The 547,877-nt window shown below is 52.5% G+C and overlaps 27 protein-coding genes and 3 long non-coding RNA genes across 80 annotated transcripts; 18 read left to right on the top strand and 12 right to left on the bottom strand.

The window, feature by feature from the left end:
• Positions 1–603: 603 nt before the first annotated feature.
• FDXR (ferredoxin reductase) lies at positions 604–10,593 on the top strand. Of its 3 annotated transcripts, none has more exons than XM_080560757.1 (12): positions 604–727; positions 1,996–2,093; positions 3,067–3,162; positions 4,538–4,660; positions 5,209–5,322; positions 5,812–5,913; positions 6,968–7,075; positions 7,303–7,387; positions 8,010–8,203; positions 8,457–8,628; positions 9,080–9,253; positions 9,953–10,593. In XM_080560757.1, the coding sequence occupies exons 1-12, from the start codon at positions 619–621 to the stop codon at positions 10,081–10,083; spliced, it is 1,506 nt and encodes a 501-aa protein (XP_080416883.1). In that variant the 5' UTR covers positions 604–618; the 3' UTR covers positions 10,084–10,593. The 3 variants fall into 3 exon arrangements, with proteins under 3 accessions (XP_080416883.1, XP_080416885.1, XP_080416884.1); XM_080560758.1 differs by lacking the exon at positions 604–727 and adding an exon at positions 1,420–1,546; XM_080560759.1 differs by lacking the exon at positions 4,538–4,660.
• A 5,733-nt stretch (positions 10,594–16,326) lies between these two features.
• On the top strand, positions 16,327–32,805 carry GRIN2C (glutamate ionotropic receptor NMDA type subunit 2C). Of its 3 annotated transcripts, none has more exons than XM_080560348.1 (13): positions 16,327–17,068; positions 20,982–21,405; positions 22,322–22,914; positions 23,413–23,527; positions 23,678–23,889; positions 25,116–25,284; positions 25,407–25,560; positions 26,421–26,546; positions 26,630–26,859; positions 27,122–27,282; positions 27,773–27,960; positions 28,387–28,619; positions 28,940–32,805. In XM_080560348.1, the coding sequence occupies exons 2-13, from the start codon at positions 20,998–21,000 to the stop codon at positions 30,305–30,307; spliced, it is 3,957 nt and encodes a 1,318-aa protein (XP_080416474.1). In that variant the 5' UTR covers positions 16,327–17,068; positions 20,982–20,997; the 3' UTR covers positions 30,308–32,805. The 3 variants fall into 3 exon arrangements, with proteins under 3 accessions (XP_080416474.1, XP_080416473.1, XP_080416475.1); XM_080560349.1 differs by lacking the exon at positions 16,327–17,068 and adding an exon at positions 19,043–19,061; XM_080560347.1 differs by lacking the exon at positions 16,327–17,068 and having other exon boundaries at positions 18,930–21,405.
• Positions 32,806–32,945: 140 nt separating this feature from the next.
• On the bottom strand, positions 32,946–77,127 carry TMEM104 (transmembrane protein 104). 4 transcript variants are annotated; one of them, XM_080560351.1, is made up of 10 exons: positions 76,996–77,127; positions 75,614–75,724; positions 73,513–73,634; positions 71,468–71,549; positions 70,424–70,526; positions 69,930–70,010; positions 65,471–65,570; positions 64,559–64,667; positions 48,603–48,696; positions 32,946–36,770 (listed from the first exon to the last, which is right to left on the bottom strand). In XM_080560351.1, the coding sequence occupies exons 2-10, from the start codon at positions 75,656–75,658 to the stop codon at positions 36,010–36,012; spliced, it is 1,497 nt and encodes a 498-aa protein (XP_080416477.1). In that variant the 5' UTR covers positions 75,659–75,724; positions 76,996–77,127; the 3' UTR covers positions 32,946–36,009. The 4 variants fall into 4 exon arrangements, with proteins under 4 accessions (XP_080416477.1, XP_080416479.1, XP_080416476.1 ...); XM_080560353.1 differs by having other exon boundaries at positions 64,559–64,664; XM_080560350.1 differs by having other exon boundaries at positions 76,934–77,088.
• Positions 77,128–77,218: 91 nt separating this feature from the next.
• NAT9 (N-acetyltransferase 9) lies at positions 77,219–81,530 on the top strand. 2 transcript variants are annotated; one of them, XM_080560361.1, is made up of 7 exons: positions 77,219–77,285; positions 78,107–78,249; positions 78,996–79,105; positions 80,190–80,306; positions 80,548–80,607; positions 80,791–80,885; positions 80,971–81,530. In XM_080560361.1, exons 2-7 carry the CDS (start codon positions 78,173–78,175, stop codon positions 81,115–81,117), a joined length of 606 nt encoding a protein of 201 aa, XP_080416487.1. In that variant the 5' UTR covers positions 77,219–77,285; positions 78,107–78,172; the 3' UTR covers positions 81,118–81,530. The 2 variants fall into 2 exon arrangements, with proteins under 2 accessions (XP_080416487.1, XP_080416486.1); XM_080560360.1 differs by having other exon boundaries at positions 80,190–80,330.
• Positions 81,531–84,964: 3,434 nt separating this feature from the next.
• On the bottom strand, positions 84,965–93,940 carry NHERF1 (NHERF family PDZ scaffold protein 1). The gene is made up of 6 exons (XM_080560264.1): positions 93,514–93,940; positions 87,864–88,022; positions 87,112–87,265; positions 86,646–86,686; positions 86,059–86,154; positions 84,965–85,975 (listed from the first exon to the last, which is right to left on the bottom strand). The coding sequence occupies exons 1-6, from the start codon at positions 93,904–93,906 to the stop codon at positions 85,811–85,813; spliced, it is 1,008 nt and encodes a 335-aa protein (XP_080416390.1). The 5' UTR covers positions 93,907–93,940; the 3' UTR covers positions 84,965–85,810.
• A 2,371-nt stretch (positions 93,941–96,311) lies between these two features.
• On the bottom strand, positions 96,312–107,771 carry RAB37 (RAB37, member RAS oncogene family). 6 transcript variants are annotated; one of them, XM_080560263.1, is made up of 10 exons: positions 107,685–107,771; positions 103,549–103,659; positions 100,887–100,997; positions 99,439–99,480; positions 99,226–99,292; positions 99,091–99,143; positions 98,659–98,724; positions 97,933–97,989; positions 97,605–97,681; positions 96,312–97,535 (listed from the first exon to the last, which is right to left on the bottom strand). In XM_080560263.1, the coding sequence occupies exons 1-10, from the start codon at positions 107,736–107,738 to the stop codon at positions 97,430–97,432; spliced, it is 744 nt and encodes a 247-aa protein (XP_080416389.1). In that variant the 5' UTR covers positions 107,739–107,771; the 3' UTR covers positions 96,312–97,429. The 6 variants fall into 6 exon arrangements, with proteins under 6 accessions (XP_080416389.1, XP_080416388.1, XP_080416387.1 ...); XM_080560262.1 differs by lacking the exon at positions 100,887–100,997 and having other exon boundaries at positions 107,685–107,770; XM_080560261.1 differs by lacking the exons at positions 103,549–103,659; positions 107,685–107,771 and adding an exon at positions 101,793–103,531.
• An 819-nt stretch (positions 107,772–108,590) lies between these two features.
• LOC308180123 (uncharacterized protein) lies at positions 108,591–118,044 on the top strand. Its single transcript, XM_080561286.1, has 3 exons — positions 108,591–114,345; positions 114,377–115,139; positions 115,275–118,044. The coding sequence occupies exons 1-3, from the start codon at positions 113,458–113,460 to the stop codon at positions 115,451–115,453; spliced, it is 1,830 nt and encodes a 609-aa protein (XP_080417412.1). The 5' UTR covers positions 108,591–113,457; the 3' UTR covers positions 115,454–118,044.
• A 172-nt stretch (positions 118,045–118,216) lies between these two features.
• LOC308179737 (uncharacterized protein) lies at positions 118,217–124,227 on the top strand. 6 transcript variants are annotated; one of them, XM_080560358.1, is made up of 7 exons: positions 119,009–119,150; positions 119,307–120,269; positions 120,897–121,026; positions 121,848–121,954; positions 122,489–122,541; positions 122,922–123,059; positions 123,344–124,227. In XM_080560358.1, exons 2-7 carry the CDS (start codon positions 119,840–119,842, stop codon positions 123,455–123,457), a joined length of 972 nt encoding a protein of 323 aa, XP_080416484.1. In that variant the 5' UTR covers positions 119,009–119,150; positions 119,307–119,839; the 3' UTR covers positions 123,458–124,227. The 6 variants fall into 6 exon arrangements, 5 of the variants coding, with proteins under 5 accessions (XP_080416481.1, XP_080416480.1, XP_080416482.1 ...); XM_080560357.1 differs by having other exon boundaries at positions 120,894–121,026; XM_080560355.1 differs by lacking the exon at positions 119,307–120,269 and having other exon boundaries at positions 118,217–119,150.
• Positions 124,228–127,938: 3,711 nt separating this feature from the next.
• Positions 127,939–142,027, top strand: XYLT2 (xylosyltransferase 2). The gene is made up of 11 exons (XM_080560384.1): positions 127,939–128,121; positions 133,260–133,731; positions 134,193–134,368; positions 135,311–135,513; positions 135,980–136,060; positions 136,285–136,501; positions 136,977–137,153; positions 138,056–138,315; positions 138,417–138,612; positions 139,049–139,382; positions 139,851–142,027. The coding sequence occupies exons 1-11, from the start codon at positions 127,987–127,989 to the stop codon at positions 140,171–140,173; spliced, it is 2,574 nt and encodes an 857-aa protein (XP_080416510.1). The 5' UTR covers positions 127,939–127,986; the 3' UTR covers positions 140,174–142,027.
• Positions 142,028–142,316: 289 nt separating this feature from the next.
• On the top strand, positions 142,317–147,636 carry LOC308179773 (uncharacterized protein). Its single transcript, XM_080560458.1, has 5 exons — positions 142,317–142,477; positions 143,177–143,298; positions 144,862–144,960; positions 145,377–145,541; positions 146,585–147,636. The coding sequence occupies exons 1-5, from the start codon at positions 142,411–142,413 to the stop codon at positions 146,729–146,731; spliced, it is 600 nt and encodes a 199-aa protein (XP_080416584.1). The 5' UTR covers positions 142,317–142,410; the 3' UTR covers positions 146,732–147,636.
• A 535-nt stretch (positions 147,637–148,171) lies between these two features.
• MRPL27 (mitochondrial ribosomal protein L27) lies at positions 148,172–151,320 on the bottom strand. The gene is made up of 4 exons (XM_080560463.1): positions 151,191–151,320; positions 149,845–149,967; positions 149,033–149,100; positions 148,172–148,592 (listed from the first exon to the last, which is right to left on the bottom strand). Exons 1-4 carry the CDS (start codon positions 151,210–151,212, stop codon positions 148,386–148,388), a joined length of 420 nt encoding a protein of 139 aa, XP_080416589.1. The 5' UTR covers positions 151,213–151,320; the 3' UTR covers positions 148,172–148,385.
• A 22-nt stretch (positions 151,321–151,342) lies between these two features.
• On the top strand, positions 151,343–156,246 carry EME1 (essential meiotic structure-specific endonuclease 1). The gene is made up of 8 exons (XM_080560420.1): positions 151,343–152,034; positions 152,117–152,244; positions 152,443–152,535; positions 152,990–153,108; positions 153,562–153,688; positions 154,251–154,366; positions 155,079–155,268; positions 155,776–156,246. The coding sequence occupies exons 1-8, from the start codon at positions 151,401–151,403 to the stop codon at positions 155,947–155,949; spliced, it is 1,581 nt and encodes a 526-aa protein (XP_080416546.1). The 5' UTR covers positions 151,343–151,400; the 3' UTR covers positions 155,950–156,246.
• A 1,735-nt stretch (positions 156,247–157,981) lies between these two features.
• On the bottom strand, positions 157,982–162,817 carry LRRC59 (leucine rich repeat containing 59). Its single transcript, XM_080560452.1, has 7 exons — positions 162,560–162,817; positions 162,177–162,236; positions 161,504–161,662; positions 161,058–161,162; positions 160,294–160,366; positions 159,441–159,614; positions 157,982–158,795 (listed from the first exon to the last, which is right to left on the bottom strand). Exons 1-7 carry the CDS (start codon positions 162,662–162,664, stop codon positions 158,551–158,553), a joined length of 921 nt encoding a protein of 306 aa, XP_080416578.1. The 5' UTR covers positions 162,665–162,817; the 3' UTR covers positions 157,982–158,550.
• Positions 162,818–164,617: 1,800 nt separating this feature from the next.
• ACSF2 (acyl-CoA synthetase family member 2) lies at positions 164,618–206,595 on the top strand. 3 transcript variants are annotated; one of them, XM_080560394.1, is made up of 16 exons: positions 164,618–165,094; positions 172,797–172,992; positions 176,749–176,877; positions 177,918–177,971; positions 179,979–180,097; positions 180,759–180,921; positions 181,346–181,441; positions 182,479–182,627; positions 183,199–183,290; positions 184,419–184,495; positions 203,095–203,202; positions 203,327–203,478; positions 203,988–204,129; positions 205,451–205,561; positions 205,781–205,849; positions 205,935–206,595. In XM_080560394.1, the coding sequence occupies exons 3-16, from the start codon at positions 176,809–176,811 to the stop codon at positions 205,983–205,985; spliced, it is 1,452 nt and encodes a 483-aa protein (XP_080416520.1). In that variant the 5' UTR covers positions 164,618–165,094; positions 172,797–172,992; positions 176,749–176,808; the 3' UTR covers positions 205,986–206,595. The 3 variants fall into 3 exon arrangements, with proteins under 3 accessions (XP_080416520.1, XP_080416519.1, XP_080416518.1); XM_080560393.1 differs by lacking the exon at positions 164,618–165,094 and adding an exon at positions 165,181–165,444; XM_080560392.1 differs by lacking the exon at positions 164,618–165,094 and adding an exon at positions 165,938–166,086.
• Positions 185,786–202,552, bottom strand: CHAD (chondroadherin). The gene is made up of 4 exons (XM_080560444.1): positions 193,355–202,552; positions 189,233–189,396; positions 188,869–189,014; positions 185,786–186,747 (listed from the first exon to the last, which is right to left on the bottom strand). The coding sequence occupies exons 1-3, from the start codon at positions 194,126–194,128 to the stop codon at positions 188,873–188,875; spliced, it is 1,080 nt and encodes a 359-aa protein (XP_080416570.1). The 5' UTR covers positions 194,129–202,552; the 3' UTR covers positions 185,786–186,747; positions 188,869–188,872.
• Positions 206,164–208,368, bottom strand: LOC308179779. Of its 2 annotated transcripts, none has more exons than XR_013940525.1 (4): positions 208,353–208,368; positions 207,745–208,005; positions 207,437–207,511; positions 206,164–207,068 (listed from the first exon to the last, which is right to left on the bottom strand). It is a non-coding gene; the product is annotated as an uncharacterized lncRNA (long non-coding RNA). The 2 variants fall into 2 exon arrangements; XR_013940526.1 differs by lacking the exon at positions 208,353–208,368 and adding an exon at positions 208,327–208,342.
• Positions 208,255–211,390, top strand: RSAD1 (radical S-adenosyl methionine domain containing 1). 6 transcript variants are annotated; one of them, XM_080560413.1, is made up of 11 exons: positions 208,259–208,852; positions 209,346–209,479; positions 209,559–209,763; positions 209,841–210,206; positions 210,284–210,347; positions 210,431–210,578; positions 210,645–210,699; positions 210,764–210,867; positions 210,939–211,080; positions 211,129–211,200; positions 211,246–211,375. In XM_080560413.1, exons 1-10 carry the CDS (start codon positions 208,421–208,423, stop codon positions 211,174–211,176), a joined length of 1,698 nt encoding a protein of 565 aa, XP_080416539.1. In that variant the 5' UTR covers positions 208,259–208,420; the 3' UTR covers positions 211,177–211,200; positions 211,246–211,375. The 6 variants fall into 6 exon arrangements, 5 of the variants coding, with proteins under 5 accessions (XP_080416541.1, XP_080416539.1, XP_080416538.1 ...); XM_080560415.1 differs by having other exon boundaries at positions 208,255–208,852; positions 211,006–211,080; positions 211,129–211,390; XR_013940511.1 differs by having other exon boundaries at positions 210,939–211,200; positions 211,246–211,321.
• Positions 211,391–211,562: 172 nt separating this feature from the next.
• MYCBPAP (MYCBP associated protein) lies at positions 211,563–223,223 on the top strand. Of its 3 annotated transcripts, none has more exons than XM_080560382.1 (19): positions 211,563–211,918; positions 212,339–212,463; positions 213,052–213,211; positions 213,324–213,427; positions 213,932–214,106; positions 214,436–214,551; positions 215,274–215,424; positions 215,699–215,814; positions 216,511–216,611; positions 217,257–217,368; positions 217,697–217,880; positions 218,403–218,590; positions 219,160–219,306; positions 219,486–219,767; positions 220,589–220,710; positions 221,446–221,561; positions 222,064–222,194; positions 222,396–222,581; positions 223,080–223,223. In XM_080560382.1, exons 1-19 carry the CDS (start codon positions 211,696–211,698, stop codon positions 223,182–223,184), a joined length of 2,844 nt encoding a protein of 947 aa, XP_080416508.1. In that variant the 5' UTR covers positions 211,563–211,695; the 3' UTR covers positions 223,185–223,223. The 3 variants fall into 3 exon arrangements, with proteins under 3 accessions (XP_080416508.1, XP_080416507.1, XP_080416509.1); XM_080560381.1 differs by having other exon boundaries at positions 222,061–222,194; XM_080560383.1 differs by lacking the exons at positions 216,511–216,611; positions 217,257–217,368 and having other exon boundaries at positions 222,061–222,194.
• LOC308179782 lies at positions 221,568–227,852 on the bottom strand. Its single transcript, XR_013940530.1, has 3 exons — positions 227,714–227,852; positions 223,975–224,131; positions 221,568–222,075 (listed from the first exon to the last, which is right to left on the bottom strand). It is a non-coding gene; the product is annotated as an uncharacterized lncRNA (long non-coding RNA).
• EPN3 (epsin 3) lies at positions 226,952–236,156 on the top strand. Of its 5 annotated transcripts, none has more exons than XM_080560405.1 (10): positions 226,986–227,223; positions 229,799–230,448; positions 230,741–230,859; positions 232,031–232,114; positions 232,411–232,518; positions 232,647–232,731; positions 232,970–233,263; positions 234,069–234,179; positions 234,578–234,799; positions 234,948–236,156. In XM_080560405.1, exons 2-10 carry the CDS (start codon positions 229,878–229,880, stop codon positions 235,262–235,264), a joined length of 1,911 nt encoding a protein of 636 aa, XP_080416531.1. In that variant the 5' UTR covers positions 226,986–227,223; positions 229,799–229,877; the 3' UTR covers positions 235,265–236,156. The 5 variants fall into 5 exon arrangements, with proteins under 5 accessions (XP_080416533.1, XP_080416534.1, XP_080416531.1 ...); XM_080560406.1 differs by lacking the exon at positions 226,986–227,223 and adding an exon at positions 228,308–228,435; XM_080560407.1 differs by lacking the exon at positions 232,031–232,114 and having other exon boundaries at positions 226,952–227,223.
• A 123-nt stretch (positions 236,157–236,279) lies between these two features.
• SPATA20 (spermatogenesis associated 20) lies at positions 236,280–247,138 on the top strand. 2 transcript variants are annotated; one of them, XM_080560386.1, is made up of 17 exons: positions 236,280–236,337; positions 237,123–237,260; positions 237,415–237,479; positions 237,814–237,968; positions 238,094–238,237; positions 238,474–238,675; positions 238,756–238,886; positions 238,967–239,071; positions 239,544–239,618; positions 239,743–239,955; positions 240,087–240,279; positions 240,912–241,080; positions 241,356–241,564; positions 241,659–241,858; positions 241,963–242,043; positions 245,069–245,277; positions 245,842–247,138. In XM_080560386.1, exons 1-16 carry the CDS (start codon positions 236,306–236,308, stop codon positions 245,237–245,239), a joined length of 2,283 nt encoding a protein of 760 aa, XP_080416512.1. In that variant the 5' UTR covers positions 236,280–236,305; the 3' UTR covers positions 245,240–245,277; positions 245,842–247,138. The 2 variants fall into 2 exon arrangements, with proteins under 2 accessions (XP_080416512.1, XP_080416511.1); XM_080560385.1 differs by having other exon boundaries at positions 245,069–247,138.
• Positions 247,139–261,033: 13,895 nt separating this feature from the next.
• CACNA1G (calcium voltage-gated channel subunit alpha1 G) lies at positions 261,034–394,399 on the top strand. The gene is given in 40 exon segments (XM_080560363.1): positions 261,034–261,236; positions 261,238–261,374; positions 295,233–295,344; positions 295,485–295,618; positions 303,792–303,889; positions 306,114–306,273; positions 308,169–308,460; positions 308,977–309,069; positions 310,720–311,518; positions 311,611–311,655; positions 313,151–313,518; positions 326,050–326,201; positions 326,740–326,925; positions 328,035–328,149; positions 328,642–328,797; positions 332,590–332,658; positions 335,410–335,503; positions 336,096–336,280; positions 336,420–336,866; positions 342,778–342,878; positions 343,993–344,116; positions 347,168–347,236; positions 348,110–348,294; positions 354,620–354,746; positions 358,064–358,189; positions 358,803–358,892; positions 359,437–359,629; positions 362,109–362,159; positions 367,747–367,898; positions 369,866–369,975; positions 371,031–371,164; positions 372,600–372,670; positions 372,950–373,028; positions 373,113–373,234; positions 374,187–374,531; positions 376,768–376,908; positions 379,890–380,024; positions 383,122–383,311; positions 385,817–385,986; positions 389,713–394,399. Coding segments are annotated over 40 exon segments (7,326 nt in total). The 5' UTR covers positions 261,034–261,122; the 3' UTR covers positions 390,568–394,399.
• LOC308179769 (uncharacterized protein) lies at positions 276,590–289,566 on the top strand (the record flags this gene model as incomplete). The annotated part of the gene is made up of 2 exons (XM_080560453.1): positions 276,590–286,139; positions 286,510–289,566. One exon carries the CDS (start codon positions 276,590–276,592, stop codon positions 277,493–277,495), a length of 906 nt encoding a protein of 301 aa, XP_080416579.1. The 3' UTR covers positions 277,496–286,139; positions 286,510–289,566.
• A 7,388-nt stretch (positions 394,400–401,787) lies between the features above and the next one.
• On the top strand, positions 401,788–450,229 carry ABCC3 (ATP binding cassette subfamily C member 3). Of its 2 annotated transcripts, none has more exons than XM_080560365.1 (31): positions 401,788–401,943; positions 415,541–415,717; positions 416,596–416,721; positions 417,598–417,735; positions 419,474–419,599; positions 420,389–420,450; positions 421,645–421,776; positions 425,892–426,110; positions 428,386–428,563; positions 428,789–428,950; positions 430,011–430,103; positions 431,420–431,623; positions 432,848–432,994; positions 433,407–433,494; positions 434,521–434,587; positions 436,257–436,383; positions 436,728–436,904; positions 437,741–437,908; positions 438,652–438,835; positions 439,786–439,891; positions 440,458–440,611; positions 441,922–442,129; positions 442,736–443,004; positions 443,767–443,966; positions 444,069–444,195; positions 444,938–445,039; positions 446,143–446,289; positions 447,277–447,435; positions 447,787–447,953; positions 448,953–449,147; positions 449,807–450,229. In XM_080560365.1, the coding sequence occupies exons 1-31, from the start codon at positions 401,914–401,916 to the stop codon at positions 449,913–449,915; spliced, it is 4,548 nt and encodes a 1,515-aa protein (XP_080416491.1). In that variant the 5' UTR covers positions 401,788–401,913; the 3' UTR covers positions 449,916–450,229. The 2 variants fall into 2 exon arrangements, with proteins under 2 accessions (XP_080416491.1, XP_080416490.1); XM_080560364.1 differs by having other exon boundaries at positions 442,694–443,004.
• Positions 450,230–450,928: 699 nt separating this feature from the next.
• Positions 450,929–460,233, bottom strand: LOC308179764 (ankyrin repeat domain-containing protein 40-like). 3 transcript variants are annotated; one of them, XM_080560446.1, is made up of 6 exons: positions 459,862–460,233; positions 457,149–457,297; positions 455,802–456,275; positions 455,065–455,246; positions 453,429–453,482; positions 450,929–451,879 (listed from the first exon to the last, which is right to left on the bottom strand). In XM_080560446.1, exons 1-6 carry the CDS (start codon positions 459,981–459,983, stop codon positions 451,853–451,855), a joined length of 1,008 nt encoding a protein of 335 aa, XP_080416572.1. In that variant the 5' UTR covers positions 459,984–460,233; the 3' UTR covers positions 450,929–451,852. The 3 variants fall into 3 exon arrangements, with proteins under 3 accessions (XP_080416572.1, XP_080416573.1, XP_080416571.1); XM_080560447.1 differs by lacking the exon at positions 453,429–453,482 and having other exon boundaries at positions 459,862–460,232; XM_080560445.1 differs by having other exon boundaries at positions 450,929–453,482; positions 459,862–460,221.
• A 1,404-nt stretch (positions 460,234–461,637) lies between these two features.
• LUC7L3 (LUC7 like 3 pre-mRNA splicing factor) lies at positions 461,638–481,838 on the top strand. 12 transcript variants are annotated; one of them, XM_080560427.1, is made up of 13 exons: positions 461,638–461,870; positions 470,266–470,332; positions 471,300–471,339; positions 471,569–471,713; positions 472,054–472,128; positions 472,208–472,314; positions 473,177–473,348; positions 473,811–474,094; positions 474,660–474,820; positions 479,699–479,839; positions 479,945–480,050; positions 480,469–480,534; positions 481,396–481,838. In XM_080560427.1, exons 1-12 carry the CDS (start codon positions 461,772–461,774, stop codon positions 480,491–480,493), a joined length of 1,422 nt encoding a protein of 473 aa, XP_080416553.1. In that variant the 5' UTR covers positions 461,638–461,771; the 3' UTR covers positions 480,494–480,534; positions 481,396–481,838. The 12 variants fall into 12 exon arrangements, 11 of the variants coding, with proteins under 11 accessions (XP_080416553.1, XP_080416555.1, XP_080416552.1 ...); XM_080560428.1 differs by having other exon boundaries at positions 461,639–461,870; positions 472,208–472,312; positions 473,187–473,348; XR_013940512.1 differs by having other exon boundaries at positions 479,945–480,534.
• A 1,411-nt stretch (positions 481,839–483,249) lies between these two features.
• LOC308179762 (ankyrin repeat domain-containing protein 40-like) lies at positions 483,250–490,625 on the bottom strand. The gene is made up of 5 exons (XM_080560443.1): positions 489,793–490,625; positions 489,050–489,198; positions 487,875–488,360; positions 487,135–487,310; positions 483,250–486,448 (listed from the first exon to the last, which is right to left on the bottom strand). Exons 1-5 carry the CDS (start codon positions 489,933–489,935, stop codon positions 486,305–486,307), a joined length of 1,098 nt encoding a protein of 365 aa, XP_080416569.1. The 5' UTR covers positions 489,936–490,625; the 3' UTR covers positions 483,250–486,304.
• A 2,477-nt stretch (positions 490,626–493,102) lies between these two features.
• Positions 493,103–507,730, bottom strand: LOC308179780. 2 transcript variants are annotated; one of them, XR_013940528.1, is made up of 6 exons: positions 506,835–507,730; positions 506,593–506,716; positions 505,322–505,722; positions 504,190–504,351; positions 502,913–503,063; positions 493,103–502,725 (listed from the first exon to the last, which is right to left on the bottom strand). It is a non-coding gene; the product is annotated as an uncharacterized lncRNA (long non-coding RNA). The 2 variants fall into 2 exon arrangements; XR_013940527.1 differs by having other exon boundaries at positions 506,593–507,730.
• WFIKKN2 (WAP, follistatin/kazal, immunoglobulin, kunitz and netrin domain containing 2) lies at positions 505,363–511,523 on the top strand (the record flags this gene model as incomplete). Of its 3 annotated transcripts, none has more annotated exons than XM_080560418.1 (3): positions 505,363–505,563; positions 507,738–509,214; positions 509,798–511,523. In XM_080560418.1, the coding sequence occupies 3 exons, from the start codon at positions 505,363–505,365 to the stop codon at positions 509,824–509,826; spliced, it is 1,707 nt and encodes a 568-aa protein (XP_080416544.1). In that variant the 3' UTR covers positions 509,827–511,523. The 3 variants fall into 3 exon arrangements, with proteins under 3 accessions (XP_080416544.1, XP_080416543.1, XP_080416542.1); XM_080560417.1 differs by having other exon boundaries at positions 509,795–511,523; XM_080560416.1 differs by having other exon boundaries at positions 507,738–511,523.
• A 20,773-nt stretch (positions 511,524–532,296) lies between these two features.
• On the bottom strand, positions 532,297–536,796 carry TOB1 (transducer of ERBB2, 1). Its single transcript, XM_080560451.1, has 2 exons — positions 536,468–536,796; positions 532,297–534,228 (listed from the first exon to the last, which is right to left on the bottom strand). The coding sequence occupies exon 2, from the start codon at positions 534,092–534,094 to the stop codon at positions 533,114–533,116; it is 981 nt and encodes a 326-aa protein (XP_080416577.1). The 5' UTR covers positions 534,095–534,228; positions 536,468–536,796; the 3' UTR covers positions 532,297–533,113.
• Positions 536,797–547,877: the final 11,081 nt, after the last annotated feature.

Raw genomic sequence — 547,877 nt, 5'->3', positions numbered from 1 at the left:
CGCTCCTCGCTGCAAGCAGATGGCCAGGAACCGAGTCTGGAGCATGTGAGAGAAGACGTGGGGGTTTTACCACACTTATTAAAAGCAGATTCGGGCTGTAAGTTCCCCTCAGTCCAAACTGGTTTTAGAGAAGCCCCGTCGGTGCCTGCCTGACCCCCGGCACCCGTTCTGCCTCTGCCCAGCCGCTGTGCCCTGTGTGAGATCTGACGTGCAGTAATGGGGGATGAAATGCAATAACAGGGACTTAAAAACAAATAAAACAGGGACAAAACAGGGCCCCTCACAGAGACCGGAGCTGGGAGCCTCCAGCACCGGCCCCTTCACCACCCCTGGGGGAATGCTGCGGGTTGTTCCTGGCTTGCTGCAGCACGTGAGGATGGCTTAAGGACCATTTTCTGGGCTCGCTTTCCCCAGGAGCCCTTTACAATAAACCACTCTGTGCGTTAATTAACCCAGCGCAATTAAAGCCCAGGCACTGATGGGCTCACCTCCCCTGGGTACCGTGGAGGACTCACCCATAGAGGGCGCTGGCCAGCGCGGCCCCGACGCGGCCCTTCCCTCCCTGCCTCTCTATGGTGCTGCCCGCTTCCTGCTCCGGGTGGCCGCGGGGGCGGGGTTATGCAAATAGAGGGGCCGTTCTGCCTCCTGATTGGGCTGCGGGGAGGAGGGGCGGTGGCGGCGGCCGGGATGGGGCCGGGCGGAGCGTGCTGGAGGGGCGGTGGGGCCGGTGAGGGGGGGGGGCACGGGGGGGGGGACGGGGCGGGGGGGAGCGGCGGGGGTCGGGAGGGGCGATCCCGGTCCCGATCCCGATTCGAGTCCGCGATCCAGGTCCCGGTCCCCGATCGAGTTCCCGGTCCCCGATCCCAGTCCCGGTTCCCGATCCCGGTCCCCAATCCCGATCCTGGTCTCGATCCCGGTCCCCGTCGCGATCCAGGTCCCGGTCCCCGATCCAGGTCCCGGTCCCCGATCCAGGTCCCGATTCTGGTCTCGATCCCGGTCCAGGTCCCCGATCCCGGTTCCCGTTCCCGGTCCCAATCCCGGTCCCGGTCCCCAGTCCCCGATCCCGGTCCCGGTTCCCGATCCCGGTCCCAATCCCGATCCCGGTCTCGATCCCGGTCCCGGTCACCGATCCAGGTCCGCGATCCCGGTCCTAATCCCGATCCAGGTCCCGATCCCCGCTCCCGGTCCCCGCTCCCGGTCCCGGTCCTGGTCCCCAATCCCAATCCCGATCCCAATCCCCGTTCCCGGTCCTGATCCCGGTTCCAGTGCCCGATCCCAGTCCCGGTGCTGAGCATCCCTGGGGTCTTACAGCAGGGCCCCGCGCCCCCTGCCCGCATTGGGTCCGGGGGTCCCGGTGCGGTGCTCGGTGCTGGGCGGCAGCCGCGGGGCCGGCCCCGGGCGGGAGGGAGCTCCGCCCGCTGGCACCGGGGGGGGACGGCCGGGGGGGGGGCCGGGGGCGGCCGGGTATATCTGGGGGGAGCGCCCCGCGGCGTCCTGCCGCCCCCCGGGGAGGCCATGGCTGGGGTGGGGGGAGCTGCACGCCTCGGTGGGTGCTGGGGGGGGCCGAGGGGTGCTGGGGGGGGGCTCATGGGGGTGCTGGGGGGCTCGGGGGGGTTGGTGGGGGGTGACGGGGGGGCTCGGTGGGGTGCTGAGGGGCTCGGGGGGGTTGGTGGGGGGGTGATGAGGGGCTCAGGGGGTGTTGGTGGGGCTTAGTGGGGGTGCTGAGGGGCTCGATGGGGTGCTGGGGGGGGCTCAGAGGGGTGCTGGAGGGGGCTCAGCAGGGTGCTGGGGGGGCTCAGGGGGGTGCTGAAGGGCTCAGTGGGGTTCTGAGGGGGCTCAGGAGGGTGCTGGGGGGCTCAGAGGGGCTGGTGGGGGATCTTCGGGGGTGCTGGGGGACTCGGGGGGAGCTGGTGGCGGGGTTTAGGGTGTCTCAGAGGGGCTAGCAGCTCACACAGGATCCCACCATCACGTCTCCTCGGTCCTTTGCCCCCCCAGGTGCCCGCCGGTGGCTGTCCTCGCGTGCCCCGGCCCCCCGGGTGTGCGTGGTGGGCAGCGGCCCCGCAGGGTTCTACACGGCTCAGCACCTCCTCAAGGTACCAGGGTGTGGGCTGGGGGCACAGGGTGGTGCTGGGCTGGGGCCTGCCCACTGAGCGAGGCCTCTCGGTGCTTACAGGGGTCTGGGGAATGGTTTGGGGGCATCTGTCCCTGCTCCAGCCAGGTGTGGTGTCACTGGGGGGTTCCTTGGAACAGCGCTGGTCCTACACAGTCATCCTGACCCCTTCCTCTGTAGGGCTGGGGTGATGTCCCTGGGTTATCTGGGCTGGAGCAGGGGGTGGAGAGGTTGCTGCGAGCTAAGACTGAGTGATTTTTCTGGAATCAAATAAACAGCAGCGACCCGCTACCTGCTTCCCTGGCTCCTCCCCGTCCCCCTGGGGCACAAGGGTGCTTCGTGTCCCGGTGGCCGCAGGTGTTGGTGCTGTGGCTAGTCTCTGGTGGGAAACGAGACCGAAGCACCGACTGAATGAGGTCTGACCAGAGACAGCTTAACCCTGCCGTTAAACCATGCCGCATTGTCTCTGCTCCGTGCTGGAAAATAGCAGTCGCTAAGCCTCAGGGACAAATTTCAGGGCTGCCTAATCTCTGGGAAGAGGCTGGCTCCAAATACAAGATAACAGAGCCCTTGCAACAAAACATCTGTCTGAAGCTCCGGCCCCACCCTGGGGTCACCCAGCACAGTGGCTCTCAGCCCAGTGGGTGACCAGCACCAAGGGTGCTGAGCTCAGTGTCAGCGCAGGGGACCCCCCCAGGACCCTGTTTAGTCCCCCGGTCAGCGTGGCAGAGGGGCTGTGGGGTGGGTGACAGGACAGGGCCTCCACAAGAGGTAGGTGATGATGGCTGGGGTCATATCCTGCGCCGCGCCGTGTGGTCTGAGCTGGCAGGAGCAGGTACGGCACTGCCCTGTACGTGACGGGGCCTCGTGTGGTGCGATGTGTGTCCCTCCCGAGCTGCCGGGCTCACGGGGCCTTTCCGTCCCCGTTCTTTCATGGCGGTTTTGCTCCCCTGTAGCACCACGACCTGGCACAAGTGGACATCTATGAGAAGCTGCCTGTTCCCTTCGGGCTCGTGCGGTTTGGTGTGGCTCCAGACCACCCCGAAGTGAAGGTCAGTGCTGGTTTCCTTCCTTTGCTGCTACATTTGAAGATGATGATGATGGCGGGTGCAGACCAGGCAGTTGGTGTCCTTCACGGCTAGCTTTGGGCAGGATCCTTTGATGTTACCATCTCCTTGTCCTTGCTGAGGCCCAGCAAGGCCATGCTGTCCTAGGGAACATCTGGCTTCAGGGCTCTGAACACCGGGTCAGAAACACAGTGGCCGTGTGGTGGGAAGTGCTGCTCCAGGACAGACTCCCTGTGCTGTTCAGACTGGCCAGAACAAGAACAAAGCTCTGATAATCTTCTTCCAGGATGCTTTATGCTCTCCTGCAGCTGCTGCAGCACCAGCACAGGCTGTTCCTCTCGTGCTCTGCCCTACCCTGGGAGCAAAGTGGTTTGTCTGTGCTCGGCCTTACCCATCGAGGGAGACTGGGAACATGGATCCGCTGTTGGGGTGGTGGAGTTGGGCTGTAGGTGCACACCCGAGCAGGGAGAAGTTAAACCAAGGAGCTCTTTTAAATCAGCCCTTTCCCTTTGCCTTGCAGCGGGTGGGAGTTGTATGCAGAGCTGGCTGCTGTGTCTGGGCTGGGGTGGAGGTGGTTGCAGTGGGAGATGCAGACAGCAATATCTTGGGATGGTTTCCCCGTTTAATCCCTGGAGATCGTCTGGTGATAGACCAAAATGCCTGCCTCCCTTTGGTCTGAAGGACAAGGAGTATATATATATAGGTTTGGGGCAGCTTTCCCATTATGGTGTATGCATCTTGTTACCAGACTGGGTCAGGTTGTACCTGCAGGGAAATCAGGGGTCCTTCTGCTGAATAGCTGCAATCTCTTAGGAGAAAAGGCTTCAGGTGCTGTCCTGCCTTGTGCCCTTCTCTTGGTGCAGTGGGTTTCAGGAAGGCTTGAAATGAGAGGCTGGCAGAGGCGGTCCGGCAGACAGCACCCCGGATGGAGGGGGTTGTTTAGCTGGGCTCCCTTGTGAGCCTCACCTCGGGGATGGAGCTTTCTCCTCCAGCAGGCTTTACTCAGAGGGGCGAAGGTATTAAAATGCTCCCAGCATTTCATCTTATAATTATTTTTTAATTTTAAGGCGTTTTAATTTTTTTTTTTTTAATTTTAAGGCATTTTTTTAATACCTTGCACCAGGTGGGTGCAAAACACGGGGTCTTCCTTTCCACCAGGGGTTGTGGAAACTGTGCCAAGTCTGTGTTTATCTCACGGTGAATTATCTGTGGCTGTTGATAGATAAGAGTCCCAGAATAACCGAGCCGGAGATGGGGAGAAACGTTTCAAGGCTGGGAGGGGGACGGGGACCTCCTGTCAGCGGCGGGCCTTGGCCCCGGCCGTGGTGTGAGCGCGGTGCTGCCTGTTTGGTCCCTGCAGAACGTCATCAACACGTTCACGCAGACGGCGCGCTCGGAGCGCTGCGCCTACTACGGGAACGTCGCCGTGGGCAGGGACGTGACGGTGGGGGAGCTGCGGCAGGCCTACCACGCCGTGGTGCTGGTGCGTGAGGGCGCCCGACGGTGGGGCTGGTTCCATACGCCGTGGGGAAGGGCTGTTTGGTTATTCCCCCTGTGATCTTGGGAAGGGGGTTTGCCGGGGCGAGGTGTTTCTGGGTGTCTTATTACCAAGGTATGCCCAGCCTTAGGACAGCTTCGTGGCCCTCAAATGCTCTGAGAGTTGTCCAAAGCCTCGCACAGAGCATGTGCTGGAGCATGGCATCGAGTACAGGCCTCTCGGACAGCTCTTGAGGAACCCCTTCCCTGTGATGGCCAACATCTGCCATGCCTGGTTCAGCCTGGCATGGATCAGTCTCCATGTGTGGCCTCAGCTTGTAATGTCCTGCGTAGGCCTGAGGAGGTCAGGCTTGGTTCTGGGCTCGGTACCTGAAGGATGAAGCCCCAGGGCCGTGTTTAGCCCCTCCAAGCCCTTAGGAAGGGTGGGCAGCTGTGTAGTGTCCTGGCAGAAGCAATTACTAGAAGGGGAGATTTGTTTTTTGGTATCAAACCCTGCCTGTGACAGCCTCTCTGACTATGTCTGCTTGCTCCTAGAGTTACGGTGCTGAAGACAACCGGATTCTGGGGATCCCAGGGGAGAACCTCCCCGGGGTTTACTCAGCCCGAGCCTTCGTGGGCTGGTACAACGGGCTGCCTGAGAACCGGGATGTGAGTACAACACTTTGTTTCCCTGACCTTCCTTCCTGTCCTGCATCCCACTGCTGACATCCAGCTCCAGATTAAGTCCTGAAAGGCCTGCAATTGGAGAAGATTAGCAGGAACCATGTTAAATCCTTCTTAGATGGTAGAAATGTGAACAATTTGCACATCAGTGAGAGCGGATTAGCTGGCTCCGTGCGTTGGCAGCACATTTTGGCCAGGCCAGATGGGGGCCTGGGGAGTTTTTTGGCTGGCCTGCCAAAATATTCCCCACTCATAAGAATGCTGTTTAGGAACTGGGGGACAGGCATTGACTGCAGTGCCTCGGGTGGTTTTGTCTGCTCTGGGGGGAGGCTGGTGCGGAGTTACCCCGTCTGCATCACCTCTGTTAGCAGAAAGAGAGACAGAAGGGAGTTGAGGTGGTAGGTGCAGGTCCATGGGGGTGGAATCTGTATGCCAGGTGAATTTGCTCACGGATGGGCCTTTCTCTCCCTGTAGCTGAATCCCGACCTGAGCTGTGAGACGGCGCTGATCCTGGGCCATGGCAATGTGGCGCTGGATATCGCCCGCATCCTCCTTTCCCCGCTGGATCTCCTCAGGGTGAGTCCTGGGGGAGTGCTCCGTGCTGTGAAGGCAGAGGGCGGCCCAAAATTGCTCCCTGCTGGGTGGCTGGTGGCTTCCACGGGTCTCAGCAAAGTCTCAGAGGAGAGAGATCTGCCTCTGCTGAGAGTATGCTTTCTGGGCCCTCTTGGTCTTTGGGCTCTTTCACTAGGGAAAGCCCCACAGTCTGTAGTGTATGAACAAAACCACGAGGCTATTCTGGTACCTAAAAAATTTAGCTTTATCCCTTCATTTCTTATGGGAGGAAAAGGAGGAGCACTCTCTTTTCCATCACCAGACTAGAAGCTTCTCCATTTTTTTTATTTTTTTTCCCCTGTTGTAGCTGAGGACAGCAGCCTGGCTCCTGCTGGTAGCACTGGGCACGCTGGTTGTAGTGTTGGTCCAAGCTGGTGGAGCTCCCCTCCCGCTGTTCTGCTCCCCTGCAGACAGCTGGGGACTGGTGTGCTCCAGCTGCTCCGTGCAGCTGCTGCCCCAAATGTCAGCAGCATGGGCTCTCCCTCCTGGAGAGCTGCTGTGAGGTTGGTTACAGCTGTGTGACAACTTCTGATATTAACATCTAAATTAAAGAAATATAAAACTGGAGGGTCTGGCAACCAGCGGTAATACTTGTGGCAGTTCTTGGGGGCAAGCAGGCAGAAATTTGAGCTGTGGGTTTCTAGTGGGTTCCACCCAAGTGCCTCTATATCCTGAGAAGGGAAAGGACCAAACATCTGCAGGCAACCTCAAAATAAAGATCATCGGAAGGCTTTGCCCTGTCTGCCCCACAACTGACCTCCCTGGGGCAATCTCACGAGGTGTTGGCTTGTTACCTCTAGTACAGTATGGCCTCAGAAAGAACCTTCATTGATGAGGGACTAGCTGTGCAAATAGCTCCGTGCAAAGGCAAGATGACTTGTTTTCCGCCCTTGCCTAGGCTCTCTGCATGTGCAGCCTGCTTTTCTGCTGATGTTTTTCACCTTCAGAGGCTGTGCCTTCCCCCAGTCCCTCCAGATCTGCCCTCGTCCCACTCCTGTCGTGTGTCCGTGTCTTGCAGAAGACAGACATCACTGACTGCTCCTTGGCAGCTCTTGCCTGCAGCAAGGTGAAGCGCGTGTGGCTGGCTGGGAGAAGGGGACCTCTCCAAGTTGCTTTCACAATCAAGGTGAGGCTGGAGGGCGATGATTTTCCCAGCACCAGACCCCAGGCTGCCCTTGCCCTGTGGGGAGAGGCGCTCTGTCCATGGGTGTGTGAACCTAGGTGTCCTAGATCCTGCAGCTGTTTGCTGCCTCCTGGTCCAAACGTGCTTGGGGAAGGCAGCCTGGGGCTGGTGGGTGGCACCTCCGTGCTGGAGGTGACATCTCCCTGCATCTTCCTGCCTGCAATTCCCAGGAGCTGCGGGAGATGATAAACCTGCCTGGTACCCAGCCTGTCCTGAACCCTGCCGACTTCACAGGCCTTGAAAATGCTGTTAAAGGTGAGGAAAGTGTCGTGCCCCTCTGGACAGGGACTCGCCTTGACAGACAAGCACTCAGGAGTGTTCTGCAGGTGCTCTGAAGGTGCATCAGAGAAACCCCGTGCTTAATGCCTGGCGTGTGAAGGCCGGGCGTCCATGGTGTGGCTTGTCCTCAGCGTGACAGGAGGCCACGAAGAGGAGAGAGCAGCCTGTTTCTGTCTGTGCGGCCGCATTGCTGCTTGGGGATGTAACTGCTGTCTGAATGATGAGGCAGGAGGTTTGGGACGGCTGAGAGAGCCTTGCAGGAGAGATCCCAAGGGTGCTGATTTAAAAGCTTCTTGCAGAGCTAGAAGGAAAACACTGAGTTCAGGGGTGTCTGGAGACTGGCTGTCCTCCACAGGCTGCTGCCTCCGAGCGCCAACAGGACAGCTAAATTGCAGGCTCTGATTCCTGTGTCCCACTGGTCCCAAACCTCAGGAGCTCTCCTGGTCACTCCATTTGTCATCTCAAAGGCGCTGGACTCCCTTTTGCATGCCAGACTCCAAACGGACACTCACGTAGCACTGAAAACTGCCTCCATGTCACACCATATCCTGAGGGGCTTTCGCTGACGGTCCTGCCCTGAAGCTCTCTCTCTTCCTAGATGCCCCCAGGCCCAGGAAGCGCCTGACGGAGCTGATGATCAAAACAGCCCTGCAGAAGCCCGGGGAGGTGGCAGCGCAGGCAGCAGCCGCCCGGCAGTGGGGCCTGAAGTTCCAGCGCAGCCCCCAGGAGGTGCTGCCCACCGCCGACGGGAGGCGGGCAAGGGGAGTCCGCATGGCCCTGACCCGCCTGGAGGTATGACCCTAGCAAGGCTGGGGATGGGGCAGGACGCTATTGCATCCCCTGTGGCTGCTGGCAGTTATCTATAAGATGGCTTTGTGTCCTCTGACATCGTGGAGAGGCTGATAGCTTCCCCGAGAGCCTGCCAGGCCCACCACCGAGAGCCTTTCCCTTTCTAAAGGGAGCTCGTTCCACGCTGGTGCTGCAGAAGGGCCTTTAGTACCCTGGGGATTAAGGGTAGAAATTAGCAGCCTCTTCTCTCTCTCAGGGCTCAGGTGAGTCTGCCAAAGCCATCCCCACCGGAGACGTGGAGGAGCTGGAGTGCGGGCTGGTGCTCAGCAGCATCGGCTACCGGAGCCTGCCCCTGGACCCAGCAGTGCCCTTCGACATGCAGCGAGGCATTATTCCCAACAGCATGGGCAGAGTGGAAGGTGCCCCAGGTCTGTATCTGCAGGGACACCTCTGGGGTGTGCGTTGAGCTTTGGGGCCATTGGGGTGGGAAGCTCTGCTTGCCATGGGCACGAACACAAGGCACACACCTCCACTGCGCAGAGGAACTGGGGAAATCAGCCGGCTCTGTCAGATTTTAAGAGCTGTCCCAATCTCAGCTAGCATTAGGGACATCTAGTTTTCAGCAGACAGCGCTGAAGGACGTGTTTGTTTTATTGGGCCTTGGAGCCTTGTTACTGAAGTGACACAGCCCGTTTGGCTGCTCAGTGCTGGTCTGGAGGCACGCAAATTCCTGACAGCACCATCAAAGGGCTCTGTCCCCAAAGCAGAGTGGATTCTTCCACTGCCCGCAGCTTGCTGTGACATCCAAAGCAGGAACCTGCCTCCACGAGGGTCGTGGCCACGTGCAGGACTGAGCCTGGCTGCTGTGTGCCCACGCAGGTCTGTACTGCAGCGGGTGGGTGAAGAGAGGACCCACAGGCGTGATCATCACCACCATGAATGACAGCTTTGACACTGCCCAGTCTGTGCTGGAGGATCTCCGGGGAGGCATGCTGGATGTGTCTGTCTCCAGAGAAGGCTTTGGGGCTGTGGGGAGCATCCTGCGCAGCCGAGGTGAGTGAGGACATGCATGAGCATCTGTAGCAGCTGGCACAAGGCATGGTGCAGGCAAATCCGTGTGTCGTGGGGCACTGAGTCCCACGTGCTCCTTTTGGGAGCAAACCAAGGAAATGTGTTGTGCTGCTGTTCCACTGCTCCGAAGCGCGGGGAGAGCAGGACCTGACTTTTCTCAAAATCAGTGTCATTGCTAAGGTTAACGACTGCTTTCTGGGAAAGGCCATTAAAAGCAGCACGGACCTTGGGTAAAACGTCACTGTCAGTGGCACAGACAGCGAGCTATTGCTCTTGAATGGTTTTCCTAGCAATCCTTCCAGGCAAATTGGGGAAAAGATTAAAATGCCCAAGAGACTCATTTGCTGCTGCTTGTGTTTAAAAGCATTCAATTAAAGTGTGTGTTTACCTCTTCACTGTCTGAGTTTGAACAGGGAACTGCAAGTGTTTTGTCCCCTAAGGTGGTGCTGCGCTCGCCGTTGTTACGGCTTGCAAAGGTCTGACTAATCAGATTTGACTGGAACCCGCAATCTCTCTCCTCATGGTGCTAGGAATTATTATTCCTGTGCGCTGCCAAAGTCTGACGCCGTGTCGGAAAGGGGCAGGGTCTGCTTGCACGTCGCTCCCTGCTAGCGGGGAGGTGAGGCTGCGCTTGTTTTCACTTGGTTGACTTCTCCCTCCTGTCTCTCGCCATCACCCCAGGGGTCCGTCCTGTTTCCTTCTCGGACTGGGAGAAGATAGACGCTGCTGAAGTGGCAAGAGGAAAAGCTGCTGGCAAACCCCGGGAGAAGATAGTGGATCCTCAGGAGATGCTGCAGCTGATCGGTCACTAAAGCAGCAGGGATGGGAACACAGCACTGGTCTGCCCGGTACCATCCTGGGGTGATCCCAGCGGGTTCTGGGCAGGATCTGGGGGCACAGGGTTTGTGCCGGGGGGCTGGTGGCTGGTCTGGGGGTGAGCCCAGATGGTGACACTTGAGGCTCTCCAGTAACAATGAACTCTGCGGTCCTGAAGTGACTCAAAACAGCCGAGGCTGTAGGCTGGCCCCGCACCTCCGCAGCCTGGCAGCGATTCCTGTACTGGGTCCTGTGCTGATTCGTGCTCCTTCCAGCGGCAGGGAATCGCCCTGGGCAGGTGAGGGAAGGGGTGCGTGCGGCAGGAGCCTTGGCCAGATGCTTTCCCCATGGCAAATAACAGAGAAACTTCTTCGTGTCTCGCTGCCTCCCCTTTAAGTCTCAAGCCAAACGGGGTCGCTGCCTTGTCACTCGTGCCTGAGCAGGCTATTTCTAATAATAATTGTTTTTAAATAAACCTTTCCAAGGAAGCCAAGTCGGACCTGCCACTTGAGTCTGCCTTCTTTGTCTGCGACTGCCTTCCTCTCGGGAGCAACCAGCCGAGTGCCGCGGCTCCGCTCCCGCATGTCCCAAGGCAAGCCAGCTCCCCTCGCGCGGGGAGGGACTGTTTGCTGCCGGCCTGTTGGGAGCTCCAAACAAACAGACACGGGCATTAATTCCCTTTCTGCCTCCCACGATTAAACCCCGGCGGAGCGGGATAACAAGCGTGTAATTGTCTTGTTCCGGATCACGAGAGAAGTGTGTGCTGGTACCTGCCAACTGTGCGAGCGGTGCCTCGCTCCTTGCACTTCATTCACTGGTGCTTGGTGCGGTTTTTGGTTCTTTATTTGGATTTTTTTTTTTTTGCTAGTATGTCTCGGAGCTTATTAAATGCTTCTTTTAGCCCAAATTGACTGTGGTGACGGTGTCAGGTTTTAAGCCAGATTACAAGCCGTGAGCCATAATCCCCTCTTTATCTGCCAGGCAGGGGCCAGGTCAGCGTGGCCCCCTCCCCTCGCCATCCTGCCACCCACGCTGCCGCTGTCCCTGACCTGCTGCCATCGCCTCCAAGCCCTGCGAGCCTGGAACCGCTCCTGTCTCTGACCTATGTCAGTAGTGACAGTGGCTGTGGCTTGGGGCTGTGCTTCAGAAACACGGCGATGGAGGCAGGGGGGAAATCAAGCCAGGGAGCCCAGCAGGGTTTTGTCTCAGCTCCACGCTCAGCTGTGATCACCTCCAAGCTCTCGCTGGGGGTGAGTTCCTACCCCTGGCGCTGTATGCCCGCCTAGGTCCCAGCCTAGCAAGGAAAATCAGTGGCTTTTTTTTTTTTTTTCTCCTTCCTTTTCTATTTAAACCTCATTTGCAAGCTCATTAAGAAACTCAGGAAATGTGGTGCTGGGAGCTCGTATGCAAACGAGCAATAAAGCTTTTGTCGAACAGCTGCTGGTGTGATGTGGCTCTGGTTATGTCTCAGGGCTGATGCCGTCCTAATGCCGAGCTCGAGCAGATTACATCAGCTCTGGGTCCGGAGAAATAAGCGCTTCGGAAACGGGGTTGGGAGAGCAGGAGCGTGGAGCTGAAGGGGTTTTGGCTGCCTCAAAGCCCCAGGAAGTGCTGGGCTGGCTCTTCCCCAGGGTTTTCTTCCTCACGGCCTTGAATGTTGATGTCAAGTTGCTTTTGTAGCCCTGCTGCAGGTCACGGTGCTTGCTCCGAGCACGGCAAAGGGCTGTTCACAAGCAGGTGATGCTTCAGGGTTGTTTTGGGGCTGTGACGACAGATTAAAGGGTGTGTGCCTTTCTTTGCCGAGCCTGATGTCCTTGCTCGATCCTAAACTCGGGCAATGCCCTGGGATTTATACTGGGCTGCAGGAAAGCCATGGGTTGATCAAGGTCAGCGAAGGGCAGGGATGGAGATCTGAGCCCAACGGCCAGAAGAAGGATCATTATGGTTCTGTAAATCCTTATTCAACACCTTCAGCTCCCCCTTTCTCTGCTGCCTGTGTGCCCATGCCCCAGCTCCCCATCCCGCCACCTCCCCATCCCTGGCGGGTGCTCCCTGCCCCTCTCCAGGGACCTGGATGCCTCCGGCTTCCCCGCGAAGGTCCCTGTCCCCGTGGCCGTGTCGTTAGGTGGCGCTGGGAGGCCGGGAACGGGGAGCGAAAAGGACCCAAGGTGGGGGACCCGCACCCCAGGGGTGACCCGGCCGTCTGCGTCCGGCTCTGAGCAGCCTGGGCACCCTGCCAGGCTCCCTGTGCCACACTTGTCCCCAAGGGCTGGGGACAGAGCAGAGCCTGGCGCTGTGGGGTGCTTTGGCTGCACGGAGGGGGTGCTCCGCAGTCGGGGCTTTGCACCCTCCAGCTCTTCTTTGCACCACCCTGCCTCAGTTTCCCCAGCCCGCAGAGCTGTGTGGGCTAATTCTGCTCCGCCCGGGGCGGGCTGTGGGCAAGGGATCCTGCCTTGCACGGGCTCTGGGGCAGCTTGGAAGAGGAGATGGGGAAAAAAAATGGGTCCAGGACGTGCCAGGGGCTCCTGGTGGTGCTGCACTTTGCAGTTACACCTGAGAGGAGTGCGGGCTGGCTCTGCTAACAGGCTGCGAGCTGAAGATGGCCTTTTAAAATGAGCCCTTAGGGCACGTGAGCCAGCAGGGTACCTGCGTCCTGGCGTAAGGGAAAAGACAGCTTGAGTCGGGTTTCTGGCCCAGCAGTGAGGAGGTGAAGTGCCATTTAAAAACCAGCTCATGACACCAGAAAATTGTTTGAAAAAGGGTTTTCGGCAGTGTGGCTAATACACAATTTTGCGGGCACGCTGGCTCTGGAGGGGGAGCAGAGGCGGTGCCAAGGCAGCCCCTGGTCGCACGCGGCTCCTCTTCCCCCTGTCCATCTGTCCCCAGGCAGGGATGGGGAAGGGAAAGGGAATGAGGCTGGGGTACTAATCACTGGGGTTCCCAAATGCCCTTTCCCGCTGCCCCAAGGGAACCGATTCCCTCTTGGCACAACCTCATCCCCTCTCCAAAAGGACCCCAAGCGCATCCGTGTCTCCAGAACCTCACAGCCTCACAATTTCCACTCCTGCCCTTAAAGCCCTGATCTTTCCAGTGCTCTCCACCACCCAAAGTGTTTTGGAGGCCCCAAACCACAATGGGGACGAGATGCCCGGCTCCCCCAGGCGCTGTGCCACTAAGCACACCCGTGCCACAGTCGCCAGGGACAGGCACCCGTGCCCCACGCTGCGCGGTCCCCATGGGAATGGGCAGCATCTGCATGGGGCCGGAGGGTCCCCCCCTCGGGGTTTGTTGTGGAAATAGGGCTGCGAGCCGCTTTCCTGAGGCTGGGAGGGGAGCAGAGGCGTGGAGACGTAAAGTCACAGCAGCTGCTCCGAGGAGCTATTTAGGGAAAAGCAGTGGATAAAGTTGTTGGAGGGCGATGGCTGGATACGCCCCAGGAGGAAGCCATTTCCTCCCTTCCTGGGAAATTTCCACTTCCAGCCCCAGCTCCCACTGCCTCGGCTCCCCCTCCAGGGCAGCCCTGCTGGCAGCCGCCAGCGGGAGGAGGAATTATCCCCGCAGGGCTGAAACCCTCCCCGTTTATTTCAGCTCCCTTAATTACCATGCAGGTAGGAATCTCAGCAGAGCGGGGTCGTGCCTTGTGCGCCCTGCCACATCCACCAACAGCCCCAAATGCTTTTATGGGACGTGGCAGGCAGCAGGGCTCCCACAAAGGTGATCTTCACCTGCGTTTCCATGTCTAATGAGAGCTGGATGACACCATGTGGTTGTTTCCCCATTTAGGCACGGATGGTCTCACACCACATTATTTTTGGCTCAACCTGGGGAAGGAGGGAGGGAGAACCAGCAGTCAGCACCAGGTCGGTGCAGATCTGGGGCTAAATCTCCAGCCTCTGCCACATGTGTCACCTGCAAGGCTCAGCCAGCCCACAGCGATGATGAGAAGTTAAATTGGGACCGGCACGGGGAGCCACGGGTGCGCAGCATCCCCAGGAGGGTGGTGCTGAGGGACCAGGGAAATCGGAGGTGTCCACCCGGGAGCACGACTCGACCTGTGCTTCACAGGGCCGTGGGCTTCATCTTGGGGTGCAATCGGTGCTTTTTTTTCCAGGCTGACCTTTATAACTGCCAGGGCAGTGGTTCTGGCTGCAAACAGGATTTGTGTTCCTGACTTGTTGAAATTGGGCATTTCTGATGGCTGCAAGGCAGCTCCCTAAGCTGGGGCTGCGTTACGAAACCACGAGCCACAGAGCCGGGAGCAGGGTGGACTGGGGAAAATCTGCATTTTTGCACGGGAAAAAACTTGTGGTTTTTTTTGTTTGTTCGTTTTTAAGACCCTGAAGGGCTTTGCCAGCAAAGCGGGAGACACACACGGGAGCTGGGGCTGCAGACAAGCCGTCAGCCGGCGCTGTGTCGCCTCGCCGCCGCAGGAGCGGAGCTGGCTCTTCCTCCAGCTGCGTTGGGCTCCCAGGGGACAGGAGACGTGGCGTGGGGATGGCACGGGTGTCACCACCCTGAGCCGCTCGTCCCTGCTGCGAGGCATCCGGCCGTGCGCCAGGTCCGTCCGTCCGCCTGTCTGTCTGTCCTTCAGGTGGGGTCTGGGCTGGGAGCAGAGAGATCATGGTGGGGGAAACGTCCCATGGGGCTGGTCAAGGATCATTTAGGGAGAGGGAGCGGGTTGGGATTCCCCTGCCAGCCCTGAAGGACTCAGGAAACCCTAATCTAGGCCTCGGTGAAGGGGGGAGAAAGGGTTAATTACAGCCGAGGTGCTGCTTTCTCCTTCTTGATGTTGAAACCCTTTCGTTTTCATGGGAAAAGGATTGGAGGCAGCGGTGACCTGTTGCTAACCCCTAAATCTCCTTTCCCTGGGCAGGGCCGAGGCCTCGCTGCCTGCACCAGGCAGGGCTGGGCAGGGGCTGAGCCCCGAGCCCCTGCACCACGTCCCCACCGAGCCCCGCACCCAGCTGCCTGCAAGAGCCCCGTGCCGTGGGGATTTGGGCAAGCTCTCCTGGAGACGGCGAGGCTGCTGCTTGTAAATCCGTTAAAATAAAGGCCAGGAGGGAAATGCATTTTCCATACCCTCCGTTAGGGCACCTCTTGCACCCCCCAGGGCATTCGCAGCCCCTGAGCAGCACCCCTGGGGACAGGCAGGTCCTGTGCTCCCAGCCCAGGGCTAACTGCGAGCAGTGTGGGTTTGTAGGATAAAACCTCTCTGGAAATGGGTTTTCCATGCTCTGGCAGTGCTGTGGGTACGTCTGCCCTGGTCATTGAACTGCAGTGGGGAGGGACTTGGTTGGTGCTGGGATCAGAGTCGGTGACAGCAGAGTGTTTGGTGGCACAGGGAAATGGTGCTGGTGCTGCTGCTGCTGGTGCTGCTGCTGGTGCTGCTGCTGGTGCTGCTGGTGCTGCTGGTGCTGCAGGTGGCCGTGGTGCCACCATGGGTGGCAGCCACCCCGCTGCCCTGAAGGTCTCTCTCTGGGGTGGCCGTGGCACCGCGCCGGGCACCTTCCCCTTCCCCTGCGGCAGCTCCCAGGCACCGCGGGCAGCCGGTGCTGGAGGAGATGGGCAGGTGTTTTTGGGGACGATTTGTGGTGTTTTGGTGGCTCCAAGCCGCGGCACGCTGAGGGTTTGGAGCAGCTGCCCCACTGGCAGAGCCTGAACTTGGCTCCAGCCCCATGGGGAGCTGTGGCCTCCCCACCAGCATCCCTGCAGAGCTCGGGCTGGTTTGGGGCCGTGAGGCAGCAGCGCCCAGCCTGGGGACAACAAGACCCCACCGGGGCCCCTGCCCATGTCCCCCTCCCCTCTCTGGAGCCCCCCTTTCCCCCCCCCCCGGGCCTGGCTTGCTCTCAGGCAGTGCCAGGGATCAGCCGATGCCTTAATACTGCTCCTGGTGACAGCTGGAGGCTGCTGCTGCCTGCGGGGGCTTTGCTCTCTGCGCCCCCCCTGCCACCGACGGGGGCCCCGGGGCTGCTCTGTGCCCGTCTGGGGGGCACCAGGGGCGGGTGGCCAACCAGTCCTCACCAGTTAAGTCAGCAAAGGGGCTGGAAGGTGCTGGTGGAGGGAGGGGGAATGGGACCCGAGTGCAGCCCCAACCCCTGCACACCCACCCGGCTGCCCCTGGGGGTGGGCTGCAGGGGGCAATGCCCGGCTGAGGATGGGGAGGGATTGGGGGGGGGGGGCTCTGCATGGGCTGTGCCAGTTCGTGGTGTTGTTTTTCCCTCCTGGGGATGTCGGGGGGGGGGCTTTGGCCCCCGTGCACCCCAAGCCTGGGACCACCGCTGGCTGCAAAGGCACAAATCGGGGAGGGGGCTGAGGCCAGCCCCGAGGTGGCAGCGAGGCGGGAGGGCAGGGGCCCGGAGGACATCTGTCTCGTCCTTCTGCCAAGCCTCCTCCTCCTCCTCCTCCTCCTCCTCCTCCTCCTCCGCCCCCCCCGGCCCCGGCCGTGCCCGCATCCCAGCCTCCGGCCCCCAGCACCGCCGGCTCCCCCCGGGCGTCCCGGGCATGGCTCCCGGGGGGCGGCCGGCATGAAGCCGGGGGGGGGGGGGGGGGCCGTCCCCTCCGTCCTCCCCCCCCAAAACACCTGCTGGCATCGGGCGAGCTCGGGCCCCCCCTCCCGTGCGCACCCACCCCTCTCCCGCTCCCTCCTTCCTCCGCTCCCATCCCTGCCGCAGCTGCAGAGCTTCCTCCTCCTCCTCCTCCTCCTCCTCTTCCAAGGACGAGGCCGGGACCGACGGGCGGCCGCTGGACCCCCCCCCGGCCCCCCCGGCCCCCCACCCTACCTCCCACCCCATCCCTTCCCCTTCCCCCGCGCATCCCGCACCGGACCGGCCCCGCCGGGCGCACCGGGGACCGATCCTGCCCCCGGGGGCTGCCCCGCGGCGGGGGGGCGGGGGGGGCCGCTGGGAGCCGTGCCCCGGCCCCGGGACGTGCAGCCCCCCCGGAGGTGCGGGGCATGTAGGCAGCCGGAGCAGCGCTGGTCCCGTAAGTACCGGGCGGGCTGGGGGCGGCCGAGCCCCCCGACGGGCTCCGCTGCCACCGGGAGGAACTTTTAGGGGGGAGTTGGGTGGGATTTTATTTGGGGGGGGGGCTGCTTGGGTTATTTCCCAACCCGTTCCCTCTGTCCTCACGTCCTGGGGTGAGGATGAAAAATCAGCTTGGGTTATTTTTAAGGGGGGGTGGGAGAGACCCCCCCCAGAAAAATAAAGGACCCCCCCACACCTTGGTGCCCCCAGCCCCGTCCCCCCGGCACCTTGCGTAACGCAGCGGGAGGAGGACGCTCGGGGTTTATTTTGGGTTAATCCATCTTCGACCTTTCCTAAGCTGCGTTTGGGTGCGTGCGGGTGCGGGGTCCGCCGGGCCCCTGCCCGCAACTGGTGCCCGGTGAGGAGGAGGAGGAGGAGGAGGAGGAGGATGAGGAGGGTGATGCTGGGTGCTGGAGGATGAAGGTTGAAAGGAGACGGCGCTCGCCGCTGGCTGCCGCCGCTTCTCCCCCCCACAATCTCCAGGTCCCCAGCCAAGAGTTGGTTTTGGGGAGGTTTTGGGGAGGTTTTGCTGCTTTTCCTCTTTCGGGGGGCTCTGTTGAGGTCCCTGCCCCTCACCTGGGCAGCACCAAACCCGTTTCCCATCCCCAGCAGTGCCCCGGGCATCCATCCCCACCAGGGTCCGCTTCCTTCTGTCCTTTCCGTCCCCCTCCCCTGCCCGTGCTGTCTCTTCCCTGTGGTTTTCAGGCTCGGAGGGTGTTTGGTTTTTTTTTGAGATAAGGTTTCTCTTTCTCGGGAGGTGTTTTGCATTTCGGGGTTTTATTTCTCCCCTCCATGAGGTCAAAATATCTGCATGAGCTCTCCCCTGGCTGTGCTGGGGCTCGGAGCAGGGAAGGGACAGATGGAGGGAGGGCAAAAAGGAGGTTTAAAACCAGCAGCAAACTTTCCCTGTTGCATTAAAATAACATTTCAGGAGGTGGAGGAAGGTGAGGGCTCAAGTAGTGCCTGGAGCAGCTTTCTGCGAGCGCTTGGCTTCTCAGGTGAAGCTGCGCAGAGGAAAGGGGGTAAGCTGCCAGAAACCCCCCAAAAGCACCAAAAAGCCACTGAGCAGCCCCGTTGGTGTCCTCTTGTCCCAGAGGAGGCTGCTGGGAGGTGGCATTGCTGTGCCCCCGTGCCTCGTCCTGCCCCAGGTTCATGCTGACACCAGGGCTGGCCGCCTGCCCCCCTTCCCAGAGGAGCCAGCGGGGTTTGGCAAATCCCCTGGGGCACCAAACAGGACACGCTCGGTCCTCCTCCTCCTCTACCTCCGGCAGCCTTCCTGCAGTTTGCGTTCTCCCCCCCAGATCCCATTTTCCCACCCCCCTCCCCAGAAGAAGAAGCTGCAGGGCACCGCGCTGGCTGCGCCCCAGCACCTCCCTGCGCTTTGCAGCCCAAACCCGGCCATTTTGGAGCGGGGCTGGCTCCGAACCGAGCCCCAGCAGCTGCCCAAGGGGCTCAGCCGGCCTCCAGCCCCCGCCAGCCTCCTCTGAGGCCACACCGGGCACAATGCTGCAGCCCCGCTGCTGCGCAGAGCCCCAGCCCCGCAGCCCCAGCCCCTCCATGCTGGCTCCCTGGCAAGGATGGGGATTTATTCCCCCGGGGGTTTGAGCGGCGGCTCAACAGGGTTTTGTGCCCGTGCCCACCTCCTGTCCCTGCAATCGTCACCGTGCTCTGGGGGCGAGGGCCAGGGGCTCGCTTTTGGTCCATTTTCCCCAAATCCATCCCCATTTGGAGCCTGGCTGTGAGCAGCCCCTTCGCAGGCAGCACTCGGCTTTGCAGGAGGGTTTTTTTTTTGGAGTCTGTGCGTGGATTAATCAGTGCTGGAGGAGTCCCCCCGAGCCCAGGTGTGAGGAAGAGGAGGAGGATTTGCAGCCCGGCCGTCCCGTGCTAGCTGGGGATGGGAGAAGTGCCAGGGCTGGTGGAAGGAGCCTGATCAGCCGCCGCGAGGGCTCGGGGTATATTTAAACGTCCTTGAGGAAGAATCAGCTGGGCAAAGCCGCTGGGAGGGCGGCTCTGTTTGTTTTGGGTGGCGTGTTGCTCCCCTTCCTCCCCGCTCGGGTAGCCGGTGCCGGATTCCCGATGAATTATTTATCTCGGGACTAAAAATACCCGGGAATGGCGGCGAGGAGCGGGCGGCGCGGTCCACCCCGCTGCCGGCCCGGCCGTGCCGTAGCGTGGGACGGTGCCAACATGAGTCACCGGCCGCCCTCCCCGGCCAAGGGGCCGCGGCCACCGCCTTGGCGTCGTGGCTGCCGCGGTGCGGGACGGCAGGAGGGGGCGAGGAGGGCAGGGCGGACCCCCCGGTGCCGTGGGAAGGGGCGCCAGGGGTGGCCGTGCCCCTGCCCCAAAGCTCATGCCCACGCTGCGATGCCAGGTCCTGGCATCAGGGTGCACTCGTTGGGGTTATTTCATGTGTTTTCTGTCCAAACTGTCAGCGGTGCTTTTGGCAACGAGGGGTTTGTGTACTGAGGGGCTGAGCATCGGCACGGCACGGAGGGGTCCCCAGGGCAGCCCGTACCCCGAATCCAACCCCAACCTCGGGCTGTGCCGAGGGTGCGTTAAGCAACAGCGGCTTTTAATTGCCAGTGACGATTCCGAGTGACGACTCCGAGCGCCAGCTGGCAGCTGGCATCTTGCTGCACGCAGTGACACCGGGTCATGGCCAGCGCCACCGTGGCCGGTGGTGGCCCTGGGGCAACAGGGCTCGGGGCGGGAGGGGAATTGGCATTCCCTGCAGGTTTTAATTATAGGGTGAGCTCCATCACAGGGGAGCAGCGCCGTGCACATTCCCTGGGGATGTCACCCCCTGGCACAGGCTGGCGTGTTGGATGTGCTGGGGTGGCAGGCTCTGCAGAGCGCCGAGGCAGGGCTCCGTGCGGCTGAATCCTCCCACAAGGGCACCTTTCGGTCGGCTCCCAGCCCACCCCCTGCCCGCTCGGCCGCCTCGCACAGCCCCGGGGCCGGGGGATGAGGAGGGCACCCGCAGGGCACGTGTGATGCAGGGGGGCTCCTGCCCTGGCGGCACAGCTGTGGCTGGTGCAAAGGGGCCACCACCAGTCCTGGAGAGCCAAAAATCCATTACTGCATTGATGCGGGGCAGCTAAAGGTGATTTATTTTTTTTCTCCCCTCTGTAAGCGCTGCTCTCACCCTGGGTGCTTAGCCTGGGTGCCAGCACGGCCGAAGCTGGCGGAGCAGGCAGTGATGGCGGATTTTGGTGCTTGCAGGCACCAGGCAGGCAGGTGGCCTTCCAGGCAGCATGGAGCTGGTGGGGGCTTGGGGCAGGAGCCGAGGGGCTCTCGCTGCCCGTCCCCAGCCCCGCTGCACCCCGAGCCCCTTTGCCTGGCTGGGGAGCTGCGCTCTGCGCTGCAGAGGAGGGTGCGGAGGGGGACGTCAGCGTTCAGCCTTTAAATATTTCAGGTGACTGTCAGCTGCGGAGGGAGGCACGAAGGAGCATCCAGCTCCTCCTGTCACCTCCGGCTGCTGTTCCTGTCCCCTGCCAAGGGGGCAAGAAGAATTCTGACAGTGGTGGCCTGCAGGGGAAGGAGGGCAGTGGGGCTGGAAGGGGACACAGGTGGTGGGATGGGGATGGGGTGGAGGTGGGAAGCAGGGGCCGGCTGGGAAGGATTTGTGGGGCTGGGGCTGGGGGTAGGGATGTGGCACTGGGCACCAGCACCTCTGCACCCCCAAAGGGGCTGAGCTGGGGGATTCAGCCCTGTGCTCATCCCTGCACCACATCCAGCCTCCGAAGGATGAGGGTCCCCTCGTTTATGGGGGGTCACCCCCCCCCCCCCCCGGGGTGGTGCACAGAGGGGTTCTGGGCGAGCAGGGGTCCTGGCGGAGGGCTGGATGTGAGGGGCTGTGTCGGTTCCTGCAGGGACGCGGCGGTGGACATGGGCAGAGTGCTGGCACCCGCTCTGCTACTGTCGCTGGTGCTGGGCTGCTCGGCCGCCTTCAGCGACATCCTGCTGCCCGGCCCCGAGGAGCCGGTGGTCAATGTGGCCGTGGTGTTCGGGGGCACATCCTACCCGCTGCACATCCGCTCCCGCCTGAGCCCCCAGAGCTTCCTGGACATGCCCGTGGAGATCCATCCCATCACCGTCATCGTCAACGACACCAACCCCAGCACCCTCCTCACCCACATCTGCAACGTCCTGGCCAGCCACAAGATCCACGGCATCGTCTTCGAGGACAACGTCGGCACGGAGGCGGTGGCCCAGATCCTTGACTTCCTCTCCTCCCAGACCCAGGTCCCCGTCATCAGCATCAGTGGGGGGTCTGCAGTGGTCCTCACCCCGAAGGTGAGGCTTTCACCGGGGTTGTTCCCCGGGGGTTGACCCCTTGGCTTTCCAGGCAGGATTTGGCTCATCCCCTTCTCATCCCCTCCCTGGCTGCTTGTCCCATACCCGGCACCTGGGGAGTCCCGGTGCTGGCTCTACCTGGATGGCATCAGCAGCTCAGAGGGATCCCAGCTGTGTTCTTCAGGGCAGGGGCAAACATCTGGCTGCCCCCCCGAAGCTGTTTAGGGGACGCTTTCATGCTCTGGGGTCTAAACCCCCTGGGTGTCCCCTCTGCAGGTCTGCCCGTGCCAAGCTCCCCGAGCTGCGGGTAGGCGGCAGCAGGTGAGGTGGCCTTGGCTGGAGCCACCCCATTGCTATGGGCGGTGTTGTCCTGCAGCTATCCCCGAGGGGGGTCTGGGGGGTGATGCCCCTGCTCCTCAGCCCCCTCCGGGCATGTCTGCAGCTTCAAAGGAAAAAAAAATCTGGAGGTGGAGGCGGTCTGCGTGGCGAAAGGCTGCTGCCTGCTCGCGACCTTCTGCAAATGCCATTCGCTGCTTCATTTAAGACAGAATCAGCTCAATTAAGATTTGCTAATGAGAGGCCAGATGGCTGGGGAGGTGGGGCGGGCGATGGGAGGCGGCGGCAGGTAGCGGGGTGGGAGCTGCTCCCCGACACTGTTACGGGGAAGTGACCGGTCTCTGTTGGACACCCCTGGATGGGTTTTGGCCAACAAGCCAGGAAGGCTTGGCCCTGTGCAATGGGGTGATAGCCATGGTTCTGCAGATCCCACAGGGACAACCTGGTCCCATTTTGGGTGTCTCCACCTGACAGACCCCACCAGCCCACAGCTCCTGCAGCTCTCTACGGTGGTGAATCCACGGGGGTCCGCAAGGGCGCTGCGGTGCCAAGCACCCCCTGACCCCTCCTCGTCCCACAGGAACCCAGCTCGGCCTTCCTGCAGCTGGGCGTCTCCATCGAGCAGCAGATCCAAGTAATCTTCAAGGTGCTGGAGGAATACGACTGGGGCTCCTTCGCCGTCATCACCAGCCTCTACCCGGGCTACAACATCTTCCTGGACGTCATCCGCGCCTTCACAGACGCCAGCTACTTCGGCTGGGAGCTGCAGGACGTGCTCACCTTTGAGATGAGCCAGGAGCGGAGCGGCTCCAGGACGCAGCGGCTCCTGCGGCAGCTCGACGCCCAGGTGCTCATCGCCTACTGCTCGCGGGAGGAGGCCGAGTTCCTCTTCGCCATGGCCGAGCAGGCCGGCCTCGTGGGGCCGGGCTACGTCTGGATCGTGCCCAGCCTGGCGGTGGGCAACATGGAGCTGCCGCCCGCCTCCTTCCCCGTCGGCCTCATCAGCGTGGTGACGGAGAGCTGGAAGCTCAGCCTGCGGCAGAAGGTGCGGGACGGGGTGGCCATCATCGCCATGGGGGCGGCCGGCTACTTCCGAGCCCACGGCTTCCTCCCGGACGTGGGGCGGGATTGCCGGGCGCCTGCCACCACCGTGACCAACAGCAGCTTCTACCGGTGAGGTCCGGGGAGCTCCGCGTTGTGCTGGGGATGTGGGGAGATGGAGGAGGGAAGGGGACGGGGAGGGCGATGGAGCTGATGGGCAGGGGGAGGGTGCTGGAGGCTGGTGGTGGTGCCTCTCCGCTTGGTTTCTTCTTGAGCGTCTTGGGGCAGTTCTTGGCTTCTCCTGTGCCGCTTCAGAAGCCCATGGGGGTCCCAGGAGGGGGTTTAAAGCTCTTTGAGGGCTCCTTTGGGGGCTGCAGCATCAGCATCTGTGCTTCTGCCCCTCCTCACCCCGCAGCAGTCCGTCCTCATCACCTCCTCGCAGGCAGGGCTGTCGCAGCACCCCACTGCTCAGGGGCTAAACCGGGTCGCCTCTCCTGGCCCCAAAACATCTCCTCATGGTGTTTTTCCGACCCAGGATCCCAGCTGGAGGCAGGGAGGGTCGGGGCCGTGTGGCGCTGGGGCCGTGCAGGCTGCAGGGCTCGGGCTCACCGTGTGCCGTGTCCCCACCAGGCACCTCCTCAACGTGACTTGGGAGCACCGGGACTTCTCCTTCAACGAGGGCGGCTACCTCGTCCGGCCCACCATGGTGGTGATCTCGCTCAACCAGCACCGACTCTGGGAGATGGTAGGAGCCCGGGGGCTGGGCACGGGCCAGGACCCCCCCAGACTCACTGTGGCTGAGATGCTCTGCGGTGGGGGATGAGCCCTGAAAGTGCGGGGGCCCCCCGTAGCCCCCAGCCCCACACTGATGATGATGTCCTCTCACCCGGGGCAGGTGGGGAAATGGGAGCATGGCATCATCCACATGAAGTACCCGGTGTGGCCCCGCTACGGCGCCTTCCTGCAGCCCGTGGTCGACAACCGGCACCTGACGGTGGCCACGCTGGAGGAGCGGCCCTTCGTCATCGTGGAGAACACTGACCCCAGCACCGGCGTCTGCGTGCGCAACACCGTGCCCTGCCGCAAGCAGACCAACGCCTCCGCCAGGTGAGCGGGGCTGGTGCCCCTGTCCCCGGCCACCCCCCAGGACACGGGCTGGGAAGGTGCTGGCTTCAGCTGGGACAGGGCTGGAGGCAGGGCAGGAGGTGGCCCCACAGCCTGCCTGGTTGCAGCAATGCTGGGAATGGATCTGTGCTTACCCACCGGGGGCCTGGGGAGCCCATCAATGCCTCCTTCTCCTTCTCCTTCTCCTCCTTCTCCTTCTCCTTCTCCTCCTTCTCCTTCTCCTTCTCCTTCTCCTTCTCCTTCTCCTTCTCCTTCTCCTTCTCCTTCTCCTTCTCCTTCTCCTTCTCCTTCTCCTTCTCCTTCTCCTTCTCCTTCTCCTTCTCCTTCTCCTTCTCCTTCTCCTTCTCCTCCTTCTCCTTCTCCTTCTCCTTCTCCTTCTCCTTCTCCTTCTCCTTCTCCTTCTCCTTCTCCTTCTCCTTCTCCTTCTCCTTCTCCTTCTCCTTCTCCTTCTCCTTCTCCTTCTCCTTCTCCTTCTCCTTCTCCTTCTCCTTCTCCTTCTCCTTCTCCTTCTCCTTCTCCTTCTCCTTCTCCTTCTCCTTCTCCTTCTCCTTCTCCTTCTCCTTCTCCTTCTCCTCCTTCTCCTTCTCCTTCTCCTTCTCCTTCTCCTTCTCCTTCTCCTTCTCCTCCTTCTCCTCCTCCTCCTCCTTCTCCTCCTTCCTCTTCCACTTCCTTGTTTCCCTTCCCTTTCTCCCTTTCCCCTTTCCCCTTTCCCCTTTCCCCTTTCCCCTTTCCCTTTCCCTTTCCCTTTCCCTTTCCCTTTCCCTTTCCCTTTCCCTTTCCCTTTCCCTTTCCCTTTCCCTTTGTTTTCCTTTCCCTCCTTCCCCCTCTCCCCTTCCCCCTCTCCCCTTCCCCCTCTCCCTTTTCCCCTTTTCCTTTCCCATTATTCCCTCTCCCCTTTCTCCTCTCCTCTTTCTCCTTTCCCATTTCCCCTTTCCCATTCTCCCTTTTCCCCTTCTCCTTCCTCTTCCCCTTTCCCCTTTTTCCCCTTTCCTCTTTTCCCTTTTTCTCCTTTCCCCCTGTTCCCCTTTCTCCTTTGCCCTTTTTCTGATTTCCCCTTTTTTCCCTTACCCCTACCCCCTTCCCCTTCCCCTCCCATGCCACACCCCCACGCTCCCCACAGTGAGGACCAAGCCGAGCTCCCCAGCCCCACAGGGGAGCTCTGCACCCCCTGGGGGGACCCAGGCCCACATTTCCTTGTGGTGTTTCAGTGGCGATGGCCTGGCGGACCCCTACACCAAGCTGTGCTGCAAGGGCTTCTGCATCGACATCCTGAAGAAGCTGGCCAAGGCGGTGAAGTTCTCCTACGACCTCTATCTGGTGACCAACGGCAAGCACGGCAAGATCGTCCGCGGGGTGTGGAACGGCATGATCGGGGAGGTAGGGGGGCGCAGGGCACGGACCCCCCCCGGCCCTGCCCGGGGCACTGTTTGCCGGGGCACGGCGGTGCCTTCGGCTCTCCTCCTCCTCAGCCCGCCCTGAGCTCTCCTGGCCCTCCCCAGGTGTACTACCGGCGCGCCGACATGGCCATCGGCTCCCTCACCATCAACGAGGAGCGCTCCGAGATCGTCGACTTCTCCGTGCCCTTCGTGGAGACCGGCATCAGCGTGATGGTGGCGCGGAGCAACGGCACCGTCTCACCCTCCGCCTTCCTCGGTGAGCGCGGGCGGGCTCATCCCAGCCTTCCGCAGGGGTGGGTTGGAAATATTGCTGGGTTTTAATAATCTGAGAAAAAAAATCCTATTTGTGAGCCACAGGGGAAGGCTGCGGCGCCGGCACCGGGGCTTTCTCCTCCTCTTGCCCAAGTAATCCTGTTATTACGGAGATGGAGGCAGGGATTGGGTTTTCCTCATTGTTACTTGCACGATGGAGTTGTGGGGTCGGAGGAGCCGGGGGTTTGCTGGCACCGAGCCCTGCTTTGGGACCTGAGCCCCCTGCTGCCCTCACCAGAGCCAACCTAAGCTGGGAAAGCCCCGGTGCAGGGAGCTGCCGGTGCTAAAACTTCCCATGAGTTTTAAACGAGCAGAACTGCAGCCTAGGGAGGCGAGGAGACCGGCCAAGGTCACCACGAAATTCAGGCTGGAAGCTGGGGGGTTCCTTGAGGCTTTCCCCAGAGACACAGCAGCAAGAGCCCAGCCTGGCCAGAGTGGGGCCGGGCTCCTGCTGGGGACACGCCGGAGGACAGGGGTGGCCCTGAGCACACATCTCCCCAGTCCCCTGTCGAGGCTAGGGCCATTGCAGGGAGTAGATAACCCGTAATCCCGTGGGAAACCCCCAGCAATGGCCCCAGAGATGAGCAGCATCCCACGAGCATCCCCCACTGATGAGACCCAGGTGGTATCCGCAGCACAGCCACGTCCCCCTCGCAGCATCCCCCGTCCCTCTTGGCTCACCGAGGATTTGCTCAGTGATATTTGGGAGAACGAGCCCGGTCTTTTGGGGAGGGCTCCAGGGTGTCCCCACGGGGATATGGGGACATGTCTCGGGACCGATGGGGACCCTCCTGCCCTTTGCAGAGCCCTACAGCCCGGCTGTGTGGGTGATGATGTTCGTGATGTGCCTCACCGTGGTGGCCGTCACCGTCTTCGTGTTTGAGTACTTCAGCCCTGTCGGCTACAACCAGAACCTCACCAGCGGCAAAAGTGAGTTGGGGGAGGTGGGTGTGGGGAGGGCACACGTCCCCAGCCATGCTGACACCTGTCCCCTCTGTCCCCATCCCCACCAGGGCCAGGCGGTCCCTCCTTCACCATCGGCAAGTCGGTGTGGCTGCTGTGGGCCCTGGTCTTCAACAACTCCGTGCCCATCGAGAACCCCAAGGGCACCACCAGCAAGATCATGGTGCTCGTCTGGGCCTTCTTCGCCGTCATCTTCCTTGCCAGCTACACGGCCAACCTGGCCGCCTTCATGATCCAGGAGCAGTACATCGACACTGTGTCGGGGCTGAGCGACAGGAAGGTGGGGGTGCACGGTTCTCCCCCAGGTCCCCCTCAAAAATTAAGGTTATCTGGGTGAGGAGACCTTCCCCTGGGGAAGGGCGGGGGGGGGGGGGGCACATCTTTGTGCCAGCCTGGTTGTGTGTGGGTGGGAGGATGGATGGGTGGCTTTGGGGACTTGGTGCAGACATGGGGAGGATATGGTGGGGACATGGGGGGACCTGGTGGGGACATGGGGGGGACACGGTCCCCGTGTGACGGCGCTGCTGGGCTCCACGCTGCAGTTCCAGAAGCCGCAGGAGCAGTACCCCCCCTTCCGCTTCGGCACGGTCCCCAACGGCAGCACAGAGAGGAACATCCGCAGCAACTACCCCGACATGCACACCCACATGGTGAAGTACAACCAGCGCTCCGTGGAGGATGCCCTCACCAGCCTCAAAATGGGGTACGGCTCCCCCCCGGCTGGGGTGGGGGTCCCCCGGGTGAAGTACAGCTCCACATAGCTCCCCGAGGCACGGTGTGATGCCTCCTAGGTGGGGTATGGTTTCTGAAATGGGGTCAGCCCCCCCCAAGTGAGCTACGGCTTCCCCAGCCTGGTTATAGCTCTTCAGGAGGGGTACGGCTCTCCAAGATGGGGTACGGCTCCATAAAGCTTTCCCAAATGGGATATACCCCCCCCAGAAAAGAGTACAAACCCATGCAGAGACCATAGAGATTCCTACAGCCCCCCCCAAATAGGACGCATCCCCCCCAGATTGGGTTCCTCACCCCCCAGATAGGGTTGTGGCTCCCCAAGCTTGGGTTGAGATCCCCCAAAAAGTGTCCCAGCCATTCCCGCTGGGTCACAGCCACCCGAAAGGGGCACAGCTCCCCAAAAAGGGGTCTGCACCCCCCATGGAACACCCCCCTCACCCGTCCCTCCTGGTGGCGGGCAGGAAGCTGGATGCCTTCATCTACGACGCGGCGGTGCTCAACTACATGGCGGGCAAGGACGAGGGCTGCAAGCTGGTGACCATCGGCTCGGGGAAGGTGTTCGCCACCACGGGCTACGGCATCGCCCTGCAGAAGGACTCGCGCTGGAAGCGGGCCATCGACCTGGCCCTGCTGCAGTTCCTGGGAGATGGTGCGTGCCCAGGACAGCTTCTCAGGGGTCCCGTGCTCCTTGGGGGTTGTAGGGTGGTCCCGAGGGGCTGGGTGAGCCGGGTTGCACCTTTGAGGTGGCTTTAAATCTGGCTGTTGTCCAGTTGGGTGGTGGTGGGGTTATTCCCTCGGGGGGTCTCTGTTCTTCTTGCAGGCTGGAAAATCCTAAACAGGGCCATATGCAAAATCGGAGGGGCTGGGATGTGGGGAGGGGACAGGGCAGAGCTGGCACAAGGGACAAATGACATGGCAGAAATCCTGGAGGATCCAGGGGATGCTCAGGCTGGGGGCAGCAGCAAGGGCTGAGCCGAGAGCAGCTCTGGGGGCTTTGGGGGGATTTTATCTTCCTGGGGCTGTGCTGGGTACCCATGGTGGGTTTTCACCCCCCCGTGGCTATGTATGGTCCTAGGGGAGACCCAGAAGCTAGAGACGGTGTGGCTGTCGGGGATCTGCCAGAACGAGAAGAACGAGGTGATGAGCAGCAAACTGGACATCGACAACATGGCCGGGGTCTTCTACATGCTGCTGGTGGCCATGGGGCTCAGCCTGCTGGTCTTCGCCTGGGAGCACCTCGTCTACTGGAAGCTGCGGCACAACGTCCCCAAATCCCACAAGCTCGACTTCCTCCTGGCCATCAGCAGGGTGCGTGCCCCCTGCCCTCGTGGTGCTGGGGACATCGGGGAGGGGACATCGGGGAGGGGACTTTGGAGGGCTTTGGTTTCTGCTGGCTTTTCGGTGCCTGGGGTGGTGTTGGGTGAGCAGTGGGGGACAGGAGCCACCCTGAGGTGGGACAGGGGACTCACGCAGAGATCTCAGCTTTGCCTTCACTCAATCAACTCATCTCAGGCCAGCTCCTGGCTCTTCCCAACCCACCCAAAACGATTTCTCGTGCTGAGGGTGTTGGCAGCCCTTGCACGGCTCTGGGAGCTGCTGACGGTGCGCCGTCCCCGCTCTCTCCGCAGGGCATTTACAGCTGCTTCAGCGGGGTGCAGACCCTGCCCAGCCCCGGGCGGGCGCCCACGCCCGACGTGACGGCGAGCTCGGCCCAAGCCAACGTGCTGAAGATGCTGCAGGCCGCCAAGGACATGGTGTCGACGGCCAGCGTGGGCGGCTCGCTGGAGCACGCCACACGCACCATCGAGGACTGGAGCAACCGCAGCGAGCACCTCCAGACCACCTTCTCGCTCAGGACACCCCAGCTCGTGGTGCAGAACAGCACCGGCACCCACCGGGGTCTCTCCTCCGGCCTGGCCCCCGTCGAGAGGCTGGGCAGAGCCCATGCTCCCAAGGGGGCCCCCCCGGGTCTCCCCTTGCCCATCCCCGTGGACTCGCGGCTGCCCGGGGAAGAGAAGCGGAGGGGAGCGAGCGAGCGCGTCCCCCGCGTCCTTCACCCCCTGAAGTTTCAGGGGGGCTGTGCTGGGGACAAAGCCCGCCGGGGCTGTGTGGCGGGCAGCTTGCCCCACCTCCTAGCGAAGACGGCACCGGAGGAGGATTTTGGGGAGCACATGGTGATGGGGAACCACATTGGTGCCCCCATTGCCACCCCAACATCGCCCAGGGAGCTCCCGCTGCCGGACATATACAGGGAGCACAAGCGGGGGGACCGGCTGCCCAACACCCCCCTGCTCTACGGGGATGGGGGACACCAGGGCTCAGGGACAGTGCCCCGGCTGCTCCCCACCTTGGAGACGAGGAGGGAGGTGGGAAACCCTTCCCTGCCTCCTGCTTGTGCCCACAGCTCCTTCCCAAAAGCCGCCAGGACTTGCAGAGCGGAGCGGGAGCATCCAAGCCATCGGGCGAGCACGGCCAGGGCGTCCTGGGAGCAGGGTGAGAAGCACCGAGCCACGGCGCTGCGACACTGCGGCGCCCACCCACCCGCCACCCGCACCGACATCCCCGACCTCTTCCCCGAAGCCGAGGCTGCCCACAGCTGTGGCCCCCACTGCCCCGAGGCCGCCGGGCGGCTGGTGGGGACGGGACGGGCGCTGCGCTCGCCCGTGGCACGGCTGCCGTCATACCGGGAAGCGTGCCGGCAAAAGCCCCATGGCACCGCGTGCGCGCCCTACGCCTACATGGACTCCTACGCTCACCTGCCCATCTATTTAGGGCACCTCTCCCGTGGGTCCCCGCCACCCCGTGAGCACCCTGGGGTGCTGGGGGGTGGCCGGGGCTCGGGGCGCTGGGACGGAGCCTGCAGAGGCTGGGGGAGGCGTGGGGAGCCGGGCTTTCTGCGGGCAGTGGGGCCGGAGAGGCTGGCGGCTCGCGGGGTGACGAGCCCCTGCGCCGGCGGGTCCTGGCGGCGGGTCTCCAGCCTGGAGTCGGAGGTGTGAGGGGGGACACGGGGGCTGCGCGGGCCGTGCTTGCTCCCCTCCTCTCCAGGGGGAGAAAAGCAAAGTGCCCTTTGCTCGGCTTCCCCGCAGGCAAGGCGGTGGCTCCCGGCCGGGCTGCGGCACGGTGCTCCTCCTGGGGATGTGCTCGAGCATCCCGGGGTCCTCCACCGCCGGCAGCAGGATGCTCCAACCCGGGTCTGTGCCCGCTGGGGGAGCCTCCTCGGGGCCGGACTGGGTTCGCCCCGCAGGCAGGGCTGGCTGGGGACACCGAACTCATCGCTGCCGTGTTTCCGTCATGTTTTGGCTCATTCAAGGGACTCAAAGCGTCACATCTAGGTCATTAAAGAGACATTTTAAACTGGCTGGGGACCCTTCTTCCACCGCTGGCAGTGAGCCCCGTGTTGCCCTTGGCTTTGTCCCCCTGGCCACAGCAATGCTTATGGTCCTGAGCCCCAGTCCCGCTCGCGTCTCCATGCCTGGCTGGCACCGCCGCTCCTGGGCGCAGGCTGGGATAGCTGCTGCAGAGCAAGATTTGGGGGAAATGTCCGTAATTCAGTTCCAGCCTGCTGGTTTCAGCCCTCATTACCAGCACAGCGGGTCCGAGGTGTCCCACAGGGCCACCACTCCTTGGCCCCCCCGGGCTTGCTCCTCCTTTCCTTGCCCCATCCCGGTCGGATGGCTGGTGAGCAAGAGCACCAAAGGGATGTCTGCAAAGCCCCGCAGAGGTCAGGAAAGGTCTGAACACTCCTTGCCCAGGGACAGAAGCATTGGCAAGGCCTGCCTGTCCATCCATCTGTCCGTCCATCCATCCGTCCATCTGGCTGGGGTGAAACCCAGCCAGTGTCCCACCTCCCCCCCCGGCAGCCTGGCTGCCATCGCGCTCTGGTGCTGACACTTTAATTCCCGTTACTTATTTATCACTGCAATTGTCTCTTAATTGCTTTGGCAGCCCCTCCGAAGGCCGCTTGGGGAGGGAGGAAGGTGGCGATGGAAAACTAAAGGCGATAAACGAATGAACGTGGTGGGGGGAGCCTTCCCGCGCCACCCCCAGCCATGGCACCACTTTGCGTGGGGCAGCTCTGGCCAGGCTGGTCCCCACCAGGGTCCAAGTGCCCTGGGGAGTTTTCCCCCAAATTGTGGCTTTCTGGCCCAAAAAAAGCCAGCACAGAGCGCTGCAACTTCGGCTGGGCTCAGTGGGGTCCAAAGCCAAGCCTGAGCAGGGTTTGGGGGCTGTAATAACAAAACAGAGCGGAAAAGGGGGAAAAAAAATCCCCAACCCACGTTTTATATTAATTAGTTATATCCCCGGTGACTCAGCAGAAGCCAAATGGATTCGCCTCATGTTTTATTGAAGGGCTTTGCTGCGGAAGGCTGAGGGCAGCGAGGGATGGGGCACCCCGAGGTGCTGCCGGGGGAGGTGGCCCGGGGATGGGTGCCCACAGGGTGGGCACGGCCCCAGGCACCACTCAGGGCTGGACCCGGGGTTGGGCAGCCAGGGCCGGGTGCTCCCCCGTGTGCCCCCAGCACCCAGGTCCCCCCCATGGTGGTGGTATTTGCATTTCTAATTTATATGCTAATTGGGATGGGAAAAGCTGCTTTTTGGGGGGTAATTTGGGGTGCTGATGGGAGAGGAGCAGCCCCGAGGTCGGTCGGTGGGGGCTCCGGGCTGTCCAAAGCAGAAGTTGGGTATTTAACGCTTAGCAGGCTCTGAGCGATGGCATTTCTTCCTGGGGAAATGGGCTAATCAATCACTTTTTAATTCGGCCGCCTCTGGCACCCGCGCCGCCCTGGGCTGCCGTTTGTGTGCGCCCTGGGCGAGGAAACCGCTGCCGGCGGGGCTGCTGGCACCGCACCCCCCGGCACCCATCCTGCTCAACCCCTGCCTCTGCCAGCCCCGGCATCGCCATGTCCCACGGGAGCTGCCCCAAGGTGTCCCCCCCCCAGCTATTTGGGTAGGAATGGTTTTCCCTAAAATCGGGAATGTGCAACCAGAAAAGGAGAAGGGGCCGGGAAGGTGTCGGTCCCAAACGGGGACGGTGCAGTCACCGTGCCTGTGCCACCCCAAGGGAAGGTGCTGTGCCTCGGTGAGGTTTAAGCCCTGCCTAACCCCTTCTCAGGCTCGAGGTTTTTATTTCCCCTTCCGTGGCCATCGCTCCTTGAAGTGCCACAAAAGCCCGAATCCATCCCCGCTGCCACTTTGACTCCAGATTTACAGCCCAAGCCCCAAAATCCTCCGCTGCTTGTGAGGTCCTCCGAGAGAACCACAGGAGAAAGTGTTTATTTCCATCATAAAGCCGCGTTTTAATATTTTAACATAAATCAAGCCGCGTTTTATGGCGACAATAAATTTGTTGGCAGAAACTGCCTTTGCAGCCCGAGGCAGCGGAGCGATTCAATTTGTTTGGTTTTAAGTGTACGGAGATGTAATTGAGAAGGGGAAAGTGCAGATGTTTTAATTGAGTTTGCAGCCACCAGCCCGAGCGGCGGGAGGCTAATGGAGAAGCAGAGGTGAGGTCTCCATTAGCCTCTCCGCTTGCCATTTCTCCTTGGCTCGCGGCCCCATCCGTCACAGGAGCCCCCCCGGGAGTCGCTGCCCGGTGAGGAGGGGAAGGGGGAGGAAAGAGAGGCGAGGCAGAGCTGGGCGTACCGTGTGCGTTTTATTGGGTTTAATCCCTTTTTTTTTTTGAAAACCGATTACAGTCAGGACAAGCATGGCGTGAGAACCTGTAACAATGAATCGGTGGTGTCAGGAACAGGCAAATAAAACCAGGTTTGCTGCGGCTCGGTGAGAGGAGGGAGCTCGCGCTCTGTACCCAGCCCCTCTCCTCTGCTGAGCCGCCCCCTGCCCGCTTCCCCCAGTCGTTTTTAAGGCATTGCTATGTCACGTTTCGGGTGAAAAATCTTCTCCCCGCGGCGGAGTTTCTCTCCGTTAATCACCCCAATTCCTCGGACAGATTGGGTTTGCTGCTGTGCGAGGACAGCAGGCGTCTGGGAATATTCTGGGTTATTTATTTCAGGAAGCCCTCGTGTTCCTCGGGGACCAGAGCTCCTCCAGGTAAGGTACCAGGGCAAAGGCTGGGCTGGGAGGTGCGAGCGCAAGGCAGGCGGCCCCCAGAGCATCCAGCACCCGGCTCAGACCTAAGGCCCCTCAGCGGTCAGCACGGCACGGAGCAGAGCTGGCCACCTAGGCCAGGGAAGAGAAGGCACGTCTTCACACGCGAGACCATGAAATGAGGCCACCAACTCCTGCGAAGAGGCCAAGAGAGGGTGTGCAGAGCCGGGAGGTCTCAGCCCACCCCCTGCTGCCTCCACCAGCACTTGGAGGCTGCTGCAAAAAGGGGCAGGAGGGAAGGGGAGGCTGAGGGCAGCCCTAAGCAGGGACAGGAGGACGAGTGAAGGCAGTAATAGCAGTAACAGATGCACCCCTGCTCTGGCTGGCACCGAAATCGGGTGGCAGGTACCTCAAATCAGCATTCGAAGGGATGAGGCTGAGCCAAGTGCCTTGCACAGGAGGCTGAGGGCTGATAGGAAAGGCCTCGTCCCCTGCCATAAACCCACACCTGGTGCGGAGGCTTTCCAAAGACTGGTCTCATCAGCAGCACATCCCTCCCGCTGGCTGCGCCCAGCTCCAGCTGCACCGGGGGGGGCTCAGCATGCCCCGGCCATCGGGGCACCTGCGATGGGTCCAGATTCAGCAGCCGAGGCTCTGCAAGAGCTAGGGAGCGAGCAGGGGAAGGGGGCAGTGGCAGACGCCTGCCCCACGCCACGCAGGCTGCCCCCAGCCCAGCCGCCCCCAGGCTTTGCTCTCCAACCACCACAGCTATCGTCACAGCTCCCAGCTGAGGCAGCAGCCACCTGTGAAGCTACGTGTTGTGAAGCTGTGTGTTAATCTGGCACCGAGGATGCCCCATCAGCCTCCCCGCAGCACCTGGGGATGTTTAAATTCGCTAGCAAGGGCTGCCAAGGGCTGCTTTGGATGGAGCTGGAGCAGAGAGAAACAGGCCCCCCGCATCCTCTCCAAGCAGCTTGGCAAGGACACAGGCACAGTGCTGGGGCTCGAGAGGTGGAGGGCTCTGCTGTAAAAACCATCGAGTGTTTTTGTACAGCTCCAGGTACTTGCACAGTCCCCCAGGAGGAGCACTTCAGGTCATATGGAAAGGAGAAAGTCCTACTTGAAAACGGAGCTTGATTAAAAAGAGCTGCAGTTCAAAGCTTGCTTCTAGCTAGCGGTGACACTTAATGCTGCAGCAAGTGCAGAGGGCAAGAAGATAGGATGTAAGTGACATGCACCTGGCTTTGAACCTGCTTTAAGAAGGGCAGAGGAGAAAAAAGGATTTAAAATATTCCAGGTGAAAACTTTTTAAATTCTTCCTTTTGTTACAAAAACCCATAGGATCTTTGCCTGAGAGCCTCACGCCCCCAGAACCGGTGCTGGTTGTGGCCAAGTGGTGCTGCAGTGACCAAGAGAAGCCTCCAAAGTGCCTCAAAAGCAGCACTGATCATCTCCAGCACTGCCTGCCTAAGGAAAGGGGCAGCCCAACACACACAGAGAGGCGCCTGGGAGCTCAGCAAACTGGGATAAGCTGAGCAGGACCAGCCAAAAGCCCACCTCAACCCTGTGCAGAAGAGAGATGGGATTTGGGACCAGTTCTTTTTCACTGCCCTGTAAGGCCTGGGAGCTCAGCTCCCGCAGGGAGGCAGGCAGAGCTGAGCCACGGCACTGCCTTTCCCTGCTGGCACCAGCCCGCTCCCTTAACACCCACCTCGTTTCAAGGCTAATTACCCAGCACAGGAGGCTGGAGATGTGAGAGCTCTGGCTGTGCACACTGACGCAGGTGTAACGCGGGGCAGGACTGGGTAATTAGCGCCTTCCCAGCCCGCACAAACCCTGACCACTGCGGTCGGGGTCTGGCCTCTTGCACCAGCCCGGTGTGAAACGGGGAACGGCTCTGCCAGCTGAATTCACCGGGCAGCAAGGCTGCAAAGCTACATCCCTGCAGGCATGCCTCCACAGGGCTCGGGCTGCCACAGCAAAGAAGAACAGGTTGAGAAGTGTGAGTGTAAACTCCCAGCCTGGAGAAATCCAGCTCTGAGAGATCCCAGATCCTGGGCAAGTTGCGGCGTTCCTTCCCCAGAGAACAAATAGGTTAATGCCTCCGGAAAAATAAAGTGTAACAGCACATGAGGTCCTTTTCTTTGAGCTAGGGCTATGCCCACCCTGATTTCCTTCCTCTCCCCTCAGCTCCCCAGGGCTTGGGGCTGTGGGGTCAGCAGGCAGAAGAGACTCCTCTCCCCCAACCTCCCGCTGGCTCTGTGCACAGCGGGTCCCTGCCTTTGGGAGAAAGAAGTGGAGCCGATTACTGCAGTGAGCAGCCAAGGCTGCCTCCCTCCCACGTGCTGAAACCTGCAGCATCAGGGGAGCGCCCCCGTCGGGGCAGGGCGATGCTCAAACGGAGCCGAAGGCAGCGGTGGCTGGGCACTGCCCAGAGCTCAGCCCCACGGCTTTGCGGGGTGGGTCTGAGAACCAGGGTGACGAGGCTGAGCCCACTCCGTCCACACGCGGTGAGGAAAGTCTGTGTCTAGGTGTGACCTGCACCACCACGCTGATGGCCGGGAGGCTTCCCTCCACGCCACCTCTTCCCCTCCAGTCCCAGCGGGGTTGCAGTCTCCGGAACCCAAGAGGGAGAGTGCCACCACCCCCATCAGAGCTTGGACTCGCTCAGCACAATGTTTGCAGTCACAAAGACAAAGCAAGAAAAGCCCCAGATGAGCACGAACACTATCCAGAAGGTGTGCCGGAAAGGGGAGAGGTGCTTGTTCACCGTCCCGCTGCCGAAGACGAGCTGCGTGTCCTTCCGACTGCAGTAGGCGAGGAAGGCCGGGATGAGGTACTGGATCCCGTTCCCAGCGTAGGCTCCCGTGATCCCCACCAAGGACTCGAGGTCGTGGGTGCAGAAAGCCACCAGCACCGGAGGGATGAGCGTGATGGCAGGAAAGACGATCCTATCCACCACCCAGGGGTAGGTCCCCCCTTCCCTGTGGAAAAGGGTCTTCCAGTTGTTGCGCAGGGTGACGGCGATGATGGGGAAGTTGGTGCTGATGGTGAAGACGGGGAAGAGGCCCAGGAAGTAGCGGATGAAGGCGACGTTGATGATCTCGCAGTTGGTGAAGTTGAGCGTGTACATGTCCATGAGGGTGTCGTTGCGGAAGCAGTAAATGGCGGTGAAGGAGAGGAGGCTGTAGAAAGCCAGGATCAGGATGTAATCGAGCAGCACGAGCTTGTTGACGTGCCTCTTCTTGGAGATGGGCGTGATGAGGGATGGCAGGGAGTGCTGGCACATGAAGGAGTAGACGCACACCCCGAAGAGGTTGCGGATGCCCGACAGCTGGGCCATGGACGGGTGACCTTCAGCTTGGCCTCTGCTGATGCGGATGAGGGCCAGGATAATCATGAGGATGAAGGCTGGAGAGAGAGGTTTCGGGTCAAGCCCAGCCCTGCGCTGCCCACAGCCCTCCTCCCAGCAGCACCGGCAGCCTTGGCACCAGCTCTCCCCCTGCTCCGCAAGAGCATCTCCTTGTCTCTGGGGAACGGGGGACAACAAAGGCAAGGTGCGCAGGAATTAATCAGCACTCGTCAGCACATAAGGGAATAGGCTCAGGGCTCTTTGGCAGGCATCTCCCTCCCGTCTCCCTCCTCGGGGACTCACGCTCCCACCCCTGCTAGCAAATAATTGCTCAGGGTCCCTCAGATGTGTAACACGAACATCGCTGGGACCACTGCCCTCTTCCTCCAGGGTCTCGTGGATGCTTTGCTCTGCACCTTGGCTAAATATCCCCATTTAAAAGTGCCGAGATGTCTGAGCTTTGACCTCTAAAGGAAAAGACGACTAAGCCTGGCTGCAGAGCCAACCCCAGCAATATTTGTACACGCTTACAACCGGACTAACATTTCCAAGCCCTCACCTATGAATCCAGGCAGGTGCAGGGGAACAGCAGCTATACAGAGCTGTCCCGTCCCTGCGATCTGTCAGGCACGACAGCGCCAGAACTAGCCAGCCATCGCCCAGGCAGGAGGAACAGGCTGTCTGTAGCTAATCCCAGGGTGGAAGAGCCAGTCTGGAAGGGACTAAAACAGCACCGAAAGGCTGCTATTAAAATTCATCGCTTCTCGGCACGAAGTCTGCTCGTCTACCCTTCACTCGTGTCAGGGAAAAGCCTAACAGCGTTTCACAAAGCTTATCACAAAAAGCTACGTGCCACGGACAAAATGAATCGAGGCGATTGGGCTAATACCCTTATTTACTCTGCTGCTGGAAACAGGAGCCAGCAGCAGTTATTGCTAGACTATTATCCCTAGCATGGCACATAAAACCAGCAGAAAACTAATTCTGGCATCAGAGAAATCACATCAACCTGGGAAGGATGATGATCGGCTGGAGTTAAAAAGGAGCAGGGGAAAAACCTGCCTGGCAGGGCAGCAAACACCCAGATTTACAGCCTGACGCTGGCGCTGGATGGGCCACGGTGGCTCGCGCAGAGCTGTCTCCTGCGCTGGGGTAAGGCCTCAGAGCCCAGCCATGAATTATCAGGTAATGAGAGAAATAACAAACCGCTGACACTGGTATTATGCATGGCTTTCAACGTCATAAATAAAAACAGAGGAATTAACGGAGCAGCAGGCAGTTGTGTGGCCGTAGGAGGCAGGGCAGCGGCACTGTGCGCAGGGTGACAAGGACATGCGCTCCGTGCCCTGGACCGCTCTGCCTGATGTGGGCAGCTGAGGCAGGAAAGCTTGCCAGGGATAGGTCTAGAAGCGAGCTGCAGACCAGTTGGTGATCACTGCCTCCATCCCCAGCGAGACCGGGTTCACCGCAACCCAGCATCGCCTTTGCTCGCACACCCCCAGTACCCCCAAACCTCGCTGGCTCTTCTCACAGCAGTTCCCCTCCATCTTCCCCGCAGCAGCCTGGTGCTAAGCACTTACCAACCACGCTGTTTTCTCTCTTACTGCCCCAGGAACCTCTCACTTCTAGCCGTTTCCCAGCGGCAGGACAAGCCTCACAGCTCTCCACAAACATCGGGCTGGGGGACGACAGCCGCTCCATTCCTTCCCGGCTCCTGGAGAGCCGGCCCGCCCCGGGAGCGCTGGGCACTGCGTACATCCCCACCAGCAGGCACAGAGGGCTGCAGAGAGCAGTAATTCATTGCTCAGGGTGCCTGCAATTCCCCTCGCCTTCATTCAAGCCAGCGAGTGAGGCGCACCGTGGTCACAGGCAGCGATGGTGTCTCCCCCCGCTCCCCATTGCCCTCACAAGTGGAGACGCGTGCCAGGCGCATCAGCCAGAGCAAGGCAGCCTTAAGAAACATGCCAGGTGACGTGACGCAGGCTGCGAGGAAGGGAAGGTGCCCTGAGAACAAGGCAAAGCAGGCTGGGCAGCTCTGGATGTACGCTGACGCTTCCCTCTCCCCGCCTGGGAGAAGCGGTCGGCCTCTGAAGCCCAGGCCCGCGTCTGGCAGAGATAGACCTGCACGAGTCTCGCACCTTTCCCCTGCTCACGAGGCCGTGAACGTCTGCCTGCTCACCGAGGGTGCCGGGTGACCTATTTCAGCTCCCACCTTGCTCTCAGCACCAGCTCAAACCCCCACGTCCCACACAGCACCAGGCAGGATCAGTGCAGGGAAGGCTCCAGGCTCGCAGCCAGGCCTCGGAGCTTCTCCTCAGCGCTCCCCTCTGCCCCGCCACGTTTTCTGCACGGAGCAGACAGACCGGGGTCCCAGTGGATTCCCCAAATGATGGACAGAAGTCTATCACTTCAGAAGCTAGAACTCATATACCCTTTGGTTTTATTTCCTTACAGGCTTCTTTCAGAGATTAAACCTCTCAGAAATTAAAGTTATGAGGAGCGATAAGCCAACACTAAGATCTAAGCCAGCGCTGTTTTCGACAAGGCAAGCTGTGCTCCCCCTGCCCACTGCTGCTTTGCAGATGCGCTACCCTTGAGGGAGGTGGTGCTGGGTGGACTGGATGGGTCCCCTGTCCAATTTCAGCCCCAGGACATGACAGCATCCCTGCCCTGGTGGCTGTCGTCTCGCTGCCTGCAGCAGGTGAGCCTCTCGCCTCGCTCCTGGAACCGGAGAGTTAAAACATTTGCATGCTAGATTTATCTGCCTGTCCCTGGGAGGAGGCAAGCCCGAAATGAAACTCTGAAACCTAGTTACGCCGGATGATAAATCAGGATGAAAAGAAGCTGACAGGCTCTGACTGACAGGCTGCTCTGAGCGGACAAGAGGCAGCACAGGACCCTGCGGGCACACACAAAGCTCCTGCTCACACCCTCCTCTACCTGGGACAGCGGGCTGAAGGCAGTCTCACCACAGTATTTCAAGTTACCTGCAGGTGCCACGTCAACTGTCCAGCAGCTGCTTCGCCAGAAAGAACCCTCGCTAAGGCAGACACGGGGTCATCAAAGAGCCTCAGTCTGCTCTGTACACACGGAACGGAGCAGATGAGCAACACGTCGCAGGGATGACGCAGGGATGAAAGCCCTTCAGGCACCACGGCCACCAGTGCCCAGGGGCACAAAGCAAGGCAGACAATGCTGCTACGGCCTGCTAGGAGGTTACACAAAAGCTTTGTTTTAAACCACATTTTGTACAGTCCTTAAAAACCTATTGAGGGCTTTGCCTGCCCTGATTTACAAAGTGTTAGACCCGCTCCAAGCCCACGCACCATGGATAAGCTTTGCAGTCAGCAAGGCTCAGAGGACACTGCTCGTCTCATCTGCCCTCCCCTAGAGCTTTGAGCATCGTTTAACTGAAGGATGAAAATGAGACTGCGTGGGGGAAAAAAGGGGTACACAAAACAAAAGTTGTGATGCATCTCATCACCGCTGCCCAATCGCCTCCCCTGCAGACCCCTGCTCTCGCTCTCTAAGGAGGAGATGCTGTCTCTTCCTCTGAGACAGATCAGCCCTTGCAGACTGCTACTGCCACCTGTCCTGCTTGACTCAGGAGATGATTCAGAGATAGGGCAGCTCTGCCATGGTTCTTGCAGGTGGAAGAATGAATATGAATGAGAACACAGCCAAATACCAGCACGCCGGGAAAATATGGGAGCCTGGGGATATTAAAAATACAGTTTTGCGAGCTTTGACAGAAGCATAACAGAGCTGCACAGAGAAGCAGGGAAGGTAATCTGGCCATTCCGAGTTTACGGATTGTTTTGCAGAGTCAGAACAAACAGCTTTGTAAATGCTAAGTGCTGTCTCATACACGAGCTTCATCTCTCTGCAGAAAGGCTACTGCAAGAAAAAAAAACCTCCAAGACTAAAACATTTCCCACACCGGTAGGTTCCCACCACGGTAGGTACCTGAAGAACTGATGCTCAAGATGAGTTTCTGGCTTAACTTTCCTACACCTCTAGCAAAACACGATGCTCTGGAGGTGTTTCGCCTGGTGGCCCTCTTCTGTCTCTCCATTAGCACACAGGAAATAATGAAGATGCTGAACTGAGCCACGTTGGGAAGCGTGGAAGAGATATGTGCTCTCATGTAATTCGGGAGGAGGCAGCATGACAAGGTGGAAGCAAGCTCAGAAGTGAGGTTCTGCAGAACTTGAGATCCTCTACGATCGTGCTCTGTATGCTCAGAGTCAGAAAGGCAGAGCCAGAACAACGACCTTGCCCCAGCTCGAGCCACATCCTCTCCAGCACTGTCCCTGCTCTTAATCCTGCACCAGGAAAGCCCAGCACGAGCACCACAGTACTGCCTGCTGTCCCCGGAGGAGGCAGTGCCGTGCAGCCCCCCCAGCCTGGCTGCTCCCCTACCCCAGGCAGGGCCATTTGTTGGAGCAGGCACTGCGATGTGCTCCTGACACGGCTGCGGCAGGGCCATCCATCACCGCTGCCTGTCGGTGTGACAGAGCTTTTTTTTTTTTGTTGGAGCAGAGAATCAATATGCCAGGAAATAATGATAATGAATCGCCCTTTCACAACGCACGCCACTTGCTTCCCTTTTCATACATCAGCTGGCATGATGGATTCCGGGAGGAGGACATCCTCCCGAGCTTCCACTGCCCCTTCTCTTTGAAAGGATTCAAGGGAAGGAAGAAGCTCACTCCTCATCTTAGCCTTGGTCGTGAACCTTCATCGGGCTGAAACACAAGAGACCGCTCTTGAAGAGGACGGTATTAAACAGATCCCATCTAGTTTAACACCAGGCAGTTTTCAGGAGAGAAGGTGTAAAAGCAAGAGCATCTGCTCCGTATGTACCCAACGGCACAGCCTCACATCAAGACAGTTGCACCTTCCACATCCCTAGCTAAGACCTGTGCTGTCCACCCTGCAACCGCTGTCTTTCCACGATGCAGTTCCCCGCCTCAGTGCCAGCTGCCTTCCGTCAGTGATTTGGGCAAGCTTACGAGCCCACGGGAGCCCTGGAATTGCCAGCCGTTAGAGATGCTGTGGCATTTCAAGTATTCAAGTACAGCTGGAGTTCACCACGCTGGCAGAACAGAGGATCTGAAATTAAGATGCTGATTCTTAAAAGTCAGTTACCCCATTTCTCCTGCAGAAGCTGTATCCTGTCACTTGCTAATGACCTGCAGCTCTTTGAAAAATCTGGAGCGCCAACTGATAAATTTCTGCAACCTTCAGAGGAGGTTTCTACACAAAATGATGGTGAAGAGATAACAGGGAAACCGGATTTGCTCCCTCCGATGTGGGAGCTGGAGTAGTTAAGGATCAGACTTGGCATTGACTGAGCCTAAAACAGTCTCTGGGAAGATGAAGGATTTATGAGAGCAGAGACTGTGGGGAAGCACGATGGATCTCTTCGTTGAAGACAGCAACTCTCTTGGGAGAAATGTCAGAAGGAGAAGAGGAGGGAAATGCCTTTCCAGAAGGAAAGGTATGAGCAAAAGTTGTGGGACATCAGCGTGGCTCCCTCCTCTAATGGGCAGCAGGGACCTGCAGGGATAACTTCACCTCCCTGCTGCAAAGCAGGAGGTGCAGTCCTGGTGGCAGGGGACTGCTGCTCAAACAGGAGGGGACACACAGCCACACGTGGGATGTGTTAAGAGCCCAGAAGTGCGATGCAGTTTACCAAAAAGACAAGAAAAAGGCGGTCTGAGAAGTGGAGGCAGTGGGTCTCTGGCACCTCCGCCCTGCTACCTCACCCACAGCACCAGGCTGTGCCGGCTCCTGCTGCAACCACCTCGGGCACTGCTGCTGCCCTGGTCTTGGGCCAGGAAGAACTCATTTTGTTAAGAAATAAAAACTTTAGCCATCACCTCGCTGCTTTTCTTTGTCATCTAGGGTAGCATTTGCTAGGCTCTAAGTAAGGTTAACAGGCAGCCCCCCCCAGGTACCACCACCTGCGGGGAGCCCCGCGGAGCTGCCCCCTCTGCCCGCAGCAGCCAGGCTCCAGACACCTGCACGCCAGCAGCCGTGCACAGGGAGAAAAACTGCTCTGCACTCCGGCGTTTATCACGGATGCTTTATCTCAACATATGGGAAGGGAAGAGCAGCCAAGGCGTTTGTTTGCTTCTGGTGGAAAATTACCCGCGTTGTTTATTGTCCTCTCTCCTCTGGTCACCTCTGGCAGCAGCACCATAACACCTCTGAATCTGGGATTGGTCTGAGCTCTGCTCCTGGCTTGGCCTGTTAGCTTTGACAGTCACTTCTCCCCATGTGACAAGTTACTTTTTTATGAGAAAGGAGAATCACACACTTGGGCATCACCATGAACCCAAGCTAGGGTTTGGCATGCTTTGGAAGGCACTGGGTGCACAGCACCCATGTCCCACAAACTCCAGGTACTCCGCAGCCTCAGCCACATGCTCCCCATCTTCGTTGGGGCCTCATCCAGCAAAGTTTGTATCCTGTTGTCCCATCAGCACATCCTTTCACAGGCTGAACAGCAGAAAGCAGCTCTGTGTGCCACACACCCACCCTGAAATCACCTGGACCCTCGCAGCACGGGGACGTAGGGCTGAACGTGTCCTGTGTTTGCAGCTCCCCTTCTCCAGCTCTCAGACCCGCCGGTTTGTCTCCTGCTGCCTGGATGAAGTGCTCTTTTCAGGAACGTCAGCTCCTCAGACAGGATCTCAGCGGTGCCGTCCAGCACCGCACGTCGCTCTCCATCTGCATCTAAAGCTAACAAGGCTCCTGCACTTACATCAGCACCGCTTCGCCCCGCTGCCCCCACAAATACCACTGAAATGAGCTCCTCAAGCGACAACTCCGAGAGCGAGCATGACAGAAGCACTGCCTTTTAGCTACCTCTTCATAAATATATTCACTTCCTAGTGAATTATTTACCTTGGGCTCTGGCAGCAGCTTTCTCTGCTCCAAAAAGGATGCAAGAACACGAAGTAACTTCGGTGAAGAAGCCTGTCTGAATCCCTAAAACAACCGAACATGCAACAGTGTCCTGGTTCACAGTAATTCCCTCTTCCTTGTCACTCCCGTATGCCCTGCTCTAGGAAAGGGGCAGAGACGGAATGCTCCCTCCTCTGCCCGTTGCAGAAAGCTGGTTCGATGCGGAGAAGAGGCCACCCTGAGGACTGCGGACACTGGCAGCAATCCCTCCGCAGGACTGCAAACAGGGGACTTCAGATTATTGCCACCCTCTCCTACGTCAAACTTCATGATAATTCTCACAGTCTCCATCACTACAGCTGAAGGGACGGAGCGACTCCGGCTCTCTGTGCCAAACCAACCTGGGCACGGCCAGCTCAGCCTGCTGACGATGGCAGCAGCCGCTGAAGGCTGCTCCCCGAGCGTCACGGGCTGACACCGAGAGCAGTTCTCTGCAGGGAAGTGTTGAGGGGTCCTGTAAAGCATGGGACTCTGGTTGGAAAAGAGCTATCAAAGAAATGAACAGATGGGGAGAGTCAGCCTCACCAGCACACCTTCGGAGAGCCCTTTCCTGGTTTCTTCCCTAGAAGCCTTCGACCAAACACCCTGGAAAGGAACGGGGGGGAGTGGGGGAATATTTAATACACACCTGCTGGCTATTCTTGTCCTTTTTCTCTCCACCTTACTGGCCAGAGGAAAGAGATTTAATTTCTGGGCATATAATCGTGAGATCATTACTTGGGCAGGGTTGGGAGCAATCTGTCCCTAGGGCTGCAGTTATGAGAATGGATGTGGCACGATCCAACTGTGCTACGGCAGAGAGAAGTGAGCCTGCAGCAAGCAAACCCCGAAGTTTATTCCTCTGTAAAAGGGCTCTTTATTAAAATACAATACTTTCTGCTAACTACGATACGGCATCAAGAGCAGTACATAAAGCAAATGTCCCACGTGGGAGCTGTCTGGGAATACTTGCCACAGACTATTCAATAACAGCAGCAATAATCACGCCACCAATAACTTTGAAGCCAACAGTCCCCACCTACAGAGCCGGGCATCCCAGGCTGTAACAGGCTGCAATTAATCGGGTTAGCTGCTTAATACACAATAGCCCAGTGTTTGCTGCTGAGCTCCGCCGAGCCCTGTCCCCTTTTGTTATCTGTCTTAATCCACGTCCTTTCCCATGACGCTGCTAGACAGTTATTGTCCAGTAATAAAGAGGTAGGACCGGGCCCCTCTGCTTCGAGAAGTGCATCGGACTTGGCTGGGTCACTGTCTCCACCACAAATTTAAACCCTTTAGAAAAAAAAAAAAAGAGCCTGAAGTCCAAACAGCAAATTGAAAATATCTACAGCTTCAGTTTACTGATGGTTTAGCCTTCTGCAGGCGAACCCCTGCACGAAGAATCCTGTACAGGACCTGGGAAAAGGCCCCACAACCACCAGAGGACTTGGGCTACCAACAGCTCTACGCTTCACAGGGCTGAGGCGGAAGGGAGCTGAAAGGAAGGGGGAAATTACAGTCCAGGGAAGGAATCCTCCCCACCCCGAGGAGACAACTCCCACTGCTGAGGTACTTACGGGGTCACCCAGTCCCTGTGTGCTCTTGGTAACAAACCTCAGGAACTGGGTGAGCCAACAAGGTTTTAGCCCCAACTCGAATCCAGGCTTCACCCCAAGCACTTTTACCAGGATTTAAAACGAGTGGTTTTTCCTGACCAGCCCTTTCTGAGCAGAGCACAGCCGATGGGCCAGGGCGTCTGCGCTCTGACCGCTGAGGTCTCCCCGGGCAGTTCAGGCAAGAGCAGGAGGGGGCTGACAAGGCAGGGTGAGCAGCTCTTACCACTGGAAAAGGGACCATTTACACACCAACTCCAGGAAAAGCAAGATCTTTCAGCACGGGTAAGACCAGCAATTCGAGCACCACGCTAAATTTAACCAGGGGCACTCGCCCTGCAGGGAGCAGTCGGCTTTGCAGCCAGGTGTGTGAGCTGTTACTCCAGGAAGCTGCCAGCAGCTCCACGCTGCTGGAAGCCTGCTCCCTGCCCCAGGCCACCTGCAGCTGCAGATCCACCCTCGGTGCTCCTATCTGTCCTGACAGGAGACCACTCACCGTGCCAGCCTTGTTTCCAGACAAGCTCTGTGTTAAACAGGCCCAGACAGCAGGAGGCCATCTGTGTGGGCTCTCCAGTGGTACAGCACTTGGGCGCGCACGCTCCTCCTTCTGCCTTCTCCTTATAGAGGCTTCAGGGGTGCCTGTCCTGGCTGGTCCCTTACCTGGGATGGGAAACACCTCCACGCATAGGGCTCACCCCTGCTACACCTCCACATTGTTCAGACTGGCCCATTTTTCCTTCCCAGTTCAGGTCCCAGCATTTAAGACAATTTCTCAGAGGATTTTTTCCTGTCCATGAGTGTGGAGAGAGAGGGCTGTAGGCTTTGTTAGCGGACGTGTCGCCTGCGACGAGCACGAGGCTCTGCGAGGAGCCCAGTGACATCTGATTATCGCTTAGATCAGGGGAGAGAAGGGAAGCGACTTCCAAAGGCAGCGCTGACGCCGTCACAGCCACCAGCAGCAGTGACCTTCACACGCAGCGAGCTCTGCCCGCTGCCAGGAGCCAGCCTCAGCCGCTGCCAGCTCCGCCGCGGTGCACCTGGGGCGGTGCAGCCGGACGGCAGGCAGTGCTGCTCTGAAATCCGAGGGCTTTTCACGGGGCCGGGGAAAGGGTGCATGGCAGGTCTCGTGGTAAGCACGTTACAGAGCCTTACCGGCCTCCCGGCTCTAACAGGCTTGGTTTTAAAAATCATAATGCAGAGTACGGGTCGGCTTCCCACCTGTACCGGCCCATGGACTCGGGTAAGCTGAGCCAGCCCCTGCCCCTGGGGGAGTTTGCACCCAGCAGAACAAACGGCAAGGCCGGCAGCTCCAGCGCTCAGCTCTGCTGCTGATCTAAGACAGAAGAACCGCGTTCAGTGCCACGTGGCTAAACACAACCGAAGGAAATCAAAGCAAAGGCAGCCACCAGGACAGGAGTCCCCGTCTGGCCATTGGCGTTCAGGCAGGACAAGTTCAAGAGACCACAAGACACCAGACAACTGCTTTTTCTTTTAGGATCTAAGCTCTCTAAGCACCAACAAAAAGCCACGTTTAACTCAACGCCCCGCTTTTGGAGGAGAAGGACAGCAGGTGATGTGAGGACATGGGAGAAGCCAGCTTGATAAATCTAAACAGTGTGGGATCCATCCTTATCCCAGAACCTGCAGCAAGAGCTTTTCTGTTCCCTGCATCACATGGCTGCTTGATAAATCGTCCTTCCTAACAAGCCTATCCCTCATTGTATGCATACGGAATCTGTTGCTCTAAGTAGGCACCGAGGTGCTGTCAGGGTCATTAAATATCATTATCTGGGGCAGCTGTTCTCCAGCAGGCTGACGCAGGAATCAATCAGGCTAAAGCACGAGTTTCCCCTACACCTCTCCAACCACTGCCTTTGTCCCTCTCCATCAAGCGAGGGAAGAGGTAGCTCTGCCTTTACGCCAAGGCTTAGCGATCACCGAACTGGAGGCAGCTGGCTACAGGGAAAGCAATGGCAGGCCAGGCAGGTTGTCACAGGGACAGGATGAGGTCTGACTGATGTCTTCACCGGGAAAGAGGAGGCTGAGTCATTGGAAACAGGCCAGCGAGCTGAAGAGATTACACTTTTTTTTAAAAAAAATATAAAACCTTCCTTTAATACCCCCTTAATGAGATAACCTCTCTCTCCAAAGGACACGGGGGGGCTTTCAAACCTTTCATGTGCTCAGACAACAATGTGGAAAAATGGGAGTTCAGGATTTTCACACCACCTGAGGTCAGCATTCGTTAACTGAGCTGTTCAGCATCTGAGACTTGAGGGCTTAAGATCCAACCTCATTTTCCTGGGTGACGGCTGCTTAACCCCATCTCAGATGGCCTCTGGAACAGAGGCTCTCTGTTCCTCTGCAGCGACTGCCAGCCACCTCCACACAGGATCACAGGCCTTTGAACTCCTGGAGAAGGGATATTATCTCCAACTGAAGTCAGGTCAAACGTGTGCGTGGTGGGAAATAGTCTGAGAATCATCATTTCAACCTATTCTAGGTCAGCGACAGGTATAAGCAAAGAATTCTGTGCTCAAATGGTCTGGGCCCACGAACAAGGAGATTCTTAACCTGCCAAAATGCTACTAGTGCTGTAAAACTGCTAGCCCTGAATAGTAGTCACTGTGTAGGTTACACAAACCAAGACAAGTTTCAGTATAAGCCTCTGTAACACACTCCTACCTCTCAGCCTTAAGTGCATGTACACACACAAGCCCGACGTGAGGCAGCTGCATTTTTGGATGACACCAGCGCTGCAAACACTGATGGCTCATCTCCCTTAAGAGAAGTATCTGTCTTTCCAAAAGAGCTTGGCAGTAAGATTTTGGGAGAGCACAGGCCTCCCAAGGGCAACGTGTGTTGGTTTAGGGGTTTTCAGTGAGTCCATCCTATGCTAAATCAAGACCCAGGGAAAAAAATGCGAATGTGCTAAAAGGACAGAAAGTCTCACAGAAGTGCCATTTGTTCTCAGACCAAGACAAGAGTCATTCAAAATCTGCCGAACAGCAACTGGTGGTCACCATACTTAGCCCAGCCACAGGAGACTCTTCCAAATCCCTTCTACCTCTCATATAAACCAGATTAAAACTCCATCTACCAGATTGTGTCTGACTGAGAATACTTTTGTTTCAATCGGAAATTTCATCCTAGAACAACATTCCTTTTTCTTCACCACAGATATCAGGCCTGGCCAGTCCTCCTCAAAGAAGCTGTTTTTACAAGCACTTACTTCCAAACAAGAATATGTTGCCAAAAAGATGCATCAGTGGCGTGACTCAGGTTCCATCTATGGCAAAGAGGTGGGGGCCTGCCAAGACTCACCTATCCATCTCATCAGAGACGTCATGATTTGAAGATACTTGGTCTTCTGCACGTTGAAGAAGGTAAAAGGACCCAGGAGTAGAGTGAACGCTGCCTGGAAGGACAACAAAAACACACAGGTTAAAAAACGAGTTATACTAGGAAGACAAATTTATCAGTAAAGCAAAGCTTGCCTTGCAAGTTCACCTCCAGACATGTCTGTCAGAGCTTTCTTTGTTGCTTAATTTTACAGCTAGGTTGGCTGAGACACCAGGGGTCAAGCAAGCTGCTTGGTATCAGAACTTGCCTTGGGCAGAAGCAGAGCACAGGATCCTCTTGGCTCTCAGCCACTCGCTATCACTGCTACAGCCTGTCTTTACTGACACGTTTCAGTACAAGCTCTCAGAGCAGCTTTATGAAACATTAAACACCAAACAGCAGCCTCTTTGTCCAGGTACGTGCTCAGTTTAGGCCTGGACAGCAAGAGCTGCGAGCAGTCTGCTCGCATTAACATCGACGGCTAGCTTTGAGGCGTCTGAGGCTGAACAGCGATGGAACCAGGTCTGCCCAGAACATTTCCTCTCGCACCAAGTTGCACGTTTTAGAGCAGGAAGCTTATAGCTTAACGGTTATGCTGCTGACTTGGATGCTGGTCTCCTCGCTGCCCTCTCAGATGTATTTTGAGAGACCAGTGGGTCTCAGCCACCTAACCCGGGAACACTGCAGCACCCGGCTGTTGCTCCCCTTTCAGCAGGGTTGCAAAATACATCCAGCAAAACTGAAAGTGTTAAAACTGCCGTTTCCTACGTGTTTCCTCTAGCTTTCTCGTGCAGTGCACAACAAACCCACCGTCAGCCCACGCCTGGAGCAGCAGCGCCCTGTGCAGCACCATCACATCTGGCTGGGGCACAGGGCAGCACCCAGAGCACCGCCCCGTCCAGGCAGAGAAAAGGAATTGCCGCAGGAAGACAACAGGCCTTGACGGAGGTCTGAACGTGAACTGGGAGAAGCTGCTCGTGCCAGGGACACAAACGGGTGCTACAGAAGAGGTTTGCCTGCAGTCCATGGGGCAGCACAGGCCCTCAGCTGCCAGCGGTGGGCTAGCGATGCACCAGCAGGTCCACGCGCAGTATGAAAGCAGCATCCAGGAGGCTACAGAGCACGCCGCGCTGATTTGTTCAGAATCCCAAAAGGATTTTGAAGACAAATACTCAACATTAATATTTACACGTTGCTCTTTTCCATGACTTCTTAAAGCAGTTCCCAAGAAAAGGTGTCACCAGAAGGGAAGAACTGAGACTCAAAAGGGCAGGCGGCGGAGCCTCCAGGTCTCTGTCGACCCCAGAGTCAGTGACAGAGCAGGAACCAAGCTATTTTAAGACAAGTACAACGCCAAGAAACCTTTTTTTGAGACTGTCTCAGAATATCTGCAAGGCAAATTGGAAGTGCCTCATACTGCAAGTATTCTCAGATGACCAAAGTAAATCCAGGAAGGGGACCAGAGGAGAGAACCCTTGGGTTTCACACGCTGCTCGGTCAAGACATTACGACCTTGGGGCCACCATTTACGCTGGATCTTGTTTTTTCTGCTTGCAGAAAAAAAAGACAAAGCATACAGAGAATTCAGATTTGCAAAACAATTCAGGATCCTTGGAGGAAGTGCTGAAATCACACAGAGAATACAGCATCGCAGGCGTAACTGACAAGACTAAGAGCTAAAACAGCCTTAACTATTAAGACACTTTCAGTTGTAACTGGCTGATTTACTTCTGCGTTAAAAGTCCTTTTTTCTCTTCCCCCTCTTGTTCCTTTCCTCTAGTCACCTTAACCCCCTCTCCTGCCCTCATAGACTGCCATTCAGTCCTAGGACAGGGCAAAGGACTAAAACTTTAGCCTAAAGAGAGTTGTAGGTCAAGGATCTCGAGAAACCAAAGTAGACACCGACTCTGTTACTGGAAATTATTCTGGAGTTTGACACTGATTTGTCTCAGCCCCCTCCCAAAACACACGCGCTGCTCAGCACAGCCTCCCTTCAGGTCCCGTTATTAGCTCCTGCATCAGGGAGAGCTGAAACAAAGGAGACAGAGGAAGGATGGTGCTAATTAAGGAACAGGTGTCTTCTGCAAATTGGGATGCAGTGGAACCAATTGGCAGAACAGCACCTCAAACCGTACCAAGGACTGACACAAGATCACTGAGCACCAAAACAGCTGGGTCTGAAACCTGGATTCCTCTTAATCACCAAAGAGCTGCTTTAGGGTGGATTTGGGGCTCTGTTGCTGAAGAGCACAAAAAGCAGTGTCACTGGCTGGAAGGACCTGGATCTCCTGTACGTTCCTCCAACAGCTAACGAAGCATAAGGAACTCTTCTGCATTTTATACTCAGTTTTCTGCGGGCAGTCTCCGGTGCTTAAGTCATCTTAAACATCTCAATCCACCAAGCAATTCTTTCAACTCTCTGCAGGCTTTACTCAAGTCATGGTGCAGGGCAGGGGGAGCAGGGCGGGAAGACCCAAGGCGCTGTGTCTGAGCGGTCGGGATCCCATCCCTTAAGGCAAGCAGCGTCTTCTGTGCTTAACAAGATCCTGGAACCGGTCCAGAGAATCCAAGTGAGAAATGAATTCAAGTGCAATAGAAATATATTACCTCTCCCACTTGACGCCTATTAGGGAACAGAGATGGGTATCGACGGATCGATAAGAACGACGCTCGGGCCTGGAAGGAGATGAGGTGGTGCTGCTCCGCAGAGATTTGTGCCAGCTGCTTTGAGGGAAGGAAGTCACAGCACACACTGAACAGCTTAGGAGGCGATGGGCAGGGCAGAAGATGACGTTGAACCACAAGATTAACATCCCTTCGGGGTAAAATAGTGCACAGCTCTGCAGGGTGCAGCACAGGTCAGGGAAGAGGGCCAGTTCCTCACCGATAGCCAGAACACAAGGGGCGAGGGCTCAGTCCCTGGATTGGGCCCGATCCCCTCAAACCTCAGAGCCCACAGCCAGGAAGGCTGCTCAAAATCACATCCCCAAAAAGATGAGAAGAGACCCCAATGCTTAGAACGAGGACGTCTAACTTCTCAGCCTCCCTGTGCCAGACACCTCAATGTTCCTCCTACCTGCGGAGCTAATTAGTTTCATAACCCTCCCCGAGGAGAACGCAAGCCCAAAGCAGCACCTCAGACACACACCAAGCCTTCCACCTGATGTTTTCTAAGCTCAAGCTTTCCCCAGAGGGATATAATTTACGGAGTGCTTCATTACGTGTGCAGTTCAAACAGCCTGAAACCTCCACAGAAAACTGAAGTTGGCCCCGCCAGAAGTGGAGCTCTTACAGATTAAAGAGCTCTCCCAAGTTCTCCAGTTCACCTCTTGAGCTCGCTTAGACAGCTAAGAGCTTATAATTCTCTTCCTGAACTTCAGCAAATTAACCTGAGGCAGAACGAGCACAGTCTACATTGATTAAAGATTTCTCTTCTAGCGAGAAGGATCGTCCCTGGTAGGAACCATCAGGCGTACGAGGATGATTCATTTCCAACTTAAACAGGGGAAGGGAATCCTCCCCCCAGCTAAGGAGCACCAGATCTATCAAACGCTGCTTATATGCAGAGGATGGCAGAGAGAAGCCTTCCTGCTGTGTTTTTACACAGTAAACTGGCTGCAAAGAGCAGTTCCCTGATCTCTGCCCACCCTCCTCCACCGTACGGGGAGGATCAGACAAGCGGCAAATAAATGCAACAGACGCACAAGTGGTGACTTCTCCTTCTGCTGGAGGACAGAGTGGAGACCCAGCACATTACAAATCAAAACCCACTTTTTCTTGTTTATACTGACATTTTCAGGCAGAAAAGTAGAAATGTAGAGCAGAAGAATGAAGAGAAGCTTGTCACCCTGAGCTACACCCTGCCCCGCAGGCTAGCAGGACCCCGAGCAGCAGACCTGCTGGGGTGCCCTGGGAGGGTCTGCAGACCCGCTCCTGCCATGCCAGGAGCACGCCGAGGGCTGGGAGCTGCTCTTCACCCACATTTCAGCTCTTGCCACCTTCCCAGCCTCCGTACCTGTCGGCTCTTCGCATTTCAGCACGAGAAGCAGGCTGGCACACTTGTGTCTTCTTGCCATGGGGGAAGCCGGCTGGGGTGTACCATTGCCCAGAGCGTATTTTTGTAAGTATTTCTAAAAGCGTATGTTATTAAAGCTCTTATGTTAAAACTTGATTACATAACCTTATTTATTGGCTTATCTTGAAAAAGCAAGAGTAAGATCAAGCGTTAATAGGACATCTGGCTGGTCGAATCAGCTTAGTCTCGGCCAAGAGGACCACCAAGAGAGCTCTCGGCCGCTAAGCGATGGCCAGCGAACACCAGCAGTCGTTCAGACTCCACAAATATGCTTTATGCCAGAGTCAGAGGGCTGCATTGACTAAACGGGTTCTTTATTGACCTGAAGGGTACATATATCACTCCGAACCAGTACAGGTCAATAGCTTTCATCCGCTTCCCAGCGCGTGGCTTTTACACAAAAAGCCACTGCAGCTCAGGAAGCACAATCAGCAGCCCCAACTCAGCTGATTCACACACGAGATGCAGCCGTTACGGCGCGATGGCCTGCATACATTTACAAGAGGACCAACTGAAAGCCAGCTTCCTTCATAACCGTCATCAGAACTTGCTTGTTTTCAGGCTCCACAGACTCATCTGTAATAGCAGCATCTGTGTTTGGTGCCTTGAGCACTGCTTTTAAGAAAAGCAGCTACCGTTTGTTGCTGATTCAGGACCCGGACACTTTCAGACAGGTTGGGTAGAAGCAGGGTGTTTACCTGAGGGAAGTGTAACAACGAAGACTAAGTTCAAACAGAGCAAATACTCCAAGAGTAGAGTAAAATGCTTGAGATTTTTTAGATAAATGCAGTTGAGTGGCACGAGGCTATCACACCAACACGGAGTGAACAATCTCAGCTATCAGGCCATCAGTTTTAACACCAAGATAAAGACGCAAGCTCGACTGAACAAGCACCTCCTGGAGCAAGCTTTGATTCAGTGCTCAGACAAGGAAAGTCGCCTTGAACGTGGTAGCAGAAAGCAGGCATTTCATACACGCTGTCAGGGCAGCAGCTCTGACACCCCTTCTGCTCCTGCAAGATGTCCCTGAGCTCAGAGCTACTGCACAACCCGGGTGAGTGCTACAAGGGACAGACAGAAAATACAGCAAACCAGCCTGAGTAAGTACAGAGAGCAGACAAGATGTTACGAGAGCAAGATTTTACGAGAGCCAGGGACTGGCTGCTCTTTGTGTTAGCTAACCACATTAGCTCCTCTCCTCTAGCCTATGTCGAAAAGGACATTTAAGGAAAAAACACCAAAACACAAGGGATTTACCTGCGCTGACACAGATTAGGGCGTTTTTATCCCTAGGTGGAAGCTTGAACCAGACTGCTCCTTACTGAAGACAATCTGTTTCCTATGAATTGGTGTTACTACTCACGTCCTCGGGGAATATTTTAGGGCTGACTTTGGACAAAAGCATTAAATATGAACTGCATTCCCCAATCCTGTTTGTCACTTTGAAATGTTTGTCACTGAAATAAAGAAAGCAGAGCTTTAAAACACTCGAGTGAGTTACAGCTTCCCCCATCAGCCTCTGGGAGCTGCTTTGCACCCAATGCAGACTGCAGCGGCCGCAATCCTCCCCAGCAGCAGTGTCCGGTCGCTCACACCAGGGCTTTGATTTCCAGCTAAAACCCATCAAGAGGACAGGGTCTCGAGCAACGTGTCCCCTCTGCTGTCTCTCCTCCCCTTTGCTCCCGTGACAGGGCCACGTTTCTCTTCGCATGAGCTCATATCTCCAGCTAAAGAGCCAGATGGCACATCGCTGAGGGCTGCCGTCCAAGCGTTCGTTGGTATGGCTTTACCCCTTGCAGTGGGCAGTACAAATATAAACACACGGAAAGGGTCCGACTGGTCAGGAAGGAGCTTTTTAGAGGGCTGCATAAATAAAAAGCTGAAGATGCACAGCCGCTCGAGGCTGGAGGCAGGGCTGCAGCAGGGGCCGTGCCGATAGGCAGCAAGTTATCGGCAGACAAGTGATTAGGGAGCTCTTAAAGTTGGTTGAAAACAGATTAAGAAAAAGATAACCCAGCAACACGACACGGATTGCTCAAAAGCAAGAAGCCTCAAAAGTGGGAAGCTAGAGGGAGTTTAATCTCCAGATCCCCCACGGAGTAATGAAGTCGCGATGGAGGGAGGATGCAGCCACCAGACGTCCCCCAAGCGGTATTTATTGCATTTATTGCCGAGGAAAGAAGGCGGGTTACACTTGGAGAGCAGCAGGCACCTGCCGCTACAGCAGCTCTGGTAATTAACGCGCCACTCCTGGGACACGTGGCAGCAGGTCACATAACTCACCTGGAGCACGCTGCGGGCACTACGGAGCCCTCACCCACCTCTCTCCCCAGCATCCCAAGGCAGGCAGCAGGTATCCCCCAGAACTAAGGCTTCAGCTGCTGCCCTGAGAGCTTCTGGCATTGAAGCGAGTGGCACTTCACCCCTAAAGCTCCCCTAAAGCTGGGCCCTGCCTCTTGTGGTCCCTGCGACAGCGCTCAGAGCACTTCCAGAAAGGGAGACCTTGTGCAGGACATGGAGAGAAGGGCCTGCACCCTCAAAGCTACGTAGCTGAGTGGCTCTGAGCACAACCTAGAGATTTAAAGAAGCTTTAGGCCAGCACCAGCTGACAGCAGCTTGCATTTGCCCACCCAGAAAATAAGCATCTGTGTCGTGCTGTCATCACTGCGAGCCGTGATCCTGCTGGGCATCCAACACCAAGGACCAAGTGGCAACCAAACAGCCCCCACAGGCAGAAGACAGCAGCACAGGAGGGTGCTGCCCTCCTCTCCCCACCCCACCCCAGCGCAGCAGCCTGTTTCCAAAGCTGAACCCTCTTGGGAAGTGCTCCGAACTTCCCACTTTGGAAAGAACGCCCTGGAAAACCAGTTCTTCCTCCTCCTAAACTGAAAAAATATCAGCAAAGTGTTTTCACAAAGTCATTCGGTGCAAGGATTGCAGTCCCTGGCACACCTGGGTGTGCAGGATCACAGCCAGCGGCAAGCTTGCACTCTGGGGTAAACGCACTCCCATAATCATTTCTCACACCAAGAGAAGGATGGAGGCCAGCAGCAACCCCGAGGTGACCGGCATCTCATTTTTCATCACTGGAGTATTTATGGCACCACCATTTGCAGCATCTTGTAATCACTTTAGCGCCTCCTTGACCCCTGGCTCCCCCTCACTCTGCATCTCCTAATTGCATCCGAACAAGCAGGAGGGAGGCAGCAAAGTGGATGGATGCAGGAGAGCCGCGCCGGTGGTTTGTGACACTTGGAAGGACGGCAGGGTGGCTGCAGAGCCCTCTGCAGTGCCCCTGCCAGCTTGCTGTGACCTCCCCTGGGCTCCAGAACAGGCTCCTCTTCCTTCCCGACTCCTGGAGTCATTGCTGGCCCTCCTCACTTTGCAATTTGTTAGTATTCTACAAGAGATTAATGAGGTCCTGCCAATAAAGTGAGGGCATAATCGTTACTACACAGACACTGCCCCAAATTCTTGCCTATTCACAGCCTCTCAAGGCAGAGTATTGACAACCAAAACCGCATTTCTATCGCCTGCAAATGCCCCTGGGTTAGGCAGCACAGAGCAAGGGAGACCAGTGTGCCACGAGGGCCCTGCAAACACGCCAAGCACAAAGCGCCAGGGTTAGGAGGCACTCGGGCTCTGCAAGGACTGCTCCTGAAGGCTACTAAGCCCATATGCCACAACACAAACCTCCACCACTTTTCCATCACGTTCCCTCTCGACGTTTTCCCCTGTGAATATCTCATTTGAGATTTCAGTCGAGTTTCACACCATCCTTCCTTCAGCTGCCTAGAAGATGCAATTTCAGGTACAGCATCATCCCATCCACCGTGCTTTGTCAGGCAGGAGTTGCTGGAGGGGAAGGAAACGTCCCACCCTTTAGCTATTTTGCAGCAGCACAAAAGCAAGAAAAAAGCCACTTTGCCCGGGGCTAGCAGGGAGCCTGCTCGCTCCCAGCCTCTGACTCTGCACAGCACACACCGAGCTGGTGCAACAGGCTTCGGAGATCAGCTCCGCCTGAGAGCATTACACTGACTTCAACTTACAAGATAAATCCCAGCTGCATTATTTGTATTTATAGTCCTGCTTACAGAAGCATGAGCCACGTGTGGGATTTGCTGATGTAGTCCAAAAATCCACATTTTTGGACACGCACGTCAGTGATCTCACCCAGACAAAGTGCAATTTAGGAGAATGTTAAGAAGTTGCAGACTTATTTCGGAGCCTAAAGAGATGCCGTTCTGTCCAGAGCTCTTCCCTCCGCAGCCTCTGGTGATGTTCAGAGTGGTACAACTGCGCCGTTCCACAGCCCTGGTACTTTCTGTCCGTATATTAAGGAATTAATGAAAATTTCAGGGGAAGAAAGATCAGGAGCGCTGCCTTACTTGATGAAAACGCTGATGGAGTCAGGCAGGCAGCAAGGTCGGAGCTCTGTTTAGAAACAAGCCTGGTTTTAAAGCCCTGAACAAAACACTGGAAAATACGCCACTGAGAAAAAGGCGTGTATTGAATCTCCCAGGGGAGTGCTTAGCTGACTTCCCAGGCCCCCTCCAACTCTGGTTTCTCCAATGCTGTCACCGCTATCGCACAAAATAACACTGCACAGGGGAAATACATTTATAACTTATTTTCTACAAAAGCATTCCAAAACCAACAGATCAATGAATCTCCCAGAACAGCCTCGCCCGGGAAGGAAAATTTAAACGGCCCCTTCTCAGCCTTCCCGAGTCTCGCAGCGAGCTGCTGATCACAAACAGATATCGGTTCTGACACCTGCCCCATTTAGCAGGGCCTGGTCTCCAGTCCCTAGAGAACAGTGTCACTTTGGTGCCTTGCTGCCCGAAGCGAGCTTGCTCCGAAGGACAGCTTCCCTTCGGAAGGAGGCAGCGCGGCCAGGGGTGTCTGCTGGGCAGCACGGGCTGTGGTTTGAGCCCCAAAACCAGCTTTGGGGAGCTCAAAACTGCAGGACGTGCACAAAAGCAGACATACCTAGAGCTGTTTCTTTGCCCAGTTTGTACGGAGGGCTTCCCAGCCCGTAAGCCCACCAGGCACTGAAGTGTGCTAGACGCTTGTGTGCAGAAGGCAAGGCGCACCAGGCACGTGGCTCCTCCTGGGGCTGGCGGTGCCTGCAGCGTGTCCGAGCTGTACCAAGGGAGCAGCCCAGCATCTTTACCTTGCACGCAGCCCCCGCCAGGCAGCTGGAGGTGGGGAGAGGACCAGCCCCTGGCAGGCAGCCTCTGGGACAGCTCGGCGTCCAAGTGACAGCATAACTCAAGCTCCATTTAAGAAAAAAAATGCTTCTCACCGCGAGGCGAGCAGACGGCTCTGTGCAGAAAACACATTCCAGTCCCCTGCACTATCGATTTTCCTGTGAAAAAGAGACAAGCTAATCCTTCAACGTTAGTTGCTTCAATCCACGCTCTTGCAGTTTCTTCCCTCTCGTACCAGCCCCAGCAGCAGGAGGCTTGCCTCCTGCCCAATATTTCTTTTATTCCAAATGCAGTCAGTTACAAGGCAAGAAAAAAAAAAAATCACACACCAGCAGCTGAACAGCAGCTCTTGTGTCACCAGTACAAGTTTATGCTCCGCTTTCACAACACCACGCTCCTTTCCACCACTCCTGCCAGCCCAGGAAAACCTCTTCCTCCCAAGGCCAGTTATTATCTGAAGTTCCCTTTGCGTTAGGGAACACGACGGATGTGGGAAACTCTCCGAAATGGCCAGTTTGTCTGTCACAGGCGTATGATGAGTGGGCAATTGAGAGAATTTATTGACAAGTCCACAGAAGAAGAATGGACTGGGACGAAGGAGACAGGATTTATGCCATATTAACAAGGCTGTGTGCCAATTTCAGCCTTATTAGTTCCACAATAAAGCAGCTAAGAATTGCCTTCCTGTCCCACACCCAGACACCATTTATTTTAAACAAACTTGGCTCCTGTCCTTCTTCAGCTACTTCAAAGCAAAGCAGCAACTTAATTGACCTCAGCTTTTGGAAGCAGACTAGATGGGAGGCATGAGAAGACTCCAATCAGCTCCTGAGACTGGGCTTTTAGCCAGCCCAAGCTGTAATTTTTGAGGCACCTGTAACAAACAGCAAGGGCTCTTGATATCTGTGCTTAATGCAGTATTAATTCCTCTCCTACCGCAGCAACAGCTCGAAGCTCAGGTGCCTGTACCTACAGAAACGGCACAGCACTCGGGGTGCTTTGGAGGCTCTTCCCTGTGTTCAGGGCTTTCAGAGCTGGATTTATGCACAGCAGAAACAAGTGTACAAACAGAAGTGTGACTGCCATTTCTGTATCAGTACCGTAATAAAAAAAATATTAGAGTGTTTGTGGTAGGGAACATAATGCAGTAAATCTGGCTAGGTCTTACCACAAATAACTTCTCACAACACGCAGGTGACATGCTAACAGTGCTCCAGTCCTGCCGCACCTTCACTGTAAGCTCTGGAAGCCCAGATCACAACAATCCTACGGTTCAAGCGATTTGTTTAAACAAGATGATGGCTTCGTACCAGCAGGGAAACTTCCATCAGCCTTCCTTCCCTTCCCCCAGCTCACCGGGGGAGCCCAGGGCAGACGTCCCAAACCTGACTGATGTGCTGTGAAATCAGCCCTCGATGCTCCAGACACCTCACCTGCCGCTGAAGCAGCTACCTTCACCACCGCTGGCTCTCAAGGTCTCTAGACAGCGAGACCTGTAAGAATAAATATCCAGGAGAGAGCAGCTGTGACCCATTTATTGCCGGATGCTGCTGCAGGGCACAGCTGAGGAAGGCAGGACAGGAAAAGCACTTGCTGCAGAGGGAACATGTGGATCAAGCCCAGGTGTCCTTGAAGAAGTACTCCACTTGCAGCACTGCTCCAGCTCTGTTTCTCCAGCTCCCAACTGGCCGGGGACAGCTTAGATCAAGCAGGGATGTTCAAGTATTGCCATGAGGGGTCCTCTCATAACCGCTGGGAGGTAAAAATTAAAGAAAAAAAGAACAGAGGCCAAAAGGCGACGCGGAGCTGGAGACGTGGAAAGAGAGGCTATGAGCCTCATGTGCACTAGGGCGGTTTTATAAAGAAATAGGTGTTTAGACAATAAAAATCACGGGTGCCTTTGCACAGAGCAACTTGGTGCGGTCAGGAAGGGGAGAACCAGAGCACGCACACCGGAGGCGCAGAGCAAGGAGCTCCAGCCTGCAGCCGGCGAGGGCCCAGGAAGGCAGCACCACGCCGAGGCAGACGGAGACGGACCTACGGCCACACGTAGCAGGTCAGCCTTCGCGTTTGCTGGTTAAGTTCTGCTGGCACTGAGCAATTGCCCGTGTCCTCAGGCTACCTCTCGTCCCCCCTGCGCTGCCTCCCGCAGCCGCAGCCCGGCCCCGCTCTGGTCGCTCGGCGCTCTGATCAGAGCGTCAGGCTGGGGTGACATTGTTCCGCCCCGCAAAGAGGGCCGGTAAGCGCCTGCGAGCCCGCTCGTTTTATTCACTGCACAAGCACGCTTCCAACTGGGATAATCTCCATTAAACCATCTGCGCTCCCATCCTCGCTCAGCCCGCACCCGCTGGGCCGCCCGCGACACTGCAGCATCTGCGAGCCCGTCCACGCCGACGCCGCGTCCCTTCCCCAGCAGCCCCGAAACCAGCAGAGACTCAGACGGAACAGATGCACCTGGGGGGCTCCGACACGCTGCCGAGCCAGGCGACGGGGCTACCGTAGCAGCGCCTCTCTCCCCCGAAAGGCGTTCGGCTTCCCCTGAGAACAAAAGCCATCTCCTTTCCGCTCAGGGAAGACGCCGTGTCCCAAACCGCCAGCAAATGAGGGCCGGGAGGAGCGCGGAGGTTTTGGCTACTGCAGCTGGCCTGGTGCAGAAGAGAAGCACCGCTTGCCAGGCTCGGATGCATTTTGGATCAGACACTCTGAACGGCCGCCGATCCCCAGGATTTAATGTCTTATTTATCTCAGCGTCTGCTTTCTAGAAACAGGGACTGCGGTGTCACGCTTGTGCACCGGTGTAACACGGGAGCAGAAAGACCGGGAAGTGTTCTGAAGAGAGATCTGAAACCTAAACGCACTGCCCCTTCCCTCAGCCCACGCAGGACACCCAGCTGACCTTACAGGGACCGTGACAAAGCGACTGCGCTCAGGCGAAGGCAGCACACCCAACTCGACCCTGTCCTCAGCGCTGCCACCAGAGCAGCCGGGGGACTCGGGACTCACTCGGGCTGTCGAGGACGTGACAGCGCCGTGACTGATCTGCAGCAAAGACAGAAAGCCATCGATCTGCCTGAGCTGTGCTCAGCGCTCGCCTTCAACAAGGTCGCTGGGCCATCTGACAAGCTCTCCTCCCGGCCGATCCGCCCTGCGTGGTCTCAGAGCCCCGCGAGGGCTGCCTTGCAAGCCTCCCGGGCTCCTGCCACCAGAAAGAGAAGGCGAATGTTAGCAGCAAGTGATGGGACATGAGCAAACGATTAGTTCGGTATTGCCTGCACTTATTTACTTTGCAAGCCCTTATTTTCCAAGGCAATTTACAAACAAGAGGCAAGATAACCATTTGTTCAGACAAAGGTTAATAGGGGCCCAGCAGTCCCCGAGGACTCGGCAGTCACACTTAGGTGAGAAAATCTGGAGCAGCAATAAAGATGCTGCGCAGACAAGCAAGTCTCAAGAGAAGGATTTAATCTGTCTAAATATTCTCATTATGTTCGTAGTCTTCAGCTCCCATTAACAGTGATCAGAGCCGAGACAGCTTCCAGGGGCTTTTTGGGACAACAAACCGTGAAATAGGATTTTTACATCAGTCATTCTTCCTCTCCCCACTAGCTGAAGAGTCAATGTTTTTTGTTGAAAAGACAGCATCGGGAGACAAAGAGTCAACAGGATGAGGGCAGGACCAACCTTTGGCAGACCGGTGGCACTTGGCACAAGAGAGCTCCCCTTGGCACCGTTTTCTCCGAAAACCTCAAATAGACTGCTCACCCTGGAAGTCCAAAAAAGGCTTTCTGTGGGGCCACGCACAGAGTAAGAGCTACAACTACATCCAGTGACCTGCTTCGCAGGGAACGGGGACGAGATTCTAGTTAAATTCACTCATCATGCTTCTAAAAACCACTCAAAACCTAAATACAGTCCTAAGACAAGGTGAGAGGACCAGAGGCAGACATCTAGGACACAAGGACTGACCCAAAACCTCAGCTGCTTTCTTTTGGGATCGCAGTGTCCATCTGTCCCTTGCCACAGGGGAACTTAGCCGGCAAAACGAGACCTTGTTTGTCCACTGAAACGTGGAACCAGAATTATTCGAACAGGAGAGAAATTAAACTAGAAAAAGAAAGCCAAGAAAACAGAACAGCTTCTCTGAAGGCTGTGATCCCCTGGGACCGAGAGAAGAAACCGCTGTGCTCTTGATGCATCTCACCCCTCCTCATTCTTCCGAGGTCTTTTCCCTTTCAGACAAACACGTTCTAGCTTTTCCTGCATGTCCACGACTCCGCTTACATACACAAGAAGCTAAGACAAAATTCATAGAGCTACACTTCCCAATACTGGGAGCGCTCCAAAACCGTGGTGATATGTCCAAGAAATACCAAGAAATACCTGCCAGACCTCTGCCACTGCAACGGAGCAGCAAACGCTTCTCGCACCTGGTTTGTGTTACACACACCATTCAGATTAAGCTTCAAATAAACGCTGCATAATTCTGGCAGCATCGTGTTCAATAACCAAGAGCTTGAACACCCTGTAGCCTGGTCCAGGGAAAGATGAGCAAATTAGAAATAACCTGGTACAGAGACAGCAGCCCATGCCCTGCACTGTGCTTTTCTGCAAGTGGAGGCTGACATTTACATCCGACTGCATCAAGTCCTCTCATTTAGGCAACCCTCCAAAAGGGGGTTGAACCTTTCTACAGCAGAAAGCTTTGGTACTTATCAAGTGCTCAAGCCACAGCAACCTAGCAAATTACGAAGTCTCTTCACTCCTAAAATATCTCAATTGAAACTTCAAGCGAACCTTACATTTTCTATAATAGCTATAACAAAACATTTGCAACAATTTGGCGGACAACATAAAAGCTGTTTTGCTATTAATTTTTTGCTCAAAAATCAAGACGCTTCCTACCCATGCCATCCCCACGTTTCTCTTCAAAAATTTATGATTTGTAACGACTGGCCATTAGTTTTCCACACTACAAATGGGACAGTAGGAGAAAAGTATTAACTGGCTTAATCTCTTCAGAGGCAGTCCAAACGTGAAGGCAGTGTCAGTGCTGTGGGTCTTAACGTCTCATGACTGATCACATCTCTTCTCCCTCTCTAGGGAAACCACCACTATTTTTGTTTTCTAGAGTAAAAGGCGCACAGATCAAGCAGGGAGTAGGATCAGGGCTGGATGTTGGACAAGTCCCAGTTTGCTCCTGTATTAATGGAACATCAGAGGCCTTATAAAACCACAACTCGGAGGTAACGCCGACACTCAGGATTCTCCTGAACACGATTGTGGAATGCTTCCTACCCCCCAGTAATCCACCGCAGACATATGCCTTCCCGCAAGCAATCCCTCCCTGCTTGTAGGAGGAACACAGGAAAACACTGAAACCCTCCCCTCAATTACCAGGCAGGGAAGGATTAACCACTACCGAAGACTTTGCAGATATTTATTCTCCAAATCCACGAGAGACAAGCAGAGGGAAAAGCGCCTCTGAGACTTGTATACACAGACAGCAAGTCTAATGCTTACAGTTCTGTGTTTTTTTTTTTTCCTCGAGTCCTAACAACAATTATCTTCATGAATTATAGACACAATATCCAAGAGACACAGGCAGGAATTAATGCATGTCTGCTTTTCTGACTAGCTCCTTCTGCTGGGTAAGGCAGAGTTATTGAAATTCAGGGAAGAAGTCCTCAATCTTGTGGAAATTTTAAAGAAACAGACCAAGACAATTTAATAAAGCAATAATATTTCTCTTAAATAATTAACTAGGCTTTGACATTCACTAATATTCCTGAGGCCCAGCTCTTTCTTTTGCAATAATGGAACCAACACTCTCAGATGTGATCTCCTGCACGTCCAGGATGTGCCAACTACAAAATGACTTCAGGTAGGCTTTACTCATGGATTTTTCCATGCACACATGGGCACCTCCAGAGCCTCATCACTTTTTTTCTTAAAATCCCCCAAGATCTTTGCTAATACTGTCCAAAATCCACATGATGCAGTACTTACATACCTCCTCGTTTTGCCCTGCTAAGAATTATCTCCGGGTATAAGTGCTTGACCCTCACCAAGCTCAAGAGAAGCAGCGTTTATCATCCCATGAGAAAACCTCGGTTTCAGAGCAGAACCAAAGCACGGTAATAGATGCAATAGACAATCACAAACTAGACAGAAAGCTATTACTAAAGCAGCATAGAGCACTGATGTTAAGTGGTCTGTTTCCATCATCTTTCAAAAAAGCAGATTTTACTGTAGCATAAACAATTTTATTCCCATAAAGAACGCACTCAAGAGAGCTTAATATGCTTGAGTATATTGAGAACAATTATCTCAAAGTGACAATTACTTCAGCCAAACTCTAGAGAAAACCTTTGTCATGGATCCATCACCTGTTTAAGCAATATAAAACTACACAACAAGGACAGATCTACTTAAACTTGAGATCACAAGGATTATTCTGATGTCCACCATATTAAACCAGACACATCACCAAGACTGGAAAACAGGTATTTGGCTAATAAAGTCAGACTGAATTGAAAGCTTCACACCTCTGTTCTTCACTTACACCACATTTATCTCTATAGGGAAAAAAACCCTACTCACCAGAAGGCAGGTCAAGTAAAATAAAGGTCATTCCAGTTTGAGAAACTCACCAGATACAGTCTGTAAGCATCAATCCTTCGAATGGGCCCCCAGCACTTGTCTGTATCATTGTACTTCGTGCCATCTCCAACACTGCAAGAATGGTTGCCAATGGCACTGCTAGGAAAGAAGGAGGGAGAAAGAGAAGACAGTGATCAGCTCCTCCCAGCAGATGTCTTCCCCTCTCCTGCGTTCAAGAGGAATGGTCAGATGCCCAAAGTGTGTGTTCCTCCGCTCCCTCCGTGATGGAGACACACCCCTTATATTTTCTGGACTTTAACAGAGCAAGTCAATGAACACTATGCATTTGAAGACAAATTATTTGATTACCCAGTTACAAGTGTGGTCATTAGACTAGCAAGTTTAGAGATCACATACGGATCACTGCAGTTTTCCATTTTGAAGCTCTGAGCACAAGTGCAGCCCAGCCCAGACCAAGCAAACCAGTGTCTTTCACTATTTCTTTAGGAAGGAACTTATCTCAAGCCCAGAGCTTATCAGGTAAGCACAAAGTACTGTCACCACTTGCAGGTCACAGGCTTGATAAGCACCACACCTCCCAGCTCTTATCCGGAGACAGAAGCTAAGATACTGCACAGGGGATGGCATTCAAACCAGTGAGCAACGAGCCCCATGCCTGCAAGGTGCTGAAGCTGAAGTACTTTACGCCCAGGGACTTACCTGAAATCAGGTCAGGTACTTTTGAGGCATCCAACAACAGCTTAGCCTGCAGCAGCCACTTGGGTGGGGAATACAGAACAACTTCACCTTCCCACGCACGTGCACTGAGATGTCCTTGAGTCATTTCTCCACTTGTCTTCAGAAAGGAGAGCTGAACCCAGTCAGACTTATCAACCCATCAAGCCCCAAAACCTGCCCTTGTCCCTCTTAGCATGTAACTGCACAGCAGTAAGCACACTTACCAGGTCACTTGCATAAGAGAGACCGGCACAGCCGCTGCGTAGATTGCCAGGTCCCCATAGAGGTAGATAATTATGCAGAAATAGAAGAGGTTGACACCCACTGCAAGAAAAAGTAATGTTGGGGATTCTTGAACTCTGCATGCTAAATCAATAATTCACAGAAGTTTTTTCAACACCTTAAAAAAACCCACCATTTCTTTCTGTAGTTTACTTTTTCTGCATTGAACCGCACAGAAGGGTCACACCAGCAGGTTAGGAGACAGCTACAGCACAGGAACCGATGGGACATGAGGCCTCAGAGCTCAGCTCTGCCTCCTGAAATACCCGGCCTTCACACCAGGCACTCGAGCTTACACCCATCCTCCAGTCGCTGCTCAAGGCCCACAGCTCTCACATAATTGAACTATCAGACGAAGCTGACAACCTGGAAGAGTCACGGGCACGCTAGCTGACGGTGACAGACCTGGTGTGAACACACCTTGAGCAACGGTGCGGTGAAGAAACACGAGCTGTTAGTACTCTGCCAATTCCAAGCCTGCAGGACCTTCGCAGTAAGGATTTAGCCCTGCAGAGATCCAGTTCCACACGGTCGAGGTGGAGCCGTTTGGGAGATCCCTTAACGCCAGCATCCCGAGGCAAGATTCAAACTTGCAAAGCTTGAAAACTGTTTCTGCAGCCCTACTACACCCTAGTGCCACAATGAACACTGTTCCTGTCCCCAAATGTTTTCTTCTGTGGTTTGTTTCTGTCTTAAATCTGCTCTGCCTTCAGCTATGAGATTAGAAACGTCTTACTCAAGCAATCTGGGTGCACAAAACAGCCTTTCTTGGGCTCGGGAAGACACTGCTGTGGAGGGCTGAGATCAGCAGGAACAAAGATATGATTGATGAGACCCCGGGTTTCTTTTCTTCCATGAGAGCTGGTATAAATCTCAGCAACGAAAAACAAACTGGAACATATTTCAGTTCAGAAACAGGTGAGCTACAAAAAGAAGCCTCAAATTTGTTTCATTTAGGAGGTAGATACTGAAGGAAAGCAGCTCAAGGAACCTGTCCATACTTTCCAGTTGCGATACCACTTGATGCTTAATCCTAACGCAGCCTGGGCAAATCAATTCACCTCTCCGAGACTCGTATGACAGCTATCAAATAAAAATGTCATTACTGCAGGAACAGGGATTAATATTTCCACAGCACTTGGTTGCCCTCAAGTTTCACCATGTGTTTTGCCATCATATTGTCCCTGGATCCCTGGGTGTCAGGACACATTAACAGGCATTCCACTCGTGTTAAATAAATTACTCAATGCGCTGAGCCTACTTAGCAGAAAACGTTTCTACAAAAAGGGCTGTATGGGAAAGCAGCAAGAAGACTTCCCTGCTCTTATAAAGCATTAAGACAATACACAAGAGTTACTCCTGGTTTGTTTGAATAGATAAATGGAGATCTTCAGCCCCTCCACAAATTTCCAGAATATTTCTTATAGGTCCCTTCGTTTTTTCCCCTCTGTGAAAGATTTAAGATGACCACACAGCAAGGAGACTGCATTATTCTGAATACGACAGCAAACTCCCTACCAGTTCTCTCCAATTCCCTATTAAAAAAGGTCGAGTATTGTAACAAACACCTGATGTAGGACAGAAGCTGCAAAATCCACTAAGCACTAGACAGACTTAGATGCAGATCCCCAAACCAGAATCTACTACTGACACCAGGTCTCAGGTGCTCTATTTTTTTGGTGTATACACAAAATAGTGCTCACACAAGAAGCTAAGCTGCAGCAGTACCACCAGGAACTCACCAGCACACCCAATATCCCCATTCCAGTGTGGATTTCTCTGCCTGTGAGAAGTCCAGGTAGCAGTCCTCTCCCGAACTCGTGCCCTCCAAAGGGGGGGAGAAGACTTTACTGCCAGTTCTTTTACAAGCTGCTACTGATCCTCCCTGATCAATACTTTCATTACTGGACAAAAATGGGAAAATCAATGGTTTCCTGTGGGGGACAGCATGACAGATGTGCCCAGACTCCATTGCTGCAACAAATGACTGCTCGGTCCCAGAAGAAAGCACCCAACACTGCAAATAAAAAAAAAGCAGTTCTTCAGAGCCAGCTTTTTTAAAAGAGCATACAGGCCCACCACAGCCTAAACCTAAGACAGCTCTCTTTAAGAAAGCAGACAGTCTGAGATGGAAATTTATCCTCGGCTTACCTCCCAGGACTGCAGATTCAACTCCTGTCAGATTGTTTAAGGAAAAAAAGTTAAGAGAAAAGAGCAGAGAACTCCCTAGGTCTCAGAGGCTTTAAGGTCTATTACAAAGCCTTCACCAGCCTTCCCTCTGAAGGCTGTAAAGCTCTCAGACACCCTGGTTTTGGATCCACGCTTCAAATATTGTGAGCAAAACCCACCCAGACACTTGCTAGCTGTGAAACGGCAGAGGGTGGTGCTTGGAGCCAGGACTTGCCAAGCGTGACCCAGTTTCTCAGCACCAGGCTGTAGGAAGGGGTCACCGAGCAACTGCCCTTAGCCAAGGCCTCTCTGTGCATCTGTCAGCACGAAAACTTCAGCCAGGATCTGCAGAGGGAGGCACCTAACCTGCCCGCTCTCTGCAACGGCTCAGCAGACCAGAGTGCATCTCTCAGCTAGGACTCAACAACAGCTCTTTGCTGCTGAGTATAGAGGAGGGGAAAGCAGCAGGTGAGTTACAGCCGCCCCAGAGCCTTTGCTCTGCGTACCTTTCGTCTCATCTCTCACCAGTTGTTTCAAGCCTGCAGCTGTTCCCGCTGACTTCCCGCAGATTTATCCCTTGGCACTAGCTTGAGTCAGCCCGGGGGAGGATCCCTGACACAGAAAGCAGATAACTCGGGCTAAAACAACATTAAGAAGGGAGATTAAGATTCAGAATGCTAAGCAGTTAATATCACTTCGCTGGGAAACGTCCATCGGCACCCCGCAGGACGTGTATTTCCAGCACCCTCTACTGGCTGAGCAGCAGCTGGCACCAAGGCAGAGAAGCCTTTTAGAAGGCAACTGCTCAACACCTGGCTCACCTGAGGGGTTATCACCATCTTCCTGGGAAGCACACGAGAAGAAGAGGCCTTCTGAGACTTGTCTGTGTACTCCCCCAGTCCACGTGCGGCAAAACAGGCCTCCGTACCTAAATCCTCAGTGATACTGCTGAGCCACATTGTCCAGGGCTTGTTATCAAAGCAACATCCTAATACTAGTCCTCAGAGGAGCACTGAGAGCTAAGGAAGCATCCGCAGCGTTTTACAGATGGCAAAGAACACAAACAAGAAAGCTTGCCTAAAGTCAGAGCATCTCAGAGCAACAGACAAGACTAGGAACAAGATGTTTCTGGGTCTCTAGCACAGTCAAGTCACCTCTCCTCTTCTGACTCGGAAAAGTGGCAGCCTGATTCACTGTGGCTTTTGATACTCCTGAATGCTTTATGTCTACAAAGACCCACACGGGGCATATAGGGAAATCAAGCTATTTTTTTCAACTAGACTTTAAAATCAGCAATAATATAGCTGAAACAATCTTCACTCCTTAAGCCCAGCTGTCCTTCAGAGGCAGTCTTAGAATGGCATAAAGCTGATGTAATGTAGTGGAAAAAACAGCCCATCACATCTTCGTGAGGTGGCTAGCGAACAAGAGAAAATGTCGCTGTCCACAAGAAATGGGGCCTGACAGGCTCAAAATTGCACAACCATGGTGTCTGATGATTTTCTGGCTCTGCTCAGCATTTCAAATGTACTCCTCACCCAGCTTCAGAACGCCTAACATTGTAGCTTGCGTTTCTATTGCATGCAGCAATGGATACGGCTTTATTGCAGCATACCTACAAGCTCGTTCCCTGACATACAACAAAAGACAATAGCAAAAAGACAAGATATCTGCCTACCACGCGCTCACCAGGGACCCTTCTTCATTCAGTAGTTCACGTCCCAGCAGCTGACCCCCACCCCCAGATACATGCAGTTCTCAGCAGCTCTCCCCAGAAGCCTCTCTCCTTCAGACAGGCACTTACAGGGTTCAGGAAAAAAAAAAAGTTTTATTCTCAAATACTGCCAAGGTGGAACCAGTGAATTCTACAGCTGGGCTCTACCACTGCAGAGAACAGAGATCAGAGGGCAGATGCAGGGTTAGGTTGAGAACAGTCAGAAGAGGCACCGACTTAAGCTTACCTGTGTCAGCCAACTACCCAGAACCGGTATTTTTGGCAACACCACCACAGCACCCTCCCCTTCATGCAGGTTCTGGCCCACAAATATCCTGCTTTGTAGAAACACTACACAGAGGGATGGATAGTTCGCAGATAAGGAACAACACTCTTGGACGGAACCATCTCAAACTCAGAATGCAAACCCACACTGAGAAGCACTCAGACTTAACAAAAGACATACACACAGTATGCAGCAGGACTGCGAGGGACACTTAAACGCATCAATCACGTACCTTTATTGAAGAACATGGAAGCCATCTGGCCCATTTCCACCCTTTCAGTGATTTCAAAGATATTGGGTGAGCCACGTCTCTCTGCAAGTTGAAAAGAAGAAGATTTCAACCAGTCCCTCGAGTAAAAACAGAGGCCAGACTATCTGAAGACACCCAAGAAGCTCCAGCAGTAGTTTGAAGGACACTATGTACTATCTACCACTCCACAGCTGCAGAGCCACGGGTCCAATCACTCTGCTGAAGTTAGTTTAAAGTGTTTTCAGAATAAGGTATTCTCATCTTAGTGACCTAGAGGGAAGAGATCTTTATCAGACTGCAGAAGGTAAACTGAATTCTCAATGAGCCTTATCTTGGAAGTGCTAAAGTCTTTGGGATGCAAATGTGAAATTAAGGGCAAAATGGACAGAAGAGTCCTCCTGCTCCACTTACTGGGGCTCACAGGAATGCTGCCTGTAGAGAAGAGGTCTCAGTGAAAGCATGAAGCAGGTACTTACGAACTGACAGGATAGGTCGCGTCTCTGCTCGCTCATAGCCATCTTGGAGGAGAACATCACTGTCAGATACTCCAGAGGAAGAATCCTCATCCTCATCATCCTCCTGGAAGAAAAGGCCAGACCACTGCTCAGATTTCCACTACCTACAGCACAAGCTATGGCACTGCCAGTGTCATCGTCTCACTTCCAGCACCTCAGAGGTAGAGCCCATACAGGGCTGGGCAGGACAGGCTAGCAAGTAGGGGCAATATCAGGAGCCCTTGGCCCAGGCTTGAGACACTGGAGAGCAGAAAAGGGCACTAGCAGAGCAGTCTGAGGGGAGTGCCAGGCTCTGCTCTTACCAGGTCATACAGCGACAGCATCCGATTCACACAGTGATACGTGGCACGAGGAAGTCAGAAGTGTCTGACAGATCTACAGGGCTGCAGAACTGGTAAAAGAAATCTTAGTGTTTTTATTGGCCATTTCTGCTCTGTCTGGCTATGACATCTCGTAACTCCAGCCCTGTAACACAGGCAGGGATCTAAATCAGTGCAAACAATCATACCTCACACTGATCCAGAAAAGCCACTAAAGCCAGGATCCAAAAAAGCCACAAGCAAATTTTCCAACAAGGACATACTTCAGGACTGTCCACTCCCTGGGACACATCCTGACTGGCAGCAAGGACATTCCTGCCTGTCCCAGTTAAGTGACCTGAGATCAGCGAGGATTTATAGAACCTGGCACACTCCAAATGGCACCGATATATTGCCTGCCACCTCTCCACACTCGCTGAGCAACGATTCAGGGCAAGGAGAGCACATTCAGTAAAAAAATGTGAGAAGCACAAGAGATTTTTCAAAGCTGGAGCAGAAAATCCTGTCTTTAATGAGCAACCCCACGGGGAACTAAAAGTCATATTTTACACGGCAAAGTTCCGTAGAGTAGAAATCTATTCCTTTATTAGAGTTATTAATGAGGCGAGGCAACGACAGAGGAATCTCAGGCAAGCCTTGTGTGATAAAAACCACCAGAAAATGGGAAATGAAACCCCACACAAACCTTGCGTTTTTCCATCCTCTTCCATCGCAGCTGGGCATTTGCAGCAGCCATGGCCTCCACCACAAACGTGGTAGTCATATAGCTGGGAGAGAAATTCAATTAATATCAACAACAGTCAAGCATTGTTGCTTAAGATACATGGAGAATTATCCCCACTGTTTGTAGGGGCAAACACACCAAATAAACAGAACTGCTTTCACCAACTTCGCACCCTCCCCCCCCGCCTATTTCATAGTTTCTGCTCAGCACACTGCTGCCTTCTGCTCTTGAGATGGAGGTGTTCAAGCAGAGAACAAAACGCAGTAAAAATACACATGCCTTCAGATATCAGGAGACATTAGGCAGCTGGAGAACTCCTTGCTAGTAGTTCTGAGGGTTTGGGAAGACAAGAGGAGTTTCCCCCCTTGTTACAAAGCTGGGCCCTAAAAGGGAAAAGGAAGCCTGGACTAGCACAGTGCTGTTAGGAAGTTTATCTATTACAGCCTGTGGCAAATGTACTGTGCTGCCCTAAAGACTCTTACAAATGGCATTAGAAAAAGAACAACACAAGGCAGAAGGGCAGATCGCATCTATATGCAAACACGCTTTGCTGGAGGCCATGGGAAAAACTGGCCAGGGGACAGTTACAGTCACCGATGCTTCTATGGAAAGCACGTCGTTATCTCAGCTAAACAGTCCTGTAATTAAAAAAAAACTTCAAATCAATCTTAGTTAAGGCGTTAGAGTGGTTTCCCTGTTTCAGGAATTGGACTCATTTATCAAGCTCAAGCGAGAGATTAATTTTGCCAGAATAAAAGAAAGCAGCCCTGTCCTGAGGCCCACGTAGCAATTTCTGCAGAGATTCTTCTTGCACCGAAGGGTCATTGCCCAGAGGGCAAGAGGAAGCCAAGCACCAGCGCTGGGACAAAAGCAACGCAGCTCCCGAGGCACTGAATACTTCAAGCTCTGTTTTTACTTCAGTCTGGTTGTGGAACCCAGGTTTGGAAACTTGCGCTCTTCTGCTGACCTTGACGGACTGTCTGCTAGTGCTGTATTTCACGTGCTAAATTTGTGCTTTGAAACAACTAGCTAGAAGGACTGCTTACAAAGCTCCTGGTACTGGTACTGCCACAGTCGACATTTCAATCAAGCCTCTGAAGCACACAGCTTTGAGGTGGGGAGTTTAGAAGCGTTACTACAGTCAGTACTGAGCACGGCTACCCCTGTTTAGCAGCACCTAACAGGTCTGAAAATCACTGCCTTCACATCAAAGGCACGTTCAGAACTAGTTATCCACAAGAAAAGAACTTCTAAGCTCTGTTCTTACCAACAGCAGGAGGGGAATTTTATTCTTATTTATTTGTAAACCAAGCAAGAAACGAGCAGGGATACACGGCTTGTCGGGAAGACGACAATTCTGTTCATAACTGGAGAATTTCAAGCTGCCTGGACATCGGTGCTCTATCAGCAGCCTTCAGCTCCACCTGCTGCTCCAGCAGGGACACAGGCAGCTGAGCAGAAGCTCGTGGCAAACCAGCTCCAAAGTCACGAGACCTGCTCCAAGGTCTCAAGCAGCAAAGGGCAGGCGGCAGACAGGCCCAGCCACACAGCAGTTTGTTTGCCCGACACGCTTGCAGCTGCCCCAAGCACTGCCAGAAGCCAAGAAAAAACAACAGGTCTGCTTCCCACCTGCAACTCTCGAGGCAGAGAAATGAACCCACATCACCTGTGACCTGGTTAACATTCGTGGAATTGATCTGTGACCCCAAGTAAGGGACATGCACAGGGAGTACAGGAAAAGAAAAAGGGAGCTGGGAGAGAGGTCCCAAAAGACTGGACTAGAGCAAAAGTCTTTTCTCTCTGTCAGGAGATGTGGTGCAGCACCACATCCCAGACAGTCAGAAACACATCCCTCCAAATAATATCCACAGGCCTGCAGAGATCAGTGCTCAAACAGCAGAGGGACAGGACCCCTGAGAAAGGCAGCCTAAGCCTCAGCACTGTTCTTAGGGCTCCACCGACCTGAACACCCCCCAGTCTCCTGAAGACACACACCCACATCCTACCTCATAAAGCCCAGGAACATGAGGAGGACAAGGCTGACCAGCCACCCTGCTGTCGCAAACGCCTTCGGCATGGTTAGAGCTCCTGTCCCGACGATAAGGTTGAACATGTAAACCAGACCGACCTGCAATATCCACATAATCCAACATGAGTTCGCAGCTTTGCCAGAGATCATCCAAAACCCCTCACATGCGTGCTAATTCAAATGGAGGGAGCAATCTTTGTGCGCAAGGTGGGTGGGACCAAGCCCATGTTAGAGACAAAAATCCTAGGGGACTGATAACCAGAGAACAAAGCAAGTTACAGCTCATTTTTCATGAAAAGACTGTAATTCCTTCTCCATTTTTCTAATTTTAAAATAGTGTTTCCTTCTAACTTTCAAAGTTAAAAAGGATGCGAGCTTTGTTTGCTCTAACATCCATTAGCTTCTATCAGAATTGTTTACAATGTGGGTTTGGGTCTCTCTATTTTCTGACCTAAGTACTTACGACTAGATACAAGAGATCCCTTTCAGGATGTCTTATTCTTCATTATTCTTCAGCAAGCAGGAAACATCCAAACAGAGCTGTAATCCAAAGCCTGCTTGCCATTTTACCAGTAAGCAACTCAGCGCTTTGGAAAAGCTATTTCATTTCCGGAAGGGAAAGGATTTTATCATCTCTAACAACTGCCTTTCTTTTTTTTTTTTTGGCCCAGGGCAAAAATGTAATTGTGCACCTGGACAGCACCCCCAGACTGCAAATTTAGCTGAACTCACAGAGATTGCCCCAAAGTTTGTTGTCGCAGATGTTTTCTCTCTTTTTTTCCTAATATAGGTCAGTCTCTCTCTAGAGGAGAGTCAGTAAAGAGCTATGCCTGAGTACATTTTTCTGAGTGTGAAGAAACTGATACCAGGACTATTCCCCAGAGACCCCGCACGCCCTACATTCACTAACATAAGCAGAGCAATTTCATCTTCTGATGGTTCTCCCAGGACAAGTCAGCCGTCGCAGCTCGCAGGAAAGTTCTTTTCATTCGTCTGGCACAGCTGTCATTCCCCAAGCACACCTCCTGCTCAAGTGCCCAGGGCCATGACTCACTTCAGTGAAGGACTCTTTAAAATAAAACACTCAAGTGATTTTCCTTGACTGCGGTCAAGTAGGCTGAGCTGAGATCGGTGCTTCTGTATTCAGCCTAGCTGGACATCTTCAGGCAAAGAGGAAAGAGCGCTCTAGACTTTGAGATGAGAGTCTAGGAAATTCCTGCCACACCAACATAAATGTGACACTAATTCGTTAGGGTCCAGACACCCCAGTTACTGTCTTGTTCTCTATTTTCTCAGTCGTGGCCTACTTCTGCAGTCTGATATCCAGTTATTCTGAATTCAGTCATTAACAGGGGGATGAAAGTTTCAGAACATCTGAAAGCTGACGTAGAATTCAGCACTGGTTCTTTATTAGTCATCTGTGGGGTTTTTGGGGAAAATTGTTTGCAAAGCATTGATCTAAGAGCTGACACTGCATGAACACTTGCGGCTATCAAAACCGTATTTCCAGTAACATAATAAAGAAGTAACTGGTTCTGCATGTTCATGGGGCATGACACAGAAGAAACACCATGACTGACAACTTTAAATGAAGCGGGTTAAAATAAATTACTGAAATTCACTTATTTGTAGCTGTTCTTTTATATATGATTTTCCTCTGAACTTCTTAAAAGAAAACAAAAGGACAATTTCCACATCACAATTTTCCCTGCTTAAGCGAGCTTCACGTGACAATTTAGGCTGATGAAAATGCTGAAGTATAAGAGCGACAGGTAGAAGGATGCAAGAGCTGATATCAGACACGAAGCTTTTCTTAACACATTTTAAGAAACTATACCTTAAGCAGACACCATCCTTTACAGCATATAAAGGAACGTGTGATGTTGTAGAAAGAAAAAGCTACAAGCACTAAGCATTTTGAAGTAGCCTTTGACCTCCACTACCTCTTGAAACACTGAGGTTATGTGCACGGGGAAGTGGGAAATGACAACGCAAACCGTGCTGAAAGAAGAGGATTTTGAAAAGACTTCTGAGTAAAGACACCCAGGCCGGCGGTGAGCCCGAAGCGCAGGACTTACATAAGGCGAGTAAAGCTCTCCCGTATCGGTAATGCCGCCGGCCATGGTGAAGGCAGTTGGGAGGCTCGGAGCAGAACGAGGAGGGCGTTCTCAACTTCTGTTGCCTTTTGCCTACGGAAAAAAAAAAAGCACAAAGTTGTGTCACCTCTGTCAGAAAGAGGGGGAACTCACGAGGCAACTTTTGCACGCTTGTCTCCTGACACAGGACAGACGTGCCCGGCTCAGCGGCAACACAGCTCAGCACCACGAGAAGTTCCCTGCCCAATGAACCCAGCTGAAAGCAACACCCGAGGGCCCTGCCCTTCCACAGCACGCGATGTCCCAACCGGCCAGAGGGAGGTTTCAGACCGCAGAAGGAAGCATGCCTGCCCCAGGGACGCTCTCAAACCTTGCTTCTCACACAGCCGCTGCTCCTAAGGAGCACAGGGCTGCTGCCAAGCAGGGCAGGCTGAGGCAGCCCCCGGCCTCCCCGAACAACCCCAGGGCCAGAAAATAGCAGGCAGCTGACAGCAGCCCCACAAAGACACGGGGCACTGAGCCACCTGCATCGGGGTTTTTAATGCACGAGTATTTGGGGAACCTCCACCGCCTGCCAGAGCCCCAGGGAGCGAGGCATCAACAACACATGCTGGGGGGGGGCTGGGAGCACCACTAGCCCCCGGTGGTCCCACACAGGGAGCCCAGACCCCACAGAGACCCCAAAAGCCCCACACAGGAACCCCAGACACCCCTAGTGGCCCCACACAGAGACCCCAGACCCCCACAGGGACCCCCAGGGGCCCCGCACAGGGATCCTAGCCCCCACAGGGACTCCCAGTGGTCCCATACAGAGACCCCAGACCCCACAGGGACCCCACACGTGGTTCCCAGACCCCACAGGGACCTCATACCCCACAGGGACCCCCGGGGGCCCCATACAGGGACCCCAGACCCCCCAGGGGCCCCCGGTGGTGTAACACAGGGACCCCAGACCCCACAGAGACCCCAAACCCCACAGGGACCCCACACAGGACCCTAGGCCCCCCCCAAAGACCCCACCGGGGCCCCACACAGGGACCCCAAGCCCCCCAGAGACCCCACACAGGGCCCCAGACCCCCCCCAGGGACCCCCGGGGGCCCCATACTGGGGCACTAGACCCTCCAGGAACCCCCAGGACCCTCACACAAGGACTCGGGACCCCACAGGGACCCCATACAGGGAACCCAGACCCCACAGGGACCCCCAGTGGTCCCACACAGAGACCCCAGACCCCCCAGAGACCCGCCCAAGACCCCTAAACCCCCCCCAGGACCCCCAAACCCCCCCCCGGACCCCCTCACGCGCCCTGCTGCAGCCCCAGGGAGGACAAGCAGCCGGTCCCAAGGCCCAGGGCCCTCCTCACCGGCGGCCGGCTCCCTCCTCCTCCTGCCCCTCCTCCCGGCCCTGCCCCGGGGCCGCCCCCCGGGCCCCTCACTGCGCACGCGCGGCCCGGGGAACGGGGGCGTGGGCCGGCGGGGGGGAGGGGGGAAGTCTTCCGCGCACGTGACCAGGTCCCGCGCCTTCGCCCGCGGATTGGAGGGGCGGGGTCACGTGGGAACGGGGTGGGCGGGGGAAGGGGGCGGGGCCACGGGGCCACGTCGGGGTGGGAGGGGTGAGCGGGGCTGTGCGCGTGCGCGGAGGGACACGGCGCAGGTAGGGGCGCGCACGGACGCGGGGCCCCGCAGAGCTCCGCATCCCAGCCCCGCATCCCCCCCTGCAGCCCCCATCGCATCCCCAGATCCGCCCATAGCTCCAGATCCCAGCCCCAGATCCCCCCACAACCCCAGATCCCAGCCCCAGATCCCCCCACAACCCCAAATCCCAGCCCCGGATCCCCCCCGCAGCCCCTCATCCCAGCCCTGGGTCCCCCCAAAGCCCCCGATCCCAAACCCAAATCACCCCGCAGCCCCAGATCCCAGCCCCGGATCCCCCCACAGCCCCCAATCCCAGCCCCAGATCTCTGCATAGCTCCGGATTCCAGCTCCAGATCCCCCCATAGCTCCAGAGCCCTGCCCCTGATCTCCACATAGTTCCAGATTCCAGCCCCGGATCCCTCCATAGCTGATCCATCCCAGCCCTGGATCCCTCTGATCCATCCTGCTGATCCATAGCTGATCCATCCCAGCTGATCCATCCCAGCCCTGGATCTCCCCAAAGCTCCAGATCCCAGCCCCAGATCCCCTCGCAGTCCCCCCATTCCCGGATCCCTCCATAGGTCCACATCCCAGCCCCAGATCCCCCCACTGCCCCCAAACCCAGCCCCAGATCCCCCCACAACCCCCAATCCCAGCCCCAGATCCCCCCCCAGCCCCCAATCCCAGCTCCAAATCTCCGCATAGCTCCAGATCCCAGCCCCAGATCCCTCCATAGCCCCATATCCCAGTTCTGGATCCCCCCGACAGCCCCCGATCCCAGCCCCAGGCATCAGTCCGAGCCCCATCCGCACAGCTGGAGCTGCCCCCACTGCCTTGCAGAGAGCTCCAGCACTTGCTGTGCCACCCCTCGGCTGCGCGGCGGGCGCACGGCCGTGTCTCAGGACCATGAGGATTAACCAGGACACCGTGCTGCAAGGGAACAGGGCGACCCTGGTGCCGTACACCCCGGCACACGTGCCTCGGTACGTGGCTCGCGTCCTCTGGTCTGGTTTCACTTCCCTTTTTTAGTGTGTTGTTCTCAAAGGGTGCTGGCTTGGCAGCTGCAGGGGCCTCTTCCCCATGGGAACACCACGGAAATTAAAAAAAGAAAGCTGTAGAAAGACAGTAAGTTGTGCCCGCCCTGCTCACAGCAGTCATCCCTGAGGTCTGTGCTTTTTGCCAGGACTGTGTATCCACAGAGAGGGAAATACCTGGCTGTGTGCGAACAGCCAGCACTTCTAATATTCACTCGTATCTTTCTGTAGTGGCCAGGGAATAGCAGGACTTCAGTGTGTGACGCCAGGCAGGCAAACGTCTCATCGACGCACTTTGTAAAGCGCTGCCCTGGGCAGCTGCCGGCTCTGCACAAAGGTGGCAGTATTAGGCAAGCTGTCAGTGGTACGGTGAGGCTGTATCAAAATCAGCTGGGCTGAAATCTTCACCCTTGGTGCTGCTAGGTCAGTACTCTTACAAACTTGGAGCTTGTGTCGTGGCTCTCTTCACACAAAGCTACAGGAGGCACAAACTTCGCTAAATTTCCCAGGAGATCGCTGGTTCCTGTTTTACATAAGCGAGAGGCTTGCAGATACTTTTGAGTTGCTGTGAATGCCAGGCTAATACTTCCAGAACACCTTCACGACAGGGCACAGGCAGATGCTTGGAGCGCTTGTGGAAATCGTCCTGCGGTGCTGCTGCTAAGCCAGGGGCCTGCCCCTGGTCTCTTTGTCAGGTACCACGAGTGGATGCAGTCAGAGGAGCTGCAGCGCCTGACCGCCTCCGAACCGCTGAGCCTGGAGCAGGAGTACGAGATGCAGCGCAGCTGGCGGGACGACGCAGACAGTGAGGATCTTAGATACCTTCTAGGAGTGGGTGGAAGTGGAGAGTGGGTCCCTCTCTGTCCCGTAAAGGACACAGGGTGGGCTGAGAGCGCCTGGTGAGTGGGCTTTACTAACTGAACCCAAGGGGATGTGAGACTGGCTGTCAGTTCAGCCAGCTTTGCCTTAGCACCACAGCACGTTGCCTTCCTCAGACCATCTACCGCCTTCACAGTTTCTGTACTTTGTGGGGCTCTGGGTTTCTTTGTCTTCAGTATTCGGAGCCAGATGAATAGCGATAGTTTGAAGCAAGGGGAATACGGACATGGTAACTTTCTAGGGAGATCAGAGCATGTTTGTAGCTGATATATGCTCAGGGATATACCATGCAGAGCTGCTGGTATCCGTTTTGTGCAGTTTTTCAAAGGTAACGATGATTTAATTTGCACAGCATTATCTGCTGAGCTTCTCCAGCACCATCACCACTCCCCAGGACTGATCATCGTAAAAAGGTGGAAGGGAGCTGTATTTTTCCTTGGGACTCGAATTACTTTATAATTACCTCGTTGAGATTTGTTGACTGAATTGGTTCCCTGGCTCTATTACAGGTAATGAATCAGTGCTCATAAAAGCCTCGTAGAAATACAGTGAGCTGCAAAATAGCAAGGCTGGCAAAGATCTCAGTCTGGAGATCTTAGCTGGCATTAAAAGCTTTGTTGAGAGCAGCAGTAAAGTGGACCAGGTGAATCACTAGGTGATCCTTGTGCACCAAACAATTCTTCGCCCGAACTTGCTGCAGAGACAAAGCAGTGAGACCTCAGTCGGGGAATGAAAGTTTTCACGCTCCTTTTTACACAAGCTGTTTCTAGTCTTAGTGTCTGCACGATCCTTTGTGCTCACAATGGGTTTTTCAGAATATTTCTTATGTTTCTAGGGACGGGAGCAGGCATGCTTGGTGTGGGAGGTGCAGTTATTACCTCTTCCTCACTGCTAACATGTGGAAACTGCTGTTCCTTTGCCCGTTGCATGCCTTTAATTTCATCCTTCAGTACTTTGTGAATAATGCTTAGCGTGCTGTGAGAATGTTGCTTCTTGTCTGTTCTCCACAGAGTGCACCTTCATCGTGCTGGACACGGAGCGCTGGGCTGGGCAGGCACACGGGGAGGAGGACTGCATGGTGGGGGATGTGAATCTCTTTCTCACTGACACTGAGGATCCGACTTTGGGTGAGATTGAAATTATGATTGCAGGTAAGGTTCTGCTTGCTAGCTTGGGCCTTTGTCACCTTGGCTAAAGCCAGACAGATGTTACTTAGGGCAGATTTTTATTCTCATTGCTTTACCTTAGCTGTTCAGTCCTGATCAGCATCTGTTGCTGGCCTGGGACACAGCCTCTTCTGAAAAGTACCCAGCACAGCTGACTTGTCTCACCTAACAGGATGCTGATTTCTGTGGCTCTCCCTTTCAGAGCCCAGCTACCGCGGCAGAGGATTTGGCAAGGAGGCAACTCTGATGATGATGTCCTACGGTAAGGATAGCCCAGGGCACGGGGATGGGAGTAGAGTTGTGACGTGAACTCGAAGCACGTATTCCTGGTGATGTAGATAGGAGTAAGGGGTGCACCAGCCTCAGAAATTGGAGTCCTGTGTCTTTGTAGATGTGGCAGCCGAGCAGGTAACTGGAATGCTTGTCTTTCTGGTTTCTTTTGTAGGAGTGACAGACCTGGGCATCACCAAATTTGAGGCTAAGATCGGTCAGGAAAACGAAGCCAGCATTTGCATGTTCAAGAAGCTTCATTTTAAGGAGGTGTGGTGCCAACTTCTACCCAGAGGACATGAGCAGCATTTGTCCCATGACTGGGACTGAACTATTTTTCTTCTGCGTGGTCCAGGTTGCTGTGAACAGCGTTTTCCAAGAGGTGACGCTGAGGCTGGATGTCAGTGATGAAGAGAAACGATGGCTCCTGGACCAGACAAGCCACGTGGAGAAGAAAACCTACAGTGAAGTGAAGCTGCCAGCCGGAGAGCTGGAGACCTGACGGGTACAGCCAGGCACAGGCCTGGGTTCCAGGGAGGAGCTGGACCCTGTTGGGAGCTCTGAGCGTGGGTGACACCTCTGTGTTGTTTTGGTCTGTCTCCTTTGGTTACGTTGTCATCTTGTCACCTTTGCACTTTCTTGCAACAACCAGGAATACTGCCTGAAATTTGGACCTGGCGAACAGCCACTAACTCACAGACCCAATTGGGAATGACTCCGTAACTTTAACGTGCTGTTCCAGCACAGCCTAAGTCACCAGCAGTTAATTGATTCCTGGTGCACCCAGTTTGTGGACAGGCAGTACCCAGTGTTCCTACTTCCCTTAGAGCAGGATTCCTCAGCACGACGCAGAAGTCTGGGAACTCTGGTGGCTCTGCTCTTTTTGGAATAATAATAATAAAAAAAAGACAAAAATCTGAGGTTCCTGAGCATGATCTGGGAGCAGTGGGGCTTTCTATGGCTGGTGAAAGGGTGGTGAGGCCAACAGAGCCTGCCTTCTGGGACTCTGAATCCTATTTTCTGGGGTGCGGTGGGCGCTGCTGGGTGCTGGAGGTGAGAGAGGCCCAGGTGTGGGTGAAAAGTGCTGGCCCCCTTTCAGCTCTGAAGCTGGGTTGGTAAGGGAGTTGGGGAGGTGAGGAATACCTGGCTGATCACACTGCTCAAAGGTTGACAGGATAGAGTTTTCTCACAAGGAAAGATGGCATAGACTGGTAAGATACCACAGCCCCTCTGAGTCCCCTGAAACGCTACTGATTCACAATAAAACTACAAAGATTGAAGGAGTCAGCCTGTTAACATGATTAAAACCACCAGCATCAGCCAAGCAAGACCAGAGCACAGCCTCTCCGTGATCCCTGCATGATCAGGGAACTGGCAGCTGCAGGAGGCTGCTGAGACAAAACCCTGCTCTGCTCAGACCTGTGCCTGGGTACACGGGTGTCTGGTACGAGTGCGGACCTGGAAACCTCAGGCCATCAGCTGGGAAGTGATATTTCACTTCATTTTATCTGTCGTTATCACAGCAAGGGGAAGGAAAACGCATCTGAAGGAAGACAGGATAGTGATTTCCTTCTTCAACGCAGCTCAGGACTTGCCATGTGGAGCCTGTGTGCTGCTCCCCAGTGGGATGAACTGGGGGGCAGGCTGCAAGCACCGCTCACCGGGGCAGAAACCTTTAGGGCAAGAGTCAGCCTGTGATACATCCGAGGTCTGTTGCTGAAAAAGAGCCATTTGTCTGACTCATTCTGGACCGAGTTTTTAATGCAGTTATTTAACCTGACCTTCCCTGCCCGACTCAGCGTGCTCTCAGTAGCAGGGAAGCTCGCTCAAAGAAGAGGTGGGGAGGATAACTCATGGGGTGTTCCCTCACTGTAAGGGCAGCTGTAATGGCTAATTCTAGACCAGAAATGATTTGCTCCAGTTATGAAGTATCAGATAATAGCTTGCAGGGCCGCACAGGACTGTTGTTATCAGAGACTGGTAGACTCTGGAATTTTTAGTGCCGCTTTGCCAGTATTTTTAGGGCCTGGGAGCTGGAGTTTTCCAATTTTAGTCCAGTTAAATAAATCAGCACTATGAATAACATTACAACCAAGCGCAGGAACCAAGTGCATGTCATGGCATTTTAAACAAGTATTTCACAGGGATTTTGTTGTAGCAAAAGCTTTGTGCAGCGATAAAGCAAGAGCAGCTCTACTTACAGCTGGGATCGAAGTGACAAGGCCTAGTGAGCCTCGGGCTCCTCAACACCAGCTGGGCAGGAGCGGGTTTTGTTCTCCAGAACGGCATTTGCAGAACCTGACGGCATCACGCTCCTGTCTTTGACGTCCACAGGTTCCTGACACCAGGCTGCTCTGTTCCAGAGCCGCTAGGGCAGAGTCCTTGGGGAAAACATGGGGAGTGGGGCCTGGTGCTGGAGGGGTGCAGCGGCTCCGTTTGGGCTCGCGCCTTGCTGGGCAGCTGTAGGGTCTGGTTTAGGATGGTTGTGGACCTGGTGACGAGCACCCCGCCATCCCCAAACCCCCCCGGCACCAGCTCCCAGCCCACCAGCACCACGCTGGGGCTCCCCCTGCTCTCACCTCCCCGTGCCGGGCCCCCATCTCCTAGGGGCTCACCTCCATCTGGGAGCCCCCTTGGCCACTTCTCTGGCTCTCCCCAAGCTGGGGTGTGCTCAGCGGTGCCTGGAAGGGACAGGATAAGGGCTCACCCTTCTCCCATCGCCCAGCCTGGCCTAGGGATGTGCTGGTCCCTGGTCCCACGGGACAGCCTTGCTTCTGTCGTCCAGGCAGCCACCAGAGCCCGCGTGCTGCTGCGCTCCCGCTGTTGCTCCGGCACCGGCGAACTCCCCGCTTGGCATCCCCGGTGCCCAGGCAACGCCGAGCCCAGGCAAAGCCTTCACCCTGGCAACCCGAAACAAGCTTGGGTCTGTCCCCGAGCCCCCCCCACGTGAGAACCGGCCCCCAGGCTGCTCCGATCGGGAGACAGGGCGACACACGGCACAGGGCCGCCAGCAGGAGATGGTCCCGGGGCCCACCGGGTGCCCCCCAGGCCTGCCCCTGTCCCCCATGGGTGTCCCCAACCCACAGCATCGCCTCCAGGAGGAAACATCGCTCCGGAGGACGGGGCAGGTTGAAAGGAGACCTCCCCCAGCTCCCAGGGGGGTGGGAGCCTGCACATCCCCTATAGGCCTGGTCTTGGGGCTCGGCCTGTGAAATGAGTGCACGGAAAGGAGGCACAGATACCCTGTCCCTTCCACCCCCCCCTTACCAACCCCCCTGGGACAGCTTCCCCCAGCACATCTCCCCCCCCCGCCCCAAGATGCTCCTGAGCCCCCCACACCTCCCATCTGCCAGCACCAGCCCCCTTGTTCCCACAAGATTTCACAGCTCAGATGTGTCTTTTAATCCAATTGCAAAATTGGTGATTTTTTGGAAAACCCATACGTACCAGAGGCTCCCAGGATTGCCCGAGCCACGCTCCTGGGCCAGGACCCAGCCCAGAACTACCTTGCAGCACCCCTGGGGGGTCCCAAGGGGGGTCCCAGCCTTGGAGGCGCTGGCTGGCACAAACAGGGCGCCTCCTGAAGCCCCCATCCCCTCCCCAGAGGGGTCACTGCTGAGCCCCTCGCGCCCTCCCGCTGCAGGAGGGCTTAGCTCTGACCTGGTAAGCGGCACACGGCTTAAAAATAGCCCTGGGACACCAGCCCAGCACCCTCACCTGCAGGCTCCATCCTCCCCTGAGGGTCAGCCCCCACCCCCAGGGAATCCCCCAGAAATCCCACCTGGGACAAGCAGTTCCCTGCCCTCCTCCTGCCCGCACGGGGGCTCAGGGTCACCCCAAACCCCACTGGAGGGGCTGGGGGCGGTTTGGGGCTGCCCCCCTCCCACCCAGCCAGCAGCCACATCCCTCAGGGCAGATTAGAGGAGGGCAGCCTGGCACTGCCCCCCCTCTGTGGGATTTAAACCCGTTAATCCCCCCAAGGCATTAACCCGTGCTGGGACCAGCCTGGCCCTCCCAATCCCCCCAGCTCAGCACCCAAACTGGACCCAGTGTGGGCCCACCACAGCCTAAGCCCCCAACAGGGGGGTGTTAAATCAGAAAACCAGGCTGTGCCAAAGCATCTCGGAGGGGCTCTGTGGCTAGAAATTTAAAATAAAACCCACAATGGCATCCACCAAAGCACAACTGGTCCCAAGAGGCAGCCCCAGCCCCATTGCAGGACCCCCCACGCACAACCACCCCACAAGGGGACACGGGGACACCCACACTCCGTCACCCAGGACCCCCACGGTGCTGAGTCCTGGGGCCGGGGACCCACAGCTCTGAAAGGATTTATCCTGCAGCTGGGCTCGTGAAGTCAGGGAGATTTATTCCAGTCAACAGAATTTCTCTCAAGCTCGTCAGCACGGCACCCGACCGCGAAACACGGAAACAAAACGTCCACAGGAAGAATTTCCACAAAATACGTTTTTTAAAAAAAAATAAACGGTGTGATTGGAAAACCTCTTCTTTTGGAGGGAAAAAAAAAAAGACAGGCTATTGAGAACCCTTTAAATTAAACAGTGTAAGATGCAAACCCCGATCGTCTCTGCCTCCAGGAGTGAGCGGTAGCACAGGAGGTGATTATTGCTTGCTCCGGACACCCTCTTTTCTCCCAAAACAGCCCTGGGGCAAGGTGCCATGGGATGTCCCTGTCACTGCGGGGGTCTGGGGGGAAGGGACGGGGTCATCGTGGACGGACATTGCCAGGCAGGGGGGAGGAGCACCGACCTGGGAGGAATCGCATAGTCTGGGGCTGGGCAGTGGTCGCCAAAAGCCTCAGGTTTGGAAGGAAAAAAAAGGGAGATTTGGAAGGGGACAGGAACAGGGATGGGGTTTGGGGTGGGAGAAGAGCTGGTAGAGGGGACCAGAAGCATTGGGCATCAAACCTGGCCACCCCAAGTCACCGACCCCCCCCAGATCTCTCCTTTACGCCTACCCAGGGGCGCAGGACTTCAAGCCGGGGCTGGGGGAGCACCCGGGGCCAGGCTGGAAGTGGGGGCACCCCCAGCCCCCCTCCGCTCACCCTCCTGGGGATGCCCACCAGCCACCAAACCCAGTCCTCCACGGCGGGGCGGCAGGGACGAGAGGGACAAAGGAGAGGCCGGAGAGGGGACAGTGGGGACAGGAGCCCTCGCCCCCGCCCCGAGGCGGTTTCACAGGTTGCTGAACAGTTCGTTTTTCTTGCTCCAGTCCATCTGGGGCGCCCGCTTGCTGGTGCGCTTCTGGTGGGCCCGCTCCTTGGCCACAGCCAGCGGGATGTCAAGGTCCAGGAGGGAGCCGGACGCCGAGCTGCGCTTGTCACCCTCTGGCGCGCCGGGCTGCGGGGCGAGAGGATGCTCAGCACCACGGTGGGGGGCTTCTCACCCCGGTACCCCCCGTGTTTTCCTGCCCCCATCCCTACCTCGCTGCGGGTCTCGCTGCCGTCGGGCGACGTGGCCAGCACAGGGCTGGGGGACCTCTCGGACACCAAGTTTGAGTGCAGCTCTCCGCCGTTCTCCTGGGGGGAGCAGAGGGAGGGTGAAAAGGTGGGAATGGGGTTTGGGAATCACCCCCCAGGCTGCTGCAGGTCCTGGGGGTGGAGGGGAGATGACTGCGAAATCCTTCCTCCCGGCTTGTAATCCGCTGAGATCTCCAGCCTAATAAATACCTCCAGTGCTGCCCGAGCGGGGCTGGGAGGATTAAACGCTGGCCTGGCTGCCCGGCTGCTGCCGGAGGAGGAGGAGGAAGAGGAGGAGGAAGGCTGCAGGACTGGCTGCTACTTCCCTGCAGCACAAGGGCCCCTGGCCACGCAGCATCGCGAGGACGGACACGGGGCATCACGGCCATCCCTGTGATGCTCAGACCCACAGGAGACCCTCTCCCTGGGGGGCACCAGCAGTCCCTGGGGGCATCACCCACCCACTGGCTGGATGGAGGGCCTCCTAAACCATGCCCAGAGCTTGGTAGTAGTGGGATTTAAAAAAATAAGTAAGTGAAAAAGGCTCTTACCTTCTCTATATCACCGTTGGCAACGGGTTCTGGCAAGGGACCTGCAGGAAGAGGACACGGTTGCTGACGGGACGGGCTCACCCGGCCCTCTCCCACCCCCCAAGCCGCCCCTTTCACCCAGCCCCGCACCCCCGAGCACCCCCCACCCCCAAATCCTGCCAGCAACTGCCCCACGGGGCAGGGAGGGGGCCAAGGCCGAGCTGAGGAGAGCGAAGAGCACCCACGCGCCCTCCGTGCGCTCCCTGAGCCATAAAATCTGTCAAAGAGTAACCGGCAGGGCCATAAACCCTCCTCACCGCACGCCCCACGGCCACGTGCCTCACACGAGGCCCTCACCCGAGCACGGAGGTGGCACAACGGGACTGCTCTGAACAAAATCCCCCCTCCTAGTGCTCGGGGGCTCCCCCCAGGCAGAGCCCCAGGGCCTGGGGACGAGGTGACACCGCAGCCATGACACCAGACCCACCTGCCAGGTGCGCCTCCGAGGGCACCACCTTGCACTTCTTGAAGAACTCGTCTGTGAGGACGTCCACCACCAGCAGCCTGGTCTCGTCGCCACCATCCTTGATGGCGGCCACCACGTTCGCGTGCTGCTTGCCCTCCACCGAGGCCCCGTTCACCTGCGGGCGTCACCGCGTCGTCACCGCCGGCACCGGGGACATTGCTCCTCCCGGCACCAGGCATGGCCCCGCCACAGCCCCCCACCGACGTCCGGAGACGCGTGGGGATTAGCGGGCAGGAAACCTCATTAAAAGCAGATTTTCTCGGAGTGATTAGCACGGGATTGTACCGGCCGTGCCGGCAGGAGTGCGGGGCACGTGCCAGGATGTGGCTCCTCCAGGTGGTCCCCAACGAGCCCAGAGCTTTGTCCCCACCCTGGTCACCACACGCAGCCCAGGACCCACAGGGTGCGGGGCCACCGAGCACCCTTCGCATTGATGCCCTCCGCAGCCCGTCCCACCCTGGGACAGCCCGGGGAGAGCCGTGCCCCGTGTGGTGACGGTGACAGCCCGGGTGACAGCAGCTTATCTCCCAGGGGGTGAATCAGGGCTCGGCTGCACCCCTGGGTGGGAACGGCTCTGCCCTGAGTCACCGTGCCCCAAAAGGGCAGCTCCCGGGCACCGCCACGCTGAGCAGCCCCGTCAGCGCCGTCCTGAGTTTTGGGGAGCCCCACCCCGAGTTTCGGGGAGCACGGGCACCCCCCGCCCCGTCACCCACCTCGACGATGCGGTCCTGTGGACGCAGCCCCGCTGCCTCGGCCGGCGAGTCGGGGTCCACGGCGCGGATGTACTGCCCCGGGCGGCTCTTGTCGCTGTGCAGGTTGAAGCCGTAGCCATTGGGGCCCTTCTTTATGTGGCACAGCCGGGGACGCAGCTCCTGCGAGGGGACAGCAAGGGGACAGCTGTAGGACAGCCGCTCCCGGCCCCTTCCCTCCGTGGGGCAGGGCCACAAACCTGCACCCACAGCTGGGACACCGGGTCCTGAAACACCCTATGAACCCTGGCCCTAGTTAATTGGGCACAGGGCACACTAATTGCGGTGAAACGTTAAGGCAGGCTGTTATTACGTGTGTCCTCAGACCAGGCCCTTCCTTTTGGGATCAGGGTTGCAATCGCCAGGTGCAGGTGGAGGAGGAAGCGGCCCGGACCGGTGGGAGGCACCCACATCCCACCCCACCCAGGAACCCGCGGGGACCCTCCCCGTTCCCCCAGCACCCCACAAGGAAGGGACACGTGGAGCCGCTGCTCCCCTGGGACTGGGGCAGGGAGCGGCACCCACAGCACCCTGGTGCCGAGGTGCACCCCAATGCCCGGCCACGACCCTCAGCGATTGCAAAACCCAAAACCTGCCGGACTGGGGTGGTGGCACGTGGGACGTCCACCTCCTCGGGAGGCACCACCCTGCCCGCCCACGATGCGCCCAGACCTGCCCCGTCTCGGGGAAACCAAGCAGGGCAGCCACGCACTCCCAGATGAAACCCTTTAATGGTGGGGGTCCCTACTGCTAACCCCAAACGAGAGGAAAATAGGAACGGCCCGGCGGCGTGCTGTACGTGAGCTGCACTCGCTGCCCAGCGGGATGGCCGGGAACCCTCTGAGGAACAGGGTGACACGGAGGTGGCTTCCTGCACACAGCACGGCCGGGACCGGTCCGGTTCCAGCAACCACAGACGACGTTTATATATTTACACAGAGAGGCTCAAGCCACGTTTATATTGAATACATAAAAGTTGTCTGTGGTTGCTGATACCGTCTTGATTGTTACCTCCTGATCTCGGGTAGGGATTCCCCAACAGCCGAGCCGTGCTCAAGTCCCCACAACATTCCCCACTAGGGATTTTATTACTTGTTGATGCCACCTGTTCTCCTCTGGTACCCGTAACACCCCAGGGACGTGTGCGTGCACGGCAGGAGTTTCCCCCAACAGATTCACCCCACGCCGCTCTGCGCCCAGCACCCTGCACGCGGTGCTGCGCAGGTCCCTTCGCCAGCCTCAGTCCTTGGGGCCAGCACCAAGGACGGTCGCGGGGAGCCGCAGCCCGCGCGGGTGACACATTTACGACGGGCACCGGATCAGCCCAGCCTGGGTGACAGCCCCGCTGCCGCGATAACCCTGCTCCTCTTGCACAACGCCTTCCTGCGGGGCCAAGGCTGGCTGTCACGGCTCGCCAACGCCCAGCTGGGCCCACGGGGGACAGAAGGCAACAGGGGGACGTGCCAGCAGCCAGAAGGAGCCAGCGGTGCCTGCATCCTGCCCCGGCTGCGGCCACGGGTGCCCGTGGCAATGCTCGCAGCCCCCCCAGAGCAGGTGGGATTGCAGCACCCAGCCCTGGGGGGGGGGGGGTCCCTGTCCAAAAGGCACAAGGTGGCGGAGCACGGAGGAAGCAGTGACACTTCTTGTTCCTGCCTTTGCCCGGGTTTGGGATTCGCTGCCCTTGGCAGAGCCGCAGGGTTGCTCCACGCCGATAGCTCGGGACAAAGCCCGGGGGAGCACGCCGCGAGCGGGCACTGGCAGCACTCCCGGGTGAGGAGGAGGAGGAGGATTTGGAGAGCAGAGCACTGGCACCTCGGGGCAGGGGGATGCAGCTGCTCAGCTCCACCGGTGAGCCACCGAGCCCTAAAACGCGGCCAGCAGAGGCAAGAGCAGCCAGGGCCAAGGGCAAGAGGGTTTCAGGTGGGCACCCAGGGTGTGGGGCAGCCCTGCTGGGGGCAGGATCCTGTAGTGCAACTGCAACAGGAGCTGGGCAGGAGGATAACGGAAATGGCCCTAATTTCTCTAAGCTTCCTTGTCCTCAAGCACCAGCAGCCCTTGCGTTGCACTCGGGGATGGATTAGCCGCACAGCCTCATCACGAGCTCTCCTGCACCTCCCGCGGGGATGGCGCTGGGTGAAGCCGGGCTCAGCACGGGACATGCAGCCATTAGGGTCCCATCCACGGCCACAGGGGGTCCCCAGGCAGGGCACAAAGCCCCCTTTGCCAAAGGGACACCCGCATTGCTCCGAAAGCCTGCATGGGACTGGAGCACCCAGCCCTGGGGAGGGGATTTGGGGGCAGATCCTCCCCATCCCAGGGGGGCTGAGAACCCAGACACCCGCTGTGCTCCCGGCCTGCTAACGGATTTCAGGGCAGCTTTTGAAGGCCCAGCTTCCAGGAAGCTCCCTGCAGCCCTGCGAGAAGCACCGAGCCCGTAGGCGGCCCCGAGCAGCTGCGTTTTGGGGTTACTCAGAGAGAAACACGCCGGCTCTGAGGACGCCCAGGCCAGCAAATTCACACGGGTCCTGAAATCTGGCACACACATTCGGGCCTCATACAAAGGGGATGCAAAGCAGCCTCTTGCAGCATCCCCGTCACGTAGCGCTGGACTGGAGCTGCTTTTCATGCAGCCCACTCCTGCTCCCAAACGCTGCTGGCTCGGGAGGAAATTTAATTCATTTCCTAGTTAAACTCCAGCTACCCCAGCGCAATGCTCCCAGCTGGGAACTGCCCCCTTCTCCAACCCCAGGACCCCAAAAAAACAGCTCCGGGAGGCTCAGCCGGGTTTCACAGGGGGAAGCGAGCACTAAATTTAGTAATTGAGGACTGAATCTGCAAGAGGGAGGCGGGCAGGGCTGGCACCCGGCAGCAGAAGCCTTGTCCTGGTGGCAGCAGCCCCAGCCCGTGCCAGGGCAGCGGTTGGCAGCCGCCCGTGCTCTGCACGAAACTTTCTCAAGACGCTCCCCGAGCAGCTGGAGCCTCCGGAAACCCACGCGGGGGGAGGACACGACGAGCTGCCACCGCCCCCAGCTGAGCACCGGGGACGGTTCCCTGCCCTACAAAGGGGCCAGACCCCATGTTCAGCCACCCGGCACCGGCCCCGGGGATGCAAGACCGCCCTCGCCCCAGCGCGGGTGCGCCGCTGCCGGCTCCCAGCCCCTCGTGGGTGCCCCTGGATCCCGCTTTTGCAGGGCTGCAGCTGAGTTCAGCCCGCATCCAGCGGCAGGGCAGGGAGCTGTGGGGGTGACCCCTGCTATGGGGGGAGCTGGGGGGGTTGTGGAGGGCAAGCAGGGACAGATCCTGCCTCGACACTGGAGGTTTTAAATCCTCGGGGGGGGAGAGCGGTGCCGTGCAGGAAGCCTGACAGCCAGCTCTCCTGGCAGCGAGCGTCTCCGGGCTTGCTAAGCAAATAAAGGCAAGTCCAGCCCAACAAAGCAAACAGGACTCTGACACATGCAAACCTCCCGCTCCCCGCCGGGACCGGCGCTGGGAGAATCCCCACGGCCGCCGCGGGGAAGGGCAGGGCTCGGGGGCCGCAGGACAGGCACACAGGCGTGCTCGGCGTCCCACGGGGCGGCTTCCCAGCACGGCCGGGAGCAGGATGAGCGCCCAGCCGAGGCGACGTCTCCAAACCTTTGTTTTTTCCCCAGCTTGGGGCCGGGCCCTGCCCCCCCCCCCAGCCACAGGGTTTTTCCTGCTACCTGTTGAGAAACTGTTTGGGGCTGCGGGCGGGCGAGCAGCAGTGTCAGCCGCTGTCACCAGCACCACCGACTTCCTGCTCCCGTGCAGAGAGAAACCGTCGGTGCTAACGGTGAGGCTGCACCCCGAGCTGACCCCAAGCCTTCGTGCACCCCCAGTACCCCGTAGCCAACCTGCTTCTCTGGCCGATAGTGCTGGGGTCCCATCCCCCTGGGGAGCCGCACGTCCTCAAAGCCCCATAAGCACAGCAAGGAGCTCGCCCAAGCTGCGTTAGATAAGGCCCTTTTATTTTTTCCAGCTCGTGGAGGGATGCCTGGGCTGAAGGCACGCACAGAAGGTCTCGCTAGCCCGGGGGGAGCACTGGCACAGCGACATATGGAAGGCGGGCACGTGCCCCCTGCACGGGGAGGGAGCACAGCCTGGTTGGGAGGATGCTGCAGGCGCAGAGGCCGCGTGTTCCTACCCAGAGCATCCTGCCCCACTCCCCCAGATGGGAGAGATTTACACCCCCATGGCCACCAGACCCCCTTCACCGGGCAAAGGGGTGCCGGAGCGGTGCCTTAGCCAGGCAGGGACCAACGATGGTGTGTCAGCGGGGCTGGGGGAACACGTAGCTGCACCAAGCTAAAGTCCAACAGGAGACACGACGAGTAAAAACACCTGATCCTCAGCAAAACCCCGCAGGACGACAGCTCGGCCAGGCACCAAAGTCCACCCGGGACCAACCCTGCGCCGGTGCCCATCCCAGAGCCGCAGCAAAGCGCCGTGCTGGCACCGGGGGGGTATCAGGGGAGGTCAGGCATCTGCGTCAGTCCCCAGGACTGTCCCCAGCCTGGGGACACCGTGCCGGCCCTGCCCTCTTCCCGGGAAGCCCATCCCCATCTTTGTTGGGGGCAACAAACACCCGTTTTCACCGGGTAAACAAAAAGCAGTATTATCTCCGGCAGCCCCGAGCGTCTCTTAGAAACCGCTGCGGGCAGGAAAGGTCAGAAATTTCTCAATTCCTCACCTCTACGTCGCTTTGTTTGTGCAACTGCTGACTCCTACGCGCTGCTTAAGGCTGACATTCCTGACTTGCTGTCCGTCCCCCGGGACCCACCGACCCCGCTCCAGGCTCCCCCGTCCCCGCCGTGCACCGAGACCGGGCACGCTCAGGGCACGAGTGGCTGCTGCCAACTCCTGCAGCCACAGCCCCAAACCTTCCCTCGACCGAGGCTTTTTGCTGCGTTTTGGAGCTGGTGAACACCCAAAAAACCTCGTAGCAGCCCGGGCTGGGGCTCCCCGGTGCTTTGAAGGCAAATACACACGGCAGGGCCGGATGCTGCTGGTGGGGCAGGGGGAGCAGGGCTGTGCAGCCCCCGTGCAAACACCGTGGGCAGCAGCAAAGTGAAACCCTGCTTCCAAACCACAGCCCTACAGGGGTCATAGGGCAGCGGGACGGAGCCAGCAGCTCCCCAGGTGCTGCTGTGCCCACTCGTGGTCCTCAGCTTCACATGCCCGCAGCTTCCCGGGGGGGTTTGACCCCGTTTTGCTCATCCTGCAGCACAAGGACGGGCTGGGGTGGGGGGGGGGGTGCCAGGACAGGGCTGCTCCTGCTGGGGCGCAGAGCCCCGTGCACCCTCAGCACCCCAAAACCAACCAGCAGCAAGCAAAAACCAAGAGAACACGCAGCAGGCCCGGCTGGCTGCCTCCTTCCGCGGCCGGGCCCGGGCTGCTCGCGGTGTAAGCGCATTTAAAACAAGCGAACAAAGGCCGAACCGAGCAGCCGGCAGCGCTCCCCGCCGGGCTCCGCGGCGCCACCGGGGGCGGCACCGGCGCGGGGCTCCCCCAGCCCGGGGGGGGGTGAAAAAACTTCTCGGGGGGTGAAAAATACCGCCCGCCCCCCCCGTTCTGCCCCCCCCGCCCCCCCGGTTACCCGCTCGCTGCCGCCGCTGCTCCGCTCCTGCACCGCGGGCTCCGCCGCCGGGGGGTCCCGCTGAGCCTCGCCGCCGTCGGGGGGGCTCGGGGGCTTCTGCGGGTGCTCCTCGGGCTGCGGCTGCACGACGAGGAGCCGGACGGAGCCGGCGGCGGCGCGGATCCGCTCCACCACCTGCTGGTGGCTCTCCCCCTCCACGTTCGCCCCGTCCACCTCCAGCAGGCGGTCCCCGGCGCGCAGCCCGGAGCGCTCGGCCGGCGAGCCGGCTTCCACCAGGCGGATGAACTGGCCCGGCTTGCCCTTCTCGCCGTGCAGGTGGAAGCCGTACCCGTCCGGGCCCTTCTCCAGGCAGCAGAGCCGCGGCGCCGCGGGCCCCGTCGGGGCGCTGCTCATGGCGCCGCCTGCACCGCGCCCGCTCTGCGCCGCCCCGCGCCCGCCGACGGCTTTTATAGCGAGGGGCGGGGCCTCCGGGGGGCGGAGGCCAATCGGAGGGAGAGGGGGGCGGGGCCGCCGGGGGGCGGAGGCCAATCGGAGGGACGGGGGGCGGGGCCTTCGCTTAACTGGGAGGGAGGGGGGCGGGGCTATGGAAATCGTGCGGGGGTGGGCGGGGTTGTGGAGATAAAGAGCGAAGTGGGCGGGGTTATGCAAATGAGGCCCCGCCCCCGTGGCGCGCCCCGGCCCCGAGGGCGCGGGGGCTGGGGGGGGGCAGCGGGACAGGGACCCCCGTGGGGGCGCCCCCAGTTCCCTGTGGGGTCACCCCGACCCCGTCTGCAGCCCCGCTGCCCCGTGGGGTCACCCCAGCTCCCCCGTGGGGGTGCCCCCAGTTCCCTGTGGGGTTGCCCCCGACCCCCTCTGCAGCCCCATTCCCCCATGGGGGCGCCCCTGGTTCCCCGTGGGGTCACCCCAGCTCCCCCGTGGGGTTGCATTCAACCCCCTCTGCAAACCATCTGCCCCATGGGGCCACCCCAGCTCCCCACTGCGGCCCCACTCCCCCCGTGGGGTCACCCCCAGCCCCCCCGTGGGGCTGCCCCTGCCCCCTGCTGCAGCCTCAGTCCCCCATGGGGTCACCCCTAACCCCCTCTGCAGCTCCGCTCCCCTGTGGGGTCACCCCCAGTTCCCCGTGGGGTCGCCCCCACTCCCTGTTGCAGCCCCACTGGCCTGGCCTCCACAGTTCTTCCCCCCCCCCCCGGCGAAGCAGCGCCAGCCCCCGTGTGCTCCTTGCTCTGTCCCCGTCACCCGTGGGACACCCAGCAGTGCCTGTGCCACGCCGCAGCCCCATATCCCCTGGCGTGGTGCGCCCGCTGCCGCCTCTGCTCCAGCTGCAGGGCCCTGGGGGCTTCTCAAAGCTGGGGGTGGCAGGGGTAGGAGGGGTGCAAGGGGTGGAAGGGGTGCACGGAAGTGAAAGGAGCAGAGAGAAGCACGCTCAGCATGGGAAAGCTGCAGGGGAGGCCGTGCTCGCCGGTGACCCGCTGGGCGGCGGAAATGGGAGCGCGGCCCCTGAGCGGTCCCCAGCCCCTGCTCAGCACCCGGCTGTGGCCCGGCAGGGCGCTGGCACAGGGCGCTCCCAGGCTGGATAACCCCTGGGGTTCGGCTCCGCCACGGCCCTGCCGCGCTCCGCGCTCAGCCTGGAGAGCAGAAGCGGCCGCGGGAGGCTCTGGAAGTGGGAAGCGCTGGCTTTGGGGTCAGCCTGGGCTGCGGGGGCAGGTCTCACTGCCGGGCTCCGCAGCCTCGGCTGGAGTTCAGAGTGGCCAAAGGTCCTCGGGGCCGCTTAATTAAGCATAATTAATTGTGCCCCAGCCAGGTGGGGAGGACGGGCAGCACGCTGCGGGGCGGAGCGGCTCTGCCCCGGCCCCACGGGGCTGCATGGGGCTGGGAAGCGCCGGGGGAAGCCAACAGCAGCGGGAGAGCCGAGGAGCAGGGGGGCCGCCCGTCTCCTCGCCCCGCTGAGCATCACCCCGCTGCCGCTCGGCCCTGAGAACCACGGCCGGGAGGAATCCCACGGCGGGCGGCAGCAGGGGAGAAAACCAGCGGGAGAAAACCAGGCCAAGCGCTCGGCGTGCCCTGGCGGCCTCGGCACGGCCCCGTAGCGAAGGGGCTGCGGGCGCCAAAACCCCCCCCAGCTCTTCTCATCCGAGGCGGGGAGAAGCGGGTGCACTTTTCGGGGAATGCTCCTCTAATTCAGGAAACAAAACCCGGCCCTGGCAGGGCTGCTGTGAGCGTGGAACCCCGATAAGGAGGAAAGGCAGAGGGAGAGGAAACAGCCGGCGCTGCACTCGGGTGCCCAGCGGAGCCCAGGGCGCTGGGGACACCGACAGAGCCCAGCCGCGTCCTGCCAGGGCCAGCAGCTCCAGGACGCTGGCACAGCTCGGGCCGGAGGGCGGGGAAGAGAATAGAGCCGACGTCTGTTTGTGTTGAAGCTCTCCGGCATTTTATTTTATTTATTTATTTTTTTTTTGCCGACCTCAGCCAAGAGGCGGCGGCGATGCCATTGGTGGGAAGCCGGAGTTATTTGGGGAATGCTGGACTCCGCACCGTGAGAGCAGCAGGGTAGGAGGTTGGTTTTAATTTAACCGGCCGTGTTTATTCCTCCCCTCTCACCTTTGGACTGGCTGAAATGTGCGGGCCGAGCCCCGGCGAGGAGGAGGGGGCCGCGGGCGCTTCTCCCACCCCGAGGTGCCGCGGGGGTCCCGGGGGTCCCCGTCCCGCTCCCCTGCAGCCCGGCCGCAGCAGCCTCCCACGTCGCAGGCCCGGGGCAGGGATTTCTCAGGCAGAGGAAAAAAAGAAAAAACAGGCGGATGCAAAGCCTCAAAAATACCCAGCTTTAATCTGTAAACTTGCAAAGAGAGACCCGGCAGGACAGCGGGGGCGAAGGAGGCACCGGGGCGGGGAGGATGCTGACGGGGTGCTGTGCCCGGCAGCCCCCACGTGCAGCGGGGCTGGGCGCCCTGCGGCTGCCCTCAGCACCTCGAGCAGCACCCCAAATATTCCCTGTCCCAAATATTCCCCGTCCCAAATATTCCCCGTCCCAAATATTCCTCGTCCCGATGCCCTGCGTGGCACAGGGTGCCGGGGGGCGTCGTGCTGAGCGATGCTGAGCACCAGAGCCGTGGCCCTGCGGTGCCCGAGCCTCGCTGCCCGCACCCCGCAGCCCGCCGAGCTCATTTTGGGACACACACGAGTGCCCCCAACCCACCGCGGGCCCAGGGAACCTGCAGAAGATTTCCAGACCACCAAGGGCCGCCTGAGCCCCAACCCCAGCCTGCGCGAGGCCGCAGCTGGTTTGGTCCGGAGGGGCTGAAATGAAAAAAGCTTTTCCCTTAAATAAAGAAAAATAAAAGTCTCCAAATCCCACAGCTGCACGAGGGGGAAATGAAGGTTTTCCAAACTGCCGCGTGTGCTCGAAGTCACCGGGGGCTCCGGGGGCTCCTTTATATCTGGCTCCAGCTGCGGCAGGCGGAGGGCAGGGGGGGACACCCCCGGAGGTGCCGGCGAGGAGCCACGGCCAGGGCTGGGCACCAGCACGGGGACGGATCCGGCGGCTCCCCGGGGGGAAGCAGCGGGGAAGCGGGGCAGGATCCGGCCTTCCCAGCTGGACGGGAGCACAGCGAGGGCAGGAACGGCCGCAGGGGAGGAGAGGCCGGGCAATGGGGCCGTATCCTGAGTCCTGCTGGGGTGACGGTGGCATCGCCACGACCCTCGGGCTGGCAGGCATCACGCTGTGGTTGGGGCGCACGGCGAGCCCCTGGCACCACCCCATAAGGCGACAGGATCTGGCCCCTGCTCAGCACCCTGCCAGACCGGGGTAACGTCTCTCCTCCTGCATCCTGTGCTTCGGCCCACCCGTGGGTGCTGGGGGGCAGGATTGGGCCCCGCTCTGCCCCAGCCCTGCCTGCGCCCGGGTCCCTGCCCGCCGCTCTCAGGCGAAGGCGCAGCAGCCGGATTTCTTCTGCTGCGCCTCGATGTAGTCGTGGATCTGGAAGCGGGGCTCGTCCGGCGGCTGCAGGGCTCGCTGCTTCAGCTCCCTGGGGGCGGCAGGGCCCCGTTACCCCCGGGGACACCCCCTGCTCCCCCCCCCAGCCCCATGCACTCACTTGGCAATGGCGAGGAAGGCCAGCTCCACGTTCATCCCCGTCTTGGCACTTGTCTCCATGAAGGGCACCCCGTACTCCTGCAAGGGCGGCGCAGCCCCATCAGGGACCAGTCCCAAACCCCCTCCTGATCCCCAAAATCACCCTCTTTGGCTGGCTGGGGCTTGGGAATAGGGTCCCGTCCCCTCCCTGCCGTGCCACCCGTGCCACGCAGGTCTGGGCACCGAGCAGAGCAGGCGGCACGGCCACACGGGGTCCCTAAATGAAGCGCCCGTGCCTGGGGTGCTGCGGGGGGCAGCGGGGGGTGCAGCTGGGTCAGACTCGGGCTCACCCTGGCCAGCGAGGCTCCGTCCTCCGTCCTCACGGCCCGCTCGCTGCTCACGTCAGCCTGCGGAGAGAGGGAGAGTGTCACCCACCTGGGGGCATCCGGCAAGCAGGCAGGTGGGTGCACGGGGGGGGTCCCAGGAACTGGGGGGTTCAGGGGCCCAGGAATGCCCATTGCCCAGAGGAGAACCTGCCGAGCACCCGGTACCCGGAGGCATCCAGGATACTGGGGTCACCTGGGACCTGGGGACAGCGGGGGAGCATCCCGCACCTGGCCCACCAGGGACCTGGAGGGGCTTCTGGTGGCCGGCATCAGCCCATAGCCCAGGGGGATCCCGTGCCCCGGGGACAATCCAGTTCCCAGGCAGGCATCAGGTACCCAGCAGCGTTTAGGACCCGAGAAAAGGACGTGGGACCTGGCTGGGCAGCTGGGATCCGAGGGGCGTCCCCAGGACAGGGTTGGGCAGCACACACGGGAGCACCCATAGAGGAGCACCCATACTGGGAGCACCCACACTGGGAGCACCCACACTGGGACCATCCCGTACCAGGAACCTCAGCCTCGTGCTGCCCTCCACTGGCTGCCAGGGACACGGCTCCCCGGCCCCCCCAGCCCTCCGGGGTCACCTCCAGCCCGGATCCCCCTGCAGGGCAGGGACCCCCCCCAGCCCCATCCCTCCTCAGAGGCAGGGCCAGCCCCGGGGTGAGGGAGGACTCGGGGCGCTGTGCCCACCTTATTGCCCAGCAGCATGATGACCACGTCCTTCTGCGCGTACTCGTGGATCTCCGTCAGCCAGGCCTGCGGGGACAGCGGGGCTGCGTCGGGGCGAGCGGCACCCCTCACCCCGCACAGCCCCCTGGCAGGGCTGGGAAAACCTTTTTTTTTTTTTCCCCCAGCAGAAACCATTGCAGAATCAGGTGGAGAGCTCTGAAAACACCCTCGGCCCTATAGATAACTCACCCCCACCCCAAGCTTTCCCCCCCTCCGGCCATTTGCCATGCCCCTAAACAAAGCGCGCCCAGGGGACGAGCTCCGAGCTGCCTGGGTCTGCCCAAAACAACCGGTGCTTGTTGCAAAACAGGCTTAAAATCCCCACTCCCCACCCCAAAAAACCAAACAGGCGTCACCGATCCCTGGGGACGAACGCGGGGCGGGGGCACTCACGCGGATGTTGTCGAAGGACATCTTGCTGGTGATGTCGTAGAGCAGGAGCAAGGCTGGAAGGGAAGGGGCCGAGGGCATTGGTGCTGCGGGGAGAGGTCCCACGGGGCTTGCACATCCCCCCAGCCCCCGACCCACCTTGGGCATCCCTGTAGTAGGCGTGGGTCACGCTGCGGAAACGCTCCTGCCCTGCCGTGTCCCAAATCTGCCAGAAATCGTCCCAATGAGAGCCGGCAGCACCCCCCGGCTAGGGACCCCCTGCAGCCCTGTGGGACCACGGTGCTGAGCCCGTTCCCTGCAGCAGCAGGGCTGGGAATTGCTCCCCCCCCCCCTAAAAAAAAAAATCCTCACCTGCAGCTTCACCTTCACGCCATCCACGGCCACCACCTTGTTCTGCGGGGGAGAAGGAGAGGACAAGGCGGTGAGCGCAAGGCCCTGCTGATGGAGATGCAGGCAGGGCCGGCCACGGGGCCGCAGGCTGAAGCCCCCTTGCTACAAAACCCCGAGCTCCCGGGGGCTGCGGTGCCACGGGGTGGCTGCAGGGCTGCCCTCGAGCAGCCTCCCCTGGCGCTTGCCCGGCATAAAGCCGCCCTGTGTCCTCGCTGGGCGTCGGGAGGAATTCGTCTCCGCTCCCGTGCCCCTGGCAAGCACAAGGAGAGCGTTCAGGGCCAGCAGACGCTGTGGGATCGCTGCTCGCGGCCAAACGCCGTCCCCGCGGAGCTGTCTGCGGGCATCACGGGGGGGGGACCTGGTGGGGGCTGCTCCTGCTCCAGCCCCCGTGGCGGGGAGGTGAGCGGCTCGGCTGGGCGGCTGGAGGCACCGCGCGATGGCTGAGCCGAGCCCCAGAGCCCGGGGACTTCCCTCCAGAAAAAGTAAAAAGGAAAGCGTGGGTTCCTGGGAGGGTGTTGCAAGAGTCTTCTGAAGGCTTGCGCTTGGGGGTGGGTCTGGAAACGGAAGACGTGTATAAATAATTCGGTTTCCTGGAACTGTTTGAAGTAGAAATTCAGCTTCTGCGACGACAAAACTCGGGGGTTAGCTCGCAAAATGGGCTGAATGAAAGAAAAAAGTGCCCCCATAGTGCTGCTGAAGGGCAGCAAGCCACGCACCGGCTGGTGGGACACCTACCTGGGGCCGAGGGGGTGCCCATGGGCCCGCAGCACCCCCAGGGCCACCCGGTGGGTTTTCTTCCCCCAGGGCACAGAGGAAGCGCCACGCGGCCCCGCCGCGATAGCACGGCCCAGGGCTGCCCCCCCGGCACACAACCCACCGAAACGCCGCCGCCACTCGTGCTGCAAGCAGCTCGTCCTGGCGGAAGGCGAGCGGTTTGAGAGCCGCCTCCCCAGAGAGGTGACGGCCCGGCTACGCTTTGGCGAGCAGAAAGCGGCCGGAGGGCGGCAGCGGGGCCGGGTGGCACGGATCTGCCCGGAGTAACTCAGCGGGGAGCATCCCTGGCCCCCCCGAGGTGTCTGCCCCGGCCGGGTGAAGCACCCGACCGCCCCACAGGACGGACTGCAGGCGTTAAACGAACGTTTTGCTAATTGAAGGGGAAGAGCCCGTGCACATCTCGCTATTCCGCCCGCAGCTGCTGGTGCAGCCCTGCTGCAGAGAGGTGCAGGAGCTTCAGCAACCACCAGCACCCACTGGTGGGGGACAGTTTGGGGTGTGGAGGCCCCCCAAAAGCCCCGAAGCCCCCATCCGTCCGTCCATCCGTCCGTCCCCCCAGCCTGTCCCCAGGGCCCGGGGGAGCCAGGGCCGCCCGTCCCCTGGGTGCCGAGGGCAGGCGGCCGCGGTGGTCTCACCCGGAAATCTATGCCCACGGTGGCTATGAACGTCCCGGAGAGAAAGGCCCCGTCTCTGAACTGCAGCAGGAAGCAGGTTTTCCCCACGCCCGAGTCTCCGAGTAACATCACCTGCAAGGCGGGCGCAGGGGAGGTGTCGGCGGGGCGTCCCCAGCGGCACCGGGCTGCCCCACGTCCCCTGTCCCTTCGTGTCCCCCTTGTCCCCAGGGCCTGTCCTGTGGGGTGTGGGGAGCCCCGTGAGAGGCGGGGGGGGAGCAGCGGTGCAGCCCTGCAATCCTCCCGAGGAAGGGAGAGGAAGGGAGGTGCTGGGAACTCAGCACCGGAGGCATCTCCCGGCCACCCCCGGAGCATCGCCGGACCCAGGAGGGCTGGTGGGGAACCGGCCACAGGAGCAGCCCCGGTGCCCCCCCCCCGGGGGTGCCCCACACGGGGACTGGTGCACGGCTCGGGCAAAGCCTGCCGCAGGCTTCCAGGGCCCTGCCCGCTGCAGACACCAAAGCAAACAGGGCGCTTGTCCCCTCCTGCAAAGCAAACAGGCCCCAGCCCAGGCACCGCCAGCCCAGGCACTGCCCCGGTGCCCGCCGGCACGGCGCATACCTGCTGCTGCCCCGCTCCCCTCCCACGCTGCCCTTTTCCTGCCCGGCGATGGGATCCCGAGCTTAAAGAAGGCAACGAGCCAGGAAGGGCCAGCCCTGCCTGCCCAGCCGGCAGGGACAGGGCCGGGGGCTGGCACCCACAGAGCGAGCCCCCCCTGCCACCCCTTGTCACCCCCTGCCACCCTCTGTCCCTTCCCGTCCCCGCTCGCTCCCGCTGCAGCAGGAGGAAGCCGGCACCCAGAGCAGCCTCCACGGGGCCCCAGCCTCCATCCCCTGGTCCCCCCGCACCGCCCCGCACCTTGCCGGCCACCTCGTAGTCCTGCAGCGGTGCCGGGGGGGCCCCGCTACCCCCTGCCCTGCTCATGGTGCGTCTGAGAGGAGCCGTGAGTCCCGGCCCGCCTTCCTCTTCCTCCTCCTCCTCCTCCTCCTCCTCCTCCTCCAGGAACCCTGCCCCTGCCCCCCCCCCAGCAGCACCGAGCCCTGCCACCTCCCTGCGGGCGCACACACGGGGGGGGGGATGGGGCCACCCCCCACACTAAGCAGCCCCCCCAAAAACCCTTTGGGGTGCAGGGATGGAGACCCCCAGTGCTGTGGCATCACCGGGGGGCAGCTGCTTGCAGCAGGACGGGCTCACCCCATTTACACCCCCAGGGTTGGGAGCCCCCCCCCCGCCCCCGGCCGTGAGCTGGGTCCCCATTCGGCACCAGGCGGGGAAGGCGGCAGCAGCCGTTAGCAGGAAGCTGCGGCCAGGCGGTGCAGCGGCGCCCGTGCTCAGCCGGATGGGTGCTGGGGCTCCCGCTCCCCCCGCCGGGACCCTTGCCCAGCCCCCAGCCCCCTCCATCCACCTTCAGGGCTTTGCGCATCTCCCAAATCATTTGGGATAAGCCCAGGTGTGGGAACGCAGGAGAGGTCCCACGGGGACAGCCAGGGGCGTTGCATTACCCCAAAACCTCTCCACAACGCCTGATCCAGACCCACACCTTAGGGCTGCCGGGGGCTTCAGCCTCACAGGGACCGCGGGCATCTCCCCCTGATGCCTTCAGCCCCTGAGTTATTTCCCCCGGGACCCCAGCAGATCCCCACGGGACACAGACCCCTGGCCCCACCGCTCGGAGAGGTGCCCCCTGCGCCGGCACTGCCGCCCGCTCCATGCCCCAGCCACCCCTCGCCACCCCTGGGGACACGCAGGGAAATGGAACCAGTATTTCCAGTCCCAGCCGGGGGATTCGGAGTTCCTACACGCTCTGTGGCCAGCACACTGCCCGGAGCTGAGGATCGGGGCACGTGGAGCTGCTGGAAGAGGCCGAGCCCCCTGTGGCGCGCTGGGAGGGAGGACGGGGGGGATCCGGCCCCGTGGGGGCTCACCGGGCTGGCTGCTGTTTGCTCCAAGCTGTGAGCGGATGGGGACAGGGAAGGGGACAGCGGGACGCAGGGCTGGACATGGGGGGCTGGCCAGGCTGCCTTCGAGGAGCCCCCATCCCTGCCACGGCCCCGCGGCCAAGCCGAGCTCGCTGCGCGGGGGGAGAGCTGGGGGCAAGGGGTAGGAGCTTGGCTCAGCATCGCCTGCCTGCGCTGCCTCTTGGTGCAGAAAAATAAAATATTCAGGAGCTGGTGAAGGTGGGGAGGGCGGCTGAGCCTCCTCTGCCCCCCCAGGGGCACAGCACCACGTTTCCCTGCTTCCTTGGCCCAAACCAGGGAGCAAACCCGCTGCACGGGGCTGGCCTTGCTGCGTGCGAGGTCCCGGACTTGGGTCTCCGATCCGGGCTCCCCCACGGGAGGGACACGCTCTGGAGCCGCTGCCAGCCCCGTGGCGGCTCTACAAATAGCTCTGGATGGCAGCCCAGGGCTTTTGCCAGCGTTGCCACCATCTGCTTGAGTTTTACACGGGCAGGGTCCGAGCTGAAGGCGGCTCTCCGGGAGCGATGCAGGGGCCGCGTGCCGGCACGGCCCCGCTGTGGGATCGCAGCGTGACGCCTCCTCCAGCCCCAGCAGCACCAGCAGCACCAGCCCTCCACCGGGTTCCCCAGCCGGTTCCCCAGCCCCGGCCCCCAGGACCTGGCCCTTACCGTAAACCCAATGCCCACGGTGGCGGAGAAGGAGCCTGGGATGAACTTGCCCTGGTCAAACTGGACCAGCAGAGACGTCTTCCCCACGCCGCTGTCTCCAACCAGGATGGTCTGCAAGGACCGCGTGAAGCAACATCAGCGCGCGGGAGCTGGCGATGCCCCAGTGTGCCCCCAGGAGCCCATTTTGGGGGAGGAACGAGAAGGGAAAGGGTCTCGGGGGTGGCAGCAGCAGGAGCAGGGGGGACAGCCCGGCCCCACGAGCAGCCCCGCTGGGCAGCAGATTGTCCCCACGGGCTGCCGGGCACCACGGCCGGATGGCTCGTGCCACGGTGCCCTGTCCTTCACCATCACCTTTGGACCTGCTGCCTGCCCAGGGAGGGATTCCCACCCCTCGGAGCATCCCTAATCCATGGCCCTGCCCCGGGCTGAGCTTTGGGGGAGAGGCAGCCTCGCTCCGTGCCTCCACGTCCCCTCCTGCCGAGCCCCAGAGCCCTCCCGCAAGGGGCACAACATGCCTGGACCCGGGCAGAAGAGACAAGGGGGCTGCACGGGTGGCAGAGCTGGGCATCGCCACCTCCCGAGCTACGGATCCGTGTCCCTGTGTGCCAGGGGAGCCCGTCCTCCTCCCAGCCCTTTCCCTTCTGCTCGCTGCCTGCCCTGGTTCCTCCCCGTCTCCGGCCCGAGGTGGGAGCACGAAGCCCTCCCTCCCCTCCCTGCCAGCTCTGGGACTTGTTTGCAAAGCCCCGGGAGCAAACATTTCCGTCCCGTCAGGAAACCGAGGCACTTGGAGCCCCGTCCCGGGGACACGAGGAGGAATAAACACTCCGCTAGCAGACGTCTCGCTCAGAAGTGGTTCTGGCCCCGTCCTTCAGGACGTGGGCGTTCCTATAGACGCAGCTCTGCCGAGCACGGGACCTGTGCTCCCACCTCTGCCCGTGCCTGCGTTTTGCTGCCCCGCATTTCCCCGCGGGGTTCAGACCCTGCAGCCCCAGCACCCCTGCTTCGTCCTGGGCTCAGCACCTCGTCCCTGCCCCAGCATCACTGGCTCTGCCCGGGCACCTTCCCCATGCGGGGAGCTGGGTCCGCCCCGCAGCAGCCACACGGGAAGACACCAGGAGAGCTCATTACTGTAGGATGCCTGGTTCCCGGTGCTATTTTTGGGCTACACGTTATTTTCCAGTAAAATACCAGTGCCCCAAGGTGCAGCACAGCCAGCCGCGACCTGCTGCACTCTCTGGGAACGGTTAATGCAGGGGATGGCATTAATTATGGAGAGAGGGGAGGGAGCTGGGATGAGCACCAGGAAAGTCTCCAGGGCCTGGGATTTAGAGAACTAGTACAAAAGGCAGGCTCCCCTATCAATAATTCAGCCGGGATTTCTAGCAGAGACGACTCAGGAACTGCTTCACGACTTAGTCATGGTAAAGGTCTGGATCTGCCAGGGGAGAGGCAGCGGCTCAGCACCGCAGGAGCAAGCACAGGGGCACGGAGCGGCAGCAGGGGATGGGGACGTGCTGGTGGTGGCTTTGGGAAAAGCTCGGGGCTTTGTGGGGGTACAGCACAGAGGAACCCCCCTTTCTAACCAGCCATCGAGACCTCAGCTCGGGCATCTCTGAGCTGTGATAACACAAGGGCTGCCCGCCGGGAAGCTCCGAATCCTCCCTGCCTCCCTCCAGCACCCCTCTCCCACAGCCTGGCTGCCCCAGCACGCCCTCAGCCCCGCCGTTTTCCCGTGGGAACGCTTTTGCCTGGAAAATGGGAAATAAAACCGCTCATCACGACGTGCCGGGGACCACAACCCAGAGGAGGGCACCGTGAGTGCAGGCTGGGGAAGCCGTCCCCGTGCCCTGCGTGGGCAGAAGCAGCTTCAGCCCCCCGCCACCACCCCTGCAGGGAGCCAGGCAGAGCTGCCCAACCCCAAAAAGTCCTGCCTGCAGCTTTGGGCTGGGGACAGAGCATCAACACCTCACTTGGGGGTTTGGGCTGCTCTAGGCAAGTGCCCTTGCTTCGAAATCGCTGCCGGCTCGGTGCAGGCTGCAGAGGCGAGGCAGGGCGATGGGTGCTGGGGGTGAACCCCAGCAGGAAACGTGCTGGGACCTCTCTCCTGGCAGCGACTGAGCAAAGAGATTTTGGGCTAAAGCGCCTGGAGAAGAGAGGTCTTGCACGGCTGTCGAGGCAGCTTAGGGAGGTGCATTTCCAGTGCCAGCCGAGCAGTAGGAGAGCTGGGATGGAGCGCGTGGGCTGAGGTTACTTTTTTGGTTTGTTTTTTTGAGCTTTAGCATGTGGCAGCTGGACCTGAGCTAAAATTGTAGCGACTGAGAGCCCAGCAGGGGAAAAACCCAGTCCTGGCAAGGGAACGCAGGGAAGGGAGAGGCACTCCTCCGTGGGCTGTTCTCCTGCTGCTCCCTGAGCTGCTGGAGCCCCAACCCCGCAGGTTTGCTCCCAGGTCAGCAGAACCTGTCACTTATTTTTGCCTGCTCTATACATGAAATCAAGCTGCCCCACTCCAGGCAGGTGGAGGTCTGAGCCCCTCACGTTGAGCCCAGGACCCTCCCCAGCCTCGGCCCCAGCAGGGGCTGCATCCCACTGCTGAGACAGCAGCCCTAGAGCCGGGCACCAACCCAAAAGCTCTCCCAGGGGATCCCTGTTTGATCCCCCCACTGGCACCGTGGCTCAGCCGCAGCCCGGGGACGCGTCGCTCTCTTCCCCTGCGGCTTGTTCCAGCTGAGTGGATCCGAGCATCCTACGGGAGGACGAACAATTTGGCAACGGGTCACGTCACCTGAAAGCAGAATCTGTCCTCCTGTGCCAAGCGAAAGTTTTCTGGAACAGCCCAGAACAAACCTCTGCCGTCCCTGCTTTGATTTCCTCCTTGCCTCTTTCCCTCCCGGCCCTGGCTGTAGCCCCCGACCAGAAACCAGTTAACCTTTGCTTCCAGAGCGAGCTCTCCGGGGCTTTCTCAGCACATCTGCAATGTGATTCCTCGGGCAGGAACCGGATCTGTTGAGGTATTTGCTGCCTCATGTCCCCGGAGCGAGAGGAGACTCGTTTCTGCGTGACAGGCAACCCAGCCAGCAGCGGCAGCAAAACACCCAGGGAAAAGGCAGAGAACGAGGGGCTGGATGGCGATCTGCCTGGGCAGCTCTTCTGCCTGGAAACCCATCTCCAGCAGCATCAAGCCCCCGCTGCAGCAGCGTGCTGCTGGAGAAGAGGGAGTTAAGACTTCGCGAAGATTCAGAGTTTCTCGAGTCATCCCCAGAGGCACGTCCTCTCTTCTTGGTGTGCAGCAGAAATGAGAGTTGGTAGTAATTGATATTTTCCTGCTAATCAAGGGCTGGGCGCGCTGCCCTGAGTAAAGTGGGATGTCGGATAGGCTGGGCTTTGCGATGAGAAACCCGCCGGGCTCCTGCCCTTTCCCCTGCCTCCCCCCAGCCCCCTGCTTTGCTCCGGCCGCCAGGAGTGCAAGCCCTGCACAGCCACATTCGGGACTGCAGAAAAACAGCGTGAGGACAGCAAAAAAAAAAAAAAACAGGAGACGTGGATCTGGCAGAGATCAGCATCCCCCCCCCCCCCTCGTTTCCCGGAGCTGCAGGGCAGTGCCTGGGCGCAGGGAGCTGAGGCTGTGCCCCAGCCAAGCCCGCAGCAGATCCTGAGCCACCCAGGGGCAGCAGCAGCCCCGGGCACCCCCCCTGCGGTGCGGGGTTACAAAACGGTCCCAGGGCCAAGGAGAAGGACTCGAAAACAAGGAGGGCAGGGGGTGTCCCGGCTCCCAGCGCTGCCTCCGGCAAGCGGAGCGCGGGCTGTGGCTGCCCCCAGCCCCCGGGGCACTGCTGCGGGCAGCACCGCGGGGCCGGCCCCTCTCCAGCTCCGCTTGGCGCACAGGTCCGAGCCCCCCGGGACCCCCCCACCGCCCCCCAGCATCGGAACCGACCCCCCCCAAACCCCCCCAAACCGGGGGGGGGGGGCGCTGCAAACGGAGCCCAGCGGGGCAGGAGGGGCGAGGAGGGGAAGGGGACGGAGTTAGCGGGGGAAGTTCAGGCTGCCCCCTGCCCCCGGCTGCTGGGCCCACATCTCCCCAGCATCCCCCCCCCGGGTCCCTCGCAGCCCCCCCCCCCCCCCGCCTGCCCCAGCCCTACCTTGTGCAGCAGCGCCTCGTTGTAGCCGGCCCCCGCCGGGCCTGCGGGCTCCATGGCCGGGCTGCAGGGGCCGGATCCGGCTGCGGGGGGGGGAGCCGGCAGGGGGCCGGGCCGGGCCGGGCCAGGGGGGGGCCGTGCCGGGCAGCGCCGCTCCCTGCAGCACGGCGGACAGCGCCCCGCTCGCCTTCAAGCACCGCGGACAGCGCCCCGGCACGGCCCGGCTCGGCCCGGCTCGGCACGGCTTGGCACGGCTCGGCACGGGTCCGCCCGGCTCGGCTCGGCTCGGCTCCAGCCGGCCCGGCGCGGTTCGCTCCCTCCCGGCCCTGCCCGGTTCTCTCCGGTGGCTTTGAGGAGCTCAAAGCGCAGCGCGGCTCGGCTCGGCTCGGCTCGGCTCGGCACGGCTCGGCTCGGCTCGGCTCGGCTCGGCTCTGCCCGGTTCTCTCCGGTGGCTTTGAGGAGCTCAAAGCGCAGCGCGGCTCGGCTCGGCTCGGCTCGGCTCGGCTCGGCTCGGCTCGGCTCGGCTCGGCTGCCTCCCCGTTGGATAGCGGAGCAGAGCCTGGCTCCCTGCCGTGCCCGGGGCTTGCAGCGCTCCTGCTCCGGTCCCTCTCCGGGGGCTCCCTGAACCCCATCCTCACCACCGGGATATGCTGCCCGCCTTCCTCCTTCCCTCCTTCTTTCCCTCCCTCCCTCCCTCCATCCCTCTCCGTCTCCTTCCTCCATCCCTCCTTCTGTCCCTCCATCCCTCCTTCCTTCCCTCCATCCCTCCTTCCGTCCCTGCATCCCTCCTTCTGTCCCTGCATCCCTCCTTCCCTCCATCCCTCCTTCCGTCCCTGCATCCCTCCTTCTGTCCCTGCATCCCTCCTTCCCTCCATCCTTCCCTCCATCCCTCCCTCCTTCCCACCTTCCCTCCGCCGCAGCCGATGCTGGAGCCCTGGGCTCCGACCAGCCTCCAAGCTGGGAGCACGCAGTCATCTCTGCTGCAGGCACCAAGCCGTGCACCATGCCCGGCTCACCCTAAAACCCTAATTTTAGGGCTCCTGGCCCTGCCCTGGGGGTGCTCCGGCTGCCCCCTCCCTGGCCGTCAGCCCCTGCTGCCATCGGGCCGTGCTGCGCCGGCACAGCGAGGGTTTGTGCCAGCCGGGGCCCCTCGGCCCCGTTAGGATCCCCAGCAGCTCCCTTCGGGGACACCCTGCACTCAGGCAGCCCCGCTGGGAGCCTGCTCGGGGACAAAACCAGAGCCGTGCTCAGGAGCAAGACAGAGCTGTGCCTAAACCCGGGGCGACAGCCGGTGTCTCACCGAGGCCCTTTTATTCCCAGCTCCCTTTAGAGCAACCCGGTGCTTTGGGTCAGGAGGGAACGAAACAAACCTTCCCTGGGAGAGCTCTTTAAGAGGTCTCAGTTCAACCTCCGGTCCCCCCTCCGGCTCAGCAGACGGCCCCGAGCAGAGCAGTTGCCAGGAGCCATCTGCACCCCCCGCTGCCGGCTTTCTGCCTTGCCTGACGTTGCTAATTACATCTGCCCGTTAATTCCTCCGACGGCAGACACGGTTCTGCCAGGGCAGAGGATGGGTCAGGGCAACGACAGCCAGAAAAGAGGAAAACCAGCCCGGGGACGGGGGACGGGGGGGTCTCAGGCTGGGGAGCTGTACCCACGCCCAGACCCGGCGCAGGGCATCCTACACCCCGAGCCCCCAGCTCTGGGGCACCCAGAGCTGACCGCCAGCACGGAGACGGGCGGCAGCACCAGCCGTGTCTGGATCAGATAATTTAGAAGCGGTGAGGCCGGCCCCGAGGTCCAGCATGAGGCATATGCCCCGCACCAGGTGGGGCCAGGGAAGAGGAGAGCATCTCCCGACCCCGGGTTCTTTTATTGAATTGGGGGTCCCTGAAAAATAATTTGTGAATTTCACCCAGGGTGACTTCAACAAGACCAGGGGGATCCTGCCCCCGGTGCCTGAGCCGTGCTGAGTTTGTGCCGGGCTCAGCCAAGCTCCTTGATGGACTGGGATGAATTTAACCCCCCTGCAAAGAGGAGCTGGAGCCCCCCGTGCGCCCCAGCCCAAAGCTGCAGCTCTGGGGGGCTCCTGGCTCAGCCCTGCTGCGGGAATGGCTCGGGGAGCCTCCTCCGGCCGACCTCGGCTCCAGAAATGTTCATTTTCCTTTTCATTTTCCTTTTCCAAGCCATAACGGAGAGCAACGAGAGGCTGCTGCCCAGCTGGCAGGACGGAGAGCCTCATAAATACCAGCTCGCCTTCCTGCTGCGGGCACCGGGGTTACACCAGAGCCCCGCTTGGCCCCGCAGGGTTAACAGCAGGAGGAATTTTCCTAACTCATCGTGTGGGTGCCAAGCCCGAGGCAGCTCGGCGAGACAGCACGGATCGCTGCAAAATGCCAGGCAGCAGCAGCGGGACACAGGCAGCTCCCCAGCAGCACGGGCTGGCCCTGCTCCAGGGGCCTGGGGACACTTTCGGGCTTTTGGGGCCCCGGCCCCTTCCTGATAGTGGCAGCAGCCCCTTAACTGCCTGACGCCTGCAGCACCCTCTGCCCTCGCCCAGCCAGGATTGTCCTCCCCCACCACCAGAAGAAAACCAGCGGCTTCCCCAGCCCCTCACCCAGCCGGGCAGAGGCTCCCGCAGCCAGCGAGGGGTTTGTGGAGGTTTATGGCCCCAGCAGGTGCACGACCCCCGAAAGCGGCAATGAAATGGGGGGAAACGACCGATTGGCAGGAGAGATTTCAAAGGAGCCGGCAATTTACCCCGTTGTTTGGCCTCACCTGCTGGGAGATTGTACTCCGATAGTCCTCTGCCACCTCGGAGCTTATCTCCTTGCCTGTGTGTTTGCCTGGGGGAGCCCTGGAAGGTTCGCACCCAGCGCGGGGGGTTCTGCTTCTCTCCAACCCTGCTCCTGCCCAGCTGCCTGACCCCACCAGCTGCCCCTGGACTGCTTGTGTAGCACTTCGGGGGGAGGTGTGAGCCCTGCTGGCGCTGTTCCTTCCCCGTGAAATAGGCAGCAGTCAGAATTTCACCCTCTGCATCTTCCTTAACCTCCCCGCAGGAACAACCCCTGGCACCCCGACCCTTCCTGGCCAGGGAGCCCAGCCTCAGGCAGAGCCCCCAGGAAGCCCCCAGCCCTAACCAAGCCCTCAGGGCTCTATTTTCCGTGCTAAATCAGGATATCTGGGAACGATCTGGCTTTAACGTGGTTATCAGAGATGGCAGCGGAAGAGAGGGATCAGATCGGGCGCGCGGTCAGCCAGCGCTGCGGGAGCCCCATTAGCAATGACAATGTTCCCCTTATCTCGCAGGGATGGTTTCACCAAAGCTGACAAAGCAGCACATGAAAGCAGGGTCTGAAGCACACAGATTATTTTTCAAAGGTCCCAGATTAAATAACAGGATCTGGGGTTGGGAAACGTCACTGAAGAGGTTGCAGCTCAGAGGCTGCAGTGGGATAAGGTGGGACGGGGGCTCGGCGGGTCTTTTGGCTCTGGGCTGAGCACCCGTGGGCCTCGGTCGATTCATTTTCTGCCCATTTCTGTTAAGACCAGAGACAAGACCTGACCCAAAATCTCACTGGGCAAAAGCAGCGCCTGGTCGCATCGCTCACCCTAACCCCAACCCTACAACCACCGGGCAGGGGCTGCAGGGGCTGCCCACCACCAGCGATCTCTCTGCGGGGCCGGGGGGCTGCGGAGCACCCTGCTGGGTGTTGAACGTGGAGCAGGGGCAGCAGCGCATCCTCTGCACCGCTCTGCTCCAGGCAGACCCTGCCTACGGGGTGGCCGTGGAGGTGTAGGAGCAGGGACGGGGTCACACCATGGGTGCTCCCCGCTCCCAGCCATGCAGCAGGGGGAGCTGCCCTGTTTTGGGGTGCTGCAGGGGGAGATGCTGCATTTTGGGCTCATGCTCCTTCCCCTACACCAGCTTTCCTCTTGCCAGGGGCTCTGCCTGTCCCACCGAGGTGCCCCGCACCCCACAGATGTGACCCCAGCACCACAATGCAGGAGATGGGGGGACCCCTGCTTGCCACCGTGCCCGTGGCTGGACATGCAGGGGGACCACGGGCCAGCGAATTTGCTTCTCCCCCTCCTGTTTCCAGACATTAAATGAGCAAAGGTCAGCACTTGTGGCATTTTGAACACCCCCAAAGCAGGGGTGAGAAGCCCAGCACCTCAGCCCAGCACCCCGGCCAGGGGTGACCGGATGACGCAGCGCCCCGGCTGCGCGCCCCGCTCGGGGCTGCTAGGACGGGACGAGCCCAGCAGACAGCAGGCAGCCTCGGGGTTATTTTATCCTCTGCGGTTCTCGTGTGCGGTGAGAAAGAGCCCGGGAGGAGGAAGGGGGAGCCGGTGTCGGGGCGGAGATGTGGCCTCTGTCCCCCGCCCTGCCGCGGTGCCCCACGGAGGAGACGCTGCTGCGGGCGCTGCGGTCACCCCGCTCCTGCACGGCCGCCGCCGGCTTCTGTATTTTCACCTGCAGGCTCACTTCCTTCCTTCTGCTTCCTCACATAGAGCAAACGGGCCAAAAAGTAGTGTGGGAAGGAAGGGGGGGCCTTGGGGTGAGCCCCTGACACCCTGTCTGTGGGGTCCTATCGTGTGTGTGCCCCGCGAGGGGTGCTGGCCCCATAACAGGTCTCCTGCAGGGGTTTGGGGTCTCAGCCCCCTGTCCCAGGCTGGGGAGCCCCCAGGAAAGCTCCTGCTTTGAGCAGGTCCCATCACCAGGACATAGGCACCTGGCTGTGAAATGGAAACAAGCGCGGCAGTTCTAGGAAGAGGAAGAAAACCCAGGAGGCTGGTGCAAAAAGGAGCTCCCGCTGCGGTGCGCAGGGACACGGGGGGGCAGGGAAGGGCCAAGCTGGGGTTCGGCTCCGTTTGTGCCCCTGCTGCCCCTGCCAAGCACCCGCCTCTGCTCGGGGGCTCTGGGTCTGTGCAAGGGGAGGGAATCAGCAGGCGAGGGGAGCCCGTTCTGGGTGCTGCTGGCACCCAAGGGTGGCCCCGGCCCCCCCACAAGGTTGCCCGGCAGGAGAGGAGCAGGCGCTTCCCTGTGGCCCCCAGGACTGTCGTCCCTGTGCCCTGCTCGGTGCTGTGAGGCACAACCGAAAACCCAAGTGGGGAGAGGCGGCGACCCTGCCCGAGCCAAAACAGAGCTGAGGGGTTGAGCCGAGCCCTCCGAGCACCCAGGAGGCTGCTCTGCACCAGCACCGCCCCCCAGCGCTGCCCAGGGCGCACCAAGGCTGGAGCTCCCGTGCTGGTTTTGCTCCAGCTTGGCATTTAAAGCTGGGCAGAGCTCGTGTGCTCCATCCCCTCTCTGTGCTCCATCCTCTCCCTGCAGAAATTTGGGGTGAGGCCCCTGCCCTCCCGTGCCACCGCCCTGCATTCGTGCACGGGCTCCACGTCCCCGCGCCCGGGGCAGGCTCAGGGCTCTGTTCCTCCTGCTGCCGCCCTCCCTGCGGCCCCGAGCACCCGGCCTCTGGGCGGGCCAGTGTGCAGAAAGCACCCCAGAGCCTCGTTCCCCCCGGCAGAAACCCCCCAGCCCCGAGGTGAAACTCCCCCAGACAAAAATAACCCAGCCAGCCACGTGCTCTGCGGTCGCCGCTTGCACGAGCGAGGAAGCAGCAGCAGAAAATCGCAGGGGCTGAGCGCCAGCCCCGCATCCCTGCCGCCCTCCCCTGACCTCTCACTCCCCCGGGAGCGCCTGATGCTCGCGGGCCCCTGGAGCGGAGCAGGATGATGGGGACGTGGCCGCGCTGGGGCTGGCTCCTTCTCCCAGGTGAGGATGGGTGCAGCGATCCGGGGGGGGGGAGCAGAGCTGCTGAGCCCCCCCCCAGCGGTGCTCCAACCTTCGGGTACCAGCCCCGGAGCCGAAGCCTCCCATCACCGCAGCATTATGGGGCTAAAAGCAGGCAGAAGGGGTCTTCCAAAAAGTGCTCATTTCTCACCGCCCCTCCGAAACAAGCCGACAAGGGGCAGCTTGGAGGGAGGACGGGCGCAGTTCCAGACCACGGGTGGTTCCTCTCCATCACCGCTCGGTTTCTCCGCAGCGTGCCAGGCTCTCATTGCCCCCCGGGAGGTCAGCGGCCGCGCGGGCCAGGCGCTGTCCCTGCACTGCTGGTACGCGCCTGGCTACCAGGGCTACAACAAGTACTGGTGCCGCGGGGCCTCGCGGGACTCCTGCCGCAAGGTGGTGGAGACAGCGGGCAGAGAAGTGCCCCGGCAGCGCGGCCGGGTCTCCATCACGGACAACCACGTCTTCTGCCTCGTCCTGCTCACCCTGGAGGAGCTCTCGGAGGAGGACGCTGGGAGCTACTGGTGCGGGGTGGAGCGGGCGGGCAGGGACATCATGACGCCGGTTACCATCAGGGTTTTGCCAGGTGAGTGCTGGCATTTTGTTGTGGTTTTTTGTAAGGGAAAGCCTTTCGGGGGAAGGTGCTGGGTTATGTTGGGGAGAAATGGTGCAGCTCAGCTCCGCTTACGTTGGTTGCCACCCAGTACAAACCAGTGGCAGGGCGGCAGGGGTGACGGGTCCCTTTGTCAAGGGATGCATGTAGGTGCATGCAGGGCAGGCTGGAGCCCCGTGCAGGGGTTTGCAGCACCGAGGCCAGTCCCAGACCATTATTTGGGCTCCCAGCACCGGGTGCTGTGCAGGAAGGATGGCAAAGCCAGCAGCTAAACTCGCGAGTGAATGCTCCTGGATGAGCCTCGGTGCTGCAGCCAGAGAGAGTACAAACTCTGCAAACCAAAGCGGGTCTGGGGTGCAAAGTCTGAGCGTCTGGGTGGGGATAAGGGGCACATCCAGGCCCTCCAGCCTCGGGAAAGCCTCGGTTCCTGGCAGCCGGAGAGATGCCTCTCCGCGGGGAGCTGCAGGGGAGGAGCACCCCGTGGGAACGCCGGCAGGGCAGGGGCAAGGGCTGGGCACGGTACGGGCAAGTGCTCACCTCCTGCCGGTGGGACGTGGGGGACCCCAGCTCCCCCCAGGACCACCCCTGACGCGTCCGTACGAGCTGTGCCTGCAAACCCTGCAGCCACCCCCTCGCCCTGGCTCCCCGACACCACAACCGAGCTCCTCTACACGGCCAACGTCACCAATGCCACTGCCACGGGGTGAGCACCGCGGGGCGGGCAGGGGGCTCGCAGGCGTGGGGTGCCATGGGGGTCCTCGCACCGGGGGGCTCGTGGGGACACTCCGGAGACGTTTTTCTGGGGGGGTGATGCGGCAGCGGAGACCCAAGTGGGGCCCCAGGCTGGTGTCCCTGCTTCGTGGCCCGTCCCGCGGTGGGCAGGGGGCTGCAGGAGCACAGCGCCAGCCTCTGGGGGGAGAGACAAACAGCCCCGCTCCTCTTGCCCCCAGCCCCCCCAGGTCAGCCCTGAGCGCCCTGGTGCCCACGGCGGTGCTGCTCTCCCTGCTGGCTGTGGCCGGCTCTGCCGGGCTCATCTACGTCCTGTGGAGGAGGAGGGAAGGTAAGGGCACCCAAGGGTGCCACTGCGCCCGTCCCAGGCACAGCGGGACCCATCCGGGGGAGCTGAGCGGGGCTGGGGCTGGGGAACCTGGAGGGGGTTAGGCTGCTTTGCCACGGCTCTTCTTTCTGCCCCCAGACCTCTGGAGACCCCTGGGAGCGGTGAGATCTAAGCCGAAGGACCGGGCGCAGCTGCACCATACGGCAAGTGCCCGGCGAGCCCCCCCGGGACCACCGGTCCCCGCGAGCCCCCCCTGCAGCTGCAGCCTTCGGACTTCTCTGGGTGCCCGGGGGCACGGCTGGAGCTCGTGGGGCTGAGCCTGGCAGGGAGCGGGGCCGGCTGCCCCCTGACCCCGCTGCCTGTTTCAGGATTTTGGGGACGCGCCGCCCCCTCGCACCAAACCCCCCCCGACCCCCTCCAAGCCTGCCTTCGCCGGGGAGCTGGACAACGTCTACGACAACGAGCTGGACCTGACAAAGGTGAGAGCCCCGGCACGGGCAGCAGGGAACCGGGAAGCCCTGCAGCACCCGGCCGTGCCGTGCCGCCTGCTGAACCCCTGCCGTGCCCCAGGGCCCTGGGGACACGCCGCCCCCGCGGCAGGGCAGCAGCGCCGTGGAGCAGGACGCCGAGCTGGAGGACGAGAACTTCTACACCAACACCTTTTGCCAGGACAGGAGCAGGGGAAGGCCCGGCCGCGGCGCCCAGCACAGAAATTAATTCCTCCGGTCGTAAGGGAGCGCCCCGGGCAGGCAGCGGGGTCCCCAGGTGGTTCCCTGCAGAGACAGCGGCGCTTTGCTCTGGGCTGGGCAGGGAGCAGGGGGGCTGCAGGGTGGGAATGAGCTTCACCAGGGGCTGCGGTTCCATCACGGGAGGATCTCAGCAGCTCGACCACCTCTGCCCATGGACAGAGCCCCCCGAGCCCGGGGACACCCCAATTCCCCCCCCCAAGCACGTCCCCGCCCCGTCCCAGCCTCCTGCTGCTGCTTCTGCGGGTTGAGCAACGCCTCCAGACGGGAAAAATACATCCGATTCCTTCGCACGCTGGTGTGCGGGATGTTTTCCTGGCTTGGATGCAAATGGGTTGCTTTAAATTTAGATACATGGCAAGAAAGGACCTCCCTGGTGGGGCTCAGTGCACCTCTGGGACCCTCTGGGTGAAAGGGACCCCGGGGACCCCGGTGGTGCTGGGGCTGTGCCGGTGGGTGCTCGGGGGCACCAGGGAGAGGGGAAACAAAGCTCAGAGCAAGGGAAGAGGAGAGGGACCCGGGGATGTGGCAGTGAGGCTTCGCTGCCAGGTTTCCCTGGGAGGTTTATCGGCAGAAAGCAGGTTGGCAGCCGCCGGCCACTTCTTGAATTTACATCTTGAGGTTATCTGCCGTGAGTCAGGGGCCGGGAGGGTGGAGGGCAGCTCCCGGCCAGCCCCCCCGGCTCTCCGGGAAGGGAGATACCCCATGGCCGGGGGAAAACACCGAGCTTCCTCTCGCCCTACGGGGACGGGCGGTGTGGGAGGCGGGGGACAGACGGGCAGGACATGGGGAAGGAGGCTCCTCAGCCTCCGGCAGGGTCTTGCTTTCCCCTCTTCCCAGCGGGCACGGAGGAACAAAGCCACCGGCCCGGGAGCTGCCGGGAAGTGGCTCTGCCTCTGCAGCCTTTGGGCTTCTGCAGCTTTCACTGGAAAGGTTTAATATCGGGGGAAGAGCAGCGTTGCCACTCAAAGGACATATTCGGGCCAGAAGAGGTGGTTTGGGGGGAAGCCAGACACTTCTGCTCGACAAAACAAACAAGAGCAGCCCTGCCTTGGGCACCCTGTGGGGGGGCTCGGCCCGACGCCGTGCCCGTGGGGTGGGCACGTGGCTCCTTCCACCCTGGCACAGCCGACCCACACCTTCCCTCTCGTCCTCCTTCCCCTTGTCCCCATCCATCGCAGCCACCCCGTGGCCCCACAGGCGCTGATCTCCTTCCAGGGGCTTGAGTCTCAGGGGCACAGGAGGTGGGGGGGTGGGGGTTCTGCAGTCCCGTGGGCATCGCCCCGTACCACCGCCTGACCCCGCACCAGCACCGCCTGCCTGGGGTCAGCTCCGTCCCCGCGGGCAAGCGGAAAGTGCTGGCGGCTGCAGGAAAGCCACAGCCATTGGAGGTATCGCGGGTGCCGTGCTCCCAGGCTGAGTATTTAAATTTTCCTTGGAGAAACTTCTCCAACATGTGGGGCCGTGCAGGGAGCCCCGTTTGGGGGACTTGGTGTCCTGGAGGGGACACGAGCACCTGGCTGAGCCCCGCTGTGGGGAGAGGAGCCCTCAGCAGCGCCAGCCCTGCCGGATGGAGCCAAACGCCCATTTCCAGGCTCACCTGCAGCTGGCCGAGCCTGGGAGCTGCGTCCCTCCAGCATCACGCCGCCCTTCCCACTTCGCCCCCCGGCTCGTTCCCAGCAGCAGGACGGGCCCCGGGGTGCACGGGGCTGGAGGTGGCACAGCTCGCCCGTCCCCACCGACGGCCTTCCAGCTGACGCTCCCGTCACACAGCCCCCCCATTCCTCACCCCACCTTTCTCTGCCTGCCCCACAGCCACCGCACGGGCACTCTGGCAGCCTGGGGCCCCACGTGGATGGTGCTCAGCGGGGACCCTTCATCTGCAGAGAGCCCGCTTTGGGGCCAGGATCCAGGCACAGGCCAGGGCCAGTTGAGCTGTGTCTCCACCAAGGGGCACCCTCAGTGCTGTCAGACCTTAAGGAGCGCGCCTTACAGCTGCCTCCTCGCCTTCTCCCAGGCCAGAGCTGCGGGTGGTGCCAGCAGCAGGGCTGTGCACAAGGGCCTCTCCGCTCTCGAGGGAGCCCACAGCTCCTCCCAATTTAACATCACCCACAAAAAAAATGCCTTCGAGTCCTGCATCCAGGTCGTTTATAAAAACATTGAAGAGAACTGGCCCCGGAATGGAGCCCGGGGGAACCCCCCGAGGGACCGGCCAACAGCCTGATGTAACCCAGGCACTACAACCCTTGGAGGCCCCACAACCCTTTGAGGCACCACAACCCTTGGAGCCCGACCCATCGGCCGGTTGTTCGCCCACCCTGTTACGCACTCATCCAGCTCCCCTTCTGCTGAGGGATTTTCCCAGCAAACCACAGGGTCAGCAAGTCGGTGAGAAGGAGGAAGGGGGAGGCTGGGGGGGCCGCTGCTAGGGGACAAGGGATGGGGGGGGGACATCCCAGCCAGGGCAGCGGGGATGGGGCACGTTTGGGGCTCAGGGGGTCCCTGCACAGGGCTGAGCCCCCCTGGGTGCAGACCCCGCTGTGTGCCGCCGTCTGGAGGCACCGCGCAGCGAGGCACGGAGGGGCAGGACGGCACCCACCGTGGGGGCTCCCCGGGGGCAAAGGGAAGCGACGGAGCGGGGGCACAATGCGAGGGCCAGGCAGGGGGGCCGGGCTGCTGTTGGTGCAAGAAGAGGATGTGGGAAATCAGCTGACACCAGAGGAAACTAGAGTTCCCATGCAGCTGCCTGGCCTCCACCAGGGAGTGGTGCTGAGCCACGGGCAAAAGAGGAAGCGAAGCCCCCGAGGGGCACCGAGGAGCATGTCTGGCTGGAGTGCTGCCCGGCGGGTGCTAAAGGCCAGCCTGGCCATGTGGCTGCTGCTGCTGCTGCTGCTCGCCTGCACGGCTCCGTGCCGCTCAGCAGGCGGCCGGGCAGTGAGGGGGCCCGGCACTGTGCGTGGGCACCCGGGGGGGTCCATCTCGGTGTCCTGCACGTACCAGCACGGCTACGAGACCAACCCAAAGTTCTGGTGCCGCCCGGGAATATTTAGGAGCTGTGATTCTGACGGCCACATCATCGCCACCTCGGAGGAGGAGCCCTGGGTGCAGCGGGGCCGGTTCTCCATCTGGGACAATCGCACCCAGCGGGTGTTCACCGTGACCGTACAGAACCTGGAGGCAGAGGACACGGGCACCTACCGCTGCGGGGTGCGAAGGTTCATAATCCTCACCGATGACAGCGACGATGTGGAGGTGATCGTGTCCCCAGGTCAGTGCTTGCGGGTCCCCTGCGCGCAGCACCAGTGCCACCCCAGCCGCACGGTGCGGGGCTGGGCGCAGGCTGCGGGAGGTGGCGACACCCGGGCGCAGCGGGGGCAGAGAGCAGGGGGCTGCACACACAGCTGGGCCCCCTTCGCCTTTGCAGAGCCACGACCGACGGCTACCCATGCCCTCTTTTGGACCACCCCACGGCCGCTACCACCGGGCGTGAACTCTCCATCGAGCACGGATGCGCCGTTGGGCACGGATGCTCCGCGGAGCACGGATGACGTGCCGTTGGGTGTGGACGTGCCATCGGGGCGCTGCCACAGCCTCCGCTGGTTCCTGCTGCTGGCCGGGCTGCAGCTGCTGGCCCTGCTGGCCATGAGCATGGCCGTGCTCTGGCTGAGCCTGCGGAGAGGCTGAGCACCGGCGCTCTCAGCGCTCAGCACCCCGCCGCCGCTTCCCCGCCGCAATAAAGCGCCCGGGCACCGCGTCGAGGCTCCATCCTTCCCTCCGGTCTCCTCGAGGGGAGGAAGCGGGGTGGGAGGGTGGTAAGGAGGGTGGGGGGGGGTTAAAGGGGGGGGAAAGCAGCGGTCGCCGAGCTCCGCCCGGCTGCCAGGTACGGCCCCGGGGGCGGGCCGGGCCCCGCAGCCGCACCGGGAGGCTCCGGGCGCGGAGGTCGGCGAGGGCACAGCCATGGCGAGGCGGCTGGGGCTGGGGCTGGGGGTGCTGAGGCTGGTGCTGGTGCTGCTCGCCTGCACGGCTCCGTGCCGCTCAGCAGGCGGCCGGGCAGTGAGGGGGCCCGGCACTGTGCGTGGGCACCTGGGGGGGTCCATCTCGGTGTCCTGCACGTACCAGAACGGCTACGAGACCAACCCGAAGTACTGGTGCCGCCCGGGAATATTTAGGAGCTGTGATTCTGACGGCCACATCATTGCCACCTCGGAGGAGGAACCCCGGGTGCAGCGGGGCCGGTTCTCCATCTGGGACAATCGCACCCAGCGGGTGTTCACTGTGACTGTACAGAACCTGGAGGCAGAGGACGCGGGCACCTACCGCTGCGGGGTGCGAAGGTTCATAATCATCACCGATGACAGCGACGATGTGGAGGTGATCGTGTCCCCAGGTCAGTGCTTGCGGGTCCCCGAGGTCCAACGTTGGTGCCCCCCTGGCCAAGTAGAAGCACCAGGAGCAGGGACTGCGGGGAGGGGCAGCCAGGAGGAGGTGGGCGCCTGTGCACCGCGGGGCTGCGCCGGGACGGGTCACCAGGGCACCGCGGTGTCTTCCAGGTGTCCCCACGGCCCCTTCTTGGTGCCGCAGGGGCAGCTGCCCCATGGCTGCGGTGCATCACTGTCATGTCCGTGCCCTGTGGCCCCTCTCCCTGCCCCGTGGCCCTCTCCCTGCCTGCGCCCTCCTGCCCTCACTGCCAGCTCTGTGGAGTCCCCAGCTCCCAGCCCATTTCCCTGCCGTGTCGGTGCTGGCGGCGCACGGGGTGCCCAGGGCCCCTTCCTGCAGGCTGAACTCTGTGTGTGCATGCTGGGGGGACTGGGGCTGCTGGGATCCTGCTGTAATCCCCCCGGCTGTGGGTTTAGAGCCACGCACCTCGGGCTGAGTGCTCTGGGCACAGCAGAGGGGACGCAGGGTGCCCCGGCAGGACGGTGAGGTTGCTTTCTCCAACCCGCTGCAACGCCCTCAGCGTTTCCCCTGCAGAGGCAGGGAGCCTGGCTGAGCCTTTTTCCTCTTCTTGCAGCAGATCCCACACCCACAGCATCGCCCCCCACCTCGGCCACTCTGCCCGGGTCCACCGCGGGCCCCACGCAGCCACCTACCCAGCAGGAAGGGACGCAGGGGACAGCCAGCCCCTCTTCCCACCCGGACCACAGGTGAATGCCAGCTGCTGGCCCCGCACTGCGAGCAGCAGCTGCCTCCCTCCCTGAGCTCTCTCCGGGGCTGCAGCACTCCTGGCTCTTCGGGCTTCCCTTAGGGATTCCTGCTCTTGCCTTTAGGAACCAGCGCTCCACCCTACGCGCTTCGCACGGGAAGCAATCGCAGCACCGCCGGCTGCTCAGCCCCCCCCCAGCCACATCTGCAGCTTAAAAGATCCGCATGTCCTGGCCATACAAGAAGTGGTTTTCGCCTGCAGCGCTGGCCCCGTTTCCTTCCGCAAGGCTCGGCGGGGCTGTTTGCCCGTGGGAAGCCAAGCACGCGCTGAGCTGGGTCCTGTTCTGCTTTGTAGTCGCACAGCCCCGCGGGGCAGGCTGACAGAGCCTGGGGCCGGAGCGCGGAGCCTCCTCGCCGCTCTGCTGTCCCTTGGAGGTGATGCAAGAATTGGGAGAGCTGAGGCTTCCCGTCACCGTGCTGGGGGGTAACTGCTTCCTCTAAACCAGCCCCGGTGACACACCACAATGTGCCTCGTTCCGTTACAACGAAGGAAGCCACCAAAGAGTGGAGCTGAACCAGAGCAAACTAAGAGGCAGTGCTCCTCCAAATGCTCAGGACGCAGCAGAATGAGGCAGATCCCAATGTCCCACCCGCTTCTGCTGCTTGCAGGCTGAGGACCACCGTGCCTGCTTCCCTCGCTCCCCAGGCAAGCCCCTTGCCCACGGCTGTGACCCTCCGGCCACGGCCCCATGCGCCCGCCCCGCGGTGCCCGCTGCTGGGTGCGGCTGAGAGGTGCGAGGGCAGAAACTCTTCTCTCTTGCAGCCTGGACATAGCTCTGGATATCCTCACTCCCTGCATCGCAGTGGTTCTGTTTCTGCTCGCCGTTGCTGCCGGGGTTTTGGTCATACTGTCCAGGAAGAGGAAGCAGGGTAAGCGAGGCCCTTGTGCCGCGTGCTATTGCTTTCTCTCTTTTGGTTCTTAGTTCCTCATTCCCTCGCTAACCCACCCAATTTCTGACCTCCACTGAGCGACGTCTCCGCTTTGTGAGCAAGGGGAGGCGTGGGGGGGGTCTCCTTCCCCTGCGGGCACCGTCCCACGGGTCGGGTCCCCATGGTGATGGGGGAAGGCAGCCGGCGGGCTGGGTGCTGCCCGGCACGGCACCGTGCGCGCTGTACGCAACGTTCTTGCTCCACAAGCATGCAACGTGCCTGGCTTTGTAGCCGGGTTTGCAGCAGATTTGGCACAGAGTTTGAGGGCAGGGTGGGGAGGGCCAACAGGGGCCACCACCAGCTGGTGGCTGGGGGGCCCTGGGTTTGTATGAAGAGCTGCTTCGGGTGCTCACTGGGCAGCAGGCGTCCTTCCTGTTTCACACTGAGGTTGGAAGCAGCAGTGTGTGTGGTTTTTTTTAATATATATTTCTGATCCCCTGGCTTTGCTTGTGTCCGACCACGTCTGTGTTTCAGCCTTCTCAGGAGCAGCTGTCGAGATGGACAGGATCCGTGGCACGCCGAACCCAGTAAGGCAAACCCTGTGGTGTGTTGGGACTGCTTGCTCCGGGCTCTGCTGGAAGGGGGAAAGGTTTCGCCCCTAGCCCAGCCTCAGGCTGCAGCCTTAGCGTGCTTCAGCCGGGCTCACGGCTGCTCCCTGCAGCTGGGGGGGGTGCTCAGGGCTCAGCTGGCCGGCAGAAAGAGCCGAGCAGCGAACCTGTGCCACTGCCACCGAGAAACCCTGGGAAGGGGAATCGGGGTCGGGCAGGCGAATTTTCCCTCGGTGCTCCCGCCGCCGTCCCAGCCCCGATGGTGAGGTGCAGTGGGACGGGGGAGGCGTCCACCCCTGCAGCCGGGGGGCTGGAGGGAGCTTAGGAGCACCCCCAGACCGCTCTCGGTGGTGTTTCAGGGAGCGGACGTGCTGCACTACGCGGATATTGGCCACCCGGCCGGTGCAGGCGAGAGCCAGCCCTACGGCAACGTGGAGGCTTTCCGCCCCTCGGCAAACGCAGCCACCGATTACACGGAGGTCAAGAGGCCCAGCCAGGTGGGGAACGAGGCAGCGGCAGGGGACACCCGGCCTGGGGCTCTCACCTCTGCGTGGGGGGCTCCGTGCGGGGAAGGGCTGGTGGCTGGGCTGGGTATGGTTGCAGAGGGACAGGGCTGGTGGGGACACAAATGTCAGTGGGTAATCGTGCTCCCTGTGCTCGCTCCAAAAGGATGCAAGACGTTCCTGCAGAAGGTGGAGGGTCTTTTGCTTGGGGAGGGTCTTTTGCTTGGGGAAGCCTGCAAACGCTGCTTTTTAAAGATTTTTTTCCCTTCCTATCCCAGAATTTGGAAGAGAAAAAGGAGCCCACTTACGCCATGGTGCGCAAATCCCAGCTGGAGGAGCAGGAGCTGCTCTACGCCAACGTGACTCCAGCCCGGCAGCACGCGGCGCCGTGAGGGCTCAGGACCCAGCACCGCTGCCCTGCATGGGACCTCGGGCACAGGACCCGTGTGGGGACACCGGGACGGATGCTGAGTTGGGCAGGAGACGGCTCCCCTGCGGAGCTGCTGCTCCCAGAGGCGCCGGTGCTAACTTGGAGCAGCCTCGGAGAGGACGAGGCTGGGCACGCGGCAAGGGGATGAAATCGTTCCCCTGCATTTGGAGCCCTCATGCCCGGTACGGCCATGGCGCCAGGATCGGAAAGCAGCCTCATGTTTGGGTTGTCCAGGCGGACAAAATTGTCCAGGCAAAGGGGGGCCGGGTGCCGCAGGTGGGCTGCTTGGCTCCGCGCCCCCACTGCTGCGCGGTGCCCAGGGGCTGCAGCCCCCGCGCCTGCCCCTGCCTCGCGCTGACATTTCGCACCGATGGATGCGGAGCTGGCAGCTCCCGAGCGCAGGGCAGGGGGAAATGCTACGAACACGTGCCCTGTGCCTGCAGGCACTGCTAGCACCTAGGGCAGCCCAGGTTAGGGCTGCAGTGTGGTGCCTGGTGTCCTGGACAGCCCCAAAACAGCCTTTGTGTTCGTGTCTGTGCACCAAAGGAGACCGCAGAGGTGTTCCCGTCCCTCCTGCACCGCTGCTGGGGAGCAGCTCCCCCAAAACCCCACAGTCCCGCGCTCTCTCTCCTCGGCTTCGCTGATAATTTATTTCTCGGCACCCTCTAAATGTGTTGTTCTCCGTAAAACCTCACTCCTTTATCAGTAAAAGCAACCGAGCGTCTGATATCATCCAATGCCCCTTTCAGCTGTATTCGTGCCACAGTTTTGCACCGCGATAAGAGTTCGCTGCACGACATGCACCCAGAAGCAGAGCTGGCACCTTGCTCGTGCCACCCCCAGCAGCGGGGGGACCCCAGCTCCGTCAGGGCACGAGCTGCAGCAGCAGGAGCTCGCCGACACCCAGCCTTCATCCTCCCCAGCCCAGCGCCGGTGCTGAGCTCCCTCCGAGCTCCTGCCCCGCTCGGGGCCGTCCATCTCCTGGGAAACGGGCTGGGGTTCGGCACCTCTCTGTGCGTCAGTCGGGAGTGCTGGCAGACTCATTCGGGGAGAATTTATTAATGTTGTTAATTGTTGCAAAGCTTTGTTTGGGTATTTTTGTGCTCGTTTTATTGAAGAAGCCTGGCGTAGCATCGCCGCTCTGCCAGAACCGAGGGAAGTGTGAGAGGGACTGCTACAGTGGTCGCTCCCCTTCAGGCAGCCAGAATTATTCCTGGGACCGGCTGGGAGCTGTCAGCACCCAGAAATGTCCAGGGCCAGCCCTGATGGGGCCGGGGAGCACGCAGGGGAGGGCACAGAGCAGCGGTGCTGCAGACTCGGTGTGCGAGCAGGGGAAAACAAATCGCCTGCTGCTGCTCCTGCTGCCCGGGTGGTGCCAACAGCCCTGCGATACCAACGGGAGGATGAAGCAGTTGGATTTTTTGGGTAACTAGGTCCCATAACGCGCTGTCCGGGGGTAGCTTCATGCCTTAAAAAAAGAACGAAGCGGCTTTCTTAAATTAGCGCCCTCCCCACAGCACTAAGGCAGAAATAGCCACGGGCTGCGGGGGAGCAGGTGCTGCGGGGCCGGGGAAGCCGCCCACCGAGGCTTTCGTATTTCCCAGCTGAAGACTCTGCAATCCTTCTCGGGTGATATCAAGAGCTGAAAATAATAATAATTGTATTTTCTCCAGCATCAGCAGCGTCGCAGGGAGGCTGCCAGGACAGAAATAACGCCTGGCGGGGGACACCTCCGCGCTTTGTGCATCCGAGGGGGTGGAAGCGGCTGCGAGCATCCCTGCTCAGCACCTGGGCACATCCACCCTCACGGTCCCTCGCAGGCAGCTTTGCCAGCTTTCCTCCTGGCCATCCCTGCGCCCGTGCCAGGGCTTGAATTTGGGAGCTGCAGCCCGTGCTCGGTCCCCCAAACCCCCCCCCCGTAATTCACCCAGGTGCAAAGGGGAGGACTTTGGGGATTAGTTTTGCTGGAACTCGTGTATATTCCACAACAATTTGTACCGCTCAGGTGAGCAGCAGAGTGCGAGTAACTCCCTTCTGGGCAGGGGTGCAGGGCTCGGGGAGCCCCCCCCCCCCGTCCTTCCTTGCAGCTCTGGCTCCTCTGTGGCTGCTCCCCCAGCTCCTTACCACAGGGTCAGCCGCAAAGTGCCGGGCTGGGGGAGCGATCCCGGCTTGTTTTAGGCAGCCAGCCTCCAACCACCACCAAAATGTGACCTCTGATGGCTGGCAAGGTGCTGAGCTGGGACGGGGAGGCCACAGCGGGGAGAACACCCTCGTTATGTAGGATCCTGCAGCTCAGCCGTCCGGCACCAGCCTTGCTCCCTTTGGCATCGCTCAGAGCCCCCGGAGGGTGCCCCCTTCTTTCCTCCTGTGCCTGGCGGTGCCCTGGGCAGGGGGAGGCATCCCGGGGGGGGCTCGCCCCGGGACCAAACGGCTCCCACATGAGGGGAAGCCCCCCGGAGCCCCGCAGGCTGCGTCAGCACCCACCAGAGCCCTCGTCCTTACCCAAACCTCCTCCCCCTGAAACTCGGCGGGCGGCTGGGGCCGCAGCACTGCCCCGGCTGCAGCTCTGCCCAGGAAGCGGGTGCGGGACCGCAGGGCGCTGCTATCGCTGCCGGCACCGCTTCCCCTGCCCTCCGCCGAGGCCCTCCTGCCACGGCTCCCACCGGGCGCGCGGCTCTGGTGTCCGCCCCGCCTCGGGGTGCTTCGGGGTGTCTGCAGCTTCACCCGGCGCTTCGGGTGCCGTGGTGCGGGCGTGCACACCCCAGTGCGCACACGTGCATCTGCACACACACACACACACACAGCGCACAGGCATGCGCATGCACGCATACACACACCCCGGTGCACTCACATGCAGGCACACACTCATAGCCCAGCGCGCACATGCAGGCATGCACACCCCAACGTGCACACACGTGCATATGAACACACACACACACCAGGGTACACACACATGCACACCCCAGCACACACATGCACACCCCGGTGCACACATGCATACACATGCAGGCATGCACACCCCAGTGCGCACACATGCACACACACATGAACACACACCCATGCACACCGCAGGGCACACTCATGCACACCCCCACGCACACTCCCCAGTGCACACACACATGCATGCCCCAGTGCACACACATGCACGCCCCCATGCACACCCCCATTGCACACAGATGCACCCACACACGCACCCCCAGTGCACACACTCATGCACACCTGTGTGCATACACGCGTGTGCACACACCCAGTGCACACACATGCACACCCCCATGCATGCACATACATGTACCCATGCACACCCCCATGCATGCACACCCCCATGTAGGCACACAACCATGCACACACACTCTGCACACATCCGCACACCCATGCACACGCGCACACCCACACATGCACACCCACATACATGCACCCATGCACACCCATGCACACACACTGCACACACGCACACCCCCATACATGCACACCCCCATGCATGCACACCCCTGCACACCCACGTGTATGCACACGCCCATACATGCACACCCCCATGAATGCACACCCATGCACACCAACATGTATGCACACGCCCCTACATGCACACCCCCATGCATGCACACCCATGCATGCACACACGCGCACCCATACACACGCAGACACCCATGCACGCACACACCCGTGCATGCAGACACCCATGCATGCACACCCATGCACACCCATGTGTATGCACACCCCCATACATGCACACCCATACATGCACACCCATACATGCACACCCATGTGTATGCACACCCCCATACATGCACACCCATGCATGCATACCCATGCACACCCATGTGTATGCACACCCCCATACATGCACACCCATACATGCACACCCATACATGCACACCCATGCATGCATACCCATGCACACCCATGTGTATGCACACCCCCATACATGCACACCCATACATGCACACCCATACATGCACACCCCCATACATGCACACCCATGCATGCACACCCATGCACACCCATGTGTATGCAGACACCCATACATGCACACCCATACATGCACACCCCCATACATGCACGCACGTGCACCCATGCACACGCAGACACCCATGCATGCACACACCCGTGCATGCAGACACCCATGCATGCACACCCATGCACACCCATGCGTATGCACACCCCCATACATGCACACCCATGCACACCCATACATGCACACCCCCATACATGCACACCCATGCTGCACGCACGCGCACCCATGCACACGCAGACGCCCGTGCATGCACACACCCATGCATGCACACACCCATCCATGCACACACCCATGCATGCACACACCCGTGCATGCACACACGCACACCCACGCACACCCCCCCCTTGCACACCCCCCCCCGCCCCCCGCCCCGCTGCCCATGCGCGCTCCCTCCCCCCTTCGCCCCCCGCCCCCCCCGCCCCCCCCCGCCCCTCCCCGCGCGTGCGCGCGCCGCCTCCCGGCCCGCGGCGGCCGTGACGATGGTGGCGAGCGGGCGGGCGCGGAAGCTGGCCCGGCGGTACCGGCTGGCCCTGGCCACGGCCCTCGGCATCCTCCTGCTGCAGGGCCTCGTCCTCTGGAGCTCCGCCGGCCTCGACGAGGAGGGCCCGGCCGAGGTGCGCCGGGGGGGGCGGCGGGAGAGGGGCTGGGAGGGGATTTGGGGCGATTTGGGGCGATTTAGGGGCGTTTGGGGTGTGGGGGGGGAGACCCCAAACTGTTTGCATGTGGGGATGGGGGAAAGGGGGGGGGTCGTGGTCAGGCTGTGCTGCTTGGGGGGGTGAGGGGGGGTTAATTGGGTGGTTAATTGGGGGGTTAGCGGGGGTTTAATGGGGGGGTTAATGGGGGGGTTAATGGGGGGGTTAATGGGGTCCCCAGGGGCTGCGGGCCGGGGGGAGCCGGTAACGGAGCCATGGGACTCCGTGGGGTGTTCGGGGGCTCCCGCCTGGCTGCGGAGGGGGGCTGGGGGTCCCTGCGGTCCCCCGGGGACTTCGCAGCCAAACGCCGCCGGCACCCCCGCCTGGGGAAACTGAGGCAGGGCTGGAGGCGCTCGGCCAGGGGCACGAGGAGCAGGCACTGGGGAGATGGGGGGTTGTGGGGCGCCTCGCTTCCACCCCCCCAACACGGCTCCCGGCCCCTCGGCCGCCAGTTTCGCCGTGTTGGCCACCAGTTTCGCCGTGTTGGCCCCCAATTTCGCCGTGTTGGCCCCCAATTTCACCGTGTTGGCCCCCAATTTCGCCATGTTGGCCCCCAGTTTTGCCATGTTGGCCACCCAGCTCCCCGCGCTGGTCACCAGTTTCACGGTGTTTGCTCCTCATGGGCTGCCCGGACGGAGCCCAGGCCTGCGGCTGGATCCCATCTCCCCCGGAGCAGGCCGTGGGGCCGGCAGCCCCCCGTTTTGCGGGTTCCCTCGCCGGGCGTTTCACCTCCCCTTTCCCCCAAGACCCGCCGGTCGCAGGGCTCCTCGCGGCCCCAGGAACTTTCCCTGAGAGCAACAAGGGAAGAAGAGGGAGGATCGCGGCAATGCCTGGCAAGGAGCGGGAGGAAGGCGTGAGGTGGTCGCACGCTCAGCAGCTTCGTTGACAGCCCCTGGACACCCCTCGGGGGGCAGCGCTTCATGCCTGGCATCCACACAACAGCGAAACGGAGCCAGGGAATTAACGTGGCAAGGAGACAGGACGTGGGGTTGCCTCTGATCTGAAGATGCTGTGAGTGTGAGAGCAGCCAGGGCTGCCTGATGGCCCCGTCCCTTTTTCTGTGACCTTGGCCGGGGCACTTCACCAGTCCCAGCCTCCCTTCCCTCTGCGCCGTCCCGCACTCCTTGGGAAGGCACCCCGGGGTGCTGCTGTCCTCTGGGCTGCCTCCTGCCTTGCCTCCTGCCCCACGTCCTCCGGCGGTGGCTCTTGGAGCACCCTCGCCTGGTTTCACCACGTCTCTTCCCAACACTGAGCTGGACACCGACACGTTTGGCCATGGGCCCCTCCTCTGGACTCAGGATGGTTCGCCGCCACCAGGCTCACGGCTCTGGGGCCTGGGAACGGAGAAGGCAAGAAGCTTCCCGAGCTGTTCGGCAGCCCAAACCCATCCGCAAGCTGGGAAACGTCCAGTTAGCCTTGGTTACTTAGACAGCAAAGCTCCTCGTGTCCCTGCCCTTCTCCAGTTCCTGATCCTGGCCAGACCTGGAGGAGCCACCGTTCCCCGGGGGCATTTCTGGTAAAGATGAAAGCAGGTGAGCTCTCCCAGGGGACCCCGACCTTGCAGCCTTGGATGGCTTTGGGGAGCTTGGGATCCCCTAATTGCGTGCAGGAACGGCTCCTTCCCGCTGATGGGCACTGCTCCGGCCTGGCTCGCTCCCAGCACGCACCAGCTGCGACCCAGGGGAGCTGCGGGTCCTCCACGCGCCGTGAGCTCGCCCTGCCTTTTGGGCTAGCGGGGTGGTCACCCTGCGTGCCCTGTGCCCGGGCTGGCAGCTGTGTGTTCCCCAGAGGGCTGCTCCGGTGGCTGTCCCCTTCCTGGAGGGGTGACGGGAGCAGGCAGGGCTGTCCCCAGCCAGGGCTGGGCGCCACCAGGGGCGCGGGAGCAGGGGAAGGAGGGAGGTGGTCCCGACCTTGGCAGGGCTGTGCAAGAGGCTGAAGCCCCTCAGAGTCCTCTCGTGAGTCGCATCTCCCGGAGGACGGGCTGGGAGCATCCCTGTGCTCCCGCTGGCTGACGGGATGCGCGGCTCCCGTCCTCCGCAGTCAGCAGGATCCGTCCCCGGTGCCTCCCTGCTCGAGCTGGGCAGAGGCTGCGCGAGGACTCGTTTGGCTTCGGGCTTTGCCCTTCACTGGAGCAGGTTATAACATCATCTCGCACCAGCAGCGCCGAGCGCTCTCTGCCCCGTGGCGGGCTGTGGCTGCCTCAGAGCCCCCAGCCAGGAGGAGGACGTGTCGCATGGATCCTGTCCCTGCTGCGAGCCCACGCACGCGGGGCGGCTCCTGGCCTTGGCCTTGGAGTCTGCACGGCGACCTTGGATCCGCCTGTCCGGCTCCTTGTCTGGAGGTACCCGTGCTCGGGTTTGGTGCCGGTTCCAGGCCCTGGAGGCTCCCTGGACTCGCCACGCAGACGCTTCGTGGCGTTCAGACCAGCAGGAGTCGGATCAGTTCCTCGTGGTGGCACCGACGGCTCCCGAGCGGCACGCGGGCAGCTGGAGCTGGCTCCTTGGGCACAAACTGCAGGACGTCCCCGTGGGCGGAGGCGAGGACCTGCCACCTGGGAGACGTGCCACGGCCCAGCCACGTCCTTATTCTCCCCCTTCGCCTCCTGGCTTCCTCCGTGCAGGCAGGCGGGGGCACCTCTTGGGCCTGTGTCTTGCTGTCAGCCACGCACGGTGGCCTCCAGAGAGGCTTCCTCTGAAACGTCTGTGCTTGCAGCTTGCCTGAGGTGCCTTCTTGTTTTTTTCCCCCAAAGAACTTGTTTTTAGGGGCTGTGATCGAGTCCATTTCCACAGTGAGGCTTATGGATCTGCTGCTGCCTGAACGGACGGTGTCTGTGTCCAGATTCCCCCGGGGACTTTGGAAAGTTTTGGCGTTTGTTTGGCCTGATGGGAGCGGGCGTTTGGCGGACACCGAAGTCAGCCAGGCCCAGGCAGAACCCTGCAGGACACCAGCTGTTAACTCTCCTCCCCACAGGGGTCTCCGCTCTCTCCCCACCGATACTTTTATTTTCCGATTCGTATTTGGCCCCGGAGGCAGGACCGTGGGGACCGCGGCGTCGCATCGGGAGGAGGCAGAGGGGAGGCAGGACAGGGGAAGCGACCTCTGGCAGGCGGCTGGAGTCGTTTTGGGAGGAGGGACAGGCAGCTGCGGGCTCTCCTGGGAGCCCTGCCAAAGGCCCTGCACACGAGCCGTGAATGCGGCAGCGCAACGTGGCCGGGGCTGTTCCCTGCCCGCACGGGGCGGCGGGGTTGCTCCGCTGCGGTGCAGTAATTAGAAGCGACGGAGCTCGTTAACTAGCAGCTCCGGAAAGGCCCGCGCTGTCTGGGATGGTTTCCCTGCTGGGGACGGCAGCCGGGCTCCTCCTGGGGGACCGCGGGGCTGCAGCCAGGCGCGGGCATCGTGCAGGGGCCGTGCGTGGAGTCGGGCACGCGGCGGGTGCCGGCAGGGCAGGCGGCTCTCCCCGCAGGGATGGGGTGAGTCCGAGGAAGAGCCTTGCTCTGCGCTCCTCGGTCCCCTCCTGCCTCCCTGCTCCCGCGACGCTGTGCGGAGGGAACAGGTTGGTGACTCTGCACAGGCGGTCCTGCGCGGTGCCTGGTGGGCTGCTCCCGGCCGCGGCGCCTGGCAGTGGAAGAGGGCTGGTCTGGTCCCTCCTGGCACCAGCCCCTTGGGGTTCAGGCGGCTGCGTGGCCCCTTTCTGGGTACCCGTGGGTTACGGGCTGCGGGGAGGCTGCTTCACCCCGGCACCGGTAGCTCGGGGGCGCTGGGCTGGCTCTGCCTTCGGCTGCAGGTCCGGCCAGGCGCTTTCCTGCCTTGCACAGCGTGCTCTCTCCTGGCCCAAGTGACCTTCCCAGCAGCTGCACCCACGGGGAGGCTTGTGCGGTGGGTTCGCTTGGCACCTGTGTGTCCTCAGAAGGTGCTGAAGGGCTGCTCCTCCCAGAGGGTTTGCACGGGGCCGCTGTGGCCGGGGCATCCCACGGGGCTCGTACCTCACAGCATCCTCGTGCCCGGCTCAGCACCCTGGCCCCGCAGCTCCCTCTCTTGTCACCGCTGTCCAAGCTGCAGCGTGCCCAGGAACAGCTCCCCGCTCTCCCCAAGGCTAGCTCGTTTCTGCTAATCAGCCGGCCTGGCGGAGGTAACGAAGCGTAATTAACTGCTCCCTTTACACACAAACTTGGCTCTGTGGGAGGGGTTGTTAAAGGGATTTCTGGAGAAGCCGGCGATTGCAGCACCCGCTCCAGCCCAGTGCTGGGAGCCAGGGCGTGGGGAAGGGAGCGCGGGCAGGACCTTGTCTGACACAGCTCCGGCACCGTTAGCCCCAGGGGGTGCGTGCTGCCCTGCTGGGACCCCTCCTCTTGGATAAATTGGACTTTTGGGCTTGGATAAGTTGGACTTTAAGCTGGGGCTCACAGCGAGGAGCTGGTCCGTTTGCCACCTGGTAAAGTAACTACCAGTAGCTGAAGGAGCCCTGTGCTCACCCCCCCTGTTTGGGGATGTCCCTGCTCACACTGGCGCCTGGAAGGTGGCAGCAATCCATGTAGCCTCATCCGTGTAGCCTCACGGAGAGTTATGTCCTGCTTCTGTATCGTGGGTGCTGTGACCCCGGGCTCTGCAGGCCAGGGTCTCCCTTGCTGGCAGTAGGGTTCTGGGTGCTGTGCTCTTGAGGGGGCAAAGGGCTGTGCAGGGAGGTGCTGTGGGGTCGTAGCCTGGGGGTTTAGGTGATGGAGGGGGGACATAACGGCGTCCTTTGCTGCTCCTGGAGCACCTGGCTTGCTGCAGCGCTGGGTCATCGTGGTCATGGCTAATGGAAACCTGCTCGAGGCCGGAGGGTCAGATTCGCTGCTCCTCTGGGCTCAGCGCTGACCTTCTGCCCTGGGGAGAGGGCTGCAGCGAGGGATACCCGTCCCTGCCTTGCTCGGGGTGACGGCAGCCTGGCAGAGAAGGGTGTCGGTTACCGGGCTCCATGGGGACACCGGCACGGAGCACTGGGAACGAGGATGCCCTGAGTGTGTTGGCAGGGATGGGAGCTAATGCCTTGTCCTCTCTTCCGCATCCACCTGGCACAGGAGCGGCAGAAGAAGGCCAGGCTGCCCGAGAACAGCGATGGCTCCAAGGACTCGGACAGCTCTGCCGGGCGCCGGGGCAGCGCCGGTCGGAAGCACGGGCGGTGGCGGGGACGGCCGGACAGCCCCGGGGTGCCGGTGTCCAAGGTGGTGAGAGCCGTCACGGCGAGGCACAAAGCGGGACGGCGGCTGCCGGCCGCGCCGGACGCCTCCAGCCGGAGGAACCTGACAGAGGCGCGCGGGGACGCCCAGCTGGCCGTCTTCCAGCAGGGCGACACGGGCAGCGTGGAGGGGGCTCCGCAGCCCACCGAGAACAGCTTCGCCCCCAAGTGCGAGATCACAGGCAAAGACGCCCTCTCGGCGCTGGCCCGGGCCAGCAGCAAGCAGTGCCAACAGGAGATCGCCAACGTGGTGTGTCTGCACCGGGCCGGCAACCTCATGCCCCTGTCCGTGCCTCGCCACTGCCAGCTCTCGGGTGAGTCCTGCCGGGGTGGCCCTGGCTGCCTCCGGGCATCGGGAATATCCTGAAGGGGCACGTGGGCCGGCTCCTTTGTGTGAGCGACTGTCCCACCTGGCAGAAAGCTGCCTCAAGCTGTCGCTGATTCCCAGATTACCGCTGCCTGTGTAATCCTGTCAAAGCTGTGCCAGCCTCCCTAAGCTGGGCCGCTCGTCCCAGCCGCTGCAGGGATCGGAGCTGGGCACAGCTGCGTCTTGTTACGAGGGGCCGGAGGGGGCATTCCCGCTTCCCAGTGCGTCCTGCCACGTGTGCCCTGCAGCGTTGCGGGGTTTGCCCTGTGTCGTGCTGCTCCCTGCGATCCCCTGCCTCGCTCGGATCTCCCTGCCGTGGCAGGAGCTGCACGTGGCAGGGCAGCAGTGTGCCCTGTGCCATCTGCATCTGAGGCCAGGCTGGCTGAGAGCCCTCTCCTCCCCTCCCAGGAAAGGTCAGCCCCGTGATCCAGTGGGACGAGAGCCGGCTGCAGCAGCTGCCCCCCAGCAAGCCCGTGCGCATCGCCTACATGCTGGTGGTGCACGGCAGGGCCATTCGCCAGCTGAAGCGGCTCATCAAGGCGGTGTACCACCAGCAGCACTTCTTCTACATCCACGTGGACAAGGTGCGTGGCAGGGGGCAAGGCAGGAGGGGAGGGGGTGTGCTGACAGTGTCTGGGTCCGTCACCGAAGCAGCCCACAGAGCTGGGGTGCAGACGGATGCTAAACGGAGGCGCAGCATCTCCTGTGCTAGGGGAAGTGGCTGGGTGAGGTTTGTCCTCGCTGCCTGTGGTGCTGCGACCCTCCCTTAGCTCTCTGCATCCGCAGAAAAGGGTAGGTAGGACCCCAGTCAGGTTCAAGAGGCATTTGGACGATGCTCTCAGACATACAGTTAGATTTTAACGGAGGGTTCGATGATCCTCGTAGGTCCCTTCCAGCTCAGGATGTTTTATGATTCTGTGGTCTGTCCACCCTGCCCAGAGCAGGGGGAGCTCAGCCCTTGGGGCTGCAGGGAGCAGGAGGTCTCTGCTCACCTTCCCCCCAGCGCTGCGTCCTTTCACAAGATCCCAGGGAGAGCTGTGGGTTTGCCTGCTGGAAGGAGAAGATCGTTGGGGTCAGGCAATCGGCTCTGTCCTGGTTGCCCACTTTTATTTCTCAGCAGCAAATGAAAGAGGCTGGCTGCTGTGCCCTGGGCAGGCAGCGGTAGGTCATGGGATGGCTACTGCACGGAGCTGCCTCTGCTGCTCGGGGGGGACTTCAGAGGCAGGCCGGGCTGTCTGGCTGGTTGGGAACACAGCAAGAAGGGGCACAGCAGCATGGAGGGGTGGCTGAGCCCTTCCAGGCAGTGTATAGGGGCTGGCTGCCCTTGCCTGAGGCTCGTGAGCAGCCCCTGACAGCAGCAGCCTGAAGTTCAGCCGTGCGGTGAGCTGGGGCCCCGCAGGGCTGCAGGATCCAGCTCTGATGCTGCTCAGGGCATCAAGGCATGGACAGAGCCAGGACTGGGGCGAGGAGGGGTGGGTCCCTGGCAATACGAGCCCCTGCTGACCGTGAGCTTCGTTCCCCCGCAGCGCTCCAACTACCTCCACCGTGAGGCCGTGGAGCTGGCCCGGCACTACCCCAACATCCGCGTGACGCCCTGGCGCATGGTGACCATCTGGGGAGGTGCCAGCCTGCTGAAGATGTACCTGCGCAGCATGAAGGACCTGCTGGAGCTCTCCGAGTGGCCCTGGGACTTCTTCATCAACCTGAGTGCCACCGATTACCCCACAAGGTGGGCACCTCGCTGGGGCTGGGGAGGACAGTGGAAGGGTTCGGGCTGCGTGGCTCCCTGGTGAGCCCTGCAAGTAACGCTGCTGGGAGGAGCAGGGAGGGCAGGAAGGTGAGGTTGGAGATGGCAGCCACGTGCTGCTGCTGGTGCTCCAGGGCAAGGCTGGTTCCGTCTCTGCCCAGGAGCTCGGCCAATACCTCACAGGCTGTATTTTCCTCTTGTCGGGGTGTTGCAGGGAAATGCTCACATGAACGCGTGTATATCTGGGCGTGCATCGGGGCTGCGCACCCTCAGCAGGCGCCAGACGGCAGAAGGACCAGGGCTTTGTCTTCCCACGATGGGATACGGGCCTGAGTCAGCGCCTGCCAGGCAGCCTGAGGCTCCTCGTGTCTGGTGGCTCTTGCAGCACGAATGTTTACTGGGTTGCTCTATCCCAGCGGCCATTAACGCTTCCTAATTTACATCTCAGGACCAACGAGGAGCTGGTGATGTTCCTGTCCAAATACCGAGATAAGAACTTCCTGAAGTCTCACGGCCGAGACAACGCCAGGTAACCCCAGCTAGGGGCAGAGCTGAGCTGGAGGAACAGAAAAGCGGGAATTTGGGGAGAAGAACAGAACCAGGAGGCTGGGGGGCTGCTCGGGCTGTGGCTACCAGAGGCGTAGCAGGGCTGCTGTGTGGCCAGCTGTGTCACGAGTGGTAGTCCATTGGTTTTACACTGCAGGAGAGTTCCACCCTGTGTCCCTGGCCCCTCACCCTTGTCTCCGTGCCCAGGTTTATCAAGAAGCAGGGCCTGGACCGCCTGTTCCACGAGTGTGACTCCCACATGTGGCGCCTGGGCGAGCGCCACATCCCCGAGGGCATCGTGGTGGATGGGGGCTCAGACTGGTTCTCGCTGACGCGCAGCTTCGTGGAGTACGTGGTGTACGCGGACGACCAGCTGGTGTCCCAGCTGCGGCAGTTCTACACCTACACGCTGCTGCCAGCCGAGGTGGGTGCCTGTGGGACGTGGGCAGCCAAGTTTGGGGCCAGCATTGCCGTAAGGGCTCCCGTGTCCTTGTTTCAGCCTTACTCCTTCTCCCCAAGAAACAAACCAAAAAAGTGATGCTGGCTTTGGTAGGGTTTTCTTCTCCCTGTGCTTACCATCCCTGCCCTAGGCAGCTGCGAAGGGCATCGCTGGTTCTGCTCTGGCAGCTTTGTGCCTCCTTTGCCCAGATCCGGGTGTGGAGGAGCAGGTGTGCCAAGGGTTGTTTGTAACCAGCCCTGTGCTTTAGGTCCCGACGCCTGTGGGCTGGATAAGGACTGATGTGCGTGTATAATCTGATCTCTTACGGGTTGCCCTGTGCTGGGAACCGGGACAGGTTTCTCTGTCCAGGAGCTCTCTGGGCCTGTTGTGTTCTTCTGAGTGCAGGGTGGGTTAACCACCCTCCTCCATGGATCTCCTGTCCCTTCTCTGCCGCGCACAGTCCTTCTTCCACACGGTCCTGGAGAACAGCCACGCCTGCGAGACGCTGGTGGATAACAACCTGCGGGTGACCAACTGGAACCGTAAGCTGGGCTGTAAGTGCCAATATAAACACATAGTCGACTGGTGCGGGTGCTCCCCAAATGACTTCAAACCCCAGGACTTCCTCCGGCTACAGGTGAAAAAGATCCTCCTTTTTCCTCACGCTCTCTCCCCTCTTCCCTGTCTCTGTCCCCAGCCCTTCTCTCTGAGCTGCCCCGCAGGCACGCCCCTGGGTGCTGTGCCGCTGCTCCCCGCGTCTGCACGAGCCTCACCCCAGCCCAGCAAGGGACGGGAGCAGGATTGGTTCTCCAGGCGGAGTGGGGCTTGGCGCAGACGTGTCTGTAAATGCTCGGGTGGCAGGATTGTGCTGACTGTCCTGCCCAGCAGCCAGGCTTCTGCTTGCAGTGCTGCTCCTTTTCACAGGCTTCCTCATTTTCCTGCTCTTTCCCTGCAGACTAATTACTTGGGGCAAGTACCTGCTCAGGAAAAACACTGAGTGCTGTCCTCTTTGGCAGGACAAAGCACACTGTGATGAACCGCCTGCCGTGCGCTCAGCGAGCTGAGATGTAGGCTGAACAGGGGAGGTCTGGGGGAGGTTCAGCCCTTGAAAGTGAAGTTAGCAAGATTTTCTGCCCTGCAGTCCTGAGCTTTTACGGTGCATGGCCCCGATCCCGCAGGCAGTGCCGCATGGCCAGGGCTCTGCAGAGGCTCTGGAGGGTGGGGACCCGTCTGAGCAGAGACTGCAGCTAAGGAACTAGATGCCACGTCTGCTGCTGAGCACATAAAGGGGAGGCAGTGGGAGAGATGAGAACCCATCCACGTAACCGCTAACCGTACCGTTTGCTCCCGCTGATCCTGCCTCAGAGGATCCCACGTAGAGGCTGTTTGTGCTTTGCTGCTCCTTACCCTGCCCCATCAGAGGGGGCAGGATGGGTCCCAGCATGTTTCTTCCCAATGCCTCACGCCCAGCTGCCCCGCTGAGGCAGGAGGGCGGAGGGGGTGCCACCACCGCTGCTAGAAACGCCTCTGCTCTTCCAGCAACTCTCCAGACCCACCTTCTTCGCCCGCAAGTTCGAGTCGACGGTGAATCAGGAGGTGCTGGAGATCCTGGACACCCACCTCTACGGCAACTACCCCCCCAACACGCCGGCCCTGAAGGCGTACTGGGAGAACGTCTACGACCGCGTCGACGGGCTCAGCGGCCTCAGCGACGTCACCCTCACCTTCTACACTGCCTTCTCCCGGCTGGGGCTCCGCAAAGCTGCCTCCGTGCTGGCACCAAAGGAGAAGCTCTGCAGGTGGGGCACGTGCCGCAGCCCGGCCCAGGCTCTGAGCGGTGGCTGCTGCTGGGAGGATGCCGATGCTCACGCGTGCCACCTCTCCGTCTCTTTTTCTCCAGGTTTGAGCCCCGTGGCTTCCCGTCCAGCGTGCACTTGTATTTCTACGACGACCGCTTCCAGGGGTACCTGGTGATGCAGGAAGTGCAGAACGCGGCGACTGGGCAGGCAGAGGCCTTGGAGGTGTGGATGATGCCCCAAGGAGCTCTGAAGCTGGCGGGTCACGGAGGGCAGGCAAACCGGTTACAAAACCTGGAGGTAAACGGGAAACGTGTCCCTCGCAGCACCTACTTTTCTCCCCAGCTTTTTCACTCCGGGCTGCCCTTCCTTTTCTCCCCAGCCTGCGTGCTGAGGCGGGCAGAGAGAGAGAGTGCTGTTGTCAGGGCTGCGAGTGGATTTTTGTCAAAGAATTACTCTTGAGTTTGGAGCTAATCCTTTGGGAAAGGCCTGAAGGGATCTTGCAGGGGGGAGCTGAGGCTGCTGGTGCCAGCACCTCTGGCTGCAGTAGGCATCGCATGCGGCTGGCTTGGCCCTGCCATGGTGCAGGCGGGCGGGGGAGCAGCGCAGGCTGGGTGTGCATTGCTTTGGGCTCCAGAGCTTGTGCCCTCCTCAGTTTGGGATGGTGAAGCACAAAACCTGAGCTGGTCGTGTCAGCCCGCCCAGTGTCCCACTGCCTTGTGCCTCGTCCCTGCAGGTGGGCACAGAGTGGGACCCCAAGGAAAGGCTCTTCCGCAATTTTGGAGGCTTGATGGGGCCTTTTGACGAGCCGGTGGCCATGCAGAAGTGGTCGCGGGGCCCCAACCTGACAGCCACGGTGGTGTGGATCGACCCCACGTACGTCATCGCCACCTCCTACGACATCACGGTGGATGCAGAGACAGAGTTCACCCAGTACAAGCCCCCCCTCAACCGGCCCCTGCGCCCCGGCGTCTGGACCATCCGCCTCCTGCAGTTCTGGGAGCCCCTGGGGGAGAACCAGTTCTTGGTGGTGCCCCAGACCTTCAACCGCAAGCAGCCTCTCAGGAAAGGTGAGGACGCTCTGGAGATCGGGGCTGGGGTCTTTCTGTAGGGGAAAAAAATGGTGAAAAGCATTGTTTTGCTTGTTCCATGCAAGTGTTTAAGGCTATAGATCTTAAGGAAGAACTATGCCTGGCTCTTGTGCAGGGGGGTTGGACCAGATGACCTCCAGAGGTCCCGTCCAGCCTCAATCACTCTGATTCTGTGATTTATCTTTTTCCCCCTGGTTCTGGCCTCTCTGGCTTGCAAGGCAGGAGCCATCCCCTCTGGTGGCGTCCCCGTGAGCCCTCAAACCAGGCCACTAGGCTGCTGTGGGCCCGTTTGCAGGCGAGCCAGGTTCACCCCTCCATCCTCCAGCTGCATCCCTGTTCCTTGGCATGGAGGGGACGGGGCTGCAAGGGGTTGGGGTGCTGGGGGCGGTGGCAGGAGGAGCTGGGACGTTACCGCGCTGCTGATCTCTTTCTCCCCGTCCTGTCCAGACGATAGCAACTGGCTGCACGGCGGGCCCCCCCGCAACGAGTACATGGAGCAGAGCTTCCAGGGCCTGGGGGGGATCCTGAACCTGCCGCGCTCGGAGGAGGCAGAGGCGGCGGCGGCGGGGAAGGCGCAGCTGACGGGCCGGGCGCTGGACGAGTGGGCAGACAGCGCCATCAGCGCCTTCTGGTCCGTGGCAGACGTTTGCGTCAGCAGCTCCTCTTCCTGCTCCTCCCTGGAGACCTGCAGCAAAACCTCCTGGAGCTCGCTGTCCCCGGACCCCAAATCAGAACTGGGGCCCGTTAAACCTGACGGGCGGCTGAGGTAGCAGGAGCAGCCGGGGGGGCGGCGTTGGGAGCGAGGAGCGTCCTCCGTCACCGGCGTGGGGCGTCTCTGGACTACATCACCCCGTGCCATTCACACCGTAGTAACTCGAGGAAAAGAGTATGGGAACCGGCGGGCCAGGGAAATCCTCCTGTGGGTTTTTTAGGTGGAGAGGGAGGTGTGAGATGTGGTCTCGCCCACCTCCCCCAGGAACGGGCACTTGCTGGCCAGGCGAGAGTGTGCCGGGGCGCCCGTCCCCGCGGGGTGCGGGTGGTGCCGGCGGTTGGGAAGAGCTGCGTGCTTGTTTCTTCGGTGCCTCGGGAAGGGGTGAGATGGGCTGGGAAGGGAGGCTGGCAGGGGGGTGGGCTCTGGACCAACTCAGCACCCTGTCCTCTCTGCCCGGCCCCAGGGGGATCTGTGCAGGATCGGGCCCTGTGCTGCAGGCTGCCCCCCAGGAGGGCTGGCTGGGGACTCCAGGGACAGGGCACACAGGGAAAGTCGGAAGCAGAATTGGTTGAAACCTGCCATGTGCATGGAGCTGCTGCCAGCCCGGGGCTTGCATCTCATCCCCTCGACCCCAGCCCTTTAGTTTGTATTTTTATAAATATATATATAGAAATATATATGATGCAAAGTGCAATAGAGACAAGACCCCGCATTGGCCGGGCCAATTGTGTCTCCATCTCCCCTGAGACTGTAACATACCTTGTTCTCTTGGGTGTCGTGGTGGTACAGGACAGGGTGCTGGGTTGTTTACATTTTTTTTAATTATTGTTATCATTATTATTATTATTGTTTTGCTGTTTCCCCATTTCCTGCTGGGGGCTGATGGGGAACCACATCCTGCTGCCCCTGGGCAGGGCTGCCCCAGGCCTGCGGGGCGCTGCCTGCCCTCCAAGGCAGCAGCCTGACTGTGCCAAATGTTTGGAGCTGGTGTTGTTTGCTGCGCGGTGGCCCTGGCTCGGTGAGCAGTTTATGCCCAGTAAGCTGCTGCGGATGCTGCAGCCTCTGTCTCCGCTTCAGTTGAGGCTCTGGGCACCGGACTGCTCACGTCCCCTGCCAAAACGCGACGCACGTGGCTGATGTCCTGGTGCGGATGAGACGGCAGCTGTCCTGTGCCATGGCCCAGCCTTCTCCTTTCTCCCTGGTCAGCAGAAGCTCTCAGGATCTGCTGTGCTTCCCTGGCTAAAAAGCAAAGAAGTGAGACGAGGTCCGGCTGGCTCCATCTGCTCTCTGCTGTCTGCTTGCTTCCCCGAGGGACCAGAAGCTGCCTCCTCGGGGCAAAGGGAGCTGCAGAGCCTCCTGCTTCCCCCATCCACCTCCCAGCTCGGGGGCTGCCTGCAGCGTTCCTCTCCCAAACACCAGCGCTGCCTGGAGAGAAGGCTGTGGTTGGTTTTGTGCCCTGGGAAGGTGCTCACAGCCGTGTTGGACTGCAGCGGAGCTTGTGTACGGCCTGGGACCAAGACACTGCCCCTGGGGCTGGGCTGGGGCAGGGGAGCCGCTGGGAATGGGGATGCTGGAGCTTGTCCACTCCATCCTCTCTGCTTGTACATCAGCCACAGCATCTCCAAAGACTTTTGTGCCACCTTCCTGCAGGGCTGCGCTCAGGCTGCCCGGGGGCTCGCCTCGCCGCCTCCTTTCCCTTGGGCATTGAGGACAGCAGTGCTGTGAGAAGGGTGCTGCGCGAGGGACGGGACTGGGGGCAGCGAGGGGAGGCGATGCCTGGCCTGGGGCCACCAGCGCTGTGTGGGGCTGTCTGTCAGCGCTGTGTGGGGCTGGCGGCACTCTGTGGAGGTGGCAGCGCTGCGTGGGGATGGCTGCGCTGTGCCCCTCGCCCCAAATATAACGATCTCCTGTACTGTGGCGTGCTGTGCTGGGCTACTGGGGTGCGGGAAGGGGATGAGGGCTGGGGGGGCGATACTTCAGGCCGTGCTGGGGCCGGTCAGCCCCCTGTTGGCTACGAGCGGTAATTAACTAATTAACTAATTAATCAGCTGGGGCTGCCCCCCCCCCCCGGCGGGCCCAGCCCAGGCCCAGCCCCGCGGGCCTCGTCTCCCTGGCAACCGCCGGTCCCGCCTCTGGTACCGCCGGCAGCCAATAGGGGGCGGCGGCGGGCGGCGCGGCGGCCAATGGCGGCGGGCGGGGGGCGGGCCCGGGGCCGGTGCGGCGGCTGGGGCTGGGGCTGGGGCCGGGGCCGGGCCCCGCCGCGGGGCGCCCTGCCCGGGCCGGCCGGGCCGAGGGATGGCGCAGCCCGGGGGCGGCGGGGCGGCCATGGACGGCAACGTGCTGGCCATCGTCATCGCCGCCAGTGAGCCGGGGGGAGAGGGGGAACCGGGCTGGGAGTGCGCTAATGGGGCTGGGAACGGGGGAACGGGACTGGGAATGGGGGAACCGGGTTGGGAACGGGGCTGGGAACGGGCCGGGAGTGGGGTAGTGGGGGTGAGAAGGGGGCTGGGAATGGGGGAACCGGGCTGGGAGCGGGGTAATGGGGCTGGGAACGGGGCTGGGAATGGGGGAATGGGGCTGGGGACGGAGGAACAGGCTGGGAGTAGGGTAATGGGGCTGAGAATGGGGCTGGGAGTGGGTTAATGGGCTGGGAACGGGGCTGGGGATGGAGCTGGGGACAGAGGAATGGGCTGGGAATGGGGGAAGCGGGCTGGGAGCCGGGGAACGGGGCTGGGAGCCTGACCCGGTGCTGTGCAGCCCCAGCTGGGGTCCCATAGCTGCTGGAGCCAGGCCGGTGCCTCCCCCCCATGAGCTGTGGGTGCGGAGCTGGGGCTGAGCCCCCGAGCCCTGTGCCGTGCCCCCGACCCCACGGGGAGAGGTGGCCGGGGGACAAGCGGGGCTCTCAGCGTCCTGGGGTCAGGCGGCAGGCAAAGCCGGTGTCTGTGGTTTGTTCCCGAGCTGATTTTGTGCCCAGAAACGCAGGGGGTGAAGGGGGGCAGCTGCCGGCAGGCCCTGCCCAGCCCGGCTCACCCCTGCGCCCCCCCCGTCCCACCTCCGGCAGCGGTGTCCACGTCCGTGTTCATCGTGGCCGTCCTCATCCTGCTGCTGCTCTTGTACCACCGGGACCCCATGTGCTGCCAGTTCCTCTGCTCCTGCCGCTTCTTCCAGACCCCCGGGCAGTGTGTGAGTACCTTCCCTCCCCTCCTGCCAGCGGGTCCCACACCGGCCCCAGATCCCAGCTCTCGTTCCCACCCGCTGGTGTCCTCGAGGCCGGACCCCCTGCCTTCCCTCCGCACCCACCCGCACGTGCCCGGCCATGCAGCCCGCAGCAAGGCCTCCGGCTCCCCAAGCTGCTCGCAGAGGGGTGTCCTCCTCCCCCGGCACGTTCGTGTGCAGGGCTGGGCTCCTCCGGGCTGCTGCTTCACAGGGAAGGGGCCCAGCAGGGAAGGGGGCCGGAAGGCTTGGCGCAGAGGCAGACAATGCCGCTCTCTAGCACTTGCATCCCAGCAACTGGCTTCTTGCGCGAGACACAAAGCCCTTTCACTCGCATCTGTAATTTCCTGGGGCTGCCTTTCAAGTGGGGAAGCTGCTGATGGAAAAAGAGCAGCGCGTGCAGCCAGCGTGGCCTTTGTGGCAGCGGCCGCCTTGGGGAAAGCTTGGCCTCCAAAAGCTGCGGGGACGGCAGCTCGGGAGGAGGGCCCTGGGTACTGCCCCAGCGCCCTGGAGAAGAGGGGACGTTCTGCCTCGGCTAGCAGGGGACAGAGAGATTGTTGAGTGGAGGGGAAATCTAATAGCTCCAGCAGAAATCACAGCGGCAGTGGGCTGCCTTGCTGGTGTCCCCTGCCTGCTTTGCTGCGTCTGTTCCTTTCCCCTCTCCTCCCTGCTGTGGCACACGCTGGGAGGAGGGTTCAAAGCTCCTGGAGGCTGGGCAGGATGCATCCCGAGCTGCTTGGGACTGCCTTGGGACTGCTGCCGAGGAGCAGGACCTTGCTGGCACCGACCCGGCTCAGCTGCCTGTAACAGCCCCGGTGCCTGCGAGGCTCAGCCGGGTGTTCGCAGGCACAGGCACAGGGCCCGACTGGTGCTGGGCTGCGCTCTGCTGCTGCACGTGCCCCACAGATAACGCGGAGGTCCTGGGCTGCTTTCTGTCGGCAGAGCCGCCCTGTCTGGGAACGAGGAGCGTCCCGCGGCTCCTCTCCGTAGGAAGAATCTTTGCTTGCTCCCGCTCAGCACGTTTGCAGGGAATTGAGTTTAAGTAGCACAAGGCTGTTCAGGAACAGGACGTCTATTGCTCTTCAGATTTGCTTGCTGCGTTACTCCGAACCGACTCCCTCGGTAGATAAGCGTTTACAAATTCTGTAACCCTGAGCATGTGACCCGGCTCTTATCTGCTGGTGGTTGTTGTCGTCTTCATTGTTGTCTCCCAAAGCAAGCTCCTTCTGCTGAGTCTGAATGAAACCTGCCGCTGGGGCCAGGCTGCCGTCCCTCCAGCTGCGTGGCGTCGTGGTGCCAGCGTGCTCGGGCGCTGCCTGCTGAGGCTGTGCCTTCCCTCCGCAGCTCCGGGGGCACTGCTGGAGCTGGGCACCTCCAGAAGCCAAAGGGAGAGTGCCGAGCCCCGCTGGGCTGTGATGAAGGCTCCTGCTGGGGGGGGAAGTGGGCTGCCTGCTGGCTGAGCTCTGCTGGCAGGCGGGGTGGGAGGGATTTTGGCTCGCTCTCATCTTTTCCCTTCCCGACCCCTCGTTACAGGACTGCCCCCCTCCGTACTTCAGCAGCAGCCAGCGGCTTGTGGGGCCCCAGCGCGGAGCATCGCGGCTGGAGAGCGCTGCTGAGAACCCTGGCATGCAGGTGAGGAGGCTGTCCCTAAGGGGAGCCAGGGGGAACTTGGAAGGGGACTGTGGTTACAGGGGTCTGGGGAGCTCCTGGGGTCATGTGGAGAAGGCCCTAAGCAGCAGGAACAACTTTGGGAAGCGCTGCCTGTATGTGAGATCCCGCAGAGGAGGGCCGGGGATGCGACAGGGCTACCACATTGCCCTGAGGTGTTCGGGCATGATCCCTTGGAGCCTGGGATCCTGCAGAGCACATCTGTGTTGCGTGGCTGTGGTGTAACTGCCTCCTGGGAGGGCGTGCGGGTTTCCTCTTTCAGGGTTCAAGGAATGGCACCCACAGCTTTGAACCCTGAAGCACCTTGAGGTGGCACCGGGCCGTGAACTTCCGAGAACCACCGCGGTGCTGACATCTCTCTCTGGGCTTGGCATTCCCAGGGAGACGAGCTGTTCTGCGTCGGGCCCCCCAGCAGCTACCGGCTGCCTTCCTGGGAGCAGCCCCGCTTGCCGAGCTACGAAAGCGTGCGGAAGAAAGACCGCCAGCGGGAAATCCACCAGATGATCGCCAAGAGGTTTGGGCTGTGGGCAGATCCTTCCCAGGAGGTGAGCCTGAGGTTGTTCTCGGCTGGCAGAGCCCCAGGGGCAGTCCCCACTCCGCTCTGTCTTGCCTCAGCAATTTGCAGTAGCTGTGGACTCTGTTCTCTGCACTTGCCTTTCTCCGATAGCCTTTATCTCTGGGAAAGGCACACGGTGTACCAGGAGGCTCCTTTCGTGTGCATCTGTGCCAGTTAATGATTCATCCCTCTCGGTGCATTTGCAGAAATGCTTGTGCTGGGAGTAAGGGCAGAACTGCTGATGAAAGAGCAGACCCGTACAACTCCGAGCTGGGAATGTTAGTTTTGGATCCGTAAGGCTTCCATGGGTTCTTGCTCCCTTCTCCCTACAGGGCACCTCTGACAGGCCCCTCGCTGTTATCTTGAAGTGTTTATGGCTTATTCACGAGCCAAAGGCTTTGCCTGTTACCACGTTTAAGATTTGCACTCCCTCAACAGAATAGAGAAGAGCAAGTGCATCTGCCAAGTAGGTCCTGTGGCAGCATCCCAAGAGACTCCCGAACAAAAAGGCCTCATTGACTAAAGCAGGACAGAAATATTTGAAACCCGTAGAGCACAAAAGGTTCACTGATTTACCTGGATTTAATGCTGCATCATGGAATTTGGAATAGTCAGCACTTGGCATGCGGTGTTTGGGATTGTAACTAATGATACTTGCCCCGAAGTGAGAGCACTAATGGCACAGGAGGGTAAGGCCCAGGCAACCTGGCGCTGAGGAGCTGAGTCTTGTGTTAACTGAAGTCATCTTTTTTCTGGCTTTGCAACAAGTGGTGACAAGTCCTTGGGACAAGGAGGAACAGGAACCTTGTACAGCGTACCAGGGGAGCGGGTGGAACATGCTGTGTCCTCTCCACTGGATTTCTGTCCCACTGTGTGGCAAACAAGGTCCCATCTCCCAGGTGCTCAGCCTGCCAGCAGCCTGCTCGTCTAGGGAGAGCAGGAGTTTAGTTTCAGGCAGGTGGTGGTTGTGATTTTTGTATCTGCTCTGATTATTTCTGATCAGCTGTAACGCTCTTCCTCTCTCCTCGACAGATGCCACCTCCTTACGAGCATGCTCTACGGCATCCTCCAGCTTTCTCAGGAACAGCAATTATCTCAGAGACCTCAGACAGACGTGGTGCACCAAACCCTTTCCAGGCCCCGGTCAGCTACCAAACTCAGCGAAACACAGCTGTGTGAGGCCTTAGCCTCACCGTGCTCCTCCTTCCCTTGGTGGCAGCGATGGAAGTGCCTGGGACATCGTTCTCATCTGCAGGGAACAGCCAAACCTCAGACCTTCACCCTTATTTCTGATCAGCTGAGGGAGATGCAGGCAACTCAGACCCAGCCAGTGGAGGTGTCCGTCCCGCAGCACGAGGATAACCACGGGGCCAACACCGAGCACTGCGCTCTGCCCAGGGTGACCAGGGACATCTACTTGCTCTTCTCTCTGGCACATGCACTGTTACCAAAGGCGACGGACCGGCTGCTTTGTCCTGCAGAGGGGCAAAGCAAAGATGAAGGTCTGCTCGGCCAGAGCTCCTCGAGGCAGCCGGTATATCGTACCTCTGTGAGGCTGCAGCAGGCACCACCAAGCACACCGAGTGTCAGACCTCAGGCGGTTGTGTTGTGCCACTTCACGTTTTCCTTGGGTTACAAAACCGTTTACTTTATCAGCGTATCAGATACCAGGCGGGAATCTGACCCGTGAGTGGCAGAACGAACGTGCATCGCAGCACTGCTGCGTGCTCTCCCAGCAGCGTTCCTCCGATTTACAGCAACTTCGTGTGGACCTCAGGGAAAGGTTTGGAGACGCTCGAGATCCAGGGGTTACATCACTTGCAGCGCTGCGTGCAAAGACAGGCCACCGAGATGAACTGGATGCGCAACCTGGGAAAGGACAAAGCGTAGTCTAAAGTGTAGCTGGTGGTCTCCATGAAGAACGTACAGCAAAGGCGGAGATACGTGGCTGACAGTACCTAGTCATCTTTCGCAGAGCAGACAATCTAATGATGTCGTTACCAGTTTTGATAATCTGTTTTCTACTGCAGAGCTGATGTTTCAAATTGTTTACAAACCTGTAGATAAAATGAGATCAGCTTGGCCACGAGGCAGTTGGGCTCCTTTCTTTCAAGTAACACAAGCAATCATGGAATGGCTTGGGAGAGACAAAAGGCTAAGTCTTCCGGATTACGGCTTTACGAGGCGCCTCCAGCTGCTGAGCTTCAGACACCATCCCAGACTCGTGCATCTTACCAGGCACTCTAAAATTAGTTACAAATTAGCTTTAGAAGTATGAATTTGCCTCGCGTAGTTAGAGAAAGGAATGCTCCCAGGTATTTGAGGTAATCAGTGAGGTGGGTTAGACATTAGCAAAAATCTAGCTTCCTGGGGTGCAGAGTTAGGTGCAGTTGGCAAAGGACCTGTCCTCTCCTGCAGCGTGCTGAGCTACGATAAAAATACAGCAGTAGTGCCTAAAATGAGTACAAATAGAGGGAATTATTAATAGGACAAGTATTGTCACAAGGCTAATTCTAGAGTGAAGTACTCCAGTGGAACAACAGAAGGGGTTCTCCGGGGGAAGGCAGCTCCACGTACTGAACGAACGCAGGTGATGTTCTATGAACAGTCAAGACCCAAAGGAACTCCAATGCATTTATTGGGCGCTCTCACAAAACCCAGTGATCTCTCCAGTGCCTGAACTCCAACCCTGTGTGCTTTGGGAGCAAGAGAGCAAAGGCACAAACAGGTGTCCTCAGAGCTAGAACACTCTCGTCCTCCTGAGATGGCAGCCCAGGTACAGCGGTCTGTCCCAGCCGCTCCTTCCCATCCACCCCCACGCGACGCAGGAGACTCAGAGCATGGTGACCAGCTTAAAGCTCCCCACTTCTGCGGTGGGGATAACGCTGATGAAGGTTTTATAAAGAATTGCGCCTTTGGGTAGACGACAGATCACCTCCCTGCTCTCGCTGCTGCGGGGTGGAGGTACGTACACCTCCTTGGTGTATCTCACGATCCCATCCTCCAGGGCGTAGAGCGTCTTGTTACGGCCCATCCCCACCTGCAAAAGGACCGGCACAGCATCAGGATGGAAAGGGTGGAGGTCGCTGCTGAGCAGATCTGATCATCTGCCTGCCTTGGTTCCTATCTTGGCTTCAACAGCATCCGCTGCTTCGTATTTTAAAATAAAAGAAAACCACGCCACTTGCTTCCAGCAAGTGTGTAATGCTGCTCGTTACAAGAGAGGAGATGCTGATTCCACCCTAAAGTATAAGAACCCAACTCCATAACCCTCAGTCCTTTCCTAAACCAGGTGGGCACAGCTGTGATTCTGTGCAGGCTGTGACTAAGAAATACCAAATAATGAAACCCAATTTCAAGATTATAAAAAAAAAAAAAAAGAAACAATAATTAAAAAACAGCTTGAGAGGGAGGAAGCACAGAGGTGGGCTGTTCTGGGCTGCTGTTCTGAGTACCAAGGAAGACAGAAAAGCGACTTACATAAGCCCCTGGATGCCAGCGTATCAATCGCTGCGTAGCCAAAACGTTGCCTGCGTGCACAAACGCACCTGCAATGGAATGACGGAGTCAGCCTGTGGAAAAATGGAGCTCCCCGAGGCCCTGAAGCTGGCGGAAAACTACTGGTTCCAGGACTTACAAAAAACAGCTTTCTGTGGAAATTTTCTATGGAAAAAATGACTTCAAATGCTGAAAGCATCCGAACAAAACTGCTGTTAGCGTGAAGCAGAGGGCAATTGATATACAACGGAAAAAAGCAATTCTAGGCCTTGAAAGGATTGCTCCTGGGGTACAAGGCATTTTCTGTTTGCTGAAGGCATTCGTTTTATTACCTGTAACACTGATATGTTTTCATCAGCAAACTCACTAATTATTAAGCACTTAGCTGCAAGAATCTGTACTTTGGCTTCAGCTACACGTCATAATTCTCCCCTTTGTAAACAGCTAAAATGCCACGCTTTTCAACCCAGCATGGGGGGAAAGCGCACTTAAGTTCTTCGGTGTCCCACAGCGCACCCTCCTCCCAGCCTCTCCGGAGAAGCAAAGTACGTTTTCCGTAGCCAATTTTGGCTGCCCGCTGGTGGGCCCGTCGGGGAGGAAGGCTGACTCACGCTGCCCTCCTGCTGCCCACCCTCGACCAGGAGGTTTCGCTGAACCTCCTCTCTCCTTTCTGCTGGAAGAGTGCCTCAGCCGCCTCCTACAGAAACGCTCTGCAATTATCACCCCTGCCAGGGAATAACCCTCGAAGGACGCCACGAAACACGAATAAGGGCAGAGTAGCTGGTTTGGCCTACCTTCTACTTTCTTGACTCCATAGCGCTTCCCAGGGCTGCGGCCACCCAGATTTTTTGAGCTGCCCCCAGATTTCTTAGAAGCACATCTGACAGCAACCAGGCTTGTTTGCGGAACGCTCAGAACTGGATTTGGAGCAAGAACAACAACAAAAATACCTGAAAAGTTAATACACATGCTTTTTTTCCCCCAGACTTTATCACTTTATACAGTTTTTAAAGCTAAAGGCAAACAAAAGCCTGGAGGAAAAAACAAGTTACTTCCAAGATAAATGATAATTAAACCACCCTGGACGAAATCTTCTGCAAAGAGACGACATCTCAAGTTCTGCTGCTACCCAGACAAGAATAAAACAATCAGGACATGAAGGACATAGACAAATTCATGTCTCATAAAGGCCTTGTAAAACGTGCTACAGAAATCGCAGGTCACTACAAATTGGCCTTCTATTGGTTCAAGAAAAGACAAACTGTGACCTCTGTTTCAGTTTCACCCCTCAATTGAATGGCATTTATTTAGTTAGTAAGTAAATATTTTGTAATCTTACAAATGAGGAGACTCCAATGCAGAGTGATACATAAGCACATACAGAATTGTTATCCTGAACATAACAGCTTCAGCATTTTGTGCAAATCCTTGAGTTACAATAGGACAAGCCAAGCAAAAGAAGTCAGTCGTTACAGTCATAGATTGTGTCTGGAAACACAATGTCATTCACACCGCAAACGTACTCATTTGCGAAAAAAGGACACCGACAGAAAACACAGTGGTTTTGTTCACCCTCTGGTGAACTTCTCTGTGTAAAACACGACTGTGACATAATTAGTTTTTCTTAGAAAGATCTCAGCAGTTCCTCCTTCATGCAGTTAGCTGGCAAATCCACGTTTTCTAAATCCCTCTTTTCAACCTCTGAAGCAGCAGGTAAGAGCAGAGGAGTGCCTATTGTGCCATAAAACATGCTTGTTTCCTCGCTCTGAGGAAACCCCCTGGATTCACTTAGTCTTAAGTTATCATAGATGGTCAGTGAGCTAGAAATCTTGTAGAGAAAAAAGGAACGTGCTCTATGAAGAACGTTAATTTAAAATGCTGGATATTTATTACGTAAAGGACAGGCTCTGGGACCCGGCCGCAGGGAAGGAGGCAGAGGAAGGGGAGTTACAGAGTTAAACGTGCCCACATTCTAAGCTACAGCCCAGCTCACTGTACCAGAAAACACACAAAACCCCAATGGCTAGTTCCCGGGGTTACGTTTTGTGTGGCAGTTAATTATTTTGCGACCAAAAAGCAAGCCCCGAGCTCCGGGACCCCCCTCGCCCCTTCCCGGCCCCTGCCGCCGCCCCTCACTCACACAGCCGCCCCAGCGCCGCCATCTTGCCGGCGCCGCCTCCCCTCCTCTTCCGGCGCGGCGGGCGGCGGTTGGTCGGAGCGCTCGCGCACGCTCACCCGCGGACCAACCACCGCCCAGGACGCGCGGCGTGCGCGAGGGCTCGGGCCAATCGGCGCCCAGCGCGGCAAACGCCCGCCCGCCCCCCAGCTCCTTCTCCTGAGGGGAGACAAAATGGCGGCGGCCGCGGGGGGCGCTGAGGGGCGGTCGCCGCCGTCCGGGCTGTCCCCGCGGCCGGTGTCGCCACCCTCCCCCGGGTGGGGAAGCGCCGTTGTGGTGCTGAGCAGCGACAGCGAGCCCGAAGTGGTTCCTCTGGCCGAGCGGGTGAAGAGGAGGCTGTCCCGCGGCCGGCCCTCAGCGGAGGGGAGCGCGGCCCGGGGGGAGGAAGGGGGAGAGCGGCCGTGTGGGAGCGGGGAGCGGCCGGCGGCTGGCGGCGGGGGGCAGGGTGGCACGGCCGGGGTGCTGGTGGCCGAAGTCAGGCCTTGGGGAGGCACGAACGGCGCCGCAGGGGCTGAGGGGGCGGCTCGGGGCCTGCCACAGGCCGCTCTGGCAGAGCCTGCAGCCCGGCCCGGCGGGTCCCCACCAAGCGGAGGCAGCGCAGAAACTTCCCCCGCTCCCAAGAAGAGAAAGTATAGCCAGAAGGAGAGGGAGGCGATGGGCCAGGCTGCGTGGCAGAGGAGAAAGGAACGAGAAGCGCAGAAGAGGCAGCAGGAGCAGGAGAAGGAAAGGAAGAAGACCCTAGCCAAGATCCTGAAAGCTCAGAGACCAGGGGAGTGCCAGAAATACATAACGGTGGTGCTGGATCCAGGTACTTCTCCTGGCAACCTGTGACTGCCTTGTGCTGGCAGTTGTCTCTTGCCGTGGAAGCCTGACCCACGTATCAATTTCAGCTATTTTACAGGTAGAAGGTGGTGCGCAGGTCTTTGCTGCCTTGCAATCCGCAAACTATGCCTGTGTGGTTGAGAGTCAGGCTGTTCCCTGCAGCATCACCTGGAGGAGAAAGGCTGTGATACCTCAGGTGCGAGGACAAAACCCTGATGTGCTTGCCCTTTAATTTCTGTGTTATTTGCACTTCATAACAGCAGTCTTTAGCAACCCACTTGAGCATGCTCCAAACTTCTCCCTGTCTCAGAGCTCTGAGTGGGAGTGCCACTTTGAGTGAGTTTGAATTACAAACAGACTGATGCTCTGGCTGTTTGCTTTTGTATCTGGGCAGACTGAAGATGGTGATGAATGGACAGAAGAGCCAAATGTCCTGGTTCTGCTTCGCCTGGAGGAGTTTTTGTCCATGGTTCGTGGCTACAAGCAAGTAAGGCTGCTTATGACTTTCATGCTCTCTGAACGTGCCTTGCTGAAAAGTGATATTTGTTATCCCTTTCCATGGGATGGTTTTGATGTGGGATGGAAACCGTGGTTCCAGTAGACCATAAATCTTGTTTTTAAAAGCCAGTATTTGATCAAACACATCAGGGCTGTATAACGCAGAGTTCTGACAAGCTTTCTTTCCTAGCTGCTGGTTTTCACAGATTTTTGAAGAGGTAACGTTGTCCTAATAGCTCCTGCCAGGTCAAGTATGTTGTGGGTTGGTTTGTTTGGTGGTTTGTTTTCTGCCATAGCTTATTACTACATCGAGTATTGTCTGTCTGTCCCCAAAGGGCTGTGTGAGCCGACCTTTTCATCTGCACTGACTCAGATGCAAAATTGGAGCCATAGGTTGCTGGGGTTGCCTGCATAACTCAGTATGGTTCTGTTGGTCTTTGCAGGAGGCCCAGGGCTGTGCAGGAGATAAGGAGACCTTACAGAGCTTTGTAGCTCAGGTTATGAAGAAAATGCCTGGAAAAATTTTGGCACTGACAGTAGTTGAAGTAGAAAAGTATTTCAGGTGAGACTTTTTTCCCTCCAAATGTTTCTGCGTTGTCTCTGGCCTTGCAGAATGCTATAGGTGTTTACAGTAACTCCTTCTAGCAAAGACTGGAGCGTAACTAGTGTTCCTACCCAGAAGTGCTCCACTATTTTTTGTATAGGAACAGAAGCAAAGTTCCACCTAGTCTGTCACCACAGTGACCGAGGGCAAATAGCTGGGGAAGAGCGTGAGGATGGCAAAAAAGTCCCGAATACTTTCTTGGAGTGCTTTTCTAGTTTTCAAAGAATTGCTGCTGAGGAATTTTGTTAATCAGATATGATGCTCTTGGATTTGATGGTCCTTGGTGTTTTCTCTACAAATTCAGTGTCCCTTAGTACGGGTTATTGGTATTAAGTTGTCTTATGCTCCACAGCAGCCTGGTCCTGCTGCTTCTGCTGAAGTGAACTCCCAATCTTCTCTTCATCTTCTTAGATGTCTCAGAGCTCAGTCGAAAAAGAGACTGCAACAGGCAACAGTGCACAGAAATCAAGGAGAAGAACAGAGGAGGAAGGAAGCTAAGGGTTCCGGCCTGGAGATATCCAGACTGGATGTGGAAGAAGTGAGTGAGTACCTTTAGAACAGGCAGGCAGCTGTTGTCTCTGCTGTCTGCCACCACTGGAACATTTGATGCGCTCACACCTTTTCCTGGACAGGGACCTTCAGCTGTTAGTAGTTTACGTGCTGCGTACTGAACTCTGTGTGTTCAGTTCCCCACCGCTCGGATACAAACCCGCTCTCCCCTGGACCACGAGGTCTCATTCACCTTAATTTTGGGCAGGGAAACGTGAACCTTGGTTAGCATCTCTCACGCTTGTGGCCCACTGGGAAAGCCCAGCATTGCTGCCCTGGTGGCCTGCGTGTAACGGGAGCCTTCCGCTGAGGGGCGATGTCAGCTGCGATGGCACTCGGCTCCTGTTAAGCAGCAGGAGGCAAAGCATCCCTAAATACGTCTGTGCCTTAAGCTGTTTCCAAAATGGGGAGGGAGTGGGTGGTTATGACTTATAGCAAGATGTTATGACTCGTTGTTTTGGTTCTGTGTTTGTTTTTTTTTTCCAGACAGGAATGGGGTTTGAGGTTAGAAGGTGAATTGTTCCATTTGCTGTTTCCGATGATGTTTACAGGCCTTGGTGGATTTGCAGCTGTGCACACAAGTCCAAGTCACTTTTTTTGCGAGCTGGGAGGAGCTTGGAGAGTTTGCCACTATGTTCTCAAAAGCCGTAGCTGAAGCACCGTACAAGTGAGTGAACAGATGAGGTTTGGTCATACCTTTAGAAAGGCTTTGCTTTCAGGATTCCTGGGAGGGAGTAGCAGGGGTGAGGAGAGACCCTGATTTCGAGTCGTAGTCTCTTGGCATCAAGTAAAGGTCTTGATCTCAGTCTGATTTTAGGAGTGGGAAGGGGATGTGAGTCGGGCTGAACTCAAAGTACCAGCTTTTCCTCCATATGTAACCAAGAGAGACATTATCGAGAATGCACCATTTAAATGTTTCAACTGATAAAGAAAGACAGCAACACGTTACACGGTGGTAGCGAAGAAAGCCGTCTTGTGTAGTCTCACAGTCTTAGCATTCCTATCACAGCAGCTGCTGTATTTTGTGTCTCCGCCATGAAAAGAGACGTCTTTAAAAATGACATCTAAAAGTGTGTGATTATCCTTGGCAGTCAGAAAGTGAATTCTTGTTTACCGCTTTGTGTGCATGTTGGCTTCTGTCAGAATTGCTCCCTAGTACAGGGTTGTTTCTTTTTCAGTGGGAAATCTGGGCCTTAGACTAAGAAATAGGTAATGCGTGCAGACAAAACAGGGTCACATTTTTATCATTTGATGCCAGTGGTGTCTGTAACAGCTTGGCATGAGAAGCGATGCGCACTCTCTGTGTCTGTGTGATAACACGTACAGGAATTTAATTTTTTTTTCATGGCTTCCTTTGGATTTCTATCCATTGTCCTTAGGCGAGAGCAAGAGAAGACTGGATTCTCTTTCTACTTAGAGAACAAGTGGTGCAGAGGTGTGAAGGTGGATCCCTCTGGAAAGGGCCTCTTTGAAGTCTGGAAGAGGCAGATACAACAATTTAACCGGGTCAGCCTGGAGATGGCCGAGGCTGTTGTGTCTGCATACCCTTCTCCTCAGCTCCTGGACCAGGTAAGGCTGCCTCAGGAACCCTGAGGACTGCGTGCAGACAGCCAACTACTGCAAAGGTGGAAGGAATCCTTTAATCGGGATTAATTTTGGTACGGTGATTCTGTAGGAGCTGTTTAGTAAGGTAGTGAAGGAACCGACTCCTTGGTACCCGTTGCTTTGGCTTTACAGAGCAGACTGCAGAGGAGCTCGTGTAAAGGTTTCCCTGCAGCGGGAAAGCCAAAGAAGTTTCCCATCGCCGCACAGCCCTGCTTGATTTGTTCGCTCTTACCTACGGCAGGGGTATGCCTAGCAGCAGCCTTTAGCGAGTCCGTTCCATTTACACGCAGCCGCACTGCTTCTGCAGCTGCCTCTGAGCGTGCGAGTGAGATCTGGAGAGGGACCAGCTGAAAAATGAGTTCGCGTTGTGAAGGCGTAGAGCTGTCACAGGTGCATGGCTGGGATTTTTTTATTTTCTTTGAGCACTGGATGCAAATAGATGATGCCGTGGTTCCTTTGTGTTGCTTGTAGGCCTATAGTAGATGCTCCTCAGAGCAGGAGCGGGAGAACATGCTGGCTAATATCCTTGTGCGCCGCGGTGATGGTGTGACAGCCACCTCCCGCCGGATCGGACCAGAACTTTCCAGGCGAATCTATCTGCAGATGACTTCTCACGATCCTGACCTCTATCTGGACGCCACCTGATAGCCCAAGTGAATGAGGATTTTGTGGTTTCCCTGGTTTAAATATTCTGCTCCCTTCTGGGAAGACGTGCTTAGGTAACACATGGGGTCATCACTCGTGGTTTAAGGACTTTAACCACGTGCAGTCTTTTATCGTGGTGGAAGAAATCTGGATAAAATTGCGGAATGGCTGGGGTTCACACAAAGGTGGTGAATGTCTTCTGTAACAGCGTGAGATGGACATGCCTTACGGCACGGATGGTGCCTTTCTATTTATCAAGAGCTCTTCCTAGGAAATAAATCATTTTGTATAATGCTTTTCATTGCTTCTTAACGCGCTGACTTGACAGTAGTCAGCTGTGACCAGGTGGCCTCCAGAGGTCCCTTCCCATCTCAAGCCGTTCTGTGACTGGTATGGCTCCTGTTGAAAGGAGCGTTTGCTGCTGGTATCCTAAACTGCAAGTAGTTTCTTTCTCTCTCCGGTGTGAAAAACTCTAATGCTCAAAGCAATGTGGTGCTGCCCCAGCACCTGCTCTAGTGAGGGGGAAGAATTTACCTCACCAAAGAGACTTTTTCAGTTTTCCACTATAGCAGATGGGAATGAGTAAGACTAATTTTCGGATTTAAATTTAGACTGCCCTGATTCAGTCTCCAGACAGCTTAATCTATAGAGGGTCGTGAAATCTGATTACATGTGTTGGAATTATGAGGTCTAAACAGTTGGCAGAAAAAAGCTTTCTTTTAATTAGATTGGGGACCACGCTTGCCTGTCCACGAAGCCATCAGCACTGACGTGCACCCAAGGAAGGCTGAGGTCTTGTGCTACAGAGGCACTTACGGAGATGAGTGCTGAGTGTGAATTAGGCTGCATCCAAAGCATGGAAGTCGCCCTTTGGAAAGGGGGAATGTTTTTCCAGTGAAAAATCCTGAGCTCTGACAGCTTCACACGCTCAGCGGGAGCCTTTGCGCAGCCAGTAGCATACTTCGGACCTGAACTGATAAATCTTAATAGCTTTGCAATTGTTACCTTAAGCAACACCCTCTCTTAGATAGCAGAGCAGCAAATTCCTGCCAGATGCTGAGAGGAATGGATACAGAGGGGGAATGTTGCTCTGAGTGGCGTTTGCAATGTTTCTGAACATTTCCAGACAGTAAGCAAGGATCTTTTAAAGACTATAGTGAGTTAAATACCAAAGCTATTTCAAGGAAGCTTGGAAAACGTACGTACTGCTAAGCTGGAGAGACAGGCAGCCTTTCCTTCCTTTTATCTTAAATTCATGCTGTTGCTTTCTTCTGCAAGGTTGTGAGAGAACTTATCACTGGACTATGGAAAGGTGAGGGCTTACTGTTTGAGTGATGACCTTGATGTGAAATGCTACGGCTGACTTCCTCGTGGCAATGCAGTAACAGTGGGACAGAGTAATTGCCATTCCTCCTGGCAGTGCAGTACTGCAATCAGCAATAATTGCAGGTAGCACCAGGGAAGGAGCCATCCTGGTGACTGATGTCCGCACGTCTCAGTGACTGAGTTTGGAGCCTGGCTATTCTGAAACCTGCGCTCACATCGTTACATCTGCACTTCGATTTGTTTTAACGCTTATGAACCCTTTGAGGACACGACCAACTTCTGTTTTTCTCTTACAGAGATTATTTATAATTAATAGGCCTTTGTACAGCTGAGTTTTCTTCTCTAGGTACAACCTGCCAAACCTCCCAGCCTTTGCAGCAGTGGTCCCAAGGTGAAGTCCATTTCTGCCAGGCTCTGTGTGACGCTGCAACAGTGCCACCCAGTGCTGCCTACTGCTGCTACAGGCAGCCACCCATCCCCTGGCTTTCTGTGAGTGCCAGACCCCCCCTAGTTACACGCAAAAAAAGAGGCTGCAGACTGGCAAGAAGCCCTTCTTAAGCTGCAGCTCCTTTGTTGGCACTAGCTGGCTAAAACGAGTGGTTACTGTATGCAGCCAGAGGTTATTTTTAAACTGCTAAAATTATTTAACTCCAATTAAAACAATGGGTGTTATGCATTAGCAACATAAACATCCAGTGGAGACAAATTGATGCGAAAACTGTTGTATTGAAAACTTTCAGCTTTTTTCAAGAGTACATCAGCTTCTTCACTCCAACATAAGGATGCACAGCCATTCCACAAACTTGTAATTGGTCCTGGAGGAGGCCTACATATATCAACCCCATACAGCCATATCACTGATTTTTAGCATTAATAGAAATGAGAGCAAGAAATGGATATGTATTACAAAACTTATACCTCCATTATAGAGCTATAGCCACCTAGTTAACTGTAAGGCTTTTTTTTTTTTTAATTTTCCCCGCTTCTATAAACTGGCAACTTTCTGTCTCTCACAATCTAGGTAAAAATTCCTTGGAGGCAAGAAGTATTAACAAATTTAAGTAAGTTAATCTGGGCAAATAAGAGTTTACAGGCCAACTGAGAAACACGCACAGCAAAGATGATCCAAACAATAACTCTGCTCTACGTGGAGTGGACCAGCAAATCGATGCTGACTGATTAGAAGCAGTTTCATCAGAACACAATTCCATAGGAATTCTGGCTGCATGGATGGTGGCAGGAGATGCTGACGAAGCGAGTGCCCGTTCCGGACGATCACTGCTGCGAGTTCTGGTGTAGCAGGTTTTGCAGGGATTTATGGTTTTGCACAGCAGCTACCACATCCTCGTAGAGAGTGTTCACGCTGATGCACAGCGGTTGATGTTGTAGCTCTGTCAGCTTGCAGACAGCCAAAGTACAGAGGATGCACAGCAGCACCAGCAGCAGGACCCTCAGCACTGACCGTGACCAGGAGTGCTTGTGCCGGGGCGGCTGAGGAGGACGAGAACTGGAGGCAGGCTCTGTAACAAGAACGTTTGCAAGATCAGGAATGTGAGGATTTAGTCAAATATCTTTAACAGTTACATTCAGAAACATGCTGCTTAGGTAACGTGCTTTAGCCTGTGCTACGGTTGTCTTTTCTCGTGAACCCTCATCACTTAACTCTGGTCAATAAATAAATGCACAAAATCTCCCCACTTACATGAGAAGTTTGAGATTTTCACTTCTGCCCATGGAAGTAAAGGCAGTAAAGCATCCCTGTGTTGCACAAGATCTGTTTTTAACGATATAATTCAGTACATCTAAGAAGAAAGGAGTGGAGGGAGGTTCTCAGGAACACTTGCTTAACTACAAAATTCAGAAAGTTCTTCAGTTCATCCCGGATACTGCAGCACTGTTCCTCAGCTACAGCTGTCCACCTGTAAGGCTTCTAACAAGCTCTACTGCTGTACTGTTTCCACACCACTCTTGCTCTCTCTCAATACCTGGACTGCATAAAAGCAAATCTGGCATCAAAAATAAGATGCAGACTAAAAATATGTTGCAGTTCTATGGCAGTGGTCTTATTCATTCTCCTCTGCTTATTTTGCCTACGCAGTGCTCAAGGCATACATTAAATTATCACACTACAGCCTTTATTTGGACTCACTGTGGATGCTACTTACTTCGGGTTTGCACGGTTTCTTTTTTAGTTTTCTTTTCCATCTCCTGTTTTGCAGCTCTCTGAGCATCGTACTCCCGTCTTCTGCGTTCCTTTTCCTCTGCCTTCTCTCGCTTCCTCATTTCCCTTTCTTGAGCCTCCCTGGCTCGCTGTTCGGCTTCACGCTTCTTCTCCATTTCTGGGGATTAATAGGAAGTTTTTTCCTTTAATTTAAAGAGTTGTTATTGCCTTCTTCCTTATTATCTGCTTATCTGTTTCCAGTTGGAATGAGGAAACAAATCCCTGCACACACTCCTGGGCAGCCTGCTCTAACAGGGGGACTGCACCCTTACACCTTTAGCCATTCTTTGATTCTGTGAAATTAAATAACCCCTGGGGTGGACTTTTGTTTTTTTGCTTGTTTTTGTTGCTGTTTTTTATTACATATCTTCCATCTTGCTACCTCAAATTTAGGCTTCCCTTAAAATAAATCCTGTGCTCTTCTTTCATATACTTTATGTGCAACCCATAGAACGTTCCAGCTGGGGACCTAACATGTCCCACTCCTGGGCGTGTTCAAGGCCACGCTGGATGGGGCTTTGAGCAGCCTGGTCCAGTGGAAGTTGTCCCTGCCCATGGATCTTTGAGGTCCCTTTCAACCCAAACCATTCTAAGATTCTGTTGTTGAGACAACAAATAGCACAGTGATCCCAGACTATCTTTCTCCTTCTGGCCCTCCTACCCTAGGACTCCCTGGTAGTCACAAACACAAAATTCTGACAGTTCCAAATAGTTGCTAGCTGGCAATCAATATATATGGGCATGTTAAAGATTGGGAACAGAACTCAGCAATGTGTGTGTGAGAACTTAGTGCTTACCTCGCTCTGCTTGGAGCTTCCGTTGTCTTTCTTGGTCCTGCTCAGACTGGATCACTTTCATATGCTGCAGTACCTTCAAGGCCCAAGAAAACAACCTGAGAGCTCTGCAGAAGGCTCATTGCGTAGCCAGTTCAAAACAGAACCGTTGGAGCGTAGCTGAGGACAGTCGGCTGGGTCTAACCAAGCCCTGAGTTTGCACACAGCTGCCTTAGCCCTGCAGGTACAGCTCTGAAGAGAGCTCAGACCTTCCTGCATGAACCTCTGCAGTTAAGAAGCAGGTCAGGGTGTCAGAAGAGCAAATGTGGCAAATGATGCTAGCTGATACAGAGGATCACAGAACGATTTTGGTTTCAGCAAACTGAATTCCTGCAAGGAACAGCACGACAAGGCAGTGGCACAGGCACAGATTTTTACCTCTTCTTGCTCCACAGCTCCCAGCAATAACTATTTACATGACCCTATAGTTTGCCAGAACTTCTCCAAAGATTTTTGTACACTGGAGTACAAGCCTACACACAGATTATTTTCTCTGAGTGTCCCTTTGCTTCCTTGGCGATGGAAGAGAGTCCTGCTCAGCCTGGTGTTTTCCCTCTCTAGGCACGGAAGCAGTGAAGTCAGTGCAGTGAACCAGCACCTCACTGGCTGAAGAAATTTCAGAGTGCTGCAGCAGCAGCTGCCCAGCTTGCTAAGCAAAAAGAGGAAAAGCCATGCACCGACAGAGCTAAGTGAGGAAAAAACAATAAAAGAGCAAGCAGGTTCCTTACCCTGACAGCAGCCTGTTTACACTGCTTCTCGTCCAGGCAGTCTCCGGCTACTTTAGCTAGAACGGGATCCAGGGGATTGTCCTTCAGATCCAGCCACTTCAGGTTCTGCAGGAAGGAACGACAAAGGGGAGGCTGTAAGAGCACACAGCAAGCAGCTGACCACAAACAGCACAACGGTCCTGTAATTATTTAAGAGATCCAAAGCAGAAGCAAAGAGCCGCTTCATAAGAACGAAACAGGTATGGAAGACAAGCAGTGAGCTCAGGCAGAGGTCTTTTCAATAGATGTGAGATAATTTCCACTGAGCTGTGGTGCAGAGACGGCTGAATTTTGGAATGGGTAGTCATCAGGATGGATGCTTTACCAGGGAAATCAACTTGAGAAGGATCACAAGACCCTGGCTTGCATCCCAAAGCTTTACGTAACTGCCCAGCAAACAGTTTTACCTTGAGCTGTGCAAAGCTGACTGGCAGGGTGACTAAACGGTTGTTCAGGAGGTCCAGATGCTGCAGATTGACCAGGCGGCCAAAGTCCAAAGGCAGCTGTTGAAGGCGATTTTTGCTCAGATCCAGTTTCACCAGGTGCATCAAACTACAGAAGTCGGACTAAAAGCCAGATACAAAAAGCAGAAAAATCTTGTCAGCATCTTAACGAAGGAACCTTAGCAGGGAATGCGCTGAGGTAGCCTGCACCTTACGTAAGGCACAAATCCTGAACTTAGCCCAGGACTGCAGCTGGAGGAAAATCTCTCGGAAGAGAGAGGTAGGTGCCAGTGGGACAGACAGGACAGACAAACCAAACGTGGTGGTGTGCAGCAGGACAACCGAAAACCGAATTTCCACGGGCAAGGAAACCGGTCTGTGTTCACGTTGGGATCCTTTGGCGGGAAGATGCTGCAACCTTTGTTCAGTTTGACCTCCCTCGTTAGGTGCTACGTGTCTCAGTAAGAGCTACCCACCCGTACCGACCCTTAATCGGCAGCAGTGCCATTCAGCCACCCCACAAGGAGTAAAGGGCCATTTCCGAGCCTCCCTGCTCTGCTGGAGCACTATTTATCTCTCCTAAATATTTCCTAGCAGACCCTCCTTATCTTCACAGAGGCCCCCTCCAGCATCTTACCGGCAAGGAGATGAGGTTGTTACAGGACAAATCCAATATCGTTGCCTTCGGGAGCGCAGCCTGAAAGAGAAACAAAGTGCTTGGGCCCCCAGGTAGATACAAACCGGGACTGCACGTGCTACTTTTCTTCCACCCAGGCCGCGGGTTCCTCCCCAGGGCTGTTCCTGACGGGGTCCGGACTCAGCATCCTGGCTTTAGAGCCGAAAGGCAGAATTCCCGTGCTCACAGCCACGCAGCCTCTCTGCCCGCCAGGACCTGCGAGCCCTCCTCTCGGCCACGTTATCAACCCGCAGGCCGGCTCGGACACCCCCGGCCGCGGTGCGCAGCTCTCCCCGAACCCCGGGGGGGCACCGCCCGGCACCTCCCCGCCGCCAGCCGCTCACCAGCTCCCTGACGGGCACCTCGCTCAGATCGCACAGGCTCAGGTCCAGCTCGTTGCCGTCGAGCTTGTCCTTCAGGCTCCCCGCCTTGCCGCCGCCCCGCGCCATGGCCCCGCCGCGGGCGGCGCTGCGGGAGGCGCGGGGCCGCGGGGCGGCGCGGAGCGGCGGGGGCAGCGCGGTGCGGAGCGGTGCGGAGCGGGCCGACGCGGAGCCGCCGGGCCAGGCCGAGCCACGCCGCTCCCCGCTCCCCGCCACCCACTTCCGCGGCCACGTCCTCGCTCGGGCCGGCGGCACCGGGAGGGTCCCCAGCGCCCTCTGCCGGCCCGGAGCGCCGCGCTCGGCTCCCCCCCCCGGGGCCGCACCGCTGCCCCCCGGCTGCTCGGAGGCTCGGCGGGGGGCTCCGAGGGCTCCTGCGTCCCCTCCTCGCCGGCACTCGGCCGCTGCTGCTTCGGAGCATCCTCGGCAGCAGATCGCGGGCAAGCTGAGCGGTCTGTGCCTTGTCTCACAGCACTGGGTGCCGTCGCTTCGTTCTCGTCGTGGTGTCCATAATCAAAGCGCCACACTTGGGTTTTTTTTTTTGTCTTTTTTTTTTTTGTTCCTCTTTCCAAGGAGGAATTCTGCAGCTATTACTCCTCCTTCGATCCAAAAGCTCCAGCACTACACGAGCAAAGTGCTCTCTTGCCTTGCCTGACCCACTGGTGGGAAAGTCAAAAAAAGGAGCCTGGGACAGAGCCAAGTCGGTATTACCAGTAATGGGATTGCAGCGAGTACCAGCCTTGGCTTTGCTTGCCCCTATGCAAATTGCGGCGTTAATGCTCTTGCAAAGTTGTTTATAACTGCTCCAGCACTTCTGCCCCGCGGGTGCCTTGGTTAGGCTTTGGGTTGCCTCTAGGCCTCTTCCAGCACTGAGATCTGCTTACCTCAGCACAGATGGGACCGAGATCACAGGAGTCTCTGAGCAAAGGCATCACAAACAGCAAACACAGATTTGTCTCACAGAAAGTCTAATGAAATTTGCCTAAAGTTGATGTGCTCCCACCCAGGAGGTTCTGTAGGTTCACAAAGCAGGTTATCGCACCTCCCGGTGGCAAGCTGACATTACAGAGCCCTCGTGTGAGAAAAGCGAGGTCCGGTTACGCAAGCACCTCCCCTGTGCCTCAGCCTTTCTCAGCGAGTTTCAGAGGGCAAGGAAGGGCCAGATCTGTGCCAGGGACAGGGGGGAAAGTCGTGCATCGCCAGGTCTCCCGACATGGACACCAAGGGAGGTGACCCGAGTTACCCAGAGCTAGGGTGGGCTCCTGTGGGGTCTCGTGCAGCAGCACGGCCCCTGCTGCCCTCTGACGGGCACCCCGGCCATCCTGGCAGAGGCACGCGGAGTCCTCCACGTGGAGGCTCAGAGGGGGCCTGGGTGAAACCTTGTGCATGTGTAGAAAATGCCTTCATGTGTGCAGTGCTGTGGAGACTGGAACGCCTGGAGTGTGCGCCACCTACCCGTGGTTAACTTCAAGGCAGATTTTTGAATCTTCATTAGAGAGAAATGATAGATCACTCGGTGTGCGTGAAGTGTTACTTGTCAGGCTGCCATCTCAAAGTCTCAGGCCTTGACCATCCCAAACAAACATACCCAGACGTGAAGGTCACGTTAACTCCTGTATAATTCTTTGTTTAATACCTAACCGGGCTTCACTCTTTAGCCTAGTGATCCGAACGTGGAAAGAAAGGTCAGCCTGAAACTCAGCTTTCTTTCTGTTTGTTTTTAAGGTGAGGGAATTTCAGATCACAGGCTTTTTTTTCCCTCTCTGGTTATACAACACCGAGCACAACATTGATGCTCCTGCAGTACAGGTACGGATAATTGCACTGGGCTTTGCTGCAGCAGTGAAGATGACTTCTGGCCATGGATGTCGCACGGCCTTACATCATCTCCAGAAACGCAGAAACGCACGACTGATTTCAGTGGGACTGACACATGCAAACAGAGTTACTTGTGTGTGTCTAACAAGCCTTCAGACCTGCACGAGGCAGACAAATCGTACTGAGGGAGGGACACATCTACCTGTTCTGCGAGAGAAAGGGTGGAAGAACAGCAGCAAGGAGAAGGGAGCAGGTCGGGGGCTGGAGGAGATTCCCACTGCTTTGCCCAGTTCCTGTGCGTAGCCACAGCCAATTTTTCACGTTTCAAAGACAAAGATTTCCCTTCCTCCAAGCAAAGAAAACACTGTCACTGCTACCACCAAACAAGCACATCAGGGAAAATCCAAAGTCTGCTTCTAAAACCAACTATCCAGAAGGGGAGATGTGGTTGCAGTCAGCATTTCACTACAGGGCTGTGTTATGAGCTTATTTTATGGCTTTGATGCCTCAGACACACTGATTCTGGGGCCAGTACCGATTCCCTCGTTCACAAGCTCTCTTGCGCTCGGCACAGCACAGCATGCCGTGAAGACTCTGCGTGCTGAACTCGTGTCCACCCGGGCAGAGCGTGGGAGGAGAACCAGAAGCGGAGCTCCAAAACGAGTGCCGGCGATCACCCCACAGGTCAGTGGCCGAGCGAGAAACAGCCCCGCGCTGGTAGCGCTGCGTGGCTCCTGCCTGCATGGCAGTCGAGGCTTCAAACACATCCCCCAGCCCTTCCACCGAAACGAGTTAGGCTTTGCCACCGTGCCTGGCAGTGCCCAGAAAGGCTGCCGGTGATTTCCCCCGGGGGACGACGCATGTGTGTCGTCCCCCCCCAGTGTCAGCGCTGCTGCGTGGCCCCCCCAGAGCCCGCCCGGCTCTGGAGAAGCTCCCCAGCTCCTCAGTGCCCTGGTTGTGCTGTGGTGGGGTACAGGCAGCCAGGGAGTGCCGAAACCTCCCGGTGAGGTGTAGCTGCGGTAATTCCCTAGTAGGTAAGGCTGGAAGTCAAGCCCCAAGGCTTACTTGGGGCTGCGGGAAGGGCGAGGGCTGGTGTGTGGCAGCTGGGTTAGCCAAAAAAAAAAGGGGGGGGCAGCCTGGACGGGAGCAGAAAGGAGCGGGGCTGCGGGAGGGCAGGGGGGCGATGGGCAGGGGATGGGGGGGTCCCAGGACCCACGCCCCCCACCCTGGGCCCCGCAGCCTTCCCCCCGAGGGATCCCCCAGCCTTCCCCCGATCTGCTCCCCCTGCCGGCAGCCGGCAGCGCCGGGGGGGGTAGGCGGCGAGCCGGAGGGAACGATGGGGGTCCCCCCATCCCACCCCGCTGCTGCCTGCGGAACGCCCCCGGGGGGGTGCCGGGGATGGCCGACTCCTCCCCCCCCCCCTTCTTCCCCTTTTCCTTTCCCCTTCCCCAGCCCAGCCCCTCTCGCAGCCCCCCGGGGCCAGGCCCGGCCGGGGCCGAGGCGGATCCCGGTGCGCGCCGCCCCCGCCCCCGCCGCCGCCCGGCCCGGCCCGGCCCGGCCCCCCCCCGCCCCGCCGCCACCGCCCCGCTCCCGGCTCCCGGCGCCCCCGGACGCATGGCCACCGCCGCCCGGCTCGCAGCGCTGCCCCGCCGGGCGCTGCTCCTCCTGAGCGGCCGGTACGGACGGGGGAGCGGGGGGGCAGCGGGACGGCGGGGGGGCTGGAGGGGACAGGGGGCTGGAAGGGACCTGAAGGGGCTGGAAGGGACCTGAGGGGGCTGGAAGGGACTTTAAGGGGTTATAAGGGGCAGTGATGCGAGGCGGGGTAGAGGGGACAGGGGATTTGGGGGTTTTCGCAGTGCAGAGAGGTCAGGTTCAGCTCGGGGTTTCCTCTAAGTGCGTGTCACTGTCCTTTGGCTTCCCTATAACCTCCCCCCCCAGTGCGGCAGGAGACAGGGGGCCTGACCTGGGGGGGCACCAGGGGCAGGGATGAGTGTGGCACAGCGTGCAGAGGGATGGGAGCGTGCGCCCAGGGCTGGGCTGTTGTGCAGCAGCGTCCACCGGGCTGCAGCAGCAGGAGATGCACCCAACGGCTTCTCCTCTTCCCCCAGCACCTTGACATGAGGGCATGACATGAGGGCAGCGTCCCTGTCGGCACCGGGGCCGTGCAGAGGCTGCTGCGTGGGCAGGGTGGTGAGAGGCAGCGTGGTGCCAGCCGCTCCTTGGCACCGAGGAGCTCTGGAGCCTGGCCAGTAACTGCTTTTGTTCATCGCTGCCTTCCCAAGAGCAAGCTCTTGGGAAAAAAAAAACAGCAAAAGGGAAAGCAACTGGTTTGGAGAGGGGCTTGGAAATATTAGTAGAAATTCAGAAAGTAATCCTCCCTCGGAGGCATGGCTTTCAGCGAGTAACTCCGCAAGGGGCAGCTCTTGCTTTTCACGCGTGAGGTCCAGGTGTTTCCTTTCAGCTGGGTTCAGAGAGGGAGTGAGGCAGTGCCGGGGCCAGGACTGCCGCCTCCAAACTCCTTCTTAAGAAACAGGGTCAGAAGAGAAGCAAGACAAAGTTTGTTGCGGTTTGGGCTCCAGACTAGAATTTCAAGTGGAGCTGAGGGGTGGGAGCCCAAAGCAGTGGGATGCAAAGCAAATTTAAAGGAGTAAACTCCTTCTAGTCACATAAACGTTTCTTAAATTCTGCTGTTAGCATTAGGCAGTACTTATCCTTTTGGCAGGAAGAGGGCAGAAGGGAAAGAGGCGCAGTGGAAAATGTATTCTGCTGTCTGATGGAATTGGAATCTGAGGACTCCGTTAAAGCTCTAGAGACTATCATTCCTCAAGCTAAAACAAACAAAAAATAAAAAGTAAACAAAACCCTGTTAACTCCGTAGTCAAAAGAGTTGTTTTAAAGAGCAAAGAAGAGGTAAGGCGTTGCAGAGCAGAGTTAGCTTTCACCACCCTTTTATTGCGGTCGCGTTACATAAAAGACCCCAAACTAGTTGTTTTGGGGAGATGATCGTGGTCGACTTTCCAGAGCAAAGGAGCTGGCTGAGGAGTCCATGAACCTCTCCAAGCGTGACCTCTGTAGTCAGGTTCAATTTCAAGCCACGGGAGGGCAGAGCCTTTTATATAGGTGCAGGGGGAATGTCACAGGTCAGGTCAACGTCCTTCCCAGTTGCAAAGCAGGAGCTTTTTGTGTACTCCCTGCAGGGGGATAAATGGTTACACTGATGCCTCTGCCCCACGCTGCTCTTCTGATAATTTCTATAGAGACAGGAAGAGTTAAAGGTGAAAAATGAAACTGCTTATCTTCTGTCAACAACGATAAAATGTTAGTCGAGGCTATTCGTACATAGCCCCTAAGATTAGTCAAGAGCGCTTTATTAAGTTTGATGGCTTCTGCTGGTCACGGCCGGGCAGGAGTGCCAGCATTCGTCTGCCAGGATTCAGCTGCTTGCCTTCCTTCCACGCACGCCAAGGAGGGAGGTGCTTTTTCCCCAGGTCTCCGTTCAGTTACACCGCCGAACTCTGAAGTTCCTAGAGCTAGGAGCAGCCTGGTGATGAGTTTGGCTCGTTTGCAGCGCTGCAGGCCGTTTGCTGCTGGAATGCGTTGCGAAAAGAAGGCACGCACTCTCCAGGAGTAGCGTTTATCAGCATGCTGAAACCCGAGAGCACGTGGAGTTTATTTGCTCTCCTCCAGCCGAGGCAGGGAAATGGGAGCTGCCCTAAGATCAGGGCAGGGGCCCACCAGGCTTGTTTTATCTCCAGCAGTGCCAGCTGTTTCGCAGGAGAAGGTGGAGGGCGAATTATTTGTCTTCGGTAACAAAGACGAACAAAACAAATATTTCTAAGTCCTTTGGACCCCTCTATGTAGAGGCCTCTCGCAGCACTCTTTCAGTTTAACACTCGCTGTTGGTTACAGGTTGGTTATAGCACCTTTTTCACTGGTAATTAACGTATCACGTGTCTGCCTTGTTCCTTCCATGCTGGGCTCCCAGGGCTTCCAGAACACTGTTTTACTTTGTCCCGCACCTCTCGCTTTTTGCCGCGAACAAGAAATGCGTGATACAGAAGTGCTGAAGCGCTTGCAACATCAGACTGGAATTCAGGGAACTCAAACTAAACGGCTGCTGTGAATTTTGCTTCTTTAATGTTTTTGTAGAGGCCACGTGAGGAAGCGCTTTGAGAAGAGGTAGTGACTCTGGGTTATGGGCATGAGGCATCTCAGACCCTAATTTTAAAACTGCAAGTGCATTTGAGGGTGTGAACGCTTGGGACTTGTGAGAATGAGCTGTGCGTGTTTTCGCACTGAGGCTAACCATTGGCTTTTTTCACAGAAGGATTTTAAAGTGCAGGGCTTTATAAAGAAATCTTTCCCTGGCCCTTGACATTCTTTCATCCCCGCATTTGGGGGTAGGGAGGGAGCTGGAGCTGTGGGGGCCGGAGGAGGAGCCGTTGTTTGGCTCTGGCTTTGCATGTAATGGGTGCGGATCAGGCCCTTAAACTTTCCTGCACTTCAGAGGGACTACAGGAGGGACTTTCAGTGCCTGCACAAAGGAAAAAAACTGTCACATATGTAGGGCGAATTTCTGCTTGCCGGGAGGTCAGAGGAACCCTTTGGCTCTTCAGGCCTGGAAAAAAAGGAGGGAGTAAGACCAGGAGGCCTGGTCTGTTTTGTGCTTTGTCAGGTCCTGACGGTGTAAAATTCTCCCTCCTCACTGCCGGTGGCAGAGGGCTGTGCAAGGAGCTGGGGGGAGCAAGAAGGCTGGCTGCAGAAAGCACGAGGCTGCTTCAGCTGGAGGCTCTGCATTTGGACTGAATTTTCTCACTTTTTTTTTTCTATCTTCAGTCTTTTTTTTTTTTTTTTTGTCAGTCACATGCTGGGGAAATATGTCAGACCAACTTTCTTTTTTTCTTTTTTTTCCCCCTACCAATTAGTAACGCTTCCCTTGGCCTGTGTCCCAAGAGGAACTGTGCGGCTGAGGAAACGCTTCTGTTTACTTGCTCCCAGCCCAGCAAAGCCCCGAGCCCTGAGCCCGCCCAGCTGGAGGTGAGCTCCGGGAGGGCGCTTGGTGAAAGAGCTCGTGCACAGCCAGGTCAGCGTTTGCTCTCTGGCCCCCAGCCTCTTCTCCCCTTTCCAGGCTGCCTGGGGGAGCTGCGCACAGCAGGGAGCAGCCTCTCTCTGTGCTGCAGCTGGCTGCCAGTGGAAGTGTGTTCAGGGACAGGCTCTGCTTCCACTGCAGCTGGAGGCGACCTGGCTTCAGAGCGGTGAGAAGGTAGTGCTCTCCAGTGAACGTCTTTGCAGACAGGTCATGGTTTCCTCCTCCACTGTGCCAGAAACTGGGGCGGCTCCTCTAAAACCGCTCCCCAGCAGCATGACAAGGGCTTACCTGGTCACCGTTTCCACCAGCGAATGACAGTGGCTGCGGTGGTTTTTATTGCTTTCCTCGGAACGTTCTTCCTTTCCTTGGGTTAGGGAGAGATTTCTCAACCTTTATAAAAGGCTTTTGTTCTTCAGAGCTCTCTTTCATCTCCTGGTTTGTATACGTGCCTTGCCCAGGAGCTTTCAAACAAGAAAAGATTATGTTTGCTTTTTAATGCTTGATTGTGCTTGATTGTGTCCTCCCTTCTCCTTCTCTGGCGACCCTTGTACAGCCTTAGTGTAAACTGCCCTACAAGACTGCTGGAAATGACTGCCCGAGTAGAGTGAGTGGGAGCTGCACAGCTCCGCATCGCCGAAAAGGAACGTGGAAGGAGGTTCGGTTATCCGCTGAGCTCGCGGAGCAGAGCCCCCCCCTCGAGGCTAAAAGCTTGTTTTGTGCTCACCCCTCAGAGGAAGCAGCTACATGCTGCTTCTTGTTTCTCGTGGGCAGGAAGACAAATCTGGTGGAGTAAATAGCACCAAGTCTTTGCAGAATGTTGATACAATTGTACCCAGTCATGATGTTATTTCAGGCTGATCTGGTTTTTTTCTCTCACAGATCTGCCCCACACCTGCAAACACAGGACGTTGCCTCAGCACCGGGCACCCCAAATGTGTTCCTTAACCCTGTCCTTCCTGGTTATTTAAATCAGGAACAGAGAAGCTGAGAGCCTGGAGGAAAGCAGGGAAGAAGTGAGGACAGAGGCAAGAGAGCCCAGGGAGGCCTGCAGTGTGCTGGGAGGCTGCTTGGGTGGAGGAAGGCTCAGAGCAGGAGCAAGTGGCGAGAAAGCAGGGAGAAGGGCGGCAGCACCTGGGTCTCTGAGAGCTGTGGTTCCAGGGGAGGCTGCAGCTTTTCCACTGAGCGAGGCAGCTGGTGATCAGACCGCAGGGAAAGCCAAAATGATTTTAAAATGCTTTTCCCACTGCCCTGCCCGCATCGTATCGGTGCCTCCCCTAACTATATTTTCTCTCCAGTTTGGCCTCAGATACAGTTTCTCTGCGCTCCTCTCAAGTACTCTGTCGTGCCATTTCCGCCGAGGTTCTCTCTGCTGGAACACCTCCCGTGTTGTCCTCCCTCCCCGGTGTCCCGGTGTTTGTGGTGGGTGTAGCCTCCTCTACCCTGCAAGCCTGCTTTATTAGCTTTGCAGCTCTCTCCCCTCATCCATCTGGTAGCTCCTCGTTTTATTGATGCTGTCTTCAGGACCATAAACTCTCTCTAGTGTAGTTCACAGAGACAGTGAAGTGCGCGCAGCCCACTTAGCAGTGTCAACACAGAGCAGTACTTCGCCAGCTCCTCTCGGTTCCAGCTCAACTTCTTTGAACTCTTCTAAGCAGTTTTTATTCGGTAAGATGAGAACTTCCTGTTCTCTGCAGACCTTCTCAGCGAAGGTTAAGATGACATAACCCTGACTTTAAGTTTCACTTTCTCAGTCATCGGCTCTTTCCAGCCGAGGGAAGCCAGTCTGGAGAATTCTCCTACACGCAGTTCCTACTGTATACCTTCCAAGTTATTTGCACTTTTTAATATTGTAGAAAGATCAAAACCAGCTGCAGTCTCAGTAAGCTGCAAAATCAATAAGCTGTCCAGATATTTAGAGATGTCTGAAGCAGTTTTCTTTGTTGCCCTTAATGGGGCAAAGGAGGAAATGCAAAACCCTGTGCTTGAGGGGGAGCAACCTCAGGCACCAGCGCATGCTGGAGGCCACCCAGCTGGAAAGCAGCTTGGTGGGAAAGGCCCTGGGGGTCCTGGTGGACACCAAGTTGAACGTGAGCCAGAAATGTGCACTTGCTGCAAGGAAGGCTAATGATATCCTGAACTGCCTTAGGCAAAGCAATTCCGGCAGGCTGAGGGTGGGGATCCCTCACTGTTCGGCACTGCTGAGGCCACGTCAGGAGTGCTGGGTCCAGTTCTGGTCTCCTCGGCCCAGGGGAAACGTGGAGCTCCTGGAGAGAGCCCGAGGAGGGGTGGGAGCGGAGCTTTTCTCACAAGAGGAGTCTGTGCAAGCCGGCGTTGTTCAGCCTGGAGAGGGAAGGCTCAGGGGGGATCCCATCGATGTATCCAAGTACCTGAAGGGAGGCTGCAAAGAGGACAGAGCCAGACTCATTTCTGTGGTGCCCAGCACCAGGAGAAGAGGCGGTGGGCACAAAGTGAAACACAGGAGGTTCCTCTGGATGTCGGGAAACCTTCCTTCACCGTGTGGGTGACCAAGCACTGGCACAAGTTGCCCAGGGAGGTTGTGGAGTCTCCGTCCTCAGACACATTCAGAAGCTGCCTGGACGTGGTCCTGGGGCAGCCAGCGCTGGGTGGTCCTGTTGGGCAGGAGGCTGGAGCCGGTGACATCCGGAGGTCCGCGCCAGCCTCAGCTCTTCTGTGAGCCTGTGATTCTCTAATAGTCGACTGCTGAAATGCTGTTGGAGCTGATGCAAAGCAAGAGCTCTCTGCTTACCTCAGTGGGGTGCGCTGTTCGCACCTCCCGAGAGTGAGCCCTTGAGCTCTGGGGAGGAGAAAGAAAACAACAAACAAACACCTTGCACCTTTGTCTGGTGATTCAGTTTGGCATTTTATGGTCCTTCATCTGGGTGGAGCTCAAGACTGAGAAACTGAGGCTGGAACTGCACAAGGAAAGGCTATAAAGATCACCCAGGGATGAACTGCCAAGACTTTTAACCCTCATACATAAACTCCTGGTACTGCAGGCAAATTGATAGTCCTTGCAGACAGGGAGGATTGTGTCGATGGGTTATATCAAAAAAAAATGCACTCTTTTATAACCAGAGCCCTGCTCTGAACCTTGTGGTTTAGGAATCATTTGGGTTTTAGATTACAGCGTTACAATGTTGGTGAGGTGAGCTGGGATTATCACCTCGGTGAGGAGGCAGTGTAATGTGGGATGGCTCCCTAAGGAGAGCTCTGGGAGTCTGTGACAGCAGAGAAAACCCTGCTGGCATCTCTTTCATACCTCCTTTTCCTTCACAGTGCCCTGCACACAAGGAGACCCGCTGCGTCCCAGCGGGCGACCAACAGCTATGTCCAAGGGACCGTAGACATTCCACTTCTGAACAAAACCGTGGGCCAGTGCCTGGACGAGACGGCTGAGCGCTTTCCTGACCGTGAGGCCTTCGTCTTCGTCCGAGATGGGGTTCGGAAAACGTTTGCTCAGTTCAAAGAGGAGGTGAGTGTCTGCTTCACCTGTCAGGGAGCCCAAACAGACAGATACTGGCAGCAACAGGTACGGTGGAGAAATCAGAACTGGCTTCATCCGTTAGCTCAGCAGTGAGGTTTGTCCTGTGTGCATCTCTGGCCTGGCCCCGAGCCCACAGTAAGAGCATGTCCTGGGTGAATGCACGAGGGGTGTGTGCTGCCTTCGTCCTTCTGAGTCATGCCATGGAAAATGCTTACTTAACATCTCAGAACGAACTTTTGTATTTAACACGTCAGACAGTGGCCGTAATTGTTATGGGCTGAGTCACGACGTTTCTGTCACCCCGAGTAGACTCCAGCTCTCGCGTTAGTCACTCTGCTCTGCCTTTCAGAGGTCCTGAGCGTGTAGGTATTTCTAGTCCCAGCACGAATGCAACTGAGAGCAAAGTCAAGGACTTTGTCTTAACATAATACACAAAAACGCGTGGGTGTATCTGTGTATGTGTGTGCATGTACCTACAGGTGGGTGTTTATGTGTGTTCTGAAGGAAGGGCAACGTCTCCAGACATCAGAAGTTTCCACTAACTGTATGATAAGATCTTGGGTAGGAGGAAATGCTTTCCAGGTTTACTAGCATTTTGTTTAAATCCATTCAGATAAATAATATTAACAGTAGCCCTGTTTTGGCTGGGATTGAGCTCGTTTTGTTCCCAGTGCTGGTGTGGTGCCGTGTTTGGGATTTAGGCTGAGAATCACGTTGGTAACACCCCGATGGCTCGGCTGTAGCTGAGCAGTGCTCACGCGGAGCCAGGGGCTTTGGGCTCCTCGTGCTGCCCTGCCAGCGAGGAGCCCGGGGGTGCCCCAGGAGCCGGGAGGGGACACAGGCGGACCAGCCGACCCGGGCTGCTCAGGGGGATGTTCCCCACCACGGCCTCAGGGCTCAGCCCTAAAACTGGGGGGGCTGCTGTCGCTTGGGGACAGGCTGGGTGTCTTTCAGAGGGTGCTGAGCAATGTCATTGTGCATCACTTGTTGTTTTTTTAATTCTTCCTCCCCCCCTTTTTTTTTTTTTTAAATTAAGCCACCCTTTTATGAAACTGCCTCTCCACCCACGAGTTCCTGCCCTTGTACCCCTTTCCGATTCTCCCCCATCCCACTGGGAGAGGAGCGAGCAAACAGCTGTGTGGTGCTGAGCTGCCTGCCGGGTTAAAGCACAACAGTCCTTTTGGCACCTAGTGTGGGGTGCGAAGGGTTGGGATAATGGCAGGTCTGACCAGAGTGTGTTAGAGAGAACAAATTTGTTTATAATTTGCTATAATTATATTTGTTTAATGGTTGCTGGCCACAAGGTTGATTTATTTGCTCTCAAAGTTTGCTGTCAGAGTTGTGTGAGGTAACCCCTTCCTTGCTGGACGTGCTTCCTGTTTCGCTGTTTGTCATTGCTTTAAGGTGGCTTTTGGTGTTATCACTTTGCTGTACTGTGTAGCATTGGCTTACGAGACGATAAAAGTACCGGTCGTGAGCCTGATCTGGTATGTGCACTCAGCATTTCCGTCATCTTCTTACTTTGAGAACCATTTCTTGGAAACTATTAACGATTAAACGTTTTCCCTTTTCTCCTCGGAGAGCCAGTCAGTGGGGGAGATGAGGGAGGACACTCTCCCCTTCCCCTTGCCCTCCACAATAATAGCTCTCAAGAATTTTGAATATCCCTTGGCTGTTCAAACCAGCATATTGCTTTGTCTCCTGATTGTGGTTCTGGTTTTGTCTAAGGTTAAACAGCTGTTTAAGAATACCCTTAAGGATATCCTGCCCTGAGGCAGGACGGTTATGGGCGACAAGGTGTGTGGGAAGACATGGGCAGGTATTTAGCACAGCTGTCATTGTCACCTGCGATGGTTTTGGACTTCCCGTGAACAAGTGTGGAATCTGGAAAGAAAAAAAAAAAAAAGAATCTTTACCAAAGGTATGCCCTGCCCCTGGCAATGCCAGAGATTTACAGCTTGCCCCACTGTGCCGGGGTCTGGTGTGCACCTATCAAATGTTAGTCAGCACCATCGAGCGCCCTCGGGGGGAAGAGAATGCCTCTAGTTCTGATCCAGCCCCTGCAACACGTGCTGCGGCAGAAGCAGAGAGCCAGCTCGTGCCGAAATCTGCTGTCCCTAAATTCAAGAAGAAACACTGGAAGCAGAAGTCGTCTGGTTTGGTAAGGAAACAAACTTATCCTAGGTTGAGCTGCGAGATCTGTGAAAAGATTTCAGCCATCATCCAGGCGAGCACATTGTCACCTGGCTGCTGCGATGCTGGGATAACGGGGCCAATAGCCTGGAGCTAAAGGGCAGGGAAGCCAGGCAGCTGGGATCCCTCGAGGGAAGGAGGCATTGACAAGGCAATTGGAAAAGGGGCAAAGCCCTCACGCTCTGGAGGTGACTCCCGTCAGGCGCGAAGGAAAGGCATCTCCTGAGGGAAGGTGTGCTGTGTCGCCCAGGCATGCGGACCGCCACGGAGAGGGGCATCCAGCACCCCAGGGAGCTAGCCGTGCTGGAGGTGATTTACGGTGACCTGGACAATGACCGGAGGCCCAGATGAAGTCAAGTGTGTGTGATCTGTGTGGCAGGATGTTGTGTGGAGCTCACCATTGTTGTACACCAGCAGTAATGACCTGGAAAGATGGAGAGGAACCAACGGCAGCTGCGCTGGCTGGCCAACGCCGGCAGTATAAAGAAAGTCTCCCTGCGGGCCTGCATTTTGGCTGTGGAGAACCTGGTTCAGCAGCTTGAAGAGAGACAGAATGTCTTTTCACCCACACACATGGGCCAGTGTCTCAACTATTAGGAGTAAGCGTTCCTCTGCTCAAAAGAGAGTATGTAGTGGGCAACACCACGTGCCACCCTGTGGTTTTACCCGTGTGACCGTGGGGAGGACGTTTGCGGAAGTGAAGGCTGTCCGGCTGCCTTTGGATACTGCTGAGCAAGTAAGTGGCCAGTGCTCTGTGTCTGTCATGGGACAGGCTCCCCAGGGCAGTGGTCGCGGCGCGGAGCCTGCCGGAGTTCGAGAAGCATTGGGCAATGCTCTCAGAAATATGGCTTGCTTTTGGGGTGGTCTCGTGTGGAGCCAGGAGGTGGGCTCAACGATCCTCGTGGGTCCCTTCCGTCTCAGGGTATTCTGTGGTTCCATGACGCTGACTCACGGATGATGGCAAATGCCCTGGGGGAGTGCTTACGGCAATGGAAGCAGAGCAAAAGCAGCACAGAAGCAAACCCCTCTGGGCTGGCACACCGGGGGAAGATGCTGCTGTCTGCCCTACCAGAGAGGCTTTTAACCACTTGGCTTGCTTGACTGCAGTGCACGCTTCACGTCCGTGGGTAACGTGTGCAGTGGGGTCCATGGTCAGGATCACCCCTCGATCACAAGCCCGTCTGTGTGTTGTGTCTCTTCCCCGATGGCCCGAGGTGCCCTGGGCCCACCAAGCTATAAGTAACTCACCTTTCTGTAGCCAGTCCACATCCACCCGAGCCATTTCAGTTCTAGCACCCTGATCCTCCTCCTGGCAGTTTGGAAGTTTTTCAGTGGCATGAGTCAGGTAGGTGAGCATCCACGCAATGTGCTTTTACAATCAGAATACGATCTCGCTGCAGCAGTAAGCTGACAGACTGCGCAGCAGAGGCATGTTCTGCCTGATTTCAGTTGCAAAGATGATGGTTCTTCCCCGAAAAGTAGTGCCTGGAAATGAGTATCCCCTGATGCGTGCTGTTTGAGATCCTCAGGCACTTGTCTTGTATTTTACAGGTGGACCAAGCAGCAGCTGGACTTCTGGCTCTTGGCCTGAAGAAAGGAGACCGGCTAGGAATGTGGGGTCCCAATAAATACGAGTGGGTTCTCATGCAGTTTGCAACTGCCCAGGCAGGAATCATCCTGGTAAGTCTTACTGAGTCTGAGTGGCTGGGTTTTTAGCGGTCTATTGAGAAAGGAAACAGAGACAAAGAAGCAGTAAGTTATGCTGGAGAGAAGAGTTTGCTGTCTGACATGTTCTCCATGCTCTCACCCAGCATGATAGCTCTTAACTGAAACCAGTATTTAAGCAAGATCTGTGCAGCCCTCTGCATGTCTTCTGCTAGGCAGGAAAGCAGACTACAGAGCTGAGAGGAAGGAGCAGAAAGAAGTGAACTGCTGTGAAATGGCTTGCAGTAAACAATTACAGATGGAAACATGCTTGCCTTTAGGACCATTTTTATGTTACCTGCTGTTGTCCTAAACAGCTATTGGTTATTTATGTCCCTCCTAAATAGGACCTGTATTGCTTCATGGTGCAAACTCTCACTTAAAAATTGAGCCCAACCCCAAATTTTCATTTGATTGTACAACCTGGCACATTAATCAGAACGTGTCTTATTTCTACACTGCTCTGTGGCAAAGATTGTACCCCATCTGGTATGTTTACTTCAACACTGTTCATCTTAGTGTCTGCCAAGAAACAGTAATGGGATGCCTGAGCATGGCTCAGTGGGAACCTGGTGGTCAGCTCAGCTCCAGTGGCCAATACTGCCTCTGTTGAGAGCTGTACAAATGAAAGCTGATATTTTGCTGGTTGTCCATTAAGAAATTTGAATTGTCCTGGAGTTTTGAACATCTTTAGTTTAGCGTATTGAATGTCTGTCTGGCAGAAAGGAGTCCTGTTTCTGTTCTTAAACTGTTGTGGTTATCTGACCTCACATAAATCTTTCCTCTGTATTTTTTTTTTTTGCTTCACTTGTCTTTCATGCAAACATGGGATTCAGCTTGCTTTCCTAATGAACGTGAAATCCTTGTGGTGGTGAGCTCTTAGTTCTGCATCTCAGACAGGAGAGGCTTTGACTCTGACTTGTCCCTGGGAGAACTTTCCTATCGGAGTATGTGTTAGGGAAGAGGGTTTTCAAGGCAGGGATAACTGATTAACCTTCTTGTTTCTTCCTCTTCAGGTATCCGTGAATCCCGCCTATCAGGCCCTTGAGCTGGAGTTTGTCATCAGGAAGGTTTGTGTGGCACTTGCTGTTATTGCTGCTTCATTTGTTACAAGAAATCATAAAAGCAGCACTCTGTTAAAGGGGAGAGTATGGGCGCAGTACAGAGGTAAACCTCTAGTTAAGCACCTCAGTACATCAGGAAGAGGTAGGGAGAGCTGGGCAGAGAACAGGGCTGGTGGTGACCGTGCAGAGGGAACACCACCACGGTGACCATGTGGATGACACTGCAGCTTAGTGGTCACATTTGTTGCTGTTCTCTGGCTGCCACTTGATCCCTTTGGTAAAAGACTTCTGCATTCTTCTTAAGTTTACCTTTCCTGGCTCTGTTTATGACTTTCATTCTGTACAACTCTCCTGAAGTGTCAGTATTTTCTTTGTTTTCCAGTAGGACTTAGCTTTTGTTTTCCTTTCTAGCTATTTGTGTCAGGTTCTGCTCTGATTTTCTCCTCTAGTGTAAACCTGAAGTGTTGAAGGGGTGAGAGCAGAATGTGCTTCAGCTTCGTTGGGAATTACTCCCGTCTCACCCTTGCAGGTTTTCTAGTTTTCCTAGCTTTCCTGTGTGCCGTTGGCACTGGAATCTCTGAGTTTCTTCACCGCTGCTAATTATTTGATCGTATTTGTTTCTTTGCACAATGAAAACCCTGAGGATTTTTCAGCTTTGCCTGTTGGATCATGTCAGCTCATGCAGTCCCTTTCTTGCTACGTCAGGTTCCCCCTCCAGTGTATAGAGGAACAAATACCGAATAATAACCATTCTTCCTCCAACTGCTGCTGTTGAATTTCCAGGACTTTGTAAAAGTGAGCTGATGATGGCTTTCGTATGACAGGTCCTTTGAAAAAGGGTCTGCTGCCTTTTGGTTGACATCGAGTAGGAGGTGCCTGACTAAAGGCCCTTTTCTCATATAGCATCTGCCTTGCTCTCTCTCCTCACATAGCATCTGTTTTGCAAAGCTAGATACATCAGAATAGTAGTTTGAAGTGACTAACAGTGAAAAGTTACAAAGCCCCAAAACATCCCAGAAAAGACACGGTCCCCTGGGTTCCAGGCAGACTGTTCCATAAATTGAGCAAGTGTTTGCCTTCCTTTCTGACACACCCCAGAGGGTATTTAAGAATAACTTATTGGCCTAGCCTTGGTTGCTTTATTTCATGGACCCTGGGAAAATAATGAAAACAGCCAAGTAAATAATTTACGTAGATAGTTTATTTGACAAGAATGGATTCCTGGAAGATGAAAACAATTTGCAAATCTGGCTCAAATTCAGCAAATCACATCTGTTGAAAAATAAGTATAAATTCTTGGAATAATGAAAGGGCTTTGTTTCAGGATTATGTAAATGTAAAGGTTGAATGAAAAATATTTTAATTTTCAAAACAGCTGACACTTTAAAAAGAGGTGGAAAAAGCTTTGGAAACTGTATACCTTATGAAAAATAAAAAACAAAACCAAACCCTTGGCTTGAACTGAGAAGCAGTCTTTAGGTTCCCCTGTTTTTCCAAGGTTCCTCAAACATCCTCTTTTCAGACCAACTCAAATGATTTTTTTTTCATATTTTGGGACTGGGTTTTTTGTTAGTGTTGGGACTCCAAATCTGAAAAATCAGTCATTGGCCTTGTGCAATGCAATGAACAGCGCGGATCCTTTGCGAACAGGGTAACCTCGGGCTGCAGGTCTGCTTCTTGCCTAACAGAAAATGAACACCCAGCTATGAGAGGGTGGCTGCTGTACCTTCACTCCGCAAAGACCTGTTACGTGTTCTTCAGTGAATCTTTAACCTTCCATACCACAGCTCTGACTAGGAAGGTGTGAAAAAGCTCCAGGTTTAGTCCGGAGAGTCAGTTCATGTGCTTACAGAAAGCAGCCAGGGAGAAAATCCCCGTGAAGTGTTAATGGCTAACTCCTGCTGCGTGGGGTCACAGGGCCGTGCACGTTCTTGCATCAGTGGTGACTGCTCTTTACCATGTCCTGAAATCAACCCAGTATGACTTCTTATGAGTGTCTGTCTCCCTTCACAGGTTGGCTGTAAGGCACTGGTGTTTCCTACTCAATTTAAATCACAGAAATACTATGATATTCTAAAGCAGTCATGTCCTGAGCTAGAAAATTCCAGTCCAGGGGGAATAAAGAGTAAAAGGTGAGTTAGGAACATCTGGTATTTTTTCAATGACCTCACAGCTGTGTCCTGCCTCGTATTCTCTCATTTACACATCACAAGCTCTAGAGGAGGAAGGAGCTGTGCAGAGAGCTCTCTTTTTAGCATTTTAGGTACTGATGCGGGAAGCTTGCAACAACTTTGGGGACGTGTGCTGGAGCAGGAAGGAAACAACACACTCAGGAAGCCTGTCCTCCAGCACTCCCCTGCAGGAACTGCCTCAGGCAGTGCTAAAACAATTCCTAGAGCTCCTGATAAATCCAGGTCCCCCTGCTTACTGAGTTGAGAGGGATCCCAGACAGGTGGCTGATAACATCTTGACATCGCTATTCTTTCCCTGTTTGGGCTTTGGCTGTCATTGCCACCGATTAAAGTGGCTCTTGGTGGCTCACTTGAATATCCTGCACACGATTCCTCCCCTCTAAACCAGATTTCAGATTTAGAAACGGGCTTAAGACTCCTCGAGTACATGTGCCCTTTGTGAACTGCTCTAATATACTTCTCTTTCTTGTGGTCTGATGATTTGGTCTCATCTGAAGAGAACAGGTTAGGCTGTCCTGGAAGTTTGCCCCGACTGGCATGTGACTATCCAGACAGTTTTCTTCTCTCCTGGTATTGTTGATGGTGTGTGTCTTCCTGCCAGGCTGCCTGACCTATCTGTCGTCATTGTGGTGGACTCCAAGCTGCCTGGCACCTTCCACATGAACGACGTGATGCAGGCTGGGGACAGCAGCCACGTGAAGCAGTTAAGAGCCTTACAGCAGACCCTGTCCTGCAACGAGCCCATCAACATTCAGTTCACTTCAGTAAGTGCTTCTGTCTGCTCCATGACTCGTGGTTGGGTTCCTGAGCGGGGAGACAGAGAAAACTGAGCTGCTGAGCATCATATTTCCTTCTGCACTCTTAGACCAAGCCCTGGTTCTGTCTTTTTCCAGCCTTCTGCTGTAGGATGGAGAGAGCGTTCTAGAATTGTTCCCATTCTACTTCTATTCTTCCTGCTCAGCCCTTTGTCAAGAGGTGTTCTGGGAATTTGTCCAGCTGTAGCTGGGCCACTTTTCTCTTGCCTGGTTTGGGACTGAGATGCTGGTAAAGAAAAAAAATCTCTCTGGTCAGAATGGAGAATGAAGTGAAAGATCACCCCAGAATCTTTGCCTGGTAAATTGCCCCAAAGAACGCACGTACTTCATCCTCTAAAAAGGTGACTTCATTGCAGAATGTTCTGTCTTTCAGGGGACAACGGGAAGCCCCAAAGGAGCCACCCTCTCTCATAGGAACATTGTGAATAATGGCAATCTGATTGGCATGAGACTGGGGATCACAGAGCAGGTGGGTCTCGTTGGGAACGCAGGGGTAGGATGGTCTCCCTGTGTGGAGAGAGCTGGTGCTTGCTCAGCAGAAGGGCAGGATGCTTTGCCACAACTGGTGCTGAGGGATACTGAGTCACTAACGAGGTGCTGGGCAAGTTTGGGAAGTGTAAACTCTCAGAAGGCTAAGTTTGTGCTAACAAACAGTTCATGCTTTTCAGGTCACCTTCCTTGCATCCAGCAGATGGAAGGACCGTTCTGTGTTCTTCCTACATAACGCTTTTATTTTCAGCGGAGTTTCATTGAAGTTGCATTTTAGTTTCATGTGAAGTTTTTTGGAGGGAAAAAAAAAGGCATTTTTGTGGGGGAAAAATACTGAAGTGAATCACTTCTCATTTTGGTGAATACTCATTTCAAACAACTACAAGGCTCTAGATGCCAGCTTTGAATTCTATTGAATGAGGTTTTAATGTATTTTACATGGCTTCATTCATGTCACGTGTACAGCCGTGGTACTCTTTTCAGGATATGACCTTGCTGAAGTTCTCTATTTTTAGCTCCTCTTAAAAATCATTAAAGGCAAATATTTTCTTTTGAAGTTCTGAAGTAGTTATTTCTCACACAACAGCTTTAATTGAAAAAAAAAAATAGGTGGGTTGTTTCAGTCAGTATTCAGAGCTTTTGGTGTTTTTAAAAACAAAATAAAATTAAAAATATGGGCCAAGTCCTGCATGATATTTCATAGCACTACCACTGTTCTCTTTTGGCATATTGTAAAGTAACATGTAAGCAATACCCAACCAAAAAGTCCAGCAAAGAAGAGACATTGCAGAATTCCAGAATGAAATTTTGATGTGAAAGATTTCCTAAACTAATTTTAATTAAAGGCAAGAAGCATCAGAGTAGCGTTTTCATCCAGATAAATGTCAGATTTCCAGCAAGTTTTAGATGAATGGAGGAAATTCCTCTGAGGTCTTTGAGCTGTAGCGGTGAGATGGGCTAGTCACGGACTGGAAGATCTCGTCTCCTCACTGCTGTCTTTGTTTGGCTTGATCCCAGGACTATCGTGTTTGCCTCCCCGCACCCCTCTATCACTGCCTGGCGTCAGTAGGAGGCTGCATGGTGACGGCTCTGCATGGTTCCTCCTGCATCTTCTCATCTCCGAGTTTCGAGGGGAAGGCGGCACTGGAGGCAGTGTCTCAAGAGAAGTGAGAGTTTGTGTGTTCTTGTTACAGAGGAATTCCGTGCCCCGTGGCAGTGCTTTCTTCCCCTGTCTCACCTGCCAGGCCGTTGCTCACACTTCCTTCCCACAACAGGAGAGGCGTGTTTGCGGGTGCACATACTTGCGAAGGCTCTGCAGGAGGGCACTTCTTCAGTTGTATTTGGGAGTTTGTCACGCTTCTTTTCTCCCAGGAATTAGAGAAAGTAAACCGTTTCTTGGTTTGTTAGGGCTGGTGTGTTTTTACACCCAGCCACTTGCCCTTTTTCTCCAAATCTAGCTCTGTTGCTGAGGTGGTCGCATTTCCAGGTTGTGCTTCACGTGCAGCTTGTAGAACGAAGGAGCTATAGTTGTGTTTGTGTATATATTTGTATATTTTTATATGCACATATGCGTATGGACACTGATGGGTATATTTACACACTGCTGAGGCACATGTGTTGTGCCTGCCTCTGCGCTACTGCCTCTGAGGCCCTGAGTGTGATGGGAGCAGGGTTTGGAGCTCTTACTGCACCAGGTTCCAACACTGCAGCTTTGCCTTTTCTCTCCCCTTCTTGAAGATGCTCCTTTTTACATGGCACGCCAACCATGTTTATAGCCATGCTCTCCCAGCCAGACTTTGACTCCTACGACCTGTCGACTCTCCGGGGAGGTAAGTTTGACAACTCAAACAGAAAATGGGAAAACACTGAGAAATTGGATATTATTGTTTCCCTGCTGGGAGGCTATGTTAAGCTTTGTGAACAGATCACTCTTCTGGAGGACAAAGTTCTGTTGTGTGAGTCTGTTAATTTGATGCTCCATTTCCTTTCCTTGGGGTTTCCTTCAAGATCTCTGTATTTTTAGGACTCTTCTTTCATCTTAAAGCAATCTAGGGAAGGACCTTTCTGTTTTCTCCTCTGTAGTGGTAAGCTGGGAAGCCTGATATTGCTCGACTCTCTATCAGCAACTACCGCTATGTGGCAGCAGACACTTTGTGTGCTTTAAGCTGGTGCAGTATCTAAAACAGCTATTCTGTGTTTTTCTCTGACCTAAAGTTTCCTGCCTGTTTTTAAAGTCATTCGTATAAATACTGGAGCACGTGCTGTAACGTGTGCTTGAGCTTTTTCTCTTATCTCAGACAGCCTCAGAAATAGCTGAGCACGACAGCTGAAACAGGGATGCCACCTGTCTTTCTGAGGCAAGGCTGCGCAGGGAGGAGATGGTGCTGAAGCATAAAGAAACACCTAGAGCAGATTATCTATTCATCTCTGACATGTGAAAAATGATCCTTGTCTCATCTTGTTCTCCAGCAAAGCCTATATATTGCCCTGCTCTTTCTCTCTGTCATCCTAGGACAGATTTGAACGGGTGAAAATGTGATCTGCCCTCTCCCAAAAGGGCTGGTCTGCTTAAGTCAGGAGGAAAGGTTTTTTTTTTCTGTGGTGGTGATGATCTATGGGAGTGTTTGTCCTGCTAAAAATCTATGCCTCTTTCTGGTCTGAAACTTTCCTTTTCTGGAACTGCAGCTTGGACCAGGTATGTGCTATAGAGTTTATTTTCCTAATAAGTGAACTCTGCCAGCCCTTAATTCATTCAGGCAAACTGGCCTTGCTGCAGCTTTTGCGTCTAGAATAACTAGGACCTGTATCCGTAAAAATAGAAAGTATTTTGACAGGAACCAGTGTATCCCAAAGGTCTTGCCAGCTTTTAAATCTAGGAGTGCAGAACCTTCTGAGAGACTGCTCCTATGAATAAACAGATGGTTTCCAAGACAGTCATCTTTTCCTCTTTCTTCTAGGAGTTATTGCAGGTTCCCCCGTTCCCCCTGAGATCATGAAGATGATTTTAACGAAGATGCACATGCCAGAGACTGTGGTGAGTCACGGTTGCTGTGACTAGAGCTGTAAGGGCTGGTTGTTGTGGTGAGACTCGGAGTTTGTGCACCTCGGGACAGCAGCTGTGCCAGAGCTGCTGGGGTCAGGTGTGGTGGGAACGGGGGTACGAGGGTGGGCTGAGGAGCGAAGGTGTAGAGGGGCTGGAAGGGAGGAGGGGAATTCTGCCTGTTAACTGCTGGGGTGTCTAGGGAGGAAGCCTTGTAAGAAGAGATGCTTCATTTAGCGTCATAAGCTGAGCTGCTGCCGGTGTATTTCAAAGTTTATAAACCCTTGTGTCTCCTCGTACATGCTGCAAGGATGAATGATCTGGGGAGAGGCGTTTCTGGTTTGTATTGGTGGGGGTGGCTGCGTGTGTTCATTTTGCTGCAGAGCTTTCAGGTTCCTTTCCCCACCTGGGGCTGGATGCAGCTATAAAAGCTCATGCATGCCACGCGTTTGGGAGGCTGAACGTGGGAATGAAACGATCCACACACGCGGCACCAGGCATGGCACTGCCAGAACTGCAGCACGTGTTGGAGCACGTGCTTCTGTGCCACCGCATGTCCACGCACCCTCGGCCCTGTACACGAGCACCAGCGTGTCCTGCATGGGGAGGGGACAGGCCGTCCGCAAAGGGGCCCTGGCGCTCGGGGTGACAGGTTTCTCAGGTGCTGGGTAATGCTGCAGCCTGGGAGCGAATGGCTGAGCCAAAAAAAGGGCTTTTCTGTTTTGCTTTAAAGGAAACAAATTCTGCCTCAGTGCCACACCACTTGCAAACGCTGAGGAAGGATTCTGTTGTGGTGGCCGAACACGTGGGGCTCGGAGTCAGATTAGGCTGTTAGGCTAACAGCTGTTAGGCTGTTAGGCTCGCCAGCACCAGCAGCCTTGTAGGCATGACTGTGTGCTCTGGCGTGGACCAGGAGAGGCCAGGGCATCCGTCCTGGAGCTGTCTCAGAGGCAGCCAGAGTTTTTTCCTGGATGTGATGCTCTTAATGCTGAGCTGAAAACACCAGCCGGTGCCATCCCCTGGACTCTGTCAGATGACAGCCACCTATTTTTATAGTAGGCCGGAGTTTGGCTTCCCAAAATATTTTCAGACATTACTACAACCGCCCGGGACTCACTAGGTGTCACATGTTCCTGCTTTGTAGAGAGAAAAATAATAAAGCCCTCCTCTCCCAAACAGTCACTGTGCCCATAGGATAAAGAGGATTAAGTCTATATTTGTTCCGCCGGTCTCGTGTTACTTCTGAGCCCTCAGACAGACACCGGGAGACTTGTCGAATTCATCTTTGCAGCAAGAGCTTTATACAGAAGATGTACATAAGAAAATATACAATTTGATTTCTATGTAGGAAACGGAGGAGATTTCATCCTCTTAAAGGTCATTTACACTCAGTTACAGAGGAATAAATATACATATATTTATATAACTCTTTAGGATTAAAAAACACAGTTAAGTTGCAACTGTGGTATTGTAATAGCCGTGACAATAAACCACAGTCATCCTGGTGTCCTGCTAGATCCTCTGGAGTACGGGCAGAGAGAGGAGGAGGGGTGCTGAAGCGCGGTGCACACCTTCTCCTCTTGGACATGCGTGTACCTTGGGAGACCCCACAGAGTGGGAGGGAATCCAGTCTCAGCTTGCTTCAGTTTCAGCCTTTCCCAGTACTGCTTCACTTGGAGATTTCTGGCTGACTTAGGGAAACCGCTGCCTTTTGTAGCAAAAGGGCAGCTCTGTCTTAGAGCCACCGGGCGGTGGGCATCGCTTCACCTATCATCCTCAGCCCTGGCCTGCAGGGATCCCCTCCGGGGGTAGGCAGAGGAGTCTTTTTGCATGGCTTGAGACCAATTTTCCTGATCAAGCAGCTGGGGGAGAACGCTTCTGCCTTCCTACTTGCTTGTAGGATCAATCAAAACAAACGGATTGATCAGGGGTGTGGTTACCTTGCCTCTGGGAAAGATGACTGTGTTTTACCGGCAGGATCTAGCTTAGCTTGTCTTAGTATGCTCATGCATAGTTTAGGTTTTTAAAATGCCTCTTTTAAAATACATAGATGTCGGAAAAGCTTGAGAAGGTGGATTCCATCCTGCGATCAGCAGAGAAGCGGGGATTCGGAGGAGGCTGGAGGTGTTCGGATATATCAGATATGTTTCCTGATAGGTAGGAGAAGCTTAAGGAAGGACTCGGAAGTCAGTAGTTTTCTGATGGTTGGAGTGACCGGTCACCAGGACAGGCCATACCAGGGCCTGCTAGGGGAAAAAAAAAAGAAGTCCACATGTTTAAGGGCATTTCTAAGCACATAAATAAACTCAGAGCTTTTGTTTGTTTTTATGTTCAGTGAGTGAGTGAAGCCCATAATTGAAAGTGAGGAATTAGCAGTCAAGAAGCCATAACAAGCTCCCACAGTAGAGGAGCTGTGTTAGTCCTGTCTCCAACCTCTTCTGCCAACTTGCTATCTGGCTCTGGAGTATCTGACCCAAAGTGTTCATAGCCAGCGAGCACTTCCTTTGTAAAGGAAGAAACCCGAGAGCGGTGAAATAAGATTAATAAGGGACTTCAAGAGCAGTGGATTATTCTGGTCCCCCAGTTCTGAAACTCCAGAGCAGATAGAGTTTTTAGAAAGTGCCAAGCAGCCTTTCATCTGAAACGTGGTTCCTGTGCAGCGACCCAAGTCACTGTTCATCTCGGAAATGCGTACCTGTGTATGTAGAACACAGCTGGCAGCTGAGAAAGCTGCCTGGCTCTCAGGAGGTGCGCAATGGGGTCAGAGTTGCTTCATATTCCTGAAAATTGTGTCACTGCACTGAACTGGGTTTGTGTGCTTGCATTTTGGCACTCACACCTGAGGGTACCGAGCTTTGTCTTCTGCAAGACTGCAATAAATAGGTTTTTATTTCACTAACACTACTAAACTTGTTGGGTAAAAGGTGCTATAGGAGAGCCAGGTATTGTTATGATTTTCTTACTCTTGTCATAGGGGATTGAATTGAAATTGAGTTCAGACAGGGAGAGAAGAAGGTTAAGAAGGGCCAGGTCTGTGAATAAAACACATTTAAGTATTGTGGTTTAGGAAACCGAAGTTTTTCCATCTTTAGTGCGGAACTTTACCCGCCCTATATGGAACGCCTGGTATTTCCATGTCTAATCCATAAAGCCTCTGGCACTACAAGATAAATAATCGCTTCAGGAATGCTCAGAGCCACTGGCACCATCCCTGACATTTCGGTCGTAAATTTACCTTCTCCATTCTGTTATGCACCTCCTTGGTGAACTGGGGACCAAACGGCCGTACCTGGGCCTTGGGCTCCTGTCTGGTCCTTTCCTATATGAGAGGGCACGGTGACAGCTCTTGTTCCTACAGTGCAGAGCAGGGTCTCTGTACTTTACTTAACAAATAAGCAAAGGTCCCTTCCTTTCCCAAAAGCTTACAGATTTGCAGGCTCATCCAAAGTCCTTTGGAATCCATCCAAGCTCCAAATCTAGTCCCGGGATGGGGAAAAGAAAAATGCTTGGGGTGGAGTGATGACAGTTGTGGCCTTCTTGTGGCTCTGTGCTCTGAACTGAATGCTTAGCAGTTTCCAGTTGTTAAAGGTGTTTGCGTGATACTTTTTCACAGTTTGTGTTTGGATTGGTAGATGTCAGCAGCTCACCGCTCGAAGGGAAGTCAGCCCTGTCTCCTGAATCACCCTCTGGCCCAGAACACCTTATTCAACGGGTATTTACCGTCTCGGTCCTCCCCATTCTGGGACCTTCATTTGAAGGCACCAGCCTTTGTTTATGAATACCTGAGTGTCTTGGACGGACCGGTAGTTGTTAAAAGGCAGGTGCTGGACTGGGAGCTGCTCCTCCTGGAAGATATTTGTGTTCATATGGAAGACGTGGGCTGGGCGGCCTGGGGCCAGATTTCCCAGCCTTGTCTTGCCCTGGCTTTTGAACCAGACCTGGGAGGACCTTCACTAGGGCAAAAGGCTGAGCATCTCCTCTCAGTTAGGAAGGTAAAGTGTGTATTATCCCGTCTCAGGGTTGGAAGTGGGCTAAATCCACCCTTCATTTGACACCTAATTACGTGTTTCACCCTCACTTGCTGCCCCAGGCCTGTCCTTAGCTTGGTGTTTGCTTTATGGGCTTGACTCCCTCCCTGGTGCTCCAGGCACGTTCTCTGCTCTGAGAGCGTGTGGAGTCCAGCACCTCCCAGGAGATGGAGCAGCTCTGAGTGATGCGCCAGCAGGTGAGTTTTGAGGCAAATCTGAGCGTTATTGCCATCTGAGGCAAAAATCCCAGTAACTCTGGTGGCCCTGGGGTTAGCTGTGTGCCCGTGTGAGACGTGACTGCGCCCCGTCGATAGGGAGCGGTTCTGTGAGCCCTCTTACGTGCTTAATGGCGGCTTCCCTTCCTGGACCTCTTGGTGGGCAGCTTGCAGGCGCGCAGGGCAGGGGTGTCTCTGATGGACTGCCCCCGGTACTGCGCGGGCGTGGAGCACGTGTCCTCCGTGCGGGTGCGGTTGCCCTTCAGCCACCTGGGACACGAGGAGGAAGAACACGGGGAGCTTACAAGGGGCACGGCACGCCAAGAACGCTGCGCACACCGCGCACACACGCGTGGCAGGCTGGGGAGAGCTGCCGGGCAGGCAGGCAGCAGCCTTCGGCAATCCCCTCCTGCCTGGCACAGCCTGGGGGACCCTGGGGAGACAGACCCCGAGGAGGTAGGGGAGGGAAGACGCGAGTGGTGCCGTACTTGCGCAGATGTGCCAGCTGGCAGCTGCAGTGCCAGGCGTTCCTGGAGAGCGTCAGGGTCTCCAGCTTGTCGAAGGGGAAGTTGCGGGGCAGCTGGGTGAGCCGGTTGTTCTCCAGGTGAGCGGTCTTCAGAACGGTCACACCAGCAAACGCGTTGTCTGCAAACTAAACACAGGTTTACGCTGAGCAGCACTGAGTTAGAGGAGGGGAGATGTTTTCCCTGGTTCTTGAGTGCTTCCATTCAAGATTTTCAGTGGCATAAGTGTGGAGAGAGCAAGCGTATGGGGTGAGGCGAGAGTCCTGGCTCGCTGGAAGCTCTACAGACCTAAGGGAGAGGTGTCATGCTTGGGGGGTTCCCAGACAGTCTCCTACCTGAAGAGGACTACATCCCAAATCCATGCAGGATTGTCTTTGCAGCTAGACCCCTAAATAAAGCGGAGTCTGCCAGTCCTCTCTGATTTTTGAGCCATCCTTCTCCATTCTAAAAGAAGGTATTTTCTGGGTATATTCCTTTCCAAGGCTGGAAACCCTCCCAGTGCCTGGTGCCTGCCCTGTCCTGGAACGGCTGAAGGAGGGAGTGTTTGTGGCGTCTGAGGGGCCTGTAGACTTTGGCAGTGCCCAAGGGCTCCGAGTGGAAAGTTACACTTGGCATCAGAGCAGTGCAGAAATGGAGGCAGGTTTCCAGCACCTCAACCTCCTCCTTTTTTTTTTCTCATTTCTAGTAGGTTTTTGCAAGGGATGCTGCAAGACCTGTCTTTACTTGATTAATGGGTAGCCTTTAAGGGAGGGCTCCCCCTGCTTAAGCTTTGCTTGGCTGTGGCCCCAGCTTTGCAGCCCTCTCCTCTCTTTTCCTTCAGGCCTCATTTCTGTTTTTGTTTTTGTTTTTTGCAGCCAATGGTTACTCAGGTTGGAAAGTTTCTTCTTGAAAGCAAACCCCTCAACGCAGACTTTCTTGGAGGTGATGAATTAGAGATGGGGTTGTTGACACACGACCTTGGCCACGACAAACCACTCCTCCCTCTTTCTCAAAACAGGGAAAAGCTTTCTCAAAAACGTAGAGAGGAGGTTCGCTAGGTCTACCAGAAACCCTGAGAGTCCAGGACCTGGGCTTCCATTCCTGGCTAGCTCACACGCTCAGTCACACTTCAGACAGGACCATCAGGGTGTGTTCAAGCTCTCTAAGCTGAAAAGCTTGTCGGAGGGAAATTGCTATTTTAAGCCATGAACTTCAGCGATCTTCCAAATTAAGCAACGTTGGATAGGTTTAGAGCTTAGCTAAGAGAATCCCAAAGGGCTGTAGCTGTTGGGCAGTCAGTGCTGCTGGCCTCGGGGGGCCAAAGCTGGGCTGGTGGTGGTGGGCTTTACTGTGCTGATAGTGAGATGCTGACATGCTGTACAGCGGGGTGGTAGCCTGGCTGCCCCGGTGTTGTGCTGGGTTGGACAGTGGGGTGCTCTCTCAGCTGCTCGTTCCTCTCCCAGCCCCTGTGCTTCCTGCCAGAGCGGGCATTTGTGAGAAATTGGTGAATTTCCCATTATCTAAACGGAGGATTACTGTTGTAATTTCTTTTGCGATGACGAGAGGGTGCAGGTAAAGCCTGCAGGATCTGCATGACCTTGGTTCCTGTTGAGTTAGGCAGTGGGTCCTGGCCCACGCGATGCAGCCCCCAGGTGACTGGGGACAGGGAATTCGGTGGTTGTAGAGCTGCAGAGCAGCCCAGGGGCTATCCTTGTTCTGCTCCAGTGCCATGGGGGCTGTGACAGTGTCACATGGAACAGTTTTGCACTTGATCGGCTCTAAAACTTTGCAACCATGCAAGGAAAAACTAAGGACGTTATTTTTATGAAGGAAAAAGAGCTGCAGTTAAGACGTCAGCAGCACTTAAAGTGATTTCCTAGGTCATGTGGCCCCTGTGATTAGATGTCTGCTATTAGATGTCTACAAAGTTTGCACGTGGGCCATTTGGATATGAGGTCTGCTGAAGTTTAGAAGAGAAAGCTCGGAGCTGGCATGGGGACTTTGTTTTCTTGAAGGGAAAAAAAAAAAAAAGGCGAGCCCAGAAGCTGCAGAGGCCATCACTGGTAAGTGTTGATCCAGTAAACTGGTGTCTTATCAGGCCACTGGGGAGGAAAGGAGGCACCTGGCTGCAAAAGAGCCCTGTCCCCAGGTGGTCACTGAAAAGAAAGTCTTTCTTGCTGTCTAGAATTGTTAAACCTTGCTTTCTGGCCAGTCCTTATAAATTTCTATGCAAACCTCTGCAATTTCTTTGGGGTATCAGGACCTTTTCCAGCTCTTTTTTGGCTGTTGCATAATTGTGTCTTGAGTCCCTCAAGCTCTGTTATGATCTGGGATCGTGCTTTGGGTTAGAAGATTCAGAAAGAAAGGTGTTTTCCTTGACTTGACAGAAGCTGCAGACACCATCAAAGAGCAGATCATGTTTGTCTAGCTAGGAGTCTTGAAGGCATACTGAATAAGGATTGATAGATATCAGTGCAGTTCCTTGATCCGTTCTTATATGAATATTACAGATGGTCTTCTAATTGACCATTGCTACACAAGACGAGATTCATAGACTTCAAGTTTTGCTGATGCTCCTTTGATGGAATCGAGGGCAGTTGATTCTCTGGAGCACCCCAGCACCGTGAGTCAGTCAGATTTCTTCAACACAAAACTCGGGACCCTGGTGCCTGTACAGCTGGTGGGACATCTGGGCTGTAACTTTTGACTTGTGCATGATGAGACTGCCTGGAAACTGAGTCTACAAAAGTGATGTGACAGCACGTGTAATGCCCCCCCGAGGGAGGTCAGCAGGTTGGGTTTAGGTGTTGGGGTTGGTTACTGCCATCCTGGAGAGGTTAGTGCTGGGAGTGGGCAAGGGCTTAAATACTGACGGGCTGCACCAACCTGTTTTAGCTAGTGTCGCTTTCCACCTGGGCAAGCTGTAACTCCACTTCCTGAGTTTTCTGTGTTCCCTGTGAAGCTCTGGTGTGCTCTGTTTGTGGTAGCTTTCAGTGGGTTTGTTCTTTGACTTACAGATGATGTCCTCACCCCCCGAGACCCTTCGAGCTGCCCTTTGTTGCCAAGAAATTCCCTATTTCATCCCATCTTTCTTCGCACAGTGGGTGTTGCTGTGCTGTGAAGTGCTATCCTGCCTTACCTGGCTGCTCTTTGTCTTTGGGCTTCTTGGCCAAGCATCATCCCGGGGAGAACTGCTCTCCTTTGCCCGCAGAAGCACCCTCCCTTTCCAGCCTCGCAGGGTGCACCTGGGCCGTCAGACTGCCGTAGGGTGCTGCTCTTCTTGCACTGTGCTCCTCTCTGTTCTTGCACTGCTGCCCGGAATTTCAGAGGTCCCCATGCCAGCAGTTCCCTGGGTGCGATGCCCCCTGACTATGGACCGTGCTTCCTCACAGAAAAAGAAGGGGGTTGTTTTGCCGGGATACCTGAATGTCCCTCCTCCTCCCTAGTGGGAACAGGGCCCCTTTGTGAGGTGCTGCGAGAGTTGCTTTGGAGAGAGCATCAATAAACAAACCTTCCTTTATAATGTGTAAGGTTGGAAGGCAGGGGGGAGGTGAAGGTGAAGGTTCACGTGTCTACCTGTCTGCAAGGCAGGAGTAAAAAGCTTCTGCTTGCATCCCCTCCTGAGGAATCCCCCCCTTGCAGCCAGCTACGGGCACCCAGCTGGACGGAGGAGGCCGGGCAGCTCAGCTCTGCAAGGTGGCAGTGCCCTTCAGCCCCTTGTGTGCAAGGCAGATGCTTGGCTCTCATCCCATGCCCCAGTCCGGGATGCTGGAAGGTTGCTGATTGTCCTGGAGCACCCTGAATATTTTCCCAGTGACTGGTGTGACCTCCAGCTCAGGAGGGAATGCGTTGCCTTTCCAAGGAGTTTGATCAGCCCCAGATAATTTGGGTTTGCATAAAACAACCCACCAAAAGGGTGGGGTACATCTCTCATCCCTCGCTTGGGCTGGGTAAGGGTTTTTTTCAGCCGTGCCTCGCTGTCTGTAGGCCCGGATCCCCCCTCTCCTCTGCAGACTGGGGGAGGGACAACGAACTGAGAGCTTCGGAAAGGAGAGAATCAAGCCCAGTTTTTCCCATCCGGAGCAAAGGGAAAGAGAAAGGACTCACCTTTTTCAGTTTCATGTTGTCCAGGTTGAGAGTCTGCAGGTACCGCCCGAAGGACTGGAAGGCATTGTCGGGAATGACCTCGATGGGGTTGTGAGAAAGCTTCAGCTCCTCCAGCACTCGGAGCTTGCTCATGGCATTCACGGGGTAGCTGCTCAGCTGGTTCTTGTCCAGGTGGAGCACAGCGAGGTTTTCCACGTCCTCCAGGGCCCCAGGCAGGAGGTTGGTGAGGGAGTTGTCAGAGAGGAAGAGCCAGCGCAGGTCTTTAGCACCGCTGAAGACCCCTGGTTTCAGCTCCTGGATTTTATTGCTGCCTAGGTGCAGGATAAAGAGGTTGACGAGAGGGGAGAGGAGCCCTTTGGATAAGTCTGGGATCTTATTCTGGTCCAGGTACAGGTAGGTGAGCTCAGACAGGTCATCAAAGGCTCCTGGTTTTATGACACTGATCTGGTTGTCGGTGAGATAGAGGTAGACCAGGCTCTTGAGCCCCCTGAAGGCTCCCGTCGAGATCTCTTTGATCCGCGAGCCCTGGAGGTGAAGGGACACCAGCTTTTTCATGTCCCGGAAGCCGTTGGTTGGCAGAACGGGGAAATTATTCTTCTGCAGGTTGAGCAGCCGCGTTTGCTCGGGCACCTTGGGGATCTTCTTCAACCCAGCGTTGTCACAGATGACGTGCTGCAGGTCTCCACCGTGACAGTGGCAGCTCGGGGGACATGCGTGCACGATGCAGGCGAGACATGCCAGGAGGACACCGAGGAAGAAGCCCGACCGATTCATGGTCAGATCTGGAATCGGTGTGGCGGGAAGAGAAGCAGCAGGAGGAGGAGGGAGATGGGTGGGAGAGAGAGAGTAACTGGGTTTGCAGCATGCTGAACACAGCCCTATTTATAATGTTATTAAAAAGCAAAATCCCTTCCCACAAACCGCAGGCAGCAGCCAGTTGGAAGCAAGTGGCTTTGGGAACTTACTGCGAGCTTAACCCCTTGGCACCGGGCGGAGGAATGTCCTCGGCGCTGCCGGGCTCCGCTGCAGCAGTAGCCGCGCAGAGGTAGTTTTTGCAACAGGGAGGCAAATGGTCAGGAAGAACAGACGCAAACCTGCTCGGTGGGGAACCTCTCCGATCCCTGCTGAGCCAAGTGGGGCCCAGATCTATCAGCGGGGGAAAAGCAACCTGTTCCGCTTGAACGGCAGCCTGAGGGTGCCCAGCGAGGACCGCGGCTGCTCTTCGCAGTCACCTCGTTGTCCGTAGGTGGTTGTCCTTGTGCTGAAGCTTTCAGCAGGCTCCCGGGCTGTGCGGTGGCGTAGGTCAGTTAGGGGAGAAGCACTTTTGGGGGGGAGAAGCACCTTTTCCTGTTATCACAGAGGAGGGGTTCTGGAGGATTTTGTCTTGCTGATTTCAAAGGAGTTTGCTTGAGCAGGGACTGGAGAAGATGGGAGAGAGATGGTGTCATGCCAGTGGTCAACAGCACCGGGGGTGCTTTTGCAATGCAAATTTGGGTTGAAGACCTTCAGATCTAGGCTGACCGAGGAGCTGGTCAAGAAAGGGAGCACGTTTATTGTTCATTGCTGCTGTGTCTTCCCCATGGGGTGTGACACGAGGGGGGGTTCTCGGCACGTGGAACTGGGGAGCAGTGGCCATTGCCTTCCAACAAGGGACGGGGCAGAGGCAGAGCCCGCAGGGAAGCGGTGGGGCACAGGCTGGTGGACGTGACACTGAAGGAAGAAATGCCGGCCGGTGGTGCTGACGGCGGGCCCGACTCTGGTGAGGTGCAGGGCAGTGCTCTCAAGACGAGGCTGTGGGCAGGGAAAGACTCAGGCATGGGTAAAGGGATGGAGAAGCTGCAGAGCGAGGGAATTGCAGCAGGGGCCGGGGCCGTGTTGGCGCCGGTCTTGGAGGAGCCGTTGCAAGACGTCGAGATGCAGAGGTGTGCTAATGCACGGGATCTCCCCCGCTCTCCTGACACAGACATTCAGCAAAGCAGTTAAAAGCCCCAGCGCCTGCTCCTGTGAGTGCGAGGGGAGAGATCCAGGAGTCGCGGGGTGGGGTTTGGAAGTGGAACATTTTGAACTGATTTGCAGCCAGTTCCTGGCTGTAGCAAACAGCTGGGAGCCGAGCACATAACTGCGAGCTTGTTGAGCTCGCTGCTGCTCAGCCTGGCTGCGGAGCCCCAGTGGAGCTTTTGCAGAGGCGAGACAGTCTCAAGAAAGGGAGGAAATCCAAGGGCTGCCTTAGGACACAGACTGGCTTATTCACAGAGATTTCTGGGTTTTTCCATTGTTGCACCGAGGAATCAGCCAGCGCCACCGAGCATGCTCCAGACGGCGTTATGCAAAGGGCCTGGCAGCCCCAGCTCCGGCGGCAGCTGTCAGTTCAAGCGGCGTTTTCGCTGCATGACTAACGGGGGGGAGAGAGAGGGCTTCTGGGGTGTGAATGTCGGTGCTGGCGAGCCCGTGGGGCAGATGGGATCGGCTGAACGATGATGTAACGGGGGACCTCGGTGCAAACCAGGCCGTGTCAGCCTTCCAGTATTCAGTCTTGACACGCAACGCCCTGCTGGTGAGCAGCTGGGGCCTCTTCGCTCGCTTCAGCGTGAAGCAATTCTCCCTGCCTCGTCCCCCGAGAGGTGCTGTCACTGTGGGACCGCCGGGCTCCTGCCGGAGGGACCTGCTGCAGCACCGACTGCTGTAGTTACTGCAGAATTCAGAACTCTCGAGCAAAATAATGCTGATCAGTATTTTTTGCTTACGCCTGACTCAGTAGCTACCGAGTTGGGCACATGCTTTGGCCACTGGAATCTCTCTGAGTGTCTTCAGACCTTTGAGGCAGTGAAAGAAGGCGTGCACAGACCCCTCCGTATCTTCCTCCTTTGCTCCAGGTTGATCAGGACTGAGAGTGCCCCTCCAGAGTGCCCCGTTAGTAAAGCCCAGACAGGGAGTGGAAAAGAAAACAATTCACCTCTAAAACATTCTCTTTCCACTGACTGATTTTTCTCTGAGCAGGTTCAACTGCCTTAGTCTGACCTGAAACCGTTTGTTGAACAATTCCTGAAAGTTGTGTCCCAGCTCTGCTGTGCAAGAGCAACTGATCGGTGAGATTTAAAGCTCAGGCTGTTTCCGTTGGACAGTGAAGCTAGGAAGTGGATCTGTGCTTCCTCCCTGAGCGCAGCTGATGTTTGATCCTTGGTTTTCTTATCCCCTTGCAAAGATTTACTGGCTGACAGGTTACCATTTCTGCAGAGATTTCTGCTAGCCTGGGTCAGGTTGGAGCTAAAAGCTGGTGAGGTCCTTGCAAACTCCGTCCATAAATGCATTCCACCCACGTGTATTTCTAGAACAAGACCCCTTTCAGAGGTTAAACCAGAGAGACCTCAAACCGCCCTCTATTCTTTCTTCCTCCAAGGATAAATTTCCCGTTCTTTTACCCTTTATCTATTTGAGGGTTGAGGTCGCAGGCTCTGGGGGACGGGGAGCCTCTGTCCCCGCATGGATACGCGTGCTGTGGCTGGAGGGGTCAGGCTCTGGACTCAGGTAAGCGCTGCGTTTCCTCGCGGTGCTGCCATGAGGTAGTTGCCCTGATGCTGTGCTGCTGGGAAGACGTCCCTGCCCCGGAGAGCTCCCTGCCAGCCCCGTCAGCGCAGCAGCAGAGGTAGGAGGATGCTGTGTTATTTTTGGTCCTGCTGCGGGGTGGCAGCAGGGCAGTGCTACTGGGGGAAAGGTGTCTGCTCGTCGGCTCCGTTTCTCCGGGCACAAATGTTGAATAAAAGGAAGTTCTTTCCCCTAATGTTTTTCATTTCCATGCCTCGGTGAGCACATTCCTGTGGCGGGAGCCGGTTGGCATCTGCCAGGACTGGCACCTCGCCTGGCTGCGGGGAGAGGCCCCTGGGCTCCCAGCTGTTTGTGTTTTGAGCTGCTCGCTGGCAGGGCCTGGCCTTCCCCCTCTGGATTTCGTAGCCGTTGACTGGGGGATGAGTCAGGCCGGCCAGCAAACATACAGCGATCCTCAAAAGCTCGCCTGCGCCCCGCTCGTGTCTCGTGGGTGGCTTGCAGCCTGGTGGTGACAATGGCAGCAGTGTCAGCGTTCCCCCTGCAGGGGCAGGATGCCGCAGGGACCTGGGTCCCAGCCAGCCCCGTACCTCGCAGCTCCCCTGGGACCAGTGCTGCTGGGACATGGCAGAAGAGGCGGGATTATCCCGCGATCCTCTCTTTCTTAATTGATTAACAGTTCTGCAAACACTCACAGTGCCTAGTCATTTGCAAACGTTGGCCTCCCCTCCTCTCCTTCTTGGAGGCGTTGCGGGCTGAGCAAATAAATACAGTGTTTGAAACAGTACAAATATAGATTTGGGGTGTTGCTTTGCTGCTGCAGGTCAGGGCTGTTTTGATACAACATTGGAGATGGTCTTTTCCATGTTTAATCTTTATTTTTGTTAGCATTAACAATTCTGGTATGTAAAGACAGCTGCACATGTACTACTCCGTGTTAAAATATTCCACTGCTTGCTTAAGCCTGATTCCGCAGCTTTTAAGGGGATCCAGATCTAGTTGTGCATGTCAATGCGTATCAGTAGCAATCACCTTGATGTGGCACCAGTGTATCTGGCCTTGGGGCCCGGGCTTTCTTTTTTGGCAGGAGGAGATCTGCCATCTGATCACCCACTGCACGATGCCCTGGGCCTCCCCTGGGAAGCTCCCAGCCCTCGCTGCCTCCCCGGCCGTGCTTTGTGCCCCCCAGGGCCCTGGCCATCCCCGGATGGGCGCTGCTCTGCCTGGCTCTGCTCTCCTCTGCACGCCTGCGCGCTCTGAAGAGCGCTGCAGCTCTCTCCAGCAGCACACCACCACCGATCAGCCCCCCTGAGGCTCCTGACTTCCCCAAATGCTCCCCAGCCGTGAGTCCGCGCTGTTCCCAGAACAGAAATTCAGCTCCGCTCAGTGAGCATCCCTGCTTGTCCCCGGCCAAAGCGAGACCTCGCCGTCCCATCCCGCCCCACCTTGCTGCTGGGGGAGCTGGCAAGTCGGTGGTTCCGGTAGCTGCACAGGCTGTAGGAACGTGCTGTGAGAATATTTAAGATGGTAACCTCTTATACGGCATGGAAACAAGACACCGGGCTTCCAGCTGTGTCTTCGGGGGCTGAGCTCTCCCTGTCTGCGGGGTGTTCCCCCCACACCGAGGCTTTGGGCCAGTTTCCTCCTCCAGCAGCTCTGAGCGTTCAAATACCCCCAAACCAGTGCTTTTCCGCCTTTGCAAGGCATTGTTTCTTCATGTTCCCTCTCTCTTCTTCCTTTCACTCCACTTTCCTAACCGCAGCGGCACCCCAGCACCAGGGGGAGTTCATCCCCTAGCAGAGGCCTTCCCTCGAGCCTCCGATAAAACACCGAGTTCCTGCACGTGCCTTTGCTGGTTGCCTCTGGGCAGTGTTTCTGCAGAGCTGGCAGGGCTGTGGAAACACTTGCAAGCCTTGAGACTTCTGATCAGCCTGGAAAGAAGAGGGGAAGCTTTAACTGCAGACCGCAGGGAGCAGTTTGTACGGGAGTGACTGTGCAATCACAGGAGGCCGGTTTTCAGCGGCAGCCTGCCGGCCCCCGCTAGCTGGGTTGCCGTTTTTGCAGTGGTCTCCTCCCGAGGCAAAGCCGTTGCGTGCATCAGCGCAAAGCCAGCGCTTTGGGCACCTGATATTTTTGGGAACTTTCAAAGCCTCGTCCAAACTGGGACTGCTTGGCAGCCCTTCGTGTGGGGAGAAATGCCAGCGGGGTGGCCACCCTTGGTTCGTCCTACAAGACCTGCTTGTTTGTGTCCTGATGCTTTGACACAAAGATGGTACTGTTGCTGTGGCAGGAAATGAAATCTCGATGTGACACAGGCTGGATATGATCAGAAGTTGTTTTTGCAGTGGCAAAGTTGACCTGAAGGTTCAGGAATATTCCGATACAATTTGGGATGGTGGGATAGCTCCAAAGCAATGAGATAAACGCCCCCAGGGGACGGCAAAACTCAGGGCAAGTGAATGGGGAAAGATCACTGCTCGGCTGAGAACAGTTTGGGGCCGGCTGCTGAGGGAAGGGCTGCAGTTAACTTTGGTGGAGATATCTGAGACAAAACAGTCAGCGTGGGTTTAGGAATAATGAGATCCATCCGAAATGTTACGCTGAGCAGGGTTCAAAGAGCTTGTCCGAGGTCCCGGAGCACATCTCTCGGGTTGTCAGGCTGCTTTCCGTTGTTTGTTACGCCCTCTTTGAAGTCTGAAAATCCCTATTATTTCATGGTCAATTTGCTTCTCTTTTCTGAGGCCAGTATTGTCTTCAGCGAAGCTCGGTTTCTGTGCTTTTTAGTTTGGTGGTTCGAGTCCCGGAACCGTTCTCCGGGATGGCATAACCAGAGGGTGGTGACAGGGGGCACGAAACCCCATTTGGGTCCAGAGGGTTCCCCTGCGGGGCCCTCGCGTCCTGCTGCCGAGCCGGCCTTCCACTCCAGTCCCACCCGGCGTAACCCCTCCCGGGGTGCTGCAGTGCTCAACCTGCCCTTTTCTTGCAGCCTTGGAGCAGCAGTCGAGCGCAGGGGAAGCGGCTGGTTTTATTGCCATCGAGTGCTTGGGAAAACTGATGAGCAAGGAGCTGGTGAGGCTTGTTCCAAGTTATGCAATAAATAAGCGGCGCGGCTGGGAAAAACCCCGGGTCTTCAGAGTCCCCTCTCCACCCACCAGCTCAGCCTGCTGTCCACATGTTTACTAAGGAGACTGGAGTCGGATTGTTTTTATTTTTAATTTTTAGACGCTGCCTTCTTCGGGCTGTTTTGCCTGTTCCACAGTGGCCGCTGTTTAAACAGTGCTCGCAGGAAATGTTTTTGAAATGTGCTTTAAAAAACACCGTTCTGTTAAGACGTTCTTTTTACTCCCAGTTTAGACAGAGACTTCGGATTCACGGAGAATGAATCTCTTGTCAGGAGGAACAAGTTAGGCAGCAGTTTGTTCTGGAGCTGTCCTTGTCGTTGCTGAAGGCAGGATTGATCAGCTCACCGGGCACTGGGAGGTCACTTGCAGCCCTAACAGTAAAAAAAAAAAAAAGGCTTTAAAGTCAATTCTATTCTGTTCTCTCATAGCTCCTCTCGAAGCCAAGAGTCCGAGCCGGGCTCTTTGCCACCTAAAAGCTTTGCTTTGACACTAGATATAGCTCCAGTGGAAATTATGGATCTGATGCAGAAATTACTGGGTGAGGTTTTCTGGACTGAATTACACGGGATGACAAGGCTAGATGAGCATTAAGTGTCCCTTTGGGTCTTGAAAACTCTGAATCTTCGTGGCTATCTCCAAGCTTAAATTGGCGTGTGGGGTTTTGTGGAAGCCTGGTTTCATCTCGTGCTGACACAAGCTGCGGCTGGGCTGGAAGGAGCCCTTGGAGCAAACGCCACGCGTCCGATGAGGGGAGGGAAGGACAGCAGAGCGCCTGGGGGGGCTTGCTTCAGCCTCTGCCTGGACCCAGGGCGCACAGACGAGGAAAGCGCTATCCAGAGAGAAATATTGTCTGAAGGGAGGAGAAATGCAGGAGTACAGGAGCACCATCGTGGTGTCCAGCTGCGGAGCGGTGCTGGCTGCTGGCGGGGAAGGCAGGGAGCAGCAGCAGCCCCAGCAGGGAGCTCGAGGTGGAGGTTTTAGACCCGCACAGCTCCTTGGGCTGGGTCAGGAGGCGCCCGTTCCCCTGGGGTCACTCCGGCGGTGGGGCTTCTGGCGACGCCAGCCATGCCACCTCCAGTCTTGAAGGCGCGAGAGTGTTTATGGGGACAAGCCACAGGGCACGGCACGGATCCCCAGCGCCCGGCCGTGTGGCTGTGCTCGCGGTGCACGGCATGCCGCCAGGCAGCCGGCGGAGCCGGCATGGCCGCGGCACCCGCAGCAGCGCCCTGCGAGGGATCAGCGTGCTGCTGCCTCCGCTTACAGTGCTGGAGCGACCTGGGGAGGCAGAAGGGGTTGAGTCAGGGTTTGGCCGGGATCCTGGGGCTGATATCCCAATACATCCAGCAGAGTAAAACAGAAAAACAAAGGCATTGGGATTTTTAATAAGCGTTTAAGATCTTGGATTTGTGTCTCGTCAGTCATTTGATCCAGCCACAGGACTTATATTAGTGGGTGGAAGCGAAATCCTTTCTGAGCATTAAACGCTGTAGGTTTCCTCCCCGCCTGCTAAGCTATCATTACGTCTGGTAGAAGCCTATTTACAGTCGCTCCCCTCGGGCTGCCAGGCTCCTAGCAGAGCAGTTTGCACCAGATGGTCCCTGCAGCATCCTGGAGACGATCTCCTCCAGATCCCTGGCTAAGAAGAGGCTCCCACAAATCTCCAGCTCAGATTCACGCTGACCCCGGTGTAGTCGAACAAGAGCATCAGACGTTACGGCAGGCTGTGCCCAGCGTGAGCCTGGAGCAGCAGAAAGAGCCAAGCGCTCCCCCCAGCATGATGTGGAGCCCGGTCAGGACGTAGGCATAGCTTGTTCGGGATGCTCCACCACAGTCCTTTTGTGAAGTGCCTCGTTAGTCTGAGCACGGTGCCTGGAGTTTGGTGAGCACCACGCAGAGCCCTGATGGTGTCCCCGTGCCCTTGCAGCCCGGTGGACCCCAGGCCGTGTGCCCTAAGGGCAAGGGCCCTGCTGCAGTTCAGTGGATCGGAGCTGCTCGTGTGTCAGTCTGAAGGCACGGAGGAGAAAGGAGCAAACACTCCTACATCAGCCCTTTCCCAGCCATGCTTTCCCAGCAAAGCAGCCACCGGTGCTAACGCACAATGCACTGAGTGAGTTGGAGAGACCAGAAGAGTGCTCCGGCACATCCCACTGCTGCCACGCAGCTTCCAGAAGCTGGAGGTGAAGCAGCAGTTCCAGCGTGGTGCTCTTGGCCGCAGCTCGGAGCTGCCCAGAGCACTTCTTTCCTGGCTCCTGCCATCTCCAAGCTGCTGAGCTCGACGGGCCACTGAGTTGGGCATAAAGAGCTGGAATTTTCCTCCCGAGGAGAAGTGACCTTCAGCCGAGGTGACTCGGTGCCTGCCGCTGGGATTAGCGGTGAGGGAGGTTTAGCAGCGAGAAGCTTTTGTCCTGCTGTGAGGCTTTCGATCTGTAAATGCAGCTGCACTGAGCGCCGTGCAGCCTCGTGATGCCTGTAGGAGGGTTACAGGAGCTGATGTCTGCACAAAAGGATCTGGAGCAAACGGCCGTGCGGTGGGGCACGTGGTTTCCCACAGGAACCCGCTGCTGGCTCCAGGCTTTTATCGAAGTGATGTCCAAGGTGCCCCGAGCTGTAGAAGATGCAAGGTGAACTCAGCACCTCCAGCAGATGGCCGCAAGGGCACAAAGGCAAGTTCAGTATCTGGCAGGGAGTAGACAGGGCAGGGCTCGGGGAGACACACGGAGGTTAAAAAAGAGGAGGGCAGGCTTGGCCTTCCTCCAGGAAAAGTAACTGGGTTGTCAAAAGTCAATGACACCCCAAGTGTCTTGGGTGGGGGATCTGGAGAGCAATGATGGAGGACGCCATGGCAGGCAGGTGCGGTGCTTCTGCAGCCTCCTGTCTGCTCCAGGTGTCTTTCTGGCAGGAGTGACTGGTGAGCCAGGAGGGCAGGTGCTTGACGGTGCCCTGAATGATTTATGAAAATGTCCTCTTCCCATCCAACCCCCGTCCCCCTTGTGGTCATCACTAGCTTCGTCTTTCCCAAGCCTGGAGCTGCGCTGCCCCCTTTCACCTTGAGGCATGCTTCTTTTCTCGTCTTTGCAGGTTGCCTATGGGACCACAGAAAACAGCCCTGTCACCTTCATGGGATTCCCCAACGACAGCATTGACAGAAAAACCAAGACGGTGGGATACATCTTCCCCCACACAGAGGTGAACAGGACCCTCCCCGCTTGCTCCAGGTCCTCCGTCTGCAGCAGACCCAGTGCTGGAGTTGGGGTGCCTGCTGTAACGTTTGGCTCAGCACCCCGAGGGCCCTGCTTCTCTTCCTTTGTAGGCAAAAATTGAGGATCCAGAAACGGGGAAGCCCGTGCCTCTGAACACTGCTGGGGAGCTTCAGATCCGCGGCTACTGCGTCATGCTGGGGTACTGGGACGACCCCGAGAGAACAAGGGAAGTGATCTCCGATGATAAGTGGTACAAAACGGGGTGAGTCTGGAAGCAAACCTGCTCTTCTGAGTCCGTCCTGCCTGGTGGCGCTGGATGGGGATCTAGGCACACACGAAGGGTTTGGCAGGGAGTTCCAAAGTGGGGAAAACTGAGCAGATTTAGCGCTTTGATCTGTCGGTCCCTCTCCACGAAACGTGAGAAGTGCTTCCAGCACCTCGGTGCAAACTGCTCCTGGAGGCTGGGACACGCTTCGTGTGGTTGCGCTCCCTCCAAGAGGTGCAGGTCTGGGGTTTGTGCAGCAGAGATGAGGATGGCAACAGCGGGAGTGTCCTCCCCGTGAGCCCTGGTGTTTGTGGAGATGCTGCCAATGACTGGAGGTTGTAGCGGGAGCTCTCCGAGCTCTGCAGGAGTTTATTCCACGTGGTCAGGTGGCATCTCAGCCGTTACCCACCAGATAACCAGACCTGGCCCCCAGAGCAGTCTGGCTGGGCGTACCAGTCATTGTTCCACCTCTCCGGGGTAGGGTTCGGACTGTGGTGTCGTTGCAGGGACATCGCAAGCCTGGATGAGCACGGCTACTGCAGTATTATCGGCCGCTGCAAGGACATGATTATTCGGGGAGGAGAGAACATCTACCCGGCAGAACTCGAGCAGTTTCTCCACACCCATCCCAAGGTTGAGGAGGTGCAGGTGAGTGAGAGCGAGCGGGAGGGGAGGAGCAGCAGTGGTTTATGTGGTGGGAAGTCTGTACGCAAAGATGCCTGAGACTGCTTCCTCTGTTCTCAGCTTCTCCTTTAGTGTAATGTTGTCTGGCAGCTGGGAGAGCCAGGAAGGGGCAGGCAGAGCTTCTGGGTCTTTCCTCTCCGTGGTACGGGGTGCACAAGTTCAGGCAAACTCCTTGTGCAACAGCTTCACATCTGCGGAGCAACAGCTGCCATTCTTCTGTTTTTAAACTGCCTGTCCACTTTCATAACGCTCTCTGAAATTCTTACTTGGAAAGCAGACTGAGAGGACAGTTTTTACTGATAATTAATTACTCTAAGCTCCTAAATCAAAAAAAGACTCCTCCAACGAGTCCCTGGAGATGAGGAGTTAGACTCAGTTTTATCCGTTCACAAGACAGAAATGATTTGCAACGTTGAGCAGCTGCTCCCAATCTGCTGGGATTGTTTTCCTCCAGGTTTTGTGCCAGACAAGTTTCCCCATAAATAAACCAGTTATTTAGTAAGTGTTGTGCTTGTGCCAGGCTAGCATCTCTCCTTGGAACAGTCCCCGTGCAGATGGGTTGCAAACCAGCCCTGTTTATGTAGTTTCTAGGGCCTTATGTCACTGCTCTGGACTCAAAAGGGTTGACGTGTCTCTAGGATTTCGAGATACTGGTTCAAAGCAGGGGATGACAGTAGGACTCTGGTGAAATACCGTGAGCAAAACTGAGAGATGGAGCTTGGGAAGCCCAGCCCCTGCATGGAGCAATGTGATGTGCCGGTGTCACAGGCAGTGGTGGGCTGAACGCTGCCGTTATAAGGGTTCCAAAAAATCCCTTCATTCTACCTCATCCCTCGCCTGCCATTTCATCTGGAGATCCCAAAGCAGGCAGCTGAAGCAGTCTCCCAAGTCTCCTCGTTGGTTATAAAACCTGTTGCCCCATATTCACATTTGGGGAAACGGCGGCACAAAGAAAGATGACGGGCCCCTGTTACGGGTCTGACTCAGCCCTGATTCCTATCGCTCTGCAAAAGCAAAGGAAGGTGCTGGCGTCTGGGTGCCTGCTGTGACACACTTCCTCCAACAAACGGCAAGGAAGTCCTTCCGGGAGGCTTTGAAGGCACGCAGAAAGCTCTAGTGGGATTTTTAGTAGCCCAAACCGCCCCACGTACAGCCACCCAGCCCCTGCCCGGGCATCCTGCGGCGCTGAGGGTTCGTGGGCCAGCACACACACCCTGCAGGCACAGTGAGCCCGCGGGAGGACAGGGATGTCTCCAGGGTTCTCACGTCCTTCTGTCCCACCCAGGTGGTTGGCGTGAAGGATTCGGTGATGGGAGAAGAGGTCTGTGCCTGCATCCGCCTGAGAGCCGGGCAGAACTGCACCGTGGAAGACATTAAGGCTTTCTGCAAAGGGAAGGTAGGTCTCGCGCTCCTGTGCGCCCAGTTGTTCTGTTCCCTGCCAGAGCATCACACCCGGCAGCAGCTGGGGATTTGCAAATGTTTTTGCAGATGATCTGCAGCGTTTTAGAGCAGCTGGTGATCCGGTTTGGCCACCGCACAGCGGGTGTTACAACAGCGCGCGGGCTGGATACGCTGCTCCTGGCAGGTTGTGTAGCTGTTGGCTTTCTCTTCCCAGATCTCCCATTTCAAGATCCCCCGGTACGTCGTGTTTGTGAATCAGTACCCGCTCACCGTCTCGGGCAAGGTAAGAGCTGGGCTGCGGCAGGGAGGAAGCCATGGCCTCCTGTGCCGTCTGCTGTCTGAGCCTCTCCACCTCCACTTTATTCCAGGTTCAGAAATACAAGTTGAGAGAGCAGATGGAGAAGCACCTTCAGCTCTGAGCTCAGGAAGGCAGAATTAAAAAAAAAAAAAAAAAAAAGGGATAAATCAGACTTGCTTCAGCCAGCTTTATGTCTGCTTTTCACCTGTGCCTCAGGATCAGCGCTGGAGGGCTTCTCTCCCTGCCATCAGCCTGATGGCACTTTTATGTTAATAAAACAGAGAGCCTCTTTTTCCCAGTTAGGTTTGTTTCTTTGCCAAAAGAAATACTGCGGTGTGAGGAAGGGATGCTTATTTCTGGAATCCTGTCCTGTTACTGTAAGACCTTATGAAGGTTCTAAAACCTTGTGTCTCTTCGAGCAGCTTGGCTACAGACATTTCAGAGGACTTTGTAGGCCTGAACAGATGTCGGTAAGATATTTTTACTGATATTTTAAGTCACAGCAGCCTCACACAGTGAGTACCTTCTCTGCTTGGGTGCTGTTGAGATTCGTAGGTCATGTAACATTGCCCGGTGAAACGACACACCTGATAAACTTGAAATGAAGGGCAGGGGCTTTAGAGAGAGAGATTTTACGTAGGAAGCGGCTCCCTACAGCTGGCTGGAAAAGCTAGCCCCATTCCCAGGCCTCGCGGGGGCCTTGTGACCCACAAATAAACTTCTCCAACATAGATTCGGTGTTGCATATTTTTATTGTTTCGGACAAGACAGACGGTAAGCATTTTACAGAAATACCAAACTTCCTGTCCCATCGGAAGTGCAAAGCAGAGAATACCTGGGACAGCGTTTTTACGGGAGTTATTTGGTACCTCCCAACCATGAAACACTGAGGCGAGGAGTTGAAGAGCGCAGCTCCTCTCCCTCCCGCCCTAAGTGTCCCACCCCAGCTGGGACGCAGATAACATTGCTGCCAACTCTCACCGGCCTCCTTTTCTGTCTCCCCCCGTTTCCTTCCCAAAGACGGTGAGTGACAGAGCCTCGACTTCCAGGCTGGTGTTCTCTTTGCTGGGTGATGAGAAATGCTGCGCAGGGGGAGACGTGCGGTGTCAGCGAGGTCTCTGTCTTGGCTCTCCAAGCTGGGCTGTCGGCTCTACCCATGGAAGCAGACCAATCGGACAAAAAGACCTTGGTTCGTGCTTGCTTTCTGAAAGAAAAGTGTGCGAGAACGTTAGCACCAGGGGCTGGGCCTGTGCTGCTGTCACAGCTCTCCGGAGCGCACCGTTTCAGATAGTACCCCACCGCGGGGCTGGTGTCAGCATGCTCCACCACTTTCCCTCTGCCCACCCTGGGCTAAGCAAGCGAAACTCAGGTGTTAGGATCCTTGCAACCCCTCCTGCCTGGAGGAGGAACTGTAAACCCCCTCGGAGGAGGACTTTTTCCCTTCCTCTGCTTCCCCCAGCGTTAACCCAGGTGCAGGACAGGCCGGCTCCTAACGAGAGGCATTTGTCCTGTGCCTGTTTGATAGCTTCACCTGCACAGCCCCTGGTCCCCAGGAGTGCCCCATGTACTCACCCGAGTTTGGGATCTCCGGGTTTTGCTGGTGCGAATTGAAGTCCGAAGCAACGCTGGCTTGTGTGGGTAGAAGGTCTGCAAAGAGATGCACCGAGCACCGGTCACAGCCAGCACGGGGGGTGCAGACCCCCAGCGCCCCCATCCCCGCTCCCAGCAGCGGCAGCGTCTGTGAGCACAAGCCCCGAGCCCGGCGCTGTGCCTGCCCTGAGCGTTTCCCCTGTCCTGCAGCCACCTCGGAGGCTTTTGAGGCAGCTGCTCTCCAAGCGCAGCTCTCCGGCCTCCTGCAGCCCCGCACCGCGAATACTCACCGAAGGAAAAGGGCCGCACGCCGCAGCTCGCAGCATAGCCTCAGCGCATGGGCTCATGTGCAAGCTCCTGGGCTTCTGCACAGCCCGTGCCCGTCTTATAGCACTTGCGGTAAGCTCGGAAACTCCCAGCAGCGGGGACTCTTCCCAGCATGGCGAGGGTTGCGTCAGCGGTGCCTCTGAGACACCCGCTCCTGGCCTGGGAACAGGAATCTGCGGCGGTGGCCTTTGCGAAACTCCCTTTGTCACGGGCGTTTTTCATCGCTATTAATAGTGAAATGGAGAAAACGCAATGCCTCGCGCCGTCAGCGCCGGCTTCGCGCTGCCCCGAGCGGAGGCTCTCGGGAACACGGAGCCGGCTGGGGGGTGGAAACCCTCTTCCTCCTCCGGCAGCCCGCGAGGAGCAGCCGGGTGCCCAGGGAAGTAGCTGTGGGATCGCGGGGCTGGATGGGGCAGACGCCAGCCCCGTCCCCAAACCTCCCTGCTGGGGCGCTGCAGGCACCCCCCCAGCTCCATCCTCCTCTCTCCCCGTTCCCCCTTCCCCATCGCCCTGGCCCCCAGCACGGCCGCATCCTCGCGCCCCACCTGGGGGCACCCCGCTGTGGGCACACCTCGGGGTGCTGCCCCCCGCACCCTGCCCAGGGGCTTTTGCCTCCTGACGCGGGGCAACCAGGGAAGGATGGAAACTGCGGGTGCTCGGCAGAGCTCCGGGGCAGACTGCGAATCGCTCGCTGCAACAAACCGGAGCGACTCCGAATTCAGCTTAAAGTCGCGGAGTGACTCCGAATTGGGCTCAGAGCCGGGGAGAACACGCCCCCCCGGGCACACGCCCCGCAGCACCGGGCGAAACACGGCTCCCTGCCGCCTCCTGTCCCCCCCCCGGCCCCCCCCCCCGGCTTCCCGGGGCTGCGGGGCGGGCCCGGGGGCGGAACCGGAGCGGCGGCGCCGCCGTTGCCCGATGGCGGTGCGGGGCTGGCGCCCGGCGGTGGCCGCGCTCGCTGCGGGGCGGCCCCGGGGGGGCGGCCCGGGGGGGGCCTCGGCTCCCGGAGCGGGGCCGGGCCCAGAACCGGGGGCTCCGGGGGGAGCCGCGACAGCCGCGCTCTATGTGCATGTGAGAGACCGGGGAGGGACGTGTAACCGCGGGGGGGGCACACGGGGCACCCTGGGGGTGCGCACGGGGGGGATTTGCACATGGGAAGTGGGGGTGCATGCTTGGGAAGCGGGGGGTGCACACAGGGGACCCTGAGGGTGCCCACAAGGGGGATTTGGGGATTTGCACGTGGGAAGTGGGGGGTGCACACTTGGGGGGCACACCAGGGGGGCTTCGTGTGGCACCTGGAGGCTTGCACACCTACGGGGGGGCTGCTCGTGGGACCTCGGGGGTGCACACGGGGGGGGGGGGGGCTGCATGTTGGACCTGGTGGGCTTGCACATGGGGGTCCCCCTGCCACACACGTGGGGGTGCTGCGGGGGTCTCTGCGCCATGCATCCAACGGGGGCACCCACGGCGTGCGTGCCTTGAGCCTGTGAGCGGCATGGGGGGGCAGCGGGGGTTGCCCAGGGTGGGTCCCGGCCGCCCCCCCACGCTCGCCCTGTGCCCGCAGTGGCCCTACTGCCGCAAGCACTGCTCCTACTGCAGCTTCAACAAGTACGTGGTGCCGGCGGTGGACGAGGCGGCCGTGCGCGCCTGCCTGGTGCGCGAGGCCCGGACCCTGCTCCGCCTCGGCCAGGTGCAGAGGTGGGTGCCTGGGTCGGGGTCCCAGGGGGGGCGCGGGGCCCGTCCACGGCCACCTGCAGCCTCCCTGCTGTCCCCGCAGCGTCACCTCCGTCTTCTTCGGCGGGGGCACACCCAGCCTGGCCAGCCCCCAAACCATCGCCGCCGTGCTGGAGGCTGCCGCGGAGGCCGCGCACCTCCCTGCCGGAGCCGAGGTCACGCTGGAGGCCAACCCCAGCTCCGCCAGCCCCGCGCGCCTCGCCGGCTTCAGGGCGGCCGGCGTCAACCGCCTCTCGGTCGGCGTGCAGGTGAGAGGGGCTGCCCTGTCCTGCCCCGGCCCCCCGCAGCCCCCCGCGGCCCCGCTGCCATCGCGTTCCTTCCGCAGACGCTGGACGACGCCGAGCTGCGGCTGCTGGGCCGGGAGCACACGGCGGACGAGGCGCGGGCGGCGGTGGAGGTGGCGCGGGGGCTCTTCCCCGGCCGCACCTCCATCGACCTCCTCTTCGGGCTGCCGGGGCAGAGCCGGGAGGCCTGGGCCCGGTGTTTGGAGGCGGCGCTGGGGCTGTGCGACGACCACCTGGCCCTCTACCAGCTGACGCTGGAGCGGGGCACGGCGCTGGAGGCGCGGGTCCGGCGGGGGGCCCTGCCCGCGCCCCCCCAGGACCTCCTGGCCGACATGTACCACACCGCCCGGGCCGTGCTGGCGGCCGCCGGCTTCTGCCAGTACGAGGTCTCCAATTTTGCAAGGAAGGTGAGGCCCCCCCGCCCCGTTTCGTGCCCCCACAGCGGGCTCTGCCCCTCCTCACCCACTGCACCGCTGTCCCGCAGGTCGCCCTCAGCACCCACAACCTCTCCTACTGGCGGGCTGAGCAGTACATCGGCGTGGGGCCGGGTAAGCCCGGGGGGTGGCAGCGGGGCAGGGGGCGCAGGGCTGTGCGTGCCCCCTGCAGCCCTCTCCTCCCCGTGCCGTCGCAGGGGCGCACGGGAGGTTTGTGCCGTGGGGTGAGGGCAGCTGCCAGCGGGAGGCCCGCGTCCAGACGCCGGATCCCGACACCTGGATGAAGCAGGTGCAGAGCCACGGGCACGGCACCCGGAGGCGGGCGGCGCTGAGCCCCTTGGAGCAGTGAGTATGGGGCGTCCCCTGTGTCCCCCCCGGCCCTACCTGCCCCGACACCCCCTGTGCCCGCAGGCTGGAGGAGCTGCTCGCCCTGGGGCTGCGCACGGACGAGGGCGTCACGCGGCAGGTGAGGCACCGCCGGGGGGGGGGGGGACCCCTGCTAATGAGCCGCCACTAACGACCCCCTGCAGCGCTGGGGGCGCTTCTCCCCTCAGCTGCCCCTGCGGGCTGTGTTCGGGGTGCCGGGGGAGGCGATGGCGCTGCAGCAGCAGGGCTGGCTGCTCCTGGACGGCCGGTGAGCGCCGGGGGGCACCGGGCGGGGGGGTCCCTGCGTGGGGCCGGGGCTCAGCCACTGCTGTCCCCCAGGGGCCTGCGCTGCACGCCCGAGGGGCTGGCGGTGCTGGACTCGCTGCTGCCCGGCCTGCTCTGCCAGCTGCAGCGCTGCTGGGCGCGCACGGCCGGCACCGGGGGACGAGGCACAGGGGCTGCTGGAGGACAAGGCACGGAGGCTGCGGGGGGACAAGGCACAGAAGCTCGTGGAGGATGAGGCCCAGAGGCTCACGGAGGACAAGGCACGGAGGCTGGCAGGGGACAAGGCCCTTAGGCTCATGGAGGACAAAGCCCAGAGGCTCGGGGACAAAGCCTGAAGCCAACTGAGGGGCAAAGCCCAGAGGCTGTGGGGGCACGAGGCACGGAGGTTCATGGAGGACGAGGCCCAGAGGCTGGGGGACAAAGCCCAGAGACTGGGGGGGGACAAGACCCGGAGGCTCCTGGAGGCCGAGGCCCCCGGAGGCCCAGGCCCGGTGCCCGCCAGGGGGCGCCCCCCGGCCGCGCCGCTCCGCGCACGCGCCGCGCTGCCCGCCGGGCGGGGCCCCGCTGCTCCCGGGGCCGGCGGCGCCGTTGCCGTGGCGGCGCGGAGCGGAGCGGCCCCGCGGGATGCGGGCGCAGGGCCGCGGGCTGCGGGGGCGCGGCTCGGGCGCGGGGCAGGGCCGCAGGGAGCCGCGCTCCGGGACCCCCCCGGGTACGGGCCCGGCCCCCGGGGGCCGCTGGGGGCCGGCTGGGCGCTGCGGGGCGAGTCTGGTGTGAGGGGGGTGCTGCGACCTCTGCCCCCCCCAATACATAGATGGGGGCAGTCCGCAAGTGGCCCCTTCCCCTCTGCGGCCCCTTCCCCTTTGCCTTTTTTACCCGGAGAGGCCCGTGTGTGCGTGTCTGTATAAAGGAGGCGCTCCTGGCTGGGGGGATTTACGGGTCGAGAATAAAACGAGATACAAAATCAATCCGAGGTTGCCTCCAGCTGGTTCCTGCCTTGGGGTTGTTCTGGACGATGCTGCCCCAGCGTGTGCACGGTTCTGACGGGATTTTTTTTTGGTATTCGGGGTGTTGTGGAGGGGTGGTGGCTTTCTGTGGCTGTTTTGCTTGGTGAGCGATGCAGTGCAGCTGTGCGTCGAAGTTGTGTGCTTGTACGAGGAACGGGGGAAGGAAAATTTCTGAGATTTCTTCTACGTGCAGATAGCACAGAGCGCTTATCTCATGAGTTTGCTGTCACCTAGAACAAAGTGCGTGACCCAGCTGAATCCTAGTGACCCACTTTGGTCCCTGTAGCTTCCTAAACTTTGATCTTCCAAGCGTGAGAGATGCTGAATTTAATTGTCCCGCGTAACCTCAAAAAAGCAGTTCAGCTGGAAAAACGGTTTGAGCCAGGCTGAGAGAGGAAGATGGGGTTTCTTTGGGAGAATGAGGGGGAGGTCTTCCCTTCTGTGTTTCAGACAAGAAGGAAAAGGCATGTGAACAACCCTTCTCAACGATTCCAGAGGAGCCAGAGCCTGTTCCATACGTTCTGCGAGGGGATGACATCCAAGCACTTGCAATTAAGTTAGAGGACCTGGAAAAAGTATGTAATTTTAACTCATAGAAAAAGCTGCCTTCACTGAAACTTTATGTATTTTTTTATTTATTTATTTTGGTGGTTTTGTGTTTAACAGAGGGTCCTGTGCATTCATTTAAACCAAAATCTGCTGCTAGAGTTCAGTTCTCATTCCCTTGCCTGTCCTGCTTTTTGTGACTTGTCAGTTTCTAAAAGTACAGGGTTATTGATCCCGACGTGATTTTTTCACCTGCCCTTTTGGAACTACATTTCCAACTTCCTGATCTAATGAGAAGAGTATTTTGTTTAGTAACTACCACCGCTTGCTTTCCAAAACTCAGGTCAAGCTATGTGAGTGGAAGCATTTGACACGGAGTGACACAGCAGATAATTATCGGGAAAGCAATTTAAAACTCTTTCCCCTGTCCCAGTTATAATGCAGAGTCAAGAAGAGTGAGGCAGAAACTAAACTGGTATCCCCGCAGCCGTGTAACGTGCCTCTCTGAGGAGGAGCAGCGTGCACCGATAGGACTTGGCTGTGTATCCTGGAAGGGTCAGAAGGAATGAAGGTGAGTAAGTGTGTCGCTAATTGCGTCGTGATGTTTATTTTTGAAGCTCCATGCTCCACACCTTCCCCATGATGCCGGGAGAATTCCAGTTACGAGGAAATTCCTCATTCGAAAATATCGGCCCAAAGAGGCAAAAAAGAAGGCGCATCTTCTGGTAGCATATCCTGTCTTCCCGAGGGCACCCAAGGAACAGCTGAGTTTTTCTGGTATGGTTAAATTCCACATTTTGCCTTTGATTTTTGGTTCTGTCAAGCCTAGCTTTAGTCACCTGTCTTGGGGGTTGGTTTTGATTTGTTTGCTCGTTTGTTTTCATTGTAGGACCAGGACAGTTTGGTGATGGCTGTGAAGAGATTCTTCCTCACCACGTTTTGGGAAGTCTCCAGGAGTTCAAGATGGAAGCCTTGGCCAGAGGAAACACTCAGGTTGGATTTTAAAATTATGAAAATGTTGCTGTGCAGCACTTTTCTAGAGGTGGAATGTGATGTGTAAAGTACTTCTTGATTTATTTCAGCACCTATCAAGAACAGGTCAGGCTTGAGGTGTGGTTTTCCCTGCCTTGTCTTACTCTGCGGGGCTTGCCTTCAGAGAAACTGCTCCAGCAGGTTTTGAAGTCATGTGTGCAGGCGGAGGTCATGGAGGGAAGAATTACAGAGGCTTCCTCTTCCATTTGTGCTCCTGCTGATGGCATCAGGCTAGCATGGGAAGAGCTGGTGATGCAGCACTGCCAAAGCTTGAGTCCAGTTACTCAGCTAAATCCTTCCATTTTTTTCTGAGTGTGTTCCTAATGCCACGTTTTAGTTCCTCGCAGAGTGATGAGGTGAAGGTGCTGCCAGTCTGAAGAATTCTTTTCTCCTCTGCTCTCCCATTTTTTGTTGCATTAGCATTGTGTGCATTGAGAGTCAATTTAACGTTTCATTTCTCTTCAGATAGCAGATTTTATTGAAGTTCCTCGTAAAAATGTTACTGCAGCAGTTTTAAAAGAAGAACATGGAGGAGAGACAAAGAAAAAGGTCCGTCAGATCCCACCGTCAGAGCACAGAGCTCTCCAGAACTGGCACCGTAATATGGCACTCAGGAAAAAGCAGGAGAGGTATCTAGGAGGTGAGAGGAGCTGAGGCCTTGTTCTATAAATTCTCTGTGTACGTGGGGCTGTTTGATGGCACCACAACACTCTTCAGTGGGCAGAGCCAACCAGGGCTGGTCCTGCTGCCATTTACAGCCTGCCTCCAGGTTTTCCGAGCTCCCCACACTGCTGCTGGTGACGGGGTCTGGAGAGGGCCCTGGGTGCTGTGGGGAGGCGAGCTGCTGGTTCTGGCTGGGGGAAGGACAAGGGACCTGACAGGGGACAGTATAAGGGAGTTACACCTAGACACAATAGAAGAGGTTGCACCCAGAAGAAGTGCAGCACATTTGATATTCCTTCTTTACAGAAATTCTTCAGAAGCCAGAAAATGAGTTGTTGATGAGCGTCTCAGAGGATTACAGACAAATCCAGGAAGAACGTGACCTCATTGACCGGAGTCTCCCTGCCCTGTTTCCTGGAAAGGTGAGAGCCCCACTTGTTCCGCACCCTGATGGCTCTGCTCTTGTGAAAGAGCTCAGACACAGGTGCTGTGAATGACATCTGTGCGGCTCTGTCTTTAGATACTTATCGAAGTCATTCACTCTGAGTCCTTCAGCCTAGTATGCGAGCAGAGCTTTCAGTGATTTTAAAAATGAAAACACGAACTGTGCCATCTGTACCAGTCAGACAGAAGCGGTGGTGCGCTTTGGCTCCTTGCTAACAAGCTGCTGTACATGGGCAATGCCATTTCGTGATTCTTACTGCAGTGACATGCCCTGGACGTGGTACTGGGGATGTGCCACAGTTGTTTCAGGGCCAGAAAGATCTGATGGTTTGAGTTTTAGGAATTTACGTGGAGAAAGGGGTATGGGTAAGTCAGGAGGATTATGGGAATATCCTATGGTAACTTCTTTTACATTTATAATTCTTCCAAAGGTTCTAATTTATGTGCTGTATTATTTTAGTATCATTCAACCTGTATGTAGCACTAGATAGAAGAAAGTCTTCTTTTGTCTTTGACAGCAGCCTGATTAAAAATTCTGGCTTACCCTGCAGAACGGAATAATTTATAGACTTCTAAAATATCCTCACAAGCAGTGTTGGACACCACCTTCCTTTTCGCTTCTAGTCCCTGTGAAAACAGCAGGAAGCTATTTTCTCAGCATCTCTGAAATTAGTGGTGGGAGCCTTGTTTTCTGCCCTAGGGCTACCGAACAGGAAGCGAGTTCTGGAGCCAGCCCGAGCGCATCGGAGATGAACTCACTGGCCTGATGCTGACCCTGACTCAGAGGGAACGGGGCTACCCAGCACCAGTCACTCACGTGGGGAAACCCCACACTGTGCGAATGGAAACGGGTAAGGGAGCCGTGCGGAGAGGCTATAGCATTCATAGTGCAGAGGCTCACATTGTCATCATCCCTTTTGGCAGCTGTAGCACAAGCTACTTGCTAGTCACCTTCAGTTGGGCCGCCAGTAATACAGAGTTAAGCTTGCTACATGAAAGGCTGTGTTGCTGTAATTTCTGTGACGCACCCAGGGTACTGCTGCAAAGAAACTCACGCTACTAGATCTGAGTGAAATAAATAGGCATGTGGGTATGTAGATAGTGAGCTCTTGGGTATTTCCACAGGTCTGAAACCTCCGAAGAGGATCCCTTTCCGTCTAACCTGGGATAAGAGTCTTTTCCTGAAACGCCGACGGCAGGAGCTAAAATCTGTCCTAGAGGAGCTAGACTTTTACAAGCCGGTAAGACTAGAGGAGCAAGGGTATTCTTTGTGTCTCTCATTTCTTGTGAAATGCTGTAGAATAACATAAAATTGCCAAGGACTGGATCTGAAAAAGCATTAGGAATCTAAAGCTTAGCCCTGCAGTACTGATCTTGGCAGTTTCCACATTTCCAAAGGGCCACAGTTGTGAAAGATGTCTGGCCTGTCTAAGTGATGCATGGACTGGGCTGGGAGCCTCAGAATAGGACCCTGAACCAGCAGCATACAGCTGCGAAGACACGGACAATAAAAAGAAACCCCAAATACTGGTGTAGGACTTTGATTTTGTGCCTTAGGGCAGAAGGAAGACACCTTCACCCATGTGGTTGCATACGAAATCCGAAGGCAGTTAGCCCCTCCTTTTAAAAACTGAATAAACCTCACCTTTTTATTCCCAAAACATGGCTCTGGGGATGAGAACGATGTGTGAAGGAGACTTTTCCCATCCGTGAAGCATCCGTGGTGAGGAATACTGTCATATAGGATTCTCAGGAGACTCAGAACCAGTTACTTCCTGTCTAACTTACACATTTGTTGGATACATCTAGAAACCATTAAGATGAAGAGTGAGGTATGGGAGCTTCACTTTACTTGATTCAGTTGGTACATTTGTCCAGTATTTGACTTTTCTATATAAAAGAGAAATTGAGGGTTGGTCATTTCTCTGTATGTCCAGGATCTGGATGGACTGGAGGTGATCGGTAAAGGGCAGCCTTTCACGTCTGTCTCAATGCAGTCTTTTCCATGTTCCGCCGGTTCTGAAGAGTCTGAGACCCTGTAAGTTTTACTTCATGACAGTAATAAAGAATTTGGGGTGTGCACCATCCGTCTGTAGGGATCTCTGTAGCTGCTCTTATCCAGAGCACAGGGGCACAGTGAGAGGCATGTTCCAATACTAAAATCGCCAGGTTTAGGATTCGAGTGGTTCCTTTGTGCCTTGAGGCCTAATGACCAAGGAGCAAGAACCAGAAAAGTTTTCTGAGGCCTTTCCTCCAGTCTTCCTTCTGTGTGGCTCCTCAGCTTACATTGGGCAGGGTGGAGACTGTGCTCTAAATTATCTCCATTTGGTTGTCCCTTTGCAGCCTTCTGCTTCCATCATCAACTTGCCTTTTTTCCCCTGCCCTCTTCATCTGTAGCGGAGGACCCCTTTTCTCCTTATTCAGTCGTGCCCTCAGCCTTCCTTACGCAGTTACCGGTCTTCTCCTTGTTGTTCTGGCTGTCCTGTCCTCTTTGGTAGTGGCAAGTCATTAGCTGGAGTTTGTTTGCCACATCTGCAGGGCTCTGTCTGTAAAGAGAGAGAGCTCTGTGGAAAAGCATTAGGTAGGGGGTTATTTCTTACAAGGTCTTGTAAACCACCGTTTGTTCTCCCACCTCTGGAAGTGAATTTTACTCCACGGAAACATTTGTTGTTGTTTTCTGTAGCAGTGACTCCTTAGGGGATTATTATGATCTGGTTCCAGAAGCAGTACGGGGTCCGTCTTTAGATTTCTGTGGCCAGCCTGCACGTTGGATCAACTGCATCACTTCTTGCAGGGTAATTGTGCACTTTTTATTGTTTTGTTGAGCTCAGCTTGCTTGAGTTCCCAAGTCACGGCTGTACAATGAGTGTCACTCCCAGGCTGGAGAATGGGGGATTTATTCTGAGCATAATAGTGTCCCTGCATTTTCTCCAGAGAGGTCTAGAAACAGAAGTGATCGCTCTGTCTGTGGCGTGACGCTCAGATTCCCAGGTGCACTCTGTATAATGGCCACTTCATTGGACCTGCCTTACAAGTTCTCCGACCGATGTTCAACCCCTTATTTGTGGTATGACTACAGGCAAGACAGAGCAGAAATTGTTATCTTTGTCCTTTTCCTTACAGCATGTAGTTGGCATTGCTGCCCGTCTCACTTTTGAGACTGTGGCTGGTGAAAAAGCCGAAAGCTTCCTGACGGTGAGCAATGATGGCACAGCTGCCATCTGGTATAGCTGGAGGAGGCTTCTCCAGCAGATTCCCTCCAGAGAAACCAAGAGGATACAGTGTTTTTACTTTGATGCCAGACCAGGTATGAGAACTGCTGAGCTCTGAGACCTTTGTGCACAGAGCAGAGAGTACATATTCAGGTGTTATCTGAGCTGCTGAGTCTGACTAATGGCAGAGCAAGCCTCCTGGGTGAATCTTCTTAGGAAGCCACCCTGGCTGTCAGAGCTGACTCACACCAAAATAGGTGTGTGAGGCAGATCCTTTTCATGGGACTTGAAGGAAAGGAGGTTGCTCCTGCTCTGAACGTAAATGGGTGGAAAGCTGCGAAGTGAATCACTTTCTGATGGCAAACTGGGTATGAGCTACCAGAGGGAGTACTGAGCTTTCCTGTAAAAGGAGCGTGCAGTGGAAATAATACCAGTTCAGTAACATGGTAACTGGTGTAAATCTGGAAGGAGTAAAATTGTTGGATGAGGTGTGATAGCCAGCTAAGCTACGGGGAAAGAGTCTTACAAAGAGATGAGGACACTCGGTGGGGACTGGAAAAGGGCCATGTTAATCAGGTGGTTTCTTACAGACCGATGTATTTTCTCTCTAATTTCAGGTGTAATTTTGCCTGGAGAAACTAGAAAGTTTGTCTTTCTTTTCAAGTCAGAGAGAGCTGGCATTTTCAGTGAGTCCTGGGAATTTAGGACACATCCTATGTTATTAGGAGGAGCTCTGCTGCAGGTGACCCTTTGGGGAATTGTTGTGTATGAGGATAAATTGGCTGACCTCAGAGAGAAACTGGAGGTAACCAAGCATGTAACTGTGTAAATGTGAGCTTTGAACTTAATATGCAAATAGAGGACAAGGGAGGGAGTGGAAGACATGGTATTTTCATTGCTCTGCAATTAAGGCTGAGAGTGAGATGATTATTTATTTACAGAACGTCTGTATGTATTTAAGCAGGTTTGCAAAATAAAATCGAAGAACTCTGCAGTCTATTGTAATGTTATTACTAAAGATGTGGTTATGCCACCTGAACTGTTCACATTGGTCCTTTTAAAAAAGATTTTTCTGTTTGTAATGAATTTCATTAATTAGTGGGGATAGGATTGTGTGTAATACAGTATGATATCAAGTAAAGTATAAATTGAAAATTACACTATGCATAGGAAAGTATATTTTGTTGGGGATTTTTTTGTGGGGCTTATTTGAAAAGCTGCCGTAAGTACTGCTTGGTGTGGTGGGGTTTGCAGTTATTCTTTTCCTTGTAATACTGTATAACATATACATGTAGTTAGTAGCGTGGGTGTGAATTTGCTTGTGCGCTTGTACACGGAGCGGGGACTCATGTTGTGCTTGTTGTGCTGCCTCAGTCTGACCTGGCTGCTCAAGAGGGTGCTGCTATAGTAGAAGAGACTCTGAAGGAACTTCTTGTCCGAATTCGGACCCCAGAGCGCACCCCATCTCCTGTGGATGCCTATGTCACAGAGGAAGAGTTGTTCCACAGGAAGAATCCCAAGGTGAAGCTTGCTATTTAATGGGCTGCACAGCTGAAATAGCAGGGAAAGAAAACTTGCAGGGCTAGTGCATCCATGCCTTTCTGGGGGCTGACATAGCTTGCCATAGTGGCTTTAACAGTTAGCGTTGTAGAGGAAAGGCATAACTCACTTTGCTATTTACCTTTCCCCTGTTATCAAAGTTGCATTATCAGCATCGAGTGGTTAAGCAGCTGCAGGGACTGTGGAGACAGCACGTGACCGTCCCTTCAGCCTCCGAGGAGAAAGTACCCTCAGGCCCGAAGAGCAGCGTGGAGGACATGCAGCTCCAGGAGAGTGTCTCGGAGGCTCTCTCCACTCAGGGGAGTGCTACAGAGATCCCAGACTGGAAGAACACACTCGATGTGACTCCGAGTCAAGTGAAGGTGGAAGAGGAAGAGCCAGGCCCCTCAGCGTGGAACTTTTCCTTCGAGGACTTTAAGCAGGTGGTCGCCCTTGTTCCCTCTGGCGCAATGACAAACCGATGGGCTTTCCATTTTCCTTACAAATAGTCTGGCGTACCCCAGCATGAGCCCACCCAAAGGTCTGCTTCCAATGTTCTCTGAGTTTGAGATGATTTATGACGTGTGTTACAGAAAAGCACATCGGCTCTGCTGACCACACCCTCAGTGCTCTTGTAAAGAAATTCCCAAGAGAGGCTCTGAGGGCTGTTGTGTGACGAAGAAAAGAGAACCAGACAATGTAATAGATATTTTAAGCTCTTCCCCCATTAGCTTTCTGTCATCCCAGAACTGAATGCGGGGGGCAGGCTTAATCCCACAGCCTCCTGTGGCTTCCCCAAGGGCCCTTCTCCTTGGAGAGTCCTCCCTATTCATCAGAGCTCTAAGGGGCCACTCACGACAGGCTGTGGATAAAATGCAGACCTCCCTAGATTAAAGCGAGAGTGGTTTGGATTCTGTCAGCAGTTTTTCTGTAGTGTTCTCTTGGAAACCTCTGCTGCTTCTCTGCTGTTAGAAGAGCTCTCTCTTAGAAGGCCTTCAAACGTGCTAGACTTGCTCTACCTGTAGAGTTGCAGAGGGGCTTACAGTGGGTGAGTTTTAACTGGGAGATCTGGGATTGCTTCTCAGATCTTGGGTAACCTGTGCACCTTGCCCAAATCTCCAGCTCCGTCTGGGTGTGCAAGTGCCCAGTGCAACCTGGTTTCAGACTGGTGTCCAGGAAGAGATCCGTGGTGTGTTTCGTTAAGCTCAGGGACCAGACAATTGGGAAGGAGAACTGAGAAGTGGTTTTTTTTCTCTCAAGTCAGGCTATAAAGTCGATCCCGAAGGAGGAGCAGCGAGAAGAAGCACTGACCCAGCTCAATAAGGCAGCGCTGGAGCTGTGTGTCGAACAGAAGCCAACCCAGTCAGACCTTTTGTATCAAACCTGGTGTGTTACCTGGGCAAGATAAAGCTTATAAATGCCTTGTATGATCAACAGCCTTAGCAAGTTCAGTTGCAAGTGTTGTGATTCAAAGCGCATATAATTATGTGAGGTCTAGAAGTCTTTTTTTATGGTTTTTTTTTTTTTAATAGAGTAATTGTAGCAGCTGTCTAGGACCCAAATGCCATTTCTTTCTGGTGATAAGTTTAGAATATTCATGTAATTTAGGGGAGTACACAAGGTTATTTCTGGCAAGATTATTCTAGGATATGTTTATGAAATCTTTGGGTAATTTTCTGTACCCTTTTACTCAGATAACTGTATCCTCCCTCATGCAGTTTCTTTTTTCTTCGCTCAGGCTTTCAGACTGTAAACATATCAACAGCTGCTAGCTGCTTCTAAATCACAGGAATGCGGGTTCCTCTTGGTACAGGCAGCAGATCAATGCTGATTTACCAGTGTGTCATGTTGAAGAGCAGGAGACCTAGTTACCCAGTAATATTTATGGGTCCGTGTGAGCCCATTGACGTGCAAACCCAAGGAAAGTAATGTAGCTTCCCTCTGCCCAGATTTTCAGATGTTAGGTGCAATTGTATTGATTGAATTGGACAGAGCAGCTTTTAGCTGAAAGGTGCCTTCACTCCTGGGCATTGGGTGAAAAGATGGCTTTGCCCCTACCTTTCCACCCCAAAATGCCCAGTTGCTGTGCTGTCTCCCTTCTGTTTCTGGTACTTTTCTCAGTCTCCAGCTGTGGCGTGAAACAATTGATGGTCTGGTGAGTCACTCTCTGAAGCTGAGATCCCTGCTTGGCTTGCCTGAGAAGGACACCTGTGTAGATGTTCTTCCAGAGGAAACAGGTAAATGGTGCTTTTAGCACAGCAGGTGGATTCCATGGACTGGTGGCAATCCAGAAAACTTGCTGAGTTGCAACTGAAATAGCAACGTCAGCTGTTTCACCTCAAAGCTTTTATAAGAAAATGCATCAGAAAAAACAGCAGTGCGTGAGATAATAGTTGTGATCTGAGGTTTGGTATTAAAAACATGGACGTGCATGGAGAAAAACGAATAAGCGTTTTAATTTAGCTGGATTTTAGCCCTGCTTTTCACACTGACTAACTGAAAAAAATCTATCGCATTTTTATCTCTTATATAAGCTTGTTCCGATGTATGTTTGAGACCTGTTCATTTAAACAAAGTACTCTTCAAGGTCATTGTTTTTCAGTGCAGTACAGCTCAGATTAATTAAAAAGAGCAAAATATGTGGCAAAAATAATATGCTTACAGTGCGTAGGTGCAGCAGGCTTGTCTGTCTGGATGTGAAAATGTTGCTTTGGGTTAATTGGAATTCTTTTGTAGCAGAAGTAAAACAACCTATAAAAGGAGGAAAAGAAGACAAAATAACCAGTAGGAAAGAAGAGAGAAGGTCAGTTGGTGGTAAGGATAAAGAAGACAAAAAAAGAACAGCTAAGACTGCAGGGAAAGAGAAGGAGGTAAGTGTTGGGATGCCTGCTGAAAACTTGAGCACTGGGTTCTGGTGACAGTGTGGTGCATTCTGAGGCTGCGTATCCTGAGTTTGAGCTGATTTCCAATCCATCAGAAGAGGTGCTGATTGCTGGGTGCATCTTGCTACAATCTGAAAGGTGTACTGATCTGTGTCATCTTTTTTTTTTCCCCTCTCTGTCCCTGAATAGGAACGTCCAAACAGCAGAAAGTCAAAAGTAAAAGATGAGAAAAAGCTGAAATCTTCCACTTCATCACAGAAGGTGAAAGAGGTAGCACAACCTGCAGAAGCTGTAGTTACAGATCCCACTGAACCTCCTCAGGACCAGGTGGACCCTATTTTGTTTGGGACATACCAGGAAAAACTTTACATTGAAGTGAGTCTGGCCAAAGCTTATAGCTTTGTTTTCTTGTTTTTGTTCTTTGCTCGTAACCTTGTGCTGAAGCTTAGGTAGAGCAGTAAGCACTTTGTTAAACTCAGAAAATTGACAAATGTATGTCCATAATTCTGTAGCAAGGTAAGTGTGAAATACAAGGTAAGACGTCCTTTATTGCAGCCTGGAGCCTGTTAGCATAAATCCAGGCATTGCATAGCCACATGCGGGATTTCTATCTGGGATGCCTTTAGCATGCTTGCGGACTCTTGAGGGATCAGCAGAATTAATTGTATCTCGGATAATGTTAAACACACTTCATAGCCAGAAAAGTTATTACTAGAGCTAAGATCTGCTAGCAGGCAGCCACTTTTATGTGGTTGTGTGCGTGCCTGTACGTTTATATGCTCCTGCATGAGAAACTATCTCTGTTTTGTCAGTCATGTCATTAAGATTTCATCATGCATTTTCACTGCAACCGTCTGTTAATTTCTGCTGCAGGTCTATGGGCTGCTGGATTCAATGGTGAGCAAAATGGTTTCTTTATTTGAAGAGCTACGGAAAAAGGGCGTTCTAAAGTGGGAGAGTGAAGCACTTTGTAACTAGACATAGAATTAAATAAATAACCATTTTTACACAGATCAAGTGGAGATTCTTCTTTCTGAAGTAATGAAGGGATTACAAATAGTGGGGTGCCTCTCTTCTGTGATGCAAGACTGTTGCGAGATCATCTGTTACTTCTGCAGGTGGTCACTTGCCAATAAGAGACAAGGCAAGAGATACCACAGCCTCCAAAACCATTAAGACTAGAAAACACTGGTATCTCTAATAAGGAAGAAAAACTTAAAAGTGCCAGTCAGGGTGAGAGGTGTCAGTCTTTGTTTTTCAATCTTGCTTGGCTAGCAAGCAAGTAGGGTGTTCCTTGTACTCATGAGCCCAAGTACTAGAACAGTAGCTTAGAAAAATCCATCTTGGTTTTGATCATATTCTTGACTGCTTGTCCAGTCTCCTCTCAGGACTTCTTGACAGCGGCTTCTCTGGGGCATTCAGGATCTCAGTGAAAATGCACTATTCCGAAGGATGTGCCACCTTGCTTTTTCTTACACACACAACTATTTATGTGCTGATCATGCAGTCTCTTTCTATGCAGCCTAATGTACCCATGCCCCATTCTGAGTCAACTCTTACTTGCTTACTTCCAAGACTAATCACTCTTGAATTAAAATGAGTGAAATTCATGCTATAAATATGGAGAGCAGGGTTGGGCCTTGTGTTAGAGCCACCCTTCCTGTCTCTATCAGCCTGCGTGTGCATCTCTGCTTATCACCTCTTTCTGTCTGGGTTTCCTTGTGCTTCACAGCTGGAATGGAGCTTTTTTTTTTTTGTGGAAACATACCCGTTCTTAATGTTGTATGCTCTGCTCATGGGGTTGGGTCAAAGCAGTCTTCCAAGGCAGAGCAAGCAGGGTCTCCCTTGACCTGGCACCGTACGTGGATGAAGTGCAGCCTTCCTGCTCAAGCAGCTGGACAGCATTCCCCAGAAAGGCTTTGGCCCTGTAAATAAATGACATCAATGTAGATTATTAATTGAGGTTCATGATACCTTTGAGGTTCTTAGACAGCAGATTCATATCCATGCTAAGCATTACTGTTACAAATTCTGTACATCGCTGCATGGTTACACCAGGTGTGTGTGCCTCAGGCACGTGCTCTTTTACATGGGAAACCACACCGACACGCGTCTCAGAGCCACATGCAGTACAAAATAACTTCCTTGTGCAGAGTTGTTTTCTTTTTGTTTCTTGTTTTAACTCATTTGCTATCTCTGGAGAAAGTGTCTGTTCTTCCCCTTAGCTCCGGGCAAATTGTAGCTTATTTTGTTCTGCTGGCCAGGTGAGACCTTTCATGTTCTGAGATGCTCTCTCAGCAGGGTGAGAGGAAGCATTTGGCTTCTGTGGAAGGATGGAGCCTCTTCTGGCTTAGCGGGCACAGAACCACAAAGGGAATGTCTCTGCTCAGCATTACTGGAGTGAGAATTTCAGCAACATTTTGAGAATCAGAGAGGAAAAAGGCCTGAAGTTGGGGTGTGTCTCGCAGGCTCTGACAATAGCTCCTGCCTCCCTGGAGATCATTATCAGCTTGTGAATATGCCCAACTCAAACAGCTCAAGCCATCTGTCTTCTAGACAAGAGGCAGTCTGCACGTAACAGAGACAACGTGATTGTCTCAAAGACAGGAATGCTTCCATTTGGTAGTCTCACATTAAAAGATGGCAAAGCAAAGTTGCAAGACCCATGCATTTGGTCCAGCCTATAGAAACCAGGCTCCATGTATAGCTCTGCTCCCAGAAAATCTTGTTAGTAAGAAAACAGGTAAAATAAAATTTCCCTTTAGTCACATACTAAAGGATGGACGGTTGTCATATGCTGTTCTCTCCTTCCCGTTCCAAGGGAGGAGCCTGGAGGCCTGGGGATGGTGGCATAAGATTTTCTGCAAAGAAGAACAAATCTGCATGCTGGGAATAGTCTATACTTTTTTGTCATAAATACTTTTTTGTATATACTTTTTTACTATATATATACTTATATATACTTATATATATATACTTATATACTTATACTTTTTTGTATATATAAAATACTATACTTTTTTATACTTTATGTATAAAATACTATACTTTTTTGCCGTAAAGCCTTGGACAAGAACCTCCTCAGGGACAATATACAAACAGAGCCCAGGAAGGGCTGGGCTGGGCCAATAAGTGCAATATTCTGCTCCCTGGCTGCTGTATCTTACGCTGAGCCAGCTCCGTTATTTTTTACATTGATTGGTGCAAGTTACGTGACTGGAAATGTGGTAAAATTAGAACCAGCTTCCCAAACACACCCTTAGAAACATGTATCCCTATTTTACGGTCCTGCTGTGTGCTGAGGTGTGGGTTCTGTCTCTGGAGCCCAAAACCCGGTGAGCGGGTCAGCCCCGCGCACTGAAGGACATGGGGGTGCTCCAGGCCCCACTGTGCCCGTCCTAGCAAGGAGAGCGCTCCTTCTCCTCCCCCAGACGTGGGCATTATTTGTATTAGTGTTAATAATTCGTGCTGTTTGCTGCGTAACTGAGGTGAGCGACCTCCCTGGCCTTGCGGGCTGCATACCAGAACCAACACGTGACGCAGGGCCTGAAGACACCATCGCTGTTAGGGAGGCTGGGAAGGGGGATTCCAGGAAAAGGCCGTGAGCGGAAGGTGACGGCACGTTTCCAGAAGGTTCTCAGTTGTAGAGGGGGCCTGGGTGAGCAGCCAGCTTGCGCCAGAGCTGAGGGAAATGAGCTTTAGAGCCTCGCTGGTTCACCACTTCCTATAGTGAGGGTGTAGACCACCCAAAAACCCCCACGTTTGCACAGTCCTGCTGCTGATTGTAGCAGAGAGGATGAAGAGCGGCAAGCTGCCTTCCTGGGCCCTCTGTCCCAGCTGAATTGTGGAGAGGAGAGGGCGAGAAATCCCCAGGAGCGGGGTGGTGGGAGGCTTCCCTCGGGGTTGCCCCAGCGGGCCGCTCTCCTGGCTGACCCGGCGGAGGGCTGGATGCGCGAAGCGCTCTTCCCACAGGCCGCAGCCGAGAGCGGGACTGGGCGCGTGTTCAGCTTGCTCGGCCTGAGCCTGCCGGGGAAGCCGGGCTGATGAGATCCACAAAGCCCCTGGAAGCCCAGGGCCTCCCTGCTGGCTTCTCCCCGCGACCCAAGGCAGGGCCTGGGGTGAGATGGATCTGCTCCGTGGTGGGGGCAGCAGCAGGGAGGCGCGATCCCCTCCCCAGTGCCTCGGCACCCGGGAGATGCTTTCTATTATGGAAAATGCCAGTGATATTAAAAAAGATTATATATATCCATAATACTTGAAGGCCTGTCACTGATTAAAATGGAAGGCAGAGGCCGGGAGAGTGGGGGTGGCACTGAAGCAATCGAGAGACATGACTTATTTTGTAATGTCATCTGATGCCTCCCTCTCTCCCCGAGCCAGGCTCTGGGAGCTGTTCAGAGCAGGGGAAGAATCCGCTCCAAATTTAGATCCGGGCAAAAATTTTGCCGAACTCAAATTGCAGCGGCGGCCTTGGGTACCAGAGAGGGAGCTGCATTGCTGGGGGGGGGGGGGGAGGTCAGCATCATTCGGAGGCGCTTCCAAGCCTGGGGATGGCTGGTTCCTGTCTAAAAATAAGGGGGGGGGGGAGGGAAAAAAAAAATCAAAAATATATATATATAAAAAAAAAAGCGAGCAGCGCCTGGCAGCCTGCCAGCGAGGGGCAGTGACTGAGCATTTAGAGCATCCCCGCCTCCCGCACGCGGCGGGGCAGGGGCTCGGCGCCGCATCCCCCCCGGGGTTAGCGCACCGGGGGGGGGGTGGATTCAGGGTCTCGGGGCCGGGGGGGGGACCCACGTTAAGGGGCTGGAGGGGGCCGGGCCGGGGCTCGGTCGGCCCCGAAGGGGTTAAGGCGGGCAGCCGGGACCTGCCCAGCCTGCCCGGCAGCTCGGCGGCGCGCAGCAGGCAGCGGGAGGGCTGCGGCCGCCTCCTGCGCGCTCCCGCCGGTGCCGGCCCCCGTGCACGGTCCCGGTCCCGGTCCCGGCCCCCGTGCGCGGCGGGGCCCCGCCGCTCCGCCGAGGTAAGAGGGAGGAAGGGAGGGAGGAAGGTTCTGGACGGCCCCGAGCATCCGCAGGGGGGTGCGGAGCGCGGGGGGGGATGCCGGGGGATGCGGCTCCGGGATGGGCCCGAACGGGGCTGGGGGGTACCGGGGGGTACCGGGGGCTGCCGGGGTCCCGCCGCTCACCGGGGGAGGGTCCCGGTCCCCGCCGGTCCCCCGGAGCCGCCGGTGCTGCCCGCCGGGGGGCTCTGCCTCCATTTCGGGCGCTGCTCCCTCCCGGCCCCGCACCTGATGGGGGACCCAGCGAGCCCCCCCGGGTGCCCCCGGCCCCTGTCCTCTCTGCCCGTGCCCCCTCCCGGTGCCCCCAGCCCCTCCTGCTCCCCCCTGACCCCGTTCCTGCCCCCCACCCGTGTGTGTCGTCCCCCCCCCCATCCCCTCAGCCTCCGCAGTGCCCTGCGCCGGGACGCGGGCGATGGGGACCTGTCCCCAGCCCCCGGTGTCCTTCTCCCACCTGGCAGCCTCCAGCTCAAGGTCACTGCAGTAATTCCATATGAGCTGCCGGGCGCTGCCGCCTTATCTCCCGCACAGCTTCTGTTTCACTGCCTTTATATTCCGGGGGGATACCGGGCTGGGTAAAAACCCGCTGCTTCCAACGCCGCTGGCAGCGCTCCAGCCAGGGCCGCGCTCCTCCACCCGCTGTCCCAACCCCTTTTCCCAGCTCTATCCACGCAGACTTCGCGGGAAGCCTGGTGAAATCCATCTGGGACCCGTTCTCCGGCCGGGACGAGCGGTGCCGGAGCCGGTGGCATTGGGCTGGGGCTCTCCCGGGCATGGGGACCCGCTGGGGACAGGAGGGGACAGCCCTCCCCGGAGGCCGATGGACGGGCGCGCCGGTGTTTGCTGGGCCGGTGGCACCTTTGGAAAGCTGACTTTATCTTCCTGAGGGGTGGCGGTGGAAAGCAGAGCGCGGAGCCAAGTCCCGGAGGACTTTGCCGCGCCGCTGCCCTCGTCCCGAAGGCGTTTCCGCGCCAGCGTCGCGGCCGCCCGAGCGAGGCTCTCCTGGTGGGATCCAAAGGCCGCGCCGAGCAGCGGCGTTGCGAAAGGAAATCGATACAGGGAAGCGTCTGGGGAGAGAAACTTGGGCCGCCCGCGAGCGCGGCGGTGCCAGGCTGCTCTGACTCACGGGGACGTCGCCGGCGGAGCCACGGTGCCGCCGGCCCGCCGGAGCAGGAGGTGCCGGACCGGTTGCACGGGTTGCACGGGAGCATGGCGGGTGCTGTGCGTGGCTTGTGGGCACGTCGGCACGGCCCTGGCGTGGTTCTGTGTCGGCCGGGGAAGCGGCGTCCCGAGTTCGAGAGCCCAGTGCCGGTGGTGAGGCCGGCCGCGGCGCGGTGGCTGCGGCGCAGGGAGGTGCCGGCTTCGTGAGCCGGGTGTTGGGACGGGCACCGGTAATCGCCGGCCGCGCTCGTGGCTGGGCAGGGGAGATAGGGCTGTGCCCGGCAGCCTTATCGCGGAGCGGGGAAGCGTTGCCGGTGAGTTTTGGGGTGGGAGCTCTGCGAGGAGCCCAGCTCCCAGCCCGGCTGTGGGGAGCTCCGGCCTGCTTCCAGCCTCTGCCTCTTGGCTTTGCTGGTCCCCCGAGACAGTGAGGGTAGTGGTGTTTGACAGCCCCGCAGGTGAGACCAGCATGGAGCAGGGCACAGAGCTGTGATGGGGTCACAAGAAAACGGGGCAACGACAAGCCACGTGGTTTTGCTGGCAAAGGATGGGCACTTCCCAGCAGGAAGGGACAGGGGCAGCTCCCGGCCCTGCCAGCCCTGGTTGGTGGCACGGCAGGGACCCGTGGTGACAAGCAGCAGCGTCAGGGTGCCCGCGGGTGCCTCGTGGCCACCCCACAGGAAGGGGATGCGGGTGCAGGTCAGCCGGGAGCCTCGTGGGCGCATTTCAACAGCGGCCACCCGTGCACAGGGTAGGCTTGGGCAGGATCTGGGGATTTTGCAGGGGGTTTTGTGTTACCCGCCCTGTCTGCATGCCTGGCACCGGGATATCCCCCTGGTTTAGCAACCAGGATAGCCCCCTGATTTAGCAACCCCACAGCAGCACGTGTTTCCATCCCAGACGCAAAATCACCAAGTTTGCTCAGCAAAACCGTCAGGGCAGGCTCTGAGTCACACCAGGCCTTTATTTTCACCCAATGTGTCCTGGCGGTGCCGGGAGCCTCGGGGGGTGCAGGGGAGCCCCCCTGGGCCGCTGCAGGGGGCTGGGGCCCGGAGGCAGCCTGGGGCTGGAGGAGGGAGCTGCCATTTTCAGGTGGGTGCTCGTAGCAGCAGAAGCGCCTGGTAAAAGCTCATCCAAATGTTGCTGAATCCGAAGCCAAATCTCTTGGCAGCGCTGCAGTGCTAGGTATTGGTTTTCTGTAAGATATTTTTTCCACCCTGAGCATCCTGCATCCCTCTTGCTTTTGGTGAGCGTTAGATGCGGTGGCGACGGGCCTTTCCACCTTGAGAAGCATCCTCGGTGCCGGCTGAGGGCTTTGGGATGGGCCTCTGGTGAGCCGGGGCTGGTGCTGAGGTCTCTGTGTCCCCGTTCCCCGCTGCAGGTGCCGGTGAGGCCGTGAGCGCCCGTCCCTTCCCCGCCGCGAGCGCCCGCCGCCGGCGGGCCCCGGGCAGCGCGCAGCCATGACGACCTCGGCCCTGCGCCGGCAGGTGAAGAACATCGTGCACAACTACTCGGAGGCGGAGATCAAGGTGCGGGAGGCCACCTCCAACGACCCCTGGGGGCCTCCCAGCTCCCTGATGTCGGAGATCGCGGACCTCACCTTCAACACGGTGGCCTTCGCCGAGGTCATGGGCATGATCTGGCGGCGGCTGAACGACAGCGGCAAGAACTGGCGCCACGTGTACAAAGCCCTCACCCTGCTGGACTACCTCATCAAAACCGGCTCCGAGAAGGTGACCCACCAGTGCCGGGAGAACCTCTACACCATCCAGACGCTGAAGGACTTCCAGTACGTGGACCGCGACGGCAAGGACCAGGGCATCAACATCCGGGAGAAGGTGAAGCAGGTGATGGCGCTGCTCAAGGACGAGGAGCGGCTGAAGCAGGAGCGGGCGCACGCGCTGCAGACCAAGGAGCGCATGGCCCTTGAGGGCATGGGCAGCGGCAGCCACCAGGCCGCCTACGGCCGCCGCACTTCGCCCTACGGCGACGACTACGGCCGGACGCGGGGCTCGCCCTCCTCCTTTAACTGTGAGTGCTCATGGCTGGGAGGAGGAGGGAGCTGTGTGTGGTTTGAGGTGGGTGCTGTGTGAGGTTCACTGCGCCCACCCGGTGCTCCCCCTCCGCTTTTTGGGGTGGTGGTGGTGATGCTTGGCTGCGGCGTGCAGCTCGTTGGTGGTTGTAAGCATTAATTTGGGGGTGTGGCCCTTGGGGAGACCACCTCTGGAGCTGTGGATGGGGTCGGGGAGGCTGCTTGGACGGGTGGCTGATCTCCCTGAAGTCCCAACGCTGCTCCTTCACCTCTTCTTCTTTTCTCTCCCAGCATCGTCCTCATCCCCACGGTTCGCCTCTGACCTGGAGCAAGCGAGGCCGCAGACGACGGGCGAGGAGGAGCTGCAGCTGCAGCTCGCCCTGGCCATGAGTCGGGAGGAGGCCGAGAAGGTAGGGCCGTGGGGCTGGGGTCTGCCCCGTGCCCGGGCTTATCTGCGGGGGCTCGGCCCCTGTGGAGGACGGCGGGTATGGGGCTGCCCGAGGGCTGTGCACAGACCCGCAACCGCACCGGGCTGCTCGCGCTGTGCCTGCATCCCAGTCACCGGCGGGCAGCGGGGGCACCGGCTGTCTGTGCCGCCCGTCCTCATGCCAGCAGGGACAGCGCCATGGCCGAGACACCAAACCTAGCTGCCCTCATCCACCAAGGTCTTCTGGTTCCCCCGTCCCGTTTCCCTCGCCTTCGTCGGGAGGCGATACGTCCCGCTGCGCTGCCCTTTGCTTGGGGCACGGCTGCCTCCGCCTCCGGCCGCTCCTTTCCAACTGGCGGAGCCGAGGGGGGATGTGGGCAGCAAACGAGCCCCAGCCCCAGCTGTGCAGCCTCCCCCAGGGCTGTCCCCCCTCCTACCTGCCCCTTTTCTTTGGGGACAGCTTATTTGCACACCGGCCGAGATTGCCGCTGGCTGGCACAGCCCGTGCGGGGACGGCCGGGCACGCCAAGGACGTGGGCAGTGTCCTTGGGGGGCTGGCACCCAGCATCGCGTCCTCGGTCCTGCTGGGGCAGGGGACACGCTTCAGAGGCAGTGCTCGCCACTGCCCGCCTTCCCCTGCCTGGTGGCTCTTTTGGAGGCTGAACAGCATGTGTGTATCCCTATTTTAGGCCTGGAAATGCAGTATTTATAGCTTCCACTCGCTGCTGCGATGAGCTCTGTAGGAACATGCTCTCGAAAGCGCTGCCTCTCGGAGCCCCCCTGGGCTGTGCACATGCAGACACGCTCGCACACGCGTGCACAGCCGTGCACATGCACACCCCCACCGGCATCCCCGCTCCCAGCCCTGGATGAGCATCGTGGGGCGGCGATCAGGGCTGCCGTGGTGGTGTGGGGATGGTCCCTCTCCAAAAGTGCCTCGGGTCTGAGTGTCCGGACCCCAGAGGAGGGGACGGGACGGACTCCTGAGCTCAGGCTGCTCAGGGACCGGAGAGCTGGGGTCCGCAGCAAGCCCGTGGGCACGCTGCACACGTAGGCGAGGGGCTGCTGGATGCTGGTGGCAAGGACGGCGACCACCGAGCTGCTCGGCAAGCTGAGGCCGAGCTGAAATTTCACCCGATTTCCTCTGTTGGCAGAAGCCACTTCCTCCACTTTCCAGTACAGACGAAGAAAGGCAATTGCAGCTAGCGCTCGCGCTGAGCAAAGAGGAGCACGAGAAGGTACCTGTGCCCCGCAGCCCCAGGCGCTCCTCTCTCTTGCACTTGGGCTTCTCTCTGCCTCCTGCGGCCGCCGGCCCCGCTGCCGGCCCCGCTCCGGCGCCCGCTTCGCTTTCGCTCCTGCGGGGATGTTCGCTGCGTGCTCTCCCGGCGGGCTCGGCCCCGGAGGAGCTACCTCTGCTCGGATGCTGGGACTTTTTGGGGATGCGGTGGCAGCTCCTGCGCTGGGTCTGTCTCCTGGAGGAGGTGTCTGCTGGGGGGCCCCGGCCCGCTCACGGCCCCGTCCCTTGTCCCTGCAGGAGGTGAGGGCTTGGCAAGGGGAGAACTCCCTGCTGCAGAGAGCCTTGGAGGAGACTGCCCAGGGTGGGGAGGAAGAGGAGGAAGAGGATAAGATGAAGAAAAGCCAGGTGAAGCACCAGGGCCCTGGATGGCCACACATGCAGCCTAGAGCTCCCGAGTGATGCTGTGGCCCTGGGCTGGGCTCCCAGGTCTACGCTGTGCTTCCCTTACGCCTTTATTCCCTTTCTGTTTGCAGTCCTCTATCCTGGAGCTGGCAGATATATTCGGGCCGGTGCCAGCCCCCTCCAGCCACACGTCTGTCGACCCATGGGATGTGCCAGGTAGGGGCTGCTCCAGGTCTGCCACAGCTCGTGGCAGTGGCACAGACCTCTCCCCGGCCTCTGCCCCTGCCCAGTTCCCACCCGTTCAGCAATGAGGACCTTTGGCTTCTCCTCCCACCACTGCCCTGTCCTCTGCACGCCTGGGTGGCGATGCTGGTGGGAAGCCACGGTCCCCAGGTGCATCCCTAACATTCGGCATCCCTCTGCCCCCCACCCCGTTCCCCTCATCTCCTTTCAGATGTGAAACCCAAAGCGGAGCCGGTAGCCTGGACCGGCACGACGGACCCCTGGGTGCCCGTACCGGCCGGCAGCGGGGAGCCCCTGCCCCAGGCAAGCGCCTCGTCCCAGCAAACCCCCGCCGGGCCCTGGGATTTCCACCCCGCCGCCGCCGATCCGTGGGGGAAGGCACCTGCCCCTTCTGGCTTCTCTCCTGGGGACCCCTGGGGGACGACGTCCCCTCCTGCCCAGGGCTCCGGTGCTGTGCCGGCGACCGACCCTTGGGCTGCTGTGGCTGAGCCACCTCCTAACGCCGGTAAGCGGCTCGGGCGGGGATTTGGTTTTGCTGGGGATCGTGCACGGCGCTGGCTGGTGCTGCCGTCCTGGGAGTGGGTGTCCCGGGAGCCCCTTGTCCCACAGCCAGCTCCGCGAGCACCTCCTGCAGGACTTCCACTCGCTCCTTGGCGTGCCGAAGACTTCAGGGTACCTTTAAGCTCTCTCTCTGCCCGCAATAGTCAGGCTGCTTTAATTAACACGGCACAGTTAACGGAGCCCTCCCATGGGAGTGGGTGGCAGCCTCAGCAGCGCTCCCGCAGTGGGGTGGTGCCCCCCCCCCCGATACCTGTTGGCTTTGCTCCCCCCCCGAAACTCCCCTTTGTGCCCACCAAGACAGGACGGTTGCTGTTCGCACCTGCCACGTTGCAGGTGGGGAGCTGTTTATAGGAAAAACGTGGGTTTCAGAGCTCGCTGCTGCTCTCGGTTCCTCCTTGGTTGTTTCCTCCCACCTCACGGCAGTCCTGTTTCCACTGCCCCAAATGCACAGGGAGTTGCCCTAACTTCTGGTCCCTAAGGGGGCGAGAGCAGAATCAGCCCTGGGTGCAAGCACTGGTCGTTAATACGGTCTCCTCGTGCTGTTTCCATCCTGGCCGCCCTGTCCCCGCTGCCTTGGCTAGCACTGCCTGCTCACAACTGAGCTCCTGCTCTGACCCATCCCAGTCTCCGTGGGCCGGTGGGCGCTGCCAACCCCAGCCCCGCAGCCCCCGTTGCACGCCCGCACGTCTCCCACCCCTCGCCTTCCCGCTCGCCCCCCCCCCTCCTCGAGTCTCACCTCTTCACCCCAGCTGCAGGGGGGGACGCTTTCGACCTGTTTGCAAAACCTCCCGAGGCGGCTGAGCAGCCGGAGCCGGAGCATTCGCAGCTGCCCTCCTCGGCCAAGTCCAGCAGCCCCGCGGGTAAGCGCCGGGGACACGGGCAGGGGCCGATTTGAACAGGCGGGGACGTTTCTCCGTCCCTGCCTCCGGCGGGGAGGCTGCTCCGTGGCCAGCCAGGAGCTGCTCCTGCATCTGTGCATGGCTCCTTGCTGGCGTGGCCAAAGCTCGTCCCCACGTGCAGCCACCCGTGCCGTGGCCTTCGGGTGCCCCGCAGCCCAGGGGGTAGCACCGGTCCCTGTGGGCACCCCCGTCCCCGATCCCTGCTGCCTCCCGTGGTGCTGCAGCCTCAGCCCTGCTGCAGAGAGGCTGCAATCTGGCAAGATGTGCTGCTAAATGCCCCGGGGGGGGATGAGGGCACAACATCACGTCACTGTTGGCATCCCACGGGTGGCTCACGCATCTTGTCTCCCCTGCCCCAGAGCTGGACCCCTTCGGAGACCTGTTCCCCAGCACCAAGCAGGACGGGGCGAAGAGCTTCGACCTCACCAACCTGGCAGACTCCCTGGCCGAGTCCTGCAAGGAGCGGAAGGACTGTAAAACCCCCGAGGCCTTCCTTGGCCCCGCCGCCTCCTCCCTGGTCAACCTGGACTCCCTGGTCGCGCCGCCGCAGGCAGCCAAGACGCGCAACCCTTTCCTCTCGGGTAGGTCCCGGGGTGCCTGGGCCGTGCTGCTGCTCCTGGGGACCCAAAGGGCTGGGTGGGAGAGGGGTGCTCGGGGTGAAGGATGAAGAGGAGGAGGAGGGTGTGGGGACACGCAGCCACCTTGACGCACCCCCTTGTCTCCTTGCAGGTCTCAGCACGCCGTCCCCCACCAACCCCTTCAGCCTCGCCGAGCAGCCCAAGCCCACGCTCAACCAGATGCGGACCAGCTCGCCTGTGCCCGGCCTGCCCGCGGGCCTCCCCGTCAACGCCATGACCTACAGCACCTCGCTGCCGCTGCCGCTCAGCAGCGTCCCCGCCGCCCTCCCCGCCTCCGCCAGTGCCTTCCCCCAGGCCGGCGCCGGGCCCTTCCCCGAGCTCCCCAGCACCCTGCCGCAGCCCTTACTGCCGCTGAGCGGCCCCCCGGCCCCCCCGGCCTCGCAGGGGGGCCTCAACCCCTTCCTCTGAAGGCTCTGGACCAGCAGCACGTGTAGGCTCTCGCCCCTTCCCCGGCTGTTACGGCCCCCCCCCGGCGTTTCCTCCTGCAGAGACCCTTAGGGCAGCCGGGTCGCTCGCCGCAGCGGAGGACGCCTCGCGCCGGGGGTACGGGCAGCCAGCATGGAACCCGCAAGAAGAGGAGCCCGGCCTCATGGGGTGCCCCCCGCAGCCACCGGCGGAGGGGCCATCGCAAGGGCTTCGTTTCTGGGGTCCCGCGCATCGGGCGGGGGTCCCAGCGCCGGCACCGCGCTCTCGCTCCCTTTTGTCGCGGCGCTTGCATGGAGCCCCCGGGGCTGCCGGCTGCGCTACGGGACGGTCCCGGGGCCGGGGAGGGTTTGGAGCTTTCCCCTTTATGCTCCTATTTCCCTTGAAATGTGCCCCCCCCCCCCCCCCAATCTCATCCCCCCGAATGCTTCGCGCTCTCCCCGCTCTCCTGGATGCCGCTGCTCCGCTTGGCCCCACGGCCCTGCTCTCGTCACCTGTGTTATTTGCCAGCCGGGGGTGCCCCGGCCCCGCACCCCCTGTATGCTCAGCGGACTTTGTGCCCCCCCAAAATCTCTGGAGCCCCCCCCGGAGCCTCGAGCAGAGCCTGGACCGGGACCTCCCGACCCCAGCGGCCGCTGCCTGGGGTTGGCGTGGGGAGGCGGGTGGTGCTCGGGGGGTGTCAAGGGGATGTTAGGGGTGGGCCAAGGGGGGGGTCTGGCGAAATCCTGGGGGGGGTCCAGGGGGTGTCGGGGGTGGGGGGGTGGCAGGCGTTATCGCTTCGGTGCGTGCGTTAGCACCCGCTGCACGGCACCGGGGGCTCCGCGGCTGTACCTAGGACCCCGTGAAGCGACCGTACGACAATAAAATTCTCCACCGAGCTCTGCCGTGCCGCCTCCTTACACCGGGAGGGGCGTTTGGGGGTGGGGATGGCGGTGTGTAACCCCCCCCGGGGCTCCCCACGCAGCCCCGCGGCCTTGTTTGTGGGCTCGGGCCCGCCCCCGCCCGGCCGGGCCCGCCCCCGCCGCCATGTTCGCGGCGCCGCTGCGACGGGCCCGCAGGTACCGGGGGGGGGGCACCGGGACCGGGGTCGGGCCCCTCGGGCACCGGCGTGGCCCTGCTGGGACGGGGGGGGCGGCAGCTGCGGCCCCGGCACCCCCTGTGTGCCCCCAAGTGCTCCCCGTCCCCGCTGAGCGCTCTGCGTTGCCCTGAACCTGCCCTGTGCCGCGGGCACTCCTCCCCCTTTGCATTCCCCTAAATTTCCCCTAAACGCTGCGTGTACCCGCTGCAGCCCCCGAAATCCTCCCGCGCCGTTTGCATTCCCCTAAATCCTCCCCGCTTATCTGCACTCCCTGCATTCCCCTAAATCCTGCCTGCACCCCCCGCACCGCTCCTGCGTTCCCCTAAACCCTCCCCGTGTCCCTGTAGCCCTGCACCGCCCCGCATCCCTGCTGCATCCCTCCCTTGCATGACTCTGCATCCCTCCTGCTCCCCCTTCCTGCACCCCACTTGCAGCCCCCCCATCCCCGAATCCTGGTGCCCCCAGCACCAGCAGGGTCTCACGGGTCCCCTCCTGCCTCCCCGTGCCACCCGGCTGCACCCCACCACTGGGCGCTGGGGGCGTAAGGGGGGGACAGAGCCACAGCAGAACATGGGGGGCGTTGGGGACACCCTTGAGGGGCTTCTGCCCACATGCTGAGGGTTGGGAGCGTGCTGGGGACGTGTCGCCCCACACCGGGGGCACCCAGGTGGCCGGGGGCATCACGGCTCTCCCCAGGGGTGAGAGGGGAGCGAGCGGGGCCGTGCGTTACCGAGCGTCCCGTCCCGTCCCGTCCCGGTCCCGCAGGTCGGTGTTTCTGACGGGCAGCATCGCCATGGCCACGGCGGGGAGAGCCAGGCCGCCCGGCCCCCCGCGTTACACCAACCGCCTGATCAACGAGAAGTCCCCCTACCTCCTGCAGCATGCCCACAACCCCGTGGACTGGTAAGGGCGCCTCTCGCCTCCCCGCCTCGTCCTCCCTCTGCGGAGGCCGATGTGCCTGGGGTGACCGTGCCGCTGCTTCTCAGGAAGCTTCGGAGTTGACCACGAGCCCCGGCGGCTCTGCCCCCGCCGCTTCCTTCTTGTCTCCCCTCCGCAGGTACCCGTGGGGTCAGGAGGCCTTTGATAAAGCGAAGAAAGAAAACAAGCTGATATTTCTGTCAGGTAAGCAGAAACAAGGCACGTTTAGCACCCATGAAGGAGCAGATAAGCCAGGCTGCGTGCGGGTAGTGGTGCAGGTGAGGATGCTGGGCGCTGATTCTCCTCCAGCGAGAGACGGCCCCGTGCTTTCCTGGCCATGGCTGTAGGGAGGCTGCATCCAGGGGCCCCTTGGCCACCCCAGTCCTCAACAAGCACTCGAGGCCCATGCTTGCAGGAGGCCTTTCTGCTGCAGCAGTTTGTGGGGGCACGCAGCAGCCTGGCTCGTCTCTGAATGACCCCCCCAGCACCTCGTGCTCAATGTGTGGGGCCTCGCCTGAGCTCGAGAGCTTGCTTGCAGTGGGCTACTCCACCTGCCACTGGTGCCACGTGATGGAGGAGGAGTCCTTCCAGAACAAGGAGATCGGTGCGATTATGAATGAGAACTTCGTGTGCATAAAGGTGGATCGTGAGGAGCGGCCAGACGTGGACAAAGTGTACATGACCTTCGTGCAGGTAGGAGAGGCGCGGGCAGGCTCTGCCCTTCTCTCTTTGAGGCTCATAGTCCTGCTCCAGAAGGACCAGCGTGGGGTGGGCTGAACCTCTCGTGGGGTCTTTGCACACCCCGATGCCTCCTTCAGGCTACCAGCGGTGGAGGCGGGTGGCCGATGAGCGTCTGGCTGACTCCGGACCTCAAGCCCTTCGCAGGGGGGACGTACTTCCCTCCTGAAGACAGCGCTCGCCGCGTTGGCTTTCGGACTCTGCTGCTCCGCGTCGCAGAGCAGGTACGGGGCAGGCAGTGCTCAGGCAAAGGGGGAGCAGAGAGATCGCTCTGGGGGTGCGGGAGGGAAGAGGCATGAGAAGCACTGGCACAAAGAGGGTGTCAGAGCCGTGGCCGGGCTGAGGGTGGGTTTGGGCTGGCCTGGGGAGGGCACCGAGAACTGAAGGTGCAGTTTGGGGCAGTGCGGGAAGCAGAAGGAAAGGCAAAAAATGGAAGCGCCGATTTCTTCCTGCATCGCAGTGGAGGCAGAACAAAGATGCCCTGCTGGAGAGCAGCCAGAAGATCCTGGAAGCTCTGCTAGCCATGTCCCAGATCCACGTGCAGGGCCAGCAGTCACCCCCGCCATCCGAGGAGGTGATGGCCACCTGCTTCCAGCAGCTCTCCAACTCCTACGACGAGGACTACGGCGGCTTCTCCGAGTCCCCCAAGTTCCCCACCCCAGGTCAGTCCAGCCTCTGCAGCTGAGCCCTGCCGGGGGGCAGAGCCCAGCCCGCAGCCTCCCGCTCTGTCCCTGTGTTGCAGTGAACCTGAATTTCCTCTTCACGTACTGGGCCCTGCACCGAGCAACCCCAGAAGGGGCGCGGGCACTGCAGATGGCTCTGCATACCCTCAAGATGATGGCTCACGGGGGCATTCATGACCACATCGGGCAGGTAGGAGGAAAGCCCTGGGGATAAACCCCAGGAATGCCCAGGAGGTGGGCAGTGGGGATGCATCCGCTTGGTCTTTGCAGGGGTTCCACCGCTACTCCACCGACCAGCACTGGCACGTGCCTCACTTCGAGAAGATGCTGTATGACCAGGGGCAGCTGGCGGCCGCCTACAGCAGGGCCTTCCAGGTGCGGCCACCGTGCCCCTCTGTGGGGTGCGCTCAGCACCCCGAGTTCAGGCTGCGGCTGGTTGGGCTGGGGCGTGAGCAGCTTCAAGGCTGGTGCCCAGACATTGCCCATCTGGGCGCTCCCGTCCTCCCCTTTATTCACTGCTCTTCATCCAGACGGGAACGCTGCACGAGCCCCTGATAGTTTAGCCCCTGGGGAAAGGAAACTCCTTTCTGGCTGTCTCTGCAAGAGTCAGCAACCACGTCCTGCTGCTCAGACCGTGGTGTAAATCCAGGGCTGCTACCCAGTGCCTGTGATCCCTATCAGAGGTCTTACCCCGAATCCCCCCCGTGTTTAACATCCCTGCACTTTCAGATGTGCCTCTCCCCTTTGCCAGCTCTTTACATCGGGGCTGTGACATCTTGCCGCGTCTCTTTCCTCCCCCTGCCTGTTGTGGCGTTGCGGAGCGCCATCCACCTCGTCTCTCCCGCAGATCTCCGGCGACGAATTCTTCGCCGATGTTGCCGGGGACATTCTGCTCTACGTCTCGCGGGACTTGGGCGACCAGGTAGGTGCTTCCCCGAGCTGGACCAAGCGAAGGGGGTCGCTCACCCTGTCCGGGACGTGGTGGAGTGCTGCAGACCAGGGGTGTCGTACCAGCAGCTGGGACATCTCTGCTGCTTTTTCCCCAGGCTGGAGGTTTTTACAGCGCAGAAGATGCGGATTCCTACCCGACCACCACATCCAGCGAGAAGCGAGAGGGAGCTTTCTGCGTGTGGGCGGCCGAGGAAATCCGGGCTCTCCTCCCCGACCCGGTCGAGGGGGCTGCCGAGGGGACAACCCTGGGAGATGTCTTCATGCACCACTACGGGGTAAAGGAGGACGGCAACGTGAGCCCCTTGCAGGTGAGGGAGAGCCAAGGCCTGCCCGGTACCGCGAGCATCGGTGCGCACGGTGGACGTCAGAGCCACCCGAGGCACGCGGGTCCAACCCTGCTCAGCCAGGAGGCGTTCCTAGAACGGGGCTCTCCTTGCAGGACCCCCACCAGGAGCTGAAGGGCAAGAACGTCCTTATTGTCCGGTCCTCCCCGGAGCTGACGGCCGCCCGCTTTGGGCTGGAGCAGGGCCAGCTCAGCGCCCTGCTGCAGGAGAGCCAGCGCAGGCTGCAGGCAGCCCGGGCGCAGCGGCCGCGGCCCCACTTGGACACCAAGATGTTGGCCTCGTGGAACGGTGAGCGGGGTGCCCGGGGGGCTGCAGCCCCACGCACGTGGCGTTGCTGCACGTTTGGGATGTTGGTTTGGTTTGGTTTGGGTTTGGTTTTGTTTTCTTTTTTTTTTTTTGTTCATCTTCCCCTGTTGCCAGCAGAGAGCAGCAAAACTCTTTGAGTGGCGCAGCCTGCTCGGCTGGGCTGCGAGGGGATGGAGCTGGGGGCTCAGGACCCGGGTCCATGCCCACTGCTGCGTCAGCAGGGTGAGCACAGGTCGCTGTCTGTCTGTCCGAGCGTCCTGCAGTGGGCAATCAATAACTGCAAGGTCGCAGCTCCTGGGTCTGGAGCCTGAGCTGGAGTTACAGCGTGGAGCTAAGTGCTGCAGGCAGGAAGACTCTCTTAAGCCCAGTTTCTGCCCACAAGCTAAGGCTTAGCCCTTGCTGGCCTTGCAGTGCTCCTCCTTTCCCTTCGGAGATAGCGAGTGACTTTCCCCCCGGTTTGAAGCGAGTGGAAGAGCTGCTGACCTGCCTCCGGCCTGCCTTGGATATCAGGGGGGGGATGAGCTTCATGCTGAGCGTCATTTAAAGGAAAATGAGTGGCACCCGCTGCTCCCTGGTGCCGCAGCCCCTCTGAGCCTGTCCCTGTGCCCACGCAGGACTGATGATCTCGGGCTTTGCCCAGGCTGGGGCGGCCCTGGCCAGGCAGGAGTACGTGAGCCGGGCGGCACAGGCGGCCAGCTTTCTGCGCAGGCACCTCTTCGACCCGGCCAGCGGGAGGCTGCTGCGGAGCTGCTACCGGGGCGAGGACGACGCGGTGGAGCAGAGGTGAGCAGTGGTGCAGAGTGTGTCACCCAGCCCATGGGTTTAAGGTCAAATCCTCTGCGTTCCTCGTCTGCGGAGCTGATGGGAGCCTTCCTGTGCTGCTGCTGGACCCGCACTCAGCCGGGGCTGAGCCGTGCGGTGCCTTGGCACAGCCATTGCTGATCTTGGGCTGAGCTCGGGAGGGAACCCCCGCATCACAGGTGCCGGTGGGGAGGGCTATGCCCCGCTGGACCCGCAGGGTCGGAGGCCCTGATGTCCTTCCCCACTTGCCGTTGCAGCGCTGTCCCCATTCAGGGGTTCCTGGAGGATTACGTCTTTGTCATCCAGGCTCTCTTTGACCTCTACGAAGCCTCCCTGGACCAGAGCTGGCTGGAGTGGGCCCTGCAGCTCCAGCACACGCAGGACAAGCTCTTCTGGGACCCCAAGGGCTTTGCGTATTTCTCCAGCGAGGCTGGCGACTCCTCTCTGCTCCTCCGCCTGAAGGACGGTGAGCTCGGGGACGCGCCCGTGCCCTGCATGCCCCGGGGAGGGCAGGGGTGATGCCCGGCGTCGGGCTGACGGCGCTGCCGTGCCTCCCGCAGACCAGGACGGAGCAGAGCCCAACGCCAACTCCGTCACCGTCACCAACCTGCTCCGAGCAGCCTGTTACTCCGGCCACACCGAGTGGGTGGAAAAGGCCGGGCAGATCTTGGCTGCCTTCTCCGAGAGGCTGCAGAAGATCCCGTTAGCCCTGCCAGAGATGGCCCGGGCCACCGCCGTCTTCCACCACACCCTCAAACAGGTAGGGCCGGGGCTGCTGAGCTGCCCTCCTTTGGCAGGCTGCGCTGTGGGGCCACCAGAGCCCGCTGGGACCAAACCTCTGCCGTCTGTGCTGTCTCTGGGCAGGTGGTGATCTGCGGGGACCCCCACGGAGAAGACACGAAAGAGATGCTTCGCTGCGTGCACTCTGTCTTCAGCCCCAACAAGGTAGTGAAACCGGCCATGTCCTCGTCCTGCCCGTGCTCCCCGCAGCCACTGCGACCTCGTCCTCTCCCCAGCGCGCTGCAGCATCCGTCCTCCTCCTCCTCCACCCTGCCTCCCTCCTGCGGACCTCCCCTCCCGTCCTGCTGGTGGCAGGGGCACGGCTGTGCCCTGCATGGCTCTGCCAGGGCAGAGAGGTGGCAGGAGATGAGGGGCAGCACTCGTGGCACTGCTGGGTCAGCTCCATCTGCGCCCGGCATGGTGCCGGGGGCTGAGCCGCAGCATCGGGCTGGCAATGGGGCCAGAGTCCCGGTTTTTGTAACCCAACCAGGGAGAACTGGGGTGGGCTGAGCTCCCAGCAGCGCTTCCCTCGCCTGTCCTCACATCAGCACAGCTCGTGGAGGCTGTCCTTCTGTGGACGCCCAGCGGCGTTTAGTGGTGGTGCTGGAGGACACGGTGCAGTGACTGGAGCCCGCTCTGTGGGGACGCAGCACCTGGTCCTTCCCGCACTGTCACCGTCCAGCTCCCCTGCAGTGCTCCCTCGCCCCCCGTGCTGCATGCGAGCCCAACTCCCGCTTTATTCCTCTCGCTTTGAAGGATTACAGCGAGTGACCCAGTTTGCAGGCATGAGAGCACCGCACTGGTAGCGGGAGCCCGGTGGTGCTGCGGACACCCCGCTGCCTTCCCGCAGCCGCTGCTGCCCATCCGAGCGGGCTCCTGGTGGGGGGCACCCGGCTATGGGGGCTCGAGCAGAGCCAGGAGCTCAGCAGCATCCTCACTAGGGCTGCGGCTGGAGGCTGGGCGCAGGCAGGATGGGGACCAGCAGGAGCGGCCTGGCTGCTGCCTGATGGGGTTGGCTGGGAAAAGGGCTTTTCCTTCTTGCTCGTGAGCGCGGCAGGAAGAGCTGTGCAGGGTGCAGCTCCACAGGGCTCACGTCTCTGCTTCCTGGTGTGCAAACGTAGGGGAGTTACAGGGCCTGAGCTCATCCTGCGGCCTGCCTCCGCCCTGCTCGTTCCCGCAGCGCGGTGCCTGCGCTGCTCAGCCCGGCTCTGGCAGAGGAGATGTCACCGGCCTGCGCCCATCGCGGTGACAGCTGCTGCTCCCTGCTGTCACCGCGGCTGGGCCGGGGGTCCGCTCTCCTCAGTGTCAGCCGCGTGCGATGGAGGCTGACAGGGAGACACAGGGAGCCGGGCTCCCCCCGCAGCCGTGGTGCTGGGGCTCGCGCGGCGCCGCGTTCGCTGCCCAGGGCCAGCTTGGGCTCCAGCAGTGGGTCGCAGCTCGTCGCCTCCTGAACAGAAAGAACGGGGTTGGACCCGATGATGTGCCGAGGTCCCTTCCAACCCCTACAATTCTGTCAACAGGGAGAAGGGAGTCGGGGCTGGCGGCTCAGCACCAACGCGGGTGCCTCCTGCCACGCATCCCTCCTCGGTGCGCAGGGCAGGAGGCACAGCCGCTCCTCCTCCCCATCCTCATCCTCTCCCTTCCTCCCTCCTTCCCCACCCAGCAGCGGGAGCAGCCCTGAGCCACCGCCCTGGGGACGCGGCTGCTTTGGGAATCGGGGCTGCGGAGACGTCAGCGCCGCGTCCCCGCCGCCCCCGCTCCCCGCTGCCGGCAGGGCGCTGGGGGCCAGCCTTGGCGGCGGGAACACAAACAATTAATTAGGTCGCTCCAGTAATTAATTCCTTACAAACCTCGCATTGAAAGCCTCGCTGTAATGAGAAGCCGATGATAAAACGGCATTGAGGGCGCCGGAGTCGGTACGTTTAAACCAGCACCCGCGGGTGGAGGAGCCCGGGGCCGGAGGCGGCTGCCGCGGGGATGCAGCAGTGCTGGCAGCGGTGCTGCCGGAGCTGAGGACCCGGCTCGGTTCCCCGTGACACCTCCAGGGCCACCAGCGTGGCCAGATGCCACCCACCCCTTCGCTGGCACCTCCCTGGCTGCGTTTGCCCCGTGGGGCCGGGGTGCTGGCAGCGGGATGGGGCCAGGCAGGCTGGATCCCGCTCCTGGTTGAGATCTCTGCCCTGTTAATGGTCTTTAGGGTAATTATGAAGGATCCCATTATCTCCTCAGCCACGGCGTGCGAGCTCCCTGGCTCGCCTTTATCCCGGCCCCGCAAGAGGACCTTAGGGAGCTTGTGAGAAAAATGAATAATGAATTTCAGATTGGACGTGAATTGGTAATTAATCACTCCTGGAATTAATTCCAGACAAAGGCGAGGAGGACAGGGAGAGCGGGCTGGGCCGGCGCTGGGGCAGGGCAGGGGCTGAGGGGAGACGTGGGGTGCGTGGGACGGGACGGGCGAGCTGGGGACACAGTGACCGCCTGGGGACACGGGGTAGGGGCAGCCCGTGCCGGGCACGGGGGTGGCTGTGGGGGCGGGATGGGGATGTTGGCTATCCGCAGCCCTTGGTGGAGGGCTGAGCGCCTTGGTGCTGGGACAGGGCACTGCTCGGTGCCAGGCTGCTGCTTCCAGAGCCCCTGCACGGACCGCGTTTGCTCGCCCCTTGCGTCCCCGTGCTGGGGCCAGGCTCCCGGCCAGCTCCCGGCCTTTGCCGTTATTAGACTGCAAGGCCTGAGGCTTTAACAAATGTTTTCCTATTCAGCAAAAGCTAATTATCCTGGCAGCCCCGCCGTTGCTCCTGCCTGGTGCTACCGCGGCAGCTGGGAGAGCCCCCAGCCCAGCGCTGGCCGGCGTCTGAGTTTTTGGGAAGCATTTGGGGGGCAGGAGGAGCCGGGCTGCGGGGTGGGACGGGGCGATGCTGCCGCTGGTGCCTGACCCCAGGACAGCTCCCCCAGCCTCGTGCTTCATCCCTGGCTGCCCGCATCCCCATCACCCCCCCATCAGAGCTGCTGGGGGGCTGTGGCCAGGGGGGGACACCCGGGCTGCACCCATGGGGATGTGGCCGCAGCAGCGGTCCCTTGGCCTTGTCCCCCTGCCTTTGGGTGAGCACAGGGGGTGCTGTGGGGAGGGGGGCACCAGCTGGCTGCTGCGGGCTGCGCCCCCCCAGCTCTCCCCTTCCTTCTCCGCCAGGTGCTGATGCTGGCAGACGGGGACGGCGCCGGGTTCCTCTACCGCCAGTTGCCTTTCCTCTCGTCCCTGGAGAGGAAGGACGGGAAAGCCACCGCCTACCTCTGCAGCAACTTCGCCTGCTCCCTGCCCGTCACCTCGCCCCAGGAGCTGCGGGGGCTGCTCTGCCAGTGAGCCCCCCCCACCCCGGCACCGTTTTTGCCAGCAGGAGGGTGAGAAGGAGCTGGACGGACACGGGGCTGGGACGTGGGAATGTGTTTGGGGGGGGGGGGCACCCATCAGAAAGGCACGCTGGGCACGAGCTGGGGGGCTCCTGGCCATGGCTCAGCCCCTCCTGGCAAGCGTCGGGGCCCAGGGGGACAGACCACGGCCAGCCTGGGTGCGAAGCAGGAGCTGCTGCGGGTGGGAGCACAAAATGCAGCCCCTGCCACGGGGAGCAGATGTGCTGCCAGCTGGGGCAGCCCCTGGTACCTCGGGGGGCTCAGCCCCGGCTCCCCAGCACCCCAAACCTCCTGGGTGCTTGGGGGGGGGGGGCTGCACGGCCCCACCGGTGCCCACCTCCCCTGCACCCGCGCTTGCCAAGTCTCGTAGAGGGAAAAGAAAGCAACTGAAATACAAATCCCGGTGTTAGCGCGGGAGTCAGATGCGAAAACTATTAGGGTTCCTATAGCAACCCGGGGTAACATTTTCAAAAGCACCTGGATGGCTTCGGAGCCGAGTGCTTTTGGAAGTGTTACCCGTGAAGACAGCCGCCGTGTTTTTCCATTGCCGAGCAGCCCGTGACACGCAGAACTCAACGTATAGCGCCTGCAGAAAGCTGCCCGTTCCCACCGCTGAGGGAAGTTTGCACCGAGAGCAAGCCGAAGCACTTCCAAACCCGAGTCCCGCCCGGGGCTTTGCCGAGGACGGAGACCTCCCCAGGGCTCATTTTCTAGCAGGGAGCTGGAGGGTGCGGGGGGGTGAGGTGGGTCGGGCAGGGCTGCGTTTTGGGGATGCGGGGGCCGCCCCCGTCCTGGCACCTGCCTCTGCTTGCGGAAAGCCGGTGCCAGCCGAAGAAATAACCCGCAACGGGCCTTCAGGGCAGCGTTAGCAAAAAGGGAGGTCTGCTCTGAGCTTTCCCAGCAAAGCTGAGGGGGGACCGAGGGTCCCATCCGACCCCCGGGGGCTGCCCGCATCCTGCCGATGGGGCCCTGCTGGGCTGGCGCTGCCCCCTGCTCGCCCCCCCCTGCTTTGAAGGGATTTTGGGAGATGGCAAGAGCCGGTGGTTGCCTTCGGAGCTTTCCAGAGGGTCGTGCCAAGGTTCGGGGTACCCGGCCAGGAGAAACGCCTTTGAAGTCAGAGAGGAATTTTGCACCTCATCTCGTGGACACTTTCTGTGCCTGTGGAAGGGGAGTTCTCCCCCCCAGCCCTTTGTTTTAAGAACTGAAGTGTTTCTGGAAACCCAGACGAAAATCGCTGGCTTTAGCAGACGGCTGGTTGTGTGCTGCTTTTTTGGGTTTGGGGGATTTTTTTTATTTTTTGGAGGGTGATTGTTTTTCAACTTGGCGCCTTTGCTGTGGGGTTGATGTGACGTCCTGGAGCGACGCTTCCCATCCTCACGAGCCCTTGGAGCAGGTCGGTGCCACATTTGTGCCAGGAGGGCATCGCCGAGAGCCGGGGTGCCCGGGGCTCGGGGCTGGGGTGACCAAGGAGCCGTGTGGGTGCCCGCCAGACGCCGGGGTGCGGGCACGGGGTGCCTTCATCCCGCACCCTCCTGCTGGTTCTCGCGTCTCCGTAAGCAGCCACTGGGCAAAAATGCGCTGCGAAGGGTCTGTCAGGATTAATTGGGCTGACCAGTCAGGAAATAAATAAAAAGTGAGGTTCTCTGTGACAAACAAACGCTGTTGTGGCACTTGGTCCTGGGGCGCTGCCCTGCGTTTGGTGACGGACACGGGGGGGCCGGCGGGGGTCTCGCCCTGGGGCTGCGCCAGGGAGGCTCGGGGGGCAGGAGGCAGCACCCCTCACTGCCCCCTCTTCTCTCCAGCTGCAGAGCTGTCCGAAAAAAATAAAAAAAACACCACAAACTGCACTGAACAGCCCCCGTGTGTTGCTTTTTCCCCGCAAACACTTGGTTTTGTCATTAGGCTGCTCAGGAGGGAGCGGGGGCACCAGCGAGATGGGGGGAGCAGGGATTCCCTTCCTTTTTGTTTTATTTATTTTTTTAAACCTTATCATCTGCACCTCTCTCCCTCTGCCAGGGGCACACAGCAGCGCATCCCATCTCTCCAGCAGCCACCAGCGCTCCAGGGGCTGAAGCCCCTCGCACCCCACTGGGGTCCCCATGGATGCAGCCACCTCCATGGGGACCCCAGTGTGTGTGCTCGCCGTCCCCCTCCCTCACCCCCGAGGCCGCCCTCACTGGTTTAATGGGGCTTTCCCCCTAATTAATGCTCCCCAGCATGGGGCCATCGGTGGCTGGTTCAGGGTCTCCCTGCTTTTATTCCTGCAGTGCTGTGACACCGAGAGCCGTGGAAGCTGTTTGCCATTTGTGATGGTTCATCCGTGGGTGGAGGGGGTGAGGAGGGTGTTGTGGGGCCCCATCGGGCACCAGCTGGGACTCTTCCCACCCCAAAAAATTCCCGCAGGGCCGTGTGTGGGTGCTGCTCGCCTCCCCTGCTTCCAGCCCCTCCGAGGAGAGGAAAACCAGCGAGGTTTCTGCTCCCTGCATGGGCGCCCGATTGCTTCACGCCTGAGCGCCCCATTGCTGCATGCATGGGTGGGCAATTAGGCAACACCTGAGCACCCAATTAAGCAACACCCGAGCACCCAATTAAGCAACACCTGAGCACCCGATCAGCTCATGCCCGAGCAGCCAATTAGCCCGTGCATCCCTGCGATTTTGGGCATAAACGGGCAAGTTTTGGTAGCTGGGGGCTGCAGTGGTGCTGGTGTAGAGGTTGAGAAGCGCTGGTGCTGTGCTGGAGTGATGGAATTGCCCCTTTGTGCCCCAAAACGTTAGAGGAGCCCCTGGCAGCTCAGTGCAGGTAGACGTAAGGAAGGGCTGGGGGTGGGAGACGTGGGGCTGGAGCCCCACACGTGCAAGGAACCGCTCGGTGCTGGGGCCGGCCCCCCTCGCTCCCCCTTCGCACCCCACCCAGATGTTCGTGCCATCCAGCTCGAGTGACGCCAACGTTCGTGAAAAGCAGAATTTGCAGCCGAAGCTGTCAAACACTTGCTCAGTTGTTGTTGGTTTGTTTTTTTTAAGCCGACTTTCCACGTGAGCGGGTGCCAGGGAGCTGGGGGCAGCGCGGGGGGGGGATGGAGCGGCTCTGCCCTCGCCTGCGGGTCGGGGTCGGGATGGTGCTGGGAGCAGCTCCTGCCTGGGAGCACTGCACCGATGTCACTGCTTTATCCCAGGACCCTCAGCCTCGAGGGGTCTTTCTGGAAAGCAAGCAAGGGATGGCTCGAGGATCCCCCCCTGAGCCCCTGGGGCAGGGGGAGCCGGCGCTCAGCCACCCGCACGCAGCCAGGATCAGGCAATAGACACTTGGCCACGGCACGGCTATTAATCCTCCACTAATACGGTTTTGGTATTTACTGACCACAGCAACTATTGCATTAAATCTAAATTAAATGTGCGTTTTGGAGGCTTTGCAGAAGCCAGAGGAGGACATTTGCAGAGGGCAGTGTCCGTGCCGGGGAGGGGGGCTCCGGGAATACAGCGGGACGGAGCCTGCTGCGGGACATGGGGTTTGGTTTCCCCAGCCTGCTCCATCCCCACCACCCGCGAATCTGGGACGGGCTCGCTGCGATTATCTCCAGATTAAAGGCAGCTAATTTGGTTTGTGCCAGAGGCCGGGCCGGGTCGGTGCGTTGGGGCGAAGCACACACACGACGAGGACTCGCCCGGCTCTCCGCACAGCTCGAGGCAGGCTGCGCAGCCCGGCGGGGGCTCCCCGGGGGCTGCGGCGAGGTGGAGATGCGGGAGCTGGCAGCAAGCGGTCCCCGGGGCCGTGCACAGCAGGAGCGGGATGCAGCACGAGCCCCTCGTTGGGTTTTTGCAGCTGAGCAGCCTGCGGGCTGCTGTGACAGGCGCGAGCTGCGGCTCCGCGGGACTCGAGGCTTTGACAGCCGGCCCCCGCGCGTGCCAGCGCTCGCCCCCGCGCTTTCCGGGGACGTCACGGCCACGAGGAAACCGCTCGGAGCCGTGTGGTCCCCTGCAGCCGTCCCCTACCGGGGTATATAAAACTGGGAAAAGGCAGCCAGCCTGGGGAGCTCCCGTGGTGGCCGGCCGGGGCTCGGTCCCTCTCCCTTTTGGTCCCCTCCGGCAGGGCAGCGCGGCAGGAGGCAGGGTCCTTTTTCATAGCTGACAGCCCATGAATATTTATAGCAGCAGATTAAAAATGTCCACCGCATCCCAAATTAGGCACGGGGCCCTGGATAGATCCAGGGTGCTGGTAGCGGCGGCACTGATGTCAGCACGGGGGTGACGGGGCGGAGGGTCCCGCTCCTCTGGGGACACGTTGGCAGCTCTTGGGTCCTGCCCTGGGGCCAGATCCTGCTACCCCGTGCGATGCCCTCACGCTTGGGATGCTGCCAGACTTTCTGTGCCACTCTGTGGCTCTTTTTTGCCACCACAAGCCTTAAATCTCAAATTCCTGTGGCCAGGCTGGTGCAGAGCTGTCCGTGCACGACCACAGACCCGTTACCTCCCACCCCAAGAGGAAAACGGGCACGGAAGGGAATCCGTGTTTGGGCGAGCGAATGGAAATTAGAGGGGGAGAAGAAGGGGACAAAGCTATTTCCAAGCTCCGAAGGGGTTGGCAGGGACAACAGAGCAAAGAGCAAAATCTAATTTAGAAGGAGTACACAAAGACAAAAGCGCTGGACGGCGTCCTGGCCGCGCTGCGAGATCCCAGCCCGCGTGCCGACGGAGAGCCGTGCCGCGGGGGCTGGATGCGGCCCGGCAGCCGGGCACCAGCCCCGTGCCTGGGGGCAGGATCAGTCCTGCGGGGCAGGGCGGCCGGCAGCCTGCGGGGAGGCTGCTCCAGGAGCCGAGCTCTTGCAGGGGAAGGTCTCCAGGAAGGTCTCCAGCCTTGCGGGTTGCCTCCGGCCGCTCTCCAGCCCGCCCCGGTGCGCCAGCATCACTCACGCCGCATCACCCGACACGTCCCAGGTCCTGCCCTTCCCTGCGCGCTGCCTGCCAGCTGCACGCGATGGAGAGGGAGCAGGAGGGGAATCGCAGCCCTACTCAAGCCCCCGGTGCCAGGCTTCATGCCTGACCCCACTGTGGAAGGGCTCGGCACGAGCCGGGCTGGGGCCACGGCTGTTTCTGTCCTCCCCCCGAGCAGGATCCATCTGATCCAGCCCCCGCCAGGGATCAGCGCGTTCCCAGCGGGGGCTTCTTCAGCAGCCATCAGCCCGCTGCTGGTCGCCAGGGCTGGGTAATCAGCCTCCGCCACCAGCCACCACGCCGGGAAACGCTGCCATGATTAGCATTATTACCGCTAATAATCAGCCTGCTCGCAGCCGCCGCGGCCGGGCGCTCAGTCCCTGCTCCAAGAGCAGGCGGCAGTCCTGGCCCTGGGGAATTAAAACCCCGGTCGCTGATGCTGCGGGTCGGATCCTGCTCTGGGTTGGATCCTGCACCAGGGCCGTGGGCTGTGGGATCGGATCCCCGTGGGCCTGGGGTCCGTGGGGCTGCTGGCTCCGAGGGAGCAGAATTAGAAACGGGATTAAGGGATTCTGGTCACGAGCCTTGGCAAAGTTGTAATTTAAATTTAATTTAAATTCCTCTGTTGTTTTTTTTTTCTTTTTTTTTTTTTTCCTCCTCTCTTGCTGTTTTCTTCAATAAATGGCATGTTTTTCATCTGTTGGCAAAATGAGGCCATTCCTGCATGCAGCTCCCTTCGGCCGGCGCTGGCAAGGCAGGCGGGGGCCGGGCAGGAGGGGCGCAGGGCAGGGCACCCCGGTGGCGGGGGGGACAACCGGGGGGGACAGAAGTGGGGGGAAAAGGGCTGGCAATGTGCCCCCGGGGAGGGCGAGTGGGGCTGGGGAGGCCGGTGCGGAGCGGGGAGCCGGCAGGTGGGGAGCCAAGCGGAGAGGTGGGGGCTGCTGCCCCCTCCCCGTCTGTCCGTCTGTCCCAGTCCGTCTGTCCCTACCTGCCCTTCAGCACCCGCTAATGACAGTCCTGCTCGGTGCTGCATGGACGTGTCGGCAGCATCGTGCCCACACTTGTGGCACCTCATGTCCACTGTGCGTGGTTTTCATCTGGTGGGGCGTCGGGACCGGCAGAAGGTCAGGATATATCCCCCAGGCCATATATCACACAGCAGCACGGGGGGGGGGAACCAGGACCCATCCTGCACCCCCAAGCCAGGAGCTTCCCTGCCCCAGGGCCACCCTGTGCCACCTCTCACTGTCACCACAGCTTCGCTGGGGCATTGCTCTTCTGCCAAGTTTGTTATTTTTTTCCCCCAGGGCTGTGCATGGTGAAGTTCAGACTTCTCCCCTTCATTTGTTGCTGTTTATCTATAATTTAGCATGGTTTTTAGTTATATTATAATTGAGTTTCATGTGTCACAGCGTGTCTCAAACAGAAAATATAAATATTTAACAACCTCCACTGGTAATAAAGATTCACATTTGCCTCATTCTGGTTCCCAGTACATGAATATTCGGCACCATGCTCCGTGGGTATTAACTTCATTCAGATTTATCCCCGGTTATGCAATATAACATTAATGACAGATAGAAGCCAGACCTCAGTAGAAAAAGTAATCAAACCCAACAACACCAAGCCAATTTGGTGTCATTAGCTCCCCTCGGTTGGTTAGTGGTGCGGCACCTTCCTCCCTCTCGTCCCTGGCTCCTTCGTGCCTCCGAGCACTGAGCGCTTGCTGCTGCGTTGCGGCAGGCGGGATCTGTCCCAGTCACACCAGTAAGAGCCGGTGGGATGGTGCTGGGCAAGGCGCCCATCTCTGGCAGCTGCAAAAGTTGAAGTGTTCACGCTCCGACCCTGTTTGCTCATGGGAATAACCCAGGGGGGCTCCACTGGAGCTTTTTTGGTGGGGTTGGGTTCCCAGAGCCCCGGCTGCACCCCCAGCCATGGTTCTCTGCCTTCCACAGATGTTCCCAAATACATTCATTTCCCAAGAAAAGGGTGGAAAGGGAAAGAAAAGCTACACTGGCACCTGTGTGTGGAGCAAGAGCAGCATCATGGGGCCAGCACCGGGCTCCTCGGGGGCTCTGCAGGGCTGCGCCCCCCTTCCAGCATCCCTGCGCTCCCCACACCTGGCTGCGTGCGCCCACAAGGGCTGGGCAGTGCCAAATTCCTGCTTTTTTACCCCATTTGAGCCATGACCCCTGCAGCCCACAGTGCCACCAGCCTGGCTAAAACCCCACAGGAGATCAGCCTGTGTTGAGGGGGCCTCATTAAGTTAATTACGACCCATGTCAGAGGCCAGGCATGGCCGTGCCGTGCCATTCACCTGAACGGGGCTGGGTTGGCTCAAAGCACCCAGGCACTGAGCTGCCAGCACTGGGGCCACCTCTCCCATCCGTCCCCTCCTGCATCCTGCACACTTGCACCTTTTTGCACTCACACGTGGACGTGTTTGCACTTTTACACGGGCACACACCCGTCACGGCGTCCACATGCGCACGCCTTGCCCGCGCACGGCTCCGGGGCTGGGCTCGGCAGCGCCGCGCCGCCTGCGTTCCCGTATATCACGGAGATGTTGCAAGCTGCTGAAAATTCAAAGTGCTGTTTTAATTATGTGCTGTACGGAAAGCAGCCTGCCTCTTGGAAGAGAAGGCTGACGACAGGACTGCCAGGATATTTGCAGTGGCAGAAACCCAGAATCCACCCCAATGTATCTTTAAAAGGGAAAATGTCAGGTTTGTCTGTAAAATAATAACCAACAACCTATAAACAATGACATCACCAGCCACCTCGGTGCTGGGGAAGTGATTTAGAGGCGCCTTGCCTGTGTGAAGCGAGAACATCTGCTCTCTGCTGGAAAGAGGAGGAAGATCTCCTCATCAGCATTAAATTTAAATGAGCCATTCCTCATTTGCACGCTTCTGCGGCGCTCCTCTCCCTGCAAAAGGGTGACTGGGGAGCTCAGGTTTTGTTGGAAGCTCAGCAAGCAGGTTCTCCCTCGCTGGCTTTCGAGAAGTGTGTGGGAATAACGCTTTTCTACCCAAGAAGGCACCAACTGTGCCGTCGCAGCCCCGCGAGCAGCCGGGTGCTTTGGGGTCGCGCCTCGTCCCAGCGCTTGGGGTCCAGCATCCCGTCCTGCTGCACCCGTGGGACTGCGAGGCCAAAAACTGCCTCAGTGTCCCCACGGATGCGACGGAGAAATCTGGCGTTTTCGGTGTATCGGAGATTGTTTTAGTGTTAAATGAGGGCAGGGCGAGGCAGCTGCGTGCGGCACCCGGAGCCGCTCGGCTGCCCGCTCCCCAGCAGCCGCCTGCATCGCGAGCTGCTGGCAGAGTTCGGCGTGCTCCACATTATTCTTAATTATATTTTACTTTAAAGGGCCATTAATTACAAAGATTTCCCAGCAGAGGTCTTAAAGAAAAAAAAAAAGGGAATGGGAAAAAAAATAAAAAGCCCCTTCCGCATCAAGGGGTGGTGCGGGCAAGCTGGAACGTGGGCATTGAGGGGGCTAAGGAGCAAAACGGGGGTGCAGAAAGCCCGGCGGCGCTGGGGGTGTCCCTAATTTGTGAGTGTCGTTGACCCTGGTGGCACCTGGTGGGGACCAAGCTGAGTGCAGAGCAAGGACCCTGGCTCTTGGCACCCAAAACCTGGGCTCCTGCTGGCCCTGAGGGAGCGTTGTGGTTGGAAATCGGGATCCCGTGGGCAGCTGCCTGCCACCAGCTTGGGGGGGGTCTCCTTCCCTCCTGCCCCGAACCTTTTCCTCCCAGCCCCCCCAGGCCTGCATTTCCCCATCCTCCTGCTGTTCGTGTCTCCTCAGCAGAGCATGAAACAGTCATGCTCATTTACGTTCATTTAATATTCATTTATTTTAAAGTCGTTTGGGTCATTTGCAGCGGGAGAAGCCGCAGTTTTGGGACAAGGGAAGGGCCGGGACGGGTGCAGCACCCTCCCGGACCTGTCACCTGGCTCTGGGCCATGCTGCGGGGCTGGGATGTGGCCCCCTCGCCCCAACAACAGCACAGCCCTTGTGAGGGGGACATAAAGAGCGGGACCTGCAGGGCAGCCCCACCTCCAGGCCATCCACCTATTCTCAATTAGTGCTGGCCCAGCTGGTGCCCATCAGTGCCGTGGGCTCTTGTCCCCCCGGCTGCCAGCCCTACAGGATTTGTGGCAGTGCTGGGGGGGAGAAATGCTCTGCTTGAGGCTCCTAAACGTGCAGGTAAGAGCTGGGGGTGAGGGCTGTCCTGGGGAGGGGGGCTCTTGGTTTGCTTGCGTCTGGGACGTGGAGGTGGGAGCGCTGCCGAGTGTCCCTGGCTGCTGTGGTTTTTCTGCAGGGGGAGCTGGGGGTGCTTTTCTGGAGCTGTCAGGGAGGGCTGTAGGTGGCTGTGGGTGTGCTGTTCGCAAGGTTCCTCTTTCCCTGCGAACCCACATGTGCTGAGCAAGGCCTTTGTGCCCTGGTCCCTCCTGAGCTGAGGTCTGAGCCCTGCAGCCCGTCCCCTGCTGCTGTGCTGCATCCTCCCGGTACCTCACAGCTCGCGTTGGCATTTCTGCGCTTTATTCCCTACCTCTCCAGGGTTACCCTGAGCCGTGGCGCTGCCTTTGGAGTTCAGGGAGATCTTGGAAGCGCTTCCAGCGCTGCTGGGGCCTGAGGCCGGTGTGCTCGGGATCGCTGCTAACGGGCACCGCAGCGCTCGGGGCCGTGGGGCTCGGCAGCAAGCTCCTCGTTTCCCTCTTGTCTCCTCCTGTCAGACAAGATTTGAAGATTCAATTACAGTGGGAGCTGCTGATAGAAGCGGTGCTGGCGTGCTGCTGGCTCCCAGCACCCGCGCTGCATGGGAACCAGATGAAAGGCGAGAGCAACGCGAGGGGGTGGGGAGAGGAGGCACTGGGAACGGCGGCTCTTGATGGCTGACAAAGATCCTGGGAGGAAAAGGCGAGAAATGAGGGCTTGGGGTGGTTGGGGAAGGTTCAGGGGTGTGATACTGAAGCTGCAAACCCACATCTGCTGGGGTCACCATCCCGTGCGTGCCCGGTGGGGCCAGTTTGGGTGTCCCGATGGGCACCACGCCGCAGCCTGCCTGAATGTGGCTGATAGAGGTTTTTTGCCTAAAATCTGGCCTAACAGAGCCAGATCTCTGCAGCAGCAGTGACGCACACGTGGCAGGGCCGGACCTCGTCGTGCACAGGGCTCAGTGGTGGCACGGTGCTGCGGGGTGCAGGGCAAGCCCTCCGCAAAGGATTGATGCGCGCACCATGCGGGGAGCTGTCTCTGGCAAGTGGCACAGCAGAAGGCTGGATTTCAGCCAAGGTTTTTTTTTTCCCCCCTTTCTGAAGACTGCTTCTTCCTTGAAAGCCGTGCTTTGTTTGTGCACTAACACTTCGGAGCGATGTGGGGACAGTCTGGAGCGCCGCGGCTGCCGGTGCGCAGCACCGGGGCTTCTCAGCAGGGCACAGCGACGGGGACAGCCCCGACTGAGTTCACAGTGAATGCTGGAAAATATTCAATAGGGCCAGCATCCAGCATGGTGCTAGGCGTGCTCAGCTCCCGCCCAGGCTCTGCAGTGGGGTCCCTGGGAGAAAAGCACGTGGTCTCGGTGGAGCAGCAGGAATAACCCTCCTGGGTCTGAGCGACCTTTCCAATGGACCCCGTTGTGTTCTGGTGTTCGGGCTCTCAGCCCCAAAGACTGTCCTGGGTGTGAGGATTAGTCCCTGAATCCCATATGAGGGGGCTGTCTCTGTGGGGCTGATGGCCCTCTGATCTTTTTGAGGACCAGAGATGAGATCTGGCCACTAAAATGCCCACCCCACCTCCCCAGGGAGCCTTTAGAGAACGATCCCCTCCCTTCCTGGTGTTTCCTGGATGTAATGGCAGTTGTTAAGGAAAATGAGGCTTTTTAAGGATAAGGGAAGGGGGGTGGACTGGAAAGCTGGGTTCCACTCTAAGTTATATTGTGGTCCCATCTGCATCCCAGTGCTGGAAGCCGGACAGAGCTCGGCTCTCGCTGTGCCCAGGCTCTCAGCTGTGTCGGTGCCGCGGCCCCGTGCTTGCAGGTGTAGCAGTTGCCAAACCTCAGCCCTGCTCAGGCATGGATTGATGGTGCACCAAACAGTCGAGGTGCAAACATTGATCATGCGGGAAAGTGCTGGTCATCAGCCAAAAATAAGTGGTCCCCAGCTGGAATTATTAATTCTGCTCTGCACACCGAATGTATCGTGCAGGTGGCTTCCATCCCCCCTGCGCAGCGGTTGTGCTTCGTGCCATAGTATATTTCCCCTCCAAGTACTTGTCTGGCTATTCGGTTAATAAAGATAGAGAGAGACAATAAAGATATTCATTAAAAGAAAAAAAAATAAAAGATGGAGCCCTGCCTGTAGCCTCTAGCAGCCGGGAGAAGCAATTGCTAAATGAAATGGAGACCTCCGGGGTGGCTGCTGGTGCCCGGGGCTGGGATTTGGGAACGCAGGATTTGGGATTTGGGCACCTGGGTGCCTGGTGGGGCCGTGGGATGCTCGGGGCGAAGGCCACAGCTGTGGCACTGGAGGGATGGCTGCCGCTGCGGGGCGGAGGGAGGAGGGCGAGGGAGTGGTGATTGAAAAAGGGAATTAGCAATATAAGCTCTGGGAAAAAGCAGCTGTCGGGATGGGGTTATGCAGGGTTAAGCCGTTATCTCAGGCTGTATCAAACGTGAGGCTGGGCTCTCGCTCCTCCCAGGTCATTAGGCGCTGTCCTGAGGAGTGAATGTGCTAAAACCCTCAGGCTGGGGGCTCTGGGCATGGGCACTGATGGATGGGAGCACCACAGGGCTGCTGCCATGGATAGAGCCAGGGCTGGGAGGGGATGGGCTCGGTGGGAAGGGTGAAGGGCAGGAGGGGTGGGCAGGATGCTCTGTGCTGTCCCTATGCTGTTGTCACACCAGCTGAGATGCGGCAAGTGGTGTTTCTTGTGAGGTTAACACACTGATGGGATGGCCCCGCAGCGTGTGGTGCGTCGATGCTGGCACAGGGGATTGGGGGCAGCCCCGGCTCGCTGCCATCAAAGCACTTCAATAACGCCCGTCTCTGTGAGTTGGTGGGAGGCCTGCCCTGCCCCAACCCGTGGCATCCGAGCCGAAACGTGTGTTTCCTCCCCGGTCCCGAGGCGTGAGAAGAGCTCTGCGCCTTGTTGCGATTTATCGCCCGGCCCCGAGCCAGCTGCCTGTATGGGTTCAATCTGCAGCTCCCAGAGCCGATAGAAATATCATCCCGTCACATTAACATCACCCACAGCTACCGCAGCTGCGTGTCAGCAGCGAAACAAACGGCGACCCGTTCTCACAGGGCTGGAGCCCCTCGGTTGAGGCCGGCTTCAGCGCGCCTCCTCCTCCTCAAAGGGCTGCAGCGGGGGGCTCTTCCCCTGCAGCTCCCGTGCGGCTGGCTCCAAGTCCCCCCACCGCACCACGGTTGTCTTGGGTGAGCACCCACCCGCCTCCAGCTCCCCCGCTGATGCTCGTGACGCGTTTCCTAGAAGTACCAGCGAAATGCAGAGTGTTTTTTTTTTTTTTCTGAAAAAGCAGGGAAATGGCAGCGGGAGCACAGCGGGAGGGCCGGGCTGATGGTGAGGCTGCCGCCTCCCTTCCCTCCTTGGGCATCGGGGGCAGAGCGGGGTGCTCAGCTCCTGTCCCAGCAGGTGCCCTGTGTAATTTGGGGGGCATCGTGTTAGCTACCAAGCTGTTGGAGGTACGGCTGGTGTTGTGGCGTGATTTGCAGCCCCTCCAGAGCCACCCAGCCCTAAAACTCCTGCCGCCGCCCGCCCTGTCCCTGCCTCACCCCCATCCCTCTCCCCTGTGCTATCTTTGGTCTAATTAGGAGGCCAGGGCTGCGCGTGTGAGGCGAATGTGACCTCATTAGTTTCTTAGGCTGTATTGAAATTCCTTCTCATTTACATCCCAAATCCCTCAGCGCACATCTCTGCTCTCCGGGGTCGCTTACTGCTGCTGCTTTCCAGCCCTCTCACCAGGGCTCTGGGCCGCAGCCGCGTGCCCTCTCCCTGATCGCTCGCTCCACTTCTGCCTCGAAGCCGAACCCCTCGTGGGTTTGTGGAGGGCGAATTCCTGCTTCACAACGGGGGCGGGGAGAAGGGCTCGTGGGGGAGATGCCCTGGGCTGGGCACTGTCCTGTACCCATGGGGACGGGGTGTGGGGAGAGCAGCGAGCACCCCTGCCCTTCGGCACCTCTATTTGCTGCAGCACGTGGATGCCAAAATCCCTCTGGCTTCATCCTCCTGATGTTCAGAGGCTTCCTTTCAAGCTCCGAGGATGTACAGCTCCGTGGAGCCCTTCTTTTTCCATCCTAGTTGGAAGGAGAGCGCTCTTTGCGACGGGAAAGTTTGCATGCTGTCTCGTGTGTGGTGTTGGATCCCTTTATAGGGCAGGTACCTCCGAAAGCAAGATGTTTCCAGCTCTCGCGACGAGCATAATTCTTGAAAATGTACGCAATAAACAAAATGAGCCAAATGTAATTAAAATGGAGACAGCATATAATCTGGTAACCCACTTAGAGGCTCAAAGCTTCGGCTTTTAAAAAAATGTTTGCTCCCAATCCATTTAAATAAACAGAACGACACACAAAGGCTCTCTGTACATTATCAGGACACAAAGAGAAGCGGATCAAAAGCAGCTGTGGCCGGGCTGTACATATGTAGCGAGGAAATTGCTTGATCTCACATTGCACCTTGCACATGCAAATGTGTCTGCGGCCCTCGCTGTGCGCCGCCGCCGAGCTGCTGCTGCTGCTCCCCCCTGTGCTCTGCGAGGGGTGGCAGCAGGACCCCCGCTGGGCTCCCCCCTGCTGTCCCACCCCTTGGAGTGCAGGGACATGGGTACGGTGAGGTGGGACCCGTGGGTGGCCCCGTGTCACCCCTTGTGCTCGTGTAGGGTGCAGTGGGACCCATGGGTGGCCCCGTGTTACCCCCTGTGCTTGTGTAGGGTGCACTGGGACATCCCTCTGTGTGACCTGGAGGGGTCCTGGGGTGCAGTTGATGTCTCCCCTACACAATGAGCCTGTGCTGGGGGGCTCTGCGGTGTCCGTGTGTCCTGGATGCCGTGGTGGGTGTGGGGAGAGGCCAAAGCTGGCTGAGCTGCGCCCTCCCCGTGGGTGCGCACACCGGTGTCTGGAGGGGTGAATAGCTCAGAAACACGGGAAATCGATGGGAATCCTCTTCCTTAACGCCCGTGCCATGGGTTCTCTGCTTGGCTGGTGTCATGCAGGCCTTGTGCTGCCACGTTGTGTCCCCCTGGGCTTGCTGGGGACCATCCTGGTGCTGCACTGTGGGGTTTGCATCTCCCCTCCCCGAACGCCGTCTCGCGGTTCTGCAGCAGAGCCCGGCTGCCCTTGATGTTTTGCCAACAAATGCGATTTGTCTCGGGCCGGGCAGCCCGGGCTGTGAATCCAAGACCAAGCACGCTCCTAGGCCAGCAGAAGGCATTTGGGGTCAGACGAGCACCTTGCCATCGCTCTTGCGGGCGGTCGGGGGGTGGGGGGGGGACGCTCGCGGTGGCGGGACGTGGGGCGAGGTGACGGCGGGAAGGGCGGGGAAGCTCTGTTTTAATTTTCCGGATGTCTTCAGCGTGGGGGGGGGTGGGGGGGGGGGGTGGTTTCTCGCCCCCACCCTTCTTGGCACCGCTCCCCCGGGGGATGCTCGAGGCTCGGTGCCCGCCGTCGGGGCCGGCTCCCGCAGCGGCCGGCGTCGCACCGGCAGGGGGAGCTCCGGCAGCGTGCTCCGCGCGGGGGGAGCGGGGGCGGCGGGGCCGGGACCCCCCCGTTCCGCGGCCGGGGGCCGTGGCCGTCGGGGGTGGCTCTGCCCCGGAGCTGGGGGTCCCTGCTCCGCCTGGGGGGGGGGACCGGGGCTGGGTGTGGGGGCGGTGCGGGTGGGGGCACAGCGCCGGCAGCCCCCCCCCCCCCCCGCGGCCATCCCGGCGGTGATGGGTGGTGCGGGATAACGGGGGGGGGGGGGGGGGGACCGATGGAGGGAGGCTCAGGCTTTTGCAGCGGGGGGGGGGGATGCTCGGCAGGGAGCCCCTGGAGCAGCGCAGGGAGCCCGAGCCGCGGCAGCAGCAGGGCGGTGACCCCCCCCCCCCGCCCCCCTCGCCCCCCCAGGGGCTGCAAACCGTGCGCGGCTCGCACCCGGTGGGGGGCACCTCCCGCTGCCAGCAGCCCCACTGCGTCTGCAGGCCTCCACCTCGGGGCTCCCGGCCTCCAGCACGGGGATGTCGCCCTCCCACGGGGCGGGGGGGGCTCCCCGTGCCCCATCCCCCCCCCCCAAGCACGCCGTGTGCGCCCCGTCCAGCAGCGCCGGGGGGGGGGGGGGGGGGGGCGCTGCCCGTCCAGCTGTGCAGCCCTGACTGACGGCCTCGGCGTCCAATGCGGGGGCTCGGAGGGGCCGGGGGGGGGCCCCCATTGGCCGCGGGGGGGAGGAGGAGCCGGGACTTGAAGTTGGAGTGAGGGCTCCAGCGGTGCCCAGCGCTCCGCTCGCCGCCCGCCCGAGCATCCTCGGCGGCTGCACCCCCGGGGGCCGATGGTGGGGCGCGGGGGGGGCCGCCGGAGCCCTTAGGGAGCCTCCCCCGGGGGCCGGCCCCGGCTACTGGAAGGGGAGAAGGGGTTGGGGGGGGGGGGGGAAGCTGGGGGGGGGGGCAAAGCTCGCCGCCTCCCCTCCCGCGGCTCGGGCCCCCCCGGAGGCACGGCGAGGAGGAGCTACGGAGCCCGCAGCCGGCAGGGCAGGGCGAGGGGGGCGGCCCGGGCCCGGCCCCGGCTCCCCCGGCCATGCAGCCCCGCCGCTGAAGCCCCCCGGCCCCGGCATGGGCTCCCCCCTTTAGGCTTCCCCCCACCCCCCCCCCCCCCCGGCTTTCCCCGGCTCCCCCCGGGGGTCGCGGCCGGAGGATGGACGAGGCTGGAGAGCGAGCGGCCGACGAGGAGCCGGAGCCGGGCAGAGCCAAGACTTTCATCCGCCTCAACGACCTGTCCGGGGCCGGGGGTCGCCAGGGGCAGGGGGCCGGGGCCGGGGGGGGGGGGCAGCGGCGGCGACTCGGAGGCGGAGGCGCTGCCCTACCCGGCGCTGGCCCCCGTCGTCTTCTTCTACCTGAGCCAGGAGAGCCGGCCGCGGAGCTGGTGCCTCCGCCTGGTCTGTAACCCGTATCCTTTGCAGGTGCCGGCGGCGAGGTAAGCCAGCACCCCCCCCCCCCCTTTTTTTGCCCGCACCCCCTTTTTGCCTCCCCCCCCCCCGGCTGGGCTTTGGAGTGGGGGGGAAGGACCCGGCTCGCCCCCTCCCCGGTGCCCTCTCGGGAAGTTTTCTGGGTTGTTGCGGGGGGCTCGGCTCGCCCCGTCCCGTTTGGGGGGTCCCCTCCGCCGTGCCCCCCCCCCTCCCCTCCCCGGGCTCCCCCAGGCTCCGCCGGGGATGGGGAACGGGGGCAGGGGCAGCGGGAGCCCTCCCGCTCCTCGTCCTCTCTCCCCGGCACGCCGAGGGACCCCAAACCCCAGCCTCCCCCCCCCTTGCAGAGCCCTCCTTCCTCCCTGACCCCGTTTCTCACCCGTTTTAGGCTACCCGGTCCCTTCCCTGAGGGTTTTAAGGAAGCCGGGGGGGGGGAGGCGGTGGTGCAGGGGGGATGGAGGGGGGCTGGTTTGCTGCTCGCCCGCGGGGTCCCTAAATAATTCACGGCGTGTGGGGCCGGCTGGAGGGCCCGCTGTCCCCAAACCCTCCCGGGCTGCTGCGGCCCAGGGGATGCTCCTGGCTTGGAGGGGTCCAGGCAAGGCCAGGGAGTGGGGTCCCATGGGGTGCCCGTCGGCTGAGGGCTGCTCCCCGCCGGGTCCCGGGGTGAGCCGTGACCCCGCAGAAGCTCCTGGTCTCCTCCCAGCTCCCCGTCTGCTCTGCACAGGTTCCGTGTCCAAGCCGCTTTAGTCAAGTTTAAGCTCTCAAAAGACAAGGGGGGGGGGGGGGGGAAAGACAATAGAAAAGCCACTTCTTGCTGCAGTCTTGGTGCCTTTAAAGCCTCCCTTGGAGTTGAGTCGCAACCAGCACACGGTTCCTCGCAGCGCAAGTGGTTTGCCGTCCCCGAACTCCAGCTCCGCGTATTATCTGCAGAAACAACAAAAAAAAACCCTACGAGGAATAAAAGCAGGCGATGTGGCTTCCAGCAGGGGATGGTGCCTGCGAGCAGCCTGTGCCCGGGTGAGCGGGACGTTCCCGGGGCCGCGCTCCCTGCGCAAAAGCCAGCCGAGCACGGGCGGGCAGAAACCCCACATCTGGAGTGGGAGAGGCTGTGCGGTAGCAGGGAGGACATGTTACACGGCACGGAGGGCCAGCGTGTGCTGAGCAAGAGCTCCCAGTTCGTGTGAACTGGGAGTAAATCCGTCGGGGCTGAGGTCGGTGTGCCCGGGTGAGGGTCTGCGGGAGCCACGGATATTGTTTTACTTAAGCTTCGGCAATAATTCATCTGATAAACGGTCTGCCTTCTTTCCTAAAATGTCCCCCGGGAGGGGAAAAAAGGCAAGATTTCTCTTCCCAGTCATGAATGCTCCCTGCAGTTCCCCCCCGAATCTCTCTCACACCAGCCAAGCAATCCAAGGCTGCGTTTATTTGAGCATCTTAGGAAATCTCGAAACTTTGTGAAGCGTTCTGCTGTGGGGAGGAATATTAGCTGCAAGTCCGGGTGCTCTCATTGCCTTCCGTGGATAATGCAATTTACGACAGCTGATTTATAGACTTTTTTTCAAACCCCCACCTCTCCCTGGCGGTGTTGTTTTGAAGCAGGTGTCGACACCTGAACATTTTCGGTTGGTTTGGGTAAAATCCCCTCCACCCCGCTCCCTCCAGCAATGGCTGGAAATGCGTCTTGTCCTCCGTGGCTACGAGCGCGTTCGCTCTCATCCCTGCGAGAGGAGCGTTGTCGTCAAAGCCTCCCCTGGGCACCTGCAAGCCCTGCTGCGTGCAGGGCCGAGCGCTGGGCACAGCCCCAGGGGCTGGCGTTTTCCTCCTCTCTGCTTCCTCACCTGCTTCCAACGGGGAAATCGAAATGCTGGGAGCCTTGGGAACGATGCTGCAGGGCTGCGGGCTGTGAGCAGCTAGTTGTTTTCCGGGTCGCTGACCCACAACTGGGGGAGTTTATTTAGAAAAAGAAAGGAAAAAGTGGCCTTTAACCAGATTAACCAGAGTGGTCTTGCTCGTGGGTTTGGCTCTCTGCAGCCCGAGCCCTTTGCTTTTTTATATGTTGCACTTTTATTTTGCTTATCGTGGTGGGCCAGAAAAGTGAAAAAAGTGACTCTTCCTGCACTGTAATCTCCTAGGAATCGTGCCCTGGTGCCACAAACCTATAATCGCATCCTCGGAAAGTCCTTGCTGCCACCAGCTGCTCGGGGAGGAGTGACAGTGCTCAGCCACGTGGCTGTCAGGAGCCTGCCCTGCCCGCTGCCTTTGGCAGCCGACGGAGGGGCTCTCGAGGGCTTCTGTGCTCTCATCTCGTTTTTACCTCTCCCCGGGTGAGGCTGGCTGTGTGGATATCCATCTCCTCGTCTGCCTGCTCCCTGATGTCCCTCTGCCCTCTGTGGTGGTCCCTGCGGGCAGGATGGGTGCTGCGGGTGTTGGCGGTGGGTGCTGGAGCTGCTGCTGCACCCAGAGCCCTCTCGCTGCCCCGGGAAGGGCAGCTGGTGTCCCCAGGGCTGGCCGTGTCCCTGGGGCTTGTCGCATCCCGGTGCCACTGGGACACTGCTCTCCATCCCTCCGGGCAGGTTGCGTGACCGTGACGGCCGAGGCAGGGCGAAGGTTGATGTGCTGGGTGTCAGCGAGGATGCCAGGTCCTGTCAAGATGATTTGTCAGGCTCTTCTACCCTGTTCCAGCTCAAAGCATCCTCTGCTTTGGGGATGTCTCTGCCTCGGTCTGGAGCGGGGATGGGGGAACCCGTGCTGGGCTCTCGTTCTGCTCCCTTAGGGCTAGAAAGAGGTCGTGGAGTTTGTCCTGATCCAGAAAATGAACGCTCCAGGGCCTGAAACGCTGGGTTTTTAACCTTAAAACTCTCAGTCCTGCAAAGCTCTCCTTCCCCTCCGCGCCCATTGTGGTCTTTGAAGGGAAGCCTGGTCGGGGCCAGGCCCCCAAAGGGGAGGGAGGCGACGGGACGTGCCGCGGGGTCACCGCACGGGGCCCGCGGGCACCGGGGCTGGGGAAGGCTGGGGTGGCGGGCAGGGAGGAACGGGTGTCCCCGGGGGGAAGGAGGAGGGAAGCCGGTTACTTGACTTTCCCTTATAAAATAAAAGCACCACGAAGGCTGGGAGGATGAAAGGCTGCAGCGGGGTCTGTGCCAGGCTGCTCCTCTGATCAGAGGCAAGAAACGAGGCTACGGCTCGAGAGCTGCGCACTGATTGAAGAGCAGGGATGGAGAAAGCGGGGAGGATGCTACTGCGTGGCGTTCAGGGCTCTGAATAGGAAAATACCGGTGTAACTGGGAGGCCTGTGATCTCTGTGGTGCTCCAACCTGCCTCTTCCCCGCGCGGCGGCTGCGTGCGGAGCCGGAGAGCAGCGCACCGGGAGCGGGTTTGGCTGTACGGAGGTGCTGCTCCGCAGGATGCCTGGCACGGCCCCGGCTCGTCCTCCTGGGGCAGAGCTCACGGCCTCTGGACCCCGGCTTTTAAATCTCTTTTCCGGCTGAGGGTCGTGTGGGGCTGGCTGGCGCTGAGCCCCCCGCTCCATGCCCGCGTCCGTGTGTCCAACGTGCCGGAGTGGAGATCCTGCGTGGTGGGACGGGGCGCGAGCCCACCGAGCTCTGCCGTGGTTTGGGCTTCCCCAGCCGGGTGCGCTCTGTGCCACGGGGGCACACGAGGTCCTTGTCCCCTCCTCGGGCTGGGTGCCGCTTGAAGGGCTCAGCTGTAGGATGGTTAAAAATGGTTGTTTTTTTTTTATCAAAAGGGTGTGTTTTGAGGGGGGAGCGTGTTAGTGTTCTTTGAACGCTGGTACGTTTGTGAAGCACGTCGCTTCTGGATGTAACGAACCGAGGTACTTTGTTTTGGGAGGTTGAAACTGAAAGATTTCTTTTTGTTTTGTTTTGTTCAAAAACCCACCAAGGACTAATTCGGTGGCTTCACCTGACCCGTGCTCAGTCCCGGCACTCGCTTCCTTCCCGCAGGCACTGGGTCACCGGCGAGCGCCTCCTGCTCACGGGGGATGCAGAAGCCCCATTCCCTGCAGCTCATGGGGGATCGGGGGCTGGGGGGGTCCCCATGTCCCCTCCCTGCCTGTGGGGACACGGTGAGCTTCGGATGGGGCACGGCTGGCTGGGGATGGGCTGCTCTGCCTCCCATGCAGCGATATCAGGAGAAAAAGCAGGACCCGCTGCCTTCTAGCAAGGGCAGCATGAGCGTGGTGTCTTTCTTTTTTTTTTTATTTCCTTTTATTCCCCCTTTCCCAAGGGACAAATAACTGCGAAGCCTCTTCCCCGCCGCTCAGAGCCCTGCGGGAGCGAATTTGGGCTCGGCGCGGTGGCTGGCATCCCCCTCACTGCTGCCTCCCGAGCGAAACCAGGAGCTGCTCGATCCTAATCTCGGTAACGCACCGATCCCAATCCTAACGCACCGATCCCAATCCTAACGCCCCGCCGCTCGGTGGGGATCTCTGGATCCATCCAGCGCCGGGAGCCGTCGCTCCCTCCGTTCGCTGCTCCGTGTGTGTGTCTTTTAAGGGAGATTCTCTTCGGCGAATTCCCTCTCCCAAGGCTGTTGTGTCACATCTGGAAGTTTGTGTAGGAGTTTATCCAAGCGCTGGAGCACGGGGCAGCTTTTTCTCATTTAAAAATCATAGGCTGGCATTTTGAGCCGGGCTGGGGGGGGGGAGGGCTGGGGGGAGCCGTCTGCCAAAAAGGAGACTGGAGCAGAGGAATTGTAATGACTTCCAGAAGTTTTCTTTTCTTTCTTCCTTTCTTTCTCTCCCTCCCTCTCGGCGCGCAGACAAAGGGCTGAGCCCATGCTGGTTATGTCATCCCAGCCCGGGGACCCGGCTTCCCCCGGGGGACGGGGGCTGCTGCGGCTCCGAGCCCCCCCGGCAGGAAATCCGCAAGGAGGATTCCTGCGAGGAGCGGCGAGGACGCCGCCAGCCTGCCTTTAATTTGGGGAGGGGGCGGCTCGCCCCAGCCGCCTGCGTCTCCTGGGGCTTGGACTGGAGGGGGCCAGACCCCCGGGCACCTCTCATCGCCGGGTCCCCCCCCCCCCGTGCTGGTGACACCTCTCGGCCGCTCGCTGCCCTCGAGTCCATCGCCTTTTGTGCTCCCCCCCCCAGGTTCGGTAGCACTGGGTGGTGTTGGAGTCGCTCTAGAAATGCCCACGATTTTATGATGCATACAAAATTTTCTGCTTTCTTCTCCCCCCCGCGCACCCCCTGCAGATGTTTTGGCACCGGGCTGAAAAAATGCCTCTCTCCCATTTTTCCTTTAAACTCCGCTTCGCTCTTTTTTTAATTTCCTTGCAGAAAAGATCAGGTTTTTGTTTGCCTGGGCTTCTCGAACCCAGGTCTCTCTTAGCCCTCCGTTTTTACCGTATTTTGCTGGGAGGGAGAGAGAAAAACCTCTGGCCCAAAGGAGCCCCCACGCTGGCTTTGTGTGCGGATCCCGCAAGTCGCTTTCCCTTGCGGGAGGCGCTGGGCAGCCTCAGCCCCCGTCCCGTGCGCGGGGACCCGGGGAAGGAGCATCCGCGGCCGGGCTGGGAGGGCTTTGAAGCCTTGCTGTGGTTTGGAGGGCTTGAAATTTTCTAGTTAATTAGGAGGCCTGAGTGTTTCTGGGTTTGTTCCGGGGCCAGACCGTGGCTTTTTCTTCCCCTGGCGGAGGCTGCGGAGCGCCTTGGCTTTCCGCTGAGCGACCTAGATGGGAAATTTTTTCCCTTCGGTTGGTGATGCACGCGGAGGTTTCCCCCAACCTGGCTTGGCCGCGCTCGCGAGCCTCGGCCTCTCAGCCAGGAATCCGGCCTGGCGCTAAGAAAAAAAAAAAAAAAAAAAGAGGAGGAAATTCTCATGGTTTTATATAACCGAGTGAGTAACAATTGATCGTGCTTTGGGATGCTTTCACATCTGCTTCCTACCAAAGCCTCGGCAAAGAGGCTTTGAGCGGATGGAAAAAAAAAAAAAAAGCACATTTTTCACCCTATTTTGCCGAGAGAGAGAAAGTTTCGGGCTCGCTCTCTGCCCGCGGTGCCGAGGGGTGGCGTGGTGCTGGTCGCTGCCCCGCCGCGAGCGGGGCTGTGGGGACACACACACGCGGGCACGGCGCGGGGACGCTGCCACCAAACGTCCCGGGGTCACCCGGCAGCCACAAGTGGATGGGGCTCGGCTTGGCCCCGGCGTCTGGAGCGTGGTTGTGTTGGAATTTCTCATGCGCCTCCCAGGAGGAAGGGCTGGAGGTGGTTTGGGGGTCCATGTGTTGCTCTCGCCCTCCTTGTTTCTCCCTCTGCTGGGATGCGCGCGCCCTGGGCATGAGGGCAGGGATGGGGGCGCCCCCCTGGGGGGCTGTACAAAATCAAACCCAAATGCTGAAGCCCATCGGGCAGGTGATGGGAGAGAGCTGGGAACTTGGCAGGGGCGAGCTCAGAAAGAAAAGGGGATTTATGTGCTGTAATCCACACTCCAGCCCCACACTCGCAGGGTTCCAGTAGCAAAGCAGCCTTAGACTTCTCTCTCATTTGGGTCTCTTCCAAGAGATTTTCCCCTGGTGCATCCTCCGAACCCATCTCGGGATGCTGCTGACATGTGTCTGGGGCTGGAGGGGGCTTCACCCATCCGTGCAGCCCCGGGCTTTGTGCCCCCCCCGGGCTTCAGATCTGACACAGGCCGGGTTTGGAGCTTCTCCTGCCTGGCACTGACGGTCTCCGAGGGGCTGGTGGCCACAGCAGCAGCCCAAGGCAGAGCCCTCCCCTGCCCAGATGGCGGATAGGACTTGTTAATGATTTGTTAATTCAATTACGAAGCGATCGTTAACCCCTTGCAAGGATGCAGCTCCCTTCTGCAGGGCAGGGCCCCCACGCCTGCGGCTCCGGCTCCGTGTGCTGAAACATTTATTTGGCGTTAAGCTGACAGCCACGCTATGCAAGCAGAGATGTTAATCGGGAACTTGTTTTTAGCACTGGGCTGAGACCGGGCTCGGGAGGCTCCTGGGGGGAACGTCTTGGCTCCGTCCCCACCCCAGGGGCCGTAGGAAGCAAATGTTCCCTTTGCTGAGCCCTGAATGAGGCTTTGAAACGCATTCGATGCTCTGTGCTGTAACCAGCCTCCCCTTCAGCCTTATCCACTCTTAGCATGTAAAACCCTTGTCTGGTCGGGCTGGCGGCACCCGGCACGGCGGTGCAGGTGTGGGGTGGCTTGGTTTTGGGGGTGTCCTGATTTTTGGGAGCCTTCCTCTCCTGGCAGGCTGGCTGCAGCAACGCTACCTTAACTGGAGAGGAGAGAAAGCCCGGTGAGAATGATGAATAACGGGGCCCTCGTGCTCCGCTGAATTAATGCTTATTTGGGCAGGCAGGGAGGAGAGGAATTAAATTAATATCTGACTTGTAACTGCTACTGTATGTGGTTATTGACTTATCTGGCTTTGGAGGAACATAAATATGTCTCAGGATATGCCCCCGAGACCGTAATCTGCTGGGGTCACGGCGCAGGTCTGTCTCTGATGCTCCTTTAGAGACTCGTCGTGACTTCTGAGGTCACAACTCCTAATTCCTCTGACAGAGGACCCAGCCGCTCGCAGATGGGAACGTGTTTGCGCTGCACCATGAGTGAATGTCATAAATCTGGAAGGCCTGCGCCTCGCATAAATCGCGTTTCTGTCTGACCCCACGGACCGCTCGGGGCTGGGGGCGGCTTGGGCTCGGGGGAGCGAGCGGCGTGGGCGAAGCCCTTCGGCCCCGGGGCCGCCCGGATCGCAGCTGCAGCCCCTTTCCTCATGCTCCCAACCATTCCCTGAGCTTTTACCCGCTTTGAGCAGTTGTTGGTGGGCTGGGGACGCCTCGGTGAGGTAGGCTGGGGGTCTCGGCCAGCCCTGCTGCCCTAGCCAAGGGGGCACGAGCCCACGGATCCGTGGAGAGGAGCAAGGGCTTCCCTGTGCGCTGTGGGTGCTCTGGTTCGGATATCCCAGGGGGTGTAACACCAAACCCCGGTGTGCTGTGGGTGCTGGGGTGGGCACCGCTGCCCCCTCCCCGTGTGCACAAGGAAGGGGAAGGGGCATTTCCTTCTCCCAGCTCCTCGCCCCGTCCTGCAGGGACGTGTCGCTTCGGAAGCCTCCCCCTCTGATGGTGTCGCTGCGGTGGTGGCACCTGGGAGGATGCTCCTGCTCTATCCCACCACCCCAGCCTCTATGGAGCAGTGCATCCCGTCCTGTCCCCCTCCCTGTGTCCCCAGGCTCTGTCTCCCCGCGCCACCCCAGCCACCAGTGTAGCTCCCTTGGGAGCCCCATGGCGAGGAGCTGGGGCTGGCCTGGGGAATCCTGCCTGGTACCAGGCTGGAAACCAGCTGAGGAGCCCGGCACCAGCATGGGCACCCATGGCAGGGGTGGGGAAGCTGCCCTCCCTTGTCTCATTAAATGGGATTTGTCTCCTCCAGCAGTGGATGTTCAAATCTCACAGCTGGGCTCAGCGCTTGGCTTTTTGCTCTGTTTTGTTCTCTCCTTTCTTGTAGCCCCATGGAGCTGGATTGTCTCCTCTCCAGAAGCTCGGGGGGCCGGGCAAGTCGCGGTCAAGCTGCAAATCCGGCGGTGAATCCCCTTAGCGACAAAAGGATGCTCCGAAAACGTGGCTCTGTGCCTCCTCCCCTCCCCAAACGCCTCCTTTTACCTTCCCAACACCTTGACTTCCCACCTCGCAGTTTTACTATTGCCTTGGCTTCCCGTTGGGGGCAGGCTGGAGGTTGGGGTGTGTGTGTGTGTGTGTGTGTGATGAATCTATTCAAGGAGTTGTGATCTCTGCATTTCATTTTGCAGTTCAGCTGGAAAGATCTCGTTTCCAAATACACCCACACACAGGCACGGCGAGAGAAAGCAGGCGAGGGAGCTGCTCAGGGGGATGGGGCGGCCGCGGGGACCGCGCCGAGGAGGGGACCGGGGCGGGCAGGGCTCGGTGCCAGGCAAGGAGCAGCCCCGAGGCTTTCCCTGCGTTCCGTGAATCCTATCTGGAGTGATTTTTAGGCTTTATTTAGGGACTGGAGGTGCTACCCTGCGCCCCGAGGCTGCGTCTCGAGGCGATGCAGGTGCTGGGCTGTGCCTGTGGGTGGCCGGCTGCCCTGCTGCTGAGCGAAGGGGGAGCGGGGGCATCCAGAGAGAGGGGTTCTGGGGACAAAGGTCTTGCTCTGGGCATGGAGAGCCAAAACCGTGCCCAGGATTGGTCTGGGGAGCCAGGGGCGGGTGTGGGACCCCGCGGTGTGCGGGCACGTGAGCATGTCCGTATGCACTGCACGCTGAGCAGGGCACGGCAGCATGGGAGGAATGCGGAGGTGCAGAGAGGAGTCGTGAAACTCCTCTTCCAGTGACCTTCAGGCCCAAGCCACCTTGTTCCCAAAGCTCAGCCGGTGCTGCAGTAACCCGGCTGTAAGTCCCCGTCTGCGCCCTCTGTCCAGCACCATCCTGACCAGCCCAGGTCCTGCCTCTGCCTCTGGGCTGCGCGGGGAGCTGCTGGCGGGGTGGGCGCATCCAAGGAGGGCTGGGATTAGCAGAAAGCACGAGGGTCTTCATGCTGGTGGCACCTCGGTGCGCACAAAATAGGGTGCCTGTGTCCCCCCTACCCCCGGGTCCGTGTCCAGCAGGGCCGGTGGCAGCGGCCACCCCCTGCTCGTGCACCGTGCTCGGCCCCCATGTGCCGTATGCTCCTGCCGAGGCTTCTGCGTGATTTTTTCCATCCGTCCGAAGCGGCTGAGCTCATACAACAATATTCCCCGAGCCAACGCTGCTCCTTTTTGAAGTCCCTTGTTTTGGTATCCCTCAAACTTCGCCTTCCCAGGCACGAAACACAACACCCTCGGCACCGCCACCTTCCCCTTAGCACGGCTCTGGTCGTGCCCCGCGCCTCGCCGGGGCCACCCTGCGAAACCACTGCCCCGTCCCCGCAGGGTCACCCGCACCACAAATTTTAAGTGGTGGGGAAACGGGGATGTTCTGGACACCGCAGCCTGCGGTGTTTGTCTTAGCGGGGCGCCGGGGATGCCGGGGCAGTGAGTTATCCCGCCCTGCGGTCACGGTGGAAGTCGGGGCAGGAGGGAGCGGGGAGGATGTGGCAGCGAGGAGCGATGGCGAGACGCTCCCAGACACCGCTCGTGGCCGCGAGTTGGGTTCTGCTGGGGTTTTGCTCTATTATTTGTATTTTATTTTTTTTTCCTGTCGCTCGCCTCTGGCTGCACTGGCTGAGAGGTGAAGCCTGTGGGATAAGCAGCGGAGGTTCCGGGAAATATTTTGCCTCGCTCGTGGTGTTGGGTTTTGTGTCGCTCCTCTGGCAGCGGATGAAGGCGGCGGAGTGCAGGCAGCTTGGCGCGGGGCTGTCGTTCCCCAGCTCCGCCTGGCCACGAGCGGCGAGAGAAAACACCAGCGAGCCGCCTGCCTCTCCGGGGCCAATTTGAACTTTTCTCTCTCTTTTTTTCCCCCTTTTTCTTCAAGCCAGGACCTTGCCGAGGGGCCGGCATCCCCAGGCAGAGCCCGCATCCGTGGTGGCGTGCTGCCGGCCCTCTCCGGGCTGGGGCTTTTCTGGGATTTGCCTTTCCCACTGATTTTCTTTCCGTGGCTTTCGCCCCTCAGCTGGCTCCTGTGCCTGCCGCAGGGCACGGGGCAACCACGGCTGAGGGCAGAAACTGGTGAGGCGAGGATGCGAACTGCTGCTCGTGGCCTCCTGTGTGTTCTCGCTGATTAAAACCTTAAATTCTGCCATTTTTGACAAGATTTGGGTTTTCCGTGCTGAGCCGCAGAGTCTCTATGGCAACAGCTAGAGGCAACTTTCCTCCCGAACCCGTTTTATTTCGCAGAGGGGGAGAGGACGGGTGCGGGCACGTGCCCTGAGAACTGTTTGAACCCCCCAGCAGCTGGGGCAGGGAGGGGGAAGAGGGGCAGCCCTTGGTCAGGGGGAAATGCAGAATTGCATCAACCAAGGGACACAGTGAGCTGTCCCCCCCTGCCCCCCCTGCCCCTCTCCCCTGGCTGTAGGGGAGAGCACTGCCGCGTCCACCCCGCTGTCCGTCCGTCTGTCCCGGGGCCGCTTTGGGGTTTTCTGCTCGGGTTCGCTGTGCCCCGAGGAGCGCAGCGAGGTGGTGGCAGAGTTCGGAGACGTGATTAAAACCCTAATCGTTCAGGAAAAGCCTCGCAGAACGGAATGGAAAGGGAGCCAGTTGGGCTAGATTGAAACTTAATAGGTTTTTGGAGTAATTTTGAGAGTCCTATACTGGAGGTCTTTCTAGAAAGATACTATACAACTTAATAACGTGTTATATTCCTATATATTATATTTAAATCATCCTATAGTATTGTGTAGGAGGAATCTAATTTTCCACTACAGGGTAATATACCTTCCTATAGGTTTTTGCTTGTGGGTTTTTTGTCCAAGGGAGTTAAATAAAAAATTATATCCTTCCTAGAAAACCTAACGAGATGACGAGAAAATAATACCTTTAATTTATTTAATAAAGCATATAAGTATTTTTCCTGGGGGTTTATATGGCCACATTAAAAAAAAAAAAACTCACTTTGAGCTTGGTGGGAAGTGGTTTGTGAGCGGATGGAGAGGGGTCCTGGGGCCATCGGGCCGGTCCCCAGGGGTTTATTGCCAGGAATAATGTCCCTGGGAGCAAAGAGCGGGTCCCCCATCGCCTGGGGGGTCCTGCATGGGGCGGCAGGGGTCTCACCACGTTGTGGGTTATATCCTTGGGGTGCAGGAGGCGCTTGTGTTTATCCCGAGGTGCTGTGGGGGATGTGTTTCTGCCTGGTGATGCCGGGTTTGGGCCCGGAGCCCTCTCCAAAGCGATGCTGCGCTAAGGGGAGGGCTGCATCCATGGGCTCGCCTTGCTCCCTGGGTTTTGGGGTCTCCATCAATTGCACCGTGGCCAACAAACCCCCGTTGCTGTGCGCCCTGCTCGGGTAGGGGGAGGCTCCCCGGGGGCTGCGCTGTGGGGCCGGGCCCCTCCATCCCACCGGGCAGCCGCCCGTCACCGCGGCCTCGGGGGACCTGGGGCCCCGCCGGGCACCCAGCGCCTCGGTGGTCTCCCGCAGAGAGGCTCGGGGGAAGCCGGTGGCCCTGGTCCTTGGAGGTCCCCGGAGGACAAGCGCCTTTTGATAGCCATGGCAACTAATAAGCCCCGCGCGGTGACATCCCGCCGTCGCCTTGGTGACGGGCCGCACATCACATAGCAACATGTGCCTCACGTCCCCATGGAAACGGGAGGGTTTTTAGCATCGCCCCGGTACGTCTCCGCTCGGGGAAGGTGCCGGGGTTTATCCCCGGGTGACCCCGCTGCGGGCAGGGCCGGCCCCGGGGGCTGCGTGGCCGAAATCCCGAATGGGAATTGGGATGGCGAGGAGACCCCCAGCACGGGGAGGGAGCGGGGTTTGGTGGGGACCAGGCAGGAGCACGATGCTCGGGGCTTTGTCGTAAGGGCAGCAGGTCTGGGGGGGAGATTATTAGAGTTAATCATCCGATGGGCTCGCTGAATGAGGGAAAATAATAAAAGGTGCCCTGGGATGGAGGCTGGAAACCCGCCTTGCTGCGGGCAAAGCTGTGTCACAGCGGGATTTTCAGAGGCTGGTTTTCCCCAAGGTCACCTCCTCCTCCTCAGGCTCCCACCTTGGGTTTTTCCCGGTGGGATGCAGAGGCAGGGCAGCGCTGCTCCTCCGGGGGCAGCACAAATCCCGGGGGGGTTTGTGGCCCCGACACGTGGCCGCGTGGGATGGGGCTGCGCGACCCCACGGTGGGGCAGGTGCTGGGTGCAGCACCCGCACCGCGGCGCTTCACACTGAGCATTTTTCCTGAGATTTGCCACTAACAAGCTGGAAGATTTAGGAGCTGGTTCGTTTGTAGCTGCCGAAGTGCTTCTTGCACGCACATGCAGCCCTTCTTTCCCTGTTTTTACAGACTTGCCATTGCACCCACATTGCACGGGCGCTTCGGGAGAGCAAAAGAGCCGGTGGCCGTGGCCCAGGGCCGGTGTGCAGGTGGCTCTGCGGGGCGGTTGGGGCTGCCCCTGCAGATTTGTGGGTCCATCTTTCTCAGGAACTTGGTGCTGTCATGGACGGGCTTTAAAAATGTTGGAAATCTGCGCCAAGAGCTCTGCTGGCCCCTGAGGCTGGCAGCAGGGCCACTTCTGCGCTTGCGATGTGCCTCTGCCCACCCGTCAAGGCTCTGGGGGCTGCTGGTCCGTGCCGGTGGGAAATCCCTTCCCTTGCCCCCACATCTCACCGAATATCTCACCCCGTGCCCCAGGGGCGGTTGGACGCCGAACGGGTTTAGTGTTCAGAATAAGATCAGTTGGGAAGCCACGACAAATGGCCAGAGGAAGGAGCGCCACGGTGTCCCGGGGCCGTGCCATCCCCGAGGAACCCCCTTGTGCGGCTGGGCTGCTGGCTCTGGGGTCCACACACCCCATCTCATCTCCCGCAGCAGGAGTGTTGGCATTGCTGGGGCTCGGGGGGGCTGCCTCGGGGGGTGTCCGTGCCGCTGGCCTTGTCCAGGTCTGAGGCCTGGTGGAGAAGCTGCTGCCCGTACCCGCAGCCGTGGGTCTGCCTGCAGGTTCGCTCCTCCCAGCGTGCTGCGGGTGCTGCAGCACGTCGTTTGTGCATTTGACAAATCTTTGCATTTATTTCCCCCCCCTCCCCGACTTGGGGAGCGCAGCCAGCCTCTCCCCGGCCCTGCCCTAACGAATCAGCTCGCGATTCCCAGTGTGTTTTTGGCACCGGGCTGGAAATCCCAGGGCTCCGTTCAACCAGCAGCCAGCCAGTAAAAATAAAAAAAAAAAAATAAAAATAGGGAAGGAGGGGGGTAAAACTCAGCCGCTGGGCTTCTCGCCATGACTAGGATGTGGTGCTTTGGGGGATGCACCCCAGCCTTGGTCATCAGCGGGGTGTGCAGGACCCTGGAGGAGCAGGGTTGGGGTCCCCACGAGCTCGTCCAGCCCAGCTGCGGGGCTCGGGGTAACGGAGGCAGCGCTGGCCGCAAAGGAGGGCTGCAGCCAGCTCGGCGAGGCTTAATTAAATGTGAAATCCTGGCCGTTGTCTCCCGGGCTTTGGCTTGGGATGCCGCGGGTAGGAAATCACTAGAAGGAAATAATGAGAATTAGAGCAACTTCAAGGGCTGCTGCGTTCCCGGCTGGCACGAGGCGAGCAAAGCGCGGGGCAGCAGAGCCGCGGTGCAGCGGGACGCGGCCGTGGTTCTCCTTGGGGGTATGTGGGGCATGGATGGGGTCGTGTCCGGGGCTGTGGGGCAGCTTTTTGGGGAGGCTGTGCCACCCCTCATCGCTCCAGCTGTGTGCTGCCCGGAGCTGGGACTCGCTCGGGGTGGGAGCTGGCTGGCCCCGATCCCCCCGACGCTCAGTGGCCGAGCCTGGCAGCACGCATCTCCTGCAGTAGGTGTCCTTTATTATTATTATTTTTTTTTGTGTCTCCTTTTCTTTAGAGGCGTGCTTATTAGGGCTGCAAAGAGCCTTACTGTAAATTGGATACAAATGTACAGTTAACACCGAGTCTCCCCAAGGCCAGTGTAGGTATTCCGGTATTTAACGGAGACGAGGGGAGAGATCCAGGGAAAAAAAAAAAAAAGAAAAGAAAAAAAAGGAAAAGTGGCTCTAATTGAGGCCGGTATTTGAACAGTAAAGACCAATTAATGCTCCTGAATCAACAGGGCTGCGTGACTGAACTAATACATCCCTGCTGAGGGTTTGGGAGCACGCAGCTCCTGGGATGCTTTTGCCTGGAGCCCGCCCGGGGCGAGCTGTGGCCCTGCAGGGACTGTGGGGTTTGCAGAGCTCTCGGGGTCTGCAGCCCTGAAGGGCTGCGGAGGCTGCTCGTACAGAGGGCAGATTAGATGATTTGCCCCCAAGACGTGCAGGAAAAGTGATGGGAGGCAGGATTTTTGTGCTGGCAACCCTGGGCATCATCGGGAGACGAGCCCTGCCCCGGGCTGCCCGTGGCTCGCCCCGGTGCCCTTCCCCTCCCTGCTGCTCCTCCCAGCCCCTCGCTCCCTTTCCAGGTTAGAAATCCAGGACGCTCCCGGCTGCGCTGGAGGAAGGTGGGGGAAAGGGAGCCAAACCTGGCGGGCTCGGGAGGTTATTTCTGGCCGGGCTCGGTGCCGCGCTCGCTACCTTTCGCTGCCTTCTTCCCACCTCCCACGGCCCCGCTGCAGCTGGGGCGGAGGAGCCAGCGCCAGCCCCGCGGCGATGGGGGCAGGAGGGAGAGCTGATGGCAGCTCCTGGGGGCTGCGTGCCAGCACGGGGGGGTTAGTTGGTTGGAAAAATGTGGCCAGGAGCGTCGGTGGGACCTTCCTCCCCCTCGGTGCTTCACCCCACGCCCTGGCCCTTGAGATGGGAGAGGGTCTTGGCGAACCGAGCGCATCCCCATCACCTCCAGGCAGGCTCTGCGGTGTGAACGGAGAGCCTGGGTTCTGCTTTTTACGCTTTTCTCCTGATTTCTGCTGTGTTCCCATGACTCCAGCTGCCGGGACAACCGGGGGAGCGCTAGCTGGCAGCACGCTCGGCCCCGGTGCCACACACTTGCCCAAGCAAAAGCTGCGAGCGAAGGGAGCCGGCGGTGTGGGGGCTGTTCCAACAAACTATTTCCCGAGTGGGCTGAGGCTCGCTCCCCACGTGGGAAATCTTGGTGCCGTGCAGGCCGATGCTCTCCTCGCGTCCCCATCACTTCCCGGCGAGGATTTGGGCTCAGCATCCTCCGCGGCGAGGGGCCGGGGGGCTCGGGGGGCCTCCGGTGCGGCGCGGCCGGCGCCGGGCGGGCTGTGGGGCTGGAGGCACGCGTGTTTGCGGCGGGCGGAAAGTAAACGCTGTCACTTCGCATTACAAAGTAAACGCTGTCACTTCGCATTACGGCCCCGCTCGCCCGCGCTCGGGCGCTGGCAGCCGCAGCCCGGCCCCGGCCTCCCTGCAACCCGAGCCCCGGCCGCACGGCCAAGAGCGGCGCCGGCCAAACCGAGCAGCCCGGGCTTGGCTGGGAAGGTTCTTGCACAACCTCCATCCAGGCCCCTCTCCTCGCCGCTTCGCAGCCGATTTTTCCCCTCCGAGGGGGATCCGGAGGGGTTTCTGCTGGGTTTGGCGTCGAACGGGGGCTGCTGAGCAGATAACGGGGCCGGGGCTGCGGTGTGCAGCCTGATTTTTGTTTTCTTTGTTATTTTTTTGGAAAGCTGGGTCGGCATTACAAAATACAGGGCAGCACCTTGCGCACGTGCTGGTGCCCCGGGTGTCACCGCTGCCTTCGGTGGGAGCAGGATGAGGCTGCTGCTGCCCCAGCACTGGGGCAGGATGGTGCCCAAGCTGCTAGCACACGGGTTGCCGAGCGCTGCGAGGAGGAAAGAGCCGAAATATTTATCTTGGAGACACGAGAGAAGCCATGAGGAGGGAGCCAGGAAGGGGAGGGCGGGTGGGGAAGGCTCGCAGCGTGCTGGCTTTCTCCTGCTGCTCCCTCCCCACACGCCCTTCTTCCCCAGCCCCGGCTCTCCTCTTCCTCCTGGGGGGAGCAGCCGGTGCTGGCAGCATCTCCTGGCCCCAAAGCGGGGCAAACATCCCTCGAGCCCCGTGCCCCCATGGGGAGGGGGAGATGTGGGATGGAGACCCCTGCCCAGGAGGCTGCCAGCCTTGCTGCCACCTCCTGGGGGGTGAGCAGGGCTCCTGGGGGGGCACGGAGGGGTGGTGCTGAGCCCCCCGGGGTGCTCCTGCCTGGGGAGGTGGCGGAGGCGGGGGATGTCCCTGGGGGGGTCCCTGTGGGGCTGGCACTAGGGCCTGGGGGTGGCCAGTGGCTCCGTGGATCCATCCCTCCAGCAGCAGCTCCCTGCTGGGCTGGGGGTCCCGGGGGGGTCAGGAAGCCCCCCCAGGTCTGTCCTGCCTCAGCGTCAGCCCCGTGGGTATTGCGGGGAGCGCGTCCTCCCCAGCGGGTGATGTGAGACGAGGATTTGTAATTGGCGGCTCGCTGGCTTCAGTCCCACCGCTCGTGACCTTCCTGCTGCTCCCACTATTTTGTGTTTTGCTTCTTAAAATATTTACGTACGTCTATATAATGTGATCTTGGCAGCTGCCGTGCCTCAACACCTGCTATTTCCCCGGGCGGGGGTTTGCTAACGTAACAGCCTCCCCGGTCCCTGGGGCCTCGTAAAACCACGCGGAGCTGGTGGAAAGCCTGGGCCGGGGCTCTGCGGTGCCGCTGTGGGGTGGGGATGGGGATGGGGATGGAGTCGGTCCCGACTCGCTCCTGGTGCATCCCATCCCCTTGGCCGGGCACCTGGGAAGCGTGTCCCCACGCACGGGGCTGCCGCTTCGCCTTTTTATTTAAACCTCTCGCTCACTTCTAACAATAACCCCGGGGAACGGGTTCACGCTCTGCACGGGTGAGCTGCCAAGGGCACGGCTGGTTTGTAGGAACGGCCGAGCACCCATCTGTTATCCCTCGGTGCCGTGGGGTCTGGCTGCGTGGGACAAGCTCCGCATCCATCCCACTCCGGTCCCCAACGCCGTCCGCGCTCTGCCCCCGGCCCTGGCTGCGGTTTTTATAAGCCTGAGAATGGATCCCAGGGACAGCCGAGGCTCTCCGGGGAGCGGGGTCACGGCGATGCAGAGGAAATCGCTCCCTGGGAGCGACGGCCATCCAGAGGGAAAGAGGCCGGCCGCGCCGCGTTCACACGGGGCCGGGAGCGGGGCCGGGGCGCGGGAAGGTGCTGGCACGCTGGGCGCGCTGCCCGCGGGGTCACGGCGTGCTCGAGGCTCCCTGCCCCGGTGAGGTGCTTCGGAGGAGGTTTTAGCACACGGAGGTGCCTGGGGGGCAGCATCACTGCTCGTATGGCCCAGGTTTTGGGTCTGCTCCCGTGGGTTGGGGGAGCCCCAGAAGTGACAAAGCCGGGGGGCAGCGGGCACCGCAGCAATTCTCTGCAGCCCTCTCCAAGGGAAGGCCATGATTTTTGGGGGAAGGAAGGCCTGCCCTCAAGTCCTACATGCCACACGTGTTTTCTTTTTTTTTTTTTCCCCCCCATTTCAGCTCCGTCCGATGGCATTTCCAGCCCTCGCAGCTGCAAAGGGCAGCTGGCACACCCACACCTGGTGGGCTCTCCATGTGTAAGGGCCCCCGGCCGCCTTCCCGCAGCGCAGGGAGCTGCGCCCGGGGCTGCAGGAGCAGCACCGATACCCAGGGGTGGCGTGGGGCACCCAGGGGCCCCCGTGGCTCTCAGCTGCTGCTTTAGCTGGGGCTGCTTGCTGTGTTTGCTGGAAATAACTCACCTGGGGCTGTGGGGAGAGGTTGGCCCCCAGTGCCAAGGGTTTGTTGTCTGCATCTCAGTGCGCTCGCTCGGAGCTGCGTGCTGTCGTGTCCCGTTGCACCGCGCCCGTCACCTCGCGCCTTGCACGTGGCTAAAATCTGGGTGGTCCCAGGGTTGGGTGTCGGGGTGAGGATGGGGATGGTGTGGGACAGCCTGCAGAGGGTGATGGGGACAGCAGGTGTGGCCTCGGGGCAGGGACAAGGTGGCAGTGCATGCGGGATGCTGTCCCTGGACGTCCCCGCTGTGGCACCGTGAGCCGGTGGAGCCGTGCCTCCCGCGGGCAGGCGTGGGCCCCGCCAGGGCACGTTTCCCTGCGGGACATCCCCAGCCCCCATTGTTCCTCCCCTGCTCCCTCCCCGGGGCGAGCACGGAGCAAGGCTTCCCGTGAGCATCCCACCCAAAGCCCGGGTTTCCTCGGGGTCTGGAGCCTTCAGCTCCTGCCGAGCCCTCGGCGCTGCTTCCCCTGCATCTCTCCCATGCGTAGAGCGGGGCAAATAATTAGCCATGAATAATTTATCTAATCTATTAGCTTGACGAACGTCACCGCATTCCTTCCCCGGCCTGCCCAGATCACAACCTCCTTACAGCGCAGAGAATTCCTTCTCCCCGCCGCTTCCGCTGGTGATTTTTGGCTCGCTCTGTTTATTTGCAGACAGTCTGCCCGCCTGTGTTACTTGGATGGCTCTGATCGCGGCCGCCTTTGATTCGGACACGTAGCTCGCTCCGCGGGTTTCTGACCCCTCAAGGGGTGAGATGCGGCTCTGAGAACCAGGTTTTTGCCCTGAGCAGCTGCAGCTTTTAATTCCGAGCTTGCTTTCTGCAGCCCAAAGATCCCCAAATTTCTTAGCAGTGCCGTTCCCGTGGGCCCAGAGGCTCCCGTGGGAAGCAGGGCAGGGGGGCACTCGCCCCTTCCTCAGCCCCATCTGCCCGCAGTGCCCTGGGGCTGGGGCTGCTCTCCCGGGGTGAGCACCCCACAAATGTGCAGCGTGGTCGGGGGGTGCTGGGGGGGGACACGAACTGCCCCCGGGTCCCCCGTCCTTGAGGTCTTTTCCTGGGTTTGGGTCCGGGTGTGTCCTTGCCGGTGCTTGGGGGATTGATTTGGTTGTGAGCCTCCCTGGAGGAAAAATGAGGCCAGCTATAGGGCTCCTTTCCTCAAGGGATGCAAAGCCACGTCAGCGCAGGAGGCTCAGATGTTTTTTTGTGGGGTGTTTTGGTCCTTGCTGCAGTTCTTGGTGCGATGGGGGCTGCAAACTGGGCAAGAACGCAGCAGGAGCACCAATCCAAGAGGATGCCCTGTGCCAAGCCTCGGGCTAGGGCTCACCCCTTAAAACACCCCCCAAAAGCTCAGGTTGTCACAGGGAAGAGCAGGCTCCGAGGTCCCACGGGAGGCACCCAGCGGTCCCGGCCCCTCCGCAGCCGTCCCCAGGCTGGGGACAGGGCAGGGAGAGCGCCTGGTGGAGGCAGGGGGGACCCTGCAGAGGGGAGCAAAAGAGCTGCCCTCCTTGCCCAGCCCTGCAGCTGCGGTAATTAAATATCAAGATCCACCCCCCCCCTTTCTAGCAGCCTGTTTCCACTTATCCTTTATGGGCGATTAATCAGGGACGGGGAGCTGACGGCGCTCAGAGACACGTCTGAGCGATGGGAGGGACGGGGACGGTGGTGGTCAAAGGCAGCTGCTGGGGGCTCAATCTCCCCGTGGCAAGGGGGGCTCGGGGGGCAGAGGGGCTCGGGGAGGATCATTTCTCCTGGCTCGGCGGTGGGAGCCTGCCTGGCCCCGGAGGGCTTTGTCCCCCTGCAGGTGCCTCCCCCGTGCCCTGTGGTGTCCCGGTGCTGCCGCGCCGGGTTGGTGAGTGGCAGCCGTGCTAATTGCGTCTGAATCCCAATTAGCCACGAGGGAAATTTGCAGAAGTATGGGAAGTAAACAGCTCGGGGCAGAAATTCCCCCTGCTTTGGGGAACCTTCTGCTAGGACAGGTTTTCTGCCCCCCTGTTCCCTCTACGGGCTGCTCCCCCCGGCACACGGGGCACTTTTTGGGGTGCTGATCCCCCCCCACCTCAGGACGGTGCTGTCACCTCCCGCCCTGCGGGTGCCCCCGCAGCCACAGGGCTCGGAGGATTTAATTCCCTCGGCCTTTCGCCACGGGTCAGCCCTTTCTCTGGCTCCCCTCCAGCTTTTTGGGTCGTCTCTCAGAGAAGTCGAGCCATAAAGCTTGCCCCAGCTGGAGCGCGGACCCACAGCTTCGCAGGCAAGCGTCCTGCCCGGTAGATATTTATAATGCAGCAGAAATGTTAAAAATAACAAAAATATCAGAGCAGGAAGTTAGTTTTGGGGATGAAAAAACTTCTGCTCCGGCGTTGAGCTGCGGCGGCTGGTGCGTGCCAGGAGTGCCCGTCCTCTGCCACCTCCGTCCCTGCTCCGAGTCCCCTCCTCTCCGCGGGTCCTTGTCCCGTGTGTTTGGGGCACGAAACCTCCCTGAATGCCTGCAGGCACAGTTCTCAGCCCTGACGTCTTATTTGGGCTCAGCTCAGACCTTTTCCCTGTTGACACAGCTTTGCCTGAGCTCGCAGGGCCGGAGCACGGGTGACCTTTCCCGTGTTTGCCGTCCGTGCTCAGGATCGGCCATGCCGTGGCAGCGCGGCTCTGCGCCAGAACCGGGAGGCAAAGCCCCTGGCGAGGGCGAGCACCTTGCAAAAACGTTTGTGTGCTCACCAAGCTGCTCAGGCTGGCACCCCGTGGCTCTGCTGCTGCCTCCCCCTTTGCCTTTCGCTCCCCCTGGCTTTTAGCCCCTTCCCTTGCACCCGATGACATTTCATCCCCCTTGATCCGGGGCTGGGCTCTCCCCACTGCCAGCGCAGGACAGCAGCCTGTCCCTGGGCAGCAGGGACCACATTTCCCAGCCGAGGGCAGCTCCATCCCTTCCCCACGTAGCTCCCGGCACCGTAACCCCCGCACCTGGCAAACATTTCCCCCTTTAGGAGGGCTCTCCAAGGGTTAAGCGCGTGCTGCAGCCCTGCCCAGCTTGGCGCTGGCTCCCTCTCCCCAGCGTGCGACCGCGCTCGCCCTTTCCCAGGCAGCGGCCGGAGCTGCCCGCGTGGGTGCGGGACCCACGGGAGGGGACTGGGGCCGGGTGCGGGACCCACGGGTGGTGACCGGGGCCCCCACACCCGCTGCTGGCCCCGCACCACAACCAGGACCCAGGGCATGGACCCAGCGGTGGCTGCGGGGCTTCCTAGCAGAGCGCAGGGAGGAAGGGGTGGAAATTGGAGAATTGGAGACGATGTTGCGTGGAAATTGGAGACGATGCTGGGAACCCAGCCGTGGGATTTGTGGGGGCTCGCCTGGCTGGGGCTGGATAGCCACAGTGATGGGTAAGCCCTCCGGGGGCTGTCCCGGAGCATCCCCAGCCCGGCTCTTCCCAGGCAGTCTGAGCAGCGCGCGTCCCCAAACTTTGCCATTTATTATTATTTATTTGCCATTCTATTACTTATTTTATTACCCGTGACGATGGGAGCTCACTAACGTTACTTCTTGGCCAAGTCTTGCTCGCAAGCACTCGAGGGTGAAACGAATTGGGGTCACAGGAGGGTTTAATTCAGAGCGTTGTCCTTCAAGGGAAGGAGAAGTCAGACGAGAAGTTTTAAACATTTTATAAAAATATCCACATGTGCTCAGCGCAAAACTCACCGTCTTTACCTAATTTAGAAAATGACTTTATATGGGGAAAGATTTAACGCTGCTCTGTGGAGGGGAAGAATAATGAAGACGTCTGCACCAAAGCGCACTGTCACCCGAAGATCTCCAAGTGAAAGGCTGGGAGAGAAATGATTTTTCTTCACTGGTTTTAGAAACTGAGGCATGGGATGAGAAAGCCATAAAAGTGCAACTTCCCGGGCTAATTTTAGCCATTTAAGTCCATATCTCAGCACCTAAATAAATGGCCTGGTTTTAATAGACCCCAGGTCAGGTCCCTGGGGTAAAACCTGGAAGGAGCCCGGCACCGTCGGCCTGCAGAGGTGGCGTGGGGCGGGAGCTGCCTTCGCTTGGCGCTGCCACGAGTCTCGCTGGGACACCAGGAGATGAAGCTAATGAGAGCAAAGTCATCCGAATTCCTTTGAACTTAAGTGGGGATGAAGGATTTCTGTGCAGGAGCAGCCGTGTTTCGCCCAGGCGAGGTCAGTGCCCTTTGATTTCCCTGGAGTCAGGGCAGCTGGTCGCTCCAGGCTTGGAAGGTGAAAGTTGATCCAATTTTTTAAGCCCCTTTATCACACCCCAACCTTTGAAAGTTATTTAACAAATATATAGGCATTTAGCAGTAAAAATAAAATTATTTAGCGTGCTCCTTAAAGGAAAATGCAATCTGGCTCGCTCAGCTGAGCAGACGGAAAGGTTTCCAGGGTCAGTCTCAGCAGGAATAAATGCTGACGCGTGCACAAGTCAAGCTTTGCATTTGGTGATCTTCCTGGGAATCCCAAATCTGAACAAGTGTGACCTGGGGACAAGCCTGGGAGGGGGAGCTGTTCCCGAAATGCCGGCTCAGGCCGGGCAGTTGCATCCCTGAGCCCTGCAGCGGGCAGAGCCTGGGGCCCTGCGGGATGCTCTCCTCCTGGGAAATGGTGCTGCTTCGGGCAGGACCTGGTGGGCTGGGGGTGTTTACAGATGTCACCTGCCTGGGATGTCCCCAAGGTCGGGCTGGGCCAAGGCACACTCCCTGCCCACTGCTGCTGTCCTGCCTGCCTCCAGCTTGGCTGTTTTTTTCCCTGCTCACCGTGCCTGGGGAGCACGAAGGCAGTGCCAGCAGGCCCGGGCTCCTTGCAGCCGCAGCGTGATGGGATGTGCAAGGCCAGATCAGGGACAATCAATTAGTGCTCAGAGAAATACCTGTGATCGGGACGGCAACCTTTAATCCAGCCCAGCCCTCCCTGCTTACCGCCGCAGAGAAGGAAGGCAGGAGCGAAGCAGCCTGGCAAGGCGCACAAAGCCGACCTCCTTCCCCCAGCTGCTCTGCTCCCGCTAATGTGTTTGCTGGCAGCGCTCGGCTCCCCGGAGCATTTACACGCAGCCGGAGCGACTGCTCGCAGCCAGAGGCACGGGGTGGGAGCCGTGCGGGGCTGGGAAGGGACGGGGGTGGTGGCAGCCCCCAGCCCCTGTGCTCGGGATGTGCACGGCTGCACCTGCAGCGCGGCGGAGATGGATCCCAGCCTGGATGATCCTAAACCATCTCGTGCGACTGAAAGAAAGGGGGCATGGTATGGACGGTGGTACACCTGGTGGTACACCTGCTGCGGTGGTACACCTGGTTGTACACCCAGTTGTATGCCTGTTGTGGTGCTGGTTGCAGCAGGCACTTGCCTCCTGCGCCCCCATCGCGTCCCGGACCAGCTCTGCCCGTGCTGCGCCCCGGCAGCGGCGCTTGAGGTTGCTGCAGACTGCGATGGTATTTTTAATGAGGGATGCTGCGGTCACTGCACTTGTTACAGGCAAAGGCAATGAGAATTTTATGAGGTGCAAATGGATCGCGAGCGCTCGGAAGCTCCGGGTCCCCCTGCCCCGTGCTCGCACACCCTCCTCTCGGCAGCCGACAGGGCGCGGGGAACAGATGGGTATCAGCGCGGCGAGATGCTCTGAGCCTGGTTTCCATCGGAGGTGCTGCTGTGGGGGTTAAAACCCCTGCTTCTGGCTGTGGGATTCATTCGGGCCCCATCTCCAGGGTTCGGAGGGAAAGCGGAGCAGCTGCTAATGCTGGGGCCGTAACACCTAGGCCTCCTTCAGAGCAGTAATGGAGTTAGGAAGAAGACAAACACCGAGGAGCCCCATGCATGGTGGCTTTATTTTCTGCTTCCTTCTTGCCTTTCACTTTATTAGAAGGGGAACACACATTTTGCATTAGAGGGCAGGTGATTAAACCACCTGGGACTGGGAGAGGTACCGGTGATCAGCTGGAGTGGAGAGGCTGGAGCTTTCTCAGCTGTTTCTAAGAGCTTCAGCCGCAGATAACAGAAGTGAGAAGTGGATGGGGAGCAGGAGGGGAGGTGAGGCTGTGACAGAGCAGGGGGCAGGACAGCGAAGGGCACGAGCTGGAGCCTGCAGCCATTTCAGCAAGGCTTGTAATAGGTTATTAATGGAGAAGAAACTGCAGGTCTTTATTTTGTGGAAATTTTCTAGTTCCACGTAGGTTTGTGTGCAGGGAGCAATGAGGTGCTGGACCGAGTGTGCAGGAGGGAGCCTTGCCCTAGCCCCCAGCTGGCTCTTGCAGGCACCCCCTGTGCTGTGTCCACAGGCAGCAAGTTTTGGGAAGCGAGCTTGGGAAGCGAGCTTTCTGCACTGCCTCGTCCCGCGTGAGCCCAATCCCATGCTGGCATTTAGTCATGTTTAGTCACCATGGTATTTTGACACGCCGTCAGGATGTTTCAGCTCACGCACGTGGATGCTGCCTGCAGACACCTGGAGGAGTGACTCAGGTACCTGGGCGCTGCTGCTCGCACAGCGGCTGGGGAGCAGTGTGTGGTGTGCTCCTGCCCGCTTGTATGGCCGTGCAAGCACCCGCTGCTTCAAACTCTGCATCCCCTCGGTGCTGGGGAAATTCGGTATGTTGCTGCTGCTGGGGGGGGACCAGCTCTGCCCCCAGCCGGTGTGAGAGGTGCTCGCCGCCTCTGTCACCACCCGCAGGGTGATGCTCTCAATGCTCACCCGGGTGTGGAAGCTTGCGCTGAGAAGCGCTCTTTATTTTTGGTCTTAGGCTTTAAAATCTGAAGCGTGCAAGATGGTCTCTGTCTAATTAAGTACTTAACCTGCAATGAAATATTGTATTTTGTGTTGGTGTTTTTTTAGAAAGGAAATGTTGGCTCCGTTTCCAAGTGAAACACTGAAGCAGTCCAGTTGGAAACCTGTCGTCATTCAGACTTTGTAAATACCATTTTTTTTTAAAAGCCAGGTCAGAAAACGTAGCCAAAACTTTGCGGGTACCTTGAGTTGCCCCAAAGCTTTTCCATGCAAACACCTTTGCATGGAAAGCCATACCAGCATTAATTGATGCAAGCCGTTAAGTGGGAAGGGCTTGGTAACCGGTGGCTGGATACAGCTCCCGTGGGCTCCCGGAGGAGGCTGTCACCTTGGTTATCGTCACTGTTGTGGCAAATGAGGATCCCCAGGGATTGTCCCATGGAGCGTCCCCAAATGGTGTCCCCAGGGCAGGGCACTGGTGACAGTGCAGGGAACTGGGGGGGACACGGGGTCTGCGGCCCCCGCTCTGCTTTGTGTGTCACCTGTGTCCCTTGGAAGCAGCGATGCTGGTTCCTACAGTGTCTGCCCTGCCTCGGTCCGTAGGGTTAAAATGATGCCGGGTTTGTCCTTGGGTTTGTCCTCTGAGCTTTTTGCAGAGCTTGGCTGGGTTTCCCCGGGGGCTTTGAGCTCATGCCCTTCTGCGATTAAAATACCAGGGTGGGGAAGAGGAGGGAGCTGCCGCAGCAGATGTGGCCGGCAGCCGGGCGCTCCCAGCTCGTGCTGGAGCCGGCGCAGCGGGGAAGGTCGCTGCGGCACCGCCGCCATGCCTGCCCTGCCCGGGGCTGTTCCTCTGCTCGTTCCCAAGCTGGTTTTCACCCTGTCTATGGAGAGCAAATGGACAAAAACCCCAGGGTGTGAGCTTCATCACTTCCAGAAAGGAGGGAGCGCGTGGAGCCTCTGTCTTTCTGAGGCCTGGAGGATGCTCTTTGGAGGGCAGGTGGTGGTGAGAGGCAAGCCTGAGCCGTGCCCTCTTGGTGGAAGGGGTGAAAATGAATAGAAATGCCCTCTTGGAAATGCCCCGGAGCTGCTCGCCTCTCTGGAGATCCTGGCAAGGAACTTGCTTATGGGTCTGGCATCTGACAAAGCTGCTGGCTGGGCTCCAGGGGCAGCACCTTCTCCTCCCAGCTGTGCCACTGCAGGAGGCTCAGCCCTGAGCACCCCTCGTGCCCGGTGCCTCTGTTCCCCATCTCATATCCCACCTGCGAGCATCCCTCACCCAGGCGCCTGCAGAGGGATGGTGGCTTGGGAGGGCTGGGAGTAGAAGCCGGTCGTGCGTCCCCGATGGATATGGAGATGATTTGTTCAGCGTGCTCGACTCCCAGCTCCTTGCCTACCAGCTCTTCCCTATGAGGCTTTCCCCAGCCCTCACTCAGCGGAGGGAATTCCCTCTCTGCCGGAGCTGCCTTCCCTGCTCCAGCTGCAGCAGCATTGCCCGGGAGGGTTTGTGGTCCTCGGCCCGATACCTCGCTGTATTGACTTCCTGCCACCCCCTTGTTAGGGCAATTAGGGAATCGCCGCATTAATCAGCGGCTGCTGTTGACCCCGCCGAGCTGTGCAGCTCCTGTGTGCCCTGCTGCAGCTGCCGGCACCTCCTGCCCCGCATGAATCTTTCATGCGCTCGCCTCGTGTATTTTTAATAGGCTGGGGCTTGGTGAGAGTGCGTGCGGGCTGCTGGCAGGGCTCGGGGTGGCGTGGGGCACCCCAGGGATGCAGGGGTGAAGGGAGAGGTGTTTGGGCTCTGGATGGGTCCACATGCAGTGAGGGACTCGAGGTGGTGCTGGGCACGGCAGCACCTCGCTTTGGGAGCTTCCTCATCGGGCACCGCTGGAGGAGGAGGAGGAGGAGAGACATCCCCTCCATCTGTGCGCTGCCCTGGGAAGGGGCGTAAATCACCGGCTGGTGAAAACAGGAAATGTGAAAATAGGAAATGTGCTGGTTTTGCTTAGGCTTTGAAGCCCGCGGGAGCATCCCGTGGCTGTTCCCTGCCTGCTTTCAGGGGCTGCAGGGGTTTCCCTCCTTGCCTGCCGCCCCGAACCCTGCTCTGCCCTCCGCTCCAGCAGCGAAGGGCAGGGGATGCTCTCCAAGCAAATATACTAAACACAAATGTATTTATCCATGCTTTATCCTGATCTGCCATCCCATGTGTTTGGGATCTCCTCCGCTCTGCCCTGCCCTCTCCTTCCTTCCCGCTTCGGTCTGAGCCTGGCTGACCGCTGCGGAGTCCCCGGCACGGGACCGCTCATGCCACACGTGTGGCCGCGCAGAGGCATCGCTGCCACTCCTGTGCTCCACGAAGGTTACATAAAGCCGCCTTTATACCCAACTCGTGGACGTCACTGAAGCTCTGTCCATACCCATAACATCATTGTTTCCATGGGAACCAGCGTACTTCCAAGGGGGAAAAAGTAGAAGGAGACTAAAAAAAGGACAAAGAAGGAACAAAATAAGACAAATATGTGACATATCCCAACGACGTGTCGGTGTAGGATGTTGTAAAGATTTCGCCGCAACTTGTTTAGGAAGCCTTGCATAACGGTTTTGTCTTGGGCAATGCAGCAAGCTGAATCGGGGACGGTGAAAACCTGATAGTATCCCAAATATCCTGAGCATCCTCACGAGGCGGAGGCTGTAGGGTACGGGCACTGCCCACTGCAGCAGGAAGCACGACCGATTTTTGGGCTCCTCGGGGCACCCTTGTCCTGCTGCCAGCCAGTGCCCGGAGCTGTGCGGGAGGCTCTGTGCACGGGAGCTTTGCTTTGCAGAGAACCAGGTTGCTGTGCTTGTTTGCTGGAGCCCGAGGAAAAGCTGTGTTGCAGCAAGCTCTTGGATTTCCTCGGTTTACCCCCCAGACCACGAGCGTGCGTGGCCGGGAGGTGACGGTGCGTTGTGCCGGGAATATTTCCCGGGTGAGCAGCCAGCACCGCTGCTCTGCCATATCCATCACCAGCGAGCTTTAAGGGCGGGCTTTTCTAAGGGACGCTTTGCAGCCAGTGCGTTTAAAAGCTATATATTTGGGGGTTAAGTGTGTGTCCACTCCACACTTAAGGCGTGGTGGGAGAAGAAGCCTTAAATATATTATCAAGCACCGGTGATGGCTTCAGCATACTTAGCGAGTTTTAAATTGCGACCCCCAGGTCCCTCCTGCAGCGGGGGAGTCCATTAGGGAGGATTTTGCTGCTCACGACAGCATCTCGTCGAATGTCACGCATGAGCTGCTGGGGAGGGCGCTGCTCCTTGGGGGCTCCCAAATCGGCTGGGCTGGGAGCCACAAGGGACGGGGCGGTGGGGACAGGAGCCTGACCCCATGGCCCCGAAATGTCAGCAGAAGGTGCTGGAACAGTGATGGGAACGGAGAGGGTGAGAGGTCGGGGTTTTGCTGTGAGTGGTGTTAGGGCAGCGTGTTGGGAATGGCGTGGGAAGCCGGACCCAGGGCTCCCTGCGGTTCCTAACGGGCGTCACCAAGCCTCCGCCGTGCCTCTCCCGCACCCCTCCGTGGGACAGGTGTGAGCAGGACAGCAATGGGAATCCGGGCTAAATTCTCACCGAAGTGCTCTGACTTGGGATTTTATTGTGTTATTTAATTTCCTAACAAAAACAGCTCCCGCCCCCCCCCGCCAGTGCCGTTCCCGCGGCCGGGCTGCTGGCGGCCGTGCCAGCCCTCCCAGCTCAGGAGCTAATTGCGAGCGATATGCAGGGCTTCGCTTAAAAGCTCCAGCTCCTGAAGTTTGGGGATTATGCAAGGCACTCAGCTCGCAGGGTTCTTTTTATCTGCATTTTTTTTCTCTTTAAGCAGTAAGATTTTAAACCCTTTTGGTTGCTGGGAAAAAAAAAAAAAGCTTGAAGTATGAATCTAAAAGGCAAAGGGGAAACAATTCTGAAACAATCAGGCAAACAAGAGCCTTGTCAGGATTTTTTTTTTCTTTTTCTGACAAAACATCTCTTTTATCGAGCTTCAGCCCCTCTGAATACAGCACCCCTTTTCACTCCATCACCTGAGCAGGCGCCACGCTGCTCTGGAGCAGTGGCTGCGTCCCCCAGGCAGGGGGAAGGCTCCCCTGAGCACCTCTGGCAGCACAATTTTGAAATCTTTAGGAGAAAATGAAAAGGCGATTAAGATGAGTAATCCCAGAAGTTCCTATTTTCCTCTATTAAAGAGTTTTGCTTCCCCGCCGAGCGGCGATGAACGCCCCCCTGCGCTCTGATGGGTGCCAGTGGCGTTTTGGGGCACTTTGCGGGATTTTGGCTGCCTTGGGGACTCGGTGTGGCTGTGGTGCAGGGGGTGCCGCGGGTGCAGCACCTGCGACGGCTGCAAGGGAAAATAAATAAAATGAAATTTCAAACCCTGTGGCATGAATAATTGCCCTGTTTGGGTTTCCCAGGTCTAATTGCGAAGCTGCATGAATTAAAACAACCTCACAGGGCCAGCCGTGCCGCAAGGGAAGTGTCTGAAAGAGCTCCAGAGCAAGGGGGGAGCACGGGAGGCTGGACAATGTCCCCAGAGGCCACCCCTGCCACCACTTCATGTGTCCTTGCCTGTCCCCAGGCCGTGGCCATGCTTTTGGGGTGGCACTGCAGCGTTTGGAGAGCTCCCAGGGGTTGCGGTGTCTCTTGCATGTGCTGGAAGCACGACGTGGCTGCTGGCCTCAATTTTGAAGGAATATTGTTAAAAAATGAAATAAACCCCAATTAATTGTGCCGGTTGGGGTAGGATTGCGGCAGGAATCCTACAACCTTTCCACCGGGCGTGACATTTGGAGCCTTCTCCTGGTGGCCCGGGTGGTCGGCAGCAGAGCTGGGAAGGGGTTTTTATTTCCATCCTCAGATTAATTCCGAGGGCTTTTCACTTCCCTCGTGAGCGGCCTGAATTAATGTTTTAGGATTTTGGTGGCTGCCGCCTCCCTCTCCCCCAAAGGCCAGACCCTGGAAGTCCCATTATGCTCTTGTCAAAGGGGCTATTTCTGGAATTGATGATAGGAACGTAGCCTAAAACTCCGTTCTCATTAACGTCTGCGGCTTATCCCGGCGTCGCTCCTAAGCTGGTGGGACTCGGTGGCACTGCAGGGGAAGGCTGTCATTTCAACCCAATTTTCGCATACATTTGCACAAAAATTTCCAGGCCTCGCCAGCACTTTCTGCAGGTTTGTCAAACAGCAGCAGCCGTCCCAGAGAGCAAAAACTTTGCAGGGCATGAGGGAAATGCCCAGGAAATGTCCTGGTGTTGCCTTCCCCATCCCCGAGCCAAGGAGCGTGCCTGCGGCTGCCGCTGCCCTCCAGCAGCATCGTCCCTTTTAATTCCCTTGCTGGCGAATTTGATCCAAACTTCTGCAACCGAATCATAGCAAGCATAATGCAATATCTTTCTCTTTTGATTATATTAAGCTGGGTAGCGCTGGCTAATTGAATCCCAGGTTCTTGCCTCTTAATTACGGGAGGTCGTGCTCAGCCGTGCGCACGCAGGTGGCGCCGGGGGGAGGCGTTTGAGGGCGTTCGTTCAGGGCGGAGGCTCCTTTCCTAGCTCAGCTTCTGTTTTTTTCTTTTTTTTTGTCTTGTGCTTTTCATTATTTAAATTTTAAGAGAGAGGTCATAGCGAAAGTCTTGCTGGATCTTTCTGGAAACGGAGCACCTGTGTGCGTTTCAGCTCTGACCAGGCCCATGGTAAAATTGTGGGGTTTTAAGAATGGCTTGGGGTGAGCAGGCGACCCCGAAAGTGGGGGCTCTCCAGCATCCCGTGGCATGGAGAGGACCATTCTGAGCGTTGGTTGTGCCCGTGTGGCACGGGTTCCCTGCACCAGGAGGGCATGGCCACCGCAGGGCCAGCTCGGCACCAGCAGTGCCTTGGGGCAGGATGCGGTCCTGATGCGGTGCCACACGGCGTGGCGAGGAGCGGTGGGGTCTGTGCGGGGCTTCCCAAGCCCTGTGCTCCCCGCTCGGCTTTGCCCCTTCGCTGCCAAGGCAGCAGCAGAAAGCAGTATTCAATAAAGCACCTTCTGCTGCTGCTAATTGAAGTTCTCCTTTGTCAGCCTCTCCCTCAAACAACAGTAGGTACAAAGCCGTAGCCATCAGCACTTTGTGTGGCTCTGAAAATCCCATTAGCAGAAGAAAGAGCTTGAAGTTTCATTCAGCTGGAAGAAAAAAAAAAAGGAAAAAAATAAAATAACCCCCAACCTTCTGATCTATGAGCTGCACATTAACATATCCCCCTGTGCACCAGCGGGCTCCTGTGCCGGCCCTGCCCCGGGGATATTTAATCAGGGAGAAGCGTTATATTGGACTGAAAACGTGTTTGCCTGAGGGAGCGATGTGCTGATAAGTGGGTCTGCGGTCGGAGCCAGGCGAAGAAAAATGCCAGCAGCAGATGAAATCCTATCCTGCTCCCGGCCCCTCTCTCCCCAGGCTGTTTTTCCACCCGAGGGGTGCTTGTTCCCAGCGCCGGGGCACCCATCGTGGCAGCGAACACGGGGACCGGGCGTGCACCCAGGTCGTGTTCTCATTTCGGCCACGCGGGGAGAACCAGGCCTGTCTTCTGCCACCGTGAAAGAATTTATTTGCAAGGATTTGCCTGGCTGGGGAAGCTTCCATCTGTCCGTCTGTCTCGTCGGGTTCCCATCCGACCAAGTGGGCTCCTTCTGAGCTTCCTCGCTCCCGCCTTGAATATTTCGCGCAGCCCTTGTCAGACGCACACTCATTCTGTCACCAATTTGGGATCTTACAGGCTTTTTTTTTTTTTTTTTAAATTCCTTATTTTCTCGAGGGCTTTGCAGTTCATCACTGGCAGAGCTGTGGATGCTTTCCAAGCCCCCCCAGGCCGGGGAACGCCCGCGGATCTGGCGCGGCTGCTGCCGGAGCCTCCTGCCCCCTCCTGCAGCGTGCCCTCTGCGCGTGCCCCCGCAGGGCTATATTTGGGATAAATATTCCAGCCCGTAGCCGCGACCTGACAGTCGGAATTTCTATTCCGATATCTTGTAAACACTTCTTCAGATTAAAGGATCCAGATTGCCAGGGACTGGGCGGTGACTCAGCCCTGTGTGATTTCGCAGGAATCGGAGCGGGGTCGTCCTGCGGCGCCGCGTGCTCCGGCCCCGCGCCCTGGCGGGCAGGCACCTGCTGATTCCCCTGCACCTTTTCCTTCTCCAGCCTGATAAAGCGTCAGCACGGGCTCCAAAACACCGCCCGGCTCCGCGTCGCAGTGAAAGCTCTCGTCTGGCGGGGGCTGCGCTCGTTTGGGTGCAGGCGCCGAGCTGCTGGCGGCTCCCCGAACGCTGCTTGCCTCATGCCAGGGCTGCTCGGCCTTGCAGGACATGTGTCCCAGGGTCACCTCCGGGTCTTTGTGCCCAGCACGGCCACCAGCTGCAGCGTGGCATCCTTGTTACCCCCCAAATGAGACACAAACCTCTAACTACAAGGTGGAGAAGGTGCAGAGAGGAGCTGCCTAAAGGACGGCTCGATCCAGCCCAAAGGCAAGCACAGAGCAGGGGCCAGGAGCTTCCAGCCCAGCCTTTCCCCTCCGAATTTACTTTTCCAGGCTTCAGCCCTGTAGAAGACCCTGCAGCCACCGGGCAAGGACGTCCCCAACACCGGGCCTGGGTTGGGGCACCTGCTCGAGGTGCTCTGCCTTTCCCCTTGAGGCTGGAGGTCAAGGCTTAAAATATTCCTGAATGCAACCAGACCCAAAGCGTCCTGCCCAAAGCTGGAAGCCCTCGTGCTGGCGGATAACCCCGGTGGTGACAGCTCCTTGGTTTCGTGTCCTTGTGCCCTTGGCAGCCAGGAGTTGGCTGGAAGAAGGATGCGGAGATTCAGTACCAGGCTCGAAGCTTCCCTGGGAGGATTTGCTGCAGCAACGCACTTTGTTCCATCCAAGCAAGTGCTCAAAGCCTGTCCCGGCAGCCCAGATCTTCAGCGTTGCTCTGAGAGGCAGCGTTTGGGCAGGGGATGGGCTCTGCGGGGCCTCACGGCGGCCCTAAGCCTTTTAGGCGGCCGGTTAATGTTTTTGACAGTCTTAATTTGGAGTGGGAATGAAAAGTTCAATCACTGGCTTCAGGGAAACGCCCCTGGGATAAGCTGTGACATAGTTAATAGAAAATTGTAATGTTGTTAAAGTGCTTTTCTGTGAAATGCCAGGAGAGGAAATTAATGATGTGTTTTTTTCTAAAAGTTTATATCATTCTTTTAATTTAATTTTTTAATCCATCATATCAGCACTCAGCAGTCTCGGCATGCAACTTTAATTTTATAGTGTTTTTCACATTAGCCATGGCCACTGATGTCACCATGGGGAAAACACACCACCTGTTTGCCACTCGGGTACCGAACAGTCAGCAGGGTCTCCGTGCAAAACCCCAAAATCTGACCCATAGGAAGCAGCTCTTGGCATGCGCCTTGCTGGAAAGACAAGGATTATCTTTTTGGTTCAGTGGTGACTGCCGGTGTACTGCGTTTGGGTGTTTCCTTGTGCTCGGTGCCAAATGAAGGTGAGGGAAGAAGGGTTAAGGAAGGGATATTTAAAAGTTTGAGAGTAATTTTATGGAAAACTTGTGGTATTTAAGTGCACGAACGTGGGGAGCAGCAGGGCGAGGAGAGGCAGCTGTAAGATGACAGCACGTGGGGTGTCCCGGATGGGACAAAGCACCCTGGGGTCCTGCTGGCATCGCCCCCCTCCTTTTCCCTGTCCATTAAACTGGGGACACTGGACCGGGGTGCAGAAGCCCTGGGGGTGAGGGGATGCGGGGGGCTTGTGCTTGGCACCGTTGCTTCCTTGACCGCGCTCCTTGCAGCTGGTTCGAGCGGGTGAGCATGCTGGTGATCCTGCTCAACTGCGTGACGCTGGGCATGTTCCACCCCTGCGAGGACATCGCCTGCGACTCGCCGCGCTGCCGCATCCTGCAGGTACGGCCGGGTACACGTGGCTTTGGGGTGGGAGGGCTGCGGGACCCTTCCCTGCCCAGCAAAAAGCTGCAGTGGCCGGCAGCGGGGGCATGTGCCCTTCGTCCCGCTCCCTTTTCATCCCGCTCCCTTTCCTTTGGCAGAGCTTCGACGATTTCATCTTTGCCTTTTTTGCCGTGGAAATGATAGTCAAGATGATCGCGCTGGGGATTTTCGGGAAGAAATGCTACCTGGGAGACACGTGGAACCGCCTGGACTTCTTCATCGTCATCGCGGGGTGAGTCGGGCGCGCCGGGTGCCCCCTGTCCGCGTGGGCTTCGTGTCTCTTGCGCCTGGGCTGGGGAAGGGGAGCTCTGGGTGGAGAGTGCCAGGGTCCTGCAGGCTCTTGTGCATCAGGGCTGTCAGCGCCACCTATCCTAGAGCCCTACAATCTCTTAGGTTGGACAATACCATTAAAATCACCGAGTCCAACCATTGACCTAACACTACCAAGTCCACTACTAAACCATGTCCCTAAGCCACGTCCACACATCTCAAATACCTCCAGGGATGGCGACACCACCGTTCTCCTGGGCAACCCCTTCCCAACCACCCTCTCCATGAAGAAATCCTCCCTGATATCCCCTCCAAACCTCCCCTGGTGCAACGTGAGGCCGTTACCCTCTCCTGTAGCAGGGATACCAGCCCGGAGGGGGACCTGTTGGTTGTCTCCGTCACCCATGAGAGAGATTTCCAGTGCCTGGTGGTGGTGATGACGGCGTACTGGTGATGTCTGGCTCACAAGCGCTGCTGGGGATGCAGCAGGAGCCGTGTGCTGCAGTTTTTGGCCAGCCCATGCGTGTCCCGTGCCGCGCGGCCACCCCGCCTGGCGCTGGGCTCGGCTCCGCAGCGCCGGGGGCTTGGGTTTCATGCGGGCTGCCCGACAGGGGGGGGTGGTTCAGCAGATCGTTTGAAGCGTGGAGAACTGCCTTCCAGGGAGGATATTTCAGTGAAATGTGCGTGATTGCCCTCTTTGTTGTTTTTGAGGGAAAGCAACCAAGTTTGCCTTTTTGAGCGTTTTCCTTTCCGAGGCACCTGGTTTGAGTTAAGGCTCCTCCAGCACCCGAGAATCTCCTGGCTGGGGCTGCAAATCCACATGAAAAGTGCCTGGCCCCCGGCCAGGGCGCTGAGTTTCTTTGGCACGGGATTTGCTCACCGGCCCTCGCCTCCCCTCCCTCCTCTGAGAGCCCGGAGACCTTTTGGGAAAACGGCGCTTTTTCTTTTTTTTTTTTTTTTCCCCCTCCCGCTTTTGATAGAGCTGCAGATCAAATTTACTGGATTTTCCTGGAAAGGAGCGGGGCCCCTCCAGGCTGGGCCGTTTCCCAGGCGAGGGTGTCAGCGGGGCGCCTGCCGTCTGCCGTACGGGGCGACGTGTCTGCGGGCTTCCCTTACAGCCCCTGGTACGCGCCCCCGCGGGGAGCTGGGGGCACCGCGAAGGTGGCCCAGTACAACCAGTAAGGAGGCGGCAGGTCGCCCAGTGCGCCCCTAGGAACTCGTTGCTGCAGGGGCCGAAAGATCCCAGATTCTTCTTTAGTTCTTTGTTGTTTCTTGTAGCAGAATTGAGCGTGATGAGGAAGGGGACCTGAGTGTGATGTGCTTTGGGGGTGGTGTGTTTCGGGGTGCTGGGCTGCCTCCAGCTCTGCTGAGCAGGGGGGGTGCTGCACTGCCCCCCCAGCCTCTCCCATCCTGTTTAGCTTGTCTGGTGTTTGGAGCCAGGGTTATATATCGGTGCCCGTGATGGGGCCCCCATCATGGGGGGTGTCTGCTGGTGTTCCTACAGGCTGCCCTAATTCCTACATAGCTGCAATGTGCTTCAGCAAGTGTCAAACTGCCCACCTGCCTTCTGCACCTGAATGGGTGTCTGGATTTAGCTCCTTTCCCCCATGGAGCCCTGGGTGTGGGTACGGGCACCCGCATCCCCCAGGGCGCGGCGGCTTCATTGGCTCCAGCGGTTGTGCGGCCTCGCAGCCTGCCCGCCTTGGTGCCTCCTGCCAGGTCAGCTTTGCCTCCCGCTAAATGATCGGTCTTTCCTTTGTGTGCTCGAGCTGTTCCCATCTGGGCCCCGTCACAAGCAATTCAGCTGACAAAGGATCGAACTGGCTGTACAGGCGAAGGCAGAGCCTCTCCTCCGGTGGCACGTGTTGTTTTTCTGCGGCCGCTTGTCCCGCTGCTCTCCCCCAGCCTCTCCTTTCTTCCTGGCCCCTCTGTCTCCTTCTCCAGCAGCGCTGCTGTCCCGGGGGACCCCTCGCTGTCCGCCTGCGGTGCTGAGTGCCGGGGACAGCCACGGGACCGGGCCACTGCCATAGCAGGGGACATCAGGGGACCAGAGCCCGGACTGAAGGTGTAGGTAGAAAACACCTTAAGGACAAAACCAAAAGGCACGCCGGGGGCAGGTCCCAGCCCAGTAAGGCGAAGGGGAGCACAGTGCAGGTGATGTGCTTGGGGCATCCCAGGAAACGGGCTTGGGGGGAAATCGGGGAATTTTTCAGAGCTGAGCTGTGGAGGAGAGCGACTGCCAGGGCAATGCTCCGATCCGCTCTGGATTCGTTAGGTACCCCATAAAGCGAGTGGGGTTTTAACATGGGTCTCATGTCAGGGCTTCACGCAGCCTTTCGCCCCTCGGAGCCTGCCCCAAATCTCCCCCAGCCCCTGAACCTCCTTGCAGAGGAGGAGGCAAAGCGCCGGCAGCACAACAGCCCCGCTTCTGCCTGCCCACTGCCTTCCTCCCTGCGGGCAGACCTCCCGCGGAAACCCTTCATAACCGCGACCAGCCTAGGAGAGGCTTGCTTCCAGAAAAAGGAAAAAAAAAATGGCATTTCAACCATTTCACCCTCCCTCCTCCTTGAGAAGTTTCTGGCCCTGCCGGGGGCTGTGGTCGCAGAGGAACCAATTTCTTGCGTATTTGCCCCAAAGGCAGTGCCGCTGGGCGGTGCTGCGCTGGCCACTTGCGTGGCATGCCGTTAAGTACTTCTCAGCTCTGTTAAACTGTCCAGACCAATCTCATGAGCTCATGGAGAATAAATGACTTCTTTGTGACAATGTAATGCAATTAGCACTAATTGTAGAGAGTGTAATGTCTGCAACACATCTCTGTAATTACAGCAAAACTTGCTGCAGATGAGGGGAGCGCTACACAGACAAAACTCTGCTTGGTGAAGCGTAGCTTTGGCTGTAGGTTACGGAGCTGCGTGGGGAAAAGGAAAAAAAAAAAAGTGACGAATAGCATAATTAAGTTCCTTTATTTTGAAGGAGAGGATTTGGGGAGTTTGCTTTTTCAAGGAGCACTTGAAGGTTACCAGGCGCTGCGTGCCGGCTCGCTCCCTCTGAGGGCGGCTCGATGGGATTTCGACCTCTTGCGGCATAAGACGCGGAGGTGCCAAGGACGGATGCTTGTTTACGCCCAGAAATATGCGGGATCTCTTGCAAGCTCAGCTGGCAAAGTGTGGCCGTGGGGTGCTGGTGCTCCTGGCCCCCTGGGGACCCACGGCTGTGCTCTGCCCTGAGCAGGGCACCGGGAGCTGAGGAAAGCCGAGGAGCACAAGGCACTGATCGTGCTGCCTGCTCCCTGGCCGGACCCCCAGCCTGCAGGGTTTGGCTTTGGCCAGACAAGGGCTTCCCTGTGCCTCTGCAGCCCCGCAGATCGAGCTGTGCTGTAAGCTAGCCTCATCAAACCAAACAAAAAGCAGCAAAACCCCGCGGGTTGGTCCTTTCCTCAGGAGGGGGGCTTGCATCAGGTGAGGATTTGGTGCCTCCAGGGCTCCTCTCTGCCTTCTCCAGGCAGGGTCGGGCAGGGCTCCTCTGGGGCTCTGGGTCGGCGTCTGCCTTCCTGCCCCCCCGCGAGCAGGGCTGTGCATCATCCTGTGTTTGAGTTGTGCGGCTCTGCTGTTCCTCCGGGCTCAGTCAGTTGTTTGGCCAAGTGTCCCGTTTGTGCCTTGCTCCTTGGAGCGGTGACGGGCCTCCTAGAGGACTTTCTGACAAAGTTAAACACTTCTGGAATATTTTGCTTACAGTTCAGGAGGAGCTGGGGCTGGAGGTGGCTGGCAGCCCGCTTGCTTTTGAAGCAGACATACCATTTCTTTTTCCCTTTGCTTCCTGAACGCTTCTTGTAATGTTTGTTTTTTGTTTTTTTTTTTTTTGTTCTCCCTGTGCTGAAGGCAGTATTAAAAGGTTAGCTCCACCGAAGCTTTCAAAAACAACTCTTAAGGATGTCTTGCTCCCTCCTGTTTTCCAAGTGCTGAGTTTCAGGGCTGAGATATGCTGCAGAAAGCCTTGGCATGTTCATGGATAGCAGAGAGCAAGACACACCACCTTCCCTCGCTCCACCTAAAACAAAAGCACAGGACAGTTTCTGAAAAGCTCTTTAGCCAGAAATTGGGCACGGAGACAATTCTGCCAGGTGGGTCGCTGCGGGGAGCATCAATCCCATGTCCGTGGTACCCAAAGCAGCGCTCTGGCTGCGTGCTGTGGGTGATGTTCCCAGCCCGTGGCCTCCATCTCTCGGTGCCTCTGTGCTTCAGAGGCAGGCAGGGCTTCTCCGAACCGCGCTGCAGCCGCACGAGGCACCCAGGGCTGCGTCAGCAAATGGGGTGGGCACGGGGAGGAAAGGCAAGGCACGGGGTGTGGGACCCCCGGCTGCAGCCTCCCGGTGTGACACTGGGCAAAGGCTCCTCTTTCCCCTTCATCCCTTAAAAAAAAATAATAGAAAGGTGCGGGTGAAATCTACTTTTTCGTGCCCCCTCTGTTTGCTCATAGCGGTCTCCAGCGCCTTGGGGCACCTTGAAGCAGCACCCCGGGACTGTGGCTGCGCATTGCTGGTGGTCGGGTAATTGTGCGTGTGAGCGGTCGGGTAATTGTGCGTGTGAGCGGTCGGGTAATTGTGCGTGTGAGCGGGCGATTTGCACACGCAATTACCCGATGTGCAGCCGCCCTCCCCGCCGACTGCAGCAGAGGCCGTGCCCGGCCCTCAGCAACACCGGTGCTGCTGGCCGGCCGCGGGGAGCCTCCTGCCTCGTCCCCGGGGGGCAGCGGTGACAGAGCCAAGCCAAGCCACCAGCCGTGACCCCAAACCTCCGGGTGTCCCCACGGGGGTCCCAGCTTGGCCATGGGGTGCTTTCGGTGAACGCCTCGGGCACCGCTCCCTGCCAGCCTCCCGCAGCCTCCCAGGCGGAGCAGCCTCGGCGCAGGGAGGCTGCTGTTTGCAGCAAGCCCTCAGCAGCCGCCCTCGCAGCCCAGCTGACTCAAACCTACCTGCAAAAAGGGGTATTTTTGGGAAGTTTTAGGACTTTTTTTTTTTTTGAGAGAAATCTCATTTCTCCCAGTTTTTCAGCTTCAGCTGAACTTGCTGCTGCTCCAAAAGCCCCGTTTTTCAGGTGTCCTGGCTGGGACTCACGGTGCCTCTGCACAGCCGGATCCAGGGGCTCACACTACCTCCACCACTTTTATTTTTATTCCGTCGGGCTGGAATAAAATGGAAATTTTTCAAATTAACAACGCCCACGGATGCGGTGAGACTTGCGAGGCTCAGAAAGCAACGCCTGAGCGAAAAGCAGAGCACGGCGAAGCCTGCGAGGGCCGGGAGGAAATTTCATCCCGGCTTTCTACAGATACGGCACCGCCTAAATAATTCGCCTTTGTCTTTCCCAGCGCTGATGGCTTAATATCATCCACCGATTGCTGCGCTTTGTAGATAAGGGGCGTCTGTGTGCCTGGGGTTGGAGAGCTCCTAGCGCTGCGTAAATCTGCGTCCCGGCAGCTCCATGGCGGGGGGGAGCAGCTCTTGGGGACATGGCTCCAGTGCAGGTGGGGGCTGTCACCACGCTGCTTTGGTCACTTCGGTCACGTCCCTGCCTGCGTCGCGTCCCCAGGTCCTCGGCTGTCCCCGCGCTGTGGGTGGCGGGGAGGCAGGATGCGGCCACCCAGGGCACTGCGGGGGCTCCCTGCGGAGAGCTCACGGCCGCGGGCACGGCTCCATCTCATTTAGATCAGACACGGCCCAGCGAGCTGCCAGGCCATCCCCAGGCAGGACGGGAACAGGCTCCTGCTGCCTGCTCTGTCCGGAGCCGTCCCTCGTGTGCCCCGTCTGTCTGTCTGTCTGTCTGTCCTGCTGCGAGCCCCAGGACCTTTCCCTCTGGGAGGAGTGCTTGCCAAAGGCTTCATCAGCCCTTTTCATGCATCCCCCCAGCAGCTCATCGAACGTCTGGCTTTGCAGATGCTCTGCTTGTATTCTTAGAAAGTCCAAAATGTTTCCGAAATGTTTCCTCTTTCTTTCTGAATAACTCCGGCGACCGGCGGCTGCCGAGCGCTCTGATGAGTCTCAGCATCTGATGCGGATCCACCCTGCTTAATGCCGAGCATTTTTCTGAACTTTTAACTTCGCTGGGCACTCGGGACCACAGCAGAGGCTTTGACAGGCGTCGTGCTTTCACATTTGAGCAGAAATGACGTTCGGGCTGAAGCTTTGTCGTGGGCTTTTTACACCATGGATTCTCAGTGCGCCGATGCGATACGGGCTGGTAAATGCTCCTGTCACCTCCCTGGTGCTCAGCACCCTGACGTTTGCTCTCCCTGGGGAGCTTTGCTGGCCAGGGACTGGATTGATCCCTCCTGCGCGTGGGAGGAGACCTCTGAGCTGGTGGGTGCTCGCTGGTGATGCCCTTCAGTGACTGTACCCCCGCACCCACCTGCTCCTGGTCCTGGTATTGAGCTCTTTGCTCAAGGTAGTGGGATCCTTTTTTTTTTTTTTTTTAATTTGACATTATAATTGTTTTTTAGTACGTTAAATCAAACCGCGCTCTACAACATGCCCTTTGCAGATTACAAGCACGCTCATCTCTGGGAGTGAGTCTGGAGCTGTCGTTAATCAGAAAACGATTTGTCTTGGTGCAAATAATCATGTGCTGCTCTGAATTTTGCTGTTCGCCTCTGTTTTAATTATGGATGAAAGAAAAGCAGTATGTTCGACATGGGCTTTTTACCAGAATCCTGCAAACCATATGAAAATCTTATTTCCAAACACCGAGGGGTATTTTAGAGCTGTTAGAGGCTGGGGAAGCTTTGGTGGCTCTCCCTGGTGGGGACACAGCTCCAGGATAGGGTCAGTGCCGTGCCCTGCAGAGGGGGGCTGACCTTGCATGAGCTCAGACGTGCCCCCGTGGCCCTGCCACTGTCCTGCCTAGCCAGAGGACGAGGACAAACCTCTGGTGGCTGCATGTGGTGCTCCTGGCTAGGACACAGAAGAATTTATTGAGGCTGCTTTGGTGTTAGCTATGGTTTGGTAGTCATCGTTGTTGGAGCCTACAAAGAGAAATGGGGTTAGGTATCACTGCGTCAGGCGTGGAGCCATAGGGTTTGGGGATCACACCAAGAGCTCATCTCCAGCAGGGAGGGATGGGGCAGCACCACATACCTTTGAGCAAGGCACCAGCAACGCCTCCTCCAGCAGCCGGTGTCTGAGCAGGTGAGGGTAATTCGGGCTGGGACAGGCGTGGAGACGGCTGGGAGCAGAGAGCCTGTCTGTGAGACGGGGCTGGGAGAGCTCGCTTTGTTTGGCTTTGCAGAATCAAGGCTGGGAGATGTGCTTTGTGCTCTGTCAATACGTCGGGTGGGTAAACACCGGCGACACAGAACGGCTCCAGGAGCAACTTAAAAGGCAGCGCTGGCGTAAGAGCAAATGCATGTGAGCTCGCCCTGAATAAATTGAGGCTGGAAATTAGGCTGCTAACCATCAAAGCTGGAGGGAGGGAACCACCCAACTCGCTTCAAGATGGAACTTGATAATTTTCGGAAGAGATTAATATCCTGTGGTTGCCTGCAGCAGCAGGAGCCCGGCTGTGCAGGGAGCCTCGCGGTTCTGTCGTCGCGTTTGCCTGGCTCTGCCTCTTCAGAGATGCTTTTCGGCAGGTCTCTCGTGCTTTCCTCCAGGACGAGGGCCAAATCCCAGCAGTGACATAGCTGGTGGCCCCGCTGTGCTTGAGCAAAGGTGTTGTGAGCAGGATGAGATGGTGCTGGGCAGCCCCAGGGTCTCTCACAGGAGAACTGCAGCCTTGGGCGAAGTCAGGTGAAGGTGGCGCCTCGTTGTGCTGAGCTGTAAAATGGGAGCAATCAGTCATTATAAACAGGGCTGTGTCTGGCAATTTCCCTCCTGCAGTGAGCAGGGACTTTGAGAAGCTTCTGCCCTGGATCCTGTGCAGAAGCAGTAACCAGAGCAGATGAGAGAGAGGTGAGAGATCTGGCTGCGTGCGCTCATTGACTTTATTCTGATCTGCAAACAACCCTTAATGAATTCCTCTGGTAAACCTTTCGGAGGGGAGAGACACAGTCAAATGCCTTCAGTGAGCAGTTGGCATACAGTTTGATTTGCAGCGTTTGATAATCCCGAAGACCCTTGACACTCGTCCCTGTCTGCCTTGCAGGATGCTGGAGTACTCGCTGGACCTGCAGAACGTCAGCTTCTCGGCCGTGCGCACCGTGCGCGTCCTGCGGCCGCTCAGGGCCATTAACAGAGTCCCCAGTAAGTTGGATTTTTGCTCTTCCCTTATAATTTTTTTATATCCGTACCCCAAAGTTGGGAGAACAAACACTGATGCTTCCCATCTTCCATCAAACGTTCGCCCAGGCCCTGGTGGTTCTAGGTCCTACCACCGTTCCTGGGTTTCCAGTGCCTGGCACTTTCCTATTTCAAACAATATTCTTGTCCGTGCCCTTGGGTGCCACCAGACAAGATGTCTGTCCCAGGGCTGTGTTCAGACTCCTTTCTTTCTCATCTGAAGAGGGCCTTAGGAGGCTGCGAAGGTGAAGGGATGCAGGTGGTGGGGAGCCAGCAGCCTTTCCCATGCAGCGTGGGCAGAGGGATCCAAGCCCTCCCTGCACTCCCCAGTTCTTTCCTGGAGAAGCTGGGACACAGAAATCGTGTCATGCCTGGAGGCAGCCCCTGGGAGGCACCGAGGAGCCTCCTCGAGCAGCATCTCTTGCTCCACTCCCCACAGCTGGTCTGTGCAGCAAACCTTGCCTGCAGAGCTGCCTGGGTGCCCATCCGAGTACTCCAACCACAGCATAAAAGAGCCCCCGTTTTTGTAAATTTAGCATAGCCCACTCTCGAACTGATGGCCACGTGCAGTTCTGCCTGCTGGTTTCACCCTAGAGAAGATCCCTCACCTGCCCTGAGAATCGAGGTACTGGTTTTAATGCGAAATAATTCATCCAAGCCTTTTTCTCCCTGGGAAGCAAAGTGAGTCCTGCTGCTGGGGGATTCACAGCCTCATGTGAGTGCAGTGATGCTCTGAGGCTTGTGAAGTACCCGGGGAGCACCAGGAAACATTGCAAGATCTTCCTCTCGGAGAGAGAGTTGCCAGCTCCAGCATCGCAGCAGGCAGCCCAGCCCGCCGCTCGGAGCTGCCTTGGCCATTGCAAACCCCCAAACCCCGTCCTATTCCCCAGATTTCCTGCTGTGCTGTGGGAGAGAGCCAGTGAGCCCTGTGCCCCCCTGAGGCTGCAAGGATGGGGTGTGCTAGGTGTGGGTATGGCTGTTAGAGGTGTCCTCCTCCTGCTCCTGCAGCCCTGGGTGCTGGATGCAGCGTTGTTTTAGCCAAATTGCCTCCAGGCGTGAGCCCCTGTGCCTCCATGAGCACTGGTCAGCTCCAGCTCCGTGCTGGGAGTGCCTGGGCTCTGTTTATTTTTCTGGTCCCGACTCTGAACCTGGCTTGCTGCTGCTGGTTCAGACGTTACTGTGCCCTCCGAATCCTCTCTGTGATGGGTTTTTTTCCCCGCTGCTGAACTGACGGATGGCTGAATTTATCTGCCACCGTCTGACTGGGGATGTAACTCACTTAATGCGTTTTCAAATCCCGGGTAATTCATCTTGGCTCCTGTGCAACGTAGTTATGATGGGATAGAAATATAAGGTGGGGAAAGAAGGTGGAGAGTTTTGTATGATGATAAATGCAGCAACCACGGAAAGTCACTCCAGTTAATTAGGAGTTGACTCATGGTGGTTGCTCCCCAGCAGAGGAGTAAAAGGAAAAACCTGATGGAGGAGACGACAGCATCAAAAAGCTTCTTGAAGTATCGAAGTAAAGGAAGCAATAGTAAGGGTTCCTTTAAATGAAAATCAATGTAAGCGAGTGAGAGAATGCAGAAGATGGGGAAGGAAGGAGAGAGAGAGATGAGCAGAATATTACAGAGATGTCAGATAAAATCAATTTTTTTGTGTGTAAATGTCAAGTTGAAGTCACCATCAATTTGTCTTTGTTACAGAACTGGCTGTTCCTGAGCTCGTGAGAATAAACTGCCAGAGAAAATCCAGTGTTTGAAGGAAAAGAGGGGATTTAGGGTAGACGAGAGGAGTTAGGAAGGGAAGGGAATTTTAATACAGCCTGAGTGGGGAAAGCAATAGGGCTGAGCAAGGGAGGTGTCAGAGTTGGATCTTGGGGAAGGAAAGGGGCTGGTAATTGGCAGAAAACTTTGAGAGGAAAAGAGGAATCGGGACGGGGAGTGGAGGAAGGGAGAGGAGAGGGGAAGGTGGGCTGTGTGCCCGGGAGTGGGGCCAGGCTGGGCGGGGGTACCCGGGGTGGGTGGTGGGGCCGGGGGGGGCCTGCAGCATGTGGGGGATGAGGGGAGCAGAGGGGAAGGAAGGGTATAGATGGAGGGGAAAAGGAAAAGATCAGGAGGCCATGGATGAAAGGAGAAAATTCAGTGCAGATTTTCCCTCTTCGGTGAGTGCTTCCTCCTCCCCCCAGGTATGCGCATCCTGGTGACGCTGCTCCTGGACACGCTGCCCATGCTGGGGAACGTCCTCCTCCTCTGCTTCTTCGTCTTCTTCATCTTCGGCATCGTGGGAGTCCAGCTCTGGGCGGGTTTGCTCAGGAATCGCTGCTTCCTCCCCGAGAACTTCAGCATGTGAGTCCTGTGGCCGTGTCCATGGCTGGAGCGTGGGGGAGCGTTGGGGCTGTCCAGCAGAAAGCCCCGGTCCTCCGTGCACGGTCCCAGCTCCGAAATGCCACCACGGCTCCTGCCATGGTGCACATGGATGGAGCCGGGCCAGCTGCAGCAATTTGCCATTCGCATCCCGCAGTGCTGCCCTTAGCCCTCAGCCGGCGCTGGGAAGCCTCTGTGATTGATAAGAGCCTCCAAGAAAGCAACCAGGCTTAAGAGCTGAGGCTTTCTAAATTCAGCATATCGTTAACGTGTGACCTTTTCTGCATTCGTCAGGATGCTGAGACCTGAATCCCGTTCGGCAGCTGGGAGTGCTTACTGGTATGGCATTTGTGGTCCCACCTGAACCGCAGGGGAGGCTGAGGGAGCTGGGCACGCACTTCATGATGCTAGACACTTCTTAGTCTCGGAGCAGGAGACAGTCCCTGCCTAAAAGTGCTAATTTTTCACAGATCCCAGCCCCCAGATTTGCGCTCGGTGATTTGGTTGTCTTCACATACAGCAACCGAGCTGCAAATAGTGCCGGGAGCCCAGCACTGCGAGGAGCATCCCAGCCTGGCAGCCTTTGGGGCTGTAATTAGGGCTTCTCAGATGCAAAACAGCTCCAAAAATGTCACCTCTTGGTGCTTCGCCTCCAAACGCAGCCTCCCTGGTGCTGATCCAGCTGGATCCACACTGGGATGCACGAGTGCGTAAAGCAGAGGCTCTCCCTTTGCACACCCGACGATAATGATGGGCTCTCAAGCCCGGAGCTGGCACGAGGCACCTCTTAGCCTCTCCCACATATCCCCCAACCGTCTGCCACCCCCTGCAGGCTGTGCCCCCCAGGGGAAATCAGGGGAGCCATTACCAGGGCAGGACCCCGCTAAGTAAATGGCATTAGGGCAGGGGGACTCCTTCACCCTTGGGTAAATCCAACCGAGCTACAGGTTTGGGTGCCGCTTAATTGAGCCAGAATTCCAGGGGTTTTGATAAGCTCTGAAGGGTATTAGAGGCAATTCTGCAGGATTTAACCGGGCTGAACTAGGCTTAAAAGTATCTTTGTGAGCTTTAGTGGGAGTACTGGCAGCATTAAGGAGGCAGCTTCTTGCTCTGGAAGCAGCCAGTTTCTGGCTGGCCATGGCTTCTTTCATCTCTCTGAGTGTTTTTGCCGTGCTTGCTGTGGTAAGGCCACCCTCAGAGGGAATTTATAGCTTATCTATGGGCTGAACAGGCACTGAATTGTAGATGGAGGCCGCGCCTCTGGTTTTAGGAAGGCCTGGGAGGTCCTTGTTCATAGAGTCTCCCTAAGCCGTGCTCAGCATCACTAGGACAGGAGATACAGGAGCTTAAAGTGGCCAATTTCCGTCTTAGTGCAGCAAAGAGGGTTCAGAGAAGTGCTGCTAGGCTAAACCCTGCTCTTAGTGCCCCAGGTCAAAGCCGTTGGTCTTCCAGATGGAGAGACTCTTCGTAATGCCATCAGAGGGGTCGTTCCAAAGCCACGACACAGCAGTGCTTCACCAGTCTGACCAACCTCTTCCACTTCTTGTCTGATTTCTTTTTCTATTCCTCTATTTCCATCTGTTTCCCCCTCCTTCTATTGATGAAGAGTTTGTACGGGGCAGGGATCAGGGGTCCCAGCCCCGCCAGCGACACGCTGAGTGACTGAGTGCACTGCCTCAGTTTCCCTAAGCCCCAACAGGGACATCACTACCCCCAGGGGGGCTGCAGGAAGCCCAAGGGGATTTAAGCAAACAATCAATCAAAAATCCCTTTACGATGCAGAATAAAAGATGTCACTTCGTTGTCGTCACGTTTGTTACCACGCCAGACTGCCTGCAGTCCCTGTGCAAACCCCAGCCCTGTCTGGCCCCTTTCAGCCCCTACGCGGTGGATTTGGAGCGGTACTACCAGACAGAGAACGAGGACGAGAACCCCTTCATCTGCTCCCAGCCCCGCGAGAACGGGATGCGCTACTGCCGCAGCATCCCGACGCGCAGGGAGGAGGGCCTCGAGTGCACCCTGGATTACTACTCCTACAACGACACCACCAACACGTCCTGTGTCAACTGGAACCAGTATTACACCAACTGCTCAGCTGGGGAGCACAACCCCTTCAAGGGTGCCATCAACTTCGACAACATCGGCTACGCCTGGATCGCCATCTTTCAGGTGAGCCTGGCGTGCAAACCGTCACGGGGCAGGGGTGGGACGGCTGGTGGTGCCTCCCCAGATGTCGTGGGGCTGTGCAACCCCATTCCCAGGGCTGTGGTGCACCAGCAAGCACTTCTGTAGTAGCACAAGGATGCTCGAAATGGCAGGGAGACAGCTTAATGCTTGCTTTGATAATGGTTCCGCGGACAAAAGCCTGGTCCCAAGTGCTGTGTAGGTGCAGGAGGACCGTGCTGATGTAGAGCAGAGCCTAGAGCCTGCTGTTGTCTCTGCAAAGTGTAGAGTTGGCCTTACATCCAGCTGGAAAAGAAGGGCTGGATCCAGCCCTCGCTGTGGGCCACCAGTACTGTGGCTGTCAGCACCGGTGGGAGCGGGATTTGCTTCTTCGGTGTCCCGTACTGCACCCAGACCGGCTATGGGGTGTCGGAATTGGCCCAGGCAGGAGAAATGTTGCTTGTTCTCTTGGTGCTGTAACGGAGCCTCGCCGGGTTGGTTTTCCCTTCCTGCCTCTGCCAGGTCATCACGCTGGAAGGCTGGGTGGACATCATGTACTTCGTCATGGACGCGCACTCCTTCTACAACTTCATCTACTTCATCCTCCTGATCATCGTGAGTGGCCTCGCGGGGACGGGGGGTTCTCCAGGTGTTGTGGAGGGGGTGGAGTGGCCGAGAGGAGCAGGCGGATAGCACGGGGTGTGAGGCTGGTCCCACGTAGCAGAAACCAGCCTGCCGCAGGACATGCAGCTTCGGCACGGCACTGCGTTGTGCTGCAAAGGGAAGGTGCGCGTAAGCTATGGTAGTTACACTGCTGTTGCTTCTCCTACTTCTCTCCTTGTCCTCTGAGGTCCTCTCCCTTAGCTGCCTCCTTGAGTTCAGGTTTAAAAGCAGGGAAATTTCCCCGATCAGGTCTTGAGCCGTGGAAGGGAGGAGGCTACCCAGAGGTTCCCCCGTACCGAAGAGCCCAGCTGGCTGGGCCTCGGTGCAGAGGGGACGTTTAGGGAAACAGCCCCAAACTTCAGAGAGCAGAGGAAGAAAGGAGGGAAGGGATGACTGCCCACAGCCCACCCACGCTTTCCAGCGTCAGCCGAGACCACCCACAAAGGAGCCAACAAAGAGTTTCGGAGGGGTGGGCTCCACCATGGGCTTCATCTACGCGAGCGGCGGTGTCTCCCGCGAGTGGAGGAGCTCATTGTCTAGACTCCCTTTATCGTCAAGGGAGAAAAATAGGTGCTTTAAGGGGCTGATTCATCTGCTCCTGAGGTAGACATTCAAAATAAATTAGATGCATTGCAGACTTGATGTGCCTATTCCTCTCCTGACTCTAAAGGATCATTAGGTGCCTCACTCAGATGTAGCTGAGATAAGTGAGATGAATCCCTTTCTTCCTGTCTAATTGGACTCAATCCAGCAAAATAGCTGCACATCCTCCATTAGACCATTGTGGGGATTTCTGGTCCTCATCAAACCAGGACTCAAACCCTGATGAGAAGGTAGGAGGCTGTTTAGCCCATGATGCTTTTTCTGGTTCATCTATTAGCTTTCCCCAAAAAAAGAAGCAGTCCCTTGCTCTCTGCGTCCCCAAAACAGCAGAGAGGAAGGACAAACAGTGCTTTCCCGGGTGCCGTGCGGGCACTGCTAGCGCTTTGTGGCAGCCCATTAGCATATCAGAAATTCCTTGTGATCCAGGCTGGCATCTGCGGAAAGCAGGACCTCGTGAAAACCCTGGTTGGAAATAAAATCTCAAAGCTGTGGATGCAGACTGCTGCTGCCCTTGCGTAACAGTAACCCGCAAATCCCGTTAGCAGGGGAAAGGGATCTGCTCGCAAGCTACCCACACACTGCCAGAAAAATCGCTCCTATCAGGAGGGCTCAGCGCATTCATCGTAATGCCACTAATTGCGATAATTACAACTGCTGTCTGCGGAGAGAGAAAAACACGGTCTTAAAAGAGCAAAAGCTTTTTGTCAAAATAATCTCCTCCTGCCTTTGATCTCTGACGTCCTCTGTGGAGCCCTGGCGTGGGAGTCCCCGGGGTAGGGACATGGGGGGGCTTGTCTTGGAGGATGAGTCAGGCGTGCTGTGGTCCTGGCTGGTGGTCCTTGATGGGGGACACGAGGTCTGGCTGGTGGACCTCAATGGGTGACACCAGGGCCAGATGGGGTTTGCCCCCTGCTCCTTGCATGGTGGTGTAGGGCGAGGAAGGGCCGTGGGGTGGGCAGAGCTGAGGACATGGGGCTCTGATGGCTCCCGTCCCCTTAGGTGGGCTCCTTCTTCATGATCAACCTCTGCCTCGTGGTGATAGCGACGCAGTTCTCGGAGACGAAGCAGCGCGAGAGCCAGCTGATGAAGGAGCAGCGGGTGCGCTACCTGTCCAACGCCAGCACCCTGGCCAGCTTTTCGGAGCCGGGCAGCTGCTACGACGAGCTCCTCAAGTACCTGGTTTACATTGCCCGTAAAGGCAGCAAGCAGCTCGTGGAGGTCTACAGGGTGGCGGGCGTGAGGATGGGCTTCCTTGCCAGCCCCACCAGCAAGGCGAGGGCTGACAGGCACGCCGGCAAGCGCCGGGCCAGGAAAAGGTCCTCGGTGCACCACCTCATCCACCACCACCACCACCACCACCACCACTACCACCTGGGCAACGGCAACCTGCGGGCGCCCCGTGCCAGCCCGGAGATCAGCGACGTGGACACCAGCTCCCTCCACAACGGCACCAACCGGCTGATGCTGCCCCCGTCGGCACCGAACCCCGGCGCCGCCCCCGGCACCACCGAGTCCGTGCACAGCATCTACCACGCCGACTGCCACGTGGAGCCGCTGCGCTGCCGGCCATCCCTCCCACAGCCGGCTCTTGGCTTGCCGAGCCCAGAAGGTGTCCCCAGGGGCATGGGGGGCGGCAAGGTGTACCCCACGGTGCACCCCAGCACCTCCCATGAGGTGCTGAAGGAGAAGAGCCTGGGGGAGGCGGCGGTGGGGGCCGGCAGCAGCACGCTGACCAGCCTGAACATCCCGCCCGGGCCGTACAGCACCATGCACAAGCTGCTGGAGACGCAGAGCACGGGTGAGTGCCGGGGCTGGGCATCGGCGTGGGGCTTCCTTGCACAATCGTGAGCTCTTTTCTGATTGCCTTCTCTTTCGTCCACGTCTTTCCAGGGTTCTTTTCGGTCCACGTTACGGATAAAGGTGATGGATTTGCAGGTGAGGCCAGCAGGAATCTTCCAACCTACCTAAAGCATCTCAGCCAGAACAGAGAGAGAGATTTCAAACGTCCAGGCTTTGTACTTGGGGGGTGGGGAACAAAAAAACAACAAGGGAAATGAATGGTTTCAATGAACCCATTTTCTTCCCCTTCAAAATCTCCCCCCAAAATACAATTTATTTTGTGATTAGAGGGAGCACTCCCCAGATCCCCGCACTCCCCAAATCATCTCAAGCTTGGCTCAAGGACACTGCACAGAGCTGGAGCCCAGCCTGGCTGCTTCAAAATAGCCAAGTCCTTTCCTCAGTAAAAGTCAAGGGCTGGTGGGGGCTGCTTGCCCCCCGCTCGGTGCCAACCTTGGGTGCAGATGCCTCCGGACCGAGGAGAGCTGAGGCTCAGCAGACCCCGCAGCGCCCCAGGGCCCCAGGCTGGGGGCGAGGGGGTGTCTGTGTTTCACGACTTCTCAATGGCATTCGCAGATGCCGAGCATTAAAAATTCGCCCTGAGCGATTTGCTCAGGAAGTCTGCAGCAGAGCCAGGAACTGAACGCAGCTCTCCCCAGGCGAGGGTTTCATACCTTCACCGCAAGGCGCTCTTTCCCCTTCCACATCCTGAGGTTTGGGAGCTCGGGCCAACCTCGTTCAAACCCTCTTGGCCTCCAGGCAGCATTTCCAGGCCAGGCTTTCCCAGGCAGTAGATGGCATCCCCATCCTGCCACGGTGGCCTTCAACACTGCAGGTTTCGACCTTTCCAGGTGGGAACTGCACAGGGAAGAGCCGAAATCCCCCAGCCCCTGGAGCAGGGCTCTGAGCTGTGCGGTGCTGGGCTTGTGCTCGTGGTGCTGTGCAGGAGTCGGGAGCTTTGCAGCTCGCCTCCCCCCTAGCAGCCAGCTGGTGATGGGGGGAATATCCCGCTGCTGCTGTCCCCCGGGGAGCCACCTGGCAGCTGGGAGCTGCCGTGGGGGGAAGCTGGGGATTTTGGAGCATCAGCAAACAGCAGGAGCGGGAAAGGAGGCTGCTGGCGGCGGTGCTCCCGCTAATTGCAGCTCAGAGAGTGCCAGGGCTGGAGGAGCTGCTTGATTTCTCTTGGCCTTCACGGCCAAGGGTGCAAGGAGACGGGTGCTGGGCTGGGGGGGGTGCTGGGGGCAGCGAGGAGGGGAGTGAGCGGGGAGCTGGTGCTCAGGGAGCAGGAGCTTTGCTTGGGGATCTTTAACCCTTTGGGAAATGCTCTGTGAGGAGTGAGAAAAGGGCTGGATGTGCAGGTGACTATGGCTCCTTGCATTAACCGAGGGCTGGGGTGCGCTTCGGCCAGGCAGGTTCATGTTAACACGTGCTGATGGCACCAGAGCTGCCTCTGCTCGGGAGCCCTTTTCCCCTTCACAAGTACCTGTCGTGTTGAGGACAATTTTTTGCTGCTATCAGGGACAGGGGACCGCTCTCACCACCTCCCACCCTGCCTAACAGCCCACCCTCCCCTGCCCCGTTGGCGTTTCAGGTCCCTGCCCGAGCTCCTGCAAGATCTCCAGCCCCTGCACCAAGCTGGACAGCGGCTCCTGCAACCCCGAGGGCTGCCCCTACTGCCTGAAGGCGCTGGCGAGCGAGGCCGAGCAGACGGACAACGAGATGGCGGACTCGGACAGCGAGGAGGGGGTCTACGAGTTCACGCAGGACGCCCACTACAGCGACCAGCGGGACCCCCAGCGCGGCAGGGCCCGGGCCAGGAGCGCTGGCAGGGTGCTGGCCTTCTGGCGCGTGGTGTGCGAGACCTTCCGGAAGATCGTGGACAGCAAATATTTCGGGCGCGGGATCATGGTGGCCATCCTCATCAACACGCTCAGCATGGGCATCGAGTACCACGAGCAGGTGAGCCGGCTCGGCGCTTCCAGCTCGCGGGCAGCGACCTCCCGCAGTCCCGGGGGGTGGGACGAGGTGATCATCTCTCAAGGTCCCTTCCCATCCCTAATTTTTGTGATCCTGGCTGTGCCAGGGCTGCTCGGCTCCATGCCGAGCCCCCTGCCACGTGGCAGCCGCCGGGGTCGGTGCAGCCGCAGGCAGGAGCGTCTGTTGAATGCGCGGTCCCCGGGGAGGATGTAACAAATGCCTTCGCCTCCCTGGTGAACGCTCCAGCAGCAGCATGCTGAATCCAAAATAGACAGCGCCGGCTATTCCTCCGCTCTATTATCTCGGTCCTTGCAGGCAAGAGGCTGCCTCTGCTCCAGCCTCTCATCCGCTTGTCAGCTAGGCGAGCTTTTCCCTGTATGTAGTCATTAAGGAAAGAAGTTGCCAACCTGGAAACGTCTCTATAAGGATGACAAGAGCTCTGCTTTCAGAAGCCGCGGTCTGGTCTCTCGCTCGGGTTTTGTGGCTGCATGCCTGGGTGCTGCCCTGCTGCTGCACCGCGTCGTGCCCCGAGCCCCACAGACGCTGCATGGGCACGGGACGGGCTGTTTCCTGGGTTCCTGCAGGTGCATCGTTCGTTGGGGGGAAGAGTTTATTAGCCTGGTTGCCGAGATGCTGCAAAACCTTGCTACGTGCCCTCTGGTGCTCGACGGCAGCCGGCACGGTGCTGCTCGCGGGGCGCCGGGGCTCTCCCTCCCAGCCACAGCCAGCCCTGTCCCTGCGCCAGCCTCTTCTGGGAACTCCCTTGCTTCTGGAGTCGTCCTTGTTTACTTCTCCCCCATCCTGGCACATTTTCTGTTTGCACAGTCACTCGCCGCTGTGTGCGGAGGCGTTCCTCCGCTGCCTGCAGCGCCCCGTGCCAGACCAGCTCCAAGTCCCCGTGTCCTCCCGTGCCGTTAATGCCTCAGTGACTGAGCGGCGGGGGCGCTCGGGTGTGCTAAATGTGTCCCTTCCAACCAGCGCCTTCTCCCTGACGGCCTAATGCAGGCTGGCTGCCAGCCTCGGTTTTCAGCCCGCGTTAAGCGGCAGTGCTCTCTGCGGTGCTGCCGGTGGGATCGCCCGCCCCGCCTCGCCTTCGTGCGCTGCCCCTTGTTGGGTGCTCGTGGAGCCGTGCGAGGAAGTGTCCGTGCGTCTGCTTAATTATAAAGCTCTTCTCCTTTATATTTCTCCTTTGAGTGGCTGGAAGGTGACAGCGGAGCCGCGGTGGCTCTGTTGCCCACCGCCTTGCTGGGGTTGCCCGAGGGTGGTCAAAGCTCCTTGCCATCACCAGGAGCGCCTCCAGGAGATGCTGGTGCAGGCTCCGGCTGTGCGTGCACCAGGGACCATCCCGCCTGGATGGATGGCAGGGCAAGCTCCTGGCATCAAACACCACAAAGGCATCAGCTCCTTAATTCTCGGGATCGGGGGAAAGCTGGCAGCGGGCTCCCGGCCTCTGCCCCCCCAGCAGGCGGGTGGAAGAAGAGGCGGATTTGGGTGGTGGGTACCAAGGGGAAGGGAGCAGATAGGCATGAGGGGACTCCAGACACTGTGGGTGGTTGCTTCCTCTGATGGTATTTTGAAGCTACTACCGTTCCAGATTCCTTTCTCCCAGGCATGTGGAGTGAACAGCGGAGCTGTTTTTATTAGTTCGTCTGCTTAAAGTGGCGGCGGAGAGCAGAGAGGTGTTTTTCTGTGAACTCGGAAGGCTTACAGTCTGCAGTTTCATAATCTGACAGTTACGAGAGCAGGAATTAGAGTGGAGAGATGGTGGACCAGGCCTTTCTGCGGGGATGATAAACACTGAAACATGTGATTTCTCTTTTACAAGAGCCTTGCCTGGAAGTGCAAGTGATCAGCCTCACCAAATTTATCTTCATTGGCCGATTGTTTGCAAAGAAGTGAGGGGGCTTGAAGAGTACTCGACTCCCTGAATTTCTATATTAAGCTCTCTGCTTATTTAATGAATATTTACCTTGTGGGCTTTTTCACACGAGGCTGGCCGGGGCACACCAGGCTATATTAGGATAAATACTTTCGGGACACGTTTTATGGTGCCGCTGCTTACCAGCACCTTGCCAGGGGGAGAGGCCACAGCAGCAGCTCTGGTGCTCCAGGAGGGATGGGATGGTTGGGGTGGGAGGAAAAGGGTGTCCCGTGTCCCCAGCAGCATGGGGTGGGATTCAGCAGTCCTGGGACCACCCTGGGCTTCAGAACAGAGCTGCTCACCGCTGTAGCCAGGGGAGAGTGGTAAAACCATGGCAGGGGCCTCAGGGTTTCCTCTAAGTTCGTTCAGACAGGGAGCTCACTGACTTTTGCTCAGCATCAGGTTGCTTCCACGAGGCTCCTGCGTGCTCTGAGTGCCTGGCCAGGCTCGGCTGTGCACCCTGGGGCGCTGCCTGTCCTCCCCGGGCCCCCCAGCTCTGCCCCTGAGGGGTGCAGAGGGAGGCAAGCAGAGGCACGAGGTGCACGCAGCACTCAGCGCGTGGCCGCTGCCGCTGCTGGGCAGCACTGTGAAATTTTCCATCAGGGAAACGACAACCAGATTGCTGCGGATTATTAATGTGACTGCTAAAGAGCTTGTTTTTCTACGGAGATGAAGCAAAATGCAGGTAGAAACTATTAGCTTTGGGTAGAGAAATATAAAGGTGATTTAAGGGTAGGCTCCGGGGGATTCTAAATACACTGCTGAACCAATTGACTGATTCGCCTTAGGGAAGCTGAGACTCTGCAACGCTGCGGGTTCAAATGGCTAGGGCTTTGCAAAAGCTTGTTCTGCCACAGAGCAGGAGGGAAATGTGCTGCTAAAGCAGAGGGTTTGTGTGCTGCTTTCCCCCCCAGCCCTGGCTGCGAGCCAGGCTGTGCTCCATAATGTGCTGCTTTCTGTTTCTTAAAGTCCTTCCTCGGAGTGAAAAGCGAAGGCTTAGCACAAGGCGTGATGTTGGACTCCTGAGCAGGGGAAAGAATTCGGTGAGGGCTTCCTTAAGGAAGGGCTTGGGGTTTTGTTTTTGTTTTTAAAATCTGGTTCGCATTGAGCTGCCTGGCTGTGCCGATTTTCCTTGTCTGAACTCGCGTGGTATGAACTATACCCTACATATTCGTTTGTTTAAATAGCGCTTGAGTTTCAGCCACCGTCTCTGTGGTGTTGCACCATTGTTAGCGAGACAGAGGCAAGATCCCAGCCAGAGGGTCCTCCAAAGCCACAATGGCTGGAGCTCGTGGGGACTTGGATCTAGGCTGGGCCAAAACTCTGGGGTCTGTAAAGGAAGAGGAAATTGGTTCACGCCTCTAGGACCCTTTTGTTCATTTGGGGAAAGCAAATTGGAGAGGTGACAAGGGCGAATGGCTTTTTGGGACAGCACCCAAGGAGAGAGGCACATAACCCACGGGAGGCTGTTCTGCGTGGGGGAAGGGGCCGTGCTGACGTTCAGGAGCTCACGGTGGTATCTGAGGCTTAATTCCTCGTGGGTCGTGCTGCAGGCGCCACGGTACAGTTGACGTACAGTTGTCACCAGGAACGTCACGATCTAATAGCTGCTGCGCCATGAAAATACCAGCCATCTGTGCCAGAGGAAAGCCTGCTGGCAAAATGGATTAAAGCACCTATTTATGTAAACAGGAGAGGATGGAGAACGTGGCAGCCTCCCTAATTGGCGGCCGCGGGCGTTAAATTCTCAGGTCTCCAGGATGATGGGGAGAGGAAGGGGCAGAAAGGTCAGTACCTGCAGCTGCGCTGGAAAATCTGCCAGCATGGAGGAGCTACGGGTTCAGGCATCTGTAATGGTCACCCAAACAGCATTTACGTGCTTGTGCTTCTGCCTGAATTCAGCGTGAAGGAAAGACGGGAGCTGAAAGTTATTACCTGCCTGGAAGCCTGGGGACCTCAGGATTTGCTTTGGGTCTTAAGCCAAGGCTGAGTGAAGGAATGCATAAAATGCTTGTAGCAGGGCAGAGACTCAAGACTGAGCTTGGCTCAGCCACTGGGGTTATTTTGTAGAGGTCTGAGCAGCCTCAGCAGCATCCTCAGCCCCTGCACGGGGCGGGAGGGCGAGAGCCCCCAGCCTGGGGGTCTGTGCCTCCTGGCATGGCTGGGAGAGATGCAGCTGCCAGCATGGGGACAGTGCTGTGCCTGCTCCCGTCCCCTTTTTATTGCATTCCCTGTGCTCTGCCCCTGCCCCAGACTCATTAACTGCTGCTCCAGATAACCAGTCGGAGATCAGGGATAAAAGTCAGTTCCCGAGTGACTTGCAGGTTCCGTTTTGTGTGTGCTGCCTGGAGGAACGAGGGTGCTCTGGGCATCAGAGGCACTTTTCTCCCAGGGCTGGGTGCTCAGGAGCACCCAAGTCAAGCCAAACGTGCTGCAGCTGGACGCGGGAGTGGTGGCAGAGGGCAGCTGCAGATTTGTTGGGCACGGGGAGGCGGCTCCTTGGACATCTGTGCGTGCCGAAATGAGATTTTAACAAGTGCTCGTCCACCTCCTTAGCCCTGTGCTTTGGCTGGTCTGCACCCACTTAATAGCTAGCCTGACTTTCTTACTTTGAAGTTTGTAGTTTGACGATTCCTCCTATAAATCTGATTCGTTAGGCTTTGATGTAGGAAGGCCCGTGTGCATGTGCACGCATCCCTCTAAATCAAGGAGAAATCAAGGAGCCCTTCCCCGGATGGCCTCTGCCTGCTCCAAGGAGCCGAGGGGGTCCCACGTTCAGGCACGTTTTCCTTCCTCGAGATAGCTCCACTTCCCCTTTGGTGCATATCCCATTTCTCTATTTAACTCCATTACACATCTCTCCAGCCCCGTGCCAGCTCATCTCAGCCAAGCGATCGGCGCCTTGGCAGCGCAGCGAGGCTTTCCCTCCCTCGGAGCCCGCTGTCTCTGCCCAGGGCTGGGCTTGCAGCTAGCCTCAACTCAATTTTTCAGCGCTACAGCTGCACAGGGCACTCAGACTGTAGGAAAACAAGGTGCCCTATAGATTTGCACGTGTTATATTCAATTAGCTCCCGCTTCAGCAGAAATTACTCTTATTAACGGTTTGTCGTTGGAGACTGGGGGAGTCAAATCAATGCTAATGGAAGTCATCAGAGCTGTTAATCACCAGGATCACTGACTTCAAAACCGGCTCTCCGTTTGTTATTGGGGGTAATTCTTTTTGCGGACCTCAGGGGTTCTTCCGCTCCTTGGCATTTTGAAGGGTTTATGAGGTCTTGTAGGAACTTGTGTCTGTTAATTGACTGGCTCCCCAAGCTCCTTCAGGGCACCGTGCAAAACGCGGTGGTGCCACAGTCCTCACATCTGCTAAAAACGGGGCCCTGCCCATAAAGCAGGCTTCATCCTGGTTTTGGAGATTGCATCCTTTGAAAATTAAAGGAGCTCTCGTGCAGTGGGAAAATGATTATTATTTTTTTTTATCAGGCAATTCAGCTCTCCGCATGCTTTAGGGATAAACCTATGTGGATTCCTTGACATCCACTGAAGTTTTCTTGAGCTCTGCGGATGGGGAGCTCAAAGTGTCAATCCTCTCCGGTTAATTTTGCTCAGAGGCTGGGAACGCTCGGGCTGCCTTAGATCGTATCGTTACAGCTGTTGTTTCAGCTGCCAGCGGCACCCTCGTCTTATCTCTGCTCCGGCAGCGCCGGGAAGAGGCTGCGGCTCGGCGAAACGGCAAAATGATGTGTGCTCCAGAGACCCGCCTGGTGCCCGTGCCGATGACAAGTCGCTGCTCCCCGCAGATAGTCGGGCCTTTCTCTCTGCTCCGACTTTGATTATTGAGGTTGTTCCCCAAGCCGGAAAAAAAAAAAGGGGGGGGGGGTGGAAACGGTGCCCCACGGCCGCCCGTGTCCTCGCAGAGCCCCTCGTGCCCGCTCAGCCCCTGCTCCCGTCTCCCCACCAGGTTTCAGCTCTTTGTTACAGCGGGGTTTCTGCTGATGTTAGGACTCTACCAGCTTTCCCCCGTGGACGCCTGTCAGCATTAGAGATAGCGTTACCGGCACCAGAAACCCGGTTTCAGCAGAACTGGGCAGGAGCTGTACAGACAGCCTTTTCCTTTCTTTTCCTTTATTTTTCTTTTTCCCCTCTCTCCCCTTGGTACCTCTCAAGTACTAATGGGGAGATAAGTTTGGAACTTGGTTTAGATTAACGAGAAATAGAGGGCTTTAAATCTCAAGTACTTACAAGGTGTGACCAAGTGGAAATGCAGCTTTTGTTCAGCTTAAGCTCCTTCGAAACCTGGGCGGAGGGATGAGCCGGTTCATGTTTTTCTTGCATTTTCTGGGATAATATTCATCCGGAAATCTCAAGCTGGGAGAGATAAGGAGCTCAAGCGAGAATATCTGCTGTGTCTCCAGAGAAGGGTGTGGAGAGCACAGCCTGGGGTGTGCAGGGGGAGAGCCGGGTCTGCGGCCCTGTCAGGCTCCTGGGCAGGGCACGGGCTTTGTGGGGTCCCCACCGCACCCCTGTGATGGGTGCAAGGGGACACGGCCCCAAGTGGGGACATGGCCATGACACCCAGCCCCTCCCTGCCCTGGGTCGGGTGGGAAGGGGCACTGTGAGCTGCAGGGGAGGGACAAGGAGGAGGTGAGGTGGTGCAGGGGGTCCCTGTGGTGCAGGCAGCTCGGATTTCCTCAGAATGGAAGCTGCCTGCTTCCTTTTCGTACGGTATTCCTTGGTGTGGCATGAAATATTCAGTCCCCATTCAGCCTCCAACAGAATCCCCCTTTCCCATGCTGTGATGGGATGAAGCTGGGCTTGTTTGATTGCCTGTCAGTCGTTCCCATGTAACAAACATCTCTAAATCCTGGACATCATCCGTTCCCTGGAGCCGGGGGCTGGAGCTGGAAGGGATGGGGACAAGCAGGAGAGGTCCGCGGCCACGAGCAGTGACAAACCCAGGGGCTGAGGCTGTGCTGAGGAGCTGAGCAAAAGCTCTGCCATCCTGCTTTCTGAGTCATTTTCCAGGGGGAACTTTTTCATTTAGACCGGTTTGGCACAGGATCTGTAGGGAAAGCATCGCGGCACGGCGGGCTCTGGTTGAGCGCGGCACAGGTTGGCGCGGCCGGACCAGGACAACAGCTAAAGCCCAAATCCTTCCAGGGAGCCTCAAAGGCAATGAATGTCATGGCTGAAAATATCCACGGATCCAGCTTCTATTTATAAAATAGCAAGCGGGCCTGCAGCTGAGAGGAGCGGCGCTTACTGGGGGGCCTTGAAGTGGATTTAGGGCGGCCGGAGCTCAGCAGGGGCTGCCAGCTCCAAATGCTGGGGAATTGGGCACGGCAGAGGGCAAGGGAAGGGTGCCTCAGGCTGCTAGTTATCTCTGCTTCTCTTCATCTGAATTCCTTGCATTTTGCCCCAGGAATTAGGGTCTTGCTCCTGCCTGGAAGTGGACTCAGTGTGTAGGTCCGTGCCCGCGCGGAGGGTGGAGAGGATCCTGATGGGAGGCGTCAGGCTGAGAAGCGGGGAGAGTCGCGTGTTTGCGTGACCTGTGTGATTTTTCTTATGTGTATATATATATATATTAAAAATCTGCAAGTGATGAGTCAGGAAAATGTTGTCGGTGTTTCCTGGGAAATAGCTGAGGTCGTTATTTTCTTTCTGTGGTATTTTGCTTTAGTTGCCATGGAAATGCTTTCAGAAGGGTTTTATTCTGCAGTCCTTTGAATGGCTTCGAAGTTTTCCTGCTGGTCTGGATCCGCTCACAGCAGCAGAGCCTCGGGCTCAGAGGGGACCTGCCCCCTGCCTGGTCACCCCACGCATCCCTTTGTGCTGTGGCAGGACAGAAGGCTTTTTGCCTCCTGTTTGTGGTACAGGGGAAAGGCCTCTGTTACCTAGGTGGAAATCCAGCCCATCCCTCCTGCCATTGGAAACCTTGCTCAAGAACTTCTATTTGGTTTAAAAAAGGAAAAAAAAAAAAAAAAAGTAAAACACCAAAGTAATGCATTGTAGCTTATATCTGAGTGCTGAAAAAGGGGAAGGTGCTGGCTGAGCTCTGAGACACCCCTTGAGGTGTGTCATTCAGCACCTGGAAGCATTGTCCCTCGCCTCCCCTTAGCTCAGCCGTGCCCTGCGGAGCCGGGGCACCCTCGAGCCACCGTGAATTACTCACTGGCTCTGCTGCTTGTGGAAAGGGGGGGCTTGGGGGGGGCTCTGGGTGCTCCCCGCAGCCTGCATGGGGGCGGAGAGGTGAACGGGATAAATGCCTTATGCAGGTGGAGCTGAAATGTGGGTAAGCCCTCCAAGTCCCCAGGTCTCCAGCCCTTCTCGCCCCTCCTGCACCCCAGCCTCCTCCCCGCCGCGCTCGTTTGCTACGCGGCGCTTATGAGAGGTGCCACGCTGTCCTCTCCCACGGTGGGTGCTGCCAGAGCTCGGCAGTGTGCTCTTGGGTACATCAACAAATCGACACTGCACAGGCACAGGGCTAACAGGGGATGATTTATCCAGGGCACCACGTCTGTGTGTCCAGCGGGGTGAGGTGTCCTGGGGATGAAATTCAGTGTTTATGGGGAGGACTCGTGGGAAGAGCTGGTGTTCCGCGCCATGCCTGAGGTGTGCTTGGATCTTGTTCTTTCTGGGTGCTGTTCATTTAATCATAGGATGCTTTCCTTTTAATTAGTCGCTGCTGCTACTGATGAGGAAATTAGCAGGCTCTTCTCTTAATGGAAAGTGTGACTCCAGCAGATGCGCTGTGATGGAGCGGTGTGCGGGAGGCTTTCTGCGGCACGAAGCTGGGCGATTTGCACCTTGAGTGTGCGGACACACATGGGGCCGTGGTTCCCTGCAACACAAAACAAACCCAGACGGGTTCCTTCTTCCAAATACATCACTTAGTGAAAGGATCGATGCTGCTTACCTCCCTGCCTGGTGGATCCTGCAGGGAAGATGCTGCAGGCTGCTTCCTCCAGCCCCCGGAGCCATCCGTGCCGGGTATCCCTGGCTCGATCAGGTGTGTTGCATCCAGAGCTGGTCAGTCCTGGTTTGATGAGACAGCTAGTGCCAGATAAGGGGAAGTTATCAAAACTGAAGCTGGTTGTAGGAGGGGAGCCCTTTCAATGAACTCGCTTCCAAAAAAAAAAAAAAATCTATTGAAATATGTTGTCGGAGATATTTGAAACATCCATTTGAACGTTTGGGGAACAAAAAGCTCGTGTTCTTCAAGCTGACTTATTTCTATTTTTTAATTTCAGATGATTTACAGTACAGAGCAAATGGATAAGGGAATAGGGACTGAAACGGGGGGAAGGCTTGCAGAAATTTGGAGACGCAGTGTTTCAGTTTGGAGATGCAGGGTTTCAGTTCCCCACATCTGAAACTCCTCTGTCTTGGTTTGGATCGGGTGACAGTTTTAATTCCCACGGGATGAAGAAGCCACTTCCCTGCAGTATTTTAATGATGTCTAAGGAAAGATGCCTGAGACGCATTTTCGATTTCTCTAAGGCAGAAGCATCTCCTTAACAGCCTTGCTATCTGTGTGTCTGCAGCTCCCCGGGAATCCCGCAGCGGGGGCTCTCGGAAGCGCCCCCGGGGCCCGAAGCCCTGCTGCCAGCGGGGACGCACGTCCCCTGCGGCAGGTCCGCAGCCTCAGCCCGCTTCCATCTGCAGAAATAATTCCCATGCGTGTGAAAGCAGCACTTGCGGCCAGGGCCTGGGCGAGCGCCCCAAGGGCTGGCAGCGGTGACGTGTCCCTGGGAAGGGACCCAGAGCCGAACAGGGACCCGGGAGCTGTGTGCTGGGGACTCCCCTGCTGGGAACCACCACGAAACCCCTCGAGTAACTCATGTCACCCCCGCCCGCTGCTCGGGGACCTGCTGCTTCCCAGGAAAAAGTAATTCCACGGCCCCAGAGCGCTTGGAGCAGCCGCTCCCCCCTCGCCTCTCCCCCCCCATGGCAGCACCAGGCTGCCCTGGGGCTGCGCCTTGTCTCTGGCCCCAGGGGAGAAGTCTTCCCTTCCCGTTCCAACCTCTCTTGGCCATTAATCTCGGATTTTGGCTATTCTCAGCTCTGTTTCAGGAGATCCCACTCCTCGTTTTTGTTGTGTGCACCCAATGTCTCCAGCGTTAATATCCTTTTCCTGCAAGGGCAGTAGGAGCGCATGGAGGAGGAGCAGGGTTCAGGTGTTTTTTTGGGGGAAAATGCAACAGGAGATGGGGCTGACAGGGGGCAGGATGCTGATCAGTAGCGGGGCACTGTGGGGGCCTGTCCCCTCTGTGGATGGCACTGTGGGGACATCCATGACCCCATAGTGGGACTCAGTGCTGCGGGCCTGGCTGTGGCCACCAGCTGATTTTGGCCCCCTCTGGTTTCCAAAACGGTCAGGAGAAACTGTGCTTCCAGCCCTGGCAAGGCGCTGCCTGTGTTTTCCCTGGGCACAAAGGACAACGTCTCCGCTTCTGGGGAAAGCAGAGCCCTCTCTGTCCTCGAGCTGTGCTGGTCCCTGAGGAGACCACGCGATTCCCACCCACGGCTTCCCAGAACTCGTCCCCTTTCACCTCTCCGAGCGGAGGCTGAGGTCCTGACCCTGCTGGGAGGGCGGCAGCCGGCAGCGGTGCCCCCGATGGCTGCGGGCACCGCGATGCCACGAGCTGCAAGCTCTGTGCTCCCTGCTCCGACACTGATGGGTTCGGAGGCCGGGCCAGGAGCTCCGTGGTGCCCCGGGTGGCACCAGCCTCCGTGCCTGGTTAGCGGTGCCAAAGGGTGAGAAGGAAAGCCTCCAGGAACCCGCTGCTTTTCCCAACGGCGTTGCTGCAATAATGAGAGCAGCACCGGGGCGCTTCTGAATGAGTTGGCTTTTTTTTTGTGTGACTAATGTAGACTTTTAGCTGTTTGGAATTGTCCTGAGGGGCGACTCGACCTACAGGTTCTTGGCCTATTTGTGACTTTGTGTCTGAGTGCTCCCAGAGGTATACGCTGTTAAAGCAGCGCTGTGTTTAATATCAGGAGCATTTGTGCTTCAGCTCTAGATCACGTCAGGTGTGTGCTTGGAAAGCTCTGGCCAAGGGATCTGCTCCTCCACAAGCGTGTATGAGACACAGGAAGCATTCCAGTTCTCCCCTCACTGTCCCCCCCTTTTTTTTTCTAGTTACTTTTTCTTTTTGATGCTGCCATTTCCCGCTTTGCTACCTTGGCACCACTGCTTTGTCATCACAGGCTCCCACCGGAATCAGCGCAGGTCCCTGGGGTTACACCGGCGTGCTGAGACAGCAGCAGTCTGGTTTGGGTCTCCATCTTCCATCACACTGGGCTTGGAGGAATTGAGCTAAAAGGGCTTGGCCTCGGTGCTGAGACATTGACGTGCAGAAACAAAGAAAGGGAGTTAAAAGCCCATGTGGGTTTTACTGTCTATTTGCCAGTAAAGCTTTGGTTACTGGGGTTTCTCAGGCCTCCGAACCGTGGCTGATGATGCTGTGAGCAAGGTGGTGACCCTGCCCCCAGCCACCCCCTGCTGCTCCCACGCTGCTGGGTTGGGGTTGGGTTTGGGACAGCTCGTGCCGCCCCGTGGCCAGGTGTTGGCAGCTCCTGGCATGCTGTAGGAAGTTTTTGTTGCTGCTGTTGGCCATAAAAGTGTTTCATGGAAGTGGTGGGTGCAGTCAGCATCCCACCCATGTACATCACACCTTGGCTTCTACGCCTGGTGCAGCCGCCCTAAACCCGTGCATCATGAAATTGGGGCTGTGCATTGGGGTTACACGGGGAGAAGGGCTCTGCTGCTGCTGCAGGTTCTGCTCCGGCCTTTCCTGTCGATGAAGAGTCTGATTGTGAACAGACTACACCGTCGGTTTTTGTCTTTTGCCATATGTTTTCCAATAATGCTCGCCCACCCGCCGGGGAAAGCGCAGCGCTCGGTGTCTGCAGGCATTGTTGGGAACCCTCTGCGAAATATGCTAGAAAAACATGAGAGGTATTAATTTAGGTCTAAGATTACGAGAAGTCTGTTTGTTGTGGTTTTTGTTGTTTGTGTTTTTTCATACCTCTATTTTTAGATTGCCATTCTGAAATGCCAGGTTTGTGCCCTTTTTGCAGGAGAGGAATTCAGGGCTTGCCGGTAATGAGGTTTTATTGAGACGTTTCAGGTATAACACCTAATGTTTCTGCTCTTGAAAATTTGAGCTCAAATCTTTTGATGAGACACTAAATAAAAAGGCAGGCTTGAAATGCTGTTTACGTGAGAACCATCCAAGTTTCCTTTCTGTTTAAGGAGACTTGGAGGATATGAAAACGTTGAGGCTCGGTGCGTGATGCTCTGATGTAAACCTCCCATGGTGGTGCTAAAGCTGTGCTTAACGTGAAGTCCACGTCTGGATTTACTTCCCCAGCTTACAACAGACATATAAAACTTAAATACTTGAATGGCATTTTTTTTCTCTCTCCTGGGCTTTCAGCGAGCTGTTGCCACGTCCTCCTTATACTGTTTCCACCAGTGTCCCTACCCCTTCCGTGGGCTGATGTATTTCAGGTGTAAGTGCATGTGCCTAACAAACAGAGCGGTCGGAGCTGCTGATCTTGTCCCTTTCCTCCCCTTCCTTCCCTAGCCGGAGGAGCTTACCAATGCCCTGGAGATCAGCAACATCGTCTTCACGAGCCTCTTTGCCCTGGAGATGCTGCTGAAAGTCCTCGTTTACGGTCCCTTCGGCTACATTAAGAATCCATACAACATCTTTGATGGGATCATCGTGGTGATTAGGTACACAACGAGAGCTTGCTTTATGTGTGTTTCCCCTCGTTTGACTGGTTCATTAAAACAGAAAATAATGAAGAGTGGGCATAAATACCTTCCTATGTCAATTCTGTAAATTACTGCACTAAGATACAATTACTAATATACGTCTTGGGGTTATTTTATGGCCATTTTAGAGAGAAGCCTGCACAGAAAGCTATCCGTCCTGATGTCCTGGGAAGTCTAGCATCCAAGTGGCACAACCAGTGCCCAATTAAGTAGCTGTCTGGCTTTTGGCACGAGCAAAGGCTGTAATTGCACCTGCAGCTGCAGCCGCTGATTTGCAGGCGTGATTTTGACACTCTGGTGGGGCTCTGCTCCTTGCGAGCCTGGACGGCGTCCAGCCTGCAGGAGGCATTGGCAGCTCCTCTCTGCCCGGGGCCAGCTTCCCGCTTCCTATCCTTCTTCCCTCTGAGTTTCTCCCTCTCCTTTGCTTCCTCTCCTCTGTGCCTTTGCGTTGGGCATTGCCTTCTCATCCCACATTGGCCTCTTTTTCCCCTCTCAGCGTGTGGGAGATCGTGGGCCAGCAGGGCGGGGGCCTCTCTGTCCTGCGGACCTTTCGGCTCATGCGAGTGCTGAAGCTGGTCCGCTTCATGCCCGCCCTCCAGCGCCAGCTCGTCGTCCTCATGAAGACCATGGACAACGTGGCCACCTTCTGCATGTTGCTGATGCTCTTCATCTTCATATTTAGGTGGGTGTTGGGTGAGAGACGTGGATCCCTGGTCCTGTGGTTGCTCTGGGTGCTCAGGGGTCCCTACCAGGGCTTGTCTGAGCGAGCGGCCCCATTTCAGTCCAGTGCTGGCAGCGGCTTGCTGGCTGATTCCTCTTAACTCTGGCCAATTGAGACGTCTGTCTTTGCAAGACGATTTGCAAGGAAAATCTTTGGGCTGGAGGATTCCTTGACATCCCCCCAAGACAGCAGTCCTGTTACTTACAGATGAGCAGAAAGCCAGGTGCTAAAAATACTGCCAAGGAGAAGGGCAGCGTTCCTAAAACACAGCCAGCTGTGCTGGTGCTTGTGCTCTGGCCTGGCCTCTGTGCAGAAGTGAGGATCTGCAGTGGGGATGTTAGAAAAAAAGCTTGGTGTGACCCGGAATTTTTGGGTTTTGGTCTAGATTTCACAAAGAGCCTGGCCCTTGTAGCAGCTGCTTCTCCTGCAACCCGAGGGCTGACAAAAGCCTGTCCTTTCATGGAGCAATGTTCCTTTCCCCAGTGAGACACTTTGCTCGAAACACCGTTTGCCGCCGTGGTGCTGAGCAGAGCTGTGAATAATTTGATTATTCAGGTTACCGGCCGAGAGCAGGGGAAAACAAATCATTCTTTTAGCATCAGTCTGAAATGAAAGGTATTCTGTTTTCTTGTCAAAATCAGGAAAGATGTTGTGGGTCCCTTGATAGGTTTCATTGAGGCATTTCACAGGAACCCTTTTTGTCTTCCTAATTCAATTTAAGCCTGTTTTGCTGAAAATGTGTCATTGCAAAACAGAAAGTCAAAACATTTTGTTTAGAAAATGTTGAAACAGAATGTTTTGACTTACAAAAAAAAAAAACAACAAAGGAGAAGAAAAAGAAGTATCAGGCATGCTTTTTGGCTGAAACCGTGTGACAGGTCTGACCCAAATTCACAGTCCGTTTGCGTGATCTTGAGGTATGTTTTTCAGTGAATGAATGATTCATCTTAAAAAAAAAAAAAAAAATCAATAAAATGTTGCCTGGCTGAAGTCAGGAGGCACAGTCAGCCCTGCCGTGTGGCTGCTCCTCACCGCCGGCCCCCGTTCAGCCCGTGCGCTCTGCCTTGCAGCATCCTGGGGATGCACCTCTTCGGCTGCAAGTTCGCCTCCGAGCGAGACGGCGACACGCTGCCCGACAGGAAGAACTTCGACTCCCTGCTCTGGGCCATCGTCACCGTTTTCCAGGTACAAACCAGAAAGCACCCAGCTCGTGTGCGTTTTGGGGCTGCGGGGGCCGGGGGTGCTTTCCATGGCATCTGACAGAGCTTAGCGAAACTCCTTGCCACGGGAGGGAGAGGACCTTACACCACGAGGGAGGGGACAGAGGGGGTTTCAGGCCATATGAGCAAATAAATCAGAAGGCTAAAGAGGAGAAACCCCAGGGCAGGAGTTGCACGGACATGCCCCTTGGTGCGGGGGGGAGCCAAGGAGCGTGGGGGACGGTAGCTCCTCCAGCTCAGGAGATGGCTTGGGGCACGTCTGTCCTCCGGAGGACTTGTCTTCTGGGCAAGCAGAAGCGTGAGCCCTCTTGCTGAAGAAGCACTGAGCTGTGCTGAAATAACGACTGTGGTTATAGCTGTGGGTGGCAGCCCAGAAGTGGGGTGCCTGTCTGTGTCAGCGGACACCCAGCGCGCTGTTCTCTGGTGCCTCCATTTTCCTGATACGTTTTCTCTGCAGATTTTGACCCAGGAAGACTGGAACAAGGTCCTCTACAACGGCATGGCATCTACCTCCTCCTGGGCTGCTCTCTACTTCATTGCTCTCATGACGTTTGGGAATTATGTTCTCTTTAACCTGCTGGTGGCCATCCTGGTGGAGGGTTTCCAGACAGAGGTAATGTCCTCACGCTCGTGCCTTTGCTGTCTTTTAAAGTTTTCAGGGCCTCCAGACCAGACCCAGGAATTCTGATTTCTGAAATGGGCAGCAATACATCTACAGCAGTGGCACATGAAAAGAAGTGGGGAAAATATAAGGTCTTTTCTTTTTTTCCCTTCTTTTTCCTTAGTTAGGGTGCAATTTAATACAGCAAGCCCTTTAAGTGAAGGGCTTAAATGAAAGGCATTGTTAGCGTTAATGCAGGAGGGAGAATTCAGCGGTGAGTCAGGCACTGCGGATGGGATAACTGCTATGACAGTGTCTCTGAAATGCTTCTTGCCGTGCTTGTGAGCTAGATTAAAACCCCTCCTGAAAACTTACGCAGGCTGCCGGGAGATTAGTCTGATTGCCTATTTGATGGTCTGCGCTGATGGAGCTCCTCTCATCCCCAGCACTGCAGTGCTCTCCCCAGTTTAACTTGACTGGGTCTTCATCCCTGCCAGCTGGGAACCTCCACGAGGCAGCTGTGGGCTTCCGTGAAGGGCAGGGGGGGTGGTGGCTTTGAGCTGCACATTTTTCCCCCAAACTGTTCAGCTGGGAACGAGCGAGCATGTCGGCCAGTCCCCAGCGTGGGGACCTGCCATGCCCACTGCCCTGCAGGGGTTGTCCAACTGCTGAGATGGTCGGTGGGAGCAAGGAGATTTTGCATCCTACCTGGGGTTTAGGGAGGGATATATACCCTAAAACCATCCACTGGGATCTGCTTGTACGGGCTGTGCTTCTACGCGTTATCTTTGCTTTTTATTAAGCGTGCTGGGGTGACTGAATATTATTTAAGGTTTGTTGCTTATCATCCTATCCTACCAGCTTATGAAGGGCTATGCACAGAACCGTATTTATTTTTATTATTATTAATTTTTTTTTGCAGTGCAGTTTAGAGTTACGTTAATGGGGTCATACCAGGAGAAGATAGCTAGAAGATTTTTTTTCTCTTTTTCTGTATCGTCTCTCTCTGTGTTGGTGCTTTCCTGTTTAATTGTTATTGCTGTAGCTGTTGCTCTCTGTAACTCCCCCCCTGCCATTCAGCCGAAGGGAAGGTCACTGCCAGGTTCTCCTCAATAGCTCGATGTTCCCTTGCCCGAGTGAGAAGAGGTAAAATCTCCTTGTCTGCTTGCAGAGTGGTGACGGCTTTGAAACCCACCCTTTGCTCAGGCTAGCAAATTGATTCTCCAAAGGTCACCCAAGTGGAGGAGCCCCCTCAGCCCCCACGTCTCGCTGGCCAGGGCTCAGCCTTGCAGTGTAGCGTCCCCTTTTCTGCCCCCCAAGTCCTCAAGGGCGGTGACACCCTTGGCCAGCGCCAGCTCTGCAGCCTGGCCCCACGCTACGAGCACCCCGAGCTCGCCCGCAGCACGCTCCCACCCGCACACCCCGCACGCCCGTGGTGCTGGGCAGCAATTTCTCACGCTTGCTTTGCGGCCAGCTGGTCCCGCGGCACGGCTCGCTGTAAGGTCATGCCCTGCCTTAATGCTCTGCGATTTTATTCCTCCAGCCATGTCCTTAAGGTTATGTCTTCCTCACGCTGCTACCAAGAGGCGAGCACAGGTCGCTGGGACCAGGACCCAGCGCAGCCTCCGAAGCCCAGACCCCTCTCTGCCTTTCGGGACTAATTCTGCCCAACCATGGCAATTTCGATGGGCTCGCACCCGATTTGTGTAATCTGCGACTCTGCTTACAGTGCTGTTTGATGTCTCAGCCTTTAGGATGGCGTTTTAGTAATCACCTTCCTTCCACGTCCTTGTTATCCTGAGCTCTCAGCGCTCCCCCAGTAAATGGAAACGTGATAAAGACAAACCTCGGCCGAAGCCGAGCTCTCCGCAGCAGACGGGGAGCGAGCACATGCCGAGGCCAGGAGCCTGAGGTCACCGCGGTGGGAGCCAGCACTGCCGCAGCAGACGGACCCTTGCCCGCCAGCTCCAGCCTCACAGCTTTGTGTTTATTCAGCTTTGCTCCTCCAACACATCTCATTCTGGTTTTTGCTAGCAAGCGCACAAAGGCTCCTCTCCGAAGCAAAATTAATAGAGAGATCATCACTCGCTGTAAACAAACCCCTGCATCTCTCTCCAGTGGTTGCACTCAGCCCTTCTCCTGAGTTAGGTGTTTTTCCATTCTCCTTCAGCTGTCTGGGCTGAAACTCAATCCCAGGGCTGCTGCCTTTATCTTCCCGGTCCTTGACTGCCTTCCCTCAATCTGCGAGCACCTCGTTAATTTTAGTGCATGGCTTTGCAGCCCCAGTTGCTAGGCAGCAGATGTATATAAGCAGTTGGGAAACAAAAAGGACCTGTTCCAAACTTTGAATATGGAGCAATATATTTTGCAGGGTTGAGTTTCTTTCCCTTTCTTTTCTCTCCTTTTTTTTTTTTTTTGATAACCTGCTTCTCTCGTGCAAGAGGCACACGCAGGACTTTATGCAACGCGGTTATTTTTGGACGCGTGCTCTCTGATTTAACTTGGGTCTGGCGTTCGTGCGGGGAAGGTGAGCAGGGGACTCCGTTTGATGGAGCTGCTAATTTGAAATCGCTGCCTGAACTCTCAGGTCCCTGCCCTTGGGATTTCTCTCTTCGAAGCAAACAATGACTCCTCTTTGTCAGACATAAAGCTCCTCTCCCGAGGGACTTCCTGACAATATTATCTCCAAAGCGTGTTCTTCCCATTGGCGATCCTCCCACTCTCGTGTTCCCTTGTCCTCCCTCACTCCTGGCTCTGGCTCTCCCCCTGCCTTGTGCCCCCCCCGGGGCCACCCCCAGCATGCCCACTGGCCCCTGCCAGGAAAGATGCTGCCTGCGCTCCGGGTGTAGCAGCAGGAAACAGGGCTTTGACTTCTGAAGAAGACGACAACTTCTTCATTTTCCCTTTGTAGAGATTTTTGGATGGTGTTTTTGTTGCATCCTTTTGCATTCCTATCAGCTTTGTCGGGATTGTCCTTGTGAAAGAAAAGTGTCTCCGTGTGTTCTTTCGATGGCTAGTCCACACCTGTCTCTTTCTTACAACCACAGACTTTAAATTAAGTGTCCGTCGCGTGGCTTGCAAGACACTGTTCTCCCACCCAGACCCCCAAATTGATCAGTCTTAAACTCTTCATCCCGGCCTGGAGCAGGGCAAAATGGCATTGCCATGTAGAGGAGCAGTTAAGGAGGGGGTACCCTGTGCCTCCTGGTGCCCCACACCACGCGCCCAGGGCCGTGCCTGCTTCCCCAAGTGCTGCTGGGGCCGACGGCAAGCAGAATGGTGCAAATATCTCCGAGTGGGCCAGGAAATACTGATTTCTGGCACTGTGAAGAGGTGCTGGAGGTATTTTACCTGGCTGTAAGAGGGCTGATATTGTGTTAATCAAACATTCATTAAAAGCCTCCACTGCTGCTTAATGACAGCATAATAAATAGAGATCCCATTATGCAGCTGCAAAAAGGAAAAAAAAATCGTGTTTTCAATAATTAGCTGGTGTTTCATTAGCACAATTATCACTTAGGAGCTGAATCAAGCTCTCTGTTTGAAACACTTAATTTAAAGGTAAGGCTGGCCTCTTTGGAGGGCTGTGCTCCACCTGAGGTCTTCCACCCTCTCCCCGCGGAGCTGGCTCTCCATCGTGGCCGCACGCTGCCTTTCTCCTTCCCCGCCTCTCCTCGTTTTTATCCCGATTGATTGATTGATTTTTTTTGACTCCCCACTCCGTTCTGCTGTTGAAAGTGTGAAAATTGAACCCCCCCTTCCCCTTCCTTCCCCCCCCGCTCCCTGCCCCCGTTTCTCCTTCAGGAGATCTCCAAGCGAGAAGACGCGAGCGGGCAGCTGAGCTGTATTCAGCTGCCTGTCGACCCGGCGGCGGTACGTACGCCCGCGCATGAGCCCACCCGTGCCCCCCGTGGTTGTGTCCCTCGTGGCGCCTGGTCACCCTTCCCATCGTAGTAGCTGTCGTGCTTTTGGGGGTTGTCGGGCTGGTGTCGTTCCTTTCTTTTTGTCGTCCTCATTGTCAAGTCAGCCTTGGTTTTGAGTCCTGTCCTTCTCTGGGGGAGCCGCAGGAACGAAGGTGGGTGCTTTGGGGTGGCTGATGGGGCTCCAGCCCCAGCTCTCGCCGACCCCTTTGTGCAGCCCTAAAATGGGGTAGGCTCTCCCATGGGGCTTGCAGCAGCTTGCTCCGAAGTGTGCTCGCAGCCCGGTCACAGCCGTGGAGGTGTGGGTGGTGATGCTGGGAGCAGCTCCTGGCACCCAAGGGACCTGGAATCCGTCCCCTGAGTGCACGGCTGTGGGTGCAGGAGCCCCACGCTCTGCAGGATGAGGTGGGACAGAGGCAGGCACCCCTGGAAGATGCTCTGGGGTGTCCAGGGAAGGTCGGCTGTGATGTGGGGTCCCGGCGAGACTCCCCCACACATGGAGCAGGTCAGGATGAGCGGGTGGCAAAGGGCCACAGCAAGCCGCACGTCTCCCAAGTGCCGCGTGCCCCGAGCCTGGCTCGTCTGCCGACCTCATCTTTCTCTTCACCACCCCCTTCCCTTTCTGCCCTCTCTAAGACATCTGGCTTTAACTTCAGAACAAAAGCCCTTTTCCATCATACCCAAATGCGCTCTGTCACCGCGGGTACACGCTGCCTTAGCCGCGGTGCCGCGGGGTCCTTCTCGACGTACCCTTGTTTTCCCGAAAGGCTTGTAACTCCCTCTTCTCTCCTAACCCCTTTTCTATCCAGAAAGGCAAACTGGGAGTGCAAGAACAGGTAATGGGCAGCAGCCCCGGGCGCGGTGCTTGCCGCAGCGTGCTGGGGCTGGCGCTTGCTGGTTCGCAGGGGACGCTTCTGCGCCCCCGCTGTGGGGTTTGGTGCTGGGGGAAGTCCCCTGTGGCTCCGCTTCCCCCCCTCGGCGCACATCTCGTTGTGCACCCTAAAACTTTCCTCCGGGCTGTCGAAGAGCACTCCAGGAATATGAATTACGTTGGATTTTTTTCCCATTATTTATTCGTCTTTAATAACCCATTAGGGAGAAGTGAGTAATTCCTGGCAGGCCCCCGGAGCTGCGGAGCCGGCGGCGGGAGCGTCCCTGCAGCCAGCTGGAGCCCGCGCTCGCTGGAGGCAGACAGCCCCGAATCCAGGGAGGTTCGGGCCAGCCTGGCTTCATGGCCCTCTCTCGCAAGGTGCATTCCTGACCTTTCCTGCTTCCTGCAGGGCGGGCTTCCCTGAATAGCACAGAAGTCCTGAGTGCTCAGGAGGGGAAGAGAAGAGCCAGCTCTTCGCATCACACTCTCTTTTGCTTTAAGACTGTGTCTGAGAGTGTCCAGCCTGCCTGGAAAAGAAACAAAAAGAAAACAAAGCAAAAAAAAACACCCTAACTGTTTAGCAAACCATCTGGGGAGCAGCAGAGCTTACCCCTCCAGAGTCTGCCCTAACCAAGAGGTGCACAGCACTGGACCTGGTGTCGGAGGCCATTCCCCCTCCGGCCCCATGCTGCTGTGCTTTCCTCCAGGCTGGAGCCCCTCTGCCTTTCTCTCACCAGGAACCCGAGCACCAAACCTCCACAGGGGCTCCCGGGGTGCAGCTTGGCCTTGGGGTGGGGTTTCTGGGGCTCCTGGTTTCCCCCAGCTGAAGTGAGGGTCTGCTTGGCTTCTCATCCCGGCACCCTGCCTCCCTTCCCTGCCCTCCTCCCTCCTGATGTGCCTCACGCCGGGGTCTGGTGCCCTTTGCCAGGATGTCTGAGCGTTTTCAGCCCCAAATCCCTCTCTGTTGGATGGGCATCATTCTGGCAAGCACCTTTTCCTGCCGGGTGGGTCCTGACTATACCACACCCTAAGCACCTTTCTGCAGTGCCAATGGACAGAACCGTGCAGGGAGGTCCCTAAGTGGGTCCGAGCCACGAGACTGAGCAAGAGCCCAGGCACCACGCTGCGAGAAATGGTAAACCTCGTCCCTCCCCTCCTGAGGACGGGCCCGTGTCCTCGGCAGCTCTCAGGATTTGAAAGGAGGCAGTGGAATTTGTGTAAATCCCCCAAACTTCTGCTTCTGCTGTGTTGCAGCTGGAGGGTGCGTGGCCACCCAGGGGCAGCTGTTATCAGGTACCTCTTGGAGCCTCTTCCATCAGCTGCGTGGGACAGTCAGGGTCCCTCGTGTCCCTTCTGAATCTTCACTTGTTTTGTCGAAGCATTGCTAGAAAGAGCCACCTGAATGCCCATGCACAGGGAGCTTTAAGCTATGCTACAGAAACTGAGAGAGATGAGTAGGGTCAATTTTTGTCCCAGAGTTGCTTGTCAGATTCCTTCCCTCATATCCACCCAGTGTATGATTCCAGCAGAACAAAAATAAGCAATGCTTTCTGGAGGTGTTTTTTTATTTTTATTTTTTTTTATTTTTTTCCCCTGATCCTTTTCTGGGACTGCGTTTGGAATCAGAGGCAGTCTGTCTTCCTGGTAGGAGGTTAATTAGTCTGTGGTATAAATATGTGCATGCCTCATTTTGTGAAAGGTGGTGTTGCATCGTGGTACAAAATGCGGTGGATCCGTAGGTGTGTTGTTGGCAGTGGGAATCCATTTGTCGGAGGGGTGTCCGTGTGGTGCAGCCCTCCATCCTCCCTGCTGAAGCGCTCTGCTTTGCTCCAGGGTGACGCTTCCAAGTCCGACTCGGAGGGCGATCTCTTCCCCCGCAGCCTGGAAGAGGAGGCTGGACTGAAGAAGAACTTGTCAAACCCAGCCTGTGAGTAGCAGCCCCGGGACACCCGTCCCTGCTGCAGAAACCCCGCTGTGCTGCGAAAACCATGTGTCCTGGATGGGGAGAGCCCTCCTGGGGAGGACGCGTTCATCCCGGCCCGCAGCAGGCTTGTGCTGTGGGGTTGGAGGGCAAGCTGCAAAGGGAGATGCGATGGCATTCAGGCACATGTTCTCATTGCCGGGCACGAGGTCTGGGTGTTTGGAGCATCCCTGCAGGGGCACAAGTGGAGGAGCCCCCCAGGGGGAGCGAGGAAGGAGGAGGTTGGAGAGGAGAGAGGGAGCCCAGCGTGGGCACGGGTCTCCAGGGGAGGAGCTGGCAGGGCTCAACTGAAGGGTTGAGGGGCAGCAGATAACAGATTTGCTCCCCTTTCTCATCAGTGCCATTCCTAACTTACACCCCGCTCTTTCCCTGCCGTGTTGGAGGGAGGCTCTCGGCTCTCCAGATGGCTTTTTGGCCCCCATCCTCCCGACACTTGGAGGAGAAACACCTCCCATGCAGCTGCTCCGCCTGCCCGAGAGGAGGCTGTGAGCATGCCCCAGGATCAGGGGGGCACCTAAACACCACTTGTGTCTTCCAGTGATGGCCCTGAGCGACCACCCGGAGCTGAAGAAGAGCCTCACCCCGCCGCTCATCATCCACACCGCCGCCACGCCGATGCCCATGCCCAAGAGCGCCGTGTTCGGCGAGGCCGCGCAGGGCTACGAGTCGCGCCGGGCCAGCGGCGTCTCCGTGGACCCCGCCGCCTACGAGCTCAAGTCCCCGGTAGGGACCTGAGCACCCTGTGGACGCTCCACGGGCACCCGCCGGGCTCACGGGGCTGTTTCGTGTGCCCGAGCCGTGTGGGGACAGCCCGACACAGGTGGGTGGCATGGTGCTGATGCTGTCCCCGTCCCTCCTGCAGCCCAGCGCCCGCAGCTCCCCGCACAGCCCCTGGAGTGCCGGCAGCAGCTGGACCAGCCGCCGCTCCAGCTGGAACAGCATCGGCCGGGCGCCCAGCCTCAAGCGGCGGGGCCAGAGCGGCGAGCGCAGATCCCTGCTCTCTGGAGAGGGGAAGGAGAGCTCGGAGGACGGGGAGAGCTCGGACGAGGAGCGCTCCAGCCGGGCCGGCAGCTTCAACGGGTCCTTACCTCATCGCATGGAGTCGCTGGAGACAAAAGGCTCCTTCGACCTCCAGGACACCCTGCAGGTGCCTTCCCTGTACCGGACCAGCAGCATGCACAGCAGTCGCACCTCCGCCTCCGAGCACCAGGACTGCAACGGGAAAACCTCTCCAGGCCTGCTGGTACACCAGCTCCACCTGGACGACCCCCGGCAGGACTGCGATGACGGCGATGATGAAGGCAACATGGTAAGGAAGTGCCAAGTGTTTGCTTTTGGCTTTTTTTGCTCGACCGAGTGCTATCTGTACCTGTCTTAAGAGCACGCTGGTGGGTACAAAACTATGGCCACTGCAAGAGCTGGGTGTCACCACCAGCCCAGGCTGAGGGGCACGAGCAGAGCACCAGGAGCAATGCAGGCTGTGAATGGTGCCAGAAGAAGGGCAGGCGTTATGTTAAGTGTTTCAGTCCTGTATCAGATAGCTCTGGATGGAGATATCAGGTTCCAGGAAAAGGTGCGGATCAAAGGCTAGCGTGACAGTACATGCCCCCATCATGGCAGTGTGTGCCCCCGTCCCTGCAGGTATTTAAGAGACGTGTGGATGTGGCCCTGAGGGACACGGTTTAGTGACTGCACTCGGCATGCCAGGCTGGTGGCTGGACTTGGTGACCTCGAAGATCTTTTCCAACCTAGATGATTCTAAAATTTTATTCTAAGATTGTATGCTTTTCTGTTCTTATTTTTTTTTTTTATTATATTCAGTAAGTAAATTTCCCTGCTCCCCAGCCATTGTTTGGCTTTCAGCTCCCACACACAGGAGCAGACAATTTCTGTTGACATCAACAGGCAATGCAAGGGCAGGGCTTGGCCCACAAGTCCCACGGAGGCATTAGTCCCGTAGAGACAGTGGTAATTTCAAAGGCTTTGCATTAATTTCAATATGAAGAGGCATTAGTCCAATAAGCGTCTCTTTTTCAGCGGCCTGAAAAGTGCCATTTAGGAAACGTTAGCTAAAAGCATGGCAGCGGGAGAAGAAAAATCAGCTGTAATTTTGAGCTGATTAGAGCGCCAGATAGTAGAGAGGCATCTCCAGCTTTGCATATTCTCTGCATCCGCACTTCCAAATCAAGGCACGTAATTTGCCACGTGCTGCTGCTGCCCAAAATCGTGTAAATGCCACCGGGACTGGGGGGTTTCAGAAACTCCAGCAGCGGGAGGGGAAGAGTGGGGCAGCACAGATGGAGGACACCCACAGTCCTGGCCCCAGCACGTGCATGGGGATGTCCTCAGGACAAGGGCATTTTGGGGTGTTTTCAGTTGTTTCCGGGTTCTCTCATTGTGTCAGCTCACCTTGTTGTTGGCTTTAAAGACGTGCTGGTCTGGTGGGTCATTTGGGGGATTGCTCGGTTTGTGCCGGGTGAAGCTGAGGGGTTTTAGGTACAGCCATGAAATGGTAATTGGGGCGGTGCTGAGAACATAAGAGCTGTAGCTTGTGGGCATGATTTTACTATATTTCACTGAGTTTGTTGAATGAAAAAGGGATTTGGAGCATGTGAAGGGATGCAAAAGGCCGCGGTGACTCCAGAGAGCGAACAGGAGAAGAAGGAGAGTTTGTGCTGGCAGAATGGAGTCACTCAGCCGTAAATCGCCTTTAAAACAAGCCATTATCCCATTACATCTCCAGCATGGATCCTCAGCCTGGGATTTTTACTGATTGTCTTAACCTGGTTTTTAACCTCCATAAAATAAATTGAATTTTTAAGAATAGGAGAGGTAATTATTTTCTGAAAAAGCACGACTGGAAGTGATCAGGAGACCGTGCTCTTTATAGCTGGCTAGGGATGGTTTTTATGTCCAACGTGTGCTGCTTTTTCCAGCTCACCTGGCACAAAGATCCTACAGGTACCTTCCTTCCCCCCAGCAGCTCCCCTTGCGTTGGACACCTTGTGATGGGACACGTCCCTCCTGTCCCCCTCCCGTCCCACCCGGCCCCGCAGCTCCAGCCAGCACTGACAAGCTGTTGAATAAGATGCGTGCTTTTAATTTTTATTATGGCGACGGTGGCTGCTTTTAGGGGAAATTAAACGTCTTCTTTCTGCGTGCTGATGTCTGGCCACGCAGGGTTAGACCAAAGGTCCCTGCCCTTTCCGTGGAGCTCTCAGAAGCAAATGCCTAGGGAAAGAATAGACAAAACAGGGTAAATAAAGCGTGCCCCTGCCAATGATGCTTCCACACTCGGCAGCTGGGACATCCTCAGCTGGCGGTTGCCTTTCCCCGTGCTCCGAAATGTGCACTTACTGCAAATTGCTAAACCAGACGGATCGGAAAATATTGCTTAGATTAGAGAAATGAGTCCCCAGGTTGCGGAGCTTCCCTTTGCGATTGCCTCCTGACGTTCTGGGGGTTTCTTTGCCCCTACGTGAGCTTTGACAAAGTCAGAAAAAATGTCATTATTTTTTAAATGAAAAAAAAATATTCAAAACTCCCCTACCACCAGAAGAAGAAAAGAACTCAACTGTTACTCAGATCAAAGCAATCCTAAATATGCCCTTCTGCAACAAAGCTTAACAAGCTCTCCTTGCTGGATGGTTTTGATTGCCTCTGCACAGAAATAAAAGGCGGTGCAAAGGCTTCGTTTGGATCTCCTAGACTCCCATTATATTAGTGCAGCTCCACTGCCTTCAGAGAGTTTATTCTGAATTTACATTGCTCAGAGGGCCCCGAATTGGGCCCCTCATCTCCCTTCTCCCCAAAAGTACAAAATCAGGGAGGGCAAAATCTGTTCTTCAGGGTGCGAATGTAAATAAGAAGCTTCACCGAGATAGTGATCTGCTGCCTGCTTGGGTTTGTGTGGCTGTACCTGAGGTCGGGGATCTGCTGGGGGACCTTTGCTGGCCGGATCTCTGATCCAGGCTGTGTTACAGGTCGCTGCACATGCCAGCTGCAAAATTTCTGTGCTCTGCAGAGAGAAGAAAAACTCAAACGCTGAGTGCTCAGAGTAGAAAGCGAGGGCAGAGCCAAGTGTCCCCTCCTCCCAGGGGCAAAATCCCCGTTGCATGTTGCAATCACAGCTCGGATTCACTCCAGCTATTGCATTTTTTCCTGTGATGTGCAGTCCAGCTGTTCCCCCAAACCATCCTAGCCTGCCCCTGCTGCATATTTAAAATCAAATAATCAGGTCCCGAGTGCCTCTGTGCAGCTTCGAGCTTGCCTGGAGGTCTGTTGCTGCTCGTAGCGCGTTTTTCAGCGGTTCCCCCCCATCCTTATAATAAATCTTTTATAAATCTAACCCTTTCCCTGACTCGGAGGAGTGCATCAGTCATCTTTTAATGCCAGCTGCCTTTCACCCTCAGAAGTACATTAATATCTAGAAGTCCTAAAAAAAGAAGCTATTTAGCAGCAGCTCTCCTTCACACGGGCTGGGGGGGCCCTGCTTGAAGGTGTGGGGTGAAGACAACATCACAGCTCATCAACAAGCATTGCTGCCCCCGGCCCCGTGTGCCCCCGCATCCGTCCCCATATCAGCAGGGGGGCGGCTGCTGGGAGCGACTGGGCTTTGGTGAAGCCACCAGCACCCAAATTAAGGAGTGGTTTTCTTCTCTTCCCCCCCACGCCCCATCCCAGTCTTTATTCATCCTGCCCAGGTGTGTTTTATGAACAAATAGATGTGATTTAAACAACATAATTGATATATTGCTTCGAACATAATGCGGGCTTAAGCAGCAATCAGGCTGATTGTGCGCGGCTGATGTGTGTCTGGACCTTGCAGAGAAAGCGTTTGATGGGACTTGGGCTGGAAGAGCTCGCTTTTTATTTCACAAATATCTTACATTTGGCTCAAATTACCCAACTGGGCTGTTTCACTAGTGGAAATCTGGAGTAATTCCTTTGACTTTAGATTTATGCGGATGTACCGGAGGACAGCACTCAGCCCCGGACAAAGCAGCCAAGCTGCAGCCACGGCTGCCCTCGCGTTGACACGCTGAATAGGGACGCGATGGAAGATCGCCTTCTGCCTTTGTTATCTGATTTAGCCTATGAACTCAGAGCTGCAACAATTAGACAAACCCCAAAATATCTTTGGCATTAAAATTGGACAAAAGGAATATAAAGAAGCATTCTGTGCTGCTGACGCATTACCATTCACTACAAATCCCCGTGATAAATACCAGAACTGCTTTGAATAATAGATACTTCTGGAAACCTTCCAGCTCGCAAAATGAACTGGACCGAGCCGCAGCTATTACTCCACGTCCAGAGGCTGGGGTAGCAATCACTGCTTTTGCTGCAACTTTGAACAGACACACGATTTTATCCTTTTCTTTTTTTTTTCCTACCTTTGTTAACTCTTGGATAATTTAACAGCCTAGGCTGCTAGGAAGGATAACACATCCCCAGGATGCATGCTCTATTAAATACAGCTTAGAGTGAAGGGAGCAGTTCTGACTCCTTGCCTGGAGTTGGGAAAGGAATGTGAGAACAGCCAAGATGTGGCCAAAACCTACCGGTGTGCCATGGCCTGGGGCGCTTGCGTAGAAGGGGAGGGAAGGACGGACAACCAAAGGAGAGGGGTAGAAAAACCCAGCTTTTTTGTTAGGCAGGCTTCTCTTGTAATTTTCACAAGGTTGTTTTCATTTTCTGAAGGGTTCAGGTTGTCACCAAGTGCTTTCATTAAGATGGGCACTACACTAGCTATTACCCATCGCTAATGAGACCCCTGGCTGAGTACATGCAGGAGCAGAAAGCATTTCCTCCATTCCACTCAATTACCCTAACAAATCCCATTTTTACAGTCCAGAGTACCTCAAATTGCTAACAGTTTGGCTCAAAATGAGCACAGAATCCCCTCTTCCCCGTTTCGAAGATGAAATGCATACAAGTGCCTGAGCCCTGCGGTTCACCCTGCTCCTTGGGCGCCAGCGGCGGTTCCTGCACTGTGCTTCGTGGCGCCGTTTCCAAACACCTGCAAAATAATCTTCCAGGAGCCCTGCAGCCGCGTTCCCACACCTGTGCAGATTCAGGCCCACGTGGCGGTGGGGAAATAAGGGTAATGAGTGAGTGAGAATTCATTTTTATTTGTCTGCAAATGTGAAGCATTGAGGTGATGTTGCACGCACCGGTCTGCGGGTTTGTCTCCCGGTGCTTTGATTTGCAAGGGCTGAGGAAGCCCCGGCGTGGTGGGTGAGGAGTTCGGCTGGGGAGCCGGGTTCTGGGTGGCTTCCGCTGGTGGTGCGTGAGTTCACAGCACTGTCAGGGCAATTTTCTTAAAGATCCCGGCCTCCCTTTGGAGACTCGTGGCTGAGAAGTCGAGAAGACCTAATCCAGAGGCTGTCGTAGCTGGGACAAGGCTTCCCCTTGGCACTGAGATTTTCGTGTCTTTACTTGACCTGTTGGCCATGGCATTACAATCTGCCCTCCTGGCCTCAAATAACCTGGTTGTCTAACATATATGTGTGCATGGCTAAGGATATGCTGTGGTTTCAAGTAGGAATTAATTCGGGGGAGTTGGAAGGCCCGTGCTCATCCAGGAGGTCAGACTGGCCACGATGTTCCCTTCTGGCTTCGTAATCTGCTGTCTAATCTGTTCATGCCGAATGAGAGACAGATGCTTGCCATCGTGTTCCTGGACTGAAACACAGGTCCCAAATGGCTTCTTTGGCTTTCCAGTGGTGCACAGCCACAGGGTTTGACCCAGCAAGCAGCAGGAATCCCTCCCTCTGTTCCTTTTATAGCCTTTGACATAAGCACTATACATAATTTAAAAAACAAACAAACAAAAAACAACTCAGAAGATTCAGGTAAGCATCTGCCGAGAATCTGGAGGGTCTGTGGCTGATCTGAGCAGGTTATCAGTCCTCTGGGACAAGGGATTTACTTACCAAGTCCATCCCCTTGGCTAGCCACGTGCTGAAGGCAGGTACTGTGAGCAAGGTGAGGCCCCGTGAGGTCTCAGCACCAGCACGGCCCTCACCTGGCCTCTGGAGCTCTGTCCCCTGAAGGCCTTTTGGGACAGATCATTTTCCTTTGGCTTTACTGAGCACTTGGGGATATTTGTTTAGTGAAAAATTGCCCTGAATCCTTTGCTTGGGAGCTTTGGGGGTTTTAACTGTTCTCTCTGCTTTTTCCTCCTGGTCCGTCTCCGCTGTACGTTTTCCTCGTAGAGCAAAAGGGACCGTGTGAAGGCTTGGATCCGGGCACGTCTTCCTGCCTGCTGCAGAGAGAGAGACTCCTGGTCCATCTACATCTTTGCTCCTCACTCAAGGTAGGGCCGCTCACGCAGCAGCGGGATGCCTGGCGCGGATGTCCCCTCTGCGATGGCTCACTGCCTGTGTCCCCCCCGTGGTCCCTACACCACAGGGTGCTCTGGTGCAGACACAGCCCTGGCATGGGAGCATTTTGTGGTGGTCCACAGCCCGGGCATGGCTAGGGCTTCATCGAGGTCATTGTCAGCTTTGTCGCTGATGCCAGTGCTCCGCAAGTTTTCTATTCAATGGAGCAAAGAGACTTGGAAGCGAGGGGGAAAGGAGCTGCATTAAGCAGAAAAATCTAATTTTGCACCTGGTGCACATTTACAACACAGCAAAGGGCCCTACTTCACCTGCTAAACCGCCTCTCAGCCCTGTCTTCTCTGTCCTCCCCCTCCCTTTGTCCCTCTCCCACCAGCCCCAGAAATCTGCCCTCTCCTTACCCCAGCGCTGCCCTTCCCAAAGCCCGGCCATGAGGCAACCGGGCTGCAAGCTCCTGTTCTTCCTCTGGACATTAACCCACGCTTAACGAGGGTTTCCCACCTTTGAGCTGGTGGGCTCTGGACAGCATTTGAGTTCATTCATAGCAAGATTAGAGAGATTTTCAGAAACAGACTTAGGGGAATGTAATACGGCATTATAAATCCCGGGTCAGTGTACAGCCATCTGTCACAATAAATAGCTTCTGTCTCTTTGTTCCGTGTGCACTCAACCCTTACACGCTTGCTGGAGGTATTTCTTCCTTTATTTAAGTTAAACCTGAACTCTGCGGACCAGGCAGGGGTCAGATCCACACCTGGCTGCCTGTCCAAGCTGGGGAAGCAGCTGCTCCACTCCAAGAGAGCCAAAGTGCTTTATGGCTTTAACTGGGGCTTGAAGTTTGTGGCCCAAATTTGACATCGAACTTTGTAGCTCAGGTCCTTTTTTATTCGTAGCCAGATCTGCCTGCAGCATGGGGCTCTGCCAGGGAGGGGGTTGCAAGACTGTGGCTCATCTGCTGTGCAAACAGGGTGCTCGATTCCCCGGCCGTGCTTCGGCTGCTGCGCAGGCGGGAGCGTTTTCGTCCCCAACCAGCCGAGCATTAACAGCTAGTCTGTGTGTTGTCTTTTTTTTTTCTCTCTTCCTTGGCAGATTCCGTCTGATGTGCAATAAAATCATCACGCACAAGATGTTTGATCATATCGTCCTGGTGATCATCTTCCTCAACTGCATTACCATTGCCATGGAACGACCCAAAATTGAGCCTCACAGCGCTGTGAGTTTGAGGTTAATGTTTTCTGTGCTCCAGGCTGTCGTGTTCCTCGTGCAGCCAGCTCATGTGGCTTGCACCCCACCGCCGTGCATTTGGGCTCTCTCTTTTCCTTTTTTAAATGGGAAGCTGCCAGCATATGTGTTGAATTAAGTACAGCGTTTACCGGGGTAATGCTGTCCCAGGAAAGGCTTTTCACCATCTCCTGCTCTGTGCACTGGGGCTGCTGCTCCCAGCTGTCTTGGTCCCTCTCCAGAGTCCCTTCAAAGAATGAGAGCAGAGATCATGGTCTGCCACTTACCGAGGCTCCCCTAATAATATCCCATTTCTGCAAGTATGATCAAGGTCTTAATCCGTGGCATAAGCATGGCATCTGTCTCAGTTTCCTTCTCTGATCAACCTTCAAACACTTTTCCTCTCTCAGCACAATGTTCGTTTCATCCATCTGTTGTTCACGGGCACGTATGTGTGGTGCGAAGGGAATGGGGGAAACTGTTCATTTCATACTTTTCTCTCCCTTTTGTCTATGATCTTTGTTGTGACACAAGCAAAACTGAATTGATATGTGCACTGTAATTCCATTTCCCCGAACCATTTTGCTTTAATTGACTGCGTAACGATTTTTCAAACCAGACCCTCACAGCACCAACCTCCATCAATCAGAGGGGCAGAATCATCCGGTTGCTCTTTTATTTTAGCATAGGTTGCGGCTGAGATATATGCTGGGTTCTTGCTGATGTATTGCAAAAGACTGCTCATATCGCAATCGTATAGGATCCTGTTTTGTTGTCGTAGGCGTGTCAGGCTGTTCATTTTCGTGGATCTTCAATGTTAGACCTTAAAACTGGAGTCGTGGCTGCTCTGTGCCTATTTTAAGCTTTCCCTAGTAGTCCTCCTTACTGAATTAGTTTGCCCGGAGGTTCTTCCCCTAAATCCACTTTTTTTTTTTTTTTCCTCTTTTGATTATTGTGCAGCCATGGAGCACCAACTCACAGCTGTGAGACAAGAGCAGGACTCCCTGCCAGCCAATCTAGCAGGAGGAAATCACCCTGCTGTTCCCCAAATGGGACACCCTTGAGATCCTAAATGCTTCCTTGGAGCCCCTTGCTGTGTCCTTTGAGAGCCACCATTCACCAAGGCTGGCTCTGAAAGGAACGGTAGCTGCATGGAGATGGAGGGAGCGGTATGACATGCAGAGTCAGAGGAGCCCACAGCACGTAGCACAAAACAGCACTGCTGCCAGTATAAGAGAGGGTGGACGAGATGTGGTGTCCCCAGGGACTGGCAGAGTGCACAGAGGAAAGGAGACAGGGACCAGTGTGAGGCTCCTCAGCGTCAGGTTGTATCCAAGGGACCCGAACTGGGTCACTCAGGGCAGGAGCTGAGCTGAGCCGTGGTCTAGGAGCAGGGGGATGCTGAGCAGTGGTAGCGAGCAGGGCAGCCAGGAGGAGTGCCCAGCCCCTGCTCGCACTGATGGAGCTTTCATCTGGAAATGGAGAGAGTTAGTTTAGCTTGAGTTGTTTAAAATAATTGTACTTTGCTTCCCCGAGCTGTGGATTTTCTAGCTTGTTCAAGCGAGTTCTCTTTCCCTGCCCCAGTTTCAGCTGGCTTATCGGAACAGGGGATGCAGTTGCTAGCCAACACGCGCTTCCCATTTCAGAGAGCGCGACATGGGCCGTGGAGATTATCCTTCAAAATAGCCACACGCTTGCCAGAGAGGAATGTAATATCCTCAGTCTCCTCCATGCTATTGCTGTTTTATCTCCAGCACCACAAGCAGGTCCCTACCCTCTTCCTCCCGCACGCCGCCTCGCCCTCGCACCAGTCTTTTGTGTGGCAGTCAGCGGGCGGCCGGAGATGTTCCCTATCACAGCTCGCGCAATCACAGTGCAGGCCTAGGACCTAATTAATTATGGGCCCAGGATGGAAACAAGCTACTCTGTGGTTCCTGAGTCACTTTCAGTAAATCATGATCTGACAAGCGAGAGAGTTGCCAAGGTGTTTTGTCTTGTTTAAATTGCATCTCATTTTGAGTGAGAGATCTGCATCTCTTACAGGACTGCTCTGTAGAGAGCAGCAGAAATAAATCCAAAATCGTTATTAGCAGAACCGGGGCCAGTTCAATTGTATGCACACATGTATACATGCACAATCCCCACCTTTTCTCCAGCTTCCACCTTCTACCATCCATTTCTCAGCACAGGCAATCAGAGATTGCTTAGGGATTAGGGAAAAGTGTAATTTATTTAATGGTCATCATTAAAAAAGAAAGGTTTCTGCTAACTACAGATAGGGAACCGGTCCATGGTCTCATCTGTAATCGCTAGCTGCTGTTGCAGAACAGTGGCAGCGAGGACTGCATGGTCTGGTGGATAGCACAGGGGACGGGGAGATGAGACCGCTGGGCTTCGTGCCCGGGTCTCGCCTGTGGCTTTGGGCGAGTGATTCACCCTTGTGGGGACAGGTCTCAGCTGGCACCAACCCCCGGAGCTTCTCGGCTTCGGTGGAGCTGTGACAGCTCATGCCAGCCGCGCTCTGGCCTCCCATGTGTCCCGCTCACCTGGCAGCACAGCCACTCCAATATTGACTTAATTTACCGGGGAATTGGGAGCTCGGTGATATTTGCGCTGCACGGCGACAGCCGCAGGTGAGGGGCAGGGAGAGATGTGCCAAGGATACGAGATGGCCAGGTGTCTGCTGGGGGGCAGCCAGGGGCCTGGGGGACATCCAGAGGCCTAGGGGACATCCAGGGGCCTGGGGGTGGTCAGGGGCCTGGGGGGGAAGCCAGGGGCTTGAGGGCCGCCGCGGTGCTGGCGGAGGGGCCGGTGCTGCGCTGCTGCCCCTCTCCATGGTGCTGACACGGCCCGGCCGCCCGCAGCGAGGTTGTCTAAATATTTGGATTTCCCCACTCCGCGAGCAAACAGTCCGAGGCCTGCTTCAGCACAGAAGCTGCAGAGCAGTCAGCAGCCGCACAAATGTGCGCGGGGAGGTGTAGAGCTGTGGAAAGCGAGCCATAAAATGTTGTCTCTTGTTTTTCTTTTTTTTTTTTTTAAATAGGAACGGATTTTCCTAACGCTCTCTAACTACATCTTCACGGTTATCTTCCTGACTGAGATGACAGTTAAGGTAAATGAAGCTGGAGGATAAGTGTGTCTGTATTATATCAGTGATGTTTTATTGCATTGGACTTGCAAAACTCCTAGGTCTACCGGTGACGAGCGAGGTGAATATTTTCCCCCTCTTGAATCATATTCGAATACCCACCACACGCCTTATTCTGAGCACGTTTTACATCAGAACAATTTCACTGAAGTTGCTCTTGATTTACACCATTATACGAGCAATGCAATGCTTCAATTCAGCAATCCTTCCCTATTCAGCAAAGCTCTTGAGCATATGCTTAACTTCAGCCATGCATGTAAGTCCCATTGTCTTCAACAGCCCATTGTCCTCAACAACCTAAGCAGCTATGTGCTTTCCTGAGGAGGAAGATACTTAAGCACATTGAAATTCTTTGCTGGGTTTGAGGCAGGAGGCTCAGAAACCCACTGCTGTAAATCTCTCTTGTGTAATTCATAATGATCTCACAGAACAATTGCTCTTTCTATGGAAAGTTTCTCTAGTTTCTGTATTTGCAAAGCTTGTAACTGATTGCTGTGGGTCAGCCACCCTGAACCTTTCCTCCAGGAGTCTATAGAAATAAAACACAATCAAACTTTTTCTGCCAGATCTAAACATGTTAGAAACACTTCTGTGCAGCTAGGCTTAGTTGCATTAAAAATACATCTGTGAGGGACAATCTGGGATGTATCTGCAGAGTTATTTTACAGTCCTTGCAATATAACACTTTGCTGATTTGTCTCATTAGGCTTCTATACTGGGAAGCAAATGGACTCACAGACTTGTATCTGTAAATAATGCACTCTCAGCAGGTTGCTAACTGGAGAAAACATATTGGATGCAATAGTCCTAATTTGTTGCAACTTGTTGTCCGGGCAGGTGGTGGCACTAGGCTTGTGTTTTGGGGAGAAAGCCTACTTGAAAAGCAGCTGGAACGTGCTGGATGGGGTGCTGGTTCTCATCTCGGTCATTGACATCCTGGTCTCAATGGTGTCAGACAGCGGCACGAAAATCCTGGGGATGCTGAGGGTTCTGAGACTGCTGAGGACGTTGCGGCCCTTAAGGTAAGCAGAGGATGGGGAAGACCTAAAAGCACGTAGGGTGTGCGTGCCGAAGGGGTAGCTGAGCTGCTGCTGCAATGCAGCTGCACTCATGCAAGGGAAGGGGCAGGCGAGATAAGGGCACGGCGTGTTGTGCCCAGCCTCCTGCTGCTCCCCAGACAATGAGCGGCCGCGGGTCCTGCCGAGCCGCCAGGGGCTCCGGGCACTCGCTGCGTTTTGGGACCGGCCCCAAGTGCAGTAGTAAACTGATCAATGCCTCTTTTGCTCATTAAAACACACATCCCCTGCTATTTGTGTTCTCATTTGCTCTGCGTAAAGTGCAGCTTAACAGCTTCTTCTCCCCCTTTCCTTCAGGCAGTCAATGGCTTTCGTAACAAAGAAGGAAATTAGTAGCAGGTGGCAGATCATTTTTAAGGAAGCAGAGACTAAACTCTTACTTAACCTAGAATGCAAAGAAGCCTTTTCCCCTCAATTCCCTGTTAATTTTAAGGAGATGTTTGTTTTGAATATTGCCCCGACAAGCTGCAAGCAGTTGTCCTTCTGACTCACTCCCCCACCCCTGGCAGCAGGCACTATCCCATGCTCCAGGGCAGGCACCCCTCCAACAAGAACTTGCCCCAGGAGCAGCACCCGTTTGGTCCTGTACCCCAAGGCATGAAGGTTTCTCCCCATGCTAAATGCAGTCCCTCTTTAATGCCATTGTTGCTGCTCTTGTTATGCAGCAGCTAATAAACCTTCCTGCTCAAAGCATCTTTGTGTGGCTGTCATATCTTACTGCTGCTTCCTTCATAAAAGGTTCTCTTTGAGTCAGGATTTTCTTTTTCACGACAACAACAAGAAAAAAAGGACCCTGCTTCTGACAGAAGATGTTGTTTTACTACCCTTGTGTGAATAATAAGTCTAAATAACAATGGCCATGACCATACATTATATATCTTTCAAATATTCTTAACAGCTATGAAAGAGTTTCTGTTAAATTGGGCTATGTGTATGTTGTGCTTGAAGAGTTTTAGGACATGAGCTGCTTTAATCCTTTTTATCTGGACAGATGTCCTGTTGGTGTGGTTCATCTCTCTGGCCACACGACTGGACTGTCTTCCTACGTGACTCCAGAATTTTTTCTCTTCAAGTGTCCCCCAGCACCTCCATGTCAACTGTTGTTTCTGGGGGGAATTTCTGCCAGATTTGTGGTTTGTTGGATCTGTTCTGCTCTTCTGTTTAGACGGATTTTTGACCCACGTTAAGAAAACCTGCAAAATAATCAGGCTATCTCAGGGTAAAAGAAGGATCAGTTTCCTGTCTCTGAGCTGCAGAATGCAAGTTTCTCTCTGGAGGTGGTGTGGTTAAATCAGATGTAGAGTGAGATTTTTGGGTTGTGCTGAGCCCTGCTAGGGTCGCTGTCTGACCCTGCCACCTGTGTGCTTCTTCGTGGATCTGTAGATCTGCCTTGCCAGAACTCGAGGCTTCATTTGCTGGTCTTTCCCTGCAGTCACCTATGTGCATGAGTAGTGTGCAGTTATGGGGAATAATCCATGGAGTAGCTGCAGGGCGGAGGAAGACCTGCCATCTGGAGCATGTGCAGGATTAGGTCCTTCCATTGCTATTCCATTCCTGTTGGCATTCAATATGTTTTCTCAAGAGTGTCTGAATGTTTTCAGCCGACACACTGCTTTATACTACAAAGGAAATGTAAAAAGACAGCAACAGGCCCATTCCCTAAATATGTTCACAATCAGTTCTATTCCCCTGTAATTAGATTTGTAGGAAATGAAAAAGCAGCCATCAAACCGGGGACTTTTCACTAAGTCGTAAATCTCCGCCTGTGGAAACCCATCTGCCTCGGCGACGTGCATCCGGGCTGCCCCGCTCTGCTGCGGGTCTCCATGTCCCTGCCGCGATCCCCAGCTGGATCGGTGCAGGACGGCAGCAGGATTGTGCATGCCATGGCCCTAGTCCCCATATCCAGGTCAAGTCCCCCATGGAGACCAAACCACTGGTTTTCCTTTCTGAAGTGACAGCTTGTGCCACCACTGGGGGATGGAGCCGGCCGCCCGCTGCCCTCCCATTGTGCAGGCACCTGGGGACAGGGCAGCAGGGATGGCACCATCAGCAAGCAGCCACAGCTCTCACCCTGAGCTCGAGGGCAAGGACAGCCCTCGTCGCCTCTGTGTTGGCTTTTCTGGTTGATGACTGGAAGGGGTTCTCGCAGAAAGACCTCCCTTGTTCTGTCGCTTGTTTTATCCCGTGCAAACAACCCCGCTGCTTTATGCAGCACACAGAGCCACACATGCTTGTGCCATTTGCACAGGCGTAAAAAAACTCTGGCCTGCGTGCCAATCACTGGCTTTTGATTGCATGATTGATTATCAGCCTCCAAATTGAATCCATGAGGATTCAAGCCCAGCTTTATGACCAAAATTCCAAAAATATATTTACAAAGGAGTGACATTTAAAGATGTTTCCATGACCCTCTGATGTTTCAGCCAGTAGAGGGATTGCTTATACAATAACATTCCTTCCTAATGCGTTCAACCTGCTCTTGTTGGGATCAAGTGTTGTAGCTTAAGATACAAGAGAAATCAAGATTGAAAATGTATTCAGAATTAATTTGGTTGGACTTCAGTGCTGTTTTACTCTTTACAGCGCCTGGGCTTTGCCTTTCAAAACAGATGGATAAATTATTCACTCTTCATACCATTGCAGTAGGAAATAGTCATTTCATAGACTCTCTTCTCCCTATCATATTATCACCTTTGCTTTTTTTTTTTTTTTTTTATCTGTGGAGGAAGGCCTTCATTAATGTTGATCTGCTACTTCATCTAAGTGCTCCTTCTTCATCTGAGTGCTCTAATCAGACCAGCAGGCTTAACGTTAGGAAATGTGATCCAGCTGGGGTGAGGCTGGCAGTGGTTTCGGAGTGTCTCACACAAGGGGTTTGACAGCATTGTGAACGCTGAGACCAGCAGAACCAGGAGGAGCTCGAGGGATTAGCATTTCTTCACAACGAACAAAAAACAGTCTAACTTCAATTTCCCTATTTGTCATACGCTTAATGCAGATGGGAATTGCCCTGAATGCAACATCAGCGAGTCTCCGGCTCTGGCACGTCTGGAGGGCTCCAAATCAGCTGGATCCTTCAGCAACAAATTGCAGGAGCGGTGGGTCAGACAGTACGAGTCCGCAAGCCTGATACCAGCAGGATCTCGGGCAATATTGATGAGGCACAGGGATGCTGTATGTTGACATATTGGAGCTGACACTAATAATCTGGAAATGCTGAGGATTTCATTGGCACTTCTGAGAGAGTTATCAGACTCTCAAGAGAGACAGCAGGAGTCTTTGCATGGACTTGCCTCGACATTGGATCAGGCCCTCAGTTTGAGGCAGCTCCAAGGTCTGAAGGTTTTCATTAGTAAGAACTATCATTTTTCAAAATCTTTTCAAAGTCTTCTCTCTCTGTAGGGCTGGAAACAGCACTGGCATGGAGCTAGACTGGTGGCAGCTTATACCCTCATGCATCCTCATTTGAGGAATTCCCTGGTTGATCAAATCTCTGAAAGCAGCCAAATGCTGCAGTTCTTCAGCCTTTTTTTCCTCAGTACATGCGACTTTGCTAAGTCAGATGAGAAACCTCCTATTTTCTATCTCTGTTGGATACCAAATAGTATACCACAAGGGAAATCACTTTATTATTTCTAGGATAGGTTTCGTTAATAACCGTTGGAGAAAATTATCAGCTTTAGACACTGGAGGCTAAATTTCTTCCTTGTTCTCCCAAATTTAAGGATGCTCCAGTAGTTAGACCACAGGCCTTCAATTTACAAGGCCTGACTTCCGTTCCATCTTGCAATGTGGGCAAAATACCTAAGCCAAGATCCCAATGTACCTAATTTCTATTGAAATCGTTGGACGCGAAGTGCCCACAGAGCTCTGGGAACATAACCATGATCCTCCTGTGCCTCAGTTTCCCATCTGTAGTTTGGCAGTTGTAATAGTGCAAGGATAGTGCAAGGGTAATATGTGAAGGACACTGAAAATCCTTAGACCATCTGAGGATCCAGAAGTTTGGGATTCAACCTCAGACTGCCTGGCCCTGTATGCTGACGTGGACTGGGAGGAGTCCTCGACCTGCAGACACTGCCTGCTGGGCTGGATGAGCCAGCCCGTTGAATCAGGCACAGCTCTCAGCCTCGGTGCGGGTACGAGTGACAGCAGCAGCCTGCCTGCCCCAGCAGGGACCTCAGCCCGGAGCAGTTCTTGTAGGCAGCGCTGGCAGCGCACACCGACTGGTCTCCGCACTGCCACGGCTGCATGGGGTCCACACCATCCCCTGGAGCACCCCAGCCTCAAGCTGCTTCTCTCTCTGAGACTTCTATAAGCCCTCCTCCCCCAGCTCAATTCCTAAAATAGCCCAGGTCTGAGCATCAGGAAAGCTGGGGTGTCCGAAATAAGGAGCCACACCAGCTACCTGGAAGAGACACCCAGCGAGAGTAATAGAAGCATCTGCCTTTTGTGTTTCACCGGTAAGGGAGTGGATAAAAATATCACCATCTGTTTCTTTTTTAAAAGGATAATTGATGATTTACCCTTGACATTTCAAGTAAATATTTAACCAGAAAAAAGGGAAATAATTTTTAGGTTTTCAGGATGCTGTTTAAAGCCAAGAGGCTTTGAAAGAACTGGTGCCTGTGCGCTGAGCACCACAGTTTGCTCGAGCTGTGGGCTCTGGGGCAGGAGAGGGCTCGTGCAGGCTTAGCCATGGTCCCAGCCCGGGTCAGGCAAGCACACGCTCAGGCCATGCATGTCAGGCACATGGACGTGTCCATGGGGACCTCTGCTGGGAGCACCAGAGACCAGAAAGGGGGAGAGACGAGAAGAAATTGGATTTTCTCCAGACAACAGAACTCCAAGCTGTGCTTCAGGCGGGGCAGCTGGGTTTGGGGCCAAACGGCAGAGGCGGTGAGAAGACTTGATGGCAAAAGAGAGAACCAGGCAGAAACAAGAAGGTGGGGAAGTTTGTGGCACTTTTGAGTGCCAAGTGTTCGGAGGAGCCACCAGCCTGTACCCAGAAGCACGCGGGCGCTTCCCCCCTTCAGGCTGACGCAGCAGACAGCTATTTCTGCTCTGGGAGAGCACAGCTTCTGTGGCATCAGTACAAGCTGATTTACAGAGCTAGCGAAATGCTTAACTCCAGTTGGCATCAAGAGGGGGGAGGCGTGCAACCTCTTCAGATGCCTTTGTCAGTCCCCCAGCTCTCCACCTTCATGTCTGTGATCCTGAATACGGTGTTCATCCTGCCCAGCATGGTGAGATGGCTTCTCTAACGCTCGCAAGCTTTGTCCTTTCATCATAATATTGTCTTTGAGAGTATAGTACAGTTTCTCCTCTTTTATACATATATTCTAGCAAGCTTCTCTGGTGATGTGCTCATTATTCTCCACCAACCTTTCCATATAAGCTAATCCTCTGTTAAGAAATCCTGTGCAGTACCAGTCAGAGAGGAACTACAGAAATGAGGTTAGATTCCTGCGGTCCCACTGGTGAAGTTCCACCTGGATGGCAGCACTGGTTCTGTAGCTGAGGCTGTACAGCGGGTATAAAGCTGAGACTGGTGGAACCGAGGGGCAGCTCAGGTCTCTGTACACAGCAGCACTGTGGGTGCGTGTACAGACACCTGCAGGCAGCTGTGTAAGAGTGGCTGCTTCATTTCTCCAGGCTGAAGCAGGGAAATCAAGAGCCTTGCCTAAAACCACACAGGAGTGCACTCTGGGAGGACTCTGCAGTCCTGGACATGCTGTAGACATAAAGGTGTGTGTTTGTGGATGAACCAAAACAAGTGGCTGCATCCCAGGGAAGCTGTGATCAAGTATGGAAACTAGAGAGCCTTTTGGGGCCAAACAATAGGAATAGGAAAATGCCAAGCTTTGAATATATTGTAATGTGTGGCAACTAGAAGAAGCTGATCAGGAGGTGGATCAAGGGTAGACAGCGGGTTAGATCAAAGCCATCATTCTGAGTTTAAAAAACATGGGGCTAGCCTATCTATCCTCCTTCCTAGGTCCTCCTCCACTGACCTTTCTGGTCTGGCTCTTCTCACGTGGTTGCTTCCCCTCTCTTCTTCCGTGCAAGGCTGTATGCATAGGCAGAGATCCCTTTCCCTCAAATACTTCAACAATCTCTCAGGTTCTCCCATCATGTTTTTTTGAGTTATTTGCCATTGTTAAAAAAATCTCTAATGCTGTCTTTTCCACAGGTCTTCTATTCAGGGAGGAGGCAGAACTGGGCAGATCAGGACTAACATAGGTTTTGTGCTTACTTGCCCTCGCAGAGTCATTAGTCGAGCCCAAGGACTGAAGCTGGTGGTGGAGACTCTCATGTCATCCCTAAAGCCCATTGGGAACATCGTGGTCATCTGCTGCGCCTTTTTCATAATCTTTGGGATCCTGGGAGTTCAGGTGAGTCCCTGTATGCCTCGGCACCAAGACAGAAAGTGTAGCGGGCCCCGAGTGGCTCCACAGCTGGGTATCTGTAGCAGCATGTGCCCTTTCTGAAGCCAAACCCAAGGGGCTGTTCAGTCTTCCTGGGGAATTCTTCCTCCCAGCGAGGAGGAGGCAGATTTCCCATTACTGGTCAGCCATTAAAAACTCTTCTTACAGCCTAACAGCAGTGACCAGCTACGTGCATCACTAGCTGTAGCTGAAGTAGCAGTGGTTACAGCCAGTTAGTGGGGTTGGCTTTGCCTCTTTCTGGCTTTGTCAAGGTCTTGCAGCCAGCTCTAGAAACGTGTGTTGGTTTTGAATGCCTCACTCTGCTGCAGCTAACAGCCCCGAATGACTCAGACCCAAGGGCTTATGCAGCTCTCAGTCCACACCTCAGCAGGACAGCGTGGCCTTTCCAGTGCTCTCAAAACACGATTATTCCTGACTTTCCAGTCTTGGCTATGTGTCACTTGATGTGTTGAACTTTCTTGAAGCTTCCCTATTGCATGTGGTGGTACAAAAGCCGATGTGACGACCCCCTTGGAGGCACAGAATGGGCTTTCTTCATCCTTTCCCCACCACAAGGACTTTTGCTCTGCCTCCAGCAGGACATAAATCAAGCTATTTCGCCACTTTCTTCCCCTGGCCACACCACAGAAGGGTCAGGCCTGAGGCACTGCATGTACTGCCAGAAAAACTCTGCTTGGGAAACTGTTAAATCCCATTCCTGTTCAGTCTGTGAGATAATGTGGGGACGTCTCCCCTCCACCTTTCTTCTAGGTTTAAAGCAATAGGGAGACAGAAACTCTCAAGGCTGAAATTGTAGGTTTGTAAACTCCAGAGAGACCTTGACCTGGAGATTCATTCAAGTTCTGACAGTTTGTGTAACTGAAAGCTTGCAGAAATAGAAATTTCTGAGTCTGCTTCCTGCTGGCACTGCTAGCAATATCCTCAGTCCCAGGAGTGCAGGAACCCAGGGGAAAAAGTGGCGGAGTTTCCAATGCAATTGGTTTCTCATTACCTGAGAAGAAGAGATTGTTTCATATAAATATTCTGACATAACACTTATTTCTCTCTGAAGTTTATCTGATCTGTCATGACCAGCTTTGGAAAGCAGTTCTGTTTTGCTTTGTTTTTGGAAGGGTGTCTTATATAATATTTTATACTAATATACAGTTTAAATAATAAATACAGCATTGAAAATAAACAGAGGAGAAAATCGTGCCATCCATAACCATCACAGCAGCTAGATTGGCTGAGTGTTACAGCACAACAACATCCATCCATTATACTAAACAGATTCATAAACCTAAGCATATCCCATGAAACAGTATAAAACTCAGACACAGGAAAATTTATGCCAAACAACAAAACTTGCAGTATGCTCTCTGAATTTCCTCCCTGCTAATTGCGACTGCTTCCCCTAGTGACTTGCAGTCTTCTGTTAAATTGTCGTGACTATCGATGTGCTTAAGTGGTAGACACAAGCAACACCGAGCCTGTATTCAGGAAGCAAAATTCTCCGTTAATATTTATGTCTAATTAGGTGTAAGATGAAGGATGTAACTATTTCTATAAAAAGACGATCTCTCAAAATTACAGTTGGTTTTCCCATGTAAATATAAGCAGAAGATAAAACTACAGTTAATTTAGTTCTTATGCTACAAAAATCTAGACTTCCAAGCTTCTAATGGTGTTTCCTCTTAGCAAGACTTTGTTGTGCCGCTTGTCCACATGTGGCTAGGCATCATCGGACACAAGTAACAGACTGATAAACAAGCACACTGCAAAAACACTCGGTCTTTCACTTTCAGAAATGCTGGAATCCGTAGCTCCAGCTGAAGCACAGCCAGCAAGCAGCACTTTTACAAATTGGGCTTTCTGTTTCCAAACCCAGTTAGTAGCTGTGTTACTGCTCCCATCTGACGGGCATTACAGTCCAGCTCCAGGAGAAATTGTATTTATAGACAATATATTAAAACAGTTGTTTACCTTCCTGCTTAATTAAAACTTTTTGATCTGTGCAGGCTATATCTCCCTCGCCTGCCTTACAAACAGATAGTGTTTCTCCATGGAAAGATCAGGGAATGCTTCTCTTCTTACATCCAGAGTTTTATGATTGCATTGAGTGGTGATTAACTTTGCATGCCTCGAGAACATCCTTCTGCCGCTGCTGATTTCTGAAGGAAACCCATGGAGTAATGTGTGGGCTTGTCTTGTTCGCTATTATTTCTACTGATACTTGAAATGAACAACAGATCAAAAACCATCAGCGTCTTTTCTCTGTATACCCAAGCAGTGTTTTAAGGAACCTGGAGAGCAGGTTGCCACTTTCCCCAAAATCAGTGATAGTAATGTCAATAGCTTCTGTCAGCAAATAAAATCAGGTTTGTTGGATGTCTTGCAGGCTCCGAGCCCACCCATTCTGCTAGCATCCATCACCCTGTCTGGAGCAGTCCTCCCCTGCCACTTTCTGTTCTGGCTGTGAGAAGCACCAGCTCTAGAATTAAGTACACGGAGGCTTGTGTTCCTTGTGCGGGTGTACAGCAGGAGTTTACTCCCCAGGAGCTGCATCTCTCCTGGTTTACACCAAAGGAAGCAAGGTCAGGATCAGGTACCCAGCCCCAGCTGGGCTCGACTCTGGGCACTGTGTGAGGAATATTTTCAGTCCCCTGCAGGGCTGCAGAGCCCAGTGGTGGCTGGAGAACAGCATTCAAATCAGAGACAGAGTGCTGCCAGCCCTGCACACAGCAAGAGCCCAACATCAGCTGCAGCAAGTCGGCTTCTCTCCAGCGTGTCCCCTTCCGACCTGTACAAAGCGGAGCAGAGCTCAGCGCTGCGCCTCTTTAGTGCCACCTGCGTGCGGCTGGCAGGGCCCCCGTTACGCCTCATTTCCCGGTGACTTTTGCAGCCAGCATCGCTGGCTGGGCTGAGCCGTCGGAGGCATCCCACGTGTCGCGAGCAGCCGCGGAGTGGTCCCGGCCATTAGCCCGGGCTGTGCCAGAGTTGGCGACCCAGCGGCAACGGGCTTTCGGCTGGTCTCAGACCACTGAACCACACAACCTAACGCACCAGGTGGGTGTCCCAAATGGTGTGAAGTCATGCGTTTGCTCATTAGGTACATATTATACAGGCTGCTCACACTCAATAACCCGCACGAACAAGGCCATTTCCTTTAAATCGTCTGGTCTGCATGGGCTGTGCAGAATTCCCCATGAGAAATGCCCATCCTCTGCAGAGAAATCCTGTGGTCCGAGCCATTACCTTTCCTCTCTTCTTTATGTGTTTTGCAGCTTTTCAAAGGCAAGTTTTTTGTCTGCCAGGGGGAGGACACCAGAAACATCACAAATAAATCGGATTGTGCAGAAGCAAGCTACAAATGGGTCCGGCACAAGTATAATTTTGATAATCTCGGCCAGGTATTAATAGAACGGTAATCTGCTTCTTTGCTCCTTTACCTCCTTGACTTAAAACCTGTGCATTATTATCCCATGGGATTTTCTTACAGGGCACTACCAGTCACAGTAAATATTCAGTTCACATACACAGCATTCTGTCTCTGTAAATCCCAAAGGTGGTGTTTCCAAGCAGGCATACACTTCTTTTCAGAACAGAACAAGCACATGTGGCTTCTTGGAGTACTTAATTGCTTCACTGCTACATAACAAACCAAATATATCTTGCAGAAGGGCTTGTCTAATAGAGCTGGACACTTTCAACCATCTCTGCGACACTGCCTTATTTTAGCTGTGTGGCAGGGACTAATTAGTAGGGAGCAGTAGAAACCTGGAGGGTGGAAGTGAAGGTGCTTTTGTGTTTGGCTTTGTGGTTTCCGAATTAGCGCTCATTGCTGAACCGGGTGATGACATTGATTGGGTTTTGCTGCCGGGAGAAACCTTGGTCATCAAAGTGTTCCATTATCAGCCAGGTAATGACAATCCCCAGACAGGAAAGGGCAAAGAAGAGTAAAATTTTACAGGTAAAAAAAGCTTTACTGTAACTGCGTGTAACTTTTTTTCTGTGCGTTTCTAGGCCCTGATGTCTCTCTTTGTTCTGGCCTCCAAGGACGGGTGGGTGGATATCATGTACGATGGCCTGGATGCCGTGGGAGTTGACCAGCAGGTACGTGGTTGCCAGAGGTCACAAGCTTCAGCTCTTTTTTTGCAGAATGCTGTGCTCTGGGGGGCTTGCGGGCTGCCAGGAAGGCAGCCACGTCCTGGGGTGTGCTGAGGAGCCCTGGGAAAAATCTGGATTTGTATCCAGTCTTTTTGCTGCAGATTTTGCCACACTATCGGTGTAGCTAGGCCACTGCAGGAGAACTACACCCGTTGAAGAATGAAGGCTGGCCTTCTAAAGCAATTTGGGCATTTTGGGAGAAAAGAACTGCTTTGTGTAGGTACAAGTTTTCAGTGAGGGAGACGATAGCTGCAAAAGGTGCGACTGTCCTGCTGCTGGCAGAACGGACGTGGTTCCGTCCTCCGTGTGCTTTGTGTTTGAGCAATATTCTGTCAAAACATCTCAGAAGGCTCTAGTTTTCACGAGGAGCAGAGCACACTGACCTACCTCAAAGGGGCACCCACTTTCAAGGCTGTGGATGTAGTAGCTGTAGACATTGGCTCCCATTTTTTTGAGGTTCAGTTGATATTTGCCCTCTTCCCATGCACAGCCAGTCATGAACTACAACCCGTGGATGCTCCTCTACTTCATCTCCTTCCTGCTGATCGTGGCCTTCTTCGTCCTCAACATGTTCGTGGGGGTCGTGGTGGAGAATTTCCACAAGTGTCGGCAGCACCAGGAGGAGGAAGAAGCCAAGAGGCGGGAGGAGAAGAGGCTTCGCCGGCTGGAGAAAAAGAGAAGGAGTAAGGAGAAACAGATGGCTGGTCGGTAGTCTTTCCACATCTTTCTGAGTCCTGCTTGACCTTCCACACAATCCCCTCCTCCCTCCCCTCCCTGCCTCGCGTCTGGTGATCATTCTTCTCCTAAAAGCATGTCCAGCTATGAAATTTGCATGAAGGAAATAGTGCTGTTTTAGGCTGAGCTAGGAGCCACGGAAGCCTTTTTAATAGCTGTGTGATTTGCAATGACCTTTCCATTGGAGGTTATTTAAATTTAAAAAATAATAATAATCAGACCTGGAGCTTCTTGGATAGCAGAGCTCAGTGTTACACAAATAGTGACAACTGCAAAGATCAGCAGTGCTGGATGGCACCGTAAATCTTCTGAATCACGAGCACTGTTGCTGATAACTGGATTCACTATTTGGTTTATTACAGCCTTGTAATGTCACAGTGATGCTACCTGTCCCATTTATCAAACAGGTTTATTTATTGGTAGAGTAGCACCACTGCTATTCAAGAGTGTAATAAAATAATGGAGCCATCTCATTCTAGTAATGCTTAAAAACCCCTTAGAGAAACATATCAATGCATTTGCTTGAGAAATACAGATTAGAAAAAAAAAAAAGCGATTGAGGAGAGTAACTAACTAGGCAAAATGGCATTGATGCAAACTGATCCAAACGCCAAGCTCAGTGTGCAAGCTTGCAGCCCTGCCTAGAGGAGGCTTTAAACGTGAAAGGATGCTCAACCTCCACTCTGTCAAAAGTCTATCTATCTTTGTCGTTTGGTCTTTTTTTTTTTTCTTTAAATTTGATTGAAAAAGGAAGGAATATGTCAGCCAGAGGTCAAGGTCAGAGGTACTTTTCTTCTCGCATGCTCTCTTGTGACTGAACTTTCTCCTTTGCCCTCCGTGTCCATGGCCTCACTTTTTCCCTCCCCGGTCCGTCCGCCTGCTGCTCACTCCGTGTCCCCTTTCACATCTCTTCTCTATCTTTGACAGACTTCAGTACTGTTTAAGAGACTGTCTGATCAAGTGCTTGTTCTCAATGCTGGTAATATTAAGTCTGTTTTATTTTATTTTTATTATTTTTTTGAATAACCTAAGGGGTGTTTAATAGCTGTGACAGGCTTAATTGTGCAACCATGAAACACAAGCATGTCTCAGCCTTTCTCGGTTCAGCACTCACGCAGCACTTTCCCATGTCTTTAAGTCCCATTAGCTTCACAGGTTTTGTAACCGATAGGATTATTCACACCAGCCTCTGGACATCAAACTTTGCTTTATGCCGAGAGCCTGGCTTCCTCGACACTCAGTGGAAAGACGAAGGCTTCCCTCAAGAGCGCTGGAGGACACTTTAGACTGTTCTCAGTTAAGTGGGATCCAGGTAGAAGGAATTGGTTTTCACACCAAGGAAATGCCTAGAAAGCACTTTTGGTTAGTCCAAGTTCCCAAACACGGTTTCAGGCTGATGGTTTAGAAAATGCTTTTAAATGGTGAATAGAAAAATCCCTATTTAAAGTTGCAGTTTTGAAAGGCAGACGTAGAAGAAAAATAGATGTTTAGTTATTATTAATGACCTTATTTATAATGCTAGAGGAACTAGATGAAAAGATGTAAGTCTGGGCAATTTCCCAGCGGGAAGGAATCACAAACTATCCTTTGAGATGTAGTTATTCATTCAGTCCTATGAAATGTCTAATTAAAGAGGCAATAAACAGCTATTTTACTGAGGATCAAATATTGCTGAGTATTCAATCGCCATAAAAACCTTTGAAGAGCAAAGTCTAAAGCCCTCCAAATCGCTTCAGAACAGTTTTCCCAATTCAAGTCCAGCAAAATGCTGTTTTTAATTGACCGTGTCCGGCTTTGCCCTCGAAGACAGCAGATGTCACAGCTTAGCTTCGTTCTGCATGGTGGGAACTTACAGCAGATACCGAGATGAGGCTTTGGTTGTGCCAGCAACTGCATGGGGGCTCCTCCTGGCAGGGCTTCCTGAGTGTCCCCGAATCTACCTACAGATGTCTATTTTTCATGTAGCCAGATGTAGACATCTAACAGTTGTTTTTCTTCATAGACTTTTCAAATGCAGTTACCCAGTCTGAAAAGCAGAGGAGCGTGTGGGATCCTGGTTGGTGAGGTGTAGGCAAGTGCAGGAGTGGTTGCTGTAAGGTGCGCTGGCCCAGCAGGACGCGTGCCCCACCTCAGGTACAAAGTCTGTCCTCCAGGAGCGTCTCCTCCTCCACCACCATCAAGCCAGGGCGTTCTCAGGGATCTCTTGGGCTTCCACCTGTGTACACGGGAAAAGCACAAGAGCCCTTCAGTGTTCATGACGAGCCTGTGTGCCCGAGCCCACCCTCCATGGGACGCGAGGAGAGGATCCGCAAGGAGATGCTCACGGTAGAGGCAGTGGAGAGCACGAGAGCCGTAGGAACCTCTCAAGGGGAAGGGAAGTCTTGCCGCGTGTCCTGCCGGATGATTAATGCCGTTTCGTTCTTTTAGATCTAATGCTGGATGATGTATTAATGGAGAGCACAGCCAGTGCAGTGCAAGGTACTGGGAAGTCGTCACGTCTCGTCCCACTTGAATGGCAGTGCTGTGTAACTAACGGCTGGCCACGCTGCTGTGAGGCATCCCACTAAACTGTGTGTGTGGTGCAAAGCTCGTTTGCTTACTTCATGGCACACGCGTCTCATTCTGACCTGCAGGTCTGCAGACCTGGCTCAGGACTGACACTTGCAAATCCTTAATTTATCCCTTGATCACGTTATGTTTTTCAGTCATTTTTTTTTTCTGGTTTTCGTTAAAGCACTGTCAGACTTTTCATAGCTCTTTTTTTTTATTTTTGTTTTGTTTTGTTTCGGAGAATAATGTCTGGACTATGAAAGGGGTCCTTTATTGTTTACGCTAGCTTTCCAACCACAGACTGAGGAGTCTCTGAATAACTTGCAGGAGTGTCTCTGGAAGGCGGGCAGTCTCACTTAGGGAGATCATTTCGTTATTTCGCCAGCCCTCGCTCCTTGCTCCACAAAAGCTGTGCAGCAGGGAGGCACTGTATTTTTCAGCGGGGTAAAATCCAGGATAGTGCAGATCTGCCCCACACCAGCCCTCAGCAGGGACATGGCTTTATCTGTAGTGCTGCCAAACTGGTAAATTCTTCATCCTGATAGAGAGCTGCTCCACCCATGAGGCTTCTTGTAAGTTAAAAGAAATAAAGATGCCACCTCATATCCTCTCCAGGCCCTGCAGGGATGGGGCAGCTGTGCTGGAATCCGCTCAGGGTCTGTGCTAACCACCCTGACCCGCTGCTCGCTGGCGTCAACCTGTCCCCTTTTATTTTTAGAAGAAGCTTTGATCTGGCAAGCATTTTGTTTAATTCATAACTTAAGAATATTAGCCTGAATAATTAAAGAGGCGCCAACGTAGAAACAAATATAGCTGTAATTTTCGACAAAAATAATACGCTGGGAAAATTGTGCTGTTAAAACTCTCACCTGTGAAAAGTCTCCCACTGCCTGAGCTGGGAGCAGGGCTCCATCCATCTGTCACACGCTGCAGGGAGTTTTGATTAAATAGAAATTGCAGGTGAGGGCGATTGGCTTTGGCTGTGGAGGGTAACTCAGGGGGACAGAGGTTCCCATCCTTATATTTCTGAGCCCTTTGGAAGTTATCACAACATGCTTTCATAAACCCTGAATCTCCTTTCCATTGCCATTTCTGGTACTTTTATTTCTTTGCCTTCATTCTTGCTTTTCTTGTTGGTCTCCTCTCTTCTGCAAAACTGGCCACCAGCCCTCAGGGCAGCACCGGGGGTTGCCCTGGGCTTGGGGGCTTCTTTGTTTGTTCTTTTTGTCTGGTTGTGACGCCTCTTCTGGTTGTACAGAGTTACGTCAAGCATGTTTTATGGTATTTTATTTTATTTTTAAGGCATTGAATTCATTCCAAACCCCTCTGTTATCCTGTGCAGACTCAGAAAGAGTTCTGGAGTCTGCCTTTAAAAAGCGTGCGATTGTCAGGTCTGTGCTTTGTGTTGCCTTTTGTTGCCCTTTCTTTGGATCCCATCTCGGTGAATACGCCACGCTGCTCTTCAGGCGCTGGCGTGAGCGCGCGGAAAGATTTCTTTCTGAACCCAACTGCTGGAGACATTAGGGAATCGATCCTGGGTGCCGTAGATGAACCTCCTGGGGTTCAGTGGGAAACCTGAAGTTGTGACGCCAGCACTTCCACACATCTCTGCAGTTACAAAGGGCTGCCTTTCTCTTTATGTGAAGATAAGATGGGGAATTGTGTGCGTGCGCTGCTGCCTGGTGCGTAGTGAGAGATTACAGTTTTTTTTTGTTTTTTTTTTTGTTTTTTTTTCCCAAAGTCTACATTCTATCACAACTGGAAACTTCACAGTGGAAATAATTTATCATTTTCCATTTTTCTTTTCATTTTTTCTTTTTTTTTTTATAAATCCATTCAGTACAATAAAAGCCAAGTAAAATGCTGTGTTTAAATAAAAAAAAAAAAGTTCCTTCAGTGCAAACTACTTTTTAACCTAATAATGTTCTTGATACAGTTTGTAAATCCAGCTGCGTCATGGGCTCATTGCTCACGGCCTTGCTGCCGTCCTCCAGATATACTCAGAGCTGCAAAGGAGTTAATTCCCTTATTATAGAAGGAGGAAAAAGCCAGAGGAGACTGTAATGGAATTGTCCCACTCTCGTGAATTCCAATTTCCCGTGCCCACGCAGCTCCGGCTGCAAAGCCACTTCGGGGAAAGTGGCAATTTCTCTCTTGACAGAGCTATATTGGGAGGCAGCCCCGCTCCAGCAGTGGCACCATCCATTTTGGAGCCACGCGCTCAGCTTGGAGAGGGCAGAGCAGGGGTAGGAATGGGGAAGGTTTGTTGTGCAGCAGCAGTAGTCACTGCCTTAGCTGACAGGCTAGCGGCAGGGGGCATCAGCCCCGGGTTTTACTGGGGAGCGAGGGAGCAGCACGGCGAGATGCTCAGGTAGCCCAGGATCCAGGCTGGCGATGCTGTGGGCTGCTGCCTTCTGCTCGCCAGCCCTCGGCAGGCATCGCCCGCAGTCATAATCCCATGGGATGATGCAAAGAGGAACAGGGAAAGTCTGCTTGGGAAACAAGTCAAGCTGAGAACCCATAAAAACAATTAGCTAACAGTGAGTGCCACCGTGGCAGGCATCTGCCCCGTAGAGCCCATTTCCCAGGACAGAGGGACAGGAAGGGTTCTCTGGACCAAACATCTCTCTGCAAAATCACCTTTCTACCTGGGCTAGGAGAAAATTAGTTGGGATCCACTCTCTGAGCTGGTTTTCTCCAGTGTAACTCCATCTAAATCCGAGACACTCCTCTCGCCCCCACTCCTGGCCTCCAGCCACAGTGAAGCAGCTTGATTTACATCCTGTTTACCAGCCTGATGTTTCGTAGTGGGCTTTTGCTGTATTTCCCCATCTTCTCACATTCTCATTCTGCCAATTCTTCTTTCTTTTGTTTGTTTGCTCTCCTACTCTTTTCTTTAATGCCATGTGTGCCGGGAAGCCAGTTAACCTTTCCAGTAATAACCGAGACTAACCCAGAGCTCTTGTTGTTCTTGACACAGTGTATTGTAACAGTACAGTAATGTGGTGTTGTGTTAGTTGTGAAGTTCACCACCTGGAGTTTAACAGATGTCTGTATTTCCCAAGATGTTGGTATTGTTTAGATCTTTATTGCAATAATTATAAAGGATACTGTGTGATAGGGGGCAGGGGCTTTGCACCTGGATAATTACAGATGAACAATACCCAGTTTAAGTGCAGAAATGCACAGGTCATCTTAAATAAATGGTGTTTATACAACAGCAAGAAAAGCAGTTCATCTGTCCAGAAAGTTCCCTGCCTACCTAGGCACAGTAGCTGTTTGTCCGCGGTGCTCGGACAGCATGCTCTTTTGTGTGTGCATCATCTCGAGGTAATTTCTGTACTGCACTAATATGCATGGCCAGCATGCGGGGAACAGTGAAGTGAGTGGCGGTATGATTTATAAACAGGGTTGACAAATCCCCTCCTAACAAAGTTAATGGTGAAGGACAAAGCATTTACCGACGGTAATTTTCGAAGGCTGCATCCACCACAGCAGCAGCCAGAGACGTTTGGCTCAGGAAACCTTGGGGATGCGCTGGGAAAGATGACAAGGAGCTTTGGTGTTTGGGAGAGGGGAGAAGCCTTTGCAGATAGATGAGCAATTAGCAACCCTGCTTATAAGGTCACGCACTAACTAATCCAGGTGCAGGATCCCTGCACAGGAGACATTTTAGAAACTCTCTCTAAATCCTCTCTCTGTTCTAACAGCGTCGGTGCTATTCTGTAGGATTTGGAATTACCTGTCAATCAAAGCTAAGAAAAATCTGAATTCCAGTGTAATTATTCATAAGTAAATCCACTGCAAGAAAAGCCAGAAACATTGACATTTTTCTCTTTGAATGTGAATTATACATAAATGTAGAAGAAGTAAGTGATCCAATTACTATGGTGTTTCTTTCTGCGATGATAAGTTGGTTCATAAAAATAGGTCCTGTTCCTAACTTAATTGTATTCAAACATTTTAGTTAATTTGCTACTCATAATTTAGCATAATGTGATCGAGATATCTTGACTTTATGGAGATTTATGCAGATTCTGAGATATCTGACAAAGTCTTATGAGTGAGTCAGCAGCTACCAGTCTGCTTTTTTGTAAGCACTCAATAGATTCAGCATGAAAATTCATTTTACAGACCTTTTCATCGATATCGTGCTTTAGCACTCCGGTACAGATCACCTAAAGCACAGTGCAGATCAGAAAGTGAATATTAATACTGCCTTTTATGTGATGACACTGAGGCAGAATTTTGGACGTTCCAAACCCCTACAGAATAAAACTGCTAAAGGATTTGTCTCTCTGGTCCCTGGGCTGTAGGGGAAAAGCCTGTCTCTACAGAAGAAAACAAAACTTCTCTGATTCTCAGGATTGTGTTATGAAGCAGGGAGTGCATGAAACCATCAAATCTATGGTTTTGATTGCAATGTTATTGACTATTGACAAAGTAAATTCTATTTCCAGGCAAAACTTAATCTTCTAAAATCAGTTTTCCCTGAGGGCAACCCAAACCTGGGCTTCACGGCTTCCTTTGGCCTGACTTTTTGCTCGGAGTAATGTATCAAACTGTACATTTGCTCAGCAGCACAAAATATCAAGCCGTGTAATTCTTACAGCTCAATAATTTTCATAACCAGTTGATCATCTAATTAGAAGAGTAATATTACACTCTGACATATTCAAGACAGTCCTTTCCACTTCAATCTGCATTATAATGCCTTCTTGAAAATTGTACTGAATTATATACTCAGCCTTGGCATTTCCTCATTAGAGATTAGGTGAGTAAATGAGTTTATCTCTAGGAACATTCGAGGTCTAAAGAGCATGTCATCCCTGCAGCAGCCCAACCTGGGAAATAGTTGAACAGTGAAATCTGTACTTCGATAATCTTGTATAAATGGAGGATCGCTATTATCTAATCACTAAGGCTGACTGATCAGTTTTCCTTGGTATTTTTATGGACCATTTTTCAGCCCTCTGACAGCCAAAGTGTCGAATTTTGTTCTCTCCACAGTTTATTGCAAAGAACATAATAGGACTGAATTACTTCTCTTTCAAAGACCACCGCTGAATGCCCTGTATTTTTAAGCCATTGTTACTAAAATCTTTCCCCAAAATCTGACCGCTAATTGGGCTTTCAGATACTTTGGGGACTTTCTAAGCTCAGTAGCTAGAAAAATGTTGTTTTAATTTAAATTTTGTTGAAATTTCCCTACGGTGAAAGCATTCCTTAGCACCACAGTAATCCCAGCTCACCTCATCCCTGATGCCATAAGGCTGAGTATAGCGCATGTCCCGCTGAAGACATTTAATGGATGTAAGATGATGGGAGCCCTGCTGTGTATTAAAAATGGTAACACGCCAGCAAGGGAGGGCGAAAAAAGGAAAAAGACAGCATGTTGCTGTAATCGGTGTAGAATTTATCATCTTTGGATTCTGGAAAGTGAGGGCGCATTGAATTGAGCAAGACACAGAGAAATGACTTGACGTGCCTCTCCGCTCTCCTCCTCCCGCTGCAGAAGCACAGTGCAAGCCCTACTATTCGGATTACTCCCGCTTCCGCCTCCTGATCCACCAGATGTGCACCAGCCATTATCTGGATCTGTTCATCACGGGCGTCATCGGCCTCAACGTGATCACCATGGCCATGGAGCACTACCAGCAGCCAAAGGTACCGGGCCAGAGGGGGACAAAGCAGGGGGAAACACGCTCAGCCGCCGCGGTGGGATGAGGTCGGTGGGCACAGTTACGGCCACTTTTGCTGTTTGACCTCAGGGCCCCATTCACTAAGCCCAAATCATCCCTTGGCACCACTGCACATACCTGTCCTACATCTGGCTTCCAGCTCAGACCATGGCTATCAGTACCAGGAGCCTGTTGCACCTCTTCCTTCTAGTTAAGTGCAAGATGACTGCTCTGAAAATGAGGACGGGAGCATGGTTGTATCGTTAGCTAGAAGAGATCATCACTGAAGTCTTCCATTTGACTTAACTTTCCCACAAATGAAGGAGAAAAAAAAAATTGCACTTGTGAAATCTTTTTGAAATGTTTCCCCCAAATCCCCAAAGTCCTGTAGGGCCTAATTTTCACAGGCACTCAGTTCCATGCTGGTCCTTAAAATACATTTTAATATATTAGTGTGCTAAGCTCCTGAGTCGGTTATATTCTGAAAATAAAAACAGCCTGTCCTGGGATGTCAAGTCTCTTGTGCGTAAGAATGAAATGGAAATAGATGCCTTTGCCATATAATGTGTACTTATTTTTATTAGCCACTTTCAGAATGAATAAATACAGCACACAATAGGAAGAAATATTCTTTAAGACTAGACAGAGCTTGAATAGTCAATGTGAAAAAAAAAAAGACCTTCAAGCAAGGGGAAAAATATCCTCCAACCTATCATAAAGAAGCCAAAAAGTGAAAGGGCACAAGCCCAATTTATTTCTTCTGTTCAGGTCACCTTTAAATACCCTGGAAGGCTCATTGCATGATTCAGTCATTTGGTGATGAAAAAGGTTGTTGGCTAAGGAGCTTGTATTGGAATCGCTGGAGGGTGTGCATCTTACCGCAGTAGTTTTGCAGCTACGTTTTCTCTTGTATTATAAAAATGTTGGGCAGGCTTTTGTTTTTAATTTTCTTTAGGAAAATAACATTTTGTCTCTAAGCCTCTGGTATGCAGCATCTGGGTAATAACTCCAAACTTGGTCTGCGCTGAGATGACAGCACGGCTAGGGCCATGCATATGTTTGAGGGCCTTGCTGAATCAGGGCCCCATAGTCGTTCCAGGCTGGGTAACTGGTGGTGGGGATCCCACAGATATTTAAGAGGTTAAGTGTACCAAAGAGCTTTGTACCCAAACTAATGATTTCTTGGCATGTTGGTGATGAGATACTTAAGAGGCCGTGCAGGATGCTGCTACTGCAGTGCTCCTTTGCAGGCGTGGTTTTTGGGATGAAATCAGCTCCGATGGAGCTCCTGGTGGTGCAAGAGCTGCCCCAGGCAGGAGGCACCTGTAGTTATGGGCCAGACTGGGACACCTGCAGAGGGAAGGGTGGCAGAGGAAAACCCAGGCCGCTCAGTCCTGCTGGCTTGCTGTCCCGATGCCCTGCTCCTTGCCAAAAGCGCAAGGTGAGGAGGAAAGGAGAGGCTGTCACCAAGCAGCCATTTGGCCAAGGGCTCATGAAAACCCAGCCAGCCCTCAGCTCCCGCAGCAGCGCACAAACAAGCACGTGGGATGAAATTCAGCTTTCTGCAGAGAGCAAGAGGATTTTGCGCTGCTGACAGCTGCAAATGCAGCAGTTCCTATCACTTACCCAAGTGATCTCAGCCAGGGCTGCGTTCCTGCCAGCAGCAGCCAGGTCCCTGTGGGCTTTGAGTCATGCCTTGGGTTGTTAATGTCACCCCGTCCCGCAAATTGTGTTGGGTGGGCCAGGGCCAGGCAGAAATGCCATCTGTGCACTCCCTGGAGTACTGGGACTTTTCCTTGGGACATTTCTCATCCTGCGAGAGGCCACAGTTGGAGCCTTTTGTCTGTAGTTAGGAATTGAGGAGCTGTGGTGAAAGCAGGAGAGCAGGTTTGAGGGTAGCACAGCCCCTCTGCAGAGCTGGCATCTGACCTCTGTGCTGTGTCCACATCCCAGGTTCTCGATGAAGCCCTGAAGATTTGCAATTACATCTTCACCGTTATCTTTGTCCTGGAGTCTGTCTTCAAGCTTATTGCCTTTGGGTTTCGTCGCTTCTTCCAAGACAGGTAACTAAAGCTGTGTGTTGACCGTGAGGGCAGCTGCAGGTTTTTAGAGTCAGCTGCCCAAATTCAGCATCTTAGACCCCAGCACTCTCCCCGGTGATAGCATCTAACACGTGGGAATGCTTTTTGGTGTGGCTGGTGGAAACTAGGGTAGGCGGACAATTAGGAAGTGAGCTGGAGACAGGAGCGTGCTTGTGAAGGAGAGTGACTTGCACCGATTTGGTGGGTGGACAAAATTGGAGCAAGTCACTCACCGACTGTCTGGTTCCCTTCTCACACTGGCTGCATGTCCACAGAATCGTGAGGACTGAGTGAAGTGGCAGAATTTGTGCCAAGGGAGAGACTCTGCTCCCGAGCAGAAATCAAAGAGCAAAAGGACCTCTTTTTTTGTGCAGATGCTGAGCAGCAGATGAAATGGCTGCTTTCTCTAAATTTCCACTCTCGTATCTCACAAATAAATATTTTATGCCATTGGTAAATCTTTCTCCTCCCATTTTCACCTCCTTCAAGGTCAATACCAAGAGCCCTGGCACCGAGCCGGACGTGACGTGAATCATTCAGCAGCCAGGGGCATGGCTTCACACGTCTCCCCCCATTTCAGCTTTCTGTGCTGGGATTACGTCTCTGTCTGACCCGGCAGGAATCCGTGGTGTCTTTCCTTCACCTGGTGTGATTTTTGTTCCAAAGACTGGGCACGGGTTTCACCTCTTTCTGGGGTAAAGCTCACGCCAAGGTCCACGAGTGCCGTGTCTGGAAGGGGCTGACAGAGGCTGCAGCATCTCCCCCGAGCTCTGCAGCCTCTGGGTAGAAAACTGCCCTGCTTTGTTTCTGTTTCCCTTCAGTCGAGAATAACGTTGGCTGTTAGCTGATTTTATAACAAGCTGCATTAGTTATAATGATTTCATAACATAACTGCTTTTGTATAATACCCTCAGAAAAATGCTGCAGATTCATTTGAGTGCGAGAACCATTGAAATGACTGGAATTCATGTGAAACAAGCTGCCTCCTGTTGCCAGCTTCTTAGTAGATGTTAAACTTCATTTTGTGTTGTCTCCAGATGGAACCAATTAGATCTGGCAATTGTACTGCTGTCTATCATGGGTATCACTTTGGAAGAGATTGAGGTGAATGCTTCGCTACCAATTAACCCCACTATTATCCGAATCATGAGGGTTCTCAGGATTGCTCGAGGTGAGACAAATTAAGCAGAACTGGCTTGTGTTTGAGGTTGCAGGGTCCCCTCCAGGAGAGAGTTAAGCATTGGGAAACAGTTCTGGGGCACATCCCCATCGCAGTGTGCATAGCTCTGGCATCAACAGTCTGTAAACAAATAAAAGAACAATGGGGGAAAATACTTGCGAGGAGCCAAAAAGCTGAGCCAACTGACCATGTGTTTCTATCTTAAGAGGACTTGAAGACGGAGAGCTTAGAAATAAAGGACAAATAGCTGTGGTTGTAACTCCCAGAGATGTACCTGGGAAATTATGCCAGTCAAATCAAACTCGTCTCTGACGGGGATTACAGAACACAAGCTTGAGTACATTGGCTTTAAAAGACAAGCATCTAATAAATTTAATTTCCCGTGGGACTTTACATCTCACCACATTGTGACAAAACATGCCTCATCACTCTGCATCCATCTGTCCCCTCAGAACTGTAATGACACGTACCCAAGTTGTGAAGCCAGCTTCCTTAGGGCCGGATTTTTCACAACAGGGACGTCTCTGGTCCAAACGATGGAGATGCAAAATGTGAATGCTCAGGCCCTTAATAAAGTGCTCCCAGGCTTTCCTGAAGGGCAATGTTGTGCTCTGAGGCATAATTGCTATGATTGCAGTCCTCATCTAAGCAACGAAAGAAGAAATGAAATGCTGTTGTGTCTCAAGGGAGAAAAAAGTATTTTTCCTGAGCATTGGATCCCTTTCAGAATTAAAAATATAAACAGTTTCCAACTGGATATGCAGCCTTCTGGAAAAGATGTGTAAATCAGTTCCTCAGTGAATCATATATGAAAGTGGGTAGCCTATGGAAGTGGGAAAGTAGCCCCAGAGCTGGGAAAGCAATTGCTCACAGTGCAGGGGAAGAAAGAGTTGGGTCCAACAGAGATGACGTGGAGAAAGGATATTCTCTGTCATGTATTTTGTTAGATTCAAAACCCAAGCTGGAAGTACACCTGGTGTGCAAAGTGGTATAAGAGGCCAGCGAAGGATGCAGCTCCCCCCAGCTGTTAGCTTTAAAGCAGAATTGGAAGGGAACATGTGCGTACCTTTTAAACCTCATTATTTCGCTCGGTCGCTGGAGCCACTATCAGGTGAAACGGCTGCTCCTGCCTTCCTGCTTAGGTGTCAAATTGTCCGTCTCAGTGAGAGGGAAAGGAAAAGCCAGGCAGAATGACAGTGCTTTCTCCAGGTCTCAGGATAGGTGATGCTGCTGATCGTGGGAGTTCAATAGTATCCAAGCAACCAGGAGCGATGCCAAAGGGCCAGGAGCTGTAGTGGCTAATGGAGAACACTTGCCATCATTTCACATTTCTCCTCCTATAAACCTGTGGCTCCTGTGAGGGGGGCTGAGTTTGTGCCTCCGTACTAATGCTGCCGTTACCATATTACGACCGTGTTTTCTGCAGTGTTGAAGTTGCTGAAGATGGCTGTAGGGATGAGAGCCCTGCTGGACACCGTGATGCAAGCGCTGCCTCAGGTAACCCACTGCCACAGCACACCAGATCTCCTCTGGCCCACAGCTGATTTCTTATTGCGGAGGAATGCTAATCATTTTATCTCTACTGTCATTAGAGACTCACATTTCCCTTCCGAAGCACAGTCTGAGATACAGTCCTCACATTGAGGTCATTTTTCCCCCGAAGCAATTTAAGTTTTGGATTAAAGAATACAGCAAGAAACAGGTCTGGAACAAAAAAATCAATGAATGTTCTTTTTTGTGTTTTTTTTTCCCCCCCATTTCTTTTTCTCTTTCCAGGTGGGGAATCTGGGTCTTCTCTTCATGTTGTTGTTTTTCATATTTGCAGCTCTTGGAGTGGAACTCTTTGGAGACCTCGGTGAGTGCTGCCCTGCGCTGCGCTGGCAGAAGCGGGTGGGCGCGGGGGTGAGCGGGGGTCTCACTGCCGCTCTTGGTCCCGCAGAGTGCGACGACACGCACCCCTGCGAGGGGCTGGGGAGGCACGCCACCTTCCGAAACTTCGGGATGGCCTTTCTCACTCTCTTCCGGGTATCCACGGGGGACAACTGGAACGGGATAATGAAGGTAAGAGACCCACGGCAAGCGGCATTGCCTGTTGCTGCTCTCGCGTCCCGCAGCCAGCTGGTCCATTCGGTTCGGCCCTGGGCAAGGTCTCCAATGGTCCTGATCCCTGCTGCCCAGCAGTGCGATGCCTGTGGTTATGCCATGGTTGCAGGCTTCTGAACACTCCATATGTTCCCTTTTTTAACCCTGAGAGAGCACCTTGGAAAGACGAGGAAAAAATAAAGGGACACATCTCTCAAGTAGCATGAGTTCAGTTCAGTAACATGGATTAGTTTTGATGTTTTTTCCTTGAGTCTCCAATTACTGTTGCTTTTTTGTGGTTTTTGGTTTTGTGTGTTGGTTTTATTGTTGTTTTCTGAGAAAACCCATGTTTCTGGGAGAGAGTCTGTCTTAGGGGACAGCCCTAAAGTCAAGTCACTGTGAAGAAACCTGCTCTGTGAACACCCGGAGTGCCAGCTGGTCCAAGGGAATTGCTGCTCTGTCTGTCTGTAGCCCATGGTGAATGTAAGCTGGCTAAACTCCACCAGAGAACTGTGAGCTTGAGGAAGGGGTGTCTGCAAGCCCTGCTACTGTGGGGTAGCCAGTGGGTTGTGGTGCACCCTGCTTTGCCCTAAGTCTGTGCACCACATTCTTGTATTTGGTCTCTAACCTTGTAAAACCGGCTTTCCAAAGCGAGGCACTGGAACAAGCGAGGCCATTACAGCACCAGCATGTCAGTGTCCGTTGCTGAGCTCCCCAGGGACAATTTCCTTTGAGCCTGCTTGTGGTGACTAACACAGGAGAAGCGAGGTTTTACTGACAAGTATTTTGCCTCTCTAGACATGAAACTTGTCCAAACTTCTTTGTTTTCTGCATGGAGGGAGAACCCACTGCAGCCAGATGGCAGGCAGAGGTCCGTGCTGGCCAGCTGGAACCTCCTCACACCCCTCAGCCATTCTCCCCTTGTTTGTAGGACACCCTGCGAGACTGTGACCAGGAGTCCACCTGCTACAACACCGTCATTTCGCCCATCTACTTCGTCTCCTTCGTGTTGACAGCCCAGTTCGTCCTGGTGAACGTGGTGATCGCCGTGCTCATGAAGCACTTGGAGGAGAGCAACAAAGAGGCTAAAGAGGAGGCAGAGCTCGAGGCAGAGCTGGAGATGGAGATGAAGACAATCAGCCCTGGCCAGCGCAGCCCCTCGGACATCTTTGCTTGGACAGGCAGTGTCAGTGGCGAGAGACCCGAGAGCCCCCGAGGATGTACCAATCCCATGCAAATCAAGGTGGATTCTCAGCTCTCATTAGTTTACCCTATGGTGAGAATCTCAGTTGGAGGGTGAAGAGGGGTTGGCCTGCATATCTGCTAGGGGAAGACATGCACGAGTCGGTAATGAAGGAGCAGGTGTACCATACGCCAGGGGCTTGGATTCCTCGCTGTCTGCTGAACGGATCGCTGCATGGTGTCGGAGCCAGTGCTCCAGGGAGGAGACCCTGGGCAGGTCTCCAGCCCACCTTGATGCATCTGTTCGGAGGTACAGAGCTTTGCAATTTGTTCTGGAGATGTGCCCAAGCCACCAAGTTCAGAGCTATCTCTAAATTTTCTCTAATCCAAAGTTTGGGCTAGGCTCTTTGCAAGAGCAAAATTATGAGCATAATAGTGCTACCATGAACTGCAACATAAAAGAGGAATAAAACTTGGCTAATCTTTGCTTAAGTATTAAATTTGTTTTATAGAGCCTCAACTTAAAATCCATCCCCACAATTAGGTGTGTAAGAAAAGATTATTTCAACAATAGAATAATCCGGGGGGATGCAACCCTGAGCTCACCAGCACTGGTGGCAAAAATCCCGTTAGCAGGAGCAGGGCCCTGACGTGGTAGTTGCTACGGCTGCAGCAAGTCTCTGCAAAACAGAGCTTCTGGATGAAGACTCCGTTTGAGGAATGAGTGAGGTGAGGTCAAGACCCAGACAGGTCCTTTGGGAGGGAACTGCACTGGAAGTACACTAGAAAAATGGTCCAGCCTTTTTTTAGTCTTAGCTGATTGCAAATTGGGTTAAACTCTACACAGACCTCATTAGCTTTTATTACATCATGATTTCACAACCGCATATCTTGGCCTCTGCCTGGGGCGGACTAATGAGTATTCTAATGCATGAAAAACTCATTTATGATCTTTAGTCCAAGAGTGAAAAAGAGTAAATCCCTACTTAAGCTTTGTTTCAGTTCCTAAGCTACCGGCGATTTCTGGTTCCATTAGGAGTCACTGATGTCTGAGATGGAGTCCAAAGCTGCTCTTTGGCACAAGAAAAAGGAGTTCAGGGCAATATGGGGAAATCCAGGCTCATTACAGCCTCTAGGAAGAAACAGCGTGTCCCAACTGCTGTTGTACACGTTGAGCGGAGTGCTGGCAAACTGTCCTCAGCTCTATTGCCCTGCATCAGTACTCATATTGGCAAAAAGAGAAGTTGTAGAATTGCAGGAGAAATCAATGAGAAGGACGCTTTCAGCTCTTCAACCTGTTAAACTTGTCCTTTGTGAAGGTGGCTTTGGGAAGGGCTTATTCTAGTCAAAATCTCCAGAGCATCTTTCTTGCTCTTCCACCCAAACAGAGGCTTTGAAAACCTCCAGGAGACTTTATTCCAACTATTTAAGGTCCCAGCCAAAAATCTTCAGAACGAATCTGATGCTTGAGCATGACAGTAGAGGAATACAATTCCCAGGACATGACCCTGCAAGGACATGTGGTTAGCATGCTCTTCTGCTTGCCTCGTCCCCAGAATTTTTGCACTGTGTGCTGTTTGACTGTAACGATGGTCCTCATTTCATTGTACACATTAGGCATTCCCTACATGAAAGGTGCTTAAACTGCTGCCACACTGTGTGTGAGGGGTCCTGCTCTGTACACCCTCCCGCTGTCTGTGCTGTGGCCAGATGTTTTGAAGTTGGCCAGGACAACAGAGGCACCTCAGCCCATGTCTGGCACACGAATGAGTGACCTGACGTGCGGCCGTCCTGGGCTTCTGCAGCTTTCATGGACAGGATGCTCGGCATCTCTTCCAGTCGGGTTATTTTAGTTTATGTGACCAAGGATATGGATTTAGGTGTTAAATATTAGGCCGTCTTCGCTCAAAAGCATGGACTGTGGGCACATGAACCTTACAGCAGTAGCGTCCTGTACAAAAAAGCCCTGTTACACAGCTCAGACACCAGCAGGATCTGGCCATGCGTGCTGAGGGGTCCAGGGCGCAGCAGCCCCTCCGGTCCCATCTCTCGTGATTTTGGAGAAAGCTTTCACTGCTCACTGTGATATTACTGCACTGTTCTCTCTCCTCTCCTGCCTCACCTTGCCTGTCCTGTTTTTTCTGTTACTGCTGTTCTCCATTAATGTTTGTCTTTTTTTTTTCCCCCGTCTATTCTGTTCTTTTTTCCTCTTTTGTTTCTGTTTTGTTTTGTTTTTACACTGTACTTTTTTCTCTCTGTCCCTGTCCCTCGAATTTTCTCTTTCTTTGGCTTGCTCTACCCTTCTGCATGCTACACACCACCCCTCCTAGGAAAGGCACTTGTTTGATACCATATCACTGCTGATCCAGGAATCTCTGGAAGGAGAGCTGAAGCTGATGGACAACCTGTCAGGCTCTGTGTGCCATCATTATGCCCTCCCTGCTCCTGAATATTACAACTCTGAGAACCAGGTTAATATTCCTAATTTCCTGAAAAGTCTCCATCCAAACTTGATTTGACTGAGACCTGTAATAGAGAGTTAAAATTCTTTGCTTTTATGTACTGTAGTCACAGGAATTTTGAAGGATAATCATTTTGGATTTTTCTCTGAGAGTCAGGATAAGATCTGATTTTATGAAGTTGTGTATCAGTGCAAGAGGAAAAGTCCAGGCTTTGAGTTTCCATCTTCAACACAGTAAAAAGGTTTTCATTGGATTTACTGTTCGTGAGTGCTGCAGGGAAAATGTGCAAAATCCGATCGTCATCCTCTAGTGGGGTTCTTGTATCTGGCATCTTGCTCTCACGCAGGGCTCCGCGGCAGTGTCAGGACACAACTGCGGAGCCTGGAGGACAGCATGAGTTGTTCCCAGAGGGGAGCCTGAGGTGGCAGGGATCAGAAGTTGATCTCTGCATCTTGTGCCTACTTATGCTACATGAAAATCCAGTTTTGAATGATTTTTCTACAGAGGCTTCTTGCAAGTGGGTCATTGTAAACCTAGATCCTCATCTCTGATCTACACTGAACTCCAAAGGCGAGGCAGCCCTTAACGATGTACTTAAGTAATGGCGTGCTCCACTACTTTCCTGAATATGGGCTGTAGTGCTTATTTAAAATCACTTCATTTACTTCTTAGAATAAAATTCCTTCTTTTTCAAGCATGTCATTCTTTAGAGCAAATATTTTCCCTAACTCACAGCAGTAACCATAATAATAATTCAAACATACCTTTTTTTTTCCCCTGCAGTTGGAATTCAGCAAATTCCGTATTTCTTCATTTCTTTTCTTTCTGGCTAAAAATAGCCAGAAGTTTTCTTGTTAAATCAGTGTGCTTATTTACGATCTCACTGACACTCTAAATTATCCAACTCAGTGGTTCATTAGAGGAAAGGAACAAGCTTAGGTAAAATGAAATCCTACTGCAGGTCTTTATATAGCAGGAGAACATGTCTCCCTCTGATTGCTGCCTATCGCTCTCCAGATTGAAGTCTATTAAGCTGTAGGAAGCAGCTGCCTCTGAGAGCTGCCAGAGGAACAGAGACGGTAGCTTTGGTGGGGAAGGCTGAGGGTCAGTGTGAATCGCAGCAAGAGCTGGTTGGGAATTTTTTGCCACAGCGTTTTTCACCAGAAAGTGCTGTTGCAGCAAAAAAAAAAGGTTTTGTTTTGACATTTTTATGTAATGAAAAAATATAGCATTTCAGTTTGCAGTGGGCTTTTCTTTTCAAATTTAAGCTAGACTTTTTTTTGGTTGCAATTAAAAAACATATAAATCAATTGAATGTTTCCAACAAAATGTTTTGACTGCCTCAAATTCAATTTTGGGAGAGGGGAGGCAGAAGGGAGGGCTGCTTTGTTTACATTTTGGCTTTTCCGTTTACATTTGTCATGTTCTTGGGCAAGTCAGGAATTCAGAGCAGCGCTGGGACCTGCTGAAAGCAACCTGACGAATGGCAGCTCCCGGCGGAGCAGCTCCGCCGGGCAGGAGATGCCGGTGCCCACCACGCTTCAGCACAGCCCAGCTCCAGTCGGCGGGCTGGATGTGTCCCCTGGGCCATCGGCATCCCCGTTAGGGATTGCCATCCTCGTGCTGGCAGCCTGCTCAGTGCTGCCTGCCTGGGGGCCCCGGGGGAAGCCAGGAGGTCCCCCAGAGCATCTCTCATCCCTTGCCAGCGGACATTAGTTACCAAACCCGAGGTTAGGTGAGAGGAGCCCGACCCTCTCGCTTTTTGCAGCCAAGGTTTTGAGACTCTCAAGGTTCTCTCATCGCTGGATTTATTTCACCACACCGATATAGTTTCTTCGAGTGAGGTAACTCAGAATCCTTTGACAACTTAACAGCAGCAGATCTGGGCCTCTGTGGTTTCTGCTGGAAGAAATGTTGCTGTTGAAAGACTTTTCAGGCATAGAGGGTAGGGGGGAAAAAATGCACAGGGAGAAATGGGGAATGAAAAGGAAGCACTTGGGACATGTCCAGGCTGCCTGTGACCTGGTGAAATGTCCTCTCCAGCACTGCTTGCCTGCTGCCGTGAGCACAGCAGCTGCAGACACAGACTCAGGCTGGGGATTCTCTCTCCAAAACATTTTGTGTTTCTTAGAGCTCTGTGTCTGCAGAGAGATCTTTATCAAGATTTTCCCTGAATGCCTTCAGCAGGGATGCGCTGGTGCAGCGGGAGCGCTGAAGCTACTGGGGGCCTGAGCGGTGGTGGCAGCTGGGGGCTGAGGGACACAGCCGGTGCTTTTGGCAGGGCAGGTTCGGTGCTTCCCCAGGTGCTGAAGGCTCACCAGCAGGCCAAAGCCCAGAGAAGTCCTCAGGAAGGTACTCACTGACCTTCCCAATTTCAATCAAGCCTTAATGATCTCACTATCACTATTGAGTTGTTAGGAAGTTAATGATGGTCCCAGCTGGCTCTCAGGGAGGGGAGAGGCCTCCATGCCCTCCTGGAGCACAGAGAAAGGCATGTGCCATACCCTGCCCTCAAAATGGCTTTGGTGTTGGGGAATCCGTGGGGATCCAACCAGATTACCTTGGAGGCCACAAAAACAGCAGAGGTGTTGGGTAGGAACCGCTCCAGAGAAGACAAAAGGTAATGAAGCCTCTTGTGCTTGGTCCTAGCTGGGAGGATAAATATCTCCAGTAGGAAAGCAATGTTACTTTTGCTGCTCCACCTAGACAGAAGACCAACAAAATACAATGCTAGCATTAGTGCGTGGTTTTAAACTCCCTCACAATTCATTGGTAAGCATTTAAGTATGAACGTCCCACTCTTTTTGTCATTTCTTTGTTATATTCTGTTTCTTTAATGTTCTGTCCCTGGTAACAATGTGCATGATGTAGCTGCTCCCACTGCAGGGATATTGCTTTAGCGTCTAGAAGTGTTTAGATTATGATACTTTTTTTTTTTTCTCTGAAGATTTGTGTCCTGGTTTCTTATGTTTAATCATCTCTCCCTTCAGATCCCTCTAGCTGAGATGGAGGCTCTGTCTCTGACGTCAGATATTCTCTCTGAAAAGTCCTGGTCCTTAGCTCTGACGGATGACTCTTTTCCTGATGATACTTACACACACTTACTTAATGCTCTGGAAAGCAATGTACATACACTGGTCACTGTATAGTCCGATGTTTACAGGGTTCGAAATACTGCTTTTGCCTCCCTACACCTGCCTAATGGCATTCTTAGTTCAAGCACATTTCCAAATAGCACCAACCTTCCCCCCAAACAGGACGTTGTCCTTAATGCCATTAGGACCTGGGCTGGTACCACTCTTTGTCCACAAAGCTGGCTCCCTGCGAGGAATAAGTATTTCTTTTTTTTCCTTTGGCGTCTTACGTAAAAACAATGTGTTTTCTACAAGTAAAATAAATAGAGAAAGGAGAAAAAAAAAAGGCATTGGAAAGCATCAAGGTTGAAATTTCCTCTCCATCTGAAACAAATCAGTGATGCTGCGTGGAAGAGACACCCATGAGCTAATGACTCATGTGTCCTCTCTAGAGGGGTCATCCACAACCGTTTGGTGTGTAATGGATTTTTGTCTTTACGAACACAGGCACCACAAGGCTCTTTGCATGATTCGGGCCAGACTGTTTATTTTACAAATATCAGATGGGGATCTCTCGGAGATGCTGCTGCTTTTGTGAATTCTTACTAGCAGTCATCTCACTGGAGAAAAAAAAAATAAAGTCTGGATTATTTTGTGTCTTTCTGAATGAAGTAACCAGTATTTTGAACCCTGCCTTAACCATCTCCTCTTTGAAACATTAGACATTTTTAGCTGTGTAGCAGTCAAGTGCTTTTTTCTGCTGTACAACAGACATAACTCCTCTTCCAACATTTTTGGATCATTCTTGTTTTCTTTGTTGTTGTTCATGTACTTGCCTTTGGATGTTTGTGTTGTTGATAAATTTTCTGCCATTCTAGTCAATCGCCATCCTAATTAATACTTATTTGGGAAACACCTCTTAAACCGTGACAATATTTCCCATCATGCTTCATGGCATCATGTACAAAAGATTTTGTAAACTGCATTGAACGTTTTGTGTGGGATGTTTTGTTTCAAAATGAGTTAGTCTGGAGAGAGGAGATACCTATTTGAGTTTTGAATCAGGTTATAATCAAACCAGTTTGACAGCATAGTAAAGTCTCAAGGATATAGCCAAGAGAGGTTTTTCTCCAAAAAAAAAAAAAAGAAAAAAAAAAGTGAATTTGTGTGTCAATACCAACAAAGTGTTTTGGTCAAGATGTCTTCCCAAACTGCTGAAAAAGTGCGAACTTTTGTTGAAATATTTTCTAAATGCATTTTTATACTTCACTTATACACAAAACTAGCTGAAAACTACCTCAGACAGAATGTTTTGTTTGACTCAAAATAGATTTGGTTAGGGATTTTTTTTTTTTTTTTGGTTCGCAGAAAACTGAGATTTGATTTTCAGTCAAGCCAAAACAACATGTTTTTCAAAACTGCCAGTGAACCAAAAAGTCATGTGCTCCCACTGCTCTGCTTGCGAGCTGGACTCAGAGGATCATTTTGCAGCCATTTTAAACGGTTTTCATGAATTTCACTCCTGAGATTGCCCCAAGATGATCAGAAGCTGGAAACAAGTCCTCTGTGGTATTGGATCCTGTCAATGAACCTAGAGGCTCATTAAAGGTTGGGTTTGGACAGGATCTCGAATCCAAATTCTCGAGTTCAAACCCAAATGGTTTTGAATTTGAATGCTCAGCTTTCAGGCCATCTTTTTTGCTTTAGGCTAAATAATATGAAGGCTAAATAATATAAACATACTGCTCTGAAGGGGAAGGCAGGGAGGGAGGAACACAGAAGTTTCCCAACCCAAGTCTCAGCTTTACCAACACAGGTTTTGCTCGATCAAGAGACTGTAGGCTCTGGTATCTGGGCTAGATCATGAGTAGATCCCAGGTAGATCCAAACTGTCAGATTCCCCAGGAGTGAAAGTAACACTGCAGGACAGTGCAGACCTGTTTCCTTCATTGATTTTTCAAGTAGTCTTTGTTTTTTAAAACCATTTCTTTTTTCTTCCTTTTTTTTTTTCTTTTTTGTAAATCCTGTTCAATCTCATTATGTGTTTTTGTGCAAACGAAATGCCACAGCGTAATTTTGTTTTTATGACTAGAGGACAAAATTAAACAAGCAAAAAACCACAACCAAACAAAAAAACCACCGGCCTCAGAACGTTGGTTTTGGAAAAACTGCAATAACTGCAGTGCACTGAGTGAATGAAAAACTTGTCCGAAAATAAGGTTTAAAGTTTTCTGAAAATGCTCAGCAATATACTGTATCAAATGACAATGTCACATCTGATTTCTCTGGTTTTCAATAGAGATGTTTTAAAGATGAGATCATTCTTTTGTTGGAAATGTACAGGAAAGTTGACTTTACTTCCATTTTTGCTAACACTGTCACACACAAGAAGACCCAGGAACAGTTCTGGGATGGAGATATATTTCCTTACGAAATCAGACCTGAATTTACCTCATTTGATATTGCATCTGGTGCTGCCCATTCCAAGAGACGCCTTGGCTGTAAAAACCCCACAGTCAACACATATACAATAACCCTTGCTTGCATTAGATCCCTTCTAATTAGAGAATGGCTTTAACCCCAAAGCAGCAGGTTTAGCAGGAGGTTTATCCCTTTCAATAAAATGGGTTTAGTTATTCCTAAGTTGAGAAGAAAACCAATAAAATTGTGCTGGGAGCCAGAGTAGGACATTTTCTGTAAAATAGTTTTGGTAAGTTTTTGGTTTCCGTTGTTTTTTGTTGTCGATGTTGTCATTAGAAAGGGAAACTTTGCAAAAGTCTGACTTGCTGATGAGGGCACATGGAGAAAGCTTTATCGTTATTGCAGAGGATCAAAGTTATGCAAAGCATGTGACTACCGCTGGCCTTGAGGCATGATGCCTTCTTTACGTACCCCTGAAATAGTCATGGTTTATTACTGCAGTGTTGCTTCCTCTGTTTCTGTGGTCCATTCCGTGTGACAGTTTCTTGACAATACCAAACGAGGGGTTTAGCTTCCTGGTAGATCCATTTGTGCCACCCGTGCATACTGACGATGTGCATGCCCATCGTGCCATACTGGTTGCAATGGCTGTCGCTAGCGTTTCTGGGCACTTCTCCTCTTCCCGACCCTGCGGCTTCTCCCTTCCTCACTGCTTCTCTCCCCGTAGGCTGATCTCCGCTCCAAGGATGACACGCTGACGCTGTCCCCCGACAAGGACTTGCTGAGCGTGAGGAAGCCGTCGGTGGGGCGCACCCGCTCCCTGCCCAACGACAGCTACATGTTCCAGCCGCCGCGCTGCCGGCCCTGCGCCGCCGGCCTGGCCGAGAGGACTCCAGCCCACCACAAGGCCCAGTCAGGTACATAGCTGCGACCGCCGTGGGCTGGGGGGGGGTCCAAGCGAGTCAGTAGGAGGCAGCAAATTGCCTTCGGTTCCTAAGAAGGTCTTGGGGGGCCTAGATGTGTGGAATGGCTTTGCAAAGCCCCCCCTCAGCTTGCAAAGACCAGGCTGAAGGGATAGCTCCTCTCCGAGCTTGGCGGGAGCACAGGGAGTAGTTGGCCTGGCTGATCGTGTCCTGGCATGGCCACAGTCAGCGTGGCCCAAGCTTCATCAGTCTTACCTGGGATAGTTGTCCAGGAAAAAAAATCCCAGCAGAACAATATTTCCTTGTGCCCATTTTATTTTTTTGCAGTAGTACCTACTGTAGAGGTTTTGGAAGCGCTGTACGGGAACATCTGTGAAAGAAGGGAAAATGGTGTCTCTAAATGCCTGTAAAATGAACATAAACATGCTGAACTGAGAGAGAGCTCGGTGTGAGATGAATGGAAAAATGAGAGTGTAGGATTGTCCTTCTCAGTGTGCGTGGTTGGGATACATGCCTTAGAGCTAAATTCAGAGATATTCTTAGATGCAGTGTGCTGCAGATACCGAGGGCTCTATGTGCACCTCTGTACCTGTACTTTGAGTTGCCTCCAGTGCTTATCACTATATTTTCATTTACTGTCTCCTAGGGGTTACCTTTGGCTGGTAAGTGAATGTAGCTGTCTTTAATTCCTCTGTACGTGCTCTTAGTAGGCCATCATTTTAGACATTTGTCACAGATAAGACAGAGAAGTTTTTACAAGCATTGTCATTTGAAAGCCTCTAAGCAGAACATAATTTCAGCACTGTTCAGAATGGTAGGAGATTTGAGCAGATTAGAAATAAGATGTTGAAATTTGCATAGTAATAAGAACTTGGATGAATAGTGACTGTTGAACAGCAGAAAGAAAATGCGGACACAACGAAGGAAGATGAATCTGGAGTTGTGAGAAATCTCTTCCACAGTATGAAATTTTCAAGGTCAAGAGCTGTCCTTTGAAGAATCTGTTTTCACATAATGTAAAAGGTGCAGCTGAAATCCTGGTCAAATCCCACTGAAATTAAGAGCAGAACTCCCATTACCTTTGGTGGAGTTGGAATTTATGGGTCTCTGTAACAGCCAAGGAATTCCTTGGAGTTATAATCCCTGACCTTTTAAAAAAATCCTGTTTGCTACAGTGGGAGTTTCCAGTGCTGTATTTTTGACCCTTAATTCAGACACACTCGTCCTGTCTTGAAAAAGCTACATCAGGAACAAAAAGTGTGTAATTTCTGAGTCCTTCCTTTCAAGATTGCACGTTGCAGCTAGTTCCCAGTGTGGAAAACTGTGTAGCCCTGTCTGACAGTCCTGGCTTGTGGGGGCAGGCATTGCACCCTTGTGAATCCACAGGAAAAAAATGGTTCTGCTGAAATGTAGAAGTATTTTGGAAAGGTAAAGCTGATGTCTTATTCATAACTATGCTGAGCAATTAAATCTTTTGTGTTTTTCTCCTGCTGGTGAAATTCCAACCATCTTAACTGGGCCAAAGTGCTCAGAGGTGGGTAAGGTGCCTGTATCTTGGCATATTCATCATTGTCCTGTTCTACCTGCAATGTCACTGTTTTTCAGGGTGGGGGGAAGTCACCCCTACCTGTTTACAGTCTGTAATATTGTAAAGTGCTGTGAAGATAGGAAAAGGTGCCAGGCACCTCTAATAAATCACCACGACTAAGCCACAATATTTCAAGCTGAGGAAGGTTTTGTTGTCAGAAACACTGGCACTTGCAGGAGGTATTTGTTTGAATACTCCTTCGTAATGGGGCTGTTGTTCTGGGAAAGATTCCAGGACAAATGAGATTCTCTGGGATGCGGTCCAGGTTAAATGAATTGTTTTGAAAAATGTTGAGCCCGTGTGGGGGGAGCACGCAGCGTTTCAAACCTTTTAGAAGAAGTAGCCAGCAACCACAAAGGGTCAGAAAGAGGCTGGAGAGCATGCATTTCCTTCTCCTGGGATACTTTGTAAAGCTAGCCTTGAAAGCTGCCAGGTGCGGTTCTCTTCCACTTGATTCCCAGTATGCATGCTGGGAATGAGATCTCAGCAGTCGACCTCTGCTTACACTCAGGTATGGGGATATCCTTTTCCAGAACCTTTCAAAAGCAGATCCCCACAGTGCTGAGATGAGTGGTTGCCTGCAAAGTTATTGGCCTTTAAGCAGGGATGTAGAAATTGCTGGTCCAGATGAACTTCTAGTTCATAATCTTCTGTTCTTTACAGGAGCTAGTCCCAGTTGGATCAGGGGAAAATGCCAAGAAAAATGAAATAATAGACCATTTTGAAATAATTTATTAGTAGGTGGACGTTTTTTTTTCCAGTCATGGAGAGCTGTTTGCTGAATTCAGTGTTCTTGCTGTGCCTGTCTGATCCAAAATGCAAAGGAGCAGTTCTCTCTGAAAGGTCACTGAGACAGGGGAGCGATCACCAGAGGAACATGTCACATTCCTTTCTCTTCTTCCTCTTGCAAGGTTCAAAGGCATCAGTGCAGTCGCAGCCAGCAGACACCAGCTCTCTCCTGCAAATTCCAAAAGACCATTTTCACCACATAAGAGCTCACGACCACTTGGTCTGGGAGAGCAAATCCCAGGTTTCCCAGCCAGTGCACTCTCCTTCTGCTGAGAGGCTACTCCGTAGACAGGTAAGCTGAGGTTTTATATTGCCATGCTTTCAGGTTACCCATATTTTAAATTCAAGGAGGGATTCACAGAGAAACCTCTGGAGAAGTGTAATTGTCCTACAGAAATAACAAAAAGGTTGATGGATTTTGATCTGAAAGCCATCCAGGGGTCTCCAAAGAATGTGCGTGATGCATATCATCTCCTTTGGCAATGTGCCTAAATGTTCTCCACGATGTTAGCACTTTATTTTTTCAGGTCTCTTCATAAATGCAGCCAAATGCTCCCCAGGGGCTCATTGGGGTTAAGGAACTCATTCTTAACTGCTGTGATTTTCTCAGTGCTTGAAAGGACACAGTGACTGCAGACTCCAACCCAGGCCACCCTTCCTGTGACTCCTCTCATTTCTTGAAAGGGGAAAAATCTTAAAAGGCAGCTGGATATCTCGTTGTATGCAAAACCATCATGGAAAGCATATTGTTTTTACAGCGAGAATTGAAAATTAAGATCCTTTTAAATTTCCTATGTGCTTTTGAAAAGCTTGAGTATATGCAAAACAGAACATATTTTATTTTGTAACTGGTTTTATCTCTGTTATTTTGCCTGGCATTGATTTAAGCCCCGATTCAACCAAAGATCTAAGAGATCTAATCAAAGATTCCAGTCTGGTTGATTGGAAACATAAGTTTAAATTTATCCTTTTTAGTAGCATACTTGAACTTGTGCTTCACTCTCACATTTTTAAACATATTTCATTGTGCTGTTGGATCAGGACCAGAGGCATATCGGATTCCCAAACTCTGCTTTCTTCACTAGTTTGTGTCTGATTTTATATACACAGAGTAGATTGGTTTTATTTTTTCAAAAACAATTTCTTTCCTGCATGAAAATATTCCCCTTTCTTTCATCTTTTAATCAACATTGACAAATTAGACAGTTGATTCATTAAGCTCTAAAAATGAATGTGAAGTACCAAGGTTAACAATTACATTAGTCTGTAATACTAAATTGACATAAGAAATTCCTAGCATGTATTCATTTGCAGAGGGATGGCCAGCTACCCCAATCACTGCTAATGGGGAAACTAATTGATGTCATGATTCCAGTTCATAACCACTCTTTCTTGCTTTCTAATGAATAACAGACCCATCTTTTTGAACTGATCTATCTAGAATAAATTACCGTGTTAGCCATCTTCCTCAACCTAATTTTGTTCGCATTTCTGAAGGCTTCTCTTTCTAAAACCTTTCATACATTTAAATTAATTTATTCCCCTCCCTCCTATCTCTGCTCATGCGGTGACATAAGCATGCTCTTGGAGTGACCTTTCAGGAAGAAAAAGGCTTTGGGATGGTGAGCGGGTATGGTCTGCAGGCCAGTCGCATCCCTCGGAAAGCTAGGGAGGTGTTAGCCTTGGGCTTGCTCAGTAGCAAGCAGCTCCCAGCGCCATTAACGGGAGTTAGAAGTTGTTCCTGGCAACAGGGTATGATTGCTGCTAGAGTTAATTGTAATTTAGATGGCCAGACACTGTGAAACTAGGTCTCTGAAGAGGCAAAATCTCCTTTACACCCCTGGCAGTTCTGCTTGCTCAAGTGCTCTCTGCTTGGCTCCTTTTATTGCCACCACTGATACCACTGATGTGCTACTGGTACATCAATATAGCCCAGGCTAGCAAAGCATTTTGATTTGCAGTACCCATTTTTCTTTACTGTTACATATGTTGCATGCAATTCTGATTTGCTTTCTTTTCTTTTTTTTTCTTTCTTTCCTTTCCCTTCCCCCCTTTCCCCTCTCTATCCTAAATTTGTGCATAGATAAATCTTGTCCACCACATATCTGGTCCGTGCACTTTCCTCCACCATTGACACCCGTGTGTTTAACCTCCCTTTCCCTTCAGAGTGCTGTAGAGTGGACACAGTCCCCACAGTAACGTGCTGTTTAGACTCTGGGAAGTTTGGCAATTAGCGATGCACTCGCAGATGAAGATGAGTGGATCGGATACTTTGAGAGAAGGTGTAAAGCCAAGCTCCCCACTGAGGAATGTGCTCCTTGGCAATTCGTTGTGCAGATGCTTTTCTCCAGGGGAATTCTACCTGAAACTAAAACCACGTTGATTTTCTGGTTCCAGGACTGTGTGTCCACAGTGTAGCCCACACCAAGTTGTGGCTACTAGAGGTGTACACACCAGTGGGATGGCAGTGGGTCCTTTTGTTTTGAAAGAAACCAGTAGAACTTTTATACCAGCAGTCACTTCTAACAACTACCAAAGATGCCTGTATCATAGGGAAAGAAAGAATTGGTCTTGACTAACGCTGTTTTTGTATGCAACACAGGTTGGTGCACAAGCAAAAGTAATGACAATAATTACTTTTTGCTGCTGTGTTCTACTTTTTTTTTTCGTGGTCTGTCTCTTCGCAAGATATGAACATGATTTCTGCTCCCCAAACACTCCCTAAAGCAAATGCCATCAAGGAGGCCAGAATTAGCTCCACTCTTGAGTGTGGTTCGTTACCAGTCTGACACTGTAAAATTTTAGCTAGAAAGGATTAGCTAGTGTTGGACAAAATCTTTTGCCATATTAAATATTCTCTCAGTTCTCACAGACGACAAAGGGAGCCCAATGTGCAGATGTAACAATAGTCTCTGGTGTTCGTGCATGCACACATGTGCATATTGCAGCTGATGAGAGCTTTGCCTGAATAGAGATCATTTGGCTCAAAAGATCCTTGTGGGACAATTTTTATAAAAATTCTAAGATCATTTGGGGGGCGATTCATCACAAAAACATTCCTTAGTATGAGGAATATCATCTCCTTACACTTCTCTAAAGGACTGAGACCAGCTGTATGCATCTCCTCCAAATTTCTTTATGAAGTTTTTAATCTTTAAGATCATTTAAGAGTCTTCTCAAACTGAGACACTGCCTTTAAGGGCCAGTTAATGTGGCTGATTTATAAACCTTTTTGGCAAGGGATACAATGCATTGGAAAGACAAAGCCTTCAAACTATGCCATAGGCATTTTTTTGCCAGCAGGCACTGATGCTGCATAGGGCTCAAAACAGCCAAGGCAAAATGTGCCTTAAAAAGCCTGGACCCAAGCATCAGAATAGGTGGAAGTAATTACAGATGGTCCCATCTAGCTTCTGCATCTCCGGCATTTCAAGCTCCCCTGCTGTAAGATGGTGCAGAGCTGTGGTTCCAGCCTCAGACAAAGCTGCCCCAAAGCCAAGGACAGGCTGTTGCCCCACTGTGGGCACAGACTGTTGTTGCTCTGGTGGCAGTGGCCCTCGGGATCCTGCTCCATGCCTCAGCATCACCTGAGCTAGAGAAGGAAGCATGCAGGCTCGCTTGCACATTTCCCCTCTTCCCCTTAAACCTGCACTGCTAAAAATCACAAAGGGGTTTGCCGTAGACCTTCATCGTTTGTATAACGAGTTTGGGTGGGGGCATTCAGTTTTTGCAGCCCTTCATCCTTACAGGAGAAAGCTAAAGGTCAACCATTTATGAAGAATGAAGGGCCAAATTCTGCTGTCGCTTACACAGGGATAAACCCCCAGGTCACCGAAGCATGGGAACTGCTAGAACACACAGTGCAGGCCGAGTTGTAGGAGCCAGTGGGTCTGTGCTGAGGTATCTCAGAGAGCTGGTGCCCTGTAAATGTTGTGCCTTGCTTGTACTAACCTTTGTTTGGTCTGTCTCTCTCGTCTGGCAACTCCCCTCCTCCCCGATTCCTTTGCGCTCCGTACAGATGGCTATAAGGAATGACTCTTTGGATAGCAAGGAGAACCTCCACACCGAGGTGAGTGAACTCTCTGACCCAAATGTCCCCGCTGCGCCCCGGGAGGAGTCATCGGGTGCTCTGGTGCCCTCAGAAGCGAAAGAATTGGCCACATGGAGCCGGGCAAGCGTTCATACGCAGCAGCATTCCCACAATCAGTATAACATTTCAAAGCAGGCACCAGCGTCGTGTGCTTGTGCAGACTCGTATCAGGAGACGCCTGGAGATTCAGTGGACCAAGAAGTATCTGAAACAAACAGCTCCTCGGAGCCTTTCACTTCAGAAACTTGCACAGCCTCGAGTGCCTGTTCAGAGGCTCAGCCTCTCACTCCTAAGAGGAACGTGGGTAATACCGGCAGCGTTACACTGAAGGACCTGAAGAAATACCACAGTGTAGACACCCAGGGTCTTCTAAAAAAACCGCCCTCTTGGTTAGATGATCAAAGGAGACATTCAATAGAAATTTGTTCCATGGAAAACAGCCCTCAGCACCATTCCACATCTAGCTCTTCTGGCTTCATAAGTCAGGTGGTAAGTGAAATGGAAGGCTTGCAAGGAACACGGCAGAAGAAAAAACTGAGCCCTCCGTGTATATCTATAGATCCACCCGATGGACAGAATTTGCTACCTAGAGGACCTCACAGCATCTCACCTGCCAGTGGAGATACTTGCTTGAGACGACGTGCTCCATCTTGTGATTCCAAGGATTCGATGGATATAGGGGATTCGTTGCTTCCAGACAGTATGTCAACGTCTCCTACCCCAAAGAAAGACTTGTTGACACTTCCTAGCTTTTCCTTTGATCAAACGGAAATGGACCCCTGAGTTACTTTTCTGTTGGTGCCAAATGTTTTCTTCCTTTCATGTAATAGGAAAAAAAAAAATCAAAAACTCTGTATTCCAAAATGGCACTGGGTAAAAAATTTCCAAAGAAAGATTAAAGAACCAGCTGGTTAAAAGAGTGGTTAACCTATATCACGCTTACTTAAGCATATGTTCTGCTTAGGTAAAAGCAATACAATGTGCAGAATCTATATGTATATTATATTTTATTAAATTAATTGAATCTAGTATTGCGGGATGTAGTACATTTTGTGACTAAAGACTCGTTTAATTTTTCTCTATTTTATGTATCTCAGAATATTTCTGAGATAAAGTTGGTTTTTATGAATATTTTAACCTAAAAATATATATTTAATCCCTTCTCTTTTTTGTTTTGTTTTGTTTGGGTTTCATTTTGTTTTGCAAAGCACAAAATGTAGCCAATTAGTGCATTACAGAGGAAATGTATCCCACAGTCAGCAGTAAATAAGAATTATTTAATGTAATTTATTTTTCCCCTTGGACTGAAGTCATTTTCTGAAGAAAAAAAAAAAAGAAAAAAAAAAGGAAAAAAAAAAGCTTGCTTGGATAGTATAAAAATGCAGTGGCATTTTTTTAAAACCAAATAATATTCGAATCCTGTGTAAAATTGACATCTAGAGAGAAAAACAGGTGCACGAAACCCGGAATGTAAAACACGCTGATATACACCTGAAGGTTGTGAATGTAGAGCCAATCCAACTGTACGCTGGCACTACACAATATTGACTTATAACAGGATTATTATAGATCATCCACTGGTGGTTTGCAAAATCATGTCAATGGATAATTTTCATATGTGCCTAGGAAACCGAGGCAACAAAAGCCTGGGGTCACTTCTGAAGTGTTTTCCAGCATCTCGGAGACAGGCTGCTGCTTTTGCTGAGTTCCACACCTGTGGAAGCCTGCTGTTCCCAGGGGAGCCCCCTTTTTGCAGCAGGACACGGGTGAGAACAAGGCCAGCTTTAGGGTTTGAGCTGGGTGACTTCGGTCCCCCAGGACAGCAGTGTGCTTAAGCACCTCTCTCAAGTTTTCGCTTAAACTGCGTTGAAGTTGATCGTATTTAAGTAATTCTTTAAAATTGAAGTCTTATATTTATGCGTTGAACAGAATCGAGGCCTGTTACAGTTTGCAAGTTATTTTACAGAGCGCATGTAAGGAATTCTGTAGGTACTGAAATGGTTGTTGATTTTCAGTAAAAAGCCAGTTTTTTTTGCTATCACTGCTGGAGTAAACTGACACGACCCTGCTGAAATTTTATTTCCAATCTAGCAAAAGCCTTAAGCAGCAACTTCATGATACAAAGGCAACAAAAGTGGAATCCATGTCCTTACTTTGTTAACATGTCCTTAGCATCAGTCATCTAGGAAATGAACTGTTTGCTTCTGTGCTAATGCCCTCTGCAAAAAGCAATCACAGAAGCAGACAGCACAGCCTGAAATCTCTGGGGGCTGGCCCCATTCGACTCATCCTGCTTTTCATAAGACTGATAGAAAGCAGACATTAACTTCACTGAACCTCCCTGAAATCAAATTAAGATGTAGGCTAAATAAGACTTTGAAGGCATGGTTTGAAGTATGGGAACAGTCACAGGTTTAAAATGGCATGCGTGGATAAGTCTTTGCTGGATCACGTCGTTAAACCAGCACAAGCACGAGAAGGATTTGTGCTAATTCTACCAGTCGGGAGTTTGTAACTTTTTGAGCACTACTGATCTTTTCAAATCACTTAAAGATGTTGATATACAGCCTTTTATCCGTTGGGAGATTAGACCATTAGGACTACATGTGTCTGCATTAGCTTCAAGTATGTACACCAGGAGAAGATGCTGTTTATACGTAACAGCCTGTGTCAGGTCTTAAGCTCCTTTATTTTCACTCGAGGAAGTTTCGTTCATAAACAATCCCTTTTGATTTACGTGTCCTGTGAAAATGTAAGGGACTTCAGCAGGAAGTCAGGCACTCGGTGTATTTGAAGAACGAAGATTAACACTCTGAACTATTTACTGCAGACAGATTAATTCTTGGCTGGGACATTTTTCCCCTCTTCACCATGGGCCCACACAGAGAAGACTCTCTTTGATATGCCTGGCCAAATCCAGAGCTAAGCCCGTTTAAAGCAATGATTTCAAACAAACCTTTCATCAGTTCTTCCCCCAGATTATATTTAAGGAAATAATAAAATTACAGTGTATTAAGCCTGAGAAATATTCTTAATCCCTTTTTGGTTTTATGCTCATAATGAGCCTTAGCTTTGCCTTTCACATTTACTAAATAATTTGGGAAAATAGCTAGGCCACTGAAATTGCTGACCCTGGTTCCTTAATGATCAGGAGTGTGTTTATATCTCTGGAATGATACAGTCCCTTCCTGATAAAAAAGTTTGCAGCATTTTATCTTGAAATCGTGGCACAAAATGGTGATGTGATGTTAATCCAAATGCTCAACTCCAAATGTAACAAAGTCTAAAGGCTGTTCTATTTTCAAGACTCGGGGTTTCGCCCACTGACAAGGTTTGTGTAAGCAACAAAAAGTTTACATCATACATGAATATTCAATAAGGACTAGCCAATAAAAAATACTGTACAGTGATGCAGTCAGGAAAAGAAATCCATGTAAAATAGTTTGTTTTCTAAACCAGATAAGTTTTTTCTAGACACCCTTTTGAAAAATAAATACAAATGTACTGCAGTGCGTGCAATAATCTTAAGATAATTTTAAATACCTTTGGGGGGGTTTTATAGAATTTGACTTTTTTTAAACAAAATGTACAAAATCCACAGGAATTCTGTAGAATGGTTATGTTGATAGAATTTTTTATATTTTTGTAGAAATCTATAGAGAAATTGTTAAAAGTCTGCATAGCATCTTGGGAACAGAAGCAGCTCTACCTACAATTTTCTTTTCATAAACCTGGAGCCAGACCTACTGTATTACAACATTTATAGCTTAGTTTCAGAGCCTGCATCCAGGTTGTGTTTAGAAGTAAGCAGCTAAACTAAGGTTCTATGATATTGCAGTGCTATTACTGTTCAAGGACTGTACTGATATAAAACATCTACCCCCAGAACTCAGCCCATATTGGTGGCAAAGTAGTCGCATTGCTATCCAGTTCATTCAAGCACACCAGCACTTTAATACTGTGGATTTACTGTATACAGGCAGCAGGAGGATGTTCTGCCATTGCCAGGCTGACACAGGAGGAAGGAGAGAGATTGCAGACGTGTCTGGAAAAATGTAAATTCCATTCTTACAGCCCCTTGCACATAGGACTGACTTTTCATAGCTCGGTTACAGGCCGTTTATACTGTAGATATTTTGGAGGAGGGCAAAGAAAACACTGTTTTTGACTTCTGTGGATTGCACTCAGCACAAGGTGTGTTCAAGGAAATAAAATAAAAATTAAAAAAAAAAAGAAAAAAAAAAGAAGAGAAGAAAAGTGTTACCATTGTAAATTAGGCTATGCCCCAGTCTCCCCTTTTCTGCCCCTTTGGCTATAATAACCCATGTACACTATTACACAAGGTGACTAGAGTAGGCACAGTACCATTGCAATGTCCGTAACAACCTAGTATATATTATAGAACTTTGTATTTAATAGTTAATATATTGTTATACTGTATCAGGTATATAGGCCAAAACAAGGTCTTCTGGTCAGGGCAACAAAAGGTGGTATTCATGGGCAAAACTGGGTTAAAATGTTCCTTTTTACAAAAAGCAAAAAGACAAAAAATGAGTGTAAATCTTTACAAATGACAAAAACAAATGTGTCCTATTAAAAGCTTTTGAAAAGAACATCAATGTGCACTTCCCTTTTTTGTTGTTGTTGATGGTAATCTGTATCATTCAGATCAAATCTTGAGGAATGTTTTAATTGTGGACAGTTGGCATAGGTACCGCATAGCAGCAGCAGAAGGGAAGTTTAAAGAAGGCTTGCGAAACGGCGGCCCTTTGTGAAACAATTTGGTTTGGCACCACAAGCAAATCCGGCCCAGCACGCTGCCCAGGGCGTGCTGTTTTACTAACCAAGGAGACTGTCAGTGGTGCTTCTGCAGTTGCACGGGGCTGGCAAAGCAAAAGTTGGCACGCTGCTTACCGCGGAGGAGGCTGCCGGCACTGCAGCTAGGACAGCCGCAGCCGGGGAGGATGGAGTCCGGAGAAGGGGCAGGTTTGATCTGCCCATGTAAAAGGGTGGCTGCACAAAGAGGCCAGGCTCTTCCACACATTTATAACTTCAGGATTTCCAGCCTGAAGCACTGCAGCCTCTCCTCCGTCGCTCCTGCGGCCGTTTGGCTGCTTGCAAAGCAAGAGCAGGTGGTGGTGCTCCCCCAGGAGCTGTGGGGCAGCAGGGGCTCAGCCCCCAGGTGCTGTTTGGGTACCACCAGAAAAATCTGGCCCTAAACTCTTCAGGGGTCTGTGGCAGAGGGATTACGGGCAGCTCCCAACGTGAGTTGTCTCCTTTTCTCCGAGGAGCAGCCACTAGAGGGAGAAACCAAGTGCTTGGCCACTGTGCAGCTGAGAAAATGGCTCTGCAGCCAGAGGGACCCTAAGCCCAAAAGCTGGCACCCAGGGTGGTTACGTTGTCTACAGCGTGTTTTGGTGGAGGCCCTTTCATATCCATCTCCAAGTAGAAAGCAGTAGGAAGAAAACTGGCCCTTCAACAGAGAGAAAATGTGGATCCGTGCAAAATCCCACAGAAAGTCATGCAGAGCAGGACTCCAGAGGTGAGCTCTGTCCTGCATCCGTGTGGTGCAGGCTGTGGGGCCAACCCCACAAGGTTGGAAGGTCCTCAAGACATTGAGGGCAGCTGGGCTGGCCTCGAAAGCAGAGCAGTCTGCAGATGTGGGCACTTCTCACCTCTCTGCACACAGGTGAGTTGAGGGGAAGTCAGATTTTCCTTCTAAAGGAAATCAAATCCTTCTGTTTCCAATGTGGGTTTTCAGAGGAACTTGGGAGGGGATTTTTTTTTTTTTGCTGTCTTTCGTGAGTATTCCTGTGTGAAGCTGCTTTTGCCAAGTTTTGCTTGTGGTTTTTAGAGGGCTCCCACCCAGGCTGGCTGCTTGTGGGTATGCTCACAACTTGCCAGAGCTTGGGCATGGCATTGTGTTCTGTTCGATGGGTAATCTGGGTGCCACATGGAATTAGACTGTTTTCTACGTAATGGTAGCTGCATCTTGGGGAGTAGCACTTCAGATTGAATTTGTTTCTGGCTTAGTCCAGACAATTTAGTGAGTTTGGCCAGCCATCCTCCTTTTTGGAGAGCAGTGTCCCATCGGAAGGGCTGTGTGCTCAGCACATCCCTGTGCCAGAGCTCTGCAAAGCCCTGCAAGTAGCTGCATGAGAAATACAAGAAGCCTTTCAGCCTTCTGTATTGAGATATTCTGGAGACGCAAACCAAGACACACCAAGTCTTAGACACAACCTGTACTACAAAACCCCTACCCCCATATCCAAAAAAAAAAAAAAAAGGAAAAAAGCGATTTAAAGAAACGTGCCCAGCTCCCTTTATTGCCACCAGCGCCGTACAAAGGACGAGCTGCGATCGGTTCCTGGGGGAGGCTCCTGCAGCTGGGGGGGCTCCGACCCGCCGAGGGCAGGGCTCGGCGCGGTGCGCAGCGTTTTGCTACCACCTAGCGAGCTGGGGAGAGCTGCCGGGCTGGGCGAGCTGCTGGCCAGGGGACGGGGATACAGCTCTTGGGCTACCCGGGGGATTGGTCAGAAAGCCCCTGCCGTGTAGTTCTGCCTGCTGGGGAACTGCTTCGTGTCCTAGCTCGGTGTCACAGAAGCGGCGCAGTGAAAAAGGAAAGGAGGGTTTCTCCTTCTGCGGGGTTTTCCAGCCGCTGAATGTATAAATATCCCCGCCTACGGTAGGAGGAGAGGAAGGATTTGTCCCAGATTCAGGTGCTCTGTGGCAGCCCACGGAGCCACGCATTGCTCGGTGTTGGCAGGAGCTGCCCAAAGCCAGGCTGATGTGCAGCATCTCCATGTCTGGGCTCAAGCAAAGCCCCAGGAGACAACAGCACAACTAGAGACAATCCCAGGGCTGCCCAGCATCTCAGAGGCCATGGCAGCAGTTAAAAGGCTTCTTTGTCTCTGCACGTGCTTATGCTGCCTTGAAACGTTTTAAAACGTAGAGCCCAGCACATCTCCCTGTGCGTGCCAACCCGTGTCCGTGCTGCGGGGGCACTCACACACAGCAGCAGCATCTGCGACCCGTGGGCTTGAACATGGAGTTTAAGCTCTGCTTGGCCCAGCATGGGAGGAGGATAATCACCCTCCCCGCCTTGCGTGGCTTGTGCTCGCTGGGCGCTGGCTGAGTGCTTGTCACTAGATGGCAATGCCACGAAGTGCTTTAGCTGGGATGTTTGTGCACCTTAGATAAGGCTGTACCTGAGGTCCTGCTGTTTCTGTTCGGCTTGGCGTGTTCTCCCGCGCCGCCGGCCACCGCCTCGCTGGCGTTTTCGCATTTGAGGATGATTGGAGTTTAAGGGTGTTTTATGTGCTGTATTCTATGCTTCAGATGTATTTACAGCACTATATAATGTTGCAACACCCTCTGGCATTTTCTATTATTGCTTGAGTCACTGGATGCTTTAACTGGCAAGTTTTCAAGGCCCTGAATAGATTATCTTTCAGTACCTATTTAACAGTGCAACCAAAGACCCCTAAGCTCCAGCTGGAAAATAAAAAGGACAGTTAAACCACTTAATTACTTATTGTGCTAACAATTACTTTGCGGAAAGAGAAGGTAGGTTCCAGCTGTTCTTGGGAAAATCAAGAAGGAGTTAATGTTGGAGTCATTCTACAAATTAAAAATGCTGCAGAGGACAGCATGTGCTGAGCTGAGACAGGCGAAGGCAGCACAGAGCCTCTCTGCTGGGTGTCACCATCCCAGCGTGGCCGAGGGCCAGCGACAGCTCCCTGTTCATTCAAACAAAGCAGGACCCCGCGTTCGCAGTGGGATTCCTGCAGCCACCGTGACTTCTGTGAGCCCGTTTTGTGGTGAAATCCTGAATGGCTCCAGCCCATTAAAACTAGGAGAGGCTTACAGGGTGGCCAAGCTGGCAGGGGGAGAGGATAACCTGCGGCAAGCGTGTTGGGGGCTGAAGTAGGGTAGTTTGGCCTCAGTAAGCTCGAGTGTCATGTGCTGCTTGTCTGTGGCTGTTTGTTCATCACTTCAATCTCCTTCTGCAGCTAAACCACCCACAAACTGAGGTGTGTTACACCTGCCATGGGTTTAATTAACCTCTTTAGGCACTTAACAGTATGTATGTGAAATCATCTAAAATGGGACAGAGACACCCAGTGCCTTCGGAGTTCAGCTGCTTGCAGCTGGAGCAGCTCGAGGATCACTTTGGGGCGATCTGGATGGTTCTCAGCACGTCTGGGTTCTTCTGCTCATCGCTCACACGGGAAAAATGTGGGAGCACAAAATGTGGGAGCGCTCACGGAACAGGGGAGGATGGCATTACACGCAGCGTCCTGGAGGAGTCACGAGTACACCATTTTCTCTTTTAACAGAGCGCTGGGCGGATCCCACCTCACCCCAGAGCTAACAGGAAGACTTTACAAGGCAGCTGGAGGCCAAATGTGGTGTGGTCCCCCTCCCAGCGCTGGCTCTCCAGGGAAGTGCCACCTCTGTGATTCCAGCCAGGGGAAAGGTCTTGCCTTCTGCTCCTACAAAACCACCCAGATGATAAATGCCCCAAAGCAAAGGGTGAAGCTGTGAGTAAAAGCTGGGGGCTGCATATTCCCAGCCTGTTCCCTCATCTGTTTTATTATGGGACTTCTAAACTGGCCATCATGCTTTCCAGAAAGAAAGAAATTAAAGTCAAATCCTTTACTGCTAGAAGAAAACACTATAAGCAACACCACTGATATTTTCAGGGGGGGAAAAAAAAAAAAAAAAGACCTTCAGCTACTCATGCAGTGTTGACTTTAAGCAGTTTGTTGCAAGTCCACATCTTACTTGTTAAAACAAGGTGTCATCCTGTTTCTTAACAAGTAAATGTATAGGGCTATGCTGTAAATGTTGCTATAGTGGCCTGTTTTTCCTATCATACATGACACCTCTGAGGGTCTCAGAAAGGGAATTTCTCTGCTGTTCAGCAGAAAATGAAGGTGATATTTGGAGTCAACTAAAACTGTAACTCCCAGAGCTCAAGCCCTCCCCAACCCTCACCCCTAAAAGTCCTTCTTTATGCTGATTTCCTTGAGAGTAGGTCACACTTCACTTTTAGGGCCTGACAACTCGTCATGAGGTGAGGGTTTGAAGAGGTGCCTGCCTTTTACCTGGCACTATGCTTACACAAGTGGCTTTTCTCTCAGGGTACCTCCTTTCTGCCCAGCAATCACTCTAGTTTATAGCTAACCTGCTTCTGTGTGGCCTTGGGTGTGCCTTTTAGGTCTTTCATGATTGCGCTGATTTTGAATACCTGCCCTACAAGTTAGCAGGTGAAAAGTCCTTTTACCATGCAGCTGCCATGGAAAAAAGGATGCAAATACATTAATGAATGAACTCAGATCTGATCTTGCCACTCCCTGGAATAAACGTATGGTGAGAAAAGGTGAGTTCGTGACCTTCCTGACATTCATACAAAAGGTGCCATTGCATTTTGCCTGCGTTTTGGGGAACATCACAGGAGTGATTACATGTTCTAGGTACATCCATCTTCCTTCCCATCATCAAAAGGAAACGGGACCAAAGAGAGCTGCCTGTGATAGTGCTTCAGGCTCTGCTTTGCAGCAGGTTCAGCAAAATATTTCACCAGAGCCCTTCCCAGGAGCTTTTAAGCTTCCCCTCCATCTTATCTGTCTGATTGTTTAATATTTCTTTCATTCCTGATTTTGATTTTTTTTTTCTTCTCTGCCAGTTTTTTTTTTTGCCGGACAGCACCTGGAAGTCAGTAACCACACTGCAAAGTCAATGGAAGGCAGCAGGGTCTGCTGTGAGGTCCAGACTGGACTTTGTCCTCCAGTCCTTGAGCTCTGGAGGGGCACAAGAGGTGAGCTGACACCCCCGTTGCACCCACTCAGCAGAACTATCCCTCTTTAATGGCATGAGCCACTACCAAAGGCAGAAACTGCCCACCACGAACTAGGAAATGAAGCAAAAGGCAGAATCATCCACACCACCTAATTTAGAACCCTGTTAGACCCAAGGAAAAACCTTGATACAGGACCTTTCCCTACAGATCTGGTGGAGCAAATCTTCTGAAGTCAATATCTTAATCAGGGATTAAGGCACATAGCACATATCAATGGAACCGTACAGTACACTGATAAAATAAACCTCTCCCCTCCTGTACACACAGCCTATGGTAACTGTTCTGGAGGTACCCTTTTACCTGCGACATCTCGTAATGTTAAAGCCAATCTTAATTTAGGACAAATTTCTAAACTTCATGAAATTGCAGGGGAGGAGGTTTAAAGAACCACAAAGGAGAACTCCCAGCTATTACTGACTTTCCTTTAAACTTTCACTATGAACAAACACTGAACAGAAGTTTCTATGTAAGATTTGCAAAGAGAACACATGGTGTCCTTCAAGATTTCGCTCACACAGTTGGCTAGGGTTCCTGTAAGTATTCCTTGAGAAGGTTGTAATGTGATTGTGCTGATTAGCCTGGATCAGTCTGAGATTTCAAATCTTGCAGGCAAACACCCAAGAATCTAATCTTGGGTGAGATCTTATCTTGCTACAACAGTAAGTTCAGTCATTTCTACAGTAAAAAATAACTGTGTCCCTTCAGCCAGATTGTAGTAAATGGCTAGAACAAATGCTTAGCACTGTTCGATGAAAGCATTTGGCTTTCTCCAATAATACCACCTCCAGTGGGTATCAAACCTAGTATCAATGGTCCAGGCATAAAAGACTAGCAGATTTTTTTTCTTTAGAAAGGAAATATTTGGGATGCACAGCAATTCTGGGCTTCTCATCTTTCTTCTTCCCTCTTTTGAACATTTTTGGTGACAGCCTTCCGCTTGATGGTTCTTCACCATGGACACTGGAACTCTTAAGATATTTAAGTAGATTTGTGACAACAGGGTGATTTGGGTGAGATGATGATGTTGGACCAGATGCTACAGCAAGCAGGTCAACAAACAGCAGGTGCTGGAAGACCAATAATGCTGAAGGACAAGTCCTGTCCAAGAGGAAAACAAACAGTGTTCTTTCATTGTGAGGAAGTAAAAGCGAGGTTGTGTACAAGGTGCACTACAAAATCTATTAGTTACACATATATGTGAAATTTATTGACTGGAAACTTTTAAAATAGAGCCACACCACTGCTTTAGCCTAATGTCTACAGAGGATGCAATTAGCATGAAGGAAGTGGCTGCAGATAGACTATAATTTAGGTACTTGCAGAAGTGGCCAGGCTTAAATGTAGCTTGGAGAACTCTTGATTTCTGTTAGCAGGATACCAGAGAGGCTAGGCTACAGCCAAGCTGGAAAACCAAAACAAACAACAACAACAAAAACTAGGGAACTAAGGCCATTTTCCTGAAATTCCAGACATCCATGACTAAGTGTACACCACTGTTTATGAACAGCCACCTGTTCTCTCCTGTCCAGCGCCCTTGGTTTCAGAGCCGTGTGGCAGGGGCTGCGCTAGCGAAGCACAGGTCTCGGGGCTGGGTTTGCTGCTCTCTCATTGCAGCTTTGGTCCCGCTGAGGTAACCACACTCCAAGCCTTTCTAGAGAAGAGACACAGAGTGTCTCCAAGATGTAAATGTTGACCTGAGCAGCCTGAATGGTTGGACATGGGCAGCCTCAAACCCATGAGGCCAGTTGACATTCCTGGGTGACCAGGGACATGAGCAAGCCCTCAGCCCTCTCTCTGCTTCCCATGCGGGAGCTGCCAACATCCCCCTTCAAGAGCAGACCCTATTTATCTCCACAGGTGGCACAGAACAAGGAAAATGTCTTCCTGGGGGTTCGGACCTTCCACTGGGAGGTCACCCTTGCAGAGAAGTCCCACACTGGCAGCAGTGCCTGCCTTTCAGTGCCCAGAGCCCCGTGCCCACAAGGGGAGACCTGGCACTTTCTCCCCGACCTGAGTGGGCTCGGGGGGGGGTGCCTGAGGCGGCCTCGCCGAGGTGACAAAGGCCGGACCGGCGCCTCCCGGCCTGAGGGGGCGAGGGCAGCAGGGCGAGGCCATGGCGCCTCCCGCCGCCGCCAGGGAGGGCGGGCCGGGGCTCGCCGGGCCCGCACCTCCCCGCCCCCGGCCCGCCCAGGAGGGCCGGAGCCGGCTTCTCCCGCTGCCCGGCGTGGGCCTGGAGGAGAGGCTCGGTTCCCCTTGCCGCGGCCATGGAGGTGTTCTGCGGGTCCCGCTTCTGGGTAAGCAGCGCGCCCGGCGCTCCGAGGAGACGAGCGGGGGCCGGGCTGGCAGCAGGCCCCCGAGGAGAGGGGGGCTCCCGGGGAAGCGGGCGTTGTGCTCCCCGGCCTCGGGGGTCCCTGCTGTGGGTGGGCGGCACTCCCGGCGGGCTCCTAACGGGACTTTCGTGCCCTCTTTGCATCCTCAGCAGCGCCTTTCCGTGGGCTTGCCCTGCCGAGCTTGCCCAGCGCTGGGGCTGGTCACAGCTCTTGTTTGGGCTTCAGAGAAGGAGCGAGACCCTGTCTTGCACCTCTGCCAAAAGCTGAACTTCATATTGATGCCACTGGTTGTTGCTTTCTCCGAGGGTCCTGTGTTGGTGTTGCTGATGTCCGTCAGAGTGCTGCCTGCCAAGCGCCTCGTTGCTGAAGGGTGGTGGGCTCCTGGCAGCTGAGGGTGGTCGCAAGGCTCGCAGGATTGCGGTGACTTGAGTTAGACACTGGAGCCTTCAGCCTTTTGGAAAAGCTGCTTGGAGCAGGTGCTGGGGCTGCAAGCAGGAAAGTTTGAAAAGTGCTGCCGTAGCCGTGTGTGCATGCCGGCTGTTGCAAGTGCTCGGCGCGGCGTTTCCCCGCGGTACAGTAACAGCGTGCTGTTATTTCTCTCCAGTTCCGTGCAGGCAGACCTTATGAAGTCGTGGGGATTTGAGCATGTGTGGAGAACTTGGAACTGCCTTTCAATAAATCACGTTTTTTACATGTTAGTTTGTCTTACATTGACTTAACTCAAGAGGGATTTTTTCCAACAAAAGACCAGCAGGAATGAGAAGGAGTGGCTGGCGATGAAGCTCTTCTTACTAACTGCTAGGAAGGTATTAAAGAGCAACACAAGAGCAACAAGCAATTGGCTCTGAGGACTTAATGCTGGGCTCTGTCTTCAGATAACTAATTACCTGTTAAAATCTGTCTCAACATTAATTTTTAAAAAGAGGACTTAGGTCCTAAGCCATTGGTTACATTTTTTGTTCAATCTCATATTTCCTTGCCAAGCACTCTGCGCGCTCACTGCTACAGCGCTTGGCGGATAAGCTTGCTCAAACAAGTATTTTCACCTCTTATTTCTACTATAAACACTTATAAAACAGGAACAAGCACAAACAGACCAACACTGCTTGCTAGCTATTGACTGCCAGGAGAAGCTTGTCTTAGCTTCTCAAGGAAGGCTTGCGGTGCAACTCCTGTTGGTGCTGAAAGCTTTTGATAACTATTTATTGATACATTAATGTAAAATGTTCCAGCAGTTATGCAGGTTTTGAGTACTTTGGTTCTGTGCTTTGTGCAGCAGTGTTACATAGTACCCTTTGCTATCTTTTTTGTAATGTTGCCAAGACTTTTCAATACAAAATTTATGGAAAGTAATATAAAAGTAATCCAGATAAGGGGTTTTAATTAATAAACATTTCTGTATAGCCTAAATGATGATGAGATCTGAATAAGTTTAATAAAGCATAAATAGTGATAAAAAATATATACCTTCTGTCTTGCTAGAAGTAATAGCACAAATATAATTAACACCAGTTAATCTGGAACATGGCTGAAACATGGTAGTTCGGCTTAGCAGAGGAATGCATTTTCTATCCAAGTCTGTAAAGGAAGGTGTCAGGTGTGTTACAAGGCTCTCTAGAAACTTCTTTGTGTAATTATCACATCCTTATACATAAACATAAATTATTACTAAAGAATAAAGAGAGACTGGTTGAAAAGTGAAGAGCGGTGTTCCTCAAACAAGGAAATGAAATACTTTCCCTTTCTTTGAGGAGTGCCATTCACCTGAATGCGGAACCTGTCCCTTCAGCACTTGCCGTAGGAGCAGGGTCATGAGTTACTAGGTCATGAGCAGTGTCCAGCTTTTCTTTTAGGTCTCAAGGTTGGGCAAGACTTCTGGCTAAATCCACTCAATCACTGCTGCATCAAAGTCCAGTAGTCTCTTGGATTCAACAGGATCTGTTGCCTTCTTTTGATAGAATATTCTGCTGGCTGATGAACACTATTACTATTCAGCTTACTGTGATTTCATACTTCAAAGACATGGTCCTTTATTCCAGTTACTCCAGTAATAGAAACATGTTTTGTCAAACTTAAATTTTGGTTCCTCATCATCTTATTCTACATACCTGGCTTTCGGACTCTGGGGAAGAGTTTCTATGGAAGGAAGCTTTGACTTCTTGTTGCCCTGCAGTGTCAACATTGGCATTACTTATGAGATGGTAAGCCAGTGATGAATAATGGGCAAAATACTTGGTCTGGAGTTGTTTAGAGTCAGAACAACCTTCCATCTGTCGAACTGTTTTTTAAAAATGCTACCCAATAACTTTGTGGGATGGAACAGGCAACCCAGTGACCAGCAAGCTAGACTCAGTAGCCAGGAGTCTTATACTATATTTTTGGTAGCCAGCGGCATTTTCCCTGTTAACAGGAGGTGTATGCAGTGAACTGATTTTGTGAGAGAGGTTGTAAGTGATGGCCATGAAGATGACCCTGCAGTCACCTTGAAACGATTTGCTTTGCAAATGCACCGTTCAATAAAAAAAAATGCATCCTTTTGAAAGATGTCCACAAAAGTTAGGGTTTTCTGTTCTGTTGTACACTTTAAGAGGGGAGATCAGAGTGAAAGACAGTTGCTGGCCTGTGCACATAAACTAATGGTGTTCAGCCTTGGAGTTCAGATCAAGGCTTTGATGAAATGTGAACTAGATTTAATGTTCACTTTTTCATAGCTGGTGAACTTCGACTCCTTCCCCGTATTTTGTCAAATAAACTGGATATTTTTGGAAGCTGAATGGCATACTGGTGTCAGTTTTAAAACTGTTTCGAGCAAAAGGAAACATGATCTTCCAATTTAAACAGTTCTTCATTTTGGAGTTTAAACCAACTACAATAGTTTCTTGTTAAAAGGAGGTCAGAATCAAAACAAAACAGTTCAGAGTTAGCTCATGAAAATATTTAGTTTGAGCTAAATCAACTTTAAGAGGTGATTGACTTATCTTGGGTTTTTTGGCTTATCAAAAGTGTTAAGGTTTCAACTCTTCACCCTGATGCAGGGTGGGGAATTTTGCTGGAAATGTCGAGGGGCTGGCTTTTTGTGTTTGTACAGAGGTAAAATAATTTCCTGTTCAACCCATTTTAGAAATGAAAAACTAAAGAAAACACTCTCGGTCACATTAGGAATTTATGAAAGCTTCTGGCTTCTAGCTACTGCTTTACCTGTTGAACATGCAATCAATGATTGCATTGATTGAATCAAATATGCAATACAAATACAGATTATATATAAAAGAGAAACAACCAGAACGTTTTAGTTTCAAAAGGCAGTATGAGCAATCTCATAATCTGAACACTTAGAAATACACTGTATACTTAACCTGAGAATTAGAAGCTAGTTGTTGATATCGCCTGGCTGTATTCCCATGCTAAATGCCTTTTGGGAAGAGGCAAATGTGATAGCACACACCTATGGACCGTCTTGTGTGGGTGTGTTATTTATTATTGTTTGCAATTACCTCCTGTTTTGTTGTGTCACATATTTACTGCTGGAATGACGTGCCAGTTAATGTGACCCACAATCTCTGTACCGGAGAAGCAGACACTGCTGAATTATTGCTTTGTTGCTTGTGTCCTCTGCTGCAGTGGGACGCGAGCGCTTCCTCCCAGAAGCGAACGGGGTGGTCTCCCAGGGGGAGTTCAGCTGCAGGAGTGTTTTGGCCAGGCAACGAAACAACGTGAGCTTAGAAAAACAAACTGTGCTCCAGCGTACAGACTTGTCTTTCTGTGGCCAGACTCTCTGGGTGTGAACTGGCTGTTGGAATAAAACACTTCATCTCTGCAGTACTCGGGTATTGTTGGGATGATGGGTTGCATTAACACTGTGACCAACAAACAGTCTGTGCATAGGCCTAAGGAGGAGCTTCTTTTTTCTTATTTTTTCAGCACAAAAAGGACAAGTGATATAGTACCTCAAATGAGAGACCACAGCTTCTAGTCAGTTGTCAGTGAGATCCGGGCTTGTTCTTTTTGATGCTGCTTAGCCCGTAGAGCTCGGTTTTCTCAGCTACATGTGTCTTGGTATCCTGGCATCTGTCTCTTTTTTTTCAGTCCCACGTGCAGTGCTGTCTCATTCTGCATCCAGAGGCTCTTGAGTAATTCAACAGGAAGTTGCAGCAACTTTCAAAAGTAAACAATACCTCAGACTTGTCTTTGAGAGAGCCTCGTATATCAGAGCACAAGCACCCCGTTAACCTTTATGTTTGCAGATAGTCCTTCACTTTGAATCATTGTGTGAAATTTTGTTGGGTTTGGACTAAATGTCGTGCCGTTCCCTGGAAATGCAGCTTCCTGCTCTGTTAGTTAACAGTGCCACCCTTCTCCCCTCTGCATAATTTCCCTTCTTGCTTCCTCATGTATCATGCTTACGTTTCTTTTTTTCGATTCAAGATGACTTAGAATAGCTGTAGGAGGGGAAAAATGCATCTTTCAAGGGAGATGACAAACAACGTGCTCATAACACGTGTACAAGTTTATTAAAACAAAAAAACTTACGTTATATGGCCCTGAATTAAATAATAAAGCCTAGCATTTCAATTATTCTGTTGCTGTTTCAACTAAGCTAGTTCCAGCAGAGGAAGAATGAAGTGAAAGGTGGTAGCAGGTCATTGCAAAGGGGAGATTAAGCAGTGGGGTGGCATCATCCGGACTGGCTGTTCTGTATACATCAGCTTCCCCTTCTGCCACGCTGTAATAAACACAAAGTTCAGTGTTTATAGATACTTTAAGATGACACAGACCTGCACATAATCTTTATTAACTGCATTCACTGTCAGATAACAGAGTCCCAATTACATAAATCTCTTCACAAACTATCGTGTCGGGTGTCTGTGTTCTGTCTTGTGTTAGGTCGGCGATCAAAATCGGTGACTTGAGTGGTCTCTTCAGACATCAGGTCTGGGAAGTTATTCTCTCGCAAAGGGTGGCTGTGTTGGTAACATCCTGAACTTAAAAGCAATTGAGTGCGCATGCTTAAATCTTCAAAGGATATTAACATTGTTGAACTGACTTGAATGGAAGCTGTTAATAAATGTTATGGGCATCAGATTCTGCAATGTCAAGAGAAGTATAAATATTTGTTATTAGATCTGGAGTATTAGCAGGGACCTGTTACCATTCATCTGTGCATAAACATAGTAATAGACTGCATTCAAATCTGTCTGGAAAAGACAAAGTCTGGATTTGAAACTTGTGAGTAAAACTTAGTGCCAGTGAAAGCTGCCAGTATCAAGGATTTGTGGAGTCCTTCAGTGACAGCTGCCAATTAATGAAGCTCATGAAAATGACATTTGTTGCAGTGGAATATGTGAATGTGATTGCTCATGTTTTTAAAGGAAATCGGCGATTGCCATTTCCTTCAAACCAGCGTGCTGACAGGGCAGTCCTCAGTGCCCAGGTGCACTGCTGCTTTGTGGGAGATGCTTCCAGAAGGCATTTGGTCACACAGCCTCGCTTGTCCTTCCCTTCTGTGGGGTTCTGGGGATGGGCCAGTAAAACTCGAGGGCGCCTCAGGGTGGAGCGGGTATGGAACTGGGATCCTGTTGTGGAGAGTCAAGGTCCCACCTTGCTTTGAATGTGAATTGCAGCCCCACAAGGAGACTCTCTATCTGTAGCAAATACCAAGGTCAGATATGTTCGTCAGCTTTTGACACAGCTGTTTCTTCCTGGTCACAGCTCTGACTTTTTAGTTTAAGTGACGCAGCCAGTACGTACAAGCTGAAGGGGTCGAGACTTAGGAATTCTATAAAGTTTGCCTCCTGAGAAAAAAATATTTGAAATTAATTATAGCGCACTTGAGGAGCTCCTTAAAATGGAGTTCATTTAATCACTACAGTTAAGAGCATAAAGCGTTTTAAGATGGGGCTAACCTACCTGGTAGGCAATTTGCTATGCTACTGGAGATATAGTCCTTTCCTTTCTACGCACGTAAATCTGTAATATATTAAAATGAAGAGGCTCTTACTGTTTAAAATTTAATTTAAAAAAATTCCTTTGAGAAACCTATTAAATGGGATCTTTGATTTTTCCAGTGAGCTAATGCTCCATTTGTCTCCTGATACTGCCGCGAATATGATGGGCCATTATCCAGTCACACGTTATTTGGCAGAGCTGAAGGACAGCATAGCAGGCGAGCAGCCAGAGGAACGCATTTATGCTTTTACACAACCAACAGCCTTGCTTCTGTCTTGGGCCTGTGTGAGCTGGCACCTCGTCCCTGTGCTAACATGACGGCAGCATGAGGGGCAAAGTCAATGCAGTAGAACTTAGATCCTTTGCAGTAATATCACGTGTTGGTGTCATAAAGCTTTGAATCAGAACACAGTAAGGAATGAGGGAAGGGGGAGGAGAAAAAATGTTTCACAAGAGTTGTCCTGAATTTCAAAGTCATTTGGTTTCAGAAATAATGACTTCTTTTTCTTTTCCAAAATTTCTCAGAATACGGAAATACATTTGATGCCTATGCAATTAAAAAATGTATAATCCTCATTTCTTCCTTTCCCCCCAGTTGAATTACACGTATTTTAAAATCTCCCCCTTCTCTTACACACATAGTTTTCTTCCTCTTTCATTTCCCTTTGCTATTATGTATATTTGGAAACATGGGAAAATCAAAGGGAAAAATTCTCCGCATTCTGCATATCATCTTTGTATTACAGACATGGGAGGTGAGAGCAGGCAGTGGAACAAAAAGCATTAAAAAAAAAAAGAAAAACTTTAGGCTTTTATTTTTGTTTCCTTTGAAAAAGCAAGACAGGTTCTCTGGGGAAATAGTTTACTATCGGAAGTTCTATTGAATAGAAAATTGTGGTCATTAGCAATCTTCATATGTAGCAACACTATATTGTCTGCTTCTTTGTTCCTTTTTTTTTTTTCTCTTGCCCCAGTACAGAGTTGGTACCTCTTGCTTAAATGCTGGTGACCTGAAAAAAATCACTTTCCACGTCTAAGCCTCTTCGTGGCAAAGTGTGCAAGTTCTGCCTTGTTTGGGTATTTGGTGTGTCATTATTGTAAGCATTCAGCAATTGGGCCTTCGCTGTCTTACAGAAATTCTTTAACGATGGCACTCCTCTTCATATCAGCGCTTCCTGGGCAGGTTCAGTTGCAGGATGTTTGTATAGATCATAGTTAAACATGATTAATTTAGAAATACAGGTTTTCTGGGTGTTGAAAATCAAGTTTTAAGCTTTATGTTCGTGTTGCTTAGCTGGTGTTGGATAGAAATGTTGCGTGCAATTTGTTTGGGGTAAGACAGCGTACCAGGACAGTTGTGCCTTGGCTCTGATTCTGTGATCAGCATATTCCTTTTCCATAGTCACCTGATTCCATCTTTTCTTTATCTCTGAATTTTTTGACTTCACAACACCGAAGGCCAGCCTTCCCTTTATGAAGAAGGGGAGAGAGTAGTTGAAGAGAGAGAGCATGTATTTCCTGATGGTGATACCTGTAGTGGTGCTTTGCAAGCTTTTTCTGACTGAAACTACTGTCGTGGTTTTGGGCATTTGCTCTTTTTCTGATTAAAAATGACTGAAATAAGTAGGTCTGCAGACTGAGAGATGGGTACGGTTCATGCAGATTAACCCCAGAAGGCAGGTAGAGTGCAAGTGCTCATCTGTGTTAGGTGAGCCTAGGGCGTTTCTGGGAGTGATAAGCCAGGCTTCGTTTTGGCATTAAAGCTCATTAGCACCCAGTGTGGCCTTGCCCTCCAGCCTGCTGCTGGGTTTGACTTCTGTCAGGACTTGGTCTCCCCCAGTGACTGTCACCACCAGCCTGTCACCGCAGGCCGCCACCTCTGCGGCCTACCTTGATTTTTGGTCGTTCAGTCCACAACCATAAGCTACCTTGTACAGGCTATAATCTTGTGCAAGGTTTATTTGATCTCTTAAAATAAGCCACTAAATTTACTGTTGGAAAAGAAAGCTCAGTGTCCCACATGCTGTCCTTCACTAATGTAGATAAGTGTTGCAGTGTGTTTTGTAAACAAAAAACCGCTCTGCTTATTGCCATACTATTAAACATGTACTTTCAGCCCCATCTTCTTTCCAAGCAGTGTTGCTCTGGTGTTGCAGTGGAGAATGTCATTGTCTTTTGCCCTGGTTTAAAGGGGGAAAAAAAGTTGTTTGTGTAATCACATAAGGGAATTGAGTTGTGCAGTGGTCACTGGATTAATGAAGCGTGTTACTCTTTCTGTGCACAAGGGTGAAACTGTTCCTTTGGAAATGCAGATGAATGATCTTGCTCTGAAAAGGCCGTTTGAAACTGGCAGCCTTCTGGAGAAGTGGAGCCGAGAGCTTGTTTGCAATTGTGCTCTAAGACGATTACTAGAGTTTGCCCTGAAGAGTTTACCAGCAGGGAACAAGCAGAGGAGATGGACAGCAGCTAGAAGTGGGAGGTGAGACAGGCTGAGATGAAGCCTGTGGTGTAGTTAAGACTGAGCCTGGATAATTTTTGGTGTTGTAGTTCAGAGCTGTAACTGCAGAGCAGTCCTTGTGCTTGGGAGGACACCGTGCGATAGAGCTGAGAGAAGCCATCGTTATTTTTTTGCCAAGCTGTGCAAGTGAAACTCACTGGCAGGATACTTAATAAATCTAGGGGCAAGAGGGTAAGAAGTCTTCTCTGCACTGAAGTCCTGACTGTCAGTGTCTTCTACAAGAGATGCTATTTCCATGTTCATTTGCTGCAGGGAAGAGTTGTTACTTTCAGTTATTCACTTCCCTTTTCCTGTGTATCTTTGCAGCCAGCTTTCTTTTTTAATCTGATTTTTAATCTTAAATAGCTTACTGACTAGTGATAACCGGCGGAGAATCAATGGTACGGCACATATTAACCTTGGGACAGTGTGAATGACATCAGCACAGTGGCCTTCACATTCCCAGCAGATAAAGAATGAATTTGTGTTTCCTGCCATTTTTGCAATTCTTCGTGCTGTATAGTATTCTCAGAGAGACACACGTATTAATTTATCCATTCCGTGAAGATAACTGTTTGAGTTTACAAAAGATATGTCTTCCCTAGGGTTTAGAAGCCTTCCTTTGCAGGCTGTATGAGAAGCATTATTGCAGCATCAGCTTTTTCCTGGGTCAAGCCAGTGTAAGGCACTTTTATTTTAAACTTCTGTGGTAGACTAGGAGTTGGTTTAGACTTTAAACCAAGACCAGAACCACAACTGGTCTTTCTCAGCATGCTCTGTTAATACCATCATTGGGGCTTGGGAAAGGGAGAGACAGGAATTTCACTGCTTGTTTTTCAGTGTAGCTTTAGGCTCTCCGTTTGTTCCCCTGTTTCTTTGAAAGCTGTGAGGGTTGATGTGCAAGAAGCCCAAGATATATTGCTTTGTACAGTTGGTTCCCTTATGGCCATTACCAGTTTTAAAAATGGCCTTTTCAATAGTGGTATTCTTTTCCAGAGGGGAAAGTGTAATAGAAAATATTAAGTATTAGAACAGATTTAATGTTGCTCAGGGCTTTCCTCATTGAATATTGTCCTGTAAATCAAGACCGTGTATTTAAAACTGATCACCTAAATGTGAGCCCTGCTGCACAGAGAGGTCATGTTTATCCAAAGATTGTGACTGGAAGGCGGGTATGATGGAAAGATGCTTCAAGGGGCAATGTGCATGACATTCGTAGCTGGCCAGCAGGAAGCCCCACTAATCTGTAGGTTTTATTCTCCAGGAGACCCCTTGTCTGCTGTGAAGCGGTAACAAGCACCTCTAATCTTTTTCCCATGGATGTTGCCGTTACATTCAAGTATCGTTACAGGGTTCAGAAAGCTGTGTGTCCAGGGAGTTCAGTACAGCAGGTTGGTACTTCTGTAATGCTTGTCTCACCAGCAGAGCCTCCAACCGGATCCATGGTACTGCATCCAAGGGAATGCTGCTGCTTACAGACAGTTGCCACTGAGCTCTTTAGCTGCATTGAGGAGCCACGTGGGAGTCACAGGTTATTGCCCTGAAGACTGTGTTGCCTGTGGGGAAGCAAGCTGATGGTAGTTAGCTGTGGTGGAAACGCTAGCTGTTATGGTTTCTCTGGGATGACTTTTCAGAGAAAGTGGTGTTTCCCTGCATGTGCCCCATGTGAAATGCTGGTTCTTGGGTCACCTTTGCTCAGTGTCACCCTGGCCCTGTGTCACGGAGCTGCTTGAAGTGTTTCCAGTGGGTTTTCACTGAAGGGGCCCTGAGGCAGAGCTGTGAAGCACGCAAGGAGGTGAGCAGCTCCCAGGACAGCACGGAGCTGTGAGCCGAGGAATGTGTGTGCTAGCCAATTTCAGCGTGCTGGACCTTTCAGCAGCAAGCTCAAAGAGCTCAAACCCAGACAGCCCAAGGTGAGCATTTTTATTCTCAGTCAGAATGGGATGCAGGCAGCATTTAACTTGCCTTGCTTACCAGGACAGAGTTCAGAACAAGCAAAGGCAAAGCCAGGTTAAGGCAGGAGTGTTAAAGATAGGCGTCAGAGAGCTGGTCCCCTCCAGCCCTTGCTTCTAGTGTTTGTTCTGAGGGGTGGAGTTCCATGACTTGGTTGCTGATTTAAAGGGTATTTAGCAATATTTAACAACGTTGGCTTGGTTGGGATAGATCGTCTTGAGCTTTAGTGTCATATTCTGACACAAAATGAGCTGCTTAGGGTTGGAGTGGATGTTGGGATATATGCTTTCCATGGGGTGATTTATAGCACGAAGTGGAACTGCCAGCTCCATATGAACAGATGCAGCCTGGTAAGAAATGCATCTTTTGGATTCCCAGATTAAAGAAAAACATTAAAGAAAAAAATAATCAAATCATTATTCGCATAACGGTGAAAGGCATGGCATTATTGTTCACTACAGTCCAGTCTTAGCAAGAGTTTTGGGGGAAGGAAGTAATTGGTGTGGAATTATACTTCTTAAATGTTTTAGGTACTGTCTTCTAACAGAAGCCCCTCTTACTGTATGCAAGAATGGAAAGTCTGCTCTCAGAAAACACCAATTCATTGAAAGAGGATCTTTTTATGGAAACAGATCTCTTCCAGGAAAGCTTACTGATCTGGTTCAGGGTAGAACTGGACCTGGGAAAGCATTACCAAAAGAGTAGGTAGTCAGGTCTGCCACCTTGGTTGCAGGTTTCTCCTTCGGTCCACACCTCCATTTCCCGAGTGCCATGCAAGCACTGAAGCAGCAGACTCCTGTTGGTCGTGGAGTGGGTGCTGGTTGTACCTTCACGTAATTTTGGAGAGGTTCCACTTTCAGTCTTGGGGATAATTCAGCTGAATTTCAAAATCTTAGATGTTTTTCTAGGACATAATTTTTGTTTTGTGGCCAGCTGTATTTATACGTTCAAAAATGCAAGTCTTTTGCCTAGTTTAAATAAGAGTTAATGAAAACTTTTAAATGGCTTGGCAGCCGTACAGTCTGTGTCTTGGATACAATAGTCAGCTTGTGTTCAGTCTGAAGTTAATGGACATCTGGGGCAGCTTCTAGGTGGCTGTCAGACAGAAAGCCATTTCTGGACGTCCTGGTCTTATAGGAAAGGTTTAAATTAAGTGTGCCTTTTTTTTTTTTCTACAAATGTTCCTGTAAATAGAATCTTTGTTTTATTCTGTGCCCAGTTATTGCTGTTCTCCAGTTTTAATTTTCCCAGGATTTTTTCAAGCAAAAAGAGCAGGAATGCGAACATGCTCAAGACACTGCAAAACCACATTTAATTTAAAGAGGAAATGAGCATTTTATTGAATAAATGCTGGTAGATAAGTACCAGCTTTAGAACTGAAGAGCCCTTCAGCTCCAAACTTCCTGAGGGCATCTCCTGCCCCAGGCAGGGGAGCTGCTTGGGGGGCTTGTCACATTCAGAGTATCTTGATGATGAGCCAAAAGTGGGTCCTCCTTAAATGTCATCTTCCTTTTAGAGACCTCCTCATTGGAGGACAGCACTGAAATAGTTTGAATACGAGGCTGGAGTTTTGTTTGTTTTTGATCTTGTATTTGAATTGCAGTGTAACTGCCTCTGTGTTGTTGATTCAAGACCAAAGTTTCCCCTAGGTCTGGACAAACCCGTTTAGGGAAATTGAAGTGTTTTTATTCCCCTGGCCCACACTGGGTGCTTGTGTGCCTTGAAAGGAGACATTTCTCGTCTGGAGAGATAGTGACCCCGTGGCACTAAAGGGTGCAGTTCGGATGCACAGCCAAGGGATTTGTGCCACCCTCCGCCGCTTCCAGAGGTCTCTGCCATCCGTCTTTCAGTGGTGCCAAAACTGAAGTACTGAGTGACAAAACTGTTAGAGTTCAGCCAAACCGTCCTGCAACCTGCCAAGGCTTTGTAGTTTCATTGTACTTAGGAGCTCCTCTTAAGTGTGTTAAGTGGATGGATGCAGTGATGCATGGCCCTTCTGACAGATCATTGCCAAGATCCAAGGGTTGTAAGCACACTGTGGCTCTTCACTTCTCCTAAAATTAGCCATTGCTTTCAGCATTTGATCTCTTTGGGATTGGTAAACAAAAGCAGGCTCAGAAATACTTCTTCAGAATTTACATTCAGACTAGTCAGCCCTTCATTTGTAAGGGGTGGGGAGAAGTGGCACGGCTTAACTGAAACATGCCTCTACTGAGAGCTCATACCACAAAATAATTAGGTACAAGTAAGTGATTCTAGCGCAGAGATAAGATATCTGTGGTTCAAGTATGCCTTGGTTTTATCATCTGCTTGTTACTGATACAAGAAAGTAATTTTACATTTCCTGCAAGTAAGTAATTATCTACCACATTGGAGATGACATGTCAGATGGCAAAATGCAAGTTGTGAATTTCCAGTAGATTTGATTAAAAAAAGGCTCCCCTTAACTATACTGAAATTTCTATTTTAGTTTGAACTTTTATAGCTGTGTGTTTGTATGTGGTGCATTCAAATCCTTAGTTAAAAATTGCGTGAGATTTATGGTGTCCTAGGTTGCTGATGGAAAGCATTTCCCGCAATGCTTTCAAGAAACCCATGTTCCTACTTGCATGTAAAATACATTCCTTTCAACTTTGTTTAGAACAGGGAAGTAATTATCGTTAGAGGTATATGAGCAAGAACGATGAGATTTTAGTCAGAAATGCATTTTTTTTTCTAGATATAAACCTGATTGTTTTCTCCAATGCTGGACAGTCTTACTGGATGAGTCCTGAAGTCTAGGGTTTTGCCTTGAGAGAAAGCTCTTATTTAGAACCTGCAAAGTCCAGGCTGGGAATGTCTGAGAAATGTTGTAATATCATCACCTCTAACTAAGCTTTAGCAAAGAGACAGAAACGATGGATTTGTATGCTACAGAATGTGTGTCCTGCTCTGAGACAGAGGAGGGCAGAAGTCTGTCTTTTTTTTTTTTTTAAGCTTTTGCCAGTTTTTATAACTGTACTTAGGCCTTTTACTATAGCAGATTAACCGCAAGCTGTTGGAATAGCTTTTACTAAGGCCATTTGCTAACTCCAGCAGAATCTGGATGCAACTTCCTCAAGCAGATGTTCCAGTTGGCAGTGCTTCTGCCTCTCTGTTAATAACTGTCTCATTTTTTTTTTCCAGGATTCAAATCTTTCGATACACACCGATAATCCAGACCTGACGCCGTGTTTCCAGAATACTATCCTAGCATGGATTCCTAGCATTTATCTGTGGACTGCCTTACCCTTTTATCTTCTCTACCTAAAGCGCTCTAAAAGAGGGTACATCGTGCTTTCTGTGTTGAGCAGGTTCAAGACGGTAAGATGTCTTTGCACTGTTCTGCAAGTACCGTGCAGTTTTTAGTTCATGAGCATTAGTTCAGTGTCAAAGCAAATGCTGCAGGTAGGGTTTAACCAAAATTCTTTCTGGTTTATGGGTTAACTTGCTTATAGGAAACAACAATGTACGTACAGATTTCTGAGGAGGCACACCAAAGGATAGCTCATCTGTTGGGAAATCCTGCGAGCACACCTTTCTGGGTAGAGTGAGGAGTTTATTATTCTGCAGAAAATAATTCACCCTTTTGGTGAGCCAACACCACCTAAAGCTGCAAAACAAAGACCTAAAGGTAACTGTAGTGAAAACTTCGTCTCGTTGTGAAAATAAGCACAGGAAAGTATTTTTTCAAGCCACTCTACCCACTTAACAGCTATGTGATTTGTCTGCATCTTGTGCCTAAGAGATGGCTGATGTCAACAGTTCCTCTGGTTTATAAATGGCTAGGTCTAAGGAAAGCAAGCAAGTCACTTCCCATAGACCATAAGAGAATCGGGTTATCCTGGAGAAAAATTCCAGGCGTCTGCTTCAGAGCATGTCTGCCTTTAATCTACACGTTGCCTGTGTTTCTAATTAAAACTGACTAGTATGGGAGGGGAGAAAAAAAAGAAAAAACCCAACAGGTAAATACATTAATCTTTCTCCTAGTTGTTTGCACATCCCTTGCAAAACAGTTGAGACTGGCTCCTTGATTTGATTGCGGTGGGACAGTTCCATTAGCCTAAATGCAGCTGGTCACTGTAGCAGTGTTTTGTTTTTCTGTCTCGCTGGGAATCTTGGAATCATAGTGGTTTTGCTAGCCCTGTGATTGCCCTTGGAGATGAGTTTACCAAATGCTGTTTCTGTTTGACTACTTTCAGCTGTTTGGTGTCCTGCTGTGGTGTGTGAGCTGGGCAGATCTCTTCTACTCTTTCCATGAGCTCCTGCAAAGCAGAACACCACCGCCAGTCTATTTTGTGACTCCGTTGATTGTTGGCATCACGATGGTTCGTAGCTGTTTCTGTTAATTGTGACTAATAAGAAAACTGTTACTTACATGCATGAAGGAGGAAAGGGGTTCCTTTACATTTATTGTCTAACCCTGTGCTCTCTTAACTGAATGATTAGTATTTGGATTAGTGAAACAAATTTTGCCAACTGAAGAGACCACAGTTACAGACATCTCTCTCATGCAGACTCACCTATGTAAATTGAAATCTTTATAATAGAGAGATTGTTCTGCCTCCCACCTTGCTCTCATCTGTTTCTCCAGGCTTGTGATCCAGGTGTGGAGAGAATTTGGGTATGACTTTGCCTAAACGGGGAGATACAATACAGCTTGGCTTGTGCATTGTTCAGTATTGTACTGGACTTTGTCAGATTGTCTGTCTTATCTGTTGGTTGTTCCTCCATCAAACAGAAACCAAATTTGCTTTACCTAAGATAACAAACAGGCTTGGGGCCGTTGTGTGAAAAATGAAGCTGTAAAATTTGCCCATTAAGTTTTTAATTCCCTTGGTAAGCTTAATTTATTTTTAATGCTGTTTTCTAGACGAGTCATGGTTGTCCATCTGGACAGGAGAAATGACAGGTCTTAAACTTGTTTGATATATTTATAGCTAAAGTTTAATTGTGTGTGGCCCTAGGTACAATGCCTGATTTAAAAATTGGATTATGTAGCAGAGGCTCTGAAAATGATAAAAAACAAATTATTTCATAAAGTTATTCTAGGCTTCCCTTAGGCAGGGGAAGTTTTGTCATTGACTTCTGTAAAATTATGATGGGGCCTTTTTTCAAAGTGGTCCTGCTGCCAATGAGAGTGTGAATAAGGGGAGCAGTGGGACGGGATTGTGTTCACATGTTCCTGTACTTACTTTTCACAGCTGTTAGCTACATTGCTTATTCAATATGAAAGACTGAGAGGAGTTCAGTCCTCTGGGGTGCTCATTATCTTCTGGTTTTTGTCTGTGCTCTGCGCCGTGGGGCCTCTCCGGTCTAAGATCATGACTACAACAGCACAGGTAACATGCCATCCTTGTTAGCACTTGGAGAACAGGAAATGTAGCATTAACATCTCTGTGAAGGGAATGAATCACCAAGTTTGGAGTCAGACCTGAAGCTGGCTTTTGCCAGGAAGAGAAATTTGGTTCCATTGCCTTGACTCAGACTGGTCTAACTTGAAGGGGACTGGGGTTTCTCCTGTAATGTCAAAGATTTTGCTTAGCCTGAGGCTATACTGGAAACCTGATAGACATCCGAGGGCTGTACCAACACTTCGTGTGTGTGTGTGTACATGCACACGCATATACACAACACACATGAACAGGCTCTCACTGTTTGTTTGTTTTCCTTCCCTTCCCTTTCTCTTTTCAAGCCCCCTGCCATGCTTCTATAGGAATGGGCAGTGATCGAAGATAATGAGTTTTAATAAGTAATGTTCCTTCCTTTGTTGTTCCAGCAGCTTGACCGTATTATACAACTCCGTAGGCTTTCTTTTTGTCAGTGCCCAATGTGGTGAGGACAGCATTTTGACTCCAACTGTGGCTGTAAATAGAGACCAGAAAGTTGGAGGGAGAGAAAAGAAACCTGGGCTGCTATGATTCCCATTTGAAAGCATAGCAGGTTCTCCCACAGTAAGAAAGTTGTTTTTCACAGAAACAAATTTCACTAAGTAGGGCAAAGCAGATTGTTTCAGTGATTAGATCATCAAAGACTAGGAATGAAAGAGAGTATTTGGAAAACATTAAGGTGATTGCTTCTCCTCAGCGAAATCAGTGTTGATTCTGTTTGGTGATTTTTTTTTTATACACTTTTTTTTTTTAAACTACTAGCAGTGTTATCCTTTTACCAAGGATCTTGCTGTGTCAGACTGTTGTAAATATTCCAGCAGAAACTGAATCAAACCTTAAATGACAATCTGTGTAGAGCTTTTTCAGAAGGTAGCCGCAATCATGGTGAGACCCTCTTGTACACTACTTAAAGTCAATTTTAAAATTGTGGTACTGGTGGATAAGTACAAATATTGGACTATCAATGATTGAATTCTTAATGAACTTAAAATTCTGTGTGCAGAGCCTTAGAACATCTGTGGTAGTATCCCTCCTATTCTTGCAACTGCCAACAACCAAATAAATATTCTTTCTCTTGCACTTAAGGACTAAAAGTTTTAAGTGAACAATAAGAGCATTCACAACTGCACTGGGTTATGAAAGAACCGTGTAAGGGACATACACTCATAGCAAGAAGTCAACTGCATACTCATATGAGTGGGAAAGGAAATATCTCTAGAGCAGATGGAACTGTTGTTATACAATGCAGTGCTTTTTCTTGTAGCTTCTTCTGAAAGCATTTGACGCTGATTGCTTGTCAGGGAGAAGATACTAAAGAAAATGTATGTTCTCTGATCTGGGTTGACAATTTCTATACTTACGACATGATCTGGCAAGAGCCCCTGGAGGTAATTTAAAAGGATGTCATGTAGTCCTGATTCCAGAGGGTGTCTGCATGCAGTGAAGATGCATAAGCACTTTGAAGTTGACAGAATTTAATGAAAAGCTTGGAGATAAGCATTTTCTTAGGCACTTTACAGGGTATGTGCATACTTTTGTAAGATAATTCCTGCTAGCAACTACTTCGCAGTATTCAACTGTAGGGGAAGAAAGGAATTGCCAAAAGAAGCTGAAACACAGTGTATCTATGTGTGTTGTGGGTTGAAATACAATAATAACAACCATTTACTGTGTTTCTTTTTCCCTTTAGGGCCATGTAAACGAAAGGTTCAGGTTTGCCACATTTTACATCTACTTTGCTTTGATAATCATTGAGTTGATTCTTTCATGTTTTAAAGAAAAGCCTCCGTTTTTTTCCCCTGTTAATACAGACCCTGTAAGTATTTTTATGTGCATTATTAATACTTTACAGACTATATCATGTTTTGAGAGTCCCACTGAAAATACTTATAACTGAAAAAAATCTTTGGATTGTCATTGAAATTCCAGCTGTAGTTGGTGACCCTCTTAAGAAACAATAGGTATGGAGAGTACTGGTGACACATAATGGAAAAAGGCTTCAAATCCCATTATTAATGACTGAAACCTGTGTGGTGAAAGCAACTCTCCTACTTGCTGCTTCATAAATTGCATTTATGAAAACTAAAGTGTAATATTAATTATTCCAAGGGCGATTTTTATGAAGATGGTTTTCTACCTGCTTAACATTCATTTAGCTGAAGTCTCTAAGGGTTGACCCAATAAACCAATTTTATATGTATTGAGAATAGATATGGAAAAACTTTAATAATAGAAGGTATCAGTGGTGTCACAGGTTAAATTTCTTCTCCGTTTCATAAAATGGTCTCTATAATTAGATTTATGCTTGAACCAGACACGGAGAGAAGTTGAGTTCCTTTCCTGAATGAACATTTCAGAAACTGTAGAATGACATTTCACTTTACTTAAGTGTTATTTAAAGGCAATATATTAAGCAGTTTTTAAAGATGAAAGGAGTTCTGCATGACATGGGAAATGAAATAAATCAATTTTTATGTCCTTTTAGGACATAGGTACATACATGTAATATACCATATAATATAGCAAAACTGATCAAAGTAGACTATTTTCTTGTTGAAGTAATAGTAAATATCTTGATTTTTTTCGCCCTATAACTTTACCATAGAATCCATCTCCAGAGTTAACTTCAGGCTTTCTCTCAAGATTGACATTTTGGTGGTTTACAAGGTGAGCCTCTCTTTTCAACGTGTTGGACAGCTGACAGCCCTAAACTCTATTTATGATATGTGTTGTACAGAGTTACCAATATGGAGGTTTTTGTCCCTGCAAGTAATTGATGTTGGATGCTCTTTCATTCACAGCACTGTCAGCACTTTCACCGTTTGCATGTTTACAAACCACTTTTAGAGTGCTCATACTTCCCAAACTTCTTTTCTGAAAAGTAGTGGCAGCAATTTTGACATGACTAATAGGATATGCGGTCTGGTTGTGCTTACCACATGCTGGAGTGTGACCTGAAACAAGTTGTAAGACTGTGTTGCACTTGCAGGTAATAGTGGCAACTTTTCACCCAGCGGAGATGCATTTTGTTTCCTGTTCAGGTTCATGGGTGAATGCTTTTTTATGAGGACATTTCCTGTGCAAGAGGAAACTGGGTTATGTATATAAATGATTATTACCAACTGATGATACTGCTGTAATATGGGATGATATTAAAGATTCAGACGTGAGGTTGGGTTTTCTTTTATTCCATGATAAAGAAGTGGCATAGCTACCAAAGGTCATGTTAAGACTTGTTTTTTCCAAAGTGGTTGAGAGTGTTGAGATCTTCTCTCTTCTATCCATGTAGCTTTATTGTCCTGGCAACAGCGATGTAAAATTCATTTTAGTTAGAGTGAGATCTTTCTAAACTTCTAGAGTTCTGAATTTTCAGCTTTTCTGTAGAGATTTATGGCAGCTAGACGTTTCTGTCCCTTGGCAAAATTTCACTTACAGTTGTAGTTTTCATTTATTTGGAGAGAATAATCTGATTTTCCTTTAATTTATGTGAGCTTTACTTTTGCATTTCTTTCGCTTCTGACAGTTAATTCAGATAGACTCCGTTATTTTTATTTCTAAATCTTCAGTATTTTCATTTAACACCGCAGTTTCATTCAAAGGCTTTTGGATGTTGGTTTTTGTTGTATTTAATTGAAAATATCACTTTAGGAAAAATGTACGTGTAATGAGAACTATGTAGTATGCTCTCCGTAAGTGCAGTCATAGAGATGGGGAAAGGGAAATAAAGGCATAATTATTGCTTTTCTTCCGTGGAGATGTATCTTCTTGCTTTTGTTAGCTAACTAGTCCCAGAGTTGTTGCTAGGAGTTGCTTTTTTTTTTTTTCCAAACTGAGTTGGACTGTTTTTCTCCATATATGCAGCATGGCAATTCTTGGTTACAAAAGACCCCTTGAAGATAAGGATTTGTGGTCACTGAATGAAGATGATACTTCAAAAAGTATTGTACAACAACTAAGTAAAGAATGGGACAAGGAAAAAGCAGAGTGTAAACAGTAAGTATATGAACAGTTCTGCAAATGGAGATTGATCTGAGTCATTTCAACACTAATGAGCTGTTCATCCCTGGAAGTGAGCCAACTAAACGTGGCACTTGGCTCTTACTCCATCTGTTCCTCATTAATATTAACAGTCAAATTTGCTTATTTTAATATGTCTAGGCAGAGGCAAGCAAGAGCCCTCTGGGGCTTGTGTACCACCTACACACTTTTTAACTAGGTGCTTAAAATCTGCATGGGCAGGTAGTGTCATTTACCATGTGGAGAAGGGCTGAAGATGTATAAGCAGAAGGGAATGAGTTGGTTGGATTGGAGAAAATGAATAACTTTCATTATTGAGTTGGTAGATGTCTTAACCCCATAATTGCATCCCTCCTAGGCATGTTAGAACACAACTTCTGGGCACCATAAAACAAAAGGAATTCTTGATTATCGCCATCATGAGGGTTTGGCCTGACGTTAATTTTAGCCTGAAGGCTCTTAGCAGTAAATAATTCTTCACTTCCTACCAATAAAAATATGAAACTATCCCAACAAGTGAAGTGTATAGTATATATAGGGTGGGGAATAGCACACTTTAAGAGTTGAGACCCTGCTCCTGTTGCCTCAAAAGTTATCAGCAAAATTCCCATGATGTCTGATGGAAATGAAATGAGGGTCAGAATTACTTGCGTATAGTTGCATCTATGCTGGAGAGGATATCCTTTTTATTGCATGTTCTGTCCCAGTCTAATCTTAAGAAGTTACCTATTGTGTAACTGTATTTCCTTCTCTGTTCCTAACTCCTTGGTTAGTGTCCAAAACGTCTCCAAACAAATAGATGTGCTAATAGTGTGCTTCAAATGAAAAATGTCAATAAGGAGGATGCCTGGCCTTCCATTTCCTTTCATTGTGGAGATTTCTTCTCCATATGGAAGCTTTCCTCTGTTATTTTCTGTGCATATCCTCGCCAAATTGGAAAGACCCTTTTATGTGATAATATTAGGAAAGTCATAAGCTTCTTGGCAAGGCTAAATATGATGTGGAGAGTTCCACTTCACAGCTAAAATTTGAAAGATTTCCAGCACTAACACCAGCAGCTTGTCCACTAGTGCTCTGTGTGTGTGTGTGTTGTGGTTTTGCTTTGGTTGGTTGGTTGATTGGTTTGTTTTTTTGTTTACTTAATGTCTCTACTTTTACGGTGCGGAATAACGTGCGTTGTCTGGGTTCTGGTCTCTTGCTGCACAGACATGAATCTTAGTGCCCCAGGCTTTCATATAATAAGAGCACAGCCATTTTACAGAAGTGCCTGGGGTCCAGGAAAACTTTTGCTGGAAAACCAGAAACTGTGTCTGGGGTTTTGTCATGGGGTTCATTGCATTTTGGAAATTATTCATACAAACTGGGGCCAGTTGGCAATGAATTCAGCCATAAATTCTGGCTTATATTAAGCTCAGGTAAAATTCTGTGGTGACTACGTTAATGATTCTGAGGTGGGGAAAAGAGCAGAAACAAAGCAAATCACTGTACTCTGGATTGCTGTTTCAAGTAACTCTGAAAGCTGGGTGGCTCTGTTTATACTTCATATATAAGTAGGTATTCTTAATTACTTCATGTCAAATAACATCATTGGTAGTTGCTTGGAAGCCATTGGAAAGGCTTTTCTTTTTTTTTAAAACTCTGCTGATTAGATCTGCTCTCGGTAAGGTTTTATGATATTAAAATGCTGTTTCAGTTCCACATGTGTAGAAAGTGTCACGGAAAATATTTGCAGTGTACATGGTAATGACTTCTTTCTAAAAAATTAATCAGTTGCAATTCTGGCATAGCTAAAGCTTCAGATTTATTTAATTGTAATGATTATCATATTCCTATCTTACCTAAACCTACAAAACTCCTTTTGCATATTGCTTCACAGCTCTCTTTTAAAGCACCCTTGTGAATCACTGTTAAATAATTGCTAATAATTGATTCTCTACTAACGAGTTACAGAATAGATTAGTTTGGATTTAAGTCAGATCAGCATGGATTCAAATCATTATAGATAATAATAATAACAATAATAATAAAGCATGCTAGTGTCTTTTTCCTTTGCTTTTGCTCATTTGACTGTATGGCTGAAGTCTCTGCTTGCTTACTTTACTGGTAAGTGCATTGCTGCTTCTGAGAAAGCTAGAGCTGTGCTGGAAGGATGAGAGCGCACTGGAACCTTTTTTGCCTCATTTTTTAGTTAGCTTCTGATTTTAGAGGCTTTGCTTATGTAGATGAATTAAAGATACAGGGCCTTGTCATTACCACTGAGAAAGCTATGTGTTTCCCATGAGATAATCAGCATGTATTATCTGCTCAGCTGTAAATAATAGAAGCCAAGCACATGCTTTTTGCTTGGAGAAAAAACTGGGTGTGACGAGTCCCACACACTGCTGAAATCCTGGCCTCACCTAGCTACCCGTAGTAAACACTAGATGTGTTTTTTCTCCCTTTGGGATTTTTGCTGCAAGAGAATTATTTCATTGCTGTTAGCTCACTGTAATAAACGTTTTTAATAGCACAAAGCCATGGGCAAGTAGTCCTGTTTCTCCTTCAATGAGTTGTAACAGCCTGGTTGTCAGAAAATAAAGATTTGCTCATAAACTCTCCAGGTTTGATCTGAAAGAACAAAGACAACACTGTTCACGTCTGAAACAAAACAATAAAACAAAAAATTTTGTCTGGTTTAGGTTCCCCTGCCCCACCCTCAAACTTTACTACAAAGAAATTGGGATTTGCACATGCGTTCGTTTGAAAGGATGTGAACAAGTTTCTACCTGTGGGCTGTTAGCCACAGTGATCATTCTGAACGCTCGTAGACTGTTGGAATCATCAGCCTCTGTAGCCAGCCAGCTCCAAAAAATTCTGCATGCTCTTTATGAAGAATCATAAATCCCACCCCACTTGGTAGTACTTGCAAGTTATTTTTCAAATGCTTTTTTTATAAGTCTCAACTGTTCCTAGGGTCTCTCTTCCATCTGTCCCTTCTTATAAGGCTTATGTGTCCCTGACTCTCATTTCCTTTTCTATGCTCCACCTGGATTTGGGATTTAAACTTCCTGGCTGATGTTCATGGAATTATTCTTTAGGTCCCGTAGCCGTCAAGACTCAACAGCAATTTGGGACATGTTGATAGAAAAGCTGCCAGGCTGCTCTTTGAGAGTAATTCACGAAGGAAGTAATTTTTCAGAGCACCCAATCTTTATTGATAGGCTACAGAAGTCAGGCACCTAAACCCAAGAGGTTCCGCTGTAAAACTCGCCTAGAGCCCTGGAGAGCAGCACAAACTTTTTGGGTGACTTTATCCTTGGTCATTCTTAAAGATCTTTGCAGAAGATCTTGCTTTCATTGGCTTATCTTGCATTCGGAGAGAGTTAACAGGTTTTAACTGCTCGATTTGTCATTTGAGTAAACTTTAGGCAGCTAAATCCAGAGTTTCTCTTCTGGAAGGAACTTGGTCATCTGTGTCCCAGATCTCAGAGATAGCTCAGCTTTGGAGGTTTTTGTTTGGTACTATGGTTTGTACTCTGTTGAAAAAGTCCCGGGAATGCAAAACTCTGAAGCGGGCCGTGCCTGCTTCCTCTCTTAGTTTGGCATGTGGTTCAGTGCCTGTCTCCAGAGGGACTCAGACTTCTCAGAAAACAGCTGTGCTACCAGACAAAGGTAAAGGTTTAGTGCAGCTAGTGATAGAATAAAGAATAGTCTCAGAAGGATTAGGTGAGGGTGCCTATTCGTAGCGTGTAAATACCAACTGTTAGAGGATCTTTTTAGAAGAAACTGGAGATTCAAGGTCAATTTAGTTGGCTGCCAAAGGAAGTCAGCCATTCATCTCCTACTCCTTTGGGCCTCATTCTCATCCCCAGGTGATTGGCTTTCTGGCTTGTGGGGTACACCTCATCCTTCTGAGGGATGTTATGCAGAAAAATCAAGACTCATCACACAAGAGTGGCCTATCCCTGAATGTGTCCGGATCTTGCCAGGAGTCCTGCTGTAGCAGAGCAAAGAAAGGAGCTGGGTTTTTGGATGTCACTGCAGTACTGTACGCATAGGGCAATGACGTTCTCATCATCAGTTGTTTCTAATCAGTTGGTTTGTTCCCCTAGGAAAGAAGATGTGACATATAGGAAGAAGTCTAACCATGTGCTGAATCATGTTGGTGATGGTCCAGAGGAGGCAGAAGTTCTGATTAGAGACAAGAAGCACAACAGAAAGCCTTCCTTCCTCAAAGCTTTGTTGAGGACCTTTGGACCATACTTCTTAATCGGCTCCTTCTTCAAGCTGATACAAGACCTACTTTCTTTTGTCAACCCTCAGCTCTTAAGGTTGGTTTACTGTGTGAGTAGTTTCTATGTGCAATTTCTATGGAGGCTTGGCATTGGCATGCAGTATTTATTTTTGAAATGCATAACTGGTTTCCCTCACAGTGCTGCATATGTAAGTTTCCCCACCTTCCCCCTGAAATACCCTGAGACAGGAGTTCTTTGTTGTGGACTAAGCTGCAAATTGGACAAGCTTCTTTGAAATGAAAGATTCGTAAATCACCCATCTCCAATAGACAGCTTTGGATTACAAATTACCTGTTGTGCTGTGCAACAGTCCAAAGTAATTTCTTCACAGTTCTAAAAGATTATTTGTGAAATCAATGCAGAGCACTTCTTGCTGGATCCAGTAGTCTCTGTATATCTGATACCCATATGGGCTGTTGGTGGTGGCAGCTGTAGTGTGACAATACAAATAAAGTGTGATGCTCAAGTACGTGGTGCTTTGGCAGTGCTGCTATCATCTGGGATAGATTTTGGAGACTTTAGATGAGTTTGTGCATTCTTAGCAGTACGTAGTGACGAGAATGTGCAGTAGATTTCCAAGTAACAGAAAATAATGGTTCAAAAAAAAAAGAGGAACAAAAAAGCAAGAGCTTGACAAAACTGATATGTCCTCAAATTCTCCCTGTATGAGGAACATCCCTACTTTCCATCTTCAGGGACACTGGTCATTCAGATCCATAAGGCTATCTGCACAATCCCCACATTTTTCTCTCTGTTAGTATTATTCCTGAGGTGAGAATGTCGCCAGCTAATCATTAACTAAGAAAAACATAATGATGGGAATACCAGCATTTCAGAGAATGGCAGTTGTTTTCTACCAAACCATTGCTTCTTGTTTCCAAACCTATGGAACGGCACATGGTCCTGTTAATGCATGAAGGGTTTGGATGGGGGCCATAGGTGAATATGGGGAGGGGAAGAAAGGAGGGCTCTGTTTCTATACGAGTGCCTTAAAATAATGTGGAGCTGTGTTCAGAGACTGTTGTTTTGTGGGTGGTTTGTGACATACCCAGAAACTTGCTGAAAAGAGGGTCCAGCCCAATATGGTGACATTAATAGCTTGCAGTCTGTCTTCTTCCAGCGTCCCTAGTGAAGAGGAGGCAGCTGGCTTCCTTCTGGGAACACATTAAGTATAGTCTATTCTGGGAATTTCTCAAAATTGCATAAATTCCTGGATATGTTGTCAGTGATATCTCAAGGCATATGATGGGGAATTTCTGCTCAAGTCTAAACTCCTGCAGTCTTGGAAAATGCAATTCTAGTGGCAAAAGAAGATGAAAAAGCCATGGCTGTCTGGCAAGTTGCACGTAAAATAGTTTTCTGTCTCTAAAAAGATTGCTGAATCTTGAGGAAGATTTTTTTTCTTCTGAAGCTGTCCACTTAAGGCATGAATGAACAGTGTTGTGCAAAAGGAAGATCTCAGATCTGAAGCTGTGGCAACCTCATGCTTCTAAAGCAAGGCTTTGGGCCTCCCTAGTAGTTTCCAAGTGTTATTTCCCCCCTGCTGGCTATTTGAATAAGGGATCCAAATCTGTTCCTCTCTTATTTTGAAAATTCATTTCTCTGGTCAGTAGTCTGGGGTCAGAAATGTGATTTTTGAGAATGCTGGACGTTGCAATAAGTTGTTCTTCTTGTTTGTTATATGACAGCTGTTCAGGTCTTGCAGGGAGAGCAGCTGTCTACAGTAAGAAATGGTTATTGATGAAAGATAACCAGTTTAGTGGTATGACAGTTTTACCAAAAAAGTGTGAGTAAAGAACTTTCTGTGCATCCATCCTGAAGGATGTCTTTTAATCTAGCTTTTTTTTTTTTTGTGGGAAAGCACCCCAGGCAGAGGTGCTTGGGCTGCTGGAAGAGTATTTGGGTAGGAGGGTAGGAAGCTGGCTTTGCCTGCTTTACTGCAGTGTCCTACAATGTATCATTTACCTCTTGCCCTATGGGTCTGCTTGGCAAAGCCCAGACACTGAGCCGTGTGTTTGAACACCAGATCGCAGGGGAAATCTAGACTTTCTCGTCATATTTCATTTTCTGCAGGCTCATTTACAAATGGACTTTCTCACTGGCAAAGCTCAGGTTTTGCTGTTGTATCTTTGCGATGTTGTTTGGCTGAAGTCATAACTCAGCTTGCATCCTGGAGAGCTGTTTACTTTTTGTGGCTAGAGAGAGGATGTGGCAGGATGCCATAGCTGAGGGAAGCTATGTTATGTCCCATTAAACTTGCTGTATGTTTTCTTTTTTTTTCCTTTTCCTTCGCTAATGTTCTGAAAAACAGTGTATTAATCAGCTTCATTAAGAACAAAGATGCCCCAGCCTGGTGGGGATTTTTGATTGCAGCTTTGATGTTTACCTGTGCCGTGCTGCAGACTCTCATACTTCACCAGCATTTCCAGTACTGCTTTGTTACTGGGATGAGGCTGAGAACTGGGATCACTGGAGTGATATACAGAAAGGTAAGACTGGAAGCACTTTGTGGGCCAAAACACCACAAGCAAACCATGTCATGAAGTCTTTTTCTTTGGAGATTAAGAATTAATGGATGTGAGAATCATTTTATTCTTGTTGGTGAATCACATTCATGGGGAATATTGTGTTTTCTTAATACTTGAGGATTTGTTTTCCATGTTTCTTCATATGTATCAAGGTTGTGAATCCAAAGAATCTCTCTTATTTCTCAGTCCTTAGTCATCACAAACTCAGCAAAGCGCTCATCTACTGTTGGAGAAATTGTCAACTTGATGTCAGTGGATGCCCAGCGTTTCATGGATCTGATGACTTTCCTGAATATGTTGTGGTCTGCGCCACTCCAGATATTTCTAGCTTTATATTTCCTCTGGCAGGTACAGACATTGTCACATTTCTTCAGAATTTTTCTAAATGATGTACAAGCGTAATATTTTTTTGATCTTTTGACCCACCACTGCTTTTTTTTTAAGCTTATTGTTCTGCCTGTTTTGGTAAAATAACTTGCACTGGTGTACAAGATCGATTAGTTTCGTAGTTGTTTTTTTCAGCTGGCAGGCAAGATAACACATTTGAAACCAAAGATAGCCTTTATATTTCCTTTGTCCCTAGGACGCTTTGATAGGTGCAGTTTTGGACTCATCACTGTATTCCCAGTAGTAGATACAAATGAGAACTCGAGGGAAGTGCTTAAAAAAAAATCACACAATCATATTATGCTATAACAAGAAGTTTTGTGTGAGTCAGCATGAAACAAATCTCACCTGGAATAAACATATTTTTTTTCCATTGCTTCAGTGAAGTTTCTTGTTTATTCCATGTTTGGTTAGAGCACTGGCTTTCATCTTTAAAATGTTTCCTTGTAGTTAATCTGTGTAAAGCAGTAGCACCAACGTAACTATACTGATTTATTCTCCAGAGCCATAAAGTTGCAGTAGGTTTATGAGTTACTGCTCTGCTGGTAAGCAGAGCTCTGGTAGTTAGCAGTTTGTGTGTGCTCTTATCCATATTGAGGGCACTGGGTTAATTCAGTAATTACAGTTCCCTAGGTCAGGGAGAAGTCAGCAGAAAAATCCCTTCTCTGTAGCTTATTTGTTCCTTTCTAGATTTGCTCAATAGCTCTGTATCTGCGTTAGTTCAGACTTTTTTCCCTCTCCCACTGGGAACCACTTAGCAGGTAAATCACAAAGCACTCTGCTGTCACCAGTACTGGTGTAACAGTAACTCAGGCTGGATATTGTCTTATTTTTCTGTCTCCTCGTTGTTGTTGTTTGGAATCAGAATACTTCACCAGGAGGAGTTTAGCTGTCTATGCAGAATGCTCACCAGTGAGGCAACACGTTTAAGTTTCTGTAACCTGCTGTTGTTTTAATGCTCTCCATAGGGGATAGCAGCACTTGGGTACAACAACAACTTACCTTTTTTCTTTCAATCAAGGCTTTAGGGCCTTCTGTGCTGGCAGGAGTTGCTGTGATGGTTTTACTTATCCCATTCAACTCTGCAATAGCAATGAAAACCAGAGCATTCCAGGTAAGGTACCAGCAGAGAAGGTGGCATTATCTGAATTTCTAACTGTGCTATGAGAAGTGAAGGCATCAGCAGTGTCTTGGCCATTTCTGAAGTGCCATTTGCACCAATTTACTTAAAAGAAAGATTGTACTGATAAGTTTAATAACTGTATCCTCTCAGATAGTACTTTTTCCGTAGTGAATCGAATGCTGTTTAAAGGTGTGGCATTGAGTCAGTGACTCATGCTGCTGGAACAGCTTCTGGGGTTAGCAAGAAGTTTTTGTCTCCATATTCCCTTCATCTGGCAGCTTCTTCTAGGAATGTCTAGGGAAAGGGCAAGCTTTGAGCTATGAATGACTTTTTAGAGATGGAAAATGAAATGTGGCAACTTGTTTCTTATATTAATGGCCAGTGCTGACTTTCATCGCTACTGAGCTGGGGCTAAATTTGAATTATTATCTTGTGGTAAAAATATCTTTTATTCCTTTTTTTTTTTTTCCCTACACTTAGTCTCTAGTCAAGAAAGGTTGAAAAAACAATATAATAGTGCCCTCTGGCTTTGTGCTACAAAACTCTCGTAAGTAGTTTGTGCTGTGTCAGTGGCTGGCTGAAAGGTTTAAAAGAGAAATCAAGCTACTGATGTAAAAAGGGTAAGAGCTGGAAAACAAGTATAAATGATAATATTTAAACACAACCTTAGTAACAGAGTGGCATTATTACATGCCTTAAAGAGACATCCAGACTTTCCATTAAATCTCTTTGATGCTAACATATTAATAGTAGCATTCCTTTTTTCCCTTGCCCTCAATAACGTGCTTGGAGATGCATAACTAGGTGTGTGTGAACACAATTTTTTATTTTGTCTACACTGCTGAGCAGGGATTTGATTTTTGTGAAGTAGCTGAATGAAGCACTGTGTTCTACTGTATAGAACAAAAATAAACTAGGAGTAACCACAAATTTCAAGGGATCCCATGAGAAATAAAACTACATATCAGGAAAAAAAAATCTGAAGCAATCAAAGGAAGTAGGATGGTATTTTTCTGAAATGCCCAAATTTTTCTTAAGGGTGGTTTTCAAAATGTAACTCCTAACACTGAAGATGAGTAGAAAGCTTTCATACTCATCTTTTCAATAATTTTCTTGGATTCCCGGTTTCTTTGGAAGTATAGACTTGCACAGTGAGTTTACTGATAATGGTCTAGCTTTCTTTAATCTCCTTTTGCATCCTCTTTAGAAATAGCCCAAGGACCATCACAGCTATGAGACAACATGTTTAAAGCTCTCATCTAGTCATTCCTGTGACACACTGTCTCCTGTGTTTACCAATAACCTAGGTGGAACAAATGCGGTATAAAGATTCCCGCATTAAATTAATGAATGAGATTCTGGGTGGCATAAAGGTGTTGAAGCTGTATGCTTGGGAGCCATCATTTTCAGAAAAAGTGTTGGAGATACGAAGGAATGAGCTGCGAGTTCTGAAAAAATCTGCCTATCTCAATTCTTTGTCCACCTTTGCATGGATCAGCGCACCATTCCTGGTAAGTTGAATTTGCATGATTTTTTAAATTGTACAAGCATATCGTTGAAGGATGTGTGAAGTTCGTAAATAGGCTCTCTACTTGCCAACTGTAAGTTGGAACAATATATAAATAATTCTAAAAAAAAAATAAAAATTATTCATGTGCTTTGAAGCAAGGTTTCTATTTATCTAGAGCCCATTTGTTAATCAGTATCAAAGTATTTATTGGTAAAGCCTGCCAGTGGAAGCTGAGAATAGCTGTCTCAGGAGAATTTCCAACCACTTCAAAGTATTTCCCACAACAAATTGAAACTAGAATTTGAAACATCTGAGATACCTGTGTATAAAACTCCTCACCAAAAAGCTTTGAGTCGGTCGAGTCAGTGTCTTACGCTTTCATTTTTGCCTTTCCTCATACAGTGCTCTGTTTGTTTTAGTGGGAGAAGGAGCTGTTAAATTATGCTGCTACCTTAGGAAAAAAAAAAGTTTTAATGTAAAAATATAAAGCCTGAATGTCACATTGTCAATTCTGAAATGATTTTTTTTCCTTAATTTTTTTTTATTTTGCACCACGATCCCTTTTGCATGAAGAGTTTTGGTTTGCATGCATAAAAACATTTAGATAAGTGCTTTGTCAAAAATGTTCTTAGCCAACAGTTCTTGAGATCAAAGGCCCAAGCCTGTAAAAATGTTCTAACGGCCTCCAGATCATGCCTCTTTCATGTTTCCTTCAAGTTGGGTTCAGTGCACATTCCTCTGCCTGCTCACTGCTGGTGTACTGCACAGGGAGGTACCTTTGCAATGCATGGTCCCTGCCATACAGCGAGCCAGCAAATAACTTGGCTGTTACTGCCTTTCTTATTGATCAGTAAATTTTGTTTGCTTAGCCTACAGTTTACAATGGGTAAATTTGATTAGGTGGAGCTGGAAGCGAAGCCAAACCACAGCTAGATAAACACTTATTTGAATTTACCAGAGTTCTGTAGTTCACCACCTAAAGCTTCTAGTTCAACTAAATGTAGCCGTTAATAATCTGACGGTTACTTTATTCTGCATGCCTTTTTTTGTTGGTAACAAGTATCAACTTATTCATATGACAAGCATGTTGAAAAAGTCAAATATGGAGAATTTTCCTGATATTGTTGTTGATGCATTTATTTCTAATATGCTTCGGGCTTGACCGCTTTTTAAAATGTCAAAATGTTACACACATCTCACAGTAAACTCACCTTCTGGCTTTCAGGTAGCATTGACAACATTTGCTGTATATGTCTCAGTGGATGAGAATAATATCCTGGATGCAGAAAAGGCTTTTGTCTCCCTCTCCTTGTTTAATATCCTGAAGTTTCCCCTCAATATGCTTCCACAAGTCATTAGCAACATTGCACAGGTAAGGAAGGTCTGGTGCATAAGTCGTTTCAAATACAAAAAGAACACCAGATAGCTCTGATTTCTGGAAAGCAGAGATGCCGTGTATCTGCCTGTTAGCTAGTTTTCTTTCTAATATCCTTTCATTAGTGCCGCCGTGTATCAGAAAGCTAGACATCTGAGTAAGCTTGTGTGCGTGGCATTTCACATATGTGAATTTTGCTTCACTCAGATGAATGTAGCTTCGTCTAATAAAGTTCACAGTTAAAAACATGAATTTCAGTGTAAGACTGCTTGCAGGGAAAGAATGAGTCACTGTTCAGGAAGCCCATGGCGTGAAAGCTTAAGCCATTCTGCATGCTTATCTTTTCTGTAGTAAGAGCATTAAGTCCCCATTAAAAGAATGACAAAATAATGCTGCTTTCTTTTCTTAGACAAGTGTTTCCCTAAAAAGAATACAGCAGTTCCTGAGTCATGATGAGCTTGATCCAAATTGTGTGGAAACAAAAGTGATTGCACCAGGTAAAGAGATCAGTATTTTTCTAAACTATGCTAATACAACAAGCATCTTGTACTTGTTTTGGACTGGCTGAGTTAGCAAAAAAGCAAAAAGCAAACGACAACAATATTACTTTTTTTTTTTTAATTTCTTCTCTGAAGAGTGTGTGTTTTGTCATTTAGACTATGTGGAAACTACAAAAGTATCTGGCTATATTTTTGAGCTTTGCACTGCATTGTTGGGCCTGAGTTTGCATCTACAATATAATGGTTGCTAACGGCACTGAATAATGAAGTACATCCACTGACTAGGGTCAACAAGACCTTCTCATACCTTTCACACTGCACACATGCTCAGGAATATTATAAACAGGAGTTTTGTTTTATTCTATTGCAAACACAGTATTCCCAAAAGAATGAGCAAACCACTGAAAAGCTGTGTTTTCTCCTGTAATGGACTTTGGCGATGCTGTGGTTTGAAACCTCTCTTGTGTGTGATGCAGTGGAGGAGGAGAAGGAGGAGGGATGGCTGTGTAGCTGTCATGTGCTTATTGTTATACACCGCTCCAACAGGAGGTGAAGAAAGCCTGCAGATCTGTGACTTGTTATTGTGGCAAGCAAAAAGCTGTGCAGAGGCAAATTTAATCTGAATCATCAAAGTCAACAGCATGCTGTTGGTCTCCTACTGACTTGAAAGTGGTTTCTCAAGTAAAGTTGTGCTAATGATTGCACACGGATTCTGAGAACTACTCTGAGCAGCAAATGTTGGGACCAGCCTCACCTGGACAGAGTGAAGCAGGACTTTTCTGCTCCATAGGTCTGTAAGCTCACTGTCTATAGCTTAAGCTGCAACCAGTTATTTTCACCCTGATGAACATTCCCATCTCGTGACCCAGTGCAATCACAAGACTCTGCTTCCCATACCAATAGAAAAGGGAACTGCAGCGTACATGAAACCTGTAAAGGTTCCTTTGTGTGCAAGTCTCTCAGTCACACTATTCTGTGTAACAGTTTTCCTGCCTTCTCTGTTGTTGCATTTTTGTCATGCAGGCTACACCATCAGTGTTAAAAATGCAACGTTCAGCTGGGGAAAGGACCTTAAGCCGTCTTTGAAAGAGTAAGATTTCTTTATGCAACTGCAATACATCTACTTGCTTCCCTTTTTTCTGGCTCTTGGAAGGTCTGTTTGAAAAATGTCTGCTAATATCTGCAGGCTTATTTCTGGGAAAGGTTGTTACCACATGCCCCGTAGTCCATCTCATCTGACTTTAAAACATCTAGCTAATACTCATGCCTCATAGTATTCAGACATTATAGAACAGTGCTGTAAAGCTTTAACTCCACAGCAGCCAGCCTAGACTAGTTATCTATTAAGGACAGAAAGGCTAGGTAAATTTCTTAAATAGTTTTTTTTTTTTTTAACTGAAGCAGTGGACAAATTAAATTGATCTGATGGCTTATGAAGGCAGTTCCGATGTCTGGGTTTGGGTTTAATTCTAGCTCATGGGCATGTGAACAGTAGTCTCTTCTTTTAAGGTTCTTGTAGCAGGTGCATCCCTGTGGCTATACATATGCCATTTCCAGACTATGGAGGTGTACGTTTTACTCTTTTGCCTATTTGTATGAATACAAACAAAATTTGCCTGGAAGCATATACTTCCCTATGTTATGCTTTGTTGTCAGATCAAAATCACAGAAACCTGATAAGTGTCCATAGACTTCTCAGTCTGAGGAGTTCGTGATGCTGTGCTGAGTTTATTACATTAACAGGCTAACATGGATAACCTGCCAGCAAGAGGCTTAGAGTTCAAAGGAGCTGCTTTGGTTCAGGCAACCAAATCTGCAGCCAGGTTGACTTCAGTGTTCTGGGTTTTGTGTCAGAAAGAACCATGCGTCTCCAGCACAAATTGCTAGCTACCTGGGCCTAAAAATTAATTGGTGACTTCCTAAAATAGCAGTAAGGCAAAACTCAGCTAGAGGGAAAGAATAATGGGAAGAAGAAAAAAAAAAGTAATGTTTTTGAGTTTTCTTGCTTTGATGTTTTTATTAAAAACAAAACATTCTTGCAGTGTGCAAAATATCAACTACCTCTTGGGGAAGAATTGCAAAAGCATTAAAGCCCTAGTTCTGCATCAGGATCTTTGCAAACAGAAGTTCAGGTTGATTTTGTTAGTGAAAGACACTGTGAAGAGACTGTCCATCAGTCATTTCCACATCACCTTCAGAATTGGGACCTAAAGCAGTACCTTTTAGGACATCATGGGAAAAACAGTAAAGGATTTTTTTTTACTGGGAAAGATTAATTTGTCTTTTGTAATTGTGAACCCTGTTTATTAGCACTGGGAATATTTTAGTAAAATGGTTTGGACATTTTTAGGTGTGATGTATTCACTCACTGCTTCAGTACAGTTGCTCCTGGTTTTTAAAATCAAACCCAAAATATTTCTGGAAGATTGCTTTCAAAAGGCTTATTAGCCCTGTTTGACTTGCTGATGGACTGACGTGACACAGCAAAGGGTTTCAGAAGGCTTGTTACCAATCCCACTGATTTACAACCAAGAAAATGGATTAATGTTGGGTTTCCACTTACTCCTACAGTTCTGCTTACAGTTGACTGTACATGAGAAAGAGAGGAGAAAACCAAGAGGTGACCAAGCTATGCTTACTATACCCAGTCAGGCTGAGGTCAGGCTGATTTGTCACTGTGTATTTTAGCCCATTTAAAAGACCTCTAATGTCTTTAGTAAACTAATATTTAATTAATTTCCAGCCTGTTTCCTCCACAGTATAAATCTGTTGGTCCCCAATGGTGCTTTGGTTGCTATTGTTGGCCATGTTGGCTGTGGGAAGTCTTCTCTGGTGTCTGCACTCCTGGGTGAAATGGAAAAGCTGGAAGGAGAAGTGGCTGTGAAGGTTGGTATTGTTTCTAATGCCATTTAACAATGGTATAGAAATGTGCTTCTTACGCCTACTGTTGCTTGCAGTGCACATCAGGTTGGAGATGGAGTTGTTTGCTCCTGTGCCAGCTTGTCTGTGTGTTTATTTGGGTTTTGTCCACACCTGTTTACTTGTGTTTTACATGAAATTACTTTCTTGATTCAATCAATTGTGGATCAGCAATTAGTACACATATATGTATAATTTGAATACGTATCAAACAGGATCCATATATGTGTGCTGAAGATCTTAATCAGAGTTGTGAGCGTGAATCGATGCTTATTATAAGTTGGAGTTTCCTTTCTCCTATCTTGTTCTAGGGTTCTGTCGCTTATGTGCCTCAACAAGCCTGGATCCAGAATGCCACACTGAAAGATAATATTTTGTTTGGCCAAGCTCCTAATGAACAAAAATACCAAAATGTCCTGGAGGCCTGTGCTTTAAAAACTGACCTGGAAGTGCTGCCAGGAGGAGATCAGACTGAGATAGGAGAGAAGGTAATTTTTTTCAAGTCAGACCTGCTTGATGATTCCTCGTCTGTCGAGCTAAAGAGAACACTGTAGAGTCAGCACTTGATTTGGTTTGATCTTTACGACAGCATCCCTATTACAATCAGCGCTGAAACATGCAGGCAGTTCTCTGGAAGATAGTTGGACTTAAACATGTTCCTAACTTTAAGTGTTTGTACTGTATCACATAATTGCACGTCTAGCCCTGGTGGATCAGAGCATCTCCATTTGTAGTCCAACTGTAAGCATGCATCTGGCCAGAATACTTGAGGTCCTTCCTATTCCTGTGTGGATAAAAAGGGAGGGAACATATGGTGTGCTTCAAGTAAAAAAAGTAATATGATCATCCCTTAACATCTCCTTTTAATGAGAAACTTTTACGTCAGTGATTGCCAACAAAGCCTTCTTTCATAGGCCACTAAATTTGAGATGGATTTCATGAAGTTGGGTGAATGTATGGATTTATATGTAAGATGAGAGACGTGGAAGATGTTCCAGGTGCTGCAGCCCTGCTTTGAGTGTTTTCATTTTATGTCCTTGTTGACAGTCTTCCTTTTCATTGTTTTGAGTTTTAACAGCTCCCTTTAGGAGCTTATTAAGTGAGAGGCTTATTCTGTCTGCAGATTGCTGGGTGAGTGGAAGTTTGGCAGCGAACAGATTTAGAGGCGTTCTGTTCCTTTCCCTGGCTCTGAGTGCGTTATTCTCTTCAGCATCTCATGTTTCATTTAGCATCCATGTGTCTGGTGGTATATGAGCCATAAAAAAATCATAGCTGTTATTTGAACTCAGTTGTGTGATACATTTTGCTCTCTCCTTCCCTTCAGGGCATCAACCTCTCTGGTGGCCAGAGGCAGCGAGTGAGCCTTGCTCGCGCTGTGTTCAGTAACTCGGACGTTTACCTGTTAGATGATCCTCTTTCTGCTGTGGACTCGCATGTTGCAAAGCACATCTTTGACAAAGTTATTGGTCCAGATGGGGTACTTAAAGGAAAAGTAAGCTGACATTTAGATTCTCTTACAAATGCACATAAGCTCTGAAACACTAATGGGTAACAGGAAAGTTGTTTCACCACCGAGGCTTTAGTGCTGAATCATTCCTGAAATTCTGTGTTTAATTGGCAATGCAGACACCTTTTCTCCACAGCACAGATTCTGCGGTGAGCTGCTATTTAGGTATGTACAAAAGTGATGTGATCTAGTCAGAACATGTAGAGGCAAAAACCTGTTCTGTCTTTTTAAAAACCCAACTATTTGAGATGTCCAAAACCAAGGCATTTGTGGGAACTTGTAAAGGTTGTCAGTTTAGTATTGCTTGTTACTCAGAGGTGGCACAGTGAGGAAGCTGCAACAGCTTACTAATTTTACAGAAGTCTTTGGCAGTATGCAACCAAATTACAACCTCTCTGCTTCCTCTTCTACTCCTGCTACAATCTTCTCAGACTGCCTCAGTGCTTAAAAGGGAAAGAGGGGAGTGATGACTCAGTTGTTTTACTTCCCTTTGTGGCTATATCAGCAGGTAGTAGGAAGCATAGTAAGTTCATGTAGATTTTTTGAAGCTAATTTGACTAACAAGGGCAGGGTATTTCTCTTGGCATTTCACCTAAAGATGATAATTCACTCCCCGTCTCAAAAATGCAGTATTATTTGACTTGTTGGGTAGCATTAGTGCACTGCAGCATTTAGTCTCAACAATGACAACTGAGAGATGTGTTTTTTTTCTCTTTTTCCCTATCCAGACCCGTATTTTGGTGACCCATGGCATTGGTTTCCTGCCTCAGGTAGACCATATAATTGTCCTGGTAGACGGCAAAATCTCCGAAATGGGATCTTACCAAGACCTTCTGAAACAAAACAAGGCTTTTGCAGAATTCCTTCGAAATTATGCACTTGATGAAGACATCGAAGAGGATGAACTAACAAGTACAGTACTGCTTTTTCTTAAAATATGTCTTTCTCTGTCAACCAGATTACAGGCACTTTCTCCGTATACTGTCCACTGCTCCTTCATGACGTCCTGACATTTGTCTTTCTGCACTACCATAAAAAATGCTATCTTTGACCAGTTCTGTTTTATTGATAAATGTTTTCCCAAAGAAATTTAGTTCAAAAATTTCATTTGATTTGTCCTAGAAAAAGCGATTCTTGTGTTTGAAATTATTTCAAAGTTGAGAATTTCTTTTACAATTGGCAAGGTTGAGCTCAGCAGGAAAATGGAATAGGAAAGAACAAACTGGGGTCTGCTATCATAAGGGCTACACAGAATTTGGTTTTCTTCCTTTGTTCACATGTTGTTCTTCAGTTTGTTTGTGTTTTTTTTTCCACACAAGTTAAATGATATTTTAATCTTGGGTTACCTTTAAGCTTGGTTTTATGCTGATAAAATATTGCAGGATTAAAGTATTTAGGTAAAAGTTTCCTTTGTGTAGCAGTGTTCTCACGCTCTTTGATTGCAGTGCTGTGCTCTCACCAGACAGGCAGAAAGGAACATGCATGGCATCTTTTAGCAATAGCAGAGGCTTGCAGTAGTTCCTGACATGAGACACCATCCCAAGATCATGCCTAGAGCATGTTCTATATGTAAATTTAGCTAGAACTAACTATAACTCTATCACTTAGCATTTTGGATGCACGAAGGCAATGAGATGTAAATGCATTTGGTCACCAATCTGCCTCAGAAGACCTCTGCAATTTAGTAAAGTGATGCACCGAAGGGATGTGACTACTGCCGTTGGGGGTGATTAATGATGGGATTATATACTATGATTTTCCTGCTATGATATTGATTTTCATTACTCTTGCTTTGCCTGGCCACTTGTTTCTCTGCTTTATGCTTCACTCAGCAGAATCTGAGATGTAATCTTGTCTTGCAGTGGTGGAAGAGGAAGAGGTCCTGCTAGCTGAAGACACTCTCAGCATCCACACTGATCTGGCAGATAACGAACCTGTGACGAACGAGGCCCGCAAACAGTTCCTTAGGTAAACGTGAAGTCCTCTTGTGTTTATAATCTGTGTCTGGGGTAAAACACATCTGAAAGATGTTAATCAAATACTGTCTCATGGTCTATGATTTAGTTTCCTCTGAAAAATAAATTGTTATAGAGTCCTTTTGAAAGTAAATGTGAAAGAACATGCAAAGAAGATCAAACAGCTGTTCCTGCAATCTTCTTTTTAATCCAAATTGAACCAACTTCTTAAAGCAACTTTTTTCATAACCATACCCTTGGAACACTCTCCAGTTACTGTTGATGTGAAAACGGAGAAGCTCGGGGGCTAGCTTTGAAAAGCCTGTATTGCAATGAGGACTGCCCTGTATCAAAGTGTCCAGCCCTTGCCACAGCCTTTGTTAGGAACTATAGTTCTGGCATTACTGAACATCACTTTACATCCATGGGGATCCTACGTACATCCATATCTGTAAGTGAGGCTGGCATGGGAACAGAGCAAAAGAGCTGGGATGAAGTCCAGTCTGCTGCATCCTATTCTTGCTTTAGCACAGCCACAATATGCCCTTTTTCTCCTAATGACTCTATTGTTTTGACTAGGCAACTTAGTGTAATATCTTCTGAGGGAGGAGAATGTCCCAACAAAATGTCAACGAAACGGAGAGTCTGTGAAAAGAAGCCAGCTGAGCCTCCTCTGCCAAGAAAAAATCCTAACGAGAAACTTATTCAGGCAGAAACCACTGAAACGGGAACGGTATAGTGTGATATTCTCCCTTCCTTTTTCTTCATTTTTCCTGCTTGAAAAAATATCATTTTTATTTTTACATTTGATCCAGTTCTGTTAAATGCATTGTATAAATTATGACAGCACGTTTTAGGAATTAATCTGGTGGCCACTGATCCTTCAAATTTGGGCTTTTGGCAGGGAATTCTGCACCTGGCAAAGACTATGTAGTTAGGGAAGAAAAGAATCCCTTCCAGCTCCTGCCACAGTCACCTGATACTGCATAGCACTGCACTCTGTCAGCTCTGTCTTTGCGTTGCAGAGCTTTCAGCACTGTTAGTCTTTAAACCCTTTGGCTGCTGTGCAAGTCCAGCTGCAGCACTAGATACTTGATGACCTGCAGCAGTGGGTTCTACAAGCCAGCTGCCTGCTGCGTGCCAGTGGATCTGTTCTGTCTAAACGATACCTTCCACATCATCTTCAAGAGCAGTTTATGCTCATGGGTACAAAAGGGGCTGCACTCTCTGCGAGCAGGGCCAGGGAGTAAAATAGGAATAGAGAAAAAAAGAGAGGAAAAGGGAAAAAGAAAAGATAGGAATAAAGACATAAAATCCAGGGACAGCAAAGGGGATGGAAAAGGAACAGGGTGATCTTGTCAAAGAAAGCCTCTTCCTACCACTTCAGAAGGTGTCCTAACACTCAACATGTCCTGTTTACTGTCTGATGTACATGCTTCGTAGCACAGACATTTAATTGACTGTTTCTGTGAATTGTTTTAGCTGTTAAAGTCCCTAATCAGCAACACTTGTTCTCTAAATTGTTCTTCCTTATGCCTTTTTAGAGACTGTTGTGTCCCGAGCCTCTGTCTTTTTTGCCTCTCTGCCTTTTTTTGCATTACCTTAGAACTTACTGTGAAGACACTTGAATGGAGGCCTAAAAAAGAACCTGGATAGGCCCTTTAAGTAGTCCTGAGCTGGATATGCCTGGCAAGTTGCTGCTTTTGCCTGAAAGGCTTGGTTGCTGTTCCTGTTACCCATCCTTTGCAGCTGTTTGATAAACCTCTTCCCAGCCTGTCTTGCAGTCTTAAAAACTAAAACCCCACAAAACTAGTACAATACAGTTCATCAAAATGGAGGAGAAGAATATTTCAGATAAGCTTCTGACTTGTTTAGAAAGTTACCGCCCTGACATGGAGCTCAGACAGGTGAACTCTTCTCTGCAGTCTGTTAGATTTTGGGCAGTTCTGAACTTAGTAGTTCCTCTGCTGAAGGATTCTTTTTTCTGTCTAAACTTCTGATTCTGTAAGTTGTACAAACCAGCTTTGGTGTGTGATTTTGCAGGTAAAGCTAACAGTGTTCTGGCAATACATGAAGGCTGTCAGCCCTGTCATCTCTTTAGCTATATGTTTCCTATACTGCTGTCAAAATGCTGCTTCTATTGGGGCCAATGTGTGGCTCAGTGACTGGACCAACGAGCCAGTGATAAATGGGACTCAGCACAACACATCCATGCGAATCGGAGTCTATGCTGCCTTGGGCCTCTTGCAAGGTGAGACCAGATAAAAATCATGTCTTAGTATTTATCAAAGAGGAATTAGATGGGAAAGCCACTATATTAGTTGCTGGTGGCCCAAAATTGCCATCAAAATGCTATCCTAAACAAGGGAAGTAAAGAAAGCTAGAGCCAACAAAATCTGAGCTCAGTCCCCTACTTTTAATTGTGCTGTGAAGCCTTTGGAGGGGTTTGAATGGGTGACATGGAAGCTTGGGAGAGAGAAATTGGAGTGAGACAATGAAAACTCAGGTGCAGAAAAGACAGAGGTTGGGATGAAGTTGCAGCATTAGGTCTTCATGGAGGCTTGCAGAAAGCAGAGGGAAGATAGTTGTGCATCTGTCCTGTGTGGACAGCACGGTGAAATCCACAGGATGTATTCCTGTGTGTTAGGCAGCAGTGACCACAATGCCATGGTGCTGATGTGCGTGGTAAGAGGGAGGTGGACAGGGAAATAGTAAAGCAAAAAGGCTTCTAGCACAACAGGAGCTGCTTGAGGGTCAAAGAGCTGCAAATCGGTAACATCACACTTGCTGGTTAACACATCTCTTTACTTGGAAGGCCTCATAGTGCTTGTCTCCTCTTTCACCCTGGCAATGGGAGGCATTAACGCAGCCCGGACGCTTCATGCGGCTCTGCTGGAGAACAAATTTCGCACACCACAGTCCTTCTATGACACCACTCCAACTGGCCGAATCATCAACCGCTTTTCAAAGGACATCTATGTAATCGATGAAGTCATCCCAGCAACCATCTTGATGTTCCTTGGAACGTTCTTCACCTCTTTATCGACAATGATTGTGATTATAGCAAGTACTCCGCTCTTTGCTGTGGTTATAGTTCCACTTGCAATTCTGTACTTCTTTGTTCAGGTAATTGGAAAGATATCTCACTACCATTGTAATGGCTGTTATTGCATTATTTGTGTTCTTTTTTTTATGGGGTGTTTTTGGTGTTTTTTTTTAAGAAAAACAAATCAAAAAAAATTGCAGTATCTGAAGTAACCATGTTTATGTAGACAAAACATTATTTACTTCTCCCAGTAAAGGAAGTGTCTCCTGTGGGACATGGTCATAAAATAAATTGGCATAACTTTTTTTGCTTTTAAGTAATAACAAGTAAGCCTACTGCTAGAGATAGAACTGCAGTGCGTTTTAATATATTGAAATGTGCATGTATTTGACGTACTGACAAGTTGTTAAGGTGGAGAGGAGTTAAAATGCTGAAAATAGCATCAATTTTATTGACTTCTGAGCAAAAATGAAGCATATGTTAGTATGTAGAGACCTGATAATGGAGGTACAAATTCATGCTCATTTTCTTGGAAAATGAGGCTCCTACAAATGCATTCATTTTGTTACGCTATGTTACCTGAATTTAAAGTGACATAGATAAATTCATCTTAGAGTATGTAGAAATGGCAGTCACCCAAAACTCTAGTTTGGAATGAAACAAAGGTAACTTTACTTGAAATACTTTGCAATTATAGGGAATATTTTTAAGGGTTTAAGTGCATCATTAAAAATCTCCTTTAAATCCTTAACCTAATAATCCCTTAACCTAATAATCATTTTGCTGATAATTAAAAGAGTAAGTATTTCATGTACCCTTCAACTTTGTCCAAAAAATGGCAGCGATTCTATGTAGCTACCTCCCGTCAGCTGAAGCGTCTGGAGTCTGTGAGCAGATCTCCCATCTACTCACACTTCTCAGAAACAATATCAGGAGCCAGCGTCATCAGAGCCTACAGGAGAGAGAAATCCTTTGTAGACATCAGTGATCTGAAGGTGGATGAAAATCAGAAGAGTTACTATCCTGGCATTGCATCAAACAGGTAAAAAGGAATATAACTTCTTGTTTCTGCTTAGTTCTTTGTGTTTGCACAACAGGTCCAAGCAAGCATTTACCTCTCTTCTTATGTCTGCCTATTGACCAGGTGGCTGGGCATTCGAGTTGAGTTTGTGGGGAACTGTATTGTCCTTTTTGCTGCCCTCTTTGCTGTGATTGGTAAAAACAGCCTGAATGCTGGCTTGGTAGGACTTTCAGTATCTTATGCACTACAGGTATGTGTTCTAGCTCTCTGTTGATAAATTAGCAGTACTTAAGTACTTGTCAAAGTTGGAGTTAGTAAGGAAATAATAAAAACGAGTTGTGGAATATCTGGAAACAGCAGAGATTTACACTGAATGCTGACAGGCCATCAGCAAGTCCACATGCAGTTCAGGGCACTTTGGGAGCACTGAGGGTGTGCTGCACCCCTGTATCTCCAGTGGCAGCGTGCAAGCAGCCCAAGAATGTCAGGTGCACCTGCCAACAGCAGCTCATTTGAGCAGCATGGGCTTGATGTGTCCCAAGTTTTGCCTGCTACATAGAACATCTGCATGTCTGGGTAATCACAGGGAGATCAATAGAATTCATAAATAGCAAGATAAACTATATTCACCCAAGCTATGAACAGTTGAGCAGATTTAATGGTTTCGCTCTTGTCAGAAGCTTTTTATATACAATGAGTGTGCAGGACTGCTGTTAGCAGTTTTCAGGTGAGACGCATGACTTTGGGGAATGACTTGAAACCAACTTTTTTGTGGGGCAGTTATTAAAGCACCATGGGAAACATGTCCTTCTTCACATGAACACCTGGTTATCTGTGGATGTCTTGTCCCAGTATCTGTATTAATGTTGATGCAAAGGTAATTACTTGATTTGTAATGTCAGTGTGAATTCATGTCTTAACAACAGTATCCACTTTTGTTAAATCTGTTGTTGTTCCTCTGTGGGCAATATTTTGTTCCTTGTCTTCACCAGGTGACCTTGTCTCTGAATTGGATGGTCCGAATGACTTCTGATCTTGAAACTAACATTGTGGCTGTTGAAAGAATAAAAGAGTATTCAGAAACTGAAACAGAGGTCAGCTACTGAGAGTCAAGCACGTTCACTAACAAGCATGGCAAAATTTTAACACACAATGTTTACCTGGTCTTTCTTTAGACTCTTGAGAGAGAATTCCTGCTCTGAGAGTATTACCATTTAACCTGAACAAATGTCACACTCTGAACTGTAATTTATGCTACCCCAGCTCCGAATTATTACTGCTATCATGCAGTCTGTGCTTAGCATCTCATTTTCTGCTAGTGTGAGTGGCTATAGCATAACAGATATGATTTTCACCATCAGAATATTGCTCCCATTGGGTTTGAAGTGTTTGATGCGTAGTCCTACCTGCGTAGATGGTGCTATGATCCTGCCTCTGAGCACAGCTGCACTACAATTATCAGTCTACGCACATGTTTTCAAAAGTATTTATATTTAATCAGCTTAATCAGACCTCCTCTCCCTTGAGAGAAGAACATCTCCAGGAACACTGCACTGCCTAATCCAGAAAAAATCATTCGATCATTTTCTTTTGTTGCCAAATACTTTTAAAGGTAGCAGATGGAGCTATGCTGGGAAATCTGCTGCTCTGTGGACATGGTGGGGTTTGTTAGCCCCGTGTATACGAGAAACTAAGAATTAGGAAATGGATGGTGTGAGGAGAGCTGCAGTGTACATTTCTGGAGATAAAGTATTTGATATGGAAGAAAAAAAAAAAAGAAGGTAGACAAGATGTGTGATGTATATTATAAGCCAGAGCTTGAGCTGGCATGGAACAGATAGTGTTCAGCTAAAGCACTTGTCTAATGGAAGCTTGTTTTCTATCCAGGATCCTGTTCTCTTTTCTGGAACACTGAGGATGAACCTGGATCCATTTAATAAGTGAAGTTAATGGGAAAAATGTTAATTTATATCAGTTGAGGATTTGACTTCATATGCTCAGATATATTTTTTCTTGTAAACTTCACAACAATGACCAAAATGGGTGGATGCTTAAGAAACTATTTTTAATTTGTAACTAGAAATTCAATTTATCATTTATATTTCTAGTAACCCATAAATGCTAATGTTTGTATCTGAGTTTGAATTATTAATTTTTTAAACCTGTATGAGGCATTTCTAATTTCTGTGTCCTTCAGGCTCCCTGGGTAATTGAGGATAAGAGTCCCCCAGAAGACTGGCCATCCAAGGGCGAGCTGGAATTTGTGAATTATTCAGTGAGGTACAGGAAGGGCCTGGACCTAGTGCTGAAGGATCTAAACCTCCAAGTGCACGGTGGAGAGAAGGTGAGTAACCAGCTGTACGTCTCTGTTGTAACTTTGCTTTGGGCCTCCAGTGACAACCATGGATAAAGGACAAGAGCTATGCGCACAGTTGCCTCAGTAGTGCAGACTACATAAGCTGGCCAGCAGTAACGACTGTGGCAGCATCCTCCAGGCAGGAAGCAACAGAACCGACTGCGTGGGTCTTTCTGGACTTTAAAAGTTAGGCTGGCATCGAGTTACCGCGTAGGAGGCACCAGTGATTGCAAGTGACAGAATTTCAGTGACAAAAATGCTTCTCTGAGGAGATGTAGATGGGAGAAGGAATTCCAGCTTTTTCCACAATCTGGCTTTGCCTGTGAAATTTTTGGCATGGAAGGAAATGACATTCTTTGCTTTCTTAATTGGGAAATTGTCTTTGTTCTGGGAGATTCTCTTCATGCTTCAATTGAAAGTGCTGGGCTTTGTGTGCTGTTAACAGAACAACTAGCATGGGAAAGTCCTCCAGTCAATAGGCTATTAATAGAAGAGGGCATTATCACAGAATCACAGAATGGTTGAGGTTGGAAAGGACCTCTGGATGTCATCTGGTTCAACCCTCTGCTCAAGCAGTGCCACGCATTATTATCCTTATACTAAGCAGACAGGATGACAGTTGCCTTCTGGAATTCAGATATGTGTGCTTATGATAAAGTCTGAATTGTACTCTAAAAACCTATTTTTTGCTCCTTGTCTGTTATGCTAACATAGGTAATCCCTAACATGGGTACTTCAGCTAATCGCCCAAACTCATGTAGGATGATCGTAGGCCTTTGTACATAATTATGGGAATGACAACACATTCATTGTAATGTATGACACAGTTTTCTAGAGAAGGGTGATTAAGTTATTTTTTCAGATTCCTATCTGGTATAAAACCTCTTAGAGACATCTTGATGTTTTGTTTTGTTGTTGGTGGTATTTTTTGTTTTTAATTCTATGCGTTGCTGTTAATCCTCTGATTTGTTGTAGATCGGGATTGTTGGCAGAACTGGAGCAGGGAAGTCCTCCATGACACTCTGTCTCTTTAGGATCCTGGAAGCTGCAAAAGGGGAAATTAAAATTGATGGTGTGAGAATTTCAGAGATCGGCCTCCATGACCTTCGATCGAGGCTAACAATTATTCCTCAGGTACAGCTTCCGTGTGTCACAATAAAGGAAGGTTATCAAACCACAAACAGTAGTAGTTAAACCACAGAGGAAAATGCTTTGTTGCATTCATAAAATGGGTTCACACCAACAAGTCATTGTATTTCCTTCTGTGGTCCTGTCCTGCCATCTCACAAGCTGATGGTGGGTGATAAAACAGAGTTTAGAGTAAAATATCTTTAGAGTCTGTGTATAATGTGATGTATTTTCATAGTGGATAGGACTGGAAGGTAGCCCACCTCCAATGCAATAGACACTTAATAACTCGTGTATTAATACCTGTACTTAAAACAGCTAAAGCACTTGTCTAATGGAAGCTTGTTTTCTATCCAGGATCCTGTTCTCTTTTCTGGAACACTGAGGATGAACCTGGATCCATTTAATAAGTATTCAGATGAAGAAATATGGAAAGCTCTTGAACTGTCTCATTTGAAGAGGTTTGTCAGCAGTCAGCCATCCATGTTGGAATACGAATGCTCAGAAGGTGGAGAAAATCTTAGGTAAAGAATGTTTGGATTAGAAATATACACTGAGCTTTCATTCAGCCCTAACAGCGAGTAACACTTGAGCACAGATTTACACTGTAGTTTGTTGTGTCCTGAAGTACTTGGCCAGCTGTTCCAAGAAAACCAGTAAGGCTCAAACATGTTGTTCTTCCGCCTCTTCCAGGAACGATCTGATTCACTTTTGCTGCTGGGAAGAATTTCTCCCAAACCAAAATCTTGTCTTATCAGTATAGAAAGAAATTTCAGGATGGCAGGGTATTATGAATAGGCGATCCCTTAACCATGGTTTGGTAGGAAGGGAAATGCCATGGTAACATGTAACTGTTGTGCTGAGTAAGAGTCCTCTGTCTGTACTGACAATTCATCAATGGTTGTTTGCTGTTATTATTTTGAAAGATCCATGAAGAAAGACATGAATGGTGTGATAAATCATGCTTGGATATGCTGTATTGGCTTCTGTGACCACAGTGTAACCAAATTGTGTGATGGACATTCAGCTCCTTCCTTGTCCCTCAGAGACACTCAAAGGCAGTGTCTGGGGAGCTATGGGGGGGGTATTGTGAGCTGCCTAGTTATTTTCTTTGATGGTAGAAAGGACTTGCAACCTCAGAACTTTTAATTTTTTTTAAGTTTGTGTATATCCAATGTTGTTACACCTCTGCGTGTTTCTGAAAACTCAGACAGAAGCATTATAATTATTAATTTCCCTGACTTTTGATGTAATGACTGAAAGGGGACATTTGGTGGCTCTCTAAGTACTGGGTCAGCTAGTTAACAAAGTCAGTTAATGAACAAACACGTGCTGAAAGTAGCTGAGTAATGCTGCAATGTGTATTTATTTCCTTTAGGCCTATCAGGCTGGGCTGTTAGCTAAATAATTTTTTTTCCTGTTCGGTAACTTTGATGAGTAATCTGCTCCAGAACAAGAGATTCTGAACAATGGAGAGCTAAGGAGCAGTGGGGCCTCTGTGAAAGCCTTGTCTCTGCTTGCAGTGTTGGCCAAAGGCAGCTCGTCTGTCTTGCAAGGGCACTACTTCGCAAGACAAGAATCTTGATCCTAGATGAAGCAACGGCAGCTATCGATCTGGAGACAGATGATCTTATCCAGATGACAATTAGGACTCAGTTTGAAGACTGCACGGTGCTGACAATAGCACACAGGCTGAACACAATTATGGATTACACGAGGTAAAACACTTAATGGTGCATGTGTTGGGGCTTGCCAGTGTGCTGGGTATGTGAAGCAGGGTCTGATTTGTCTCCAGATAGTCACACTGGTGCTCTTGTCAGATAGTACATAAGCAATAATGTTTAAGCCATATAATCCTAGAATATCCGGGCTTGATTTTGATACAGTTGGCATAAGTTCTATATCCATTAAGCAAAGCTGTGCAAGAGATACTACCCAGTTGCATGAGTGGCACTGTCAACAAACTTGAAGATCCATTTTTAACCAGCAGCTGCTGTAACCTTTTCACTTGCGTTGTATTAATTATTTCAAAACCTATTACTATACTTAATGAGCTTTTTCAAGTCATTCCCCAAAGCCTCGCCATGGCTTTGCAGTACTATGCTTTACAAAGCTACCAATGGAACCATATTTAGGGTTGTTTTTTTTTTTTTTTTTTTTTTTTTCTGGGAGATGGTGATTGCGCTGTACCTTTTTAAGTCAAACAACAGTTCAGGGAGAATGTCTATCATCTGTTGTGCTTCAGCGTGTGAAAATAATTGAGCAAAATAGTCAAGAGAAAGATTAGAGCAGTATTTGCTTTGCGATAGAAATGAGTATCACATTTCCTGTGAGGAATTCTGACATATCTTTTACCGCCACCTTTTGTTTTGCACAGGATTCTTGTTTTAGACAACGGAACCATAGCTGAATTTGATACACCTGCAAACCTTATAGCATCAAAGGGTATTTTCTACAGTATGGCTAAAGATGCTGGACTAGCATGAGAAGACGACCCCTTGTTGAGGGTTTTTTTTGGTTAATTTTTTTTTTTACTGACTTGCCACAAACGTGACTTGTGAATGTACTGTAATTTACAAAAGTTTTTGTAGTAGACTTGTGATATATTAACAAAGTATTTTACAATTATAAGGACCAGAAAGTGAATTTTATATTTTTAAATATTTTCTATAAAATATTTTATTATATGCTTCTTTCCCAAAGAATGCCAAACACTCTGTCAAGACAATGTATGTATCGCAAGGCAATATGTACTGTATTCTGGTTTATAATTAGTAAATTATATTCATGGTACAAAATACACCTGTTTTGTGTCTTATGTATAAGGGTTCATTGGTTTTGAAGTGGAAACACAGGCCCAGTGGCTCAGCTTGAAAAAACAGTAAAAGAACGTATAGTTTCTGAGTGGTTCCAACCTGCTCCTTGCAGGAGAAAAGAGATGAATGCGTCAGCTTCAAGGCTGTGAGCTATCCCAGCACCTTTGGTATCCCTACCTAGTGAAACTTGAGGATTGTAAAATTCCTTCTTCAACTTAAGGGTTATGAATAACTTGTATTTAAAACTAAAGCTACAGATATGGCTTAATGTAAATAATTGCACAATTTCTGACAGGTTAGGATAGCCCACTTCAGCCTGCAGGGGCATGATCAGCACGCAAGTATTGCTATTTTGTTCTACCTCTCCTGTATGAAGTTGCCATGAGTAAGTCTCGACTTAAGCTGAACATGCATTCTGCATAGATGAGTATATTATTTCTCTCTTTCAACACTTATCACCTGAAATAATGTTATTTGTTATACAGAAGTGTCTACCTTACTGTTGATAGCCAAGTCTCTTCAAATTATGGGGAGTACTGTTTTAAGCAACGTGTGCTTCTAGAACCTGATAGAACATCCTTTGCTTTAGTTGTTCACTTCCTACTTGGTGTAGGAAGCACTATGGAAAACTACCTCGCAAGAAGAAGTTCTTATGTTTTTCTGTAAGTAAAGTTCCAAAAAACTTTGAGAAGACAAAAATAATCATTTATTAATTGTTACAAACGATACTTCTTAAATTGAAACAAGAATCTGCAGCCAAGCATTCATTTGAAATTAACATTTCACATAGCAATGCACAAAGTAATGAATTATTTATCATATACAGTAATGTAATGGTTATACACTTATCAGATTAAGTTAGGAGTGTTAATAGTATCTTCTGTGTATAAACTGCATAATGTAAAAAAATATTCTTCTGAATGCATAGTTATCTATCAGCATCTGCACAATGTTATTAGTGTAACAATGAAGGCAATCAGCCTAGCAGCTGAGCTTTTCTCCATTACTTTTGACTAGTTAATCCACAACAGCTCGGTACCTTTATGGATTTAGCTGGCATTTAGAGAGCCGGTACATAAACCACAGCTGTTCTGTGTGCCAGGGACAACGCAATAGACAAGGCATGATATAAGCAACAAGAATTTTATTATTCCATTATACAGAAGGTAATATACCACCAGCATTTTAGTATAAGAAATCAACATTGCCGATGACTCAGACCACATTTGACCTCTAACACTTTCACAAGAGGCTATTTTGTTGTGACAAAATGTTTTGCTATTGTCCTTAGGAGACCGAGCTTCAATCTAGGTAATTGACGCAGGAAATTTGGGTGTTTGCACGGCTTTGTGCTTTCAGGTGAACGCTGGGCATCTGCCTACACAGCAGATAGGGAGAGGGCTCCCCCTTGTGTGCCTGCTCACTCCTGCTGAAGCTGCTTCCCACTGCACAGAGGACTATTCACTGGATGGGAGAGCGTGGGCAAACCCGGGTACCAGTTCCTATTGTCTTAGCTGTAATACGGGCGACAGCTCTGACTGCCAGGGAAGAGCGACGACTTTTCCTGTCCCTGTCTCCGAGAAAGGAGAAAAGGCTGTGGAGGACACCTAACGCCAGTCAGAGGAAGTCATCTTCTGTGAGAAGAGTGGTAAGAGTTAAGAGGGTTTTCACCTCAGCACTTCCTCCAGCTAGTTTGGAGGGTTCCCTTCTCTGCAGGCTACTGCTGTAAGACCCATTTCACAGGTCCATGTGCAACGTACAGCTGACTTGAGCTGTAAATTCTATCAGACAACATGAAAACAAAGTCCTTTGGTGCTGTAGTTTCCAAAGAAACTGGAGGGGCGAGGAGGGAAGAGGGGAGAAGACAAGCTGTGGCAAATTGAGTCCAGTTTGGTATGTTCTGTCTGCCTGTTTATATCTAGTCCTTTAGTTCTTTTATCTAATTCATAGTACATATTTTACAGTTATGCTACCAGAATAGAACTCTACCTCAAATGCAGATGACTGAGTAAATATTAAAATCCTAAAAAGTTAGATAAAATCCAGCTCACCGTCTTAAATACTTTTCAATTTATTTATATCAGAATTTCATATCACAGCAGTCCAATTTTGGATTTTTATGGAACAGGAATAGTGTTTTTTTTCAGTAAGCAATATGGGTAAACACAAGTCATTGGAGGAAAAACAAGAAAAAAGTACATTGCATAGGAACATCAAGATTTTCATATTAGCTCAGAAAACCCTGGGCATTTCATTAGATTCTTTTTACACAGGCAACTTTAAAGTTTCAATACATGATTTTTTGTCAGGAATGTAGGTGGTAAGAATTCAATAAAATTACAATTCTTGTGCTTCCAAAGGGGAACATAAAAGCAGCATTGGAGAACTGTATTTTCAATACAGTAACAAAAATAGTATTTTAAACTGCACGTGTCAATACTATATATTGACAGACAACAATAAAATGGATCTATGATTTTGGTTGAGAGCATATTTATGATTTGGATAATTACGGTCACTTTTTGTTTCAACCTGAGAAATAGGGAAAGGTGTAAACAGGTATTAAGAAATCACAGGTAATAAGTCACTTGATAGTATTCAAACTAGACATAGTTTTGTGCTTCTTCCACAGATTTAAACCCTCCTGTTTTTTTCCTTCTAAATATGATCTGACTAAAAACAAATGATTTAGAAAGCGTTAATGGTAATGGACTCAGTACAAATATTAAATGGGTTTCGTGGCAGGTTTTTTAGCATGAGTACCTCTGCTATTTTATAGCAAATTATTAGAACAGTTTAAGGTAAGCCTTTCCCTGAGAGCTGCTACCTCTACAGTATTTCAAGATTATCCTTTTTTGTAAGGAAAAGTGTTGCATTAACAGGTATTTTTACCAATACTTCCTTTGCATAACCTACTTTCATATCAGATTAATTACTCTTAGATTAACTAGAGGCTGTAATTGTGCATAACATCTTTAGTTTATTTCAAGGTTAACAAAATAGATTTTTTTCACATCATTAGCCCTTATAGATACTGTATTTCAAATATTATTTTAAAATGAGAGATACAAATATTTTGTTTTATTCTTTAAACAATTAGTATGTCAGTTCTGATGCCTTCTTGTTATAACCACTCCGTTCAGAAAGTGTTGGGACTCTGAAAAGGAAGTTTTTGTCGCTTACTGTTAGAACAAGCTCCAGTTCTTGGAAATCCTGTAGCCTTGCAACATCTTTGTCCTTTAAATAAATACAGTCAGTTGTTAGGTGATAAACTGTATGTTCAATTTAGAAGAGGTAAACTAAATAGTAGGCTTATACTAAAACAAAGTATGTATTTATCCATAAATATGACAGTTCTTTACAGTAAACTGGAAGGCAGACATCCTGCTGCATCTTATATTTGTTCTGGGACCCTATTCAGCTATTTGCCTGTTTTTAGAAGGAAAGCAACACTGTGACAGTGAGTGCAAGTGATTAATGGAATTGTGCTTCTAAGATCTACTGCATGCTATATTCCTTGAGTATACTCTTCTGATCTCCACCTCAGCCCCCATTCTTCCCCCTTTTGGTAATTCTTAGAAGCTTATGAATTGATTTCTTGCATCCACTCAAGAAGGTCCTGCACACAGCTTCCTCTAGAGCAGCCCACCAACACCATCCTGGAGCTGGCTTCAGCAGCATCTTTAGAGACTGACGGAAGGCACCCTCCCACAGTACAGCTCAAGTTCTGATCCCCTCTGCAGCAGTACTCTGCTGCTAGACAGCATTCAGTAGAATTAATTTTGTATCACCGCAAGGAACAGTAAGTGTCCTGCATCCTACCAAGGCAGTCTGAAGTAACAAGAGCTGGAGATACTCCCTTCAACAACAACCTAAGTTGGCAAGTGATAGAATTGCTAATGTCTCTTTTTTTTTCTTTTCCATTTTTTGACTAGTAAATAGTAATTCATCTTGTACTCAGTGAAAATGCAGTACACTGAAGTCTATTTATTAATCTAGTACTAATCAGATTAGTTCCACAACTGATGCTAACAATGCTGTAGAGGCATTTGAGAGTGAAAGAGAGGTGAACCGTTAATTAGTAAAACAGGTCAGCAGGTTCATTTTCTGTCTGCTGCACAGGTAAATGTCATGGAAGTGAAAAAAGTTACATTCAAAGACCTGCACTCAGAATATTTCTCAAATACTTTTAAAAAGGAACTGTGTACAGTCCTTCTTGAACTAGAAAAACTCAGTTAAGTGCTATAGGCCTATTAAACACTGCTAACAGGTCACAGTAGCATGATTTTGCACGTGGAGAAATCAGATATAAATAGGGCTCAATACTAAATGTTTATGGAAGGAAATGATAAAGAAACTTGAGAACTTTTTAATAGGAAGAAAAACCACTACTAAGTGCTGAAAGTTGAAGGGAGTTTTTAGTTGCCCAGTTCAAAGTGACCAATCATGAAACACTTAGAATATAAATAGTAATAATAAAAATCGGTGACTGGTTAACACGTACCTTCTGCAAACATTGCAGTTGACTGTTACGGAACTTTGGCCAGAACATTAGGAAGTCTGAAGGAATCTATAAAACACTACAGTGCTGTTTGAGTGCATGGGTCATAGGTGAAAAATGCACTAACAGACACAACTAACCACCTAACTCCTCCTCTTCAGTGTTTTAGTCTCTAAGACAGTGAACATCGCTACAAACTAGTATTGTCATCTTTTTGCAACATGGGCATAATGCAGGTGATAAATGAACTACTACTTTTCCATGGTAACCTAAAAATCTTTCTTATAAGTTACTGCATTCAAAATTAAGAGTTCTTACCTTTCTTAGCATTGTATTTGGTAATTTTCTGATCTTCTGTACATGTTCAGGGTTAACACCCAGCTCACGGCAACTCACTCGGAGCAGTTCCTTATAGGTCAGTTCTTGTCTGTCCAGTTCAATTTCAATGAAGTCATTTTCTTTAAGACTAGGATTTTGTATTCTAACTTTAAGCACCAGTTCTATTCAAAATAAAAAGGTACATTCATAGGCAGATGTGTAAAAGAATTGGAAAAAAATGTACTAAATATTTCTACATTCTATTAGCCATGTTTTTTATCATTTGTAATAATACAAGGATCCCCAAAAAGCAAATAACTGGACAATATCCCTGTTTGGGCAGGCAATATTTACCCACAGAAGTGGTAGATCACGTCAATACTCAAGTCTTTCTCCAGACTGAGCCAGCCGAGATTCTCTCCAGCTGACTGGTTACGTACATTCTTTATTTGAAGGGTATGTCATTTAGAGAAGTGGATTACCCTAGTTTCTGTAAGCTTTTATAGCATTTGAGACAAACAGCAAGTGTTTTCATCAATATTTTAATAACAAGTTCCAGCAAAAACAGCATATCTGCCTCTTAAATTCCCTTCAAATGTTTCCTGGATGCCTAATGCACAAGAACTTGAAAACCTCTAGAAGTACTGTGAGTACACATAACGCTGACTAGTCCGTTTTCACTGTCCAAGGTGAGAGAATTTCTAAGAAAAGGTGAGAAGAAAGGCTTTTACCGTTACCTTGCATATTAAGTGGAAAAGCTCCTGTGAAGAAAACCGGCTGAAACGTTGGAACAGGCCCCGTGCAGGAGCCGTTCCCTAGCTGAGGTCCAGGCTGTTTCGATCCAACTGGCGAAGGAGGACTTCTGTTCCAAGATGCAGGTGTCTGGTAAACGGGGCCGTTCTGCACGGCAGGATTTGAGCATCGTGGTACGGCGCAGCCTCCAGGCAAGGATGGTGCAGCTCCCTTACTGCCTGCTGCCTCAGGAGCAGCATTCTGCTGTGCTGATGCCCGCGTGCACGTCTCCGTGTCGGGTAAAGGAGAAGAGTCAGGATCTTGCGATTCTGTACACGAGATACTCCCATTCACAGAGGGATCTGGAATATTGTTACTCGTGGTATTATAAACGTAAGGGAAAGGTGGGTTAGCCAGGTAATTAGGGATGATTGGCAGTTCTGAATCATTTTTTAGCTCTGGTAGTTCATCATCTTCCACTGTAAAACAAACAAAACAACATTATCCAAGAATCTGATACAAATAATTCTGGGGGCGCTATTTCCTTCTAAATACTGCCTTTTTTAAAACCTTTATTTATTTTTAATCTGCAGCCGGCACATTGTTACATGGTCTCTGGTGGTACAATGCTATCATCTTCATAATGTATAAGGCAATGAAAAACAAAGGGTATTATAATGTTTGATATTAAGTCAGGGGATAAAGGGAAAAGCACACACAGTCCTGGGAGAACTGAAACATTAGCAATTCAACAGCTGGGAGACAATAATGAAAACAAAGACAAAGGAATACAAAGTGGAAGAGAGGTTGCTAATCAACCATATTTCAAATTACTTATCACTTCTTGCAGCAAAGCCTACTCCACTCCAGCAGTTACAAAGTGCAACAAAAATGCTCTTGCAATATGTTTTAATGAGCTGTTTCTCCAGGCTGCTAATTTTCAATTTATTGAACAGGTTCTAAATTCCATAGAATAACAGGAAAATTACTTATTGCTCGTACACTGTAAGGGTTTAATACAAATTTGAGATATTTTCCCCTGTTCTCCTTTTGAAAATTGGAATCTGCATCTATCTGTGACTGGTTTAATCATGGCATTTTTCAAAATACAGCTTTTACAGTTTTTCAGTATTTGGGGAAAAAGACTTGGCTAGCTGGGTATGGAATTTGTTGGTAATCCTTTCTTAAACTTTGGTTTCTCACTAAGCAAACACCCTAGAGATCAAGCCACAGTTATTATGAAAACTTAACACAGTATTTGGCAATGCAAAATAAGACTGGAACATAAGTGCTTTGCACAGCCTCCTCCTATCATCTTTAAAGAGCACGCATCACATAGGCAATAGATTTACCTCCCAGCATCTTCCTAATCTCCCTCTTTGACGTTAATTGGACCGGCCTCTCTCCTTTCTTGGTGAGGATCTCCTTGTCGGCACCAGAGTGCAGCAGGTAAGCCACCACTGGAGCATGGTTCCGTTTGCATGCCCAGTGCAAACAAGTCCTGCACATGGAAGATGTTAACACTGTTTGAAATACTAAATTACAGCAGACTGATTTCCACACATTCTTGCTGCATATTAGAACAAGATCTAATGCATGTCTAACATAAAAACAGTTTTAATAGCAATGCCCCTTGCAAATTCACGCTGGTTTTGGAGCCTGCAGTGACACCTGCTGATGCAGTTTTCCCTTGCTCTAATGATCATGATACCAAGTTTCCACAGCAGTATTTTTAAAGTTCAAGACGTCATCAGTGATAGTACCATAGACTTAGTAGACTTGCACATTGTAACCTACTGTACAGTCTTGCCATTTTTCCTTATCTTAGGTTCTAGCAATGTTTGACCTTTCTCTAGTTTTTACCTTTTAATTCTCTAGCTCTAGTTAAAGGAAACTTTTCTGGAAAAAAATGAACACAGTTAACTGTTCTCCAAGGTGCATGTTTGTTTTAAGAATCAAATAAAATACAGCAGAACTAAATAACATACTTATAATGGAAACAAGTTTCAATTGCAAGTCAAGCTCCAAAAAGCTTTTTCCACTGTGCTTTTTTTTTCTTCATGAAAGAAACACAGTCAATATACTGCAGTTGCATCTTGACCAATAACATCTAACTTGGTATACAAAATTCTGTTCTTTTGAATTTTCGTGTATAAAAGAGAACGTATGGAGAAAATAAAGAATCTGATCTATTGGAGGGGTACAAGTTAGACAAAACCATGGAAGGACAAAATAACTTGCAAAACCCCGTTCATTGTTATGTATTCTGATTTAAACTTGATTTACCCAAAACAAAAGGCTTATTTCTACAATTTCTTCTTACTAAAATTAATGCACCTTGATGACAGAAAGTATCTTTGAATTAAAGGTAATGGCACTAGTCACTGCAGCAAGTGTTGTTATTATGTAGAATTAAGTCTAATTGAAGTGTCATAAGTGTCAGTATATGCGTACACATTTTTTTCTTCAGACTATCCTAGGAACTGTGTTGCCAATTCTTTTAAAGAGCTGATACTCCTAACAATATTATAGAATCCTGTACTCCATCTCCATGGTTGGGCTGTGCATTTCAGATAGAAAATACCATTTTAAAATGGGATAATTTTGTTAGCAGAAAGTATTCCTAAATTCCCACAAAATCTGAGACAAGCTTCAAGAAATTCAGACCAGGTTAGGGTAGTTTTGCTGTGCAGTGCTTTCTGGACCTCTCACAAATATCTCCTTAAGTGTGAATAGTTTCCCTAAATTCAGAAGTAGCACGCTGCTGAATCATAAACTAGTTTGGACTGAAGTGGGGGGAGAAAGTGCACAGCATGTGTCAATATTTGCTTTTATTGCTCACGTGATGACCCTCCAGTGAGGATTATTATAAGCTGTTTCTCTATGTTAAGTCCCCGAGATTTGTGTGGGACCCTGCACGTGTACAACATGTGTATGTGCAGTTTGTTCAGGAGGCACATAAGCCTCAATAACACTGGCCTCATGTTGGAATCCATCCTGAGCATTTCATGTGGTCTCGTGCAGAGAGGTAATGCCTACCCTCAGCCCCAGCACACATCTAAACGTAATTATGCAGCACCTCTGCATCAGAGATACTGAGAGGCTCACTGGGGAAACTTAAATTCAACAAGCAGACTTCAATAACAGCAAACTTCCATCGGTTGTCATAGTTAAAAATGACCAGATTGTTATTTTTAAAAACTTGTATTTATGTCAGATTTCTTTCTTTCCTATGTGACAGTTTTAGATACAAACTAATTTGGACAACGAGCAGTTGCTTACCCTACGTGCCAAGATAATTCAAAGTCTTAAGATTTTTACAAGCTCCAGTTTTAATCGCCACACTTTGAAACCTGCCAGTGCCCCACATTTCTCAAAGTTACTGGTCAAGCTTTCGCCTGTGAAAGTCCAGCTGCTTTCCTAATTTTATTATTCCTTTTTTTTTAATTTAATTAGAATTAGAAACAATGTAGCATGGTAACTACAGGCTGAATTAACTTCAGGAAAACAGCTTCTGCAAATGCCTGAGCAAATCCTACTTCCCATGCCCAAGGGTCTGGGGTGTAGTCCCGAACCTACAAGTGTTGGGACAGGACATTGCAGGAAAGTTTTGGGTTTAGGGTTGTCAGCTGAAGAGAGTTTGTGTGTCACTGAAACAGCCTGCAACTTACCACGTAAAATGGAAAGTAATCTTCCAATCCAGTTTAGAAGTTAAAAAAATAAGCATGGTGATAAGGGAACACATCCTGGCAAGCTGAAGTTTACTTTCTGACGGCTACTTCGCTGTGCTGCCTTACGTTCTCCAAAAAAAAAAACGGACAACAACGACCTGAAGAGGCACAAAGGCATAAAAGGCAGCTGGGCAGAGACCTCGGGTTTTCAGCACCCACAGCCGCCTTACTGACACTTTTCTCTTTTCGGAGCAACGGCACCCCCCCAGGGGAGCGCCTGGCGAGAGGGGCTGGCGTTTTAATTTCGCCCTAAATCCTCGCTGCCGGCGCTCTGCCCGCTTCCCAAGGAGGAGCGATCGCCCCGCGGCCTCCCCCGCGCCCCGCCGCCCCTCACCAGCCGTTGACTTCGTTCTGGGAGTTGGGGTCCACGCCGAGCCCCAGCAGCCTCCGCACCTCCTCGGCGTCCCCCAGCGCCGCCGCCTCCCGCAGCCGCTCCTGCAGCTCCTTCGTCTCCATGGCGGCCGGCCCCTCGGCGGCTTCCCCCGGCCGCTACGGCGCCCCCCGAGCTCGGAGAGCCATCCCCCGGCCGGGCCCCGGCTCCCTTCGAGGGGTGTCGCCCCCCCGGCCGGCCTTAGGGCGCCCCGAGCCGCCCCGCTCCCCAAACTCTGCTGGGGGACGCTATTCTCTGTGACAACCCCGGCCTGGAGCTTTGGTTCCTACTCGCAGCCCTGCCCGCTGGGCCGCCAACTCTTGTCCTTTGCTCCTGTGGGCTCCCAAATTGTGAAGTTGGCCTTTTCTAGGGAATTCGCCTCGTCTATGAGAGTCCTTTAACGAATCCCTACAAAAAGTAAATCAACGTGAAAGATTGCCTGTAGTTTACGGCATTCGGTTTGAAAAGCCATTTCTGATTGTTGTTGATTTGTCCTAAGGCAAGCTACAGGAGACAGAACTATTTAAAAAAAAAAAAAATCACAATTCTAAAGAGTCACCGTAATAACTCCAGGCTCCAGGCAGACATCTAGGCAGAATCCTGGCCACTTCTCTGTGCAGGGACACCTGCAGGAGTCATGAGGCCCCCTGTTCGGAGGCTACTCGCTCTCTTTGGTGTCTGAATGCAATTGGAGCAATAAAAATAAATGGACCAATTCTGCCCCCTTTTTTTCTGGAGCAGACAAACACCCACCTCCCATCCTTCCAACAAGCCCAGGCTGGAGAATATTAAGACATAGGATTCATACCAGTTGTGTTGCATTGATTTCAATGAGGTGTTTCCAACTGTTCAAATGGTTGTTATCTCATTACAAAATTGCAAAGTTTAGAAGAACTTGGCAGTGCCTTGTGGTGCTGTGCAATGGTGGGTTTATGGGCGTATTTTGGAAAGGGAACTCTACAGGCAGCGCTGTTTGCAGGAAGCCCCCAGTGATGCTGAGCAAGGCTGCCACGAGTCCTGAGGGCCTTACAGGGTCAGCACTAATACAGACTTATAAGTCTTTAGAAAATACAATTTAATTAAAAAATAATAATTTCATGCAGCTTGGATGATGAAAATGATTCTGAGAAAGTGGGAAATAGTTGAAAATTAGAAAGGTGAAATTCAGTATTGACAATGTAAAAAGTCACATCTGGGAAGGAAAAAAAAACGATGGAGTGTTAATGTGATGAAATATAAATCAGTAATTTGTACCCCTATAGCATTATTGCAACAACAATAGAAGTGTTCCATTTTGTGCACTTACAAGGTCCTGCACGGAAGAAACCCCTTCTTTCAGGGTGATACAGACAAAGCAAAGGGAACCCCAAAACAACTAATAAAAATTAGCAATTTTTATTAAAAAGTATGACTCGTGAGGACAAGTTTTTAAGAACCGTGTACATTTATTGTAAACAGCAACAACCTCAGGATGCTTGACAGTGTGCCCTGAGGCACATGAAGCATTTCCAGGTGCGAGAAGTGCTCATGCACCCCTCGCCGGCGGGCCCCCCGGGCGCTCACGCACCCCACAGCACCCGGGACGACCCCACAGCCTCTCTCCGAGGGAAACCCCGGAGCCGGGAGCAGCCCCGGGCTCGGTGAAGAGCGCGCCGGCCGCCCCACACGAGGCCGCCCCCCAGCAGGCCGCCGCCGGCGCCCCGCAGCAGGCCAGGCCGCAGAGGCGGTTGGCAGGCGCGCGGTGCACTGTGGGCAGGGCGAGGAGCCGCGCCGCCATTTTGTCTCTGTCACTCCGGCGGCGGCGCGGGCGCTCGGGGAGGAGAAGGCGGCGCGGAGCCGGCGTTTGGCGGCGAGGATTCGGCCCGGAGGACGCGATGATATCGGCCGCCCAGCTCCTCGATGAGCTTATGGGCCGGGATAGGAACCTGGCCCCGGATGAGAAGCGCAGCAACGTGCGGTGGGACCACGAGAGCGTGAGTGCCGCGGGGCCGCCTCTCCCCTCCCTCCTTCCCTCCCTCAGGGCCCGGCCGGGAGCGCGGAGCGCGGCCCTGGGCCCGCATCGCCCCCGGGGGCGGCAGCGGAGGGGCAGGGCTGAGGTGTACCGGCCGGTGGGGGGGGGTTCCCTAAGCTCGGGTCGGGGCTGCGGGGCCCTCGGTGCGGCCCTCCGAGGCTGCGGCCCTCCTGCATGGCGGCCGCGGGGCGGGAAGCTCCGGGAGCCCCGAGGTGAGGAAGAGGAGGAGGAGGAGGAAGGTCCCGCCGTAGGAAGGCTGAGGGCCTGCGCTGTTGTTTGGGCTGACGGCAGGGCAGAGGCCTTGTGTTTGGGTTTCAGCCGGAGGGGGAGAGGTGGTGTGTTGTGCGCGGAGCGGCGGTGTGGGGAAATTGGGAAGTTCGGGGGGGCTGAGGCATCAGGGTGTGTTTGGGGGCGCTGAAATTAGGCTGGTGGGGCAGAAACAAAATTTGCTTGAAGGTTGCTGGCTTGTACAAAGGGAGGCGGGACGGGTTTTAGGGGTTTGAAACACAAGTGTCTCTGGTTCTCTTCCCGAATGTGGTGCTGGGGGAGGAAACGTGCAGGTTGCGGTGCAGGCATCCTGACTGAGCGGCCTGGAGGATAGCGAATAACGACTTTTGAAGCAGCATTTAACAAATAAAAACTTGATTTCTTTTGTACTTTCTCAGTCAGGATAGCGCAGTGTCGAGAAAGGGAGAAGGAGATGGGCGTTAGGCTAAATAGCATTATTACTTAGTACTATTTAATGTATTTTTTTCATTAATGTAGTGATGTCATTCGTTTTCTGCAATAAACAGCTCAGACAAGACTTCTTTTGTATTATTTGGGACTTTCTTTTTTCTCGGACATAGTTGAGTTTTAGTGAATGACGATTTTTATTGATATCTGTCCTAATGGTACTGCAGCCGACTTCTGAAAAAATCAGCAGTAATTGCAGAGTTCTTTACCTGTTTCTTTGGGAGAGATGAGAACTCTGCTGCAATATTTTTTTTTCATCATTCATGATGTAGCTTTGTGTTACAGTATATGTTGGAAAAAAAAAGTGTCATAATTAGGATAGCTCGTTTATTACGTTTAGTAGGAATTGCTCTAGTTTAAGTTGCAAATAGCATGCAGTTGAACTACCTGGGGTACCTCCCACCTTAGCATTTTCTTGGGATGTTTTTAAATTGAGTCGGAAGGGAGAAATGCTTGCTTTTGGCTGTTCTGTGTTGCATCTGGATCCCAGGGGTTGGAATTTCATGTTTTCGAGCAAAACTTGTGTTATTTTAGAGATGGCTGAAACACGTGTTTCTCAGAGTGCCTGAGATAAGGACAGATGCCTTTCTTGCTTTAGACTGGAAAATCCAAGCATTTTTTTTCTAATTTCTGCTTGAAAAATGCTGCTATATGGTTAAGTAGTTTGAGTCAGAAGAAAATTGTGAGTGTAGGAAGTATTCATGAATTTCTTAATGTCCTTCTAGACTTTTTAACCAAAGATCATTATTCAGTTGGGTGTTCAGTTAAATACTTTCTTTTGATTCTGAACTCAAAATAAAATGGATTGTTCAACCCTGGAAATAGGAAGTAAATGGCTTGAGCTGGAATCTGGTTAAGATGACTTCTATCTCTAAAAAAATGATTTTTTTCAAACTGTGTTTAGGCTGAAGATGTTTCCTGTAACCATAAGGATTTCTCTATAAGATGTTTTTCTTTTTTTTTATTGTTGTTTATTTTTAGAGATGGGGCCTTGTCTATTCTTCCAAGTCCCCCTTTGACAATTTAGGAAGTAGAAAGCGGTGCTCTCTCTGAGGCCAGTGGCAACTTTACAGGCCGAGGGTTAAACTTCAGCCTTGCAGGAGCTGCTGTTTCATTTCTACCACTCCTGATTCTATTTATGAGATTTATAGGACCATTATTAAACACAACCTCTCTGAAAGGAATGTGTTAATAGATACCTACAGTCAATTCATGAGTTTGTAGCAGAAAAATAAAGATGTTTCAGCTTTAACTCCTTGCATCCCATAAAGATTAAATTTGTAATGCTGACATGTTCAGCAAATGCAGATAAGGTTCAAATAGTAACATTCATTCATCTGCTCGACTGCTGTTTTATTTTTCAGGTTAAATGCATGTTAGTGTCCCCTCTGGTAAAATGATGTATCTGTCAACATGTGGCCTTTTCACTGTAAGCATGTTGTGCTCTCATACCAAAATTTAAGATTTTGTGTCACATTTCCTCAGTTTTTAGATGTGGAAGGTTATCAAAAACAAGCTCATCCCTGTTTTCTTTATCATTTGTAAATTATGGATGGGCTGATACCAAGAGCTATAGAAGATGCAACGTAATACAAGATAGGAATAGGTTGTTTAGGAAGTTGTGGAAGCAGAGTGTGATAGCTGAGCATTTATTTGCAGTATTAGTGAAATGTGTTTTATCATATATTGAAAAGCCTTTAAATTCATATTTTTAAAACTTCTACGTGACTAAAGCCTTTAATCTTAAGACATTGGCATCCCAGGTGCTCTTTATTTCAGTATTCCAGCATCTCTTTGGATGATCGATTCTAGATCTGGCATAAAGGCTTTCTGTTTCGTATGTAGCAGGAAGTTAGTAGTAGCATGTGTTTTAATCTTTCTGCTTACAGTCATATCCGTGACAGAGTATATTTCTGGGACAGTAACTAAAAAACTTTATTGATTCAAGCGTCCTTGTTTGTTGTGCCACCTATGCAAAACAAGTTGATGATTGATGGTGTGGGAGTTCTGAGGCTGTTCTACAGCTCAAGAAAGGCGAGCGTTGGCTACCTGTGCTTCATACAGTGTTTTGAGATTGTGATGGTTCCTACAAGGTAAATACAGCATTTTAGAAAGTAGGGAGAGATGGAGAGCAGTTATAGACAAATGACTGAGCAATTATCTGTGGTAGGCATACAGTTCCTCAGAATGCAGACTCTGTATTTAAAATACAATTTGGTGGTGTTAACTATTTGCGATCTGTTACATACTTTTTTTCTTTTAATGCCAGAAGACCTAAATCGGTTTGCATCTACTTAGAAGCTCAGAACTTACTCCTCTTTCTTCTGATTATTTTCTGTTTGTTTTGTTTTTGGAACTTGACTTAATTTGTACTTGTCTGGGGAGAATATTGTTAATGGGAAGGTTATCTTTAAGAGCCGGTTTGGGGGAAGGACTTCGAATGGTGGGGGAGCATTGCTTATAAAACCTGTGATGCTTGAGAACTGTAAGGCTTCAAAGAACTCAGCCACATGAAGCAATTTGCTTTTTTGTTGTGTAGGTTACAACCTGGCTATTATTCTCAGCCTTTTTACTAGGACTTGTGTGCCTAAAGGAATGTGCTTGTAGAATTGTTTACTACAGTTTTACTCTTGTAGAACAGGAGCACGTTAGTGTAGAAGTGTTAATGGTATAGAGCTGTCAGTAGTTTTTGCCTGGGGGAAAGCTTTGAATTGGTTCACAGCTCTTGAGCTATCCGTTTTTGTTGTCAGCTTTCACAATTCGAAGTGAATGCTACTTTCCCATCTCCAAGGGATTTCAAAGATTAGTAAATTTGTGATGAAGTGGAGAGTTCCAAGTGTCCATTTTCATTCCAGTGTATTACTGAAATACGACATCTGAGGGCTTTGAGACACAAGCTACAGCTAATCCTGCTGCAACAAAGTGATGATAACATTCTGCTCAGTCCACCTCCTTGATAGCAGAGTCATCAGAATAATTTTGGGTAAAAAAGCTTGTTACCTGCGTGGCTAAATAGCCATGCTAATCACCTGTTGCCCTGTTTCTGCAATTGTGGAATATATTTCCATATGACTTCTGACTTGTGCTAAGTGCAGCAGTCTGATAAGCTACGGATGAGTAATGCTATTTGAAGCATATCACCTTTGTTTCAGCCATTTAATGGCTCTGTGGTTCTTCAGCCATTTCTTGGCCCTTCCTATTCCTGCTCATGATTGACTACTTAAGACCAGCTGTAAAGTGCAGCTGGCTGGTAGCTGTCTCCAGCCTGTCAAGGCAGATGTGCCACAAGGTGAAGCTAGTCCTGGATGATAAAGTTTCAAGATAGCTGCAGGATTCTCTCAATTGATGTTTTTCCGTCAAAGCAAAACCAATTGAAGAACATAATGAAATAGGTGCGAGGGAGGCACAGCCCAGGCACAGCCCAAACCACTCTGATACCAATATGTCTCTGCAGGCTGCCTCTGAGGAGAGAATGTCAAGGACTTCACTAGGCACCATAGCATCCAGAGCTAGGAGAAAATTACTGCAACCTTTCAGTGATTTTTTTTTTTAATAGTTAATATGATGTCTGACATACATTTAAGCTACATATTCTAGTGGTGGTCACTGCAGCTTCTGGTACTTATTCTTACCATCAGCTGGTAAGAAGAGGCTTTTTCTAGAAGTGCTGCTTCATAAGGTCATTTAAATTTTTTGTTTTGCTTTGTCAGACTTCTGCCTCCAATAATTTTCCCTTTGCTCTTTTTGTTTCTAGTTTCAGAACTGTTCCAGGCCAGTTTGCAGAGTTTTTGAGCACGTAGCTATGAAGACTTCCTATAACTCTTTCCCAGCAGAATATGGTCAGGCTGTTATTGTTGTGCTTTTTGTGTCCTAGGAAATTCTCTGATTAATCCCAGCAGTTTTTCTGGGGAAGTGCCTTTTCACTGACCCGGTTCTTGGTTGTGAAGTCGAGAAAATGAAATGGAAGGGAAAGAGATCCTAGAAATAGGAAATACTTTTTCTTTTGATTAACAGAGGAGTTCGTCTGGAGTCTGGTTTCTTGAAACAGCTTGATACTAAAGTGAGATTGTCCTATTTATTTTTCCTCGCGGCTTCATGAGAAGAAGAAAAATTGTGATTGTGTGTGGTTATTTTTAATTATTCTCTATAAATTGTTTCAGAGAACAAGCTTAGGTGGTCTTATGACTTACTGCCAAAGCCTCTGCCAATAATTCTGAATGTCTGCAAAGAAGGGCAAGTAAGTCTGTGCATAAGCTGCTTTTAAGAGGTGCTGAATTTAGTCCACCGTTAGCAGGGGCTGAATTTTTTGTCATTCTTTTGAAGAGCTCCGTTACTTGAGATATTGTCTCCAAACAGTAGGCCTTGGGTGTTACACCTGCATGTTTGCTGTGATGCCTGGTTGTAGGGAGAGCCATTCAGCTTTACTCGTGCAGCTTTTCAAGACGCTTCTGTTCTGGACCAGTCAATCTTGCATTGGCAGTGCAACTGATACTGAAAGGTTTGTACAGTGTTGTCTTTTTTTTTTCCTTCATTCTCCCCAGGCATTCAGTGTTTCTTCAGACAGCACTTAAAGCAGGTGAAAAGTAAGGCAACTACAAAGCTGTTTTCAGAATGGCTCTGCCACTTTAAATCTGCAGTCACCAGTTTTACTCGGATTAGAGTTAATTCCCAAAGTATAGTCATACTACTCAGACAAATTCATTTTCCACTCATGCTTTGTAAGTATTGTTTTTTATACCCCATATAGCTTTTGTATGACCTGAAGATACTTAAACTTTAATTAGTGGTTGTTGGCATATATACAAAGCCTTAGTTGCTGGGCTTTTTGTTTTGTTTTGGTTTTGCTATGGTGCTGCTTTGTAGAAATGCCACAGTGACATCACAGAAACAGCCACCTAAACTATAGCCCTGTGAGATATATATGTGTGTATAAATAAGACATTTTCCTATCTCTTTGCATTGAAATTCTGGTAAGACACTTTTTGACTGTATTTCACATGAAATATTTGGCAGGGTTCTAATTCAACAGACAAACTCTTAAGTCTAAACTGATTTCTTTTAAACTGTTCTTTTATCGAGAAGCTGTATCGTGTTCTCTTAGGTTTGTCCTGGTTGGGTCCCCTGGGGGTATTCTGGATAAAATTAGGTAGATGTAAGAAAAAGTAAGGAGCAGAGAATTGTTTTAATAACCTTTCTATTTTTATTATCTATTATGATTTTTAAGAAGATATTCCTTTTGAAAATCAAACTTTTCTGGGGGATGTCTTGCTTTACTAAATACTAATTTCAAGTTATTCTGAGAAATTCATCCATGCCATTGGAGCTGTTTCAGAAGAAGAGGTGCAAGCTAGAGGTGGGCGTGGATCATGCGTGCCGAATCCATCTTTGTCTTCTTATTGTTAGAAGTGGGAGATGAGCACAAGTTCCTAGAAAACAGTGGCTAGTTGAGGAAGACTGGTCATAACCCAGGTGAGAGGTGCTTGCTTTCTTAACTTGGAAAAAATGAGGGACACAATGAAGTGACAAAATCTTTCCCCCTTGAGACTGTTGTGTGTTGGATAAGATACTAGCGTACACTTAAATACTGGTCAGTCTGTTGCTGCTTGCACACGTAGCCTGGGTGTTGCTCCTTTCCTGAGGATTCATCAATGAAAAGCTCCAGAGCAAAGCGGAACTTCAAGCTAATATGGCTTGCTCTCTCAGAGGATATGAGTTAAAGCCTGACTGCTTCTGACATTTAAGCCAGTAATGTAACAGTAATAGAGCTACTTTGCTGATTTGGTTGCACTGGGCAGGGTTTTTATTCTTCCGTGTAGCTGCAGTCGCTCAAGCTTGGTTAGTTGAGGAGCTAGCTGAAGTGCCAGTGATTGGAACCAACTCTGGAGTGAAGGCATTGCTTCTGAAATCCTGACGGTGGTGTTGATCTTAAAGTGAGGGAAAACTTAAGATAAAAATACACTACGCTTTTTCCTTCTACACTAAATATATGGGTAGCTTTCTCCCCCCCGTCTTGCTGTAGTTCTCTGCAGATGCTCAGTCTTTGTGAACTTTTGAAAAAGGGAGTGTTATCTGCACGGCCTGGCTGCAGAGAGTAAAAGAGTTTCTTCACCAGCTAGGCCTGAGACTATTTACTGTTGGTGAGTTATCTTCTTTTGTTTTTTGGTTGGCTGGTTAACACCGTTGCTTTTTTCCATAGATCGCTAAATAGTTTTTATTTTCAGTGCAAGCATGGGTTGTGGTTATAAAAATTATTACTGTCTGCTGAATTTAGTGCCACAGTGGGCTAACCTGGATCACAGGAGCAGTATTCAAATTATGCAATAAATTACTTTTTTTTTTTTTACGCCCATGGGCTGTTGCAGAAAGCTTGGTTGTGTTCCTGTGTAATCTGCAAAGCAGTCAGTCCAATTTTAACCTCCAGATTTGCAGTCTGGCAGTTAGCATGGAAAAATAAATCACTGTAATTTGAACAACTGGTGTCACAGGCACTACGCGAGGTGGTTTTGTGGGGTAGGTCTTGGATCCCTACTCACACCCATTTGTTCAGATGCTTCAAAATGCTTTTTAGGAAATAGTATGCTGCTGCTCTTTGTCCACAGTGTGAGAGTGTTAGGGCTAGGCTGTAATACCCAGTAGCAGTTACTACATTTGCCAAATATTAGGAAGTGGTGTAATGTATAGGAGATGTTAGAGGAATGTACAGGCTAATTTTGCATTGGCAATTCGTTAAAAGTTAATGGTGATCAAGTCCGGGGAAGGTTCTGTTAAAGAAATAATTGTTCAAAATATCTGACCTCAAGGGTGAAAGTATTTCTGATTTTAATCCGTTTGGCTTTTCTGATGGATAAATAGACAGGAGATACTGGTGTGAACTTCAAGAACTGACCAACTCTGCTAATTAAGCCGATGTACATGGATGAGGGTAAATCTATTTAAAAAAAAAAAAAAAGAATGTCTTCTGTGCATGTCTTAAGTATACAACATATTCTTTGCACATCGTTCTTAAAGTAGGAATTTCTAAAAGCATTAGAATGAAATGCAGGGAAGCTCTTGAATAGTTCGTTACCTTGTGTGTTCTTAGGTCTTGTAGTTGACACCAGAATCCCCAGCCCTGAGGCGCAGTGCCTCTCGCTTTGAGTGCTGCTGTCTCATGGTTTCCTAGCCAGTAGTGTTGAAGGGATGAAGGCTGAATGCAAAGTCCTTACGGATGAGCAAAGAACAACTTGCTGTCCTGCTTCCACGGCAGGCGTTTTCACAGTTAAAGAATTGCACGGGAAGGTTTTTTTAATAGTTCAGTCTTTTCAAAATACCACGTTACCTTGCAGTTACAAATAGGTTATGCTTTCCTGTTGTCTTAAATATTCAGCAGTAAAATTAAGAAATATCATTGTGTCAAGGGAGAGTAGGATTTCTTGGTCTTTTGTCATTAAGATGCACCTTGTAGCACTTGCTGACACTGAGTAACACAAAGATAGGGGCGTATGTGGGTAAAATTTTTTGGAAGTCTTGCAGAGTGTACAGAGGGTCTTTTTACACCGCAATTTAGAAAATAGAAATGATCACTAAAAATTGCCAATTCCTGAGGGGGCGGAAAAAAAAAACTTTTTTTCCTCTTCTTTCAGGTTTGTAAATACTACCTTTGTGGCTTTTGCCCAGCTGAATTATTCACAAATACCCGTTCTGATTTAGGTAAGTGTATCTGTCTTGTCATTTTTATTCATGTACGTATAATTACGACTGAATTTCTCTATGTAAATATTTTTACTGTTGAATGCTCTGTCAAAACACTTTGGAATTAGCCTTTTTAAAGGATTGCCAGTGACACAATATATTAAGATTAATATTTTTTCCAAATCCTACTTCTTCTAAGTGGGAAAATTATATTTTTAATGGTGTAAGCTAAATTATTGGGTGTGGAGTAGTTTTCTTCTCCTAACATGTTGTCTCCTAATTTGGTTTATGCTACCTGGGTAGTGTTTTAACTTATTTTAATGTCACTCTATGTTTTTGAGCTTATTAACTTGAGAGAGTTATACTGTAATAACTACTGCTTAAGGCCTTCTCTAAGTTACCTGTAGCTTTCAAGCTATGGTATGTGGACAGCATGTAGTTTAGAGAATGCCACTAGGAAAAACTTGCTTCTTTTTTTTTTAGTGTTAAATTCCAAGTCCACAGAAGAATTTGATAGACTGAGGAGGGTGGGAGAATTTCAGCATGGCTACCCTTCATGATCACAGGATACACACATCTTAATTTTACTCTGAAAATAAATACTTTAATTATCTATTTTTACTATAAAGAACAATGTTTGGAGTTTAAGAAAGTGCTTGGTGAGATTACCTTTAATACGTAATTTTTCCTTTTTTAAAGGCCTCAAAATATTTTTTTTGTGTAGTTTTACTGACAGCTAAGATCTGGAAATGGTTTTATATTACAATTTTACAAGTCACTCAGAATTTCCTTTGTTTTTCTAATTACTATGACATCTTGGCATTCTTTCTTTTAAACTCCAAGCAAAAGAAGCAGAAGGGCAGGCATAAAAGTCCCTGGGAACAGTTAAAAGCTCTGTTCTACCTAGGTGTGCAAACAAATGCCAATGATGTGGGAATACAGCAGTCAGGAATGCAAGCTTAAACTTTGTGTGTGGTCTTTTTAGGTCCTTGTGAAAAAATTCATGATGAAAATCTACGTAAACAGTAAGTATGCTGATCAATATGCTAATGCAAATAGCATTTCTAGTATGTTTGAGATTCATAAAAGTAAGCTAACCACGAGTAACTAATTGCTTATTCATTTACATAAACATTTATTTAAACATATAATATTCAGTTACCTCCAGCAACAATTTAAAACGTTGCAATGTGTCATTTGTTTTTTGTGTAGTATGAAGTGATGTGACCTTTCATTTTAAAAACATTTCACCAGGTATGAGAAGAGCTCTCGTTTTATGAAAGTGGGCTATGAAAGAGACTTTTTGCGCTACTTACAAAGCTTACTTGCAGAAGTAGAACGCAGGATTAGAAGAGGTCATGCTCGTTTGGCGCTGTCACAGAATCAGCAGTCTTCTGGGGTGAGTCTGGAAGAATCATTGAGGCAAATAATCTTTCCTCTAGGCAACACCTTCACATTCTCTTTACCTTGGCCTCAAATGTTATGTTCAAGGAGGAAATTTTGTTTGGAGGAATTAGCTTGAATAGTTTACTCTTGCCGAGTGAAGCAAGTTCTGTGTTGAGAGGTGTTTATTATGTTAGAATAGGTGATTATTCGTCTTCATGGGAGAAGACGCAGGAGAAGGCTATTCCTGACGTGTCTGGAATATGAGAAAACACCTTTGAAACATGCAAATTGTCATCTTTTTCTTTAAACTTTAAAAATATATAAATAATTGACACACTTGTACTGCTTGGCAGGCAGCGGGACCTACTGGTAAAAATGAAGAGAAGATTCAGGTGTTAACTGACAAAATTGATGTACTACTACAACAGGTGAGTTTTATACCCTATAACAGATCTCTTGCTTTCATTACTTGCTTAATAGTTACAGTTTTTTTTAAATATCCTTTAGATTGAAGAACTAGGTTCAGAAGGGAAGGTGGAAGAGGCACAAGGAATGATGAAACTTGTTGAACAGCTAAAAGAAGAGAGAGAATTGCTGAGGTCTACAACTTCAGTAAGTAACATGTTCGTAGTTCTGTCAGTTGTACTTGAAAATTTGGTGCAACATTAGATTCCTAATAACATTGTCTTTACACTGAAAGTGTGAAAGTTATGGGCAGAATTAGATGCTTATGTGTGCTGATTTAGTGTGCTGTCTTGAGAGTGGTTTTCATGCACGTAAATTATGAAAGTACTTAAAACAGCAGTCCTAGAGGTGTGTGTTCAGCTTACACTAGTTCAGATCTTAGTTAAATTTTGTAGCGTAGCCTCGTGTTGTGTTTTAACTTGTCAGGCATCTAAACACCACACAGCTATTTGCTCACCCAGCTTTGGTGTCAAAATCTGCTGAGGGTACACTCAAGCCCACTGTCTGCGTCAGCAGAAAAGACGTTAAATAGTGCCAGCCTCCATACAGACCCCCGAGGGATACCTCTTGTCACTGGTCTCCACCTGGACATTGAGTTGGTGACTGCAACTCAAGCTCATCAGTTGGTGTTAGAAATAATTCTAAGAGAAGACTGGGTTTTATTTTCCTTAATCCTGAGATTGCTAGGAAGCTGCAGATAAACAATCCTTCGCAGTGAGGAATAAGGTTTGTTTCAGGTGTTTTCTAGTTGGCTCTTTCTTTGTGGCTTACATGGAATGGGCATTTGTAGCCTGTTCTTGCACTGTTCGTCCTAGCGGGTACGATGCTCCAAATACAAAGTATGCAGTTATGAAATTAAGTTTTTACCAGTGAAAATTATTCAACGATATTAGTAAAGTATTAAAAAGCATTAAAGTATTAGTTCTATTCAACAATAATAGTAAAGTTCTAAAGATCTTTGCTATCACCTGTCCAAAAAAAATAATGTTTCTTTTTTTTCATCTAATATGTTCTTTTGCAGACAATTGAGAGCTTTGCCGCCCAGGAGAAGCAAATGGAAGTTTGTGAAGTTTGTGGAGCCTTCTTAATTGTAGGAGATGCACAGTCCAGGGTAGATGACCACTTGATGGGAAAGCAGCACATGGGTTATGCCAAAATAAAAGCTACTGTCGAAGACCTAAAAGTAAGCATGTCTTAAGTTATTGAGCATAAAAATTGCTCGGAGGATTCCTATGGTAAGGAGAAGGCTGGACACTGGACTTCGTTAAGTGTGTGAAATACTCCGAAGATAGTATATAAAAATGAAATGGAATTCTGCTCTGCACATTTAGCATTGTGTTTGCACTGATACTCTTCGTTTTATGTGATTACACTGTATGTAAGCAAAGAGGTAAACTCCGGAGTTTTATGTGGTCCTTGTTAAGATCTGTAAGGCCTGTGTTCTTGTGATAATGACAAGCAAAAAAAAAAAGTGTTCTCCAGGAGAAAGGATGCAAGTTTCAGTGATTTTAGAAAGTGCATCTGTGTAGGCGGTCCTTTGGACAGAATTTAAATCTTTTAAAAGCTTAAACTTCCGCATCCTGAGATTGTTTGAACTAAGTCATCTTGAATAATTTTCATTTCTTCCCATAAACTCTTCTTTAAGGAAAAGTTACGAAAAAGAACAGAAGAACCTGACCGTGATGACAGGTTAAAGAAAGAGAAACAAGAAAGAGAAGAGAGAGAGAAAGAGAGGGAACGGGAAAGAGAAGAGCGGGAAAGGAAGAGGCGACGTGAAGAGGAAGAAAAAGAAAAAGAGAGGGCCCGTGATAGAGAGAGGCGTAAAAGGAGTCGTTCCCGGAGTAGGCATTCAAGCAGAACATCTGACAGAAGATGCAGCCGTTCACGAGACCACAAAAGATCAAGAAGCAGAGAAAGAAGGCGGAGCAGGTATGGGAACAAAATATTTTCACGTAATTTTTCTAAATGTTAAAATCTCGTGAGGACCTAATCTGTCAGCCTGGGTCACATCACTAATTCATTAGCTTCACTGTTCTTATCTCTAATTGTAGACACGCTTTATTGGTTCTAGGGATAAACAGGTTTGGATGCATATTTATTGTTTTCTGTCCGTTTTTGGAAGTAGATGACACCATTGTGGTGAAAGTAGTTGTATGAAGGAGCTTTGAGTACAGAGATATTCCCAGAGGACAGGGTCTGGTTTGGTTTTGTTTTCCTTTTCTCCGTGAGCCCCCCATACCCTCTTAATTTTCCTTGGATTTTAATTTATAGTGGTGAATGTTCTTAAGCTCTGTGTGGTTGGATGTTTGAAATGAAGAAGGCAATGTGAAGCCAGGTCTTACTGAGAAATATTTTTGTACAGTATGCTAAGCCTTGTTTTAAATAGCTGTTTTTTACGAATAATCAATGCATTATAAGTGTAAACCAGGAGCAGTATGTGTATTCTGAGTACCCGCTGACATTTGTATTTTTCAAATTTTTTCTAAATGCTAAGGAGTCGTGACCGAAGAAGAAGCAGAAGCCATGATAGATCAGAAAGGAAACATAGGTCTCGCAGTAGGGACAGGAGACGGTCAAAAAGCCGTGATCGGAAATCTTACAAGCACAGAAGCAAAAGCAGAGAGAGAGAACAAGACAGGAAGTCAAAAGAAAAAGGTATGTTTGTGTGAAGACCAAATTAATATTAAGTTCTGTAAATAATATTTTCCTAAAGTCTCAAAAGCTTGTTGTCTTTCTGTCAGGGACTGAAAGTTCTTCTTAGCATCAAATCAGAATTGGTTTTATAAGCTGTATATGTTGCTGTTAACCCATTCGAAGCATTTTATTCTTTCCAGTCATTGTTAATGCACACGCGTGTGTACATACACCCTGGTGTCCTCCTCTCATCCGTTACAGTAGTTTCTGAAAGCTTACAGCTTACTACTTTGTCTGCAAATTAAGTGTGCGAGGATTGTGATGTATTTTAAGACCTGTTGACTGTTTACATTTAGAAAAATATTTGCACTGTAATCAGTTTTTTATGAGTGGGTATTCTTATTGTTAACAGGTATTTCTGTAATTATCCTTTACTGGTATGTGTTTTGTGAGAGATCTGTAGTCGTGTTTCTACCTGTAGCATCTATTACTTCTATACGCTGTCATGTTTCCTTTATTTTTCTTGCTTAACAGTGCTTTTAGTTTTAGTTTGTTTTTTTCTGATCTATGACTGCAGTCCAAGATAAATCTTTGCAGAATTTCTCTGATGCTCTAAATTACAATTCCATGCTCTCTCCCCGCCAGTCTTCTGCTCCTTTCCTCCCTCCTGCTTGCCCCTGCCTCCTTTCCCCCCCCTTTTTTTTCCTCAATGAAGTGAGATTTGCCTTGTCAGTATTCAGGTGAGTCTCAAAGGAATGCTGTACTGCTAGTGCTCAGAATGCTTTATAGCAGTACATACATGTACGACAGCATTGATAGTGACTCACTGCTTCATCAAAGGCTGATATTCTGAAGTTTTACCTTTAAGTAGGGTTTAAAAGAGCTGCAGAGAAAACATGAGAGATTTGCATTTGGTGAAAAAAAACGTTCATTCATTGTCATTGTTAAATTCCCGCTTCAAAAGTCTTTGGAAACTTCTGGAGGAATATAGTACTAACTTCTGGCTTAAACTACAGGCTTTGCTGGGGTACTGACTAATGTCCACTCCGAAACAGCCACCCCACTTCATCATCAGAGCTGACTGTCAATAATGGATGTAACAATTCTGTTATGTTTCTAAGGTACTTTTGAGGTTCTCTGGGATGAAAGGTGCTATGTGCATGTTTCTTGATTGCATAGGCCTGTTTGCTATACCTTTTTTCCATGTTTTTTTCAGCGGATTAGTTCCTGAAATGTAGGTGATGCTTCGTGTGTTTTCATTGCCTGATTTTCTTGGACCGTTTTAATTTTTCTGATTTATACCACAGTGCATCTTTAGTATTGATCCATCTCTGATTTTGCTTTGCCCTTTATTGGCAAGTGTTTTTTGCTGCCTGCTTGCTGGCAGTGGAACTGATGTGTAGTGTTTAAATTCAAACACAGTATCGTAGCCTGTATCTGTCCATTTGTTACTTTCTTCTTACCTGATGCTGTGCCTTTTTTTGCCTATTTTATGAACAGACTTCTGGTACTTGGTCAAGAATGTCCTCTTCAGTACTCTGTGTGTATCTGTCCGTATAAATAACTATATGTATTTATTCAAACTTGGTCTGTTTATTGCACTTAAGGCTTTTCAGTTCTCTCCTGAATCTTTCCATAAATAGAAGAGTTAGTGAACTTTCTTCAGCATAACGGTATTTTTAGTTTAAACTTGACCAATTTCCTTGCTGGCCATTTTATTTGCTGCTTGCTACCTTCTTCCTCCAGAAATGAGAACAGTGAGGTGATGCTTGAGCTGTGATGAAATTTCTACCTGTGAAAATCAGTAACTTATTTTTTTTAACTATAACATTTGTAGAAATATGAAAAAACCGTAGAGCGGGACTGTAATGGTGTAGAAGTTTGTGTTTCTCCCTCCAGTGAGAGGGAGAAAAAAAGGCAGGGAAGGCGATCAGTATTTAACACACAAGTGTTGAATTTATATGATGAAGTTGTAAACACCATTACATCCTCACATTTGCCATGTGGCTTTGTAGGCAGTTAATTCAGCAGTTGGCTTTAGGGGTTCATACATCTGAAGTGTGTGGCTGGCTACTCTAGTAGTCTACTACATTTACTGCTCCATTGGGAATACGGGCTTCCGAATTTAATTGTCTTTATATACACCATTGATCTGCAATTATAGAAGTAAGCAGCAGCAAAGGCCTGACTGTAACACATGTGGTAGTGCCTTTCATCTTGAAATCTCAAACTGCTTTATAAACATGCAAACATGACTTACAGGGGGAAAAAAAAAAGCAAGTTATCCAAGACTTCCCCACTGTTACACATTAAATCAGTGCCATACTTTGAAAATTCAGAAGTCCTGGCTTCTTATTCACTAAAATACTGTGGAATGCCGTGACCTTTCAAGGCTATAAGAAGACAGTATATGTTAAAATGGAGACGCAATTTCTGACTTGGGTTTCAGGAGCAGGGAGACATTTGCTAAAGGAGGGGAAACTGCCAATCAGAAACACCAGTTGAGCATTAACGTAACTACTGTTGGTGTAAACTAACCTCAGCATAGGTGGAATAAATAATTGGAGAAAAAGATAATCTGTTTTGCAAGTACCTTCATCTTATGGAGGGTTAACTTGCCACCAGACCACTTTTACTTGGCTCTTTACCTTATGGATTCTTAAACTTATATAAAAATAATTGCATTTGTGATTGTGTTTTCATGTTAGTCATTAAACGTCAGCAAATAATGTCAAAACACTCAAACTGTCAGTACTACAGGATGTTTAACAAAGTGACTTTACATTCTCCGAATAGTAAAACCGTTCACATTATCTTGGTAAGAATTCTTAAAGAAAATTTCAGTTTCCCACATGAGCTCGAACAGAAAAAGGTGCATATGTTGAATTAGGAAGCAAAGTAAATTCGTGATTTTACCTAATAGATCACAGCTAAAATAATATATGCAGATTATCAACAGCAAACTAATTGTATGTGCTTTTAAAGAAAGAAATCTGAATGATTGAAAATGCAGTGAAGGAACTTAACAGTTGCTTGCAGATACTCCAGGATTTGAAAGAAGCTTAGTTTATTGGGCTGTTGAATACACTTGATCAGTTCTGCTTGGCAAACAGGAGGTTTGCTATGGTAAAACTATTTTATTATTGAAGGTGTTAGAGTTTCGTCTTTCATACCACAGGTTAATCGTAGTTTTTTTAACCTTAAACAAAATAATCCTTCCTGACCAAATTCAAGAAACAAACAAAAGACAAAACAAAACCCTGCACACTGCACATCCATAGGGCTATTAAGATCTACCATATCTACATAGGACAGAAGATAAGATTATTGGACTGACTACTAGTCCTCTGCGGGGAAACAAGACTACTATTCCTCAGTGGATCTACGTGTGCATCGGAGATACCTATAAGACACAAAAAGAAGACTTTTTAACAAGGTTAGTTAGAGTGCAATCTACCTGCGGAGTTGCAAAACCGAGGGCAGACAGATACAAAATTTGTAGTTCTTCAGGTTGTCTTTTGGACGTCACTGTGTGTTTTCTCCAGGCACCGTGCACTGGATGTGCTGCTTCCGATGAAACCTCAGTAGTAGTGCTTTTAGGCAGTTGCCCTAATTTCTGTATGGGGGTTTCCCCCTCCCTTTGGTGGTGTATTAAAAACAGTGAAGTTGGGACGTTGCTTCTGTTACGAAGCTTAATTTCTGCTTTGCCTTCTGAAGTATAAAAGTGTGTCGTGCCAGTCTAGGTGATAACATTGTTTAAAATAACTTTTTCAGAGTGTTCAATCCGTGTGCTTCTGTTTTGGGGATATATATATATTTATATTTATTTTAATTGCCCATATAGCAAGGAACAATCAGAAAAACAAGCACGAATGTTGTTCTATATGATGACATCTGAGAGGTCGTTTTTTTTGATTTATTTTTTTTCTCTGAAGTGTCTTTACTAATGAAAGGTTTAATATTATGGTGTGTAGTAATAGAGGAAAAAATGTTATCTTTATTAAATTTGCAAATAGTGAATTTACAGATTGAGGCATGTAGCTCTACTATTGAATGTTTTTCGTTCCACGGAAATACTTTTACTTCTGGCTTCCTTCCTCCTTTGAAGATTATTGAGGGAAAGATGAGGTTTTCTCAGCAGTGTAGTGACCTCTTCAGTTGCAAGTCAGCTTTCTAATTCATGATGAAATTGTGGGATCCTTTTCATTTTGCTCTTCTTTGTGTTTGGAAAATACTGCTTTTTATGTACCTTCCAAACTGTCTTTCCAGGCCTTTTTTGAGTGAATTAAAAACGCAGTTTTTATAGAATTGAGAATAAATAATGCTGACAAGCGTACAGCTTACGTGATGCGCTGTCCAATACGGTTAATTTTGATTTCTACTGTGAACCCCACCTACAAAGAGCTAACTGTTCTTAAATATTGTTTGTTTCCTGAGTGTTTGATTGTTTGGGGTTGCTAATTTTTTGAACTTGGCAAAGACTGACTTATTTGATAATGCGCTTATGCATTGTCCACACCCATCACAAATTAAACTTGGGGACAAAGAGAGTCCTATAATAAGTAAGGAAGCCGATCGCCGTGCATCATACTTGCCTAACTTCTTGACTGCCTCGCTCCCCCCAGTTTGTGTATTTCAGCAGACAGCTGTGTAGCTGCCTCTGTTAGATCTGTCCTTCTCCCCCTGCCCCCACTGTCCCCTTTGACTTTTTTTTGGTACCCTGTCCATTGCAGGATGGTAGATTGAAGCCTGTTTCTATAACTTTGAGTATTACTGCTATTACTGTAGACTACTGTATTATATAGAAAATAATTGTCCCATTTTGTATGCAATGTATCTCACATGTGCAATGTTTGTTTTTACTTTGAAATCCATGGTCAATGTCTTCTTTCATGGCAGAAAAGAGGGGATCTGATGATAAAAAAAGTAGTGTGAAGTCCAGTAGTCGAGAAAAACAGAGTGAAGACACAAATACAGACTCGAAGGAGAGTGATACTAAGAATGAGGTCAATGGGACCAGTGAAGACATTAAATCTGAAGGTGACACTCAGTCCAATTAAAACTGATCTGATATGACCTCAGATCAGACAGAGGTAAGTGCATTATTTCAAACTTTGATTAGGGCTTTTTGTTACTGTTTAACAGTGCAGCGTAAGTATGCACAGATGAAGATGGAACTAAGCCAAGTAAGAAGACATACTAAAGCACCTTCTGAAGGAAAAGACAGTGTAGTCCTGCAAAACATTTTGAGGTACATTGTTTTGTCTCAGCTATTTCGTAGCAGACTCGTGCCCCCATTAGTGTGCCTCTTTGGGACATATTTGTAATATAGTCACCATAGAAAAAAATTAATTATCCTTTTTTATTTTTAGGGATTTTGTTATCGTTTTTTAAAAAAAAGTTGAACTGTTTTTGTATTTAAGTCCATATTGTGTTGGTACATCAGCAGAAACTTTTGCTTTAATACTTAATATTTGAGGCACATGTTGGACTACTTTGTTTTTATATAAACTGCTAGTATTTCTTTGTCAAGGATGTTTCTAGTTTTTTTTGCTTTATTGCCTTGCATTCTAATGCAGTTTGTTCTGTAACTCGAGAGCCAGTAGCATTGGATTGATGGAAGTGTAGGGTTTATGAATTATTGCAGCTGACTACCATACCTCACACAGCGTTGGTGTTGTGAGCGGCCCATGAAAAGCCAAATTAAAAATCAAGGATTCAGTCAAACTAAGCAGGTACTCATGCCAGGTACTCCTTTCTCTACCCACATCCATGTTTGAATGCTGTTGCCTGTAATCTTTAAGCTTACTGTTGTGTTTTTGATTTTCAAGATAGTGAAAAGGACTTTTTGTGTATTGTGTGAATACTGTAAATCTGATGTTAACAGAATGGAATTTTCTTTCAACTGTGTGTAGGGATGCAGTGGTGCCCAGAATTAGATATCTTTAAAGAGTTTAAAATGCAATAAACACTACATAATAATCGCCTTGTTACTTTCAATGCAATTCAAGTCTTTAAGAGGTATGTGTTTAATATTTCCTACTGCGTAGGAGAATTTGCAGTCAGCCATAGTACAGAGAAGTGGAATGGCTGATAACAGACTTCTAAGGCAAATGTAAATAAAAGGCAGATGCCACAAGATGATTACAATGTTCATGGCAAGAATGTATGCTGAAAAAATATTTGTTGGAAATAAAACTGTTAACATTAGGAGATGCAAATACTGTATTAAAAAGAAAAGTTGGAAGTGTTTTCCCCACTCGTGATGTAGCTTTCTTACTTTTGCACAAGGTTTTTTTAGTTCTGTTCCTGATCTAAGGAACTAACAATGATGCAGATGCAGCTGATAAATGAGGTTCTTGCAACATAAGCCATTAGTAGAGCTTCATTGTTTATGCTAGGAACCCTTGAACATGTAATGTTGGTCATTAAACTATTAATGCTACATTATTGCTTCTAAAGCTGATACTGTTCAATGTTGACATTTTTGTAGAGTTAAGATGACAGCTAACAACTGGGCCAGTATATAGGACTTGGTAAACTAAATGCTCTTTACGTTGTCTAATTGTCTGTTTTCCCAAAATTTTGCATTATAGGACTACTACGTGAAGAGTCTGCGAAGACGGCGGAAGACAGCTTAAAATGAAGATCTGCTTTAAAATGAGGTGAAAGAAAGCTGTAGTGGCGTAGAAAAATATAAGTTGAGTTAGAATTTTTTTTATAAAATTTAATTCAGGACTGGTGTTTCCTGCCAGAGTTCAGAAAGATGTGTTGATAGCACATATGCTACTGAGAATATAAGTCCTGTATCCTTTTTTTCTTTAAGACTTTTTAAGATAAGAAACCAACATAACCTGAACACATGGCTTGCTCAGTGTTTAATTGCAAGTTTTCATTCTTGGACTTTAAAACACAAGAATAAATGTTTAGTATTTGTGTGAATCGAACTAAAATGAATCCCATTTTTACAACTAAGCTATTCCTAGCTTCTTGATATACGAGAAATGGAAATAAAGTATCTTTGAATTTCTGTTACAAATTTGATTGTCTCTGTCATTGAACATTTAATACTAAATAAGTTTCTTTCCTAATAAATTTACTCATGTCTTCAAGCTTAGTCCACTAATTTGGATGTTTAGTTATTCTGTGGTGGTTGGGGTGGTTGTTTTTGTTCTTGCTGTGCCATCAGTTAGTATTTCTTTTCACACTTAGTTCCCAGCAGTTACTGTTGTTGGATTCCATGTCCCCTATGCTGTGGCTTATTCTGCAATTGGTTAAGAGGTTATGGAAATTTCACAATAAAAACGTAGGCCTTAAGCGTTTATAGAACAGAAACTTCTGTACTAGTATCAGAAAGATGCCACTGCTGAGACTGACCATCAGCTTGCCTTTACATTTGCATTGTAGTATCAGTTTTGAACATTATTTAACAACTTGATGCAGTTGGTAAGCATGCACGATTTGCATGTTGCCACAGATAAGGTAGAAGAAACATCCTTGGCGCTTTCTTGTAAGGCTATAGCATAAGCAAATGTAGATCTTGTTGGAAAACTCCATGCTATGTGTCCCAGTCAGGAGTGAGACAGTAAAGTGTACTTCAGTGCTGTGTCTGTAAGACATTAAACTCACATTTTAAAAAATACATTATCCTTCGTGTCAATATTCAGGACTTGATTCTGTAGGTAACGGTAGTCATATATGGACAAAACACTTCCGTTGCTTGTGCTGGTGTCGGTGTGCCTTTGTCATCTGTTTGTGGAAGTGCACTTGCAGAGGATCTGCAGGTTGGTCCCTCTGGTGAAATGGAGCACTGCTTTTCTGATAAGCTGGGATACTACTTGCAGACAGCCATGATCCCTTTTTGACTTTATTTTTCCAAAGCAGATGTGGTTATGTAGCCACAGCAGAAAGGAGGCTGTTCTTTTTATTGGAAATACATGAGAATTCGTGTGAGTGAAAGCAGGTAAAATTATAGTTAAGTTCTAATACTGACATTTTACAAACACCTTTTCCTCTCTAAACTTGAGGAAGAGATAGGATTCGCCCACTGCATGAATGAACGTGTCACTTATTGATTTGGCTAAAATGTTTGTCTTGCACCTTACGTTGTATGTAATTACAATTACGTTGTAATTGTTATGGGGACCAGCATTTTCCTTTACTTATTTTGGACAGGTATAAATGGTAAAAATGAGGAACCTTGTAGTAACCTGGGCTGGGATTCCCATTTTGGCACATCTAATAGCAGAGATTTTGGTGCATTGAAGTTGAAGGAGAAATTCCGTATTTCAGAGCATAGGAAACATGTTGCCTTTCCAGTACTTTTATTTGTTGTTCAGAACATACGGCTATGTGATTTTTCAAAGTTGCGTTAAAATTTTAATATCCACCCTAGTTGTTTTGTGTGTCATCCCCCCCCCCAGCCAACAAGGAAAAGGGAAGACATCTAAATACTTTAAACAACCAGTATTTTAATAGAACTGAAGAGTAGCAATGTCAGTTCAGTATCAGTCTGTAGTGCAAACAAAAGTCATTGGAAGAACAGTAAGTTTTGTAAACTTAGTTTCAGTTGTTATTACCAACAATTTATTGTCCAAAGAAAACCAAACAACAATGAAACTTAACTAGTGTGCCTTAGAGTCTATCAAACTGCATAAAACATATAAAAATATTTCTCTGAAATGCATAGACTTACTGTTGTTATTACAGTCAAATCATAATTAAAGTTTTAGTCTAATCACATTAACAGCTATTCTTTGTGGAAACTAGTGCAAATAAAGCTTTTTTAAACCAGCTGCTCCTATAGCTGAATGTTTATTAATTAGTGGAGGCAGTCTTTACACTCATGTCTTGAATACAGGAACTGAAAAGAAATCAGTTTTATTTTTGAACCATTTAACTATTCCTGTACTGGTTTTCAAACAGTTATTGCACATCTTCTGAACTAGCCTCCAAGCTACATTGAAAAGATAGATACATAGGTGTTAAGATAAAAGCTCCTTTCCTGTTCTACAAGAAGAACAAAAGGGGAGAAATAGGTGTTTCTACTTCACGTTGTGTCTTACTTGTTAGCTTACCAGCAGCTGAATAGGGCTTTAAAGTAGCCCAGCTCTTGGACAGAGAAGGACTTAGAGTAAGTGAAAAGATGTTAAGTCACTCCTTGTAAGAGGGAGCAGGTGGGAAAAGAATGGTAATTATTTTCAATCCACCAAAACAAGAATTTAAAACAAGTAACTTAGTGGAAAGCCTGAACTCAGACTCAAGCATCTCTTCTGCTGGCAGAAGGGGTTTCTGTATTTTTCTGAAATGCGTGCTTTTACCAGCCTCCCTTCGAGGAGTCGCTTCAATGATAAAGCAGCTGTGCCACAGGAAGCTAAGAAATTGTGGCAGCCATGCTGCTCCTACCAAAACATGTTGATTGTACTATTTATGGTCTGAATGTCAACACTGCAATCCAGATCAACAACAAACACTGTGCCAGCTGTGCATAAAGAATCTGCTCTAATGCAGCTTAATAAAGCAGAGATTGAAGGAAAATCAGTATCAAATAAAAAAACAAACCCTCAGGTTCAGAAAAAAAGTAACTCTACTCCCCATAACCCTTTTAACAGTTTTGGTGTAAAGGTTGTTGCGTTAGTTTTTTGGTATAGGAGAAAACAAAAAGCTTCTTAGCTTTGCAGAATACTGGCATTAGCTCAAAGTTTCAGGCTGTTAATATTTCAGCATACTGCAAGTTAACTACCTTAATGAAAATTTGGAGTGAAAAGGAGTGACTCTGAAAGGTGTGACTCTGAAAGGTGTGTTTTAATGATGACTTTTGCCATCCATCTGTGGTTTTATGAATATTTTCATTACTGACTTGCTTCAGTGCTAGCTAAAGCAGTCCTCATCTTAGCCAGCCATTTCTCTCCCTCCACCCCAAAATCATGAAAACACTTAGAGGCCTTCAGCCTTTTAGGTACTCGTCTGGCTAACAATTTTGACACTATTTAAAAGTGATGGTAAAGTTGCAGGTTACTTAACAATTGTATATGTTTCCAGTTTAGTATGGCTAATGAGGAGCATAATATGCTCCTTAGAGTTGTGATACCTCAGGACTATACTGTTGTGCTTCTGCTCCTCACACAGCAGAAGCTAACCACTCACCTTGTAACTGGTCTTTGAGGCTGGGCTATACAGAAGCTACTTGACAGTACTGGCTTTTGGTGTGTCTAATGTATAGTCTCCCCAAATGGTTGGGAAAATAAAAACAAAGGCCACAGCTTTATGATGCCCTCTCTATCTGAAACATAAGGGCTTTCTTTTGAAAAATGGGTTAACTTGCTTTGTAACTTAAATACTTCTTAAATTAAAAAATGTTTTTTTTATATTTTGTGGAACTGAAGTGATGCCCTCACTTAAGTTACAATATTCTTATACGGGAAAGAAACAAGTATTTAAATAGGGGCAGTCTTACCTCACTATTCTTATTTTCAGGCTAGTAGCAGTTTTTCTCCTGTCACCTGAGACCATTAAATATTTCTAGTCTCATAAGGTAGATGCAGTGGTGTCATACTATGGAACTGCGTTTAGGTAGAGGAGAGTAAGGCTGTGTCCATGTCACACGCTGCAGTATGGTGTGGCGTTGGAAGCTAGCACTGGCACAGGCTGTATGCAGTACCTTGCATGTGTACCAGCTCGTGTCTAAAAGCAGCATGGCCAGCACCACACTGCTGCAGGAAGCAAAGACTTCTTTAAATAGCATTACACTTGAGGTACAGCTGTGCTTCAAGTGCAGGTGCCTATGGGGTTGGCTTGCACGGGGCAGTTGAGGTAACTGCCTGCTGCACAGTCAGGTCTTACAAATGCAGAATGCTTGTTGTCCTCATTACTATTGCACTGGAGTCCTGGGCCTAAACATGAATGTGAAAAATCCTTCTCAAATTCAAAAAACACTGCTCGGCATTCATTTGGTACTTAAGTGACATTCAATTCGCTTATAATTTTGCAGAGAAGTGGAAAGAAAACAATAGCATCTTGGTAAGACTTTGTGAAGGGGGAAGAGATTAAGGAATCCTACATTTTTAGAGAGCAGCCGTTCACTGTATGCCAAATACCCTCTGAATTGTAACTTAAGCAGGAAGTTCAAAAACATATACATACATACGCTATTTCCTGAACGACCAAGTAAGAGTCAGGGAAAAGACAGAGTGGAAATACTCAACATACTTTTCTATCAACAATTCAGTCTTTGCTGCCCTCTGTTGCCAAATACAATCAATAAACTGAATTGAACAGCACTGGAAGCATGTGATTTTAGTAGACATATGAGGTATCCTTTATCTGAATACAGGATCAAGTAAAAAAATAAAAGCAAAGGGGTTATTAAATATCAAAGATAAATTATTAGTTAAAATATTAACCCTAACAATAACTTAAGGTTCCATAGATGCTTAATTCACTGCCTTCAAAAGGCAGCAGCATATAATTACCGGGTTTTTGTATTCTAGAGTGCATCTAGAAGAGTCAATAAGTCAGCTTTGATGCTCTACTGTTGTAGCATGGTCTCTCAGTCAAGGTCGATGCAGCATTTCTGAAGGGAGAGTTGTCACTTTTCAGAAGAACTAACTCCAGCTCTTGGAAGTCCTGAAGTCTGGCCACGTCCTTGTCCTTTTAAAGAATAGACAGAACAACAGCTTCTGAACATATCGAACGTATCTGGTCTTACTTTGTAAATATTTATAATAGCTAAAGAAAGCAAAAATTAAAGTTTAGGGAGTACATACCCAATTATAGGAATAAATAAAGATAAAAACTTCCTACCAGTGTACACTCTTTCAAAGCATGGTTTTGTTGCCTTGAACATCATGATGATTTGACTGTTTATGCACGTCACTTAACTAAGAGTTGTGACCAAATACATTTCATTTACAAAACTCTAATATAGGTATTTTTGGACCATAAGAGTATGTTCATTTGTTAATAGCGTATCTTTAAAGCTACACACGTAGCAATTTGTGGCATTTCTTCCCCTTGTTATTTGTTCTCAAGACAAGCAAATGCTGAAGCAATACACAGCAATTATGCTAAAAGCATACTAATGCACTGTTTCTGATGCATTAAAAAAAAAGTTGATCTAATTGTTCCATACGCATTAGGAGTTGAAATAATCTATTTTGACAAGAATGTTTTAAGCAAGTTATGATGAAGTTACAAGGCAAGTCCAATATCCTTTTGAATTTGTGAGCTTAAATGAGTTTTCAACACAATGCCTTGTTTTGCTGATCTTTTTACAGAAATAACTTCTCTGATGTCTGTACAGTGCAGAGTCAAATTAATCTGATTTCAATCCTTACCTTTCTTACCAGTGTATTAGGTAATTTTCTTATCTTCTCTACTTGTTCAGGATTTACACCCAATTCACAGCAACTCACTCTGAGCAGATCTTGATAAGTCAGTTCTTGTCTGTCTAGCTCAATTTCAATGAAGTCGTTGTCTCTGAGATTCTGGACTCTCACCTTAAGTACAAGTTCTGATTGAAAATAAAAAAAAATCCCCTAAAAAAACAACCAACCAAACAAGACCCCTAACACTAAAGTATTAGGATTATCTTTTGAGCTCAGGTTTTATAATACAATGTCTATTCCCTCATGAAGAAATACCATGCCTTCATTTCACCAGCAACTAGTGGTTAAGAGAGCAGAAATACACTCGGGAAACGTTTACAATGCTAAAAATCTGACCCATCCAGTCACAAAATCAAGCTGCTACCAAACTACCTGTGATGCATTTTATGCTATATGGTATTTTGCAAAATGGGAGATTTTCTGTTGCTCAGTCACAACCACTGATCTTTCCATGGGTGGAAAACAAAGTTTGGAAACTATTACTGTTTTTAAGATAAAATACAACAGTTATTTTTACTTTGGAATGAAGAAAAAAAAAATCAATGTATCACTGTGTATTTTTGGTCAAAGAGCTTAACATCTCTATCTCTGTTCAACGTTATTCTGAATGTGGAATGAATCCTTACCTCCACTGATACCAAAAACATGGAACGGAGCATAATAGAAGGATGAAAATTGCACTTCATTACCTTGCATGTTATACGGGAAAGTTCCAGTAAAGAAAAAGGGCTGAAACGTTGGTGCAGGACCAGTAGGCGAACTGTCGGTTTGCTGAGGTACAGCCTCGTTTGATGCTACAGAGGAAAACAAACCTCTGCTGTGAGACAAGGGTGGCTGACAAATGGGGCCGTTCTGTATTTCGGGCGTTACGCATGTTGGTGCTGTGGTAGGTGCTGACGGGCTGGGCAGCTGTTCCGCAGCATCTGGCGCAGGAAAATCATCGTTGCTGTTACACGATGTAGGTGTGCATATGCTTTCAACCTGAGTTGCTGATGAACAAGGACTAGTTTCACTCTGGGAAGCGGAAGAGATGGAAGCACTTTCATTCAGGGATTCTGCCAAGCTGTCTGGAATGCTTGCTTCAGTATAGACATAAGGGAATGGTGGGTTGGCCAAATAGTTTGCAACAACTGGCAAATTTAAATCTTTCGCTCCTTGACATTCATTTTCTTCCTCTATTAATGAAATTCAAAAATGTGGGGGTAGGGGATGAGAGAGAAAAAAGCCACCAAGTTATTGGATGCATCTTTCTCATTTTGAATAGTCAGTTTTCCTGTTGTTTCTTAAAACTACATCACATTCTGAGGTAAACACAAGGATAATACTGGTTTCTCATAAGCACATAACACCTGGAAGGCAAGTAGCTATGAAATGAAAGAAAAAAAAAATACAGATTTTTACAAATAACCATTGGAAAATGTCATTTCTAGCAGTGTTATTCTAGTGTTTTCGAAGGAAAGGGCCCATAGTTCTTTGCTAAATCTAATTTTGCAATGCTTTTAATAATACTGCTGCAAATGGTTTGTTATGACCCATGCCAGCATATTAAACCAAATACTTCTTCAGGTAACTGAATATGTGATACAATATCCAAGCCTTCTTTTCTCTTGCTTCAAATTTCTGCAGTAAATTTAACTCTTGTGTGAGTGAGGATTACAAGCCACATACTAATGTCAAAGCAGTTCAGAAAGCTCCACTTACAGACTAAAAACCATTTAGGAGAAGTTACGTGATACATGTCTATTCCCCAGGAGCTATCTAATTAGATACAATAGTCCTACCCAAAGTTTTGCCAGTCTACTGATCCGGGTAAAAGCATAAAAAGACCACAAATTCTAGAGTGCTTTTAAGATAGGAACAGTACCTCCTAAAATCTTCCGAATGTCTGGTTTCGAAGTTAACTGTGCAGCCAGCTCTCCGGTGGCCGTGAGGATCTGCTTGTCCGCACCGGCAGCCAGCAGACAAGCCACCACCTGGGCATGGTTCCGCTTGCAGGCCCAGTGCAGGCACGTCCTGTGGGGAAGGAAACAGAGGGGTTGTGCTCTCAGATATACCCCAAATCCTCCTCGCCGCCAGTCAACGATTCACCTGGGTTGCACGCAGAACACCTGGGAATAAAGTTTCCTTCATTACATCACGTTTTATCTTTGAAGTTAACAATTGTGTTCCAAGTTCTCTAGGGCAAGGCCCATTCCATTGTGAGCCGTGCTGGTGAAGCCTAAGGAGAGGTCCCAGCACAAACAGGTGGTGGTGACAGGTGGAAAGAGGACAGGCTCCCTTCATTACGATCCTCTTTAGCAGTAAACCCCAAAGCCTTCTGAGGTTAGCATTTCTTTTTCAGTAAACCACAAAACTAACGTGCTGCGTCCTCGAAGCAGCGATGACTGGGGTGAAGCGACATTAAACTCGGGGTGCCCAGATTTATGTCGGAAACCCTGGGGCCGACGTTGTCCAAAACCCCTGCCCGAGGCAAGGGCAGCACCGGCCTCCCCACCGCGGGGCCGAGGGCTGCCGAGCCGCGGCCGCCTCCCTCCCCGCCCGGGGAGCCGGGTCCCCCCACAGCCCCCAGCGCCGCCCGCCCGCACCCCGCGCCCCGCCGCCCCTCACCAGCCGTTGACTTCGTTCTGGGAGTTGGGGTCCACGCCGAGCCCCAGCAGCCTCCGCACCTCCTCGGCGTCCCCCAGCGCCGCCGCCTCCCGCAGCCGCTCCTGCAGCTCCCGCTCCTCCAAGGCGCTGCTCATCACCGACATCCCGGGGGCACGGGGCCGGTACACGGATCCCCGGCCCTCGCTGCCCGCCGCGGGGCCCCGGGAGCCCGGCACAAGGCGCGGAGGGGACGGAGGCCCGGGCGGCCTCCTCAGCGCCGCGCCGCCGGGCCCCCAAAGCGCCCCCGGCCCTCCGCCGCCGCGAGCTCCCTCACGGCCGCCGCCATCTTGTGCCCAGGGGCAGCGGGCGGCGGCGGCTGCCCGGGGCCGGGCTCCCGTTGCCTTTCCTCACGGTTCTCGCCCCGCTTGTTCGGCTCGGAAGGGAACGGAGGAACGCAGCGGCCCCGGTGCGGTGGAAACACCGCGCTGCCTGCGCCGGTTCTCCGGCCTTGTGCCTGCCCTCCAGCCATGGGGCTGGGGCTGGGGCTGGGGCTCGGGCTCAGAAGCCCCCGGTGGAGAGCACAGCCCCGCGCTTCCTGTGGGCGCCCCCTGATAATTCCCAGCCCGGGTGCCTCTGGGCACAATTAAATCACTAATTAAATCACTGCAGCGTGGGCTGGGGCATTCGTCAATTTCAGGGTTTCTATTTTGGCATCAGTGTCTGCCACCAATGAGAAATTTGCACTAAGATGATTTTTTTTTTATTCCATTGCCTCTCTTTTTTCAGCACTTATTAGTCACATTATTTTTAACCCACCACTTAATTTAGGACTTGTGTTGCAGACACATTGGACAGCCGTGTTCCTGCTGTGATAGTTGCAACAACACAGAGAGTGTGCCTGCAGCATTTACCACCCAAACTGTTCCCAAGCGCTTATCACCATAAACGAAGCTTCAAAACACAGAAGCAGAGGAGCAATCTTCTTCACTTTAATCAGTTGGGAGAGGCTGAGGCCTGCTGAGTGTACACCTTTCTACTTCTCTACGTGAACACCATTTTGGGGTCCCTCCTCAGCCAAGGCTGTGGGGTACATGGGTGCTCGGCGTCCCTGCAAACAGCCCCCATGAACGCAGCTGGAGTGTGCAGCAGCAAAGGCGACGTTTTTAAATAGCACGACAAAGGTCGCACCGTGACTCAGAGGCATTTGCTTTAAACCAGATCACATGCCTTTGATCTCATGCAACAGACTGCAACAGGCTTAGCAAAAATTTTGCTCGGCTCGTACAGAAAGACACAACCAACTGTATGAACAGTTTGGCTTAGAGAATGGTTTGCAAACAAGACTTATCCTCTTCTGTTAATGTTTAGTGACAACTGCAAATACGGACCTCAGGGACCTGGAGTCCAGCCTTCACCTGGACAGTCTTGTCACCTAGATCTTTTTTGTTGTTGTTGTTGTTAAACTCATTTCCTTTTTCAATAAAAGCTGTCTTAAATGATCCCACTTCTCAACCCAGGTCAGCACCCATGATCACATTTGCCTGTCTTTAGCACCCATGGCATGCAGCTGTAAAAATCAAACATAGCACACACAAATGTGAAGAAGTGGCCGATCTCATAGGAAGCAAGAATACTCTCTACCACACCACGACAGCTTTAAGCAATCCCAACTTATTAAACCTGGAAAAAAAATCCAATAGGATAAAGGGGCAAAATAGCCTGTGGGCCTCTTCCAAAGTGGTGCATGACCTCTCTCAGACCAACGGGGAAAATCTATTCAAGCAAAGAGAGCAAGATGAGGCCTAGAAAAATAAACATACACCCTAGGCCACGGGTAAAACTGCTCTGTGCCACTAGGTGTCATAGCGGAACAGCAAGAAGGGCCCGAAGCGTAGCTTTGCACTTCTTGCTACGGTTGTAAAACGCCTTTAAATTTTCCCCAGCACATCCATAGTGTCTCCATACAGCTTTGATCCTGCAGATTTCAAAACTCTGCACAGTGCAAAGGGGCGTTATGCAATGTTGTAACAAGGGAAGGGAAGCCCTGCTCAATGAGCGGATTTGTTTAGGGTTATGGGGCTTTTCTTTTTGCTTGAGCTCCTCTCCCAAGGCCACTGCCAGGGCTTTTAAGGACTCGAAGGCGATGCACGGGGACAGGCTCTCTCACGCTCTCTGGGGATGAGTATCCTACTCTCTAGTGTTTGTGCCAAGCCCTGTTAAATGCAGCTCGGGTTCACCACTGCTTAGTTACACAATGTACTTCTCCCTGGAGTCATAAGATTTCCTCTCGCAAGAAAGACTGTGCGGAGAGGATTAGCAGCAAGTGTGCTTGACTCCAGCCGCCATTGCCCGTCCTGTCTGCGCCTTGCGCCCTGGAGCCTCAGCCCAAACTCGCATGCGTTACCCCATTTATTGGCACTAGCATGCACATACCAGAAACAAGAAAAGCCAAGAGCATGCTCTTTCCTTGTTCCTTCCCTCCCCATTACCATATGGCAGTCGTTTTTGTGCCCATGCCTGGCAAGCCCCCATTCACACCTGTACATGTATTTCCGTAGTGTGGGCAGCAGGGCCTGTGCGGGCTGCAGGGTGCTGGCCATCTCCTTTGGATGCTGCTGGGATCTGCACCCTGTGCTGTGCTGCCAGCCCAAAAGCTAGCAGTCAGTGTGCCTCCTAAATGTGCCTCCTAAAGTCCTTGGCCTTCAGCAGAAACGCTGAGCTACTGCTCTGAGCCACAGCAAGAGTGTGTGTGGGGGGGCCCAAACAAGTGATATTTGGGTTTTTGTCTGTGATTTACAGGTGCTCAGCACTCCCTGTGCATTCACCACCCAAGGGGCATCCGTATCCACCAGCCGTGGGTGAAGTCCGTGCAGACTGTGGGCGACAATGGCAACACTGGAACTTGTAAGGCAGCGCCGAGCAGCACTCGTTGTCCCATGCTTTGACATCCTGCTGCTGCTTGGAGTAACCACAAGGGACGTGTCTGTGTAGAGTCGGGCCATTCTTTGTCCTTGGAACAAGCTTTCCAGATTCTATTGGCTTAGTTTTAATATCTGCCTTTTTGCAGGCTTCTGGGACCGAACTTCTGTATTGGTTCTTTTCTCCTTTTTTGGAGAAACCACGGTCTGTCCGTTAGGCCTGTGCCCCTCTTTTTGTTTTAAGGTTTGAAAAGTTTTTCACTCCCTTTGCATTTCAGGTTTAATTCCCCAGCTCCTTTAACTGACTTCTCAGTCATTTAAGGTTATTATTAAACATCTTTTTAAAGGTTTAATTCCCAGTTACAGTTGATAGATAGAGCTGTACAGTTGCATTTGAAGCACTCAGTCCCCACCCAACCCACCAGAAAAATGTTTCTGACAATTTTAACCAACCTGTACTCACATAAGTGTACTAGAAAAAAGATTTAGGGATAGCCAGAAAACTTGAACATTGTACTTCAAGAACAGGCATACACACACAGATTTAAAGCTTTATAGCACTAAGGCTCAGGCAGATGGCAGGACTGGTGGAGAATGAAGATGTAATAAATTAAAAGTCAAGCCCAATATTTGCCTAGCTCTAAGCTAACTTACCGAGCTCACTTTGGGCCTTTTACTGAGTGTCTGAATGCGGCGGAGAGGGGCACAGAAGAAGTCAAAGTCACACAGGAGAAGCAGTTTGTGTTATAGTGGTTTATTTTGTTGGCCCCATGGAAGTACCTGTGTGAGGGACTGGAGGAGAACTAGGTTAAATTCAAAGCCCCGTGTTGTCAGGTCTGAGTCTGCCTCATCCAGTGCTCGCTGTGTGCCAGAGGGAAGACACATGCACCCCAGAGACTGCTTCATCTCATCCTTGGGTAAGCATCTAAGAATAGCACACACAAATCGTCCTCTGGAGAAGCCTGTTGTGTCCCACCTACTGTCAAAGCAGCCAAAGGTAACGAGCCTGGAACCCAATAATTTCCAGCTGCCTCGTGTCAGACGAGTACCTGAGACAGGGTGGCTGAGGCCCTTCCCTAAGCCCCTCTGTTCTTGCTGAGGTAAATAAAAACTTTCAGCACGCTGTTGAATTGTGAAATTGTAGGGAACACACTGATTGCCTTTCCTTTGACTTAAAATCAACTTTGACCTAGTTGCCAGGCAGGAATTGCTCCTGTGACAGTGGTACGAGGGGCTGGGATTTAGGACAGGCCTCATTTTTTCCAGGGCTGTGCTCTTCCCTTCATGTTTGCTGGTGTTGCACCACATCTCATCCATTCTCCATGAGCATCAGCCAGGTGCTAGATCTTAGATGGTTCCTCTGTATCCCACTGTCTAGTTACATCGACATCCCACCAGAAGACCCTTGAAGAATGGATGTGACACAGGACTCATTAACTGCAGGGTGGCAGGAGGTGTGAGCGCTCACCTGAGCACGCAGATGCTCACGCCTGCAGCACATAGTGAAATTTGATGGAGGGTTGGAAAATATCCTTGATTTTGAGGGGAATCGTGATCTGCAGGAGAAGGATCTGCTCAGACAGCTAAACCCCTTTAGAAATCAGGCATGGTGTGTGGCTGTTTTTCTTTTCATTTGTTAATTTAACATTGTTCCTATTTGTAGGACAAATAAATCGTTTCTGAACAAACAAGCCAGAGAACTGGAACCTGAGGGGGGTGGTACATCAGCTCAGGGACTCGTGGTTAAGAAGCCCAGTAGATTTTGATAACAACTGGAAATTGTTCCGTGGATTAGTGTCTAAAGCCAGTTTGGCTTCAAGTAATGGCAAGCCTGAGCTGCAGTGCGTGGAGCCAAACTTCGCCCCTTGAGGGCTGTTGCTGTTCGCGTTGCAGTTGTGGAGCCTTCTGAGCTGAGGGGTGTCCGCACCCAGAAAGCCAAGCCGACAAGGTGCCTTTCTAGCTTTTCTCCAGGCATCTGGATGCATTCCTCTCTGTCCATGTCTGTAGCCCCTTGCTTTGCTCTGCTAAGCCATGAAATTGGCTTGTCCGGGGGACACAGGGCACATGTATGTAGCTGCCTGGCTCCTGCTCAGGGCCGTGTCCTACGTGGGTGTTTGGAGCCCAAAAGCTTCTGTGGATCTGGTCCCAGTTCATCTCCTGCAGCAGACGACTTGTGTAGCAAGTCCACGTGCTGTTAACAAGACAGTGGAGATGGTTCACCTGCATTTGTAAGCAAAACATTAAGTGTTTTGCTAAGCCAAGGTCTAAGCTTGTTTCTGAAGGGCTGTGTTTCTTTAGGAGAAGCTGCCCCCATGCAGAAGACCACATCAAGGTCTGAATTCTCCTTCAGTTGCATTTCGGCTGTCAAGGAGAAAACCACGAATGCAAATCATAACCAGACACACTTAGGAGCTATGCCCTGTGCACTCCTCATGGTCGTGAGACATGGCCAGCTGAAGCTACGAGTCAATTAGGAACTCTCCATTGACTTGGATGGGCTTTCAACCAGACGCTATACAATTCAACAGAGTAATTAGCAAAGCTGTAACTAAAGAGGTCTCCATGGAGATTGACAGCATCACCTCCCAGCTGGTACATTCTCTGCCTCCTATTCTAAATTTGTTCTTGCTGTCTTCCTGGCTCTAATCCATAAGGTTAGCTAAATCTTTCAACGTTTGTGATACATCAAGGCAGCGGAGAGAAGGACAAAGGCCATTGGGAGGGGGCCGAGAAAGAAATAACCCAGTGCTTTAAGGAAAGCAACAGAAACTGTTCAGACATATATAGTCAGAGTTTTGAGAATGGGATTAGGCAGAACAGCACCTCTGCCTGCCTGTCACTTGCAAATTCTTGCTAATACTTTAGGAGCTTATTGGAGGTCAGCACCAAACACCCAAACAGACTAATCTGTATTATAGACACATAATCAAAGTCACAAGGTTTTACATAATATATATTGGTGACACAAGAAGTGTTTGTTCAAATAATTTTGTCATCAAGATTAGTGGTCATGAAAGCCCCTACTGTGCGCTAACCTGGTTTTCTATGTCTAACCCATTGGTACGCCAGAGATTCCTCAAGGAAATTGGGAAGGAGCTGAGAGAGTGCAAACCAAGTATATGTTCTGAAACACCAAATTATTTGTTTTTTAGCTATGGCAAAGTTAAAAAAAAATATGAAAGAAAAGAAAGAGAAAAAGAAAAAAAAAAAAAGAAAAGAAGAAAGTACGTGTGTATGAGTTAGAAAGGGCTGTGCTATACTTCCAGCCCCTCCGAATGGCTGGGGCAGTGCTGACCTGCAGTTCTCAGCTGTGAGCTTGCCTTTGTGTGACCAAGAAGTGCTGAGCTCTCGCAGCAAGGCTGTAGCTCCAGACGCACAAACAAATGGCTGCAGATACGGTTTTTGCATACTTCATTTTTTCAGGAAGTTTTGGGGTTGCAGCAAGTCACACATCGCAACCAGAAGTTGCTTCTGGGGTGATGGCAAGCAGAGTGATGGGATTCACAAGACAAACTTGAGAATCCCATGTGAGTTTTATGTCCCCTTTCAGACAGGGGGAAGCCGTGGCACAGAGGGAGTAATAGGTCTCAGCTCACGGAGCGAGTCAGTGGCAGAAGTGGGAATGGGTCCTGTGTAGACAATAATTCCATATTGATTGAGAAATCTGACTGATTTTAGAAATAAGTTAGTTAAGTATATGGAAATAAGTGTATGGAAAATTAAGATTTTTTCCACACCAGAGATCTGTAACCACAGTGTCATAGAAACACACAAAAAAAAGCGTAAAATTGAATTTAAGACCATTTCCTCTGGGATGGGAAGAGACACAGTCAGCTCAAGCCACGGGTTGCAGAGATGATGATGATTTTGCAGGCACAGAGGCCAACTTGTTGTCATGCCTGAGGCATACAAAGCCGAAGGTCCTGTGAGGGTACCGCACATCCACCCACGCCACTACAGGCAGTCTGGCCCAAGTTCACCCCACCAGCCTGAAGTAACTAATTAGGAATCCTGTTGCCCTAAATATCAACAAAGAGAGAGCAAAAGCAATGCCATCCAGACAGCTGTAGAAGAGAAACCAGCACTTGGGAGGGCTCGGTCGTCCTCTGGCTTTGCAGCAGTGGCTAAAATCACTCCTGAAAGCTCCTTTGTAGAAGCAGAGCTGACTGAGCTGGCCTTCAGGTCAAGGAAAATCAAGCGCTGGGTGAGATTTCCAGGAGGGTTTGGCTGCAACCTCACCATGCTCCCCTTTGAAGTCAGGAGAACATTTACCATCGCCTTCAACTGGAGAAAAATCAGGCCATTACAGAGCACGTTTGAAACACTTGCCTCTGATGATGCTATGATTCCTTTGTACCTCACTAGGCAGAGAAGGCCTGCTGCGGCTGTCATTAAAACACAATCCCAGCAATTGGTTAGATAACACAATGAGCCCAACACACGGGCCTTAGGAAGGAAAATTTCCTTAGACAGGAAAATTATAACGATTAAACCACATGAATCTCTTAACCATTACCTACAATCGTGCTGCCAGCCACCATCACATCAGGCAATCAAGGGCTGGTTTTCTTCAACGCTGCCATCGAAAAGCAAAATGCTGCAGCTCCCTGAACCCCGCTGCGTGCAGGCTGCAGGTGGACGCGTTGTGCCGCAAACAAGAAAAGGTTAAAATAAAAATGTACATTGAATTAGCTGAAATTAGAAAGAGCAACAATGAAAAAAGCCATTCAATGCAGACAAACAGCCCATTCCCAGGGCAGGCAGGAGTCTCTCGTGCTAGGAAGATGAAAGGAAACAGAGCTTCGCTGCTTTGCAGACAAACCTTGTGAAATCTCCAGCCCGCATTCGGACCTGCTGCCAGCTGAATGCCAGGGAAGGGCACCCTGCACATACCAGGGCTGCATTTAGTCACATTTGGGCATTTCTAGTAGTGGTGTCAGCGGCCCAGCGGAGATTTATGAGCTCTTCCTGATGGCCTTCATCTGGATTCAGGCTCTGCTGAGCGCACACAACACTCGGAGCTGGCGGTGAAGCAGGGGACTGCAGGCTGAAGCAGAGCACTTCACCTTTTGGTTGGGCTGCCAAAACGCCCAGCTTCCCACGTACAGGGCTGCTCCTGGCTGAGCTTCTACCAGCAGAGCTTGGCGTGTGCTGTGCCACAGCCAGGACCGCAGACAACCAGCAAAACCAAATGAAGGCAATAAGTCCTCAGTTAAAAAGATTTTTGTCCTAATTTAGATTTAAATTCCACGAAGATGGAATTGACGCTAAAAGGCTTTCATGATCTTTGCAGAAATGGAAATAGCTCCATTTTGTGAGAATTAATTATTGTTTATAGCTAAGTTTTGGATACCAAACCCTTGGAGGAGCTCTGGGACTTCCAGGTTGTCCAGCGAAGCCAGCGGCCACTGCCTGATGGCGAGCCCAGTCGCTGGGAGCCGCGCTGCATCTCCTGGAGGGGCTCCCAGGCACAGCGAGGGCTCCAAACTGCTGCACATTCAGTGGTTTGGTGAAGTCTTTGCTCGGCTGGAGCTGACTTTGCAGCACAAAAACAAGCAAATTTGCAGCAGTTGTCTTTCACCTTAAAAACTCTCAGCTCAGTCTGCTGAAAAGGTTCATAAACTTTCTAAAAGGAGCAGCTCAGAGTGATGGTGAGCTGGTGCCTTCACACTATGGGAATTAACGCTTACAGTGCAAACCAGGAGAAACTCTGGGTTTTCAAGGAGGAAACATGAGAGCTGGGGGAGTTAAATTAAAGTGTAACAGCATTTGCCCAGCAGGTTAAAACCTTACTGTTTGCATAAGTTGACTCACATCACAAACAAAAGCAACATGACATTTCTATATTGAATTAGCCTTTTGAAAAGCAAATGGTGCCCATGGGGCTAGAAGCAGGGTCTCGGACTGCGGCCTTTCATGGCTGCTGCTGTGTGATTCTCAGCAAGTGACTTCCTCCCGGCTTTAAATTCCTTAAAATAAATAAGGGCGGTTGAATTAGGGTCATTGGCAGACTGACGTGAATCTGTGCAATGGGTTTAATAGTATCCATTAGCCTCCTACAGCCATACACATGGTACTAAATAAACTCACGTTCCTGGAGGAACATCACGTGCTTTGGTGAAAGATGTGCTGAGCACCCAGCCTGAGGCCCGTGCCGGCACTTGTATTCTGAATTTTCATTCAAACAGAACAGGAACCAAGAAAAACTGAAGATCAGCAGCAACCACAAATGTACTGGTTCGCCTCCGAGGATAGCACACCATGGCTTATGCAGGAACAGCAGTGCTGCAAGATGTGGGAATATCTCCATCCATTTGCACACCATGGATTTGGTGCCAATGTTTCCTAACATGCTGTTATTCAAGCTAACCTTCCCGATGGACAGCAGGATGAATTCATTCCCAGCATTTGACATTTGCAATCTTCACAACCCAAAGACACCAATTCCATAGCCTCCCTGAACTGCCTGTGGGGTATCTAAGGCATTGCTTCTGATAGAGCGAGGGAGACAGGCCGGCACAAGGCAGGCCCAGCTTTTCCACATATCTCACTGATAACCAGTTGATTATCTTCCTTTGTACCCTCTTTGCCTCTCACTGTGCTGTTTCAGACAGAATAAACCTAGCAATAATGAACCATCATCAAACTGGCAATTGCTTCCTGCTCAGCTTACTTAGCAGAGAAAGAGAAAGCAAATGATGATTAGTCGAATGTCTGCACTCAAAGATAAAACCCCCGAGCAGAAGCCATCTGCCGAAGCATAAAATAATAATTCTGGCGCTAGCCTCGCCTGAGTGCAATGCCATCAGCTCGTACCGAAACACAAAGTAATGCAGGCCTGATGCTGAGTTCTAGCAGGTGGCCCATAACCCTGTAATAAAGTCCCTAACATTATTGATTTTTCCCCCAAACTAAGCCTTTTTGTCTAACTACATTAACTTCTGCTTACTGAGCATCTGCGCACGAGGCGGGATGCACAGATACAGTGGCTCGTTTCGGTGAGCGATCGCTGCTCTAAATATGCCCTGGTTCCCTGAGCCTGTCCTTACACGTTGTTATCTGCTCAGATGGGTTATTTCAGGAGTCAAAACAGCTCTCGTTAGCTATGGCCGCTTACAGGGAGCGCTGACAAAAATCTTAACTAGGGGGAATCTGAAATATGCTTCCACCACTAATTACACATACAAATAGCTCTGAAAATAGGACCCAGGCACACCATTGCTTCCCCTCAGCCCAAATCTACCCCTGCTCATGTGCATGTGCTTCCAGAGCTCGCTGTGTAACTCAGCCTTTGCCTTTGCTTTGATGTTCAGAGGTGCATCACGTGGGGCCGAAAATCCTGCTCGCTTGGCCAGGGCCAGCGCGAGACACGCTCTTCTAAGGCAGGGAAAAACTACTCTGGGGGAGAAGGAGACAGCACAGCGGGCTGTCACTGTGGGGTGGTGGCTGCTTGTTGCTCCCTTTCAAGCTAAGGTGCAATTCAAGCACGCACAGCACGGGGCACGTGGAGGCGTTGCGAAGCCTCAAGCCCTGAAGCAGCCGCATGCGGTGGGCAGCCAGGCTGGGCTTCCTGGGCGACCCCAATAGCCCAGGCTCTGAACAGGTGCCGGTGGGGCTAGGGGAGCACTGCGGCACTCGAGAGGGGAGATTCGGCCCTTTACAATCTAAAGCAAGCTAAAGCCGAGGTCCCAGAGTCATCGTCCAGATTTCAGTGTGGGTTTGGAAGCAGCGTTACTGCTTGAGGCAAGAGGTTGGCTGCTGTGCTCCAAAGGGGATCTGGCGAGGACGTTCCCGCTAAAATGCCAGGCCATCTGCCTTAAAAACAGTAAGCTTTATATACAGAATGGAACATCGCTACTTTCTAAATGAGACAGCTTTTTAAAAAGAACTTTTCCTCTCCATTACATTTGCATCTGTGCGGTGACAAAGGCCACCTGATGCCTACAACTGGTGATGGTGGGGCTGCAAAAGAGCCTGCCCCGGGGCTCCCTGTGTGCTCAGGGTCACTGCAGGTAGGGCGGGTGTTAGTCCTCTATCTGAAGAAGGGCAGGGACTTGATACCGGCCTTGGACACCATATGTGGGAGTGGTGGACCAGGCTTTGCCTGAAGCAGGTCTCACAGGCGGAGGCACGCGGCTCCAGCCCAGCCAGCTCCCTCCTTCGGGGCAGGGGCAGGAGCCAGCCCAGCGCCCTGCTGCCCTCCAAGGCTGCACCCACAGAGCAGAGGGCTCCATTCCTACGGAACGTGCTCCCGAGGCAGCCAAACCCTCCTGTTGGGGCTCTCAATGGTGCAGCCGTGGCGAGCAAGCTACCAGGCGGCAGCGCTGGATCACGGCTGTGCCTGGAGAGGGGGTGGTTTGTGTTTGTGTTGGCAGAGCTGGCGCCAAGTGGCGGCCGGCCCAGACAGCACGAGAGGCCGAATTTGCAAGGGCCCCTTTGCCGAGGCAGAGATCAATGGGAGATGGGAGGTTGAACATTGCACGGTGGCAGCTCCTGCCAAGAGCCCTTCCACAATAACACCAGCAAATCTATCCGCCGTCCGCTTAGTAACTCCAGATGAGGATTGCTCAGTTTGCCTAATAAATATCATCAACAGTTTACTGTTCCTTTAGCAGTGGTTTAAGAAAAAAAAAAACACAGCAACACCACAATTATACTTGTTTGTGCATCAGAGGATCCCATTTCCCTCCTCAGTTGGAAGGGGCCACGCCAAACATTGGGGCAGCCTTTGGCACAGCAGAGAGGGGCAGGGACGTCCCATCAGAGCTTAGAAACAGTAAGAAAACGGACAAAGAAATTATCATTAATGAAAATAGCCACAGTTAAGGCAAGTCTAGATCAACAGCCTTAACCAGGAGGGTGGGTGTCCTGGGAGGGATTTCAGGGCCGTGCTGTAGGGTCAGATGGGCACCGCGTGTCCCCACCACCAGGAACAGAGCCAGGCCACTGCTTTGTGCCACCAGGACTCAGGCTTGTCCATGGGCGAGCCAAAGGAAGCTCTTCCCAGGTCCCCATCCAACAGCCTCAGATCAACACCTTGATCAGAAAGGGTGATTTGGGGTAGTAGTGGGATTTCTTCCAAGGCGTGAACTCATTTGTGAAGAGCTTTTTCACAGCAGTATCTGGCACTGAGTCCATAAGCCAAGATAAACCATAAATTCAATGATCAGAACAGAATTGTTTAGAGAAAATTGAGCATAAGCTTTATTTTATTTCTTATATTAAAGGAAAAAAAAATGCATGATACTTTATAAACAAGAAAGAACAGAAAAACCATGCCCAGGCACTTTGACAGTCTCTGATTCACAGCTGTCACAAGCTGGTGTTGTCCTGGAGTACCCAGTCAGATCCACTGTGCAGCTAATCTAATTTAAACCAGGTGAGCAACGAGCCTTCAGTGAAACCCAGAAGATACCAAGGGCATCATTCTCACAACCTGTGCTAGGACAGCCGGGTCCCTGCTGTCCCAGGGCCATCTGCATGCTGGTGTCACCTCCTGGATGTGGCCATGTCACAGCCTTTCTGTGATGTCCTGGTTGGGATGGGACAGCTGGCGAGGGTTATTTGGAGCCTCCTCTGACCTCAGGAGCTGCCTGGCGGCATTCACAGAGGGATTTATGGTGCTGTTGTCCTCTCTCTGCTGGCAGGGTTCAAGTGGCCAAGGGACAGATCCTTCCAGGGCTGAGCGCTCCCTGTTCCTGGAGTGGTGGGAGTCGGGGGGGCACAGCGCCTGTCCCATTTCCATTGGATTAAGGCAGGATTTGACTCCCTAAGAAGCTTCCTATGAAAAAGGTTTACTGAAAGCCTGATTTCTTAGTTAACATGAATTTCCTGTGCCTCATGTATAATAGTACAGCGACCCAACAAAACCATCGTTATCATTAAGGATAATTTCTTTGTCCTTTTTCTTAGTCATCTAGGCTCCTATGGGATGTCCTTGCTGCCCTCCACTGTGCCAAACGCTGACCCAACATTGGTGTGACAAGACATCAAATCTAGACATTCAGGTGGCCTTTCCTTTAGTGATACCTCTGACCTGCAAGAGGGATACAATTCAGTCAGCTGAGCGCATGTCCCATGCATCTGCTCCTTAAGGTCTCTTCCAACACAACCCATTCTGTGACTCCGTGGTTAACCTGCCCCCGTTAAGCTCCACCAGCCTGGCCAGCACATGCTGAATATGAAAATGAGGTACCAAAAGCAGAAAGCCACAGGGGGCTTACCTGCCCTTGGAGAAGATCCGTCGGGATGGAGGTGGCCATAGCAAAGCAGAAGACTGCTCCATTCATATGCCATGAGCCTGCGTCTGGTTCTTCAGAGCCCTGCTCTGCTCCCCCGTGGCTGAAAAGTGCCTCTGGGCAACCCATCCTCAGTCTGGGAGGGGAAAAATAAATAAGACAGGGTTATTCCTTCCTCTTTGAAGGGAGTCCCACCTGGGGTGGGCCCCCAGGGTGTTTTGTCAGCATGGCCAAAGCATGCAAGGAGGTGGCTTTGTGGCTCCAGGCCGCGGAGCTCTGCAGATCCACCTCTGGCCCATCATGGCAATGGGGTAAAACAGCCCCAGAGGACCCTAGAGGGGGTGGTAGGGAAAAAAATGATTTCTGCGTGGTGGCAGCCCCACGAACCGAGGGCAACCCCCCCCCTGCACACCCAGCAGCTGTCAGTGAGACCCCCCTGGACATCACCACCTCCAGCGCCGGGACAGCCGCGCGCGGCCAGACCCATGTACAGCTGGTTTCAAAGCCTGTCTGTAGTCAGTTGTACAATATAAAGTGTCTTTGTTTAGTCAACAGAACCACTAATACATGTGATTTTGTTGTTAATAGAGCTGTAAGAATTTTAAGTACCTCTTGGGAATGTGTCATTTTGGGTTGGCTTTTTTAGGCATCGCAGGGTGCTGCGCTTGTCTTTGTAAACAAGTACTGAATAAAACATTTTGCGCACAGCCGCACTTTGTACAAGTGTCATGCAGGTTTCTAAAGTTTCAGAGAGAATAAATCAACTGCAAACTGCTGCCTGGCGGTTGACTTCACTCCTTATACATAGCTAATTTGGACAACCGCTCTCCACACATCATATGAAATGCAAATGCTGTGCATATCGTTCATGCGGTCACATAAATCCCAACTGCTTGAGCCTCTGCCATGAACCTGGGGTGCCACAGAAATGCCAGAGCTGGGGGAAGATTCTCTCGGGTTGCTTGTCCTTCCTTTCGGAGGAAGTCCTTAGGACACGCTGGCACGTAAATGTACCAAGGAGGAGCAGGAGCCCGGTTCCTGGGGCATTGCCTGCATTTAGGCCTGTCCACGGCAGCTGCTGGTCACACTGGTTTGCTGCCACCACCACCACTGGGGAGAACTGGGCCCATGCTCAGCCACAAAAAGCAGCCCTACACGAATAAACCCAGCAGAAAACGGGTCGTGCATCCCACACGATCCCTCCTCCCGAAGCAGCGCTGCCGACCCGGCCCTGCTGACCCCCTCCTGGGATGCAAACTCACCTGGTCCTCCCAGGAGGCCCTGGGCACCCAGCAGGATCCGGCCAAGCCAGCCCAGAACTCAGCCTGGAGGCTCTAATCCTGCCAGGTGCTGAGCAGCTCGAGCTTCTGCCATGTGCTTCTACTTTTTGGCAAGTGTTCAGCACAAACAGGATCGGCCCCTTGCTGTAATAATCAGGGAATGACAAACTCAGCTTGACTGAATTTCCAACACCCCCCCCCCCCCAATGCAAAAATGCTGTACATTCCTTTATGCAGGTTTCCATAGAGTTGAACTTCTACTATTTTTTTTTGTTGTCGCCGTTAAAGGGGTCAGCAATGCACTGTATGACGGGATCTCGCTGTCGGGAAATGTGGAGGAATTCAGGGACACTTTTAACGTCTTGCTGGTGGGGTTGGAGGGCAACAGTAAAAGCAGCATCCTGGAAATCTCCACACCACAGTGAAAAAAAAGCCCGGAGGAGCCCTGGGCAGGGGGGGGGGGAGTTATGAAGACATTCTGCTTTGCAGATCCTAACTTTAAATAAGTTATTTCTTCCCTGCTTCCTTTGTTAAAATATGATATTCTAGCTTTAATTGCTTCAATCCTATTACTTGTTCCCTTTAGCAAGTGATTGTGTAGCCCCTTGCCGTGGGGAAATCCCCTGATCGTGGGTCCCTGTTATTTAGACAAGTACCCTTTCAGAAGTAAATGCCATTCTTAGCATAGGGAAGTACTTTAGGTCTAAAGGGGTTAAGAAGGCCTCCCTGCATTCAGAAACATGCAGGGGTCCCACCGTGCCAGTTCCAGCCTTTTAAACTCTTTCCAGCTTTTTTTTTCTTGCAACAAATCTGTCTGACTGCCACCAGGACATAGGAAGCGTGTGCCTGTCAAAGAAATCAAGTTTACTTTTTCTGACTTGTTAACAGAGGCAGGGTATAAATAGAGCTAACTCTGCTCAGACTATTAGCGTTTCTCTTAAAATAAGGGGGTAACTTCCTAGGACCTTTAATCCAATGAGGTCCAGACCAAGCTGCACTATCAGGAGAGGCAGCAAAGGAGCTTGCTGAAGCTTTTACAGAAGTCAGGTGCATTTGGGTTCCACAAAAATTTAAGGCTCACCAAAACAAGCAACCCCAGGCAAACAAGAACTACCTCCAGCTCGGTCACTGCCACTGCCCTGGAGAAGTTCTGAGATGTTGTTGGCGCCGTTCACTCGGTGGATGTGGATCTTGCTGGGGAAGAGCAGTGTTCTGTTGCTTCTGGAGGTCTCTCTGCAAGGGAGAGCTTTACCTCCCATACGGTATTCACACGCGGGGATATGCCCAAATGACATGAACCCCAACCTGTGGGTAGACGCGCAGAGCACTTGCAAGAGGGAGTGCGAAGCTGACCTGGTGAGTGATGCACATTTCTATATCTCTGCATTGCGGGCGGTGGGTTTTGTTGGTGAGCTTGCTTGCTTGCACCACGGTCTCTTTCTATTCCATGTAGCAAGGCACCGGCACTGTGCTGGACTTGATCCAGACAATGCACGCATTTAATTGACCCGTGACCTATATAAAATAGAAAAGGTTTGATGAATTATCAGTTAAGCGGGGAGGTGTGTGGCAGCTGTCACTTACGCTGCTGTGGGTATAGCAGCCACTCTGTTTTCATTTTCCTTGCTTTCTTGTCAAAGGAAACATCAGAATTTGATACTCCAGAACTCAGCATGCCTTGGGGCCAATCCACAGTATTTTAGCAGTATCACGATGTTCTTTATTGTTGGTAGCCATCATCAATGCTTTATATTCCCGGGGTGGGGAGGGAATTCTATATGAAATCATTTGATTTAACATGTAAATCATCAGCCTTTTCTGCACTTTGAAACATAAAGCGTGCTTGGAGTGCAGAACAGGGGCATAGTTAAAATGACCAAGCAGATGTTCTCTGTGATGCTCCCAGCTCAAATTGTGCTTAGCTTACCACCGTAAAAAACATTTTTCAACCTGTCAGCACTGCCAGCTCAAGCTGGCATCTGAAAATACCTGCTCTTCCTGCCTCTTACATCAACAGCAAAGCTCCTGCAGCCCAAAGCAGGCTGACAGCCACACGTACCGTGCAGAAAGAAGTCATTGGGTTCGTGCTCTACAGCCATGTTGTTTCTGCAGTACTAGAAGTAGTGGAGGAAAAAAAAAAAAAAAAGAGGGGAAAAAGGCTCATCTAGTAAATGAAGAGATTTGCTCCAATGGATCCCATGTGTTATGAACGAAGGTGTTCTTTTTACTTCCGTCAGTCCCGATAAAGCCTTCTTTATTTTAACTACCAGGTGCAGCAATGAATATTAAAAGACTTCTAAAAACCCAGCAGCAGCAGCGAACATTGTTTTAATAATTTACTGGTCAAAACCTGAAAGCCAGAAGCCACTGGATAAAAATACTCACTTTAGCCTTGTCTGAGCAGAGTCCTGGGAACTCACATGCAGGAGTCTGACTTTGCTAAACCATGCTCCTTAACCTCAGCTGAAACCGTTTTGCAACTTTGCTTCTGAAACCTAGTAATGTGCAGCTGGAAATAGGGAAAGAGTTATGTTATTAGGTCATCTTTTTCCCAATAAGGAAAGGATACTGGACTCAGGGGAAACTATTGAGTTTGGTAGCTTAAAAAACATTTTGTTCTCACTTACAGAGAAATCCGCTGGATTTCAGGGGGCTGCAGATGTTTAACACATGGTGGAAGCGTGCCCTGTCATGTACATGGTAGCAACGTTCATGGTCCCTTAAAGTAATCCCTAATGAAAAGGCCACTGTGATTCAGTGGACACATATCAAATACCTTTTCTGTAGAAAAGACAAAAATTCTCCTAAAATTAACCACAATTTAGAGCTGACTGTAGCTAAGATGGGGTGTAATAAATTACTAGAATAGCAATGCTGCATTTGAAAATAGGACTAAAATAGGACAGAGAAGCCATAATGAGCTGTTTTGGGTTTGTTTTTCTAAATACCATAGAAAAATTATTTTTGGAGCAAGAATTTCCTTACTTTTGAGGTATTCTATTATTTCCTCTACAATGTGAACAATTACAAATCCTTGGCAGTTTTACCTCCAAGAGTAGGCTGTTAGTCTCAGGGAATTCAAATAATACTTTACATACTTCTGTGGAAAATAAGAAGGATTACTGCCTACAGCCATATGATAAGTCTTTCCATCCGCTCTTGTTTCTCAGGGCTTGTCCTCAGGCATTTCGGAGTGCTGAAGGGGGGTTGTTAGTTCTGTAGTCAAGCAGTCCATGTGACTCTAGGAAAGACTTATGATGTGGTTAGTGTTTAAGAAATAGCAATACCTTTTCCTTCTCTAGAGGCTTCTCTTGAAGCACTTCAGAACCCCCAACGTGTTCAGCCACCTCCTGGGAGACACTGGAGGGGTTTATACTTGGTGCCAGTGGGGACACTGAGTTTTGGATCGAGTGAAAGACTTCGGTCCACTGAGCTTGAAACCTTAAAAGTTTCTGGGGTCTCTGCTTACTGGGTCTCTAAAGAGGACTTAACTCTGTCCCCAGTAATTGGGTTGTTTTCTTACCCTGCAGGAATGCGAGACCTTTGAGAAGTGCTGTCCCAATGTCTGTGGGACAAAGAGCTGTGTGGCGGCTCGGTACATGGACGTCAAGGGGAAGAAAGGGCCGGTGGGAATGCCCAAAGAGGCAACCTGCGACCGTTTCATGTGCATCCAGCAAGGCTCAGAGTGTGACATCTGGGACGGGCAGCCCGTGTGCAAGTGCAAGGACAGGTGTGAGAAGGAGCCGAGCTTCACCTGTGCCTCTGACGGGCTCACCTATTACAACAAGTGCTACATGGATGCAGAAGCTTGCATCAAGGGCATCACATTGAACGTAGTCACCTGTCGATACCACCTTACCTGGCCGAACACCAGCCCTATCCCCCCAGAAACAACGGCTCGCCCTACTACCGCCTATTCCGAGACAACGATCATCGATATCCTGCCGCCGGCTCTCGTGAACAACCCCGTCCATCAGTCAGTCTATGTGGGAGAGACCGTCAGCTTCCTCTGCGACGTTACAGGGAGGCCCAAGCCAGAAATCACATGGGAGAAGCAGGTCGATGGGAAAGAAAAAGTCATTATGAAGCCAAATCACGTCAGAGGGAATGTTGTGGTCACCAACATTGCCCAGCTGGTCATCTACAACACCCAGCTTCAAGATGCAGGCATCTATACCTGCACGGCCAAAAACAGCGGTGGCCTTCTCAGGGCTGATTTCCCTTTGTCAGTCATCAAAGGAGAACCCACATCCAAAGAAGCTTCTCAGAACAAAACACACTTTCCAACTGATGAGTGCCTGAAGCAACCAGACAGTGAAGACTGTGGAGAAGAGCAGACCAGGTGGTACTACGATGCAAAGAAAAACAACTGCTTTACTTTCATTTACGGGAACTGTAACAGCAACCTCAACCACTTTGAGACCTATGAGAACTGTATGTTAACGTGCATGAACGGCCCAATCAACATTTGCAATCTGCCAGCCCTCCAAGGCCACTGCAAAGCCTACGAGCCCAGGTGGGCCTATAACAGCCTGACAAAGCAGTGCCAGTCTTTCATTTACGGCGGGTGTGGAGGTAACGAGAACAACTTTGAGAGCCGGGAGGCATGTGAAGAGATGTGCCCTTTCCCAAAGAACACGCACTGCAAAGCTTGCAAGCCACGCCAGAAGCTGGTGACCAGCTTCTGCAAAAGCGACTTTGTTATCCTGGGCCGCATAACAGAACTGACCGAAGATCAAGACTCAGGACATGCCCTGGTGACAGTGGAGGAGATTCTCAAAGATGAAAAAATGGGATTAAAATTCCTGGGGAAGGAACCACTAGAAATCACGCTTTTGAACATGGACTGGAGCTGCCCATGTCCCAACATGACCACAGTGGATGGCCAGCTCATCATCATGGGAGACGTCCACAATGGCATGGCTGTCCTACAGCCAGACAGCTTTGTGGGGACCTCCAGCATCCGGCGTGTACGGAAACTCCGCGAAGTCATCCACAAGAAAACCTGTGAGCTTTTGAAAGAGTTCTTAGGATTACATTAACCTCCTGCACACGTGTCAGCCTCCCAGACCTGTGTGTTATGTAGGGCTAACAAGCGCTAGGCTAGTGCACAAACTAAACGAGCTGTTTGAAGATACAGTGTAGGAATTATGCAGAACCCTTATTTTAATCCATTAATGATGCTTAGCAACAATGTAGTATGGTCTTTGGCAAGCACGTAAGACAGCAGCAAAAGGCTACTAATCTTGCATTGAAATCAATTTGTCCATATAGGAATGCCATTTAAGTAGATGACTCACTGTAGTAATTATACAATTTTTATATAGCTTCCATCATAAATGACGGAATTCATAGCATTTGTGTAGCTAATTGGTACACAGCTAAGTAATATATAATGTCAACTTAATCTGTCTCATTTACAGTATGGAAATGTTATGGTAAGTCATTATAAGTAAGTCACACTCTTGTCTCCTCATAGCAGCACTAATATATTTCACGAGAAAAGCCTGTAAATTATTGTCTGTATTTACAATTGCGCACATTTAACCAATCTATGTGTTATGAATTTGCTTATTTTAATTCCTAGCAGTTTCCTTTGGATTGTACCTCGTTTTTTGAATGGCAACTACTACCTGCTGGCAATCCTTACCTGAGAAAACTCCCACTGAAGAACTCCCTTGATCCTAAACCCAGGACAACAGGTCCATGTAAAAGCCCGAGGCACACTCTCACCCCTGAAATTACTTTTCTGTCATAAAAACAATGTCATCAAACAACCTTATTCTATTGCACTTTCCTATTTTTGTTTTAATCAATGTGTTGTCTATCACACAAAGTGCGAGGCAGGAGGATGGTGGTGTGCTGCCAGATGTTTTGCTTTTGAAAATCCTTTACATCTGAGCACATGCAGTGATTTATTGCTTAATTTCATCAGAAAGCCTGTTTTTATAGGCGAGAAAGTAAAATAAAAGCAGTCAAAATGAAATCCAAAATAGAAAAGTGCAATACACAGTCTGCAGACTTTTCACATATGCACAGACACAAAGCCAGTGAAGAACAAATGCACGGACACAGACACAGTGGACAGTTTAAAGATATTTATCAATTTCAGCATTTTAGGGCATGCTTTGAAACGATGGAAAACATCTTGTGCTAAGCCACTGTATATATGTGCATGAATAAAAACCCCAAGAAAGATGGTGTGGGCTGTGGGTGTGAGCACGCATATACACATTTTAACATTTGTGTGTCCAAAAATGTAACATTTGCCTATGTAAAAATCCTTAAATAAAGAAAAGGTTGATCCTGGAAAAATCCTGCCTCTACTGGGGAATGTTCTTGCCCGTCAAAGTGGGACATGAGGGCTACACAGTGAGTGTCATCCATAGCACCTCTTAGTTGGGGTGGGTCACCTCATCCAAGGCACCTCTTGGTTGGGTCACTGCAGTGCCCACCATGGCACAGAAAGCAACCAAGGGCTGGAGCAGCCCCCAACCCCACCTCGGGGAGCTGTGGGAGGTGCAGCGAGCACTGCTCCATGCTGACATCCAACAGGCAGGCTGGGGGCTGTGCCTGCTCCTGCGCACCTATGTACGATAAGGGCTGACAGAAGGAGATGAAGGAGGTAGATATTGTACTTCAGTATGGCATGCAAGCCTCTAAATCCCCAAAGCTTGCACACATTGGGTGTTTTGCAACCGTCAGGGTTTGGGAGAAAGAAATTTAACAGTGGGGAAGGTGAATTGAAAAGTTAAAGGTGGAGCCCAGCTTCAGTTTTCATGGTGGGTTTTGTGCTCAGCAGCCGAGCGATGGGCAGGGACCCCAAGGAGGCAGAGAGCTGGGCTCCTCTCCTGGTGGTCTGGGCTTGGGTTGCATCTGAAATGCTCCGGCAACAGGAACTGATCTAAATCTCTGCTTATCTGTATAATTCTGGAAGAAGCTGGGTGGGAGGGAGAGGAGCCTGGATCAGACTGCTGACCAAGAAAATACCTGCTTGCTTTTTTTTGTTGTACCTTTCCTGAGCGTATGTGAGAAAAATTCCAATTAAAGTTTCGTAACATTTACTTATGTTCTCATGACAAATCCTTACTGGGGCCAAGAGGTGCCAGCCCCGCTGCCCTCCCAGACCCCCAGCCCAGGCCATGGCATCTGTCATACAAGCAAGCTGCAGGAAGTGGCATGTTCCTGCCATACTTTCCAACACCGAGGCATTGGAGGATGGAGGTTTAATAAAGACTGGCTTTATATGGTCCTTTCTTCCAAAAGCTAAAGGATTTTGCAAGTGTGGGAGTGTTTGAGTGGCTCTGGAGATGTACCCGGTTGTTCCAGAAGAGCTGGATGCAAAAGCTGCTGAGAGCAAAAAGCAGCTGATGCATGGATTTTCCAGCAAGCACATTACTGTGCTCAAGTCTAAAACGCAGTCTGAGAACTGCTGTTCCCTGAGGCAGAAGGAACCATACCGTGGGCATCCCCTCTCGGGGGGAAAAGCCATCCCTGGCCATCCCAGCAGCACCTCCCCTGGGCACACGGCTGCCATGAGCAGAGCCTCTCCACCTTCTGACCTTGAAGAGCTTAGCTCGCCACTCAAAGCTAATATTTTAGTTCAGCCTCTTATTAAACCCTTAAGAAGCCTAAAATTCAAGTCTGACCAGTCAGCCAGCCCGAGGAAAGCACACGCACAGGACCAAGCACTGAAGGATGTAGTTAAAGCCCTTGCAAGGCTAATAGGTACTTGCACAGAGCTCCTGATCAGAAAATCCCTCTCGCATTGTTCACACATAGTTTTCTGTCCTGTTCTCTAGGGTGCATATTTCAAGGCAACCTTAAGGTTGTCAGAAAGCTGGATGGAAATGCCAGTTTGTATGAAAAGTATGAGAGAAAGGAAAAAGCCTACTCGATTTCACTCCTGGCCTGGAAGCAGGCTGGGAAAGAGCACGGTGGTGGAGCAGGAGGCAGGCGACCCTCTTCAAAGCACATGGCAAAGGCCAGCAGCCGCTGGGGCAATGCTGAGTCAAACGTGTCCAAGCATGGAGAGCAGCAGCATTTCCATGGACACCCACCCGCGTTAGCGGGGCTGGTGCTGAGTTTGGGCAGAGCGGGAGGTCTGAAGGTCCTGGGACCTGTGCCAAACTTGGCAGCGGGTAGAGCCAATGTGTGGGAGGAGAGGGAGCAGGGACAGGGACCTGCAGGGACAGAGACCTGCAGGGACCTCTGCAGGGCTCAGGGAGGTGTGCCGGACCCTCGAGCTGCAGGAGTGCACAGAGAGTGAGTGATCCAGGAGTGCACAGAGCCGCTGGCACCAGCACCACTTGCCCACCTCCCGGTCTGGAGCGACGATTAAAAGTGCAACGCATTGATCTGCAAACCCTGCAGCTACAGCTGAATGGAAACCATCCAACATATGGATCTGAAAATGAGTCACAGGTTACTGTGCAAACCATCTGCACAGCCGAGCTCTATTAGCAGAGGGACAAAATACCAGCAAAAAAGTGACGGCGAGCAGCCTCTGACAGAGCACACCCCTGTTACAGGACCTGGCAGTGCAGGGCGTGAGGGCCCTGAGGGAGCAAGCACGGAGAGGTGGCTGCGTAATTCTCAGAGGTAGGGGCCTGCATCAGCACAAACCCCGGAGCAGCTAAGGTCAAAGGAAGGAGGAAATTGAGAAAGAGGAAATATTCACGTTGTGGGAGTCAAAGATGAGGTCAGGCAGAAGCTTTGATGGGCAACCAGCTCCAGAAGTAGGAGCAAACAGAGATGATGACGCCACTGGAATATGATTCAGATGGCAGAGGTATTTAAGAGCTTAGCTCCCAGTTGTTTCAAAGGGAATTAGGGACCCCTACAAGAATCATTCCCCTTTGTGGGTCTAGGCTCCCGAGGGCGGTGGCTGAAGCAAAGCTCCTGCATGGCTTCCTGCAAAAAGGAGGAATAACGCAGCTGGCACTGAACGAGCACCGTGCAACACAAGCCCTGCTTCCTCTGCCTGAAGCACCTCACGCCTGCTTTGCTGAAATTCGCCCCGTGTGCACATAGTGTGAAATTCTCATATAGCCGATTGCCAGGAAAAGATTATGGCCGGGCTGGATATCTACATCAGGGTTGTGCGGAGCCAGGTTTCCAGAGGCCCCGGGTGCTGGGAGCTGCTGGAGTCGGTGAGAGCCCTTTGCTGCTCCTCAGCTGTGAGCACGTCACCCCGAGCCAGAGCTGCGAGCCTGGAGCCTGTGTTTTTATACCAAATATTTAGTGTTTTCCCCTTCGCAGGCTCTGGTTACTGATTGACTACAAGTGACCTCCAACTGCCTTATTGATTTACAGCGGCTGTCAAAGGACAAAAAATGAGCCCCATGCTCAGGATCTGAGAAATACTGTGAATGGAGGTTGCACAACTGAATAAATGTTCTGCCAGCTCTTTAAATCTTGAAAAAAATGCCAGCTTGAGCTCCTGATCTACAATGCAAACACCAGTGGGATATGAAGATAACACTGCAGCATTATTGGACATATCTATTAGCCAAAAAATCAGCACAGCCTGCTTAATTCACAGCTATTTATGGCTGGGCAAATGATATGACATTCAGGCCCGAGAGTTTAGAAACTCAATGGAAGGTCTTTCAAAGGCTGCTCTGCAGTTCAGATTTCAGCCAGAAAGTTCTGATTTTGGTGTTTTACTCTGTGTCTATCAGTCTCTGCTCAGACAACCCTCCGTGGTGCCACCTCTGTGTGGTGGTTACAGGACACAAAGGACCATGGGTCTTGTCCCACCTGGCAATTCCTACCCTCTCATTTGTCACAGTGAAATCAAGAAATGCAGGAGGAAAGGAGGAGGCTGGATAAAGAGAGAATGAGGAAAAGAGGGAGGAGGGAGAGCATTTTTACACCTTAAACTGGCACGATGACATGGTAGTTGGACTGGATTAACTGGCATGAAAAGGAACTACCCCTTAAGGAGTCGGTACCTTCTCTTCCTCCTTTGCTCCACTCCTAGCACACCCAGATCAAAGTGGGTACTGTAACATGTGTAAAGGACATTACTTCCACTACTGCTTGAAATAAACAAAAAACTAGCAGTAATAAATCTTCAGAATCAGATGGTATTCACCCAAGGGTAAAAGTACTCACGTAAGAAATTACTTAACTATTAACTACAGCGGATAACCTTTGCTTCAGTCTGCTGCAGGACCAGAGGGCTGGAAGGTGGCAAACGTGGGGCTACTTTTAGAAAAGGGTTCCCGGGAACTGGACACAAGAACTCAGCAAGTCTGGTAGAAAGTGTAAAAGAGAGCAAAACTCACCAGATGAATGAGTGTGGTGTAAAGAGGAAGAGTCTGCAAACTTCATCGGGGTGAAGCGGTGCTCTGTAACTCTTTGAAGCAGTCATGAGGACAGAGATGGTCCAGCTGATAGAGCTGACTTGGATTTCGGTAAGGCTCCAGGGGAAGTTCTCACCCGAGATCTTTAAAGAAACTTAGCTGTCCTGCAGTGAGACATAAAGCAGTCTCTTGAGCCAAGGGCTAGTTAAACAAAGGAAAGAAGGGGTGAGAATGAAAGGTCAGCTTTCATAATGAAGGGAAGTCATCGGCAGAGTCCCCCAGGGACACGTGCGATGGCCTGGGCTGCTTAATGGAAATGATCTGGAGAAGGGGTTGGAGAGGCAGGTTACCAGCTTCGTTGTCAATACCAAGTCACTTAGGACTGCAAAAAGACAAGCCGACAGAGGAGCTGTAGAAGGACACTGTAATACCAAGTGACAGGATGACAAAATAGCAGATGAAATACAATATTGATTAATATACATGGGGGGAAAAACAAGCTGTAACTTCACATTGCAGTGATACCTTCAAACAAGCTATTCTCATTGGAGACCAAGATGATCTGACATCAGATTTGGGACTGAATTCCCCTCAATTTGCTGCTCTCTGAATTCTGGGTCTCTGCCTTGAACCCACCTCGCAGAACTCAGCTCAGGCCATGCAGATGATGGCCAGGCTCAGCTGCAGGTTTCCTCAAGGCTGGAGAGCAGCTCACGGAGAGGGAGCTGCTCTGAAATGCTGTGGTGGTCACCCACAGCAGGACAGGACCCACGGCCCTGGGGAGCAAGGGGCTGCTCTGAGTCGTCGCAGATGGATTTTCAAAGGTAGTTTGATGCATAAGGATAACAGCTGACAGCAGCATTTAGGAACTTGTAAGCAAATTCATTTCTATTACTTTTCATTCACCTGGGTTTATTTGGAAAAGCCAAGCAGACATCTCTATCACCTGCAGGAATATACATGCTAATTGGCAATATCTAGGAAAATAAATGTAAATGTGGCCCCGTTGCTTCCCAAGTGGCATGGGCAGCAGCTGCGCTGCCCTCCGGTCTGAGTCCCTGTCTCTCTGCTCCCTGCTCATGCCTCCAAAACCCCACAGACAGCACAGAAAACTCAACGAGAATAACCGCAATGGGGATTGACCACACTTCTGTGCTCCAGGGAAGGAAAAGTGGGGGCTGAGCCCCCCCAGAAACAAAGCCACAAGCCACACACGAGCCTCAGATGCCCCATGCTTGCTCATGTCCTCCGTGCCCCAGCCCAGCAAGGACGTCCATGGCTAAAGCAGGGGATGGTCCCGGAGGAGACCTGGGGGAACGTGTGGAGGAGGTTGTTCCTGACGAGCCTTAAGAGCTCACTCTTCCTCCTCAATCCCTCCCCCCTTTTCTGCTCACGGGATGGTGGAGCAGGAGGAATGCTATCGAGTGGTGGAGCCAGCGACACCATGACCGCGGTGGGAAGACGACGCACCCCAGTGAGCGCATCGTGTCCCAAGAAACCTTTGAAGGCTGTGGGGCCAGCACAGACCAGAACCTCTGCAACCTACAGCCCTCAGCAGAGCTCTCTATGTCCATTTCCCTGTCCAGCGATGTCCAACCGTACTAACATGGTCACAGGAGACAAACCCAAGCACCAGTGGCTGACCATACGCACACAAAACTGCTGCACCCACCCCGGCCCGAGCACGGAGAACCCCAGGTCCCACACAGCCACAGCTTCCTATTTTTGCAATATTTGGGGTGCAGAGAAAAACAAACAAAACCCCGCTCGTCCCCCAGCACTGAAATGACGTCAGAAGGCTGGAAATTGGGGCAGGAGCATCCAGCTGCTCCCATGGCCTGACACAAGATGGCGTGTGGCATCGCGCTTTGGGGCCTTGCCTCTTGCTGCCTTGTGTCCGCCGGGTTTCTTCCCTTCCTAAAGTGAAATATGCTCACCTACTGTGGTTAGATTTGCCTTGCCCTCGTTAATTTAACCGTTTCACAGACACTCTGCTGTATAATTTAGATTTTCTAAGGGGAAAGCAACCCCTGCGGAGCTGGATGGCTGGGGTCACGCTTTGCTGCCTTTCATCCTTGCCTGGTAAGCGATACAGCAGGAGAAATTCAAGGTTTATTGGAAAAAAATAGATACAGTCAGGAGTGTGATAAGGCAGTCAAATCCATTTGCAGAGCTGCAAGAAAAGGACACAATGTATAATTTATTTGGCGCTTTTTGTCTCCCTGTATGCAGATTGTCTGGTTTCTAAATATATTGGTCCAGTTATTCAAAATTATTCATGAATCTCTTCAATGAATAATACTTGACCTGCAGATAATCCAAAGAGTGAATATTGCACTCAAATTCTCCATTTCTGCTGTAATTTATTGTAGCTAACAGATGTATACGACTCAGGTAATTAACTCAGGATGAAACTCAAATTGTATATTTGATTATAATATTTGCAATTCACAATTTGCACTGTGATAGCTAGCTCGAAAAGTCATCTAATCAAGAGACGAGCAAAAGTATCTTATCGCTGGCATAACTAAATTGCTGCTCCTCTCAGTCCGTTTGGCATTTAAGCGAAAGAAGAGCCATTCACGAGTACGTGCAAGCAGAGCTGCAGCACCGCGAGGGCTGTGCACAGACAGGGCAGACCTGCACAGAGTCAACAGCGAACAAACACAGATTAAAAGCGAAATGCTAATAGCTTTCTCAGATCTACAGATGGAACGGGTGTGAAAAGCAGGACTTACATCAAAGGTGTCCTCATCTTTAAGGTCTCTGATAGCTTTTTCCAGGAAAATATCTGAAGGAGGGTTGGGTGGGCATTTTTCTCCTCGACTGTCCAACCTATTTCTGCACTTGGGATTATGGTCACAGGGCCGTGCACTGTGAGCAGTGATGGAGAACTGCTCCTTGCCAACGGAGAGCTTGCAGAGGGGACAAGCTTGCAGATGGGACAGTTTTTTACTTGTCTGGGCTTTCAGCTACAGAAGTATCCAAGTGCACGAGCAGTTCAAAGCATTTAGGAGTTGTGAGTCACGACTTGCAATATCGTGAACTTGGCTTTAAAATCCTGTTATTTCTTTCCACAGAATCATAGAATCACCTAGGCTGGAAAAGACCTTCAAGATCACCAAGTCGAACCATCAACCTGACCTGCCGAGTCCTGTCACTAAACCCTGTCCTTCAGTGCCACATAGAAATGCCACCGCCATGTCTCTTAAACACCCCCAGGGATGGGGCAGCCTGTTCTAGTGCTTGACCGTCCTCCCCACGAAGAAATTATTCCAAATGTCCAATCTACCCCTCCCCTGGTGCAAACTGAGGCCATTTCCTTGCATCCTATGCTTGCCACCTGGCTGGATAAATTCACAGGAGTTTTGGTTTTTCTTTTAATTTGCCATCAGATTGCAGAGCCTTGCAGCAACCAGTTTTCAGCTGTTCTTTGCCCCCACCAGCACTAAACATATACTCCTTTTCTCTTTTTTGTGAGTGGAAGTTTAAGGTCTCGCTTAATCACATAATCTCCAAAGCAGGAGCTTTAGGAGATCTATCGACTACAACAAGGCTCAAAACACTATACCAGGGTCAGAAAGAGCAGTGTTGCCATCTAGGGACTTGCTGTGAGCTTTAAAAATTGAGATTTTTTTTTTTCCAGATGGGATGCTCAAATGTATTTTGAATTGATAGTGGCCATTTGCTTGCTTGCTGTAGGCAGGCTAAGGATGGAAGCAGGTACTGGGGGTGGCCTTTTAGGCTTGGCTTTTGTTTTCCTGCAAAATGACAAACCCTTTCAGTTCAGCCCTATGTGCCAGGCAGAAACTCAGCCCCACAACCAGCAGCAGCTTCGCATTCACTCACAACACCGGGAACGCATCCATCCCAACACGCACCTGCACACCTGCTACTTTTTCATTCAATTTTTCATGTTTAGTGAAAGAAGTTTTTTCAGAGGACAAAGACTGAAGGAGGATTTGCTGCTCCTGCCCTGACAGGAAGATTTACACATGAGCAAATGATTTGTAACAAATACAGAGCAAGATAGATGGAGCTGCTTCTCTTGTTCACAAATTATTTGCAGACTATGGGCTTGAAAAGGAAGAAAATTTTCCTTTGCTTTGTAAAGTACACACATGCATTTTTTTATTATTATTATTTATGACTACGTTCACTGGGAAAAACACTCCTGAGAGCACCTTTTGCAGAATTATTGCAGCTCACAGGTTGTTACATTTGTAATCTGGAGAGAGGACAGGTTTGTCTTCCACCCTCCTTTCTCCTATTTAGTAATTGCCTTGACCAGTGAGACTTTTGTCATGGGTTTGAGCCTCTGGGCACTGCAAGGTCATAAAATTGAAGTCTGAGGCCTCCACCTTTCCCACCAGTGTATTGCAGAAGCTGCTCCTGGGTTTTGCTGGGAGAGCACAGCTCCTTCCATCAAGCTCCAGGGCAAACACATGCACCACACACACACCTCAGACCCCTCGAAATTTCTGCATGCATTCCTAAGCGTGGTTAAAAAAAAAAAAAAAAGCACAATTTCTACAAATATTTCTGGCAGAAGGGAAGCTTCTGGAATGTGAGGTGCCACCACACACAGAAGGAATGGGTGGGAGATGGACATGGAAACGGGGACAGCGGACACCCTGAAGGGCTCCACGCCTGCCAGTTTAGGGAAACCTGAAGCACATGGATGGGACCCACGTGTGCAACAACCACCGGAGCCCCAGTTCCATCCCAAGGAGCCCTAGCTCTTACTTTTCTGCAAGGAGCTCCAAGTATAGCTCCCCACTACACAGCACTTTGCAGAGAAGCCCACACATATTTCTGTCGTTGGGGGTGGTTATATCCCATAAGGGACTAACTTGTTTTCTTTTTCTGTATAAAGCTTTCCTTTCCCTAGTTCCACAGCTGGAATCGGAAGGCACGGCCACGTACTTGGCAGTGCTGGGAGCAGGGCAGGTCCTCAGCCAGCTGTGCTGCATTCATGTGTGATTTGGAGCTTTCCTCCTTGGCCAGCCGGGTACCTGAAGCAGCTCCAAGCCCAGTTCTTGTGGTAGCTGCATCCTGCAGGAGTCACGCAGCCTCATGAAACATGCATTGGTACAGTGTGCCTAATAAAATCTAGCAGTTCATTAAAAAGAAGAAAAATATTATATTTTTGCCCTGACAATCCAGGCACTGCTAGGTGCTAACTAGGTCACTGTTCAAATCCCTGCCTTCGTTGCTTGTGTTCCAGATGCGGGCATGTGTGTCTACATTACCTATCGATTTGTGCAAATCATGTAACATACACAAAACTCATTGGCCTGTGAGCTGAGCAAATACCCAATTGGTCTATGCATCCGTTATTGGTAGTAGCAGATGGGTTGCTTGCTTAAATAAATGCATTTGCAAACTCCTCTAGGTCTGCTTTCAAAACCAGCAGTTTGTTTGCACAGCGTGGTGCAGCCAGCTCCTCCCCACCCCGCTCCCCAAACCTCCCCGGCCTGGAGCTCAGGTGCTTTCAGCTTTGCATAAAGAAATTCTGAACACGAATGTGTTTTTGCAAACACACAAAAAAAAACTTTCGATTTGTAATATATGAGTAAAGCATTGTTTATGCTCATGCACTGTTAATTGGAGTCATTCATAATATGTCAGTCTAAGCGCAAAGTAGAGACAGAATAAAAACATCTACAATGGCCTGGTGCTGCAAATGCTGAGTAACTTTATGCTCTGGAGCAGAGACTGCCTGAACAGAATCATTTTGTTCACTCCTGGAGCTGCACATAGGGGATGCCTGTAGTTAGCAATTGCAAAGGAGGAAAATAAACGTTTTCCTGCATTCTGCTATTGCATCCTCAGCTGACAAAAAAAAAAGAAAAAAAAAGTCAAGGGGCGGAGGAAAAGCCCATTTGTTTGCTTTGTGGCTGCTTGGAGGGGTGTGCTCTCATTTTGGGGCCCAGGGGAGCAAAACTGAAGCGTCTGATCTTTGTGGATTGTTTCCTGTTAGCATCGGAGGTGAAGGCTGACACAGAAAGGAGCGGCAGTGCCAGGTCTCTGCAGGGCAGCTGGAGTGCTATGGGATATGAATGAAAGACATCGTGCAGTACAGCAGGGCTGCTAGGGATTTTTGCTCATGCTTTTTAATTCAGCATTTCTACACACAAAAACAGCATCTGCCCTTGCAGGACTTGTAGATAATGTTTGGGGGACGTATCAGTTCTCCTGCTTCAGGCCAGCTCAGACTGCCTGCCTGAAAAAAAGTGATCAGGAGGCAAAAGCTCCCTGAGGCGGGGCTGTCGTGCTCTGCCTGGGCCCCACCAGTATGGCATAAGGTCTGCGGGTGCTGCTGCTGTGATCCTCTCCAAACCTCATGCCTCTAGCCCTGCCCTCGGACCAGCCCTGCTAACATGAAGTATCTTTGCTTGCTCCAGGCCTGGAGGCCTATGGATCACAGCTCAGGATCCCCTTTTAGGGGTGCGAAGCTCCAACCCCACCCTCAGTGAACTGCAGGCCCCTCCTTGGGACCCATGTTGGTCCCAAGAACCAGCTCCCTGCTCCAGCCAAGCACAGCTGCTCCTCTGTCTGTCATCTGCCCAGAACAGCCTCCGGCATCAGGGAATTTTCAGTGGCAAAGCGAGACCCAAGCTCCTCTCTACCTCAAGCCATCAAAATATTTCCTTTGACTTTAATGGCCTTGTGCATCCAAATTTTTCACATGCAGCATATAGGGCACGCTAAGCGAAGGGCTCACAGCCCCTTGCACCCTCTCTGGTAGCCGCAACAAGAAGAGCAGCTGAGGATGGAGCATCCCAAGGCTTGATGGTCCTCTGCTGTGTCAGACCCAGCACCCCAATGAAGCAAGCGTTGCTTGCTCACCCAGACAGCCCATATGCACCCACCGCTGGCCCCCACCTGCCTGGCATACCACAGCCTCAGCCGTCCCACACAGCGCCCTGCAGACCTTCTGGTGGGAAGCTGGAGGGAAGGGAAGCGCCGAGCAGGCTCATGTGCCCGATCAGCTGCCTGCACAGAGCCCGGCTGGCCCTTTCAGCCCCTTTCCCACAGCACAACTGCTCGGAGCAGGCACTGCAGCCCCTCAATGGCCACCTTTGTCGGCAGTCACAGGGCAGGAGCACGCAGGCTGCTGACGTGGCACCGCGGTCACCGGCCCCGGTCCCCTGTTCCCAGAGCACCGGGACCCAGAGCCTGCCTCTGGCCACAAGCAGGGGTCGGACAAGCTCCTTCCTAATCCTTATGTTCACTTTCATGTCTAAAAAACCCCAAGCAAACAATCTGCAGAGGAGGGAGGAAGCGGAGGCATTTCCCTCTTCTGCAGTTCCTTCCTCTTTCTTCAGTTCTTATTTTCCCCCCTTCTTTCTTTCTTCCCCTACCTGTTGAAATGTGGTTACCACAACACCATCAGCAAACAGCTGCAATTTTAATGTGTGAAGCTGTTGAAATTTTAAATACTTGCTTTAAAAAACAAAACAAAACAAAAACTCCAGAGGAAGAAAGTGTCCTCCCTGTTACCCTGCCAGCCCGGAGCACCTTTTCCTCCCAGCGCCACGACTGCCAGGCTCACAGAGCCAATGCTTCTTGGCAGGCACGCTGCCACCCTGGTAAAGTCAATGTTTACATTTGTCACATATATTTTTAGTGCATCCTATATCCAGCCGTGCCTCATGGGCCAATTGCCATGTCGAAGCAAATGTTGCTTCATTTTCGGAAGGACTGAGAGAAGAGAAATCCCCGAGGGAGTCCTGGCAGCAGCTGGCTGCAGGGTCCCCGTTTCACCAGTCCTTCAGGTTCCTCCAGTTCACAAACGTGAGCAGAGAAGGAATTTGCTCTGCGAGAGGCCTGCTAGTGCCCGACCTCCATAAAAGCAAGCACCTCTCATAGCAGCAAAGCTTAGCCTGGGCTGACCGTGCTGCTGGAGGGACCATTGAATTAATCTGTTAGGTTTTGTTGGGCTGGGGTGGTCTTCTGGGGCCTGCTTGGCACCTGAGAACTTCTGAGGGTTTTAACAACATTGACTGGATCTCAGTTTTCCTTCTTTTTACCTTAACTCGCTTGCCCTTGTATTGCTAAGACGCAGTTCAGCCTTGCACATGGGTTAACCGCTCGGCTTTGGACACCCCTGGCAAAAAGGGTTTGTGCTGCGGCCTTCGGTAACCAACAGTTGCTGCTGTGCACTCCCACTCAACATCAGTTCCCTTGAAAACATCCCCATAAAGCAGCCGTCTCCAGTTTAGGCCTATCCCAATCAAGTAGAGGACATCGTGCAGATGAAGTGAACAGTGAGTAATCCTCTCCTTTCCCAGATGGTAGAAAGGGTCACACACACCACAGGAGGACAAGGGCGGCCTTCATGGTGCCAGAGCCTGTGGCTCACCCGATCCCTGGCTCCACAGGTGGCTGCTCCTCCAGCTCTCGTCTGCCCCCATCCCACAGCTCTAGGACAGGGCTGGGAGGTGTAAGGCTGGTGGAGGTGTTGTACCCGAGTCACCCGGAGCTCTGGAGCAAGAGGCAAACCTCACCACACCTCTGCCAGGCACAGAAATATGGTTCTGCCTTGTGCTGATGGGGAATGGAGGCCCAGAGAAGCCAAAGCAGCTGCTCGAAGCGAGAAGCTGGCGAGCACGATTAGCAGCTCATATCCTTTCATTCACAGCTCTCCACAGCATGATTTATCATGTGGTTGAGAAAAAACAAGTAAAGGAAGAAATAACTGGCTAAAGGTTGTGCAGCCTTGGCTCTCCTTTGTCTTTCAGTCTGCCCAGATAAACGTCATTATGGAAAGGCTGGGGACCCTGCAGCTCAGCAGCTCTAACAGGGAGTGAAAGCAGCAGCTCTGGATGAAGCTAACTGCAGCAGTTATATGACTAATCCCGACATCTACGGATGTTTTCCACTCTGCCTGCAAGAGTTATGTGATCCTAAGCATCCTTAAGGAAAACAACTCCATTCTGGCTAGCAGATGACTAACTGCTAGCAGATAATACAGATATCTTTTCACATCTGAAAAGAGACCGACATATCCAAGACGACAGTGCCCCACAGAAATATTTGCCAAAGTGACTCAAAGCCAGGCACTGGAGCACAGCTAGCTGTTCCCAAAAAGCAACTGGGAATCAGACAAAGGGGGAGCCCGTCTGCAGCGCTGCCAGCCAGAAGGAGCCTTTTGTTCAAGGCAGTGTAAACGCCAGGACAGGGAAGGGGCCAGGCTGCCACCCTCAGCAATACTCCTGCAGTATTAAACAGCCTCGGGTCTCTCCAAATAATAATAATAATTAAAAAAAAAAAAAAACAAAGTCAAACCACCAGCTCTAAGTGCTTGGGCTTTGGAGAAAATCATATCAAAGGCAGCCTCACAGCCTCCATCTCCCCTTACATATCACTCATTTTCTAGATTCATCAGGCAGACATTTGAGTACGTGGAGGCCATTTGTGCAGGCATCAAAACGCCAAACTCACTGGAGAACTGACCAGACCACGTTGCACGTACACATAGCGCATCACCCACAGCACACACGCAGGGAGGAAAAGCTTCAGTGGCCGTTAAAGGCATAGGTAAGGTTTCCCTCCCTGAAGTCACCTCTGTGGCAGGTGGCCGTGGCCATCCTCCCCCTGAGCTAAGCCGTGGCAGGGGGCAAGCAAGACAGGCCGTGGCAGCAGTGGTGGCACCAGCGGTGGCACTGGTCACGGTGGGTTGCCGGGGGTCCTGCAGAGCGGGAGAGGGACAAAGCACACAACGTTGTCACAGCGGGATTGTTGTGTGACTGAAGTGTGCAGCATTGCCATTGACAATTAGCCATAGATCAGCAATGGAACATTGTTCTCCGCCATAAGTATGGGTATTTTTAGGCTAATGTGTTCCACAAATGTTTTGCAAAGGAGTTTTCTTTGCCTGAAGCATCTACTTCTTCTCAACCTTCCTGTGATGCAGTGTAAACCATGTTACTAATAAAAATCATTCTTTAATTTGCTTCCCGAACACAGTTCACAAAATACACAGTATATTTGGGAGTGTCTGTATACTCTGCTATTTCTGTCCTTCTTATTCAACCTCAGAGAGCAGCGAAGGGAACTGTGAGTACAGAGAGAGACGGCCCTGCCCTGAAGAGATTACAGTCTCAATCAGATAATACGCTGCAAATTACACATGGTGAAGCACAGACCTCAGACAAGCTGAATGGGGAAAAGGCTTGGTTTGGGAAGGAAACAAGGAAAAGTAAGTTTTAAGGAAGACTTTGAAGGAAAACAGAGAGTAAAATTGATGGGAAAAACTGGGAATTTCAGAGAATAAGATATGAGAATGAAACTGAGAGCCTAAATTTCACTGACTTCGGGCAAATAAGCTGTTCCAAATACTGAATTCTTAAATCTAGAGAGAGACCAAGAAATGGTGGGCCCCAGTGCCACCAGCAGCCTCACTTACCTCCCCCAGCTGCTGCCAGGAGACATGCTCAGAGCCAGCAGTGCAGCCTCGGATAAGCTGGGATGGATGCCTGTAAGGGCCAAGCAGCTCTACCACACAATGCTCACACTTCTGTTCTGTTAATTGGGCTAACAGACTACCTCCCATAGCTCATCAAGGCTCTGCCTTCGTTTGTAGACTCAGCTGAGCAGGAGTAAGGGCAGCAGGTGCAGCACTGCGTCGTAGCGAGGATGGTGTTGGATGGAAGTGAGGCAAGGGCAGGGAGAGGGGACATCGTTTATTAGGTCAGCTGACATACTTGGAAAACTAGACATGCTTTCAGGCACATAAGGCTTCCTTAGGTCTGAAATAGAAGCAATAACCTTAGAGCTAAATACAGGTTGAGAATAATTGTTCTGAGTTAGACTTCATTATATTAATGAATTAGGCAATTTGAGGGAAAGGATGATTGGTTCTTGTTGATCAAAGGGAGGATACTAGCCAGAGGACAGCTGATAATGTCATTTATGGCACAAAGAGAGGGCGAGAGAGACAGGAATAATTACTGCCTAGTGATGGCTGGTGCTAGCAAAAATTATAATGTGATATGCAATCAATATCTGTGTGATTTTTATATCCTAGAGTCAGGAATTTTAGTACTCAGATTGTCTTTTGAAGAAATTTTGGAGAGCTTCCTTAAAGGTCAGGAGTGAGAGGTCAGAGATGGTGTGGCTGATCTCTGAGCGTTTCTGTCTTTTGTCAGTTTGTATGAGTTAAATTGAGTTGGTTGCCTTTGGTTGTTGCCAGTGCCAACTGTTAAATCTGAAATGCAAACTGCACGTCAGCACCAGAGAGGCAGCAAACAGGAGGGCAGCGGTGGTCTCAGTCATTCTGTATCGCTTAGAAATCTGATTCAATTCAGCAGCTGTGGTTAAATGCCAACACTCGTGAGTTCACATCTATCCCTGTTTCCTGCAAAGTACCAGTCCTTAGGAACCTGTGATTTCCTATGGATCTAAATTTTCACCTAAAAATTAAGTTCTCAGTAGTCTTGTAGAGAAAAGCTAGAAAGTTCAGAAACTGATTTAAATTTATACCCAGAAAATAAATTAATACGATGCAAGGTTGATTATTATTTATAGCTATCTCATAATTTCTAAAATATTCTTGTAGGCCTGAATCACAGTTTCTCAAGTGATTTGGTTTGACAATACTGAAGCAAGGACAGCACTGTAACAGTCTAGAAGACATAAATAGTGAACATCATTATGTGTTACTAAAAAATGAAAAATCAATCATTCCTAAGTAAAATATGCCCTGTGTCTCAAAGCAGTTAATAAATATAACATGAGATTCACATATTATCTGCAAATTAGGTAACTGCCCCAGGTGTTAACATTTTTCACTGTAGTTAGGAATTCTGCACTCTTCCCACTAAATTGCCAAACAGAGGTGCTATATATACCTGGCCAAACTTGACAGATACAGACAGACTGGGAACCTGTTGGCTTCAGAAATAAGGTGCAGTTATCTACAGCATCCAAGACTCAGCAGGGAGTTAAAGGCTCAAGTATAGGCTCAAAAATAGAGAAACCACTTCTGGAAAGGCTGAAACTATCTGTTGAAAACTGCACAGCCAGTTCATAGCACAGCCAGAGGCAAAACCTTGTAGCCCTGCCTCTGTGATCATACACAGGATGCTTAATATTATGGTCTAATGAAAATCAAAGGGGAATTTGTTTTAGTTTGTAAAGTCTGTATGCAAGTCTAATTTTGACCAGCAGCAACTTCAGTGAGTAGGCTGGTGTAAAATTTTCACATGATTTGTACTGGAGGAATATATACTTCTATATCTATAGAAACACCCACAGAAATTCTTTTAAAGAATCACAATAGTCGGTATGTGAGATCTCACTGTTCTGGAGGCTTTCTGCTCCATTGGTGGATGAATCAGACTCTATAGCATGGACAATGAGAATCAAGTGCTTTACTTCTATATGCATGCCTTATTTTATTATTATAAAAAGTAAAGGTCATGTAATATACGTTAACTGAACTGTACTGTGGAGAAGAGTCAGAGGCCACAGCAGCTGAAGGCAGTAAAAGGAGGGAACGATAGGTCAACCTCAGGAGATGTTCCTATGGCAGACAAATTGGATGAAGTTCCTTATTGACAGCAATAGCCAGCTAACGTCTAACACCTGAATTTCAGCGGAGCTAGAGGAAGAACCCAACACAGAAAAGGGCAGTGACTTGCACAGGGTCAGAGCTGAAACACGGGGTGCCTGAGTTGTTATCTATTGTCCCATGTTCTTCGCTAAGCTGCCACCTCTTGTTTCTGTCAACATGACTAAAAACTCCCAGGCTGTTGCATTGCTGGGTGAGGCTGCCCAAGCAGCAAATTCACCCTGTTTCATAAGACTGTGAGCATCTACTGTAATTCTTAGCTGTATTCTTTACGCTGTCTGTCGAGATAAAGTGAAGTCAAGTAAGGCCCAGCCTACAAGGGGCGGAGGGCTAGGGAACCTTTGGGTGGCCAGGGCCTCATGTGCTGATGTCTGCCATCGCACAGCAGTTCCTGGCATTGCTATGTGACAGAGCACAGAGTAATTTAAGAGATGAGATCAGAGAGAAGTGGAGTCTGGGTGAAAAGAGTAACGACATGAAAGCCTGGCGCAGCAAAGCAGCGAGAGGCAGTGAGCAAAGGGAGCGGTGCGCCAGCCAGTCCTTCTGTGGGTGCTGTGAGAGAGGCAGAAAAGACAAAGGAAGGAGTTATGGGTACAGCAGGGAATTAATATATTCTGCCAAGGAAAAAAGGTGGATTTCCAGGGTTGTTTTTAATTGCATTTAGCCAGTCCTGGTGAAATAACCATCTCAAAAAAGCTCACCAAGGCACTAAACAGTAATTAAGGCACTACATTCCCAGAGTCCTCTTTTGTTTTATGCTGTGGGTAATCTTTAAGCTAAGGGGAAAAGGGAAAGCAGCTCAACGAGCTCCAAGAGGGCACAGAGCTGACAGACTGTTTAAATGTAATGGTGTCTCGGCTCTCAGAGGAGGAGAGGATCTCCAATTTCAGGCCTGTGAAGTGCTAAATTATCAAATGAAAACTACAGTGAGTTCCACCAAACTTGCATCCATCAATATTACAAATTGTTTTTAACAAACAAAAGCTGACAGAATAAAGGATGGGGGTTGAGGGATGTCTGCATTGTATGCCAAGGTTTTTCTAAAAATATTTTACACCTGCTATTCGTTCCGCACACTGATCATATTTTGTCTGTGAGGTAAAGAACGCGCAGTGCCAAAGGGAATGTGGTTTATGTTCCCAAGTCTTAATGCTTTTTCCCTTCTGCAAGGCAAAACTCCTTACTACCTCCACTAAAATCAAGCCAAGAGGACAAAAGTCATACACACACTGCCACGGTAACAGTTTAACCATTCCTCTCACTGATCTTTGGAAACAATCCCTTCAGCAGGATTTTACAGCTCTGGCACTTTGATTTAGCAAACTTTTTATGCAGCTCATGAGAGGAATGCAGCCAACTCTGTACACTCAATTTAAATCAACTTGCTGATGATATAAAAAAGAATGCTGAACCGTCGGTTTGCTTCATCTGCTCCAAAACTACCACACAAACTGAGGTATTTTTTAGTGAAACGTTAATAGAACAGTCTGGGGCATCAGATCAGTAAATGAACTCTGTTTTGATCCCATGCTGGTTGAAACAGCTGATTTAACAGCTAGTTGTTTGGTTACTTACGTTTCAGAAATGCAATGGGACTGTTTGCCAGTACCGGGCTGTTGCACATTGCAGTACAGGGGGAGCACGGAGTGATGCCAGCTGGGCATGTGGTTGTGCTGGAGCTGGGCGATCAGCTGCCACGTTTGGCTGTAGCAAGATGGTATAAGTGGTGTTTCAGAGCTTCCTGATTTTGCATGGTGAGGAGCAGAGATGGGTCTTTCTGTGGCTTGAGCCTAGTCCTCAATTTGTGTAAGTCATGGTAGCTTAGTTGATGCTGAAAGAACTACAAAAACTTGTACTCACCAAGATTGCGATGCCAGGCCAGCCTGCGTCCGCTGGGTTCACAGCCGCAGCACGGACCTTTGAGAACACGACGTGGCAATGAAGCACAAAGTGTTGGAAACTCTACCCATTAGCTGTCTCCCCTTTGAGAAAATAATCAGATCAATTTAATTTTGGCTCCTAGATTCCTGGGGTCAAGAGTAAGGCCTGCCATTCATCCACAGAACTAACGCAGCCCATACTGCTGCTGTTGAAACCTCCCTGCCCTGCTGTGCCAAGAAGCCTCTGAACTCAATTTCACAGATCCCAGATTACAATTTTCAAAAGTAATCAACTTGTACTGAATTGAGTCTGCCTCACAGATTAAAGTGCTACCACCCCGTATCAATTTCTAAACCAATGACTGAACACTAACCTTGTTTTAATGTAGCATGATCATTTAAACAATCTTACATTTAAAAGCAAATTAATGTAACCTTCAGTATAGCCATAACATTCATTGCCTTCCTAGGTAGGCATGGCTTAGCTCTGTCAAATTTTATAGATCTGGCAAACAATCATTATTTTCTTAGGTTTTATGCTCATTTTGTTTAATCCTCACTATAGAAAAAGCGAATGGGTACTTTTTTTAATAAACTAACCATGCAGTGGAAAACTGATGAGTATTGATTGACATTTTGTAAAAGCAGAAGAAATACCTCAAAAAATGTAACTTTGTATCTTTTAAAAGATCTATATAAAAATATAGGTTTAAGCAAGAAATACTGGAGGAGATGGATATGCTACAGTAGATTTGGACCTCAGAGACTACCACTAGTTTGTCAACAGCAATTCTAATTTCTCTAAGACTCTACAAATTTATGCTAACATGACTCTGAATTTGGTTATGGTTCAGAAGTTAAGCATTAACACCAATCCATTGCTACTTCAGACATTTAAGGATTTTTTTTAAAATTTGTGTTTGGTTGGGGGCCTTGAATGAAGAGACAGGATGCACTTAGCATCATGGAAGGGGACGCATAGTTAGGGTTTTACCCTTTTCTTCACTGTAAATAAAAGATGTCTTCTGAGGTTTAACTTACACCAGCAATTTTAAGGAAGTAAATTGCATGTTCACAACAGAAAACACAAAAGAACTTGCACAACTGAGCAAATGCTTCCTTTTTTCACCTTTGCTCTATTTAGGTCCTTTGTCTCAAAGCAAATGTATTTACCTGAGAGCATGGCTGCAAGAACAGAAAGCTGGGCGCGTGCACATTAAATGAGATTGACTTGGCACTCATTTAAAACAGAATATTGCAACATCAATGTTAGATCAAACAAATTCAGCACTAAGCTTTAGTAAAAGATAAATAAATGGATGTAGTAGACTGAACAGAAAACAATAAAATCTTTAATTTCTAATGAGTAAGAGAACAGATTAAAAATCTTCTCATTTGTATTCTTCAACTGCAAGCCTTCTCTCCAGATTGTTGCCTTGCAAAGCACCATAAAGAACCTATGAATGACAGAAACCTGCTTACTAAAATTTTTATATTAAAAGGTGCTGCTGCATGTAGACACCCACCAAAAAAAATAAAAATAAAATAAAAACCACCTTTGTTTCCAGACTGCCTTTCAAGGCAATGACCGCCTTTTATTGTAGAGCTGGTTATGGTGAAAGTGAACAAATCAGAATGGAAAGAAGGTAGTACTGCTGGATGACCTTTAAAACAAATGATCTTAGCTCGGATCACAGGAACACTGGAAACAGTCTCTGCTATCAAAGCTATTCAACCTCCTAGGCAGTTATTATATTGTAAATACTAATTATAGTAAGTCTTAAAGTCTAGACATACAAATAGAAATAATACACAAATCATTCTCCATGTTTCAGTAATTATGGCTTCAATATATATATATGTATGTTTTTTAGACACCGTTCAGTGGCCTATCCCTTTTAGAAGCAAAATCACCCACTCAAAACTAGTGATACACTCCTAAGCATGGTTCTGTCCACTGATGTGCTGTTAGTGGAAAGATAAACCAGATGGCAAACTCAATAAAAAGCAGCCAGTTAAACACAAACAGATGAATGCCTAAAAAAAATTCACTCCATTATTGCTTTTGAATTGGTTGTCATGGCATTAGAAATTGATAGCATTGTCAGCCTCCCATCTCCAACCCACCCCTTTGCTAGAGCAATGCTTCTTCACAGCTGCACCCTGTCCAAAGACCTCGCAGCAGCATTGCAAACCATGCTTGTCCTTGCTTACAGCACAAGCTATTTCCAAGAAGTTGCTGCTCTTGCACCAGACCGGGTTTGTAAGCATGTTGTTTGGCATGGTGCTGCTGGTGGGCAAGTTTACACCTTTTATAAAACCAAGTGCATCAGGCAGGCCAAGACTGATTTGTCTCAAATGCCTGTTTCAGAACAGTAACGTTCAGATCATTTTAATACTGTACTCCTTTAGCAGCTTAGCATTCACCATTATGAGCCAAAGGACAATCCACCTAGCATGCATCTCCTCTTTGTACAACCAGAGCTAGGAAGGAAAATAAATTGCTGTTTTAGAGTTAGGGATTAAATAAGCAAGTTTCTCTTCCCCATGACAACGTCCATTAGCAAGGAACACTATTTGTCAAAAGAACAGAAAAAAGTAAGGGATGCGACTTCAAAATAGCCATGGAAAAGCTGAGTTATTTTGTCAGCTTCTGGAATCTGTCCTCCCACTCACATTCATGTTTTGAAAATCTATTAAGCTAAAATTGGTGAAATCCACTAGAATAAACACCTTAGATTGTCACATTGTAGTTGCATTACATTTCTCTCTTTAATAGAGCATATAAAATGAAAGTTTACAATGAGTTTAGTAAACTGTACATCAGCACTTTTATTCAGCCTAGCTTCTGAGCTATTAATCCCTAATACAGAAACAAACGCTGATGCATTGGTCTAGGACCTCCCGAGATAATAGTTCCAATGCGCTCTGATTACATGGACAGGGAATTTCACTGAATCACCTGAGTACCTTCTCGATAAATCACATCACACAACAAGTCAACATTCGCACCGCTTGTAGTCTGAATTCTCAAGGGAAAAATAGCGAAGCACCTTCTTACTTCAGTAAGCTGCAGTTATGGAAAACAAGCGAACATTTGCTCAAGTAATTGTAGGCAAGCACTTAATCAGGTTACGTGCTTTGTCAGAAGTATTTTAGGTAAGCAACCCATTGTTGTGGTGCATCAATACAGCAACCCTTTCCATCGCTCCTTTGTGATGCACTGAGTCAGACTTTTTTGCATCATTAGCACTGACAACACAAGAAGCGCAGCACTCTGATCTTCAGCAGAACAGTAAAAACAGACCACAACAGTCAATTAATTTTAAAGAATTTTAATACAAACTTAATATAAACTATTTCAGTCCCTCTTAACATGTAAGACACTGACTCAAAATACTTTTATACCTTTTTTCAAGTATTGCACAATGTAGGTACAAAATTAATATTTACGATTACATTTTCTTCCATAATATATAGCAAAAATCTTTAAACTTTTAACAGAAAATACAATTTGTGTTTCTTTTGAAAAAAGCAAATATTTCGTACATTTTAATTCCACCACTAAGGAATATTCTGTACACAACTTTTTTTAGAATTGATGTCTTTAAGATGGATATCTTACAATTTCAGTAAAAAAAATACAACATGAAGCTGCTGCAGCTGTCACAGATCACTGTAGTAAAAAGATATAAATGCAATACCATGTTGTAGAAACAATATATATACTCTGATATTTTACAAACTTTGTACTAAATTAAATTATACAATTAGAAAAAGACCAATAAACCCACTTATTAGTGCCAATTTTTTGAAATATATATATACATATGTTTGTGCACATATATATATATACATGAAAAAAATCAGCCATGTCCTTGCTATATCTTAAATACTGTAAGAGGCCATATTTTGAGAGTATATTTTCGTAATGTACATTTCAGTATAAAATAATTTTGTGCTTGGTTGGCAAATGAAAAAATGATGCATGTTGTATTTATCTAACCAAGCTTGAATGTATTCATACTACAAGCCTTAAAAAAAATCTCAAGAGGTGGAAAAAAAGATACACCCTTGGGTACGTGCATTTTAACTTGTACAATAGTATTTACTTGTATGTCACTTCTGTTTTATTTTTAGTTAGCCATAACTGGCTGGAATTGCTGGTTAGAATACTGCATGTTGTTTAAACTAAAATTCAAGCCATCCACAAAAGACTTCTCATTTAGACCTCCATAGGCTGCAAACATATCAAAGGCATTACTGTACTGGAGAGGACTGAGGTTAAGGGGGCTGTCACCAGGAAATATGCTACTGGTACTACCTTGACCCTGCATGTTGGGGAAAATGAACTCCTTTGCGTTAGGAGAAAGGGCAGAAGTCTTCTGCTGTTGCTGTTGCTGCTGCTGCTGACTGCCTAAGCCAAGCCCGTAGAGAGAGTGCATGGAGGAGGAAAGGGCTTTCTGCTTCAACAGGTCATTGACATTCAAGCCAAGGTTGGTGGGAGAAGTGCGGGCGACCTTGTTGCTACGGCCGCTATTCTTCATTTTGGTCGAGCCAAACTTGGTGGCAGCAAATGTGGCAGTGGTGAAGGTTAAAGGCTGAGTGGAGCGGGGCATGAAAGTTGGGCTCACAGCAGCAGAGTGACCAAAGGGAGGAGAAGGAGAACTAGACACTGAAGATGCTGGGTCACTAATTGGCATGAACACCTGGGCCTCTGGGTTAAAGCTGTTCTTGATTTCCTTATCCAACTCACATCCATTTTCATTATCATCCACATAAAGCACTTTCACTGGTCCCTTTTCACCGATTTGGTATGAAACCTCAAATGGGTCAATCCAAACACTAAGATCCTGAGGCAAGTTGCCACGAACATCATCAATGTCCAAACCACTCTCTTTGGATGCTTGTTCTATGACTGGGTCCACTTTCTCCCCTATATGTATACATCTAAACCCTGATCCTTTGTATGGCTTTTCTGGATACCAGTGCCCTTCATACTTCTTCTTGAGAAGTCTTTCAAGCTCTTCACCAAAAATGTTGACACGTCGTCTGGGAAGCTTATTGTACAAATATGAAATAATAAAATTGAGTGCTACTTGGATTTCAAGCTGCATAGCTGCTATGCCACAAAGGTTTAAGTCTGTTTCAAAACACGAAGAAAGTGTTCAAGATGCCACAGGGAAACAAAATTTCATTCAAAGTGCTGATTCTAGTAGATTATTATCCTTCACCTTGAGTGTTCTTGTTCCTTTAAGAAAAAACAAAAGCAAACACATCCAAATAAGGACAGCATACGCTCAAGCTCCAAGGCCTATTCTTTTAGCTTCATTTTCTGCATAAAATAGGTTCCTTTTTAAATGAAAAAAAAAAAGTTGCTAACTATTTATGTTCATGCCTGCAAAAGGTGAGGGTGTCAACTACATTTGGTATACCTTACAAGCGGTACTGCAGAAGATGCACTAGGCATGTGTTTACATATACAGCATGGGGTATTTCAGAATCACATGAGCTTGCACTTTAGTTATTCACAAAGCAGCAAGTATAATTTTTAAGACATCACAGAACTGCCAGGCCTGTCAAGGGTTCAATTACCAACCCATATTTGGATGATTTATGGTACTCAGCTGCAAAATTTAGCACTGGACTATTAGTTTAGCTTGAAAGGTCTTAAGTTCGAGGCTCGTTTATCATTTTAAAGTTTGCAAACACATTGGTCACGCTGTAAGTTGCAGAAATATAAAAATATTCTCAGTTGCTTTAGAGGACTTCACACAAATAACTAAAATTACGCTGTGCTTATTTTAAGTCCAAGCCAACCATTCACATCAACTGGTGAAATTATGTTGCGAATTATGCTGCGCTGGCGAAATTATACTACGTGAAGAGAAAATGTCCGCTGTACATATGTAACAATTCTGCCTTTCCTTGGAACAGCTAAAACAATAATGCAGTCAATGCATACAAAACAGATGCATGAATTTGCTGTCACAAGGGTGGCAATGACTGCGAAAATGATTACAGTAAATCAATTCCCATTTTTTTCTCTTTCTACTAATTATGCTATAGGTCAAATGTAATATATTAGCTAAATACACATTTTGCGTTGTCCATAGTCCAGATTTCAAAAAGTTACTTGAGCCAAGAAGGCTTTTCATAGCCTCAGCAAAAAATATTGCTTTTCTCCTTCTCTAGGACTCCATTTTATATTTAATACAAAATATGGTTGTCGGTCCTTCAAAGGACAAAAGGGAAATTAGCTATCTAAAGTTAAAGAAGGGGCTAGAATCAAGTATTAGCACACACCCTGCTAATCAAAACCCTGCAATACCCTAATATAAGGTATTCATCCACAGGAGACACCTTTATACAAAAAGTTCCGGTGAAACAAAAAATACGTATTTTTGGCTCAAGTGAAACGCTCAACAAGAATTTCAATTAAGGGTGTGCTTTTCTGCACTGCATCACCACGAACGAAATTCAGTGTAGCTGTCACTGAAGATTAGAGAAATCAAAGTCGGTAAAAATCCCATTAAAAAAAAAAAAAGCTTTGTTATTGACATTGTTATTTTCTTGCTCCGAATAATCTCCTTTTAAAGCCTGGAACCCTATTTCCAAGCCACTTGCGCTCTCCCCAACATGGTATGGGAATAGTTTGTAAGATAAGGCGACCTTTAAACGTTTGCTGGATCAGCACTGGGTGGGGATAAGGAAAAGATCAAGGGCAAACAGAAGATATTTACAAAAGGGACACAATCAGCACAGAAAAGCTGATTGGGTGGTTAAAATGGGCATTTAAAAAATGATTTATTAATCCATCTGTTTTGTTTCCCCGCCTCCGTGTCCTTTAGGAAAGAAATGAGCCTTTCAAGGCGCGCCGGGCAGACACCGTACATTTTTCTTACGCCCCAAAACGGATCCAGGGGCACGAGCAGCTGATCAAACAAGGCAGCTCGGCCATTTCCAACTTTCATTCTGTGGTGTTGCTGCTGCTGCTGCCGTTTTTAATATTCCCGACGGCCGCGGGCCCACGAAGCGCTCCGGGGCGTTACATAACGCGGCGGTTGGGGCTCTCCTCAACGGCCCGGGGAGCTCCGGCAAACCGAGGAGGAGGAGGGAGGAGGAGGAAGGAGAGCGTCTGCAGGGCCCGTGAGGGGACAGCCGGAGGGCACAAGGGGCGAGGAGGCCTCGAGGCCCCCCCCGGTGCCCCTCACACAGCAGGGGGCCCGGCCGCTGGTGGCCAGCCGGCCCCGCTCCACTCCTCCCGGCCCCAGGAGGCTCCGTGCCGTGCCGTCAGCCCCAGCCCCGCTCTCCGGGGGTTCCTCCTGCCCGGTTCCCTCAGCCCCTGTGGTGTCCCCCCCGCCCCCCCCCCCCGTCACGGCGGGGCCGTGCCCGCCTCAGCGCCCCCCCACCCCCCCCCACCCCATCCGCCTCAAGGGCCGGGCGGTGGCTGCCGCGGCCCCCCCCCGGCCCCAGGCGGCGGTACTCACCCGGGTGGGTGTGCGGGGTAGTGCAAACGGTCCCGGCGGGGGTGTGAGTGCTGTAAGGGTACGGGGGTGCTGGGGTGGGGGTGGGGGGGGGGTGCGGCTCAGCACCCGGCCCCCATCATCTCGCCGAACGAGCCGGCTCCCGGAGGATGGGAGGGGAAAGGAAAGAAGAAGATTGAAGGAAAAAAAAAAAAAAAGGGAGGGGGAGGGTTGGAAAAAAAAAAGGGGGGGGGAGGGAAAGGGGGGGAGGGCTGCGCTGCTCACACCCCCGCGACGTGCGCGCCCGGCAGCCGCAGCTCGGCTCCTTCTGCTACTGCCGCGCCGCGCCGCGCGCCCCTATATATCGCCTCCCTTGCCACGCCCCCAGCGCATGGCCACGCCCACAAGCCCCGCCCGGCCACGCCCACAAGCCACGCCCCCTGCTGGCCGGCGCCCGGCTTGGCCACGCCCATCGCCGCCAGGCCACGCCCATCGCCGCCAGGCCACGCCCCCTGCTGCTGCCGCGTCCCTTCCCCCGCCAGCCCGGCGTGGATGGGCAGCTCGCTACGTCAGCGCGCTCCTCGCCTCGCAACAGCGTTGCGTCACTAGCTACGTCAAAGCCTGCCCTCGCGCCCCTCAGCTCCGCAGGGAGGGGGGGGGGGGGGGGCGGAGGAGGGCCCCGCGCCGAACTACATCTCCCATGACCGCCGCTGCGGTGACGGCCCGCGGGGGCCTCGGCAGCGACCGGTCACGGCTCCGCGGGGCCTTGGGGAGGGAACGCGGACACCCCACGGGCAGGAGCGAGTGGCCTAAAGCCGCCCCTAGGGCATGATCGTGGGGGGGGGGGGGGGGGGCGCAAAATGGCGGCGCCCCCTCAGCGCTGGCAGCTCCTGACAGGAGGGGCGCAGCCCCCCCCCTCCTTAGCCGAGCCGCCGAGGCTAAAAATACTCCCCCCAGGTAGCAACGCTGACCGATTGGCTGGCTGCCCGCCCTGCTAGCCGCCTGATTGGTCACTCGGTATCGAGGAGGACGACGTCAAAGCCCGGTTGTGTGAGGGCGGGGGGGCCGAAGGCGCTGCCGGCCGCCTGAGGGGGACGAGGGGAGCGGGGCGGGCGGCCGCCCGCCCCGCTCCCCTCGTCCCCCTCAGGCGGCCGGCAGCGCCCTTCGCCCCCCCGGGGGCGAAGCTGAGAGGAAGCCGGGGCAAATCTCCTCACAGGACTCCCCTTCGTCCCGCCGGGGGTCTGCTGGCGGCCGGCGAGAGCAGGACCCGGGGTTGAAGGAGACGGACTGCGGAGGGTTGTGGGGTGTCTGTGGTGTTTCTTCTCGCTCCGTGTTCGTATAACAATAAAGCATTTTGGCACAAACGCCGCGCCGGCCCCTGGAGTGATTTGGAAATAGTGGGAAGAAATGGCGAGGTTTTTAACCCTTAGGAGGTTAAAAGCAGCGGGGGGAGTCAGGCGGTGGGGAATGAAGTGTTAAGGAAGCAAAAGGTAGCGAGGGTGATACTGGGGATTTTCCACGGCTAAAAGTCCTGCTGGAAGGCCTCATTCATTGCAAAACATAGTTTTTATTCGGATGCATCAATATGGGTGTTACTAGGATTGATTGCAGTATTGCAAACAATGTGAAAATCATAATTCAAGCTCAAAATAGTCATGATTTTTTTTCCCAATCTTTCATGCTTTTCTTCGCTGTGAAGGGTTGCCTGTGCCTTCAAAGCAAATTGGGCCACATGTCATCACCATGCTCCCCAAACTGGAAACTGGTGTGGCGATTATAAAATTCCAAGCCCTGGCAAAGTGGAGATGAGTGAGAGTCACTGCAGCACAGCCAGGAATCCAGATCCAGAGGAGAGGCTTGGATTTCTCGCTTTGAAAAAGTTGTCATTACTTCTACGACAAAAGTTAAGAGGGTGAAATAACTACTGGAACGGATGAAAAGACAAATGCAGTTTTTTAAATTAGAAATCTCACCGGTACAGCAAACATTGAACAAATTGGCAGATAACATCAGCTGTTTCCGTAAACAGTTCAACATGTTACTTTGCTCAGTTCTGCACTGAGGCAGCAGCAGCGGATTTCCCTTTGAAGTGGGAAAAACTGCACAACCTGGGAGATCAATGTTTTCAGGCGAGATTTAGTAAGTAGCTTTACAAACCGACTAACTGTGCTGCTGAGTTGCTAAAAAATGAGCGGTTGTAAAAGCAGGAACTTTCTGTTGAATGGCTTTAACGCTACATGAGAAGCATTAGGAGCTGAATTAAAAATACGAAGCTAATACATGTGTAATCAAGACTGCTGTGAGATCCTATAAAGCTGCAAAAACGGTGAGGTACTTTTCTATGCCTTATGTAAAGGAAGCTTCTAATGCAGTCAATGCTAATATTGTGTGCTATTGAAAAAATACGATGTTAAATGTTGAAGACAGGTAATTGCCCTAAAAATAAGCTCTGTAGGCCAGCAAGAATCAAGCCCCCTTCTAGGGGTCCACGGAAAGTTTCGGTTTATCCTCATCGGTCTGAAAAGCAAATTCTGACTTTTAAACTGCAGTGATCATTGTCCTCCACACAGCACACATCAAAAGTAGGTGCCAAACTGTAGTAGTGTTAAATTACTAGCACTTCAAAGCTGAGTCTAATCCAGGATGACTTGTATTCTTAAAAACGCAACTGTCTTTTTGGTCCACAAAGATGTGAGAATAAGGCCTGCAATATTTTTCAGCCCTTTTGATTAATACACAGCAATAACAAAATGTCTGCCTCTCCCTGCTAGAAAAATCTTTAAAAACGCAATCGATAAAAAATCACAACTCCAGCAGCAAAATTTGACTCAGGTTGCCGATACTGTTCAACTGCGAGATTAATCTTAAATATATATATATATATTTTTATTTTTTCCTGGCAAACCTTGACAATTTCTCTCCCCAGCAAAACAAATCAGCGGAAGTATTTCAGAGCATTGCAAGGAGGCAAGAGTAAGATTAGAAGTAAGGAGACTCTCTTAACCCATATTAAACTAGAAGGGTTTTGATCTCATCTTTGCACACAGCCATATCCTGCAATAGCTGTCTTACCCCAGCACCAGCAACTGAGCTACAATTTCTACAGTTTAGGTCCCTGCAGTCTAAACTAGAGAACCAAGGTTTCTGAAACAATTGATAGCATTCTTCTAAAATCTAAACCAGAGTTATGGATTGATCAATACATTATCTAAAACTGAAATACAGTTTATTAAGCTTAAAAGTTATTTAAAGGAGCTTAAAATACCCAGGGAAATTTTTAATTACCTTTGTCGACATGGACAAGAATTTAAGAGAAGCAGCAAGCAAGGCTCAGAATACTCATCGCCCATCTTTATCCTTTTCACCCTCTCTACTAAATGAATGTTGTTGACCCCTACAGAATATGTGATGTGTATCCCCACAATGGACATAAAGCTTTGTCACGTATGTTCCTGAATATAGTACAGTCTCTTTTTTAACATTTTCCTATTTAGGAATACAATTCTTCTTTTAACATGAGAGCCTGGGCTTTGGTTTTTAAAAAGTGAAAAGTTTTTCCCCTTGTATTCATCCCTCTCTAGCCCAGTTTTATCCATTTGCTGATTTTAATGCACGTCCCTTTTCCCCGTCGTCTACCAGTGTGAGCACCCAATCTGGGCTGATCTCCAGCATATATCTATTTTTAACGATTTTGACATGTAGCGTGGATTCTCTTACATTTCACTTCACCAGCCTAAGCAGTAATTTCTCCATAAATACACGTTACAGCGTGTGCACATGCATATCAGACGTTACCCGGCTTCAGGAGCTCTCTGACCACAAGGATTTTTCAGTTGGGAACCACAAAATTAGCCTGGCTGTAACGTTGTTTTGATGGAGTAAAGAATAACCAAGAAGAGGAGAAATCAGCCAAAACCAAGAAGTTCGAGGGGCATTGGCCCAGCAGCAGCCAAGCCAGGTCATCCCCTAGGGGAGCCCCAAGCTCCTCTCTAATAACACAAAGGGGGCAAACAGTCACCTCCGATCAAGAGCAGCGGGCTGGCAGGGGCTGCGGCGTGCAGCTGGAGGTGCCAAGCGGAGTGCACATGGCAGGATGTGTGTGTGATAACTCCTGTTTGCAGACTCCTACCCCAGGGCAAACAAGGACTTGCTGCAAACTGCTGCCTGGCTCCGCAGCAGCCCCAGCTGTGCCCGGACTTGTTCCGTAGCGCAGGGGGCTGCGGAATTCGGAGAAATGGGATTTGTGTGCTGGGGCTGCGGGAGCACGCAGGGAAGGGCTGGCAGGAGGCAAACCTGGCGGTTAGATAAATGTCTGTTGGTCTCGTATCATTAATCCTGCCACAGAGGGGGAGAAAGAGCCTTTGAAGTGGAAGGAGGGAAGTGTTATGGTAACAGGACAGGCTGGGACTGCAAGACATCACCCAGCATCACTGAGGGATGTTGCACCCCGCTGGAGCTCTCCTAGAAGCCCCAAAGGCCCGGGTACCAATTCTCAAGAGATGTACTGGGGCTGCCTGCCCCATGCAGCCCAGCTTGGTGGGCACAGCCGTACACCCACATCAGAAGTTCCTTTGCTTTTAAAGTATGTGATGTTACTGGCTCTGGTATGCCAAGACTTTAAAAATTTGGCTATCAAGTGCTGGAACTTATATGCCAAGGATGAAGAAACAAGATCTGGGTACCTCCCGCTCTGTGCAGTCAGTACACTCTGAAAAACAAAAAAACTTCTAAGCAGGTTCTTTCTTAGATATCAGTGATTCTTCTTGAAATAGAAAACAAACAAACAAACAAACAAAACCACATTATTTTGCTGGGCCAATAAAAGCAAAGGGGAATGACCCTCAGGAGCATGGGGCTCACAAGGACATCCTTCTCTCCTAAGTGGCATGGTGCTCGTGTGGCTTACTTGGCAAAAGTTACTGAAGGCCCAAGCAAGAAGGCAGCTGCTGGGTAAGAAGGAAAAAATAAAACCAGGGGAACCCTGGCATGCTTTAATAAAGACTTTGCACCAAAGCTTTGCTCTTTCCGGAGTTTCAGCCATCTTCAAGGATGAAGTGAGAAGGTTTTTCATCCTGAAGCTGCTATGAGGCAAGATCTGTTGTTGACCAGGGGCCTGATAAGTGATATTTTGAGAAAGGGGAACAGATCCTGGGAAGGCCAGGTACAAGGAGAGAAATGGGGAGTAGTGAATCTAAATAAAAATACTGAGAAAAAGAATGATCACAAGCAGACAGATACCATTAAGGGAAAAAGGCAGTGGATATATTTCATGAGTATCAGAATTTTCTATAGTTATGAGAAAACAGTCTGAAAAAGAAGGAAGGAAGAAAAATTGATTTTATACTTTAGAGAGGTTGACCTTTGAGGAAAGTTTTATTAAAATCTGATATAATTTTTTCCTCGAGTTCACCTTTGCGTTGGGATGCTGCCAGTTTAATGTCAATCAGTTCTGCAGTATCTGCTAACAGATAAAATTATGAGGTTAGGTCTGTCCTAGCTGATAGCCATCTAAACTTCTCAGTTAATCAGCTTCAGATGCTTCACCGTGCTTGTTACCACCAGCCATTCATGAACAGTTTTAGAGACAGAAAGCTGCTGTTAAGCTGTAAGGACAGCTCACCGTAATTATTTTATGGGGATCAAAAATAAACACTGGAGATAAAAGACTGATTTTTTGCCCTTTTAATTTCTGACAGATGAAAGCAGCTTGAAGAGTCTCTTCTGAAGGCAGGTTTCATTAAGACCTTAGTGAAGAATTTTGCTTACTTAGCATTTTCCAGGAAAACTGCTAAATCTATTTCTTGAGAAACTAAATCCAGGAAAAGTGGTCAATCTTTTTAACTGAGAGATACTAAATGTGAAAAAGGAGATGCTAAATATGAAAAACTGAGGAATATATAAAATATATGAAAATAAGGAAATTGCTTTCATTCAGTCCGCTTAAACTGAAAGGAGGAGTAACGGAGTGGCATCTGTTTACCACAAATGCCTGATAAACACGGAATTTCTGCTAATTTTTGACATTCAGATTATCATCAGTTAGGGTAAAAAAAAATATGATGGAGAATGCCCAGGGGAGACTCTTGGAAATAAATCGAAACTCGTATTTATTTAGGCCAAGATCCAGCCAATACAACCTTTCCTTGCTAGCCCTGATGTACCGCTAAACCATTGCTCCAAATTCTCACCCTTTGGCTCTCCCAGCCATGATTTTTTTTTTTTTTTGGCTTAGTAAGGATGTGATCAACCCCTTACTGTTCTCTTGCCTTTCAAGAAAGCGAGGTAGGCACATCTTGAATGAGAAGGGAGGGAAGGATTGCTTTTTGTGCCAACGTTTCTCACATGATCCATTTGTCATATGGAAGCAATAAGGAAGTAAAAAGACCTACAGCTATTTTTGCCTCCCATCCCAAGTCATCTTTGAGAGAGGCAGTGCTTACCGGTCCGTGAAAGAACTGCTCTTGTAATATTGCTCTGGAGAAAGTCGCCTTTCTCTAAGTGCTGATGCCTCAGTTTTTGCCATAAAGTCCAGAACAAGATATAATTCTAACATCCCTAGAAGATCTCACCTGGTTTTTGACTACGAATTTAGGGCAACCAAGAATAATACAGCTCTGTAGGAAACCATCCATATTTTAAGCTTTTATGTGATAAGCATAAATGAAACAATCTGTGCTTCTGGAGCATGTGGCCCCTAACTGGGTTTCTTATGCCTTTCTGCAATACTGCTGCTGTCAGTAACAGTGCTTTATGCAGAGCCCAGGACTTTGAGTTTAGTTAGTGACTACTAGATGACATGCAGAATTTCACATGTAAGAAAGCCAAAGGTCCCATGTATTGATACTGAATCTGAGAGCATTAATTTGAGAAGTGCTGAGTTAACCGACTGTGCTGTCAAGCTGTGACAATCCGAGCGATGGTGACTTCAAAGTAAAAGGAGTTCAAATGTCAGTATCTTGATGGATAGAGGAAGATCATTGGAAGCTATCTTCACATTAATAAAAAAATAAGGGTGTTTCTTTTCAGAGGAACAGAAACCTAGTGGCTCTGAACACATGCTGGTTTCTAAGCAGAATGCTTTCAAGATCTGAACATAAGTTTAGATACTTCTCTATGCATCATTGGTCTTCCTGTGCAATAAATTAGTAGAAAAAAAAAGCATTTGTGGGTAAACCTGACCATGACAGCTAAAATGCACTCGTACTTAGAGAATGCTGAGCTCATAAAACCAATCTGAAGAACAGAACAAGGGGGGGGACAGGAAGGGAAAGGAAATTTCAGGTGCCTGAAGTGCAGTGCAGTGTGGACACAAAGTGCTAGCTGGACAGAGAGATGCCAGCTTTCGCAGATGAATGTTTGACCCTGAGTCTTTAAGGGTATTATTCATGGAAAAAAATCCAATGGAAATTTCTCATTGAGTTCATTGTGCACCGTATCTGACCCTTACTCAACTCACATTGAAGTCTACGGAGTTATGGCAACAGGAACAATGAAATGGAATGAAGATTCCAGCTATATGTTTGCTCCTGGGATGCACAAAGTGTTTTTTAATGCAGTTCATGTATCTAGTTCATTTAAGGAGTAGTTCATAGAAGATTTGAATCCATCAGTGCCATTGAAACAATCATCCAGTTTAAATCATTGATTAAAAGCATAGCAAATCACTCATTTCCTCTCCAACCTTTGGTTCCTAAGGGTATAATTGCTCCAAAATAATATAATACGTGCCTTAAACATGAAGAAAAAGGTCAGATTAGCATAACATCTTTCCTGAACCGATGGCAAAACATTGTGCAAACCTGGAGCCACATCTTGAAATCTCCCAGGACATCGCTCTTGTGACTTTATATTCCAATAAAGCTGTGGCAGGGAGAGAACACAGATTCTTCTATTTCCCAGATCACAGGTCTTTAACATGTGATGGACAGAGTGAGCAGTCCTTACATACCTTCAGATACATAACCCACTTCATTACAACAGAATGTTTTCTCTTGAGTACACAAACCAGTAGGAGTTATTATATCTTGTGCTCTTATTACTGTGCAAGACTACAGACAGTATCTGCACACGGTGGTGGATCTGTCTAGTCTCAAGAGTAGCCATAACTAACAACTGCAGAAGAGAGAAACCAGCCGTGTTGCACAACTACGTTGCTTTGGCAATGGGAAGAAGAGATTTCTTCTTGATCCCACATGATGATTATCTTATACGCTGGAAAATGAGCAGTGACATACTTTTTATTTCAGCTAATGTAACTCAGACTTGTAAAGAAGGTGATTCTGCTATACGACCGTATTATCTAAATTGCTTTGTCGCCAACGCATAGAAAACTGAATATAAAATTGCCTGCACATAATTGAGTGCTGACTCACCCTCCGATTAGGGTAAATGGTGCAGTGTTCCAGGGTGTCTTGGAGCTCTCTATAGTCTCACAATCGCATGTGAAATCTTCTGATTGATTTTTCTCCACTCCACTCCAAGCAAGCTTATGTTTCATGCTCCCATTTGGGGCTGGATGCTACAAATCCACCCGCTGTCACAGGACATCTTTCCCCTGCTCTGTTACCTTCATCAGTTTTCTGCTGAAGCTCTCATCTTTCATCCCGGCTGGTGCAGTTGCCTCCCTTGTGATTTTTCCATCTCCTGGCTCTCCATATTCATAGCCACTCTCCAAACTCCAACTCTTACCTCGCTAGTTTCTAAGGCTACATAGCTGTGAATGTTTTCTCACAAAGTGTTTTTCCATAAATTCTCACAACTTCATTTCAGTCAAATCTGGGGCTGCATTGCTTTACATACATGACACAGCTCATAGCAGACCGTTTTAATAAAAGCACCTGCAAGTAAAAAAAACCACCTGCAAGTAAACACAGCCCCAGGTATTTTAAATGGAAATCTATTTTCTTGAAAATGGCCTCATATTGCAAAACTCCATTTGGAGGTATCACTGTGTGATTATCTGTAAAAACAGAAAGTTTTTTGGTTTCTGAAATGGAGTGGAAGAAGAGTGATTTTAAGAAGAAATGCCAGAACGGAGCGATGCAATGCCAGCAGTGAACCCTGGGCAAAGAGCTCTGTGCAATGAGACAAACCAGAACCTGTGCCTTTGGGTCATCTCTCTTCTGACTCCACCACTCGGTAGTGAAAAGAGGGAACGGAAGAAGGGCCATGACACAAATAATTGGAATAATGACAATTATTAACCAGCACCCCCACCTGGGGGGATTTGCAGGTGACACCAGCCCTGAGCTGAAGGAACCAGGAGTGGAAGCAGTCACAGAGCTGGCAGGGTTTGGTTAAGTTTTCACCTAACTATGAACATCTTTCCTGCTGACTGAGGTATTTCGTTAGTAGCCATTGAAAATCACATAGGGAAAAGGTTGAAATTTATTTTATACGTAGGACTTGTTTAGTATCAGGTAATAGCTCAGAAATGAAGAGCAACTTGGACACACACCTCAGGCTTAGGTTCTCCACAAGCACTTGTAGCTGCACAGCCCAACCTTGTTCCTTACCAGGAACTGTAGCTTTTATTATCTAGTGATCAATCACGCCTGCCTCACCCCCAGGAGAATAGATCTCATTTATCTCCAATGACAGAAAGATAATAACGTGATTGTTCCTTCATACCCAGAGACTGGGTGTCTACTACCTACAAGTTCTCTTCTAAGTTGGATCAACTTTTCTTCAAGGATTTCCTTCCACAGAGTAAAAAGAGGCTCAGTTGGATTGTATTTCCTGATACAAATGAGCCTCCAAAATAAAAGAGTAAAATTAATTGCAAAAAGCACTACAAATATGTACAGAGAACGTGAAATTCAGAACTGATCTAGAACTGGGCCAGAATCAAGGATCTGATCTCTTCTGGTCAACCTGTAACAGTACTGTTTTATTGCAAAACACAAAGAATTAAAAGTTGGAATGGAGAAAAAAAAAAAAAGAATTGAAAAAAAGATGGTCTGAAACCTTCAGAAGTAGCAGCAAAAAATAAAGTGCCCACGGCTCCCCCAGGTTGGTGCTCCTAGCCCAGGCCACCTTGGACAACCCTCTCTCACCTATCTGACAAGAAGCTTATTTTCAAAGGGGAAGACACCAGGTGCTCAGGCTCAGTGTTCCTACCCAGACCTTTCTTGCTACGCGTTTGGCACCAGCCTGCCCAGCTGTCGGCCGAGCGGGGACAGCAGAACCGGGGCAGCACCAGGTGGCAAGCCGAGCATCGCAGCGGTTCTCACGGGAGGACCAGGGGATGCGCAGCGCGGAGCAGCACGGGCTGACGTCTGTACCACTGCAGCCACGCCAGCGACTCCAGCGTGAGCAGCATTTAAACCCTAATCTGCAGCCACTGGTGGGTCGCTTGACGGCAATTTTCCATTGCGCTGCTAGGAGAGGGCAGAGCTGGGAGGCTGGGGCACCCTTGGCTGAAAGCCTGAGCTAATTTTGCAGTGAAGATAAGCCCTTGGGTAGAAGTTCTTCAAAGGGCTGTGACCAGGCTGCATCTCACCACAGGGGGCTTGGGAGCAGGCAGGCGGTTCCCCCTTTAATATATAGAAAATATAAGGTGGTCAGGGAAGAGTGCACTTCTTAAACATGCTGGAGAAGCAGGGCTCGTGTTTCTGATCCACCTGGCCATGGAGGTATTTGAAGAAGCAGTAGTGCCCGCATAATCAAACAGGAGGAACTGTGCTGGTGCTGCCCCAAGGCTTGTGCTCTAAATGATAACTAACGAGGGTAAAGTCACTGACAAAAAAAAGCTTCCACAGAATCCCTTTCTCAGGCCTTTGATTTTACTGGAACATGCAGGGCAGTAAAATTCACGTAGCCGACGGGAAAGCCATGTCCTAGCCTGACCCCACTGCAGACAACAGCAAAACAAAGGGGCAGCGATCCGGGGTCACGTTTGGGGAGGATCCATGATTCAGCATGTCCATTTACTAAATCTCCTCTAATTTGTCACGGAATGAGGGAGCGGGGCAAACACCTGCAGCTCCAGGCTGCTGCTGTATTGCCAAAAGGTAGGGCACAGACAGTGACGAGTGCCTGAAGAATACACGAAGCTCAATTAGGACAGTAGGTCAGAAAGAACAAGGTGATTCATATCCAGGACATACCCAAACAATCCACAACAACATGCAGCAATCCTATAGAGCTTTATGTCTTCAAAGCATCCACAAACACCCTTTCAACGGCGCTAGCAGGTAACAGGCAACGGAGCAGAAGCGTGTGCTTGCGACCTGCTAATTCAGGGAGCATTTGAGCTAGCTGGGAGGAAAAGGTTTCCACTGGCCCTCCAGCAACAGCAGGGAGCGAGACAGCTCTGTCCTGGTGGCAGCTGCCACCGCTGGCTGGTCTAGAAATCAGGGGACGTGGAGGGGCTGAGATTCACAGCCAAAAATTAATAAATGAGGTATCCAGGATTAATAGCTTCTTATAGAGA

The sequence above is a fragment of the Anser brachyrhynchus genome (assembly GCF_964034855.1).
Source record: "Anser brachyrhynchus genome assembly, chromosome: 18".
Taxonomy (NCBI): Eukaryota; Metazoa; Chordata; class Aves; order Anseriformes; family Anatidae; genus Anser; species Anser brachyrhynchus.
The sequence above is the reverse complement of the archived record's forward strand: the minus strand, read 5'-3'. Positions and strand labels throughout refer to the sequence as shown.

What these genes read in the sequence shown, in the direction of transcription:
- FDXR (XM_080560757.1), top strand. Translation starts at nt 619, where the DNA reads ATGCAAATAGAGGGGCCGTTCTGCCTCCTGATTGGGCTGCGGGGAGGA. An exon ending in CAGACCACCCCGAAGTGAAG is followed by an intron (nt 3,163 to 4,537) that starts GTCAGTGCTGGT and finishes TGGTCCCTGCAG; the next exon opens with AACGTCATCAACACGTTCAC. An exon ending in GAGCATCCTGCGCAGCCGAG is followed by an intron (nt 9,254 to 9,952) that starts GTGAGTGAGGAC and finishes CCATCACCCCAG; the next exon opens with GGGTCCGTCCTGTTTCCTTC.
- GRIN2C (XM_080560347.1), top strand. Translation starts at nt 20,857, where the DNA reads ATGAGGGTCCCCTCGTTTATGGGGGGTCACCCCCCCCCCCCCCCGGGG. An exon ending in CGGGGCTGAGCGACAGGAAG is followed by an intron (nt 26,860 to 27,121) that starts GTGGGGGTGCAC and finishes TCCACGCTGCAG; the next exon opens with TTCCAGAAGCCGCAGGAGCA. An exon ending in TCCTCCTGGCCATCAGCAGG is followed by an intron (nt 28,620 to 28,939) that starts GTGCGTGCCCCC and finishes CTCTCTCCGCAG; the next exon opens with GGCATTTACAGCTGCTTCAG.
- TMEM104 (XM_080560351.1), bottom strand. Translation starts at nt 75,658, where the DNA reads ATGGCCGGCGGCATTACCGATACGGGAGAGCTTTACTCGCCTTAT. An exon ending in TTCCATGTTCTTCAATAAAG is followed by an intron (nt 65,571 to 69,929) that starts GTACGTGATTGA and finishes TTTTTCTTGCAG; the next exon opens with TGGGTGTCAACCTCTTCTAT. An exon ending in TCTCTTATGCAAGTGACCTG is followed by an intron (nt 64,668 to 65,470) that starts GTAAGTGTGCTT and finishes CTTCTTTCCTAG; the next exon opens with CAGTGCCATTGGCAACCATT.
- NAT9 (XM_080560360.1), top strand. Translation starts at nt 78,173, where the DNA reads ATGAGGATTAACCAGGACACCGTGCTGCAAGGGAACAGGGCGACCCTG. An exon ending in ACCCCGGCACACGTGCCTCG is followed by an intron (nt 78,250 to 78,995) that starts GTACGTGGCTCG and finishes TCTCTTTGTCAG; the next exon opens with GTACCACGAGTGGATGCAGT. An exon ending in AGAAGCTTCATTTTAAGGAG is followed by an intron (nt 80,886 to 80,970) that starts GTGTGGTGCCAA and finishes TGCGTGGTCCAG; the next exon opens with GTTGCTGTGAACAGCGTTTT.
- NHERF1 (XM_080560264.1), bottom strand. Translation starts at nt 93,906, where the DNA reads ATGAGCAGCGCCCCGACGGGGCCCGCGGCGCCGCGGCTCTGCTGCCTG. An exon ending in GCAGCGGCGGCAGCGAGCGG is followed by an intron (nt 88,023 to 93,513) that starts GTAACCGGGGGG and finishes GTCCCCTCGCAG; the next exon opens with GAGCTGCGTCCCCGGCTGTG. An exon ending in CTCGGAGGCGCACCTGGCAG is followed by an intron (nt 86,687 to 87,111) that starts GTGGGTCTGGTG and finishes CTCTTCCTGCAG; the next exon opens with GTCCCTTGCCAGAACCCGTT.
- RAB37 (XM_080560258.1), bottom strand. Translation starts at nt 101,237, where the DNA reads ATGCTCCGGGGGTGGCCGGGAGATGCCTCCGGTGCTGAGTTCCCAGCA. An exon ending in GCGTGAAGGTGAAGCTGCAG is followed by an intron (nt 99,293 to 99,438) that starts GTGAGGATTTTT and finishes GATTTCTGGCAG; the next exon opens with ATTTGGGACACGGCAGGGCA. An exon ending in CTACTACAGGGATGCCCAAG is followed by an intron (nt 99,144 to 99,225) that starts GTGGGTCGGGGG and finishes CTTCCCTTCCAG; the next exon opens with CCTTGCTCCTGCTCTACGAC.
- LOC308180123 (XM_080561286.1), top strand. Translation starts at nt 113,458, where the DNA reads ATGGGTGCAGCGATCCGGGGGGGGGGAGCAGAGCTGCTGAGCCCCCCC. An exon ending in GGAAGGATGGCAAAGCCAGC is followed by an intron (nt 114,346 to 114,376) that starts AGCTAAACTCGC and finishes TGCTCCTGGATG; the next exon opens with AGCCTCGGTGCTGCAGCCAG. An exon ending in CCTGTGGAGGAGGAGGGAAG is followed by an intron (nt 115,140 to 115,274) that starts GTAAGGGCACCC and finishes TTCTGCCCCCAG; the next exon opens with ACCTCTGGAGACCCCTGGGA.
- LOC308179737 (XM_080560354.1), top strand. Translation starts at nt 118,322, where the DNA reads ATGGGGGGGGGACATCCCAGCCAGGGCAGCGGGGATGGGGCACGTTTG. An exon ending in GTCCAGGAAGAGGAAGCAGG is followed by an intron (nt 121,955 to 122,488) that starts GTAAGCGAGGCC and finishes TCTGTGTTTCAG; the next exon opens with CCTTCTCAGGAGCAGCTGTC. An exon ending in TCCGTGGCACGCCGAACCCA is followed by an intron (nt 122,542 to 122,921) that starts GTAAGGCAAACC and finishes GTGGTGTTTCAG; the next exon opens with GGAGCGGACGTGCTGCACTA.
- XYLT2 (XM_080560384.1), top strand. Translation starts at nt 127,987, where the DNA reads ATGGTGGCGAGCGGGCGGGCGCGGAAGCTGGCCCGGCGGTACCGGCTG. An exon ending in TCGCCACTGCCAGCTCTCGG is followed by an intron (nt 133,732 to 134,192) that starts GTGAGTCCTGCC and finishes CTCCCCTCCCAG; the next exon opens with GAAAGGTCAGCCCCGTGATC. An exon ending in TCTACATCCACGTGGACAAG is followed by an intron (nt 134,369 to 135,310) that starts GTGCGTGGCAGG and finishes GTTCCCCCGCAG; the next exon opens with CGCTCCAACTACCTCCACCG.
- LOC308179773 (XM_080560458.1), top strand. Translation starts at nt 142,411, where the DNA reads ATGGCGCAGCCCGGGGGCGGCGGGGCGGCCATGGACGGCAACGTGCTG. An exon ending in GGCCATCGTCATCGCCGCCA is followed by an intron (nt 142,478 to 143,176) that starts GTGAGCCGGGGG and finishes CACCTCCGGCAG; the next exon opens with CGGTGTCCACGTCCGTGTTC. An exon ending in GGGCAGATCCTTCCCAGGAG is followed by an intron (nt 145,542 to 146,584) that starts GTGAGCCTGAGG and finishes TCTCCTCGACAG; the next exon opens with ATGCCACCTCCTTACGAGCA.
- MRPL27 (XM_080560463.1), bottom strand. Translation starts at nt 151,212, where the DNA reads ATGGCGGCGCTGGGGCGGCTGT. An exon ending in TGGAGTCAAGAAAGTAGAAG is followed by an intron (nt 149,101 to 149,844) that starts GTAGGCCAAACC and finishes ATTCCATTGCAG; the next exon opens with GTGCGTTTGTGCACGCAGGC. An exon ending in GCTGGCATCCAGGGGCTTAT is followed by an intron (nt 148,593 to 149,032) that starts GTAAGTCGCTTT and finishes GTCCTTTTGCAG; the next exon opens with GTGGGGATGGGCCGTAACAA.
- EME1 (XM_080560420.1), top strand. Translation starts at nt 151,401, where the DNA reads ATGGCGGCGGCCGCGGGGGGCGCTGAGGGGCGGTCGCCGCCGTCCGGG. An exon ending in TGGTTCGTGGCTACAAGCAA is followed by an intron (nt 152,536 to 152,989) that starts GTAAGGCTGCTT and finishes TGGTCTTTGCAG; the next exon opens with GAGGCCCAGGGCTGTGCAGG. An exon ending in GAAGTAGAAAAGTATTTCAG is followed by an intron (nt 153,109 to 153,561) that starts GTGAGACTTTTT and finishes TCATCTTCTTAG; the next exon opens with ATGTCTCAGAGCTCAGTCGA.
- LRRC59 (XM_080560452.1), bottom strand. Translation starts at nt 162,664, where the DNA reads ATGGCGCGGGGCGGCGGCAAGGCGGGGAGCCTGAAGGACAAGCTCGAC. An exon ending in ACAACCTCATCTCCTTGCCG is followed by an intron (nt 161,663 to 162,176) that starts GTAAGATGCTGG and finishes TCTGGCTTTTAG; the next exon opens with TCCGACTTCTGTAGTTTGAT. An exon ending in AGAAACCGTGCAAACCCGAA is followed by an intron (nt 158,796 to 159,440) that starts GTAAGTAGCATC and finishes TTCTTGTTACAG; the next exon opens with AGCCTGCCTCCAGTTCTCGT.
- ACSF2 (XM_080560392.1), top strand. Translation starts at nt 166,025, where the DNA reads ATGGCCACCGCCGCCCGGCTCGCAGCGCTGCCCCGCCGGGCGCTGCTC. An exon ending in CTGCTCCTCCTGAGCGGCCG is followed by an intron (nt 166,087 to 172,796) that starts GTACGGACGGGG and finishes TTTCCTTCACAG; the next exon opens with TGCCCTGCACACAAGGAGAC. An exon ending in GATAAGTGGTACAAAACGGG is followed by an intron (nt 203,479 to 203,987) that starts GTGAGTCTGGAA and finishes GTGTCGTTGCAG; the next exon opens with GGACATCGCAAGCCTGGATG.
- CHAD (XM_080560444.1), bottom strand. Translation starts at nt 194,128, where the DNA reads ATGAATCGGTCGGGCTTCTTCCTCGGTGTCCTCCTGGCATGTCTCGCC. An exon ending in ACAACATGAAACTGAAAAAG is followed by an intron (nt 189,397 to 193,354) that starts GTGAGTCCTTTC and finishes ACCTGTGTTTAG; the next exon opens with TTTGCAGACAACGCGTTTGC. An exon ending in CAGCTGGCACATCTGCGCAA is followed by an intron (nt 189,015 to 189,232) that starts GTACGGCACCAC and finishes CTCGTGTCCCAG; the next exon opens with GTGGCTGAAGGGCAACCGCA.
- RSAD1 (XM_080560411.1), top strand. Translation starts at nt 208,421, where the DNA reads ATGGAAACTGCGGGTGCTCGGCAGAGCTCCGGGGCAGACTGCGAATCG. An exon ending in CGCCTCGGCCAGGTGCAGAG is followed by an intron (nt 209,480 to 209,558) that starts GTGGGTGCCTGG and finishes CTGTCCCCGCAG; the next exon opens with CGTCACCTCCGTCTTCTTCG. An exon ending in TGGCTGCTCCTGGACGGCCG is followed by an intron (nt 210,868 to 211,005) that starts GTGAGCGCCGGG and finishes CTGCTCTGCCAG; the next exon opens with CTGCAGCGCTGCTGGGCGCG.
- MYCBPAP (XM_080560381.1), top strand. Translation starts at nt 211,696, where the DNA reads ATGGGGGCAGTCCGCAAGTGGCCCCTTCCCCTCTGCGGCCCCTTCCCC. An exon ending in CTGCCCTGTTTCCTGGAAAG is followed by an intron (nt 214,552 to 215,273) that starts GTGAGAGCCCCA and finishes TTTCTGCCCTAG; the next exon opens with GGCTACCGAACAGGAAGCGA. An exon ending in AGGAAAAACTTTACATTGAA is followed by an intron (nt 222,582 to 223,079) that starts GTGAGTCTGGCC and finishes TTTCTGCTGCAG; the next exon opens with GTCTATGGGCTGCTGGATTC.
- EPN3 (XM_080560405.1), top strand. Translation starts at nt 229,878, where the DNA reads ATGACGACCTCGGCCCTGCGCCGGCAGGTGAAGAACATCGTGCACAAC. An exon ending in GTCGGGAGGAGGCCGAGAAG is followed by an intron (nt 230,860 to 232,030) that starts GTAGGGCCGTGG and finishes CTCTGTTGGCAG; the next exon opens with AAGCCACTTCCTCCACTTTC. An exon ending in ATAAGATGAAGAAAAGCCAG is followed by an intron (nt 232,519 to 232,646) that starts GTGAAGCACCAG and finishes TTCTGTTTGCAG; the next exon opens with TCCTCTATCCTGGAGCTGGC.
- SPATA20 (XM_080560386.1), top strand. Translation starts at nt 236,306, where the DNA reads ATGTTCGCGGCGCCGCTGCGACGGGCCCGCAG. An exon ending in GCCCACAACCCCGTGGACTG is followed by an intron (nt 237,261 to 237,414) that starts GTAAGGGCGCCT and finishes TCCCCTCCGCAG; the next exon opens with GTACCCGTGGGGTCAGGAGG. An exon ending in CAAGCTGATATTTCTGTCAG is followed by an intron (nt 237,480 to 237,813) that starts GTAAGCAGAAAC and finishes GCTTGCTTGCAG; the next exon opens with TGGGCTACTCCACCTGCCAC.
- ABCC3 (XM_080560364.1), top strand. Translation starts at nt 401,914, where the DNA reads ATGGAGGTGTTCTGCGGGTCCCGCTTCTGG. An exon ending in TCTGCGGGTCCCGCTTCTGG is followed by an intron (nt 401,944 to 415,540) that starts GTAAGCAGCGCG and finishes TTTTTTTTCCAG; the next exon opens with GATTCAAATCTTTCGATACA. An exon ending in TTCTGTACTTCTTTGTTCAG is followed by an intron (nt 443,005 to 443,766) that starts GTAATTGGAAAG and finishes AAAAAATGGCAG; the next exon opens with CGATTCTATGTAGCTACCTC.
- LOC308179764 (XM_080560445.1), bottom strand. Translation starts at nt 459,983, where the DNA reads ATGGAGACGAAGGAGCTGCAGGAGCGGCTGCGGGAGGCGGCGGCGCTG. An exon ending in TTTTCCACTTAATATGCAAG is followed by an intron (nt 455,247 to 455,801) that starts GTAACGGTAAAA and finishes TATTTTGAATAG; the next exon opens with AACTGGTGCTTAAAGTTAGA. An exon ending in CAAATACAATGCTAAGAAAG is followed by an intron (nt 453,483 to 455,064) that starts GTAAGAACTCTT and finishes ATTTATTTAAAG; the next exon opens with GACAAAGATGTTGCAAGGCT.
- LUC7L3 (XM_080560421.1), top strand. Translation starts at nt 461,772, where the DNA reads ATGATATCGGCCGCCCAGCTCCTCGATGAGCTTATGGGCCGGGATAGG. An exon ending in CTACTGTCGAAGACCTAAAA is followed by an intron (nt 473,349 to 473,810) that starts GTAAGCATGTCT and finishes CTCTTCTTTAAG; the next exon opens with GAAAAGTTACGAAAAAGAAC. An exon ending in TGAAGACATTAAATCTGAAG is followed by an intron (nt 479,840 to 479,944) that starts GTGACACTCAGT and finishes ACTGTTTAACAG; the next exon opens with TGCAGCGTAAGTATGCACAG.
- LOC308179762 (XM_080560443.1), bottom strand. Translation starts at nt 489,935, where the DNA reads ATGTCGGTGATGAGCAGCGCCTTGGAGGAGCGGGAGCTGCAGGAGCGG. An exon ending in CATTCGGAAGATTTTAGGAG is followed by an intron (nt 488,361 to 489,049) that starts GTACTGTTCCTA and finishes TTTCATTAATAG; the next exon opens with AGGAAGAAAATGAATGTCAA. An exon ending in TTTCCCGTATAACATGCAAG is followed by an intron (nt 487,311 to 487,874) that starts GTAATGAAGTGC and finishes ATTTTCAATCAG; the next exon opens with AACTTGTACTTAAGGTGAGA.
- TOB1 (XM_080560451.1), bottom strand. Translation starts at nt 534,094, where the DNA reads ATGCAGCTTGAAATCCAAGTAGCACTCAATTTTATTATTTCATATTTG.